Source organism: Acinonyx jubatus, chromosome B1 (assembly GCF_027475565.1).
Source record: "Acinonyx jubatus isolate Ajub_Pintada_27869175 chromosome B1, VMU_Ajub_asm_v1.0, whole genome shotgun sequence".
Taxonomy (NCBI): domain Eukaryota; kingdom Metazoa; phylum Chordata; class Mammalia; order Carnivora; family Felidae; genus Acinonyx; species Acinonyx jubatus.
The window spans coordinates 166,905,760-167,482,475 of NC_069382.1; the positions used below are offsets into that span (position 1 = coordinate 166,905,760).

At 41.6% G+C, this 576,716-nt stretch overlaps 3 protein-coding genes and 1 long non-coding RNA gene across 19 annotated transcripts; 1 reads left to right on the forward strand and 3 right to left on the reverse strand.

The window, feature by feature from the left end:
- The first annotated feature begins 84,919 nt into the window (after nt 1–84,919).
- On the forward strand, nt 84,920–88,051 carry PHOX2B (paired like homeobox 2B). The gene is made up of 3 exons (XM_027056089.2): nt 84,920–85,506; nt 86,354–86,541; nt 87,536–88,051. The coding sequence occupies exons 1-3, from the start codon at nt 85,266–85,268 to the stop codon at nt 88,049–88,051; spliced, it is 945 nt and encodes a 314-aa protein (XP_026911890.1). The 5' UTR covers nt 84,920–85,265.
- Nucleotides 88,052–141,252: 53,201 nt separating this feature from the next.
- Nucleotides 141,253–467,786, reverse strand: LIMCH1 (LIM and calponin homology domains 1). Of its 15 annotated transcripts, XM_027055932.2 has the most exons (34): nt 467,591–467,786; nt 341,413–341,483; nt 318,531–318,600; nt 248,718–248,824; nt 243,122–243,152; nt 240,834–240,944; nt 233,496–233,691; nt 227,373–227,625; nt 226,019–226,285; nt 217,646–217,948; nt 214,916–215,158; nt 213,814–214,143; nt 212,331–212,446; nt 212,110–212,221; nt 211,407–211,667; nt 206,358–206,393; nt 201,388–201,514; nt 199,807–199,964; nt 199,188–199,596; nt 195,082–195,297; nt 179,604–179,694; nt 177,645–177,808; nt 173,537–173,642; nt 168,765–168,805; nt 164,187–164,267; nt 160,940–161,032; nt 159,967–160,071; nt 158,506–158,636; nt 156,648–156,769; nt 156,258–156,381; nt 154,082–154,159; nt 152,112–152,220; nt 149,562–149,664; nt 141,253–144,177 (listed from the first exon to the last, which is right to left on the reverse strand). In XM_027055932.2, the coding sequence occupies exons 1-34, from the start codon at nt 467,684–467,686 to the stop codon at nt 144,152–144,154; spliced, it is 4,887 nt and encodes a 1,628-aa protein (XP_026911733.1). In that variant the 5' UTR covers nt 467,687–467,786; the 3' UTR covers nt 141,253–144,151. The 15 variants fall into 15 exon arrangements, with proteins under 15 accessions (XP_026911733.1, XP_053073396.1, XP_026911766.1 ...); XM_053217421.1 differs by lacking the exons at nt 318,531–318,600; nt 341,413–341,483; nt 467,591–467,786 and adding exons at nt 169,565–169,639; nt 304,292–306,712 and having other exon boundaries at nt 164,187–164,270; XM_027055965.2 differs by lacking the exons at nt 240,834–240,944; nt 243,122–243,152; nt 248,718–248,824; ... (1 more) ...; nt 341,413–341,483; nt 467,591–467,786 and adding exons at nt 169,565–169,639; nt 234,066–234,506 and having other exon boundaries at nt 164,187–164,270.
- LOC128314562 (uncharacterized) lies at nt 185,226–187,489 on the reverse strand. The gene is made up of 2 exons (XR_008296345.1): nt 187,189–187,489; nt 185,226–186,943 (listed from the first exon to the last, which is right to left on the reverse strand). It is a non-coding gene; the product is annotated as an uncharacterized LOC128314562 (long non-coding RNA).
- A 63,827-nt stretch (nt 467,787–531,613) lies between the features above and the next one.
- On the reverse strand, nt 531,614–545,395 carry UCHL1 (ubiquitin C-terminal hydrolase L1). Of its 2 annotated transcripts, XM_027055914.2 has the most exons (9): nt 545,348–545,395; nt 545,219–545,230; nt 544,622–544,750; nt 541,717–541,867; nt 539,562–539,647; nt 539,436–539,483; nt 538,495–538,561; nt 537,282–537,340; nt 531,614–532,048 (listed from the first exon to the last, which is right to left on the reverse strand). In XM_027055914.2, the coding sequence occupies exons 1-9, from the start codon at nt 545,378–545,380 to the stop codon at nt 531,962–531,964; spliced, it is 672 nt and encodes a 223-aa protein (XP_026911715.1). In that variant the 5' UTR covers nt 545,381–545,395; the 3' UTR covers nt 531,614–531,961. The 2 variants fall into 2 exon arrangements, with proteins under 2 accessions (XP_026911715.1, XP_053073397.1); XM_053217422.1 differs by lacking the exon at nt 545,219–545,230.
- Between the last annotated feature and the right edge of the window lie 31,321 nt (nt 545,396–576,716).

The following is a 576,716-nucleotide window of genomic DNA, read 5'->3' on the forward strand; positions in this document are numbered from 1 at the left end:
TATTGCAAATTCATATGCAAAAGACAACTTGTAAGAATGTTCATTGCATTCTTATTCATAACAGACTAGGAAGTATACAAATCCTCATCAACAGGAGAATGGCTAAGTAGATAGTGGCGTATTTATCCTCTGCATAGTACTTACACCCCTATACAGAGCTTGGGAATGAACAAAGAGATTACATACAATGACATGCATGTGTCTCACAAGCATAACTAAACAATCTAGACACAAAAGAGAACATACAATGTGATTTCATTTATAAAAAAAATTCAAAATCAGCACATTGATCTATGCTGTTAGAGGTCGGGGTGGCGATTACTCTTGGAGGATTCGTAACTGGAAGGGAGCATAAGGGAAGTGTCTTCAACGTTGAAACATATTTCTTGTTCTGGTTGCCCGTTACACAGATCTGTTCAGTTTGCAAAAGTTCCCTGATCTGCACACCTAAGATATCTGCATTTTCCGGAATATATATTATACTTTTCTAAACAGGAAAAATACTTTATACATCACTTTGGATTCTTTCTAGTGGGAAGAGTGGCCAGGTAAGTGCCCTGCCATCCTGCAGGTAATGAAAGGAGACAGTGTTTATTTGGCCTGTCATTGTATCACCAGCATCCAGCACAACACTAGACCCATAATAAGTGCTCAATAAATATTTTTAGAAGCCATACATTGGGGGCTCAGTGTTTTTAAACACATAATTACCACTTGGCCAGGTTTCTTTATTAAAAAAAAAAACAGGAAAGAACTGATATATGCCTTTAGAAATTCAATGCCTTATTTGAAAACATGTGGGCTGACCAGATTATCCTACTTTATTCACTCTCAGATGGTTATACGGCATAAAGTGAGGAAGGTTCAAATCGTTTCTCAATTTAAAAGAGAACAGACTGCTCCTAGGATTGGGTATGGATGAAAGGAATTCTAAAGTAAGTTCTTTTTATTTTGGATATTTTGCCCTTTGAGATGTCAATTTTTTGAACAAAGAGTAAAAGTAATTTCCCTAATGGGAAGAAAAGGAAAAAAAGAGTCTTTAGAAAAGTTCAAATTATATTTAGACATGAAGGACATTTACTTGAGGAAGTTAAAACTTATAACAGAAAAACGTTATGGCTCTGTGGGGAAACCTCAGTAAGTAGCTGTGCGACCTTGACCAAGCCTCCCATCCTCTCTGTTTCCAGTTTTCTCATTAGTAAAAGGAGAAACAAGCACTAGGTTTCTTTCAAAACTAAAATTCTATAATTGTGCAATTTCACCTAATTGTAGGAAAAGTTGGCTTGAATTGCTTCAAAAACATGAATTACAAATCATTGAAAAGGAAAGATGCCTTTGTTAACCTTAACAAAATATGATTTACGATAAATTTTATGTTGCTTAGTAGAGGCCTTTTTAAAGGGCTTGCTTGATTAAAGAGGATTTATAACTAGAATATTAATTGTTTAAATTTTCCTCCGCATTTTTGCAAGTGCCATTGTGGCAGAAACCAGCTAGCTGTCCATTGAACCTGTTTTCTCTTCTTCCTGGGCACATAGCTGGACTCTGTTTCTAGCCTCCTTTACAGTGAGGCATGGTCATATGCATTCTGGCTGGCGGAGCATTGGCGGAAGTGATACCCACCGCTTCCAGGCCTGGCCCGGGGACACTGCATACCTGGGATTCTCTAGGCTCCTCCCCTTCATCTGAAGCATCATAACCTTAGAAGCCACATGTTGACAATAAGGGGGCCACAAGGTGAAGGGATTCGGGCCTGAATTGTCACTTGGAGGAGAGCTGCTGAACAATCAGGATCACCTGTTTTGCCCTTTCCGAGAGCAGGAAATAAATATCCATCATGTCTCATTGATTGTACAGTTTGAGCTTCCAACCATTAACGTACGTTTAACTAAACAAACCCTCACACAATGTGTCTTAAGAAGAGAAACTAGGGGTGCCTGGGTGGCTCAGTCGGTTGGGCCTCTGACTTCAGCTCAGGTCATGATCTCGGGCCTGTGAGTTTGACCCCCGTGTCGGGCTCTGTGCTGACATCTCGGAGCCTGGAGCCTGCTTCAGACTCTGTGTCTCCCTCTCTCACTGCCCCTCCCCTGCTCTCACTCTGTTTCTTTCACTCTTAAAAGTAAATAAACATTAAAAAAAAATTAAAAAAAAAAAAAAAAGAGAAACTGCAGGGGCGCCAGCGTGGCTCAGTTGGTTGAGTGTCGGACTCTTGATTTTGGCTCAGGTTGAGATCTCACAGTTGGTGGGTTCAAGCCCCACATCGGGCTCCACGCTGACAGTGTGGAGCCTGCGTGGGATTCTGTCTCTCTCCCTCTCACTCTGCCCCTCCTGTGTGCTCTCTCTCTCAAAATGAGTGAGATAAACCTTTTTAAAAAAGAGAGAAACTGCAGATTGAGGAGAGTACAAGTTCTCAGTTTATAAAAGTTCATTGAGCTGTACACACACAATGTAAATTTTTTTTCTGAATTAAAAATACTTTTCTAAAAGGGAAAAAAACCTTTAAGTTAAATTTCTGATTTTTGCAATCAAAACAATAAGAAAATGGCAGAGCTGACATTTATATTTCTATAAAGAATGGATTTGTTAACAAGATAAAGTATTGCTTTCCCAACATTCTCCAGGAACTGGACCAATGTTGACAATATTAGCATTAGGAAGGCACCAAGGTATGGTGGTGAGACCAGAGACTTTGGATTGAGTTAGGTTGAATTCAAGTCCTGGTTTTACCACCCAGTGCCTCAACTTTCGCATCTCTAAAATAGAGCTAATAATATGTGCCTTGTTAGGCTGTTAGTAGTAGAACGTATGGCTAAAAGGGTGAAGTTGGGGTTAGGTTGTTTAGGGTTGAATCCTGACTCTGCCATGTACTATTGGGCTTGGGTGAAATACTTCAATTCTCTATGCTTCAGTTTCTTGATCTGGAAGATGGGGACAATCCCTTGGAGAGTTCATGTGAGAACAAAATGAGTTAATACATGCAAAATGCTTATAGCAGCACCTGCCACAAAGATGTATGTGTTTATTTTATTGTTAGTGCTGCAAAGATGAACTAGAACATGGACAAACATTTCCCCTCATTGTAGACACTCATTAAATGCAACAATGCATTATTCAAAGATGGTTGGCAACACTTGTTTGTACATAAAAATGACACTAGCTTGGTTTGACACGTTCCACATGCACAATACACCATCATCCAGAAATTTCATTTTAACCCATTTTGGTTTATCCAATATGTGCTGGTCCGATGTGAAATAATTTGATTCCATTATTTAACAAGTTATTGCACTGAGGAAAAATAAAGCATATGGAAAGAAATCTGTCTTTTCCAAGACCAAGAGTTGAGGGCTTATGTGTCATGTTTCCCTCCTCATGTTTAGCCCTATGCATCCAACTCTTATGATAAAGGCCAGAGAGGCTTGCGCCCTTAGCTGGGAAAATCGATAGACTCATCCTTCTGATAGGCCAGACTATCCTTTTTGATTGTGTCCTTTATCAGTAAAACTTTTTAAATTAAAAAAAAATTTTAAGGGCGCCTGGGTGGCTTGGTCGGTTAAGCGTCCGACTTCGGCTCAGGTCATGATCTCACGGTCCGTGAGTTCGAGCCCCGCATCGGGCTCTGTGCTGACAGCTCAGAACCTGGAGCCTGTTTCAGATTCTGTGTCTCCCTCTCTCTCGGCTCCTCCCCTGTTCATGCTCTGTCTCTCTCTGTCTCAAAAATAAATAAACGTTAAAAAAATTTTTCAATGTTTATTTTTGAGAGAAAGAGAGAGAGAGGAGACAGAGCACAAGCGGGGGAGGGCCAGAGAGAGGGGGAGACCCAGAATCCGAAGCAGGCTCCAGGCTCTGAGCTGTCAGCACAGAGCCCAGCATGGGCCTGGAACTCACAGGCTGTGAGATCATGACCTGAGCCGAAGCTGGACGCTTAACTGACTGAGCCACCCAGGCGCCCCATCAGCAAAACTTTTTAAAGCATGCACTCTCAAAATCATATATAAATGATGTCCACTTAGTATTCATATGAAAGTATATATATTTATATACCATACACTACTATTCTTTTATAGTATTAAATCACAAGACATATACAAAAGTAACAATTTTAGCATGAGGAAACAAAGGTCACCTGTAGCACAAGATACATTCCTCATCGTGATGACTTGATACTCTTCAGCAGCCAGTATCTCAAGGCTCAATACATGCTTAGGGTGAGAGTCCGTGTTAAGGAGAGTGTATGTTAACCCATACTGAAAATAGGATATTTCTTGATAATTTTAAAATTGTTTAGCTGACTTTTGTCAGGCCTGATTATATCATCTTAAAGACAAGACAAAACAAAACACCTGTTGTACCTGAAGAGCCTTTCTAGTAGAAGCAGAGTGAACGTTGCCATTTTCAAATTGTTTGTGCCTGGTTTGTTGGCACGCCCTTCCGTTAGTGATTTCTCCCTTTAAGGTACATTTCCACTTTTCTAGCTGAATTAACACTAGAAAATATCATTCGTGGTCTGTTAAACTGGGCATACGGTAAATTGCAATATGCTTCAATATACCATCAGCAAACAATCATGAGAAGAGCCCTCTGAATGCTCTTGCCCTTTCCCTGGGAGAGACCTATTAAATGTAAGAATCTCTGAATGAGGGACCAAACACAACAGCAATGCCAACCCACATTTTACATGTTACTGAAGTTACATTTCTGGCTTTTAAAGCGAAAACTACGAGTACAAGCAGAGGTTTTAGTATTTTCTTCCTGTGTATCCAAAGGGTCACATGGGGCCCTCATCTCACTTTTGTCCGCCCATGGGGTAGACTGCCCTGACTCATTCTCTTGCAACATCCTGGCTAGGGAAGCAGTTGAAGAGCATTCTTCCATGCCAAAGAATAGTATCCTTCCATCTTTGGTAGCATCTGAAGAAGGTTTCTTTCCTAATGGGTGAGAGAATTTTACACTCTGCAGTATATATAGTACTTGTAGTTGAAATCTTAGCAATGGAGTAAGAAAAAACTGAGCCTCCCCCTCCCCCCCATTGAAAAATTGACCCGTGGAGGCTGGTGACACAGTGGCCAAGAGCTTGGCCTCGGGCATCAGTCAGACGTCGATCCCAGTCCTGGCTCTAGTGCTTATCATTGGGTGACATGGGGTAAGTTAATCAATTTTGTTTTAAGTTTATTTGTTTCTTTTGAGAGAGACACAGATAGTGCAAGTGGAGGAGGGGCAGAAAGAGAGGGAGACAGAGTCCCAAGCAGCTCCCGCTCTGTTACCACGGAGCCCGATGTGGGGCTCGAACCCACAACACTGGGAGATCATGACCTGAGCGGAAACCAAGAGTCGGAGGCTTAACTGACTGAGCCACCCAAGCGCCCCAAGTTAATCAATCTTAACTTCAATTTCCCCAACCAAAAAAGTGATAATACCTACTACATCAGTTAGGATAGATGATAGGTTTCTGTGTGTGTGTGTGTGTGTGTGTGTGTGTGTGAAAGAGAGAGAGAATGCTCAAACTTCAGTGGCTTAAAGCATACAATTTTATTCCTTTTTCACGTACACTGGGTTCTGATCTCATGATCAGTTTCAGTTACTGCTATTAAGTCTGCTTCTAACCAGAGGGAAGGAGGAAAAGAAAAAGGGAAGCCACACCACTTTTCTTTTAAGAGCAGGACTTGGGGGGCACCTGGATGGCCCAGGGGTTAAAAGTTCAATTTTGGCTCATGTCATGATCATGGAACCCATGATTCGTGGGTTCCAGCCCTGCATCAGGCTGTCTGCTCTCAGTGCAGAGCCCGCTTCGGATCCTCTGTCTCCCTCTCTCTCTGCCCTTCCCCCACTTCTCAAAAATAAATAAACATTTAATGTAGCTCTTGGAGAAGTCAACTGGTAAAAAAAAAAATTTAAAAACCCAGCATGAGTCGGAAGTTGTTTAAATTCCATTGGCTGGGGCGCCTGGGTGGCTCAGTTGGTTGAGCGTCCGACTTTGGCTCAGGTCATGATCTCGCGGTTCGTGAGTTCGAGCCCCGCGTCAGGCTCTGTGCTGACAGCTCAGAGCCTGGAGCCTGTTTCAGATTCTGTGTCTCCCTCTCTCTCTCTGACCCTCCCCCGTTCCTGCTCTGTCTCTTTCTGTCTCAAAAAAAGTAAATAAACGTTAAAAAAAAATTCCATTGGCCAAACCTTAGCCACATGGCCACAACCAACTGCAAAGAAGCCTGGAAAATGTGGTATCTGCTGATAGCCATGTGCCTAGCTCCTGGTTTCTAATTACTAAAGGAAGTCAGGAAAAATGGTCATTGGGGCACAACTGGCTGTCTCTCAAGTACCTGCCTCTTAGGATAGTTGTAGGGATCAAATAGCATTTAGCACAGAAATGGTCTCATGGCTAAGCAACAAACCCAAAGATTATCATGATCATGATCATTATTATTATTATTAATCTTTGAGTCTTTTTTTCCCTTAAGCAAAATGAATACTGGTTGACTGTCCCATTCCGTAAACAGCATTGAGTACTGAAGTATGTCAAGAATGTCCTGCCTATGTCATGAGTAGTAAGTATGGAAACAATAGTGACATAAGTGAAGGGACTTTATGATTGTTACTCATTTGCAATGAATCATTCATCTTACTTTCGTGTTGGGATTTTCTGAGTGGCCTAGTTGTATCACAACTAGAAAAAAGACAAAAAGAGAGGTTCTTTTACTGGGGCTACGAAAAATAAAAGTACCAGGAAATAGGCTGATGTGGGGAGAGCTTGAGGGACTGGGGTGAGAAGCAATGGGGCAAGATGGAAATGGCCCGGATTGCCGACCCAGGCACACCTCATGCATCGGTCAGCTTGTGCTGTGTAAGTCCCAAGTTAGGGTTTTACGATATTTCTTAATCCCACATCTACAGGCTGGCAATAGCTCTGCTTGGTTTTGCTCACATATCTTCATTCTAGTACTTCTGTCTAAGGCACGTTATTGTGGCAGATGGCAGGAGCCTAAGAGGTCAAGCTAATAGTATGCAGGTGCATTTGGAGCTTTTTTGTTTGTTGTCTCCCAGGTTTATTGAGATATAATTAACACATAACATTATATAAGTTTAAGGTGTGCAATGTGTTGATTTGATACATGTGTATAGTGCAAAACCTCCATCCCATCCCATAATTACCATCTTTTTTTGTGTTGAGAACATTTAAGATGCACTCTCTTAACAACATTCAAGTATTTGATACAGTATTATTAGCTACAATCACTGTGCTGTATATTAGATCCCCAAATTTGTTAATTTTATAGCTGGAAGCTTGACTTTTTTTTTAGGTTTTAATTTATTTATTTTAGGGGGGAGGGGCCGAGAGGGAGAGAGGGAGAAAGAGAATGCCAAGCAGGTTCTGCATCATCAGAGTGGAGCCCAACATGGGGCTTGACATGGGGCTCGAACCCAAGAACCGTGAGGTCATGACCTGAGCCAAAATCAGGAGTTGGACACTCAACCTTCTGAGCCACCCAGGCGTCCCTGGAAGTTTGACTTTTCAAGATTCCACATATAAGTCACATGGTACAGTAGCTGTCTTTTTCCATCTGACTTATCTCACTTAGCATAATGTCCTTAAATTTCATCCAAGTTGTTGCAAATGGCAAGATTTCCTTCTTCCTCAAGACTGAATAATATTCCACTGTGTGTGTGTGTGTGTGTGTGTGTGTGTGTGTGTGTGTGTATACATTTCTTTATCCATGCATCCATCGATGGACACTTACATTGTTTCCATATCTTGGCTATTCTGAGTGATGCTGCAGTAAACATGTGAGTGCAGATATCTTTATGAGATTGGAGCCCCTCTTTGGCTTTGGCATATCCACTCACATTTTTTGACTAAAGCGAGTCATATGTCCAAGCCCAAAGTTAATAGCATAGAGAAATATTTTCTATCTTACAAGGAAGCACTGTGAGGGTAGGAAAGGAATAAAGAATTGTGAATAGGGGCACCCAGGTGGCTCAGTCAGTTAGGCATCCAACTTTGGCTCAGGTCATGTTCTCTCAGTCTGTGAGTTTGAGCCCCGCGTCCGGCTCTGTGCTGACAGCTCAGAGCCTGGAGTCTGCTTTGGATTCTGTGTCTCCCTCTCTCTCTGCTCCTCTCCCTGTTCATGCTCTCTCTCTCTCTCAAAAATAAATAAACATTAAAAAATTAAAAAAAAAAGAATTGTGAATAAATAATATGGTCTACAACTCCCGAGTCTGAATTCTTAACTAGCTGATGTGATCAAGGCATGAGGCACTTAGTCTTTCCGAGCTTCATGTATGAGTTGGGATGATACTCATAACCCATAGAACTATGTTCACTATATGAGATAACCCTATAAAGCAGAGTTTCCTGATGCCCATCACAAGAGTGGCATGATACTGTATTTTTCAGATGACAGACCAGCTGCATGAGGCCTGGAGCTTCCAGATCCTCTCAGCCTGTGCACTAGCTGCACAAATAGTATCATTTTCTGCATTTCGTGATGTGAAAAATGTGAGGAAGCACTGGAAACCAAAGCACCTAAATGGTGCCTGGCTCTTGGTTAAGTTTTAAACCAGAGGCAGCTGTCATTACTGATAAATGGAGAGAAGACTGGGGAATTCTGCGGTTTGGATGGCAGTGAAGGCATCAGTGGGGATCACGGACAGCAGAGAATCTCGCCCTCACCGTGGCTTCAAAAAACTCTACTTGATGCTTTGCTGGTTTCCTCTCTGTGACCCTGTAAGGGTCGTAACCCCTCCTCCCCCACTCCAGCAATTTGAGAAAATCCTGGGAAAGAGGATGCGAAGACAATGTCCAGAGCCCGTGCTCTGTGTGACCAGAGTTGAAAGTTGAATCTAAAAATATGTCTTGCTATAGAACACCAATTGTGGCTGTTTCTATAGGCATTCCGCAGCTTATTACGAATCTACCCCAAAAGAATTCCTGGAATTGTGTTCGTCTGTGAGTGGCTGGGAAGACACAGCTCCATTCTTGGTCTGGCATGTGGTCGAGGCAGTCTTGCTTTGGTTTGAAGTTGGAGCTCCTCACTGCCTCTCTGCAGCCAGTGCTTGGGTCTTTCTCATTAGGAACCTATGCTGGCGGCTGAGATAGTCTTTTCTTACTGCCAAGGACATGAGTATTCTCAGTGTAGACCAAAAACCCAGGCAACAGCCTAAGTCATTTGAAAACATCGCTAGTCCCCCCCCCCACCCCCATCCCCAAAACGTCTCTAGTCCTTAGGCTACTTATATCGCCAGACAAAGCATGTGCCATTATTTTACTGTTATGTTTTTCCACTACCCCGCGTAGATATAGTCAGGGTCTAGTGTCCTAAAATAAATGTAGCAGTTGAGAATAACACAAAGAACCAAAGTTTTTAAACTAGAAAAGTCAAATCCAATTTTCATGTTATTTCGAAAACACAGCTTTGACACATAAAGTAATTTCCATAGCATGACTGACCATTGGTTTGCCTGACATGGATTTAACTTTCTTTTATTCTTGACTTCAACAGACGTTTACTGAAAGCCTTTTATGTGTGAGATGCTGGAGATACAACAATAAATAAGGCATAGGCTCTGGCCCCAAGGAGCTTACATAGTGGGAAGAGCCTGTTAACTAAAATCAACATTATCCTGAAATCCTCAGTGTCAACCACTACTCGAATATCTTGTACTGAATAGAAAAAACCGCATAACAATTCTCTAGTAATTAAGCGGCACTTTCGATGCACATTTCAAAAGTGTTGGTAACGAAGTAAATCCCTCTCTCCAAGCTCATGACTTGTAATGAGAGTCTCTGGTTATCTTTCTGTGGAGGAAGAAAAAGCACTTGGTCAGCAGTGTTGTGAAGGCAAGAGGGAAATGGACATTTTCATGACTGCTGATAGGGGTCTAAATTGGTTCAGGCTTTCAGGAACAGCAATCTGGCAATATGTAAATGCCCTACAATGGAAGATTCTTTAAATTGTGGAACACTGCACAAGGGAATACTATGTGAACCATAAAAATGATGCTCCAGATAGATAATGGAATGAAATATGTTGTTGGGTGAGAAAAATGAAAAACAGGAGACACAGTATAATTCCAATTGTGTGTGTGTGTTAAGTATTTATATACATAGACCAAACCTGGAAAATGATAATGTGGGTGTGTTAAAGGTGGTTGTTTCTGAGTCTTGAGATTACAAGTGATTTTTTTGATTTGGAAAGTGCTTTTCAACACCTCTTGAATTTCCTACAAAGGACATGTATTGCTATCATAATCAGAGGTGGCAGGGGAGGGTTTTGGATTTTTGTTGGTTTTGTTTTTTAAGAAATAAATAAAGTATGGATCAGGTCATGTTTGTTCCAAGGCCCTAGGCAGGTGTGTGGAGGGGTGTGTGTGTGTGTGTGTGTGTGTGTGTGTGTGCGTGCGCCTGTATGTGTGAGTAATTCCAAGTAAAAATATTTATAGTATGTGGCAGAATTAAAACCAGAAGCTTGGTAGTTGATGGGATTTCTACTAATGCAGACTTTGCCAAACTAGGCTTATTGAAGAGGCAGCTTCAATTTTTTTTTTTTTTAATTTGTGTAAGCAATGAAATGAATGGAAATTTAGCACACTCTCTGGGAGAGGATGAGCTCAGCTCTCCTAGACAAATCATGCTGTCTTTGGTGATTTTTCATTGGAAATCTGGAAAAGAAGCAGCTGGGAGTCTGCTTGCTGGGCTTGTGTTAGAGTTAGCTCATGTCTTCCCTCACATTATTGAATTTATGGAGTTCAAGAGAGCTGATCTTTAAGATTTCTAAACAAACTTGATTTTTTTTTTAATGTTTATTTATTTATGAGAGAGAGAGAAGCAGAGCATGAGCAGAAGAGAGACAGAGAGAGGGAGACACAGAATCTGAAACAGGCTCCAGGCTCTGAGCTGTCAGCACAGAGACTGATGTGGGGCTTGAATTTGTGAACCATGAGACCATAACCTGAACTGAAGTTGGAGGCTTAACTGACTGAACCACACAGGTGCCCCTAAACTTGATTCCTTTATTTTAAATACTGATTTTTAAAAAAAATCATCATATATTTTAAACCTACTTGAAACAAATAGAAAACCATGGAAAGAGCACCAGCCTTATATACTGCCTTATTTTCTTCAGATGCCCCCCAATATAAATATTATAGATACAGCTGAAGCCTTTATTGAACCCCAATTCTACTTCTGCACCTTCCTCCTTAGTGGTGACCACACTAATTATTTCAGTGGTTATCATTCCCATGCATATTTAGTCATTTTTTTCTACATATTTTGTATAAGTAAACATCCAAACTTTTTCTTCAGTTTTTACTCAACTTTTTGAGGGGCATTTTTTAAAAATTCCTGCAATTTACTTCTTTTGGTCACTGCTTCTGAGATTTATCCTTGTTGGTAGATGTCACCGTAATTTATCCCTTTTGGCTGCTGTATAGTATCCCATTGTATAAATTCGCCACAATGTATTTTTCCCTTCTTCCATTGAGGGACCCTTGGGTTGTTTGCAATTTTGTTTTTGTTTTTGTTATTTCCAACAATGCTGCAATGAACATGGGTAAACTGGTGTCCTTGTCTAGGGTGTAAACCTACAAGCGGGATGTCTGAGGGTTCTTGCAAATCTTTGGAATCATCGGTCATTCTTTACATTCTTGCAAATCTGAAGAGTGTGATATGGCATCTCATTGTTATTTAATTTGATGTCCCTAATTAATACTGAGGCTGCCCTTCTTTCTATATGTTTATTGGCTATTGAGATTTCTTCTCCTGTTATTGATGTTTATATTCTTTGATTACTTTCTGTTTTTAAAGGTTTATTTATTTTTGAGAGAAAGAGACAGAGCTTGAGAGGGGGAGGGGAAGAAAGAGAGGGAGACACAGAATCTGAAGCAGGCTACAGGCTCTGAGCTGTCAGCACAGAGCCTGAAGCTGGGCTCAAACTCATGAACCATGAGATGATGACCTGAACTGAATTCAGACGCTTAACCGACTGAGCCATCCAGGCACCCCTGATTACTTTGTTAATGGGTTGTTAGTCTTTTTCTTCTTGGCTTATTCTCATCTTAGCTTTAAATAAATAAGAGAAAGAAATCCATCCATCCATTTAAAATATTGTTTGAATGAAAGTTGGGGGCAGATACCATGAAAGAAGTATGGAAAATGCATAATCTCCTATATACAAATACTTGATGTATAATACTCTTTTTGATGATGAGAAGAAACAGCTTCAGGGGTGCCTGGGTGGCTCAGTAAGTTAAGCATCTGACTTTTGATTTCGGCTCAGGTCATGATCTCACAGCCCTGAGACTGAGCTCTGCCTCAAGCTCCTCCGCTGACAGGAGGAGCCTGCTTGGGATTCTCTCTCTCTCTCCTCCTCCCCCACTCATGCTCTCTCTGTCTCTCAAAATAAATAAACTTAAAAAAAAGAGAGAGAGAAAGCTTCTTTTAACTTCAGGTGAGTGTTGTATTAGGATGAACCTTTTCTTCATTTACATTTTTGTTCTTGAGGCTTATATCAGACTATTGCTAATAATAATACACAATTATGTGGTTACGTTTATTGCTTCATTGTCCCTTAATTGTCAAAATGAACACAACTTCTAGAGTCTCAAATCAGAAAATAAAGGAAAATGGCCACGCTCCCCCAAGGTTATCTTGCACTCATTATGCAGCAGCACATGTGGGATGGATGGTCAGGGGTGCACAGAGAATGACTAATGCATTAATAAGGCTTACATGTACCTCCCGCCCCCCCCCCCCCATAATTGCATTCCTTTCATTAGCTTTTACCCAGCTGCTCTGAGTTGCACAAACAAAATATTGTGTAAGATCAGCCCATTGATGGTAAATTCAGAACAATTTTTGTAAAACTCTTGCCAAGTTACATACTGACCCCAGGGTCTTTAAACCAGCCAAAAAAATGTGAAGCAAAAACTGAATTAAATCTATTATCACAAATTTGTGCCCCCTAATCTGATGAGACTTCCAGATGTCCAGCCTGAGACCATCTGCTGAATGTCTGTGGGCACACACTCCCAAAACATGTGCATGGATAAGAGTAACAGATCGAGGGCTTGAAGCTCTAAAACTCTAAGCAGTTCCTGTTCAGACATAAAAGCAGACAAAGAAAAACAAGTAAGAGAGGTATTGGGTTGTTGTTGTTGTTGTTGTTGTTGTTGTTTTAAACCATTATTTGGTTTCTGTTGAATCCATCAGTTGTTTTATTCTTGGAGTCAAGTGGCTTTTTCAACATATCATAAGACTGCCTCATTTCTCTCAAAGATTACAGACTGTGTGATTTCAAATATTTTAAAAAGTAACAACACTTCTGGGAGTCAGCTGCTGACTTAGACTTGGTTATTATTCTGAGTAGTATGTTTTGTTCATTATGGTATCTCTGTATTATTTCAGGAGTCTGAGAAAACAGACTCAGAAGGAGTTATACGTACAGAAGTTTTACTGGGGGGTTGCTCTTGGGAACAAAATTAGTGAGAAAGTAGGGGAAGCAGGGTTAGGCAGTGGGGGGTCAGGAGTTAGACTGAGGGGCAGGGGCAACAGGGGAGCCATTCCTGGGGAGCTTTACAGCTTGATTGGCGTGACAATTAATTTTATGTTGATTTGGCTAGGCTGTGGTGCCCAGTTGTTTGGTCAAACACCAGGCTAGATGTTGCTGTGAAGGTTTTTTTTGTTTTTGTTTTTGTTTTGTTTTTAACATGTAATAACATTTAAATCACTATGCTGGGGCACCTGGGTGGCTTAGTCGGTTAAGCGTCCGACTTCAGCTCAGGTCGTGATCTCGTGGTCTGTGGGTTCGAGCCCTGCGTCGGGCTCTGTGCTGACTGCTCAGAGCCTGGAGCCTGTTTCAGATTCTGTCTCTCTCTCTCTCTCTGACCCTCCCCCGTTCATGCTCTGTCTCTCTCTGTCTCAAAAATAAATAAAGGTTAAAAAAAATTTAAATCACGATGCTTTCAGCAAAATAGATTACCATCCAATAATGTGAATGGACCTCGTACTATCAGTTGAAAACCTTTAGAGCAAGACAGGTTTCCTGAAGAAAGAGTTTTCCTTAAGTCTGAAACACAAAAACCTTGCCTGAGTTTTCAGCCTGCTGGAAATTTGACCTCAAGACTGCAATATCAACTCTCACCTGAATTTTCAGCCTGCGTTACAGATTTCAGGCTGTAAACCTGACATCCCCCACCGTCATGTGAGTCAAGTCCTTAATTAAAAAAATTCTCTTTTGCTCTCTGCCCAGGACCCTAGGGGTCTATATTATGACTCTTCTATCGGGGTTTGCCATAGACTGCACAGTGTCTGTTTCCATCACAGTTTCAAGAAGTGTGAAGGGTCTGAAACTTTACCCTACTTGCATGCTAACAAGTTAGCCTGCCACCATTTCATGGAGGCTGGTAGAAGACATGAGGCTTTTGGGTCAGAGATGAAGAGTAGTTTATTCAGCTGTAGCAGTAGCCAGAATATTAGCATTTTTGAACTGAGTGTCTGAACCCCAATTCCCATAAGGTGTTGCAAAGAGTGTCACATCACAGTTGTATCCACAATGCGTTGTCACAGAAGAGGGACCCTGCATTTAGGGAACCCAAATACTTTATAGTGGGCAGTAAGTATGCCTGTTCATTCCTCCAGAGAGAAGTACTATCTTTATCTTCCAAGGGTGTTTGCTATACAAACATCTTTGAAAAGATTAGTCCAGAACAAAGGGCAGATAGTGCATCACTCACCTTGCATGCAATAACACAAAAAGCCATGGAAAATTGTCTCTCAACACAGATATCTCTAGCATATGGTCGCCAGGTTATATGGCCCAAATGGCATGCTTCTTTTTTTTTTTTTTAATGTTTTTATTTATTTTTGAGAGAGAGAGAGAGAAAGACACAGAGATAGAGAGACAGAGAGACAGAGTGTGAGCGGGTTAGGGGTAGAGAGAGAGGGAGACACAGAATCCAAAGCAGGCTCCAGGCTCTGAGCTGTCAGCACAGAGCCTGATGTGGGGCTTGAGTCCACATGTTGTGAGATCATGACATGAGCTGAAGTCAGATGTTTAACCAACTGAGCCACCTAGGTGCCCCAAATGGCATAGCTTCTTGCACGGGGGCCTAGGTCTACTTCAGAGCCCTGTACTGCTCTGGGCTCTAGCAAAATTGGCAGCCTTCCATGTCACCTGGTCAGCTAACTGGGGTAATACTCAAACATTTAGAATACACTTCTTCTAGGGGTGCCTGGGTGGCTCAGGTGGTTAAGCGTCCTACTCTTGGTTTCAGCTTAGGTCATGGGCTCATGACTCGTGGGTTTGAGCCCCACATTGAGCCCTGAGCTGACAGTGAGAAGCCTGCTTGAGATACTGTCTCCCCCTCTCTCTGCCCCTTCTTTGCTCATGCTGTCTCAAAAATAAATAAATAAACATTAAAAAAAAAAGAACACACTTCTTCTAGACCCCAAAAGACATGGGGCTTTCTTCCTAGAGGCAGAGGTAAGAGAGGCACACTGTGGAGAATATTTACCCAGATGTCTTGGACTACTGAACTCCTACAAAATTTTTTAACGTGTGAGGATTATGAATCTTCACAGGGTTTATCTTTGACACACTGGAATACATGGATCTTATGAAAGCCTCCACCACACTTATTACTTCCTGCTTATCTAGTCTGATGACCGTATGTCATTGAGAGAGTGGACCAATGTGATGCTTCGTGGTATCTGAGGATGGTCAGATACCTTTGGAATATATTATAACACAGGGCAGAAGAGTTGATATATCTGGGGACAATCCTATAAAAAGACACTCTTATCCATCCCTTGTGTATGAAAATAGGTTTTGATCCCCCTTCCTTGTATGGATGGAAAAGAATGCCTTCATAAAACTGCTCCAGCAATGATGCTGCATTTGGCACAACAGCTGTCGCTGGGGCTACTACTTGATTGAACTTGCAGTTGTCCACTGGTGTCCACAAGGATCCATCTGGTTTTTGTAGGGACCAGACTGGTAGGTCGGAAGGTGGCACTAATCTCTACCATTCTTTTCCTGGGTTGTAAAATTGTTTCGATGTTTTATTTTGTGTCGATGAGCCAGTTTCAGAGGTTTCCATGTATCTTTCTCCGCTATGACAGCTCTTACACTGTTGGCCAAGTAACCCATATAGAACTCTGCCAATTACCAAGTGTGTCCATTGTATGTATGCATTTGGGGACCATGGATATGATGATCAGATGAATCTGTGGATTCAGTGGACTACGTAACCAAACTCAGGCCTAACTTCCTTGGCTCCCATATGCTCCCACTCTAACGAGGCACCCCTGATAATGTTTCAGGTGCCCAGGTAGAGTCCATAAAATGTGGAGGTTTTGTCTAACAGTCCTCAAGAATCTTGACTTTTACCTTTGCTTAGTATATGGTTACATGAATAAATGGTCATTGGTCCCTTCAGGTAAGGACCAAAGGAATCCTTACTGTATATTATTGCCATTCTGTTGCCAGGCCTTTTCCCACGGGACCTATTGTCTTCTTTAGTCAATGAGTTCTGGATTGAGAACTGGCTCAATGTTCAAAATCAGGTGAAGGATCATGACTAAATATTAGGGCAGCTTCCCTTAGTCTCCTGATTATCTATCTTTGATTTTTTAAATTTCATTTTATAAATTGAGCAAAATCCTCGTGGGCTACCCATCTGCCTTGTCCCTACCCATCAGACCTTCTTTGCTGCCAATCTAACCTTGCTGCCTATTATGATATGTGCACTCACTTTGCTTCTGATTTTTAAGTGCCACTATCTCGCCTCTATTATTTTAGGATTCTATCACCCTCAATGCTATCAATGAGCTCAGTTCGCGAACAACATGGTCCTACCATCGGTTATCACCTATCACCTGGAGGTTGGCAAACTACTGCACACGTGCCAAATCCAGCCTATTGCCTGTTTTGTAAGTAAAGTTTTATTGGAACACACAGCCATGTTCATTCACTTACTTATTGTCTACATTTGTGCTACAACAGCAGAGTTGAGCCATTGTGGCCGAGACTGTATGGCTTGCAAAGCATAACATATTTATTCTCAGTCCCTTTATAAAAAGAGTTTGCTGATCTCTGCTATGGAGGACAGCCATCTCAATAGTGGTGGGTGTCTGTTTACTGCTGCATTGGGGATTGCTTCAGGAAAGGGGTTTCCTCTGGGTTTTCCCATGGAACACTGGCAGCTGGTAGCTTATTCTAAGGTAGAATACCTTACCTCTTTTTTGAGCCTTTGGTTCACTTCTCCTTCTGCCTTCAAGTGTCCCTTAAGGACCCCCTATGGGTAGAACCTAATAGGAACAGCTGCAGTTTGTAGTCCCTATGAAGCAGAAATGTATTTTGCAGGAACCCAAATGAGAGTTTAGAAAGTGAGAAAAACAGATTAATAAAGAGCCCAAGAAGCAGAATGTGAGTGGGGAAACCAGTTCAGAAAGCTTACTGCGGTAGCCTGAGGAGGCGATGGCAGTAGAAACGGGGGAGGGAATGGATTCAAGGCACATTTGACATTTATGTTAACAGGGCCCTGTGCAGAGAATAAGAGGAAGGGAGGAAACAGGGGGACTAACTAACTGGATGGTGGTGGCATCTACTGATGTCAGGAATGCTGAGAGAGGAGCAACTTTGTGGGTCAGCAGTTTTGTGGTAAGATTTGAGCTGGCCTTCAAGGACAGGCAGAGAGCAGCTGGGAAAGGCAATCCAAGATGGCGGGAAAGTCAACAAAGAACAAGTTAAAAAACAAGCGCCCCACAATTGTGTTTAAGGGACAGTGGGTCTGCCAGTTTGCCTGGGGAGAAGATGGGCACAGAAGAGGAAGGCCAAACCGGGTTGTAACCACAAGCTATTGAGGCCCACGCAGCCACAGAGCTATCAGTATGGCAGGCCCTCAGGACTTGCACTGACCGTTAAATATTTAGCTTTTGTTTTTCTTTTTAAAAAGTTTTGTGGAGAGATTGTCAACAAACATACAATTCACCCACTTCAAAGGATATGATTCGGTGGTTTTTAGTATATTCAGAGTTGTCCAACCATCAGTACAATCTAATTTTAGAATATATTCCTGACCCCCATTCCTGAGAAACCCAATCCCATTAGCAGTCTATCCCTATCCCTTCCTCCCACCCCCAGCTGTACTTTCTGTGCCTATAGATTTACCTATTCTGGACAATTCTTATAGATGGAATCATACAATATGTGTTCTTTTGTGTCTGCCTTCTTTCACGTCCCATGTTTTCATGGTTCTACATATTTAGCTTTGAGACTCATGTGTGTGCTCCGAGAATGTATGGCTAAAATGAGAAGGAGAATAAAATTTGAATCATTTCATCCCCAAAGTATATTTCAAGTTTTTCTAATGTTTGTTTCTTTGAACCATCTACCACGAACAAAAACATGATAAAAAATAGCATTCTAGGAGCATTAAGAAAATGTTAACGAAATGGCGAGTAAGAGAAAAGGATGGGACTTTAATTCTTGAGTTTTACTTCATCTCATATTTTGATGAAGATGTTGCATTTTGTGAAAACCTAAGAATCTGCTCTCTAACTTTATGTTAGATTGTTCAGTCTTTCTTTGGCAACTTTTGATGAGTAAGTTAAGAGTCAGACTGACTCAGTTTGATCTTGGCTCTTTACATATTTGCCGTCACATATATTGACCTTGGGCAAGTGAGTCAGCCAGCCCTTTTGTGTCTTAGAGGCTTATCTGTAACATGAGGAGAGTAAAAGGACTTTTCTCCTAGGGTTGTTGTAAAAAGTAAATGAATTAATATAGGTAAAGTATTTAGAACAGTACTTGGCACGTAGCAACGCTGTGCTATCATTCAATGCCTTTGACATTTATGCTTAAAGAAACCGTTTGCCTCTTCCTCTTCTGCTCCTGACAGGTATGTGGAAGAAATGAATAATCAGTCCAGATGGAGGAATCAATTCATTTTTTTTGTTTTTGTTTTTTTTTTTTTTTTACAAATCTCTATTGCAGGGCATAGGCTAAGGTAGTGGATATTATTGCCTAACCCAATATCCATTTGCCCTCTCTTCCTTAGTACTAGAACTTGAATTCCAGGCTTGGACAAAAGACTGTATTTCCAAACCTCTCCTGCAGCTACATATGGCTTTATGACTATATTCTAAATTTTTTTTTAATGTTTATTTATTTTTGAGAGAGAGAGAGAGCAAGCGAGCGAGCATGAGCGGGGGAGGGGCAGAGAGACAGGGGGACACAGAATCGGAAGCAGGCTCCAGGCTCCGAGCTGTCAGCACAGAGCCCGACACGGGGCTTGAACCCACGAACTGTGAGATCATGACCTGAGCCAAAGTCGGACACTCAACAGGCTGAGCCACCCAGGTGCCCCTATGACTACATTCTAGATGCCGAAGTAAGTGGAATTGTTGTGGGGGCTTCCAAGCTGCCGAACAGTAGCTGCCTCAGCTTGTCGGGGCTCCCTTGTCCTTCTACCCTCCTGTCTTCTAACCTTCAATCTGATGTGATGGCAGTCGCTCCAGCAGCTACCCTAAATCAGGAAGGTAGAAGCCGTTTTCTGAGAATAGCTGCAGAGAAAGGAGCCTGTGTCTCTGAAGACAGCATAGAACCGCCGTCTGTATCAACCTCATACCGTTTGACTCCAGAATTCATTAACATGAGTTGAAATCAACTTTTTGGGGGTGAGCCACGGTAATTTTGCTTGTTTGACATCTGCTATATGCAGCTAGCCTCTCCTGACGCATAAATGCTAGTTTCTGTGCTCATTGATTAATTGATTCTTTATTCATTCAAATGTTTATTGAGTCCCTACTCTGTGTGGTAGGCTCTGAAGAGTTAAAGCAACCTCCTGAAATATTTCCTTCTCCAGGTCACTGGTCTCATGGAGATGAGTTGTGGTTCCTATAAACCCAAATAGAATATTACACAAAATGATTATGTGTGTGTTATAGTATCTTCCTGCTTTTAAAAATGGAGCTGTCTAATGATCTGAAAATCACAAGTTCAGAGAAAAGAATGAAGATGGACTGGAAGGACCATTGGTGATGTAATTGTGGAGTGCAGAGAGTTCTAGAAATTTGTTTTGAGTTTGCTTCCTGCTCCTTGGCTCTGAATTCTTCTCTGCCTTCCGCCTTTTGTTAGAGATGACATAATCTCTCACTCCCACCAGCCAAAAGTGAGTTGCCCTTCATCTCTACAAGCATGAAAGTTCCTATAAAACCTCCTATCTTTAAGATGAAGGGGAATCAGAAACCAGAGTATACAAAAGAATCATGATGACTATAATCATACCCTCTCAGTTCTCAAAGTAAAAATCACCAGACAATCCACTAGGCACAGACAGCTTGCAGTCATCTCTTGATAGGCCAGGCTATTAATAGACATATTTAGGTTAGGTCTATTCACGCAAAAGGAAACTGAGAGTTGAAATTTTAAAGCTTCAGGAACTCATGCAGTAACTATTTATTGAGCGTCAACTACAGATTTGGCACCAGAGATGGGGGAGGGCTATAAAATCAGAATGGTCCTTGCCCTCTTGTTGCTTAGACTTTTCTATAGCTCCCCTCCTTCCCTGACGAGAATCATTCACATCCCCACTCCATGTGCATGAATCATGCGGAATTAGACTCTTAAAATGGAGATATAAGTGACATCGTCTCAATTTGACCTTTGACCCAGTGTAGACTCACTGTTAAAAATAACAGATTTAGGGGCCCCTGGCCGGCTCAGCCAGTGGAGCATGTGACTCTTGATCTCAGGTGAGTTTGAGCCCCACGTTGAGGGTAGAGATTACTTTAAAAAAAAATAACAGATTGGGGCACCTGGGTGGCTCAGTCGGTTAAGAGTCCAACTCTTGACTTCAGCTCAGGTCACGATCTCACAGTTCCTGAGTTTGAGCTCCATGTCGGGCTCTGCGCTGACAGTGTGGAGCCTGCTTGGGATTCTCTCTCTCCCTCTCTCTCTGCCCCTCTCCCGTGTTCTCTCAAAATAAATAAGTAAACTTAAAAAACAATAACATATATTTTTCCAAAGAATGCCCCCACTTTACTGTATATAAGCTGTGTTGTATGTAAGTCTTAGGGCGATATGAACCACCCTTGGAGAGTTCTGTACAATACACATTTATTTACTTCTCCAGGAATCCACTTTCCCCATGCAAATTAAATCCAATGTGTCTCTGGGACAAATACTCAGTATTCTTTTTCTCCCCCTTACCTTTTGGAACATCCTCACCTGTTCAATGTAAATCATATTTATAAGGCAGCTTTTGTTGTTGTTGATTATTTTGTTTTTCAATATCGAGTATAATTGAGATAAAATGTGGGTCACTGAATAAAAGAGACGTGTATTTTTCCTTCAACAAGCAGCCCTTTGATCTATTTAAATTCATCAATAATAGATTAAGCACATTACCATTTTATCTATTTTCCACAACCTCAAATCAGTTTGAAACTTAAAAAAAAAAGAAAAAACCCATATAACTCTATTTGTATGTTTGTATGTCTTTCAAATAGCATGAATTTGACAGGTTGGCATTTCTTTAGAACTCTGGTATGGGGGAAATTGTGTTTAATTGATGCGATAAAAACAAAGAGAAGTAGCCAAATTAAAAGGGCTTGCTTCTCTTTTAAGGAAAGAAGACCGGACGTAATATCAACAGTTGCATTTTTCAGTTCACTTTGTTTCGTGTTCTCCCTCCCGCCACCAATCTAATTTACTTTTGCATTAAATAATTCAGCTCCTTTCCCTTTGTAAGGGGTTGTATTTAGGGAGACGAAGACAAACTGCTTAGACCTTGAAAACCACATGGGCTCCTCGGGTAGATGGCATCTGTGAGGACTCAGAACTCTCTCTACATTCTATAGGGAAAAAACAGAGCCAGGTGCATTTCTTCCCAAATCAAATTAGCTGCAAGATGCCACATCCAATTGTGGCAAATTGATGTGAGAGTTTGTGATGTCTGCAGCCGCTCTTCCAGCAAAGGTCACCACGAAAAGGCACAGACACCGGGCGGGGGTGCAAGCAACTTGTGCTCAAGCCGCTCTGACAATAGCAGGGAAGATGTAAAATGCAATCAGCTTTTTGAAAATTGCAAGAGAATCCAGTTGTAAGTATGTATTCTAATTGGATTTACTGTGCCATCATTTACCTCTTTAAGGATGTTAACATAACATTATGTTTAATTGAAAAAATGGGTAGTTAACTATTCAGAAGAGACTCTCCAGCCCCCTGTATAAGCCACAGTCGACTCAGGCACAAAATAGAGGATGCCCTAATCACATCGCCCGTTTTCACATTTCTTAAATAAAATTTACTTATTTACCAGCGAAAATTAACTAAAAATGTTGACATGTGACAAATTTGCCCATCTTGATAGTTGTTTTTAAAGATCTCCCCTGACATTAACAAGTTTACATCATGCTTTATGACATTTAATTAGTCATATTTTATTTAATTAGCATGGTAAGACATCTAAAGCAATTCAGATGTTTTCCGAAATGCCCAAACAGGAGGCAACAGTTCCATACGTTTTAAGAGACCAGGCATATATCTGCTCAATCCTTTACCCCACAGTCTGCCCTCTTGGCTAGATCTGGTGGGGCGCTCTAGCTGAGAAATGGGAATATTTTAAGATTTCAACAAACTATTTCAGGACCCTCAGCAAAATCTGGTTGTAAGGTGCACATGCTCGTCTAAGCCAATTTAACCCAGGACATGTCTCTGCTTGAAGGTAAGAATAGAGTTATCTACAGCACCTGGTGGGATCATAATATAACCGGATTTATTAAAGAATGAATGGATAACTAAGTATGTTACTTTGGAGGAGATCATTTTATGCAATGCAATCCTTCCTTCTCGCTACGTTCTTTTCAACTCCTCACATACTTTCTTTTCACAACTACGGATGGTTTTCAGAGCGCCAAGACCCTGCTGTGAATCCAAGTCTTGAATATACTGAACGTGTATCGAGCACTTGTGATGTGGCAGGCATCGTGCTGGGCACACTCATGCACTTAATTCTTCCTCACATCCTAGGGAATAAGAAGCCTTTAGCACTCCCATTTGTCAGATGGTGAAATCAAGGCTTAGGGATGCTTCCTAATAGCTGGCAAATACGTGACAAAGTTAGGGGTCAAACCCAGAGCTTCTTGTAGTAGAGCAGGTGCCCTGCAGAATATCACCCTGTCCCTCAGAGGGCAGATTTGTGCTCAGAGGCAACTCCTCAGCCACGTTCTCAGCCAGGCTGCTCGATTCCAAATCCAAAGTGTGAGATCTAATTTGTCCACATCTCAGCCCAACTCTTTGGTGGTTAATTGTGGCCGGTCCTATTCCTTTAAAAAATATCTAACACTAAACGATTCACAACACCATGGAATATTCGTAATAAAAGTACTGCAGAAAACCACAATGGAATGTTATTTCTAATTCTAAAATGTAAATTCTGCTTCCCTCCTACTGTAGCCTGGTAATAAAACCAAGTCATCTACCCTGCCCTGGTTTGCCTAGGTATAAGATTTCATTTTAAATGCTTCTGTAAACCTGAATGGTGCGTCCAAACTTAATGAATTTTTTTCTGTCCAGACATAAGTGGGTTCAACTTTTTAAACTCCAGGAGGCAGAGAATCACCTTTGTTTTATGCTCTCTGAATTGAGGAGGCCGCGATACAAGAGGAATCCGGAATTTGTTCAGCTTTCACCTCAACCATACAAAAACCTCAAGGGGGGTGTTTAAAAAATGTCCACACATATCTGTTTCAGATTTGAATTGCTTATAGTTGAAAGCGAGATAAATGTAACTGTAAAGCATTTAACTTAAATATTCCAGTGGATACATGCCCCCCATATCTGTGGTTTCTCCCACTGTTTCCAAACTACCCCCACATATAGGGAATGCAGATGTAGGTTTTATGCTAAAATAGCAGAGCTCTAAGTGCATTAAGAAAATCATTTCAATATAGCATTTACTGATGCAGACGACTTCTAAAATGAAACAAGGCAGATACAATAGCAGAGGCGCCACAGATTGAATAAATATCACTTAACCAATTACCAATTATCCATGGTAATGAAGAATGAGGCAGAGCCCTGATAAATTAAAACCCCAAATAAACTGAATGTTGGTTTAACCAATGATTCTCCCCCTTTTGCAAGAGAGTCTAAGGAACAACTATAAAAAGACTGATCTGAATTTTACTTCCTTGCCCTTCCTCTGTCTGCCCACCCTCTGACAGTGGCTCTGATGGGCAGGAAAACGGTCAAAGGGCAGACAGCTGGAGGGAACTCAAAGGGAGTCGGGGGGACCCACAGAGTGGAGAATCTGCCCCTGGATAATTGAGAGTTGATTGGATACACAATGGCCTCCTATTGTCCACTTCTCATTTCGGATAAGGGGCCAAAGCCAAGCCTGACATAAGTAGCTCTTTCCTGGACCTTCCTCTCCTGGGCCAGCTGTGAGCATTCATGGGTGACAGCCGTATTTGGCCCATTCCTTGCTTCACTTCTCTCCCCTCTGAGGAATCACATTTTGAACTAGAAAACTCTGGCCCTACCAGAAGTTTGGTTCTTGCCATTTTGCATAACCTCAGTCCGGGTCAGAGACTGGAAAGGACTGAAGATGGCTGCAGAGAAATGTTTTCCAATGATCTGATACCAGGAGCTTCAGACCACAGCATTTCACAGGTCTCTGTTTTGTCCCTGACTTCCACGATGTCTTCCTTCCTTTCTTCTCTTACTGGCGCCCTATGTTCCCTCATCTGGATTCCTTCCCCCACTCGATTAACGCTTTGGTGTTCCATCTTGTCACCCTTGTCCTTTGCCTGATCTCTACTTTGTTGGTGGCCTCATTTCTCTGAGCCTCACCTACATCTTGCGTGTGACTGGGGTAACAGCCAGTTTTCTGATGCTCTAAGCACCTTGCCCAGGGTGAACAGGAAGCTAGGAAGCAACTGTATGGTGATAGCATTTGCTAAAACGTCCGAGCCGCTCAAGTGCTAACTTGGCCTTCTCAGCCCAACCCTTAGGATTCCCTCCATCAGACCCCCATGTTTCAGCAACAAAAAGGTTAAAGGTGAGCACAGCAGGGGATCTAGTTGTATCCATTCTATTTGGTTGGTGCCATCGCCATGCCCCTTTGGAAAGACACGCTCTCACATGGTGCCATAGCTCAGGTGCACTCAAAGGTAGCCCCAGGAACTCACAAGGCTGAATGTTTACAGGCAGCAGTAGAGGAATAAGTATAAAATGTTAAATATTTCGTCATGTGCAGGCTAGAAGTTGCTTTCGGGGACTAAGAGCAGGGTTCTGACTTGTCAATGGCAGCGAGTGTTAGAACTTAACATAATTTGGGGGCGCCTGGGTGGCTCAGTTGGTTAAGCGCCCGCAGGTCATGATCTCACGGTTCTTGAGTTCGAGCCCCTGCTTGAACAGTGCAGAATCTGCTTTGGATTCTCTGTCTCCCCGCCCCCCCCCTCCCGCCCCTCCCCTGCTTACATGGGTGTGCACACTTTCTCTCTCTCTCTCTCAAAAATAAACATTAAAAAAAAGAACTTAGTATAATTTGAGGAAAAGATTTCCGCTTATTTTAGAATTCCAAAAATTGTTCACAGATCCATGCCTTTGTTCGTACTCCTTGCTCTACCCGGAATGCCCGTCCCAACCAAGTGCACTTGGCAAGCTGCCACTGATCTTCTAAGACTCTGCTCGTGTGTCACCTTTTCTGTGCAGTCTCTGATGACTCTTGTCTCTTTGAGGAGTCAGATGCTTCCTCGTGTTCCCCGAGAGGCTTGTACCTTTCTCTCTTAGAGCCTGGATTGCCTTATGTTGGAGCTATTTCTTGACCCCTCTCTCTCCTCCACTAAGCCAGGATTTCTCGGCCTGGGCAGCACATGGCCAGCACCTGTAGTTAGTTCTCAGAGATTCTGATTTAACTGGGAGGAGGTGAGACATGAGCGCTGAGGGTTTTAATACTTCCTCAGGTGACTGGGACATCGAGCCAAGTTTGAGCTCCACTGTAGTGGACAGTGAGCTGCTTGAGGGTAGTTACCGTGTGCCATTCATCTTTATAACCTCTGTCCCTAGCACCGTGCATGACAAACTTTAGGTGGTCATTGAATGAATGTGTACCTGCATTAATTGGCTTGGTGCTGGGTGATCTTTAAAGGCCCTGCGGCAGAGGCCTTTCCACCAGTATTTATTGGTGGAATATAAGAGGGACCAATATTTATTTTCCCTTCTCTGGAAGGTGAGATCGAATTTTTAGCTGCAGGTGCCTGGCTACTCAGGAGAAAGACCACATTTCCCAGCTTCCCTTGTGGGTAGGAGGGGCCAAGAAAGTGGTTCTGGTCAATGGGACGTGAGCAATAACAGCGAGTGCAATTTCTAGGCTCTGCCCTTGAAAGACTAGTTGTACCCGTCTGTGGCCTCTTTTCTCCCTCCCTGCTGGCTGGAATGCTGCCCAGGTGGTGGGCCATCTTGGACCATGTGCATGAGAGTGACAGAAGAGAGGGGGACCTGATCCATTACATGTGGAGCCATCATGTTGCCCTAGAGAAAGATGTAGGCTGAAATCACTATTATTTGTGGTCTCTGTTACAGCACTCAGCTGTTAGTGCTTGGCTAACTTGGAACAATTTTATATTTTACTACCACAGCATCTGATACTTGAACTTGTCTGCACTTGAGTCTGGCAGCCAACCCTACCATTCCATGGCAACCTTTACTCGGGGTCTGTGATGACTCCCCATCACTCTTAGGCTAAAAGACCAAAATCTGTGACACAGACTGCAAAGCATGGTCTCTGCCCACCCTCTGCTCCCCTGCGTCTCTCTGTCCCTGTATCATTGGCCTTCTCTCGGTTCCTCGAATGAGCTGTGCCTTCTTCCACTACGGGGGCATTGTATGAGCAGTTCCATCTGTCTGGAATGATCTTGCCCCACGGTTACACCTGGCTAACTCTAGCTGAGCCTGCTGTCCTTTAGACCTCAGCCTTCATGTCCCATCTGACCTTTCTGACTCAGGAACCCCATATCATACATGCAGAAACTCTGAGAATTCACCACAGTTGTGATTTTGCATTTACTGGGATGATTATCAAATTAGTAATTGTCTGTATCACTAGACTACTAGCTTCACAGGGGCAAGGCCTGTGGTTGTTTTGGCTCACCATTGACACCCCAATGCCTAGCATAGAGTGGAGCATATAGTAGTTGCTCAATAAACATTTGTTGCCTGAACAGATGAATATACGAGTAAACCCAAGGGGACAATTTTTCTCTTCTATTGCGGAACCAGGCAGAGGCAGGAAAGATGGAATACATATGGTTAAAATGTCAAAAGAAGAGGGACTTTATTTCTTAACACTCTTGCCAGACAGCATCAGCCAACCATGATCTGGCTAGAGGAAAGTTAGCCAAGTGTGATCTCACTAGCCTCAATCCCAGATTAAGTTGTTCTTGGCATTGTTGCCCCTGGCTCAGAAATGGGTAGACTGGCTCAGCTCTGGGTAGCAGCATTTCCTCCTTGAGCTACGATGAGTGGCAAAGCATTACTTCTTACTCTATCCTGTTTGCAAACTCATCTGCCTAAAAGCCCCTGCTCTGAGCTCCCCTTAGAGAGTTATGAGCTCCTATCCCACACGGTTCTTGCCTGGAATCACTTCCTCCTGTCCCCTTTCTAAGTACCCAAGTCCTACGCTTACTTCAAGGCCTGAGCTTGTTCTATCCTTCAGGGAGATTCGATGAGCTACAGTAACTGGGGAGCACTCTCCCCCTACCCCTGAACCTCAGGAGTTTTGTTGGAAGCATTCAACCAGCCCTTATTATAAGTTGCCTAACAACATTATTTTTATGTAACTATACAATGTCCCCAAACAGAATATAAGTTCACTTGGGGTAGGAATATGAATCTTTTATTCTTAGCACCAAATCACAGAGGTTACTGCCTAGTAAGAGTCTAGTGAAGCATGGATTGTTTTTTTTCCCCCAATATATGAAATTTATTGTCAAATTGGTTTCCATACAACACCCAGTACTCATCCCAACAGGTGCCCGCCTCAATACCCATCACCCACCCTCAACTCCCTCCCACCCCCCATCAACCCTCAGTTTGTTCTCAGTTTTTTTTCAATATATGAAATTTATTGTCAAATTGGTTTCCATACAACACCCAGTGCTCATCCCAAAAGGTGCCCTCCTCAATACCCATCACCCACCCTCAACTCCCTCCCACCCCTCATCAACCCTCAGTTTGTTCTCAGTTTTTAAGAGTCTCTTATGCTTTGGCTCTCTCCCACTCTAACCTCTTTTTTTTTTTCCCTTCCCCTCCCCCATGGGTTTCTGTTAAGTTTCTCAGGATCCACATAAGGGTGAAACCATATGGTGTCTGTCTTTCTCTGTATGGCTTATTTCACTTAGCATCACACTCTCCAGTTCCATCCACGTTGCTACAAAGGGCCATGTTTCGTTCTTTCTCATTGCCATGTAGTACTCCATTGTGTATATAAACCACAATTTCTTTAGCATGGATTGTTTTTTAAGAAGAAGTGGAGTGGGGCGGGGGGAGGAAAAGGATAAGGATGATATGAGGAAGTATACATTCTCTCCTAAAGGGTATTGGCACCTTGCTAACCTGTAATCCTGTACTCCAGAATTAGGGCAAGAATAGAGCGTACAGGGGTCTTAAGAAAATATTTCACCCCAGGATTGAAAGTGAAGTCGCTTCTAGCCCAACACACCAGGAGACCTCTAATTTATTCACAGCCAGGGTAAAATAGCTGAGATCTGAATCTCAAAATTGCCCGGGGCAATGAAAACTAAGTGAATTGAAAAAGTCTCCTTTAACTTTGGTTGCCCCGGAAGAAAACAACCAAACCAGTTAGGCTAAAAAAAGCATTAATCTTGGGTGCTAGGCCTGTGTTCTGTGGTAGTCACTTGGTGCCTCAAAGCCACTCACATTTGACCTACCTAATTAAAATACCAATTTTTTTTTTTTAGGGGCACCTGAGTGGCTCAGTGGATTAAGCGCCCCACTCTTGATTTCCGCTCAAGTCATGATCTCACGGTTTTGATCTAGCTTCACATGGGGCTTTGCCCTGATAGGGCGGAGCCTGCTTTGGATTCTCTCCCTCTTTGCCCCTCCCCTGCGCGTGGGCTCTCTCTCAAAAATAAACATTAAGAAAAAATCCCAAGCTATTTTCTTCTGAACGTGGATTGGTGTGTTTGTTTGCTTTGGTCTGTCCTTCCTTTCTTCCACGCATCAGCCAGCCAGCAAAGAGATACTGAGAGTGACCCATATGCTAGGCGCTAGGCTAGGCATATGATATAAGGACAGATCTTAGTAACTGCAGCCACCAAAATAATGGCTAATGTTTTTTGAGTGTTTACCAGGTGACTGATGTACACAGGGCTGCATTTAACCCTTCCAACAACACTTGATGTACAGGACCGTTGTAGGTCTCACCCCATTTCTTCTTCACTCATCTTTTTTTTTTAAATGTTTATTTGTTTTGACAGAGAGAGAGAGAGCGCGCACATGCACATGCGTCTGCACACATGAGTGGGCCAGGGACATAGAAGGAGAGAGAATCCCAAGCAGGATCCGCACTGTCAGCTCAGAGTCCTACGCGGGGGCTCGAAGTCACCAACCGTGAGATCCTGCCCTGAGCCGACATCACGAGTCCCCCGCTTAAACGCTTAACGGACTGAGCCACTCATCTTTTTAGGCCAGCTGTTGCCATGACAACCAGTTTCCTATAGGTGTGGCCCGGCCGTACCTTGTTTCAGCTGCATCGCTCATGTCGCGCTTTCTGCGGGGCTTCGCTTGCTGCCGCCAACGACTGCACCTGTGTAACTGCCCGGGCCTTTCTGATGGGAGCTCAGAGTGAAAGTGTGAGCGTGATGCCCACGGGGCCAAAGCCACGTGGGTGATAAATGCTTCCCTCTTCTGTCCCTCAAAAGGACAATTCCGAGGTCATCCTACACATCCTCAGAGGGTCCTCAGCAGGATGGAGCCCCAGCTGCACACAGACACCAGCTCAATAATGTATGACTTTCTCTCCTTCCCTGTTTTACTCTTCCTACTCCCCCTCTTGTTCCCTGGGATCGCTCCTCAACCCCCCCCCCCCCCCCAAGCCCTACTTGCTTAAGTCTTGTCTCAGGCTTGCCTTCCAGGAGAGAAAGCTCAAAAACAATTAGTATGCACATTGTAACAGTTGAGAAATGCAGCGGTGGCCCCAAAGATGTGAAATCCCAAATCTCTGCTCCCTGTAAATGTTACCTCTTTTGGAAAAAGGGTCTTTGCAGTTGCGATTAAGTTAAGGATATTTAGATGCAAGATTATCCTAGATTATCCATTGGGCCCCAAATGCCATCATATTCATCCTCAGAAATGATTCACGTGACGAGGCAGAGGGAACTCTAATACCCAAGGAATAGGAGGAGACAATGGGGCCACGGTGGCAAGGACTGGAGTAATGTGATCACAAGTCAGCGACTGCCCACAGCCCCGGGAAGCTGGGGCAGGCACGGAGAGAACTCTCTCCTGGAGTCTCCGGCGGGGAGTGTGGTCCCCGGACACCTTGATTTTAGCCTGCTGACACTGATTTCCAGCTTCCGGCCTCCAGAACTGTGAGAGAATAAATGTTTGTTATGTCCAGTCACCAAGTTTGTGATCGTTTGTTACAACAGCTGCAGGAAATTGATAAAGACGCTGAGGTGTATAGACCCCAAATAATTTGCCTACGGTTAGTAACCAGCAGAGCCAACATTCAAACTCAGTTCTGCCTGAGTCCAATGCCCAAGTTCTTAATACTTTGCTTCCTCTCCTCTCCACATAGAGAAGGCAGACAACTAAATAAAGAATCATAGCTGCTATTGGTAAGGGCTACAATGGAAGGAGGTGGGTGTCTGGAAGGTCTGGGGAGAAGAAGGCTTCCTCGTGGCGGCCAGGAAACCCTTGCGTGAAATGGATCCCTTCACTGGGGCACACACCAAACGGATTCCTGTCCACCCGTTTCAAGCCACTAATTCTTTCTTTCATTTCCTCTGATGCTGGCTGAAAGCCAGATCCCCACCAGGTCAGTCCAAAATATTTGTTTGGCTTCTCTCACCCTGTTACCTACGGTGGGCTGAAATGAATTCTCCACAGGAAGGGGTTCCCACAGTTCTAGAAAATTCTCTAGGCTCCCACTAATGTAAGACATTCTGCCTTTGAAGCCTCCAAGAGGTAATGTATTTGTGGACTCACGAGTACCTCCAAGGCATGCCCCACATAAAAATACAGGGCCCATCAAATGGGGCTGAGAACCTACAAAAAGCATGCGGGAGTCCACTCTGGAATGGCAGATAAGGGGACAAGAAGTGGGAACGTATGTGTAGCAAACAAGGAATTTTGCTGGGTTTGTTCAATGGTGGATGTTAACTCCCTAACTATGACTTTTCTAATCTGATCATTAAGTCGTGATAAAGTCATAAAAAATCCTAACCATTACCACTTAACATGAAGCATATTTCACTCCTCCAATATTTCTGGGGCTACTTCCTCCTTTCACCCAACAATTTAACTCTGAAGAAATTCCTTGGGTGAGATGATGAGAGAGCCCTGCTTGATCCTTCTCAGGGCACTAGGTTGGCATTGTGAGGCTCTCTTATCCTATAAAATTTATCAAGCACCTTCTGGCAAACACTGGACAAATCTCTGGGGGTGCAGAGATGACTACCTCAGGAGTGTTCACAGTCCAGGTAGCAAGACGGTTGGATATACAACACTCACAAAATGATACTAAAGGCACGCACGTGGTGATCTAGGAGAAGAGAAGAGGGACACCCAGCTTAGCATGAGAAAGCTCAGAGAAAGCCACTGTGTTGGGTCTTAAAGTAAAAGACTAGAGTTACCCAGGTGGAAAAGGGGGAGGGTGGTGGTGGGGTGATGGGAGGAAGGGTGAGGAAAACATGTCAGCCTCGGGCTGCTATAATAAAACACCACAGACTGGGTGGTTTAAACAACAAGCATTTATTTCTCATGGTTCTGGAAGCTGGGAAGTCCAAATAAAGGTGCCAGAAGTTTCGATGTCTGATGAGAACGCTCTTCCTGGTTTGCACACGACCACCTTCTTGCTGTATCCTCTTCTTCTTATAAAGGCACTGATCCAGTCATGGGGACACTACCCTCATGACTTCATCTAACTCTAATCACCTCCCAAAAGCCCCACCTCCAAATACCAACACATTGGGATTAGGACTTCAATGTATGAATTTGAGGAGGAAACACACATTCAGTGTGTAGCGTGCAAAAGGAAGGATGTGAGAGCAAGAATGAGCCAGCCAGACCCGGTTGTACTGGAGCACAGGGTATGTGTGCATGTAGCTGGAGAGGTGAGCATGAAAGCCCATACGCCATGTTGAAGTTAGACTTTGTTATGAACGTAATGAGAAGCCATTGAAGGATTAAGTCAGGACTGACACGATCAGATTTACCTTTTAAATGATCACTGTGGCATCAGTGTGCCGAATACACTGGAGTGAGGCCTGACTGGAGATGGGGAGGCCAGTTAGGGAGCTATGGCAGTGATCCAGGTGAGAGATGATGAAATGAGCGTGACAACAGGGGACAGATGCGAGAGCAATTTAGGCTACAGAGTCAGCAGGAGGAATTGGCCTCAGACGAGCCCTGGAAGCTCAGGGACGAGCTGAGGATGACTTCTGGATCTCCAGCTTGTGCCAGCTGGTGAATGAGTAAGATCTGGGAGAGAGGGGAAATAATGAACTGTGTAAGGAATATTCTGAATTTGAGAGTATTCCCCACCATCCCGAATGGAGATGTTATTCAAAAATCAGTTCTAGACCCTCTTCTCTTCCTAATCAATACCCTCTTCTTAGGTGGTATCATTTGTGAACATCAGCTGCCGTCTCGTTGTTGATAACTCGAGTCTTTAAATTCTGCCCAAACCTCTCTTCTGAGCTCCAGCTTCCTGGATTCAACCACTAGTTAGGTGTCTCTTCTTGGATGTCTCATCTCAGAGTTTGAGTGGCTACCTCCCATTACCAGGGCAAAATCTATTCGAAAGCTGTGCTGTCCAATACAGTAACTGCTAGTACTACTGAATACTATTACTGTGGAGTACTATTGAGTACTTGAAACGTGGCTAGTCCATTAAGAAAATGAAATGAGGCACAGACCAGGAAAGCATGCTTGCAAAAGACATATCTAGATAAAGGACTATTATCTAAGACATACAAACAACTCTTAAAACACAACAATAAGACAATACAACCCAATTAAAAAATGAGCAAAATTGGGGTGCTTGGGTGGCTCAGTCAGTTAAGTGTCTGACTCTTGATCTCTGCTCAGGTGTTGACCCCAGGGGTCATGGGTTCAAGCCCTGCATTGGGCTCCATGCTGGGCATGAAGCCCATTTAAACTAATTAATTAATTAATTAATTTTTAAAAATTAAAAAATAAGCAAAAGACATGAGCAGACACTTCACCCAAGATATACAGATGACAAATAAGCATACGAAGAGTTGTTCAACATCCTATTATCAGGCAACTGCAAATTAAAACAAATGTGAGATACCACTATGTACCTACTAAAATGGTTAACATTCAGAACACCGACAACACCAAGTGCTCATAAGGATGCAGAACAACAGGAGGTCTCATTCATTACTGGTGGGAATAAAAAATGATGCAGCCACTTGGGAAGACAGTTTAGTAATTTTAGGAAATTACAATCCAGAAGTTGTGCTCTTTAGTATTTACCCAAATGATTTGAAAACTCATGTCCACACAAAAACCTGTACCCATATGTTTACAGCAGGTTTATTGATAAATGCTAAAACTTGGAAGCAACCAAGAGGCCCTTCAGTAGGGGAACAGGCCTGTAAACTGTGGTACACCCACACAATGGAATATTATTCAGTGTTAAAAAATGAGGTATCTCAAGCCATTAAAAACATGGGAGAAACTTCAATGAGCGTTACTAAGTGAAGGAAGCTAATCTGAAAAGGTTACATACTATATGATTTCAACTATATGACATTCTGGAAAAGGCAAAATCATGGAGACAGTAAAAGGATCAGTGGTTGCCATGGGTTAGCAGGGAGAGAAGGATGGATAGGCAGAGCACAGAGAATTTTTAGGGCAGGAAACCAGTCTATATGATACTATAATGGTGGATCCATATCACTCTACATTTGTCAAAACCCACAGAATGTACAACATCAAGAGTGAATCCTAATGTGAACTATGGACTTTGGATGATGATGATGTATCATTGTGGGTTCATCAATTGTAACAAAATGTCACTCTGGAGCAGGTTGTTGATAGTAGGGGAGGCTGTGTGAGTGCCGAGTGCGAGTGTGGAGTCAGTAAGTGGGGAGTCTTTATACCTTCTGTGTGATTTTGCTGTGAATCTAAAACTGCTATAGAAACAAAGTCTATTTTTATTTATTTATTTATTAAAAATTTTTTTTTTACATTTATTCACCTTTGAGAGACAGAGAGAGACAGAGCACAAGTGGGGGAGGGGCAGAGAGAGAGGGAGACACAGAATCTAAAGAAGGCTCCAGGGTCTAAGCTGTCAGCACAGAGCCCCAGGCAGGGCCGAACCCATGAACCACGAGATCATGACCTGAGCCAAAGTCAGATGCTTAACTTACTGAGCCACCTGGGTGCCCCAAAGTCTATTTTTAAAGAGTGACCAGTCCAAATTGAGATGTAACTATAAAATGGACCCTGGATTTTAAAAACTTACACAAGGAAAAGGATGTAAATATCTTATTAATAATTTTTATGCTGATTACATGATAGGAAGAAAATATTTGGGATATATTAAGTCAAATGTGTTATTGAAGTGCATTCACTCTTATTTTTAATTAAAAAAATGTAGCTACTAGAAAATTCTAAGTAGTATGAGGCTTATATTCTATTTCTCTTGCACAGTGCTGGCTTAGACTATGAACAAACAAGCACTAGAAACCAGGACTCCTGGCTTCTAATCCAGGATGAACCATTCATTCAGCAAACATACTTAACGTACCTACTCTGTGAGGAATAAGAGAGATGGTCCATGCCCCTGTGAAACTTACAATCTTTTTCTGACTTATTACTGAGATCAGTATAAGAAACAATTTTGCAAAGTACAAAGCAGCATAACAATATAAAAAATAATATGAATATAATTTCCAAGTAGAAGGAAGACATGCTCTAATTTCTAGATGAGAGATATATTAGGAACCTTTGTATGGGTAGAAAATCATGCAATCAGTCCAATAATTGTGAACAACTAAGTGACCTTGAAATGGCATTGAGGTTATACCAGAGGATAAAAAAGAGAGGTATGAGGTCTATACAGATCGTAATTTCTAGCAAAATAAATTCAAGTTGGGACTCCCTGAATTATACATAGCCAAAGGAGTTCTGCAGAGAGAGTTTGCATGTTGACTAGTCTTTGCCTTGGTAGTAAAGACAGAGGTTGGATTTTTGTCAACTCTTCCTGGACCAGTGTTGTTGGGAGAGTATGGCAGGAGCAGGCAGGGCAGAAGACATGGTTAAACAGGCCATGATTTAAGGGCAGCTTAAATCACACATAATTGGCAAGAAATGGCAGAAGCAGCAGTCACATAGCCGGGGCAGCTGTGTTTTGAAGGGTAACTCACTTTGAACCAAACCTTTGGGAGGCCAGGGAACTAAGGAGCAGGTGACCAGTAGCTCCAGTATGAATGCATTGAAGGGTGGGGAAGGGGAGGCCAGGACCAAGCTTTACCGAGTGCTTAGCAAATGCTTACCTCAGGGACCCTGTGCCCGGGGAGGAGGCCTTCAAGACTAAGCCTCTCGTGTTGTAGATGAAAGGAAGGAGCGGCAGGCAGAGGTGAACTAGGCACCAGGTGAGCTCCTGCTTTGTACCAGGCCCTGGGCTACCGTGGGAGCTGGGAAGAAAGAAGTTGGTCTCTCCTTCTTGGCTGTGAGGAGATCCCATTTTTTTGGCAGAGTTGTCTCTACATTGGACAGTCTGTAAAATGATTAGCTTAAAAAGTACATTGTACTATTTAAAAACCAATTTTGATAAAATTGTCCAAACTTTTATGCATGGTTCTGTAAAGCTGGGATGGCTAAAAGAATCAATTTTAAGAGGACATTTTCTACTTCAAAACAAGCAACAAAAAAAAAGGGAACAAAAGGAAAAAACCAGTTGTGCTGCAGCGGGAATAGTTCTTTATTATTTGTGAATTTCCCCCCAGTTCAGGTTCAGGCTGGAGTTTACATAGTGATTAAATATGTAAGTTTACATAGTGATTAAATATGTAAGGTGGGTTTTAGAGTCACAGGCCTGGTTTCTTTCTTTCTTTTTTTTTTAATGTTTTTTATTTATTTTTGAGAGAGAGAGAGAGGCCCACAGGGCACGAGCAGGGGAGGGGCAGAAAGTGAGGGAGACACAGAATCTGAAGCAGGTTCCAGGCTCTGAGCTGTCAACACAGAGCCTGACGCGGGGCTTGAACCCACAAACGGCGAGATCATGACCTGAACCGAAGTTGGACACTTAACTGATTGAGTCACCTAGGCAGCACCCCCTTATTATTTTTTTAATGTTTGTTTTTGAGAGAGAGAGAGAGAGAGAGAGAGAGGAGTTGGGGAGGGGCAGAGAGAGAGGGAGACAGAGGGTCCAAAGCAGGCTCTATGCTGACTGCAGACAGCCCCTCGTTGTGGGGCTCAAACTCACGAACCACGAGATCATGACCTGAGCTGAAGTGGGACATTTAACCGACTGAGCCACCCAGGTGCCCAGAGGCCTGGGTTCCAACTCCAGTCCCACAGCTTGCTAGCTGCGTGTCTTGGAGCAAGTTGCTTTATTTCATTAGGCCTTTACTTCATTTGAAAAATGGGGTGATGATACCTTAAGAGGCTATAAAGGGGATCGAATTAAATAATTGAGTATGCTCAAACTCAAGGCATAGTATCAGGAAGCTAGTAATGCTCAATAAATGGTAGCTATTTTTATTATTGGTGGTGTTGTTAACATTTAAGCAAGCCTAGTATCTGGATTTTTCCAAAAATTCCCCTCCCTCTCTTACATGCATTCGACACACTTACTCATATGGTGAATGTGTCAGAAACAGAACTGGGGCTGGAAAGCCTTAGACCTCCATCAGTTCCCTATGTGTCTGTCTCTGTCTCCCCACGCTACTCTCTGACAAAGGTCAGATTCTATTAGTGAGAGTTCCTAGAGACTTAAATACATTTTTTTTTTTGCACTTGAGAAAATGACTGCATTGACTATTAAATATGAAATATAGGTGTCATTGTATGTGACGTAGAATTTTTTTTTTTTTTTTTTTTTTTTTTTAACCAAGGACCTCTGTACCTAATGCGGGGCTTGAACTCATGACCCTGAGATCAGGAGTTGCAAGCTCTACCGACTGAGCCAGCCCAGGAGCCCCCAGAAGCTTTTTTTCCCCCATTTATTCCACAAATATTTCCTGATCAGCCACCATGGGTCAGGCACAGTTCTGGGCCTTGGGGATATAGTCGTGAAGAAGACCCAAATCCTTGCTATGAGGATTGTCTATTCTAGGCAAACAAGCATGGGGTGTGATGTCAGGGGCTCTGAGAAGCAAATGCAGCAGGGACTAGAGAATGACAGGGTGGGCTGGTTTTGAAAGGATGAGCAGAGAAGCCCTCTTTGGGAAATTACATTTGAGCAGATGAAGCTCGCGAACAATCCATGGAAACACCTGGGGCGGAGTGCTCCCGGCAGAGAAAGCAGCAAATGTGATGGTGAGGTAGTTTTTGACCGTGACCGTATTCATCGAAGTGAAATTTGCCTCTGTGAAGATGGCTGTCTATACTCCTTAGAGAATTTGCAGTGCTCATATGGGATTTTCAAGAAAAGTAGAAATTTGGAGGATAATCGGTGAGAGGTAGGAGGAGAGTCTGGGAGCATGGGGGGAGGCTTGAGGGAATAATGAGGAGAGATCTTTAAATGGCTGTATCTCAATGGTCTCATTCTCCAAAAAAAAATTTTTTAATGTTTATTTATTTTTGAGGGAGGGGGAGGGGCAGAGAGAGAGGGAGACACAGAATCCGAAGCAGGCTCCAGGCTCTGAGCTGTCAGCCCAGAGCCTGACACGGGACTCGAACCCACAAAACGCAAGATCACGACCTGAGACCTGAGCCGAGGTCAGATGCTCAGCCGACGGAGCCACCCAGGCGCCCCTCAATGGTCTCATTCTGAGCGTCTACATCAGAGTTCCTTAATCTTGGCACTGATGAAATTTTGATAGCTCATTGCTGGGGTTGGGGGAGATGTTGTCCAATGCATTTGCAGAATGTTTAGGAAAATCCTTGGTCTCTGCCCACTTGGTACCAGTGACATTCCCCATTTATGATCCAAAATATCTCCAGACACTGCCAAACATCTTGTGGGGAGCAAAATCACCCCTGCTTTAGAGTCACTGGGCTATATACATATTGGTGGAACGAGTATTTGCAATCTCTTTACTTAAGATGTTTCATCATGGGAAGTTAGGTCCCACATTTAATTCCAATTTGCTTGGGAGGTTAGCTGTGCATATTGAACAGCTGCGCACCCAAGCGTTCTTCATGTATGAGCTTATCCTGATGACAGAAGTATCACCAGTGCTGTTTTCTGTATTAGGAGACTGGGACTTCTGGAAATTGAGTGACTTATCCAAGGTCACACAGCTAGTGAACAGCAGAGCCAGGATTCAAATCCAGGTTTGTTTGACTCCACAGACCTTCACTAATGTAAACCCCTGAGAACCAGATCAGACTCTCATTTTAGAAGCATGACCCCTCAGCTGTTCTCTAACCCCTGGCTACAGACATTCAGGAAATACTCACCGAGTGCCTTATTTGTGCCAGACACCGTTCCAGGTGCTGATTTTACAGCAGTGAACAAAACAAACACCCCTGAGCATCCGGGGCTTTCATGCTACTGGGGAGAGACACACACGACAGAAAAGACCTAGGTAAAATACATAGAATGGTAGATGAGATCATTGCTATGGAAGAAAGTCGAGAGTTGCAGTTTTACGTTGAGTGCCGAGGGGTGATTTCCCTGAGACGGTGCCACTTGGGTGAAAACCTAAATAAAGTGGGGTGATGAGTCATTTGGGTATCTGGGAGGCTCTGCATGTCAGGCAGAGACAGCAAGTGCCAAGGCCCTGGGGAGGTAGCAGGAACAGAAAGGAGGCTATAGCTGTTGGAGCAGAGAGAATAAGGGAGAGGGGCTAGGAAGTGGGTCAGAGAGGTTGCAGGGGCACCGGAGTCTGGAGGACCCTAAAGCCCACTGTAACAATCTGGCCTTTACTTGAGTGAGATGAGAAACCACTGAGGAGAGGATTGACGTAAATGATCGTTCTGGGTTCTGTCTTTGAGAAGAGATTATAGAGAATCGTGGTGGTTTAAAAATATGTGCTCACAAATCTTTTTTTTTTTTAATGAGAATTCACAATGGGTTTTTAAAGTTTATTTATTTATTTTGAGAGAGAGAGAGAGAGAGAGAGAGAGAGAGAGAGAGAGAGTGAGCAGGGGAGGGACAGAGACAGAGGGAGAGAGAAAATCCCAAGCAGGCTCCACAATGTCAGTACAGAGCCTGATGCAGGGCTTGAACTCACAAATCCCAATATCATGACCTGAGTGGAAACCAAGAGTCGGACACTTAACTGACTGAGCCACCCAGGTGCCCCTCTCCTCCCCCCCCCCAAATGCTTTAATGCTCTTCTTTTCAAAGAATGGAGCCTAATTTCCTCCCCTTGAGTGGGGACTGCATTTAGTGACTCACTTCTCACATATGAAGGTGGTGGGAGTGATGGTGCGTGACTTTGGAGATCAAATGTAAGGTGTAGCCCAGCCTCCTCCTTGCTCTTTCCTCATTTGCTTGTTCTGGGGGAAGCCAGTTGCCATGTCATGAGGGCCCTCAAGCAGCCTGTGGAGAGCCTATGTGGTAAGGGACTTCGACCTCCTGTCAGTAGCCAGAACTGAGGTCCCGTGGTAACAGCCATGTCGATGAGCCATCTTGCAAGCAGACTCTCCAGTCAAGCCTTCAGATGACATCTTGATGCTAACCTCATGAGATGCCCGGAGCCAGAACCACTCAGCTAAACCACTCCCGGATTCCTGACCCATACAGACTGTGAGGTAGTAAATGCTCATTTTAAACTGCTAAGTGTTTGGGATAATTTCCATGCAGCAATAGACAACGAACCTAGGAAGCAAAGGCAGAAGCCAAGAGACCAGCTAAGAGGCTACTTCAGTAATCCGTGTGAGAAGGTGACTTGGACATGGTGAAGAACAGTCAGATGTGCAGTTGGACTGGATGTGGAGAGGATGACAGAGTGGTCAGGCTTTTAGCCCGAACGACGGGAAGATGAAGAACACTTACCTGAGCCCTGAAAATTATTGGACACATCCAGTCATTCTTTCTTAGAGTATTTTCTCTTGGCTTCTGTGATGCCACACGGAATCTAGTTTCCCTTCTATATCACTGCCCCTTTCACTGTCTCTTGCTCATGTGTTCTCTGCTCAAGCCCTTAACGCTGGAGTCCCCCAGGACTTGATTTTGGACTTCATTCTCTTTTCACTGTACAGTCACTCACTAGGAATTTTCATCCTCTGTTAAGACTTTAAATACTATCCTATGACCAATGATTCTCATTCTTCCGGCTGTGTCTTCCCCATTGAACCCCAGACTCAAAAGCCCCATCGCTTATTTGACATCTTCATGTCTGTGTCTAATGGGTTCTGGATTTTAATATGACCAACATGGCAGGGTGTCCTGCCATCCCACTCTTACTACAATTATCTCCATCTCAATAAGTGGAACCACTGTCACCCTAGTTCAAGTTCAATGGATAGTGGTCCTTGATTTCTCTTTCTTTCATTCCCACCTTCAGCCCATTAGCAGATCGGAATGACCCTATATCCCAAACATATTTCAAACACGCGTAATACTTACTCCTATGGCTGCAGACACGACCCTACTCGAGGCTACCATCATCTTTCACTTGGTCTTGTTCCCCCACCCTCCCACGCCAGCCAGGGTGACATTCCAAGAACACAAATCAGATTGAAGAGCTCCTGTCCTTAAAACCCTTCGATGGCTTTCCATTGCACTCAAAATCAAATTCAGACGTGTCATGGCTAACAAGTTTCTACATGAAGTTGGCCCTGTCTATCTGTGACTTCATCTGCTACTACTTTCCTCCTTGATTTTTCTCCAGGCCCCCTGACCTTCTCTCTGTTTCTTGATGATGCGAAATTCATTCCTGGATCAAGACATTTGCATTTGTTGTTCCCTCTGCCTGGAATCCTCTTTTTCAGATATCTGCATGGCTGTAACCTTCCTGTCATTTTGGTCTCATACCAATGTCACTTTTCTTGGAGAGCCCTTCCCCGAGCTCTAAATCTGAGTAGTCTTCTTCCAGTCACTTCTCGTCATTTCGTCCTTTTCAGTTTTCTTTATAGAACTTACCTATCCAAAAGTATCTCATCTATTCATTTGTGTACTTATTTCACTTCAGTCTTCTCTTCTCTGGATATGTCGACCCTGACCTTAATGCTAACCCCTATCTCTCTTGTTCATTAGCATATATATCCTGAGACCCTATCACAACACCTGGCCATTGCAGGTATTAGATAAGCCACTGTTGAATGTATGCATGAAGGAATAGATAAATGGGCTAACAGAGAAGAAAAAACCCAGTCTTCTTTACCATCTCTGTCTGAATTCGAAGTGGAGGTAAAGAGGAAGGCCTTTGAGTTTCACCAAGTCCTCTCCTATCTCAGGGCCTTTGCATTTTCTGACTTCACACACCTGATCCCTTCCTTCTCTCAGGTGTCTGCTCACCTTATTGAAGAGCTCTACTGACCACTCTTTTTTTTTTTTTAAGCTTATTTATTTATTTTGAGAGAGAGAGAGCACGAGTGAGGGAGGGGCAGAGAGAAAAGGAGAGAGAGAGAGAATCCCAAGCAGGCTCCACACTGTCAGTGCAGAGCCTGATGTGAGCCTCGAACCCATGAACCATGAGATCATGACCTGAGCCCAAACCAAGATTTGGACGCTTAACCGACTAAGCCACCCAGGCATCCCTCTACTGACCACTCTTAATCACATAGATGCCCCTATCATTTATTTCTAGGAATTTAAGGAAATACTTCAACACTATTTTCTCCGAATATTGCCCCAAATATTGGAATGTTTTTTACTAAGTTGATGAAATTAATTACTATGTAGCCTCCCTCAGCTGGATGCTAAAGCTAGTTGCTTCAATCATTTGCCACTGCATTACAAGCCATCTAAAACTGCCAGTGGCTTAAACCAGTTTATTTTCTCATGATTCTACAATCTAGGTGAGGTCCTATGGGGCAGGCTGATCTACGTGGCTGGTAGGGCTAGAGGCTGGGGGTCAGCGGTGGGAGTGTCTACCTGAATGCATTAGTACTCCTCCACCTGCCTCTTCAGGAGGTGTTTTGCAGGAAGGCAGCTGGGTTCCAAGAGGGAGCTGAGTCTATGAACTCGGAAGCTGCTGATTACTTGAGATTCAGCCTTGGCAGTTATACCTTGTCACCTGTGCTACATTTGGTTGACAAAGTCAGTCACAGGGCCACGCCAGAATCAGGCACAGGTAGGGGGATGGGAGGAATGGTCTCCACCTCTCAATGGAGGATTGGGAAAGAATTTGTGGTCATCTTTAATCCATCATCTTTAATCAATTCAGAAAGGCAATCATTTTGACCTCAACTCTTGTTGATGGAAATGTTTCTAAGAAAATATTAGTCCTACAAGTAGATTATAATGGGCCTACTCTCCTCAATGGTTAAAGGTCTTTTGGAAACTCAGGGTTTCTGTTCTTCATTTCAATGATTATTTCTAAGTTTCGGTTCTAGCCCCAGCTCTGTCACAAGCAAACTAGTCTTATTATCTTGGGAAAATCACAGAGGATTTTAACACTTGTGTTCTTACCCACAAAGCGAGGGTATGGAGTTACACGAGTTCTGTTTTCATATTCAGTTCTAAAGCACTGTGATTTTATCATTTCTCGTAGAAAGTACAGGAGATTGGACTACAACTGTGATAAATTCAAGACATACTCTGTATGCCCAAATTTCTTGTAAGAACTTTTGTTTGCTTATGTATGTTATTTCTCAGAGAATGGAAGTATATAGCATTTGTTAGATGGCTGAGGGGGGATAATTTTTTTTTTTCTAGATAAACAAAGTGAACAAGTTTGTTGCTAGTTGAACCACTCTGAGGGAGGATAATCATTAAGTTCAGCTAATCAAGTTATGGTAGACAATGGTAGGTGTCCAAACCCATTTTCTCATCTTCTTGGACACAGAGCAGAACTGGATTTCCCAGCCCTCCTTATAGGTAGGCGTGGCCATGAGACTGTGCTTTTACCACTGAGATGGGAGTGCAGGTCCTGTATGTCCTTGTCCCCGTCTGTAGGCTGGACTGAAGATAACCTCCTCCCTGAGAGTGACCTTGAAAGCCCCTTCTGGAAGATGGCAGAGTCTCTATCATTGTGTGTCCCTGGGCAACTGGGGGGTGGGGGGGAGGAAGGGCTGACCTGTTCACCTGCCCATTACTGTAGTAAATGAACTTTGTTGATTCTGAGTACTTAAAAAAAATTTTTTTTAATGTTTATTTTTGAAAGAGAGAGAGAGAGACAGAGCATGAGCAGGGAAGAGGCAGAGACAGAGGGAGACCCAGAATCCGAAGCAGGCTCCAGACTCTGAGCTCTCAGCACAGAGCCCAACACGGGGTTCGAACCCACGAACCACGAGATCATGAACTGAGCCAAAGTCAGACTCTCAACTAGCTGAGCCACAACCAGGCGAGTTGTGCTTGAGTCTTTATTATTGTGCATGTTTATTTGCCACAGCAGTTTATAATACATATATTTCACTGTTTTTCAAGATGCTTCAAAATATTTTACTTCTACTCTATTGGCTACAAAAAAGAACTAAATACTTTTCTGTTGGAACATCTTCAAGGTTAAGATGATGTCCACAGTATCCTAGGTATCTCCTGAAGCCAAGTCTTAGACACTCAGCTATTTTCAGAATATGCCTTGCTAGTATTCTTTATACCCCTCCTCATCCCTGCCACCCAGACTTCCCATCAGCTTTTAGTTATTTATTTAACAAATATCACTTTGGGCATCAATTATGTACAACCAGTGTCATTGTTGCAAATAGATCAAGCTGTGCCCTTATAAGCTTAGAGGGGGTTAGTGGCTTCAGGAGGCTTCTTGGTCAGCCATACTAACTATCCCAGTGCCGTCTCAAAACCCTCTCCCCCCCCCCCCCCCCGGTCAATAAACTTGTTCTAGTAATTGTGTTTACCATATAGTTGAGCTATCTCACTGAAAGTTTTTAAAAAACTATTTCTAAAATGGGTCATATATTCTTTTTTTCTCAACTCTGTACAGAATGCAATTCAACCTCGTTATCACTATAATTGCATTGTGTGGAAATACAGTAATACATCAAGGGGCAATGAGGTGCAGAGAACTATTTACCCCATATAAGATGGCCTCAGATTGCCATGCACTCTGAACCCTTGTGTCTTCATCTCTGTTGGGTTGTCACCCTTCCGCCAGAACCCATTGTCACCTTGCAGTTGGCTCCACATAGCTACGAAAACTGAAAAATCTTATTTTCTTGAATGGGGGGTTCTAATAAGAGTGACAAAGTGAGAGGGCGTGTGGCTGTTGGGACCTTGGCTTGGTGATGCTGCTTCGGCTGCTTAGGAAACTTCCTTTATTTGTTGCCTCCTGAGCTGTAAGCAGCTGAGGTCGATGGATATTTGATTTTTGTACCTGAGCCAAAATCTTGCCTGATGTTTGCTTTATTATTCTGCTTTTATCCTTGTGTAGAGATGTTCACACTTTGCAGAGAGGGGGATAAAGAGATTAATTGCCAGAAATTCTGTCAGACTTGGGACACCTTATGAAAACAGCAGATTTCAGAGAAATTTAAAGAAGTGTGATGGTGGAGAAAAAAGAAAATAAGAGTTCCAGTGCTCCATGAAAGCTGATGTCCAGGGAGCAGCCGGCCTAGCCTGGGGAAGGCTTTCCATAAGGAGAGACCCTGGGGCCTCAGTGGAAGAATTCCAGAAGGGGAGTCTCAGGTGACTCTGATGAGGGTAGTTTTGCCTCGAAATTTTAAGTTGGGCCTAAAGTCCAGACAGATAGGATTTTGCCTTCTCCCTGGGGATTGTGGTAAATAACTGTGGCATTGACTTAGGGGAGACACAAGTGGTTACACTGGAAAGTGGAACTGTAGTTGACTCTGAAAACCTACTTTATGGGTTAACCAGTGCCCAGTCAAAATGACTAATAATTCTGGGACTATAATTACCCACCTGTAGGCCTTATTTTTGTCCTCCAAACTTTCTGTTTTTCTGTATTTTACAAATGTTTAATAATGAGCATGCATTCCTTTTATAATAAAAAAAATCCCATTAACTTAATTAGAAAAAAATTACCCACCAGGTGATGGGTGTTTTCTCATTAATTTATCATCAGGCATCATAATCTGGCTTCGCGATCTCCGCCCACCCAGGAACAGTTATTTTTTGTGCTCTCCATGGCTGACCCCGGGGGGGGGGGGTGAGGTGCAGGGGGTGTGGTAGGGCAAGGAGGTGATAGGAAGAGTGAAGGGAAAGATTGCTTCCCAGAGCACTGTCTGTGAAGGCAGCCCCATTGCACCTCCTTCTGAGTGGGAGCAGGCGCACATCAGCAAGTGACTTTTGGTGACTTCAAGGGGAGAGGGGAGGGAAGGAAGCAGAGGTTCCACTGAGGGTGGGGGGGGAAGCTCTCTGAGTGGCTGGTTTTGTTACACTACGTGCACCATCACCGATGGCCTTACATTTGGAGATCTGGGTCTGGTCCAAATGGGAGCCTAGAAGAGAAGTCTAAAACTGTGCTGCCCATCTCAGGCAGGTATGGTTCCTGCAAAGGTGCCAGGATGGAGCAGGCAGCCCAGCCTCCCCCACCCAGGACCATGTTCTAGCTTCAGCTGCTGGGCTATTGGGTAGATTTGTTGGGTAGATCCGTTCGGGTACTTCCAGAAAGGTCACAAAGCCTTCCTCTGGGGTAGCCCTGACGTCGGTGTTTGGGGTCCCGAGTGGAGCCTTGGGAAGACCTGACGTGATTTACTCAGCGTAAATCAAATCATTCATTTTACTTTTTACTCATCTGAGAGAACGACGCAATCCTTGCCAGCTGAGTGTCCCGAAGAAAACGTCTTTCATTTCTCTGAAATGGGGTGCGATTCAGGGATTCTAATATCGCACACCACAGGTGGGGGGAAAAGGAGTTTAGTCACAGTTGGTACTGAGACTCAGAGGACTGCAGATGAGGATTGTGGAGACAGTGCAAAAAGAAAATATACCATCCAAGGGGGAAAAAAGTATCTGGAATTTGGAAGAATGTTCATACTCTGAAAGAGACACTCATGCAGAAGGTATAGCCAATGCATGACATCTTCATAATAATCATTCCATTAGTGATTAACTTCACATTGTGCTTCAGTTAGTTAATGGTAGCCTTTTCCTGTTTCTGGCTCTGGTGTTTAAAGGCAAAATGGGCCCTTTGTTATGCCCTCAGAGGAACTATTTACACATTTTGATTTGGCAAAGAACAGCTCATTTTTCTGGGCCCTTCTGGCTTTTTTATTGGAATATGCAAGCAAAACTGGCTGAACTTTCAAATATCGGCTACAGCCTAATAATCACTGGCGCATTTCTTGCTTTGCTCTTCTCGAAGGGCTATATTTATTATAAACCAAGTCAACATTCTGCTGCAGAAAGGTCATGGTCTCACTGGTACATTGCCTTGCTTACCAATAGTCCCAGAACCAGAGCCCCTCTGACATGGATCATTCAGCTTTGCAGGCATCCTAAGCTGGAATGTAGTTCTCTCCCCCAGAGAAGGGTCCCCAGGCATCATGGGGCGGGGGAGGTTGTGAGCAAAGTCATCAGCCCCTAAGAAGGCATCCTGACCTCCCCAGGACTGAACTTTCAACCTCTTGAGCTGACAGTTAGTGGTGGATGCACAAATTTTGTTTGCGACTAATTGCAGCTTGTAAATGGAGCATTGTGGCCCCGGAAAAGAGCCAGCGGTCTCTCTCCTCAGGGTCACCCAAGTGGAATCTGGACACAAGAAAGCCTGTCCCCTAATGGGCCTCCTCCCCAGCCCTTCCCAACCTCTGGGCCCTGGGCTCTCCTCCTTCATCAAGTTGAGAGCTAGAGGGCACAGCGGGGGACTCCTCTCCCACTCTTCTCCTCCAAATGCCAGGCTATTCATAGCAGCTTACAGCTCCCTCAGGAATTCCCACAGACCAACTTGCCAGAGCGGACTATTGTCTCCCCACCCGGCAGCAACGGTATTTCACAGACCCAAGGACACACACGCCATCTCAAAGCACAAAACGCCCGGCAAACCATCCGCAGGGGGCTCACCAAGGAAACCCCTGGAAGTTGAGAGGAGGAAAAGCAGAGACAAGTAGCAAGGGCAGATAAGATTTTCCAGCAGACTGCTTATTTTTAGTTTCACAAAGCAGCTGTGCTTTGTAAATGACGAATAAGCCGGACAGTGGCTTAGAACGTGCAGCTACATTTCCATTCATCAGAGGCAGGACGAGGGCTGCTCCCGGCATCCATCCGCAGAGCACAGCTGGCTGCAGTGTGAATCGTGGATCTCACGGGCCAGGCGAGACCATCGGCTCTAAGACAAAAGGGGTAGCCAAGGGTGACTGTCTTTGTTTTCTCTGATAGTCTCATTGGACTGAGGTGGTAGCTAATATCATCCTGTATCCTTGGACCATGAAAAGAACATAAGGAACTCTGTGAAAGTGTAGAGTGAGCTTCCCAGGCAAGCATCATATTGTTCTCAGTTAATCAAATTTGTCAAATTGTTCCCAGTGCCTTAGAGCTAAAGGGTGATACTTAGGACCACAGTAAACAAATCCCCAACCATCTGCTCTGACAGCTGTTGGACCTTGAGCAAGAACTTGTACCCGTGGAGTCTTTTGAGAGCCCCTAGGCAGGGGATGGACTAGAACGAGCCAATCATCAAGTGGCCAAAGGTTAAAACCACCAGCAGCCCTGGGATATCTACACCCAGCTAGAGGGGCTCCTAGGAATGAGCTATGCGAATAAAATTTCTCTTTTGCCGAAGCCTCCAAACACCCCACTTTCTGTGTCTGCTGGATATTTCCTCAATACCTTCAGCCTAGCCTTAAAAATCGATGCAGTTAGTGAACTGCTTAGTTGAAACTGAACACGTCTATCGATGCTGCAACGAGAGCTGTGCACTTCCAGCCAATTTAAAGAAATCTGCTCGGATGATCTGTTCGATTCTGCGCTTTCGAGTGCAAGGGCTCTGAGGATTAGCTTGCAGTTGCAGTAAATTATTTCTATGAAAGTTGTTTGCTTCTAACAAGTTAGTCTCTGTGTGCCAATTCCATTAGGCCAATTACGTTTCATTAACAATGTTAGAATAGGGTGACCAACTAGCCCAGTTATCCTGAGACTGCCCCAGTTTTAAAACTAAAATCCTGCATCCTGGGAAATGGCTCATTCCCAGAGGAACCAGGATGGGCTGTTACTATCTACCAAGGTGTTTGCCAATGAGTCAAATTCTCCTAGTGAATTTGAAAAGGGCAGCAACGTAACGGTAACAATGTAATCGACTCTGAGTTTCTGCGTTTAAAATCATCTTAGGGCACACACTGAAAGGGGGACGTCTGAAAGTGTTAAGGGGGGTCTGGCTGCTGGGGGTCTATTTATTTTGTAGTTATCCAAGCATACAGGGACCCTTTGTGTCACCTGGCGGGCGAGAGAGCTTAGCACCCAAGTACCCCACGCTGAGTCACTACATGTGGGTATTTAATATCTAGTGTTTTCATCTTTCTTCTGTGTCCTCAATTTCTGATAAGGAAACAAACTCACAAGACAGATTTTTATAAATGTTTTCTTGGGACATTTTGTATTTCCATTTGTACACTTTTGGGCACTTGGGAAACATATGAGAAAGAGATAAGATAGGAACAAATATTTTAATTGTGTAAACCTCTCATTTCTTTTACTGCCTTCTTAGGAGATCAAAGTCATTTTGTATGTTACTACCTATCCATATCTAAACTTACATTCGACTTTATGTATTCTACCCAATTTGACCTAAGTCAGTGCTTTAAAATTTTTTTTTTAATGTTTATTTATTTATTTATTTATTTTGAGAGCGAGAGACAGAACACGAGCAGGGGAGGGGCAAAGAGGGAGACACAGAATCCGAGGCAGGCTCCAGGCTCTGAGCTGTCAGCACAGAGCCTGACATGGGGCTTGAAATCACGAACTGTGAGATCATGACCTGAGCCGAAGTCGGACGCTTAACCGACTGAGCCACCCAGGCACCCCTGTCAGTGCTTTTTTAAACTCAAATGTGCCAACGGACCACCTTGGGGATCTTGTTACATGGCAGATTCTGATTCAGTAGGTCTGGGGTGAGGCCTGAGAGTTTGCATTTCCAGGTGACGGTGATGGTCGAAGGGCCACAGTTTGAGTAGCCAAGTCCTAGGTGACCAGATCGAACTTTGCTCTTCCCTTAGGAAATTTTTTAAAAGGGGAAGAAAAACATTTTAAAAGGAGTGGAGGGAGGAAATTGTGCTTTAGATCTTCACAGATGATGCCTGTTGAAACAGAGAACTCTGTGTGCTTAGCAGGCAAACAAATGCGATTAGAATCGAACCCAAACATCAGCGTACCTAGGAAAGGAAGGCAGATGGGAGGAAGTGGAGGGCAGTTAGGAGGGCCATGGCAATTGCCGTGTCTGTGGCTGGAGGGGGCCACTCTTCTTCAAAGTCCTGGCACCTGCCTTTTCTTCCACCGCTTTCTTTCCTGGACCTTAGCAGCCAGGCCTTTCCTTCCGAGAGTCGTTCAAGTGTAAGCAGTACTTTTGGTATGAGGCAGGGAAATGTTTCGTTCTCTTTCAATTGGTTGCAAGAACCCTGCAAAAAGATCCATTAAAGATGAAAAATGAAGCATGCTCTGAAAAATGTACCAATCTTTTCATGTTGCTTATAGTTTATTGTGTTTCTGAAGACACAAAAACAGATAATGAAATGCATAAGTAAGTAGAAGAGGAAATATCATTAAGTCAAATGCCTGACAGAAAATGGATTCTAGTGAATCACATGCAGTTCTGATATTGTTTTACAATAAAAATTGTTAATGCAATTCAATGAATTGCTGTTGCTCACAGCCCCGGTTAATGAGATGACACATTTAGGGGCAGAAAAGGAATTCTGGGATTAAGTGTTTTAATTACTTAAGAACAAAATATATGTGCCTCCGAAACGGATGAGATGTTATTCCCCAAATTGCATCACTTCTGACCTTGGGAGAGTTTCCATCTTTTTCCTTGAAGAAGAGAATCGAATGTGGAAGATTAAATTGTCACAAAGCACCAAACAAACAAACAAAATCTTCCAACGTATGCTTATGTTCCATGGGAAGTATGCAGCCAGGGCTCTCTCCAGTATGACTTGTACTTACTGTCCTTTCGGGGGGTTTTCGGCTAAAATAGAAAACCCTTTTTTCTTATAGGTCATCACAGCAGAAATGACCCAAATCATGCTCCATGTTGCTCTGTGTGTTCACAACGGAGGAGTGTGTCATTGGAACAAAGAGATTTCAATATTTTCCCCTTCCCTAGGAACCTGCCTCTGCTCAATTGTCTCCCTTATTGTTGTTTTGCATGGCCAGCTGCACATAAGCGTTCCTTTTGATCTGATGTCCTCAGATGCCCTGTTGCACGGTGACATCCTAGGGAGCGGGGCTGTTCATTTGCTCATCACCAACACAGTCCAGTGCACCGCACTCCAGTTCAGCTGGACAGTGCTCCGTGCTGCTTTTGTGTCTCCAAAGGGAGGAAATTCAGTCGCATCTTAGGCTTGATTTCCTCTCCCTTCCCTTCATACGGGTGTGTGTGGGCTGCTGGAGGGGAGGACGAAAGGGGGACATTGAAAGAGGACCAGTTTTATTCTTGTGGCCACGTTCATGTTCACCTCGGCTCGGAACCTCACATACACCTCCATCTCCTCGAGCCTCCCCAGATTGGACTTTGTCACTGCTGGCGAGCATAGCTCACAGGCGACGAGATTGTTTAGCGTCCCTCCTGGTTTTCTTTCCTTTATTTTGCTCAGTCATTTGCACAGCTTCGTGTAATCATTCCATTTATAAGTCGTTTGCGCGCTTACCCCTGTAACTTTCCCCCCGCGTTTTCCTGTTCGCGGCTACTGATCTGCACATTTCCTACGACTGCCCAGTCACAGCTGACTCTGGGCTCTCCGTGCCTGAGGCACAGGCTCCTTCGGTCACTCAGACATTGAACAAAGCATCTCCGAGTGCCTTCTATCCAGCAGGCACTCTTGTAGGTGAACAAAACGAAGTCCTTGGCTTCTTTCTTTCTAGTGGTGGGTGGAGAGAGCATCAAACAACAAGCAAATAGAGGGGTACTACCTCAGATGGTCATAAGTATTAGAGAGAAGGATGCACGAGGTAAGGGAGATGAGTCCTGCAGGGGGTTGTGGGTGTGGGTAGTCAGGGAACCCCTCGTCTGGGCTGGCTGGATGGGTTTCACACAACCCCAGGGGTTGCCTTTCCCCTTCTGGCTGTTACACATCCATGGAGTTGTGAACATTTCCTAGCAGATGGTACCAAAGTGTTTGAGGATAGTGGTGGGCTTTGATAAGGGTGACATTTTAGCAGAGACCTGGGGAGAGTGAGGAAGTGGGTCACACACCTACCTGAGGGAAGAGTATTTTAGGCAGAAGGAACAGCAAATGTGAGGCCCTGAAGCAAGAACAATTCTTGGTGTGTTAGAGGAACAAGGCCAGCGGCTGGAACAGAATGACTGAGGGGCCAGGTGGTAGGAAGTAAAGTTGGGGTGGAGGAGGGTCGATTACAGGGGGTCTTGGAGACCACTGTAAGGCTTTGTCTTTCATTTTAATGGAAACGGAAAGTAAGTGGAGAGTTCTGAACTGAGGAGTGACACGATTTGATTTGTCAATTTTAATGATCACTACATTGAATGTATATATTCAATGTAGGGGACAAGAGTGCGAGAAGATAATGATGAAGCCATAGTGATTCTGATTGCTGAAGATGGTGATTGGCCCAAGGTGGTTAACAGTGGAAGTGGTAGGATATGCTTGAGAGAAGCCTTTGATATGATTCTTAGGATCTGCTGACTTCTTGTGCATTGTGATGAGGGTCCCTGTTTTGCATGCCGGGTCCATTTCACCAATTAATATCCTACAGAGGAAATGGCAGAACCTCAGGGTTGGAAGGGTTTTTAGAAGCAGGACATCTAGGGGCGCCTGGGTGGCTCAGTCAGTTAAGCGTCTGACTTCGGCTCAGGTCATGATCTCACGGCTTTTGAGTTCAAGCCCTGCGTCAGGCTCTGAGCTGTCAGCACAGAGCCCGGAGCTTGCTTCAGGTTCCGTGTCTCCCCCTCTCTCTGCCCCTCCCCTGCTCATGCTCTCTCTCTGTCTCTCAATAATAAATAAACGTTAAAAAAAAAATAGAAAAAAAAGAAGGAGGACATCTTGTGGAAGAGAAGTGAGAACAGAGATACTTGCCCTGGTCTCCAAGTTGCATGGTCTCGAGTTTTGATGGGGCTAGATAGGGAAACGATTGATGCTTCATAGTAAATGCTGGTCCATGTGGAATTCAGAAGTCCCACACTAGTAATCTGAAGGCGGAGGCTGGATCCTAGTGTGAAGTGGCACAAAATTTGAAAACTGCCAGTCTCACTGAATTCTCTTTTGGGGCCGTCTGTTCCAACTTCTCACACATGCAGGGATCCGCTGCCCAGCATCCCAGAGTGCATAAACCTAGCCTTGACAACATTTCCAGTAGCAGAGTGCTCATTATTCTATGCACTCACCCTGTTGTTGGACAGCTTCAAGCTTCTGGAAGGTTTCTCTTGTACAGGGCTGAGATCCTTTTCTACCCTTACTGCCCTCTGGAGCTATGCTGGCCAGGAGAGGCAATGCAGTTGTATCGGTTAGCAGCATGGGCTCTGGAGCCAGATGGTCGAGGTCAGAATCCATGTTCTTTGTGACCTTGAGCAAGCTACTTAAGTCTTCCATGCTTCAGTTTCCTCATCAACAAGGTAGCGTGTCTAAAGCACTTATAAGAGGACATGATACAGAATAAGTGCTTAAAACATGGTAATCATAATGATTCATCTTGTACATTGATAAGAATGTGAGAACCTGTCCTTCACAGATCTCATGACGACGTAATTTTCGTGTTATTTGCCAACTGTCATTAAGTTCTGTGGCCCCACATCATCCCTGATAGCAACTTTCAGTGAAGTCTTACAAAGGGGGCTGGTGTTCACCTTGGGCAGCAGGGAAAGGGGAATTACTCCTTACTCATTTGGGCTCAAACAGCAAGAAATCTGTTGGTTGGTTCTCTGGAATTTAGAAGTTAAGCCCATCTCAAATATTGATTCCCAAACCCCGTTTCACTTGGTAAGAAGAAGTCTTTCAGGACGCACTGAAGCAGTGTGGTGAAAAGTCTAGGTTTTGGAGTCTGATTTTCAGCATTTGAATCTGGACCTCACACGTATTATAATTATTGATAATTTATTTAATAATAATGCTACTTTTCCTTAGGTTTGCTATGAAGTTTTTTTTTTTCTGTGAAGTTTAAATGAGACAATTATACAAAGTGCTTAGGACAATGTAGCAGATCAAGAAACATGAGCAACAATTTTAAGTTATGGAAATTAATTTCCAAATGAAGTCAATTCTTAAAAATGACCTGGTTTGAAAGTAACCCAAACCACATCTTGTGGGCTTCTGAGTCCATGTTAAGGAGAGAGGAAGAAAGGAAAATCAAGACTTGCTGCTCCTACCTTCTTGCCAAAGTGCATGTCTTGGGGCTCAAGGAGGTTCACTGTTGGAACCACACAGAGCTGACTTCATGATCACAAGAAATGCAGGAGCCCCTGAGGTCGGCTTTCCTGATACCCACCCATCAACTGAAAATTTAAAAATTTGTTGGAACTCGTGATTTGGTAGCAGGTATGTTTAAATAACATTTTTTTTTTTTTGCTGAAAACAAAAATAACACATTTTTATTATAGAAACAGGAAAGCATGAAATAACACAAAGAAACAAATTGTATATATTTCTATTACCTAGTAGTTGTCCCCTGTGAGGTTTTCTGCACAGCATACTAGGTGGGCAAGAGTGGGAAGCAGGGCTGTGTCTGTCTGGCCTATTTCCAAGACCCTAGCAGGGGACTCAGGGCCTGGTACAGAGGAGTGCTCAATAAAGAATGTTTGGATGAGGGGCACTTGGGTGGCTCAATCAGTTGGGTGTCTGACTCTTGATTTTGGCTCAGGTCATGATCTCACGGTTTGTGCGTTCGAGTCCCACATCAGCCTTTGCACTCAGTGCTTTGCACTCAGTGTTTTCTCTTCCTCTCTCTCTGCCCCTCCTGTGCTCTCTCTCTCTATCGAAATAAATAAGGAATAAACTTTATATACAAAAAAGAATGTTTGGATGAATGGCGTATTATCATAAGAATTAATGTATTTCTGTCCCCACCAGGGATTCTAATTGCCAGGTAGATTTTTTTTCTTCATGGTTGTTTTACTTAATTGGGTCCCCTAAAATACTGAATTTGAAGCAAGCAGGGAATATAAGTAGATCCTAAATGTGCCAAGAATCACAGGTTCTTGTTTTTCCATCTAATGGTCCATAGCCTGAGAAGTGCTCATATGAATGGATCCAGAAGGCTGACCAGGCTGATCTCAAGTGGGTGGACCCTGCCCTGCCTTCTCATTTCTAGGCTCCAAAGGGCAGTGGTCCCTTAGCCTGGTCCCACCAGAAATCTCTTCTCCTGAGATTTTTTATTTTTTTTAATTTTTATTTATTTAAAAACAAATTTTTTTAATGTTTATTTATTTTTGAGACAGAGAGAGACAGAGTGCAAGTAGGGGAGGGGCAGAGAGAGAAGGAGACACAGAATCGGAAGCAGGCTCCAGGCTCCGAGCTGTCAGCACAGAGCCCGACGCGGGGTTCGAACCCACGAACCGTGAGATCATGCCCTGAGCCGAAGTCGGACGCTTAACCGACTGAGCCACCCAGGCGCCCTGAGATTTTTTATTTTTTACCCTGCTCTCAATCATTGGGAAAGTTTTACAAAAATCTCAGAGAATTTTCTCTCCCATTCTGACTCAACTTTCTTTCCGATTGTAACAGGTACTACTTGTCGAATACTTAGAATAGGCCTAGTCCTACGGTAAGACACAAACGGGTGGTCTTCACAACTCTGTGTTGGCTCTCACTATTCTTATTTTGCTGACGAAAAAAATGGAAGCTTAGAAAGGGGAAGGGATTTGCCCAAAGTCGCACAGTTTGTAAGCAGCAGATTCTAGTCTACGTCTGCCTGAGTCCCCAATCCCTGCTTCCACCGCCTTGATACACGGTCATTGGAGTTCGTGCAAGTTTGCGTGTGGTTCTCTGCATTTAGCTTTGTGTTATAAGCCTTTACCCAAACTATTCTATTACCTTCGGCATTATCATTTGAAATGTCGAAATCCTATTCGGAGTGGATGTACCCTAATGTCCTCACCTGCTTGCCGCTCTGTCGAACACCTGGGTTGTACCGAATGTCAGAGCAGAGATGCTCAGAGTTTGAAATTCAGAGAGTCAGGAAGAGTGTCTCGTTGCAGAGTCCCAGCAATGAGATGGAGGGAAAGAGAAAAACCTGTAGTGTGAAAGGACCAGATGGAAGCTGGATGCTAGGAGACTTGAGGCTAGCTAGGACCCAACATTTGGATCCCAGGAAATAACAGGAACAACGACCAAGAGAGCTACAGAAGAAGGAAAGGGAAGGTTCTAGACTTTTACATTTTCTTATATCTGGTTTTTGCCCATCTGGATACTTCATTGGGCCGAACGGTCCTTATTATCTAAATGACATGACCTGGTACAAGGGTTTGATCATCAGAGGCTGGGCCTAAGTGGGAGATAGTCTCAAATTTTGATCTGCTGCTATGATCTCTCTCTCCTGTGAAGAATCTGGAGGATGACTAGTGAGGGGTAAAAGAGGCTCTGTTTCTTGTCCCCCCTCCTCCCCTTCCCGGGGCTGGGGCTTTCTGCTCTCGGAGCCCTTGGCCCTGTCAGTGATTGTAAGAGAGGCTGTGCAGACTCCTGCTTCAGACACTGCCCGGGGCAGAGCACTGGACGCCCAGCCCCAGCCCTGCCTCATAAACAATGAAGAGCCTTCAGCTTCTCCACCCCTCCCCCAGCAGTCTGGGGCTACCCCTAGTGGCGTGGGGGCGGGAGACCAAGTGAACCCCAGTGCAGGAGGGCATAAGGAGGGAGGTAGAAGGGCACCGTGAAAATCAGACTTCTTTCTTGAACTCTGAGTTAAAATTCAGCCCTGCCATTTATCTGTGTAACTTTGGTTTGTGTTACTTCGCCTGGTGGAACCTCAGTTTTCCCGTCTATAAAATGGTGATGGGGATCCCTAATTTACAGAATGCGCTGAAAGAATTCAGTAAAATTGAACGGTTGTGTTTGCCAATCAATACATGGGCGCTGATATTGATATTGCCCGCCTTGGTATCCAGAGGAACTACTTTCTTCTATTTTAAAACACTCCTGTTTTGATGTAATCTTCTTCTACTTAGTTAAATGGCTTCAATTATGCCTAGATTAATTTACTAACCCTCCCTTCCCTTCCTCTCCCCCAGAGGTTTTGTTCTTCTAGGTTCATGGTTTGGAGAATGGAGATGGAGGTCCTTTTTGTTTGAAGGATACTGGGGCCAGAGGTGACCCTCGGGTGACCTTCTGTTCTAGCTGGAGAATCTGAGTGTGCAGGAGGCACAGGAACCACGTGTGACTTTTTTGTTCATGAGTATCTAAAGGCACGTGTGAAGAAGCTATTCCAACATTTGCAAGGGAGAGAGTACAATTCCCCTTTCTCGGGACAAGAGATTCTGTTGGCATTATCATGTTTTTAGTCTCGAGAGCCCAGAAGAAGAAAGTGGGACTCTGGGAGGAAAATGTGACCAGTAATTCCCAAAGAATTCACGCTACTCTGTGATCCGTGTGGTTGTTATTTGCAAGACAGAATGACTGCAGCGGGTTTAGAACAATTTGGAAGAAAGAAAGAGAAAAGAAAGACATAGAAACCAGGGACAAGATGGTGGGATATTCTCTCATGAAGACTAAAAAATAATTCTCACCTAAAAGCGGATTGAAATGGCTGCTTGCAGCCTTTGGGAGAAACCGTGCACGCAACACTCAGAATATAATTACTCCACTTGGCAGTTCAAAATGTGTCTTGTATTTTAAATAAAACACCTTATTATGGAAGGAGAAGAGTTAGGTCCCAAAAGCAGGAAGTGATGTGGGGGTTAAATTGTGCCTGTTTACCAAATGCCTGCTTCATCTTTTTATTCCTTTGCAAAGTTCTTCAATTCTTAGACGCTCAGAATTTTAGGGGGAAATCCTGTCATTTCTCTTGTGACCATGGCAAGCCACTTCTTTTTTCAGAAGGTGGATTCAGACAACTGCAACTGTTAACACTTCAGTATAGAACTTTAGGACTAAACTGAAGAGAAAATTAAAGTACTGAATTGTTTCTAGACACTATTTGAATTTAGGAAATTTTAAATCACCAGTAATATCCCTGTTGAATTATTCTGGAAGTGATGGGGTTTACCTAAGTCTCAAAATTGTGCATGCAGTTCGTTTGATTGCTATGTTGATGTTTCCCACAAATAATCCCTCAAAGCTCAGCATCCATTTTTAATTTTCCCCCCAGATTAGAATTTAGCTTTTAAATAAGATTTGTTTACAGTTATTTAAAATTCCATGTAAATTATATACACTCCAACTTACTCCCATTTAATTTCTCTGCCATTTTCACAGGCAATTTTTACATGCAAATTGTGTCACCCTTAACAACCTAGCCTTATTTTCTAATTTCCCTTTAATGGTTTTGTGTTCCAAGTTTAATTTAAGAATGGATTGCTTACATTTCACTTACAAATCTCCCTTCTAATCATTGTTATTAATATCACGATTTGGTTGTAATATCTGTAAGAGCACAAAATGTGTCCTCTTAAAGATGCATTTGCCAACCACTGGACTGCATACATTTCAATTACAACTCTCCCTCGTAATTATTATTATTAATATCACAATCACTATTGTAATATCCATAAGACTGCAGAAGGTGTCCTGTCAAGGGTGCATTTACAAACAGTTTTCCCAGTATCCTCTTAAGAAAAATGTGCCAGACTTTATCTAAATTCGACTTCTCCTACAATTTACATTAGGCAACACACGCCATCAATAAAACCATCAAAATGATCTACTGCATCGTAGACAAAAGTTATTGTGTCAAGTTGACACTAATCAGTTAATTCCAGTAAACCTTCAGATAAACAAAAGCTTGTTGTCTCTTACTGATGTGTGTGATGGGCCCCTTGTATGTCCTATGGTTATGCCCATCTATAGAGATGTATCTGGCAGACATTCGCCCTGAGGCATCTATATGGAAACTGAGACAAGATCTATAGTTAATGATGTTGACCCTGACTCACCCAACAGAGACTGAATTCAAGTCCTCATAATATCTCGACAGCTGATATGTATACTGTGCTAATAATATTAACAATTACTATGCCACTGGGATTCCCCAGGCTCTGGCTAAAAAAAAGCGATCTTAAAGCTTCTCCCTCCCTGATATGAGCTGATGTCCTTGTTTGTACCCATCATCAGCACCGTCTCTCCACTGAGACAGGGATGAATTTTTGAATGGGGAAAGGCTTTTCTTAACGTAGGTGTTTTATATTAATGAGAAATTCTGTGCGAGTTAAACAACTTCCAGAAAAGCTGATCACATCAGCGACGGTCTGAGGAAATGTTTAGTTACTATTTCCCTGGCAGACCGAGCTAGTACAAATGGGGAGAGAGAGTTAGCTTTACATTACTGTTGTTGACGTGGATCAGAAGGCATCCAGAATGTCAACAGGCCGTTTCTGACGTGGTTTTCCTTCGCACACAAAGGGCCAGTGCGCCAATCCCTCCCTGGCATGATGGGCGGCTGCGGAATCGGAAATCGCCCTTGGGTCTGCTCAGCTAGCTGCTGAGCCAGGACAAAAGTGAAGGGATTGAACCAGACCTCTTCTCCTTACCTGTTTTCTCCTCCCCTTCCTGCTTCTCATTCCTTTACAAAGACTGAATGGGAATGGCCACGGAGAAGCTTAGGATGAAATGTTGACAGGGGGCACTGTCAGAAATTAAATTCTGCCCTATTTTGTGTACCATTCTCGTGAGCCACATTTGTGAATAGTAGCGAGAGATTTAATGATCGCATATTTTTTATCTTATTTCCCTTCGGTCGATGGCAATTTTTTTCTGTTAATGTCAACTTAGAGCTCAAAGTAATTTAGTAATTGATTCTAAGCACAGAAGTTCGCCAATGGCAGCTCTCCATTTGTGGGGAATATCTTTGCTAATTTTATCCATCAGAATGAGATTACCATGCTAATCTCTCCTATCCTCATCTCTTGGTCATTTGGGACATGCTGATGCAAATGACTTATTAGACACAAGGCCTTCGTCCATCCCCAGGATGAGGGAAAGATGAAAGGAAGCCAAGATAAGGATATTATAATGCCTCAACACACACAGATGGTATGCATACCTAATACTAAAACGATAAGACCCTAAACTGGAAACCAGTAGAAAAACTAGTTATGACAAATGAAAAATGCAGTGGATCAAAATATATTAAATACATCGAAGGGAAAGAACAACAAGAATTAAAGCAGAACAAATGCATCTGGGGACATGTAATTGGAAACCTAAACATTCACTGGGCCGGAGAAACCTAGAAAGTCGTAAGTCAGGTGGAGGGAGGGGGGCACCCTTAATGAGATTAAGTGGAGAAAACCAAAATGGCTGTGTTAACAAAAAGATTGAGGCGATATCTACGGACACAATCTGTCTGACTGTTTTCAGTGAATGGTTACTAAGTTAGTGATTGGTTGTTCGTCTGATTTAATTAAAATGCTCAAACCAGGGTGAGCGTGTGTGGTAAAAATAGCCTGAAACTAGTTTGGGTTACACATACACAATAGGGTATTGTGTCACACAATGGGCTGAAAGGCCTTCCAAAGACATTGCTAGTAAATGGACACATTCTAAAATGCCTTGCTTTATGAAATAGCAAAATACTTAGAGGGAGTTCAGAAAAGATCAGTTTAAATAATTCAGGTAAGAGGGGATTTCAAGAAAGAAAAATTAGCTAATATAGTAGCTGGGTGAATGTTTATGAAGGCACAAGACCCCCCAGAGAGATAAAAGATATTTCGCATTTCAGATGCCTGATGTGAGATCAAAAGAGGAAAATCTAGATATTAAGCAAATAAATAAATCCTGTCTTTGGTTTCCTCCATGAAAGGGAGGAGAAACTGACATTATGGTCATTTTATCCTCAAAAAGCCAAAACCTTATTACCAAAATAACAAAAATATATCATGAAAATGTAAACCAAATTATTTCCAAGTTCTAATCACAGGCCCAATTATTTCAACCGTTTTATACTCTGAAGTTGCTATATAACAATGTCAGTAGCCTAACAATAGGACAAAAACCTCCAATGCATGCTGGCTGTCACATCCCCTGAATCTGAGGCTGACATCACCCCTCCCAAACCAGGGTTTTTCCCCTGATTTCCCAGCTCTAACAAGGCACATTTCTGAAACTCAAGAGTTACCTTTAGCTTTTCCAAGTCATGCGGTTGTCTTAGGGTCCTCGGCCTTGTCCTTCTCACGTGTTGTCCATTGCCAAGTGATACAGACTCTCGTCTAAAGAGTCTCTCCCTGTGTTTACTTTTTTAAAAGTTTATTAGTTTATTTTGAGAGAGGGAGAGAGAGAGAGAGAGGGAGTGGGAGGGGGAAGTAAGAGAATTCCAAACAGGCTCCGCACTGTCAGCTCAGAGCCTGATGTGGGGCTTGAACTCACGAATCGTGAGATCATGACCTGAGCCGAAGCCAAGAGTAGGATGCTCAACTGACTGAGCCACCCAGGCGCTCCTCTCCCTGTGTTTTCTATCTTCACTCCCAATTTCCTTATTTGGGTACTGATTCATTATTATTGTTGGCATTGTTGTCATTTTGAGGGATAAACTTTTCTTTGTCACTTTTTTTTTAATGTTTATTTATTTTTGAGAGAGAAAGAGAGTGCAAGGCTGGGGGACAGGGGGAGCAGGGGAAGGGGCAGAGAATCCAAAGCGGGCTCTGCACTGAAAGCAGAGAGCCCAGTTCAGGGCTTGAATTCACGAACTGTGAGATTATGACCTGGCCCAAAGTCGGATGCTTAACCGGCTGAGCCACCCAGGCGCCCCTCTTCATGGTTACTTAGGGCAGTGGGTGAAGACCGGGATGGAAGGTACAGAACTAGAAGCTGGATTCCTCCAGCTATCTTGTTTTACAGAATTTGACTTTGGAGCCACGCATTTTACTTAATTATAAAACAAATTAAATCAAAAAACAAAGCTAAGATTCAAAAGCAGAATTAGCCAAACGATCCAAGTAGGTATCAGTTTGACGACATAACCACACGGAAGGGAACTGTTTCAAGAAGCTTTTAAACACAGTGATTTGACTGCTTTTGAGCCATTCTTGGCTATATTTTTGCACCAGCCCACTCTCAGCTCCCACTCTAAGTCATCACTCATCACTGCCAGATTACTGTTTGTTTTGAAAGCAAATTCCCAGGGGGACTGGAACAAGGGTGAGGCAGGTAGAGGGCTCACCGAGGGTGCAAATTTTCAGGGGGCCACAAAACGCTCAGTAATCAAGATAAATATTATCTTAATGCAATATTTTTATATCAAAATTATTGCTGAGCAGAATGATAAAATATAAAAATCTTAAGTAAAGAATAGGATCCAGCCCTGTTATTTGTCCAACTCTGACTCACTTGCCTTACCTTAATCTTGCCCCTGATTTCAATCAAACTTTACAAAAAAAAAAAAGAAAGCAGAAAAGGGACTGGAGCTGTAGTTTGCTGATTTTATTTTGTTTTTAATATCACATTACAATATTATTGATCTGGATTACTGGGTTTTTGGTAGCCCTTAACTTGTGTGCCCAAGGTGAGTCGTTCATTGGCTTCCCCCTAGTCCCGGCCTGCCCAGTGGGCCCATCGAATCAAGTGCAAATTCCTCATCCTGGCATTTCAAGATTTTTTTGACATGAGAGGTAGTATGGTTTAGTGGTTAACTTTATGGGGTTTGAGCTAGCCAGTCCTAAGTACAAATCCTGGCTTTGCTGCTCGCTGGCTCTGGCAAGTTTGGGCAAATGAATTTACCTTTTGGCTTCTCAGTTTCCTCATCTGTAAATGAGGATTAAATACCATTTACAGAAGACATCATTCTATTTTTCCAGTCTTCCCAGTTCCCTGCTCCAAAAATGCACGACTCTACATAGTGTTTCATATACATGTTCTCATTTAAGCCCAATAATAACCTTGTCAGGGAGATATGATGCCGCTTCCCCTAGTCGGAACCTTCTTCTCCCTCAACTCCACGAGTTAAAATTATAGCCAACTTGCAAAGTCAGCCTCAAAACCGCCACCTGTTTGAAGCCCCTCTTAACTTTTTCACAACCATCCAACAATAACAAACACGCACTGAGGGCCTACTAGGTAGCAGTCATTTGGGATTCCACGGTGACCATGACAGAGATGGGCCCCATCCTTATGGAGCTGGACTCTAAGGGCAAAAATAGTGCGATTAGATGTTTCTGTCTCCTTTTATAAAATACTGTGTGGTTAAATTTTTGCTCAATCCTGCCCCAATGCATATATACAAGGACTCCTAAGGACATCCAAGAAGGAATAAATCTTCAAAAAGCATTCCAAAGAGGATGAGGTGGACTCTTTACATCATGTATAAATGGGAGTATAACTTCAGAAATTTCCCAAAAAATATTTTGGGAAATATTACAGCAATGAAATCTAGCAATAGGTAATCCACAATATCATGTTATTAGATATGCATGTACACATGCTTCTGCATACATTTAATTTAATCTATAAGATTAAATTCAACGTATGGTTTTACCTACTAACATCCTGTGAGTTAGGGCTTAAAATCAAAACAACAATAACAATAACTACCATGTATTAAGCGCTTACCCTATGCCAAGACCTTTGTGACTATTATCTTGTTTATGCTCATAGTCATCTACGAGACTGACATTTCTTTATTTTTAATATATTGTTAGCTCCATTTTGTAGGCGAATAAACTAAGGCACAGAGATGAAGTAACTTATTGAGAGTCCTTGTAGAACTGGGGTTTGAAGCCCAAGTCTGGCTTCAAAACCGATGTTCTTGGTACTACCCAGGGTATTTTTCTCCCATGGCCCCTCCGTCTAGTGTTCCGCTCTCCATTAGCCTTGCCTGAGTCATCCAATGTGTAGTCGTGCAGTCATTTCTAATATACATTCTCCCAAAGTGTGCAGTGAAAACACAACATGCCCCTCATGACAACGTGAATGGCCATCATCTCAGATGTGAAGGGGTTGATGGGGTCAGAACAGTTCTTTTTTGAAGCCGGCACGATCCCTGCATACATGTCGCCTAAGGCTTTGCCCGTGTCTGACTGCCCAGACCACCTTTGCTGTCACTAACTTGCCAAGTGCAGAGTTCTTTCATTAAGTCTTAAAGAACTGAGAAATCAGTGAAATTACTGATAAATATAGAAGAGGGCAGGAGGACATTTTGTTGTTATTTTAAAATGCTTTATTGAGTTCACACCAACAGGAATATTTTATTTATGGATTTAATATAAATGCCATGAATTATATGCAAAAATACATGAAATCTGTGAACAGAACATTATCACTACTCAAGTTCCACATGGTTTAATTTTACCAATATCCCCCCTGGGTTCCTGGGAAGAATTTCAGTATAACATAATTATTTTCAGTTCAAAAAAAATATTGACCGAGTTTCTACTATGTGCCAGGAGCTGAATCTCTAAGAGTGAATAAGACCTATGCCCACTCTCTCTTTTCTCTAACTTTGCCTAATATGGTCTTTTCTAACCTTCCTGATATGAATTGAAAGTCTATCTGTAATTCTACATTTTAATAATTCCCCAACCCGAAGTCAGGTAAAATGGTTCCCTAAGTAGCCTTATGTACTGGCTTTTGTTACAGAAGAGAGAACTCGGGGTCTCTAGGCATTCCTGAGTGTGGAACAAATTCCTAATGGGCCGAGAGTAAGCCTCAGAATCCTTCTTAACACAGCACTCCAAGCAGTCCCTAATGGACTTGACATGGGAGGCGCCACTCCGCTTTTAAAGTTTTTCACTAAATATGTGAAATGCCATCCACTGACAGTGGTTACTATTGCAGCTACACTAACATTCAACATTCATTGCACAACGATTTATTGAGGGATATAATAGCTAATGTTATGGATCTCTGGCGACGTGCCAGGCACCGTGCCAAGTGCCCTTCTTGCATTACTATTTAATTCTCATAAAAACCCCATGAAGTTAAGGTAGATGTTATCATCCACTGTAGTAGACAGATACAGATTAGTTTTGTTTTGTTTCCTGTCTTGCTCGGGACCCACTGTCCCTTCGTCTGCAAGTAGCAACTCAATTTTTCTTCCAAGAACTGTCCAACAACGACCTCAGTCTGTGTAGTCAGGTGACATTGATTCCGTGCTTAACGCCAGCACTAGGCACATGACTCAAGCCTTGCCGGTGAAAACATACATCTTCTTAGCCACAGCAATTGTTCAAAGTTGGGCTGGGACCCAAGTGGGACCAATCACAGGCAAAGAGAGCCACTCTGGGGACTTTTGCTGGGACTCCTGGCAAAGAGGCACTTCCTTCCCTGCGTTTGTTAAAGCTGTTTTTATAAACTGGGAATGAGCTGTTGTGGCCATCTCGCCCCTTCTTGGAGAGATCCTGGCTAAGAATGTGGGCAGTACAGAGGAACGCAGAATTCAGAAATGGAGAAACAATTCCCACGCCAGAGTTTGAGAACCTCAAGTTGGCCACATCTGAAAGGAACTCTTTAGCTTTTTTCCTCTGCTTCTGCAGTTATGCAGTTGTAGTAGCTAGTGAATACCAGTGTGTGTGTGTGTGTGTGTGTGTGAGAGAGAGAGAGAGAGAGAGAGAGACGGAGGGAGATTAATAAGCCAATTTGGTTTCGGTTTTCTGTGTCTTACCATCAAAAGACTAACACAACCCCATTTTACACATGAAAAGAAATCTTTTTATTGTTTAATTTACATCCAAGTTAGTATATAGTGCAACCATGATTTCAGGAGTAGATTCCTTGATGCCCCTTACCCCTTTAGCCCATCCCCCCTCCCACAACCCCTCCAGCAACCCTCTGTTTGTTCTCCATATTTAAGAGTCTCTTATGTTTTGTCCCCCTCCTTGTTTTGATATTATTTTTGCTTCCCTTCCCTTATGTTCATCTGTTTTGTCTCTTAAATTCCTCATATGAGTGAAATCATATGATATTTGTCTTCTCTGACTAATTTCACTTAGCATAATGCCCTCTAGTTCCATCCACATAGTTGTAAATGGCAAGATTTCATTCTTTTTGATTGCTGAGTAATACTCCATTATATATATATATATATATATATATATATATATATACACACACACACACACACACACACACACACACCACATCTTCTTTATCCATTCATTCATCGATGGACATTTGGGATCTTTTCATACTTTGGCTATTGTTGATAGTACTGCTATAAACATTGGGGTGCATGTGTCCCTTTGAAACAGCACACCTATATCCCTTGGATAAATACCTACTAGCGCAATTGCTGGGTCGTAAGGTAGTTCTAATTTTAATTTTTTGAGGAACTTCCATACTGTTTTCCAGAGTGGCTGCACCAGTTTGCATTCCCACCAGCAGTACAAAAGAGATCCTCTTTCTCCGCATCCTTGCCAACATCTGTTGTTGCCTGAATTGTTACTGTTAGCCATTCTGACAGGTGTGAGGTGGTATCTCATTGTGGTTTTGATCGGTATTTCCCTGATGATGAGTGATGTTGAACATTTTTTCAAATACATAAAAACTTCTAAAGTTACAGAAGGTAAATGATGTGTCCAAGGTTATATAACTGGACAGTGGTAAAGCAGGCTTAGCCCTCAAAGTTGGTATTTTAATCATTCCGCTATTCTATTCAGGCCCTGTGATAGAACTTTCTCTCAGTACTCAAGACTGAGTATTGAAACCATAGAGTTGGTATTAAACATGACAGGGTTTCTGCAAGGCTTGAGGACTGATTTCCACAACTGAGGTGGAAGATATCAGCTGCAACAAAGTTGGCCACGGTGAAAGGAATGGCGGCCAGACCCTGGGTATCAGGGTCTGGACAAAGGGCTTTGTCCTGCGAAAGGAGAGGAATGTATGTTTCATCTTTGAAAGTGGTAGAACTCTGGAATCTAAGCATTCTGTTTATGTTTGTGGCTTTTGGGTCAGAGATTTATTTATAGACTATAAAAGAAGAAATTATTTCCTAGGTCTCAGAGTATGTGGAGAGCTTACCAGAAGCTTCTTTTATTATTTTAAGAGTCCTTGATAGCTCAGTAACTACCTTTGAAAAAATCCCATAGGGCCAAAAGTAAAGGATACGATCTAACGTTCTCTAAGAAATTATTTATTCCTAAAGGTAACAAAATAGAACCTCAACCTTATGTAAATCTTTGAAAAGTTTGGTAATTACCCCCAGATAAGTAATAGCTTACATACAGTCTGTGTATCTTTTCAAATCCAAAAACTTTTTTTTCAATGTTTTTTGTTTTTTAATTTATTTTTGAGACACAGACTGTGAGTGGGGAGGGGCAGAGAGAGAGAGGGAGACACAGAATCTGAAGCAGGCTCCAGGCTCTGAGCTGTCAGCACAGAGCCTGATGAGGGGCTCGAACTCCTGAACCGTGAGATCATGGCCTGAGCCAAAGTTGGACGCTTAACCGACCGAGCCATCTAGGTGCCCCTCAAATCCAAAAACTTTTAAATGTATCGAGACATACTTAACTCCTGGTGGAACTAGGTCAAAAACGCTCAGTTAATCATTAATTAAAAGTTGGCTGTTACCAAAGTGAAAAATAAAATTCTCTAACCCAGCCCTCAAAGAACTGAAACATATTCAACATATGTGGACTTGGCAGGTCTGCAAGCATTTGGTCAAATACTCATTGCCTCATTTCTAGGGAAAAAAAAAAAAAGGTTCGTCTGGTAATCTCAATCTTCCTTCAAACAGATTTCTCAGTGTCTCAATTTTTTTTAATGCTTTCTAAAATTACTTGAATTAATTGCCCTTTTTTTCTGGACTAGGATATCTGAAAAATATATGTAAGAAAGGTGGGAAGAAGTACCCAACATAGAACATATTCTCTGACATTTTTTTTTTCTGCAGAGAATTGGCTGGAAGATAAAGCATGCCTGGAGGCAGAGGGATGGATTCAATGGCTTCTCAAAGTTCTTGGCAACTGGGTATGTCTAGGATCATGATTATGATTATGCTTATTTATTAACATTTATACTGGGCCATTTTAGTTGATTAGCACAATGCAATTACTAAAAACCTGCAGTTAAAAGTTCTGGGAAATGTCGGTAATGCTAGGAAGGGCTAGATATGATATCATTTCTGATTTTCAATGATTTAATTAAAATAAACAAGCATATTACCTCCATGTTACAACAGTCTCTTACCATAGTGTCCAACACGACAAAGAACCCAGTCTAATTGCTTAAAGTGGGGGCAAGGATAGTTGGTTAGCAATCTCCAAGTTGTTTGCTAATTACACATAGAGTTTTTTGCTAATTTTTTAGCAAATTACACATTTGCTAAATTTTTTGCTATTTACACATAGTTTTTTGCTAATTACACATAGAACGCTTCTCTGTTCATAAATCAAGAAAGAGATATTCTCTTAAGGGGCTCTGGAAGACCTGAACGTGGCAGCCAGTTTGCTCTCTTGCTGTCTCCAATGGGTCTAGTCTTGTGGCCACAGCCTCCCTCTGGTCTGGAGCAAACTTCAGTGGAGGCTGAAGGGGTAGCAGCCCATGAAGTGGACCAGAACAGAGGATCCTTAACAAAAGACCTTCTGTGGTTTTGAAATGCTGCCGTGAGCAGGGCACCTGGGTGGCTCCATCGGTTAAGTGTCCAACTCTGGATTTTGGCTCAGGTCATCATCTCGCGGTTCATGAGATCTGACAGCGCAGAGCCTGCTTGGGATTCTCTCTCTCTCTCTGCCCCTCACCAACCCCCCTCCCCACTCTCTCTTTCTCTCTCTCAAAAATAAATAAACAAACATTTAAAAAATAAAAAAGAAATGCTGCCATTAGAGATTGATCTGTCTGAGGAAGACTTTATTTCTTAGTAAAATACAATTTACTCTGAAACTTTGAACCTAGTAAGTGTTATCACCTACAAATGAATGATTATAGATTAATTTTATACATCATTTCTTTAGAGCAGTGGTTCTCAAAGTACAGTCTGGAGATCCCTGGAAATCCCCAATGTTCATTTGAGGGGTCTGTGGGGTCAAAACTATTCTTATAATAATACAGATACACTATTGACCTTGTTCGTTCTCTCTCAAGTGTACAGTGAAGTTTTCTAGAGGTTACATGACATGTGATTGCAACAGTTTGCAAGCAGAAGCAGATATGAGTCTCTAGGTGTCTTCTATTAAGCCAGATATGAAACAAAAACTTGCAGTATTTGGTAGTGTATATAACGTTTTTATATTTATATGATCTTATTTCAAAGTAATATGCTTTTAAAAGATTTTATTTGTAGGGGCGCCTGGGTGGCTCAGTCGGTTGAGCGTCCGACTTCGGCTCAGGTCACGATCTCACGGTTCCTGAGTTCGAGCCCCGCGTCAGGCTCTGGGCTGATGGCTCAGAGCCTGGAGCCTGTTTCCGATTCTGTGTCTCCCTCTCTCTCTGCCCCTCCCCCGTTCATGCTCTGTCTCTCTCTGTCCAAAAATAAAATAAAAACGTTAAAAAAAAATTAAAAAAAAAAGATTTTATTTGTAAGTAATCTCCACACCCAGTGTGGGGATTGAACTCACAACCCTGAGATCAAGAACAGCCATGCTCTACCAACTGAGCCAGCCAGCCAGGAACACCTGTAATGTATATATATAATGTTGAATTATATACACCCAAAGTTTGGAGCATACAACATACTGATTTTGTAATTTTGTAAGTCAACTATACCTCAATTACTACACATTTTAAAAAGGAAAAGAAATGCAAGTTAAAAAATAATAAAGAAATTTGCAAAAATATAAAGCAATGCTACTCTTACAGTATTTTTTTTGTTTAAGAAAGTATTTTCATCAAAAACATTTTGTTCATGTAAAAAATTAGTGGATTTTTGTTATTTTTAAATAAATTAATAAGTATAAATTATACATTTTCTTCTCAGTTTTAACTTCTAATATGGCAAATATCGATAGATATAACCCACATAGGCAAAAACTCTTTGAGGGCCTGAATAATTTTTTAAGAGCATAAAGGAATCATGGGACCACAAATGTTTGCTGCAGAGAATGTCAGAGTGAGAAGCAGCCTTAAAAAGTATTAAGTCCTCTTGGGGCGCCTGGGTGGCTCAGTTGGTTAAGTGTCCGACTCTTGATTTTGGTTCATGTCATGATCTCATGGTTTGTGGGATGGAGCCCCGAGATGGGCTCCGTACTGACAGTGCAGAGCCTGCTTGGGATTCTTTCTCTCTCTCTCTCTCTGCCCCTCCCCTGCTCACACGTGCACGTGCACACACACACACACACACACACACACTCCCTCTCTCTCTCAAAACAAACATTTTTTTAAAAATGTGTCCAATCCTCTCACATCATTTACAGGTTGGAAATCAATCTCCCATAGAGTTAGGGTGACTTACCTCATGTTCTGGTTACCTTTTGATATGCTAGGAACCACCCCAAAACTCAGTGGCTGAAAATATGACAATCATTCGTTTTTCTCTTGAATGTGAAATTTGGACTCATCTTGGGGGGGATGATATTTTTGCCCCACATGATGTCTGAGGCTTCAGCTGGAGTGACTCAAACATCTGAGGGCTAGGACAACTGTGACTTTCTGGGCATCTCTCTCAATCTGGTCTTCCCTATTGGTCACAGGGGATCCTCACAGAATGAGCATTCCAAGAAGCTGGGGTGAAAACAGCAAGGCTTCCTATGACCCAGTCTTAGGAGACCCATAGCTTCTCCCATATTGAAGCAATATTGTTGTTCAATATTGTTGGTGAAGCAAGTCACTGAGAGCAGCTCAGATACAAGGGGAGGGGAAGTTCAACTCTATCCCTTACTGAGAGGAACAAGAAATCTGAGACCATTACCATACCTGAAGTCCTAGAATTAGCAGGAAAAGAACTGAAACTACAGTCCATCTATCCAGAGTCTTGCTGCAGTATGACAATGGTCCCAGTTGTATGCTTGCATTATCTCAGAGGAATATTGCAAAAGACTTCAAAATGGCAGCTCTATAGCTATTATAGCCACTGTAGTCTTGTGAATTCCTTGATTATAGGTTTCTGACTTTTTCATTATTGTTTTTGAAAATTCCTCTACCAGTTAGGCCACTCTCCCATGAACTACCCCAGTTTGTCAATTGCTCTTTCAAACTATTCTTCAAGAGGGATCTGAGCATCTCACCAGTGATAAGCACCCCCACCACATTCTGTGCACTCTGTTGTTATCCATGCACACTAATAATACATTGTGCAGGACTGAACTCCTAAGTCTTTTCTCATGTGCATTCTACTACCCATGTTTCTCGTGTCTGTGTGTGTGTGTGTGTGTGTGTGTGTGTGTGCATGTACACTTGTGTGCTCATTTGTTTGTTTTTTCACTCAGTTATGGAAATTTACATCCATCCCTAGAAATTTTATCTCAGTAGGTCCAACCTGCCAATATCTCTTTGAATCCAGACCCTGTCACTAAGACTACTCATTATCCCACCTAGCTCCAGATAATCTGCAGATTTGTTAAGTATTTGTTCTATACTTGTATCTAAATCATTGAAAAAAATGTTGACCTAGACACGGCCCCGTGTCACTCCACTAGAGACCATCCTCATGCTGATATCCACCTACTAATCAGCATCCTCTGGGTTCATTTATTCACCTAACTGTTGTTAATTCATCTAATAGTCCTATCGTTTAGTCCATATTTCTCCATCTTGTCCATAACGATATCATGATAGGCCTGGACAAATGCCCTGCTGAAGTCCAGATACATTATGTTGACTGCGGTTGGCTGCTCTCTGAATCCACTATCCCTGTCACAGGAAATGAAGCAAATCTGACTCTTCTTCAAACATGCTGTGCACTTTGATAATTCTGAGGCTTTGTTCATGTTATTTTTCTGCTCAGAACTTTCTCCATTCCACCTTGCCTGCATGACTCTTTCCATTGCTCAGATGTCACCTTCTTGCTGAAGCTTTATTCCCTGACTCCAGGCATAATTATTTCATGCTTGGTTTATTTCCCCAAAGCTCTTTATACATAATATCATGTCCCAGTTGTTTGTTTGTGCTTAGTCTCCTCTCCTTCATCTAGAATGAGCCATGTCTTATTTAATAGATGTATGATGACTTTAATTCAACTAGACCCTGGTGCCTAGTGACCATTGCTTCCTTTCCAAAAAACTCATAAATCACTCATTCCAAAATCCAATCTAGGGCCAACAGTGTAGTTTCTAAATACCAATTCCCACTAAAAAGGACCAGGGCTCCTTGGAGAAACGCCTGATACCAGGTCTAGGCAAGGAGCGTAAAAAAAGAGGCTGGGATATCTGGTCAGACCAGCTAGCAAAGAAGCTCTCAAAGACCACTAGGGTCCTGTCAAAAGAACTGAGAAGCCAAACTGAGGAGGCTTCCCCTGGTCAACGTTTGGATAATTTGGGCATAAATAAGAATAAACACTGCAATGAAAGAAAACACATAAAATATATTTAGACCTATGAGTTCATAATGCTGAAAACAAAAAACAACCCAAAAACAAATCAAAAAGCTCCACTTTTTATTTGATCTTTGAAGGACACTAAGGAAAAAACTCATTATTCTGCGACTGGTGTATAAAGGGAATGGATTCAGCATGTATCTTGACTTGCCATACCTTACTATACCAACCATATCTTAGGTACCCGTTGATTGATAAAAGAAGGGTTTTTTTTTTCTTTATAGGAGCATTCTAGCTAATAAATTAACAAAAATGATATAATTATAATATTACCATTTTCATTCCTTAAATGAATGAAATCCTATAATCTAGGCAACACACTAATCAATGGCTCCTGAAATCATTAGGGAACAACCTCATGGGGAACTTGGTAATGGATAATTCCAGATGATAACACCCTAACCCCACTGATCAAGCCTGGTATCATAAAGAGACAGACAACCAGCCTCCTGATATGTGCCATAGGAGCACCTATGAGTATGCTTGCTAAAAAATCAAACCTGAGTCTGATTAAGCCTCTAAGTCCAACTACTAGTTTACAGGAATTAATAAGGATTAAGATTAAACACCATCATGTGGGGGCCATCAGCCAAACCCAGGATATGTATAATTCTACAGCACATCAGAACCATTTTCCTCTAAAATAAATTGCAAGAAGGCAAAAAACGGGAGGAGGGATGTATAGATCAAAAGAAATTCATGAGAGAGAAACCAAATGCAGTGTGTAAACTGTGTTTGAATTCTCACTCAAACCAACTAAAAAAACCTTGTGAGACAATTAGGGAAAATTGAACACCAGATATTTGAAGATATTTAGAAATTATTATTATTATTAATTTTAAGTAAGCTTCACACCCAGTGCGGAGCCCAACGTGGGGCTTGAACTCATGACCCTGAGATCAAGACCTGAGCTGAGATCAAAACATGGATGCTTAAGTGACTGAGCCACCCAGGCGCCCCAGATATTAAGAAATTATTGTTAGGGGCGCCTGGGTGGCTCAGTCAGTTAAGCGTCCGACTTCGGCCCAGGTCATGATCTCACGGTCCGTGGGTTTGAGCCCCGCGTCCGGCTCTGTGCTGACAGCTCAGAGCCTGGAGCCTGCTTCTGATTCTGTGTCTCCCTCTCTCTCTGCCCCTCCCCCATTCATGCTCTGTCTCTCTCTGTCTCAAAAATAAATAAACATTAAAAAAAATTATTGTTAATATTTTTGGTGAGACGGCGGCACTATGGTTATGTATTTTTAGAAAAGAATCCTCAATTTTAGAGATAATACTAAAATATTTAAGGAGGAAATGATATGATGTCTTAGATTTTCCTCAAAACAATCTAGTCAGGGCATAGAGGGGTCAGAATGGTGGAGGTGGGGTGGGGTAGGGACAAAGATTAGCCATGAGCCAAAAACGGTCATTTCTGGATGAGATGTGCACCATGTTTCCTTTTCTTTTTTAATGTTTATTTATTCAGTTTGAGAGAGAGAGAGAGAGCGCACGTGCGTGTGCAAGTGGGGCAGGGGCAGAGAGAGAGAGAGGGAGAAAGAGAACCCAAAGCAGGCTCTGTGCTCTCCACCTCACCAACTGTGAGATCAAGACCTGAGCTGAAATCAAGAGTCGGATGCTTACCCAACTGAGCCCCCCAGGCACTCCGCACGATGTTTTCTTTATGCTGTTCTTTTCCTTTGTATCTGAGGGACGTTTTCTATCACAATTTTAAAACTGAATCTAGAACTTCCCTGAAACTGTTGAGTCCAGCAATCTGTTGCTTTCACAACCCCCTTTCCTTCCTTTCCTGAAAATGTGTTTGTTAGAAAATGTGTTTCCATCCTTTCCTAAAAGGAAATCCCACTGAAAATTGTGTGGTGATCTCATTGGCAAGTTCTCTTGGGCTCCCAGGACAGAGACCTTGCAGAACTCATGAAGGTGGTGAGGACCCTTCACAAGCACTCTGACCACGCGGGACTCTGGTCTCTGCCACTAACACTCACTCCAACCCTTTCCATTTGGAAGCCCATTCTCCATGACAGAAAAGGCAGAATTACTGTCTTTTACTTACTGTCTTTACTGAATAAAACTGGAGTTTTATTCAGCGTTCTTTATCATTTCTCACCATTTCCAGTGGTAAATGTATTCCTTTTATTGCCTAGTACTTTCTAAACCTAAGAAAAAGACCTTTTGTCATCATTAGATTTGAAAAAAAATAAAGGTAGATTATGGCATTTTGACTCTATTCTTACTGTTTGTTATCCTTAGATATGACCTGTTCCTGATTCCCTTCTTTTGCATAGGATTGCTAATTTCTTGGGCAACCCTCCCCTGTTTCACAAGAATTTTTGCTCATTTATAACAGCAGAGTAGGAAGAGGGTTGGTAAAACTCACTGGTATTACACAATTTCAGTGAGTATGGTAAGTCTTGGAAAGCAGATACTGTCATATTCTGCTCTGAAAATATAAAGGGGAACCACCTTTCTGGGAGGCAATTTTGCAACACGTGTCCAATGATTTTTTGAAAATGTTTACTCCTCGGGGTGCCTGGCCGTCTCAGTCAGTTGAGCGACCAACTCTTGATTTCAGCTCAGGTCATGATCTCACAGTTTGTGAGACACAGCTCTTGTTGGGCTCCCATGCTGACACCGCAGAACCTGCTTGGGATTCTCTCTCTTCCTCTCTCTCTCTGCCCCCACCTCTCTCAAAATAAATAAACTTAAAAAAAAGAAGAAATAAAATGTGTACCCTTTGATCGAGGAATTTCATTTTTTAGGGACACACGCTAAGCATGTCAGGTGGATATGCAGAGATTTAGCTAAAAGGGATCCAGAGCAGTGCTTTTTAAATATACTTTAATAATTAGAAACAAATTAAATGTTCAACTAAACAGGGCTGACTGAATAAGCTATGGCTTGTCACGTAATATCACGGAGCCGTAAAAAATACGTTAGAAGAATATTTCATAATATGGGAAGATGTTCATGACACATAATTTAGGGGCGAAAGGAGGCAACAAAGCAGTCTATGGAGAAGGTTTCCCATTTTAAAAACATTTATATTTACATATGGAAAAAAAAAGACTGAAAAATTATATGAGAAATTCAAGTCTAACTCTTTTTAAGGAATACTTGCCGGGGCGCCTGGGTGACTCAGCCAGTTAAGTGTCCATCTCCTGATTTCGGCTCAGGTCATGATCTCAGGTGGTGAGATCAAACCCTATGCGGGGCTCTGCACTGGGAGGGGAGCCTGCTTAAGACTCTCTCCCTTTCCCCCTGCCTCTCTCTTTCTCTCTCAAAACAAAACACACGCCAAAAAAAAAAAAAACAACAAAAAAGGAATATATGCCTATAGCATTTTCTCAAATGGGCATTTATGACTTTGAAATAAAAACAAAGTAAATAACAATGAAAAGAGGAAGAGGGCCCCCGAGGCCAGCTCTGGCCTCTTCACAGTCCTCTCTCAGTTGTGCGCAGTGTTCTCTGGCCTGCTCACTTCCGGGGAGCGGTCATCTACCTCCCCTGGAGGGTTTTTGCCGTGCTCCCTCTGTGCACAGAGAGGAGGGGGCAGAATGAGGGACTCCCTCAGTAGGACGTTGGGAAGATTGCTTCCCAGTAGCTGCTAAATTTACAGGAACTTGCCCTGGGAGCGTGGGGCTGGCCAAGGCAAGCCCAAGAAGCCTGCTCTGGCCTCACCTCGGCCTCTGGAAGGGCACGGGCTGGCCGCACCCTGGGGTTGTTCCGTGCTTTGTGGCTCACCTCTCAGCGGTCAACACTGTTCTTTCAAGAGGTTTCCCTGGGGTTTGGGTTAAAGCTGTTGGCCTCTGCTCTGTAGTCTCTTGTGTGACTCACTGTGAGGTTTTGTCCATTATTATGTTCTACCTCCCTCCTTGCAGCCTCCCTGCCTCTTCTTAAAAATGTCTGTCCTCTTCCTCCCCACTAAACCCAATCGCAAATGGTGAAGGTTTATGGATAAGCCAGAGAGTTAGGAGTGAGTTTGTGATTAGAACCCTCAGCCTCATCATTCTCTAGGCTGCTGTGAAACTTATGATCCTAGACAAATAGGAGACAGAGAACGGGAGAAAAAGGCGGTGGGGAGCAGAGAGAGGAGAAATGCTGTGTGTTTAAAAAGAAAATTAATATGCTCCATTATATATAACTGGAGAAATACTACAAACATGCATCACTATGACCATTTTATTGTCTTCTGGTGTCCTAAGGTCTAGGACACATGGTGCCTGTCCCTGAGTACTGGATTACGTTTGCTTCTAAATTCTGAATCAGCTGAAATTCACATTAAAATGCATGATGCTGCAGTATGTTACTGGCAAACCCCACAAACTTCCCAAATAAAGCAAAATGACATAAACAAACAACAACAACAGCAAGACCTTTTGAAAACCCAGAAAGGAAAACATCTTTAGAAGTGTTAGAATTCTCATGCATTTTTATATGTATCTCAAGGTTGAGCAGATTAGAGAGTGAATGACTCCACTGTTCCCGACACACCTCTCTCAGTGGGCTCCCTGGGCTGGGTCAAATGCAAGACCATTTTGTTGGAATTAATTCTGTGTGTCATGGAGGCAACATAGAGCCCTTGAGTACCAGGAAGTAGGCAAGCTTTCCTTGTGGGTATGGGTTACCTACCGGGTGTGACAGGAGTGACATAGGTAGGGAAGGGCCACCTAAAAAAGCTGCTCCCCTGTCTAGAATGCCCATTCTTTCACCATCAGTGCTTCTTCCCTCTGTGACATCTGGTTTTTGGCATCTTCGTTTGAAAATACTCCCAGAGTACAAAATTCTAAGACCCTAATGTAAAGAAAGGAGGAACAGAGGACAATCACTCTCTTCTCTCCAGTTCCATGTTGTTGCTTGCGCTCTTCTCTGACCCCTTAAATACCTCCTTCGATTTCCCACTAAACACACTGCCCCTAAGGTTCTTTCTTTCATATGGAAATATACATAGAAGAGGTTCTAAGCCCCCCTAGTAATGATGATGATGATGATAATAATAATAATAATAATAATAATAATAATAATAAATCAATTAACAAAAAGTTAGGACTTAAAAGAACCTCACAAATATATATCTCAATTCCTGAGGCTACTAAAGCCTCTCCCCAGATTGAGCAGTGACAGGTCCAATGGCCAGTCCAGTGCAGAGATCCAGATTCTGCAAATTCAGTGCCCCGACAAAGCCATGCTGTATTGTGGGGGGTCCTCACCTTCAGCCCAGTGGCTCCCTCTCTACTCAGAAGCCCATAGACTTTGGGTTTGCTCCATCTTAAAAATGAGTTTTCAAGACAATATCTGAACCACTTCTAAAGTGGTTCTATAAATCTAAAGATTTCTAGGACATTGTACCATAGATATTAATAACTATGGGTCAGATGAGTGAATGGTTGACACCATCAAGTGCTACCAAACCCAGAGAAGTGTGTTAATGAGGGTCACTAGACCCAAGTAACAGAAGTGAAGATCTTGCTCTCAGATATGGGATAGTTTTTGTTTTGAGGTATCCTTTTGGGTCCCCTGAAATCCCAGCACTGGGCAGAAGAATTGTATACTCTGCCTGCCCTAAGACTCTACTTCTATAACATCTCTAGAATTCCTTTCCTTCTCTTCATCCTACATTTCGATTCTCTTGCTTACGTATCCATCATTTCTTGCCTAGAATAAACCTCTTCATTTGTCCCTTGGTTTCCCCATTCCCTCATCCCCCCACCCCATCCGCCCCTGCAAATCATATTACACTGCATCCATAGTCCTGTAGGACCTGATTCCAGCCTGTCTGTTCTACCTTCGGTCTCATCACACCCCTCTCTTGTGTGGCCCCCACCTCCCGAATTTCTCCTGCTCTAATAAAAAAAAACAACTAAGTGGAACTATTTATAGACTCCCACACACTCCATGTTCTCTGGCTTCAGAGTCACGGATTATCACTGATTCCTATGCCTGCAAGTTTCTCTTTTTCCACTTCACCACCATTTTATTTATTTCTACTCACTCTTTGGTACCCAGCACAGAGAATGTCACCTCTGCCAGAATCCTTCCCTGAGACTCTAAGAAACTACATGTCCATTATGGGTCTACTGGGACCTCTTCCCCATGGCATCCTTATTCCAGAATCAGGCTGACAAAGCAGGCACTACCTGAGTTCTGTCAGCGGCCATGAAACAGGGCAAAAGAGAGAGGGTAGAGACTTAGACACTAACTCTTAAGGCTTTTGCCTGGAAGTCACATTTTACACTTCCGTTCAATTTTCATTGCCCAAAGCAAGTCATATAGCCACATCTAACTTTTAGATGGGGAAGCAAAATCACACTAGAAATGGGGAGAACTGGAAATATTTGTTAAGGAGCCCCAGTGTTTGTTGATTAGTAATTAGTATGAGTGTAGCTTGAGCATGTTTATAGGACAACAGGGTACGTCCAGATGAGCATAAGCGGTTGAAGATTCTTAAAAGGAGGAATTGGGTAAGTTCTCTGTGCGAGTGGAAGATACTGGACTCTAAAGCATGGTGGAGGGATTGGCTTTAGATTAGAATAGGCTTCCCTCCTGGATGCAGTAGGAACAATGGCGGAGCAAGTGGGCACAGATGTGAATCGGTTTACAGATTGCCAAGTAGGAAGTTTAGGGAATCTGGTTCAGTGGCTTCTGTTATTGTGAACTTGACTTATATAAAGCTACCATAATCCTTTCCACTTGGAGAAATTTAGGTGATCATTATAGGGGGAACAAAAAGGGATGCCGTTTTGTAATACTTATGGTTTCCTAGCATAACAGTTGGGAGGACGTTAGGCATATTGCCTCTCTATATACACAATCCCCCAAATTGAGCCCCATTTCAGGCACCATGTGGACAATTTTAACTGCCAAATACCATCTTCTAAGCACATATATAAACCCAGTGGAAAAAATGCCTCATTCTTAGGAGTTTTAACATAGCCAGGAAATGAAAGTCTGTTTTTGCCCCAACTCATCTCTAAATATACTGGGACATTTTTATTAACCCCAGAGGCTTTCCTCTTACCCTCTTTCTGTCTTCAACGCAACCCATGCTATACTTACACAGGTCAGGACATTGCCGAGCTGAGAAGGATAATCTTACTTGACTCTTTTCTTTGGAGCATAAGAAGATGCCTTCAAAGTCTCAGGACAGCGCTACCTTAGCATGCTGCTATTCCAGTTACAACAGCAGCCGTTGGCCTGGAAAATTGTGATCCTCTCTGGAAATGCTCTTCTGCACCCTGCAAGCTTGCTCAGGGCTCATGATTATTTTTTTCCTCCTTTTTCAAATAGTTTTTTTTTTTTTTTTGGTTCAGACAGAGAGGCCTCCCTGCCTAATTTAATTTTGTTTCTCCTTTCTTTGTTACAAGCAGATGTCACTTTTACATCTGTGACTCTGATCAAATGCCCCATGTCTTCCCACCACCAGCCCAGCAGATGTTACTACTATTAGCCAAACTCCAGCAAAAAAAAAAAAAAAAAAAAAAAAAAAAAAAGTAACAGGCAACCTCTTCTGCTAATCATCACATTGGTGGGGGGAGAGAACAAGAGAAGTAGAACAGGGCTCTTCCATGATGATGTCTTTAAAAAGATGTATACTGGAGATTTGTATCCCGTCAGCTATACAGAACCTAACACTTACATAGGGGATATCTCTGAAGTTAATCTAAATACAGAAACACCATCTATGAGTTAGCCATAAAGCTCCAACCCGAACCCGCACAGCTAACCCAGGGCAAATGCCTTTTAAAGTGACATGACACTGAACACATAATATTTACATACAGGAGTAAAGCACCACACTACTCATGCATAAATATTGCGCATAAAGTAAGACAAAACATATAAGCAACTTCTATACATACATGTCTTCCAGTAAATTCTTTTTTTTTAATTAAAAAAATTTTTTTTCTGCCTCTCCAGTAAATTCTTAAAAGAGAAAATGTCTGCCTGATTGCTTTATTTCCCCCCCATTTGCTATCCCAGAGCCTGCTCTTTGATTTGTCTCCCCTCTTTCATATGCATTATAAACATGCAGTAGGAAAGACAGGGTCCATGGAGTGTCTAAATTCCAAAGCCAAGTGTTTAATATGCAATTCAAGGAGACTCAACCATCATCATCGTCGTCGTCGTCATCATCATCACCACCATCATCATCACCATCATAATACTGATGTCTAACATTCACTGAATTCTTACCAGGTGCCAAGCACTGTGCTAACTGCTTTGTACACAATAATTGTGAGTCCCACTGTGCCAGGAGGTTAGTTACCAGAAATACAAAGAGTTTCTATTATGAAACATGTGTATTATGGTTGCTAGGCAAATGGAAAATGTGGAAAAAATTCCAAAATGCTGGGAGGAGGTCTCTATCAGTGGATCTTCAGACTTGGGGATGCTGTGGTCAGTTTGCTGGACGTTCTGGGGAAATGTCTCAATAAATTCTGACGAGGTTATCTTCTTAGTGCAGGTGAGTGGGAAAGGCTGCTGCCTGCAGAAATCTTTTTGGAGAAACCTAAGGACAAATCTTGTCTTTTAATTCTCTGGTCAAGAGAACTGTCGGTTCTGAGTTGAGCCTTTGGCAGTCAGTGGTCTCGCTGTGCCGGGATAATTTGGATGCAGTACCAAATAAAGCAATCAAAAAGAAAATTCCTCTGAAACTCTCACTGGTATTTAATATTTTATTCATTCCCATGTTATTGTGCTTCGCCTGCGGTGAAACAGCCTCAAAACAGCCTCCTAGGAGTGAGGCATTAGGAGGCTGACAAGCGTTTTCCCATGAATTGCTACTACAATACAATGGCATTTTGTTTGCTGTTTTGTTTCCTTGTCTTCTAACATTCTTTCTGACTTTCAAGGAAAAAAAGAAGAAGAAAAAGAAACCCTCCTATGAATGGCAAAGAAAAGGAAAGAAAAGTTTCTTTTAAACTTTCAACCTTTTTCATTTGGTACTGGGTAGCATGTAAACATTTTTTTTTTCTCATGGTATATATGCCGGTAGTTTCTTCCCTTTTTTTTGTGCTTTAAATGGCTTTTTTCTTTCTTTCTTTTACCGCATAGCATTGCCTTTCCATTATTGATTCAGAAAATCGGCAGGGAAAAAAAAATCAACCGTGTACACATATTAAGAAAGGGAAGTCAGAAGAGGATGAACCAAACCATCCATCTATCCATGTGGTCATTTATCTATCAATCCAGCTCGCTACCCGCCCGCTTCTATTAAAATAAATAGCAGGCACTGTACCCATTGCTGGTTGGCTGAAGTTGTGATCTGGACAAAAGGTCTGTTTGGGAAAAGGATGCTGAAGCTCTAATTCTATTTGTGCCGGTTGAAAATCAGGAGGGGTTTTTCTACACTTCACTTTTATTAGATTATTTCTTATAGATGGTTTCTTTTTTCCTCCCAGACGCGTGGTGGAGGCTGCTGAAGCAGTTGGTCTATAGTTGGAATAATTAAATTAACCATTTGGTACAACTTTTAGGGGAGAGCTCGCGTGTAGAAAGCACAACTCTTAACAAAACAGGGCGCTGGGGCTGGGGCTCCGGTCTGGCCCAGCCCCGCATGCCTTTCATCTTTGGAGCAGAAGCAGGACCCCGGGCCACAAAAGACCCACAGAGGGGACGACCGGCCAGGGACGGTGGGGGTGGGGAGGCGTGGGGTGGGGTGGGGAGGCGTGGGGTGGGGTGGGGTGGGAAGGGGGACGGTGACACTGAACAAAATAAACCTACAAGGCCTACAAAGGGGAAAATGAAGTCAAGCGCATTTGCTCATCGGACCGTGCGGTCCCCGCGCTGAAAGGTCCCCTGGTACAAAGAGAAGGAGGCGCACAGCACCCCGACCGGGCGAGGCCGGGCGGCAGGGGGCGCCTGGAGAGAGGCCAGGGCCGACCCGGGCACCGGGGAGAGGGCTGGTGCGGTGGGGCGAAGGAGGCGGGGAGTCGAGACGGGTGCGAGCCGCGGAGCGCAGGGCGGGGAGTAACCCAGTCCGGGGGCCCAGGGTGCCTCGGGGAGCGCGAGGCGGTGCCCAGCTCGGGCCTCGGTAGGGCCTGCCCCTCACCCCCCACCCTTCTCTGGCACCCCCCATCAGCCTCGCACGCCCCTCGCCCGGGCCCTTTGGCGGAGTCTTAGCCCTGCTCCCTGGGCTTCTCCCGTCTCCCCCCTCGGAAGCCTCCAGATCCAGCTCCCCCGACCTGCACACCGCACTCCCCACGCCAACAGCTCCAGCGCTTAGGGACTGCCCTCGTGCACCGACAGAATCCCAAAGTTCTACTTTGTCACTCAAGAGCCACTGTCAATAGCTGTTGATATGAACCCTGCACCTCCGAGCTCCCCTCACACTCGGGGTCTGCGGCCCACCTCCGTCCCAAGGGCTATAGGGACCTCTAGGGACTGTCTGCAGATTAGGACGCAAGGTGTAATTGCCCAGCACTCCGGGCGGGCGCAGAGCCGTGGCTCCCGGAGGATGGAGCTTCTTGGGCAGAGCGCGCGCGATCTACACCCGGCGGAGACACAACCCCGGGTGCACCAAGGCACAGGCGCCAAGAGAGGTGTAAGCCTGGTAATTGCCAAACACGGGCCTCGGAGCCAAAACGCATCGCCGCCCAGACGCACTGTGTCACTCTCCTGCAGAGAAACGCGCTTAAAATCCACGTGAGCCGGAGGAGGGGGCTTGCTAGGTGCCATCCAGACCTGTCTGTGCTCCCTGCATCCACACCCCCTGAATGCCGGCCTGGGCAAGCGGGGTCGTGTTCGGAAAACCAGGAGGCACCCCCCTCTCCCAAAAGTTCGAGGGATTCTAGAAACTTGGACAATCGCAGCCTTATGCTTGACAACTTATCCTCCACCTCCCTTAAAGGGGGGGGGGGTCGTGGTGGTGGTGGTGTAAATAAGGGGGGGGGGAATTCCATGTGTAGCGTCCAAAGGGGCACAGCCACCTCCCCGTCCAAATGCAGATCCATATTCATGAGAACGGGATAAATAAAGACAAATCCCCACTGTAATAACACTTGGATTCCCATCCGTCTTTGCTGGCCTTTAGGTTTAGGGGACTGAAGACAGATGTTTGCATCTCTTTTCTCCTCTTGTCTGGTGACCATAAAGAAAAACCATTTAGAGCGTTGCAATTTGTTTCTCGGCGCAGTACAACCTTGTACACATTTATTTTCATTTCACCCCCGTGCACAAAAAAGTGCACACTGGTCACCAAGGGCCCTTCTTTATCAAATACGCATTGTACAACATACAACTGCAATAAAACTATCAGCCCTCCCCATAAAACTATCACCAGGCTGCTCCGCGGGTCCTGCTGCGTGCACTCCCGACATTAGCTTTTCCTCGCGTCCAGAGGATGCGCCATCACCTGAAACCAGCCTGAAGCTCACCCAGCAGAGAAGCACGAGGCTGGGGGGCCCGAAGTCCCTGTTTAATCCATTACAGCGTCCGCTGCAGTTTAGTGCGCAATAAAACACGGTGGCAGTGGAGAGCCGGCGCCCATCCACTCCCCAGCACTAGCATCGAATTAAACCACTTAGTTTGGCAAACACTGAACGCCTAAATGCCCCTATAAAGACTTTATGAGTTTGTTACTTTAATTACTGACTTGTTACAGAGCACATAAAGGGGGTAATGAATGCAATAAAACTAATTATCTACACATTTAATTCATATAAAATATCCAGGGTTTGTTTACACCACACGGCGATTCAACTAAGCATTCCTCCTCTTGTCCACCGAGAGGAAGGATTTAATGAAATAGTTTTCCTTATTCTGCTAGAGCCTAACGAACCAAATGAAAATTACCCTCCGCTTAAATCATGGGGCCACCGAGGTCCACAAATCACCGCTCGCTTCTTTGTCTGCACCTTGCTGCCAGCACCCAAGAGCCTGAGGAGTTTGGACAAGGAAAGTGCCCGACCTGCAGCCTGGGCATTTAAAGAGCAAAGATTGTGCTCACTGCGGTCAACAAACCTGAAGGGCAAGCAGACAGGAATCTTCTTTTCGAAGCCCCGGGTCTGTGGGGGGCTGTGGGCACCTGAAAAAGTGTAGGTGATAAAAGAGGAGAGCGCCCGAGAGGGATGGAAGAGGAGACACATTTGGGGACACTTCTTGCCAGCTATGGAGTAATTAAAATCAAAACTGCACAGAACTGCCAAACCAACAAAAATGCAAACCTCGCGCTAACGCAGAAAGACCCAGAGCGGACCTCAAAGAAGCCATCGGTTGACAAGCCAGATATTTCACATTCAAGAGCTTTACTCAGATGTTGTTTTATTTTTTAAACAGCTGTGTAAGCGGAGTCTCTAGAAAAAGCACGTTAAGCAGCGACGAGAAATGCAATTTATAAGATGCTCTCTTTTTTTAAACCCCCTCTACCAGGTGTATTTTAAAGAAATCCGCTTATCCTTCACATAAACCCCCTTGGCCCACTTACTCTATGTTACAGGGCGCCTGAGTCTTGCCAATGTCCCAGTCCTTTATAACATTTCATGCACTTCGGGGGGTAGGCTTGTTGTTAAATTGAGCGTGTAACGCTCTTACAAAACAGGTTTTCTATGACATCAAGGTTTCTTCTCCCTAACCGAGGGGGAGAAAAAAAAAAAAAAAGAGGACGAAGAAGAGGGAAAACACACACACTATCTCAATTTATGCCTAAGGTATATGATCAGTTAAAAAGGCTTAAAAGCTCGGGGAAATTGGATCAGGGAGAATCGTCACCCAACTTTCATTATTTCCAAGTAGTGTGATTGAATTAAAGGGCAGGGAGCTGGTTAGAAGGGAGGATCAGGGGCTCAGTGCGTAATGGTGTGGTATTAAATTCTAATTAGAGATGCAGGAATCAATGATAGGGAGGTTGGACAGCTCAGTTCCCCAGTGCCAGCCCAATAGACGGATGAGTTATTGTCATGTAAAAAGCGCCAGCAATAAGACCAACCGCTTTGCTATTGTCCAAGTGGAAAGAGCCAAGTTTATTATGAGGACTATATGCTCTAGAGACCTCAGACAAGGCATCTCATAGGAGGCTTTTTCATAAAACTAGGCTCTGCTGGTAGTAAGGAGGCCAGTTTGGAGGCAGGCGTTGAGCTGTGCACATCTCCCCACTCCAGCCACCTTCTCCATACCCATCTTTTATTTCATTTTTCCACTTGGCTGAGCCATCCAGAGCCTTTTCAATGTATAAAATGGAATATTCTTACCTCAATTCCTCTGCCTACGAGTCCTGTATGGCTGGGATGGACACCTCGAGCCTGGCTTCAGCCTATGCTGACTTCAGTTCCTGCAGCCAGGCCAGTGGCTTCCAGTATAACCCGATAAGGACCACTTTTGGGGCCACGTCCGGCTGCCCGTCCCTCACGCCGGGATCCTGCAGCCTCGGCACCCTCAGGGACCACCAGAGCAGTCCGTACGCCGCAGGTAAGGACCGCCAGCTTTCTCAGCGGAGGAAGCCGCCTTTCCGCTCGTATATAGGAAGCCTTGATTGCATTTGAAAATGGAAATGTGTTTAGTATTTACCAAACGAAATTTGCTTACACAAATGAAAGAATTTATCACGTTAGAAGCGATTGCAGGGAGGGGTAATTCACTTACAGGGTTACACTATCCTAGTCACACCCGAACCGCCAACAAAATTATCTTAAGCTGCCAAAATGATAGGCATAATTTATTTACTTTGCGATGAGACGTAAAGCTTAGAAAATAATTAAATAACAAAGAGTAAAGCTCATTACTGGCAGTGTCTCTTTTTTTAAGAACCGACAGCGGCTCACACCTCTTCCGCTGGTCATTTTTATGATTATTTCTTAAATTTATTATTATCATTATTTTTTGCAGCACTTTCCCCCAACTTTTGGGCAGGGTCAACTTCTGAGAATTGAAAAGTTCCAACAGTGGGAGTATGGGGTAATTTCTTCCCTGGTTCCCTGATATTCCGACTGATGTTTTTGGACTTTTTTCCCTCTCTCGTCTTTCCTCTTCAAAGCATTATCCCGTGCCCCGGCCCTCAGTCGTCTCCGGCGCGCTGTTTTAACCCACCCAAAGGTGCTCGTGCCAAGAGGGACCCTGCCAAAGCCCGGAGTTTGCCTGTTTCGGTATATAACTAATTTGCTCGGTTTTTCTCCGCAGCTCCTCTCAGCCAGTCTCCCGCGCCGGCGTCGGTGGCCGCTCCAGCGCTACCGGATCTTGGAGTCCCCACGTTCCGGCTCCGCGGCCCGTGCGCTCCAGACAGTATCGCTCACACTCTGTCCCCTCTGTTGTCCCCCAGTTCCTTACAAACTCTTCACCGACCACGGCGGCCTCAACGAAAAGCGCAAGCAGCGGCGCATCCGCACCACTTTCACTAGCGCGCAGCTCAAAGAGCTGGAGAGGGTCTTCGCAGAGACGCACTACCCTGACATCTACACCCGGGAGGAGCTGGCTCTGAAGATCGACCTCACCGAGGCGCGAGTCCAGGTATGCGCGCCCGGAAACCGACCCTGCTTCGCCACACCCGGCCCGGTAGGGTACGGAGGCGGGGAGCGGGCGGTGCTCCTGGAGGTTCGGAATACCCGGGCCTCTCCACACGAGGGCCTGGGACTCCAGGACCGAACAGAGAGGCCAAGTTCCAGAAGGGCTGTGCACGCGAGGAAGGGTTGGGGCGTGCGCTCGTGTTTGTACGTGCACAGCTGCAAAGCGTTTTCCACCCCAGGTAGCCCTGCAGAGACTTTCGGGGTCTTGGGACGTGAATGAGCAGGGCTTTGGGGGACAGGAAATGACTTGTGGCGGGGGTGCAGACGTTGCCCCCGTATCATACGTGGGTTTCTTGTTTTTGTTTTTCTGCCTCCTAACTCAAGTTCTTTTAACTTGGAACCGTGGAGTATAGGAGTCTTTCCCGGGTAACTATGACTGGGATCACATTTGCAAAGGGGCTGCGACTCCATGAAGGTCATGAACCGCGGCTAACCCTAACCTTTTAGGGACACAGGTGCACTCACGAGCTGGCCAGGCGCCACTCCAGATGAGCCCCATTGTACGCTACCTCGGGCTCAAAGGCCAGGATGGGCGGCGAGCGTCAAACCCAGAGATACCCTCCTTCAAACAATTAGGGTTTAACCTTAGACCTGCGGCCTAGAGGGGTATGGAGAGTTTGGAGTGGCTCAAGAAATTGACTGAGCAAAGGCCGGCCAATACAAAGGCTTCCCTTTCAGGGAATCTCGGCGACATGGGGCCTTTTAACATCTCCTGCAAGCCGCCTTCTTCCTGGCATGCTCAGGTGACCCTAAGAAAGTTTCTCCGAAGACGCACCCACGGGGGCGAAGTTGGTGGCGGGGTGCGCGCAGGGGTCCCCGTCGCGCGAGGAGTTTAAAACAAACAGATACGGAACGTGAGCCGTCCTACTCCAAGCTTGGCTTGCGGGTTTCCTGCTTTTTCGCGCTGCTTCACCGACTCTCCTCTCCCCTTGCGCCAGGTGTGGTTCCAGAACCGCCGCGCCAAGTTCCGCAAGCAGGAGCGGGCAGCAGCGGCCGCCGCGGCCGCGGCCAAGAACGGCTCTTCGGGAAAGAAGTCCGATTCGTCCCGGGACGACGAGAGCAAAGAGGCCAAGAGTACCGACCCGGACAGCACTGGGGGCCCCGGCCCCAACCCCAACCCCACTCCCAGTTGCGGGGCGAGTGGCGGCGGCGGCGGCGGGCCCAGCCCGGCAGGAGCCCCGGGGGCTGCGGGGCCCGGGGGCCCGGGAGGTGAACCCGGCAAGGGAGGCGCGGCGGCGGCGGCGGCGGCTGCGGCGGCGGCTGCTGCGGCTGCAGCGGCGGCAGCGGCCGGGGGTCTGGCTGCAGCCGGGGGCCCTGGACAAGGCTGGGCTCCCGGCCCCGGGCCCATCACCTCCATCCCGGATTCTCTCGGGGGCCCCTTCGCCAGTGTCCTATCTTCGCTCCAAAGACCCAACGGTGCCAAAGCCGCCTTAGTGAAGAGCAGTATGTTCTGATCTGCGATCCTGCGGCGGCGGCGGCGGCGGCGGCGGCGGCGGCGGCGGCGGGCGAGCCGGGTCCGGGCGGGCGAGCGGGCGAGCGGGTAGGCCCAAGCCTATTGTCATTGCTGCTGCCGCGGCTTTTCACCGAGAACCCGAAGTTATCGCGATAAGAATAAAGAGAAAATGGCGCCCCCATTTCAACCCCACTCCTCCCCCTATCGTGAACCCCCAAACAAAACAAAACTCAAAACTTCCCTGGCTTGGCACCTGCCTCGGGGCCGCGCAGACCGGCCAGGGCTCAGCCTGCTGACCGGGGGGTGTGTGCAGCGCGGCCCGGACTCGGGGGCACTCTCAGGGGGGCTGTGTCTGCGTGTCGGTATATGTCTGTCTCGGGGAATGTGTGTCTGTGGCCCGAGCAGGTGACAGGGAGAGATGGGGGGGGGGGGGCGCGCAACCGACTCAGCGACTTGCTTAGGAAAAGAAAAAAGTAAACAATCCCCTCAACTTAAAAAAAAAAATTTAGTAAGGCAGAGATCACTTTAAAAACAAGCAAACAACCCGGAAAGGCTTTTAAATCCAAGGGAAAACAAGTAAGGTGGGGAAGAAGGGAGGCTGAAGCTAGCACCGTCTGAGGGCTCTATCTTGTGAACCCCCAAATTTGCGCCCTCCTGACAGCACAGACTCCCTTGGGGCTCCTCCTCAAGGGAAAGTAAGGGTGCCTTCCAGCCCCCCTTCCCCTTGTGTCCTTGGGTTCGGGTTGCTGAGGCGACGACTCGTGCAGACTGTCCCCGCGGCCAAGGTGACTTCCTCGCTCCCACCTGCCTGTCCCACCTCGCCAACACCATCCTGCCATTAGCGCATCCGAACCCCACACAGTTGCAACTCCCAACCCCGAATCTTTGCAGCCACTCGGCCCTGAAAGATGCCCTATACATGAGATGCCTTTTCATCCGCAAACTCTGCGAACGGTCTCCTATTTCGCAATTCTTCCCTATTTTTTTTCTCTCCTGTCACACCCCTCCCACCGGCATTTTCTTCTTCCACCAGCTTTTACCGAACTTTTTGGCACTGCTTTGGATTAGAGTCAATTGCAGTCCACGCAACTGGCTGCAGAGAAACCTACCGAGCAAAGAAAGGCGTGCACACAAGTTTGCAAAAGTGTCTCGGTTTGCATTTCTGTTTGATAGGAAATGGACTCACATCCTGTATGGTGGATGGACTGTATATTGATGATTCCATTCTTCAAGCAGATTAGACATCTCTGTTGGAATTTGTTTTTTGTTTTTGTTTTTATTTTAAAAGGCACAAACTATAGATATTAGTTGAATGTTGAGGCTTTAACTTTTTCCGTGTCTTTCTACAACTGTGTTCTGTGACTCAATTGTATCGTGTTAATATCAGTACAGACCGTCTCCTCTACGTGACCGTATAATGTTTTTCTCTTCTTGTAGTCTCTATGGCGTGTCTTTATGGAGTAATAAGGTTCTCACGGGTTCAATTCCTTTGTGTTTAGAGAGACCAAGGTTCAGACAATGGTATATATTTTTGTTATCAGGTGCATGTCTGTCTGATTTCTTTTTTCTTCTTGTTGGACTATGTTTGTGAACATAAGCGTCATAAGTTATGTTTCAGATTTTCAAATTTATTTATATGTGTTATAATGAATGCTTCTATTTAAAAGGGAAATATTTCTACATGTGCATATAGTTTTCCAAGAGTGTACCATTAACTTGATTGTTGATAATAAAAACAAAAAGCAGGTCTAGCAATTGAACTCTTCTGATTTTTCCTTGATTTTTTTTTAAATTTAATTTTAGAAATTATAAGGGAGGACAGAGGAAGAGGAAATTGTACAAAATATCTAGAAGCCACTGTAGCTCTGGAAACCCAAGCAGATTAGGGAGTCTAAATGCACGCATCCAAATTCAGCCAATATAAAATTTAGTGCTTGGGATAGCAGGCAAGATTCTCTGGTCTGTGTTTATTTGTCTTGTGGTCACCAAACATAAAAGCACAACTAGGGCATTGATAAAAATGTTCACATGGATGCCTACACTGAGGCCAGGGGACTCAGTGACAGCAGAAGTAGTTTTTGAATACCCAGCTTGGAGAAAGACTTATAAGTGAGGATTCCGTGTGCAGGTGCTTTCAGGACCAAGGGCATCTAGTAAGGTCCGAATGGTAGAGCCTCCTTAAGCCTTGCAGAATGCCAGCACCCCGGAACACCAGAGGGTCTCTGTGTGGGCAAGTGGATCCGGAAGGCCTTGGCCTGAGAACAGCTCTGCAAGGTTGGTGTGTTTGGAGACATAACACTGGCAACAACCGAAATTAGTGAGCACTTGCATGTAGCTATCTGTGCTTTCCATGTGTTATCTCATCTACCCCTCAAAACAACACCACAAAGCAGGTAATATTCCTATACTCATTTTCTTATAAACAGATGAGATGCAAAAGTGACAAAGAAGTTAACTTGCTCTAGAGTCTCTAGTGTATGAGTGATAGGGCCAGCCTTTGAACCCAGGAACTCTAATTACAGAGCCTGAATATTAACTACCCCACTGGTCCCCCCAAAGTATGGTCCCTGGACCAGCAGCATCAGCATCACCTGGGAACTTGTTAGATACACAAATTCTTAGACTCCATCCTAGATCTACTGAATCAGAAACTCTGGGAGTGCAGCCTGGCAATTCATGTGGTTTAATGACTTCTATAGAGGATATGAGAACCACTGAACAACATTGTAAGAAACCCAAACAGGAAGGTTCCAGAATTGGGACTACCTTGGGAATAGGTGTGTGTGTGTGTGTGTGTGTGTGTGTGTGTGTTGAGGGGGGAGTGCTGGCAGCTTCAGGGAGGGAATCACCATCACAGCCCCAAAATGGAATTTTTTTTTCAACGTTTATTTATTTTTGGGGCAGAGAGAGACAGAGCATGAACGGGCGAGGGGCAGAGAGAGAGGGAGACACAGAATCGGAAACAGGCTCCAGGCTCTGAGCCATCAGCCCAGAGCCCGACGCGGGGCTCGAACTCACAGACCGCGAGATCGTGACCTGGCTGAAGTTGGACGCTTAACCGACTGCACCACCCAGGCGCCCCTGGAATCTGCTTCTTCCTTGAACTGTTTGGTTGGTCAACCTTCTTCAAGCAGAAGCCTGTGTGGTACTTCTCCAGGCCTTACCAATAGATGACTCAGTTCTCCTCATTTGAGGAGAGTCCATAGTCTGCCTCCTCTGGCCTGAGGATTAGCTACTGATCTGGCTTGAATTTATCAGAGCTTCTCACCTTAGGCATCCAAATGTGGCTTTCAGCAAATCAGGCAGGTTTCCTTTAGAATTTTCAAACATTTGGATTTTATCTAACTTCTAATAGTGTTTCTAAAGGACTTTTAAGTAGTCTAAAAAATCTGTTTTCGGGACACCTGGGTGGCTGAGTCAGTTGAACGTCCGGCTTTAGCTCGGGTCACGATCCCGCAGTCTGTGAGTTCGAGCCCCGCATCGCATCGGGCTCTGTGCTGACAGCTCAGAGCCTGGAGCCTGCTTTGGATTCTGTGTCTCCCTCTCTTTCTGCCCCTCCCCCGCTCATGCTCTGTCTCTCTCTCTCTGTGTCAAAAATAAATAAACTTTCAAAAAAAAATTTTTTAAATCTTTTTAAATGTTCTATGCAAACTCCCAAGACAATATTCCATAAGAAATGGCATTAATTGTTCTGATCTAAAATGCCAACAATTGCAAGATCCCTTAGACCCCATCCCTTGATTGTAAGTGTAATTTACAAGGTCTAGGAGAGGCAAAAAGTAGGACAGGAATTTATAGAGGAAAAGAACATTCAAAGTCCAGGTAACCCAGTCCTAGGCTTGGCTAGAAGAAAATTAGCCTTCCCTTAGGCATCGAGGGCCACTGTAAGCTGATGTCCAGAACAGTGGGCAGGCATTCTGGACAACTTAAGACCAGGAGAAAGAAAGAAAACAAGAAGTAGAAAGAGGAACAAAAGAGAAAGAAGGAAGAGGAAAAACAAATAGCCAAAGTAGAGGTTTTAGAAACCTCAGTGAAAGTCCTAGAAATCCTTTCAGATGGGTGCAAACTAGATGAAGATCCCCAAATTCCCTTCTCTTGGCCTTGACTTGCTTGAGCAACTTATCTCCAGGATAAGGGAAACTCCGGAGATTAATGAGGAATAATACATGCTTCCCATCCCCGTACTGCCTTGGCTTCCCAACGGATTGCATTTTTAGTGTCTGGAAGCACCCAGCTTCAGTATTTTAAATATTAACTTCTTTTTTAATTTGGGTCACCTCTGCCTCTCTTACTGGTCAAAGAGGCAAACTATTAGGAGGCAAGTTTATGATCAAATGCAAAATAATGCCCTTGTAATATGATGGAGCCTAGTGGCAGGACACTGTGTCTCTTGAGTTGTGTCATTTCCTTGGAGCTCTGCACAGTGTGAACAAGCTCACTTCCACTTTTCCTCTCCTAAAGAATTTGCATTTTGGCTCATCAAGGCATCCTTTTTCCTGGCAACTGCGGGACCACATGTGACTTCACAAAAGCTGCATGAGCTGATGCCAGATGGCCACCTCTAAGCCAAGTCTCCTTCAAGATGGCTGAGTACAGAGAACCAGAGAGTGGTTTCTGAGGACAGCAGGTAACCAAGCAAATAGTAGCTGTCTACAACTCACCCAGATGCTTCTCTCTGGCCATACCACATCCTTAGAAATACAGCCTGTGACTAGATTGAGATGATCCTCAATTCAGGGAAAAGATCCACATGACTTTGGACTGCAAGTAACTTAATCCCTTTGAGCCTAATGCACCAACTATAAATGTGAATAATAATACAGACTTTGTAGGATTATTGGTGGAATTAAATAAAATGTACAAGCATCCAGCATAGCAGGAAGTTTTCCACAAATGTCAGATATGATGATGATGATGATGATGACGAAGAAACTTCTAGATCCTTTCTTGATCTCTCTAGCCCAGGCTTCAGAAGGTTAAAAAGAGCCCTCAATTGTCACTGAAGTCAGTGGCCCAGGAATACAGAGTGTGAAGAATATGCAAAGGTTGGCTTTGGAGAACTTTGCTAAGGGTAACAGTCACAGCCAAGGGCTGACAAAATAACTACTAATATTTACTGAGTGCTCATTATATGCTAGACAATTTTTTTTTAAGTAGGTTTCGTGCCCTGCACAGAACCCAATGTGGAGCCCAACTCAAGCTTGAACTCACCACCCTGAGATCAAGACCTGAGCTAAGATCAAGAGTCAGATGCTTAATTGACTGCTTAATTGATGCTTAATTGACTGAGCCACCCAGGCATTTTTAAGCTTACAAATTTTAAAGCATTTAGTCCTCACAACTGCCCCCTGGAAAAAATACTGTTCCCACTTTTTTCTTAGGAGGAAACTGAGCCATAGAGGGGTTAGGTAACATGGACAGGATCACACAGCACGAAGCCAACCCCATCTGGTTTGTCTCCACAACCCATGTTCTTTACAGTCTCTGCAAGAGGAAGAATTCATTTCAGCCCATAAAATCATACCTTTCCAGACCCGGGAAGAGATCTCATTTTGCAAAAAGACTCAGAAAGGGAAGTGAAAGTTAGAAAGGGCAACAGGAGGAGTGGTGTTGGGATAAGTATCCCAGCCAAGTTCGAAATGAAGTTCAAGGCCTGAAAGGGGGAAGGCTTTGGGATCCCCAGGAGGAGGGAGAATGTTCTCTGCAAGGCAGCGTACTTATAGCTCATGGTATCTTTCTGGTAAGTGAACAAGACAAGGAGTAGGCAGAGGTATGGAACACAAAAGGAAAAAAGACAGTTATGTCTATGAAGAATGGAACATCGGCCAGTGGATCAGAATGGATGTCAAGAGTAGATGTCAACCTCTAGGCTTATTTATCCCTGACGTGACAGATAGGTGGCGCAAATGGGAAAAGCCCACCTGAATCCTTAATTTTCCAGCCTTGATTCTAGAGTGAGTATTCATAAAATTACATGGATAAATAAGGACTGAATGCCTCCACCCAGTGGTACCTCCATATTGGAAAACAACGACCTGCTACTTCCCTAGGCCAGTAAGCAGGATTATCCGCAAACAGCCTATAACCATGTCCCTAGCACCACAGTAGACATTTTGGATCGTGTTAGTCTTGGTTTTTTAGACTTTTTAGTCTAAAAAGTCAGGTGGACTTTTTAGTCCACCTGAAACTGAGCAATTTTGTTCATGATCAATGTAGGCCACAAAGCCACATTTTGTTAGTACCTGTGACTGTCACCAATGGAAGTCATAGATATTTTTATTTCACATTGGAGCTTTTGAAACTATCTCAATGTATCATTTATATTCCCCATTAATTTGAAATCATGGTAATTACTAGACCAACCACTGTATCTTGTTATTTAATATATTAATAAAGAAACACATATATGACTATATTACAAATTATGGAAGCAGCCCAAGTGTCCATCGATAGATGAATGGATAAAGAAGCTGTGATTGATATATATATATATATATATATATATATATATATATATATGCACACACACACAATGGAGTATTATTGAGAATGAAATCTCAATATTGCCATTTGCAATGACATAGATAGAGCTAGAGAGTATAATGCTAAGCAAAATAAGTCAGAGAAAGACAAATATTATATGATTTTACTCATATGTGGAATTTAAGAAACAAAACAAACAAGCAAAGGGGAAAAAGAGAGAGAGACAAACTAAGAAACACACTCTAAACTACAGAGAACCAACTGATGGTTATCAGAGGGGAGGTAGGTGGGGGGATGGGCAAAATAGGTGATGGGGATTAAGGAGTGCACTTGCTGTGATGAGCACTGGGTGATGTATGGAAGCGTTGAATCACTATATTGTACCCCTGAAACTAATATAACACTGTATGTTCACTGTACTGGAATTAAAACAAAAAATTAATACATAAGAAAATTAAAACATTTTTGATGATTTTATTTTAATTGGTTTCTTTCGCAATCTTATGCATTTTAGTTTTTGCGTTTAAAAATGTTATCTTGAGAAGAGTGCATAGACATAACCAGATTGCCAAGGGGTCTATGGCACATAAAAAAGGTGACAGCTCCTGGTTATTTGATGAGAGCAGGTGTCGTGCCACCCCCCTCCCCCCCCCCCCCCCCCCCCCCCCCCCCCCCCCCCGTCCTCCGCCCCCCATGCGGTGAAGCTCTGGCTTTCAGAACCTTTATTAGGACCAGAGCTTGTGATCCATTTGCTCTACAGGTGGAAGAAGTCTTAGAAAAGTTTTAAACCCAACAATGCTTCTTCAAAGAAAAAATAGAATAAAACAACCCCAAAAGCTGAACAAAGAAAGTTCTAGGATTTTAAAGATCACTGGCTGACTGGAGGAGACAGTGGAGAAGAGGCGGTGATTCCAAGGTTTCAGTGGGACTTGAATGCCCGCCTACTATTTACTGAGTGTGTGCACAAGCCAAGCACTGTGCTGAGTGCACCCCAGAGCAGCCCTCTGTGATGAAGGAGATGCATTCCTTCTTTTACACTATTGAAATTAAAAGCTATTGAATCACTTGTCCAAGCCACATCGCTAATGGTGAAGTCAGGACTCAACCCAAACCCAGACTCTAAAACAATATGCTAAAAAGTTTTAAAAAAAAAGAGAGAGAGGTGGGGGGGGGGGAGGAATTCTTCATTTGCCTAGCTGTCATTCACTTTATTTTTTGTCTGAACCTGAAGCTATTTGGTTTGTTAAAATACCCCAAGGCCAAGTGATTGAGCAATGATGTTACTTTAGCCATGTGTTTTATGTCAAAGACCTCCCTCTGGGGAAAGTCAGACATCAAGGGGGAAGTAAAGCCTTCTTACCTGGACATAATTTCATTAGGGAACCAAATGGATGGCTGTTTGCTATTTGCTATCCAATGATTTAAGCAGTGATTTCCAGAACAGGAAGAGCCTGGGTGTAAAACTTAATTTCTTTAAGGTCCCAGTGGCATGGCCACCTGAGGCAAAAGTAGAGTGTAAACTTGGTTTGTCTGAGTCATAAGATATTGTGCTATAGTCCTTTCTATGTGTTAGATACTCTGCTAGCTGTTTTGCATTTGTGATATATTGTAGGTTTTCAAAACTCCTGAGGTAGATAATTCTCATTTTATAGATTAAAAAAAAAATACAAGTAACAGAAAGGCTGAGCAACTTACTTAAGATCCTAGAGCTGGTAAGTGCTCCAAACCCCTGTCCCTTTGATCCCCAAACCTTATTCTCTAAGGGGTCTCAGAGTCCAGAGGAGTGGCTGAGGTAACTGCCTAGAGCCAGGCACTGCCCTTAGCCCACAGCTCACTCCCTAGGCCAATGTCGAAAAGGGTAGAAAGGGTGATGGAAATGTTCTGGAATTTGATCATGGTGATGGCTACCCAACTTTGTGAATATGCTAAAACCTCTTGAACTGTATACTTAAAAAGCGTGAATTAATTTTATGATATGTGAATCATATCTCAAAATTTTTTAATGAATAAATTTGACATTTAACATTGTTTAAGTTTAAAGTATATAGCGTATTACTTGGATACTTTTATATATTGTAATATTATTGCTGATGTAGTGATATTTATTACATTACTAAGAGTAATAATTGTAGTCTTTGTTCATTATACAGTGCATTAGATCGCTATGGCTTATTTAGTACTCATTATTTAGACTTATTTAGTACATATTCTATCACTCTTATTCCCCCAATCCTCATCCCCTGGTAACTATCAGTTTACTCTAGGTTTTATAGGTTTAACGTTTTTAGATTCCACATATAAGTGATATCATATAGTACTTGTTTTTTTCTGTCTGATTTATCTCACTTAACGTAATGTGCCTAAGGTCCATCCATGTGGCACATGAAAGAATATCCTCCTTTCTCATAGCTGAATAATATTTCATTGTGTATATGTACCACATTAAAAAAATCAATTTGGGTTGTTTCCATATCTTGGCTGTTGGGAATAAGGCTGCAGTTAACAAGGGAGTGCAAATGTCTGGTCAGAGTCTTGGTTTTAGGCACTCGTTGGCCACTGCACAGACCAGGCTCTGCTCACTGGTGCATCTGGCTCTGCTTCCTCTGCAACCATGTCTGACAATCTCAGTGTGCCTGAGATTGAGAAACTCATGAAGTCGAAATTGAAGAAGACAGAAAGACAAGAGAAAAATCCACTGTCTTCAAAAGAAACGATTGAACAGGAGAAGCAAGCAGGTGAGTTGTAATGAGGGGTGTGCCATCAGCATGCACTGTATATTTCACAAGCATTGCCTTCTTTTAGCTGTTTAACTTTGTAAAATGCAAACAGATCAGATCAAATTTACGTGACTGAGCTGCCCCTTTTCACATCAAAGAATTGGGAACTACTGACAATGAAGGCTACTCCAGCCTCTCCCATCTGCCTGTTTAGCTGGCAGGGAAGGAAAAGAACTTGCGTGTTGGGGAAGGAAGAAGCTGGGTGTGATTGACAGAGAAATCTAGAGTAAAAACTAAGCCAATTCAAGGTGCCCTGCAGGCTGTAAAATGCAGTTTAATCAGAATGCCATTTCTTTGTTCAAATGATTTTAATTATCAGAATGCACAATTTTTAAAATATGCTAATAAAAAGTTTAAAACCTGAAAAAAATCCTGTTTTTAGTTTCTTTGGGTATAGACCCAGATATGGAATTGCTGGATTGAGTGGTAGATTTATTTTTAATTTTTGGTGAACCTCCATATTGTTTTCCATAGAGGTTGGACTAATTTACATTCCCACAAACAATGGGTTGGGAAAAGGGTTCCCTTTTCACCACATCCTCAGCAGCACTTGTCTCTTGTCTTTTTGATGATAGCCATTCTAACAGGTGTAAGGTGATATCTCCTTGTGGTTTTGATTTGCATGTCCCTGATGGTTAGTGATGTTGAGCATCATTTCATGTATCTGTTGGCCATCTTGTTGCCCTCCTCGGAAAGTCTATTTAGTTCCTCTGCCCATTTGTTAAAGATTTTATTTTTTAAAATGTTTATTTATTTTTGAGAGAAAATGAAAGAGAGAGAGAGAGAGAAAGTGGGGGAGGGGCAGGGAGCGAGGGAGATGGAGGACCTGAAGCAGCAACCTGCCGAGGGCAGAAAGCCTGATGTAGGGCTTGAATTCATGTGAGATCATGACCTGAGCTGAAGTGGGACACTTAACCGACTAAGCCACCCAGGTGCCCCTTAAGATTTCATTTTTAAGATCGACCTTATGACCCAGCAATAGCACTGCTAGGAATTTACCCAAGGGATACAGGAGTGCTGATGCATAGAGGCACTTGTACCTCAATGTTTATAGCAGCACTTTCAACAAGAGCCAAATTATGGAAAGAGCCTAAATGTCCATCAACTGATGAATGGATAAAGAAATTGTGGTTTGTATACACAATGGAATACTACGTGGCAATGAGAAAGAATGAAATCTGGCCTTTTGTAGCAACATGGATGGAACCGGAGAGTGTTATGCTAAGTGAAATAAGTCATACAGAGAAAGACAGATACCATATGTTTTCACTCTTATGTGGATCCTGAGAAACTTAACAGAAGATCAGGGGGAAGGGGAAGGAAAAGAAAAAGTGAGAGAGGGAGGGAGCCAAACCATAAGAGACTCTTAAGAACGGAGAATAAAGTGAGGATTGATGGGGGCTGGGAAGGAGGGGAGGGTGGGTGATGGGCATTGAGGAGGGCACCTGTTGGGATGAGCACTGGGTGTTGTATGGAAACCAATTTGACAACAAATTTCACAGTTTAAAAAAGATTTCATTTTTAAGCAATCTTTACATCCATCATGGGGCTGGAAACCACAAACTGGAGATCAAGAGTTGCCCGCTCCACCAACTGAGCCAGCCAGGCGCCCCTCCTCTGCCCAAATTTAATTGGATTTTTAAAAATATGTATTTATTTTGGGGAGAGCACAAGTGGGGGAGGGGCAGAGAGAGGAGGGCAGAGGATCTGAAGCGGGCTGTGTGCTGACAGACTGACAGTAGCAAGCCTGAAGTGGGGCTCGAACTCACGAACCTGCGCGATCACAATCTGAGCTGAAGTTGGGCGCTCAACTGACTGAACCACCCAGGTGTCCCTAATTGATTTTTTTATCATTAAGTTGACTGAGTTCTTTATATGTTTTACATATTAACCTCTCATCTGATATATGGCTTGCAAAAATTTTCTTCTGTAGGTCGTCTTCATTTTGCTTATTGTTTCTTTTGCTGTGCAGAAGCTTTGGAGTTTAACGGAGTCCCATTTGTTGATTTTGGCTCCTGTTGTTTGGTTGTTGTTTGTGCTTTTGGCATCATGTCCAAAATCGTGTCCGAAACTAGTATCAACGAGCTTCTTCCCTATGTTTTCTTCTAGGAGTTTTATGGTATCAGGTCTTCTGTTTAAGTCTTTGATCCATTTTGAGTTAATTTTTGTAAGCGGTATGAGACAGAGGTTCAATTTCATTGTTCTGTATGTGTTTCTCCAGTGTTTCAGCACTATTTGTTAAGGTGACTATCCTTTCCCCGTTGAGTATTCTTGGTTTCTTTGTCATATATTAGTTGACCACATATGCTGGGATTTCATTCTGGGCTCTCTCTTCCGTTCCATTGTTGATGTATCTACTTTCGTGCCAGTTCCACAGTTTTTATTACTATGGTTTTGTAGTATAGTTTGAAATCCTGAAGCATGATACTTCCAGCCTTGTTCATTTCTCAGCTTTTTTTTTTTAAAGCAGAGACTAATATGGGAAACCCAGCATTGATTTGTCTTCTTTTCTGATGTCCTTGATTTCTTGCAGGCAAAGTTCATACACACCTTCATCTTAGTCTTAAGTCAGAACAATATAAATTAATAGAGAGGGAAGAGAGTGGAAATATTACTGTTTTCTTAAGCAATTATCCTTTCCACCCCCCTCTAGTGAATGTACTACAATACTGATTTCAAAACAAAGTGGGCAAAAATTTCTTAATTTTGCCTTATGTTTTGTGGTGGTTTTCTCCACCTAATCATTGAGAGTCCAGAGAACTGTGAAAATAGTCAGACATTTAAGTATCCCTCTACCTGACCATAGAGTGAAGCAATCATGTGTGGAAACTCCTCTGTAGGGCCAGTCTCATCTTCTGTTAAAGGAGAAGAAGTCGGGGCACCTGGGTGGCTCAGTCGGTTAAGCGGCCGACTTCGGCTCAGGTCATGATTTCACGGTCGAGCCCCGCGTCAGGCTCTGTGCTGACAGCTCAGAGCCTGGAGCCTGTTTCAGATTCTGTGTCTCCTTCTCTCTGACCCTCCCCTGTTCATGCTCCGTCTCTGTCCAAAAATAAATAAACGTTAAAAAAATTAAAAAAAAAAAGAAGAAGTCAAATTTAAAGGATATTTGAAAAATACCTGAGAGCATCCATCCACTTTTACTGAGATTTTCTTCAAGTCCATTGAAACATAAACAAGTAATTTCTTAAAAAGTCCTCAAAAGACTAAGCTTTCAGCACACATTTATTAGCAGAAATCAGGGGAGCCCACCCAAAAGGTTGTTTCATGTTTTGTTGTAAGGTCTTTTGAGAACTATAATGATGTTGGTGTATGAGTTTTCAAGAAGACATAAGTTGCCTTTTGAGGAGCTGATTTTCTGGCCTTAGAACAATTGTGGCTTTTTGTTAACTTGGGATTCTCCTGGTTCACAAAGTTTCTGCCTGGAAAGAGAAAACCACATCTAGATGATAGTCCTGTGGTTACTTTCTTTTTGGTGGGACGTTCTTTAGCACTGTTGGTGCTACGATTGGTTAGGATTGGTTTCCTACTTGTTGAAAAAATAGTTTGGAAAAGTAATAGAACTGTATCTGGAAAGAAAAAAAAGAAATATATCTGAACGATTCAGTGACTTCGAGGTTTTAAAAAATCACTTAGGTAATACAGACACACAATTCAAATGATTTAAAAGGTTCTTCAATGATGGGGCACCTGGATGGCTCAGTCGGTTAAGCATCTGACTTTGACTCAGGTCATGATTTTGCAGTCTGTGAGTTCGAGTCCCATCTGTGGCCCAGCTCTGTGATGACAGCTCAGAGCCTGGAGCCTGCTTCGATTCTGTGTCTCCCTCTCTCTCTGCCCCTCCCTCAGTCATGCTCTGTCTCTCTCTCAAAAATAAATAAACATTTATATATATATATATATATGTATATATATATGTGTGTGTGTGTGTGTGTGTGTGTGTGTGTATATATATATATATATATATATATATATGTTTTAAAAGGTTATTCAGTGAAAGGTATATTTCCCTCCCCCTTTGTCCCCCCATGTTAGTTTCTTTTTTTAATCTTTCTTAAGATAGTCAATATTTTTTTTTAATGTTTATTTATTTCTGAGAGAGAGAGACAGAGTGCGAGCAGGGGAGGGTCAGAGAGAGAGGGAGACACAAATCCGAAGCAGGCTCCAGTCTCTGAACTGTCAGCACAGAGCCCGACGCGGGGCTCGAACCCACAAACCATGAGATCATGACCTGAGCCGAAGTCAGACGCTTAACTGACTGAGCCACTCAGGCGCCCCATGGTAGTCAATATATTTAAGAGCACCAAAGCCATTACATTATACTCAATTTCTATATTTTGGATTTTTATTTTACTTAACATATATCCCAAAGTTCATTTTCTGTCAAAACTTGTAGATATGCCTTATTTTTAATGGCTGCATAGTATTTGGTTTCCAAAAAGGAATGCAACATGGTTCCAACACTCCTAACGGTACCTTAAAGGGAAAGAAGAATGTGACAAGAGACTGCTGACTGTTCCCTGGTAAACAGTCTCCTCTTCCAGTTAGTAAAAGAACCTTGTGGTTTTTTGACTGGCTGAGACATGGCCATCCAGATAGAGAATACGTTTCCCAGCCTCCTTTGGACCTAGACATTTCCATATGCCTAAGTCCTAGCCAATGAGATGTGAGCAGAAGTGACATGTGCTACATCTAGGTCATGATCTTTAAAGAAAGCTACTTACTCTCAACTTCTTTTCTTTTTGCCGTGGGGTAGAATGGTAGACATGGTGGTAAAATATAAGGTGCCTGGCCCATGGACAGCTCCTTGGAGTAGAATCATCCTATTACCCTTTACTGATTTTTTTAAAGTTCATTTATTTTTCAAGAAAGAGAGAGAGAGAGAGAGCGCATGCAAGCACCAGTGGTGGAGGGGCAGAGAGAGAGGGAGAGAGAATCCCACGCAGGCTCCTCGCGGTCAGCGCAGAGCTGGATGTGGGGCTCAAACGCATGAACCGTGAGATCAGGAACTGATCTGAAACCGAGAGTCGGACCCTTAACCAACTGAGCCACCCAGGCACCCCTTATTATCCTTCACTGATTTTTGCAGAGAAATACATAAACTTACTCCTCTGGCAATTGTTTGGTCTGTGTTAGACAGCTGAACCGTTGTGTTAAATAAAAGATGTATCCTTGAATATTTGACATTACCGCTGAATGTTGAGTAGGATTCACTAGATGGACTGGGGTGTAAGAATGGCATTCCAGGCTATTGCAGGTACAAAGCTGGGGAAACTTAAATGATTTTTTAAAAGAGCCAGTAAGTGGCAGATAGATTAGATAATTCAGGACTATTGTCATCAGAGTCCATAATCATTTTGCAACACCATTAGTATGATGTTCACTTAAGGTTTTTATTCCCCTGGAAAATGGTGATGGACGTGGGTATTACCCATATAAACTGCCTACTTTGTGATTCACTGGGAAATCCCAGAATAGATTTTTCCACTAGAATGACATGAAAACCAGTCCTAACCAATCCTAGTGCTAACAGCCTCTCCAAAGGAAAAGTAACCACAGGGCTCTCGTCTAGATATGGTTCTCTCTTTCTAAGTAGAAACTTTCTGGACAGGAGTATCCTAGGTTAACAAAAAGACATAATTGTCTTAAAGTAAATAAATCAATTCCTCAAAATGCAACTTGTGACCTCTTACAAAACCTCGCATGCCAGCATCATCTATACCTCTCAAAATACCTAACCATGAAACATAAAGCAACCTTACCAAGGACTAGATTAGAGGGATTAGGTACCCAGTAAATAACTTCAGAGGAGGTCTAGGAACATACTTACCTTCATGAAAAAGGAAACCCACTACTGATTGCAAATAATAATATTAACTTTTATTCAGGGTTTATCGTGTACTAGAAACTGTGCGAAGCAGTTTACGTGTATTCTTTCATGTAATCTTGGCAACAACCTTATGGGATGGGTATTGCAATTATCCCCATTTTGCAGGTAAGAAAACCAGGACTTAAAGAGATTCGGTAGCTTAAGTTCCTTCAGCTGGTGAACAGCAGAGCTGGAACTTGATTTCAACTCGGGTCAGCCTGGCTCCAGAGACTACTCTGCCTCACTGCATCTGGTTGTATACAACAATCTTGTGCTCACTCATACATTAGAGCATAAAATCTTCCTCGTGACCCCAGAAGATCTTGATTGTGTACAAGGCAGTACTTGTGCACAGTCTTGTAAGTATTCAAGAGTCTTTTATCGTTGCGTGCAATAATCTACAGGTTCAACGGCATATCCCTTCCACCGGCTAATACTTAGTCTATGTTTAGTGATGCTAGGTGTCCACCAAGCCCAAGAGTTGGAGCACGAAAGATTCCAAGGTACTCTGGGAGTGGGTAAGATCCTCGTGGGGTCTCTACTTTGGGTGCTCCTCTCCTTGCCCATCAGTCCTTTCCCAGGCACCCTTTCTCAGAGTCCCATTCACATAGGATAGCCAGAAGCAGCCATGCGAGGTTCAGTTTAGGAGGTTGGCCCCAAACGACAAGGATTCTGTCCTTAGGTCCTCCTTCTTTGTGAACCAAGACTTTTTCCTAGGAGCAGAGTTCCTCTTCCCAACACAGTGCCCAAGTCACTATCCCACTTTGGTAAGTACTGTAGCAGGTTAATTCGGGAATGCCAACGCTTTTCAGCCTGAGCCTGGGACATCTGTTGCAGGTGATAAATGGATGGCACATAACCAAAGACCAACAATGTCCCCAAACTATAGGTCCAGAACCTGTTGTGCTCCCCAGTTGAGTCAGAGTGTGATTAATTTCACTTATTCCTTACAGCAACCTTATGGGTATGGTTCTTATTCCCATTTTCCAGATGTATGAACTGAGGCTTGGATGGGAATAAATAACTTGTGTCAGATTGCTTGCAGCATAAGTGGTGGAAATTTGGATTCAAAACCCCGTGCACTTAATTCAGTGGTTCTGCTGCTTCCACTAACCCTATGTCTGGAATGGAAAAAGTATAGAAATGACTTAATTACTCAGGGCACACATGACATTCTTTGCACCTCCCCCTTTGGCTAATTTAAACAAGGAAATTACGCATAAAAATACCATCGCCGACCCAAATATTGCTGGGAGCAGAGCACACTCCGAGATCACTGGTTATTATTGAATAACAAGAACCCTGCAGGAGTTAAGCGTCAGCTCTGAGGCCATTCAGACCCAGAGGAGCCAGGCCAGACCCGAGAGTGTCAGAATGATCCGGCCTTTTCCCTGCAGCAAGATCATTTCCAACCACAGCCTGGGACGGCAGAGGCATTAGCAAGCCTGCAACATCAAAATGGCCAGATCGATTCGCAGAAGCGCTTCTAAGGGAAACAAATCAATAAATTCCTTCTCCTAAAGACTGACAACATCATCAGGAAGCAACAGATGCATTTTAGGGCTCAGTACACGGTGGAGGGGAGGTAAACCCCATGCGCTATAGTTTTGTCTCAGGGAAAGCAATCGTAAATCAGTGGTTGAACATCACAGTTTGCAGCACCTGTCGTGACAATAAAAAGTGACATTCCAAATGCATGCTGCAGGCTTCAAAGTGCCATCAGATACTTTGCTTCTTTTGATGAAGATCCTAAAATGTGGCTGTTACCATCCCCATTTCACAGATGAAATTCAGCAAAACTAAACCACTCAATTTGCTTAAAACCATGATTATTTATAACCCAGCTGGGGCTTGAATCTTCTGACTTGGAATTCTATATTCTGCCTACTGGTCGAGTACTCCCCAGACTTCATTCGCTCTCTTACCGCAGCTTTGACACATCAGAGAACCTCTATGTAATTTACCATTTTCCTTTTCATTAACCTTATTTTTTAACCTAAATAAATTTATGTTAAAAGGACATTTCTTATCCCTATTGTAAATGAAAAGAGCATGATTTCCTGTAAACAGAGACCATAAAGGACTACATAATCTTTAATTTTTTTTTCGTGTTTCTTTATTTTATTTTGGGAGAGAAAGAGACAGAGCACAAGCAGGGGAGGGGCAGGGAGAAAGGGAGAGAAAGAATCCCAACCAGGCTCCATGCTGCCCCTGCAGAGCCTGACATGGGGCACAGGCTAGGGCTCAATCTCATGAACCTTGAGATCATGACCTGAGCCCAATTCAAGAGCTGATGCTTAACCAACTGAGCCACTCAGGTGCCCCAGGATTGCATAATCTTTAAAAAGAAAAAAACAAACAAACATATGTCTATATATTACCTTTACCAATGGTACATGGACCGTACTCTGTGAACACAATGTTATACTGTGGGCCTTTATGGGGAAATAAGAACATAATAATTTTAAGTTTCGAGGTCCTAAAACAGGAACTCTAAGTAAGCTGTGTTATTTTTTGCCAAAATTATAGAACAAGGCTCACTTTATCAGTGATAAAAGATTGAAGGTTTTATTTTTTTTATTTTTAAAAGTTTTTAAACATTTATTTATTTTTGAGAGACATAGAGAGACAAAGCATGATGGGGGAGGGGCAGAGAGAGAGGGAGACCCAGAATCTAAAACAGGCTCCAGGCTCTGAGCTGTCAGCACAGAGCCCGACGTGGGGCTTGAACCCATGAACCGTGAGATCGTGACCTGAGCTAAAGTCGGACGCCTCACCGACTGAGCCACCCAGGAGTCCCAAGGTTTAAGATTTTAGGGCAAATAAAAGATGTTTTTGTCTTCTCTCACCCAGAGGCCCCTCCCCAGGTCACTGCCCCAGGTGAATGGAGATGCCAGGAAGAGTAAACCATGATAGATTTCCTGAAACCTGAAGAATAGAGATTAAAAAATTCCAAATAATACTGTCATTTAGACAAATAAAGATCAGACCAGGCCATGCATATGAAATGCAAATTAACTAACATTTTAGTTAAAACACCATGAGAAGGGGGTGCCTGGCTGGTTCAGTTGGTGAGCATGTGACTCTTGATCCCAGGGTTGCGAGTTCAGGCCCCATGCTGGGTGTAGAGATTACTTAAAAATAAAATCTTAAAAGCAAGATAGATAGGTAGATAGGTAGATAGATGATAGATAGATAGATAGATAGATAGATAGATAAAACACTATGAGAAGAAGCCAGAAGAAGCATCTAACTTCACTACTTCACCCCTAAGATTAACCTATCATTTAAATTTGTTTAAGAGCCATTTAAATCTTATTGTCAGTCCTGACAGCAAAGTGCTCTCCCCGCCCAGTCCTCAGATATTTATCGATTCCCTCCCTCACATTCCCTGGACCCGCCTTTAATCTGCATCCTCAGTCTAGTGGCCTGAGCTCAACACCTCCCCAACTCCCCACACAACATTGATTACCTGGGCCATCCCTGGGGCCTCCTCTGTTCAGTTCCTTCCAAGCAAATCTCCTCCAATCCACCCTCCATGAGTTTCCTGCATCATCTTTCCAAAGTAGAGATCTCCCTCACCCCACACATGCCACTGAGCATATTTAATGGCTCCCAGTTGGTATAATAAAATCTAAATTCCTTAATAGGGCCACAAGGTCCTTCATGAGGCACCAGCCATAGACTTCTCTTTTTCTCCTAGCCTTCCAAATTTTACCCAAAATAGCATCTGATTTAGAAGATGTGTTTTATTTTTAACATTAAAACTTAACTCTTGATTACATCCCTGCCCTTTCTCTAATGGTTTCTTGCCACCACCTTAAACTTCTGTAACACAGAGTCTGGAAGATACGCAACAAATACTTGTTGATGGATCTGCAGAGAACTGGGGTATTTTGCACCTCCTGGCCAGGTGTTTTATGAGAGCAATGCTAAAGAAACACAGAAAAATCACTTGCCAACCCATGAATTATGCATCGATTTCTACTTCCCTTCCCAAAGGTAATTGTTTAGAAACAAAGTTTATTCATCGATTACTTCCTTTTAGTAAGTGGAAATGTTGACTGAAATTTGGTTCTTGGTGTGAAACACAAGATTTTAGAAATTCAAATACACATTTAGAAAAGCATACATTTTCATCTATTAGCTGACAATGACTGAGGCAGAAGGCTCTTCTTCTTCTTTTTAATGTTTATTTATTTTTGAGGGAGAGGGAGAGACAGAGCGTGAACAGGGGAGGAGTAGAGAGATACGAAGACAGAATCAGAAGCAGGTTCCAAGCTGTCAGCACAGAGCCTGACACGGGGCTCAAACTCACAAACGTGAGATCATGCCCTAAGCCGAAGTCAGACACTCAACCGACCGGAGCCACCCAGGTGCCCCAGCAGAAGGCTCTTCTTAAAGCAATTGCCAGTTCAAGGGAAGTGTAAAACTTGAGCATAATTCATGAGCTGGTTCATTTTTCTTTTTTCAAACATTAGTCTGGGTTTGGTATGAAATAAGCCCACACATACCTTAAGTACATCCTACTTTATGCTGTTTTGCCTTACAAGGTCATCAGATTCAACACAAATCCATTCTTTTACTCAAGGGGTACTGACTGAGTACCTACTCTGGGCCAAGCATATTCTGAAAGATAGGATTGTTTGACACGACGATTGACATTAACTACCCAGTATGACAAATCTTTGCTTTAATCCACAGGGGACCAGGGGCATGGGTAAGAGTAGAAAAAGAGTGAAGATAGAGGACAAGAAAGAATAAAAGCAAGACTTAGTTTTATTGAGTGCCTATTGCATCCAGTCACCCAGAATACCCTAGTTCATTCAAGTCACATAGCAATTTGTGGTAAGTGCTATTATCCCCCATTCTACCAATGTAGAGCTTAGTTGTACACATTGTAAACAAGAAACTGGGATTCAAGCCCATTCTTTTCAGCATTCCATGCTAGTATCCAGACCTTAGTGCCCCACATCCAGGGCTCCTTCCACTCCGTCATACCTCTCTAACCCATTGACAGAAAAATTCGATGCTCTGAAGATGTCCTTGTGGGGATGAGGGCTGGGGGGTGGGGAGAATCGATTAATTAATTCTGTCTTTCCCACATTTTAATTTCTTAAAGTCTTGTTTGCATTGTTTTGGACACATAGCATGAGTCTCTCTTATTCATGAGCTGAGCTTTTTTCTCCTCTAGCAAAATAAACATTGCCCAGAAGGGTCATATTCACTGATGTTATGGGTCATGGAAATAGGACGGATTCAACTTCAGGTTTCATGTATCTAAAGCAAGATTTCAAATGGAAAATAAGGATGAGGTTCAATAGCCTCTGTCCGTTGCGCTTTTGTCTTTCTTTTAGAGTGGATTCAGTGGCTGAAGAAGGCCATTGGATGTTGGACTTATAGCCAGGGGTGATATTCAAACTATCAATAATCAGCAGTGACCAATCAAATAGACTGTCCATCAGAGAGAATTTGATCTCTGAGGTCCCTCTCTGTGCCAGACATTAATCCTTTAGCAGCTGGATCACGAAAAAAGTCTGAGGTTCCCAGGAGAAGAACTAAGAAAGAAATGTTGAGCCCTTCTTGTTTAAGCCAAACAATATTAGGGGATCTTTTTCACAGCAGCTTAGACTGCCCTAGCAACTACTTCTTATTTAAGGTGCCATTAATTGGTTCCCATAGCTTACTACCTTTGAAAAGAGAGAAGGGGGACAATGGGTCCAAATAGCACAGCATATACAGAGCCTGTAAGGTAAAAAAAACAAAGCCAAAATCAAAATTCAAAAACAGAAGTGCTTCAAGGGAACTGTGTGGATGAAGCATGGATTGTTTGGGGGAATTGTTGAGAGGAGAGGTTGCAAAGATCAGTCCTAGAGGCCATGTTGTGACTTTATTTATTTTTTTAGTTTACTTTTTTAATGATTATTTACTTTTGAGAGAGAGAGAGAGAGAGAGAGAGAGAGATCAGGGGAGGGGCAGAAAGAGAGGGAGACACAGAATCCAAAGCAGGCTCCATCCAGACTCTGAGCTGTCAGCAAAGAGCCCGACACGGAACTCAAACTCATGAACCGCAAGATCATGACCCGAACTAAGTCAGATGCTTAACCAACTGAGCCAGCCAGGCGCCCCTGTTGTGACTTTATTTTGAGTCCAGGCAGAGTTCTTGAAGAGTTTTGAGTAAAACAGTAACACAATCCAGGGTGCCTGGGTGGCTCAGTCAGTTAAGCGTCTGACTTCAGTTCAGGTCATGATCTCACAGCTTGTGAGTTTGAGCTCTGAGTCAGCACTCTGCTGTCAGTGCAGAGACCACTGTAGATCCTCAGTCTCCCTCTCTCTCTGCCCCTTCCCCTGCTTTCTCTCTTTCTCTCTCTTTCAACAATAAATAAAAAAAGTTAACACAGTCCAATGTCTATCACCCTGGTATGAAGAACAGATTGGGGGGTGGGCAGGAATTAAAGATTGAGATACCAGGTATAGGGCTGTGGTGGTAGAACAGGTGAAAAATAATGGTGGCCTAAACTAAACGAGGCAGAAGTAGACAAAGGGAGAATTGTGAAGAGGTGAAATTCTTGAGCTGGAGATAAATGATGGAGGTGGGCCGGGGAAGGGAGAGGTGTTCCTGGTTTGCGTGGTGGCTTATGGTGTTCAGAAGAGGGCATCCTGGCAGAAATAGAGAATTGATAAAGCTAGCCTGCCATCTCCCATTGTCCCTGTAGAATGCCCCTTCTGTTCATCTTCTTCTTTCGTTCACTCTCTTCTCCCCAAGGTCTTAGCTGTGATCCTGTCTATTCCTGCTCTTCTCCAGACATGCCTTTCACTGGTGCTTTTCTGTTCTTCACTGAGGATTTCTCTGAATCAATCTCACACGTACCCCACACTTTAAGACATTTTTTTCCCCAGTGCAAAGAATATATCTACTACTTGTGTCAGTCACTTTAAACCCATTTCCAAGATCAATTCCAGACACCACCATTCACTTCAGAAACTCCAACTATCAGATGAGGGTGTTTGTATTGCCTACCCACTTCAGAGATTCCTTGGAATTGCTCAAAAGCCCATCAGAGCTTTTTTTTTTTTTTTTAATTAGTTTTCTTTATTTTTGAGAGGCAGAGAGAGACAGAGCACAAGTGAGGGAGCGGCAGAAAGAGAGGGAGACGCAGAATCTGAAGCAGACTCCAGGCTCTGAGCTGTCAGCACAGAGCCCTATGTGGGGCCTGAACTCACGAACTCGTGAGAACCATGAGATCATGACCTGGGCTGAAGTTGGATGCTCAACCGACTGAACCACCCAGGCACCCCAGCCATCAGAGCTTTTGATTCACAATATCATTACAACAGTTGGCATCACTCAAGAAAAAAGGAGGGGGAGTGACATTTTAAGTAGTCTGTGTCACCAGAAGTCAGGTATGTGTGGGACTCCGCTGGGTGTTTTGAAATAAATGTTGAGCCTTGGAGAGAGTGTTCATTACTTACTCTCTTATGGCTAAGGCTCTGTGTTGGGTTCCAGGCATTTTTTTTTCTGTACAAGGAGGAATAAGTGTTAGGTCTCTTTTATGTCTGGTAATAGTTCTCCTTCCCATTGAGAAAATTCTTATTCTACTTCATGGAATTCTACTGGGGCTTTCAGTCTCTGGCCACAGGGACAGGCACATGTCCCAGAGTGTACCGATCATAATGCCCCTTCCTTGTGACAGTAGGGGTGGGTATGTGACCCATTGGGCCACTCATGGCTTTCCCTGGGATTGATAGATGCTAGATGAAAGAAGGGATCTCTCTTATTGATGCTGCTAAGTGAGGATAACAAAAGTATAGATCTGTCTGTATTAATTTTCCTTGGCTGTATGGGGTAAGTTCATGTTTGTAACAAGATATTATATTAACACCCGGAGAGAAACAGAACTCTCAACCCAGAAGACAGGCTGAGAGAATTCTTGTGGTGTCAAGTTTGTTCCCAGACCACATGACCTTATTCCTGAAGCTCTCCTCTTACTCCCATAAGCTACCTCCAGTTTCTCAGTTCGGTGAACCAATGCATTCCTTACTTGCTGAAGCTGGCTTAAATTGGGCTTTTGTCACTGTGGGGTTCTTATAGACATGGCCAGTTCCTAAGGCTTATCTATAACAAAATTACCAATTAATGCCAAGCTCTCATAGATTCACATGAATTAATATGTTCCTCATCTGGTTTAACATTTGCATTTTACCAAGGACCTTCTAGAACTAATGCTTTGATGCAAAGGAGACTTTTCAGTGGAGGGAACAGGTTTTAGGCAGTTCAGCAAGCCATAGGGAGAGAGGTTTGCTGGGATACTTGGACTTTCTGCATCTCCTCAAGTTATTTGGAGCCATGAAGCAGAATCTTTCACTTCCAGCCTCTACTCTGTCTATAGATCCCCTCTGCGGTAGCTGGGAGCAGGGGCTGCTAGTGGATGTCAGGACCTCATTTTCTGAGCCCTCTTCCAGGGTCTGGACTTCCCACTTCTTCCTCTCTTCCTCCTCTGCAGCAAGACATAGGTAGGTTGTTTAGCAGGAAATTCACCACTAAATAACAATTGCCACCAATACTGCCACACTTCAGGGAAGGACAGTTTGCAACTAATTACTTCCTATGAAAATACCCAAACATAATTTTGTTCATTATTAAAATTTTCCAATAATAGATTTATCTTCCCCATTAAGTAATACATTACTCTCCTAGAAAACACACAGCGAACTAGAATTACTAGGCACTGTTTATATTAAATTGTTGCTTAATAAATTAAAACTCCTATGGTTATGAATAAACTAGGTCATCTGCACATTTTGTAAATTAGTAGTTTCTTGTAGTTATTCTCTCCTGGTCAAAGCCTAAAAAAGGGGGAGAGAAAAAATGATTATCATTATTATTTTATTGTTTTCAAGCAAAGTACTGCTCTCTGCACTGTAGTTTAAAACAAACCACTCAATCTAATACAGTAGAATCAATATTGTTGAGTATCAATCAATAAAGATGAATTTTAAAGGCAATGGTCTGTAAACTTTTAAAGTCACATTAAAAGCTACATCTACTTGGGTATGGAAGATCTGATAAATAACCAAGCCCAGATAGTATTTGAAGATTCTTGATGCAGCAAGCACTGTCCACAGTGATTTTAATTATTGATCAAAATGTTTTCTCCAATTACAACCTTTGGGTGGGTGGGGAAAATTTTCCTTTCTGATTTTAGGAGAAGTCAACTTCTCCTTTGTCATCTCTTTAATTTGAGATCATTAATAGAGATTGTCTGAGGTCATATCAAAAAAGGTTGACACTATTAAAGAAGCCAATGACAGGGACACTTATAACTCAGTTGGTTAATCATCCGACTCTTGGTTTCAGCTCAGGACGTAATCTCACGGCTCATGAGTTCAAAGCCCCACATGGGGCTCTGTGCTGACAGCATGGAGCCTGCTTGGGATTCTCTCTCCAACTCCCTCTGCTCCTCCCCCACTTGTGTAAGTGCGTGTGCACTCTCTCAAAATAAAGAAAGAAAACTTAAAAAGGAAGAGGAAAAAAATAAAAATCAATTACAAGGACTCCCCAAGTTGCAAAATCCTGACACACAGAATCATAGCATGTGAATAGATTGCCGCACACTGGGGACAGCAACCAGGCCACACTAAGACAACGGCCCCACCTCCTGGTAACACTGTGGAGTTGTTTGAACCCATGTATTTATCACTCAAGTACCTCCTTTTTTCTCCTGAAGGGAGAGCAGAGTCTATCCTGTCCTCTCCCATCCTGTTTTTCAACAGCTAGAGTTTAGTTATCTCTATTCTGCTGATTTTCTGCCTCATATCTGCATGTAGGTATTCTTGAAACACAATCCTCTTTGTTCCCTCTTAAACTATTGTGAATTAGCTCAGGAGTCTCTTATTTCCTGAGAAATCGCTCCTCTTCTGCATAACTCTCTCCACCTCTTCTCCTTTTTTCTCACCATGGGACAAAAATAAAAAAAAAATAATAATAATAAAAAGAAAGAAACAAAACAAAAAAACTTTATCCTGTCTAATATATATATAAAATAGTGCAAGGCACCTGGGTGGTTCAGTTGGTTAAGCGTCCATCTCTTGATCTCGGCTCAGGTCATAATCTCAAGGTTGTGGGTTCAAGCCCCATGTTGGGTTCTACGCTGACAGTGTGGATCCTGCTTGGGATTCTTTCTCTCCCTCTCTCTCTGCCCCTCCCCTGCTGGTGTGCACTCTCTCATTCTCTCAAAAATAAATAAATAAACATAAAAAAAAGGATAGTGCTGAAAATAATAAGGTAAAACAAACAAACAAAAACATTAAAACTGTAGATAACATAAAAAGGAATCAGTGTGGTCAAACCATCTGGTGTTCTCAGAGATTTCCTCAGATTCCCTATAAAATTCTACCCACTTACCTGTTACTAATTAGGCCACTTAATTAATATTAACATTAATATTTTTTCTGTTGAATCAGTAATTTAAAAATGAACGATTTCTTCTCTCCTTAGTTCCCAATATATAGTAGTCCAGTTACATTAAATAAGTCAACATTATTTCTATGCATAATAACTTTCAGTGATATCTCCTCACAATCTTCTCCCCCAGCTACCCTTAGTTAAGTATCTTTATTTTTTAAAAATTATATATTTAAATGCTTATCAAAGTAGAAATTATTCACTGGGAAAAGATAAAATGATAAGGTGGATAACATTTAAAAGGTCCCATTCCTTACAATTGTCTTCATCTCTCATCACAAATGGTCAAAAGTTTGAAGTGTTCCCTTAGAGAATATTTTTTCTATGCAGTCACAAGTATATTTCTCTCTTTTTGGAGGGGGAGAAATTCTCTGTCTCTCTCTCTCAAATAACTTTTTTTTCCTGCTCGTCTTGGCATCTTTTGGTGTATAAACACAATGAAAAAAATCATTTAAATCTCTTGCCTATTAAATACTTAAACAATTATTTCTGGTAAAAAAAAACCAATAGGGGATCCATATGTATCTCAGCCGGTCTGAGATCGGAAAGTGGGAAGGTGGATGGAGGGGAAGTTCCCTCCCCTCTGCAGGCAGAAACTCACTTGTTCAGAGCATAAGAAAGAGAAGAAACTACTGGGTCATGGAGTTTTGCTGAACTTTCAAGGAATAATATCTTCTTTTTTAAAGTTTATTTATTTATTTTGAGAGAGACAGAGACAGCACAAGTGAGGGGGACAGAGAGGAAGAAAGAGAATCCTAAGCAGTCTCCGTGCTGCCAGTGCAGACCCCAATGCAGGGCTTGGACTCACGAAACTGTGAGATCATAACCGGAGCCGAAATCAAGAGTTGGATGCTTAACCAACTGAACCACCCAGGCACCCCAAAGTAACAATATCTTCTTTTAAAGGATACTTGTTTTGAAGAACATAGTCAACTATGATTATAAAATAAGTAATAAGCACGCATTTTCACGTGTGCTGTGCCTCCTCCTTCTGAATCCTCTGAATATATTTTCATATTTTGCCAATCCACACGCTTTATTTTCTGTTAAGGAGAAACCAAAATGGAGGCCACAGTCTGAATATACCTCTAAGGCAACCACCCATAGCCACGTGACCCAAATTACAATTGCTCTGATTTTCCCAAAATGCTGACTCTGACTTTAAGCAAAGCTTAAGCCTTCTTCACGTAACCCTCATCTTGCAGCTTCCTAGCCAACCAGCTACAAACAAGTAAGCTTACGCAGCATTACTACTACCCTGTGAGAAATGAGAGTTTCTAGTAACTGATCACAATTAAAACCAAACCAAACCAAAGCAAAACACGTACCTGGTCATTCATGCTTTAGAAACTGAATTGTAACTGCTGAGAGCCAAGCTTCTTACCACTGTCAGATGTGAAGTCTCCCTGTTCATGGTTTGTTTATCGCTCGATAAAGTCTTCATATCAAGGAAGGCTCTCTGAATTTTATTTTGACACCTCTTCACATTAAATGTTATGTCATTCATGGAGTCCAAAAACAATTGACACTATGGAAGATTCAAGGCAGCCATGCTCTTTTTTTAAGCACGAATGACAAAAGACAAATGCCTTTTTATTTTATTTTCGTTTGACTCCATTGAAAGCCAAGCAACTGCAGTGATGGAGGAAAACTACACGCCACGACCGAGTTACTCCTCCCGGGGCTGACAGGTGGAGCTGGGCTGCGCCTATCCTTTCTGTCCTATTCCTAGTCATTTACCTTCTCTCAGTAATTGGCAACGTGACACGATTGTGTTCATCAGAAGCGATTCAGAACCCCAGTGTACTTCTTCCTCCATCACCTCTCCTTTGTGGATCTGTGATGCCAGCTCAGAGGCTGGCTTATTTTGTACCCGAGAGAAAAACCATTTCTTTCATTGGTTGCCTTTTTCAGTTCTACTTTTTCATTGCCCTAGTAATCACAGATTGTATGTTTATAGGGATGGCCTTTGACCACTACACAGGCATCTGTAAGCCCTCCTTACCTTGTTATATCGGTAACAAAATGCCAAGATGTTTCTACCTCTCTCTGGTTACTGCTCCTTATATACCTGGCTTTGCAGGTGGTCCGCATGGACCATCCCAATTCCACCGTCCTGTGGACCCAATGAGATCAACCACTTTTACTGTGTGGACCCTCCCTCTCTTAGCCCTCACTTGCTCAGATACCCGTGTCAGAGAAACTGCCACACGTGTGGGGCCACACTGTCTTTTGAAACTCGAATATAATTTACAAGGATTAAACAAAAATGTTAAAACTGTAAGCTTTTAACTCAATTTTCTTCCTTTGAGATGTGTAATAAAGAAAGCAGAGGCATTATATTATTTGTGGCAGTAATTCCACTGCGAAGAAACCGTCCTATGAAAAGTTTCTCTGCATTGTGTGCTCCTATTACTTGCTCATTATAATTTTTCCAGCTTGGATGGATTTTTGCCAGAGGGAGAGCAGAACTGTAATTTCAATGCATCCTTTACTTTCCACATTAATGTTTTTAAAATAATTGATTCTTTCCCGTCATTAGGGGAAATGATGCCTATAAAACAACATGATGTTTACCTACCACTCTAAAATAATTCCTTGGGCTGATTTTCTCTAGGCCTCTCCCCCCCCCCCCCCCCCCCCGCATTATGAAGACTGAAATTATTCTCCCCCTGGTGAAGGGAGTGAGTGGTTTCACCCTTTATTTGGTACTGATTAATCATTTCTTCTTTTTTTTTCCCTTCCTCCTCCTCCTTTCCCCCCTACTTCTTCTCCTTCTTCCTCTTCTTCTTCAAAAAGTTCTATTCTTTCTTTCTTTCTTTCTTTAAAGTTTATTTTATTTTAAGACAGAGAGAGACAGAGAGAGAGAGAGAGAGTGGGGGAGGGTCAGAGAGAGCATCCCAAGCAGGTTCTATGCTGTCAGCACAGATCCTGACTTGGGGCTAGATCTCATGAACCATGAGATCATGACCTGAGTTGAAGTCCAGAGTCGGACACTAGTCGGTCGCTTAACCTACTGAACCACCCAAGAGCCTGTAATCATTTCTTCTTATTAGAGGCAAAACATCTTTTCCCATTCACCACTACCTTACCTTTATTAGTTTTATTTGTTTGTTTTTAAGATGTTTATTCATTAAAAAATTTTTTTAATGTTTATTCACTTTTTGAGAGACCGAGAGAGAAAGAGCATGAGTGGGGGAGGGGCAGAGAGAGAGGGAGACACAGAATGCGAAGCAGGCTCCAGGCTCCGACGACATGGGGCTGGAACTCACAAACCATGAGATTGTGACCTGAGCTGAAATCGGATGCGTAACCAACTGAGCCACCCAAGTGCCCCAAATATTTATCCATTTTCGAGAGAGAAACAGAGCACGAGCAGGGGAGGGGCAGAGAGAGAGGGAGACACAGAATCTGAAGCAGGCTCCAGGCTCTGAGCTGTCACCACAGAGTCTGATATGGGGCTTGAACTCATGAACTGTGAGATCATGACCTGAGCTGAAGTCAGATGCTTAACCAACTGAGCCACGCAGGCACCCCAAATTTATGTTCTTGGTTAATTAATTCATAAGGAGGAAAGCTGATTTGAAAGGGGGCTTTCCTGGGCAGTGACAGGTCAATATTGCTGAGACTACCGTCTGAAAAACCCTTAACTGGAGTTTTCATGGAATCTCTAGTTGCTCCCACTTTGCTTGTCCCTGTGACTACCATTGACCCTGAAAGCTGGAACACTCCTCCCCATTGGCCACTTTCTCCAATAATTAGTGCATTCTTAATAACACCACAGTATTGCAATGCCAAGAAGCCAGCGAATGTTAAAGGGAAATAATCATCTTGTAATTCAGACTGGTAGGAAACAGTCATTTCTAATTATTTGTTATTTAATGGAATTAAAGATTCTGGCTTAGACTACAGCCTCCACACAGCCACTGTTTTGATTCTTATTTTTGACTGTCTGAAAAGACAAAGACAGTCAGATTGGCCATACGTTCATTCAAATTGCTATATACCATGATGAAAGACACCTTACAGATGTTTCATGGTCTTGGTGGGTGTTATTATATAGACTTGGAGAGCTGGTTGTTCAAAGCCAAGGTCCTTAGGTCTGCAGTAGTCATTAGGGGCTATTTCAGAACGAGATTTAAGCACATTTATGCATGCAGTCGGTGCTTAAGCATCGCAATAAACATCTTTTTTTTTGTGGGCCCGTTGTGGTGAGCTGCTTGGGATACAAAGATAATTTTGTTGCCCCATCCAAAAGACACTTTTTATCCTCACCCTCCTTGACCTTTGTCACAAAGACAATATTATGCAGTCACTAAATTCTATTTTATTTTCCTATTCCTCGAGGTAGAGGAGTACTGCATTTTCTGGGGTCCCCTGTAGTTAGTTTGAAACCTATCTGTGGCCAAAACCTCCACAGGAAAGTGACATGTGTGACTTCTGTGCTGAAGCACCGAAGAGCATGTGTGACCCTCCATGCCCTCTCTTTCTCTGTTAGGGTTTTTGGGTCCTCATCTTTCAACTGGCAGGGACACAGAATGAAATTGGCTTGGTGTCTTAGATCGCTGTTCAGGGTGAGCTTCCTCAGAGCCCTGCAGCAGACTGAGTGTGAGGAGGAAATAAACTTTTAGTATAATGCTGCAGTGATTCGGGGGGGGGGGGTTGTTTTGTTATTGCATTGTCACCTAGCTTATTCTGGCTTACACCCTGTTTGAAGTCATCTAACTGCCGACCTTCCTTGGATCATGCGAATCAAAGCTCTCCTGATTTTCCTTGTAACTCCTTTGACTTCATCTTGTCAGTCTCCCATTAAGGTTCTTCTTCCCAATCCCAGTCTTTAAATACTGGAGTTTCTCAGTTTTCTACCCTGGGCTCTCTTGTCCTCTTGTTCTACTCACTCTTCTCATATCAATTACCATATGATGAGGACTCTCCAATCTATAACTCTAGTCCAGTCTTTCCTCTTAAATTACAGATCCCTATACTGGTCTCCTTCCTACTGGATGTCTCGTATGCATCTGAAGCTCAGTGCATTCAAAATTCAACTTAAAAGCTCTCCTTCTCTGAAAGCTGCTCCTCCTCCAGTTTTGTTTTGTTTTTGTTTTGGTTTTTTTGATTCTCAGTGAATGGTATCACCATGTATTGTAGTTATTTTCCAAAGATGGCCCCGATGAACCATACCTCTTGTGTTCATACTCTTACTCATATCATCCCACATGGAATCTATTTGGCTCTGTGACCTACTTTAATCAATAGAGTGTGGCGGAATTGAGACATGGCACCAACAGCTTCCACTTTTGCACTTTTGGGAGGCTTGGACTGCCACCAAAGGTGTCCAGGTACCCTCTGGGGAGTCCCCATAGAACCAGTGAAGCCCTGGGTCTATATAGAAAGAAGGGAGAGGCTCAACTCTCCCAACATTCCAGATGAGCCAGTTTCCCAGCCATCTGCAGCAAGGCCCTAGACATGTATTGACGCCATCTTGGATGTCAACCCAAGCTGCTGGATGATTGTAAACACATGAGAGAGAACAGGTCAGCAGAGAAATCATCCAGCTGAGCATCATCAACCAACAGAATACTGAAAAATAATAAAGCAGTTGTTTGTTTAGCTAAAATAAAACATTGTTTTCTCAATGGCGAGTTGTTTGTTTTACAGCAATATGGGTAACGGAAACACTCTATACCCAGAAATCTGGAAATCATCTTTTCATTTTTCCCCTTCACCCTTCACATCAAGTTCCCAGCCCCTTTGATTATACCTCCTAAATATGTCCTGAATAGTACCCTTTTTTCCTATATGCCGCTGCCCACTCCAGATTACCATCATCCCCTTCTCTGGTATTGGATCCTTCCTGTAGCAAGAGGAATCATCTAAAATGCAAATATCATCATGGTTTTTGGTGACCCTCTATAACTTTCCCATTGATCTGTATTGTTTTTAGGATAAAATTCAATCCTTTTAACCTTGCTAATAAAATCTGTGCAGGGTCTCATCCCTGCCTATCTTCCAGCTTTTTCTTATGTGACTCTACATTCCAATCATCCTCGATTGGTTCCAATTTCTTCAGGGTGCCATGTGTGTCTTGACTCCTGGCTCCTTTAATGGTTGTCCTTCCTACCTAAAATACTTTCTCCTGTGGTCATCCCTTCCCTTTCTCCTTTTTCAAATTCCTACTCATCCTTCAGGTCTTAGTTTAAATATAATTTCCTCCTGGAAGCCTTCTCCAATCCTCCAAGCCTGGATTAGTTGTCCCTGCCAAATGCTTTCATATCATTCATCAATTCTTTCATTCATCAAATTTTTATTGAGCTTATACTATGAGTCATACACTATGTCACCCTTTCCCCATAATACCACTCATCATCCTGTTCTGGCATTGTTTGTCTAGCTCTGCCACTAGCCTGCAAGCTCTTCGAGGAAAAAGACTGTTTATCTCATTCTACTTTGTACCCCCAGTGTTTAGCACATAATAGATGTTCAATTGCACATGTAATGAATGAACAAAACTGAACGGAGTCTCCATAGATGGTACAACTAGCGGGAGGAAATAATTATTCAATAAGTACTCATTTCTGATAAACACACCACTTAATACTTTAGTAAATATTTGGCAAGAAAAAAAGTTCATGGCTTATTGGAGCCAAAGTACAGTTTTCCGTGACAAATTAGGATAAAAACTTAAGTCCAGTTTGGCTTTCTGAAAGCATAGTTATCCACCAATTAAAGGGTTATAGTAGAGACCATTCAGTATTATGCCAGCGGCTTTGATTCTGGACCATTGTAAACATCAGGCTAGATAGGAAAGCTAATGCCAGAGAGTCACTGCGTCATTTCACAGACAGCACTGGTAGTTTCTGGTACTCCGAAAAGAGCTTGAATATATTTACTACAAAAAGATCGGGTGTTAGAAATATCTTCATCTCCTCTGGAAGACCAATATGCCTCAAAGATAAGTGGTTTCCAGGGTGCTTAAGACCTGGTAATTGTGGCCAGTCTCAGTAATGACTCTGCCCCTGGTTGGCTGTTAGGTGCTTAGAAAATGCTAAGTAGACCAGTTTGCTTAAATAGCCTACCATCTTTAAAAGTCTTCAGATAACTACTTCTCATTCTTGGCCCCATTTCAAGGTAATTTCTGCAATAAGCCTGGAGCAGCCACCAAACCCTATACGGGCAGACAAACAGGCAAAATCCCTGGCATCATGGGATACATGTTGGGGATCATCTGTTTCTATTCTTCTTAGCATCACTGTTTCTGGTCAATGGGGTTCTTGTCTTTGTTGCAAAGCCTTTTACTTTTAGCCTAATTTCAGTAGTCCTTTGGACTATTAGGCATATATAGGAAGCCACCACAAGTCCTTTTTGAAGTGTGTTGGATGCAAATCAACACTTCACGTAATAGTTGTTTGTTAAATTAAAATGCAGGCTCTATTCCAGAGTGGTTTCTCTAAGTACTGGGAATAGGTGTGAACTTTATTTTTCTATGGTTTCTGAAATGTTTTTTTCATTGAGAATATTGTTTTACTGCAATAAGTAACAGCATAATAATTAATAGAAAACAGAGGTAGACAGGACCTTAACGGTTATTTTGCTATGCCTGTCATCACACATGAGGGGAAGATAAGACCCAGAGAAGATACGATTTACTGGATCTCTGATAACATGCAAACGTTAGTCAAAACTGACCTTTTGTTTAGCGTTTTCAATTAAATGTTGATACAGCTTATATCCTCAAGAACAGGGGGAAACTTTGGCTTTCTAGTCATACTCTTTTAGACTACCTTCACCCCAAACATGACAAATTGGCTCATCATTGAGGATGAATGTTTCTGACATCTGTATTTGAACTTGGATTACACATGGTCCCTCTGGGGTGTGTGAATAACAGAGCTTGAGTCAGTGTATTAGCTTGTGAGGCTGCCATGATAAAGTACCACAAACTGTGTCTTAAAAAAGAGAAATTTATTGTCTCACAGTTCCGGGAGCTAGAAGTCTAATCAAGATCAAGATGTTGGTAGAACTGATTCTTTCTGTTGGCTATGAGAGCATCTGTTCCCTAGATTTTGGCATTTTGCTGGAAATCTTTGGGTTCCTTGGTTTGTTGCATCAGCCCAATCTCTGCTTTCATGTGCACACGGTGCTCTCCCCATGTACGTATGTCTGTGTCCAAATTTTTTCTTTTTGTGAGGATACCACACATATTTCATCAGAAGCCCAGCCTACTCTAATATGACCTCAACCAACTCCATCTGTGATGATCCTATTTCCAAATAAGATCACATTCCTTGTCCATTCCTGGGTACTTGGCAATAGGACTTCAACATACAAATTTTGAGGGTGACACAATTCAATCTGTAGCAGTATCATAGAAAAGGGGATATTATGGCGTAAATGGATTGCAGAGATTCTTGGTAGCTGGTTTACTTCGAGGGATGAGTTCTAGCCCAAGATGCATACGAAGAATTTGTCTGAAATTTAGAACTGGGTTACAGGATGTGCAGGGATCAGTTTTTTCTAGCACAAACCCAAGCCCTGGGTCTATGTCTTTCCCTGGCCACCTGAGAATTTTGTGGCTGCCATACCTCAAGTCCAGACTACATTGTTTGGGCTTCTCTGGTGAAGGGTCTTTTCTGACCCATCCAGCCTGTAGGAGGTGGATAGCTGCCATTTGGTATGTTATTTTCTGGCACCAGAATGGTGAATGAACTTGTATTTTATATTCAATAATCGGGCAGGTCTATTGCATTGAGAAATTTAAAAAGTAAAACGACCACTATGCCAGTATTAAAAAGGACTCAAAATTCTAAATAACAAAATTCAATAATCTCTTCTACTCCTGAGCCCTCATATTCTAGGGAATGGGTCAATCTTTAAGACTGTGGATTTGAGATCTATGCACCCCTATATTTGTTGCAGCATTATGCATTATACACAATAACCAAGATATGGAAGCAACCTAAGTGTCCATCAATAGACAATAGCTTACACACACACACACACACACACAGAGGAATATTATGCAGCCACAGAAAGATGAGATTGTGCCATTTGAGACAACATGGATGGACCTAGAGGGTACTATGCTAAGTGAAATATGTAAGACTGAGAAAGTGAGAAAGACAACTACCATATAATTCCACTCATAAATGGAATCTAAAAAAACAAAACAAAATAAATGAATAAATGAACAAAAAGCAGAATCAAACCTATAAATACAGAGAAGAAATTGATGGTTGCCAGAGGGGAGAGAGATGGTGGTTTGGCAAAATGGGTGGTTTGGGTCCAGGCAAGAGAGAAATGCGGGCTTCCAGTTATGGAATGAGTAAGTTATGGGAATAAAAGGCACAGCATAAGGAATATAGTCAGTGACATTGTAATAGTGATGTAATGGGACAGATGGTAGCTATACTTGTGGTGAACACAGCATAATGTATAAACTTGTCAAAACGCTAAATTGTACACCTGAAGCTAATGTAATACTATGTGTCAACTACACTGTAAAGAAAAAAGACCGTGGATTTGAAACTATTCAGAATAAAGAGAAAAATGAGTTATAGAGTTCACCCCCAACTTTTCTTAAAGCACAAAGCTTGGGAAACGAGTGAATAATTGTGTGCCAGAATTTGCTGAAATTACCTATTTTCTCAATTGCTCCATTCATCACTCTTATTTTATAGACAAATATGAACTGCCTGCATTCAACACCGGAGACATGTTCCTTCTGTAAAGAGATGCACAAGTAAGTCTTTAAAAATACTGTTAGGAAGTTTTAAGTACTTCGGCGCGTGCCTTTGAAATATCGAGATGGATTCTTCCTGGCTGATTGAACATAATTCAGCTAGGAGTTCTTCCTCAAACCAGATACCTTGTGCTTCAGCATGGCAACAGCTTGGAGGAAATGGCAATTCCAGGCACCAAGCAAGAATTTGAGACACACCACATCATGCTTTATGTAAGAGAATTAGCAGAAACTCATCTCAGTGTGCCTTCAAAAGAGGAAACTAAGCAGACAGCCTTGTTAATTTAGCATATAGACTTGGAATACAGGACAACATCCATCATCTCATCAAAATTCAATTAAAACATGGGTTACTGGCCAAAGAGAAGGAGCCAATTTTCTCTCTCCTTCTCTCCCTCTCTCCTCCCCCTCCCCCTTTTGGGAAGAGTTCTTGGAACATCACTAAGCCCTTAATGGTTCTTTCATTATGGGAGCCAATTTAAAAGGATAGATTGAGCATCTGAATGGCCCCTAATATTAAAAATTAGAACTCGTGCAGTTATGTAATTGCTATTAATTTAAAGCATGCTGGCACTAGAATGCTGGGCAGGGAAGAAGTATATTTTAAGGCTTTCTTTTTAAGGACTTTTGATATAATTATAAAACTCTTTGGATTCTATAGACTCTTCTTTTATATGGCAGAGAATGTGTAGCAGTGATTATCCACTTAGCTCAGATCCATTCCATGATTTAAAAAAAATGTTATTTGCTAACATACACCAGACTTCACACAGGGAAAAGGTAAGCCCACAGGTCCTGTAACAAGATTTGCAGTGTTAAATGTAATTGGGTCTCAAATTTTAAGCAGTTAAATGTCTTAATTTGTTCTTTTCTTCCTACCATAATATAATGAGGATAAACTTTGACACACAGCAGCTCTGCAAAGAGAAGATTTCTCCTTGTTCATTGTTTCTCAAACCAATCTTCTTTCCTGAAATTTGATTTCCGAAGTGCCTTACAGTCCTTAAGCCAGGTGGCTGCAATGAGTCCACTTGGAACATTCATAATCATCTGAAATAAAAGCACACTCTAGAAGCCAGACACACTTAAGACAATCAAATGGGGTTAGTCACCAAGTAGAAATAACTCTTTTAACCTCTTGCTAATTCTGCCCGTTAGCCTACCAACTATAGCACAGGTTGCTGAAGGGAATCACCTTGGCTCTGAAATAAATAGTATGAATCTCTGTGGGTTAAGTACGTAGGTGTTGTCTTATACACATAATTCATTTTTCTGGTGCTTTGGCCCAAATATTGTCAATCAAAGATTTGCCTTGTGGCTTGACGAAGGAAAGCCATAGTATGTTTTCCAAAGGACCCATGAAAAACCGGTCTATAGAGGCCTTTCAACCCCAGATGTCAATGTTTGAATATTATAAATATTATAAATTGTATAATATTATAAATATAAAATTATCAATATTATAATATTTTTCCATATCAGTTAGCTTTTCATCTCCAGAATAGGTCATTTGAGAAAGTGAAATGATTCTTAGAAAAATCAAAAGATACAACATTAATTTTGGGGTGGGGAAACCATGGATTTGGATTTGACCACACTTGGCCATGTTTTTGTTTGTGTGTTTTTCAACAAAATTGGGCTGGCACACATGTTTTCCATTACTTGGTTAGCCTGAGGAGTAATTGCACTTCATCGTTTGTGTAGGCCCCTAGCAAATAGGCGAGCTGCCACTCCTGATCCTTAAAGCCAACTTTCTAGAATTTTTTATGAAGAAGTAACTGCTGATTTTAAAAGAGATATCAAGAGGGACCCCGTTTCTCCACATCCTCACCAGCATCTATAGTCTCCTGATTTGTTCATTTTAGCCACTGTGGCGTGAAGTGATATCTGAGTATGGTTTTGATTTGTATTTCCCTGATGAGAAGTGACGTTGAGCGTCTTTTCATGTGCTTGTTGGCCATCTGGATGTTGTCTTTAGAGAAGCGTCTATTCATGTTTTTTGCCCGTTTCTTCACTGGATTATTTGTTTTTCCGGTGTGGAGTTTGGTGAGTTCTTTATAGATTTTGGATACTAGCCCTTTGTCCGATATGTCATTTGCAAATATCTTTTCCCATTCCATTGGTTGCCTTTTAGTTTTGTTGATTGTTTCCTTTGCAGTGCAGAAGCTTTTTATCTTCATGAGGTCCCAATAGTTCATTTTTGCTTTTAATTCCCTTGCCTTTGGTGATGTGTCAAGTAAGAAATTGCTGCGGCTGAGGTCAGAGAGGTTTTTTCCTGCTTTCTCCTCTAGGGCTTTGATGGTTTACTGTCTCACATTCAGTTCCTTTATCCATTTTCTTTTCTTTTCTTTTTTTTAACGTTTATTTATTTTTGAGACAGAGAGAGACAGAGCATGAACGGGGGAGGGTTAGAGAGAGAGAGGAAGACACAGAATCTGAAACAGGCTCTAGGCTCTGAGCTGTCAGCACAGAGCCCGACGCGGGGCTCAAACTCACAGCCTTCACGGACCGAGAGATCATGACCTGAGCTGAAGTCGGCCGCTTAACCGACTGAGCCACCCACGCGCCCCAACCTGTGCTCATTTGAATGTGATTTTATGGCTGTGCCCTAGCCTAATATGTCTTCCTCAATTAGGAAGCTTTCCATTCCAAGTAACGGAAAAACCAACTCACATCGGATTAAAAAATAAGGGAATTAATAGGTTTCATGAGACTGCAGTGGTGTGAGTTCCAGAACTGGTTAGTCTGGAGCTCGATGATACCATTGTTGACTCTGTTTCTTCAATTTTTTCAGAGCTACATCTGCCATCAAGAGTGTGGGTTTCACCCTAAGGCTGGGCCCCTTGAGGTTATAGGATATCTGTCAGTACAATTAGGTTCACATGCTTCCTTTTTCTCCTCCAGAGAAAGATAGAGTGCTTTCTTCAACAAACAAAAGTTCTGAGATTCCTGCTGACTGAGCCATTGACTTAAACTAAGGCCACTTAAACCAATATCCATGGCAAGAGGGTGGGATTATCCTGATGGATCATAACAATCAGACCAGAGCCCTGGAGCTGACGGCGCTGTTAGTTTCATCTAAACAACACAACTGGTAGAATGGATGTTGGGCAGGCAATAGACTTCCCACTGTAGGTACCTTGAGAGACAGTGAATTCAAGAGTCCCCATCTTTAGGATATCTGTTATGATAGGCAGTGAAGAACACAATGGTTACTTTAAAGTTACTAGAAATCTCAGTGTTTTTATCGAGCCCCCTTTCTGAGAGATATTAGAGAAGGAGAGATTGTGAGGTTATTCAACAGAATCTCCTTGTTTACGTTCTCAGACTTTTCTTCTATGAATCACGTAAAAGTATACTGATTTGCATACTTGTTTAATGCAGAGTCAAAAATAATTCTCAAATTCTACTCAAGAGGATCAAGGTAGACGAGACTGAAGCTGGGAACTACCACAAATGCTTTCCCAAAACAACCAAAATGATTTATTAAAGAAAAAGATATTTCTTTACCTTACATTTTTTTCCTTTTTACAAAAACAAAGAAGTTAGACAAAGGCAAGTGATAAACTCTGCCCTTCAAAAGATTCTCCAAATAGAAAAAAAACCAACAGCATACATTAAATACTCTTCTGAAACACCAAAGAGTAGAACCTGGTTGAGTTGGTCACATAAGCAACCAGCATCAGAACTTAACAGTGCTCTTTCACTGGCTCTCTGACTTGCAGACACTCCTCACTTTGTCTATCACAATAGATTGTCTCATAACACCTTTTTAATACCACCTCATGCGGGTAGTCTGTTCTCCTTAAATCTAGCTGAAGGCAGCTATACACGTTCTAGGATGTATACATGTATTCATGTTCTAGGATGTTCTAGGATGGGTTCTAGGATGTTCTAGGATGGGATGTTCTAGGGCCCATTGGCCCTCAAGACAAGGGGTAATGCTTGAGATCCTTGGATACTAGTTTTCGAGCTTTTTCTCCTGAGTGCTGGGGGAAGCAAGGAGAGAGAAGGACATGTTTGATAGGGCAAGTACTCTCTTCTTCAATAGTCAACTCGACATATTACAAACGTTGTACTTGAGAAATTATTATTCCTGCACTGAGAAAGGAATACTTCAACCATTTTCTTGACAGAGTTCCTAATGAAAGCACTACTTTCCACTGGAACTCTCTTAGAATTAGTCCCCTGAATAAAAAGTGCTAATGATTCCAACAATTCCCACAGCTGCCCTGGCCCCTCCCTCTCATGGATGTCACTTCCTACTTCCATAGTTCCAGGCAGGAAGTATCCCAGTTGTATTTATTGCTGCCATTCTTGAGATTGGACGTTAAGAATTAAAAAGTGGCCCAAGAATTAAAAAAACATATTGGACCATTATCAAGGTACTTGTCTGATTTCCCAAATGTATCAGTTGTTCAATTAATATCTCCCAAAGTGTATTCTGTGGAACCCAAGTGCTAAAAGATTTGTGAGAAGAGTCAGGAATAGAGTTTCTTGGTGAAATATATTTAGGAAAATGTGGATTTAGCACATTCAAATGGGACTACTTCAGAATTGCTCAGGCCTTTAATATGCATTCTATATCTCTAAGAAAAAGGGTATGCAGTACTTTCCACACATCTTTGACCATGGAATTCTTTGCTTCAAGAGCATTTCGTATAATACATCTGAGGAACACACTTTAGGAAATGCTCATTCATGTCAAATTACCACGTTTTCTGGGACTCTATTTAATCTGACCATCTTTTGTCAGCCTTTGTTATTAGATGTTTCTAGGATTCTATTCCATGACAGAACCCAGTAAGAAAAGCTTTGCCATTTTTTCCCCAAGGAGTAGTAGGATGGAAAAAGGCCCTGAAGCTATTTTCTCAAGGAGAGCAGATCGGATTCAGAATCAGAAGCCTCCGATTCATCTTAATTGTCATATTTCTGAGGGCAGAAGGACATTTGCCATTAACCTCTATCTGGATCCTTTTCCCCATCTTAAAGCACATTTTGCTATGTAAATACGCGGTCATAATAAACTTGGCAAGTGGTAACATGGTGGCTTTAGACAACTGACATACGTTTATGGAAGCATTTTTTCCAACCCACTTTGAAGGCAAGGGTGAACGCTGCACACGTAAGCTGTAAAAGGAGATGAGGGTCTGGAATCAGCTACAAGTGCATGCTAAGATCTGAGTCATCCCCAAGGGAACAGAATTCTAATTACTGCACGAAGGGACTGCAGCTGAAAAGCTCACAGGCCACTCCCAGAACAGCTCCATGGTCACACGATGGCAAGGCTCTGCCAGGATGAAATACCCAGATGAATTCTCTCTTTGTTTAAGCTGAGACTACATTTCATTGTAGAATTTTGTAATTGAATAAATTCTAATAAACTGTCTTATCTGGTGTGGATGTAGAAGAAGGCTTGCTTTCTATATTTCGTAATGTTCTTATTTTTTCATATGATAAAAGCAGTTGATGGTCAGCATGGGCAAAACACACGAGAGCATGCAGAGAGAATAAAAATCATGATCTCATTAATCAGAAGTAACTGCTGTCAGTATTTTGGTTTATCTCTTTCAGTGTTTTATTTCCTTTTGAGTTGGTAGGTATTTATTTTGCACAAAAGTCTGAGAGTATTTCTGTACTCTTTGTGGACCTAGTGAGGTAAGCTAGAGTTTATTTTGGGGGTAGACTCTCTTCTCTCAGCAGAGCTACACTGGTAAGCCTGTCTAGCCATAGAGATACAAGTTCAGCAGGAGTTTTTCCTACTGTAGCCCTGAATATTGGTAGAATAATTCTGCTACAACTTGTACCGTATTATACCAACAACATGGCGATCCTGATGCTAACGGAAACTGTGAACACTTTTTATATGCTAGAATATGTCCTGTTTTAAATACATTATCCTATTCAATCCTCACAATAACACTGTGTGGTATGTTTTCTTATGCCTCATCTCCAAGGCACGGAGAGGATAAATAACTTGCCCAAGGTCATGAGTAGGAAGTGATGGAGCTGGACTCTGAACCTGGACGTTTCCAACTCCAGAGTCTGTGTTCCTTCTTTAGACTGAGATGTTAACTGAGACATGTAGTAAGGTAAGGCTGTCTTCATTGTGGACTGAGAATAGCCCTAGGAAATCATCATGACAACAGCTGGCTTCATCTGATTCCTCTGGCATGTTCATAGATAAGGGTGCACGCCAAGTGGCAGGAATGGGGAATGAGGGGAAGAGAGAGAGAAAGGAAGAGCAAACTCTAGTTGGGTGTGTCTTTCATGCAGCAGCTGGCCAGAGGCCATAGGTAAAGAGGAAGGAAAGACATCGCTCCCTGTGAACAGGTGCAGCCAATGGATTTTAAGAGCAATGACACATGAAGTATAATTTGGTATTTTTCTTTCTTGCCTTTTAACTTGGCTATGCTATGCTTAAGCCATATTTAAGTTTATTAAACCACAAGAGCCCTCTGTTAGCTGGTGTCTGAAGAATAAACAAATGACGGATTGTGTCCATGTTTGGGGCTTAAGTATCAAAAGAATGACACATTTACTGAAGAAGAAGCCTGCGGAACAGCCAAGCATGGAAGGTGGAAAACAACAACCGGGCCATGCCAAAGATCATCATAAATAACCACAGAGGGGACTAGACTTCCCAAAGCCCTGTAGGATTGGGTGTGGATTTATAGTTGGATATTATGGGGGAAACTCAGTCCTGTAAGTCTTGAACGCTGGGGACACTCGGGTTTCATATACAATGCAAAACACACAATATATAATACATTTTACATATAAAATTTGAATCATAATATGTATCATTAGATATCATGGGTTTTTATTTATTTTTTTTAATTTAAAAAATGTTTATTTTTGAGAGAGAGCGTGGGGGAGGGGCAGGGAGTCAGGGACAGAAGCTGGGAAGCTGGCTCCGTGCTGAGAGCAGCAAGCCTGATGTGGGGCTTGAACTCATGAACTACCAGATTATGACCTGAGCTGAAGTTGGACACTTAACCAGCTGAGCCACCCAGGCGCCCCTCATGGCTTTTTAATGCAGCATTTTAGTGTCAGCAGTTTTAATAATTTAAATGAAATGTTTTTGCAAATGTAATTTTTCAATGGCAGAATGGCATTATAATGATGTACCATAATCTTCACAACTATTTCCCTATTGCTAGGTATCTAGAATGTTTTCTAGCTGTTTTGCCAATATAAATAACGATGTGATTTTAGTACAACAGTACAAAAGACAGGGACTATAGTTAATAATATTGTAATAACATACGGAGACAGATAGTGACTACACTTATCATGGGATACATTGAATAATATATAGAATTGCCAAATCACCATGCTATACACCTGAAACCAATATAGCATTGTATATTACGGTAATACATATTAAAAATAAATGAAATTTAAAAGTGAAATAATTTAGAAAATAGCAACGTAAGACAAGTATACTCATTATCACTGTTTACTAGTCATCTTAACGATGCAATAACAAGGGGTACCTGGGTGCCTCAGTTGGTTAAGAGTCTGACTTCGGCCTAGGTTATGATCTCGCTATTCCCGAGTTCAAGCCCTGTGTCGGGCTCTGTGCTGACAGCTCAGAGCCTGGACCCTGCTTCAGATTCTGTGTCTCTGTCTCTCTCTCTGCCCCTCCCCTGCTCATGCTCTATCTCTCATTCAAAAGTAAATAAACATTAAAAAAATTATTTTAAAAAATGTGATAACAATGAAAAAATGAAGACGTAATTGGAAAGAGACGCAAAAATCCTTTTTTTTTTGTAGATGATGATTGACTACATAAAAAATCCAAGAGAAATGACAATGTGTTACAACCAATAAGAGGGTCCCACAAAGTTGCTGGCCCAAGAGTAACATTAAAAAGATGGCATTTTTGTATACTAACAAAACCAACTAGAAAATTATAGTCTATAAAGTTTGATTTTGATCAAAATCCCAAGAGGCAATTTAGAGAAGCTTTACAGCTTAACCTAAAATTCATATGGAGGAGTAAAGTGGCTAAGACAGTTTTGAGAAAAGAAGGAAATTTGCCCTTCCATAGATCAAGGCTTAATATAAAAATATAGTAATTAAGAATGATATTGGTGTAGGGCTAGACAAACAGACCAATGGAATGGAATAAATGTCCTGAAACAGACTCTCAGGCTTATGCAAAACAGTCTTTCACAGAAGTGATATTACAAATCAGCAAACAAAGGATGAGTATTTAATAAGTGGTTCTGGGAAAATAGACTATCCAAAGGGAAAAAGAATTTACTTGATTAAGATCCAAATGTGAAATTCAAACTTAAAAAAATTTTAAGAGTAGGTATCAGTATATCTTTACAGAATTGGAGTAGTCAAAGATTTTTGAAGTGAGACTCAGGAAGCACAAAACCCATACAAATATTCATATATTTACTATGTCAAATTAAGAAGTGGCTGTTGAAAGACATGATAAAATTGATGAGACAAGCCACAGATTGAGAGAAGCATTTGCAATGTATGTGGTTGATAAAGGAGTAGGATCTAGAATATTCACAAAATCCCTAAAAAGTAATATAAAAAAACAGCAATTCAATAAGAAAATTGGCAAAAGAAATGAACAGGCAACTCACAGAAGAGAAACTAAACCATTCAATAAAGATGAAAATATGCTCAGTTTCACCAGTAGTTGGGGGAATACTAATCAAAACAATGAAGCACCACTTCCCTTCCAGCCAACAGGCAAAAATGAAGCCTGACATAGTGAGTTTTGGGTATGATGGGGGAATGGATCTTCCACATATTGTTATCAGAGTACTTGAAACAGTCACTTTATTTTTTTTAATTTTTAATTATTTTTAATTACTTTAATGTTTATTTTATTTTTGACAGAGAGAGAGAGAGAGAGAGAGAGAGAGAGAAACAGAGCATGAGATGGGGAGGGACAGAGAGAGAGGGAGACACAGAATCTGGAATAGGCTGCAGGCTCTGAATTGCCAGCACAGAGCCTGACCCAGGGCTTGAACTCACGGACAGCGAGATCATGACCTGAGCTGAAGTTGGATGCTCAAATGACTGAGCCCCCAGGAATCCCTTGAAACAATCACTTTAAAAGCAGTTTAGCTCATTCTATGAGACCAGCATTACCTTGATTCCAAAACCAAAGACCTCACTAAAAAGAACTAGAGACCAATTTCCCTGATGAACATGGATGCAAAAATTCTCAATACCCAGATGAATTCTCTCTTTGTTTAAGCTGAGACTACATTTCTTTGTAGAATTTTTTAACTGAATAAATTCTAATAAACTCTCTTATCTGGTGTGGATGTAGAAGAAGGCTTGCTTTCTATATTTTGTAACGTTCATATTTTTTCATATTATAAACTGGATTCAACAATACATTAAAAGAATTATTCACCATGATCAAGTGGGATTTATACCTGGGATGCAGGGCTGGTTCAATATTCGCAAATCAATCAATGTGATACATCACATTAATAAAAGAAAGGACAAGAACCACATGATCCTCTCAATAGATGCAGAGAAAGCATTTGACAAAATACAGCATCCTTTCCTGATAAAAACCCCCAAGAAAGTAGGGATAGAAGGAGCATACCTCAAAATCATAAAAGCCATATACAAAAAGACCCACTGCTATCATCCTCAATGGGGAAAAACCAAGAGCTTTCCCCCTAAGGTCAGGAACAAGACAGGGAGGTCCATTCTCACCACTGTTATTCAACATAGTATTGGAAGTCCTAGCCTCAGCAATCAGACAACACAAAGAAATAAAATGCATCCAAATCAGCAAAGAGGAAGTCAAACTTTCACTCTTTGCAGATGACATAATACTCTATAGGGAAAACCCAAAAGATTCCACCAAAAAAAACTGCTAGAACTGATCCATGAATTTAGCGAAGTTGCAGGATATAAAATCAATGCACAGAAATCAGTTGCATTTCTATACACCAATAATGAAGCAACAGAAAGAGAAATCAAGGTATCAATCTCATTTACAATTGCACGAAAACCCATAAAATATCTAGGAATAAACCTGACCAAAGAGGTGAAAAATCTATACACTGAAAACTATAGAAATCTTATGAAAGACACACACGCAAAATGGAAAAATATTCCATGCTCCTGGATAGGAAGAACAAATATTGTTAAAATGTTGATACTACCTAAAGCAATCTACATATTCAATGCAATCCCTATCAAAATAGCACCAACATTCTTCACAAAGCTTGAACAAATAATCCTGAAATTTGTATGGAACCAGAAAAGACCCCGAATGCCAAAGCAATCCTGAAAAAAAAAAAAAAAACAAAAAACGAAGTTGGAAGCATCACAGTTTTGGACTTCAAGCTGTATTATAAAGCTGTAATCATAAGACAGTATGGTACTGGCACAAAAAACAGATCAGTGGAACAGAATAGAGAACCCAGAAATAGACACAAATGTATGGCCAACTTATCTTTGACAAAGCGGGAAAGACTATCTAATGGAATAAAGGCAGTCTCTTCAGCAAATAGTGTTGGGAAAACTGGACAGCAACATGCAGAAGAATGAACCTGGGCCACTTTCTTACACCAGACACAAACATAAACTCAAAATGGATGAAAGTCCTAAATGTAAGATAGGAAGTCATCAAAACCCTAGAGGAGAAAGCAGGAAAAACCTCTTTGACCTTGGTCGCAGCAACTTCTTACTCAACAAGTCTCCGGAGGCAAGGAAACAAAAGCAAAAATGAACTATTGGGACCTCATCAAGATAAAAATCTTCCGCACAGCGAAGGAAACAGTCAGCAAAACTAAAAGGCAATCAGTAGAATGGGAGAAGATATTTGCCAATGACATACCAGATAAAGGGGTTAGTATTCAAAATCTATAAAGAACTTATCAAACTCAACACCCAAAAAACAAACAATCCAGTGAAGAAATGGGCAGAAGACATGAATAGACTCTTTTCCAAAGAAGACATCCCGATGGCTAACAGACATGTGAAAAAATGCTCATCACTCATCATCAGGGAAATACAAATCAAAACCACAATGAGATACCATCTTACACCTGTCAGAATGGCTAAAATTAACAACTCAAGCAACGACAGATGTTGGCAAGGATGTGGAGAAAGAGGATCTCTTTTGCATTGTTGGTGGCAAGGCAAGGTGGTGCAGGCACTCTGGAAAACAGTATGGACGTTCCTCAAAAAATTAAAAATAGAGCTACCCTACGACCCAGCAATTGCACTAGTAGGCATTTATCCAAAGGATACAGGGTGCTATTTCGAAGGGACACATGCACCCCAATGTTTATAGCAGCACTATCGACAATAGCCCAAGTATGGAAAGAGCCCAAATGTCCATCGACAGATGAATGAGTAAAGGAGATGTGGTATATATATGTAATGGAGTATTACTTGGCAATCAAAAGGAATGAAATCTTGCCATTTTCAACAACATGGGTGGAACTAGAGTGTATTATACTAAGTGAAATTAGTCAGAGAAAGACAAATACCATATGACCTCACTCATGTGGAATTTAAGATACAGAACAGATGAGCATAAGGGAAGGGAAGCAAAAATAAAATAAAAACAGGGAGGGGGATAAAACATAAGAGACTCTTAAATATAGACAACAAACTGAGGGTTGCTGGGGGGGGTTGTGGGAGGGGGGATGGGCTAAATGGGTAAGAGGCATTAAAGAGGACACTTGTTGGGATGAACACTGGGTGTTATACAAAGGGGATGAATCACTGGATTCTACTCCTGAAATCATTATTGCACTATATGCTAACTAATGGATGTAAATCTAAATAAATAAATAAATATATTTTAAAAATATATAAAAAAAAAATAAAAAGCAGCTTGGGAATATCTAGTAAGGCCGAAGGTACTCAAAACAGAACTTATGAATGAATGACAGAAAATAAAAAGGCAATAAAGTTGCTACTCCCAATGTGCCCTTCTTGACAGCATTTCCCTCCTCTGACTGCAAATCCTGACTTTTGTATTATTCCTTTGCTTTACTTTTTTATCACATATTAGGTACCCCTCCCAGGAGGCTATAATAGTTAATTTTCCATTGTCTTTGTGCTTCATATCAATGGTGTCGTAATGTATGTCATATTTGGTGTCTTGTTATTTTAGCCTATTATTTTTTCTGAGATTCATCTAGATGTATGTATGTACATTATAGCTGACTCATTTTTTTCACTGCTAAAATGAGATGCCGTAATTTGTATCCAAACAGTGCTGTGAAGGGACATTCTTAAACATGTCTCAGGGAGGACATCCGTGAGAGTTTTTTGAGCTTCTTTAGAGTCTAGGCTAAGGTATTATGTTCCAGAAGTGAAAATGCTACATTAAGGGGTATGACTTCACTATTTAATGCAACTTCACTATTTAATGCAGAATTATTTACCAATATACATTCTCTTTAAAAAAGTCTATTTCACCCTCCGCCCCCCACTTCCCGTCTGGCAACCACCAATTTGTTCCTTGTATTTAAGGGGTTTTTGTTTGTCTCTTTTTTTCTTTCTTTGTTCATTTGTGGGTTTTTTTTTTCTTAAATAACATATATAAGTGAGGTCATATAGTACTTGTCTTTCTCTAGCTGACTTATTTCACTTTAGGTCAGTCCATGTTGTTGCAAATGGCAAGATGTCATTCTTTTTTTATGGCTGAGTAATATTCCAGTGTGTGTGTGTGTGTGTGTGTGTGTGTATAAAACACATCTTCTATATCCATTTATTTACTGATGGACACTTAGGTTTCTTCCATATCTTTGCTATTATAAATAAAGCTGCAATAAACATAGGGTGAATGTATTGTTTTGAATTAGTGTTTTTTGTTTTTTGGGGTAAATATCCAGTAGTGGAATTACTGGATCATATGTTAGTTCTATTTTTTATTGTTTTTAGACTTCTTATTTTTATTTTAGGGAGAGAGAAACAGTAAGTTGCGGAGAGGGGCAGAAGAGAGAGAATCCCAAGCTTAACATGGGCTTGATCCCATGACCCTGGGACTGAGCCACCTATGTGCCCCTCTATTTTTAATTTTTTGAGGAATTCCCATACTCTTTTCCAGTGACTATACCAATTTACATTTCCCACAGACAGTGCATGAGAGTTTCTTTTTTTCCACATTCTCACCAACACTTGTTTCTAAGTGTTGTTGATTTTAACCATTCTGACAGGTGTGAGGTGATATTGTGGTTTTGATTTTCGTTTTCTTGATGATGAGTGGTGTTGAGCATCTTTTAATGTGTCTGTTGGCCACCTGCATGTCTTCTTTGGGAAAATGTTTATTCAGGTTCTCCACTCGTTATTAAGTCAGATTATTTTTGGTGTTGAGTTGTGTAAGTTCTTTATATATTTTGGATATTAACCTTTTACCAATATACATTAAAATTTGTTTAATGTTTATTTTTGAGAAAGAGGGATAGAGACAGAGCATGAGTGGGGGAGGGTCACAGAATCCAAAGGAGGGAGACACAGAATCCGAAGCAGGCTCCAGGCTCTGAGCTGTCAGCACAGAGTCTGATGTGGGACTTGAACCCACGAAGCATGAGGTCGTGACCTGAGCCGAAGCTGGATGCTCAACCGACTGAGCCCCCCAGGTGCCCTTGTAATACACATTTTATCAGCAGTGTTGGAGTTCATACTGCTCCGTTTCCTAACACTGGGTACCATCAAAGCTTTAGATTTTTATCAATTTGGTGCGTACAAAATGGCATCTCATAATGGTTATAATTTGCATTTCCTTCTTAATAAAACTGAATATATTTTTGCTTTTTTTTTACTGCTCATGTTTTCTATGATCTCACTATTCATGTCTTTTGTCCATTTTTTTATTCACTTATTTGTATTTTTCTTATCGAATTTTGAAGTTCTTTATATAGTTTGGATACTAATTCTTTGTTGGTTGTACGTGTGGCAAAACCTTTCTTGGCTTGTAGACATTTAAAAACTTTATTTCTGTGGGGCACCTGGGTGGCTCAGTCAGTCAAGTGTCTGACTCTTCATTTCGGCTCAGGTTATGATTTCGCTGTTCGTGGAATGGGGCCCCGTATGGGGCTCTGCACTGACAGTGCGGAGCCTGCTTGGGATTCTCTCTCCCTCTTTCCTGACCCCCCTGCTTGCCCCCCGCCTCTCAAAATAAATAAAACTTTAAAAAAAAAGAATAAAAAAATAAAAATAAAACTTTTGTGATATAGAAGTTTTCAATTCTTAATATAATTGAATGTGTATTTTGGGAGATGTAGGGAGAGTCTTGTCTTACTGTTGTTTTCATTTACATTTTTTGATCACAAGTACAGTTAAACATTTGTTTCATGTTTACTGACCATTTAGAGTTCTTTTGTGTCCAGCTTTTTAATGTCCTTTTGCCCATTTTCTACTGATTTGTAAAGGACTTTGTATGTTGAAGATATTAACCTTTTGGCTTATTTGTTGGGAAATATTTCCCCCAGTTTTTCATTACTTTTAAATTTTGCTTAAATTCCTTTTATTATGTATTTAAACATATTTAAACCTACCATTCTTTCTTTTCTTGCATTTTTGTTGCACTTAACACTTTAATTCATCTGGAATTAATTTTGTTGTGAAGAGGTGATACTCACTAATTGTTTCTCCTTTAGCCACTGATTTGTGATATCATTAATATACACTAACATTTTTATGTTTATTTGGGCCTATTTCTGGGCCGTATGCTTTGCTGTGTTAATTATAATGTTTATTAATTCTTGCCCAAGATATGCCCTTGTTTATTGTTATCTTTATAGTAAATTTTACTGTTTGGTAAGGCAAATTATTTTGATTCTTCCTTCATTTCAAACTTTCTTGGATCATCTCAGAATAGGCGTTCTGCATTTAGCTAATCAAACATTCCACTTGTTTCCCAGAGTGCTATTGTACAAATAAGGAGTAGCTTCTCAGTCTTCACAGGATTAGAAAACGTGAAATAATATCATCAGAACTTTTCATAGAATCAGGAGCAACTGTTGAATGCTCCAGGAACAGAGCTCAGGATAGTAATTAATGCCTGGCCCATAGAGAATAGGAGTGCTGTGCTTGACAAAATGTTTGATGGGACTTTCTAGAGATGTACTTTGGTCACTTTCTAGCCACAGTATTTTCTAAACCAATGGGACCCACTGAAATAATTCTCTGTCTCCTTTGGTGGACAGTGAAGAAAATAGACTTTTTTCCTGCTGAAAAAATGGAATGTCTTGATTAAATGTATCAGTGAATCTGTAAGCAGGGAAATAATATTGTGATAGAGGAATCAACACGGTGTGCCTTCAGGGTCATCTCCCCACCCGAGTGGTTAGAAAGAGGCCCTTCCTTTGTTTAGGCCTTTTCTGTTGAATTTGACAAAGTGGAGATCCAGTTGTGAAACAAAGGTTGGGCTGGACAAACGTGTTTTTCCCAGCTCTGGAAAGCAGACTTGGGGAGGGTAGAGAGGGTTTGGAGGTGTTGTGTGTCAGGGTAGAGGCCTTTGGGGCTTTGGCCAGGAGTGTGGATGGCTGGAGAGAGACTCTTTAGCCTCCACTCCAGCAAACACCAAGATACCCAAGGTCAAGTCACAAGGGCCAGATTTATTCTCTCTTCTCAAAGAGATCAAACCCTAGGGGATAAAAATGGAATTCCAGGTCCATCTGAAAATTTTGTAAGTGCAAATTTACTATAAAAAGAATGTTCTCCTTCCATTTGAATGTAGACTAAATTCTGCCAAATTCCACCTGTGCTCAGAAGTCCTCCTAGTTGGTCTCACGTGAGATCCCAGACACAAGAGCCAGGCACAGTTGGGTAGGAGGTGAACTTAAATCACCCGGATTGGGGACAGCTGGTGAAATACACAATGATATAAAATCTTACACACATCCAGAATAAGTCACTTGTTCCTCTTACACCTCCATCTCTCATCTATAAAATAGGGGTATATTCTCACACGCCAAAAATGCTTTTTGATAAAACGATGCTGGCAAAACTACATTTGACGAAATGATGCTTAAGAACTTGAGGAAAGGGGCGCCTGGGTGGCTCAGTCGGTTAAGCGTCCATCTCTTGATTTCGGCTCAGGTCATGATCTGATGGTTTGCAAGATCGAGCCCCGCATAGGGCTGTGCTGACAGCATGGAGCCTGCTTGGGATTCTGTCTCCCTTTCTCTCTCTGCCCTCCCCCCACCCCTCCCCGCCAATAAATACATAAACTTTAAAAAAAAAAGTAGTTTAGGAAAAAATTCTACTTTGTCATGTACACACACTTTGCTGTCCTTTTGAGTCACTCAGAAGAAAGGAGGAAACTATTAAGGGGAAGGGCATGGTTCGGCAAAACACTGCACGTGGGTGTTTAGAAAATAGCAATCTTTGGTGACAACACACAAATAATGCTGCCCCAAAGTGGTATGAGTTGTAGCAAGACACCCAGCTGATTGATGACTCATTAGTTTCCTTCTCGGAATGACTCAAGAAACTCTGCAAGTAAATATGTTGCTTAGGCATTTCTTGATATGTTTGTCAAAGGAAATGACACGTAGGAGAGCAAATTAGTAGTAGCAGATAGATAAGCAAAGAGAAGATGTCATTGGTTGCAAACTGGTGGCCTGAGAACAAACTTAGACCTGCAGATGTGTTTTGTGGTTGGTATATGTTGCAAAATGTTTTGAATTGTTGTCAACATTGAAAAAGCTGGAGATTTCATAGGAAAACAATTGCTTGGCGTCCCGGTAGCTGCCTCTTTCTTTAGACAGAACTGTTCATTTGTCAGTTGGCTGTAGTCCACACCACGCAGTAATATCCACTTTTGGTTCCTATTTACGGTGCATAACTGGTCCCTGTGGTCACTTGAGTTTGTAGCCCCTGACTTAGGTAATGCCAAAGGTTGGGGAGGGATCCTTTGGGGTCTAGATCAGGACCCTAAGAGGAAGTCCTTACATCTTGAAGAAAGTCAATGGAAAGAAAGCTAGCTCAGCATATCTGAGGTAGAATGTTATTCTTTTAATAAAGACATTCTTTAGAGATCACATGTTGTAAGAACAATCTTGTCTTTGTTTTGAAATGCATTGTAGCTGAATGGACTCTCATTTAAATAACGGATATATGACACCACTCTGATGGCAAGTGAAAGTTTCTTATGAAAGGGAAAGGATTCACTTATCTATGGAAACAGTAGCAACTGCTAACTGCCTACCAAACTTTGCAAAAAGAATCAGAATACGACTGGTGGTGGCAGTTAGAACGCTGCGTTTTAGAGCAATGGGGACTTTCACAGAATTTACTTGCTATCGTTAAGTATGCACACTTTCCTGTCCTTACAAATCTGGAACAGAGGGCCAGGCAAGATACATGTGTACTTTGGAAAGTTCACAGCATCAGCTGGAAGCCACTGTTGAGCAGAATACTTCCTGGTTCAACAACAGAGAAAAAAAGCCCTCAGTAAAATGACTATATGTATACAGTGAGAGGGAACCTTGGAAAAGTGCTGAGGACAGTGGAAGAATCTAGCCACTTTAAGGCGTTGGCTTGGTTCTCTCTAGCCAGTGTTGGAAATTGACCATCATGTGGTTGCTTCAGATAATCTCCACTGGCATTTGCATGGTCTCTCCTGGTAATTGTGTGTCTCATTTTAAGGAGTCTGAATCCTTCGGTGCAAGGCACTTCCTTAGTGACTCCTACAACCAGCTGCTAAGTTTGACTTGCCTTCGATAGTTGACCTCAAAAACGCATCAAGATGCATATGCAAATATGTATCATTGCCATCATCTGACCATATAACCTTGGACCTAAAGCTACCAGAGAGCGCGAGGGGGGGGGGGGGCTTGATTCTCTCTTCCCCAAGTATGAAAGCTGAGCCGTCAACCCCCCTCCAAATTAATGGAATACAAAGTTGATTTGAGTATTTTATTTATAAATGTACATTTACTATAAAAGCTGTTGCATTTTAGACAACTTTTAATTTTTTTTTTTTTACTATTTCTCAGAGGCATTTTAGAATAAATATTTTAAATGAAGGTTAGTATAACTGATATAGAACATTGGTCCACCCAGAACAGTAACATCTTTTGGACGGACTCACACATGAGGTGGATCGTTTCAGTCTGTTAAGTCTTACATTGTGTATAGATAACTATATTACGTATTGCATTAATAACACTACATAGAAAGAATGGGGAAATGACATGAAAATTTGCTAGTGAAAAACAAAGAGTGACCCATTTCTCCTTAAGGAAGAGAAAGGACTAGCTTTTGGAGTATGAGGGGAAAAAAATCAGATCTATTTCCTCAGGAACAATAAATCACTCACTTGCCTCATCTGTTTTTTAAACGAACACATTTACATTGTAGCTCAACAGAGCAGAGCATTTTTTTTTTTTCCCTGGGATCTCAAAGATTATTTGAAAAGAAATAGATCATACTCATTATGCTGCATTGGAAAAAACAAGATCTAGTCTGCCCAAGCTGCCATGTAACAGACTCCAAATGAAATCTAAATCAAATATAAATAGAAACAGTTGGCAATTAGAATTTAGAAAATGTTGGAGATTATTCTGTGCTGGTGACTATTGTTCATTATGGGAAAGCACATTTCGCAGTTGGGAGAATGGGGCTTTATTTTTCTTGACTCGATTCAGGCTTCAATACATGTACAATGAGTCTCACTAAGAAATATGTATAAATGGGTTTGTGAAACCAGAAGAGAATGTGCAATATTCATATAATCCTTACATAACGGATGAGTTCCACATGTAAAAAGTATTCTATAAAAATTGGTTATGAATGATCATATTGTACATGTTTTGTGCATTACTTGTGGTAAAGTACTCTGCTAATATCATGCAAAGTGTAAACATCCACATTATCAAAATATTTAATAAAACATGCAGGTGGTTAATCAAAATATTGAACTTAATCTGTACATTTTCAAAACTTTTTACTTTTTAATTTTTTTTCTATTTTTCTTTTTTTTTTTCTTTTCTTTTTCTTTTTTCCTGTAAGACAGCAAACACCTCCATGGGAAGTCTTGGTGACTTGGAAGTGACTTCATCTCCGCAATGTACTGCATCCATAATTCATCACTGACTATGTGCAACAGCTTTGCATTTTATAAGGCACAATTTTTTAATGAAATGATGTATAAATTTCAATCTAACAATAGCTCATCCAATGACAAAATGGTCAAAATACCTCCAGTGGCTGAGGAAATTTCTGCACTTACATGGAACCCGCATGCAGAGAACAGTCTAGCATGTAAATAAATAATTGCTAGCCATACCAAATAAGACACAGAAAAAAATTATTGCTTACACAACAGAAAAACAGCTACTTGATCTCTTTTTATGACTACATTAACCTATCAGGAGTATATCCATAGTCTACATTCACAAAATATCATCCTCACTTATTTGCCATCATTTTAAGGCAGAATAAATAGTTCCCCTTTCCCCAGTCTTAAAGAAAACAGCCTGGAGATCTAAAACGTGATGCTTTTTAGTAACTTGATTCCTTTCTTGGCCAGCTGAAACTCATCACACAGGGCAAAAAGTCAACCAGCTCTCCACAAGAGTTCCTCTCTAAACGTCTCCAGGAGCAAGGTCCAGAATTCTCGATAGTAAAGAGAGTTGGTGATAAAGGAGAATGGAAGAGACCAGTCGTCCACTGCAGTGGGTGGGGCACGATGTGAACTGTAGGTTCTTGCTGATCACACGTCAGTGGCTTATCACAACATATGTCATCGGATCCTACCAGGAGGGACTTAATGCTTTTCTTTAGACACCTGTGCTTCAGGCCCTCAAGGAGAACTTGCAGGCAAGGGTGCGCAGTGGCCACACCTAACGACAGACTGATCTCGATGACAGCTTCCGTATGCCCCCTATTGAGTCTCTTAGTCAATCTACAGCCTGAAGAGAAGGCGGCAACGAAGCTCTCACGGCTATCACTGGCCCACCACTCTTCTCAAGATTAAACTTCCTCACAGATTTTGGTGATGACTTTGGAAATGATGACTGAGATATTTCCCTATGGTTCCTTCCTACCCTTGGGCAATGTCCCAGAGTGTATGTCTAGCCGATATTGGGAGGGTTCTCTTTATCTAATATAGACCAGCCTATATTAATGACGTAACTTCCAAAGCACACAAAATCTAACACTAACGGTGCAATAATTTATTGGTATGACTTCTACCTCAAAAGGTAAGTAACAAATGGTTCAGGATTACAGTATACATTATCAGACTAGCGTCTCTGCGTTAAAAACAAGTTATAGCTCAGAGCTATATGATGTGATTTTTAGTTTCCGAAATGTATGAATCGTATGCTTCTGTCTCAGAAGAGCACGTATCTCAAAATTGGCATGCCTTGCACTTTCTGCAGCTCCATTCTGTAAACATGAAGTGTTTGATTCCTAGAAAGACTAAAATAAAACAGGTATATTGTATCATTTACCTCATTAATTCTCAGAGAAGAGAATGAACACATTTGAAACCATAAGCCTGGTGGCCCATGCTGAGATCTTTTTGTGAACTACAGGATCATTACAGTTCAGTATTCTTTTGTATATTCTGTGCAAATGCAAAACCAAAACAAAATCAAAATCAAAACCAAAACCAAAACAAAAACCGGAAGAACACAAACACTGTGCTACAGAAGAACAGATACCATCTTTAGGAACAGCCTTTCAAAAATTAGATAAATGCCGAGCAGCCCCTGCACTTGGGATTTTGTTAAACGGTTGCCAGGGGACACTCTCCGTAAAGAAACGGTGAGTAATCTGGAAGCTTGAAAACCACGTCACAATGTTGTGGGCTGGCCAGCACCTGTGACAAAGAACACAGAGTAACATTTGGTTAAAGGACTCCACGCTTCTTGCCTCAGAACATTTAGACATTTCCAGTATCAGTAATGACCTATGCCCAAATCTCTTCTCTCTAGGAGGGGAATCTTGTCTCACTCTGCTACTCAAAGTGTGGCCCCAGGAAAAGCAGTATTGACATCACCTGAGCTTGTGAGAAATGCCCTTCTTGAGTCCCATCCCAGAACTTAACATCCTAAATCAGATGATCTTCATCAAGTTTTCTACATTGTCTTCTGGGGCAAATAAGCAAGAAAATAATCTCTCTTCTCTGTTTCTTTAGGTTTTGGTTTCTCTAAGAATAAAAACATTGCAACATCTGTAGCATCTGATCCCCATGTGAACTTTTATAACTAGGATTGCTCGATTTAGTAAATAAAAATACGGAACGCCCCATAAAATTTGAATTTCAGGTAAACAACAAATATTGTTTTAGTGTAAGTGTATCCCATGTGATAGTTGAGAGATATTTGTGCTAAATCCTGCCCATGCAATATTTGGGACACACACGTACTAAAAAAAAAAAAAAAGGTCATTGTTTATCTGAAATTCAAATTTAATAGGGCAGAAAAAATTTAACGCGCATCTTGTATTTTATCTGGCGAAGGATGGTTTGGGTTCCATATTTCCTGCTGAAACCTTCACAAAGTTTCTCCTTCATTTTAGGCGCCACAGTTGTAATGAGGCGATCGTGACACTGGAAAAGACCCCGGGGATTTTGTTTTAAATGCATTTCACCAGAGTAAATGATGGAACAGCCACAGAGGCACAGTCATCCAACACCCAAGCACAAATGGCACAAGTTAGCCACGTGACGTGACGGCTTGATTTGTGACAGGCAATTTGTTTTGCGCTTCCATTCTCATTTACGTATGAACTTAAAACCTGTTTACATTGCTTTTAGGAATTGCATTTTAATATGCTGTTATGCTGTTTTTCCCCTCCAAGAGAAAAAATTTCATTTAAATGTGACTAGTTACTTGAAGAAAACAGGATTATATATTCAGGTTTTATTATTCCACACAATGAAATTATTTTGCTTCACTTAGAATGCCTATGATGTAAACCACCTCTCACATCTACCCATCTCCCCTATTTGCAACTCAGATCAAAATCAAATAAAAAAGAAAGAAAAATAGTTTTTAGCCATTGCTTTCCATTCTGCCTCTTTTTATTGCATCTGGGATATACTCAACCAATTCAAGTGTATTTATACTTCTCAAGCCAGTTATTACCTCCTCTACTATTCACTCTTAAGCTACATTTTTCTCCTTCTGACACCAAAAGAGAAGTGCTATGCTCAGGTATGCTGGTCATTGTCCCTGTCATGTGCTGAGTAAAGTTTAGCCCAAAATACTATTACTATTTATCTGGAAAAATAAACATGAGAGAAGAGTTAGGAAAACCTGGAAAGAATAATTGGAGACAAAGTGGCCATTATTACTCACTATTAAAACATATTATGAAGCTACAATAATTAAAACTGTACAATAGGAGAAAATAAGTTAGTAAGACATAATAAAACATCCAGAAATAGATCCAAATACTTATGGGAACTTAGTTTATGAGAAAGCTGGCATTTCAAATTGGTGAGAACGAAAGGGATTATTATATCATATTTGTACGACTTCTAATTGGGAATAAAATAAGTCTGGATATCTATCTCATTTCTTATCCTAAGATACATTTCTGATGATTGTATACTTATATGTGAAAAGGAAAATAACAATTCTAGGAGAAATCTCAGCTAAACCCTTGGAGTGGTGAAAGTTCTTCTAAATAGGAAGCAAAACCCAGAATCCAAAAACTAACTAACTAACTAACGATATGTTTAATTACCTTAAGTGAAAATCTTTTCTATGAAAAAAGTTCACAAAGTGGAAAGACCAATGACAACTGCAATAAGCAGCAAATATAAAATAAAGGGAAAATTTCTTTAAAAAAAATTTTTTAATGTTTATTTTTGAGAGAGAAAGACAGAGAGAGAGAGACAGAGCACAAGTCCGGGAGGAACAGAGAGAGAGGGAGACACAGAATCCGAAGCAGGTTCCAGCCTCTGAGCTGTCAGCACAGAGCTCTACGTGGGGCTTGAACTCACGAACCGTGAAGACATGACCTGAGCCCAAAGTTGGATGCTCAACTGACTAAGCCACCCAGGTGCCCTGAAAATTTCCTTAATATACAAAGATCAAGTCGTTCAGATCAAGTGTCAATAGAACAATGGGTAAAAGGTAGAGAAGAAAGATAAATTTTTTATAGCAAAAAAGAAATATAAATGGTCAATAAACACAGGAAGAGATGCTCAAATTCACTTATAGTTAAAAGACATACAGATCAAAGCAATGAGGTTTTCTCTTTCTAACATAACAGAGTGGAAATTTAAAAAGTTTGATGATATCCAGAAGCGACACAGCATGGAGAGAGAAAGAGGCTCTCTCATACACTTTGCAGGGAAAGTGCGCTTTTCTGGAAGATAATGGGCCACGTTGCCTGAAAATTTTAAAAGCACATGATGGTTGGCGGTCCCATGGCTCAGAATCTACCCTACAGATAGGCTTTCAACTGTTCATGAAGACATATATACACGGACGTTCACTGGAGCCTTTACAAAAATATCTAAAAACTGGAAACAACCAAAGCACCCATTCATGGAGAATTAGTTTTAAATTATGGTAAGTCCATACAATGGGATGGTATTCAGGAATTAAAAAGCCTTTGAAAAGAACGTGGAGAAAGAATACGTTATATGAAAAAACTGCCGTAATATATCATTAAGTTAAAAACAAGAGCCACAAAATGAACAGAACATTTGACTATGCGATTAGCTTTGTGAAAACAATACGTGTGTAGGTAGACGTATTGCACACATACGCATCTGTGTGTATGTGTGTGGGTACACGTATATAAACGTACACTCTGTCCCTCTCTCACAGTGGTTAATTTTGGAGACTTTCACTTTTAATTTGGTATCTTTTTAAACAACCCAGTTTTCTAACCTTATGCCATTCATAATTTTATTTACTTTTTCTTTTGAATGTCTATAGAAGTGATCTAGGCAGGGAAGTGATGAGCCTTCTTGCTTTCTTCTTACTATCTAAAGAAAAACAATCCTGGGAAAATATTAATTATAAATATAAAATAAACAAAAAAAAATCCTTTTAGTCTGCCTCCAATCACTTTTTAATTTTTCATCTTACCAGACTATTACAAATCATAGACTATTCCAACTCCATGGTTCTTGTCTTTAGATTTGGAATTAAAAGCAGTTAAATTTTTTTATAGATACGCAAGAAAAAAATTGCTGGCCTGGATCCAAAAACCTAGTTTCCAAAAGAAATGACAATGAGTCACCCAACGTCTCAATCAAAATAAAAATCTGGATGAAAACAGGTCACTGTCACCCAGAGGTGGGTTCAGGTTTGTTCTCTGCTGACATCCTTCAAGCACTTTAAATTATGAAAGAAATGCACATTTACACTACGTTTAAAATCTGGCTCAACAGTCCTTCAACGTAACAGTGCCCTCTTCTGGTTCTATGGTTCACATTCAACTGGTTCACAGAGGTTGAGAAAAATGTATGGAATTTACGGAAGGTGATTGGAAAAATCACTTTGAAATCTGGGAGGAAAGCGTTTACTTCTCCATTCTAATGTATAAAAACAAAACAAACAAAAATACAGTTTGAATAAATATATTTAATTACTATATATAATATATGTATGTATACTTACAGATTATACACAGTATACTGTTTTTTGTTGTTGTTGATCATTTTATGGACTTGAGCTCTTTTCCAAGATTTTTCAAGATTTATATATATCATATATGAATAATACATAATATAAAATTAAATTCAATATTATGTATTATAATTACTTTCTCTAGGGGCACCTGGGTGGCTTAGTCAGTTAAGTGTCTGGCTTTTTATTTCACCTCAGGTCATGCTCTCATGGTTTGTGGGTTCAAGCCCCATGTCAGGCCCTGTGCTGACAGCATGGAACCTGCTTGGGATTCTCTCTCTCTCCCTCTCTCTGCCCCTCCCCTGCTTGCACTCTCTCTCTTTCTCTCTCTCTCTCTCTGTCTCTCTCTCTCTCAAAAATAAATATACATTTTTAAAAAGCTTAAAATTAATATCTCTATATAATATGTGGTATAAATAGTTCAGTTTGAGGGCAGAAGCTCAAAGTTGGAACTGTTTTGATTTTAAGTCAAACGTTTATCACAGATCAAAACCACCTGGGTTTGATCCAATTCTTATTTCCCATTATTTATTAAAATAGGAATATGCCTCTCTGAATTTAGTAAATCTATAGCAATAAAACAACTTAATTTCAATTGTACTCTTAAAATCTTCAGGCTTGCAGATTTAGAGACCTGTTAAAAAAGACCAAAAATGTCCCTTCACTTACTTTGAAAAATGATAAAAGATTCTTGTATTTCAAACTCCATCTCTTCACTCCCATTTTTTTCTTAAAGGTAGAATTTCTGACTGAATTTGCTAGACGTCTCCTGGTATCTAGGTTGCCCACCAGAAGGACTGTGGGCAGAAGGACTTATGATGGAGAGAGGATTCAGAGGCGAGCCACTGGCTACTTGCAGAATTTTCTGAAAAGCAGCTGGGCAACAGCACCCCCTGGTGCCCTCAAAACCAACAAGAACCTTCTATGGTTTTAGACCCAGACATGACCAGAGGGCAGGCTGCTCAAAGGAGCTTCAGGGCAGCACGGATTTGTCAAGCTCTGTTTGTGTCCTCAGGTGTTTTGGAGGAAGGTGGGGTGGGGATTCACAGAGAAGTAGAACCCATCATTTTGTCTCTAAAGGAGCTTTTAATTCAGTTGGGAACAAAACCAGATCATGTCATGAAACTCCTGAGTGCAGGGAATGCAGACATTGCGGAGTTGGTGCTTGATCTGATGAACACTGGAGAGCCACTGTTCGCATTTAAACCATCCCAAATGGTGCTGGTCTTCTAAAGATATGTCTCTACAAATGAGGAGTGTTTCACAGACCTTGTTATCTTTCTTCTATCGCACCCAAATCTCTATGGTGAGCTCAAGCAAGGTCTCAAACTTAGTCTACAGTTTTTACCTGCTGGTGTACTAATGGATAAAAACATTTTTTCCGGATAAAAAGAATTTGGCCCACACAGTAAATGTCACTTCCAGTAGGAAACAAATGGTAAACAGATTATTTCATTATTGTTTCTTTCACCTAGATGCTAATAAATCTTACCCTCAGAGTAGGTATGTCAATCGATGAGGAGGTTGAATTGCTAAATTGGGTTCTGTAAGAGGCATGTGATCGCACTCACTCATTTTGAAGCATCCTTCCCCACACCCCAGTACTTACTTCTGGATCGCATGTAGCAATCATTACAGTTTAGAAGACCATTTCGAATCCTAACATCCGTCCCGCTTACTGCATCTCCAAGCTGTCCTTTACAAATTCCACACTGTAGGGCAGAAAGAACAGAACTTATAAGGTGTACGAGAAGTCATTTCTTTATAATGCTTAGCTGTGGTTCCCACAAATACACAACAATCACGTGTACAACCTCCACGTGTTGTGTTAGATGCCGCACCACGAGCTGACTTACAGCCACAACACACTTCTAGCAATTTATCCTAACTCCTTGTATTTTACAGAGAAGGACACTGGTTCAGAGGCTCCCTGACTTGTTCAGGGCTGGAAAGCTGGTAGGTGATGTCAGGTTGGTCCCAAATCAAGACAGAACAGCCACTTCAAACAGATGAATCCAGGGGCGCCTGGGTGGCTCAGTCGGTTAAGCGGCCGACTTCGGCTCAGGTCATGATCTCCCAGTCCGTGGGTTCGAGCCCCACGTCGGGCTCTGTGCTGACAGCTCGGAGACTGGAGCCTGCTTTGGATTCTGTGTCTCCCTCTCTCTCTGACCCTCCCTCATTCATGCTCTGTTTCTCTCTGTCTCAAAAATAAACACTAAAAGAATTTAAAAAAAAAAAAAACAACAGATGAATCCATGACCAATGGATTATCAGTTGGCAGTTGTCTGTGAATAATCTTTAAATGCTTTCCAGAATTGTTGGCCTGTTCTACCGGATCAGGATTACTAGGAAACAGCGATTCCACTTTACATTTCCACACTAAAAGCAGTAACACCCAGAGTAACAAACCCGCTGGGAATAGAACACTTCTTAGCAAAGTCAGCCCGAGTGCAGGAGGAGGCTGGGGGCTAAACCGCACTGGTTGGAGCAGAGAAAGTGGCAATGGGGGCTGGTTCAAAGGCCAGCCTCTTGCGGGGGTGTGTGTGGGGGGCGGGCGTTAAGACCCAGCTCCCAAGTGGAGGGCCAGCCTCAGACTCATGCTCCAAGGTCACCAGGGGCAGAGGAAGGCTTCATCCAAATGATGTGAGAAGTTCCAACTTCGCAGGGGTTGGGGGATACATCTAAGAGGTGATGTGCCTTAAGCGTCAGACCAGCTCCAGGAAGTGAATAATTAGAGAGAATGAAGGCCTTGACAGATAAGAAGGCAAGTCTCCAATCCGTTGAAAAACTGCAAAGACTCTCTGCCATCTGGATTATTTCAAGTTCAGAGAAGGTCTCTGAGAACAAACTGGTGTTGGAACATGTTACCTTGGCATTGTCATGAAATTTTAAAAAGTATATTCTTTGAGCCTCAAAACACTCTGAGACAATTTAGGATATACATTGTCTAGCTTCGTTTTACAATGAGAATATTGATAAATTGAGTCTAATTAAGTACCCATGTAGTGTTTTGCCCATGATAAGTCTTACTTTCCAGTAATTACTGCTAGATTATTAAATAACATCAGTAATTCACTCACTTTCTCTTAGCTAATAGGTAAAGTGGGAGTTATTTTAAACCCATGCAAGTTTACTTCATAGCTGAAAAAACCATCAACAAAGAAACAGAACAAAATTCAAGAGGGGAAAAGAAAGCGTGTTAGATTAATGAAGAGGAAAAAATGACTCTTGTTTAGAGTTTGAGGGTTTAGCTTCAAAATTAGATATTAACTTGAACTGTGTCCATGAGTGAAAAACAAAAAGGAAATGCTGAAACAGAACAACTTGTAAGTTTTGTAATAAATGAGCTAGAAGTGGTTAGCGCACCTCCTTTTAGCAGGGGATCTGGGATTAGAACCTAGGCTTCCTCATTTTCAATGTATTTATCAACTCATTCATTGAAAGGTATTTACTGACACCATCTCTGCCAGGTTCAGAGGAAATCGTGGTGAGCTGGACAGACACGGTCCCTTATGGAGCTGACAGTTTATTTGAGGAGATGATAATTACATATTTAAAAAGGTGAGAGACAAGGACCATGAAAGGCTCTCTAAGGACCTGTAACACAGGCAGCTGACTTAGTCTGGTGGGTAGGGCGGCTTCTCAGAGGGGGTGATATTCAATCTGTCATCACAGGCATATTCGTTGGGAGACCTACAATTCTGCAACTAGCTATTAACCATTTAATTGACAGAACATCTTTCATGAAGTCAAGGCAAAAACCCTTTGAGGTTAAGTCACTTGAGTGTCAGAAGCAGCGAAGATGTTATATTCCAAATGAATCCACATGACCTTCCCAGATTCAGAGGTATCACTGTCCTGCCAGGGTGGCTTTCTCTGCTTCCTGCTGGAATATATGCTCTTTAGCAACAAAAACAGTCTTGGAAAGACACTGCGCAAATTGGTTTTGCTTCTTCTTGCCCGATATCCCAGAGGGATGTGCTGGAGGACAGTTTCATCCTGAAGGATGGGCTCCAAGAACAGCACTTCTGTACAACCTAGAGGGGCTGGCCTTCCAAGCAAAGGCTGTCAGGGATTCCAGGAGGTACTTTCTCAGCCCTGAACGATGCCAGAAGACATCACGGAGCTGCACTTGGGGAGGAGAGTGGTGCTTACATACCCGAAAGCACTGGATGTGGAAATAGAGCTGGAGGGTCTCAATGATCATTGCAGCTCCTTTACCCAAAGGGAGCCCACAGGACGAGCACAGCTTCTTCCCGCTGATAGACCTAGGTTTCAAAATATACGTAATAATAAAATGTTCATTTAGAATAGTTGGTCAAACACACAAACATGTAGCCTCATGTAAAAAAAAACAAACCACGGATTTTAAAAATGTTTATGTCATTAATGAAATGGCGATTACTGAACTGATAATGAGCAGGAATTAAGCATTAGAGATGAGTTGCAAACAACTGCTAAATACAATAGGCTTCCACGATGGTATGGAATTTGGGGTGTGTGTGTGTGTGTGTGGGTGTGTGTGTGTGTGTGTGTGTGTGCGCGTTTCAGTTATTTGTTTTAAGAAGTCTATGTTGTGTCTATTCAACCACAATGATTAAATGCCTTGAAATGATTCAATGTTATTTATCATAGGTTTTCTTAAGTCCGAAAAGATCATCAAATTTAGCTCCACTAAGGTTTCAGTGTTGCTTTAAAATGTTCTATAATTGGCTCATTGGCCCACTAGGGCATTTCTTTTAATTTATTAAGAAAAAAAGATTGGGGGGCTCCTGGGTGGCTCAGTTGGTGAGGCGTCAGCTCAGGTCAGGATCTCCTAGTTTGTGGGTTTGAGCCCCACATCGGGGACTGTGCTGACAGCTCAGAGCCTGGAGCCTCCTTTGGATTCTGTGTCTCCCTCCCTCTCTCTCTGCCCTTCCCCTGGTTGCACTCTGTCTCTCTCAAAAATAAACACTGAAAAATTTAAAAAGAAAAAGAAAAAAAAAGCTGTTGTGGCTGTTTAAAAATAGAGAAGCAACTGTGATACATCCCAATAGGTACCAGGCAGACATGAGACCTACGCTATGCTCTGTCACCAAGTTCTATGATCTGGTGTAAAGAACTCACTTTGGGTTTCCCTTTCATTTTTAAAGCGAGAGGACTGGATTTATCTACCCACCACCTCTTCCAGTGCAAACACTCTGTGCCTCCGTGAGCTGGGCACTGGCTGTCTCTGTGCACTGTAAGCAGCCGGAGGGCCTGGGCCGAGTCTCCCCCATCTCTGCTACCCTTGCAGCCTCTAGCACAGGGCCCACCACTGGACTAGAATGGGACCCCGCAGACAGCACTAGAGGGCTGTCCTCTAAGGCAGCTTTCCCACGACTAAGATCAGATTGCAACGATGCCTACTGTCTGGAAAGCTCTTGGAATTACACAAGACATTTAAAAATCTGACATTTCCTTCCAAAGCCAACAGGGTACAGAGGAACTGAAGAAACAGAAAGGAAGACAAGAGAAAAGAGGAAGAGTTGCTCCAAGCAAACTCTATTTATTAGGATTTCCCTCTTATCCGGTAGTTAAATGAAATCTCCAAATCAAAGAAAACATCTGAGTACTCAGCGATTCGTCTCTCCCGTGAATGGGAACTCAGGCAGCTTTTAAGAATATCATGGGGCCCAATTAATGTCCAGAAGCAATCATGACAGAGCTTGAGTGGGGTAAAGAGAAGGATGAAGTTTCGCAGCTAGCCCCCGCCCGGTTCACTGTAAGAGCCATCAGCAGACCTTGCCTAGAAGGACCAGGCCAACTCGGAGGGAGAGGCGCCAGCTGAGGAGCCCAGCAATTGTCTAGTGGATTTTATTATTAGATTGCAGGTCTGCACAATGTAATTAAAGCCCTATGGCCAAATCCGTGCCAACATCATACACTTGGCCTTTTCTATCATGGGCTGAGAAAATCTGCAGGCGGATGGCGACTGTATTCTTTCCTCTTGTCCGTGTGTGTGTGTGTGTGTGTGTGTGTGTGTAGCAAGAGAGGTAGACGGACAACTCTCTTAAAATCATCTGGCAAGCACTTATTTGGTTGAAATCATGCTCAGCAGGCTCTAGGCAAAACCAAGCAGCCTCAGAAAGGCTTTCCAACCTCTTGTACCTGTTTGGTGATTGGCCAGGAGGGGTGGGAGAACAGGGGGACAAGTGCCCAGCCTGGAAATTCTCTCGAGGGCTTTTCCTGTAACATGGTAAAGGAGCCAAAAATTATGAGAAATAAAGAGAAGCCCATCCCACGAGAAAAAACATTTTAGATTAAAAGAAAACAAAACAAAACTCCCTTGACAACCAAATAAAAGACAACAGAGTGTCCTAGTGGTAATTCAGGTCAGGATCTTGCAGTTTGTGAGTTCGAGCCCAGCGTTGGGGTCTGTGCTGACAGCGTGCAGCCTGCTTGGGATTTTGTGTCTCCCTCTCTTTTCTCTCTGCCACTCCCACTCTCTCTCTCTGTCTCAAAAATAAATAAATATTTTTTAAAAAGTTAAGGGCACCTGGGTGGCTCAGTCAGTTAAGTGTCCCACTTCTGCTAGGGTCATGATCTCATGGTCCGTGAGTTCGAGCCCTGTGTCAGGCTCTGTGCTGACAGCTCAGAGCCTGGAACCTGCTTCAGATTCTGTGTCTCCCTCTCTCTCTGCCCCTCTCCCCACTCACACTGTATCTGTCTGTCTCTCTCTCTCCAAAATAAACACTAAAAATTTTTTTAAAAAGTTAATTTCATTTGTAAAGAAAGGGACAGAACACAGAAAAGAAGGAAGAAAAGAGCAGCGCCAGCACAGAAGTGAACAAGTGAACGAGACGAGTCCATCTGTCTTCAAACCGTTTGCAGAAAAACTCCCTGAAGCGCTGCCCACTCAAACCTTCCTCCTCAGGGAGAGTGTGTCTTCTCCAGAGTATCAGATTTGCATGTAATACCCTAAAGTATAAGTACATTGCCTTTAAAAAAGGTTGAAAATCGGGGCGCCTGGGTGGCTCAGTTGGTTAAGCGTTGGTTAAGCGGCCGACTTCGGCTCAGGTCATGATCTCACAGTTTGTGGGTTCGAGCCCCGTGTCGGGCTCTGTGCTGACAGCTCAGAGCCTGGAGCCTGCTTCAGATTCTATGTCTCCTCCCCTCTCTACTCCTTCCCTGCTCACGCTCTGTGTCTCTCTGTCTCTCAATAATAAATAAAAACGTTAAAAAAATTAAAAAAAGGTTGAAAATCACACAGGAATCAGCAACAATAATGATTACTTCTCTGTGATGTGACCTTCTATTGATTTTGCGTGTCGCTGGAACATATGGAAACAAAACTGGTTAGATGTAAGAGAAAAGGGAAAATGCGTCATTGAGAAAAAAAGTGTAACATGAAAAATAAGGTAAAAAGGTAAACTTACAAACGAGTCACCAGCACCACCCGCGCTGCATAGCTCTACATTTGCTATCTTCCAGGCATGAAACCCCCTGAGGCAGGTACTAATATTATCTTGATTTTACATATGAAGAAACTGAGGCAGGGAAGGATGCAGTAACTCGCTCAAAGTCCTCTGCAGGCAATTGGCAGAGTTCAAGTTTGAATCCAGGTGGTCTGGTTCTAGGTAGAATCTAGTTTTTAAGAACTGATTACAAGAACCTCTGGTCCAAATATGATCTTATAGTGGAACTATGGCTCTATTTTGACTTCCCTTACCACTTAACCAGTCAAATACTCTGGATGAGCCTCAAGATTCTCGTCTGTAAAATGGAAACCATAACCCAGTAAAGTTATTGGAAGAGTTCAGTGAATAAATGCATATAAAAAAGAGGGGAGATATGTAAATGCTTCAACACACTTTCATACATTGACATGCTTCAAAAATGATAGGAACTATTCTTATTGTAAAATAATACAGTTTTTGCAAACTTAGAATATAACCTGGGGTAGTTACTTAATGGGACAGCATGTAAATGAGAGAAAAAGTTTTATTTTTCCTTCAAAGAACATTTGTTGATAGTCTATGAGACAATTTAACTCACTTAAATAAATTCATAATACAACAGGCCTGTAAACTCTTCCCAGTGTTTAGATTTGTGGGTTAAAAACATTACTTTGCTCTGACAGATTGATAAAAATCAGAGTGAATATTTACTTGCCAAGAAGACTGTCTCAAACATCCATAAATACTTGTTATCTGGTCACTCAGAGTCAATGGAGAGAAGCACAAAAACGCTGCTGACATCTTGCCATCTCATCCTACTTTTCCCGTTGTTAGTTAAAGAAGAACAAACAAAAGGAATTCCACATGCGTCTTATTTGGCTACTCACTTCCGCCTTTCACTCGGAGACTCGATCTGATGGTTAATGCTTTTATCCAAAGGGAGGGTTTTTGGCTTCACATCTTCTAAAATGTGCACTGGTGGGTTTGATACCTGCTCACTCTGGGCTGGATCTGAGGCCAAGTAAAGAACATAAACTTAGTGTTCAATAAGGTCACCCTCGTGCTTTGTATGTCACCTTTGTTTAATGTGCTAATGCCTGCTGTGGTCTTACGGGGAGTTCATCTAGACTCTGGGCCCACCCTGGTGGGAATCTATTCACTGTGCTGTTTAACATAAGCTATGAGAGAAGCCTGCAGTCAGCAGAGGTCACACCTGTCTGAACCACGTTACGGGGCTTACAATAATTTAATCATTGGCTTTAAACCCCCATTCTTACCCTGAGCTAGCTGTGGGTTCATCCCACAGTGTAGGGCTCCAGTTTCTGTATCCAGCTGATGGTCCTGATGGATTCCTTTTGATACAGGACTCTTAGAATGAGCCATGGCCCCTTGAGTTAGGCTGTTAAGACAAACCAGTATATTTCAGAACAGAAATGAAAGCAACTGAAGTAAACGTATCCTATCCCTTAGGGCATGGAAGTACCAGTTGTAATTGGGACTAACTAAATGTTTATTTATTCTTTTCATTTTTTTAATGTTTATTTATTTTTGAGAGAGAGAGAGACAGAGTGTGAGTGGGGGAGGAGCAGACAGAGAGGGAGACACAGCATCTGAAGCAGGCTCCGGGCTCTGAGCTGTCAGCACAGAGCCTGACACAGGGCTCGAACTCACAAACTGCGAGATCGTGACCTGAGCTGAAGTTGGACACTTACCGACGGAGCCACCCAGGTGCCCCTATTCTTTCATTTTAAACCAGATGTAAAGTAGACTTAAAACACTGGACAATGCTGCACATTTTCATGACCCACAGTTTCATAAGCTTGGAAACCATTATTTGTGATGTCTTCCCCACCTCCCTGTCCATAAAGCTCTTCTTCCAATGATATCAAGGGATGCCAGGGCTAACTGGAATCTCCCAGATTTTCATGAGAGAGGACTTATTGTAGAAATCACTTAGGCCGCATAGGATTTGGGCAGCCCATACTAATCACTGGCCTCGCAGTAGATTCTGTATGCAAAGGAAGGAGAGATGGAGGAGGTTTAAGAAAGTTTCTGGGAAAAACAAGTTTCAGGAGATGACAGGGAGTGTCTGCAGAACCAGTGGAAATCCATGTATAACGCTTGGCAGTTTCATTCAGATATTCCCGAGTAGTGGCTTTCGTTGCACGAAACTTGGAAGTTCCTTTGAAAAGCATTAACTGGAAACAGGCGTGATATTCCAGAGACTCTGCAGACTCTGGACCTGGGCCTGAAGCTCCTATGTCCACAATTCAACCGGTCTTCCAGCTGATGGACATGGGAGAATTCTCAGAGCAAATCCCACCAGAAGAGCTCAGCTCCCAGCCACACTTCCAAATTAGACCATCTTTGACGCTTAGCCTTTCATGCCTTTGGGTCCCCCTGAAGATGCTGTGTGTGGATACACATGCTGTATATATGCACGCTTGTACATGTGCACGCACACACATGCTGGCATGTTTGCTAATATCTCCCTGGTATCTCAGAGTCCCAGAAGCAAACATCTGTCTCACAAAAACTTGCTGGTGGCAGGTACTGCCAGCTTCCTGGGATTCTGTGGGCTCCTTCCTTCTAGGAATAAACCCACTATAGCCGATAGCTACAACTGGATTCTGTTCCAGTTTGAGCCAGCTCTGAATGCTCCACGGGTTTCTTCGTGTCCTTTTCTGATCTCCCATGGGACACAGTGGAACCCACGGGGTGGGGTGATTAGCCACAACCAATGTGGTAGTTATCCTTTATATTGTCACCCAGAATAAATGTAGCTTCTCGCACCTCAGAGGATAGTGGCAAAGTCCAGTAAAACCACAGTGGGTAAGACCCTAGGGCCTCATTTCAACCTCCCTCCCTCCAGACACATTAACCATTTCAGGTGAACGATATTTAGATTTGGAGCTTTGAAGTGACAGCATGCTCCTTTGACGATCTACACTATCTCCCCTTCCGCAGACTGACTTCAGAGCTATTAGAATGTGTTTAAGCAATATGTAATATATTACTGGAATGATAATTTCAAAGCTGAATATGATCTGCATCAGAAATGGGTACCCCTTCTGGGAGCGAATGGGCAGAGCCTGGCTTTGCACATTTAGATGGACAGCCTGGTACAGTTCATACCTGCCCTTTTCCTCCAGTGAATGACCTTCCTTGGTCTTGAGCAATAATAAATCATTTTTGTCCCCTTGGACTGGTTTCTTCTGTCTTATCTGTTGTTCCTCCTCTCGGCAGTTTTCCAAGTCCATTTTATTCTAATGGAGAAAACAAGGACAATATTGAATATAGTTTTTAAACACACTGGACAACACTCATCTCTGGCCATGGGATATTTGAAACATTTTTTCAATCACATTGCCTACAATTAAAAAAAACAACTGTCTAATTTAACTGATTGGTAACTGATTTCCAGTGATTTGAAATAAGTGTGTAATCTGGATCTCTCTCGATAGTTATCATGAAAGAGAACTGGTTAGAAAACCCACCTTTCAAAATAAAGTCAGAGGAGTCTTGGCTTTCTAGTGCCCATGAGTTATGTTTTTTTTACACAGATTACGGACTATTCAAGTCTTGGTATGACTTCAGTTCCATATCTCCACCATCTTACTGGGAGGATACGGAGGTAGACCGGCCTTTCTAGGCTGTCTCCAGCCCCTGAAGACACATATAAATTTCATGTGGAATCTGAAGAGTGAGTTAGAAGCAACTTTCATGGAAACTGTTGGGAGAGCATATTGTTGGTATCCTGTTGCTACTATGCGGTGCAAAGGAAGGTATGGTGTGGCAGAGAGGAATACATGTCTACTGAAGAAGTGAATGATGGGGAGTAAGAAGGACATTCCAGCACGGGGCTGCACTAACCAGGATCTTGCCAGCCAGTGCAGAGAGACTTTGGTTGCCAGCCTGTGGGAGAAGACATGGCCCCAGTAATGATTTTACTGCTCCCTAGCAAGTGTCTCTGGAGTTTGACCATGGCCACATAGTAGCTGACATGATTCCAGGGAAATAGCCAGTCTTGGATTTAAACCGGTAAGAAACTTGGCCTTATTGTTTGGTACTTCTATTTAGGTTTATTCATTTCACAAATTGATTTTATTTTATTTTTATTTTTTATTTTAAAAAAATTTTTAAAGTATTTATTTTTGAGAGAGAGAGAGAGAGACAGAGAGAGACAGAGAGAGAGACAGAGCATGAGCAGGGGAGGGGCAGAGAGAGAGGGAGACACAGAATCCAAAGCAGGCTCCAGGCTTCGAGCTGTCAGCACAGAGCCCGGAGTGAGGCTCGAACCCACAAACCGCGAGATCATGACCTGAGATGAAGCTGGACGCTTAACTGGCTGAGCCACCCAGGCGCCCCGATTTTATTTTTAATTTTTATATTTTTAATTAGAGAGACAGAGAGAATGCAGGGGAGGGGCAGAGAGAGCGAGCATCTGAAGCAGGCTCCATGCTCACTGCAGAGCCTGAGGCAGGGTTCACACCCATGACTGTGAGATCATCACTGAGCCAAAGTTAAGAGCCGGACACTCCACCACCTGAGCCACCCAGGCATCCCTCAAAAATTGCTTTTAATCTGTGATCTCACCACTGCCCCACTGCTCTCAGTCACAGAGGAAGACGTAGACAGCTGGTCTGCAGAACTTGAAGAAACGGTAAATGGAACCACAGTGTCTTCAATTATTTTGCGCTCCTAAAGGGAAGAATAGGAATTAATGAAAGGGAGAAAATATAAAATCATATTTGTCATGAGAAAAATTTCATTAAGGAACTTTAGGAAAAGAATATTGGAATTATGTGCAAAGAAGCAGGGCACTAAAAACAAAAGGTATTATTTCCCAAAAGCACGTAAATCAGATAACATTTTCTATGGGCAATGATTTAGAAATTAGCATTTGGTTTAGAAAAACAAAGTCTTTGTGAATTACTTAGTCTGATTCAAGAAGCCTAATTGGAAATGATTTTAGGGATCAGATTATGCAGAAAAGTGATTAAAGATAAATTTAGAAAATTAATCATAAACAAATTTTAGATAATATACATTAAATGTAGCTCCCTTCTAATTCTCTAATGTGGTCTGGTTTGTTCATCTAAAGAAGTGAGACAGACAAAACCAAATTCTCCTCCCTCCGAATCTCTCTAGTGCCATACAGTGAATGCAGTGGGAAGGGTCCACTTAGCCTCACTACCAAAATCATCCTCCCAAAATGAACTGACTACTCCCAAACATGCTTTCCTCAAAGCAACCCACAAATAAATACTTTCATGTCATCTCTCTAAGGTAAATCAAGAATCTGACTCTCTGCATAGAGAAAAGATAAAATTATATTGTCGCCCCTGACCGTGACTCAACATGCCCTTACCACAAACTATATTTGGGGGGAATTGTGGTCTTTCAGAGTCTATAGGAGATGATTCTTCGGAGAAGTAGACAGGGGTCGGCTGTGGGTAAGGAGAATCAGACACAGCCGCATGCGTACAGGTACCACGGACAAAAAATGCGTTGATAGAATCTGAGGAATCAAAACTACAAGTCAAATTCCTTCTTGGGAATTTCCTACCTCCTCGTAGTATCTGCGTTCCTCCTCTTCCACCTCCTTCTGAGCCTTTTCCCACTCTTCTTTCAGCTTGTTCTGTTCCTTCTGGTATCTCTCCTGTTACAGAATTTCCACAGATAGTTCTTGAACTGACCGTGGCACACATACATCACTGGGACATTTCTCTCCCGCCTCTAAACCACCATGAACAATTTATCACAAGACTATCTTGCTATGACATTCTGAGTCTAATCCATTCACACAACAAAAGGGGAATGCTATTTTGTGGTACTCCCAACATGTTAGGAGCCTAAACATCCTACCAGAGAACAACAATTTTCTGCTGTTGGTGTGCTATAGAATTGTTTTCAGATATATGAGTGGACATTTGCTTATGGAAAGAGAAACGACAGAAGGACTCCCAGACTGTAAGATCTTCCTTCACTTGGTTTTTGTCCTGGGAGGTAGGCTAAACTGATGGTTTGTTTCTACTGAGCCCTTCGGAGAGGAGTGTTGCCATTTCACTAATAGAAATATGTTGCCACTGAGAGGGTCTGATAAAAGACAAACCAGAGGGGCGCCTGGGTGGCTCAGTCGGTTAAGCGGCCGACTTTGGCTCAGGTCATGATCTCGCGGTCTGTGAGTTCGAGCCCCGCGTCGGGCTCTGGGCTGACAGCTCAGAGCCTGGAGCCTGTTTCCGATTCTGTGTCTCCCTCTCTCTCTGACCCTCCCCCGTTCATGCTCTGTCTCTCTCTGTGTCAAAAATAAATAAACGTTAAAAAAAAAAAAAAAGACAAACCAGAAACCAACCAAACAACAACAACAAAGCCTTGTGGGTTTCAAGACACACAATGCAGAAAGGTCCAAAGTGGACAAGATGATAATTAGCTGAGTAGCTGAGTTACTCTTTGCTTGTAGCCATTCTCCCGGAATGGAATCTTCCCAGGTTTAAGTAACTTCTGAATTAAGAGTAGCTTGTAAACAGCCCATTAGAAGGCTCCAGCATCAGAACTGCCATTACTGTTTTCGGAAACAATACAACACCAGTCACCACTTCTGGGGGAAAAAAACACTCTGAATAAGGATGGCTTCAAAAATGTGCCTGGAATCCCTTGGACAGCTGACTAGAAGAAATGAATAAATGGAGATTAAAATTAGTGCCTAAAATGGGAGCTGACACCCCAGATGTCTTGGGAATGGTGCCTGTGACATGCCAGAGACAACGGCATCACTGAAGTGTACCACACACAGTCGAATATTTTAGTCTAATTACTGTCAATCTTCTCTCTGAGGCTAAAACAAGTCTGCTTCTATCTTGCTGGAGAAGGCACTGAGATTTCCTCCAGGTATCACCTGTGATGTCATTATCTTAGGAGCAAAAGGGCTCTACCGGGATTGCCTGGAGCCTTGATGTTCTTATTAATGTTCTGGAAAAGCCATTGTTGGCCAACCCATGGCCAGCTTTTAACTCTAGGTAAAAATGTTGTTATCAAAACCTAATCTTATAAAGTTTCTGAGAGGGACTTTAGGGGCCTTTCAGACAGAGGCAACAGACTCTAACACTTAACAGAAACTGAAAAACAAGCAAAGCTTAGGCTTATTGGTTCTAGGAGCTCACATCACATCCTCCCCTCACCAGGAGGATGAACTGAGTGAGGGAGTGAAAGATGCCATACATCTATGCCACACACACACACACACACACACACACCAGCACATACCAACACACACGTGTACACACACCAGCATGTGCACACACGTGTGGACACATGCGTGAACACACACGTGCCCACACCGGCAGGCTCGCACAGGCACCTTGCCCCAAAGCTCACAACCTTGCAGTGCCACGCTGCGTAACAATTTGGTGGGATAAGAATAACACGTATGTCTGCATCTGTAACGGTGGCCTCCTTGGAGATTGTAAGTGACAGAGTGCCACCCTGGGAAGCACGCTTGCTTGTCTTCTTTGTGGGATTTCTGACTCTTAGCTGTTCACCACTTAGCTGGGCAATGGGCATCTGAGTTCCAAGGGAACAGTAGATGCCCATGGCTGGTCTGGGGTCTCCCAGTGGACCTGAAAGTCCCCACAGTTCTGGGACTTTGCTCAATCTGGGTTCTCACTAATATGTGGGTATTTATCCCTGTGCACGTTGGGTTAAAGATTTAACCCTGTGCAATTCTGAAAAGTGTTAAGCTTAACTGGCAGACCTAAAGCTATACTATAATTAACTATCTAAACTGACCCCTGCTCCCAGCCCCTGGGAATTAAGCCAAGAGTGGCGGTCAAAGCAAAAAGATAAGGAAAAATAAGTAAAACACATCAGCCTAAAGTCATCAAAATTAATGAGATTTAACATTCTTTTTCTTTATGCTCTTTTGGTAAAATCAGCACTAGTTGGAATACAGCAGAAAGAACATGAGTTTTAAACTCATACAGACTTGTATTTGAAACCAGGCTCAACAACTGTTAGCTGTCTGACCTTAACTTCTTTGAAACTTAGTTTCTTCAGTTGCATACTTGGACTATAAGGCATACTTTGAAGAGTTTTATGAGGATTAAATTAGATGTATCAAGCACCAACAAATATGCCAGTTCTTGGCACATGCAAGTACTCAGGTTAGTTTCTAAGATTAGTAGGTTACTTTTGGAATCCTCATTACTCTACAAAACTGGCTTGGAACAAGCAGCACCATGATCAATTTACTCCCAAAAGTTTTCTAGGATTAAAAATGAGCAGCCTTTACTCAAACATGGAGCAAACATTTCCACTTAAGGAACAAGACCCAGGCCACATTTTATTTCACATGTATGCTACCAAATAGTTTTTGATCATTCATCCCCACTGCTACTTGGACTGGAATTTGAGTGGCAACTAAGGAGGTGATGAATGGATGGGTTGGCCCCTAATACTTGGGTTTTTTCTTTTTAGATTTTATTTTTAAGTAATCTCTACACCCATCGTGGGGCTAAAACTCACAACCCCAAGATCCAGAGTCACATGCTCTACCGACTGAACCAGCCCGGTGCCCCCTTGGATTTTCTTTTTTTTTTTTTAAGTGAAATGCTTTTTCATTGTGTTCATCAGTGTAAACTCTGGCAGGAGGAATCAGACACAGGACACTGTTGCACTGGTACCAAGGGAATGGCCTTAGACTCACCAACTTCTGAGAAGAATCCAATTCCATGCTTTCCTGTGCTAAAAACTTATTTAACAGTAACGATGAGAGCATCATCTAATGGAAAATAACAAAGCAGTGAGCCCAGTCCTACCTGGAGCAAACGTTCCTGCTCCTGCTGCCATTTTTCCTGTCTCCGACGTTCCTCTTCTGGGTCCCATGCCCAGAATTTAAACTGCTTAGAAAATAAAACCACGATCAGAACTAAGCCACGTCCTCAAGGCCAGGACAGGGCAAGGGACGCAATTAGCTTACAGACTGGCACTCCGACATACAGAAGTTGAAGCCTCCACATGTCTTAAAGACCCTCTTTGCTGCCGGAAACCACTTTTTAATCCTAATTCCTCTTTGGTTTACTTCCAGGAAGCTGGTATGATCTGTGAACCTTTTTGCAGCTAATGAAAACATGAAGTAACTAGCCCCTGGCATGGGAAGGCTTTGGCTTCATTTCTTTTAGAAGTGATCTCTTAAATGTATGCACGCTTCTAAGCATGAGATACTCATTCTGCATATCGATCCTGGTCCAAGCAAATCGGAATGCTTATTTCAGCAGAACTGTATTTTGTGAGAAGTGGTGTTTGCCATACTATACAACTCATCTTTTTTTTTTTTAATGTTTATTTATTTTTGAGAGAGACAGAGTCAAGTGGGGGAGGGGCAGAGGGGCAGAGAGAGGGAGAGGGAGACACAGAATCTGAAGCAGGCTCCAGGCTCTGAGCCGTCAGCATAAGTGGCTCAAACTCATGAACTGTGAGATCATGACCTGAATCAAGGTCATTTAGCTGACTGAACCACCGAGGTGTCCCCTATAGGACTCATCTTTTTTTTTTTTTTTAATGTTTATTTATTTTTAAGAGAGAGAGACAGAGCACGAGCAGGGGAGGGGCAGAGAGAGAGAGTCAGACACAGAATCTGAAGCAGGCTCCAGGCTCTGAGCTGTCAGCACAGAGCCCGACGCGGGGCTCGAACTCACCAACAGTGAGATCATGACCTGAGCCGAAGTCGCACACCTCACCGACTGAGCCACCCAGGAGCCCCCAAAACTCATCTTTTATGCTGCTATTGCTTTTCCATCACAGCTGTCTCTAAAGTGGGTTATTTAACTTACCAATGCTCACCAGCATCACCTGTGATTCAGGCAAGAGGGAGTCCCTGCCCTGGTGCCGAATAACCAACATACAAACTTAAAGACTTTTTTTTTTTTTTAAGGGTTTTGTGAGCAGCAATGAATGCCAAGGGTTTGGCAGCAATGAATGAATGGGAATAACGGGAGAAGGATGCAAGAACCAAAGTGGGCAACCGGGTCACACGATATACAAGACGGAGCAGGTCCACAGGGGAAGAGAGATCACAGCTGGCCTCTGGGAAACCGGCGGCATTTAAACTTGGCCTCTCCCAACACCCAGGGGGAGGTGCCAAAGCAAACCACGTTCCCCACTAACTGTGCTTCTTCCCTTCCCTCTATTCTGATGGGCTGGTTTGGGGAAGCACTTAGAACTGTCTAGGAATCTAGAAAGAAAAAAGCAAGATGAGGCTGGTGGAATTAGAGAGGAGGGGGAGGGCCTGGGGGTGGTGGGCAGCAGACAGAATCTATCTACCTGAGCTGCCTGAGAAGCTGGACAGGGTCAGTTCTGTCCCAGGCTTAGATGGGTCTAGTTACTGCCCAAGATACCTGGGCCAGCTCACCCTCGGCTCTGCCCTGCCCCCAACAGATCCATGCTACCACTTAGGTGGACAAGGGCTGAGCTGGCCCAAGGAAGTGTCTCCGGGCTGAGAAGGCAGGCCAGCCATGGGTGTTGCTTGATTTATAACAAGATAAATATTTATAACTTTAATGTATGTAGACACATGAAATGTGAGCCTCCATTGGTACTCTTGCTATGGTACCTGCAAATGGTTAGGATGATACCCACAAAATATCAAGGAAAGGTGGGCAAATCAGGTAGGGAAATGTATTTCCTATACACCACTCTTGGGATTCATACTGCAATTAGTAAAGTAAAGGCTCTGACAGGTTATGCAGGAGAAAAGCTATTTAAGATATTTAACTGTATATAATTCAAAATTTCCCAAGTTTCCTTGGATGATCATAAAATGTCATCCAAATGGGATTCCAGATAATAAATTAGGAATTAATAGTGTTAAAGGTTGGCTCCACTTGGCATTTTCCTAAAACTAAGAAGCCATTTAAGTGTTCAGAACACCTCTCGAAGGAATGACCCTTCTTTGTCTTTTAAGGAAAGGGTGTGGTTCTGTGAACAAAGCCATAGGGAGTCCAGTGGGAAGAGTCTGTCCAATCGTGGCGGAAAAAAAAAACAACAATTAGGAATTGTTCAATTTTCAGATTTACCAGGCAGTAATTGCAAGAATAAGTAAAGTGTGAGCAGACAGAAGGGAGCAGTGTGGGGTAGGGAGATTGAGCACAGAAGAAAATAGGGAATATTTGTTAAAAAGGAAGACAAAAATAGTGTCTTCAGAGGAAGAAAGATAAAGAGGAAGATACTTGAGTGATAAACAAAAGGGAAAGCAAAGTGATCCCGCTCCTTCCTTTGGTGACTATTTGCTGAGCACCAGTGTGGGCCAGGTGGGGATACCAGCTGGCCAAGGGTCCCAGCCTTGTGGAGCTCACAACTGAGTGTGTGGGGAGGGTGGCTGTGAAGGAGTGACCAATGTATAAATGACACAAGAAGACAGTGTGATAACTATCATAAAAGAGATCTAAAAGCTGCTAGAGAAAGTCAGAATGAAGAGCATTTAGCCCATTTTGTTCTATAATTTATCTGTTTACAAATCTGTACTTTCTTTGGCCTGGGGTTTCCTAGGCAGAGAGGACCCTTATCCCCCTAAGTATCCCAAGACCGTGCACTTTTAGGCCTTCAACAGATGTTTGTTGAATAGATGGATGGAATCACCTCAGGCCAAGGAATGCATCTCCTTCTCTCCCCTTTCTAGACGCTGAGCCAGGCCACTCCAAGTCTGACTGCAAGCGTTCTGATCTTTTGAGGTCAGCATAATCCAAGCTTAGTTCCTCTTCAAGCTTCTCTTATTTTCAAATGTCACTTATTTTTCTGTTCTATGAAGAGCTATCATTGAAAGAATGTCAAATTCGGGTGGGTATTTTCAGAGAATTCACTTATATAGGTCAGTAATTTGTTTCTTTCTTGTTCTAGTTTCCATAAACCAGAAATAAGGACGTATCTCTTCAGGGCACCCTTTCCCTCCACCCCTGCCTAGGGGTACAAGAACAATATGACTCTGTTGCTCCCATGTAAATTAAGATGGAAATCAATGTGTTTCGTATACTCTTAATGTGCCAAGGATGCCACCTCTGGGATCCTTCTGGGGGTTCCCACACACCGGGAGGATACTCAGCTTCCTGAGAAACTCAAGATTCCCAGTATTGGCTGGAGACTCAGCCTGCACAAGAGGTTGCTAGTTCTGGAATGTGGCTGGAAATACTTAGGGCTGTGTGACCCTTCCCCATTCTGCACAGACACTTAGGACTTCTCAGAGTGAGACAATGTACCTATAGATAAGAATTGGTATCGGCGGGGTCCCTGGATGGCTCAGTCAGTTAAGCATCTGACTTCAGCTCAGGTCATGACCTCACGAGTCATGAGTTTGAGCCCCGCATTGGCCTCTGCTGTCAACACAGAGCCTGCTTCGGATCCTCTGCTTCCCTTTCTCTCTGCCCCTCTTCCGTTTGCACACACTCTCTCTCAAAAATAAACAAACATTAAAAAAAAAAAAAGAATTCCTATTGGCTATGGTGGGCCTTTTGGATTAGCCACTGGGAGGATTTGTTCATGGATCAGGCACTGTGTTAGAGGCTTCATGTAATTATTGCGATTAAAGCTCACAGCATCCTGAAAGGAGGGATTATGATCTCATTGCATAATCAAGGAATATAAGGTCCAAAGAAGTTATATAACATCTGCAGGGTCATATGTCAGTAAATCTGGAAACAGAGGTGCAGCGGTGATTATGTGGCTACACCTCGGGGGCTCCGGGGAAATGCTACAGTTGATTGTGCCATCGAGGAAGTCTCCAAAGCCAGTGGAGTTTCAGAGGCTGAACAAGGTGCCAGGCCCAGCACTGGGAACACGCAGTTCAGAGAAAAGTCAGGTCTACAGAGAGCGTTCACGTACAATTCAGCAGCAAGCGGTTGCCACAGCATCATGTGTCTTAATGTTTACTTTTAGCAACTGACTTTTTTTGATGTAATTGAAAGAAAATATTGAAAACTAAACATACAGTTAATATTATTCAAGATACTCATTGTGAAAAGGAGTGAACAGGGGCAGCGTGGGTCTCCCAGGGAGTTTTAGCTGCGCCCTGTCTGTTGACAGTACACTATTTCAAGTATTGAAGTATTACCCTCGGTTAAAACAATGATGTTGAATGCTGATAGGAGCTGCATGTTTTAATACTAATTCCTATGGTCACCTTCATCAGATTTTACTTTCCTAACTCACTTACCATTTTGTTCCCAGGCAAATCACAACTCTGTGTAAGGATAAACCACCCGTATAATTTCTTTCCTCACATTGCACCTGAGAGCATTACACAAGACTTTTAATTATTCTTTTATAATCATTTAGAGTCCATTTTTGATTGAATTCTTTTTAAGCAAATAAAATACTTTATAAATTAAAATCACACAGCTACTTACAGGTGTCGTTACAGGTGACTTTTCACTGCCTGGAGAATCCACTGTACAGAAAGAAAGAAAAGGAAAAAAAAAGAAGATTAAGCAACTGCTAACAGTGTTTCTCTCTGATCCTCTGAGTGGAGGGTGGTTCCATTGTCAGCCTTAGATCAATTTTTTTTTTTTTTTGGTAAGCCAAGAGCATTAGAAGATCATAACAAAGCAGACCCTTGAAGCAATTTGTACCCATCACCAAAAGGAGTTATGACCAGTGTCATATGATTGATCACATCAATTAGCACCAGAGACTAGACTATAAGAAGCAAAAATTATAGGTGCTGGTTTTTAATGCCCCCTGCATTCCAGCTTGCTTGCCCGGTTCCCTCACTGTCTGACATGGAGAATTATCATACAGGGAGAGGCCAGACACCATCCAGAAAGTAAAGAGAGGGACACAGTTAACAAGAGAACCATTACCGGTTCCTGGCAAATACTTCTAACCTTTGTTTACAAAAAAAAAAAAAAAGAGAAGAGCAGAAAAAATGATTTTGAATGCCTATTTTTTTTGTTTTTTTTAAAAGAAAGAGCTGAATATTATGTCTTTAGATTTTCAAAATCAAAATAAAATTCTATGCATTTCCTTCCAATTTTAGTATAACTGGTACCGTTACCAAAGAACCAGCTCTTTGCTAACTGTGTGTCAGAAACAAGCGTTTTTTTTTTTTTTCTGAAATCAGAAATGAAGAAGAATACCAGATGGTATCGGCTGCCCCCAACATGGATTTTTGCACAAAAGAGATACAGCTACCCAGTATGCATTTTACCTGACTGGGAGAAAAACTGGGAACGTCGCCAAGAGTTCTGAACTCTAAGCGGAACACTGGCAATGCCAGGCGACTCTAGATCAGATGGCAGAACAGAACAAACAGAAAACCATGAGGACGGGGTGAGAATTGGATAGAACCACGCTCTCAAGTACTGAAGGACGTTTGGCTGTAGTCGATACAAGAGTTGAGAAGGAGGGACTCTAAAGTACAAAATATCCCAATAAAACTCATACAAAACCTGAAGACATGGACAAAAGCCAGTAGAAGTGGGACAGTTCCTGCCGTGGTTGGTCTTCCTTGGCGTTAGGTGAAATTTTATAGGCGCATACTTAATGGTGATACTGTTAAAAGTTAAATCTCAAATGATAGGATGATACGCTCTGCAAGACCAAAACGCACAGTTTAAATTGCTTTTGGAGAACACTGGAAAAGTATAAAAGACAGCAGAGATGAGCTCAATGATTCTTTTCTATCCTTTATAAAGCGTATGTATGGAAGTCTGAGGCCAAAGTTATGCATGTGTGTAGCAAAAGGATGTGTAGATGTCTGTCTGTATAGACACAAGCTCATGGTCAGCATTTACATCCTTAAACTGGGCCCTGTGCAACTCTCACATCATTCTCAGTTCAAAGACATCAGTTTTAAAATGTGCACATATTTTCCCAAAACACCAATATATCTTTGAACTGCTGGGAGATAGTTGAGAAAAGGAAAACTGTCACCTTCAAATGTATTCTGTGAATGTTTCAGATTATTTAAAGGCTACTTATGGGGCACCTGGATGGCTCAGTCGGTTAAGTGTCCGACTTCGGCTCAGGTCATGATCTCACAGTTCATGAGTTTGAGCCCCACGTCGGGCTCTGTGCTGACAGTTCAGAGCCTGGAGCCTGCTTCAGAATCTGTGTCTTCCTCTCTCTCTGCGCCTCCCCTGCTCATGCTCGCTCTCTCAAAAATATAAACATTAAAAATTTTTTTTAAATAATAAAAGAAAAATAAATGAAAAAGAGACTCCCTGTGTGTGTGTGTGCGTGTGTGTGTGTGTGTGTGTATGCGTGCACTTAGGGGGAATCTGTGAAATATCATTAGGGCCTACCACCAGATCTTCAGTAGCCTGTAAATCAGTCTATAAACATACGAGTTTGTAGAAATGGGGGAGATATCATTGTCTAAGGGAGAGAGTATTACGTATGGCTCCAAGATTCCTGATCCTAAATGTATAGCTTCTTTGGACTTGATGTGTGACCACAGACTAGTCACTTACATAGTTCCACTGACTTTTTCCTTTAAATTGAAGTACAACTGATGCACACTATTAGTTTCATGCACAACACAGTGATGGATAACTCTATACAGTATGCTATAGCACATACACATAGAACAAGTATAGCCACCATCCGTCACCACACAACGCTGTCACAATACCATGGACTGTATTCTCTGAGCTGTACTTTCTTTCCATCCGGTGACTTACTCATTCCATACCTGGAAGCCTGTATCTCCCACTCCTTCTGACTTTTTATATCTGGGCAAAGCCCTATACTCCCCCCTCTCCCCTCCCAATTTAAGACAAATTCTGTCTTTTAAGGTTACATTTATAAGAGGCCTTTTCTTCTCGAAGATAGGAATTTATTCACTGTAAACAAATTATTACTGCTATTTTTGTATCTCTTGACAATGTCTTTGGTCAGCAATTAAAACACATACTTCAAGTCAGTGGTTTTCAGAGTGTGGTCCCTGGATCTCCAGCATCAACATCACCTTTGGGAACCTGTTAGAAATGCAAATACTCTGGCCCCAGCCCAGGCCTACTCAGACACTGTAGGAATGGAACCCAGGGACCTGTGTTTTAACCAATCCTGTAGGGAACCCTGGCACGTACTCATATTTGAAAATTACTGCTTAAAGCCATATCTTTACAGTATCCATTCGTATTTTAAGACAAGCATTTAAGAATAGCTTATTACTGGGAACCTGGGTGGCTCAGTCGGTTAAGCATCTGACTCCTGACTTCAGCTCAGGTCATGATCTCACAGTTTGTAAGACTGAGCCCTGTGTTGGGCTCTGCACTGACTGCTTGGGATTCATTCTCTCTCTCAAAAATATATGTAAGTACATTACAGTACATTTAAAAATAAATTTAAAAAGGAATAGCTTATTATTGCCTGGTACCTTGCTCTGTACTTCTATTCCTACTGTTCTGAAACTACCAGATTATATTATTAGTGCTTATTCTGGGGCAGGTATTGAGCTAAACACTTTTTTTTTGTTTGTTTATCTCATTTAATTATTCCAAAACTCTTATGAAGTTGGTCCTATTGTTTCCATTTTACAGTTTACAGGTGATGAAACGAGATTAGGAGATCTTGGTGGGGAAGATCACACAGCTAAGAACTAGATGAGCAAGAATTCAAACCCAAGCATTGTCTCCAGAGCCTGCAGCTGTCATTACAGCTTCCGTGAACCGGACAGGAGTACAGAACAAGTGTACATCGAATATAGTTCTATCTTGAAGACTAATTTTTGAAAGTCTCTAGTGCTATTAAATTTTACTTTTTATCATTCAACTTAGATAAAGCATGATGTAAAGTCCCTTAATTAACAGCACATTTCGCAAAGTTGAAATGCACAACAGGTAACAGAATGTAAAAACATGTGAGACAAGAAAACTAATTAAGATGGCTTAAAATATATACTTCCTCTCTCTATTACTTCTCCACACAATTAAAAAGTGGTAGAAATAGGGCAGGATTAAAACCTGTCTAAATATGGTCAATTGCTGGCCCAGTTAGAAGACTTTATTTTTGTCAATTCCCCTCAGGACAGTAGGGCCGACAAATTTAAAACAAACGCTTGGAAGGCAGTATTGAACTTTTTTCCACATTAAGGAACCAGAGATCATCAGCGTATGTACTAATTAATTCCCTCCAAAGTACTTCCTGTTATACAAATAGAGCCCACCTTATCACCCAGCCATCAACCAGGGCTAAAGGAAGCCAACCGAGATTCTGCCAATTGTGGCCCCAAATAGCTGCCCATCCTTGAAAAGAAAAAAGTAAAAATAAATCCCCGGCCACAATGACCCTGTACCATCTTCTCTTTGCCTGAGCTGATAAATCTATAAAGTGTACTGGGAAGAGGTCATTAAAAAAAGATAAACAAGAAACCTCACCGCTCTTGCCTCCTAAACTCTAGCTGTTTTCACATCTGGAGAGAGAACTCACACCAGTAATGCCCAGTAGTCTATCTGTTTTGCAGAACAGGCAGGGAATTCTCAGGACACTCCCCTATCCTGTTCACACCCCTAAGGCTCCTTTCTGGTGGTTGTGGGCACCTGAGTTTTTCACAAGGATAAAGAGATTCAAGTGGAACTCTTATTAAAGAGTAAAGGGGTAAATTCACAACCTGTACATGGCCTGTGAGTTACCTGGGGAGTTTGCAGAACACGTTTAATCTATGATTGTGAATGACTTCTCAGTAATCGTCATGCACACCCGGGAATTATTATGGAGTAAGAAAATCTGATTTTCTTCCAAAGGAGTCAAATTGTCAAAGGAAATGAGTATTTTGTAAAGATGAGATAATTAACAGTTAATGAAGTTGACATAACCATTAAGATGATAAACTTTTTATTAAAGTTATTGATTTTTTATTTTGTAATTTTAAAAAACATTTTGGAGCCAATAAAATTCTTTTAAGGTATCAAACACTTGTGTAGGTCCTACTGTGCCTACAGCGCCGGGCTGACAAAACAGTGTCAGTAGCCGGGTTTCTGGCTGGGCCACATAGACAGTGCGATCCCAGATTTCCATTCTGAAGTTGTTTAATTTAGCCACCACGGATTCTTGCAAACACCATGGCTAAAGGGATGTTAACATAAAGGAGGTAGTCTTCCTTTAAAAGAAAGAATATTTTACTGCAGATGGGCCCAGGAGAACAGGCAGAGCTAATAAAATATTTCTTTCATTTTACCTTGAGAATTGAGATTTGGCAAATGTAATTGGTTGGTTTCAGGCATTTTGTCCAGAAATGGATATGTCAGGGTTGCTTCTGGCTCTGGCGATTTTGGCTTTCCCACCTGGATCACGGGCAACAAACAGAAACATTCTAATATTTTCCATTAAAAATTGCACAGGTGAAATACAATTTAAGAACCATAGCTATTACATAAGTCAATAAACCCAAATGTTTAACTTTTAAATGGAAAATTTTGCCCCTTCCCCAAAACTCTTTTGTGTTTTCTACATTAATATAGAGGCCTGGGGTGCCTGGGTGGCTCAGTAGGTTAAGCGTCCAACTTCCACTCAGTTCATGATCTCGTGGTCTGTGAGTTCGAGACCCACATTGGGCTCTGTGCTGATAGCTCAGAGCCTGGAGCCTGCTTTGGATTCTGTGTCTCTCTCTCTCTCTCTCTCTCAAAATAAATAAACAAACAAACAAACAAACATTAAAAAAATATATAGAGGCCAATTTTTTTCAGAGAAATCAAACTAGAGCATAGAAGCATGATGATCACTTTTCTCCAAACCCAGAAGATATTTTCTATCTTCGGGATTATACACCATTCTGTACTATTTTCTGATCAATCAACCACATATCCTCTTCTTGGTACTACATAATACTGATTTTGTAACATCAGAAAGTGAGATGCTCCACATAAGATAAAATAAATCTTACTATGTAAGTGCTGAGTATTAAAATAATATCACCTTCTAGTGGACATTATTCTCAAGACAGTGCACCACCCTCCCACAAACTTATGCAGAGCACATTAAAGGCAATATATTTTGCTTGTTGACAAAGAAGTGTCGTTTTAAATAACTACCATCCACTAGTGTCCTAGCAATGGTGCCATTAGGGGATTGTTGAGGCAGATTAGACCACTTGCCCTTATGGCAAATAGTTTCAAAATTTTAAGCTTTATGAATTCTTCTGTTTGCTTTGTAGAAATAGATTGTTTTCTTCTTATTGTTATCTAATTTTATTTTGTTTTTCCCCAATCTGAATGGCTTTGGGCGGAAGAAGCACCTTCCTTCTGACTTATTGCTTCCAATCAACTGCTGAAAGACCAGATTACCAAACTGATGTCTAAAACAAGAGTCAGTAGACTCTGAGCAAAGATCAGAAGGAAGGGCATGGCTATATCAGTTTGTGTCCTTTCGGCTGCTTACAGGACTTGCTCGGGTTCACTCTGGCTAGTGGCTGTGTTCCCAGTAGACTAACTTGATAGCAAACAGGGCAAGTCAGGCTGTAGAGCATTTGTTTCATCATAAGCTGATCTCTGATTTGGTTCTCAGGATGATTTCATGCCTATAATTTCTTCTTCGTAGGATTTTATTTTTCTTTATGAATAATATATTTGGCCCTAATGGAATCTTGAAGAAAACAGTTAATCACTTCATTCTGCATTACAGAGGTCAACCAGATGTCCCAATGAACTTCAATGTTAAATACGCAGCAAAGGCTAAGGCTTAGACTTACCAAAGTTGACAAGCCCCAAATCTTAACCTTATACCATTTCCTCCATAGTTGAGACTGACAAAAAAAGTGTTTCAGTGATGCTCAGTTGTAAATGAACGTTACTAGCAGAAATGCCCCAAATCACCACTATGTAAAAAGGTCAGCCCATGTGCATGAACACTTTGTTTTATAAAGGTAACACTCTCAAGAGAAGTCAGAAGACAAAAGCTGCTGCAACCACAGTGATCACCTTTCTCCTTTTTCCTAAGTGTTAACTCCACAGATGGAAAATAGAGGGGAGGGATTCTTACGGCGTACAAAAAGCGTTGGGATCCAAAACCATTATTGCATCTGCTAACCAACTAGTAGAGATTCTTAACCTGGAGTCCACAGAACAGAATTTAAGGGGTGTATCTCCTTGATAGCACTTGGTACGTAGGAAAATGTGGTAATCTTGTGTATTTTATACTTTTCAGAATATTATCTTGAGAATACTGTTTACCAGATGCCAAAGGGTCTGGTAAACACACGTAAACACACACACACACACACACACACACACACACACACACACACACACAGTTAAGAACCCCTGAAAACAGTGTTTTCCATAGTAGGGTAGACATGACCCTGGTGGTCTAAAGATGGGCCACACAGATGAGGTTAGGCAGATGAGATATGCAGATTAATACTTTTTAGTTATTGTGTTTCCTTTGTTTCATAAAAAATATTTTTTAGTGATGAGACAGTTTTCCTTCCGGTTTAGACTTAAGTGGGAAAAAAGTTCATTTGGAAGAATAAAAATGAAATAATGGCTACAAGCGTCATGTGGACAAGGCAAATCTGCAAAGGTGGGAAATCCTGCCTGCCCCCAACGTTTTCCTATGGCTTAGTTCCTACTTTCAGACCTCTAGACCATTCTTTAATCCTCCATGTATAAAAATGAGGAATAACTGGAGTCTGAAATCCCCCAAAGGCATCAAGACAATAGGCATTTTTGACGTGCTACCTAGGACACAGCACTGTCCTCTCCATAAGGCCCGGGGCTGTATCTTGTTTGCTGCTGAAACCCAGTGTTTAGTACAGTGCCTGGCTTAGAGTAGGTGCACAGTCAATACTGGCTGAGTAAATGACGAATGAACTGGAACTAGAAGTGGTAAAAATGTCCAATCCAAATTTAGGGTTAATTCTTAAAGCTGGAATGTCACCACATACAGTACGCCAGTGTGCAAGCCCATGGTTGTCTATGTTGGTGGCCCTCTTGGAATCACCAAGGGAGCTTTTAAAAATACAGATGCCTGGGACCTTCCCTCAGCAATTCTGATTTATTTGATATGGAGCATGCTTGGTATTTTTTGAATTCTAAAGGGTAGCCGAGGTTGAGAGCAACTGGAATAAAGACGAAGACTTTGAGACTGTGCCTGAAAACAAACCCAATTAGTATGAATGAGATGAGACTCTAAACAAGGAAGAAATTTAATAAAACTCATTATATCAGAATAATAATTTTCTAGTTTCCTTGTTGTGCAAGTCCAGAGGCATCAGAAGTATCATTGCTATAAAACAGGTAAATGTGAGAGAATATTTAGTAAGCTGCAGATAAGCAAGCTTAGGCCCATTACATTTTTCTTTTAAATATATAACTGCATAATTAAAAATTATTTGAAATAAAATTTAAAAGATGTTGAATGAATATATATAAACCAATATGTATCAATTGCTACTAGTAGAGGTAGGTTTCAGTGGCTATCTCTCTTGCTTTATTTCTTTTCTTTTTAATGTTTTTTTTAACGTTTATTTATTTTTGATACACAGAGAGACAGAGCATGAATGGGGGAGGGTCAGAGAGAGAGGAAGACACAGAATCGGAAACAGGCTCCAGGCTCTGAGCAGTCAGCACAGAGCCCGATGCAGGGCTCGAACTCACGGACGGCGAGATCGTGACCTGGGCCGAAGTCGGCCGCCTAACCAACTGAGCCACCCAGGCGCCCTCTCTTGCTTTATTTCTATTTTTTAATTTATATATTATTTTTTATATGTTTACATATATTATTTGACAGATTTGTCATGTATTTACAGGTACATCACTATAAATATACATATAAGTTTTAAAAAATGCATAGCTACAGAATGAATGCTTGTGGCCTCCCAAAATTCATAAGTTGAAATCCTAACCCTTGAGATAGTGGTATTAAGAGGTGATTCGTGCCCTTATAAAAAGAGACTCAAAAGAGCTCCATCGCGCTACCCAACAAATGAGGGCACTGCAACAAAGTCATCTGTGAACTGGGAAGTGGGTCCTCACCAGATACCTTGATCTTGGAGTTCTAGCCTCCAGAACTGTGAGAAGTAAATGTCTGTTATTTACAAGCCACCCAGCCTGTGGCTGCTATAGCAGCCCAAGTGACTTAATGTGTGTATCTTTCTATACGCATTTCATTTTTTTTTTTAAGAAAGAACATGTAGTATAGTTGCATTTAGAAGAAAATACGGATTAAAGATAGGAATAGATTCGGAGAGAAAATAAATCCTCATTATGAACAAGCGCCACTGATATAAGTTCCCTTCATCAGCCAGCTACAACATGAAGCCGCACTAATTTGGACACGGTGTACTTCACCTTCTGTGACAGCACCAACTCCACCTTTCCACTCATTTCATTTTCCAGCTTCTTCTGGTCATTTTCTTCTGGCACGTCATTCTTCAGTCGGGGGCTCGAGGAAAACTCCACAAAGGGCACAGTCGGGCTGGACCGAGTCACAGTTGTTGTAAAATGCTGTGGCTCTGAAATGGAGTTACATTCAGAAACATAAAAAAGAAGGACATCCCATGAAGGACCATTTCCCCTGCACTGCCATGAAATACATCCAATACGTATCCTGGCCTGGGCCATAAGAAGTTGGATTACAGTGTGACAAGAGTTATAAAGAGGCGGAGATGCCAGAATTGGCCAGTCTCTTTCAAGACATTACAAAGAAATCAAGCAACATAAGACACATAAAGAAGCCCACCATGAAAAATTTAAGTTCTTCGTAAGAGTCAGTTTCCATATGAAGAGCATGACATGAGACAAAATGTTGACACAAAATATTATGGTAGGTGGGTTGGATGAGAGAATACTTATAGACACTTTCTTTCCAAATGACTGAGTGGCAGCTTGACTCTTTCTTTTGAATTTCAATGCCCCTTTTAACTGTTACATTTTCATAATTGAAATGTGTTAATGAGTGCGTGGTATATATTGCAGTGAAAATAAAGTGTTCTCTGATATATATGGAAGAATTAGGTATGCTCTAGAGTGAGGGGCATATCAAAATGTGGAGGTGCAATCTATTTGGAAAAAGCATATGCTAAAATTTTTAATAATGGTATTTAATTTATTAAGAAAAGAAATTTTTAATGTTTATTTGTTTTTGAGAGAGAAAGAGAGACAGAGCATGAGCAGGGCAGTGGCAGAGAGAGAGGGAGACACAGAATCCGAAGCAGGCTCCAGGCTCGGAGCTGTCAGCACAGAGCCTGACACGGGGCTCGAACTCATGGACCACAAGATCATGACCTGAGCCAAGTCGGACGCTTAACCAACTGAGCCACCCAGGCACCCCTATTTAATTTATTTTAAAATGCCACTTTAGGTGTGCCTGGGTGGCTCAGTCAGTCAAGTGTCTGACTTTTGATTTTTCATGGTCATGAGATTGAGCCCCACATTGGGCTCTGTGCTGAGCGTGGAGCCTGTTTAAGATTCTTTCTCTCTCTCTCTCTTTCCCATTCCCTCTCTCTTTCTCTCTCCCTCTCTCCCTCCCTCAGCTCCTTCTCAGCTTGTGCATGCACCCTCTCTGTCTCAAAAATAAAATAAAATAAGGGGCGCCTGGGTGGCGCAGTCGGTTAAGCGTCCGACTTCAGCCAGGTCACGATCTCGCGGTCTGTGAGTTCGAACCCCGTGTCAGGCTCTGGGCTGATGGCTCAGAGCCTGGAGCCTGTTTCCGATTCTGTGTTTCCCTCTCTCTCTGCCCCTCCCCCGTTCATGCTCTGTCTCTCTCTGTCCCCAAAAAAATAAACGTTGAAAAAAAAAATGAAAAAAAAAATAAAAAATAAAATAAAATAAAATGCCATTTAAAAATAATTTGGTATTAGAAGAGGGTGGGCAGTTTTTATGTTTGCAAAAACAAAAAAATTACTTTATTAAACTGCCAGCTTTATCATTTTAGTGTCTATTTTGATAACGTATTTTTGGTTCATATCTTATCTATTGATATTATGTGTATTAAAATATGACCCCTAGTTATTAGCATAACTGTTTTTTGGAAACATAATCTTTATGATGATGGAGATACGCTTTCAAAAAAACCAAGAAATACCACAGTAGCAAAGATGTATGGGCTCCTGTTTCTGTAGCCAGATAAATCCTACGGTCAGGATTTCCCCAGGAAGTCTCTAGGTGGCAGCACAGTCACACCCAATTGTAGAGCCTTGACTCTACCTACATCTCTACAGATCAGTGGGAGAAATTCTTGACTCTATTTGCATCGTATCTTAACAGTTATCACGATTTCCTTTAAAACTAGTTTGTTAGGAAACAAACCTGGTGAGGCAAGTTCTGTATTCCCTTTCTGTGTTTCTTTGCCATCATTCTCATCTTCTTGACTGTTGGGTTCAGTTTCTTCAGTGGTTTCCTGAAAAAAAAAAAAAAAGATTTTTTTTCCCCCTTTGACTAAATTATCCCTTTGGTAGTTCTAAAAGACAAAAGATTTCTTTCTTTCTTTTTGAAGAGGAATTTTTAGGCCAATGAGGTAAACGGCCTGTATGAACTCATTCTTTTCAATTTCCTAGGCAGCTTTACGGTGAAAAGCTGGATTGGCTGGAAGGAGATACACTGTGCAGGAGGAGAGGGGCATTATGAGGTCACACGTGCCCACCGCACCCCCACCCTTTCTTACTGTCTCAGATGCACATCCCATTTTCCCTTTCCCATCACCACTGAGTTTTCAAAATCATAGTCACTACCTACTTGCTCCCACATGCCTTTAAAGTTGGCTTAGGGTCATATCACCAGTGGGAAAAAAATTTTTAAGGTTACAATTAACCTTCCCATAGCTTGTCTTCAGCACAGATGCCTATAACTCTTAGCACTGTGGATTTTACTCCTGGTGTTCTTTTTCTTCCTGGGGTTTCAAGAACTCTCTATTACCAATTTCTCTCATGTTCTCTCCTCTTCTCTGGTTCTTACTCCTTTTCATCTCATCAAAATATGGGTCATTTCTAAAAATTTCAACTATTTTCCACCACCTGTGCTGAATCACTCTCAAATGTATCAATTATTCTCACGCACTCACTGTCACGTTCTCTATCCATATATGAATTGCACTTTCACCTCCAGCCCTGAGAGTTCATCAAAGCTTCAGTCTAGCACATTGATGTCATGGTAAATGGCTCACACTAGACATGCTAAAAGTTACCTTAAAATAAGCTCTGCCTCTAAATCTGACTATTCCTGTTTATGGCATCGCATGAAAAAACTCTTAAAAACTTTTTTTTAACATTTATTCAATTTTGAAAGACAGAGACAGGGTGTGAGCAGGGGAGGGGCAGAGAGAGAGGGAGACACAGAACCCAAGGCAGGTTCCTGGCTCTGAGCTGTCAGCACAGAGCCCAACACGGGGCTTGAACCCACGGACCATGAGATCATGACCTGAGCCGAAGTTGGACTCTTAACCAACTGAGTCACCCGGGTGCCCCCACACAAAAAAATTCTTAAGTGTTTTCTGATTCATATCTCACAACTGCCCATCATTTGTCAAGTCCTGCTAAGGTTCTAACACAATGCTTTTCATATCCATCTCTTCCTTACTGTTTCTATAAGCTAGGGCCTGGGTTTATCCTTGACTCCTTTGTCCTTCCACTAAAGGGTCTCTGATTTGGATCTTTCTGTCTAATCCACTTGGCACATCACCATGATGTTCACCTCTCTCTTTACTTTAGTAAATCACTTTTATGCCTGTGTTCCTCTCCTTCAGAAGCACTTCGTTTTATCTGTTTTATGCTTCATAAAAGTTATGATGTCAAAAAAATTTGCAACAACCTAAATGTCCAACAACTGGGGAATGGGTGAATGGATTACAGTATGTCCTTAGAAGGAAGTATTATGCGGTCATAAAAAAGGGTATTGAACAATTGTTAATGATATGTGAAATACTTGTCATCTAATGTTAAGTCAAAAAATGTAAAACATATATTCAGTATGATGCTTATAATCTACATATGTAAGATTTTATATATGCTGTATGTATACACAAATATACCTGCTAATACATATATAAAAGTATACATAAAAAGACAGTAAGGAAATATACTCAAATGTTAACAGTGATTATTTTTAATGTGCTTAAATTTGGATGACTTTTTCTTCTTTATAAACATATTTTCTGTTTTCTAAAATGTTCTCCAATAACTATGTATTGCTTCTGTAATCAGAAAACAATATCACTATAATTTTATGTTATCTTTACTTGGGAGTCAGTTGATTCCAGAGTGATTCCAAAATTCTCCCACTGATATTATAGTACTTGCTTGACAAAAATGAATGAAAGGATAATTAAATACTGGCTAGAATATACCTCAACAACCAAACTGAATAAATTAATGACTATTCTGTTTTTTGGTAATAGTATCTTATTGTAAAGGGCTAAAGAATTTTAAAAATATGTATAAAATAATAAATTTTAATAGGTTTTAAGATAAATATTAAAATTGGCTTCAGAAAAGTCATTATTAAATGCTTTATAAAACATTCCCATAGGTTCTCAGAAAGCTATGAATTTATTGGTCTAAGTATATATATTTTATTCATAAATCAAAATTTGCTTTTCAACTAACCAAAATGACCCATTTTTCAACTAACCAAAATGACCCATATTTTGATGAGATGAAAGTTAATATAGTGGTGGAAACTGTTATTGAATTCTTTAAGAGCAAAGAAATTTTATGAAAAAATGCAAGAATTGTTCAATATATGCAAATCAAAAATGTGATATACCACATTAATAAAATGAAGGATAAAAATCATGTGATCATCTCAATAGATGCAGAAAAAGCATTTGACAAAATTCAACATCTTTTCATGATAAAAGCTCTCAACAAATTAATTACAGAAGAATGTGCCTAAATACAATAAAGGCCATACTTGACAAGCCCACAACTAACATCGTACTTAATGGTGAAAAGCTCAAAGCTTTTCCTCTAGGATCAGCAACAAGACAGGATTTCCACTCTCCCCACTTCTATTCAACATAGTCCTGGAAGTCCTAACCAGAGCCAATAGGCAAGAAAAAGAAATAAAAGGCATCCAAATAGGAAAGAAAGAAGTAAAATTATTTCTGTTTGGAGATGACATGATCTTATATATAGAAAAAGCTAAAGACTCCACACACACACACACACACACACACACACACACACTACTACTACTACTATTAGAACTAATAAATGAATTCAGTTAAGTTGCAGGATACAAAATCAATACACAACTATTCAAAAAAGAAGAAAACAATCTCATTTACAATAGCATCGAAAAGGAGAAGATACTTAGAAATAAATTTAACCAAGGTGAGAGATCTGTACACTGAAAACTATAAAACCCTGATGAAAGAATTGAAGAAGACAGAAGTAAGTGGAAAGATAGCTTGTGTTTGTGGATTGGAAGAATTAATATTGTTAAAATGCCCACACTACTCAAAACAATCTACACATTCAACGGAATCCCTATAAAAATTCCAGTGGCATTATTCACAAAAATAAAAAAAAACCCCTAAAATTCATATGGAATGTTAGAAGATCCCAAATAGCTAAAGCCATCTTGAGCAAGAAGAGCAAAGCTGGAGGCATCATACTTTCTGATTTCAAACTATATTAGCAAGCTACAGTAATCAAAACCATGGTACTGGCATAAAAACAAGCACACAGATCAATGGAATAGAGCAGAGAGCCCAGAAACCAACCCACACTTTTACAGTCAACTAATTTTTGACAAAGGCACAGCACTAAGAACACAAACTGGGTAAAGAATAGTTTCTTCAATAAATGGGGTTGGGAAAACTGGGTCTCTACATGCAAAAGAGTGAAATTTGATTCTTATCTTACACCATACAAAAAAATCAATGTCTAATTGGATGAAAGACTTAAATGTAAGATTTGAAACTGTAAAACTCCTAGAAGAAAGCAGGGAGAAAGCTCCTTGGCGTTGATCTTGGTAATTATTTTTTTGGATTTGACACAAAAAGCACAGGCAACAAAAGCAAAAATAAACAAATGGGACTACAACAAACTAAAAGATTTCTCCATCGCAAAGGAGATAATTAACAAAATGAAAGGGTAATCTATAGCTTGGGTAAAAAAAATTGCAAATCATTTATCCAATAAGGAATTAATGTCCAAAATATATAAGGGATTCTTACAACTCCATAGTTGGGAGGGCAGGGAGAGAAAAGCAAATAATCCCATTAAAAATAGTTAAAAGACCCAAACAGACAATCCAGAGAAGGTATACAAATGGCCGACAGGTATATGAAAAGATGCTCAACATTACTAATCATCAGGCAAATCAAAACCACAATGAGATATTACCTCACACCGGCTAGGGATGGCTATAATTAAAAAGTCAAAACATAGCAAGTGTTGTCGAGGATATGAAAAAAAGGGAATTATTGTGCACTGTTGGTGGGAATGTAAGTTGGTACAGCCATTGTGGAAAATAGGGTGGAGACTCCCCCCCAAATTAAAAATAGAACCATCATATGATGTAGCAATTTCACTTCTGGTTATATAGCCAAGGAAAATGAAATCAGTATCTCAAAGAGTTATCTGTACTCACAGGTTCGTTGCAGCTTTATTCATAATAGCCAAGATATGGAAACAACTTAAATGTCAATGGATAGATGGATAAAGAAAATGTGATATGTAAATATTACATTATATGTATAATGAAGTACACAAATAAAATGTGATATGTTAATATATACAAGTTGATCATATGTATACATATAATTTGTATATATATGCAAATAAATATCTATCTCTAGCTACCTATATACACACATACGGACACACACACACAGTGGAATATTACTGAGCCACAAGAAGGAAGGAAATCTTGCCATTTGCAACATGGATGGGCCTGGAGAACATTACGCTAAGTGAAATCAGCCAGACGTAGATAAATAATGCATGATCTCAGTTATATGTGGAATCTAAAAAATAAAAATTAAAAAAGCCAAACTTGTAGTAACAGAGAGTAGAGTGGTAGTTACCAGAGGCTGGGGTATGGGGTATGAGGGGAGGGGAAAACAAAGGAGAATGGTTGTTGCCAGGGTCTGATGGCAGGGGTATCATGGGAAGTCATTGTTTAATGGCTACAGAGTTTTGGTTTTGCAAGAGGAAAAAAAGAGTTCTGAAGATGGATGGCAGTGATGGTTACACAACACTACGGATGTACTTAATACCACTGAAGTGTACATATGAAAATGGTTAAGATAGTAAATTTTATGCTATGTGTATTTTACCACAATAAAAAAAATTGGAAAAAAACCACTGTAAAAAAATTGTTTGCAAATTTTCTAAGTTTAAAAAAACACAGGGGCGCCTGGGTGACTCCGTCGGTTAAGCATCCGACTTTGGCTCAGGTCATGATCTCACAGCTCGTGAGTTCGAGCCCCACACTGGGTTCTGTACTGACAGCTCAGAGCCTGGAGCCTGCTTCAGATTCTGTGTCTCCCTCTTTCTCTGCCCCTCCCCCACTCGCACTCTGTCTTTGTCTCTCTCAAAAATAAATAAAACGTTAAAAAAATTAAAAAATAAAATAAAATAAAAAAACACAAAGCAACTTCAGGCAACAAGCCTTTCAAGCTTTCTAAGAGATTTTATAATAGTGTCTACTGGCAAAATGTGTTTTTTCTTTTGGAGAATGGGGTGATTTTGAAATCCTCAGAATTACATGGGCATTTTCTAATGATGGATAACCATGTCAATTCTGAAAGAACATAACATTAAATTAAAATACACTTTTAAAACCCTAGGCAGGAAATAAGCATCATATTTTTATTATTCGATGGGTTTTGTAACTTTTTACTACATTAACAAGCCTGACTTGAATTCCTTTAAAGAGACCTAATGAATGAAAATGGTCAAGGAAACCAAAGTCTCTTTTATTATATATGTATATATATATATATGTTGTGTGTGTTTACATTGTTATATGAATGACTGACATGATAGCAGCATTTGAAGATGAACCAGCCTAGCATTACAAAAGAGTAAGTTAGGTTTTATAATTTAACATGCTTCCCCCTCCATACACATAGAAATATTAATACGTGATAGTACTTTTGTTTTATGATGTCAATATATAAAATGCAATCAGAAATACTGATTTTTAGGTTGCCCCCAAATTGATTAGATTATAGAAGGCTATCTGAGATTGGGAATCAAATCTGGAGATTTAAATACAGACGAATAATGAATGCTTTTGAGAACACTAGTGTTTCCAATTACTAAAAAAAAAAAAATTAACTACAAAAACCAGGCCAAAGCCTCCCTGCTCCAAAAATGAACAACGAAACAGGCATGGTTTATTAAACCTCAGATGCCAGCAATTTTAAGTTGTATTATTTTAGGTACTACTGAGAAAGAAAATATACTGTCTGTTAAGTATGATATACCGATTGTAAGATATATACCGATTTAGAAACGTTCCAATGTGGAAAGCGTGCCACTTGGAATCAAGGAAATAATTCATGAAGTCCTTTGCACATAATTTATAATGCAAAGGAGACAAAATCCTCAAGCTCTCCTTCACTAAGGATTATTTTACTAGCACATCACATTCCAGGAAGATTTTACTTATGCATGACCAATGGAGAACTTCCATTTCCAAGAATGCTCACACTTCTGAAAGCATTTCTATATGGCTAAACACTCAAATACTGAGTTCCCAGATGACTCTATTTTTCTTCCCTTAAAATGATGCTTTAAAGGTTACATCTTGTAGTCACAATACTTGCGGCATTTACCATGTATCAGCACTGTTGGGGCATCTGACGTGGATTATTTCATTTGATTCTCAGAGCAAGCTTATAAAGGTATGTATCGATATGATTCTCTTTATACAGGTGTGGAAACTGAGGCCCAGGAGGCTGTGGCTTACTCAGGGTCACACTGCTAGTAAGCCGGGGAGGTGGGAACCCTACCCGGTACTGATAACCCCAGTGCTCCATTCTCTGGGTTTGGTCTCACAGGCACCTCCACATTGTCCCCAGGTATTTAAAGGTTTTGATCATTAAGAAGCAATCTAAGAGGGGTGTCTCGGTGGCCCAGTAGGTTAAGTGTCCGACTTCAGCTCAGGTCATGATCTCACGGTTCGTGAGTTTGAGCCCTGCATCAGGCTCTCTGCTGTCAGAGTCCACTTCGGATCTTCTTTTTCCCCTCTCTCTCTGCTCCTCCCCCGCTCACACGCTCAAAAATAAATAAACATTTAAAAAAATGTAAAAAAAGCAATCTAAGAACCTGAGAGTCCCCAAGTTTATTGCTGAAATCGTTCAAACTGCCTTTTCCATTCCCTTTCTTTTTCATCCATTCTACCTCATTCTTTCCATTCTACTTCTCATCCATTTGTCCTGCAAAAGATGAAAACTCTCCAGAATCTCTCAGGAGAGGAGGCAATTTAGCTAAGTCTCTACTCCCAAGGGCAGCTTGGGACCAGAAAGCCCCCAGCCACCACCCCATCTTGGGGCTTTCCATCAGCCCCGGTTCTGAGGGGTCAGGGATGCTCACAGCACAGTATCTGGCATAGAGCAGATGTGTAATCCATGTTAGGTAAGCAAATATTCTGTGCATTATTTATGGAACTTATACTCTCCAGCTTATTTTATTCAACTTTTTTTTTTTAATTTATTTTTGGGACAGAGAGAGACAGAGACAGAGAGACAGAGAGGCAGAGAGAGAGGGAGACACAGAATCAGAAACAGGCTCCAGGCTCTGAGCCATCAGCCCAGAGCCCGACGCGGGGCTCGAACTCGCGGGGCTCGAACTCACAGACCGCGAGTTCGTGACCTGGCTGAAGTCGGACGCTTAACCGACTGTGCCACCCAGGTGCCCCATCTCCAGCTTATTTTAAAGACATGCTAGTCACCCAAATCAGGCGATTAAATAGCAAAATATTCAGGATAAATTAAGAGAAAAAGCAAGCTGTGACACAATTTAAATAACATTAACCCACTTAAAAAATATTTTATATGCACTGAGAAAAAGAGTTCGAGAAGGAGACACATTTGAAAAGGAATCTTAGGGGGTGCCTGGGTGGCTCAGTCGGTTAAGCATCCGACTCTTGGTTTCAGCTCAGGTCATGATCTCGTGGTTCGTGGGTTCAAGCCCCACATCGGGTTCTGTGCTGGTAGTGTGGAGTCTGCTTGGGATTCTCTCTCTCCCCCCCCCCTCTGACCCTCCCTGCTAGTTCTCTCTCTCTCTCCCTCTCCTCCTCCCCCCTAAGAAATAAACTAAAAAAAATAAAAAAGAATCTTAGTATCCATTTATAAGTGGCTGGAAGCAGTAAGTAGTTTCTATTTTCTTTATACCTTTCTGTGTCCTGCAATATGTAGAGACCACAGTTGGCTCTTGAACAAAGGTGGGGTTAAGGGTGCTGACCCCTTCACACAATCAAAAATTCACATGTAACTTTTGATTCTTTAAAAGCTTAACTACTAATAGCCTATTGATAACCAGAAGCCTTAGCAATAACATAAACAGTCAATTAATACATATTTTGCATGTTATATGTATTATATACTGTATTCTTGTTTTTAAAGTTTATTTTCTTTTTTTGAAAGACAGAGTAAGTGGGGAGGGGCAGAGAGAGAGAGGGAGACACAGAATCCCAAGTAGGCTCCAGGCTCTGAGCTGTCAGTACAGAGCCCAATGAGGGACTCAAGCCCACAAACTGTGAGATCATGACTTGAGCCGAAGTCAGACACTTAACTGACTGAGCCACCCAGGTGTTCCCATACTGTATTCTTAAAATAAAGTAAGCTAGAGAAAAGAAAATGTTACTAAGAAAATCACATGGAAGGGAAAATATGTACAGCACTATACTGTATTTATCAGAAAAAATCCACATATACATGGACCGGTACAGCTGTAAACACGTTGTTCGGGTCAACTGTGTATATAATCAAGGGAAATCCCCAAAGACAGTTTAATTAACTTGTGTCTGGATACTGCATCTTGAAGGTTTGTTATTTTTGTACTCACATCACTATTTCAAAGGAAATGAGTTCAAAATTGGCAGTTTTAACCACTACTGATAGACTTAGAAATTTGCCTGAAACAAACCTTGCCTTGCTGGAAAATTCACTTTCTGACCCATACTTTCCTTCAGTTACAGCTAAACAGAGAGAGGTCTTCAATTCTCCAAACAGAACACTGTTCAAGAATGAAAACAAGTAAATAAGAATGGACCCCTGGGCCTGAATAAATGAACGCACAGAAAGGTTGCTGGGGCCTAAGCCCGGAATGAGCTTCTCCTGGACTGAGAACTCGATCCATGCAAACTAGGTCTGGAGCCAGACTTGGCCTTGAGGCCGCAGGTGGGAGGTAGCCGATTCCTGGCCCAAGAGGAACATGGTCTAGCCACAAAATCTACCTAGCATCTGGCTGCTCATTCTCACAAGGATCTGATTGGTGGGTTGGCCCAGAGAGTGACACTAGAGAAGGAACTGGAAACGCGAAGCACGAGAGCAAAAACCGTTCTGAGACCCAGAGCCTGGGTGGTCCTGTTTCCAGGACAGAGGAAGAATGAGAAGCTGGACTGATCATTTAACCTCCACGGGTTGGAAGATGTGATACCCAATGTCCTTTCCTGAGCTTCTATTCTGTGACTGAGTGATTTCCTGGCTTCAGTCTCGAATAACTTCTCTGGACAGAGGCCTGGAAAATCCGTCTATTTATGTCTTGGTACCGTGAGCCAGGTGCCACAGATGTGATGCATGTGTTTCCCCTTTCACTTTTAAACCTCTAAGTATCTATTTTCAGTGGATTGAAAGAGGATCCACGTGAAGAATCAGACTCTCCATTCCTTGAACTTTTTCTTTTTGCCTTAAACTTTTCAAACCAACAGGTGAGATGGGCCAGCTTTGATTTTTTAAATTATCTTTGATGTATACTTTTTTGAAGCCTGTCACTGCTTCTGTACCTAAATGTCTTTAATGATTTTAAAAGGGCCTTAAGTTGAACACTCTTACAATGACTTCTAGATGGAGAAAAGCAGTTTCTAAAGAAAAAACTCTGATGACATTTGACATCGAAAAGGAATTTGCAGTTGGTCTCAGTTGTAAGGAAAACAGCACCTACTCAAATGCCTTCCCCTTGCTCTCACTGCAAAATGAAATGTTTCAAGAAAGATCTGATTGTCTGTTTTCCTGGATCAGAAAACGTTAGTAAAGTACTAAATTTTCAAGAGGAAGGCCTAAAGCTGATGTTTTCAAGGCTGAAAAAACAGACCTACCTACCTTATTACTTAGTTTGAGAAAAGCAGATGAAGTAGTCTGGATACCTACTGGTGAAGTGTGGCCCTTCTTGGTCAACGAGGGAGAACGGCCACAAATCCGGTAAGAAGGTGCTGGCCAGCAGGGGGCGCCTGCCCGGCACCACCTGGGATGAGCTGGCAAGTGGGAGCTGATCAGCAGGATCTAGGTGGCAGAGGGAAGCCAGAATTGGGGACGGGGGAATAACAGAAGGAGCAAAAAGGGCTGCGGAAGAATCACACGAGCATCTGCAAAGGCGATCACCTTCTGGAAAAAGCTATTCACATCTGCGTGTTTCTTAGTGAATTATAGCTGGAAAGGCTGACAAGCTGAGTTGGACGATGACAAGGAATTCGTGTCATTTGTTTGAAATGCACACCTGTGCAAGAGGGAGGGTAATTTTGACGATCTTGCTCTAACTGAAAAAACTTTATACCTACTTAACCTTTTGGGGCTTCTGAAAAATATATTGTAATTTTCTCCCATTTGTTCTTTGACCATATTAAAAATAACTTAAGGACACCTCTGTCTGTGAGTCGTCCTGACATTATGCCAAATGCTCTTTATACATACATTCTCACAATAACCACCAGATGCATATACTATTATTTCCGTTATTTTAAATATAAACTGAGGCGCAGGCGGGGTTAGATCTTTGACCTACTGCATGGAGTATTCTAGGTGTTTTAGGAAATGGTCATTTTTGGTACCACTGAGGAAGGAAGAAATTTAAATACAAATACAACTCACAGTGGATCAAGAAAACACTGGACTAGCTTTGATGGAGACATAAACGTCATTCTGTAGGCTACTAAACAGAATGAATTCATCATCAGAGAAGAAGAACTTCCAAATTATTTTCTAATCCTGGATTCTAGGAGTCTGCATTTGTGCTATGACATGATTTAATCACAGAAGCCAATATACTAAAATGCAAAAAAAAAAAAGTGTTAGGTTTTTGCTGGGAAATATCTTAGGGATAATCAGGTAAGGTCACAGGAGACAGGATCCATCTGTTTGGAGGATACAGCATCCTACTCACCCTCATCACCTCTTAGCCCTGTGACCACCTCCCCCCACCTTGGAAACTTCTCATGGGTTCCTCCCCACTGTCCATGCTTTTGCTTCCGCTATTCCCAACATGAGGAATAGCCTCCTCCATTCCAATGCAAATCCCGCACTTGAGTTCAAGATTCAAAATCCACATCCCACACAAAACCTTTCCCACTAAGCGCAAACAATAATGAGCTTACTTGTTCTTTGCAATCTTATACCGTTCTAGTCTGCCGATCCTATTGTCTACCACTTAAGCAAATATTATTTTATATACTTTTCTGGTTGCTTTATGAAAACTGCCTTCCTGGCATGTTTCTGAGTTTCTTTTCCTGTCTCAAAAATGGGGCAGAGGGCAGTCCTTAAATCATGCTTCTTGGTTAACAGGCAACCATTGGCAAGGTAACTGCCGTCACAGTCTCATTACCTTAAAGGTGATTCAATGGAGGATGATCTGGAGTTTGCTGGTATCGACTGATACAGCCAGAGCATTAAAAAAAAAAGATAATAGCAAGCCTCACTTAATTTGGGATCTATTTCTAAAGTGAGAGAGCCATGGTCCCAAGAGTTTTCAATGAGAAAGATGAGGTAGAAATGAGCCAAAGAGATGCCATAATATTGTACAGAAGTGGTCATGCTGGCCCAAGATGCTGATGCTCCAACCTCACCCTGTCCATCCCCCCCCCCCCCCCCCCGGAGGCCTGCGATCACCCTTCTCTGCTACTCTGCCTCCACGGCCTGAATTAACGCTCCTGCCCACTGCCGCTATGCCCTTTGAACGGTTCCAGCTTGCCCTGGAGAGCCGTGACATTTTAGTGGTGGGTGAGGCTAACTCCTCTGTAAAGAGTGTATCTGTTGGGAATGCAGTTTTTGGAAGAAAGACACCATTTAAACAGAACACTATTCCTTTGACAGCCCCACAGAATGGGGCAAATGAATTAGAAACAGCAAATCAAGTCCAAGCTGGTATCAAGCCTGGGGAGGCTGTGAAGCGCAATGCCCTGTTTTAAGCCGGCCGCCATATTTTGCCATGACCAATGAATTCCATCACTTCAACAGGAATATACTGGCTGTTAACACAGTCAAGAAATGCTTTTCTTGGAATACGGTGAAGGAAGTAAAATGAGCAGTAAGTTTATTGGAGAAGAGATTCTTTTAAAATGACTCTTCGGACAACACACTCAGAATGGAAAACTTTTGGTGTCATACGTTGTAAGAGAGCATGAAGAGTGTTTTAATAATGAGCCAACATCTTGTGTCATATAGCTAACAACTTGGCTTAGACTCTAACAGATATATACAGGTAGTTATCTACCCAGAAAATAACGTAAGAGCCGCTGCCATAGTTTATTCAACAGCCAGAGGTACCAGAGCCAGGGTAAATAAATGCCACTTCCTATTCACAACCACTAGGACTTACTGAACTAGAAATTACTCCAAAACTAGGCAGTTTTTCCAAGTAAGAGATACTTGGACAACAAAGGAAGAGACTCCCAGGCTTTTCCATGAGTTTGGGCCTGCATCCTGAGACTGCCCAGGATGGGACTGGTTCAGGGGAAGAGACCACCTGGCCACCTTGTGTTTGGAATTTTCCTTGTTACACTGTGTAAATTTCTGAAATAACATGATTTCTTTCAGAGCATCTAATTTTGCTTCTCTTAAACCAAGATACTTTTGGGGATATGCAATCAATGTGAAATATTTCAATCCATTTTCTCTTTGCCTTTAGGGAGTTTTACTACTATTACAGTGGAAAATACCTGTCATTAAAAGAGAACAAGCTATTTTTTTAATATGCTCATTGTGAAAGTAAAAAAAAATTACTATTACCAAGAATGGGTGTATATATATATATATATATATATACATATATATATATATATACACATATGTATATATATGGCATGTATATATATATATACCTATTCTTGATAATAGTAATTTTATCAAATATATATAATTGTAACTTTATCAAGTATATATAATTTAAATATATATATTTATTTAACATTTTCTTATTGTTGAGGGACAGAGCATGAGCAGGGGAGGGGCAGAGAGAGAGAGGGAGACACAGAATCTGAAGCAGGCTCCAGGTTCTGAGCTGTCAGCACAGAGCCTGACGTGGGGCTCGAACCCACAAACCATGAGATCATGACCTGAGCTGAAGTCAGACGCTTAACCGACTGAGCCATCCAGGTGTCCCAGGAATGAGTATATTTTTAAAGGGAGGCTTTACTGCTCTAAAAACAAACAACTTCCATTTTCTTCTGTTTTAGGAGTCTTCTACTTAAGGTCGTAAGTAAAGGTTTTTTTTCCTTCCAAAGCGTTAAAAACTTAGAACAAGAGAGATTAAATAGTTGGTTTAGGGAGTTTAGGCATTACACACCATCTAATCTCTTCACTTAATCTTTTAACTTCTATCAGGATAAAATCCATTCATCCACGAGCAGGGTTTCCCCCAAATTCAAATAACAAAATGGTGGGGGAAGAAATGGTGAGAGGTAGAAAGTAGACACGTTCCTGATAGCAGAGCACTTAGGATTTGTGTTTATAATTAATCTGCCGGGCCTTGGTAAGCCCTGTGTACCTCCGTTATGTGTTAAGTGTCATGGGATGAGCATAGCGCCAACACTGTTGCTTTTCCAAAGTACGATGAGAAAGAGCTGAGCTCCACACTATGTGCAAAGGCCCTGTGACCTGATGGCATAGTCAAATTGAGTCATGGAAAGGTATTTATGAAAGGAACTTAAAATTGCTTCTCATTAAGTGTGGCAAAGATAAATAAGAACAGAATTACTAACTGTCCTAGAAAAGCAATTCTACCACTGTAATGCCTAATTAATTCTAGAAGCATCTAATTTACAGGCATATGTTTGACTCTACCAGTAAAGTTTCCATGCTAGTAGCAAAACTCACTATTTCATCTTATGATAATTGGTAAAAACTCTTCAGAGATGGTAACATTTACACAAATGAAAAGTGAAATTAAATTCCAGGTTGACAGACTCAGCATTTGCCTGGATCACAAAACTTTGCTCCTGGAGACCAGTAAACACATTTCCCTGGTGAGGAAATTATTTTGGTTTATTCCAATTTGAAACTCTTTCATAGGATTTGAGCACTGTGGGGAAGAATTAAATCCTCTCAGCTCCTCTGAGAAAGAACACTTTATTCTTCAAAAGACAAATCCCAGAATGAAATTGGACCATTATGTTACACCATATACAAAAATAAATTCAAAATGGATTGAAGGCTTAAATGTAAGACCTAAAAGCAAAATATGCTCAGAAGAAATTATGGACAGTAAGTTCTTTGACATTTGTCTTAGCAGTATTTGTTTGGACCAGTCTCCTTAGGCTAGGGAAACAAAACTAAAATTAAAAAAAATGGGATTACATCAAACTAAAAAGATTTTGCACAGAGAAGGAAACCGTCAACAAAACAAAAAGGCAACCTACTGAATGGGAGAAGTTATTTGTAAGTCATACATCTGATATGGGGTTAATATCTGAAATATATAAGGGATTTACATGACTTAATATCAAAAAAACCAAAGTGGTTAAAAAATGTTCAGAGGACTTGAATGGACATTTTTCCAAAGAAGACTTACAGATGGACAACAGGCACATAAAAAGATGCTCAGCATCGCTCATTAGGGAAATTCGAATCAAAACCACAATATCACCTCACTCTTATCAGACTGACTACTACCAATAAGACAAAAAAGAAGAATTGGCAAGGATGTAGAGAAACGGGAACATTTGCACACTGTTGGCGGGAATGTGAATGGTACAGCCACTGTGGAAAACAGTATGGAGGTTCCTCAAAAAGTTAAAAATAGAACTACCTTATGACCCGGCAATTGCACTACTAGGTATTTACCCAAAGGATACAAAAATACTGATTTGAAGGGATACAGTGCACCCCAATAGCAGCATTATCAACAACAGCCAAACTATGGAAAGGGCCCAAATGTCCATCAGTTGATGAATGCATAAAGATGATGTGATATATATTCACCAAAAGGAATGAAATCTTGCCATTTGCAACAATGTGGATCGAACTAGAGTATATTACGCTAAGCGAAATAAGTCAGTGAAAGACAAATATCATACGATGTCACTCATATGTGGAACTTAAGAAACACAACAGATGAACAAAGGGGAAGGGAAAGAAAAATAAGATAAAAACAGAGAGGGAGGCAAACCATGTGACTCTTAAACACAGAGAACAAACTGAAGGTTGCTGAAGGGGAGGTGGGCGGGGGGATGGGCTAAATGGGTGATGGGGATTTAGGGGGCACTTGTTGCGATGCGCACTGGGTGTTGTATGTAAGTGATGAATCACTGACTTCTGCTCCTGAAACCAATACTTATTTTTAAAAAGACATTCTTTCACAGTGGAATGATCCCAAAAAGGAAAAAAAAAAAAGTTTGCTCTTACTCTCAGTTCTTGGGGAACAGAATTTGGCTTCTTTATGTTGATCTCAATGCTATTGTTGTCTTGTTTGAGTTCCACTGGGGACCCATCCACTCTGGCCACACCTTCAAACATCTGGGATTTGGTTAATGAGGAGGCAAGTACCACCGTGGGACTCTCTCTTTCCTTCTCCTTGTCACCATGAACTGTTTCTCCATTCACACTGACTTTCCCATCTACCTATAAAAAACACAGTGAACAAAAAACACAAGCTATTCCCCAATGAAAGACTATAACAAAAGAACACATTCAGAGTCACGGTAAAACACTATCACTTAATAATCAGGATCCAACCAAAAGTAAGGCCTCTCAAATGCTTCCATTGGCTCTGGAAATTAGGGCCCCCATAAATGACCTCTTTAAGGACCTCTTTTATTTATTTTTATTTTTTTAAGTTATTTATTTATTTATTTATTTATTTTTAATTCTTTTTAACATTTATTTATTACTGAGAGACAGAGACAGAGAGAGCACGAGCAGGGGAGGGGCAAAGAGAGGGGGAGACACAGAATCCCAAGCAGGCTCCAGGCTCCGAGCTGTCAGCACAGAGCCCGACGCGGGGCTTGAACTCACAAACTGTGAGATCATGACCCGAGCTGAAATCAGACGCTTAACTGACTGAGCCATCCAGGTGCCCCTAGTTTACAAGTTTTTTTAACGTTTATTTATTATTGAGAGACAGAGCATGGGCATTGGAGGGGCAGAGAGAGAGGGAGACACAGAATCTGAAGCAGGCTCCAGGCTCCGAGCTGTCAGCACAGAGCCCAATGCGGGACTTGAATTCAAGAACCGTGAGATCGTGACCTGAGCCGAAGTCAGACACTTAACCAACTGAGCCACCCAGGTGCCCAGAACCTCTTTTAACATTCATCAATCTTCTCGGGCCACTTCACTTTGGGTTAAATTTCCTGTTCACTTGGTCTGTGCTCTTATTTTAAAGTATAGAAAATTAAAGAATCTTAAGTATAAATACATGTCACACATTTGGGTTGCAGTGTACTTCATTCAAGTTCTGATTACTATTCCACAGTTTTGAGATTTTTTTTTCTGGCTATCATATAAATTAGGTAGAACCCACCTCAGCTCAGGAACCTTCTATAGGTTATTCTGTGGTAAGGGGGCAATGGGTACATTTTTGGAAGCTAACACAAAGGGCAGGGGGCCTGATACTATGCTATATTACAGTGAATCCCCATTTCCAGTTAATTTTACAATCCCAATTTTTCCAAGAACAAAAGGCCATCACATTAAAATATTTTTGTTTTGTACCCATGTGTAGGGAAGGTGGTAAAAGCAAGAAAGGAGGAGCAGAGAGGGTGGTTAGTCTGGCTTCTTGAAAGGCACCTAGAACCTTCCCCTCCGTCTTAAAGTCTGGGGCAATATACACAGTGGTTGTAAGAGGAAGCTGCAGTCAGACAGCCTAAGACTCAATCCTGGCTCTACATTTAAAAACCACATAATCCTCAACAAGTGTCTTATCCTCTGTGCTCAGATTCCTCATCTATAAACTTTTATAATGGCATCTCCCTGATCGTGCTGTTGAGGGGATTTTATGGGTTAACATATGTACAGAGTTTACAACAATATCTGGCACAATTTATGTATATAAACATTAGCCATTATTATTACTAGGCCTTCTAAAATCTTTCAAGAGGAATAATGGAAGGCCAGATATTAGTTAGGGTTTATTTACCTTAAGCCTGTGGCTTAAAGAATCTATTGTCTGTGATCCATAAGAAAGAAACTTAAATCATAACTGAGCACACCCACATAACTATAGCTGAAATAGGGGTTTTGCAAAATACTTTTTACCTTTATTTTATGTGATGCACTATTTTTTTTTTTTTGTATTCTATTTTACTTTATTAAAAAATGCTAGGGGCGCCTGGGTGGCTCGGTTGGTTAGGCGACTGACTTCGGCTCAGGTCATGATCTCGCAGTTTGTGAGTTCAAGCCCCGCATCGGCTCTGTGCTGACAGCCGAGTACCCGGAGCCTGCTTCAGATTCTGTGTCTTCCCCTCTCTCTACCCCCTCCCCTGCTCACGTTCTATGTCTCTCTGTCTCTCAATAATAAATAAATGGTAAAGAAAAATTTAAAAAAATGCTAATACTAAGCCACTAAATTGATTTCATAACCTGGCAACAGGTAATAATTCTCACTTTGAAAAACACTGGCTTAAACTATTTCACTTGATTTTCCTTTACTCTTAATTCTGTTGTACTAGGAAACTAAGGCCGTATTCTCTGTCTCCCTCATCCCACTGCCCTACCCACATGAGCACACACACACACACACACACACACACACACACACACACACACACACGTATCCCTTAGCTTCTACCCTGGCATTATCTGGTAACAACTTTCCATTTATATACTACCTTTGACCATAACTGGGTTCACCCACTGAGTGGTGGGGCTGTGAATGGGGCCGACAGCCATAAATGCCTATGATGAGTCAAGGGCTCATTGGTGGTCAAGAGTGAACCCCAGCTCTAAAAAGATCTCTACTTAAGTTCTTCTCCCCATTCCTCCATGAATGCTCTTCCTGAGACCTTTGACACTCTTTTGCCACAATGGTGAGAGACAGGGATTCCTCAGGGCCAAAGTCTTGCCATAAAGTCATCTATCAAAATTCTTCTGTTTAAATGATCACCTTGCACTATTTATATAAAGAAAGGGAAATGGACATCTACATTATCTGATCGGATGCTTTGGATACCAAGTTAAATAAATGTATTATCTACCCCTGTTCTGGGCCACCTCAATATCAAATCTTCCTTCATGAAACATCACAGATAGTTCATGGTCACGAGCCCTAGGTGAAGGAGACCTGGTGTAGTACTCAGGTGGGATATTGAGCATGTATGGGGACATGATTATCTATGTGTGAGCCTGCCTGATGAGTGGCTCATTGTCTCAAGGAACATTCTTGTATTTATTCAATAAGAACTTGGTGAGTGCCTACTATTTCCCAGGTCCCTATGCCAGGCTTTTAGGAAGAAGCTGTGAACAACAAAGACACAGCTCCAGCCCTTCGGGGGACACACATCTCTATTCAACCCAGATGAGACATCCAGGGTACTTTCCTTTTGTTCTGTCAAAGGCTAAAGCACAGATATTAAGATCCATTCTGAGTTATGTAAGCAATAGTCAGAAAGTATATACTTTGGTTCCCTCTGAAATTCAACAGGAAGATACATGACATCACATTACTCAATTAGTTTAGCTGAGCAAACTTTCTTCACAGTCATGTGCCCTGGTCTCCTGGTGATGAAGTCCACCTCTGTCTTCTATTAAGAACCCATGTGGCGTGCAGGGACCATGAGAACTGATTTTTCTTTGTAATCCAAAGAGCTTTAAGCCAAAGAATGAGTGCTTCCTCATGATGTGAGGGAAAACACTGAGATTTGAGGAAGTGAAAAGATGTCTGGTTGTCAAACGATCCTTCGTTCTGGAACAGTATTTTACATATTCATGTTGGTAGGAAACAACCTAGTTTCTTTCCACTTAAAAATTTAAAAACCCGTGTCATCTGGGAATCAAGTACATCCCATGTTCCTATGTACTCCTTGTATTACTCTTTTTTTTTTTTTTTCAATTGTAGCATCTTTTTGGCTAGGATGTCAAATTCCTTAAAAAGAAGAGGTGGCTGCCTATGCTTCTATTTAAAACAAAGGCAATTAAAATTTTGTTCTGAGGATTTTGCTATAGCCCCAGGGTATCCTGGGATACCCAGGGTTTTACTAACCTAAGGGTCTGTTACCACTACTATAGAGAGACCATGCCCTTATATCAAATTCAAAAATAAGCCTTGCTCATGGAGATGTCTCAATTATCAATCTCATTGGAGTCTATCAGTAGGAATCGGGGGGGGGGGGGGGGGGGGATCATCTGTCCTTTAACTACTTGCAAACCAAATTTCCTGAGGCATAAACTTTACAATTGTAAATGTTAATACATTCCTCTTTTGTCTGATACAAATAATTCTATCTTCTTGAGGCGAGATGCTTTCTTTTTTTACCTGGGGTTTGGTTTTGCTTCTATTCTTAAGGAACATATCCTACCTTAAAGGTCTTCAGAACCTCTTGAGAGTTTTTGGGCTGGGAGTAAGGCTTGGGTGTCAGCATAGGCACTGCTTTGGGAGTGACAGTTTTGCTTGGAGAGCCACTGCCTGCTGACATGCTGGTATCCAGAACGCTGGTGCGAGCGATGGTGGTTTCCACAGTGGCAGTGAACTTGGGTGGAGGCAGTGACTGTTGCCGCAGGTATTTCATGGGGTTGGGGTCATTCAGGAAGGGGGTTAAGTTTGGCTCTGTTGAATGGCTTCTTTCCAGAATTTTTGGCATCTCCAAGCGTTCGAGAACAGCCTCGCTGATGGTGAACCTTTCGATGTACTGTTGAAGGATCCCCTCTGCTTCCTCCTGAGACCGTGCATTCTTGTAGGCCTCATGCAACTCCCTCTCTCTCCGCTCTCTAAAGGAGGAGCATGGGAAGGGCAGCAAGAACAAAGTCAACAGTCACAAAAATGGCAAAGAAGACCTTGGTAGGAACCAAGGTCGAGCTGAAAGGGGAGCACGGGGAGTGTGGAATACTGGTGTCAGAGCCTCTGTGAATACCAACAATTTTTAGAAAAAGCACATCTAGAGCATATTGCACATTTAAAAAAACAACAAAAGAACTCACTTTTCTTGAACAATTTCTCTGTAGGTTTTGATGCTTTTCCTTCGTTCACTTGTTCCATCCTCTCCAGCCAGTAACTTCTCCATTTTCTTCCTTTCTTCCTCTTTCTTGATTAAGTCCTGGGAAGCGCTTCTTCTACGACTCTTCCAACGAGCCAGGTCCTAGTGGGGGCGGGGGGTCAGGGGTAGACAGGACATACTTCTCCAGGCTTACACACAACTCCATGTCTACTCTTTAGAGTTTAGTGAGCACTCGCGATGGGCCCAGCACTATGCTAGGGCATTGCCACCCAATCCAATGTAAGTCTGGTTGGAACAGGAATGCCTCAAAGGCAGGAAATATTCAGATAGAGCTACAATATCCACAGCAGGGCAATGCATTCATTTAAGCACAGTAATGTGAAATGCAATCATATTTCACGTCAGCTGCTAAATTTTAAAGTATTGCTTCACAGGGTATCACAAGAAATTTCATTTCTTCCGATTTATGACCTGTGCATTGTGAATGGACTTGCTGACAACAGGATAGTAGGAATCAGCCACAGACCTACACAATTTCCTCTGGGAAGGAAGAAAAGGCAGAAATAATTATTTCTAGGAGTCTGGAGTCAGGTGGATGGGAGTGCAGCTGTGGGAAGTAATCCTAGCGCTATCTCTTCCATGCTTTGGAATCTCAGGCATGTTTCTTAGCCTGTCTGTACCTCTGTTTCCTCATCTCTAAAACAGGGATGCCAATTACACCTACTCTTACCAGCCTATTGTGAGCGTTAAATGACATAGTACAAATAAGGTGCCAGACACAGAGTAAGTGCCCAATATATTGTAGTCATAATTATTACTACGTAGACTTTGGAAATGTTAACTTTTTTGATCACCAATTTTGCATTAGCCACCTCAGAGTGCTCTGTGAGGATTACATGGAAGAATCCACCGTCCTTCTTGTCATCCCTATCTTCACGTTCTTCCCTGCCCTGGCTCTTTGCTCTCAGCACAGAGACGATCTCAAGGCCCTCATCAGGCCATAGAGACTTCCTTCTCTGGTTCTAATTTTGGCTACCTCACTCACTGCTGTGTGACTTTGGGTGAGTTACTTAGCTCTTCTGGGACATATGTGTGGAACTGAGGATGATACCAGTTGCTACCTCATCGGGTTACTAAGGAAACTGGAGAATTCCTACATGCAAGGCAGAACAGTGCCTGTAACCAGCAGGCTTTCAATGTTGGCGATTATTGTTGCCATCATCATCGTTATTGATTTCAATGTATCATCTCAAACAAAAGACAGGGCATCCTCAACTCTGCATCCCATGCCGGTTGCCTCCCTCCTGTTCCCCCTCCTTTGTGGCCAACCTTCTAGCAAGAGTACCTGTCGAATACACATCTGTATCCTTCACCTTTCACGTTGCCCTTAACTTTCTTACTAATCCCACACTTCCCGTCACTGGTCTGAAATCCTCTACGGGCTCCCTCCCCCTGCATGGCTTTCAAGCCTGTCTACCCACCCCCCTGATTTCCTGCTCCAAGGGGGCTCTGACCCACGGTTTGGGCAGCCTCCGCGCTGCCCGTGGCCTTGGCCGACACTCACATCTTGCCATTTGTCGTCCTCTTCTCGCAGCTGGTTGTTTATCAGCTGCAGCTGCTCCTGGCGGGCCCTGCTGTGCGGCTGCACCGCGGCCTCCTCCTCACACCGCATGTCAAACATACTCGTGCTCCTGAGCGTGGAGAGAGGAGAGACAAAAATGGACCGGCGCCCGGGATGTGTCTGCGCGTCCTGCCGCGCGGGGGCGCTACCGCGCTTGGAAAACCGCCCCTTCCCCGCAGCAGCTCAAGCCAGCCCCGTGATGCGGCCAGTTGCGATCCCCCAGCCTGCAGCGGGCATGCTAGCACCCCACTTCTTTTGCCGCGAAAGCCAAAACGTGGCCATCTTTGCCTTCCGTGGTGGCTGCAGCAAGTCAATGTCATTTTATCCGTAGGTGCCAAAATATGTTTATGGACGGGCTAGAAAAAGGTATTTGGAGCTCTAGGCTCTTCTCATGTGGAAATGTAGTAGAAAATAAAATGAAGAGAATTACAAGGTATAACGTAGGGAGAATTTGTGGGGAAGGAAGGAGGGTGCCATCCCACGCAGCAAATACTTCATTACCATAAATGCTTCTTTGCATAAAGAGCTGTCTTACATGCTTTCTACATTACCTAAGGCAATTTCCATTTTCAAAAAAAAATCATTCAGCCTCAAGTCTAAGACACCACCTTTTCATATTGTATTTTCTGACTTGTGGATGCATCCGATAACTACACATTAGTGATTCATATATTTGGTGTACTTATTTGTATTTCCTGTAAAAAATGTCTGTAAATTGGAAGTGCAGTTTGAGAGCATCTCGGAATCAAGGAAATAAGGTATTTTGTAGTAAGATTAAGGAATAAAATATATAAATCAGCATATACTTTGTATCCTAATAGTCTCACAAGCATTTTACCTTATTTTTGTCAGGATACTACTGAATTTACTCTTTTAAAAGAAAAAGGATAGGGAAAGCAATTTTTTCAACCCTTAGGCTGTACGTATAATTGATATGTCCTATAGGAGGTTATTAAATGTTGGACAAGACCATAGGGCCTTTTCTATGGTGCTTACATAGACCTTTGTTACAGCAGAAGCTGAAGCAGCAAGGTGAAAACAGAAATAAAACCCAAAGCAAAACCTTCCTTTTTTTTTTTTTTCCTCTCAAAGAAATGAGCTCTGGGGCCGAGTGAGTCACAACAGTCCAAAATCAAGAAATGGAGGTTCACTGTTCAACTCTAAGAACAGAAGACTATGATAGTCCATTTTCGAAGCCAGCTTAACACAAAGAAAAAGAAAAGCCATGCACTTAGACACCAGTTAATTCTACACATCATCAGTGATGTCCAAAATAGTTATCCCCACGGCCAGACAATGAACAGCTTCGGCATCACTGGCTGCCAGTGAGTTCCTTGGCAGACAGCTCTCTGGAAGGGGAAGACGTATCCCCAATGCAATGGCTGCCCACATTCAAAATGAATCTTCATGGATCTGTTGGGTGCCTCTTCCCTCTCTCTAGATGTTGGACAATTTAAATCTGACCTAAGAGAGCTAAAACTGAAGATTGTACTTCGGATCTGTCTTCCCCACAAGTATTCTAATACTCTGACTGCATAGAAGGACTTTCACCTGAGGTTTCTATTAGCACAAATATGACAAACCACCATGTGAAGATGCCTCTACACACTCAGAGGATGGTGCGGACTATGGCAGCCATGTCTCCCAAAAAGCTAAACTGCAGTCCTCAAAGGGGGAAGGGGCTGTGATTTATCATCCATTTTACACTACTTATCAATGTTGTTTAAGAAAGATTTAGGAATTTGCAGAGGTAGGCTGAAAAGTCTAACCTCACTTTTTTTAAACTCCAGGGATGAAAATTCACTTAAGGAGGCTTTGTAGAAAGAGACTGAAAATCATCCCATTTCTCCTCTCAGTTAAAAAAAAAAAACAAAACAAAACCAAAAAACCCTTAACCTTAAATCGATCCAATTTAGTCAGTTCATCTTTAAAGGCAATTTACAGTCTTCACGAAGACTGTGGAAGATAAAAACCTCTCTAAGCGGGGCTCTCTTTTAATCGAAGTCGTTAGCAGACTGTGGGTTAGAAAGGAGGCCCCCTTTTCAACTTCGCTATCTACCATTTCTAAAGGGCAGAATTTGGGTTTAGGCCACACTGGGTAGCCATAGAGCCAGGTCTTCTTCTAGAACCTCAGGAAAAAATGGCAGTCTTCTCTAATATTTGGGATTTGGTTATGTCACTTGGAAGAGAATGGGAGCAAAAGGCCTTGAGAATTGCCTCTTTCTGTCCAGGATTCCTATCTCTGCTCCCACCATGAAGTTCTAATGATCTCAGCCCCAATGCGGCCAAAAGCTGGTTAGTGAAATCAAAAGAGAAACCCTTGGTTGCCCTCTCATATACCAGGAAGCACTATTTCCCCCCAGAGGGGTTTGTTTGTTTGTTTGTTTGTTTAAAAAGAAATACCAGCAAACTGGCCAAAATAAAATAAAATAAAATAAAATAAAATAAAATAAAATAACTGAACTCTGAGCAATATCTCTATGCTATTTCAAAAAAAGGAACTAAGCAACTTGAAAATTGATAATACTAGACAGAAAATGGGCTGAGTCACCATTCAGAAAATGTTCCTTAGCTCAGAGGTTGGACTCAGCCTCCAAAATGAAGAAGTGTATGTCTAGGGACAGGGTAGGGGATCCTGGAGGAGCCCAGGTTCCAGAATATTCATATTAATGTGACTTGCACTCAAGCAGTGCTTCTCAGCCTTGTGCTGTTGGGACAAGGGTCCCTGGCTACATAGCCCCGAAGTCTCTCCTGGTGGTAGGTTGGCATTTTTGAGGACCAGGATTAAATCACCTCAAGGGGAGCCTGGAAAACGGTTTCTGGGCCAGGTCTACGGTGAGTGAATTAGGAATAAAATAGTCTATGGCTCTCACGGTACACTCGCTCCGTTGGTGGGGAGAGCCTTGGGAGAGGAGGAGTGTGCAAGTGAAGAAAAGGGCAAGAAGGTGAAACTACATCTATGGAAACATTCTTGGCTTGCCAGGAGGCGGAAATCTCTGTTTGCCTGTGTGGCAGGTCTGCCCCTGACCTGCATTTTCCTTAAAGGGCACATCTTTTTTTGATTGGGCTGTATTTTAAGAACGTGTCAATTCTGAATAAATAGAGCCTGCGCCAATAATTGCCCTTAAAGATGTTGAAGGAGGGAGATAGTTGGGGAATAAACTAAACATATATTAATTTCTATTTAAAAACTAAACTCCCAATATAAACTTTGCATTTGGCTCCCTGCATGGTTTCATATTAAGTTGTGTCTACTTCCAAGAAGGAAATTCAGCACTTTGTATACTCCTAGATAAGACCTCTGGAAAAGAAGTTTTTATGCTTCTTACTCCAGGAGGCTGCTTTTTGTAAATTTAGAGCGGAGAAGGGAGTCCCCACCTCCGCCCCTTTTAAAGATCGTTAACTTTCCCTGTCGGTGAGGTTTCACATTCAGGTACAGGCAAGAATCAAACGCTCTTTAACGTACCTTCCTTTCTTCCACCTCTTGGGATTTCCCAGAGATCCGTCTTAGGTAAAGTGCATGATGGCTTTGCATTGATGAAGAATAAATCCATTCCCTCAAAATGTTTTTGCTAACCATATCAAAGTAGTGTTTTACCTATCAATCTTATGTAATCCACCTTTCAGTGACTGTTACATATTGCCACTGCAGATTTTAAAAGTAATAACCAGGGCTCAATTTTATAGACTACTTAACTCCGTGCAATCAGTCAGGCTCAGGCTGAACTTGGTTTTGAGACAGGACTGTTCTGCACATCAGCCGCAGAGCAATTGTAGAGCGCACGTTGGGGTCATACCCTGGCACCGGAGTCAGACCGCTTAGTGCTGGGAGTACAAACCAAGCTGATGTGTTGAACACAGACATGGAACAGGTACTCAAAACAGTAGTTTTTTGGTCCAATCTCATTATCGTTGGTGGCAATGGTTTTTGTGTTTTACATTCTTATTTAGACTCCTCACTTGGTGACTTAAAGGCCAAGACTTAAGGCCATTTAAGTCTTTAAGGCCAAGACTTAAATGTCTTAGGCCAGCGTTTGCTTCTCCGATGGCTCAGACTCCCGTGAGGGCACAGAATGCCTCTCACAGAGGAGACATCAGTCTCAGCAGGCCACTGATGTTGTGATTCTTAAAACACAAATTACTCAAATCTGAGAAAGCTAGCATTCTACAAAGAAAACTTTTGCCTTAGATATCTATTTCAGAATGCTCTGCAGATGGGAAATCCATTTTTGAAATGGAGTAAATGCGGTCACAAGCGGGAGACTGTTGGCTTCTTCTCAAATCTGGACATGAGGCGGAGGTGGGGAATGAATCTCTGAGAGGACCGGCACTAAGGGGCAGGGAGAGGAAGCCCACGTCGTGTTTGACATGTTGACCCCTTGCTATGCCACAGAACCGGAATATAACCCCGACGTCCTGGTCAGGAGCACCCCACAGTTTATATTACTCCAACCTGGGAGGAACTTGGGCTTCTGAATCTATAATTAGTGGTTTAGGATTTGTTTTCTTCGTTCAGAAAAATATGGCTATAAGAATGACTGCTCCATTGTTAACTCCAAGTCCTAACATATCAAGAATTAAATGCAAAACGCAGAATAATTCTGTGGTTCAGAAGGGCTACCAACATCCAAACCGTAAGAAGAAAAACCTCACCGTGCCACGTCTAGGAAAAGCAAATGTTAAGTTTAAGCAGCAGCTGCATATTAGAATCATGCTTGTTACTCCTTCATTCATCTGTCCTGCACAGAACATATGTTCTGCATTCCAAGTTCAAGTGCTTTTCTGAGGCTGCATGAGTCAGTTAGCTGTTCAGTTCACTGTTGCATCAATGGCGTTTCAATTAGTAGTGAGTACCGGAAGCATGCAGTTTAAGCTAATAATTAATGTATTCCTATAAACACAAGACAACTTACTCTGCGTCATCAGACACAGGAGTTCTCGGACCGTATCTACAAGACCAAATACACAATTAGAGGATGGGCATGACAGAAGGTAAACACTGTAACCAAGCTGGAAACAAACACTACTGGTGAAATATTGGCACGCCAAACCTTTTTTGCTGATCACACTGGAAGAGAAGTGTCATTATACAATTAGCAATATTCATGAGCTACAGAAAAGGAAAGAAAAGTCTTGGCATTTCTAAAGAACGCAAACTGTGTATTAAAACACAGAGGAGAAATGAAAATAATCCCCATGCTACCCACAAAAAAGAAGCTGTTCAATACAAACACAGAAAGGCTTAGGTGCAACCCACAATGTTTAGAGAAGGCAGTTTAAAAAGAAACAAAACAAAACCTGTATTATGGTTGTTCACAAACAGTTAAGCTCTTCATGCCTTTATGTTCTGCAGTAACGGCTGTAATGGACACCCAACATAGAAGCACACGCTTACTGACCCTTTCCCTGATGTGTTAATGCATTTGCACAAATGACATCAAAGAGTGTTTCTGCACTTTTCTGAAAGCAAACCAGAACTCCAACCAGAACCCCAATCAGTGCCTTCCGCATGCATTTGACAAAAACCACAATTCCTAGAAAACTGGCAGCCTTAATCAAAACCAGGCTTGGATAATATTCCATAACTTGAAAAACCAATGTTTTTTTTGTTTTTTTTTTAATCTTCTATATTCTTCTGATTATTTAGGTCTACACAGTTGTACCTTCTACAATATAGACACTTTCGATTTTAATGTGTTTGCTAAAGCAAGGAAAAAGGTTAAATTAGAAAAAAGATATGAGGACATTATAGGGCATATTTTAAAGCACATTTTAAAAAAGCAGCTTCCACAAATGACTATCTCCTCAGCAAAGGGAGATTTTAAGAGAAGGTTCTTACCTATGCCCCAAAAGCATTTCTGCACTCTGATGGTGGACAAAGAATTATTTGGGTAAAGAAAACAATGTCCTGCTTTCAGTTTCCACCAAATTAAATTTTGGGGTTTTTAGCAAAAATTATCTAGTCTCATGTTCAGTTTCATAACAGTTTATGGGGGAAAATTCTAAAGATCTCTTCCTATAATCTTAGGGAAAACACCCTGGAATTCATGGGTGCACGCACACATCCTTCTCTCTTATCTGCTCTTACCATTCTAGAACAGTCTGCATTCATTAACAATTGTTTTCATTTACAGTGAAGGCAACGAAACCAGTGCAAAACCCAAAGTTTCTGTTAAAATGGCCAAAAGGTTTGTGGATATTTCTCTTCTGGTAGTAAGGCTCATTTTCTGTTTCTCCAGGGGATAGTTTCAGAAGGAGCTAAAGTTTAACCTAATACCCTCAAGTTTCTAAAAATACTACTACATTGAAACAGATGACCAGTGGATTCCTCCATAATGAGAGAGTGCATAAGCGGTATTCATTCTGAAGACTGGATCTATGCTTCCCAGTTAATTAATAGGCCTGTTGGAACAGGCTTATGCAAATACAGTGTTTTCTAAATTATCTATGGAATAGAGCAGAGAAGTTATGCCTAGTTAACTTAGAAATAATCAATTAATAGTTAGCATGTGTTTTTGTGTTTCTATCTGAAGATTTCTCTTAATGTTTTATTGAAGTATAATATATGCTGCAGAAAGTGCACCTATCATACACACATTCCTTAGTGAATCTACACAAACCATATATACCCAGAGATTAGTATCAAGTGTTTTCTGCTGTATAAATGGACCCATGTAGTATGTATCCTTTTGAGTTTGGCTTCTTTAACACATTTTGTTGATGAGATTCAGCTATATGTATGCTGTATGTAGGATATATTTTCTTTTTTAAAAATATCTTTAGGGGCGCCTGGGTGGCTCAGTCGGTTAAGTGGCCGACTTCAGGTCACTCAGGTCATGATCTCGCGGTCCGTGAGTTCGAGCCCCGCGTCGGGCTCTGGGCTGACGGCTCAGAACCTGGAGCCTGTTTCAGATTCTGTGTCTCCCTCTCTCTGACCCTCCCCTGTTCATGCTCTGTCTCTCTCTGTCTCAAAAATAAATAAAACGTTAAAAAAATTAAGAAAAAAATATCTTTAGTTTTGAGGAGGTGTGGGGGGAGGGGCAGAGAGAAAGAGGAACTGAGGATCCCAAGCCAGCTGTACATTACGAGCAGAAAGCCTGATGATGTGGGGCCCAAACTCACAAACTATGAGATCATGACTTGAGCTAAAGTTGGATGCTTAACCAACTGAGCCACCCAGGCATCCCATTTTTTATTTTTCTCTTTTTTTGAGAGAGAGAGAGAGGGTGCACACGAACAATGGAGAAGGGCAGAAGGAGAGAATCCCAAGCAGGCTCCATGCTGAGCATGGAACCCAACATGGGGCTCAATCCCATGACCTTGGGATCATGACCTGAGCCGAAATCAAGAGTTGGACACTCAATCGACGATGCCACCTGGGCGCCCCACTTGTAGGATATATTTGAATTTAAACTGCTTCTACACAAAATATTTAACAGCATTTCATGGAAATCTCTGTCAACAAATGTACATTTACACTAAAATGTAAGCTCCATGAGGGCAGGGATTTTTCTATTTGGGTTCCCTGATGGTGACCAGACTAGGACTTCGACAACTATTTATTGAATACTCTGGAAACTGAAAAGAATAGTGCAGTTCCTAAAGATAATGTTCATTTAGCCCTTTACTCTATACTTAGGGGTTTAAGGAATTTCCTCTCAGACTAACTTATTAGTTTTAAGAGGGCATCAATTTAAGCAGAACTGCCTTTGCAGTTAAGGAAAAGATAATTAAGCTTGGGCTGCAAATGGCTTTCTCAGTTGTCCTATGGGAAACCGAAAAGTACAGGTAAGTTAAAAAGTCACTAATAAAGAGGTTTTCTTTTTTTTAAATGCAAAGTAGGTGAGTCAATAGGTACAAAATTGGCCAGACAAATCAGTTGGTATGAGCATCCCACCAAAAAGAAAAAAAAAAAAAAAAAAGAAAGAAAAAGGCAACGAATAAACTTTAATTGTGAGGGTAGGGATATTCAGAAAGATAAAGAGAATATTCTATGCATCTATTGATTGCATGTATTTAACTTTCAGCACTAACAAAGCATTTCAGGATCAATAATTGGCTAGTTATAAACTTCCTTATTGTGAACCGGCATATGCTTCATTTGAAGTGCGAGGGAAGAACGGGTTTCCTGCCCATTTAAAATGATCCCCTAGCACCCAGACCAGTGTTTTACACATAGTGATTACTCAATAAATACTTGTGGAAAAGAAACATGAGTTCCCAAAGCGAATGCTTACTCAGTCACACAACTGTGTCACACAGTTAATCTGACCATATCTCCTTCTGCTCAAACTAGCCATTCATTCTCTTTTGAATAGAAAGAGGACTTTCTCTGAATCACAAATAGGGGGGCAGATAAAAGTGACAGGCAATTCATCAGGCTTCCACAGCTTCCTCCATGCACGCCGGGCGGTGGGGGGAGGAGGGGCACTGGCTTTCCGCTCAGCTCAGGCAGAGCTGGGTTTGAATGTTGGAACTGTACTTACAGCTGTGTGGATGTGGACCTCGGTTTCCTAACTGCAAGATACAGATGAAAATTCTTCCTCCCAAAGGCTGTGTGAGGACTAAATAAATGGGAAAACACCTGGAAAGTGTCTAGTAGGCGGCCACGGGCTTTGCATCCTTCCTCCCTTTCGCTCTAACTGGCTTTACAGCAGCGCCCATAATCCCCGGCTGCACTGTGTCAGGGCATCTGGAAAGTGAGTGAGTGGGGTGGACCGGGCAGCCCAGTCAGTCCCTCCGTCACTAACCAGCCCTGACTGGCCTTGACCAACCGGGATCTGCATGTGATCCACGCACTCGCTTCCTTCTACGTCACCCGACCTGTGAATGGCCAGGAGAAGGCAAGCTGGAGGGAACAGACACACTTTGACAGGGCCACAAATATTACGAATATTACCCTTGCTTCCTGAAACCAATGTTTCAAGAAGGCTCTACTCTAGTACTAGTATGATTCAGAGGAATGTAAAGCAGAGGTTAGATCCAGGTTATAAAGATAGCTAGGATATTAACTTAAAAATGTGGATGTTACTTGAGATTTTCCCTGCTCCCCATCCTCCCTTCTGCCGCGCTCCCTTCAAGGTCCTTCGTGAAGCAGAACTCCCATCACTTCCTGTTTATAGTGGATCGTTTTTTTTTTTAAGTTTATACGTTTACTTGAGAGAGACAGAGACAATGCAAGTAGGGGAGGGGCAGAGAGAGAGAATCCCCAGCAAGCTCCATGCTGCCAGTACAGAGCTCAATGCAGGGCTCGAACTCATGAAACCGTGAGATCATGACCTGAGTCAAAACCGAGTCGGACACTTAACGGAGCCATCCAGGCGTCCCTATAGTGGATCATATAATTATGCAAAACACTCCTCACTCCTTTACCCTACACAGGTCTGGCAGACCACACTTTTAACAAAAAGGTATCACTCTTACTAAATAGCAACAGAGGCTTCAACAAACAGGCCTTTAACAATAAACCCCAGATTATTTCTTTACTCTTCCTTTTAAATCAAGTCATGGCATGGAATAGAAGAAATCTTACCTCTAGAAAGCACTGAGTGTTTGCTAATGTTGAAATTAAATTAAATTACAAACTGCTAAGTGGTATACATCTTCTTTGGACCTGAAGACCCCCCCAGGAATCAAAATGAAATTAAGTAGGTCAGAAAGAAGGTCAATTCGTTTACCTGAGGGCTCCTACATGCACTAATAAGAAATAAAAGAGTTACCCATTCAGGTTGCCCATGAGAGGAGAGTCAGAAAACATGCTGAACAGGAAAACTTGCAACTGGATATTTTTTCCATACCTGCTTATATGCAAAAAAAGGAAGAAAAAAAAAGTCTTGGCAGCCTGGGCCATTTCTGCAAGCAATAGTGGGTAAGTACCATAATGTGTTAATAACATACTCAAAGCATCCATGAAGGCTCAGACTAGAGAAACAAATCACAAAGGCTCAGGATAGTCTTCTGACCTCTTATCTTTCATTGGCGGACCTTTGGCAGATTCCTCCACATCCTGTTGCTTTGCAAATGGAACTGGGAGGAACTGGTTTGCGTTGGATCCAGTGCGTCTAAGAGATGTCCCGGTTCTCCTGACCATCATGTCATCTTTTTGTGAATCATACAACTTTTCTTGGCCTTTCAGTCCCCTGCCACTCCAGGCAGGAGCTGTCATCTTCTCCGAGCTCTCTTCTGTCCCTGAAGCCTTGCATTCGGCGGCTGGGGGACAAGAACTAGGGCAACATTCAGGCCAGCCAGTCAAAGGCCATTTATTGCTAAAGATGTTTTCAGTAGCATTCCTCACTGGCATTAACCCAAAACAGAAGAAGCCAATGTCCATGGAGGCAGCAGCACACATAGCAACTGAGTATTAATACCGTGGACCTCCATCATGCAACTGGTACTTACACAGGAATGGGTTTCCCTTTCCGATTTTCACGATTCCTGAGAATGAAATTTGGCCAGCACCCAACCACATGCAAAGGCTCAAGTCTCTACCCGGAGAGGGCACTGAAAGCAGGACTCTGACCCTGGGATGGGTGCATTCTTTTAAGAGACTTAACTCCACGCCACATCAGTCATCAAGTGCATACTGTGGCTCTAAGCTGTTTTCTGAGAACACAACAGCCACACACAGCAGAGGCAGCACACCCTGGAATGCAGGCAAGCGCTCACAGTGGCTGGCCGCTCTCCTCTGATCTTTCAGCCCTTGGCAGCGTCTCAGAATCTCTTTGAGTGGCTCCTTCTTTCTCCTCTTTGCCATCCTGCGGCAGCTGTTTGCATGTAACTAAAGCCAGAGAGGACGGCTTTACTGCTAGGGAAGAATTCACACCAGAGGCCTTGACCCCCACCTGTCATCCTTCACCTCCTGGGAAGGGAGAGAAAGTCCTCCTCACCTTCCTCTGTTCTTGGGCACTCGCACAAACTGCAGGCATGCTCCTCCTGGGTCTCCAGCACAGGAGCCAGCCGCGAGACCCTTTTGCAATGGTCATCTACACCAGAATCCACTATTCTGTTGATAATCAAGTAACAGTGGTGGCAAGAGAGAAGAGGAAAAAGAATTATGAAAGGACACAACGAAAGTTGTTGAGACTGAGAGATTAAGAGAGTTCAGTTGCTCTCATTCCGGAAGCTGGTTAGTAAGGATGACATACTCAGATGGAGATAATGGAATGTGAACCCCAGCGAGGGCCTGGGACAGGTCAAAAAAAGGCTGGCATGACCCTGGACGATGGGTCCCTCAGTAGTCAAGGACTCAACAATGCATTTCTTACTAATGTCTCATCCCCAGCTCCTCCGCCCCAGGTCCCTATCAGCCTCTGAAACACCAACTACGTATTTCTGGTCTACTAGGGTTATGTATATCTAGGATATATCTAGGATATATATATCTAGGATATATAGGTTATGTATATCTAGGATAGTCTGCTATCCTCCATGGTGTTGGCTACACTACTGGACCAAAGATACCCCTCTGTATGTCATGGACCATTCACTGCTTCCTTTGGATTGCAAGGCCAAGACATGAGGAAGGTATCTTGAGCATTTCCTGCTGCCACGGATAGCCTTACTTTGCTCCCACCATGCAGGTGGAATGGAGGTTCCCAAGAGAATCCAGACTCCTAAAAACCCGCTATACCTGCTTGCTGGAAGGGAGACCAGCCCCCTGAACTTGAACCCCCAAAAGAGGGCTTGGTAATTCAAAGCTGGAAGGCCTCCAGTGAGGATGAGAACTGGTGGTGGGCCTATGAGGGCTTTACCCAGGTGATCCCTCACAAATGTGGATGGTGATTCAGCCAAGGAAATTCTTCACTCATAGGAACCCCAAGAGAGAAGTCTTTTTCCATTCATGATTTATTATAGTTTTTTTTTTTTTTTTAAGTAGCAGAGGGAAGAGACCTTTATTTTCTTTTTGTCTCCTTCTTTGTCCAGATTTGGACTTAACGATATTAATAACTATTTTTTCCTCCTTCCATGGGATAAGAAACAGGGAGGTTTTAGATAAACCTGATTTTTATCCATAGATCTTTAGAAGAAACACTAGGGATATCATTAAAACATTCCATCTAGTTCATTCAATATTTCCAACTAATAAAATAGTGCTTAATGCAGCCGAGGGAAAAAGGGTCATTCTCCAAGATTACTGGCATTCCCAGGCAGTGATTCTGGTGACAACAGAATCAAAATGGACGCCTGCCATTAACGTTCACATACATGCGCCTCCCTAGGGCGACCCGCTAACGTTACTTCTCTGCCAACCAGCAAAAGAGCCTGTTAAAACTACGTGATCTCCGGAGGCTTCTTTAATGTGCTTCAGCAGGCTCTTTAAAAGCAGCAGTGATTCCCATGCAGATCTTGCACATGTATGGCGAGAAATACCTGCAATCATTTTGCGGATTAAGCGTTCGGTCTTTTTGTAAACCGGACGTGGCCGCTGAGGCTGGGGTGACAGAGTTCATTTCAATCTTGCTGCCGTGACCCATGACTTCTTCTACATCCTCCCTAGGCCCAGCCTTGCCGATGCTGAGTCGCTTCCACTTCTGCTGATCTATCTCTGTCACGGGTCCAAAGTGCACAAACTTTTGCCTGGGGCTGGAAGCTTTCTCATAGGCCCTTGCTCTGCGGCTGGCAAAGTCATCACGAATGGCAGTTTCTGCTTTAATTTCTGGTGAAGGCTCAGGGGCACAGATGTGCTCAACATCTCCATCCCTAGTCAGAACCAGAAATGAGTTCCAAAGATTTCTAAGGCAAGTACAAATGAGTAAGAGCTCTTTTTCTTAAATACTAGATTTATGAAAAACACTTCTATGGCTACAGCAGAATTGATTTTCCATTAATCAATCAAATGAAGAAGTGATCATTGTCTTGCCTAGGTAATAGTGCTTGAAGCTTCTATGGCTTTCAAAATATCACTTCCAACATCATAAATGATGGCATGAGAAAATCAGAGGTACGATGGGGGCGCCTGGGTGGCTCAGTCGGTTAAGCATCTGACTTCGGCTCAGGTCATGATCTCGCAGTTCGTGAGTTTAAGCCCCATGTCAGGCTCTGTGCTGACAGCTCAGAGCCTGGAGCCTGCTTCAGATTCTGTGTCTCCCTCTCTCTCTGCCCCTCCCCACTCGCGCTCTGACTCCCTCTCAAAAATAAATAAAATATTTTTAAAATTTTTTTAAAAAGAAAATCTTAGGTACAATGAAATAACTAAAATTAGCTAAAACTCAAGTCTAAATTGCTTACAGTAAACAAGCCTATCCATATAACCATTCACAGTAGCTGGTTCGATTAAAGAGGATGTTTTCCATCCAGTGGCTCGTAAATTTTAGTATTAATAACTTTCAACTCACGCAGAATATACTGTGTTTTGAGAGTTTTTGTTTTTCTAGCCCTGAGAATATAAAATGATAGAAGGATAAGCATTTGATTCCTTCAAAGTTCAATAATACTACTGCCAGGGGAAAACCAGGGGAAAAAAATGACACACCTTGTCTTTCCTGACACTTTCAGTCTCTCCCACGTCTCCAAGTCAGCCTCTGTTATATTGGAGACTGTGACAAATCTTGGAGCCTCTCGGTGAGGGGCAAGGTGGCCCTGAATTCTCCGCTGAGCCAGGTCATCCTTGTAAAGATCTGGCACCTTCCTCACTCCTTCTTCTGCAGGTTCGCTCTCCTGAGTCCGAGTAACACAGGTCACCATTGACTTCGCTTCTTCTATTTGGCCCTGGTTTCTGTCAATTTTATCCGGACCCCCATATCATTGGAAAAATCAGGTTCAAGGAAGGGGAGCAGACAAAGAGCAATGTCAAGCAAGGAACTTCAGAGGCTAAGGACAGAAGGAAATGATGGAAGCAACTTTCCCTTTCTCAAAAAATATGGAATCAATTGGAGTCTTGATTCCCTTTGCCTATGCTGCCCTCCTGACACTCTAATGAGATGAAGTTTTTCCACCCGATGACAGTCTCAAGTTTAGTTTAGGAAGAGAAGCCAGGGCTTGCTGAAAGACTATTAAGAATGGTAATGAGATTTCGGTTTGAGAGTAATGATGCCCAATTCCCACACTATTCAAGTTACTATAATGAATTCAAGTTTTCTGATTGAATCCCTGAGCCCTTTTGGAATGTCTTTTACAGCACCAGTAAAATGTTAGTAACGAGCTCTGCATGATCCAAATGCTAGGATTAGTTCGGAGATAGCTGGAACGTCATTCACATGTTAAACATCTCAACCGTAAACACACAACTGCCAGAAAGTACATTGAAGTCAATTCAGAACAGAAAGTTTTTATGTTCAAACTCAGCCTCTGGTCCCCGATAGCACCGGTTGGATTTGGGTGATGTAAACCTGAAGAATAAACAGTGTATCCCATTTATCTGGACCTACAGAGCCAATACCCATTTGTCTCTTGTGTTAATAAGTCATCTTTATTGATGTTAACACTGATATTTTCAATTGTTCTCCTAAGAAGTGGATGTCAGGTGGCTAATGCCGACAATGCTGTAATCTACATCGAAGAAGCTGTGACATCCCCGTGCATTAACATTCTATGGCATTAAAGATCAATTTCCAATTAAATACGCCTCTTGAGATAGAAAATCTCAAAAACCTACATAAATAGGACTATTTATTTTTTTAAAAAATATATCATCCAAGCGAGAAAACTGTGAGGTATTCTCTTGTTACCTGGATGACACGGTGTATTTGCAAAGCCTCTGCCAGTAGGAGGTTTACTTTTAGTTTGGGAACGGGAATGAAGGAAGGGCAGAGCCGAGAGCCACGAGGGGCCTTATCTTCTTTCATCCGTTCTTTGATGCTGTCACAAGAGGTCATGGGCCATCCCAGACTCAGAGCTGTGTCCCCAAACACAGAGTCAGGTGACAACAGACAAATGAGGCTGGAAATACCAGGAATTAAAATTGCATGCAGGAGAAAGGAAAAAAGGGAGATACAAAAGCTATTCCTTTTCCTAACTCAAGTTGCTGATCACCATCAATGTGCCTTGGTGCCAGCCCGTTGTCTAGAAGTCCTTTTTTCATGTGCAACAACTGATCCCTCCCACAAGGCCCTCCTAGAATGGTTTGTTACAAGGCATGCCAACAGGAACGGCACAGAGCCAGAGACTCCTGAAGCTATAATGTGTCCTAAAAAAAACCATGCCAGGGCCTCTGTGCTCTAAACCCTGTTCTACATCTGAGGATCTTCCATGCACTTTGTATCTGGTACCTCCCAGAACGACAGCAGCGGCAACAGTAACAACGACAACACTAACAACTCCACTGAGCTCAGTGGCTCTGTCCAAAGAACCATTTGAATCGTGTAAAACACAGTTAAGATGTTTATATCCTTCGTTCAACAGAATTTACAAACCTCTTAAACGATAGGCCAAGGGATGGCAATTTGACGATGCTAATCTCTGATTTTGATATAAGGAAAAAATATAAGAATGATCAACTCTGTGGGATGAAATTTAGCAAGGTGACACCTTAAATAAAATCATATCCCTCCAAGGATGAAAATCACCAGCCAAAACCCATTTCACTACAATTTTCCTTTCCCGAATTAAGAGGATGGGGAAAAAGTTGGGAGAAGAAAACTCACTTAAAAACAACTTCCATAATAGAACAAATGGAAATATATTACATTTGAGAAGGGTTTTTTTTGTAATAAGAAATCTCCATGATTAAATGCCTAAGTGATCTCACTGGGACGCAGAAAGAGCAAGCCTCATTTTCCCCCTTTCAATATCTAAAAGGAGCTAATCAGAGAGAAGAGCCTACAGACAAGGAATAACAGTGTTTTCAGCTTCCTGTTAATGGACTGGAGCAGCCGTGAGAGGTGGCTGTCACTGAGAGCCAATGGCACATGTCTGCTTGTGCCAATAACACCAATCATATGTGGTGATGTGTCCACTGGAACTCAAAGTTTATTTGGTAAATTCAGCTCTAGTTTGGACATGGCCATTCTACTTTCTGCCACTGCTTTTAGGGAGATTGGATCTTTGGAGTTCCACTTCAAAATCAACCATTACCAATTCCTTGTCATCGAGGCAGGAAAGAAAGGAATGGGGGGCTATGGCACAAGTCACCTTCACTTAATTATGCTCTGTCTCTCTCTCTCTCTCCCCACTCCCTTCTCTTTCTCTCTCTCTCTCTCTCTCTCTCTCTCTCTCTCTCTCTCACACACACACACACACACACACACACACACACAGTGCACACCTTTTATATTCTAGACTTTTCTTTTCTGAAATTCCCTTTGAGAGTTGTTTGCTGCTATCTGATTTCTCTGCCTCTTTTTTTCGGTAAGGCCCATAGAGGAGCTGGTTCAATGGCACCGGTGGCTTTGTCTGGTTCATCCTCACTCTCCTTGCAGCAAAATCGTCTTTCTCAAGATCAGGCCGTCGACACACAACTTCATCTTCTGACTGCGGATCTTTGCCCCATTCGTGGGTCAGGAAAGGGTTTTCTTTGCGAAGGATAATGTCGTGAACGGCTTCTTTCTCATTACTTAATTGCTTGTGGCTGCCAGAGCAAAATTAAATAGAACTCTACACGTGATCAGACCGAATGGTTTTTTTTTTTTTAAATCCCCATCTCCAGACACACAGCTGTGTTGTTAGTGAAAGGTCTTCTCAACATCATTAGTGTAGGTGACATCTGTTTACTATTTTAGTCCAGAGTTGTAGCATCGTTAGGGTGGGTTTTAAAACCTTGAATTTAGCCAGCTACTAGCAAGACTAAAAATTCATGTAATTGACAGGGCCCCATCAGCATCAGCAATGCAGGACCCTAAATGGCTCTGAGTGTGACCCTCCAAACTCTTTTCATAAAACCGGGAAGAATGAAAGCTTTTAGCTGTTTCGTTTTGTTTTGTTTTGTTTTGTTTTCCTTTAGCACATGAGCAACACACCCAACAGGTACTCAATTTGTTTTTGAGTGATAGGGCAAAAATTTGAGGCACCAAGAAACTGAGCTGGGGGAAAGCTAATGTACGCAGCTGGGGGAACAGCAAACCTAGTATATGTGCCAGATTGCAAAGTGTGAGGAAGGTCTTTCTGCAGAGCTGAGCTAACCTGAAACATCTGGAATAGTTTATGGCCATTCACAGGATAGACCCAAGGCATAAGTGCTTGTTTTGCCCTGAACCCTCCCGTGAGCAGCTCTGTCTTCTATCTTCTACCCCAGTGACTGTCCACCTCTCAGCTTTTCTTCATCATATGCTAAATGTCAAGTAAATTGTCGTAAAACATTTTGCCAAAATGGCTAAAAAATTACTACTTTGCACCATTTCCATTTTCAAAGAGATGTTGAAGGCCCCAAGTTTTAAACCCCTGAATGCAATTTAATGGTGGAATACCAGGACTTTTCACTTAGTTTAGTTTAGTTTAGTTTTAGTTTTAGTTTTTGTTGGAGGCATGTGGGATAGGAATAGGGTCAAATATGTCCATCTGGTATTCACACAAACTCCTCTCCCCCTACTCAGAAGATCAGCCTTGCTTCTAAGTAATTATTATTGTAAGTAATAATAAAACGTTAAAACATTTTCTGTCATTTATTTTCTTCTTCCCATTTCATAAAATATCTTGATATCTAAAGAAAGCTCACCTACTTTGTATCCAATTTCTAAGAGAGGATTAAAAGTAAATTCTTCATCCTCAAAGGACAACTCATCTCAGAAATGAAGAAGGAATTGAACTAGCCTAACTAGGTGTAGAGTGAACAATGAAATTGTGTTCCCTGGTCGATCTGGTAGCCCATGTTAGCTGCTCGGCCCCATACTGCTCCTGCAGGGGCATCATCTTAAGACTACAGTAGGCCCTCACTCCATCTGACGTTTGGAAAATCAAATCACTAATCACCAATCATGTCCAGAAGATTCCTTCTTCTCACTGCTGACATTGTTCTCAGTAAAAATTTAAAACACAGAATTTGGAAGTGGTTGGTGGTGCTTTGCTCCCTGAATAAATTTATTTCTTAAAATATCAAATCCTGCCTTTGAGGTGCACACCTAACCCCTCAGTGTTCTGCCTGGCCAATCCTGAATGGTGCTTTCCTGCCTCCTTAGCCAATGTATCTGGCAAGAACCAACTGATGTTGGTTGACTATGGCCATAAAGAATAGCCAATGGAAATCATAGGCCATTGAATTAATCTCTCCAAAAATGCACTATTTAAAAAGCACACGGATGCTTGGGTGGCTCAGTTGGTTGAGCATCTAGCTCTTGATTTTGGCTTAGGTCATGATCCCAAGGTCATGGGATTGAGCCCCATGTCAGGCTCTGCACTGAGCTGGAACCTGCTTAAAATGGTCTCTCTCTCCCCCTCTGCCCCTCCCCACCTCTCAAATAAATAAATAAATAAATAGCACAATATTGATGATAAATACAGTGGCTAACAATTATTGAGCACCCAATATGGGCTAGAATTCCTTCTAAGTGTTAATTCATTTAAACCCAATACTAACCCTGCAACCGTGGTGTTATTAGCATCACTCATTTTAAGAGAGCGGAAACTAGGTTTCAGGTTAAGAAATTTGCCCAACGTCAACGTGCCAGTGGTGAAATTAAAATTTAAACTCAGGCAGTCTGGCTCTGAGGTTCTGTTTGTAACCACTGTACCATGTGTTTCGCAAAGGACCAGGCCATGAACAGTACTGAAAGCAGAACATCATATAAAAAAAAAAAAAAAAAAAAAAAAGGCACTACCATGACTATGAAGTAGGAGAAAGAGCAGTATTTTGGTTACCAAATCAAGGGATCCTGTGTGCTGTGCTTAGACTGGAGTTGTGATTTGCACTGCTGGTCATAGACCCCTATGTTCTTCCGGGATTACTGGTAGCAGAATGCTAACTAATCATACCTTACAATGCTTGCACAGCACTTTACAGTTTACAAAGCACTTTCACATTCATTATCTCATTTCAGCTGATCTGACTCCAAGTTAGAGGGGAGCAGGCCCCTAGTTGAACCTCTTAAGTCCAAAAGCAGCACTCTATTCAGTTTTTGAGCAGCGGTGGTCATGGGTTACAATCTCCCCCAACTCAGGCAGAATTCTATGGAATAAAACATACGCATTTATGCAAATGACCATGCCAATTTGTGATGCCAATTGAGCAGGGAGAATCTGGTGTTCTCAGCATCACATGAGCCCAAGCCAGGCCTCAAACTCCCTGGGGTGTTTCTTTTTAGGCTAAATGCCCAGTGTGGCAAGACTTGTTTCAAATGATCTCAATTTAGGTGTGTGGACTTAAAAAAAAAAAAAAAAGAGGGTGAAGAAAGCTTTCTGTATCATTGGCCACTGAAAGCCACTCCCTGCCCACCTGAAAAAAAACGGTCATAATGAATGATTTTCTGCTACGTGCTTGAATCCTGTAAATTCAGAGTTTCAAGGAAGACTCAGAGAAAGAGGAAAAAAAATAATGACACAAAATCTGGACTAGTGAGGCTGGTCATGTGCTAAAAAATAGTATGTATAAGGCAGATACATAGGATTGTGTTCATAGGTGTCTAGTCACTAAAATTTTTAAATAACCTTTTATAACGTGCTTGTCTTTTTCCCTTGAAGGACCTTAAGGGCAGTCTACTGGAAAGCTTCAGTATGTTCTCCTTCAGTTCTCAATAATTATAACTCTCTGAGTAGCTAGTCTATTCCAGATACACATGACAGACCTGTAAGACAGGACTTACCATGCCTACTTTGCAGAGGAGAATACTGAGGCTTCCAGCCCCAGTCATCTGAATTTAGATAAATAGAGCAAATTTAAGGGGCAGGCTCAGGCTACCTGGCTCGATATTCATGGGGGAGATCTGACGTTTTTATTTTTTCCAAGTCATTCACAGATGAGTCACTTTGGGAAGAAGGGCTACTCTGTGGGCTCAGCTCACCGCTTCGCTGAGAAGGAATACAGTGCAGTGCGACACAAGGAATGCCAAGCCCCGCCTCCAACCTGGCAACCCTGTCCAGCCTCCTCTGGAACAAGGAAGGCTATCTCTGTAGGAGAGAATATGGGCTCGAACGAAGCAGGTGAGGGGAAAGAAAAGGCTGTTTTCTCGAAGTTCTATATTTCAAAGTGAACGAGATAATGATTTCAAATAAGGAAGAACTGGCATTCTCTTTCACCCCTTTTCACTTGGTAACACTCAAGCAACCAGCTCAGACTGGCAGCCAGTTTGTCTCCTATTGAAAGAAACTGGGCTCTCCAGAATGTTAGGTCTCCTGAGAATGCCAGGGGCAACACCAGAAACCTCCCCGCTCAGCCGGTGCCCAAACAGTGCTGCCGCATCCAGAGTCACGGAGGCTCACGCGAGCTCTGTGTGTATCTGGTTCCCGACCCCCAAGGATCAGTTCAGCAACAATCAGTGACACAGGTGTCTGGGGGGCAGGGTGTAGAGGACTATGTGTCTGGCACTCAGCTGCACCCACCCTTCCTCTAAAGTTTTTGAAAATGTCTATTGTTCCTTGGAGGCCTTTTTCCCCCCCTCTGTAATTAATTACTATGTGGTCGAGAAGATCCACAGACCAGCAGAAAAGACTGAGTGCTGAAACATATGAAAACAATTAGAAAAGAAGCACAATCACGTGAAACCTATAATTCAGTTCAAAAAAATAAAAGAAGTTTACTTCTCCAATGGGAAACACCAAGTAAGAGAACTCAAATCTCCATGGCATTTTAATTCAGGGGAAGTGAATCTTGGTTCCTATTTTATCCTCTTAAAAACAGAAATCTTGGCTATTTTTGGCAGAGTCTCAGATTTGGGGGTAATTAAGCTCACTTAATCATAAACTAAAACAGAAGAAAAAATAGTCTATATACTTTTTACTTCAATGGTGACTCTAAGAAATATTAAACTCCACACATTTATTAAGAAGTCCTACTCTATCCCTCGATGCTAAGATACCTCCTAATATATGTTTTGACAGGAAGCTTGGGATTTCTAGGCTTCTAAACTCATGTGAAAATGGAATAACATGCACTTTTGCTCCTTCTTATATACTGTATTAGAAATAATACAAGGAGGCGTTTGACAAGACTTGGGGGAAAAAAAAAACAAGAAAACAGTCTACAAAATTAAAGCCTTGTTCTTTGTCTGTGTGCCTCCGTCCCTCACCTATGACTTTATATTATTACCCATCTCTACAAATGCAGACCTTCCAGGCTACAAAAGGGGCTACAGGACATATACTGGGCCTCTTGCTGGGTTCAAAGATGTGGTGGCCAGAATCCATCTGATGGCAAAGACAGGAGACGGAGGTTAAATGTTTTAAGAGACATTGGCATATTTACATATTTTATATTCTTTTTTTCCAGATGCCAAGAAGCCTTTTCCTCTTCGTGATACGTGCTTCATTCCAGTTAAGCTACTTTCTGCCACATTAAAAGCAGGATTCCAAATGTGGATAAACTTATAATGGCTCTCAACTCTGGTGAAGGCTGCAATAAGTAAGTGACAGAGACACAGACAGGCCAGGCTAGTGCCATGGTATGTATAAAACGTTTATGAGAGAGCTAGCAGCTGAACAGTCTGCCAACAAATGAATTCTGGGTGTCTGGAGTAGCTGTGTCGCACTGTCGTTGGGGACATTCTCTGGGAATATGCATAATTTTCCCGAACCCACTTTTAGGTGTTAAGTCAGAGGATCCGAGGTGTGGCGATATTAATGGACCTGTGAATTTTTGCTTAACAGAGCTAACTTGGACAAAATATGTAAAAAATTAAGCCAGATAACAGGAAACGTGGTTGGCAGCAAAAATTAGCACATAAATGTAATATTCATCCATCAGACTTACATTTGTAAACTAACCATGATTCTAGGTTTGTGCACAGAATGGGAACCGTCATAAAAGATGTCAGTATTTCATTACAAAATAAACCTCGCAGTTACGGAAGTGCCCCAATCTCTTCTTTTCTCTACATCACCATGATTCCTGGGTGTCCTGAGTTAGCTCAATGTAGCTCCCCACTCATCTCTTGTGGCTCTTTTGGATACTCTAAAAATGATATAGAGGTTCCTTGAAAAATTAAAAATACAACTACCTTGGGGCGCCTGGATGGCTCAGTTGGGTAAGTGTCTGACTCTTGATTTTGGCTCAGGTAATTATCTTATGATTTGTGACTTTAAGCCCTGCGTCGGGCTCCATGCTGACAGTGCAGAGCCTGGTTGGGATTCTTTCTCTCCCTCTCTCTCTCTGCCCCTCCCCCACTTGCATGCATGTTCTTTCTCTAAATAAATAAATAAATAAATAAATAAATAAATAAATAAATAAATAAATACCAGAACCACTACAAGATCCAGTGGCCCCACTTTTGGCTATTTATCCAAAAGAATTGAAATCAGGATCCTGAAGAGATAGCAGCACTCCCATGTTTCATTGCCCCACTATTCACAATAGTCAAGATGTGGAAACAATGTAAATGTCCACTAATGGATGAATGGATAAAAATATGTGATATTTACATATAATGGAATATCATTCGGCCTTTAAAAAGGAGAGAATTCTGCAATATATGAGAATATGGATGAACCTTGAGGACATTAGGCTAAGTGAAATAAGCTAGTCACAGAAGGAAAAATACTGCATGATTCCACTTATATGAAATATCTAAGAGTCAAATACATAGTATCAAAGAGTCAAATGGTGGTTGCCAGGGGCTGGGGGAGGGGGAAATGGGGAGTTGCTAATCAATGGGCATAAAGTTTCAGTTAGTCAGGATGAATAAATTCTAAAGATACTAGTGTATAACATTGTGCCTATAGTTAACAAAACTATATTGTACAGTTAGATTTGTTCAGAGGGGAGATCTCATGCTAAGTCTTCTTACCACAATAACATGAAATTCTTTTAAATGAAAAAAAAATGGCAAAGGATATGAGACAATTTATGGAAGAAGAAACCCGAGTAGCCAATATACATAACATTCAACTAGATTGGTAATTATAGAAAAATCCATTTTTAAAAGTGAGATTTGTTTTAACCAGGCAGAGTAGTAATTTTTGACAATGATAATAAAATAGAATAAAATAAAGATCATGGCATCTTTGGTAAATTTTAGCTTAAAGACATCACAGGTGTGATAAAAATGAAGGAATGTATGTCAAGGATATCAAGATTTTTTTTTTTTTTTGTAAATTCATACTCTTACCTATACTCCTATTCCCACTGGGCCCTAGATTTGAAGACAGAAGCAGGGAGTCAGAAAATGATACATGGTAAGGGGATACTCTTCATTTTTGTATTCTCAATATCTAGTTTGTTCTCTGATATAAGTAGATGCTCAAATGTTGAAAAATATGTATCTGACAAGGTCTTTGTTCCAAAATGTATAGGATATCTGGATTTGATTTTGTTTTTTAAGATTCTATGACATTACTTTTCCTGATTTCAGAAACCCAGAGAGCTCCTTGTAATGCAAACACAATTTTATGGTAGAGTTTTCGAGAAGCCCATATATGTTTAGGACAGATATACTTATCTGTGGGATACCACAGACAGGGAAGACGTATATCCTTGGTTTTTTATCAATACAAAGCTACTCTTAGGATTAAATTTGTGTAAGTCAATGCTGGAACTTTCAGTTTGAGAACAAGACCATGTGGCACTAACTACAATTAGAATTGTACAGAGACATGGCAAATGTTCTGTTAAATGTATGAGAGGCAGATGTGGCACTGTAGTCAGAACACCTGAGTTTGGCCACCAGACCAACGGTAACTGGCTCTCAGACCAGCAAGTCACTTACTATCACTGATCCTCAGTTTACTCTTCTTAAAATGGGTATGTCACCTACCTCTTCTGATTAAATGGAACAGCAAGTGGCAAAGGAATTTCAATTGTCACATTGTTATGGATTTTAATTTGTCAACTAGATTTTGGTCTCATTATAATTTGTTAGGATCTTTGTGGTTACTATGTAAGAAAAATTAACCAGCTTCTCAAAACACTACGTAAAACTGTAGAACTATCGTTTTCTGTGACTTCGGCTGCTGAAGGTTTCCATCACACATGTAATATGAAGTCATCAGGGCTGTATACTGGTGCCTTTGTTACGATTAAGAGAAGGAATTACTCCATTCTTTGTTTTTGAAATCAACAGGCTTCAGAAAGGGAGTCAAATAAGCACAATCTTACTACTCCCTTGGGACAAAGCAAGTGAAGTAGATTTTTGTAAGCCAAGTACTCTTTCTAAAGAGATGGCTCCCCATTTCAAAGGAACCATTTTCCAGTGATGTGTAAAGTAAGACAAGAGCCATTTAGGAGTAGCGTGAAAATTAACAAGCCGCAAACAACTGAACAAGAAGATGTTATTGCTGGGTAAATCCTGCCCCCACAAGTGACTGACCACGAGACTAGGACAAGGTCTCATCAAGCAGCAAGAAGCTCATTCCTCTCCTCTGTTGAAAACAACCAAGTTCTTGGCAGAGGCATGCCCTGAGGTGAAGACTAGCACCTATTTCTATTCGCTCCCGTAGGGAAGAGAGATGCAAAGGGAAAAGCGGGAAGTGGGAAACAAGATGGAAACTCCAAGCCAGACAGATTCCAAACCCCAGGCATGCACAGAGCCAGCCAGGCCAGGCTTTGGCCTGCACAGCTAACCTGGCAAAGCGCTGTGCTGCCGGCATGACCTTGATTCCAGCTTGCTCTAGCCTCCTGCGCTTTTGCATTTCAACAGCATCTTTGTCTTCCGACTTGGGAGCTGGTGTCATCACAGACCCCTCGTGGGGAGGCTGCTCCTTGCCACCGCCAGTGGGTAACTCTAAACCACCATCAGAAGGCTTCCCACTAGGATCCATTTGGCCGACTGGGTCCTCTTCACAGGGAGACCCCACTTCACTTCCCTCTTCCTCTATTGTCTCAGGATAGCTAGTGAGTTGGACAATATGGTTTACCAAACTAACAGCCTGGGCTGGGGAGCAGACCATATGTCCTCTCCTGGTCATTCTGACATTACTTTTCATTAAAAAGAAAAAAAAAGTCACGGCATGCAACATGGTCCTGGTGATGTGAAGAAAGTGAACTGCCGCCATTAATTTGTTAATAAGTCCAATGCGTCATAATCTCAACATTATTAAGAGTTATTTCAATACTGGTATTGAAAGGCAAAAAAAAACACCCTTTCTGCCGGAAAGAGAAAATTCACGTTTTATCCAATAATTAAAACTTTTAATAAAATGTTTACTCAGTGGAAATTGTGGGTAATGCAGGTGGATTATGAGAAATAAGCATGCAATGATCGGGATGGTTTTCCTCAAAGGAGTAGACTAGACTCTAGGTTTCTTGTATTGGACTATAAGGTTCTTGAAGGCAGAGACTCTATTTTATTGATTACTGAGTCCCCAGTGCCTGAAAGGCAGCACCTGGCATATATTAGATGCTCAATAAATACTTGCTGAACAAAGAGAAAAACATAAGCAGAGTGTAGGGAAAATCACCGCTACTTCTCAGAAGAGATGAGTGGTTCAACGTACCGCCCGTTTGTTGAGTTTCTACATGTGATTCTGAAACACGTTCCACGCATTCCTTACCTACTTGAGCTTGTATCCAGACAACCACGTATCTAGATTTAAGAAAAAGCCTTTTTTTTGCACGAAGACCAGGCTTTCTGCACCTAATTTAACAAGAGTGGGAGTCGGGCAGTCTCCACGGAAGGGCATGGATGACAGACTCACACTCAACGTCTGTCAACAGAACTGGTTTCAAAAATCTGCTCTTTGGACAAGGATTTGTCGAATGCCTACCGTGTGCCAGGCACTGGCCCAGGTGCCTTCACGAAGCTTATACTCGATCATGGCAATCTCTCTCCAAAGAAAGGTCTGTCCTGCCCGCCTCCCTTTGTAGTCTTACATCAGAGCTCTGGAAGGGTCATTTGAGCTCGTTTGTGCGTGGGAGCTGTGGTTCCCTCACTGCTAGGGCTCAAGCCAGGACGGGAGCGGCGTGGCTCGGGCCTTACCTGAAGGGCCTGTCCCCACCCAGGGGTGAGGTGGCGGTACTCCAGCTCTTCCGGTATTCCTCTCGCTCTGCCTTCTTCTTTCGCAGAGGAGCGGGGACGTAGGCCGTCTGATTGCTTTTGTTCGGGAGGTACTGGTTAAAAGGCACTGCTGATTTCGGCTCACCGTGGGAAGTCCGCCTCGCGGACATGTCATCCTTCTTCACATCCGGCAGCTTCCGATGCGGCAAGTCGGATTCAGAGTCACTTCCTCTCCCTGCGGAAGAGAAGACAGGCGCTGAGAAGGCGTGCTGGGCTCGCAGAAAAGTTCCCAGAGGCAAGCGTGGAGTGTTAGGGATGCGGTTAGACCGCTGGGTTCTGGGGACTCCGTCCTTCAGTTATTCACTTAACAAATCTAAAGTATCTGTCTAAATTAGCCTATTCTGGGAAAAGCTCTGAACTCAAATGGGGGGGGGGGATCAAATTGGAAAAACAGAGATAAACCTAATGGCATCTGAGAATCATGATTCACAACACATTTGCAGTGGAACTAGAGCCTGCTAGGATTCTGCAAAATGTCTTTTCTCAAAAGAAAAGCCATAAATTAACCAATGGAGTTTTTACTGAGCACCTGTTGTTGCACGTCTTGCACCGTGGGAGACAGTCACACAAATAAGAATTATAAAGGACTCTGTTTATAAAGGAAATGTCATAAAACGACATTTTGTCTTTGAGGTACCTTTAGCCAATCTATAAAATACCTGGAGGGTATTAGTGATAATCAAAGAGCAAAGACATATACGAACAACAGGAATTCAGAAAGTGGCAGATTGAGATGACACCAAGGTCTGCCTTCCAGGAAGTGGTCTGAGTTATAATAAATGCATATTCCTCTAGAGCAGAGCCCTTTCTGGTACCCATAGCTGGAGGCAGTCTTTTCTTCCTGTGAAGCCCATGGCCCAATCTAGTCTTTTCTTTGGGCATGTTACACTTTTGACCTGCTATTTCGAGAACAAGGGCTTTACATCATTCACAGCACTTATCACAGCGTCTTTGCACCCAAGTGGGCATCCTCAGAAGACCTGATGAATAAACAAACTGCTTTGGGTTAACGACTGTTTCCGACAACACAAAAGAATTCAACGCTGCCGAATCGGTTTTCTGGGGGCAAGAGCCCAATAATTTTATCGTATCCTTGTGTTCCTGAGTCTCAGTCTCACTAGATGGGTAAGACCTGACAGAGTGACGCTGTTGTTGAAACAAACACTACCCTTACAGGTAGCTGCCGTGTGAAAAAGTTCGTTGGGAACTCTTAATCAAGGGCAGCATCGTGAATAGGTTATTCAGCTCCGCTGAGAGCAAATAACATTTACTCTTTTTATATTTGTGAAAAGAGCCTTCCACTGAGTCAAGAGATGTGGCAGGATGCAGGGTCATTGGCCACAGCCACTTTGTTTTCAGCTCTGCCCCTCCCTAGCTCTGAGACTCTGCCGTTCTGACATCACCTCTTGAAGCCTCCGTTTCCCCAATCTGCAAAGTGAGGATAATAATGCCACCTACTTCAGAGGGCTTTGGGGCGGGGGGGGTGCGGATCAGGTACTTGTAAACTGTTGGTAGAGTATTTGGTACAGAGTCAGTGCTTGATGAGTGTTGGCCGCTCTTTCTGTCCTGAGAGTTCGGATCTGTCACTAATGAGCTGCGGGCTCCTAGGCTGGTTCTAACACTTGCCTGTCCTTCTCTGTAAAAATAGGAATGAAATGATTTGCCCTGGAGATTAAATGATTTCATGGCTTTTAAAAGACTTTAAAAGTTAAAAGCATTGACCATAAACAAGTTGTTCATTGTTGCAGATGAAATATGCAGTTTATGAATTATTCATGTAACTTGGTTTTTCAGCCTCCCTTCTGAAGGGAGTTTTGACTATTTCAGTACTTGCTGGTTTTTGATTCATAACAGCACCTTCCCACCCAAGTCTTCCATCAAGTATATCTGTCTGTCTCAGTAACATTTAGAGGCCCCTGTGAAATGCTTTATGAACAAACACTAACACTACCTTGCCTTGCCAAACTCTTGGACTTGTTTCCTGCTTTGACATTATCCCCATTTTATAGAGGTGGAAACAGAGGCTCAGAAAGGCAGATAGAGCTCCTTCCCTGTGGCTGGTAAGTAATAGCTCAGGACTCCCAATTTCCATTCGCTAGATTCCAGCCCAAAGTCCCTCCCTCTGTGAGCCACGTCTCTTGGAGAAATGTCCTTTGCTTAAAGCATCCTGACTAGAGGTAGCACTGTACTTTGTTGAATAAATAAATGAAAGAATATGATTCTTAGATCAATGATGAAGGCTTAGTAATAAATTGGAGTGGTCTCAGTTTTCTCACTTCTAAAATCCTATAATCTACAAACCTTATTTGTGTCCAGTATCTATAAAAACGTATTATATGTAACAATCTTAGTGAAAGCCTCAAATTGGTTGCTTAACACATATACAGATCACCCTTTTCCTTCCCACAATTACCCTCCAATAAATGTCTTCAACAGACAGTTCAAGGAAAGTTAATGTGCAGATGCCCTGAGGCAGAGCGAGCGACCCAGTTGAAAGCAGTGTAGTTTTCTGGACAAGGGTCTAATTTCTCTGCAAAACGTAAACCCTCTGTCCCTCAGGGTCCTCACTGGGAACATGGAGATGATAACACAGCTCTCACAGTGGCTGTGAGGATTAAATGAGATGGCACAAAGCACCTAGTAAGGTATACGCTCAGTTAATGTAAGGCCAGGACTTCAAAAAATTTTGAATTCATCCTGAAACGTAGAAATATACTAGGGTGGCTCCTCTATTTATTCCCAAAGTTAGGAAATGGCAACACAGCACATGATGACAATGACATGACTTTATCAAAGTCTGGTCCTTCCTTTCCATGGGGCTACATTTGTCTCCCTTCCAGGAACTAGGGGGTCTTTCTTTTTTCCCTTATCTTTGCCATGTACACCCCCAACCCGTGCCTTTCTCGTCTTCGTCTAATTTCTCTCATTCCTTGTTTCTCTCCGTCGACTCATCTTTTCTTTCTTTCTCTTTATTAAAATTTATTTTCAGAGGGAGAGAGGTGGGGGGAGGGCAGAGAGAGAGGGAGAGAGAGAGAATCCCAAGCAGGCTCTGCACTGTCCGCACAGAGCCTGATGTGGGGCTCAAACTCACAAAACTGTGAGATCATGACCTGAGCTGAGATCAAGAGTGGGACACTTAACTGGCTGAGCCACCCAGGCGCCCTCAACTCATCTTTTCTATAAAAGAGTATTCATTTAACAAAATACATCATATTTATAAACTATGCCCTTAATTTTAAAAGCACGTGAATTGTTGTATTTCCTCTTCAGCGAAGTCCATTCTATGGCTTCAGGAGGAATGCTAGTGGAGGTAAGGGAGGAACTGGCACCTATTTAGCAAGACAGATTGGCTGAACGGACCCCGGAGACCACAGCTTACCGACCAGGTAGCTCTTATGAGCAACCCATGGAATCATGGCATCTGTTAGTGGCTCCTGACTGTCCCCACCGAATGGGGCAGTGGGCCTCAATAACAATAAAATATTGCCCCAATATAGAGCCAGAGAATTTTATGCTAAGAGTTTCCCTAATTGATTGTGAGTGCTTAGGAAATAAAATTCCAAGACTTAAAAATGTTTTTCTAAATCCAAAGGTGTTTATTAGGACTAGCAATCTTCTTGGGAAGTGTCATTTAAAAAATAGCATAAAATCGGGGTGCCTGAGTGGCTCAGTCAGCGAAGTGCCCAACTTTGGCTCAGGCCATGATCTCACAGTTTGTGGGTTCCAGCCCTGTGTCGGGCTCTGTGCTGACAGCTCGGAGCCTAGAGCCTGCTTCGGATTCCGTGTCTCCCTCTCTCTCTGCCCCTCCCCTGCTCACACTCTGTCTCTCTCTCTCAAAAATAAATACACATTAAAAAAAACCCATAAAATCTAATAAAGACAACACCTATTTGAATAAAATTATACTACATTTTCTAAGGCAGATAAAAATGTTTTTTTTTTAATTTGTTTTTTAAAAACCTCACTAGGTCTTGATCAGTTTACAAGAACATAAGCCTGAAGGCGTCGGGCTAGTTGGTGAAATCTGTATATTAGGTGCTCTTTCATGGATGGTGTTTTGTGAAGATCAATTTCATATTTTTCTTTACATGGACAAAATATTTATAAAAAGACCCTAGCTTAGGGGCATCTGGGTGGCTCAATCAGTTGAACACCGACTTTGGCTCAGGTCATGATCTCACTGCTTGTGGGTTCAGGCCCACGTCGGGCTCTGTGCTGACAGCTTGGAGCCTGGAGCCTGTTTCCAATTTCGTGTCGCCCTCTCTCTCTGCCCCTCTCATGTTCACGCTCTATCTCTTTCTGTCAAAAATAAATAAATGTTAAAAAAAATTTAAAAAAAAAAGACCTCAGCTTATCAATCTTAATTGTTGCAAGCTAAATTGTGCCCGAGCACATATTAGTGCAATATTAGTAATTACCATCTCAAATCTCTTTAAGATGTGGCTCGTTATAAACTCTGAACCCCTCGAAGCTGGTGACAGAATCAAGGATCTGTGTTGCCACTTCCAGAACACCAAGATGAATAAAATAATAATTTAAAAAAAACAATCAAAATAATAGGAGATAGTTTGGTTTCGATAGGTTTTGTGAAAGTAAATCCCCACCTTTTGGTGGGGCCAAAACCTCAATTCAGTCCTGCACTTGGTACTGTAACTTCTAATACTGTGGCTGTGGTACTTAAGATGTATACAATTTTAGAAATGTTTCCCAAGCAGCTCACAATGCACCATGGGATTCTTTTGGAGTCAAAGACTATGTGGCCCCTTGGTCCATCTATTTGTTGGAAAGCTTAAGTACTACACAAAAACATTAGTTCAGTCATTCTAGAATTTAAAACATTTATTAGGTAAACAGAAGTGTGCGCAAATTCAGTTTAAGAGTGTAAGTTTCGGACTCACGCTTCTTAAGGCAAACATTGTTACACCACTTAATAACACTGACATTTGTCACTTAACAACGCAAGGGCAATTACTTAACCTCTCTAAGGTTCATCTGTAAAAGACAAATAAGAAATGTCTCTCAGGCTTGTGGGAGGGCTAAGTGAGAAACTACGTTTCTCATAATCTGCACTGAGGACTAAATGAGATACTAGCTGTCGAGCAGTTAACTCAGGACCTAGGCACATTAAACACTCAAGTACTTTAGATAGAATGTTATAGCTGAAAGGGGTCATTTAGCCATAAAAGAGAATTTTTATCTCAGAGAGAAGCCTTAAGTCTCTAGAAACATTAGCAACAATCAAGCAACACATTAAAAAACTCAGAAACAAATAAAAAATTCCCCACCAGCCTTAGCGTCTTTCTACAAGTTTATACATGCAGATGTAAGCCATCTTCCCTTCCTAAAAGTACAAAGGTGCAAGATAAAGAACGTAAACAGCTTCTGGAAAATAGGCATTAAATTCACATCAGGTTGCATGACCACACATTTCTCCAAAGAGAAATGATCATTCCTTGCAGGTGATATAAAATCCATGGGATTTAAATCAAACCCAGACTCAGAGCAAGGAGGCAGTCTGGGTTGTGTACATTAAGGGCCACCCGCGTGGTTCCTGCCAACGGTCAGGTATCACAGGCATGGAACAGATTGCCAAAACCCCGCCAATTAAAGTTTCCTGAGCTTCAGAACTTTCCTATGTGTGTATAGTGCATTTCCAGTTTGCTGGAAGTTGATTCATTTTCACGTATACAGTGTGGTGTGCAAACATTTCCCTGCCTCATACCCAGAGCACATAAACCTTCGGCACACTTTATGAGCTAATGTCCTGCACAGCGTCTTGATTCACGGAGACCAAGGGGAGGCATGATGTAACGTATTTTCCGCTAGAAGATATGCTCACTGAGGCAACGTTCAGACTGCTGGCAAAGCCAACCCAAATTCTAAGGACCACGAAAACCGACACGACAACACGTTTTCTTCTCCCCGTTTAGAGTTACCAGGTTCCAGCAAGGTGGATACGGAGCCCGCCTCCCCTCCACCGGGGACAAGACGGCTCTTGCTAATGTTTAGTTTAAAGATGGGCAGTGTATGAAGGCTGCGACCTACCATCGCTGCTTCCCCTGAGGACTACATCTGGTGAAGGTGTCTGCCGGGAGCGGGAGCCAAAGGAATCTAGGCTGTCGAAGGAATCATCTCTGCCGTGGCGAGGGGGGGAGAGGGAGTCGCTGCGCTCAGAATCCCAGCAGTCTATGTAGCCACTGTCTCGGATACTACGTTTAGGACTCTCAATGTCATCCGTCTCCTGTCCAAAAATAAAACGAAAGGATTATAGACACTTCAGCAACAGAGGGAGAGCCTACAACGCCAGGAAAATCCGTCTCCAGTGATCTTCCAAAGATCCCGCATGTAGTGTCAGCGTGGAAAAACCATGGCACGGATTATCATCTACAAGCCAACATTTCGTTCCGGGACCTTCCCTGCTGCCACTGTCCCGATCAGAAAATCGTGCGCCTTTCAAAATATAAATAAATAAAAACAAAAATCCAAGTAGCTCCTACCCCACCACGTTTAAAAAAAAAAAAAAATCAAAGGAATTAAGAGTAAAAGATCATCACGTTCGGATTCACAAGGATACAGTGACAGACAAAAGCAAAAATAAAAAACGGAAACCTTAACCTTGACCCGTCTTTCGGAATCCATAACCGCATGCCCGGTCTGGGACCGAGCCCCCGGCGTAGCCACGCAACTGCTCCTGTTTACGCTATCTGGCAAATGCACACGGCATTTGTTTTTTGCAGCAGAATCAGTTCTGTAAAGTCCTGGAGCAGCATGCTTCCATCTCCTGCTACCTTGAAGGGAAATTCCTGCTCTGAAAGGGAGCTGTCTTTCTGAGGCAGAAAGTTAAAAAAAAAAAAGCAATGAAAAATATGCAAAATGCTTTTCCTGATGCCTCAGAAGAATCCAGGCATGCTTTCGCTCTCGGCCAGCTCCTGGCGCTGGGGGAGCTGAAAGCACTTGTGGCTGACCCACATGTTCAGAGCAGTGAGAACAATGGCCGTCTTTGACAGCCTGTGATTATAAATTCTTTCCAGCGCAAGCAGCACATACTAAAACACTGAAACCCCAGCAGAAGAAAGGTCAGTCAAAGCCATCCTCACCCTTGTATTATAATAAAAGCCTTGTTCCCGCCACTGTCTTCGCATTAATTACAATAGTCCAGGCTGACGAAAACAAAAATAACTCCGGTCACTCAAAGATAAACCTCAATTTAATCTCCTCCAGACTGTCGCTTAAAATGAGGGCTGCGGATGATGCTGGCAGAGGGGCATGTTCTCATCCGCAAGGACTGGAATGTCACACTGTGGATGTCCTGGGATGATCAGGAAGGTCCCTTCCACATTCCCAACAGAAAGGAAAAATAAACAGATATTCTCTCCATGTTAGCAATTTTGGAAACTGTCTGAGCTGACTAATATGCCCAGTGGAGCCAATGCCTTTGTAGGAAGTGCCTTTGCCAGCTGCTTTTGTCAGTTCTATCCAGCCCCTCTGACACACTCCCCCGCGGGAGGCGTGCTGAGGGGACAGGGAGGCTGTAATTCACAAGGCACACGCGGGTTTTGCCTGGAGGGAAGGGAGGAGTGGGAGAGAGGAGGGCAGGACCGACAGGAGCACTCTGCAGTCTCCACACCTAGGACCTGATTACTGCCCCCCAAGAATAGGTTGTCCAGTGGCCTGGGTGAGGGTGGCCCATTTGACCCTCCAGAGGAAGGCAGAAATTCCAGTGATGGAAATTAAGGTAGTTTATTTGTAGGTCAAGAGTTAACGGGGACTTGAACAAAAGCCAGGCCCGACTAGCTGCAAAAGAAAGAACTCATAACTAATTGAAAAGCATAGATCTAAACTGGATATGGTTTTGTATTTAATGTCTTGGGAAATGCAAATAATAATCTTGGGTTATTTGTTCACGGAGATTGGGCCAAACGTCTGAAAAAATGAAGGTCGCTTTTACTGAATGCTGTGTCTAGGGCCATGCGTGATGCTTTTTTGTACACGTATTTAATCCTCACAGCCCTACAGTGATGTGGTTAGTCTCGTCCTCATTTTATAGAAGAGAAAAGTAAGAATCAGAAAGGTTATGCAACTTAACTGAGGTCACATAGTAAGCAGGAAAACTGTGATTCCAACACAGGATTTCGTCTCCAAATCCCAAGTAGTAAAACCTGACAACGTTCCATCAACTGGGGTGTTATTATAGTTGCCATTACCGGCATCATCTCTTCAACCACTGGACCTTCACTAGGTTCTTACTCTGTGAACGATGCTAACCTGGATGACGCTCTTTTGCTAAATGCCATTTATGCCTAAATCACCAAACTATAAACACTGCAAAACAGAGGTAGGTAGGGGCATGGTCTTGGAATCTTGACTCCCTGGGTTTAAATCCTGGGTCTACTTCTCGTCATTTGTGTGACCTTAAGCAAGTTATCTCACCTTGCCTGGTCTCAGTTTTCTCATCTATTAAATGGAGCTAGTAATAACATCTATCTCACAGGATTGCTGGGCAATCGAAAAATGCCTGACGGGGCGCCTGGGTGGCGCAGTCGGTTAAGCGTCCGACTTCAGCCAGGTCACGATCTCGCGGTCCGGGAGTTCGAGCCCCGCGTCGGGCTCTGGGCTGATGGCTCAGAGCCTGGAGCCTGTTTCCGATTCTGTGTCTCCCTCTCTCTCTGCCCCTCCCCCGTTCATGCTCTGTCTCTCTCTGTCCCAAAAATAAATAAACGTTGAAAAAAAAAATTAAAAAAAAAAAAAAAAGAAAAATGCCTGACGCCTAAGTGCTCAAAGCGTGTTAGCTATGGTTATAATTACTACCATGCATTCATTTGGGCATGTGCATGTCAATATGCAAGTCATACAGAACTTATGAATGTAGTTAAGGACACAATCTGTACATGCACTGATACTCTTCTCCTTCTCCATTTATACCCCATAACTAGATGCCTTGGATGCAATTTTCATCAGGGAGGGCACACACTTGGAGCTAGGCCACTGGTCACATCTAGAAAGGACACAGTTTTTACGAGCTGCTTGGCATAGCGTTACAAACTGGATTTTCAAGAAAATAATAATAATCAGAAATGCTCCCCCAAAGGCCCAAATGTCTTCTTCCCCCTACCCTACAAACCACAAGAGAATAGAAAGAAAGAGAAAGTCAACATGTCTCTTGGAGCTTCAGCTGCTTTCTCACAGCTTGTTATGGGAAAGAAAAACAGAGAAGCCATTCTGTTCATGACTGCGTAGAAAGCCAAGAATGAAACCGCGGATCAAGCAAGAGCTGGAAGCTAAAAGGCTTGGCCAGTTTGTAAAGTGAAAAACAAGCCACCCGTGGTCATCCTCGGCCAACCTGGTCCCTTGGAACCTCAGGGTGAAGCAAGAAGCTGGTTCTTCTGCCAGAAATAAAGATGTGGACATTAGCTGGGTGAACAATTTTATTGGAGTCCATCAAGTCATGCAAAGTTAAGCTTCTGGGGGAGAGCAAAAGCTATCAGCCAACGCAAAGGCTAGTGCAGTCTAAGTTCCTTTTTTTGTGGGGTCTAGTTATGTCATCGATGGTTTTTGTCCAGGAGCCCAGCAGCATTTTGTCTTCTACAGAGAGCACTTTAGGGACGGGAGAGAAGACTCAAATCTGTCCAGTGCACTAATTGCTAGTTGTTCTAGTAGACGTGAGCTAACGAATGCAGTGTGAACTACCAACATCTCGGGTATTTTTGGATTGTTTCACTCATCTGTCCTCTTCTTATCCCCCTTTGTCAGAGATAATGAGAACCAGCTAAGGTTGCCGGGTGACTTACAGTATCCGAGACACTCCAGATGCCGCTGTGTTACCACTCAACATTCTCTTCTTCTCTGTGATTTATAAAGTGGCTAACTCCCATACCGGAGTGTTTCAGGGTTCTACTTTTCCAACCTGATGACCCATCTGCACCCACCACACTCTGGTCAGGGAAGCTATTTACGCCTCAGATATTGACGGAGCATCTTCCACGGGCCAGATACAGTCCTAATGCTGGGGACACAACGTTCTGCAAAGCCAATAAATATCCTGTCCTCGCAGGCCTTATGGTCTACTGGAAGAGACCAAAGATAAACAGATAAATGAATACAAAGTTGGGCGGTAGTATCATGAAAAAATAAGGCAGGGTAAGGGAAGAGAAGTTGATGTTGGCAGAGGTCTGTTCCTGCCTATCACATTCCCTGCTCTTCATCCCTTGCTCTACTTGACATCCCTCACCTCCTGAAGCGGTGGTGCTTAGGTCAGTCATGGCCCGGTCACAGAGCCTGGTTCAGGAATAGGACCCACACTGGGCCAGGGTAAAGCCCTAGCAATTGTGCAGCCGGGCCGAGGAGGAAGAATTCCCTTGCTTTCTGGACAAGGAGCTAGAAGTAGGTAACCCTGTGGACGCTGTTGGCCATGTTCCCCGATGTGAGGAAATCTCAAGGAGAGAGAGCCGTAGAGAGGAAGAACCTAGAATGTTTGCCTTCCAGCTCCCGTCCCCACGATTCTAAGGCCACCTTAGTCCCTGTGGTTCTTCCTTCAATCTCAACGTTCTTGCAATATTTCTCCTTTGCTCCACTTCAGAGTCCCCTCTTTTGGGAGACCCCCCTCTGACATATCCAGGCTCACTGACAGGCCACCATCACTATGCTTTCAGAGATCTTTTCTCAGTATATAGCAACAGCAATCTACTATGAATACCCACTATGTGCCAGAAGCTTACGCTAAGGGCTTTACAAGTTGATAATTTTTATACACATTTCTCACCCTAGGAAAATGAATATAAAAAATTTCTGGCTAGTCTCCTTTGTGAAAGAAAACATTTTAATTCCAAATTTATTTCAGCCTGCATCCGTGCAGAAGTGTTCCTGGCTGTCCCTTCAATATCTGTTCTCCGTTTCCTCTCCATTGAAAATATCCACAGTTTTTAGCTGTGGTACAGTCTACCTCTCTCAAGTCCTTCTTTGCAGTGAGGCAGGGATGTGTGACTGAGTTTAGGTCAATGGGATATGAGCAGAGGTGCGTGTATGACTTCGCAGAAGTGTGTTTAAAGGAAAGCATAGGCCCTTCTTCCCCTCATCCCTCCTTTCTCTGGACCCCAGTGTGGATAAGATGGCTACAGCTTGTCCAGTCATGTTGGACCAGAAGGTGAGAACCCAAGGGTTGAGGATGTTGGAGTAAAAAGAAGGACCCTGGGTGCCCAACCTGATGATCACCTGCCCACTGCTCACATTCAGACCTCTTTGATGTGACTTTGAAATAAAATTCTATCTTCTTTAAGCCACTGTTAGGGTTTTCTGCATTTCTCAGATAAGCCCAGTTTTAATAGATAAAATGAAATAAAATATATTCCAGAGAAACAGATATCTCCAGCACCTCCAGGTGTGAAGTTCAGGTCAATTACTCTCTACCTAGAGGTATGGGAATACCACAGCAGGCCATTTTAGTTAAGTCATGCCTTGTCCAGTGATACCAAGTATTCCCTCATATCCTGTGATGTTGTCTACATTCATTAAAAAAAGGGAACAGCTGGGGGCGCCTGGGGGCTCGGCTGATGAAGTGTCCAGCTCTTAATTTAGGCTCAGGTCATGATCTCATTGTTCGTGGGATTGAGCCCCATGTTGGGATCTGAGCTGACAGCGTGGAGCTCGCTTGGGATTCTCTTTCTCCCTCATCTCAACCCCTCCCCCATGCATGCATGTGCACGTACTCTCTCTCTCTCTCTCTCAAAATAAGTAAAAAAACATTTTTTTTAAAAAAGAGAACAGCTATTAACAACAACAGGTCATTTCAAGGCAGCTGACATGGAGGGGGAAGCTAGGAGAGTTGAAGATTATAATTTTTTTTCATGTTTATTTATTTTTGAGAGAGAGAGAGAGAGAAAGAGACAGAGCATGAAAGGGGGTGGGGGCGCAGAGAGAGAGGGAGACACAGAATCCGGAGCAGGCTCAGGCTCTGAGCTTCGGCACAGAGCCTGACATGGGGGTCGAGTCCACAAGCTGTGAGATCATGACCTGAAGTTGGACGCTTAACCAACTGAGCCACCCAGGCGCCCCAAGAGACTTGAAGATTATAGAGGAGCTGAGCTAGTAAGAAATGTCCATAACAAAAATAAATCAGATTCCAAGAGAATCCAGCAAAGAGAGGAACTGTGAGGCAGGGCTTTTAAACAGTTGTAAAAAGACGACGCGGGGCACCTGCGTGGCTCAGTCAGTTGAGCGTCTGACTCTTGATTTTGGCTCAGGCCATGATCCCAGAGTTGTGGGATCGAGCCCCACATCAGGCTCCATGCTGAGTGTGGAGCTTGCTTAAGATTCTCTCTCTCTTCCTCTCTCTTTCTCTCCTTCTGCCCCACTCCCCCACTTGTGCTCTCTCTCTAAAAATCTAAAAGAAAGATGACCCATCTACCAGTAAGATTCTTTCTCTCTCTCCCTCTGCCCCTTTGCTCACTCTCTGTCCTGGGGGGCGGGTGGGGGGGGCAAGTTTGTCAAAGTGCGAATGTCTCTCAGGGGGTCTCATTAGTGCATTTAGTTTGCATGTTTGAGAAATGAGCAAGGGCAAGGCCTTAACTATTTGTGCTACAATACGGACCTTATCCAAAACCCACGGATGATACAAGTGAGCCTCAAGTGAGCCTCACCACGTTGCTAGGCTGGTTGGGTGGGGCTGCTCACAGGTAATACTATATCCTAGAACTTTGGATGAGTTCACATACATCGCTGAACCTTAAAAGGAACATACAGGCAGGCACACATAAAACATCCCACTGTTTCTTTGACAAATTCCTACATTAGATCAGTCTTTCCCATAATCAAATAAATAAATAAAGCTTTGAATATTGTAAAAAATGTTTTCCAAGTTTCCAGGTCATCCGAATACAATGGCCATAAAATGTACATCTTAGGAGAGAATGTTTCTAATTTGTCAGAGCCCAGTGGATGCCCACCCAGCAAGAACTTGGCAGACTTACCTCTCACCCACACCAACGCCCTGACGGGTAAGCAAAATGACCTTTAGGACAAATGCAGAGCAAGTCTTCATTTTCGTATAATACTGTATTGTTTAACTCAGGCGTTACTCCCCCAAGAAAACAAGCACTGAGCTCTCTGGCATGCAAAGCCACATACTCACAGACTGAATTTGCTCTTTGGGAATTAAAGTTGGGGAGAGCTCATACCTTCCATTCTCTGAAGGCTACAAAAAGTTCAAGTAGGCATGGGATACACAAGGCAGAGAACTCATTGGTAAGACAACCGGTCCTTCCCTTGAGTGCAAGACATCGCTGGTCTGTGCAATTTCACCACACCAAACCATCATCTTAAAAAGGAGCAAATGTGTTGATTTCCCTTCTTATCTTAACCTCTTGGGATAAAGAAGAAAAGTCAAGTTACCTTTCTCATCTGAGCCAGCAAGCCTTCGAACTCCTTCAGGTTCAGTGTGGTTCCGCTATAGGATGCAGAGCTGTTTGCTGCTTTTCCCAGCCAGTAAATGGTAACTAATACCTGTGAAACAAAACCATGCCCAAGGGCAGGAGAATTTTCCCTCGAGAATTACTTTTTAAGCTAAGGGATCAGTAATGCTCCACTAAACAGGAAAGCAGGAAGGAGAGAATGTGCAACACCGATGCATAAAAACCACCATCCATGAGGTATCCATTAAATGTAAAATCATTTTAATAAGAACCCAACGCTCTATCAGTCAACACAAACATGATTCGGTAGTTAAAATAAAGCTCCAGTTTTAGGAAAAGGTTGGTTGTAACAAAATGATCTCTAAGATGGCAAGAAGGAGAAACAAATCCTCCAGAATTATTTTTATGTAATAAAGGTTTCAAAATTAGGAAGTAAAAGTTTTCTATAACTCCGGAGCCTTTACCCAGATGAGCAGGAAACAGGTTGTCAATCCCTTTTGAGAGAAGGTGTTTTTAGAGGCTCACGATTTCTATTTGTGGGCAGAGAGGTTCTGCTAAGATCAACTGCAAAACCTCAGAGGAGTGAGCCAGGTTAGTTAGTGGTTCCCAACACAAGAGCAACACAACCCATCTAACTGAAATCAGAAGAAAGCAATCCAATAGAGAGTACGATTTTCAGATATCCAGCTTTGGGGTATAGTTAGATTCCTATTAATCTGAGACGGGAATTTGTAGCCTGGACAAGATTACTGCCAGTTAAATAACCTTGCATGCTTACAAATGTCCAAGAAGTTTCAAGAGTCTGAAGCTGCAGTCCCAAGTTAATTTTTTTTCTGTTTTTCCAAAGAAACTGTCCACAAAAGCAAATGCTCTTTGCATCAATTTTTCCAGAAAACCCAGAAGGCTGAAGAGGAGCTCCTTAAAACTGAACTATTGGGATCTGAAGCTCACGGAAAAGCTATTATTTTATTTTCACATGTGGTCTTATTGCTTCAATCAGGCTGGGAAGTACTTATGGTACCTCCTCCCTCCACTTGCTAGACCAGGAAATGCTTTGGACAATGTGATATGTGTACATGGTTCCAGATGGCAACAGGCCCAAAATATGGTTGTGGGTATTGATGCTACGATGCGATTCGGTTTTCCACCTCTGTGGGAAAATTGCACTTCAGGAATCCTTCAAAACTTCCAGAAAGTCTTGTTAAACTGATTGCTTACAAATAAATTTCCAGAGAACAGACAATTCCAAATGTCTAGGACCATAAACTAACTAATGTGGGCTAAGAGTATGAGGCTATTCTGAAAGGTGTAACAGGAGAAAGATAGAACGGTGTTGTGTTTTAGATTATGGGTTTTCCGATTTGTTTAAATGCATGAGAAAAAATGGCATATAGCCGTAGTTTTACAGGAGGAAAAAGAAGACAAGAATGAAAATGTCAACCAAATATAACAGCACCCTGGAAATAAAAAAAAAAAAAGGGAGGGGTCATAGCCACTTTTAAATTTTATATACACAAGGTCATTTCTTAGATTCCTAATTTAAAGTTAGAATAAACAAGCACTGGGAGACCTGGGTGGTTCAGTCGGTTTAGTGTTTGACTCTTGATTTCTACTCAGGTCATGATCCCAGGGTTGTCGGATTGAGCTCTGTTTTGGGTTCTGTGCTGAGTGTGGAGCCTGCTTGAGATTCTCTCTCTCTCTCTCTCTCTCTCCCTTTACCCCTTCTAACCCTCTCCCATTAAAAAAAAAAAAAAAAAAGCACGAATGTACTTGCTCTTTGAAAATAAGATCCAACTCCAAAAAGTTGATTTGGGGAAGTATTAATAAAAACCCAAAAGATTAATTAAAAAAAAATAGAAAAAGTACAGGCCCATGACAGTCAACACTATTTATATCATGCTGATCTTTTCCCTAAAAAAAGTGTGCTCAGCTGCTTTATTTAATAATCCCATCTGTGCCTACAAACAGAAAGGAACTGAGATTAATGCTGAGACAGATCATCTTGTATTTAAGAAACAACTGCAGAGTGCGAGCTTTCATTTATTTACTTCTGGAATGAGTCCTTATTAATTACAGAAAACTCCCCCATCTATAATTTTTGTTTCTATCACAGTGATTGATTATTCTATCAGAGACACCTATCTTTGTGTTCTAAGGACTCTTCTTAGCAAGGCATACAGAAGGCAATGAACTTATGAGCTAAATTTTACACCTGAACCATAAAAATTAGAAGGAAAGATGTTTTGAAAGTGAAGTGAAAACACTTACATTTTTCAGCTTCCTACTGTAATCAAGGCTCCTAATTAAGGAAAAGGAAAAGAAAATACAGTCAGAATAGCAGTTGCTTCCCTGTGATCTTCCCTTAAACACCTCTAAGATGTACTTGAAGCAGACACATATCATGAAATCAGCAGAATATATCATTTTTTCTAAGGTCTATGATGAGTGATTTCAGGTAATAAATAAAATCATTTAGGAAGCAAGATGCAAAAGGACGAGACGAAATCAGCCTTCCAAAGCGCACCATGAAAAGACGAATGCCTTTTAACATCTGGAAAATGAAGGATTCCATCTAAAAACTAGGACTGTTTATATTTGTATTCTCAAAGCTCAGCTGTTAAGGTAAAATTTGTGCCTTGATTATAGACCACTGTGAAATCAAAATCTTACTACCCTTCCAAAATCTTTGTACAAGTAGTACTAAAAGTCTAAAGGGTCTAGAACCTTACTTAATTAAACAGACCTGAAAAATATATGCAGAAGAGGCAATGTTACCCAAATATCTGTTCTTGTCTGCTACAGATAAAAATTAGTGTTGGGAATTAGCTATCAGCAGGAAAATATGTGTGTTATGTTAGAATATACACATGTGCATTCTAAAAAATACATAAGTACTTATTCTCGAACTGTAAACAAAAAAAAGCTAGTTGTTGATACTTTCAAAATATTCATACAGTGGAATATAAAAATTTCTACAAAATTATTCCCAAGTTTCTTTAACATGTCAACAAATAAATGCTAGGAAAAAAGAAGGACTGCATTTCTTTTTCCCACAGTAACTTCAGTTGGGGTGGAGAGCAGGGGAAGGGCGAATATAATTGTATTGTATACACCAGTCAAGAATTCGTTCAAGCATTTAGACACCAATTACTTCATTGCTGCTTATTCTGACCCAAAGAACATATTAATAAATAGGTGTACAATTTTAAGTCAGTGGATATTTCAGGGAATAGAAAACAAGATAGTATATGCTAAGGATTTAAACCCATCAACAAGGACTTGGATTGAAGGAAACGTTGGTCTCATTCGGATTTAAGAGAAAGTTTTCAAAGTTTCCCCTTTTTAGTAGAAAAAAAAATATGGCATTACCTGCTTAGATGTTTGCTGGGATTTTTTAACTTACAAAAACAAAACAAAATGATGAAAACAAAAATAAATCTATGCAAGATTTGAAATTGTAATGAAAGATAAGTTAAGAATGGGGAGCATAAAATGTATTCTGTGTTGATAATGAAACTTCATTGACTATCATTGTGACCCAGTTCTAAAAAATCCTGCTTGGCCCATAGTAGGAGCTCACAAAATATTTGCTGAATGATTTCTACCTAACAACCAATTGTGTGAAAACACTTCCAAAATTTTCAGAGACATGCTCAGGAGCAAGCCATAGCCTTTCCTCATTTTTATGCAATTGCTTCAATTCCCTGGAATAAACTTGCGGCATGCCTTTCTGGATTAGGCTTTCGTTCCCCATCAAGGTTGTCTGGCATCCATTACAGGTAGAGTTCACTAAATTACACATGCAGTAATCATTTGCAGCTTGTCCCTCTTTTTTTTTCTTTCTTTCTTTTTTTCTTTTTAGTCTACTCAAGTTACCTCTCAAAAAAAAAAAAAAAGAAAGAAAGAAAGAAAGAAAGAAAGAAAGAAAGAAAAGTAAGAAAAATTACCTCCAATAAAAGCTAAACTAAAGAGCATTTAAAAAAAAAAACACAAAAAACACGTCATGGGAATCTACCCCTCCAAACCAAGAGCGCACTGTATACACTGTATGTTAGCCAACTTGACAATAAATTATATTTAAAAAAAAAAAATTTCAGGAAAGTATCCACATTTGCTCTGTGGGATCTGCCCCTGTACTGTATGGCTTACCCTATTAATTAGTGGTGTCAAGGGGTGTTTTCCATCTCTACTAATGTTCTGCTCAACCCTCAGAGGGTAAAGCAGAAAGATGCAGCACTTGTATTTTAATCTACCATAGCGATAAGAATCTACATATGTTACAAATGTTCCCTGTCTGGTGCCAGATGAAACCAGCATCATTTACAGAAAAGCTGTGAAGCAGATAGCTCATTCTATGCCCCACCCTTCATTAAAACTAGAAATGAGTTTCTAAGTACTGTAAATGAATTTATGGTATAATTTTAATACAAAGTTCCTTATGTTCTTCTAGAAACTCATGCAGTGAAGGAAACACTTTTCTCCGTAATGATTCTAGGTTCAGCATCCTGCCAGGTTTGTGGGCTGCCCACCTACCATACTCATTCTTGCTCATTACCCTTCTACCACACCAGATACTTTGCTTATCCTTTTTAAAGAGCAAGTCTGTTCCTCCTCTCCAGGCTTTCTACTTGAACTTCCTCTGCCTTGAATGCTCTGTAGGTCTTCACATGGCTGGTTCTTGCTTCCCATTCATGTCTCAGCCCACAGCCTTCAGCTGAAATGCGACTTCTTTAGAGGGGCTATGTTTGGCCACCTCTGGACTGGTCACTATCTTTTTTTTCCAGTTTTACTGAGATTGACATATGGCACTGTGTAAGTTTAAAAAACACAACATGATGATTTGATACATGTATATGTTGTGATGGTCACTATCTTTCACATCATCTTTTACTTCCTTTTCAGCACTTATCACTCCCTGTGATTATCTTTTTGATTTACTTGTGTATTTCTTATCTCCTGACATTGTGTGTAAATTACCTGTGAACAGGAAGTGTTGGCTATCTTGTTCATTCCAGTTGTCTGGTGACTGGAAAGTATCTGACACATAGTAGCCGCTCAGTAAATAGTTACTGAATGAATGAACGAAAAATGATAAAGTTACGGAAGGTGATAGGAAAGCCTTGCCTAAAGAAAATAATAATTCTCAAGTGAAGGAAGAACCAAAAAGGGAAGAAAATGAAGAAAAAGAATACAAAAGGGGAGAGAGATGGAAAGACAAGATAAAGAAGAGAGGGGAAGCACGGGGAAGAAAAGGAGATGGAGAAAAGAAGCAGCTGGAAAGATAAAGAAAAATGACAGAAGGAAAAAAAAAGACAGGAGAAGGGGAAGATGATACAGTAACTGAGAAGGGACTGACTGTATGTCATTCATTAGTCTAAGTGACTTTTCCTCTTTAGGTTGTTTTCTGTGTCTTTTTCCTCACAAGTTGGTTGGACCATCTTCCCAGATCTGAGCAAGCTGAACACTGAGCAAGCTTTAGCTAGAATCATACCTGTGAGAACATTCTGTCCAATTCCATCTTATAGATAAAGACACAGAGCCCTACTGAAGCAAGAGAACTTGCCTAGGATTATAGACCCAGGGAGTAGCAGGTCTAGGGCCAGACTCCTGGCTTCCTGATACCCAGGTTTTTGTAGATAGACAGTAGAGGTGACATAAATTCTGAATCTCTAAAATCAAACTATCTCAAAATTCTCCTGGTTTAGTGACACATTGATTTAGAATAACTTAAAAAAAAATGCAGTTGCCAACACCGTCAAAGCAAACTTTCCTTCACCCTCCAAGCGATGTGCATATCACTAATTGTTATGATGTTGTATAGTTACTACTGCTTCTGGCCACTTGCCACCTAGGTCAAACTACGCATGTCAGATGAGGCAGAACCCATCTCCTAAAATGAATAATTTATAGAGGCTGGATTAATATATGGAGCATGTGATGTCTAAAATAAGGTTTATGGTGGTTTCCATATTCAAATACCATAATTGGTATTCTGTTTGTGCCCTTAAGTAATTTTTTTCCATGAGAAATACTGAAGAAAGGTATATTGACAAGAGTGAAATGATTTTATGTAATCAATTCCCAGTCACGAATCATAAAATCCAATGTGAACTAACTTGATTTCATTCAGTAGCTTCCTTTTTTTTCCCCCAATCAATACTGGCAACGAGTATACAATTAAGAACCCTGAGTTTTGGCTTCTCTCCCTTTTCTGTTCCTCCATGATAAAATGGCTCAAAAGTAATCAAAAGAAGTGTATGCAATCCACAGACCCTATCTATGTAATTAAGCTTATTCTTAGGGCATATTCATGCCAAATGTTGTTTGACCAAAGTGGGGAATGTTTTGTATGTCATGTGTAGAGTGTGAAGGACTTCTAAGCTACAGGAAAGTTATCTCTACCATCTCATGACGATCTTTCTTCTCATTACCCTGATTACCAGCCATTCCTTTCCAGAGAAGCACACTGCCTTTTCTTTTATTGAGCCATTCTATCCCAAAAATTCTTTGGCCACAAACATGGCCCAGTGAGTAGACACAGTCAACAGCAGTCAAATAGCCAATACTCCATCTTCAAAGAACCTGATCACTGACATATGAGAAAACAGTTACAAATGTAAATGAGGAAGTGATTTCTCCAGAATCTATTGCCCTCTTTGCATAACAAACAGTGCTCGGATCTGTTTACCAAGTTTGTAGTCTTCCAAGAGCCTATTCAAATGCCCAACTAGAGCCAATAAAGGCTTTTTGTCTAACACAGAGTCTGTGCATATTTCTCTCTTGCTTCTCTCTCCAGTAAGTCTCACCTAACATTTTTCTCATTCTTTTTAACATTCTAACTCTCCATGTGTGATTTTTGCTTTAAAAAATTACATTTGATCAGAATGAAAGCTGTACACAGGGGGAAGGCCAATATGTCTTGTTTGGAAAGCATGATTTTTACCTTCACGTTTTTATTTTATGAGACACGTGCAATACTCTGCTTCTTAGACCTTACAACATCATTACAAAGTTACAAATCAAACCATAAATAGGTTTTCCTTAAACATAAATCTTTTTTTTTTTTTTTTAATTTTCAAGTTAGTTACCATACAGTGTAGTCTTGGCTTCAGGAGTAGAACCCACTGATTCATCTCTTACATATGGCACCCAGTGCTCATCCCGAAATGTGCCCTCCTTAATGCCTGTCACCTATATAATCCAGTCCCCCAAGCCCCCCCTCTACCAACCCTCAGTTTGTTCTTGTATTTAAGAGTCTCTTATGGTTTGCCTCCCTCTCTGTTTTTATCTTATTTTTCTTTCCCTTCTCCTATGTTCATCTGTTAAGTTTTTCAAATTCCACATATGACTGAAATCATATGATAGGTGTCTTTCTCTGACTTATTTCGCTTAGCATAATACCCTCCAGTTCTACCCACATTGCTGTAAATGGCAAGATTTCAGTCATTTTCATCATCAAGTAGTGTTCCATTGTATGTGTTTGTGTGTGTGTGTGTGTGTGTATACACACCACATCTTCTTGATTCGTTTATCAGTTGATGGACATTTGGGCTCTTTCCATACTTTGGCTATTGCTGATAGTGCTGCTATAAACATTGGGGTGCATGTGCCCCTTTGAATCAGCATTTCTGTATCCTTTAGATAAGTTCCTAGTCGTGCCATTGCTGGCTCGTAGGGCAGTTCTATTTTTAATTTTTTGAGGCGCCTCCACACTGTTTTCCAGAGTGGCTTCATCAGTTTGCATTCCCACCAACAGTGCAATAGCGATCCCTTTTCTCCATATCCTCACCAACATCTGTTGTTTCCTGAGTTGTTAATTAGCCATTCTGACCAGTCCCTTAAACATAAATCTTGTGTTACTTACTTGACTGTTACTCTGTTGGATGTATCCTGTAGGTCACCAGGATCAAAAAGTTGAGATTCTCTAAGGCCGAGCTCTTTACAGCCTCTCAAGAATAAGATGATATTGTCCTGGAGGGAAGAAAAGAAATCCAAGTCTATATTATTTTATATTATTTTTATGATCCAGCCCTTCCACTTTAATAGTCCAAATTACCAAAGGGATGTCAGTCATTAAGACAGCAAGAGTCAGACCTAAATTATGGCTTGTTGGAAAATAAAATCATACTTGGTTAGGATATGCCAAGGTAAACAGACACTTTCAAATTTCTAAATCCACAGCAGGCCAAATTCATTTTTTTTCCTTTACCTTAATACATCTGTGTACAACTGCAAGTAAAATATCATTGAAAAGCAGAATATAGCATCTTTCAGGGCACCTGGTGGCTCCATCAGTTAAGAGTCCGACTTCAGTTCAGGTCGGGATCTCACAGTTCATGGGTTTGAGCCCCATGTTGGGCTCTGAGCTGACAGCTTGGATCCTGGAGCCTGCTTCAGATTCTGTGTCTCCCTCTCTCTTTGTCCCTCCCCTGCTTGTGTGCGCGCGCTCTCTCTCAAAAATAAATAAAACATTAACAAAAATAAATGGGAAAACAGTCTAGACTTAATTGGGAAGAGAAAAAAGCGGGGCATTGAAAGCTTTTGAAAATAATGCAAAAGACCCTTTCCAACGTGAACATTTTCTCTTTGAACTGGCAGAGTAAGAGGCACCATTGACCATTGACAATCCTGCCCTTCACCTGTTGAGTCAAGAATAAACAGATGGCTCTGAAAGGGACTACAACTGTGGGTCACCCTTCTGGAACTGCAGGGCATTAGCAGCAGGTTTGTTGGTTACAAGGTCCTCACTGTCCTCTTCCTAGAAGACTTCTGCTAGAGAGACCTACAGGAGAGGAATAATAAAGGGGCCTGACCAGTGTGAACCCATCTGAATACTCTAAGAAAGTTACTACAAAAATCTGAAATGATGGTGGTTACGGAATTATATTCACGCAAGTGCTGTTCAACAAAGTAAACCAAAGAGCATTGTGTTTCCCAATTACCCAGTCTGTAGGCCAGATTCTAAGATGACCCCCAAGAATGCTGCCCCCTTGTGTACACACCCTGTAACAATCGCCTCCCCTGGAGTGCTAGGGCCCCGTGAATGTGATGGATATCACTCTGTGATTACCTCACTAACCAGCTGGCTCTGAGTTCATTGAAAGGAAGATTATCTGATTGGGCCTGACATAATCAGGGGAGGATTTCAAGAAAGTGAACAGAATTGCTGGTGGCCATGAGTTCTGTAGCTGCAAGGAGATGAATTCTGTCAACAAGCACATAAGCTTGGAGGAGCCTTGGTAGCAGAGATAGGACCTTGGCCCCAACCAACACCTTGATTTCAGCCCCACGAGACTCTTAGCAAAGGACTCAATCATGCTATGTCCATACTTCTGATCTACAGAAACTAAGATAATAAATGGGTATTGATTTAAGACTCTAAGTTTATAGTAATTTTTTATGCAGCAACCAAACAATTAATATACCCAGGCTCAAAACAACAAGAGCAATACAATAAATTGCTAACCTTTATATAGCTTATATTGAAAGCGTTCTCCCAAGAGCTTTATATATACTAACTCATTTAACCCCTGTACAACCTTAGTAGGTACTACTATTTTACCTTAGTAGGTATTTTGTAGGCGCTGATAGCAGGTATCACTGTCATCCTCATTTATAGATGAGCAATCGGAGGCACAGAACAATTAAGCACTTTGCCCAAGTTCACACAGCCAGCAAAGGACGGAGGTACAAAAACAACATGGCATATAAGATGGACACGAGCATCAAATCTGAGGCCGGCACCAAAGGAAGATGATGCTGTGGAATTAGGGGCTGATCACAGAGGGCCTTGAAGGCCATAGAAAGCAGACTACAGAAATCACAGAGGGGCTGTCATCTGAGAAATGGTGCTCAGATCTGCAGCAGAAGTAGACTGTTGGGGGTAGGCCTAGGGGGAAGTAGAGAGTGTGAAGGAAGGACTTCAGAGGGGTAAGACAGGAGGCAGGGAGACCAATGAGAAGATACTACAGTGTCACTTCGCTTCCATGGAGGTGACCCCTCCCAGAATGTTTTGTGTCTTTCCCGTGTCCTGGGTTTTCTTCAGCAGTCACGATGGGCCATCACGCGCAAGACCTGCATCATTCACACACCTCTAACAGAGTGACAAAAGCTAATCATAGTCCAAAGCTAGCCACACCCCTGATAGTCTCTCCTTCAGTTACTTTGCATGTCTTAAAAAGATCAAATTTCTCCTTGAAGTTTTCCTCCTTTCCCTCCCATCTCTAGAGTTTTATTAGACGTGCGTGCCAGTCGTTTCCAGGGCATGCAACTACCTTTTTGGTTGGTCTGTGAGCTCTGAGGACTTCTCACCCAGAGGAAAACAAAGGATGGGTCCTGGTATTCTCTAGGAATCATTTGGGACCACAATAAAAGGACCAACCTGTGACCACCACGGAGTCCCACAAGAGGCACACGACTGTGGCACTTCTGGTCCTTAAGAAAGGCAAGGAGGTGCTCTTCCCTTAGACATCCCCAGATGTATGTGCTCTTGAACGCCATGCTATATTCATCACACAGACTGCGTTGCCAGCTGGGCTGAATGACAGGGGCTGGCAGATTTCAATGACTGCCGGCCTCCTCTCAGCTCCTTGCTGCAACCTAATGAGACTGGAGGGGAGCCAGACCCCGGTCAGGAGAAAAGCCCCAAGAAAAAGCTCCGCAGCCAAGAGCTCACAGGGGCAGCAGCCAGAGTGGGTAAAAAGGACTGTGCCTTTAATTACATAAAATGCATTCTGCAAATTCCCATCTGCCTTGCTCTTCACACTGAGATTTTTCCACATATACAATTCCAAGAAAAACTCCCATCTTCGTGTTGTACCTCCAGAAGCCAAACTATACAACAGAGTCTCGGTCCCACAGGAGAAGAAGTAAAAGACACTGATTTACGGCAGTGACCATTATATTACCTCCTCCTATTGTAGTATTACAAACCCATTAAAACTTAGTAAGCCTTCAAAAAAAGTTTTTGAGTGACTCTTCAAACATGTCAGTCACTAAAAAACAAAAAATTGGACACTGAAGAGACACGATGACCAAATGTAATTTATGACCTCTGATTGGATTCTAGATGCAAAACAGAAAAGTAAATAAGGCTATAAACATCTAATTTAAATATGGACTGTATGTTGGAGGACATTATTGAATAAATGTTAATTTTCTTAGGCAGGATGATGATGCCATATAAGAGGATGTCTTTATTTTTAAGCAAACGTATGAATTATTTAGGGATGATTTATGATAACGTCTATGACATAATTTCAAATAGTCAGGGGAAAAAAAGGTGTGTGCATATGAGAGACAAAGAGAGAGAGAGAGAGAGAGAGAAAATATTTGCCCATCATGAAGAGATAAAGCAAATATGGCAAAATATTAACAATTGGTGAATCTAAATTAGGGATTGGCAAACTTTTTTTCTGCAAAAGGCTATGTGGTAAATATGGCTTTCTGGGCCCATAATGGTCTCTGACAAAATGACTCAGTTCTGTCATTGCACCCAGACAATACATAAATGAATGGGAATGTCTGTAGTCCCATACATTTTATTTACGAAAGCAGGCACTGGGCTGGATTTGGCCCACAGGCTGTATGGTCCACAGGGCCTATGCCAGGTGAATGCTGCGTAGACATTCACTAGGCTATTCTTTCAGCCTCTCTGTACCTTTGGAAGTTTTCCAAGAAAAGTTGGGAGAAAAGGGTTTTAAATTTATAGAAGCGTATTCAGCTACATGGCTTGGCTGGCAAGACCAATTTCATAAAATTCAAGGAGAAAATAGTGGTTGCCTCAGAGTCAACTATTGCAAAGTCACTGAGGTAAGTGATCAAGTGCCACTGATGGAAAGTTACCATCTCTGGCTAACTGGAAAGTACTGTAACCTGAGTCTCAATTCAACACAGGTACTTAATGTAAAGTTCCTAAAAAGAGTCCATTTTGTGTTAGACTAATATTAATGTGTGTATTTAGACCGCTGTTTTTGTAACTACCATGCATTAGCTCCTCCTTGTTCTTGGTGCAGTGGTTTCCCATTTCATTCATTTGTGGACCTGCCCCATGCATGAAAACACTCCCCAGGGCTCTAGGGTTAAGAAGGCCTGAGCTTTCCGCCCTCCCTAGGGCCTCTTCTCTGAAAAAGTCCTTGTACTTTGCTACCTGCTTTTCTTGCTTCAAAGGCAAAATGAAGGAAAGCCCAGGGTGGTCTCTACCTCCAGAGTGTAGCAGTATCCCTGGCCTGTAGTACTCACTCAATATTTAAAATAAATTAAGTGCTGCATTCTAGGGACTTATGAGAACAACAACAACAACAACAACAAAAACCAATAAAATTCCTTATCTTCATGGAGCTGACATTCTAGTAGGTAAATTCATAAGGACTTACAACAAAAGTCTCTTATCTTCTGGATTAATTTCCATGATACATTAAATGGCTGGATTTGTTCAAGACATCCCTAAACAGATGTCTGCCTTCCAGTCAGACAGTGGAAGTGAGAGAAGAACAAATATATCAAGGGACACTGTAAAACAGCTTTGGAGTCCAAAGGTCTCCAGTTAGAATTCCAGTCCCATCCATTTATTAGCTTTCAGCCTTGGGCATCGTTTCTGAATCTTACTGATCCTCAGATTCTGAATCTGTAAGGTGGGGGTGGGGGGTGGGGGGGTGGGGGGTGCCATCAACCTTACAGAAACACCAGAATTATAGAGGATATATATTAAGAACACAGCCAATGTCTGGCACCTTCTGGGCATTCATTAGATGGAAGTTATTATTATATTCTTGTCAACTCAGGTCAAGAAAGGCCTATGGAAAGTGAAATGAGGAATGGTTTATCCACCCATGAAAAACAGACACAGTGTATATACACTATAAATATACACTACAGCCCTTGCCAGTGACATGGGACATGGTGAGAGGAAGAAAGAAAGAAAGCAAGCAAGCAAGCAAGCAAGAAAGAAAGAAAGAAAGAGAGAAAGAAAGACAGAAAGAGAGAAAGAAAGAGAGAAAGAAAGAAAGGGAAAAAGAGAAAGGAAAAAGAGAAAGTTTAAAAAGGTAGTTGCTATTATTGTTTAGTTACTATTATTAACTGCCAACTTGTCACATTTCTACAGGCTACCTCAAAGTTACTCACAAGCTATGTACCAAAAGTCCATTTGTAAGACAGCTGCTGACATGTCATTTGTAATTATCGCACAGAAACAACCTCTGCATGGTGGTTCCCAGAACCAAACATGCCCACTTAATCCAAAATGTACGTGGAGGGAGTATTAACCATATTACGAACCTAACTGCTGAGCAGAACAACATTTCAGCGGGAAAGTGCATGCGTTGAGAAAAGCCAAGCACGCAGCCTTCTTGGCTTCCAGGATTCCGGAGGCCATAGAAAAAGCTTCATCAGCCCAAGGCAGTACCACGGGAGGGAGGAGGGGAGAAGGGTGGACGACCAATTGAGCGCAAACCTCTGATCACACCACGGCCTGATCCTTTCTCCCCCTCCTATCTTCAGAAGGCAGGTAGGAGCCTGCCGCTACGTTTCCCCTTCTCCAGCTGTCATTTCCAACTGGACAGGGACTTCTCTGTTCCTTGATCCTCTGCAGAACAGCCTGCAGCTTTCCAGCTCGGGGGAAGGAACCAGCATTTAATGGTTCTCTAGGGAAACCAAACAGGTGGTAAGAGGCTGCCTTCTTTGTCCGATCTCCTTGGCTTTCTTTCCTTTACAGCCAACAGGGAAAGGTCAACATGATGGTGGGTTTGGAGTTCACAGAAAATGAAAGGAAGCTCATTCGTGTTTCAAGTGAACCTAGATGCCTACACTGCCAGGTATTCAAGATGCCATATACACCCAGCATCCATATAATTTTCTGTTTCAACAAATGAAAAGACTGAGTGGAAATAATAAAATATAAACTGCGATGACATCTGCTGAATTTCTTATCTTAATACATTTTCTATAATAAATATTTGCCTTAAAAATCTTAATAAGGATTAGGATATCTCAAAAAGATTTGCAAGTATATCAGAGAGGATCAGATCCTTTTGGAGAATCAATAACTAATACCAATATTACTTTTCTGTATTATATTACAAGGTTTGATTTAAAAAAAAAAAAAGAAAGAAAGAAACAGGGGGCACCTGGGTGGCTCAGTCGGTTAAGCGTCCGACTTCAGCTCAGGTCATGATCTCACAGTTCATGGGTTCAAGCCCGCGTCTGGCTCTGTGCTGACTGCTTGGAGCCTGGAAGCTGGAGCCTGCCTCAGATTCTGCATATCCCTCTCTCTCTGCCCGTCCTAGCTCACCACACTCTGTCCTTTCCTCTTTCTCTCTCAAAACTCAGTAAACATCAAAAAAAAATTTTTTTAAAGAAACATGACTTCTGTTAGGTTTTCTACAAGTGAAGCAAACAAACTCCCTTTAGCAGAAAAGCAATTACAGATTTCAGAATTTAAGGAATACGTTACCAAAACATCTCCAGGAACTTTCCCCACAATTAATAGAATTTGGGGATTTCCTGGACCTGCCGTGTGCTCACGGTTGCTCTCCCAGCCTGTATGGGTTCCCGCCAAGCTCCAGCAACTGGCAGGTGCCCAGAACAATCAACACTGGCCAGACTTTCAATGCATTTATATTTGCCGGGAGTGCTTAATGAGGATAGCAGGCGTTCCACCGGGAGGTGGCTTGTTATGCCGGGGGGTGGGGGTGGGGGAGGAGCGGGGGGGCGGCAGTTCTGGGGAAGCTTGACCCAGAAGGTGGCAGCTGGGTGGCTGCTAGAAGGAGCAGAAGACAACTTATGGATGGGAAATGAGCAGAAGCATGGCGGGTGGCAGGGAGAGAAGGAAAAGCTGGGGAGGGGAAGAAAGCCAAGAGAGGGCAGCTGGGGGAGCATGTGAGAGCCCTGGGAAGGATCTGGACTGTTCTCTGGGTGGTGAGGACACAAGGGCAGCTGAGGAGGATGGAAGGAGTCTGCGGATCTGACCTTTATTTACAGAGACAAGGTCTGGTGGCAGGAGGGGGATCCACTGGCTGGAAGACAGGGTCCACTTAAGAGATTATTACAAGAGCTCAGGGAGAGATGAGGAAAGCCTGAACCCACACAGAAGCAACAAGAACAGAAAAGAGGGGGCGGTTGTGAGCACCCCCGTTGACTGGTCAGTTGAGTAGATTTGGAAGTAGAAAATGAGAAGAAGGAGGGTGTTTGAGGCGGTGCTGAGGTTTTTAACCACTGAGACCATCTTCAGGAACAGAGGAGGGGGAGATTTGCGAGAACTGGAAATGATAAATTAAGTCTGGAACATTCTGTATTCAAAGAACCACAGCTCTTTGGGAGCTTCTATTTGGGTCTGGAGCTAAGGGGTGAATTCTGGTGGAATTATGCAGGTTTGGAAATCACCAGGACGTGCCCATGGCAGGACAGGGAGCATGATACTGCCCAGGAGAGTTCAGACAGGACAGGAGACTCTAAAACAGGACCATCCAGAATGCCAACATTTAAAGAACCGTCCGAGGAGAAGGAGCTCATTATGCCTGAAGAGAGGCAAATGAGAACAGGAGAACCAGGCAAGACTGCCAGGGAAGCCAAATGAGAGCACTGTTCAGGGAGCCCCGTGTTTTCCAGAGCCAAATGCTACCATGTTGCATCTAGGGTACCCACACTGCCACTTACTGGCTGAATAGCCACAGGCAAGTTGCTTACCTGGTCCCTGCCTCAGTTTCCTCCTCTAAAAGAGTAAATCCTCACAATGGCCTCCAAAGCCCTCCAGAAGCTGCTGCCCACTACCTCTCTGACCCCATCTCCACCGCCCTCCCTCTCCCTGCAGCCAGGCCCAACTCCTTGCTGGTCTTCAGCCAACCCTGCCAGTGCCTCTGCACTGCTCTTTTTCTTGCCTAGCTATTACCTAAAACAATCTCTGGTATATAGTAAGTCAACATCCAATAAATATGCATGGAAGGAATGAATGACCATCAAAATGGAGACACTCATAATATCATAGGGCTGCTGTGAGGAGTTAAGTAAGAAAATATACATAAAGTGCTTAGAAGAGGACAATGTTTGGCACGATGAGTGTTTTCTATTATGATACTTATTTCTATTAGAATGTAAACTGTTAAGTCGTCAACGGATGGATTTTCTATTAAAAAAAATTTTTTTTAACGTTTATTTATTTTTGAGACAGAGAGACACAGAGCATGAATGGGGGAGGGTCAGAGAGAGGGAGACACAGAATCCGAAACAGGCCCCAGGCTCTGAGCTGTCAGCACAGAGCCCGACGTGGGGCTCGAACTCATGAACCGCGAGATCATGAGTCGGCTTAACCGACTGAGCCACCCAGGCGCGCCTGGATTTTCTGATTAGAAGGACATTACTGACTTTTGGCAGAATTTCCCTGCAATGATAGGGTAGAAACCAGACTGCCAAAGTTAGGAAGTCAGTGCAGAACCAAAAACATTGGAGAAAACACACAGAGACACCTTTGGGAAGTCTGGCAGAGAAGAGATTCTGAGGTGAGGGATGGTGGGTCAAAGGAAGGTTGGCGGACTGGTTCTTTTCGGCAAGTTGCATGGCAGGAGAAACGTGGCGCCCTGCTCATCCTAGAGCTTCCCTGCCCCTCCCAGGCCACTGATGCTGTCATCCTCATGAGCAATGCTCATTCATTTGAGGTTTGAGCCATCAGTTCTCCACCATAATGACCTTCCACCCTACTCATTATTTCTGTCACAATCATGGGGGACGCTGACGCCAAGCTCACCACTCAATACAATCAACATTTTAGTTGACTTTAAATTCTCCACGGGCAGCCTGTTCGAGAATCTGGCTTTCCAGTTCTTTAACTGCTTTGATTCCAAGTTTTTACTTACACGCCCTATTTCAGGGTCATAATCGTCACCCATACGTGGCCTGTGGAGTTTTAAACTCCAACATCCTACTGTGGGTTTAGCCCCTCTCCCTCCGGGCTCCTCATTCCTTCTCTCCCATAGTGTTTGCTCTTCCAACCCAAGATGCCCCTTTTCTCTCAGTCCATTTCCCTCTCCCCTTGCTGCCTGGTTTCCTTCACGATCCAGTCCAGACCAGTGAGACTCTTCTACTGCTCCCCTTCTTGTGTCTTCGGCACCCCTACCTCTCTGTCTTTCTGTTAAGGGGCAAAGACTAGGAAAAGGAAATAGCGCAGGTGGAACAGTTAGCCTTGGAAATGAGCCTGGTGGCCAACCAACACAGCCATCGCTTGCCTCTATTCGAAGAGGGATCAGGTATGCCCACTCCTCATGTTTCTACATGAGGCGACAACACTTCCGGCCCCTCACTCTTCTTCTGCCAGGTTGGTGTGGGAGAAAGAACAGGGCATGCTCAGTTCAGCCAGTTTGGACTTCCCCTCTGTGGAAGACAGCCTGTCTGTAAGACATATGTGTCCTGTCTGTCTCTGCCATGTGGTAAGAGGCTTCTCTCTGTGGGGGAGGGCTGTGGTTGTCCAGCTGTGCCAGGAATGGGTGGATAAAGTTAATTCAGGAGTGAGGATTAGCAAACCCACTTGGCTACAGCTCTGAACTCATGTTCTCCTATTTGTTTCATGAGAAGTAAATCTGATATTTTGGTCTCTATTTGCCTCCTGTGTTTATGCCTCAGCTAAGAAGGGAAGAGAGGAGTATTATTTACCGATCGCCCTAAATCCCTAATGGCCTGCCCCTGGTGCTACTGGAAATAATGATGCTGTTATTGGGTCTGGGGCTGCTATAAATTTATAAGCTTCCACCTCACTGAGCCCCACTGGATTTACTTGGTAATCCTTCTAGGTGTCTTTGATCAGCCCCTCTCCTGGTCCTTGCTGAGGTTTTTACATGCCTCCTCTGCCTTCTAAAATCTCTCTGCCATGCCTTCATCTTCTCCATCACAGATAGATGTCATTAGCCCCCAAGAGTTAAATCCCTTCACTCTGGGTGATCCCAGTTCTGCATATGAAAGCTTTTTTAAAAAAAAAGAATATAAAGTAGGATATTTTAAGGCATTTGAAAACAATCTGATGACATTTTTTCAGCCATGGGTGCAAAATGTAAGTCTACGTTAGAGTGATGATCAAACAGCCAGTGGTATGCTACATTACTTTTAGTTTATTTCTTCTGAATTTATTCAAATATATTTACTGCATATTCATTAAATGAAAGGCAACGTACTGTGCTAGGTGCTTTGGGCAGAAAGGGGTCATGGTAAGAGTTGGGACTCTTATTTGCAAGTGAGAGAACTCTGGATGGAAACAGACATATATTGGATTACAGAGCCCAGTACACCCCAGCCTCAGGGGAGTGGGGATGCACCTGACCCTTTGAAACTGGAAGCCAGGACCTCATGTGTTTGGAACCTGCAATTGCTTCATTTCTTGTCTGCTCATTCTGCACGTTGACTTATTTGCTTTCATTGCAGACAGGTTTCCTCCACATGGATCCCTAGTTACCAAGTTTCATATACGAAGGTTGTCACCCCCTAAGAGGACTAATTCTTTTTTTCCCGTGCAGTTCGAAAAAATCCCAGGAAAAGGAAAAGACCCTTATTGGTGAGGTTCCCTCCCACAGTGACTAACTGGATGGGTAAAAGAGACCATGAGTCATTTTAATCAATGGTGGGGTAAGGGTACGGGGGCAGAAGAATTTCCAAAAGGAGAATGTGATTCCCTAATCAGGGGACCCAGGTCAGACAAAGATAAGAACACTAGCTACCTTCACAAGGGTGGACCAGATATGGACCTTTTCCTCAAAGTTAGTACAGAGTAGAATACAGATGTATTTAAAGATGTTCTTTTGAAAGGGCCTATATGTTCCACTGTAATGCAGACTCAGTTTCCCAAACTTAACAGGCCTGGTGCCAAAGATGGCTAACCACAGAATGAAACAAGCATAATTAATGAACTAACTCTGTTGGAAGAGCTTTCAGGCACAATTCCTGGTCAATACAGTGGTTGGAGCTGAGCTCTTCTTCTTTCAGGACATGTAGGAAAAGAGAGTGCCCAATCCCAAAGGTCTAGCACCTTGATTTTCTCTCTTGTTCTGGATTCCAGACTCATAACTGTCCACATGGCAGCTGCTTCTCCTCTTCAGGACTTGACATTCAAGCCTACTCAAGGGTCAATACCTCAGTACTATCTCAGGACAACTGGGATTCCAGTCTATCAGAAAAACTGTCTAGATTCCAAGGTTTTATGCCTCCAAAAAATGACTACACTACTCCCCAAACTACTCAGACTAACCCTAAAACTCAGCATAAATGCTATTGTTATATCACCAGATTGTTTTCCGGCATAATTCTCTCTTTGCATTTGGGAATTTAATGACAAATAGCTTCATATTATGTTAGAATAAAACTGTTCAAGCTCTCATACCTCATTAAACAATACTGCCAAACTGTTGTTGACATGGAATATATGACTTCAGCATTTCTCAGGACACTGATAGACAAACTGTGGTCTGTGGACTGCTGCAGGTTTGGACTGCTGGGCCAGGATGAGACAAACGCAGAACCGGAAGTGAGGTTTTAAAAACTTTAATAACAATTTGGCATTCTAAGCACATCCTAGCATATGATCAATAGACACATTTCCCTGAACAAGGTAGACACCATTTTGGACGTTATCCAACCTGCATATCATGGGAACTGTGTAGTGAATGGTAGTAGGATCACATATCAGTCCAAACTAGACTAGAAGTTAAACAAACAAACAACAAAATGCAAATCAAAACCACAATGAGATGCCATTTGACACCTAGTAGAATGGCTATTTAAAAAAAACTACAAGAAAAATAACAAGTATTAGCAAGGATGTGGGGAAACTAGAATCTTTGTACACCGCTGGTGGGAATGTAAAAATGTAGCTTTTGCGGAAAATAGTTCGGCAGTTCTTAAAAAAGTTAAACACAGAATTACAGTATGATCCAGCAATTCCACTTCTAGGTATATACACCCAAAAGAATTGAAAGCAGGGACTCTAACAGATACTTATACATCAATGTCCATACTCGCAATAGCCGAAAGGTGGAAACAAAGCCAACCCATCTGCCTATCAACAGACAAATGGATAAACAAAATGTGATACATACATACAATGGAATATTATTCAGCCTTTAAAAAGAAGGAAATTCTGACACATGCTTCAAGACGGTTGAATCTCGAATTCATTATGCTAAGTGAAGTAAGCCAGACACAAAAGGATAAATTTTACACGATTCCACTGGTATGAGGTACCTAGAATAGGAAAATTCACAGAGACAGAATGTATAATGGGGGTTACTACGGGCTAGAGATTCAGATGAATAGAGTTATTGTTTAATGGCTATAGGGTTTCAGTGTGGGATGATGAAAACGTTCTAAAAATGGATAGTGATGATTATCAGGATACATAAAGCCACTGAATTATATACCTAAAAATGGTTCAAATGGTAAATTTCATGTTATGTGTATTTTACCTAACAATAAAAAATGCACACACCCCTCCCCCCAACAACAATTATTCTTCATCACAATTGTTGTAAATTTCTGTCCTAGTGTGCACATCTCCTAGGGGGTCCTGAATCAAATAAAACTTGCAAAGTGCTGCCCCTCCTTGGAGTTCATAAGGCTTACACTAATGCTTCTGAGAAACTCCTTCTATTCTTCTCATTTTAAACTCTTAATTTTAACTCAGCATTTCCTAAATGTACTGGACTTCAGAACCCTTTTGCCCCCATATACACCTTTTGCTTTCTCACAAAACACAAAGAAATGCTGAACTCCCAAAGAATGACCGAAACATGGTTTATACTTCCACATTGCATGCAAATGAGAGTGAAATAGTCACCACACTTAGGTTGTGGCCCCTAATCTACCACCGTCAACCTTTGCTTAGACCCTCGGATCAATTCCCATGCTGACAATGCCAACCTCCAAGGCATACCAGGCTAACAGGAGTCAAACAGCCAGGATCTGGTTCATCTCTGCCTCCCTCAAGCCTCACAATAAGGATACATTTTACATCTGCCCTTATAGGGCTCCCAGTGAAGCCAACAATTTACTAGTCAGAATGACCCCAAGAACAAAGTACCTCATGGTCTAGGGCAGACATGTGGAGGACATTAGAAAAAGAAACAGGCTTTTAGAGGGCAAATGAGAGTGCAAAGCAGGAGCCATATTGATAGGTCCAAATACCATTACCCCTATCATATTTAGAGGTCACAACCTCTCTACTGAGAAGGCGAAAAAGCCAGCAAGAAAGGAAATACCACAAAGTAAAACACCAAAATCAACCTTTGCACTCGTCAACATATACCATGGCCTGAAGTAATTTTAGTATTTAAAATTTTTGGCTGGAGAAAAGTTCACTTAAGATGTTCTGCTGATATTAAAACATATGCGAAAAGGAAGAAGAGGCATGCGGAGTAGGAATTTGAAGCAAAAAAGAGAAATCTGGTGAAAACATCACTGCCACTCTTTTTATTCTTTCAAGTTTATCAGGTTCTTAACCCAAGTCAGGGCCCCCTTAACTATTCCAATTTTTTTTTCTATGTAATTCAAAAAAGGTGTGGAGAAAAGATTATCTTCAAATAACTCTAGATTCTCGACTTTGTAATCACGCACAAGTGGAAACCACATTTCATCTTCAAGAAACATTAAAAAAAAGTATATTCAAAACAATAAATTTTCCGTGGATACTGGCTTCCTCTTTCCAAGTTAGTGTTTGGCCTAATTTAGACAATAAATCTAATGGGCAAGTTATCTCTCACAAATAGCACCTAGCACATTCTTGGCATCGGAAAAGAGTTAACACATTGCATATGCCGTTCATGTTCACAAAACAAGATATCTGAGCAAAAAAAGTCACCGGAGCTGGGTGGGGGAGGATGAGCATACGAACGTAGAGGGCCACCAATGTGGCTGCAGAGGACCCTGTTCTACACGCTCAGAGTTCTGAAGTCGCATCCAGGGGGCCGGAACCAAAGGATGCAAAGTACTAAGATGTTTGGGACTTCACAATTTCTAGCACACTTAATTCTAGCAACGCAGCCCTAATTAGGCCTACCTTAACAGACGTGGGAAAAAACGGCGTTTAAAACAAGTTCAGTTGACTTGCTGTTCAATGGTACAGAGTTTCAGTCTGGGATGATGACAAAGTTCTGAAGATGGATGACAGTGTGATGGTGGCACAGTAGTGTGAATGCCCTGAATGGTACCGAATTGTACACGCAAAACTAGTTGAATGGCAAATTTTCTGTTGTATATACTTTACCACAAGAAACTTCCCAAGGTTACACTGTGCATCTGTGACAAGGCTAAGAGGCGTTCCAGTCTGTCTCAGAGCCTACAGTCTTTCTCTGCATCTCTCGAAAATAATGATAAAGATGATGGTGATAATAATAAATACTCTCCTCCTCCTCCTTCTCTGCTTCTTGAGCGCTCACTTTGTGCCAGACAATATTCTAAGCAATTTATGTGTACTTACATACTGAATCCCCACGACAACCCTATATGGTAGATATTCTGGTTATCCCTATCCTCCAGATGAGACAGCGAGGTACAGAGAGGTAGTGTAGTTTCCTCAAGGGGACACAGCTGATCAAACCCCAGGCAGTCTGATCCCAGATCCTCTACTCTTCACCGTGTCACTTTACTGCCTCTTGGCATAGAAATTTATATACATAGCATAGAAAGACATAAACCTCATTAGTCTCAAGATAATTCACAAACCAAAAATGTTGATAGGTTATAAATAATGTTTAGATGGGTTAATCAACGTTAGTTCACATAAAGTCTCTGAGGAAGATACTCTAAAGATGGCCTTACTGTTGCCTTCTAGAAAGTGTGCCATGTGGCTCTGGGCCATGCTCCCCTGGTACTGCCTGAACCACGGCAGAAGTAACATGTACACCCAGCTCTGTGTTCCCTGGTGAGAGTCTAGGACTTATTTTTCCACTGTATCATGAGCTCTCACACACGAATTCATGCTCACACGTGTACCCACGATTTTAGGATTAGCACTATGGCTAGTATATGTCTTCAGTAAGTTTTTCTTAGTTCACTTAGAATAGTTTAAATAATATTGCTATTATCTGTTCTTCAAAGGTTAGCTCTCTCACATTCCAGTTCTCCAGTCTTTGCCAATGGTAACTTTTCACCTTTCCAGTCTCTTCTATTATAATTCAACATCTTCAGGGTTTCTACTGTTCTTGGGGGACAATTTTGATCATGTATATTTTGCTAAGAAATCATCCTTTTCTGTTGGTTTTCAAACCTCTTGCCACAAATCTTACCACAGATTTGTTTATACAAGTCTCAAAATGATTTTAATTTTTCTTCTGTCTTTTGCTTTGCCATTTCTTTCTTTTTTTTTTTTTTCAAGTCTTCGGTTTGCATTCTCTTGCTATCATGTTTTATCCTTAATTGGGCTTGCAAGGAGTTTAATCTATTTTATTGATCTTTCCAAAGGACTAGCTTTGGGATTTATTTATCCATCATTCTATCTCTTTATTATTTTTTTAATTTTAATGCCAGCATAGTTAACATACAGTATTATATTAGTTTCAGGTGTATATTATATCTATCCCTTTAATTAATTAATTCATGTTTTAAAAGATTTTAAGAAATCTCTACATCCAACATGGGGTTGGAAATCACAACCCTGAGATCAAGAGTCGCCTGTTCTGTGACCAAGCCAGCCAGGTGCACCTAGATCTTTAATTTAAACTTTTATCTATTAATTCTCTCTTACTAACATTTTTTTCTCTAATTTTTATTTTGTGTATTTCCTAAGTAATAAGTTGCCCTGTTTTTTCTTTATTCTTTAACAAAGAATAAGACACTTCCTCTGAGTACAGCTTTCACTACACTTAGAAGTCCTCATAACAAAATGTTCTTTACCGATTTCTTCCCCAATAACTTTACTTCTTCTTTGATTTCCTTTTTGATTCCCAGGGTTATCGACGAGAGAGCTTTGGAATTTGCAAGTGGATAAGGTTTTTTAAAAATTGCTTCTTGCTTCTTTCTATTGTCATCGCATCACAACGAGGGAGAGCACCCTGTTAAATCTCCCTCCTGTCCTTGAGTATTTGAAGGTGTTTTTGTGGGTAAGAGCATGATTCAGGAGAAAGGCAACAGTATTAAATGACTGGGGACATTTACCTGGCTATTTTTATTGACTGACTATGATCTTTGCAAAGTTGACATGAAATCAGTTCACACAGCAATTGTCCTCCAGGATATCTACTATGATATGATGAGAAAAAGCATGAGATTTGGAATTTAAAACTCCCGTCTCTTCCCTTTGTAGGCTTGGGTCTCAGTTACCTGATCTATACAATGTAAATCACGCTTGCTGGAATCACAATATTATTAGTGAGAAAATTAAATAACCTGGTGTAATCTGTCTACAGAGCCTTCCTGAAAATTCCAGTTAGTCATCAAAATACTGCCTTTAAGAAGCAGCTCTCCACAGCCCTGGTAGGTGAAGAAAACCCTCCAAATGGGGACTGTGTCTTGTCAGGTGCCTGGGAACACACGGTGTGGAGGAACGGACCTACCACTGCATGGACGTTACACACAACCTTGTATGTTCCACACACCCCAGAGGATTCTAGAAAAAGGCGGTCACAACCGACCAAGTGGCTTTGAAGCAGTTAAGTGTTTTTAATTCCCTTAAAACACTGTATGAATGTGAGGAAGCAGGAGAGTGGCGGGGGGGGGGGGGGGGGGCGGGGGGCATGGAGAAGGAGACTTAAAGCAATTTTGCTGTTATACTCAGCACTGTAGCGAGTATTTTTGAAACTAAAGACTGATTGAGAAGGACATCAAAAGAGTTTGATATGTTTGATGTTTGGACATATACACATGATGCAGATAGCTGCTGGATTAATGATGACCGTCTGTACGCCAGATGGACGGTGACTATGTCGAGACATCTGACTCAGCACCATTTGAAAAGCAGATTAAGGTAAAAGCATCCTAATGCAGATGATCCCCCCCCCCCCACGTTTAAGGGTACAGCATTCTATTGTTAGTTAAAATCATTCAACAAACTACAATTAACTTTTAAGACCTCTTCTTTCTGTGTTAATACCATCATGTAAGAATCAGAAGTGGTGATATAATTGGCTGGCCCGTTTCTGTGAGGGGGTAAGACTCTTTTAGGACAGGCAGTAGGACGTGGCGAACAGCCCTGACACTGAGAGGAAGAGTCTGGTATAACACGGCAGCTGGCCTGTAGATTTACATAATCATTTTATATTTGATATTGGTAAAAGCTTTTAATCTGAGTACATGGACAAGCAAAAAGAAAAAAAAACATAATCCCATCCTCCCACATTTTTTTTAATGCTTATTTATTTTTGAGAGAGAGAGAGAGAGAGAGAGAGTGCAAGCAGAGGAAGGGGCAGGAGAGAGGGAGACACAGAATCCGAAGCAGGCTCCAGGCTCCGAGCATTCAGCACAGAGCCTGATGTGCGGCTCGCACTCACCAACCGTGAGATCATGATCTGAGCCCAAGTTGGACCCTTAACCGACTGAGCCACCCAGGTGCCCCCCAGAACGTTCTTTTAAGGCATTTATCCCACTAACATTTCTTTATATTTCTTTTGCTAGCTTTTCTTCATAAGAAATACAAATGACCAATAAATATGTGGGGGAAATTTCAACCTACTGAAAAAATTTCAATGCAAATTAAGACAACAGCATAAGAATAGTTTTACTATCAGATTGGCCAAGATGAGTACAAACAAGAAGGTCCAGTGTTGGGGAAAGTATGAAAAAGTTGGTAGGCTCGCTACTCAGCTACCAAGAGTGTAAATCGCTTCTATACTACCTTTCAGGGGTGATTTAGAAATAAGTGCCAACTTGTTGTGATGAGTACCAGGTGTTGTACAGAAGTGACCAATCACTAAATTCTACACCTGAAACTAATATCACACTGTATGTTAACTAACTGGAATTTAAATAAAAACTCAGGAAGAAAAAAAAAAAGTGCCAAAAGCCTTAGGATTTTAGATTCTTTGGCTTTGGCAATTTCTGCTTTGGCAATTTCCCCTACGTTCTAAAGACATAAACATGAATCATTCACAAATATTTTTTGTAAATGGGGGTCCATTGCAATGTTGTTGCAAATGAAAAATTAAAAACATAAATGTTCAATGACAGGGGATTGTTTAAATAGAACTGTACTTCTATTGGAAACTATTGTGGTATATGCTCCTCTTGGTATATGCTTATGTTAGGCACTAAAATGATTTGAGGAATCTGGGCAGTTTAATCCTGAAGTACGCAGTATACAGATACTTTAAAAGATGATTATAAAAACTAACTTAGAGTTCAATACTCAGAATAAGCATTATTAGCATTAGTATAATTTTAAGTGATTTTTAGTAAGTAGATAAATAATTTTTCCTCTTTCTAAAATTCTTTTGAATGTTTGAAGAGGTGGCTTATTCACATGTTTAAAAAAATATACAAAATGCTTCTGTCTTGCAGTCTTCTAGATTCCCACTCCCAAGGCAATGGATATTTCCAGTTTCTCGTATATTTTTCCAGAAGGATCTTGTGTGTATACAAGTCTATTTACATATATTCAACCTCCTCTCCCACCTTTAAAAAAAAAAAACCAATGTAGGTACACCTTGTTTTTTAAAAATGATATTAATCAACAGATAAAGAATGCCATCATTTTTTATGACTATCTGGTATTCTGTGGTATGAGTGGGCCAAAATTAGGGTAAAAATAATTTATTGCCCAAATCGAGACACTTTTGAAAGGGATGCTACTACTAATTATAGTGAAACAGCACACATAAGCCAGGCTGTGCATAAGCAGGGCTGTCTCAGACAAACCTAGACATATGGTCATCCTATCCATAAATGAGCACAACTTATTAACCAGTTCCCTTTGTGATGGAACTTAGGTTTTTTCTAATTACTTGCTAGAGCAAAAAGTGCTGTTATAAAAACCTGACATATGTAAATTTCACACAAGTGGGAGTACATCTGTAGGACAGAATCCTTAGCAGTGAAATTGCTTAGTCAAAGGACAGCTGCATTATTTTTATTTGATAGATATTTCCAGATTGTCATCCAAAAGGTAATTATTTTAGGGTGCCCGGGTGGCTCAATTGGTTGAGTATTCGACACTTGATTTCAGTTCACGTCATGACCCCAGGATCATGGGATTGATCCCAGCATCAGGCATCACGCTAAGCATGAAGCCTACTTAAGATTCTCTCTCCCTCTCTCTCTCTCTCTTTCCCAATCTTTCTCCCTCTCTCCCCCATTCACACACTCTGCCCCTCCCTGGCTCATGCTCGGTCTCTCTCTTTCTCAAAATAAATAAACATTTTAAAAAGAATTATTTTCATTTTTTTCTGAAGTATTGCTTTATAGTAAGATGAAACAATTAACTATAATTTATTTGATATAAATTAATATGTATATATTTAATATAAATTAATATTTAATAATTTATTAATTAAATAAACTTGTAAAATTAAATAATGTGAAAAATGTAGATTTAGCAAGTTAAAAGCGTTCTTTCTTTTTTTTTAATTTTTAATATTTATTTATTTTTGAGAGAGAGAGAGAGAGAGAGACAGAGCATGAGCCAGGGAGGGGCAGAAGAGGAGACAGAATCTGAAGCAGGCTCCAGGCTCTGAGCTGTCAGCACGGACCCCAATGCGGGGCTTGAATTCATGAGCTGTGAGATCATGAGCTGAGCCAAAGCCAGATGTTTAACCGACTGAGCCACCCAGGGGCCCTGCAAGTTTGAAGCATTCTTAATCATAAACACATATAGAAACACAAGATTGGGAGTAATTAACATTGAGCATACTTAGACCATATAGAAGTTTCAGGAACAAACAAACCCCACAAGAAACAGTGCCAATGAACAGATTAGGCAGTTAGAGGGTTCAAGGGTTCGAACCCACAAACCGTGAGATCATGACCTGAACCGAAGTCAGACGCTTAACTGACTGAGCCACCCAGGCGCCCCAAGTTAGTTTTCATTTGAAGTCAGTAAGTGACAAGAAATGGCTGACAGAAGCCTGTCTTTTTTTCTTTTCAGAGAACAAACGGTTCTGAAAAGGCAGCTCTAAGACTTCCGGGCAGCTATTGTAGTGCCCACAGTATCTGTTACAGCTGCTGGACCTGAAACCCAAAAGTGGCAGGGAAATCTCCGGTGAGGGCCAACGGGCTCCAGTGTCCGCTAAAACTGGGCCATCTCAACACCGCAAGAGGCAGATACACGCTGCCTCCAGGATGGACTCATTCTTGCTTCGTGTATAGAGAAGCTCTGGCAGACAAGCCACGGATTCTTTCACTTATTAAATGAAATCCACACCTGCCAAAATATGTTTTAATAAATCTCATATATTCAGGCCTTAACCTTAAACCTCTTCCTACTATTCACAAGACATTCCCAATATGAGCTTTAATATCTACCACATAAATCTGTATGCCAAGAAGTTACAAAACCAACTACAGAGTGGTCTCAAATGTATGAGGGAGGATCTCTATGGATGCTTTTGTAAGAATTTCATATCCACATGATGAAACACCATTTGAAAATTATTTCCAACGACTACACACCAAAATGAGTACAATTTTTAATTTTTGAACTTGTAATGAGTATGTGAATCCATAGCACAATGCTGGCACATAATAAATATTTCCTGAATGATTGAATTTGGGGTGAGACAGACATTTACCTATTAAAACGGCACCTGATGACATAATACAGAGTTAACAGGCAACACTGTGCTTTCTCAATTGTAATTCCTTTAAAAATCAAGATGTTGGGGGCACTTGGATGGCTCAGTCGGTTAAGGCACCGACTCTTGATTTCAGCTCAGGTCATGACCTCACCGTCTGTGAGATCCAACCAGGCATCGGGCTCTTCACTGACAGCGCAGGGGCTTCTTGGGATTCTCTCTCTCTCTGCCCCTACCTCACTTGTTCTTGCTCTGTCTCCAAATAAATAAATAAATAAAACATTAAAAAAAACCCAAGATGTTAAAGAAATGCTAATCTTGTCAGTATCCTCACACTTAAAGCAGTAACAACAGCTACCAGTCATGGAATGATTACATTAGTCTTATGTGGATGGAAATTTAGGCTATTTCCAATCTTCTACTTCATACTATGCTATGATAAATTGTGTGTGTGTGTGTGTGTGTGTATGTGAGAGAGAGAGAGGAAGAGAGAGAGAGAGAATGAGAGAGATTTCATACAAGTGGGAGTGTATCTGTAGTATAAAAATCTTAGAAGTAAAATTGTGTTAAGAATTTAAAAGACATTATTATTTTGTTCTCACAACAGCCCTACAAGGTGGGCTGAGTTGCTCCTCATACATGGACAAGAAAATTAAAATCGAAGGCTCAGAGCGGTGGAATGATTTCCCCTCGGTCATAGAGCCAGCAAATGGTAGAACTGGAGTTCTAACCCAATCCTCGATGTCCTGCCTGTTCCACTCCTTTACAGTCTCAAAAATGTTTTCCCATAAAGTTCCAAACAAAGAGCATCATAGAGGACTCGAGCCACACTTGAAGTCTTGAGAGTTTAAACTCAACAAATTAAAACAATGGCAGCAGTGATGGTTAAGCAGATAGGTTTGGGGCCTGTGCTAGTCCCCCAGCGATGGGGCTAGAACCTACGATATGAAGACAGACTCTGATGGATAACAGGGAAATCCGGGCCGGTCCTCCCACACACCCTGAACACATTGTGCCTTTTTAAAACTTCCACTCAATGATCCTTGCCAGGTCCCACCTGTACTGTACTTAAGATCTGGCTGGAATAAAGCTAGTTTAATCAAACCCCTGGTACTTCCTGCCTCCTGGGGTTGCTTTATAAAAAAAGAGGTCTGTTTGTTCAATTTGGCACAAATTGCCTCACCAATGGCATATAAGAAAGATTTGTCTTCTTAATTATATTATATATGGGAGCGTATAGCAAAGGTTCAGGACTCAACATTTTTCAAATAGGTCTCAAAGCTCATGACCGAATAGCCATTAGCCTGTAAAATCAAGTATCCTGCCTTACGCATTCATAGCGCTTCACATATGCAAAGTGTGTATTACAACCTTCTTGAAGGGACTTGGCGATAGGTCTCAAAAACTTTAAAGATGTGGGTTTCCTTTGTTCTTTGGACAGTTGGAATTTGTTCTAAAAAGGGGTCAGAGAAAAAAGAAAAGATTTATGTACACTATTTTTCATCACAAGTTTGTTTATAATAACTTAACAGTGGAAATAAATGCCTAACAAAAAGGGTACACTTAAATAATAATATTGTACGTCCATGTGGGGAAAAATTATAGAGCCATCGAAATGGTGTTTTCAAAGAAAACGACACAGACAAATCCTCATCAGCAAGGACAAGGGAAAATGAAAGACAGAAAACTGATATGCAGTGTAACATCAACCCTGTCATCTGTATACATAGATACATACAGAGAAAAAACTGGAAGACTGTGATCCAGAATGCTAAAGATCTGAGTGGACTATTATGCATAATTTTATTTCCTTTCAAGTATTTTTTTATTTTTCTGTTTATACATAAAATGTAGATGTTATGATTATACATTACAGTTAAATCCAGAAAAAGATAACAAATAGTATTTTTTAAAGGCTTAAAAAAATGTTTATTTGCTTATTTCTGGGAGAGACCGCACAAGCTGGGGAGGGGCAGAGAGAGAGAGGGAGAGAAAGAATCCTAAGCAGGGTCTGCACTGTCAGCACAGACCACCACACAGGTCTCAGTCTCACAAACCGTTAGATCATGACCTGAGCTGAAATCAAGAATTGTACATTTAACTGACTGAGCCACCCAGGCGCTCCTTAAAAAAGAATCTTTACATAGGTTGTTGATACTATTGACATTCTCAGCTATGAGCTGTCTCCAGTTACAGCCAAGTCAAACAGGCAGCACTATTTCTCTTTTGCTTTCTGCAGTCTGACCAATTCATCGCTTATAGGTATTATCACCAGTGTAGGAAGAGGGAATGAGATAGTAAAACTCAAAGCCAGCTTTTTCAGTAGGACAGAGTGATTGCCATACATTTGTTTGGAGAAGACTTGAAAGTCCAGAGTGACTGAAGTTAGAGATTTCCTTTATCTATATAACCTCTGATGTCTAAATTATTCCATTACTGCAGACAACCATATCTTGGTCTCAAGGAATAAAAACCTCTTCAACTAAGAATTTCCATGACGTCACTGAATGGCAATAGCCCCTGTGAAGTGCCTGCCTCCTCCTATGTGAATGCTCTCATCTGTCTCTTCCTTCCATCTCCTGATGCCTCATAACTAGAAAGTCCTTAACCAACCAGAGATTCACTTAACTAGGTCCTTCCCCACTTTTAAGCCAAAGTCCTATCTAACTTTTAAGATACTGAAATCAAAACCCAAAATCCGTGTGGCAATATTCTGGTAATCCACTGTCACAAACTCTAATTCCAGTTCATTTCAGTCTGATCTTGTATTCTTCCTTTCTGTGTTCTTTTGTCCTTGATTATAAAATAATCCGTTTCACATTATTTTCCTTAACTGTACTCATTTAAAATTTGCTACTAAGAACCTTGTTTTCTTTTGCCAGAATGTCTTCTCTCATGGACCCTTTGTATCTACTTCCCTGCCAAATCCCTTCTCACTCAAATTCTACTTTTAATCTTCCTCCATTAAGACGTCTTCTCTTTTCTTTCTCTAAGTAAAAAACCAGACTGTATCAGTTATGGACTATGCATTCTTAGGCATTGAAAGGGAGTAGAACACCAATTCTAATGGTAATCTACCTAAATCCAGTACATGGCTAATTGTCAAATATTTGCTTCTCTCTGATTCTAAACCCACAAACTGTTAAGTATCTCTATATTATTTATAATCATTTGAGTGGGGCATTTGCAAGATCACTTTTTATGAATCTGAGATGACGCTAATTATGTTACATTTGCCGATGGAGCTACTTGGGAAAGTTTGACCGAGGTGAATTCAGCTCGGCAGCTGAAGTTTCTCTCTTTCTTTTGTCATCACAGCTCACACTCACTCTTTCCAGCTGCTCCTACCCCTACCAACAAACCAACCAATGAACATTTCTGAGAATTGTCCCTTTCATCTTTAATTCGGGCTTAGCTAGAAGTCATGACATCTGAAAATATTACCAGTGTCAGTTCTGTTACTAGTTTACTATAAAAGCAAGGAAGTATATAGCACCCAAGATAGGAATTTTAGGCTCCTATGAATACCTACTTGGGGTAGGGGTGACTTTTTGCGGTGACAATGGTGTTTCAGCATTCCTGACATCAAGCCACACAGGAGCCATCTGTATTACCTTCCTGCTAGGCCAGGCTCCACTCTGGAGACCCACTGTAACTCTGTTCGTTACCTTTAGTGATATCTTGGAAAATCCAGTGCCCTGTTCCATGGTCCAACACATCATCCATCCAGCTCTCTCTCTCTCATCCTCAAAACGCACTGGTTCTTGAACTTCATAACAAACTTCAAACCCCTCGATCACTGAATGGAACATATTGGCTCCACTATAAATTTGTGACTTCTAAACCCAGTTGAGTCCTCGCCGAGAGCACTTTCCCGTTCCCCTCAGCAACAAATCCAAGCTCCCACGTCTCTCTTTGTGTGTTTGTGCAACAAACCTCCTTCCTCATCAAGGTCATCTCTTCCTATCTTCTAAGACATCATTCCATCTAGTTTACCCTCTCTCCTCTCTCTTTTTTTTTCTTTTCCTCACCAGTATTGTCCTTGTCCTATAAACAAGATAAAACAGTCCCTGCCCTATAGAAAAATCCTCCATGGACTGTGGGTCTCCCTCAGGTTAACACCCATTCTCTCTGCTTCCCTCGCAGCTTTCATGCCTGTAAGCATTGTCGCCAGTAACAGTCTTTATTTCTCTCCTCCTTTTTGAGCCCCTGACAACTTGACTTCAATTCCCACCATCTGGCATAAGTGTTCTTAAGGTCAACAATCATGCCAATCCAAGGGAGACTTTTCAGTTCTTACAATGGGCTGATTCACTGCCTGTGTCGGACAGAGTCATTAACTTTTTCTTCCTTGAGACATTCTCCCTCCTGTTGATGCAATCATACTCCACTTTCCAGTATTTCTCTGTCCCCTTTTCTCAGTCTTCTTCCTGAGTCCCTTTTTCTCCCTGTTCTGGAACTGATGGTTTCCCCCACTCATACCCCATGGCTGATTTCTCTTCTTGGTCTTTTCTTGGGCCATACCATTCACCCCTGTGGTATTTACCTTTGCTGGAACAATTATAATTCTTGAATCCTTCAAGACTTCCTGCAGGACATCTTTTATGCTACAAAATGTCCCGAGAATGGTCACTGTTACAGATGGTGCTGAATGACAATTTCCTACCTTCCTTGGTGCTAAGGTCCACAATCATGATTCGTCCTGTCTACAGAATGTCTGCCTAAGTGTAAGCATGCGAACAAAAATAAATATGGGTTTATAGCTGCCCCACTACAACATAAATGCAAACCATATCACCTACAAAAAAGAGGGCTGAATGGAACAAAAGTGAGGCTTAAACTTCAGATTCAACAGCTCCTGTTGAAACCATGGAATCTCTATAGTGATTAAGCAGAGGTGAGGCCACATGTTCTGATCATTTATTTAAACCCCATGGGAGACACAGATTTCCTAGAGTTATAAACAGAATGCCTCAGGTAAGAGCTTTGCTTAAGAATCTTGGTTAAATCATAGAATGGCTATAGGATTGTAAGTGCCAGGCAGGCTTACCATTTTCCAGTGTTCAAGAGGATGCAGCGTATCTCCTATTTTCTGGGAGTCTCAGAGTATGTTGTCAAGGTACTGCAGTATGTTACTGAGACACATCCATGACACCCATGCCTAATATCACACACGGGGACCTGATGCCACAGCACCAGCCTGCAAACCTGTGGCTAATGCTGTGCGACCCTCAGCTGTCCTCTCAGCCATGAAGCTACGATGGCTGCTTGTCTTCTCCTTTCCTCACTGAAGAAAGATTCAGTCGTAAGAGCAAGAGAAATGCAAAGTAGATTAAATGGTGTGGGGACTTTTATGCATAAACGCTTTCCTGATGATGGGGAAATCAACAGGTTCTTCTTCAATGGTGAATTTGATGCACAGCCAGAACTGAGAATTGCTTTTAGTGGCATTTTTGGAGTCCTTATTATGTATGTACCATGATCTCTGAAACTCTCCCCAGTACTGAATATGGCTCTGGGCTTTACTACCTTGACAACCCATCTCCAGTAATCCGCATATGTATGATATCTTAATTATTCTACTTGGTAAGCACCAGGTACTGTAGTTAATGTGTTCAGGTTTTGAAAAAGTCCTAGATTTCAGCTGCATCTTATTTTATAATTTCTCATTGAGGGCAGGCAGACCCTTTTATTCCTTTGCTTCCTATTTCCAGGTAGAGGGGGCTCCATTAGAATAATGCTCCTGGGCACTTTTCTGTCATCCTGCTCATGAGCTGAGTGCCAAGAAAAGGAGAAGAGACAGCATTTTCTGCCAAGCCTCTGGGCGAGAAGTTTGCTTTCTCTCCTCCTCCCCACTGTAAGTTTTACAAGCCCACCTCCTTCAGGGGAGGCCCGTTTTGTGGGTTCTCTGTGGGGCTGGCTGGCTAAGTCCAGCTTAGTCAGGGCTGAAACAGTAGCAAGCACACTTGCCAGGCCAAAGTCATGGTCTTCAACCTAGTTCCTATCAGTAAGAAAGTGAGCATTCTGACCTTTGACTAACTTCTACATCACTCAAGTGGGGTAACAGGTGATAGGGCATTATTATAATGCAAAACGAAACCAATTATTAAACAATATCTATGCTGGTTAGCGTTCAGATATTTACATAGTCGATTCTTTTCTATTTTCCCTGGTGGAGAATTCCTATTTTAGTACAATGTTAAGAAGCACAGCATTGTTTTCTTAATTACTTAGAACATTTCTCTATTACATTCAGTGTGTATTTTCATTACACCAATATCTAGAAGGTCAACGGGACGAAGAAGTGGCAACCCAAACACAAATAGACCAAAAAAAAAAAAAAAAAGGGAGAAAAATTTAGTGAGATTGCCAAAGAGCCAAGACAGGCAGGATAACCTGAGTAGAAAGTAAACATGTCTCAAAGACCTAGAATTTGGGAAAACACTTTTAAATGTTTATTCTTGCAATCAATTTCAGAGTCAAGCATTGTCTTTCAACAGTTCTTTACTATTCATAGGAAATGCCAACACCTAGAATGTAGTCTAGCTCTATTTTATGACAAAGACGACAATTTACATTTGACTAGATGCTAGAATGTCCATAGACATTTCATCAACATTTGGGCTCATTTTAGCAACATCATATTTTTCTTACTCAGTCTTTCTGAAGAAAAGCCAGAAGAAATAATCCATTTTTGAGTATTTTTCTAACATTGGCATTTGAAGATATTTAGGTCCAAAAATAAGTAGAACATTATGTCACCACTGTTTTGAATACACAAACTCAGTGTTCGTATGGGTCAAATTCCATGACACCCCTTTGCAAGGGACTGTGCAATTCTTGTCCTGTCCTTCCGGTGTTTCAAATAGTGCATGAGCAGGACCCAAGGCTGAGTAGTCTTAACACTCTTTCCTACAAAAATTATTTTCAGGTCACGTGATTTATTGCACAGTGATAGGAAAGCTTTCTTTGTGGTGAGTCTGTAACTTCGTGATCACTTTTAGTTGTAAATACCGGATCTTGATGACCATTTATTCTCAATGCCTATGTTAAGTAAATGTCGGAGCTGCAAATCTTAAGGACATTACCTATAAAGTGAAACAAACTTGTAATCATGTCTGAGGCCACTTAATTATGGAGTTTTAAAAAAGGGCAATGTATTATTACTGCACAGAGCTAGATATCTGTCCAAAGATAAACATAGAAAGACCTGGGTTCAAAAAAAAAAAAAAAAAAAAAAAAGACCTGGGTTCTAATCATGCTTTCCTATTTACTGGTGACACTGGGTGAGCTACATAATCCCTCTAATGTCCACGTTTTTCACCTGTAAAATGTGATGAAACATATGTACCAGGTTTTCCTGAGAAATAAATGAGATGATTTAGGTATAGCACTTAACTCAGCACCCAGCACCAAGCAGGTAGTCAAAAGTATGGACTCTGGAATTTAATTCTGGCTTATCACTATAACTTATCACTATGGTTGCTGCTGCTATTCAGCTTGTCATGATTATTATTGAATAAATGTCTCACTTAGTTGGCCGAGAGCAAGTCAAAAGCACATCACCTTTATACAGCTAACACTAACACTGAGCACCCAAAACATGCCAGGCACTGTTCTGAGGGCTTTAAATGTATTAACTTATTAATCCCGAAAAGATCTCTATTTTAACATTAGCCTTTTTACAGCATAATGTATGAGGAAACCTGTGCTCACACAGGCTTAGCATCTTCATCATGCACACACAACGAGTGGCTAAGGCAGGGTCCAAATCCTGGCACACCCTACCCTTAGCGTGAGCATTCTCTCTTCCACCCTCTGTGCATATCCATCAGTCTTGCCTTGTGCTGTGATGGACCATCTGGCAGAGCCCTTGGGAGTTCCCCAAACTTGGTGAAAGGAAGAACAGGTTCAATGACAGAGAAGTCAGAGTATGTGGACAACTTTGCAACTATTCTGATGGGCACTCTGGGGCACTTATGAGAGCATTACTGGTTAGAATCAAAGAATTGTAAGACTGGCAGTGGTTGAGTCCTTACCGTGGAGCTATCCAGCCTGAGCTTGAAGGGCTTCAGTGATGAGGCAGTGATCAATTTCTGAGGCACTTCAATCCATTTTTGGATAACTCTAAATGTGACAGAAAACCCTTTCTTGTCTCATGCCAACATGGTGTTCCCAATGATTTCTCCTCATTGGTTCTAACTCTGTTTCCATGAAACTAGCTACATCACACTCAGACTGTCCTCCACACAACTCTCCTTCAATACTGTGCTATTTCCTCGTGTCTCCTGTCTTCTCTTTCCCACACTCAAAGCCTCACAATTGCTTCCATCCATGTGGCATGGCCTTTGGTGTCCACTCCACCAGGGATCTCCACTTTAGCAGCTAACCATTAGGGGATGGAATGAGACTGACATTGGTTTGAACACCGGCTCTGCCTTACTACTTCTGTGATTTGAGGCAAGTTTCCTTAACTGCCAAACAGGAATAAGAATATCTATATGATAAGCAACAGGGATTAAGAAATCCCCAAGAATTTTTAAGAAACTCCCGAGAACTCAGTGCCATGCCTGGTACACAGTACATATCCCAAGACATTAGCTGCTCATAGTTGTTGTGAGACTGCAGGAGCACAAGTGGGAATGAGTCCCCCACTCTGGTCCAGAGTCAGGACAGCACAGGCAGAGCCAGAAAGACACTCTGATTCCTAAGTTCCCATCACACACATCATAACCCAGTTCCGGGAAAGAGAGCCAACATGCCTGCCTCTCCCTTTCCCAACGTTACTTACCTGGAATTTGGAGATTTAACTATTTACCACTTCAAGCGTACTAATGATAACAGATACCTGAACTGTGTCGAACAGGATGGAATTCTTCTTAGTGAAAGATATGAAAACTATGTGATGAGAAACCATGAGATGAGAAATTCTGAAAACTATAGGCATCTGTTTGGATCAATGAAAACAGACACAAGACGAATACCATGTTGGAAAACAAAAATTACAGAAGTAGCTAAATCCCCCCCCTCCCGGGAGTTAAGTTACTTCTAACCTTCTTTCCAAGGATGTCAACCCATGATGAAAAGCAATGGAGCCATTATACATAAACTAAGGAAACCGTGGCTCCGATGGCTGATCCCGGAACAGGATGGCAGCAACTCGAAAATCACTGCAAACCCACTCAAGCTCTTGGACACTGCCAACACAGAACTGTCAAGTCATTTCCACCACTTTATCCAGGGTCTAATCTGGGGACATTCTTTATTCATATATTAGTATCTTATTTAATAGGAACTATTAACCCTTCAAGTAATTCAGATTTCCTAAAGACTCGACAGGGCTTATAGTGAAAACTGATATTAGTCATGCTAACACTATTGGAGTCATTGTGAAGTTTCAGAAATAGAACATATTTTCTTTGAGGGATCATCTCTCTCTCTGTATCCCCCCTCCTTCCTCCCCCCTCCCCCACAGAACCTAGCACAGACCTTAACCATAGTATGTACTCAATAAATCTTTTCTGAATAAATGTTCCTGAATTGCACCAAAGCAGGCCCTTATTTTTCATCATAATGACCTTGAGCAATAGGGTTTATGTGAGAACCAGGAATCCTCTCTACAGAAAGCTGGAAATAGCCTCCATCTGAGTTCTATTCCCAGTTCTGTTGGATGAGCAAATGGGTGAGAGAAGCCTCTGGAGTCCGCCACCTGAATTCTAATCCCAGGTCTACCATCTTGGGAAAGTTACCCGATATCTCTCTGCACCCCTTTCCTTATCTGTTCAATGGGGATAATAGTATTCGTGATACCTCGTAGGATCCTTATGAGAAGTAATTGAAATAACATATAAAATACTTAAGGAGAGCTTTTGGCCTACAGTGAGCACCCAGTATAATGTTACTACTGTTCTATTATTTGCTAGTTGGAAGGCCTGGGGTAAGCCACTCAGCCACTGTGCTTCACCATTTTCTCGTGTGTAGAACACGGTGTAATACGGTGTAAAGGTCCCCCTGCTCTAGGACAGAATGAAGAAGACTGCTAAGGACTCCAGCACTCCTGACCTACAGGGAACGGACAGGAGGCCCTGGATGGAAAAGTTTCTGATTGTTGGTACGAGAATGCAGAAGTAGGCAAAACATCATTCTTCTGTTTCCATCTCTCATATAGACATCTTAGGACTTAGGTAATAAAATCTGATGATACCTGGTTAGTATGAGGAGAGCTGCTATGTATTACACTTGACTTGAAACCGGATGGTTTATAAGGAGGGAAGTTGGAACGCCACTGTGCGATGCATTCACAAGCAAAGTGGTGCATTTCTGCAGGATGGCAGGAGGGAGGTGCTATTCTCCAAAGCAAAGCTGCTTTTCAAACCATTGACTCACTGGGTTTCTGAAAATTTCCCCAGAATTTCTCAGTAAACTATATTGACGTAGAACAATGGAGACAAGAAATTTGCTCTTCTTTTGGTATCTGCCACTATGAGTAATTGAATTCTACCTTTTTGTACAGGAAAAATAGTAAAGTCTGTCTGCAAGTATCTGGGCTGGTGACCTGAATTTGGTGGATACTCCCTTTTCTTTACAAGCTCTTTGTGGGCACCATGTTTCTGCAGTGTAGTGGTTACCATGTTCACCTCACAAGCTGTTTGTGGGGCTTTGATTATCCATGTTCAGATATATCCCGGGAGGGAATAACACACATAGAGCATGGACATCAGGAGATTGAGAGCTTACTGTAGACCCACACGGTGCTGGCCACTTTATGTATATCATCTTTTATCCATACAACAGTCCCTTGAATGTATTACCTCTAAGTTTCACAGATCAAAGACACTGAGTGTTGTGAGGTGTATGACTCACTGTCACAAGTGATGGCATTGAGATTCGAACTAAGGTCTAGATAGTCCATAGTTCATGCTATAAACTTTCCACTACTAAAGGTGGAAGATAAAACTTCCCAACTTAAAAACACTGAAGTTTACAAGACCCTCCTTTCCAGTGTTCCATATGGAGAGGAAAAAAGATCTATCTTCATTAGAAATGGTGCTGTTCGGGACACCTGGGTGGCTTAGATGGTTGAGCGTCTGACTTCAGCTCAGGTCATGATACCACGGTTTGTGAGTTCAATGCTGTCAGCTCAGAGCCTGCTTCAGATCCTCTGTCCTACTCCGCTCACACTCCTCTCTCTCAAAACTAAATAAAAACATTAAAAAAAAAAAAAAAAGAAATTGTGCTGTTCAACTTCATCTAGTTAGGAATGCTATAATTAGGGAATTATGTCCTTTCATAATACACTGCCAGTGTAATGTTACTGCCCATGGCACTCTGAAGATTTTTCTATCAAATGTCTATCAGTTCTGGTAAAAGGGAAAGCAAGAACCACCCTCCCACACAATGGCCCAGAAAGAGCAATGTTTTCTCCCTGGTACAGATATTCAAATATTTACATAATATGAAGGTAATTCTGTCAAACCCTTAGACCCACAAAAAACCTAAAGTTTCCCATTTTAAATGTTTCTACACCAACGATCATGGTCACAGTGGAATATGTAGTAGTCCAATACTAGGGGTAACAATCTTAAATTTAGCCACAGATTTTGCACAATTTATTTAAAGTCTAAGTTAGTTTCTTTCAGGACAAGATAACTGGACCCATGCTACCATTCATGGTAGGTCAGAAAATACTTCCTTTTATTTAAACATTTCACCTAGTTATCCTACTACCATATTTATTAAACATTTCCCCTTTTCCTTTCACTTTTAGATAGAAACTTCGCTAACTGACATTTTCTATGACTTGTTTGAATGCTAGCGGGGACAAAGGAAAGCTAAAAATAACGTAGAAAGCATGATTCGCCCTTAAGACATTGAAAGGAGCAAACTTCCCCAGTCCACCCCCATCGCTCAACCTGTGGTAAGATTTAAAAAAATATTTTAAAGGAAGCAAAGAGTTTGTGGAAAGTTCTGGCTGAAAAGTGAGGAAGTGGCTGATTACCCACCATGCAAAGGGAAGGCTGAATTCTGACTCTTTCGCACCCTAGGCCCAGCCCCGGTGCCAGCAGCACCTGGAAACAGCCACTCTGGCTACTTTTCAATGCTGCTCAGAGGCTCCCCACAGAAGCAAAAGCAAAGAAACCCCAAGCCCACAAGCAATAATGGCACTGCCTATAAAAGAAGGGTGAGACGTGCAGAAAACGTTTTATCATCAGAGTTCTCTCCAGACAGAAGGATTTTTAGGGGCCTTTGGGGAGATTTCTGAGGATTCTTAAATACCATTTTCAAGCAAATGTTTATTGAAGTGCGTGTTCTTGTGACATACTCCTATTTCTTCACTGTATAATTAAGAGGCATAAAGAATAGAATTGTTGGGGACTTTTTGCATCCTGCTTTGCCTTTCGTCCCTTGTTTATCAAATTCCTAGTAGCAGTTTAGTTATTCAACGTCAGTGGAATTTTTGAAGAATATCCATTTCTTTTTTTTTTTTTTCATGATGCTTGTTCCATATTTTAATGCCCAAGAATATGAATTTAAGATTAAGAGAGATTTAGAGAATTTTATAGACCAGTTTTTCATACAGGGTAAAGCACACAAATTCCCCTTGAAAACCATAAACAAGACTTGATTGAAAGCTCCATATTTATTTACAGCCTTCTTCTCGAAACCACACATACGAGTGCAGCGACTATACATTCTAATTAGTTTATCTGTATTCCGCTCATGCACTGCCATGCTCAAAGAACTTTAAAATTTTCATCACCATTTACGAACAAGCCCTGACTCACCAAGATTTACAAAACAATCAGTGGCAAAGTTAATTGGAATCTAGATTTTCTAACACCTACAGAAAAATCCACACAGTGCTGGAAAAAAAAAATATATATATATATATAGCCAAGGAAGCAAAACTAAATTTAAGTATGGCATTTCTAAACCAGAGGGAGAGAGATGGGAAGGGAGAATTCTTTACAAAGGATTCAAATATGTGTTAGAGCAGTATTGTTTCTTTTCCTTTCACATTTAGGTTGGCTGGATTAAGCAATAATACAGGGTCAGGAAAAGCCTGGCAACCTCTACGGATTCGACTCTCCCCTTGGGTCTTCTCACAGACCTGAAATACCCTGCAGTGGAAAAGAGTCAGAATAGTTTTGTACCCAAACCCAGGACAGACTGTAGAGAGGGGAGTATAAGAGGATGAAGCTTAGAAAGAAGAAATTAGATTTGAGAGTGAGGAGGACCAAGGTTTTTGTTAGTATCTGTATGCCTCAGAAGCCTGGACTTTTATCACTAACAGGGTGTTGCCTTCCACCATGCCCTTGTAATTACATAAAGTAAATTATAGTCGGACCCACGTGGTCTTGAAAGCCTTTGTAATGGAATCTGAAGTCTTTCACTGTTTTACTTAATGGGCAGGGTAGTAACATAATCCCCACTGTGTGACAGGAGCTTTGACAAAGGCCGGTGGGAAGAGAAAGGAGGAGATGGATGTGTGAGAGAGGACTTGAGTAGAATTTACAGGACTTGAGGAAGATGAGATGTAGGGGTGAGTGTTAGGGATGCCTTCAAGCATGATGGCCAAAAGGATGGTGTTGCCATGAAGAGAAATAGGTTATTAAGGGAAATAAGGCATGCTGATGTAGGAACAAGTTGTGAGATCAATCCTATTTTCAACAGAATGAAATTAAGGAATTGTCAGGAACACAGGAAATAAGGAAGCAAACCTTAGGTTGCTCAGGTTGGGGCTGTCAATAAATACTTGGGAGTATACTTGGGAGTCCTTGACATATGGACCTGGAGCCCTCAGCATGAAGACAGTGGTTGAAATGAAGGGGGTACGCAGAATTGTCAAGAAGAAGGAAGTACAGAGAGGTGCAAAAAGGACCAACTAAAGAGATGCCCCCCATTGTAGAGAACAAATACAGGAAATAAGGGGGAAACTAGAGGCTGTAGGGTTGCAACATCAAGAGGAAGGGTAATTTCAAGGAGGGATTAACCAGTGGGATCAATCACATGGAAGGTAGTTGGTGACCTCCGGTGACTCAGAGAGTGGGTTTAATGCAACGATGGAAGCCAGTAAAGGATTAAAATGTGAAAACATGCCGAGAAAATGGATGATGTAAATGGAGAATGTTTTTGCAACAAATCTGTCCCTGAAGAAGAAGGTGGAGAGGTAGAAGTTGGAAAGGTTCAGGTTCAGGAAAGGGCGTGTTAAGGTTAAGAAGAGGCTGAGGTTTGTAGACTGTAGGGAAGGAGTTGGTGGTGAAGTGAGAGATGGAAAATGTGAAAGAGATGAACTACAATAGTGGAGCCTGGTTCACGAAGATTCTAGAAGAAAGTTGGACCAAGACAGGATTGGGGGAAGGGGGACAAGACACAGGCTCCAAAAAACATCTGGGATACAGAGGAAGAAAGTTGAGGGTGTTTCTAGAAGACAAGTTGAAGCTGGACTTTTAAGTTATTTTTTATATTTTAGGGGCAACAATAGCATGAGAATTTTATTTAAAAACCTACTATTCTTACAAGACTAGGTTTAAAAGACAAAATTTAGAAACCCTACCTTCTGGCACATACTGTCATAACCCTACCCCGCCCTGCAAAGCTAACCTCCCAAACTGGACAAAAGATTTACTTTTCTTTCATTACAAAGATGAGGATTTTGGGGGTAATACAAAGTAAACAAATCAACTCAAAATTCTACATGTGTTTGGCAAAATTTCTTCATTATTAAATAAAAAATGTATCATATTTTATATGGTAGAGCCATGTTTGTTGAAATGAATGTTGAAATTAAAAATGTAAGGATTTTAAGTTTATTTATTTATTTTGAGAGAGAGACAGAGAGACAGAGAGAGAGAACATGTGAGCAGAGAGAGGGGCAGAGAGAGAGGGGAGAATCCCAAACAGGCTCTATGTCCAATGCAGAGCCTGACTCTGGGTTTGATCTCACAAACCAGGAGATCATGATGAGCCAAAATCAAGAGTCGGACACTTAAGCAACTGAGCCACCCAGGTGCCCTACAAAATTCAAGGATTTTAATAAAGAAGGAAGCCCTGCTTGCATTGAGATGATATGCAGGAAACTTCCTCTTTACACAATTTATAGCATTAATTCAATCACTCACGAGCAAGAATTATGCCACACGCTGAAGGGATTGATAGCAAATGGTCCCCATATCCCACAGAATTTACTGTCTTAAGGAGAAACACAAACTCATCCTTCCTAAATACAATCTGATTGACACTATCATATAGAACTGTACTGGAGTGTGGGAAAACATTCAGAAGTGCCCACAGGAAGCTTCAGAGAGGTGGTGTGAGTTGGGTGTCCAAAGATGACTTTCCAGTTTGCTTCTTCTCTGAAGAGGGAAGGGACATAACAGGTAACAGCCTTGGGTGGTGGGGCAAGTAGGAAGGAAGGAGCAGAAAATGAGGCTGGGAAAAGACTGGGGAAAAATATGGATTGTATCCTGCTGGGGAATGGAGCCAATAAAAGAATTTGAACTGAGAAGGAGCATAACCAGAAACCACTGCCTAAGCTGTTTCAAGCCATCTATTTAGATGATGGCTCAACTCTTACTTCTCTGAATCCTCCCTTTCCCTCCCTATAGGGTATTTCCACAGGTCTAAGGCAGGATGATCCTGTCTCATTCTTCCATTTATGACTCTGAGAAACAAATTTTGAAGTTCTTTTATTTTTTTAATGTTGGTATCTATTTCTTAATGACTTTTAGAGAAGAGTGAACTAGTCTGTGAGTTGTCACACAGTGTCAAAGAGTGTCCCCAAAGCAAATACTGTTTATGGGTGGCTTTTATTTGGTCAGACATGAATATAGCAGCTACTGTTGAATAAATCTGACAACCAGGCACCGTGAGGAGTCTCTGAGGAACTCAAACCACCAGGCTGGCAAGTGCGGGCACCACAATCAGGCTAAGAATCAGCAACCCTTAAAACCTGTCTGTTGAATGTCAATTTTCAGGAAAGGTTGAGGTCAGCACGGGGAAGGCTGGAAAAAGAGTATGTGTAGATGCCAGCTTTAGCTCTTCTGTATCCCTAGTCAGTGCTTAAGTCCACAACTGAAGCCCCCACAAAAACCCCACATTGATTGACTCAACCTGCACTAGGATATGGCTTAGAACTTCCCTTGGAGATGCCTTCACTGCTCTGCCTGCACCCAATGGGACTTATCAAAGGATCCCTTCAAGCATGTAGCACCTGGAGAGAATTCTAAAACAAGTTTTCCTCATCACCTTAAATTACTAGTGATGTTTCAGCACTTTGGTGACTAAATCTGTATTGGTTCTGCCCTTCAGGTCCCACCTTATTAAGAATTCTGACCACTATCTACACACACACACACACACACACACACACACACACACACACACACACACACCTACATATATCCATATACACATATACAGCAGCTGTAATTTTAAAATACATATATTTAATGCCTTTGCTTAAGTTAGGGCCATTTATTGAAAGAAAAAGTATCAAATGTGGATATCTTTTTTTTAATATGAAATTTATTGTCAAATTGGTTTCCATACAACACCCAATGCTCATCCCAACAGGTGCCCTCCTCAATGCCCATCATCCACTTTCCCCTCCCTCCCACCCCCCATCAAACCTCAGTTTATTCTCAGTTTTTAAGAGTCTCTTATGGTTTGGCTCCCTCCCTAACTTTTTTTTCCCCCTTCCCCTCCCCCATGGTCTTCTGTTAAGTTTCTCAGGATCCACATAAAAGTAAAAACATTTGAATGCAAACTGGTACAGCCACTCTGGAAAACAGTGTGGAGGTTCCTCAAAAAGTTAAAAATAGATCTACCCTATGACCCAGCAATAGCACTGCTAGGAATTTACCCAAGGGATACAGGAGTGCTGATGCATAGGGGCACTTGTACCCCAATGTTTATAGCAGCACTTTCAACAATAGCCAAATTATGGAAAGAGCCTAAATGTCCATCAACTGATGAATGGATAAAGAAATTGTGGTTAAAATATATAATGGAATACTATTTGGCAATGAGAAAGAATGAAATATGGCCTTTTGTAGCAACGTGGATAGAACTGGAGAGTGTTATGCTAAGTGAAATAAGTCATTCAGAGAAAGACAGATACCATATGTTTTCACTCTTATGTGGATCCTGAGAAACGTGGATATCTTTTTAAAGAGACCTGGGCTTTCCAAATCATCTCTCCCAGATCTCGTAAATTCTATGTATGAGACAGTGGGGCTGTATTTTTTTTTTAATGTGCTATAAGTACACTAAATAGTACATGGGACGCCCATATATAACTGTTTTTATAGGGTTCAAAACATAGATGTAGATAGGTTATACAAAGAGCTCTAACTTAGCTGGATGATCAAATCAAATACTTTGCCTTATTTGGGGAGGTTTCCCAGGAAAAAAGTGGCTCCTGAGGCAGAATTTGCAGAATGCGTGAGCGATGTAATTTTGTCTCTTTTAGAAACCTGATCTTTTAGTTCCAAGGACACTCCCCAAATCTCTTGATTCAAAGGGTAATTCCCCAGTCTGTTCCCACCAATGTTATATACATGAGAGAAACCACATGGCAAAAGGAAAAATGCTCAGGCTTCAGGAGTTTGAGTTCAAAATCAGATGGATTCAAATCCCATCTCCATGGATGCTTCTAATGAGACCTATAAATTCATCTGAGTCTCAGTTTCCTCAACTGTAAATGGGGATTGATAATATAGCCTACCTCCTAGGCAGATTCCAAACAACATATGCAAAATCTCCAATGTCTGGTCAGTTACAGCTGCTCAGTAGCAATATTATTGGCTGACTGACAGAGTTAACTACAAAAACGTAGAATCGGCGATTTAGATACTAGTTGTTATCTCTGGATGTTATGATATTTTCCCATTAGCTACATGGTTCCCTTCTTACTATTTTAAGATGCTTGATCGAATATTATCTTCTCAAGGAGGACTACACTGACCAGTCAATCATTCTATTTAACAGGACAACCAACAGCTGTTCCTCCCAACATTTTATGATCACCTAACATACTCTATAATTTTCTTATGTATTAGTTGTTATCATTATTATTAGTGATGGTAGTGGTAATAGTATCTGTCATCCTATTAGAATATAAGCCTCACAAGGGTAGGAATTTTGTCTGGTTTTCCTACAGATACACTTCCAGCATTTAGTGAATTCTTGATATTTATTAAGTGAAGAAAGAAGAACTTCGCCTAGGTTTGTTTTGTATTTGAATGTCGGGTCAGTTGAAGGAGGTACTGCTTGCTCACAGTGCTCACACATCAGCGTTAGGGTCAGGGCAAGACCAATGGCATCGTTAACTGGGTGCCCAGAACCAATGGAAGGCATGTAACGGGCCCTAGCACAGGCATACCAAGCAGGGTGAAGGACAGAAAGCTTTTCTGAGATAGGCTTACGTATTCATAACGTGCTTCCTTGCCTAAAATCCTTCACACATTATGCCCATCAAGGGAAAGATGTTTGAACTTTCCATGAAAACAGTAGGAAACTCTTGCTAAATCAACATCACCGTGAGTGTGATGTCGATCAAGTTCATAATGTTGAACAGAAAGCTGCCTTTTGAAATTTGTGAACAGTTTCCACATCCGCTAACTTATTCATGCCTTGTTCAAGCAGATGTGTCAACATCTCACCAAATTATCAATCAAATGGCAATGACTGGAATGTTAATCAACTACAGGAGTTCTCAAAAGAATGGAGAGGCTGCCATAGCAAAAAAAAAAAAAAAAAAAAAAGATGCTATAAAGTTAATCATGCCTTTTACTCCTGACTGCTGAATCTTTAGCATCCACCCTTCCAGGCTGCAGTTATAGCACAGATTCCACAAAAGCAAGGACAATGTCAGTATCTGGTTCCTTGCATAGTGCCCAGCACCTAATAAGCACAGGGTAAGTAGGTACTGAATGAATGAACTCAGTTTCTTCAATACATATTTCAAAGACTCTTTACAAAACTCAGCTGACACAGTTCAAGGAGTAGATAAAGATTTTGGTCAACGGGATGAATGAGACTTGGCAGCAGTAATCATGGAAAGAGATCTGAGAGGTTTTGTTTTTCCCAAGCCTGACATGAGATGAGGGCCAACTGTGCAATTCATTGGCTAAATAAGCTAATGCCATCTGAGCCCAAATTAACAATTAACAGAGCCATGTGTCCTGGGAGTAAGAAAAAAAAAAGGTTCCTTTGCATTTTGAGCTGGTCAAACCACACCTGGAAGAGAGTTAACCAGTTGAACCTAAGAGTTCAGGAGCTAAGTCTCAGAGGTAATAGTGGAAGGAGTTGGGTAGCATGAGAATATGATGAGGCATGAGCCAACTGAAGCAAGACAGACAAGTGGGACAGCACTGGATCGGCCCTATCACCCTGGCTGTCAGCCAAGTCACCCCCCTGACATATGAGAGGGCCCGGCCAGCCCAGCAGACACCAAGCTACCCAACCCAGATATGTGAGCAAGAAACACTTGTTCAGGGCACCTGAGTGGCTCAGTCGAGCATCTGACTCCTGATTTGGGCTCAGGTCATGATCCCAGGGTCATGGGATCAAGCCCCGTGTTGGGTTCCACCCTGAGTGTGGAGCCTGCTTAAGATTCTTTCTTTTTCTCTCTTTCTCTTTCTCTCTCCCTTTGCACCTCTCTCTTGCTTGTGCATGTGCACACACACTCTCTCTCTCTCTCTGTCAAAAAAAAAAAAAAAGAAAAGAAAGAAAAAAGTTAAAAAAAAAGAAACACTTGTTTTACACTCATGAGGTTTTGTGATTTTTTCTATAGCTTGACTGTAACACAGATGACTGATAGAGAAATAGTGGATGGCCTAGTATATATAAGAGAAAGCAAAATAGTTCTCTTTCTTTAGGAGATGACAATGGAAGAGTTAATTCATCCTTAGTGGCTCTTAAGAAGAAGACTTTGGCTTTTAGAAAACTGAAGCTTGAGGCACCTGGGTGGTGGCTCAGTAGGTTAAACGTCCGACTCTTGATTTCGGCTCGGTCATGATCTCACAGTTTGTGAATTCAAGCCCCACATCAGTCTCTGCATGGACAGTGTGGATCCTGCTTGGGATTCTGTCTCCTTTCTCTGTGTTCCTCCCCTGCTTGCTCTCTATCTCTTTGAAAGAAAGAAAGAAAGAAAGAAAGAAAGAAAGAAAGAAAGAAAGAAAGAAAGGAAGGAAGGAAGAAAACTGAAGCTTTATAAGGATTGAAGCCATCCATCAAACAAATAGGCTTTACTGAATCTGAGCTTAGAAACCAGCAAAGCTGAGCACCCCATTACAAGTTTGCAAGCCAGGGCTGATGGACCTGGCCTGTTCTGGCTTAACATTAGAGAGCTTGACTCCAGTCACTTAGGTCAGGAAGCTTATCTGTTTTGTTGTTTCATCCTTACACATTCAGACAGTAGCACAAGATCTGGCACATAGTAGGTAGTCAATAGATATTTATTCAACCTCAAATGAATGGGAGATGGCAAGGCTGGCCCCCAGTCCCTGAATCCAAGAGGGCAAATTGTTGAAATCGGGTCTAGAAGCCACACAGATCTAACCAAATATTTAGAGAATATTTAGAAAAATATTTATAAAAGCTATTTTCCAAGTTCCTGAGAAAAGGAACAGGAGTAATAAATAACAGGCTGAGTGTCGAGGGAAGGTAGAAGCATATTGAATATTTCGTGGCACAAAACTCTAAAATAGTCATGTTTATAATTTTTACAGATTAGTGAGAAGCCGCCTAGGACAACAAGAAGCAGGGAACAGGGAAAAGGCGCTGGTTCCAGGAGAACATGAGCTGGTAAGGAAAGGCTTCAAAGGCAAGGTGATGGTATTTATAAATATAATGGGCCTTGGGTTCATCATTCCAGCCTTCTGGAACACTCTTCTCAGATGGATCCTGATGCAGGCTTGGCAGATGACATGTTTTAAAGATCAGTACACGAGGTTATAAGAGATGAGCCAAATGAATAGAGGCTCCTGAGGCTTAGAGAGGTCCCTGTCCCTTACAGAAAATAGCTCTTGTTTTTACAGACCCTTTGCACAGCCCATGAATGCACAGAAAGTACTCTCTCCACTATACCAGGAGTTAGCAAAGCTTTTCATCATGGTACATATTTTAGGCTTTGTGGCTGTATGTAGCCATAGGCAATACATAAATGAATGAGCATGGCTATAGTCAGATATAACTTCATTTACAGACACTAAAATTAAAACTTCACTTTATTTTCATGCGTTACAAAATATTCTTCTTCAATTTTTTTTCCAGCCATTTAAAAGCCATTCTTAGCTTACAGGCCATGCAAAAAGGCAGTGGGCTGGTGCTGGCCTGTGGGTCATAGTTTGCTGATGCCTTCTCTACATGAACACTCTAATTTCATCTCATATTTGGATCCTCCTACTTCCCAATGCTAGCAAAGTAGACTGCCCCTGGGAGATTCTCAGTGGTGACCATTTTGATCTGATAAGAGCAACTTTGAGTTTTATGCTACAGTTGCATAAGGAAAAGCAAAACTTACTAGGCTTACTCTGTCCCAAGCAACTCCCTTAGAAAATTTCAAGGGTCGAGCACTGTTTTGAATGGTCTCTAATGAACTTGGCAATATAAGGAAAGGCTGTTATAAATACCCATGATTATGAAAGTCCAACTAAACTTGTAAACCCTGTAGACAGTGCTAAAGGGATAAAAGATACCCATTTCCCATGACAGGCCAGTGTATTTTTTTTATCTAATTGCACAACTACACTGACAAGGATTTTAAATTTACTTCTCATGAATGGTGTCAATTTCCTACCATGGAGTTAGAAAGGTAGAAGAAACACTCTGAGTTTTTAGAATCAAAGAGTTGGTCTCCCACAGAAATACTTACAAAGGAATTTGTTTTAAAACTAGATATTAAGAATAGCCTTGTCCCTAAAAATCAATTAATAGGACTATGTCTCATGGAAGTGAAAAACCTTTATAATTAATCATGCTTTCCTTTTTGTTGTGGCTGCCAGAAAATTCAGAGTCAAGTTTGTGCCTCAACTTTATAGAAATTAAATAAGATATTTATCCTTTGGTTATACTGAGATTTTCCATGCTCAAAGCTTTTACTTTTTCCCTCAGTGATATCTTGATTTTTCTTCAGAAACAGAATAAACAATGTGAGCAATACACTCATATCAAGACAGGCCAAATGAAGCATTTCTTTCAAATATCCTTTTAGAAGATTGCCTTCCATTTCTCCATATGTTTCTGTTCTTCATCTGGCTGTTAGTTTTTTGTTGCCATGACGCTTAATATTTACACAAACAATAAAAAGCAAACTATCAACTCCTGCCCACTTTCTGTCAACTCTAAGTTAAAATTTCAGGCCAAGTGGTGTGTGATTGATTCCAACTTGATGCACCCAGAGATGGTGAGATGGGTTGGCCTTGAGTCATTTACTCCATATCATTTAGAAAGTAGAAGACTTGGGGCGCCTGGGTGGCTCAGTCGCTTAATCGTCTGACTTTGGCTCAGGTCATGATCTCACAGTATGTGGGTGCGAGCCCTGCATCAGGCTCTGTGCTGACAGCTCAGAGCCTGGAGCCTGCTTGGGTTTCTGTGTCTCCCTCTCTCTCTGCCCCACCCCTACTGGTGCTCTTTCTTTCTCTCAAAAATAAATAATAAACATTAGGAAAAAAAGTAGAAAACTAATTTTTTTAATGCCTGGGAGAATAAAATGAAGTAAGGGTATCAAATTATTTTCCTCATTGATTCAGCCAACAGGCATTAATTGAGCACCTACTGTATGTCAGGCATACAATAAAAATTAACCAATTAGATTCTATATCAAATTTTGGGTCTCACCTTCCTGTAAACAGGAAATAAATTTTGAACAGCAGAGTAAAGAATTCAGGTTAACTAATTAGAGCCGCATTAAAGATGCTGGGAGTGAAGCCTGTCATCTCTTGCAATTTGGGTTCATGATGAAGTTTTATTCATTCAAATAGCATTATTTGGAATCTAAGACAAACTAGACAGGAACTAGATTAAGCTGTAATATCTTACCAAGTAAAAAGAATCTATTTGCAAATAGATTAATATGTTGCTTACAAAATGATTTATACCTAGTTCTCTGAATAAATCTGATACATGTTTTAAAAAATCTCATCACTTAAAAGCCTCTTATAGGCTTAAAAAAATAAAATACAAAAACAAAATGTACCATCATTTAGCTTTTCACTAATCCCAAAGGTAGCTATGAGAGCAGTGAGAAATTCACTGAGGCCACAGTATGTGCTGGGTAAGAGCCAGGCTTGGGTTTGAACCCCAGTTCTGTCCCACACCAGGTGGGTTACTATGGCCAAATGTTTTACCTCCCTGTGCTTAGTTTCTTCATCTACAAATTGAGGGTACCATTACATCCTTCCTAGTGTTATTGTAGGAAGTTAAAGGGAAGTGCTTAGGAATGATGTATAACAAAATGACTAAGGACAAGGGTATGGCATCACACTTCTGGATTCAAATTCCAGCTCCATTACACATTCGCGTGCTCCCTTATTCCCCTTGAGTATACACCTAACATCCCTGCAGCTTGGTTTTCCCATCTATAAAAGGAGGATACTAGGGGTGCCTGGGTGGCTCAGTCGGTTAAGCATCTGACTTCAGCTCAGGTCATGATCTCACGGTTCTTTAGTTTGAGCCCAGTGTCGGGCTGTGTGCTGACAGCTCAGAGCCTGGAGCCTGCTTCGAGTTGTGTCTCCCTCTCTCTGCCCCTCCCCGGCTCACATTCTGTCTCTCTCAAACATAAATAAGCATAGATAGATAGATAAATAAATAAATAGATAAATAAATAAATAAATGAATGAATGAATGAATAAATAAATAAATAAAGGATACTAGTTGCATCTACCTTGTTGGGTTACTGTGGGGAGTAAATAATAGATGTAAAGTGCTTAGCATACAATGAGCACTCAATTAATGTTAACTCAGAATAACATCCGACATTTATAGGTACCAAATAAGCAGTAGTTAAGATTGACAGCATAGAAAAGGTGCTCAACATTACTGACCATCAGGGAAATGCAAATCAAAACCATAGTGAGCTATCACCTCACACTGGTTAGAAGGGCCATTATCAGAAAGACAAGAAATCACAAGTGCTGGCAAAGATGTAGAGAGGAAGGAACCTTGTGCACTGTTGGGAGAATGTAAATTGGTGCAGTCATGGTGGAAAACAGTACGGAGGTTCCTCAAAATATTAAAAATAGAACTACCAGATGATCCAGCAATTCCACTTCTGGGTGTTTATCTGAAGAAAACAAAAACCCTAACTTGAGAAGATATATGCACACCCATGTTCACTGCATCATTATTTATAATATCCAAAATATGGAAACAACCTAAGTGTCCACTGATAGATGAATGGATAAAGGAATTATGAGATCTACCTGTCTATCCATCTATCTACCTACCTACCTACCTACTGGAATATTATTCAGCCATGAAAAAGAACAAGATTTTGCCATTTGTGATTACATGGATTGACCCGAGGGCATTATGGTAAGTGAGACAATCCAGAGAGAGACAAATACCATATGATCTCACTTATATGTAAAATTTAAAAAGCAAAATACAACAACAAAAAAAACAAGCTCATAGATACAGAGAACAAATTGGTGGTTGCCAGAGGTGGGGGTGAACAAAATGGGTAAAGGGAGTCAAAAGGTATAAACTTCCAGTTATAAAATAATAATTCCTGGGATGTAATATACAGCATGGAGACTCTAGTTATTAATACTACATTGCATATTTGAAAGTTGCTATGAGAGTACATCTTAAAAGATCTCATCACAAGAAAAAAAATTCTATAACTATGTATGGTGATAGATGTTAACTAGACTTATTGTGAGGATCATTCATAATATATACAAATAACAGATCATTATATTGTATACCTGAAACTAATATAATATTGTATATCCAATATACCTCGATTACAATAAAATAAAAATAAGCCACAAAAAAACAAAATAGTGTGAGATAAAATGGGAAGGGATAGGTGGAGTGCCTGGGTGGCTCATTCGGTTGAGCATCTGACTCTTGATTTGGCTCAGGTCATGATCCCAGGGTTGTGGGACCGAACTCTGCATCAGGCTCCATGCTGAGCATGGAGACTGCTTATGGTTCTCAAACTCTCTCACTCTCTCTCTCTCTCTCTCTCTCTGTCTCTCAAGCAACAGTAAGTATACTATCCATAGCCTCACAGCTCTGGGGGCAGAGCCTGGATTGTAACCCAGGTCTTTAGGCTTCCAGTTTGATGTTCTTGGTCTGAGACCAAATTGCATACTTGGTCTTCCTACCTCAGGGATGATGAGATTGGAATGGAAACCAGTTTTCATATCTATTCTCCAAAAAGAGGATGGGGATTTGGGGGGTAGAACAAAGTGAGAGCAGCTATTGGCAAAGAGACAAAACTAAATAATGTTCCTCCATAGGGATGTATCACAAAGGCATCAGGATCTAATTTTCAGTAAAACTGGCCAAGGGTTTACAGATTAAAAATGTAACAATGAGACATAAGAATGGCTTTGGAAAATTACAGACTGATCAGTTACACTTTTGTATAGGGCCAATTAATATAAACAAAACAGCCTGATTTTTTAAGTAAGAAAATTTACTAAGAGATGGAGACTACTTTACTAAGGTCTTTGGTGGTGGAGGCAAAGAAGTTCTTTTGTATGAGTTTCTCATTAAGAGGTATTTTCAAAATTGAGTTGACTGATGGAATGATCATTGCTAAAATACTTCAGAGGAAGAGACTATTCAGAGCACTTAGTTCAACGCTGTCATTTTACAATGAGTAATAGGAACAGAAAGTGCCAGTGCCTTACTCAAAGTGACTTGGTTAGTTTGGTTTCAGGTCCTCATGGATTGGTTTGTGGCTTAAAGTGTAAGCCTTAAACAAATAATAGAAATAAACAGGAGAAGCATCATGAATCTACATCATTGTAAAAGTCTTTACCACCATTCACTAAGAGCATATAAGACGCCAGCACACTAAGCTGATCCATATATCTTTATTCCTCAAAAATCAGTGAGTTAGGTACTATTACTATGCCATTTTACAGATGAGAAAATAGAGGTTTCAGGAAGGATGTAAGTGACTACCACTTGTATCAACACTAATAGCATCACTACATTTTCCTGTATTATGTGCCAGGTAAACATCCTAGTTCTACTTGCATTAGCTCATTTAGCCCTTACAACAGTCTTACGAGGTTGCTACTACAATTGTTCCTCATTTTACAGATGAGAAAGCTGAAGTTTAGAATAAGGTTAAATAAATGACCCAAAGTCACCTAACCTGGTTAAACCAGAAGATAAATCTGGGCATGGTGACTATCGTTAATAATACTGTATTGCATATTTGAAAGTTGCTAAAAGTATAGATCTTACAAGTTACCATCACAGGAAAAAAGATTCTGTAACTATGTATAGTGACAGATGGTAACTAGACTTGTGGTGATCATTCGTAATATATACAATAACGAATCGGTATGTTCCACATCTGAAACTAACACAATATTACATGTCAACTTTACCTCAATAAAATAAAAAAATAGTGATAATAGGAAAGAGATAGTGCAAAGAAAATGTTCATTTGCAAATCTTTGTCTCTCTCAGTATTAAAAACCCACGATGACAGGTAGGTAGAAATACAGTGAAGACCTTAAGAAATTCCCAGGGGGAGGCGGGGAGGGAAACCCTTGGCATTTCTGCGGCTAACAGAACATGGAATTGAGTAGAGGAAAAATGGAGCTGACCCGGGAGAGCAAGTTTTGCTGCGATTGCACTAAAGCTCACTAGTATTTCAGTGCCATCATTTATCACAGGGGAAGCGATCCGTTCATTGCCTAGAATGCCATGCTAGCGGAACATTAAATCAGGCAAGGAAAGAGTGCACTGAAAATGCCCAAAAGACCTAGGAGTAAAGAAATCAAATGAGTGTTAAAAGGGAGCAAACATTGGAGAAAGGTCAGAAATAAAAACAATCAACACATTGATTTCATTCCACGGACAGACAAGTGTAATGGAACAATGCAGACAATGTCTCCTGGGAATTTTTTTTATTTAAAAAAAAAAATAGAAAAAGGCAAGGGCTTCTTTCTACTCTCCATAGAAGGCTGTCTCCTGTGCACTGACAACAGTATGTCACAAGATGTCTGCTTATAAATCTATTTGCAAACCCTGGAAAATCTTGGTGAATGGATGAATCGGTAGGCCAAGCAGGAATAATTTATTTTTTGTAAAGTATTCAGTCCTTTGCTAATACTTTATGCTGGCAAATGTAACCAGCAGAAGATCTGGGCCATCTAAACCATGGCTCACAAAATGAAAATGCCAAATGAGTATGAAATGAAATGGATACTCTTGACTAAATGCATCATTCTGTCTTCCAACTGCTTAAGTACATGAACTCTGTGTTTATTTAACTTTTTGAAAAGTCAAACTCATGGCTTTTTTCATGAATATTTTCTGATCAACCATAAGGGACTATCACTCACTCATTTACTGATTAAATAACCACTTAATAAAACACAATGTAGCTCCAACGCCCTACAGCTCAAGTTGTACCAGTTTCTTTTCAGGAATATATGTGAGTCAAACCTTTGAACTAACCTGCAGAGGGAAGGTCAAAGCCATCAGTCAAGGGCAATGTTAAGTTTAGAGCCAGATGACATGGTATCTGTCCAATCACTCTTGCTATGATTTTCTTAGCAAAGCTCTTTGTTTTCCATTCCTGCTTATTACTTGCCTACCGCTTTCCACAGTAACTCTCCCCTCATACTGACAAACAGGAAAAAACTACTCAAGTTCTTTCTTACATAATGTCTTGTGGGTGGGTGTGGGGGGGGGGGAGAGAAATACAGAACTCAAAGAGCCTTGATGCTTTTTATCAATTCTACTAAACGTCAAGGGCAGGAAATAAAAATATTTTTCTCTTCCGACTCAAATACAATACCCCTTTGTGAGATTGCTAAGAGGGTACAAATAGCAAATCTGGGAAAAATTTCAGGTGAGAGATATGCATCAAAATATTTCATTTTTCTAAAAATACCTCTAAGTTGCTCTTAGCATTCCAACTTACATCACACTGCAACTCAGGATGATGAATAAAATCTGTTTCCCCCCTATGTTGGCAGTAACTCTGAGGTTACACAAAGAAGTGAAGTATCCTGTCCTACGACATTAACGTCCCGGGAGGCGTTGTCCAGTTCAGAGCAGTTGTTTTCAGGATACAAACAAGAGAGAAGAGGGGAGAGAGACCAATTCAAATCACTGCGTCTTTGTTACCTGGTAGCCAGAGTTTAGATCAAATACCCAAGAGGCAACTCAGGCAATTTGGGAAGTCCCACAGAGAGCTAACCCCATAACAGCAAAGCTTGCACGATCATAACCAGCAGCCCCAGCACAGACAAATGAGACCCCTAAGGAAGCGTGACCACCCTAATGGCAGTAGACTCATCTAGTGTCCAGAGAGGAGCCTGGCGGCAATAGGGGATGTGTGTGGTCCAGGGTAAAATCCAGCGCTCCCGCCCCACACCAGTGGAGACACATGAGAAAAGAGAAAAGAAAGATTCAGCCTTGGGGAGCAGGGTGGAGGCAATGGAATAAGTAGGTAAGCATTTGGCCCCCAGTGTCACCTGGGCCTCTCTCTCCTCTGCAGGCTTCTCCCTGCCACCCCAGAGTCTCATAGCCCAGCTGCTCCCCTCAACAGGAGCAGAAAATAGATGACAGCTAAGTTTTCTTCAAGTCCTGCCAAGAAAAACATTGCAAGGTTAAGAACACAAAAGGCTTCAAAAATCTTGCTACTGGGGTTCTTTTTTATAAATTTCAGTACACACACACACACACACACACACACACACACACAATTCGTTTTTAGTCAAAGGGTTCAAGAATGTTGACAATCTTTCAAGGAGTCCCTATGTTCTTAAACTCTTTCAACAGCTCTATTTGTTTTCAAAAGGGTCATAGATTTATTTAATAGCAGTTTATCTTTCAGCTGGCCCATTACAAGCCAAAGCATAACACAGAAAGCATCCAGCATAATCATGGGTTGGAGTTGAGGTGGTGGGGGTGGTGGTGTTAGAAACACAAGACCAAGAGTTCACCATGTTATTTGCTTCAGGAAAGCATGTCCATGGGCAAAAAGACTGAATTTCAGATAAAAAGATAGAAGTAAATGTCTGGAGAGGAAATATTTCCAAGGCAGTCTTGTTGACATGCCCCCTAAATCTGTCACCCGTGTGAAGAAACAACTAGGATCTGTGAAGTGATGGGGAGAATGATCATTCAGTTCAGATACAGTAACATCTTTCTACCAAGTGATAAAAGCCTATCACAAAATAAATACACACCATATGCTCTCTATAAAAAGTATGACACAGAATGCCTTTGTTTTTTAATCAGAAACCTGGCCAAGACATCAGGACCCCAGAGCATAGCACTCCTCTGGGGTTCAGAAGCCTGCAGGGAGAGCTCAGACATGGACAGCAAAATTGAGATGGTGACAACATTCCTTCATCTGCTGTCCAACTAGTCATGCTCATAATGCAGACAGAATGGTCACAAAGGATACATTTCAGTCTACTGGATAGTACACCAGCCTTGATCCCTGTGCTCAAAGAAAAAGAAGAAAGTTTCAACTGGGGACAGAATGGACCTAAAGGTTAACTGGCATATATTAAACCTGGTCTGTTGTTTTATTTGAGTAAATTTCATGAAAAATCCAACTGTTTAAAATTCAGGTTCTTGCAGGGGCAAAACACTGTCTATGCCATAGCTCAAAGATGTCCCTAAAACAATATCATACCTAATACCTAAAACACTATTTCATGTGTTTAATGTTTTTACATTTCAATCCTTAAATGTAGGTTATAGTATTTCTACTAAAATACCTAAAGATATACTATATATATATTTATAGTAAGAACTAAATACTTTAGGCCAAGTTAGACATTCTGCGCTTAAAGGACACCAGTTGTCTTAGGGACTAATACTCCTCAGTAGGGAAGGAAGTGCTGGACCCACCAGCAGAATTAACACTTGTATCTCTTAGACACAGTCCCGTGGGTTACTTTCTCCCTCACAAGTCACAAATTTTAGCTCTCATCAAACCAATATGCCATTTACCAAAAAACCTGCTGATGGTTCCAAAGATAGGACTGTTGATTACTTCTTGAAACTCAACTGATCCCTTGACCATTATATTTGGTAGTCAGCTTTGTTTACATCAAAACAGAAGCCTTCTTTAGCAGTAGTACGAGGAATACTTCATAATTTGTTAGTCCTCCTTTTCACCGTACTAGAGTTCGTCCATATAAGCACACTAGAGTAAGTTTTTCTCTCTTACTGTTAATACTTGCACTGATGTAAGACTGTCCACTGACATAAGAAAATGCTGTGGTCAGGTCTGCTCATAGTATCATAAAATGTAAGTTATGGAGGGATTTTTGGACAAAACTGAAATATCTATGTGACAAAAAAAAAAAACCTTACAAATATTTGTTTTACAGTAATGGAACAAGAGAGAAACAGGGAAAATAGGTCAACTTCTGGAAATAGGTAGCATGGGCTATTTAAAGGCAAAAAAAAAAAAAAAGCCAGGAAGAAAAAAAAAGGGTGCTCAGCTGCCAGCCAATCAGTTTTCTCATTCCTCCCCACCTCCTTTCTGTTTTACAAGTCCACCTAAGTCAATTTTTTCTCTTAGGTATTTCTTTTCTTCTTACTGATTTTTACTGCTAATTTAATTTATTTAAAGTTTTAGTCCTCAATTACCTTGTTTGAATAGTTTGAGAGTACATAGTACCTTCTCAGAAAACAAACTATGCACACACACATACACACACACACATATCATTATCCATAGAATACACATGCGTATATGTATGTATATATATCCATGGATATATATATATACACACATACATCTCTCCCTATCCATAAATATGGATACATATCATATAAATGTGTATATATATCCATATCTATATCTATATCTATATCTATACATATCTGAGAATTTCCTAGGCTTCTCCATAGTCTTAAAAGCAAAATACAGCAGCAATAGTCTGGATAAAATCAACAAAGTGGGAACTTATAAGGTTGGTTAGTTACTCTGGCCATGAAAATTCAAACAGAGGAGGATGAAATGAGAGTCTATCAAAAAAGACTCCAGCAGACTCAGGGCTAGGATGAAAATCCTAGGATGTGCAGTGAGAGGAAAGGAAACTTGATGCAGTTGGAACTGCACTCCAGCACAGAGCAGCCGAGAAGAAGGCAGCAAACACAGGCCAACTCCTGGCTGCTGCTCAGATTACAATGTGGCCGAGGTCAGGTTTGCAGATGTCAGTCCTGGGGTCAGCTCTGGGAAGGGCAGGGGAACCTCAGTGAGTATCCAAGTTGTACCCTTTATGGTATATATAGGGACCCGGGCAACGACAGCCAGGGGGCTATTTACCAAACTCATTCTCCAGCACCACCCACAAAACCGGTGTGGAAATCACTGCCAAAGCTTACAAGGGAATCAAACAGAACGAACTGAATACAGCCATGCAAAACATGTCTCAGTCATTTCATAAGCTCCACAGACAGCTGCTGTGGAAGAAATGACTGTTTACGGAAAACAGAGACCCCAGGAATTGATCCAGCTGCCAGGATGAAAGTAGAATGAGAAATTGTTAATTATTCCATTCCACAAATCGCACCAGTGACCTACCACTTCTGGGCTGTAAGACATCTAAGGACACAACTGTCATTCGAACACAGATCTGGTAAAGTTGTGGGGATGGTTTCAAAGGGCTGGTACGGATCACTACTGAAGTTCTCCAAAGTAAGAAAAAAAAAAAAAAAGATTCTCCAGATTAAAAGATCACAATGTTCTGCAGACTGCCAAAGCCAGATGGAGATAAGTAGCTCACATGTATCCTTGAATTTCCAAGAGATGGGAAGCTCCAGGCTCTGAAAAGGACGAAACAGAAGCCCACCTGCCATGGCAGTAGCCAGGAGCTGAACAGAGAGGGGCCCTTGAAGAAATCCAGCCTTCTCCAATCTATACTCTCAAAATTGAGCTTGGAGACTCTGAGGGCCTAGCGGCTCTTACCTCCTATCGTTATAACAACCGCTTTATTTCTCTCATTCTTTCACTACTAACCTGTGTTCCTTTATGTTCCACGGCTTGATTATCCATACCATTGCTTTGGATTTCCCACCAGTTTCATAGGTCAGTCCAGCACCCATGCCTACCTACCATTCACTGGAGAGTCGGGCTTTGTACACCACTCCACACACACGTCTCCCCACTTCCTTACCCCTCACTCGTTGTTGGGCGCTAAGCTTGAAAGCATCATTCTTTTAGGTCAACATACCTTTTTAATAGAGAAAAAGGAATATTGCAGCTGTATGCACGGAGCCAATGAATTCTTAGTGCCCAATAGAGTCTAGACCGCAGCATCTGTGACTGTGTTTGTTTCAACACTGAATACCCAATGTTTAGTTTAGTACCTGGCATCGAGTAGGAGCTCAATAACTATTTGTTGAGAGATTACAAGTAATCTTTTTTTCTCCCTTAAATTCTACTTTATTCTTCTATTCTCAAGTTATTCTCTGTACTAAACAAAGGCGGGTTTATAAATCACTGAAATCATGGTTTAAGGGAATTACTAAACTCAAAAGACAGGGTCAAAATCTCAAAAGTTCCCAAATTCATCCCAATAACCAATCCTCTTCCTCCCCCCGCCCTCCCCCTTTTCCTCCTACTTTTCTTCTTCTTCATATCTGGAACCACAACACAGGGGGGAAAAATCTAGGCTCTTTACCTGTATTAACTTATTTAATCTTCATGAAAACCATATAAGGCAGTTACTATATTATTCCCATTTTACAGATAAGGAAACAGAGGCCTCAAATGATTCAGTAACCTGCCAATGAGCACACAGCTAAATTACAAATCCAGGATTTGAATTTAGGCCATCTGATTCCAGAATCACCACCAGCTCTTCATCACCACACTACGATGCCTCCTGAAATATAGCTGTTAAGAAAACTAGCCGACGGCTGTGAAGAATTATATCCTGGCCATCCGTCCAATAAAACATTTATTGAGTGCCTACTATATACCGGATGCTGAAAATACCCCCAACAGCCATGAACGCTGTTTCTATGTCAGAGTCAACATTCTCGTTGCTAGCCTCATTGCCACTTATCATATCTCTCAAACAGTAAGCATGCACAATCTGTTAGAGTAGGAAATTCAGTAAGAACCATTCTTTTTCCTTGTCTTAATCTTCTAAAATTCCTTATAGAAAAGTCATGACTCCTGTCAGCATGATATGGAATTCTAGCAAGAGCCATTGGCAATCTGCAGCAGCCTCGAATGGCACAGACATTGAAGGGAAATAAAGATATGAATAAAATGGTGTCTGGAAGTCCCTTTCTGCTCTACTGATTGAAGAGGTGTGTTGGCAACCTTTCCGTGCTCTGCTTAATAGCCAAAAAGGCAGGCCAGACAGAGAGCCGTGTATTCTTGCGCCTTCTTCCCACCCTTGGAAAGAAAGGTCTTCTAGGCTAGAAGGGGGACCCCGTACACACCGAACACAAAAGGCAGGAGGCAGAGTGGCAGGTATCCCAGGCAGAATCTCTGAATAAAAGGCTGGCTGCTGACGCGTGCAGCCTCTGTTCGGTCTGACCTTCACATTGCGCAGGACCCACCCATGCGGTGCAGAACAGTCCCCTTCTCCCGGGGGCTGCTGAATCAGCCAGGCTGGGAACAACCCGAAGGGAAATTTCAGACTCCCGAGACGTTTGGTTTATTCAGCACCATGAAGGAAATAGCAGCCGTTCAGTGAGGGAATAAAAATGAGGAGCTGGCTGAATAAAGGTGATAAAAATAGATTTTCCGACTCTACGAAGATGAATCATTTTGCCATGGGGATTCGCTAGGCTCTGTTTCAGCTTGGTTTTCAACCCGGCCTCATAAATTTGACTAAGGAAAATTTCCTTCCTCTAGATAACCAGTGCCATGAAGCCGTTAGCATTCAGACAGGTCTGACAGGATTTTATTAGAGAATTGCCCAGAAATAACCTCCATGCCTTCCCCAGCCTGCGATAAATACTGACTTTGAAGGACAAGGTTCTAGGAGGGCTAGGTTGGGAGAAGCAGCCCTTGAACCCAGACTCAGCGTCCCTTCAGACTCTCTCCCCGATTTTCTCCGTTCTTTCCCTCCTCCTCTTCAGAAATGGAAATTTTTAGAAAGCAAGGGGTCAGTGGAGACAGGAACAGAACGTGAGACAGGGCTCAGGTGAAAGCGCACCTCAGACGTATGCAGCCATGTTTTCCCCATGACGCCACACGCTGTTGAGGCCCAGGCTGCCGGAATAAAGCTTTCAGATGCAACAGAATTGCTTTTAATTCACAAAATCCTTGAAACTCTTCTTTCTTTTGATGAAACTAAGTGCCACGGCATACCCCAAGAGAAAAACAAACCAACCAACAAAGCTTTCCTTAGAGAATGAAGAAGAATTAAAAGCAACAGGTAGTAGAAATATCAGGGGACAAGGTGAACTCTCTAGGAAAGTAATTGTGGCAGTATTTTTGCCACATAAAAAGGGCATAAAAAGGAACTTTTTTCTAAACAAGTGTTAAAATTGAAATAGCTTCCTTCCTTCTCTCATGGACACCCATAAACATGTACACTTGGTGGATTTTACTTACCCCCCCAAGTCCTCATATTCTGCATTAAACTCCAGCGTGCCCACCCGGGGAGACGGGCAGGCATCCCTCGTTGGTGCTCCAACAGTCAGTCCCCACACAGCAGCTGCTACATTCCTTTACACTCCCTTTCCCCAAACTGTCCTCAACACAGCAAACCCAGCTCTGCCCAGGAGCAGGCTGCAGCAGCCTAAAGTGCTGATGCAGGGAACGGGGAACTTACTGGAAGGGAGCGTGATTGCCACACCTATTGGGGAGGGAGGCGGAGAATTCTGCTCTCTCTGAGGAAGGGGTACGGAATCCCCAAGAGGTAGAGATGCCCACATGCAGTTCTGCAGGACAACTATGCGACTGTTGCTGCTGGTGCACAGTAGGCACCAGATACTATCAGTCGATGTGGATCTGGAACAGGCACCCAACAGGACCTGAGGGACAAGAGTTCAAGTCCTGATGCCGGAACAAAGCAGCTGCATGACCCCAGGCAAGTCACTTCTGAGTCTGTTTCTTCATTTGTAAAACAACGGTGTTTCAAAAATATCTCTCTCAACAGCTTCTGGTTCTGAAATGCTAAAGCCATCGTCACAATCATGAACATAGTAAGTAATAAGCGCAGATACCATTTGTTGAAAACCTACTCTGTGCCGTCCACCACAGTAGGCATTTTACATATATCATCTCATTTAATCCCACAACAGTGAGATGAGATTTATCAACCCCATTTTATAGATGAGGAAACTGGTGAAGTCACTCCATGAATCCCCACGAAAATAAAGAATCCTCGTATCTACTCACTGGTTTGAATTTAAATGTAGGCATTTAATCTTTGTGCCTGAAATTGAGATGACATCTGAGAATGGAATTTCTGCACTGTTGCGTGATTAATGTGTTTACGACCCGCTGCTGGTATAATTCTGAGGTAGTAGTATTTACGGTTATGACTGTTCGTGCTACTGCAAAACCCATTTCCCACCTGTTGTTTTTTTATTAAACCTCCCTAAAGGACATGAAATATTTCTTTGTGCAGATTCTCAAAACGGGGATCCTGAAATACGTGAACAGAAAGCTCATGTGTGGATTGACTGTTTGGAATCTTCGAATGCCATAACACTCAGTGTTTACAACTAATTCATCATTTGTACAAGTTCATCCGATTGCTATGCCAACAGACTCACTGGTATCCTCCTGCCATTTATTGATACATCACATGGCAGACTGACAGTCAATATTTATTAATAACTTCCGTGTTTCTTTGTCTATTTTATAGAGCATTATGCTCTATTCTATCTTTATCTTCCTTCTATTTTTTAAGTAAACTTTTTATTGCAGTACAGTTTTCAGATTCACAGAAAATTGCAGAGAGAGTACAGAGAGTTCTAGCATAACCCACCCCCTGCACCTGATAACTGCTACGCTGCATGTTCGACACGGCTAATGAACGAACATGGGTATACTACTCTTAACCAGACTCTATGTTTTGTTTGGATTTCATTAGCTTTTCCCCTAATGCGCTTTTTCTTTTCCAAGATCCCATCCAGGACACCACATTATTTTTAGTTATCCTATCTCCTTCACTTCCTCAGGACTTTCTTGTTTCTCAGACTTTCCTAGTTTTTGAGGGCCTTGACAGTTAAGAGGAGCACTGGTCAGGTATTTTGGACTTCATTTTGGGTTTGTCTTATATTTCTCTCATGGTTAGACTAGGGTAATGGGTTTCAGGGAGGAAGATGGCTGGGGTGAAGTGCCATTGTCATAACATCATGTCAGGCATCTTGGTTGTTTTTTGTTTTTTTGTTCTTTAACATTTTTACTTATTTTTAAGAGAGAGAGCACGCAAGCGTGAGTGGGGAGGGGCAAAGAGAGAGAGAGAGAGGCACAGAATCCGAAGTAGGCTCCAGGCCCTGAGCTGTCAGCACAAAGCCCGATGCGGGGCTTGAACTCCTGAACCCCGAGATCATGACCTGAGCCAAAGTGGGACGCTAAGCCGACTGAGCCACAGAGGCACCCCAGTCATCTTGTTTTTTTAATAAACGGGGAAAATTATTTAATCAAATCAAAACTTTAAAATGAATAAGATTAAATATCAACAATTCCTAACAAATGATAAATTAAATACCAACTAATTGACTCAGAAATATAACATTTTATATTGGCAAGAGAATGACAGAGAAGGAGGCTAATTTTTGCACCCACTGAGGTGATGGGAGGCTTAAGATTCCAGCAGGAAGCCAGCTAATTACAAGAGAGGTGTCTAGCAAGTTCTTTTGAAACTCTTGCCAAGACAAACTTCCTACAAAAACAATCTCAGATTATGGCATATTTTAAGAGAAGTCCTGGTTCAACCTAGCGTGGTCTCAGCCTTTCATACAATGCTTGCAGATATTAGGTGAAATTTCTTCCTGTTGTCAAACAGCAGAATCCCTACAACTCCAGGTTTGGAGCGTAAGCTAAAACTTTACAGTAATTTCTTCTTGAGGTAAACTATGACTATATATATATATATAAAAGAAGTAAAACTTAGACTGAAATATGTATTTCCTGCTATTATATATTTTTTCCTCACAGTTCCTAACTGAAGGTCTGTTCCTGAGGGGGATAAAAGTGAGGAACTGATGTAATGTCACAAACTACTAAATGCTGTCCAATGAAAGATAAGGGAGAACAAGTGGTTTCTTTCTTCAAAGAATGGGTTTTTTTGTTTTGGATTTTTTTTTCCCCAGGGACAGGAAGGGGGGGGGGGAACTAGAAAAAAAAAAGTTTTATAGCACTGCTATATATAACCTTCCACCTCGGCAGAGCCACAAAATAATTATGGAAACAAGCTTGGAAAAATTGTGGTGCGTATAGAGGATTTTAGCTAGCAAGTCTAGGCATTCATAACATATGCAAATAAGAATTTAAGTGCTCAGCTGGCTTACTCACTGTTAGGGGCTAGATTGTGTACTCCCGTTCCCCATTTATATGTTGAAGTCAGAAGCCCCAGTAACTCCGAAATGTGACTGTATTTGGAGAAAGGGTATTTAAAGAGGTAATTGAACTAAATTCAGTCATTAGAGTGGGCCCTAATCCAATATAATTGGTGTCCTTATGAGAAGAGATTAGGGCACCCCCCCCCACACACACACACACAGAAAGGAGACCACACGAAGATGGCTGTCTGCAAGCTGAGGGGAGAGGCCTCAGAAGGAACCAACCCTTACATCTTAGATTTCCAGCCTCCAGAACTGTGAGAAAGTAAATTTCTGTTATTTGAGTCCCCGAGGCAGTGGTACTTTGTCACAGGAGCCTAGCAAACTAACCTGCCTACCTAGTATTAAGAGGGAAGGATCACAGAATATAAAAGAGGCTAGAGGGTATGGGATTGGTGGGATATTATACTTCAATGAACAGTCAACTATACGAAGATCTTTCTAAGTCACGATCTGTCATAATTTTCGTATCTAAGTACGATTATTAAGCGCTCCTCCCGTAGTCTCAAACTAATTTCAACACCTCTCCTTCCTCCCCACTCTCTCTGCCAATGTAGCTCACACACTCCAAAGATAAGACTATAATTTGGGATGGAAAAGCTTCAAAGCTTGTGGCTTCCGAAAAAGAAATAATTTGTCTTCATATATATGTAAGCATAAGGATTTAACTTCAAAATAATCCATTCATTAACCTCATCCAATTTTTTTCTAACTTTTTCCTTGAGTTCCAAACCAACATTTCTAGTTGTCTGCCAGACATCTGCACATGAATGAATATCTCTTAGATATAGCCAACTCAATATGTCCAAAAGAGAATTCATCTTTTCTCTTGGAACCCACCTCTCATCCCTTGCTCCCACGATTCCTGTTAATGGCATCATTCTCCTCCAAGTTGTTCAAGTCCAAAATGTAGATGTCATCTTCCTAAGATTATTTATCATATTTCATCAATTCTACAAAGTACATTTTTTTAACCTCTGAAATAAAGACGCATCTTTCCATTGCTGGTGTCTAAGTGCTGTGCCATAATTTAATTGGCAGTTTTTTTCAATTAGTCATACTTTAAAAAATCATATGTCTTATAATTGATGGCATATTCTATTCAAGGAAAAACACAGAAACATAAGTCCTGTCCCCTCACCTCCACTCCCACCATTTCTACCAAGATTTACGTCCTCATCATCTCTTATTTGGACTACTTGTCTCCTGATTGATTTTTGCTGCTGGTCTCTTTACACAATCTGCTTTCCACATAGCCACCAGAGTTGTCTGGAACACAAGACTGCTTTGTTTCCAGTGGCTCTTACCACATACAAAACTTGTCCAAACACCTCCAGGTGGCATTTTTGGTCTCAGCTTGCAATTCCTTGTCCATTTTCCACAGCATTGATTTCTCTCAGGGATCCTGAGGCTCCAGCTGCAGCCATAGGCAAAAATACTAGCCCCTCTCAGACAAGACCCAGGCTCTTGTGTCTCAGAACCTTTCTCATTCCGTCCTCAGAGGCTAGAATGTGCTTCCCCCAACTCCAGTGCTCCTCACTCTTTGTGGAAGCCCAGTTCAGATCCCACAACTTCCTAAGTTCTTAATCTCAAATAGAATGTTCTTCCTTGTTCTTCCTTGAATATTCTATTTCATTAACATTTCACAGCCTACCTTTATTAGACCTTATTTGTGTATTTGTCTCCCAGAAGGTGATCTCCTGAGAGGCAGGAATTATGTCTTGAGTCACAAGTAGATTTTTACTTGGAAAGCAAAAGAGAACGCACCATCTCTCTTTGGTGTATGTGTGCAGAAGAAAGCTGGAAGACAGATCTTAGATGCCATGCAAGAGAGGTGGGCCAAAGAAAACTGTGTTATCTTTAAAGTCCTGTAACTATAAGAGATGCATTTTCAGGAAAATAAGAAATCTATGCCCTGATTTCTCAATAAACATACTATTTCATTCAATGTGGCAGGCAGCTTCTGAATAGTTCCCAGTGACCCTTCCTCCTGTATACAGGTCCTATGTAATCTCCTCTTGAGTGTGGGCTGGATTAGTGACTTGGATTAGTGACTTCTTAATTAATAGAATATGGCAGAAGTGATAAAATGTCACTTCTGAGATTATGTTATAAAGGACTGTGACTTCCATCTTGTTTGGTCTCTCTCTCTCTCTCTCTCTCTGGTTCTTCTTGCTTGCTTACTCTAAGGAAGCAAGCTGCCACATTGTGAGCTATTTTATGTGAACAGGCCTACATGGAAAGGAACTGAGGATGGCTTTGGCCAACATCCTGCAAGGAACTGAATCCTGCCAGTATCCACATGAATGAGCTTAGAAGTAGATCCTTCCCTAATCAAGTCTTGACATGACATCGGCCAACTCCTTGATTGCAGCCTCCTGAGAGACCCTGAACCAGGGCCCCAGCTAAGCCATGCCCAGAGCCTTGACCACAGGAAGTATGAGGTAATAAAAGTTGCTTTAAGCCTCTAAATTTTGGGGTCATTTGTTACACAGTAATGGATAACTAATACACCCACCAAATAAGAAAATCAGAAGGTAGACAATAAACACAGGATGAATGGGAAGGACAAAAAACTCTATTGAATCTTCCCAAGTACTCAAAAAAGATGTGCAAGGAGACTAACTTATTGGTTGGATCCAATCACATTAGTAGTAATCAAAGTTACCTTTCACTCTGTCCAACTCACTGGAGAATGGTTCTCATCAATGGTCACATTTTCATGTTGTATTCCCTATGTGGCCAAGACTTTTGATTTAGGTCACCAATGAACTGTCGTTCTGGTTCATAAGAGTCATATATTCAGTGGCAAATAAACCTAGAATAAACCTCGAATGTCCCCTTAGCTCAGAGAAAGCCAAAATGTCTTTCTGAGGTATTTGGATTATATTCCAAATGCAGTGGGCAGCCATACAAAGTTATTTGAGAGGATAAGAGACGTGAGACAATCTGTACTTTTAGAAGCTACCTGTGGATGCTGTTACAACTAGCAGTGCATGAGCCACACTGACTTGGGGGAGGGGCATCAAATAAACCAAGCACCCTTTAGGTTCATACTCTACCATTCAACTGAATGCAGGATTGAGTACCTAAGACCTCGTGCGTTTTGTTGTTGTTTTTCCTACAGTCTGGGTTCTGTTACGTCCAAACCTACTAAAACGCTAACCACCTTCCCTACTTTGGTACCGAACTCAAAAGCAGCAAATTGAGCGCTCCTTCTGTGTGTGGTATGGGAACAACCCAGGTTTCTCTCACCGTGCCAAGGATGAGGATAACGGAAAGCGTGTCATTAAATTCAATTTCGGCTGAGCTTCTTCACATGGTCTATTCATTCCTTCTCAGCAAAAATACCTCCTTCACACAGAACATCACTCACTTACTAGCTTTTACCTGTCCCCTAAAGAAGAGCGAGACCACCTCCAGAGACCCCTCATCATACCGTGCAACTACCACAAACAGCAGAGTGAGGCAGGAAAAATACCCTGAGTGGGAGTATTCCAAGTCCCTCCTCCTCCCCTGGCCATGAAGGAGAATTCTCTGTCTGCTTCTTACCGAGTTTTTGTTACCCAGAATCAGAACCATGTGTGAAGGGGGAGTTGAAAGGAGCTGAGTGTAGTGCTTGCTTTGCACTAGAAAAGGCTGAGGGTTATTCGTGACAGAGAAAGGGATTAGAAGCAAGACAGACAAGACCTCATACAGTGTGAGTTTGGAAGATTTTAGGTAGTTGGAGATGGAGAGAGATTTGAAGTGAGTTGGCAAGCATGAGGGGTGTGTGTGTGTGTGTGTGTGTGTGTGTGTAAAGAGAGAAAAATAGAGAGTGTTTTAGAAAGTTTTGCTGCATGTTATAAATGAAATCACTCTATGACATTCTTTTGAAAGATTCAGTAAAGATTTCTAATGTTCTCCTATTATTTTATCATTTGTTGAACCGGTGCTTCTTTGACTACGATGCTTGAGGTGTGGCCACATGGAGAGCGATTTCATAGAAGAGTAGAAATACTACATTGAAAATAGGACACTGTCTCAATTTGGTAAAGTTAATAAATCTTAAGCGAGAGGGATGAGAAGTTGTCTTCTAAAAACATATGCTGTCTCCTCAGAGGCTGTCACCTCCAAAAGCGGATGCTCGGGAGTGCTGAGGTTCAATGACACAGCGCAAGGCCTAAAGCAGATAGTGCAACACGCTAGAAAGGGCACGGTCTCTGGAGTTGGGCAAACTGGGATCCAAATTTCAATTCTGCCTCTTATTTTTCGGAAAGCTGGTAACTTACTTCTTTGCACTTTTGTTTCCTGACACGTATAAAGATACAGCAATAACTACAGTGCAGGGCAATTGTAAAGATTAAGGATGATCTAGCACCATACCTGACACATGCTAGGTAGTTAATGTATGACGGTGATCATTCTGGTCACTTACACCTCTGGCCTCCCTCTGTGCCTGTTCTGCCTCCCTCCTGGCCTAAAACATTAACTTTAACTGGAGGAGAAACAGAGGCAGAGAACACAACTTGGACCAGCTTCTCCTGAGGACACCTATAAGACAGATTGCTGAAGAGAAGGGAAATGCTTGAGAAATTCCAAAGGCAGTTGTGGAATATACACCTAAAATATCAGACACTGCTGGGGATGAGCTGAGGCACACAAGAGCTAACCTCCAGGTCGAATTTGCAGGAAACCAGTCCTTGGCAGACAGACACCCAAAACACCTGGGACTCAAATTTATGGTGTTGTCATCTTCCTAAATTATTAAGTTTGCGTAAGGGCTTTCACAACTGCTACTCAGTTTTCAACAGCTCCGTGCATTTGCCTTTTGTCCTGAATAATATTTTTAATCTTCTCATAATGTGGAAATCTCGACTGCCTTTTCATCTTTTCCCCTGCTCTGACCTCCCTCGAAAAATGAAATATCAACCGTTCTGGTATCAGTTTCATAAAATAAAGCAGAAACCCCCGGAAAGCTTCCTAAAGTACACAAAGTTTATGGAAATTTTACATTTGTATCCATTTCAGGAAGCTCCGCTCTAAGTATATTTGAAATATTATCTTTTGATTAAAGAAAAATACATCCTCTTTCTAAAGAATAAGTTTTTGAGTGGGCTAAGGTAACTAAGTGGTAGGACAATTCGGCCAGTTTCATTTCTGCTATATTCTACTGAACTCCAGCTAAAGTCGAATTTCCAGCATTCATCAGGCAAAGGGCCGTTCCATGAAGTAAAGCCTTTTATAGAGCTTGGGAAGATATTTTGAAGGTAGCAGCCAAAAGGAAAGAAGGAAAAAGAGAGATGAACTTTATCAAAAAGCAAGTCTTTGCTTTCTCCTCTTTCTGGGAGAATTTATGAGTAACACAACCAGGGAGGAGGTGGCCTGGGCTCTGGATCCATCTCAGCATTTACTCTGTGTGATCTTGGGCAAATAGCTCCCCTTTATAGACCCACATGTCTTCATCTGTAAAACAATTATCTCTAAGATGCCCTTCCAGCTGTAAAATTCTCTTTTTCTCAGATCACTTTCATCCTCATGGATTCACATGCAAGATCAAGCAAATATTTCATGACAGCTCTAGAAAGGTTCAGCACCCGGGGGCAGAATCCCCAAGTATCATCTCTTTCCAATTATACTTCACACGTGCACACACACCCCCCCACATACACAATGGCTGTAACAATTAAAATCTGGGCAAGAAAAAGCTTGATCCCTAAATTCCTATTGTTAGCAAGGATTTCGTACATTTGTGTCTCTTGCACAAAGTCTGTTTCTGGGATGAAACAATTTAGCACAATCTCTAATGACCATTAAATTGAGTTTCAGGATGTGGCTCGATTGTGCAATCCTGACCAACTGGCAGATTACAGGGCAGCGTTTTTTCAAGTCTTTGGTATGCCAAGACCTAAATTTGAGGTCTTTCTCTCTGGCAAGAGCTAACAGTATCACTAACACCTAGAAAAGAATGCACATCTGCAGGCAGTCACCACGCGGCTTCATGTGTCAGCAATCGTTATAGAAGAAACCCAGACCTGGATCCAGGGTCTTTGCATTCTTGCCAGGAAATCATTTTCAACTACTTTGTTTTAACACCTTCACCCCTGAATTCTTTGTAACCACAGCTCAACTCAGGGGCTAAAATATACCTATTCATGCTTTGTAAATCTACACGTGTTTATAATTTGCGATTGCTATGTGAAAACACACTTTTCTATTTATCTTCAAGTCAAGCAGCTGGGCCATCTTAATGGATTCTTCTCAACACCAGGCCATTAAGACACACAGGCATGGGTTCCAGGCATGGAAAGCCCTCTTGCCACGCTTCCTAGATCTCCATAGCCCCCGCTACTGAGGACTTCTTGATTACTAGATGGTCAGTGAGCTGTCAACCCCTGACAAAGTTCAAAACCAGCCTAGAAGTCTGTAGGTGCATTTGAGGGGCTCTGTCTGCTTTTTCCTGTCACCAATAAAAGAGGAAGAAAATGTCACGTGAAGAATATGCCCACATAAAGGACTGCATCTCTGCTAACCCAAGGTGGCCTCTGCCATCTTCAAATCTACTGCTTATTCAAGACCCCACCCAGTCCCTCAAGAAAAGATAAGAGAATTAATGTTTTTTAATCTCCAACCCTATACTGCAAATTTTCAAGCCTACCAAAAAGTTGCACGAACAGTACCATGAAAACTCTATACCCTTTCTCTAGATCCAACATTTTGCCACATTTCCCTTCTTTCTTTTGTCTCTCTCTGTCCAGTGTACGTATATATAAAATTATACACTGCATACACTGACTTCTTTTTGCGGAACACTTGGAGGATTAATGTACACATTGTGACACTTCATCTCTAGATACGCCTCCTGCCATCAAGAGAATTCATTCCCCTAATTATACAACTATCTTTGACAATATACTTGTCACATGCAGGAAGTTCAATACTGAGAGAATACTGTTATCCAATATTCCATCTACACTCAAATTGCCCCAATTGTCCCAATAACGTCTATCATAGTTGCTCCTTCTCAACCAAGGATCACATGTCCTTTGGCATATCTCCGAAGTCACCTTTCATCTGTAACCATTTTTCCAGGCTTTGGGAGGTGTTTTCACAGTATGTCTCCTCAAATTGGATTTGTCTGATTGTACCCTCAGAGTTGGATTTGGCAGATACTCTATCGATGTGATGCTGTGACTTCTTAGTGCATCACTAGGACACCTTACATCATTTGTACCCATTATACATATTGGTAAGTTTGATTATGGCCAATCAACTGTTTAAAGCTACAATATCTTAGCATGAATACTAAACCATTTACATACCTTCTATTTCAAATTGTTAACAACAGTTATTCAAAATCTTACTCCCCAAAGTGTATTTAAACAGAGCTATCTTTGATCTCTCTAATATATTAAGTCATTTTTCCTAAACCAAGAAATGCTAACTGTATTCTATAATAAGATTGTATGCACCATAAACATTAAAGGATTCACAAAGGAAGTGGGTCTTGATAAATAAATGGGATTGTGTCAAGAATCCAGGGGGAAAGCATTATATTCATAAGAAGTATCATGAGCAAAGGCATCGCACATGAGAGTGAATAATATTTGAGGAACTATGGGTTGACTGTAATAATCCAGGCAAGAGATGAGGTCTGCTCTAGGCCTTGTCTGGTGGCCAAGGAGACTCAGACAAGTGGACAGATTGGAGAAAGTTGCCAAATTCTCTTGAGAGCTGAACCGGGCCTGTGCATGTCTATGATGCCTTTACTGACATTGGGAAATTGGTGAGTGGGAGTGGTCATTTAAGTCTAATTTGAATTAAGTCTAATTTGAATACGTTAAGTTGTGGTGCTGATAGGACATTGGGATGGAGCCGTCCAGTAAACAGAACAAGAGGTTTAGAGTTCAGGAGAAAAAAAAGTGGTGAGCAGTGATGATTTGGGTCACTGTTATGAAGAGCTGGAGTCAGGGAGACAGACAAGAACATGGGTACGGAAAGGCAGCAGACCATAGGTTTGAAGAGAGAACCTAGAAGGACATTAACAGAATGGGGGATGGAGGGGAGAAGGGTGGCAGTTTTGTTTCTTGCCAAGACCCCCACTACCGCCCTAGTTTTTGGCAATGTTGTTTTGAAGGTAATCGGAGGAGAGAAAAAGGGTTTGACCAGACTTGTAGTTTCAGGAATCATTAATGAATGGGTAGCAATTAACTATACTTATACAAGTACTTTTTTGAACTAAGGATAACTCTGTTGTGTGTTTTTTCAATACCATCAAGCAATTCACTCAATTTTGACACTATTTGCTTGGAGAGAGTGTCAGATCCCACAGGTTAAGGGCTCAGTCGCATAAGACTTGCCCCTCTCCCAACTTCAGATGCCAATCCCAAAGCCAGGTTGTTACCTGTGCTTCTGACCAACAGGCTGTAAATCTGAGGTTCCCATGACCCCCTTCTTGGGCTTGATTAATTTGCTAGAGTGGCTCATAGAACTCAGAGAAATATGTGCACACAGTTACCAGTTTATTATAAAGATATTCTAAATGATACAAATGAACAGCCCCATGAAAAAGTACATAGGGCAAGACATGTGGGAAAGGGCAGAAAGCTTCCATGCTTTCTGGGACCACCACTCTCCCCCAATCTCCATGGGCTCACCAGCCTGTAAGCTCTCCAAACCTCTGTCCTTTTTGGGTTTTTATGGAGGCTTCATTGGCCATTGGCGATTGAACTCAATCACCAGCCCCTCTCCCTTCCCTGAAGTTTGGGGGTTGGGGCTGAAAGTTCCAGCCCTCTAATCACCTGGTTGGTTCCCCCCGGGAACCAGCTCCCCCCACACCCCTTAGGGCTCTCCAAAAGTCACCTATTTACATAAATTAAGGTGTGGTTGAAGTGGGGGCCGGGAGGGCTTGTTATGAAAAACAAGATACTCCTTCAAACCTCAGGAACTGGAGCTATTTCAGGAACCAATGACAAAAGACCAAATATCACTACAAAGATCCTCCCCGCTGCTGTTCTTGTTGCTTTGGAAGTTCCAAGGGTTTTAGGAGTTCTGTGCCCGAAGCAGACAAAGACCAAATATTTATTTCTTATTATAAATGACAATATCACAATAACAAAATAGTAAAGACGATGTAAGTGATGAATAATGAAGGTAAGTGAGGAAGTATTACTTGGAAAAGGGCAAGAGAGAGAAAAAATGATGGAAAGGATAAAGTAAAAAGGACACTCAAATGAAAAAGGAAAGAGGAGAAATAAAAGTCAAGGACATAAATGGAAGCAAAGCAACCAGAGCCCCTTGTTTTCGTGACTCGAACTCCTGCCTGCTCCAAGTAGAGGCATCATGTAAAGAACAACATTTGATCTATGATAAGAAATGATATAAAGATCAATGCACATGTCCTAAACCCTTAATTTTACTAAAATGATTTATGATTCACATTTGAATTAAGGTTTCAAAACCCCTTCTCCTTAGCTTTCTGGACTCTGGGCTACTTGCTTCTGTTGACATGGATTGTACTGGGACCTCCCTTGACTTCAGGCTACACATTTTGTTCCGATAACATGAAATCCCAGAGTTCCAAGGTCAGGAGATGCCACAGGCTTGGGGCCACACAGATATTTGTCAGCATCATTAAGACTATGACCTTAACATTTGGAAGAAATGGACTTAATAAAAAGTTTTAAAATAATATATGTAAACATTACTATATATATTATATATAATACAGATATATGGATTACTTATTTTATAAAATTATTCAAATCCATTCCTTCCAAATTTATCTATCTATCTATCTATCTATCTATCTATTAACTTACTTGGCTACATGATTCTGATAAACAAAATTAGAGGGGTTTTTAATGACTAGTCACCAGCTTACTACTAACCAGTATGGGAAATAAAATGCATCCACAGAAATAGCAATTATTATGATAAAAAAAAATCAACTTCGTTAACTTGCTGAAATCAGGTACCTTATTACCATGACCCTCACATGTTCTCAAACACAGTTTTTTTGCGGGGGAGGGGATACATCTAATTTCTTTCTTTCTTTTTTTAATGTTCATTCATTTTTTTTTTAATTTTTTTTTCAACGTTTTTTTATTTATTTTTGGGACAGAGAGAGACAGAGCATGAACGGGGGAGGGGCAGAGAGAGAGGGAGACACAGAATCGGAAACAGGCTCCAGGCTCCGAGCCATCAACCCAGAGCCCGACGCGGGGCTCGAACTCACGGACCGCGAGATCGTGACCTGGCTGAAGTCGGACGCCCAACCGACTGCGCCACCCAGGCGCCCCAATGTTCATTCATTTTTGAGAGACACAGAGAGACACAGCATGAATGGGGGAAGACGGATACATCTAATTTCAATTAGTCATCCTGATATGGCTGAGAAATTTTTTAACAACAACCAATAAGGTCTATGTAGGAGGCTGCCTAAATTCTTGACATTTTTTTTCTAATTGCTTTTTGCAAAAACCACATGCAGAGAAGGAGGTCACAATGGACACAGTGAGTCCTTACCAGGCCACACATATCCTCAGCTTTTTGTGCACATGTGTATGTGTGCATGTTCCTTCCAGAACTAAGGTGTGTTTGTCTTCTTGATCGTCCACCTTTCCCCCCTTTTTACATCAAAGGCAACATCAACTAGAGAATGAAGATTAGTCGCCAAGAGTTAGGAAACATATCAATGCATAAAAACCTGCCCCTAGGCACGTGTGAACATGTGAATTTTGTCTGTTTAAACGGACAGGTTCAGAAGGGCAAGGGCTTTGCTTCAACAATTCTCCAGATGACGTAAGGATCACTTTAGTGTCCATTATGTCTTTAGAAGAGTTGGTCTACAAATGTGGTATTTAAACACAAGTAGATTTTAAGGTTGAAAACAGCAGTTTATGATGGAAGTGCTGTTTGTTAATCATGAACTTCTCTTTCCTTACCCCCACTCCCCTTCCTTCCAGGGGAATGCAGTGAAAAACTGAAATCATTACAATCACATTCTTCCCCTGGGGTCAATCTAATTATCATACTCTCACCTCAAAACAAATTTACCTCTTTAAGAATGAAGGTCCTTATCACTCATGGGAAAAATACAAACAAAGGCTAAGATGCCATTTAAGCTTAACTGCCATCTTCCATTTTTAAGTGACCTCTCAGTTTAATGGATTCAATGCATTCTCATTCAAGTGGAATATATATTGCAGGGGAGCACTGTAATAAATGGCACTGTCATGACCCTTAGGTTAGAGCAAAGGAATATTGGAAAATAAATCTCAATTCTGGATACTCACCAATCCCGCAATGGGGGTAGGCAATCTATTGATCTTTTTAACAAGTCCTGGCTTTATAGCATTCAGCAACCTGTCACGAAAAAGGCAGAATGTCAAGTGAGACGTTAAAGCAAGATGGATCACACAAATCACCTTTATCCGGGGCTATAGCCAAATTGCTGAATAGGAAAAGTAGTGAATTTAAAGCATGTAGTAAATCTCAGTAATCTATGAGCCTTCATGCGTACAAGTGAAAAGCTTTGCCTACATCAAGTTTGTCCAGAGTGGGCGAAGTTTTAGAACTTAGAAATGTTGGGAGAGAAGAAGGGATGGAGACGGGGAGCTGTATCAGGGGAAGGGACAAGGATTCGAACTGGAATGGGGGTGGGAGGGAACTGTCTAGGACTGAAGCCAACTGTTACTATAGGCAAGGCCTGTTCCCAAATTTCCTGGCCAAGGCAGGGGTCTCTCCAGGAATGCATTAAGTTCAGGGACCAACATCTGTCTTTGCAATAATTTGCCAAGACTAATTCTACCTCCAGACCCTTTTGCTCCTCGAGAGTGGCTTATTAAATGTGGGTGATCTTCACTTAAGAAAGGGAAGAATATGTTTAGCCAGAGGTTAACCAATCATGTCTTAAAGATTCTAAATAAGGCTCTCCACAATTCCCTAGGTACAGAAGATATGTGAACAAAACATTTGGGGGGCGGGGGTAAAGGTTGAAATCACGTGAAAATGGTAATATAAGCAAAGGAATGCAAAAGAAACCACTATAACTACTTGTCTTCAGGAAATAGTTCAGAGTGAAAAGAAATAAGGAAGGCAACCTGTAAAACGAAAATAGGGTTGGCACCGGGGTGATGTGGTGGAGCGTCGCATTTGCAAACCAGGTTATTCAGAAAGGAATAGTTGAAGGTAAGGAGATGTAGAATGCACGCATTTATTCCCACAGTCAGGAATTAGAGGAGAGGCTATCGGGTAACTTATCTCAGGATGCAGTGCAAAGAGAAACTTAGGCTAGGGGTTTATTACAACTCCGGGTTCCGCATACTACAACCCATGGGCCGAACATGGCCCAGTGCCTGTTTTGTAAACAAAGTTGTAGGGGTGCCTGGGTTGGTTAAGCATCCGACTCTTGGTTTTGGCTCAGGTCATAGTCTCACGGTTCATGAGTTCAAGTCCCACGTCGGGCTCTGCGCTGTCAATGCAGAGCCTGCTTGAAATTCTCTCTCTTCCTCTCTCTCTGCCCCTCCCCTGCTCACTCTCTCTCTCTCTCAAAATAAATAAAGAAACTTAACTTTAAAAATTTTTAAATAAAAAAAAAAGTTTTACTGGAGCACAGCCATACCCCTTCATTTATGTACTAGCTACTGCTGCTTTTGTGACAGCACAGTTGAGTTACTATGACAGAGAACATATGGCCCACAAAGCAGACAATTTTTCCTATTTGGCTCTTTACAGAATAAGTCTGCCAACTTCTGTTACAATTCATGGAATCTGAAATTACAGAAAATTCTGAAGAACCTATGCTTGATAGATCTCTACAAATCAGTAACAAAAGATTCGTTGAAACAGTATAGTGAATTAGTCTTAAACACAGCCTATGTTTGACTCTGACACACTGCGTATTAATGAACTGAGAAATATTGCCCCGGTGCTTATGACAGACAGGATAGTGGTTTGCTCCAAGGATCAGTTGCCTGTTCTTGGTAACTTTCCCTGCAATTCCAACGCACTGCCGCCAACAGGCACCACTCAGAGCAGTCGCATGCCTGTTCGCCTGCCGAGAGTCAAGACGGCACTCTTTTCATGATCCCACTTAGTTTTAACCGTGAGTCTAATCTTTTTTAAAAAGCGCTTCTTTATAACTTATTTTGGAATTATTGGTTTTTCATGTCAGAAGACAATGTGTTCCCTCCTCATTTTACCGCTTAGAAAACTGAAGCCTGATGATGATGATGAATGAGTAACTTCTCCGGAGCTGATTAGTGGTATAATCAGGCCCAGCACCCAAGTTTCCTGGATCAGCATGCTCTCTTGGGCAGTGTTAATGTCCCATATCTTATGGTTTAAAATAAGCAGATAGATATGATGTATCCAAAGCAAAGTTTTTAAATATATGAAACTCTTAAGATGTGTTACTTTTCTCACTAGTTCTTAACAGTGCCATTTTAAGCTGGATTTTAAAATGTTTTCTTGGGGCGCCTGGGTGGCTCAGTCGGTTAAGCGTCCGACTTCAGCTCAGGTCACGATCTCGCGGTCCGCGAGTTCGAGCCCCGCGTCGGGCTCTGGGCTGATGGCTCAGAGCCTGGAGCCTGCTTCCGATTCTGTGTCTCCCTCTCCCTCTGCCCCTCCCCCGTTCATGCTGTGTCTCTCTCTGTCTCAAAAATAAATAAACGTTAAAAAAAAAATTAAAAAAAAATGTTTTCTGTGCACATTATTGATAATCCAAAAGGATACACAATAGAACATAAGTCTCACTGTGACCCCAGTCTCACAGGGCCCCAGACTATTCCCGGAAGGTAACCTTAAAGACCTTGCAAAGAAAATGTATAAAGATATATATATATATATATATATATAGATAGATAGATAGATAGATATAGATATATATATATCTTAAAAGGACGGATGTAGCAAATCATACCCACTGTCCTACACCCTGCTTTGCCACTTACCAATATTACTTGGAGGCTGAACAATGCACCTTTGAGAGTATGCCTTATTTATATACGTGGACCTGTGTCCTTTTTTAATAGCTGTTGACTGCAGACAGATATGGAGCTGACAGGGGTGAGAGCACTGGCTCCAGAGTCCAACTGGCGAATCCAAAGCCCAGCTCGGCCATTCACTAGGAGTATTACTTAGGGCCAAGTCCAATGACTTCAGTTTCCTTGACTATAACACAGAAATACAATAATACCAATTGCACTGGCATCACTGAGGCATAAATGTGACAAAATATGTAAGGAGCTAGCACAGAGCCTGGTGCATAATAAGCTGTCTATAAATGTTTCTCTACATTTGTGTGTAAGCATTTATTTTATACTAATTCAATTCATAGCATTTTAGATAAAGCATCTTCTCTAATGCTTTTAGATTTTTCTAATGAAATAGAAATACCATTGCTACAAGATCCCCAAGCTTTGCCGCTGATTAGCCAAAGCAGAAAGAACAACAAACACCCTAACAAAGAATTTATAAATTAAAACTCTTCCTTTAAAGAGGCACCTCTGTATTAATAATTTTAATAACAATGCTCACCAACCCCTCTTTTACCCAGGTTTAGATTTTTCAAAGTCTTAAGTACTTCATTATATTTTTCCTTTGTAGAATTATAAGGCAGAAATCTTTCCTGTCACATGATGTCAAAAAAAACAACTATGATTCTAGACCTTAATTAAAAGAGCAGCAAATAAACTATGACATCTGTCAAAATGTTTAACCACAAATTAAAAAATAAAATGCCAAAGTATTCTTAAAAGATCAAGGCAGGTATATTTTCTAATATAAACATTGCACCTGCTCTGTACACAGTTTACAGTACACAACAATAGAAGATTACACTGAATTTACATTGCAGGAATGCCCCACACCTGCTTATGTTGTATTTTGCATTAAACCGAGGACGTTTCTTGCACGTTTCAAAATAAAGCTATGAGTAAGAGTCAAGGATATTCACTTGCAATTTTATTGAAAACCACTATTGCCTTCCTATGGAAACTAAAATATAAATATTTTCAATAAATACTTACTGATGACATACTTTAAAGAGATGATGATATTTCATATTCATGAACCTTCTGAGATGTACCAGCTCCAACTATCCTATCCTATAGAGACAGGTCATGTATTCATTCCACCATTTTTATAGAAGAAAAGACTGAGCTCCAGACAGATGTGAAGACCTTCATGTCTTAGGGACAGGACAGCCTTTATGTCTTAGGCCAGTCATTTTATACTGAAACTTAGTGCTTTAGAAAGTCCGGCTTCAGTATGTACCATCAAAGTACAACTCAATACACACACACACACACACACACACACACACACACACACACACACAGAAGGAGAGAGAGAGAGAATGAGAGAACGAACCTTTAACACTTAATGAATAGGAAGGTGTAGTGACTTTGGAGTAAGTAGTCTAGGTTTTAAAAGCTAAATTGAACACTCATTAGCTATGTGCCTTTGGGAAGTCACTTGATCAGAATCTCAGTTTTCTCTTATTGGGATTCCCAAAACGGGGATTTTGAAAACCTCACTTTCCATCCAGGATTGTAGTGAGGAGCCAGTGGGACAGTGCGTGTTGCTAGCATTTGGTAAGTGGAAATTTGCATATTCATACTCATTTAGTATACTGAGCATACCTCTTTCTGCTAAGTAAGTTCAGGTCATCTTAGTTTCAATTTTTCCATCAGCCAGCTGCCAAAGACTAAGATAAGTTTTACTTATTTTCTTTTTCTGGCCACATTTGGACAAAAATCTTACATAAATGAATCAACTCAACAAATGTGTATAGCTTGCCTAATATATGTGTGGTCAGAAATGACTAGAAACAGGAAGGCAAGTCATGATCTTGGATAATCCTCAATTATGAAAAAGTTAATGACATTAAAGGTAAGCAAAAATACATGTGTTTCTTATACAATGGAAATTAAATGGTATCTACTGAACTCACATTCTAAATCTGAAACACACTGTGACCTATTTCAAGGAAGGATATTTCATATGTTCCTTCACATACTCAACAAATATTTATGGAGCATGCATGATGTTCTGGCCTGAAGCTCGGCACAGGGATATAAAGGAAGGCAGGAGAGACCCCAGGTTGTTTCCTCATGGGGCATGCTCACTAGTAGATTTAAAACCCACAGGAAGACCAGAACTATGCACATATGTGGTTCATTGTCACACAACCTAATGCATGGCCATCTTGAGTTTTCGGGAAGATGAATTAAAGACATGCTCTGCACAAATTCTATGGAATATAGTTCTTAAAAGATTAAAGATTAGATTCCTTAAAGGAACAATTGTTGAAACACCTAGGAATTATGCTGATGTTCTGATTAGACCACAGGCTGAATTTATTAACTTTTTGTAACACTTAATATCCAGCTGTGGCAACCCTCAATCATTGTTTAATGGTTATAAAATACAAACTGAAGAAATTTGTTCTTATCTGTGATTAAAAAGAAAAAACCTCAAATCTCTACTTCACTCTGGTTCATTCTGATTCTTCCAGCAGCCAGTATAAAAGCTCTGCAAGGGACGTAACACTGAGAATATAGCTACAAAGGATACATTACAAGACCATCCAGACATTAGGAATTATACCAATGAGAAGTTTGTTACTGTACTATAACATAAACATTAAAGGCAAGATTTTTTTTAAAAATTGCAGAATTCAGCTCACCCTACAAATCATTCAATTCATAAATTCACATCTAATAATGATCCTAGAGTTTAGGGGAGAGCAGAGAAGCTATCTAGACCTTGAGCACAGGGTTGGGAAGGTCATGCTTAATCTCATGGGAAATCACTTTATTCTTTGCAACAAGAGATTACATCACCATCGCATTAGCTTGGTTTGTACAGCTGCAACAGGCAGCTATGATCACAAAATTACCTACTTTGTGTCTCTTTTAATTTGGCTCAATAGTGTTTTTCTACGTGGTTTCCTTGATCACTTTCTGAGTTTGACTATGCATCCTGAATGAAGGTGTATGCACTTTCATTTAATCTAACATGGCAACTGTTTTTGAACCTAAGCATGAGATCAATTTAACCTTGACTATAAACCTGTTACAGATGTCATTTTTAAAGACTTCTTTTTAGAGTTGCCTCGGCAGAAGGATAAATGTTAATAAACCTTCTGAGGTCAAAAAAAAAGGACTAAACTGTAGGGAAAAGTGAAACTTGAACCAAACAAGAGTTTTATACGAACAAAACAGTGATGGAATGTAAGTTGCCATCATTAATATCTACCAAACGTTTGAGGGGTGCTATGCATCATCCAGAATGTGTGAAATATAGGTCTATTTAAGCCACCTGCATTGAACGTACTCAAAGAAGAGATCAGGAGGGCTTTAGAAGGTTTTTGTCTTACAATTCCAAGAAGTTGGGACCAATTCTGTGAATTGTTCAGCTCAGCAATGCTGGTATTCTAACACACCTCCTGTGGCTGAGAAAACCCACCACTTGTCTCCTTTTCCTCCTGAGCACATATTTCCCACCTTGGCTACACTTTCCACCCTCTTCTGCAATTTTCTGTAGCCATATAACAGAGTACTGGCCAATGGGGTGTAGGCAGAGTAGTATATATCACACGCAGGCCTGCCCCGAAAACGCCTCCCAAGTACTGCTCCATTCTCCCTCTCCTCCAGCATTTACGGGTTAGATGTTGACACCCAGGAACACCTGAGAAAGAAGTCAGGTGTTGAGGATGGAGTCTCTATCAGCTGGGATCCCTGAACCACTGCCGGAAGCAAAGTCATCTCCACTCTTCCCTGTCGCCAGAAGTGGGCTACACAAGAGTAAGAAGTAATTTCCATGGTTTTAAACCACTGAGATCACAGCATTACCCTACCTATCACAGATAGGTCTTTCTCCTGTAAAAAGGGGCCCTACTTTGCCAAACTATACCCAAGAAAATCCCGTCCTAAAATGCGGAATTGAACGCCTGGCACATCCTTTCCTCTGGGGCTCACTGGGAGGGCAGCTAGAAGGGGATGAACTAGCAACTGACACACTGTAAACAAGTGGACCCATTTTTATTTTCCCCCATTTGCTAGAGGAAAACTTTTCTTACGTATCGCTCCGTCCTCAATACTAAAAAACTAACACTAATGAAATAATCTATAAGCGTGGAAGAGAAACTCTAGCAATTATCTGAGCATCCTGGATTCCTTTTGATTCATTATCAGTCTCTCCCACAGTCCAACCTTTTTATGGCCATTCCTGCTGTCAGGCAATTACGGGAGTTTTGGACTAGAAGAGGCTGAAAAACCAATAAATCAATCTAGATAAGGAAACTGCCATCAGGCACACGTCTAAGGTCAGAGCTTGTAAGGGGTATTAGGAGTACAAACTCACATTTCTAAATCTGAGAAACGACTTTCCTTTGATGCTTCACTTTCTGCACTTCAGGAAATAATCTCCAGCTACTAGTATCTACTATCTGAATCAATCTGCTCACCACATCCAAAATGACCCCTGCTAAATCTTGGCTTTGGCCATGCTGCTTCCCTCCCACAGTGACTTCTAGGCTCCCAAGTGCCCACAGGACACCCTCCAAATGCCTTCACCTGGTAATCAAGCTCCCCCCACCAAACTGCCTTCCCCACCATGCCTCCCACTCAAGATCCTCCTTGATTTTATAAGGCACAAGTTTGAGATGGCATGTGTGATCAATGAACTGTGAAACCTGGCAATATATGGACAGAATTCAGTATAACCAAATAAAATGGAAACTAGAGTTACCCTGACACAGGCAATGATACGTGTGATCACAATTGTGCTATGTAGTAATTATGGATAAATGATAGTAATTAGTATTTCTTTTGCATAACTAAAACCTGGTATTGCTAGGTTTACTGTCAGGAGGGTGGAAAGAAAACAGGGAACACGCAAGTGCTGTGATTTATCTCTGAAAGCTTCTGTAGCCCGACTTGAGCAGGATACACAGCCAGCCCTTGCTCTCCACACTTCAGGAAGAAGGGCTCAAAACCAAGAGTTACAGGATTGGCACTCAAAATTCCAAGAGTAAGAGTAGCCTCCAGAGACAAAAAGACATGGGTTCAAATCCCAACTCTGCAACTCACTAGGCAAGTTATTTAAGTCTTCAGTATCCTTGAGCCTCAGTTTCCTCCTCTGTAAAATGGGGACAATAATACCTATTAGTCATGGCATGAGAATGTGAAATAGTGCATGTGATACACTTCGCACCAGCCTCGCGTGTAGTATACACTTGACAAATGGCGGTGGATATTACCATCTCCATGCAGGTTTTGACCCCAGCTCTCCCCGAAGATGGAAATCTGATATATCCATCATTGTTCACCTCTCCTCCCAAGCATCCTGCCTGTAGCTAGAGGGAGGCTGAGAGTTGGAAGAGATGAAAAAACAGAAGGGAAGGAATGAGATAATGTCAGTCCTTTTGGAGAGACTATGTCTCTGGGCGTAGTCTCCAAAGCTGGGGATAGGGAGGAAGGAAGGAAGGATGCCTACAAATGAAAGGCAGTAAAAAGCTCCAAAGACAAATTCGGCTACATTGCAGCTGTGCCCACAGCTGCGGGTGGCCCTGCTTTCCTGCCAAGTTCTGGCTAATCCTTTAACTCTTGCTCTTGTCTCCCTACCTCTCTTGCCATCCTGAGAGTGATGGAAGAAAACCAAGAGCTGAAGAGATGCTTTGCTATCCTAGGAAGGGGAGGTCAGCCCCTATAAGGCTAGTTAGAATTCTGAATTGATTTACTATCCATTCCACATACTGTTATCAAATGCTTACCCCACACCAGGTGCTGAGCTATGCTCAGATGCCCTCAGAAACTGGGGTCTACAATGGGACTGTCATTATTTCAGATGTGATAGGAGTTACATAACACTGTGAAGAACATTAGCTCTATAGGGAAACTTCCAGGTTCTAAATGGTGACTTGGAAGAGAGTTTTGGAAACACAGTACACATACAGGAGTTGTAAACTAAGGATGGACATAGTAAGACAAGTGTAGGAAACATCTCTGCTTCTCCTTGGGAGGCAAAGCATTTTATTCAAATATTTGTGTTTGGTGCACAGCAGAAAGTAATCAAGTGTCTCCACCATCACCAGATGTCATTTCCTAGAAAACAAACAAAATCCCATCACTCCTTTATACAGAAACCATGTTGGCTGCCTATTGCTTGCCACATGCTATTGAAACTCCCCAACATGTTATTCAAGGTCTTCTGAAAACTGACCTGATACCCACCATTCATCTCCAGCCTGCCCCATCTTGAATTTGTCCTAGGCTCTGGTCACAGTTTCTTCCCTGAGCACTCAAAGCACCTTCGTGTTGCTGAGCATTTCAAGTTATTGCTATTCCTTCTGACTTGCCATTACCACAGGCCTCCCTTGACCCCTTTGTGGCCTGGCAAACTCATACTCATCCTTCAAAACCCAGCTTACATGTTACCTTTTCTTCACCCATTTCCGAGGTACAGATTATATCTTCACCTCTAGATTCCAATACTCTTTGGCTTCCTTACCTATCACACATCACAGAAATTGTCCAACATCCCCATCAGGCAAAGGGTTAGTTCTCTCTGCAACCCCATCTCTACTGGAAGGGCTAGCTCTTGGTAGGGCCTCAATGTTTGTTTGCTGAGTAAAGTGATATTAAAATGAGCAACAATTGCAAAGTATTGGGAAACCCAAAACATCAGTTTTGAAACTGCAATGAACTTCAGAGCCACGAACAATTTGGCAACTTTGGTTGTTATTCTTCATCACATCCTAACCAGTTTCTCAGCACCAAGACTAGAGTCGGGTTCAAGAAATCACACCATACAAGGATCATCTGACAGGCTTCTGGTTCATTCCCACCAATTACAATTATTTTAGTAAGTTCCTGTTGGGTCTGTGGGATGGGATGAAAACGAGTGGAGTCACCCTGTTCCTCTTTAAAGGACTGTTGGGAGCTGGTTGGCCCCCAAAAAAGCAGTAAAGTCTCTAGGTTCTTCTTTTTGATGTCCCACAGGACACACAATAGGAAGGGTACCGGGGAGGAAACACCATGGTCACTTCCCCTTGGGCAGGCCACATTACTGTGGGTGCAGTAGAAATACAAAATGCAGTCTTATTCAGAGGAACAGAGAATATGTTCTGGAGGTCAGAGGCTCTGGCAGGGGAGGAATCAGACTAGAAGTAAAGCCTTTTCGTCTGTGGTAGAAAAAGACCTTTAAGGGAAGAAAAACTACAGTATTTAAGCAACAAAGTTTCCTCATTTCCCCATCCCATGGCCTTTCTATGTCTAATGCTATGATGTCTCATTTTAGTTTCCATTTGGAAACTTTCTTTAAATCTTACTGGAAGTAGAATATTAGTATATTCAATCTACAGTACATGCTCTTCAATAAAGTTCTAGAATATTAACAGCACATTACAATATGACATTAGTACCTCTAGAAATGCACTAAATGACATTTGGAATGAGTCTTCTAGATAGCATTTGAAAGATCGTGAAGCAAAAATTTTAAATTCCATTGTGAGTGAGTGTATGGGTGTGCATTTTGTATGTGTGTGTTTTAACAGCTTGAGACATAACTCACCCATTGAATGTGTGGAATCCAATTTTTTTGGTACACTGACAGGATCACGCAACCATCTCTGCAAACTAATTTTAACTATCCTTCCCTCGAAAGAAACCCCTTACCCATTGGCTTTAACTCCCACCCCACCCACACACAACTCCCAGTCCCAGGCAACCACTAATCTACTGTCTGTCTCTATAGATTTGCCTTTTTCAGGCATTTCCTATAAATAGGATTATATAAGACGTGGTCTTTTGTGACTGGTTTCTTTCATTTAGCATAATGATGTTGGTTCATCCATATTATAACATGCATTGGTAGTTAATTCCTTTTTATGGCCAAATAATATTGTAATCCATTCATCAGTTGATGGGCATTTGGGTTGTTTTCAACATGTGGCTATTATGAATAATGTCACAAACAGTTGTATACAAATTTTTGTTTGGACATATGTTTTCATTTCTCTTGGATCTGTATCTAGAAGTATTATTGCTGGGTCATCTGATAACTTAATGTGTAAACTTTTGAGGAACTATCAAATCATTTACCAAAGTGGCAGTACCATTTTATTTTATTTTATTTTTTAATATTTTTTTTAACGTTTATTTATTTTTGAGACAGAGAGACAGAGCATGAATGGGGGAGGGTCAGAGAGAGGGAGACACAGAATCCCAAACAGGCTCCAGGCTCTGAGCTGTCAGCACAGAGCCCGACGCAGGGCTCGAACTCACGGACCGCGAGATCATGACCTGAGCCGAAGTCGGCTGCTTAACCGACTGAACCACCCAGGCACCCCAATGGCAGTACCATTTTACATTACCACCAGCAGTATATGAAGGTTCCAATTCCTCCACATCCATACCACACTCATTGCCTTCCTTTTTAATTTTGCCATGCCAGTGGCTGTGAGGTGGTATCTTATAGTTTTGATATGCATTTCTCAAAAAATTAATGATGTTGAGCATCTTTTCATGTGCTTATTGGCCATTTTTATGTCCTTTTTGGAGAAATATCTATTCAGACATCTTTGCCCATTTTTATTAGATTGTTTATTCTTTTATTATTGAGTTATGAGTTCTTTATATATTCTAGATACAAGTCCCTTCTCAGATATACGATTTGCAAATATCATCTTACTTTCTCCCATTCTGTGAACTGGGAAATGGTATCGTTTGCAGGACAAAAGCTTTTAATTTTGATATAGTTCAATTTATCCACTTTTTCTTTTGTCATTTGTACTTTTGATGTTATATGCAGGAAACCATTGCCTAATCCAAGGTCACAAAGATATACTCCTATGTTTTATTCTAAAAACTTTCTAGTTTCAGCCCTTACATTTAGGTCTACAATGCATTTTCAGCTAATATAGCATGTTTTTAATACACATTGGTTAGTTATAAACATGTTAATAATTTGAAAATGTGAATTTTGGAGTAATCTTCCTTTTTCCCACTCTTCCTCCAAAATGCTTTTTACATTCCTACACAAGAAGCATCATTCAGCATAGAAAGATAGGTGAGTCACTGTCCCTGTATCAAGAATTCATAACTAGAAAGTTAAAACATACAATCTCATGAGTAGTGCCCTGTGTAAGACAAATTACTTGCTCTAGGCATAGCCAAAACACTTTTCAGACCAGAAACAAGACAGAGAGCACTTGAAATCACAGTTGTCTCCACCCCAGGATGTATGGTTGTTCCCACCATGGTTGCTAAGAGGAGGAAGGAAGCACTGAATGTAGGCTGTGGTGAGGGGATATCTTAGTGGAGGAAAAGACACCCAACATGTGGGTTTAGGATTTAGGGAGATGGAAATGGACAGGAAGTGAACACCCCAGGTGGCTGGAACAAAATGCAGCAAAGGCACAGAGATGGGGAAGCACAAAGAAAATCATTAATACAATAATTTTCTGTAGCCAGTGCAAAGGATGGTGAAGATAGAATAGAAACACTGCACCCAGTGAGGGACACCGGGTTCCAGGCAAAGGAACTTGAATTATGTCCTATTTGGGGGGAAGGGTACCAAGCATGATGAGGTCGTGTCTGGGAATGTTGGACTCATGGCAGAGTCTACAGTGGTATAAGGAAAGGCAAGCACCAGAGCTAATCGCTCAGCCATAAAGTCCTAACTTTCTATTTGTCATGTCATTCACTCTTTCTTCTTTTCCTTAATATAAAGAGGGAAGTCTATTTCTGCATAGTTAACTTTAAAAAAAAGATCATTTAAAAACCGGGTCCTTGGTGCGCTATTTAAAAGGGTCCTCTTCTGTGGGTTACCAAAGGAAACATTTGGAATGGCACGCTTGAGGCAGGAATTTTGCACACTTCATTGTGGGAAGTCAGCCCACCCAGCCTGACAGCCCAGTAGAGACAATCAAAAAATGGATTATTATGGAAATACAATTAGGGAGCTACTAAATCCTCTCAAATACAAGCAAAGCCTAATCCAGCATGTAACTCCAAAGGCAGGCAATGAGATGGGCCAGTTTCCCCTCTACCACACAAGCAGCCCATACTTAAACCTGTTGTTATATGTTTTTTTAGTCAATTGATCATTCCAACAAATGTGGAATAAATTTGTTCAGGAGTAAGGAGATTAAGCGCGTGATTTAAGTGAGCAGAAGTTTAATACTTTTTTTAAGGCACAGATTGGCAGGGTGAAAGAAATCACCACGTTTTGAGAGGAATGGTTCCTGAATGATAACTGTACCAATTAAGTTTCAAACACGTTTTCTGGCAGCATAAAGACAAGTGTATAATTTCCCTACTGAGTCTAGGTCATGTAAAGCTGTGTATTAAGAAAAAAGAAGTTGCGACCAGGATTATATAATTTTAACGGACAAAGTATTTGCAAAGATGGATAAGCTTGAGAATGTTTCAAATGCACACACGTTCCCCCCTCCCCCATCCAGCAGACTCCTGTAATTGATGCCAAGGCACAGTTTGAATGGGGACAGTAACCACCCCCCCCCACACACACACACACTGCGCAAAGAGTCCCTCTTTTGAGTAGGAACCAAGGGCTGTTTATTTCATGAGAACGAAAGAAGGAAAAAGACAACACTGGGAGTCCATTATGCTCATTATGAATCCTACAGATTCTCCTGCTATGGTTTTCATCTGTTTTCATCTTTCCTAACAGAAGGCTGTTGGGATACTCAGTTCTTGCTTAAGTCCCCACCTAAGCCAGGCCAATCTTCAAACAAAAAGCAGCTTTTCACTGGAGAACTTAAAAAAAAAAAAAGAGTGGGTTGAAATGTCCTCACTTGAACTTAAAAGCTTAATAAGTCTTGGTGCCAAAGAGTGGGAGACTGGCCAAGTCAGCGAAGCCAACTGTGATATGGTCGAAAGACAAAGGAGAACCCTACACAGAAGGCCTATCAAATTCTTACCAGCCTGCTAAGGCCAAAATCAGTAAAGGCAAAAGGACCCAAGCTTGCTGAGATTTGAGTGAGCATCTGGGTTAGCGAAAGAGCTCCAGACAAAGCGTGCGAAGACACACTGCGCTCTACCGTCCCGGGTCTCCATCTCATCATTACGCAGGGAGGCGGGAAGAGCTCACCCAGATTGTTCACCTGCCAGGGCTGCTGTGAGGATTAAACAAGGGTTGGGTTTGCAGATACTGATCAAAGCAGTGGTGATTAGAAGGCATCAGTCTGGAGTCGCCAACAACCGGGCCGACCACACACAACCCCGTTTGCTGAGGACAGGCTCAGATTTCATTTGTCGTTCTAGTGTCTTGGCCAGTCATAACCCCCTTTTACTCTCAAAACCATCTCAATTGAATGACAAACTATATTATATAGTCACTCTACAAAGAAGACATTAGGCCAGATGAACCTCTTTTCTTTTTTAATAGCTGAGGAAAATATTGCATATGTAGTTTACATTAGATAAGGACTCTACCAAGAGCCTACTGAAATGATGTAACAGAATGAGCCAGACTTACAACCAATGTGGAATCATGATCACTGCTCTGGCAGTTCTCAGAGACAGCTATTAATTGACAAAGGTCTCCAGTGCCTCTCTCTACCAGTAAGGCAGACCTTTTCTTAGGTCTTGTGCAAGCTGACCTCTGCTGGGGCCATGTAATACAGGTGACCACCAGCCTCTTAAAAGTCTTCTTAGTCTCCTTGGTTTCCAAGACATACTTTCCTGGGTTTCCTCTCATCTCTCTGATCCCCCTTTGTGAGCTTCTCTTTCTCTTGTCCCTGATCCGGTGGTGAAGCTTCCTCAAACGGAGACCTTGTTCTGCTATTCTTTCTTGATGTGATCTTTTCTGCAGAGAGACTGTCACAAATCACAGCTTGGCCCTGATGTCCAACAATGGCTGGCAAATCATATTTGAGAAAGTGAAAGGCATTGCTTCATCTCTAAGCTCCAGGCCCCTGTCCCCAACAGTCCGCTGGACTGTCCCCTAGGTGGGCCTTCTATATCCAAAACTCACCTTGCCCAAACTGAAATCATGACCTCTCCCAACAAATAAAGGATCCTCTTCAGTGTGCATCAGGGGCCCTACTCTGCTTGCCATTAATAACTGAAACACTAGTTATTTTGTAGTCATTTCTTTCATTTATCTATATCCTTTACCCTACTAAGTCCTGTGATTTCTTCAGCATTCTTCTTATTTCCATTGTTCTGGAAGTCAAACCCAAAAGTCCTTCCATGGCTTCCAAGGCCCTGAGCAATCTTGCCCCTGCCTTTTCCTCCTCTCCATCTACCCTCATCTCACACCATCATCCTCTGTTTCCTATATTTTGGCCCAATGAGTCCCTAGTAATTCCTCTAATACACTTAGAGACCTAAGACATGTTACTCTTTCAGTCTATAACATGCTTCTTCCCTACTTCCATCTCCCCTCCTTATTTCCTAGCTAATTTCTACTCTTCAGATCTCTACCTTAATGTCTCTTCTACAAGTGAAGTGGGGTTTATGCCCCTTTGTGGAGTCAGGATTTAGATTCCAGATCTGATCAGGGCACCCCTGTTACATGATTTAATTGTAGAGTATACTAGACTTTCTAATAACTTACCACACTTGTAAGTGGGCTTTTCAAAATGTTACTTGAATGAAGAAAAAGAAACCCTCCTTGCTGTCAGGCAGATCTCTTCTATGTATACTAAACACAGCATCCTCCATTCTGACCCCAAACCTTGCCTTCTGCCCTTGTCTCTGTGTAGGATGCCTTTCTCTTTCCTTCAGACTATTCTCATTAAGTAAAATTCACTTGATGCAGCATCTCTGCAATAACTATCTCCCAAACTATAACAATCTTCCTTTGTCTAATGTCTTATTAAATCTTGGTCACTTGCATTTACTCACATATTGGTTTACACTGTTACTTAACTATTTTGTGAGTGTGTTCAAGCCCCCAAAACATTATAAAACTCTTGAAGATCAGGAATCACGCCTTCCATTCCCTTTTCATGTCTCTCAGTTCCTCCTTTGGGGCTGTGCAGAACATGGTCAACATCTAACAAATCCTCCATATGACAAAGTGTCTTCATGCAAAGTCACACCATCAACTTCTAACCTGTCCTAGAAGGCTAGTACACATCTGTGGCACACCACATCTCACGCTGAAATCAGGACAAGGATCCAGGACAAGCCTTCCTTCTTAGAATAAGCAGCTCATTCATCAGTGGTAATATAGACAAGTGTTTGCCAACAGATTTCTTATCTTCAGACAATTATTTCACCAACATAAGAACTGAGACAAAAATACACCAAGACATTCTCTGTTGGTCACTTATTATTTGCAAACTGACATATTCAGACTTTGCATTCCATGAAAACATATCTGTAGAACAAAACCCATAATTTGACCTCTATAACTCCAAAGAAGATGGGGATGTAGTGGAAGCTCTTATACTATAAGTAGATACTTCTGTGCTTTGGTCTCTAGACTTCAGGGATGGCCCTATTCTTTATGTAAAAGTGTGAGTGTGTGTGTGTGTGTGTGTGTGTGTGTGTGTGTGTGTGTGTGTGTGAAAGAAGGGAGGGGAGGGGAGGCAGAGGAGGAAAGAGGAAAAAAGGAAAAAGGAGAAAAAGAAGAGGGCAGGGGACCAGAGGGGTGGGGACAGAGACAGAGGACGATACTGACAATGACAACTAAGACTAGGAGAAAGTTAAGGTCACTGATGATTAGGTAATCTAGATAGCAATCTTACTACTGGACTCAATTTATTCAACAGGTGCCTGTAATAGACATGTTATGTGCCAGACCAGTGTCCAGTGAAGGAAATACAAAGATAAACAGAAGGGGTCTTCAGGAAGCTTTCACTCTGGTACAGGAAGTAGGTGTGGGACAAAGAGGTAGAAACACTGTGATACATGCCAGCCCTGAGGTGGTACAGGTCCTTAGAAGCCAGATGGGAACCTACTCACTCTGCCTGGAGGATTCTGGAACAGCTTCCCAGAGAAAGAAACCAGGCTGGAGAGAGTGAGAGGAAATGACATCACCACAGAGGTCAAGGTTACTGTTTTCAAAACAATCACTCTAAGCCTCAAGCTTCTGCCAGCCAAAGCTCATTATTCACAGATGATCAAGTTTGTAAAGGACTCAAACTTTCTTGCCCAGTTTTTGATCACAGGCTAGGCAAGAGAAGCTGGAAAGGAAAATCCCAGTTCGTTCATCCTGTAGCTTGTTGGCTGTCCTAGAGAAAGAGCTGATGGGTGCCCCTTGACATAGAGTTGCATTGACAATGTTATATTCATAATTGACTTCAGGCCTATTTCCAACAATAATAATGAGAACAGCTAGTGGTCCAGAATGCCAAGCGAGCACCAAACACTGCTGAGTGTTTTACAGTATACTCTTCCTGGAATCTCTCAGGGACCTTATGAGGTAGTGATTTCCTCATTCCATAGATGAAGGGAAACAAGTTAATATTTAAGTGTCTGCTATGTTCCACGCACTAAACAAAGAGATTTATCCGTATCATCAATTCATTTAATCCTCAGAAGAACTCTATTAATTAGGTACAATTACATTAGTTTTTATAGCTAAGGAAACTGGGGTTCTAAGAAGTTAGGTAACTTGCTTGAGGACACAGAGGAGACAAACCGAGGATGTGAGCTGTTAACTCGGTTGAACCATAGGAAACCACAGTTTCTGACTGTTTTTGGTCTATTAGTATAGTTGCATAGGATTCAACCTAAGTGTTCCCCGATCCATTCACTTTCCACTATACCATCTCCTAAAAGCACAGGAATTGGCTTTTGTTAAATGTGTATCTTTGGATGGTAACAAAAAAGAAAGTAAAAGGGGTGAGGGAGGATGAGAAATCAAGCAGAGAAGGTAGGAGAGCATACACCCTGTATGCTCAGTTCCCCTGAACAACATGGGGGTTAGGGGCACCTACCCCCTACACAGTTGAAAATTGATGTATAACTTTTGGCTTGCCCAAAACTTAACTACTATTAGCCTAATGTTGCCCAGAAGCCTTACTGATAATGTAAACAATCAATTAACATATATTTTGTATGTTATACATATTATATACTGCATTCTTACAATAAATAAATAATCTAGAGAAAAGAAAATGTTATTAAGAAAAGCATAAGGAAAAGAAAATACATTTATAGCACTGCACTGTATTTATCAAAAAAATCCTCACGTTAGTGGACCCACACAATTCAAACTATGTTGTTCAAGGGCTAACTATATTATCATCTTGCCATACTTACTTGATCTCTTTCTGCATATGCCTCTTTTTTCCTGAACATTTGCATCCAGTTGCAGGCTATATGCATAATCCTTATATTATTCTTATAACTTTTCTATGAGTTTGAAATTTTTCAAAATAAAAAGTTGGGTGGAAGAAGGACTTCTAAAAGGTCCTGAACGGGGCATGCCTGGGTGGCTCAGTCTGTTAAGCATCTGGTTCTTGGTTTAGGCTCAGGTCAAGATCTCAGTTTCATAGGTTTGAGCCCCACATCTTATCCGTGCAGAGTGCACTTGGGATTCTCTATCTCCCCGCCTCTCTCTTCCCCTCCCCTACTCGTGCTGTCTCTGTCTCTCTCAAAATAAGCTTAAAAAAAAAAAAAGTCCTGAGAAAATCTTTTCTAAAAAGTTATTTCATTTACCTGAACAGCATTTTTGCACTGCCCAAACTCACTTAACTTTATGTGGGTAAACAATTATATCCAAAATTTATCCCATAGTCCTTATGGGCTGGCAAACTTTCTGTAAAGGATCAGATAGTAAACATTCTAGGCTCTATGAGCCATATACCAACTCTTGTCTTGTTTTACTTACAACCCTCTTAAAATATAAAAACCATTCTTAGTGAGAAAACCAGTACAAAAACAGGCCAAAGGCCATAATTTGCCAACCCCTGATATAGATAGAATTCCATAGAGTTCTATCTAAATAATAAAGTCATAGCCAGGAAACCAAGTCAGAAACTTTCCTTTCTGGAATTATTTCAAAACAGTCTGATCCAGGGACAGGGAAGTAGACGGCAGTCATCAGCAACACTGTACTGGGAGGGACTTCCTTAGGGAATAGTTATTTGCAGCCTTCCTTTTAAACCCTGAAGTCACATATCTGCCACATTTTGACCCCATTTTATTTACTGCTCCGCAGAGGACTCACATCATTTGATCGTTTAACCTCCAAACTTCAAGTACACACAGTTGGCAAAATCAACAGAGAAAGAGAGAAATGATTATAGCAAAAACACATCTACTAGAATTCCACTTGGCACACGCAGAGTCTGGTTTGTACTTGCTATTACCATGAGTTATACATTTATGCCGAAGTATTACTGAAGATGGGGGCAGCCTATGCAAAGCCATGGGTACTGCACTTGACAGGCAAAGTCAAAAAAAGCTCCCAGGGTGACTCTGACGCTACTCCATTTCCACCTTATATGCTGCCTGTAGGCGCCAGTCTTTTCTCTCTTGTCTCTGTAGTCCTTAGTAAACATCAGCACCCTTGCCTTTGTCTCCATCTGCTTTGACGGCTGTATGTAAGAAAGCTGAAATCCCTACATCTTCTGCAGACTAGAGCCTCCTTAGCCTCTTCGCTCTCTCATGCTTTCACTCTCATGGGACTTGCCTTCTTAAGAAGGACCACCAGGCCCTTGATACTTACATCCCAAGACCACCAACCCCATGCAGTCCTCCTTCACACTCCGTCATGCTGAGACCCAGTGGTTATCCTCTGCACTGCCCTCCTCTGCTTGCTCAGTGTTTTCTGGCACCAATTCCATGCCACCATCACTAACCTCCAACCAAACCTCTTGCTTCTCTCTCCCACTGAAATCCCAACTGTAGGCACAGGACAGTTGTTCAGAGCAAAAGCTAAGGAATCAGACTTCTGAATGTAAAGCTTTCTTATCTGTATAACCTCAGCCAAGTTATTGAATCCTCTGTGCCGCTCTTCGTTCCTCTGTAAAATGGGTATGATAATTGTTCTTACAGGCCACATGAAAGTTTGGTAAGAAGGGAAATCAGGCCCCAGGCACAGAAGGGTGACCTCTGTTTGATGAGAACTATGAATTTTTTTTCAGACTCATAAACAACTCAGGAAATGTTTAGTGAACAAAGAGCATGTCTCTCCAGTTGCAACCACCATTTAGAGCTGATCTAACTCAGACAAAAAGACGAGAGTTTGCTGAACAAAAGGAATCATTCACTGATGCCGTTCATGTATTTTTCAACTGGGGTCATTACACTATTACAAGACACCAACTGGGCTTCTGTTTGGAATAATATAAAGTTGAAAAACCCAACAATTTTTAAAAAGAGGGCTGTATGTTATGAAAGCCTGTCTCAGAAGAGCTGAATTGCTAGTTTTCTAAATCTGAAATTATAGGGATTTCTTCTTACGTTGTTAAGCGTTGCTACATGAGTGGAGGTTTGGAGTTAGAACTCCTGAATCACCAGCATCCACGAAACTCCCTCTGCTTCTACAGAGTGGCACAGCCTTACACATTCTTCTCTACTCTCCAAACACAGGTGCTTAAAACCTGTATGGATCCACTGTCTGGGAACCCACACTTTCCTGAGACCCTCCAAACGGAGTTTCCTGCCTTTTGGTCCTTGCCATCAACCAGCCCCACCCCTGGAACAGTGCAAGTCCCTCTTCTTGCCAGATGGGTCTCTGGATACAAGTCCCAGAAAACAAACCTGCTGATCTCAGTCTACAGCAGCCCAGTATGCTCCAGCTTGGATAAAACTTAGCCGTGCCCCCGCCCTGACCAAAGACAAGGGGAAAATCTTCCTCCATTGCTCCCAACCTTCAGTGCATTCAGCTTTGGGGCCATGCTTTTGTTTCTCATTGCTCTGTGGGTCCTGGACTTAGAAATCTGTTTGTATCTGGTTTCTCCAGCTGCTGACCCAGCTTTCCCTCAAAGCCTCTGACTGACACTCATGCTACTGGCTCTTTTGATGCAGTTCATTTCACCTTAGCAAACTCTGCTGGAGCTGCCAGCTGGAGTCCCACAAGGAAGCCAAGACTTGACCCTGGTCCTCAGACTCCTTCAAATACACCAGTGGGTCTAATCTTCCATGTGTAGAAGACTTAGACAATAACTCACTTATTTTGGCCGTTCAGTAACACTTGTCCAAGCCTCTGTGTTGGCCAGTTCACTCAGCGTCATTCTTGGCTGTCAGCAGTCCAAACCCTTTATAACTTAAAGAGGCCCCTGGCTATAATCTGTGCCTCTATCTTGGCTAACCATAATATTTCCTAGGCCCAAGCCCCATCCCTCCACCCCTAAACAACTTTAACATTCAGTAATGTGTTTGTGAAAGGCCAATGGATAGTGCCACTGCTCACATGACAGAATCCATCCTCTGACTCAACATCTTTATCTAGGTAAGAAGCAAGTTCTATGCGTGCAAATGTCTCCAGACCCAGAGCTTCAGCTTCAGATGAGCCTTCTCAGTCTAAAGTCTGGCAAGCAATGCTACTCCTTCACAGATTTATTCACGGGAATATAGTGGAGAGATGGACGCCTACAAGAGTTTTTGAAGCAAATGTTAGCTAAACAAAAATTGGTACCAAAGACCCACTTCAACAGAATTAAGACAGCATGATGCACATAAATTAGATCAGATTGTGGCGCGTCTGTAACATCAGGAGAAGGCTAAGCCCAGAATCATTGGAGAAGCAGGTGTTAGAACACAAGGGAAGTATTTGGAGTCTGCCTGGGTTTATCTCTGGGGAGATGCTAAACTAAGTATGGTTTATGTAAGAGATGAGCTCAGATTTAGATTTAATAAAGGGAAAAGAGGCAATGAGGGAAGTAAAGTATGAGAAGAGAGAAGAGGCTCCACAGGAAGGAAGGAATGGAAACAGCAATCAGAGCATGTTAATTTCTCTTTGAGGAAAAAAGGACAGTGGGGAGCAGGAAAAAAATGCTGGCATGAACTGTGTTAAAAAGTGCTGCCTAATAATCAACATTTGTATAGCAAATGTAATTTTTCAAAGCACCTCACCCACGTTATCTCATTGAAATTCATAAAAAGTTTATGAAGTAAGCAAGAGTTGTGACTTTTCATTACCATTTTAGAAAGAAAAGACTGAGACTCAAGAAAGTTAAATGATCTAAGGGGTACACTAAGACTTGCATTTCTAGCTCTCAGGCTCCAAAACCGGAAGTCTTTCAACTACATTGGTAGGTCCCAAACAATATTCTGGAAGTCGCCAAAATAAAGGTGCATTCTATGTAATTTCACATCCACAAAGTTCAAGATATAAGGCAAATAAATGCTATGGTGATAGAAATTAGAACAGTGTTTTTCTAGAGGTGGTTGAGATGGATTGGGAGGGGACAAGAGGGAATTTGCTGTCCTATATCTTCATCAGGGTTTAGGCTACATGCATGTACACAGTTCTCAACATCCATCAGGTTGTATATCTGGAGCTGTGCTTTTCCTGTATGTACATTTCACCTCAATGGAACAAAAATCAGTAACTGAATTATAGAGCCTATTAAGTTCAAGTTTGGAGACCTTAAAGTGTATGTTCATCCATCTCCAAGTGTTAAGTCTCTAGTTTATTTTGTGTCTAGAACCACTTCACAGAAAGCTCTTGAAACCATCCCCACAGCCGCGCTTTATGACAAAACCCAGGTTCAAACCATAAAAGTTAAACATGGCAGTTATTGTTCACATTTGAAATTTGCCAGTAGCATAATATATTCAAAATGCGTCAGGGGAGCAAGCCCAGTGATGAACATTAACTGCCATGCTTTAAGAAGTTGTAAGTAATTAGATGCATTGCTTCACATGGCACAAATTGCTTTTGCTTGGGGGATACAGGGGAGAAAAGCTGCTACTTTCACTACAAATGGGTCCACATCCTTCCAATTACCTGGGCCCAGATTCCTACATTACAAATATTGGTTGGAGCTGAGTAGCAGCTACCAGACACATCTTCTTTACATGATTAGAAATGCCACAGTCCCCATCACTTCCCCCCCTACCGTACGCTAAAACTTCCTCACCTACTTAGGTTTACTGCCTAGCCCAGTGATTTTTTAAAATCTCAGAATCAAACTATGAATAAAATGCAAAACAAAATACGAAGCTTTACAGATGAACTGAACAGTATTGATGATTCTTCTTGAGCAAAACCAATTGAACAATAGGCTATACTTACTCGCAGAGAAGGATTCCATTTTCTAACCCTGTCCGAAAATCTTTATCACCAAAACTTCTGCCGGTTACTTGCTGGAAAAAAAAGAGAGAGGGAGAGAGAGAGAGAGCATAAATTTTTCTTTTTTAATCAAGAATTTCAATGATTTTTTTTTTTTAATATTTAAGAGGCTTGAAATAACTGGTGGCATTCCAAGAATGGAGAAAATCTGTTAGGTCTGAATTTCTTTTCTATGTGTAGTTTGCTGAGATCAGCTAATCCTAAATGTAGACCATTATTTTGAAGCTTTTTCCTACCCAATTCCTTAAATTGTTTGTTCTTCCTGATAAGGGTGTTACTTTTAGGGTTTGGCCATGATAAGTCAAGGCCACAGCCTCAATCCACACACTTTCAAAAAAGCCTGCAGAAAGCACCACCTAAGGATAAAACATCTGTTTGTTAAAATATTATTGGGGGGGGGGGAGTAGTGGGGAAGATACAGACACCTATCCTCAAGAGACAAACATCAAGACAGGAATATTAAAGCCAATATCCATACTAACTTGGTGTGAAAGAGGAAAATAAAAGCTGGAAAGGAATGACTAACAACACAGGACTGATGACCATTCTTGATACCTCTGGCTCTCAGCAGCCCTTTGCCCTAGGCACCTAGGGCAATCATTTGTTCATTCAGTAAGTATATATTGACTATCTAGAATATGCCAGGTAAAAATGTATACTAAAAACCCTAAAGCAACCTTTAAAACAGCAAAATAAAAAGTTACACTTAATAAGCTTAAAAAGGAAATAAAACGGAATCATAATACTCTTAACAATGAAAAAAGACAGAAAAAGAGGAAAAGAGAATACAGAACATATGGAATAAAAAGTAAATAACAACACAATAAACTTAAACCTAACCATATCAATAAGTACATTAAATATAAATGGACTAAATATCCCCGATTAAAAGACAGACATTGTCATATTGGAAATAAAAAGTAAAACCGAACTATGTGGTGCCTAGGAGAAATGCACTTTAAAGATAAAGAGAGAAGTAGGTTAAAGATAGAAGAATAGAAAAAGATAATAACATGCTAATGCTAATTTTAAAAAGCTGGATATTAATATCAAAGAAAATTTTAGAAAAAATAATAATACCAAGGACAGAGAAAGTCATTTCATAATGACACAAGGTTTAGCTCATCAGGAAGACATAAAAATCCTAAACATTTTTACATTTAATAAAAACTTCAAAATACATAAACCAAAAAAAGTCTGTGAAGAGAAATAGACAAATTCACAACTAGAGCCAGAAGTATGTTATCTCTCTTTCATAACTGATAAGTAGACAAAAAATCAATAAGGATATAGAAGACTTGAACAACACTGTCAACCAAATTGACTTAATTGACATTTCAACAATACTTCACCCTACAGTAGCAGAATACATATTTTTTTTCCTAAGTTCACAGTGAACATGTATTGAGATAGACCAATTTCTGGGTCTGTAAACAAGTCTCCACAAACTTAAAAGAATTCAATTCATAAAAGAGCATGTCATCTGGCCACAGTGGAATTAAATTTGAAATTAGTAACAGAAATATCTTAGGAAAAAAATCCCCAAATAATTTTAAATTAAGTGACACAATGTTAAACCTATTGATCAAAGAAGAAATAAAAAGAAATTAGAATATATTTTGTAGTGGAAGAATGTGACAAAGACACTAAAGCAGTATTTTGGGGAAATGTATAGCACAAAACACCTATATCAGAAAAAAAAAATCTCAAATCAATAAATTCTGCTTCTACCTTAAGCAAATTAAGCCCAAATTAGGTAGGAAAAAAAAGGAAAAAAACTGTATCAGTTCAAATCAATCAAACAGAAAACCAAAAAGCAATACAGAAAAAAATCAATGAAATGAAAAGTTACTTACTTGAGACCAATAAAATTGAGAAAACTTTAGCCAGATTGATACATCTTTGGCTAATAAAATCGACAACCTCTGGTTTTTAGCCAAAAAAGAAAGACACAACTTACCAACAACAGGAATGACACAGATGATATCATTACATATTTTATAGACATTAAAAGAATAATGGGGGTGCCTGGGTGGTTTAGTCGGTTGGGCGTCCGACTTCGGCTCAAGTCATGATCTCACAGTTTGTGGGTTTGAGCACCGCACTGGGCTCTGTGCTGACAGCTTGGAGCCTGGAGCCTGTTTCGAATTGTGTGTCTCCTTCTCTTTCTTCCCCTCCCCCACCTGAGCTCTGTCTCTCTCTGTCTCTCAAAAATAAATAAATGTAAAAACAATTTTTTAATTAAAAAAATTAAGAGGGAACATTACAAATAAATTTATACTAATACATTCACCAACTTAGATGAACTAGAGAAATTTCTTGACACAATCAACCAAGTTCATTCAACAAAGAAATAGGTAACTTCCCCAGAAGGTTTACCTGGTAAATTACAACAACTATATAAAAAAAAAAATAATGCAATTCTACACAAGCTATTCCAAGCAACTGAAGAGGAAAGCATACTTCTCAATTCATTCTATGAGACCAGCATTACCTGATTCCAAAACCAGACAAGAATATTATTACAAAATAGACAGATACACACACACACACACACACATACACACACACACACACACACACACACACAATATGCCAACATGTTACCTCTTCATGGTGGAAAGCAGGTGTGATTTTTATTTTCTTCTTTAAATTTTCCCTATTTTCCTAAAGCGTTGTACAATTAATACACACTACTAATCATCAGAAAATCCAATGTTGTTTGATGTCTGTTTTTTTATTTTTTTAATATTTATTTATTTTTGAGAGAGAAACAGAGAGAGACAGAGCTCAAGCAGGGGAGGGGCAAAGAGACAGGGAGACACAGAATCCAAAGCAGGCTCCAGGCTCCAAGCTGTCAGTACAGAGTCCAGGGGGGGGCTCGAACCCACAAACTGCAGATCATAACCTGAGCTCAAGTCAGATACTTAACCCACTGAGCCACCCAGGTGCCCCTGTTGTTTGTATTTTAAAGAGCAGTCTAAGGAAACTAAGTGATCCCAACTTTTCCTTGTAAACCATAGTTCAAATTGTATTATTAAACATCCTCATTGCCAATCCCACTAGAAAGGCAAATCAAAAGTCAATAAAATGTATGCCTAAAGGAAAGAGGAAAGAAGGAAGGAAGGAAGGAAGGAAGGAAGGGAGGGAGGGAGGGAGGGAGGGAGGGAGAAAGGAAGGAAGGAAAGAAGGAAGAAGGAAGTCCTTTGTTAATATCTTCTCATTCTTATTTAAGGGATGGTGAGAAAATGTATAAAAAGTATTTTGTATTTACAGTTTGTAAATAAATAGGAAAGATGTCCTTTACAAAGCTAAGATTTTAAACACAGACTTTAAACAGTTTAGCATTTTCTTCCTGAATCCTAATTTATATTCTCAAAACACCACTAATATCTATAAAACTGACCCCTATTCACCAAGAAGTCATTAGAAAATTTTGAAAACATTTTCCCCCAGGTCTTTACATTTTTGTTAAAATTATTATGTTCTAGCACAAATGGTGCTAACTAACAATGAAACCCAAGAGAATTTACCTACATCTATTACAGAATCTCTGGCCAAGATAACCCAGCCCCTTTCCATTTATTGAGCCATAATGACGGGCAGGGCCTAGAGACAGAAATACAAATGAGACATGGTCACTGCATGCAGAAGGCTCACAGACTGCAGAGGAGAGCAGATATCTAAATTCATACCATAAATAGACAGTAACAGGACCATTAAGATTATAAGAAAATATTGGTGGTCCATGGACCACCTAAAGTGCCCATGTGCTATTTAAAATTATATTGTATATGACATGTAGTCAGTGAAATATTGCAAGTAGATATGTTTAACAGTCCCAAGTCAGCCTGCTAATCCACATCCTCCAAGATGTAGTCTGATTAAATTCAATTTCCTAGACTGCCAATTCTGGAGATGGGAACAAACGCCATGCATTTGGAGGAAGGTGATCATTTCTGCCTCTATTCTTTTGCTTCCTTCCTTGCTCCTGCGTCTACAGGTCCCAGCATAACCTTCTCACTGCTCTCCACTGACTTTAATGTCTCCCTTTCTTCCAGGGCCACGTTATTTAGTATAGAGGTGTCTAGATCTTTGTGGGGAGGGTCATCAGTGGAATAGACCCCAGAAATTCAACAAGGACCATGCCACTGAAGAGTTAGGTTCTTAGACTAGTAGCAGCAGCATCTTTACCTGGAATTAACATTAGAAATACAAACTATCAGTCCTCCCATTCTTATAAGACCTACTTAATCAGAACCGCATCCAAAAAAGATCCCCATGATTCACATGCAAAGTAAAATTTACAAAGCCCTGAACTAGTATACAAAAGTAAGCCAACAGTTCAGAATCAGAAAAGGAGGACCTTCAACTGGAATCAGGATTTTGAATGAACTGTCTCAACAACGCCTCTCAGCAACATCTTTATCATGGGTTTACAATGCCACACATTTATTTTAACTCTAAAGACTACTTACTATTCCCTTAATGACAGCATAAGCCATTGCTATAAAAAACAATATGGCTGCCAAGATTCAACCACCATTACCAACAATCTGTGAGCAAGGTAAGGGAACAATAACCACCCAAACTCTTCACTAACCTTCCCACCTGGATTCCAACTGACTAAGGACTCTCAATAACCTCTCAGACAAGGTGCTGGCCAAGCCATGAGCTCCTTATGATTTTCCAAGGACACAGAGCAGGATGGGAAGATCTAGTAAAGTTCTTAAAGAGAACCTGAAATGGGGACCTGGGACATGGAGTGGGTGGTGAGAGAATCCAGGTTCAGGAGCATCCCAGGACTAGCAGTGGAAGAGCAACTTGAAATGTCAAGAGCACTTTATCATTTCCCCTAAATCCTGCTCTCCCCTCGCTGCTGATCCTCACCCATCTGATCAATTAATCCTTGCAGCTTCATCCTTGCAGTTGTTCAGCTTAGCACAAGGGCTCAGCTGACCCTTACCTTTCATACCAATCACACCCACCAACAAATTCTGTGGATTTTCCCTTCAAAACTTATCGCGAATCCAACCACTTCTCACTGCTTCCATGCTACCACCTACTCCAAGCCACCATCATCTTATACCTGGCTTCAGTGCTTCTACCTTGCCTCCCTTCCATCCATTCTCAATAGAGCAGCCAGAGGAATCCCATAAAGTTGGATCATGTCACTACTCCACTTAAAACCCCTCAATACCTCCTCATCTCACACATAGTAAAAGCCAAAGTTCCTTCAGTTCCCTGAAGGCATTCACCAGAAAAACAAGCAAACAAGCAACAACAACAAAAAACTGATAGGAGCACATGGGCCAAACCCTAGACACCACCATGACATCAAGGGTGGCCATAATGAACATCTCCCCATTCAAAGAGATCCTCAGAAGCACTTATGGTGGCAGTTATATCCACATCTACATCCTGTGTGCGTTTCAGGAAAGCACAGATTTCTTTCTAGAAATAACAGAAAGAAAGAAATTCTAGAAATTTCTTTCTTTCAAGAAATAACAGATTTCTTTCCTGCTTTATGGTTCAGGGTTAATTCGCTTTCATTACTAAGCAAAAGATTTGCTATTTACAGCAATGGAGGGACATGCTATAAGTGTCAGATTAAAATACTCAATGAATGGATAACTTACCGGAACATTGATTGTTTTAAAGGAAAAGGAGCACTTTCATCTATCTTAGCAATTAAGCAAAAGCAGAAGCAAGAGGACATCACAATGTGTCATCACACTATTTTATGCACGTAATTATGTTTTTAATTTAATTTTTTTCCAATTATATTTAGTTCTTTTTTGAATTTTATTTTTTATTTTTTAAAATTTACATCCAAATTAGTTAGCATATAGTGCAACAATGATTTCAGGAGTAGATTCCTTAGTGCCCCTTACCCACTTAGCCCATCCCCCTCCCACAACCCCTCCAGTACCCTCTGTTTGTTCTCCATATTTATGAGTCTCTTCTGTTTTGTCCCCCTTCCTGTTTTTATATTATTTTTATTTCCCTTCCCTTATGTGCATCTGTTTTGTCTCTTAAGGTCCTCATCTGAGTGAAGTCATATGATTTTTGTCTTTCTCTGACTAATTTCACTTAACATCATACTCTCCAGTTCCATCCACGTAGTTGCAAATGGCAAGATTTCATTCTTTTTGATTGCCGAGTAATACTCCATTGTATATATATATATACCACATCTTCTTTATCCACTCATCCATCGATGGACATTTGGGCTCTTTCCATACTTTGGCTATTGTTTATAGTGCTGCTATAAACATGGGGGTGCATGTGTCCCTTCGAAACAGCACACCCGTATGTCGTGGATAAATGCATAGTAGTGCAATTGCTGGGTCATAGGGTAGTTACATTTTTAATTTCTTGAGGAACCTCCATACTGTTTTCCAGAGTGGCCACACCAGCTTGCATTGCCACCAACAATGCAAAAGAGATCCTCTTTCTCCACATCCTCGCCAACATGTGTTGTTGCCTGAGTTGCTAATGTGAGCCATTCTGACAGGTGTAAGGTGGTATCTCATTGTAGTTTTGATTTGTATTTCCCTGATGATGAGTGATGCTGAGCATTTTTTCATGTGTCAGTTGGCCTTCTGGATGTGTTTTTTGGAGAAGTGTCTACTCATGTCTTTTGCCCGTTTCTTCACTGGATTTATTTGTTTTTTGGGTGTTGAGTTTGAGAAGTTATTTATAGATTTCTGGATTCTAACCCTTTATCTGATATGTCATTTGCAAATATCTTCTCCCATTCTGTCGGTTGCCTTTTAGTTTTGCTGATTGTTTCCTTCACTATATGCATGTAATTATTAAGTAAGCTCATCTGTATTTGATTTCCCTCTCATTGATCTAAAAGGTAATTATGTTTCTGAGTCTGTTCATGTCAATGGCACTACTCTAAACCATTCAAATAACTGAAATATGGAGGATTTAAAAAAAACAGTCTAATAAAAATCCACAGAACTTTATGGTGATATTTTTATGATGTGTTTATAATGTAACACGTTATATATCAAAATGCTACACTTTGCTAATGACTTTGTTACCACTGTTATTAATTGCCATGAATAGCCAAAGATTGCCAAGAATCAGTCTCCCAGCCTGATCATTACCATTTATACAAACTGTATTTCAGAAATGTTTTCATAATCTTCAGGGTTTTTTTTAAATGCAATCTGGTGGGTAAACTGAAGTCCACCAGTAAACTGTAAGCCTGAAGAGGATTTTAATATTCTTTAATGTTTTTTATTTATTTTTCAGAAAGAGAAAGCACGAGCAGGGGAGAGGCAGAGAGACAGGGGACAGATCCAAAGTGGGCTCTGTGCTGAGAGCAGCAAGCCAATGCGGGGCTCGAACTCACAAACCATGAGATCATGACCTAAGCCGAAGTCTGATGCTCAACCGACTGAGCCACCTAGGTGTCCCAATGAAGAAGATTTTAAATAAATGTTGGAAACCCTATTATAATGATCTTAAGAGGAGATTCTATTGGCTGACAAATAATGGTCCCTGGATTCAAGCAATTGAAGAAAATACAGAATTTAATATAGATTGACTTAACTTTTGAAAACCATGGATATTTTCTCTAAATTGCTGTACAAAAACAGGTACATTTGATATTACATTATTATTTTGTTTATTGTCCAGCTCCACCCAGTCAGGTGAGAATGGGAAATTTTCTTTGTTCTCTTCACGTTTGCATACTCTGTGCCTAGAAAAGTACTTGGCTCACAATAGGTACTCAATAAATATTTGTTGAAATAATAATAATAAAAGGTATGCTTTCAGAAGGTAGTGATTTCCTACTATAAACAGTAAATGAAAAATAATACCTCTTTAAAATTCACCAAAGAAGATTATCTGTGGCTTATTATGCTCCCTTGTCTTCTGATCATATTTGACTTCTTTAATAAAAAAGGACATTTCTGCATATTTTCACACTTAAATTGCAAAATAGAACAGTACAGAACTGCTCTTATTTTTCACATTTACTGAGAAACAAATCCGCTGCTATTTCCATCTCCTTTGTGGGGTTGCTAGAAAAATCAAACCAAGTTTCTATGGGAACTCTTCATAAACAATCATAAGTCATATTCCTCTGAACCAGAATTAGCAGCCAACCAATCAATCATCTACTGAATACCTATTTCATCCCAGGCAAAGTAATAGGTGTGTGTGTGAAACCAAAATAACAAGCTCTGTACCCTACCCAGTAAGAGTCCACAATCCAAGGGGAAAGATCGAACAGTATAGTAGGTGTTGGAAAAGAAATATGGACACAGCTCTGCAAGACCAGAGAGGAAGCAATTAACACGAATTGCACAACTAAAGGAATAGTTGAAGGATAACAGTTCACCTTCACATACTAACTACCGTATCACATCCCTCTCTGTTCTAGATGCTCGCCAAATATTATTTTATGTAATCCTCATAACAACCCAGTAAGGTGGATCCTAGGACTATTACCATTTTAAAGTCAAGGAAACCTAGACACAGAGAGGTTAAGTAAGTTGCCCAAGGACACAAATCTACTAAATAGGAGAGCCAGGATCAAACCCTGGTAGTGTGACTGCAGAGTTCATGTTCCTAAGCACAATTCTGTGCAGTATCTGAGCAAAGGAATGAACTCTCTCTGCCTAAGACAGTCAAAGAGAACCTTTGAGGAGCTGACATTTGAGTTGGTCCTGAAGGATAAGAGGGATTCTCCAAAGTATGAAGATGAAGTGGGACACTCCAGGCAGACACAAAGACTTGTACGGGTTTCTTTGAGCAAAGAGGAAAAGTTCTAAGGGCTGACCACAGGAGGGAGGCAGGTGGGGAGGGGCGGGGTGGCAGAACATAACGTGCCAGAGTGAGCATGGCCCAGACAGTAAAGGATCTACGTGTTACAATTATGGGTTGTACTCGATCCTGAAACAAAAGAAGATGAAGTCAAGGGTGCGGTTCTTTGGCAGTCATTCTCCCCATTTCCCACTAATTCTCCATTCCCAAAGAGACAGTCCCAAAATGACACTTTGCTTGTTGCTCTCAATTACTTCCTTGCAGATTCTACCACCCCCATTTAATATAGAATGGCTTTGCTTTTGGAATCACAGTGCGATGGAAACCATCTGGCCAGACCTCCTTTAGGACCACTGCTTCCAGCCTCCCACACATCACTTTATATACAGTACCTACACCTACCTTTTCATCCTTTCCTCAAAAGGAAGAAATCTGCCTTCTCTTTCCTCTATCAAGGCTCTGGATGCCATCCCTCCCCTTCCCCAGGTGCTTACCTTACCCCTTGGTCCACAGCATTCTTTACCTCCCTGCTGGTTGAATGAGTTCCCTCTTCTCCTAAGAACGCTAATTCAATCTAGCCCCATCAACTCTCCTGTTTTTCACAGTCCAAACTCCCTGTACGAGTATCCAGTACCCATTGCCCTTATCATCATAGCTCAGGTGCCTACAAGCTGCCCACGTTTAATTCACCGAAAATTCTTAGAGGGTTGAGTTGAGACTCACGAGTCTGACCCTGAGCTCCACAAGCACAAGCTAAATCATAAGTAGATTAATGAACTTCTTTTAATCCTCAGCTCTCCTACTTATGAAATGATACTTATACCTACTCCAAAGGTTTTCAGGAAGAGTAAGTGAATTAGTGTATGTCAAACCCTTCCCACAGTACCTGACCCACAGCAAGAGCTTGGTCAATCTCATTGTTAGTATTGGCAACAATACTAGAATTAGATCGCATTATTGACTTCTCTTTTTCCAATACTCTTTACAGGTCTTTCCTCCCTGATCTTAATTGATGCCATGGTTTGCTGGTTCTCCTCTTAAATTCTAGTATTACCATACTGTCTGATCCACTGAGACATTTGCTCTGCTGATGTGCATCAAGGCCCCAGCACCATGACAGTCAACCACTCACCCCTGTTTGGATCACTTGCATGTTCTAGGCTTTTCCACAACCAGACACTCCTGCTTTTCTTTCTACCTCAGTAGAAAGTAAGCATTTCAGTAAATACCCCTTCACTGTGGCCTTACATACATGTACCTCATTCATCTCCTACCTGTACAACATGGTTCTTTTTCTCCTTTCTTCACGCTGCCTTTTTCTCTCTCTCTAGCCACACATTCCCTTCCCTGGGTAGCCCCATGCCTTTAAATACGTCACACACAATAACTCATAAACTGTTATGAGTTTAAATATCCCCCCTTTAAATATCTTGCATATCCTAACTCACACACTTTCCTAGGTGGTACTGACCCTTCCCCCTTGAAGTCAAAATGAAATCATCCAATTTCTTACTTGACTTCTCCACTTGGGTACCTAATGAACAAGATCAAAAGAAAATGTGTGATGTGTGTCCCCTGGTCCAACCTGTTCTACTCCTGGTCTCTTCCATATCAAGGGAAGGCACCACCATCTCCCATCCCTAAGAACACAGAGATGCATTTAAACCATTAAGAAGGGCAATGCTTCTCCCTCTAAATGTACTTTATGCCTGCTCTCTCCCCTCGTCTCTACACCACCACACCAGCCCAAGCCTCCACTGAGTCTCCTCAAGATAACAACAGCAGCCACTGCCGTGGCCTCTCTGCTCCCACTGTGGCCCTTCTGCAAACTGCCTCCCATGCAGCACCCAGGAATCTTTCTATAGATCCATCCTGTGTCCCTTCTCATTACCCAGAATAAGTCCAAGTCATATACACAACCCCTTCATTTTACGTTTAAGAAAAGTAACATCCTGCAAATTAAGTGACTTGCTCAAGATCATACAGCTAGCTAGCAGCAAGGATGAGACTAGAATCAGGCCTTCCTTCACCCAGGCCAGGGTTTCACTGCCTCATCACACTGCCTTCTGAAGGCACTTCTTGTGACACTTACACTGCCATACTCTCTTTAATAACAATAGCTTCTTATATCCATTCAGTTTGAGTTGGCAAAGAAACAGCACAGAAGTCCAGGCCTGAGATTATTTAATCAAAATTATCAGACCATGATCCTCTCCAGCACTAGATCTGAGTGCTTAATACTGAGGATAATAAAATGCAATCTGCAGAATCCATTTATATTTTCATCATGTCATCAGAAAACCAGAAGGTGCTGTTTATAGCCACAGATTGACAGACTCCACTAAAAAAAAATACATAATTAAGAATACAGGCAATGCTCAAAAGCACCCTGGGAGCATTAAATCCTCTGATCTAGCCATTGTATGCTTTAGACACAGAAAATGAGTCAGTCCGGGAACATGTGAGTGGGTTTAGCAGTAACTGTGTTTGCACATCCTCAAGTTGTTCTTGCCTTACAAAGACACAGAACAGAAGCTGCAAAGGAAAACAACACTCAAAGTGAGCTTTAACACAACAGAAAGTGTTAGTGACTGATTTGAGAGCAAAGAGGAAGAAGAGTCCAGAGAGAAAATGGCTAGTGGAGGGCTTCTGGGCTATGTGTGTTGTCTCCATTTCAAAGGGCAGAGGCATGCTTCAGCCATGGTGTTATTTTTACCTGGCTATCATGTTTAGTTCCTTAAATAAATACTTCAGTTCTAGGCTAATTTTGGTAAATCAGTGTATGTAACTGTCATCTAGTGCTCAGCACAGTGAAGTATAAAACCTCTGAATTAGGTGAAGCTGGGTCCAAATTTCAGGTCTGACACTTAGGAGTTACGTGACACTGGACAAATGGCTTAATTTCTCAGACCTGCTCTCGTCTTTTTTTTTTCCTTTTTTTTTTTAATTTTTTTTTCTTAATGTTTTTTTAATTTATTTTTGAGACGGAGAGAGACAGAGCATGAGCAGGGGAGGGGCAGAGAGAGAGGGAGACACAGAATCGGAAGCAGGCTCCAGGCTCTGAGCCATCAGCACAGAGCCCGATGCGGGGCTCAAACTCACAGACTGTGAGATCATGACCTGAGCCGAAGTCGGACACTCAACCGACTGAGCCACCCAGGTGCCCCAGCTCTCTTGTCTTTAAAAGACAGTTGCAGGAGCCTGTTACAAATCATAAGTGAAAACCATCTAGTAGGATATTTAATGCTGATCAGAAGTTCTATTACTTTTTTTCTCTAAGCTTTATATCTAAGGAGGAAAGAAACCCACAATTTAAGTGTCTAAATCAAGTGGTTGCAGTTTTTGTTCAGAAACAGTACTCAGGAGAAAGTGAGTATCGCTGGGGCAGACCAGCCATTCATTGGTAGATGGATCTGGGTTTGTAGGTGCTGGGTACAAAATCACACAGGGAAGTCAATGTGCTAACTTCCTATACACATGGTTTGGATTAAATGACACCATGAGAAAACAATTGTGCAAATCCAGAATACGATAATTTTATAAGAAATTTGACCTACAAAAAGCCAATATCATGAAGAAAGGGGAGGGTTGCTATTATAAAATAAGAGACTTAAGGTACAACCAACTGCATTATTTGCTCTTTAAGGAAATCCTAGTTTATTATTTTTAATGTTCATTCATTTTTGAGAGACAGAGAGAGAGAGAGACAAAGAGAGAGAGAGAGAGAGAGAGAGCATGCACAAGCAGGGGAGGGGCAGAAAGAGAGGGAGTCGCAGAATCCGAAGCCGGCTCCAGGCTCTGAGATGTCAGCACAGAGCCTGACGCGGAGCTCAAACACACAGATGGCGAGATCATGACCTGAGCTGAAGTCAGGCGCCCAACCAACTGAGCCACCCAGGTGCCCCAAAGGGAACCCTAGTTTAAAAGAAACTTTATAGAAGACATTTTGGGTACAACCAGGGAAATCTGAATACATACCGGTGACCTGATAATACTAGGGCATTACTCCACTTTATTAAGACTGACAGTGGCCTGGTTATGGAGGAGAATGTTATTACACTTTGGAGACGCACACTAAAGTATTTAGAGGGAAAGAGCGTTGATGCCTGCAATTCATTTTGAAATGGTTGAAAAAATAGTTGGGGTATGTGTGAAAGTATGTGTGTATGTGTGTATAAGAGGTAATACAGAATATGTTTGCAATCATTGAAACTAGGTGTAGTTACATGGGTTTCTTTGAACTTATCTATCTTCTTCCCTCTCTCCCCCTTCCTTCCTTCCTTCCTTCCTTCCTTCCTTCCTTCCTTCCTTCCTTTCCTTCTTTCAAATGTTTCAAAAATATTCATAACAAAATGTTGTCTGGGACTAGGACTGAAAGTCATTAAGCAGTGCCCACAGAGTACTCAGGTCAACAACCTGACCAGTGCTTCCTCCATTCATTCATTCACTCATTCATTTCCCTGGAGCACTTTCTCTTATCTCTACACTGATGACAGTCACTTACCAGTTCACTATTGGTCATTTCATTTATATTCAACCCACTCCCTCACCGGCTCACTACACAGAAATGGCGCTTGCCAGCCGTCAAATCAATGACGTGAGCACTGAGGATGGGAAGGAAAGAGAGGTCAAGCCCCTTGGCTTCCTGATTTGGGGAGGAGAACTAGAACCAGAGGCCCTGCCAAGTACACACAGTCCTTTGACAGTTGTAGAGCTGTGTGAAGAACTGATCGATTTCACCATTTGATAGTCTAATAAATGAATACTTTTTAGCTAAGAATCCAAAGTAACCACAAAACTGCTGTACTTCACCAGTACTTGGCATTTAAAAAGGCATCTAAGTTAAGTTAGAAAACTACTAGAATTCACCCAAACAAGTTATTAGATTACTAAATGAAAATAAAACATGGTGAAAAAGAATGAGATCTTGCCATTTGAGACAACGTGGATGGACCTAGAGGGCATTATGCTAAGTGAAAGAAGTCAGACAGAAAGACAAATACCATATGATTTCACTTACATGTGAAATATAAAAAACCAAACAAATGAACCACAAACAAACAGAAAAGAAAAACCCAGACTCTTAAATACAGACAACAAACTGATGGTATCCAGTTGGGGAGCAGAGTAGGGGAAATGGGTGAAATAAATAAAAGGGATTAAGAGATACAAACTTGTGGTTATAAAATAAATAAGTCACAGAAGTGAAAAGCACGGCATAAGGAATATAATAAATAATACTGTAATAATGTTGTATTGTGACAAATGGTGACCACACTTACGATGAGCATGCCTATCGTGAGTAATGTATAGAAATGTACAATCAATACGTTGCACACTTGAAACTAAGATACCATTGTATGTTAATTATACTTTACAAAATGATGAAATGCTCATTATACAGATAGGATGACCACACAAATAGCCTATCCTTTGAGAAGTTTGTATGGCTTGGGCAACACAACTATGAAGAAAAGTAAGAAAGTGACCAAGATAAATGTCAAGAACCATCTCACTGGGGAGAGCCCAGGAAGGGCTTCCAAGATGGCAAAATTCTACTCCTTGATTTGGATCTACTTCTTGACACAGGGATTCCAAGACTGTTCATCTTCAATAATTAACTGAGCTCTGTGTTTGTGTCTTGTGGTTTTCTACAATTATGCTACATTTTACAATTTAAAATATTTTAATTTTTTTGTTTATTTGTTTGAGAGAGACAGAGATAGTGTGAGCAGGGGAGGGGCAGAGAGAGAGAGAGAGAGAGAGAGAGAGAGAGAGAATCCCAAGCAGGCTCTGCACCATCAGCACAGAGCCCAAAGTGGGGCTCAAACTCACAAAACCATGAGATCATGACCTGAGCTGAAACGGACACTTAACTGACTGAGCCACCCAGGCGCCCCTACAATTTAAAAGATTTTAAAAGGGAATACGTAGGCCAACCTCCATCATGATTCAACCTCATTTCTTTTTTCTCTGTTTAGTAACTAAAGCCATTTTCCATTTGGTTTTACTTAGAGAATTTTGGAGTGGGAAAGTGCCACTTTCCAAAGGTTTTTCACTCAAATGAAGCATACCTCCATGTAATAATATTCCTCAAGTTCACTGTTAAAATGGTGGCTGGGATCTACACATGCTCTCTGCACAGTATATTTTTTTAAAAATATTTGGATATCAGACAAAGGAGCCAAAGTACTGTTTAGCTTTGAAAAATAAAAGATACATCATCTTCTGCAAATTTGCCATGTGAACGGCTCTAGGCAGGCACTTGGTGTTGGGAATGGCCACAGTGCCCCTCACTCCCATCTTATATCAATGGCACTTTTGTTTGAATCACACAGTTGTCTAGTGACACCTACTCAGCGTTGGTAGGAGGCCAAAAGTCAAGACAACAGGGTTCTAGTCACAGGTCTGCCAATAACCAACAGCTTCTAGCAAATCACTTCACTTCTCTAACTCCAAGACAGCCCTGCACAAATCTATAGGCTTTCTGAACCCTCTTCCACCCTACCCTCTCACCTTGAAATTTAACAGCATCTTTTACTGAACCCTAACTGACTCATGTACTCCTCATCTCCCCATGGCTGGTTACACAAGTTGTGCCCTGGACAAGGGTGCCCAGCCGAGGAGACAAGTTGAGGGTAAGAACCAGCCTGGGCTCTCTTTATCAAACCACACCAACTCTTCTGAAGGGAAAGTCACATTTTCCAAATACACAAAAAAGCCACTGTCTGTACCCAAACTCATACATTCTACCCTCAGATGTGTTTCTGAGTTTATATAAAATTGCTCAAGGGGCTCTCAGATATAAGTACTATTATTATCCTTGTTATCCAGGTGAAGAAACTGAAGTAAAGACCAGTAAGTAATTTGTTCAATTTCATATGGCTGGTAGGTGGCAGAGTCCAGACTCTAAGCTGGGTGGTCTGGCTCCTGACCCATGTTCCTACACAGCATGCTATGCTTCCTAAATACATCTGTATCCCTGTGATTTTCCCCTATTATCAGTTCAGTTGTAAACTATTCCTAAAGATCTGACTTCTCACTGCCTGTGCCACCTTCTTTTCCTTAAACTATGGCATAAGAAAATAAGCCCCCAAATCCAGAAGAATGTCAAACTGTCTGCGCATTTACTATCAATTCACTCACCACCATGGGGATAAAAAAATAACAACCTGTGATGTCACTGCCATTTTTATCTCTGTATGTAAAGAATCATCACAAACATCCAAAGAATCCAAACTGAAATAACCCTGTACACAATTTGACTCCCTATGGAATGAAAAATAAATATCCATTAATGGAGAACGGAGGGGATGAGAAGGAAGGAAGACAAGATGCCTCATTTAAGACCATTAGGCATTTCTACAACAAAATATTTCCCTATCTTCCTCTGGTTCTTTAAACTTAAAAATAATGTATTATGGCAGGAAATCTGTTCTTTTGGCTGATTTGTGATGAAGACAGCAGGTGGTAATCCCAGCCCACTAAAATGTCATTCATCATGGGGCCTCATGACACCTCAGTGTAATGGCAGCCCCAGACTGAGGAAGCAGCTGCCATCTTGGCATCCAGGGAAGCAAACGTTGCTCAGGCTGTGTATTTAGCTCTCCTTACCTCTTCCTGCACAAATAATGTGCACGTCGACAAGGAAGGAGTCCTGTCTTCAGGGTGTTACAAAGAAAATAGGGTAACACAGGACTACTACAGGCAAATTCAAGAAAAAAACAAGAAGACTATTCTTTGTAAACTCAACAGGTGAGAGCCATGTTTAACCAAAAATGAAACGAAAGCAACAATGAGAACTTCTGCCCACATGTCATCTTGGAAAACATTAACCAAAACAGTGGGGAGAGGAAGAAACGAGAAGAGGTTTAAAGGGTAACTCTGTTATTATTAGAACTTGTGCTATGTTCTAAGAGGTCCTTGATTATATTTTAAAAATATAATCGAGATGTCCTCAGAGATGGCCTAGAACCAATACCGTTCTGCTAAATGCTTAACCATGGGTTCATGGGGGTAGAGGGGGAAGCCCTGATGTGTGGCATTTGCCAGTCCCCGTGGTGTAAAAATGCCCACCGCTGTCAAGTTCAAACTCAACCTGATGTCACTGAACATAGAGAGGAGCAGATACACACAGTCTTCTCTCCTGAGCCACAGAAGCTGGCTCTGAAATACCACTGCAAAATTGCAATCCATATTACATAGACACGATGAGGCTAAGAGTTAAATACAATATTTCAAATGTATTACAATTTCTAAATATCCATGATATTGGAGAATTTATCAAATAATAATTGAAAACAAAGCATATGACCACACAAAAATGTAAATGCTTCTAAACTTGCATGTACTCCTCTGTGTAAATAGTCAACATCTTACAAAACACGCAACTATTATGACAATACAAGCCTATTATCTCTTCAGATAGCTGCTTCCAATTTACTGGCTACTAGGGAAGCAATAGAAAGCAAAGCAAAAGGTCTCTACTAAATTCCCGAAAATTGGAGCAGTAGCAACAATCCAAAGAATAGGCCTTTTGCAAACATTTGAAATCACATATAAAAACTTTACTTTTGTTCTCCTGAAGTAAATGTTTCTGAGATATGGGATACAGCTCAGGTCCTCAAAAGTCTGCATGCTCTCTAGTCCTAAATTTGAAGACACGGCTCCTCCTTTTATAGGAGAGCCAAGAATTATAAGCAAAGCTAGTAGCTGTTCCCAGATCTGTTCTAGCATACAGCGACAAAATTTTTAACTAAATAAATTTGTGGATATTTACCAGGATGTAATACCCTTACAGAGGACAAACACACATCCCACCTCCAACTTAAGAACAGAAACTATCACACAAAAGCTTTGCCCACACTGCTAGGGAGGCAATCAGAACGAACAGTGCTATTTCGCCCCTGATGGACACAGAGAGCTGCTGTCTGTAGAAGGAAGGAGGGAGGATGAATGCTATTTCCAACAATCAACAGCTCTGTTCTTTCTTCTTCTTCTTCTTCTTTTTTTAATTGCTAGAACACCTGCTGCCTCAGTCTCTTTAGCCTCATCCATTATGCAACATGTTGGCGGTGATGGGACCCGTATATGCCACAGCACACAATGACAAACCTGATGAAAGACAAGGGAGCAGACCCAACATCTCAAAGAATACACAGCAAAGAGCCCACACGTGTCCTCTCCCCACTCTTGGTACTGGACGGCCCTTCAAAGACCTACTCACCAAAATGTATTGAGTTGTCGTTTTATGGCACAGGGTGGAGTTAAAATGCCAAGACAATACTTGATCTTCACATCATGTCTTTAGGGGCATTAAATTATTATTTCATGGGGATTGGCCTTCACATTTACTCTTTGGCCTACCCAAGAGAGGAAATACTTAACAGAAGCATTTCCCGGTGTCCCACAGTATCCTAATTCCACAGGATGTTAAGGGATGTGATGTGGAAAAAAGGCTCCATGGTCAAGTAAGTTTGAGGAACGCTGTGTTTAAAAAAAAACAAAAACAAAAAAAAACCCGCTTTTTTTCAACTTTGAGATTCTCAGAGCTCAAACATTAGTAACAGACTAATGTGCACAGACATTCTCCAGTGGGGAATAACATAGCACTTCCCAATCCATCTACCCAAGACCTCTTTTTGAGAAAAGTCTCTGGTGAGTGGAACCATAAGAAAGTCTGGCTTTCTGCAGAGCTGGCTAACTCTTGGCCTGGGGGACTAAATAGGGCCTCACACATGTTGTTTGGCCTTCGTCATATTGTGTCACCTGGTCACCTGGTTCTTAAAAATTTGAAAAAGCCACCAAAATTAAAAAATCAGAAGTGCTGATACTTAAACAACAACAAAGGGTCTTTATTGCTTCTCTTAAAAAAAAAAAAAACTGGACTAGTGGAGCATGCTGTGCCCACAGACTTGCTTTCTCTGTGCAGAATATTTTAAACCATAAAGGAATTTTTTTTAAAAACTGTATATGGCATCCAGGTTGGGGCAAAGTTAAGGAAAGAAAAATTACAAGTGCGCTTGCATATAAATGTTCAGAGAAGTGAAACAAAGCGAGTGAGAATGGGATGGTAAAGAGGTCTTCTGAAAAGAGGGATGAGCTCAGATGGGCAGGAAGAAAGGGGGGATATATGCAGTGTGAAAGGAAGGTCCAAGAACACAAGCACAGGGCTGGGATCAGAAAGTCATAAAAACAGATCACAGACTGCCTCAAATTAGAGACACGAAACACACATGTTTGATTTAAATTTGCAATTTAATCAAGGAACTCAGCAGTCAGGAATTTTAATAATTAAGTAGCTCTGAGCCATACATAGGGTCAAATCAAGCCTTTTGGCCATTAAACCCAATCTCTAAGAGGATAAACACCAGATATTTCTGAGATATATGACTAAGTAATTCCCCAAACAATTTCCATCAAATGCCAGGTGCAAAAGCAATCACGTCAAAATCCTCTCCAGTTCCACAGACCTGGGATAGCAGGGCCTCCAAGAACCAGTGAACCAGTCGAAAATAATTCTGGAACTTCAGAGATCCTGTTACTGAGAAGCAGAAATAGATTTTCAAGTGCTCACTTTGAAATATTAAGCACTGTTCCACCCAGATCTTTCCACCATCCTAGAACATTTATTAAAAACCAGTTCAAAGTGAGTCAGCTTCTAAAATAAAGCTCCACCTTGCCTCAAGTCACGATGCATAGTAGTTTAACTTCACCACAATGTGATAAGCACAGTCTAAAAAGCAAAACAAAAAAATACAAAAGTACTTTCTTATTAGGAAGTTAGACCTAACATGATAGGAGCTCAAAACGTGTTTCTCACTATGAATTAAGATCTAACTGTTGCTGTTCTATAATTTGTTATTTTTCACATGATGACTCTTTTCCAGATTTCTCTTTTTTTTAAGTTTATTTATTTGGTGGGGGTGGGGGTGGGGGTGGGGGGAGGATGAGTGGGAGAGGAGCAGAGAGAGAGGGAGACAGAGAATCCCAAGCAGGCTCAGTGCTGTCAGTGCAGAGCCCAACACAGGGCTCGAACTCACAAACCGTGAGATCATGACCCGAGACAAAATCAAGAGCCACCCACGTGTCCCAACTCTCTTTAAGAGCCCAAAACCGCTACCCCCAGACTCGATTAGTCTTCTACCTATATTCTCAAAAGAATGCCTTGCTTTGAAAAGATTGGCATCCTCAGACACAAAAAAGATCACTCTCCAAAACCTTGGGAGCTACCAGAATCTTCCCTAACATTAGCACCTTTTTTTCTACCTTTGAGAACTGCCTCTCCTTCTTTCAGAGCAAGTCCTTCCAACTCAGGCCTCTGTTCCACTTGTTCCCCCTCTGATCCCCTCCACTCCTTTCTCTTTGCACTGCTGGCCAAGCTGGAGTATCTTCAAAATACCTGACTGCATATGGCATTCTTGATTCGAATATTTCCAAATGTCTCCTACTGCCTGAAGCTCCAGCCCTAACTCCTTGGACTGCTGATCAAGAAATCTGCTGAACGAATCTATTCCTTGTGTAAATTCACCACACATATCCATGGCTCTTTACATGCCATTTACGATATCCAGAATACCTTTAGTCTTTATTTACTTATATCCAATCCCATGTTCAAATCTCCAGATCAAATATTCTAAGATTTCTACAAAGCACTACCTGGTGTCTCTTTGTAAACCACATTTCTCTCCAACTCCTAAAGCATTTACTGTCTCTTACACATGAAGTAGACAGGATTTATAATCAGAAGATCTGGGCTTAAATCCTGACTTCACCACTAATTCTCTGTGATTTGGGGAAGGTACATCTGTACTGTGGCTCTTTCTTCACCTGTAAAATAGGGAAAATGATAGCACTGATCTTAGGTAAGGATTAAATGAGGTTATGCATATGAGAGCACATGAAAATTGTTCATGTAACTTACCTGTCATTAATACTTCTATGTTTTGCCCCTGTGTTCCTGATTAATTTATTCGACAATTATTTACAGAGTACATGTTCTGTAACTGGTATTATTCTAGACCCTGGAAATGTGGTCTCTGAATTCATGGCACCGTCTAGTAGACAAGAAAGATAATAAACAATATAACATACAGTATAAGGTAGTGATAAGAGCTATGAAGAAAAATACAGTAAAACAAGGGTATAAAAATTGGCAAAGAACGGATGGCGACTTGAGATATTTTAGATTTAAAAGGCTTCTCCAAAGCAGTGACACATAATCAGAGACATGGATGAAGGAGGTAGTGAGGAAGGCTCATTGCCGTGGGAAAAGCACACCAGGCAGAGAAATGCAAGTTCAAGGCCCACAGGTCAGTGTGAGCGTGGAATTTATGGCGAAGAAGGAAGCAAGTATGGCTGAAACGTATCCAGTTAAGGGTGGCAGGGCAACAAGATGAGAGCAGAGAGGTAGCTAATAGCCTTATAGATAATAATAACATTGTAACTTAGTGCTATTCAAAGCCACTGAAAAGAGAGTTTTGAGCAGGGAAGTGATACAATTTGATTAACATTTTAAAAAAGCCACTCTGGCCATTGTATGGAGAGTTGACATGGAGAAACAGATGGGCAAGACTGGGGGCAGGAAGACAGTGAAGACACAGTTGTGTAGGCCAGTTGAGAAAAATGGTAACTTGGACTAGTAGCTGAGGGGGTGGTAAGAAGTGGTCAGATCCCAGGCTTATTTTGAAGACAGAAGCTAAAAGGTTTGTTGATGGACTAGCCAAATAAGAGATATCAGCAAAGGAGAAGAGTAGAGAATATCTATATATTTTGACCTAGAGCAACAGAATGCATGGTAGTACAAGTTCTTAAGATAGAGAAGGCTTGGATAGGAGCAGCTTTGGAAAGAAAAATCAAGAACAGTATTTCAGTCCTATTAAGGTTGAGATGACTGTGTGATATCCAAGTGGAGACACTGGGGAAAGAATTAGACATAGTGGAGCTCAAAGGCAAGAACAGAGCTAGAGATACATGATTAGATGTGGGCCACAAGATAAAATCATCCATGCCATGTGCAAGAGAAGAGGTCCAAGGACTGAACCCTGAGACCAGCCAACAAAAGTCAGGAAAAAGAGGAGAGTCCAGAAAAGGAGAACCAGAAGGCATAGCTAAGGAGTTAGGAGGGCAGTTATAAAATAAGGATGGTCTGGAAGCCAAGGGAGAAAAAAATGTTTGAAGAGGGAAGGAGTCGTTAACGGTCAAACCATGCTGAGAGGTGGTGTAAGATGAAAACCGGGAAATATCTGTTGGATTTGGGCAGTGAAGGGCACAGGTAATCTTGACATGAGTAATTTCTTTGGAATGGTGAGTATGTGCATCCTCTGGAGTAGATAATGCAAGGAAAGCACAGTCAACTCTTCAAGTGCGCAGATCTGGAGAAGCAGGCGGAGATGGGCATGTACTTTAGAAAGGGCATGTACTAAAGGAAGAACTCAGTGGCAAAAAGAAGTCAGTGATGTAGAAAAGAGAGAGATGACAATTGAGGGAGCAAAGAGCCAATTTCTGAACCTGTGGAGGGATGCAGATCACAAGGGGAAGGTCTGGCTTCAGATGTGCAGGGAGAGATCATTCATTGGAACAGAAGGAAAGCAGAGTAAATGAGTACAGAGCAAGGTAGATGACAAGTTTGATGGTAGGAAGATAAGCAGATCTTTTCAGATTGCTTTTTAGAAGGCATCCATTGGGGGTAAGGGGAAAAGAATGGCATTGGAGGTTTAGGAAAGAAAAAGGTGGAGAGTGAACTGATACGTGGGTGGTGAATACATTCAAGCTGCCATCTGATGGTCCATTCCTCCCTCACCACCTACTTTGGCTCTCCTTCAAGAACCTGTGCAGCTTTGCAGCTGTTATCCAAAAGCACACAACCCTGGGACTTGTGCTTCAAGATGAGCCTTACTTCTCTGAGAAACTCTAAACCTGAAGCCAGAAAAAACTCAAAGCCAGAGGAACTTTTACAAGTTGTTCAAAACCAGCAAAGATATTATCCTGAAAAGGGGTATTAACTCTAAAAGGAGAGTTTTTGTGGACTGTGTGTAGCCAGCCACACTTGAGACACTATGAAAACGCCTAGGACTGCAAGCATGGCCCACAGCCCACATTCAGAATCACCTTCACCTCTCATTTTGACAAGTACATGGGAGTCATTGACAAGCGGGACATGCCAGAGAAACAATACTTCAAACAGACTTGGGGAATCTATTACTGAATTAAAGGAGACAGAAAACAAACCAGCATGGTCTGAGTTTTGAGTTGTGACCACACTCACATATTCTGGAGTAATATTAAGGATCCCATTTTCCGCAAAAAAAGGAAGCAAGCTTAGCAAAGATGGAAGAGTGTCAGTCACTCAAATGTAGTTGGCTCCCTTTCAGTGGTTGTGGTGGTTTAAACATACCAATGCCCAATTACCAAGAGGTGCAGCTTACCGACTTTCCACCTCCTAGGAGGTACGATGGTCTGTATAGCTCAATTGATTCATAGGATGAACCCTGTGACAGCTTCATAATTATGGGGAAAGCTGTCCAGTTGATGATATTTAAGTGGAGCCATTACGACAAATCCTCTAGAGTCTCTTGGGAGAAGAGTTTGAAAATCACTAAGATACACATCTTGCCTGGGTTTTCAAGGGTAGTATGACAGCTTTGTAACTTCTTAAAAATAAGAATCTCTCCACAAATGAGCTTCACGCACATTCCCAACAGACAAAGGCCCAGAGTTAGAAGTCTGAGCAGCTACCACATGCTATGGTGGCCAAATAACAGAAAAGGGTGTGTAAAAGTAAACAGGACTCCAAAGGGGAGCTAGAATGTCATCACCAACCTTGATCTTACCTGAATGAGAGAAAAACAGATACTTGATAATGCAGGGCTCGAAGTCTTGCCCCCAATGTATTAGATTTTAGAATGGTAATTGAATGTATGTACTGGCCCCTATGTAACACCTCCAAGAAGTCTAGCCAAGTACCCTGTAATCAAACACAGTATTTTTGTGGTAAAAAGTTTGAATGTTCACATGAAATAGAGTAAATAATAAATAAAGATAATGAATACCATGAAGTCATTTCAGATCAGGTCAAAGTTTTGCCTGAATGAATTATGGTAGGAAGGAAGGAAGAAAGGAAGGAAGGGAGGAAGGGAGGAAGGAAGGGGAGAGACAGGGGAGGGGAGGGCACAGGAGGGGAGAGGAAAAGGGAGGGAGGGAAGCAGGGGAGGGAAGAAGAAAGGAAGAAGAAAAAAACCCCACATTTTAAAAACCTAAAATTAAAAGGAAAACTTGTACTTCTCAAAGCGGTTTAGGTTTTGTAACTGTGCCCCAATGACCGTGGACCTATAAAAGGAGAAGTCAATATGCAGTTTGGCTTGTAAACGTGCCATATTAACTTCCAGACTCCTAAAGAGCCGGCGCTTTTACCATGTGAAAAGCGAAAGGAAAACATGAAGATTATCAAATATTTAAAATCAACAGGCAAGCCCCATCTCTGGAGTAGCTTCTGACCGCATGGTGAGGGACACGCTGAATATTACGTGGCCTCTGGGCTCAGTGCTACCTATAAGCATGACGTTGGTATTCTGTTTTCTGGTAAAGCTGCAAGATATACAATGCTTAGTGACCATTGACTTTTCCAGAACATCATGTCCAATGTGAGAATAATAAGGACCATACGCCAGGTTCAAATTCCTCATAGACAGGATCAGAGATATCAAGTTAAAAAGGAATGTAATAGACTTGAAGAGATACTTGTAGACTCACGTTCATAGCAGCATTATTCACAATAGCCAAGAAGCAGGAGCAACGCATAGAGGCTGCTTTTAGGCAAACAGGCTTGAACGATGGAAGGCAGAAAGGGCTACAGGGACCCCCTGGCTGAATACAGATAGGCCAATCACGTGACTCACCTCAAACTATCCATAGGCCCTAACTGACCAGTGGGCTACTTAAAACTAGGTGCAGTTACCAAAAAAGGGGAAATTCCATATGTCACCATACCTCCTCATCTTCCCCCTTTAAAAACAGTCCTCACCCACTGCCTCGTGGCAGATGGCCTCTCCCCTGCTGTCCTGCCTGCGGCTCCCTTGCAATGTATTCAATAAACTTCTATCTCCTTTGTTCCTGCCTCAGGTGAATTCTTTCACCTCCCATACCACCGGTTTCCACTTGATCATCGCCCCACACCTGGGGGCCCCAACCAGTTAAACACCCCAAATTTAGACAACACACAACCCAAATACCAGTTGACAGATGAATGGATAAACAAAACATGATATATACATACAATGGAATATTATTCAGAATTAAAAGGGAAGGAAATCCTGTCACGTGTCCTAACACCAATGAGCCCTGAGGACATTATGCTGCGTGAACTAAGCCAGTCACAAAAAGACAAATACCGTATGATTCCACTGATGTGAGGTGCCTAGAGCGGTCAAATTCACAGAGACAGCAAGTAGATGGTGATTACCAAGGTGGGGGGGGGGGGGGCCGACAGGGTAATCAGGAGTTACTGTGTAATGAGTACAAAGTCTCAGTCTTGCAAGATGAAGAGTTCTGGAGATCGATGACTGTGATGGTTGCACCATCTGAATTCACTTAATGCCACTAACCTGTCTACGTAAGATGGCTAATGGTAAATTTTGCGTTATCTGTATTTTACCACAAAATAATAACAAGGAATTTCCTAGTACAAAAAGGCATAGTGTGAAAAACAATGTACTGAACAACCTGAAACATAACACAGGAACTCTATAAGGAACAGCCAAAAAAAGTCCAAAATTCCACGGAAAAGTATACGGACGAACTAGGAAGTTATCTATGCAGGAGACTCACAGGAAAAGAAAACTGAACTGTATCTCCTTGGGAATCTGCAGTGACCTTCAGCGAGCAGCTTGGTGGCTTTCGAGATGATGTGCAGCACGGGGTTCACTCTATTCATACTCTCTCTCTTAGCTGAGGCTAAGCAACTGAGTGGTTTCTAAGGCTTGATAATGGTCATAAATTTGGGAGGCCCAGGAGGCAGAGCTCAGTGAATAATCACGAAGGAAGAAAGGGGAAACTATTAGCAGCACTTCTCATTTTGATTGCACATTTACAATCACCTGGAGACGCAGCTCCAGCCAGAGACTCTAACTTAATCATTCTGGGGCAGGGCTTGACCACCGACATTTCTTTCAAAGCCTTTCCAGGTAATTCTAATGAACACAGAGGGTGGAAAACGACTAACCTAGAGCAGGGGTATGCAAAGGTTTTCAGACAGATAATTAGGCTTTTCAACCTATACTGTCTCTGTCACAACTACTCAACTCTGCCTTTGTAGTGTGAAAACCACCATAAACAAGCCTAAATGAATGGGTGTGGTTCCAGTAAGACTTTATTTCTAAAACCAGGCAGTGGGCCACAATGTGCTGACCTCTGCTCTAGAGGGAAAGAAGGCTTCAGATTTTCTAAGTAGATAGAAAACTATTACTTGGACTTTGGCAGGAGAATTTCAAATGCAGAGAGGAGTAGGGCCAATATAAAACACTAGTTTTGGATTTAAAAACAAAAACAATGGACATGAAGCACTGGAAGAACAGGAATTGTAATCTGGGCTGCAGAAGAGGTAGTAGAAAGGCATGTTGGTAGGAGGTAATTCTCACCCAAGGCCTGGGGTCCAAAAGTTGAGGGAAGCCGAGCCTTGAGCAGGATCATTTGGCCGAGGACATTTTGGACCTCACGGGCATGCTGGCAGCAGGGACTTGGGCATCACTACCAAAGGCACCACCAGTTTTAAACCCATTGAGCTGACATCTCAGATGGGAACAAATGTGGCGGCAGGTGGGAACCATCCCAGGAGACCAGCTCACAGATTTTAGAGATCCAAACAGGGAGAAACAAATGGCAGCATACGAGTGGCAAAGTTTGGGGACTCAGCCGAGAATGAAAACATAGAAACAGGCAGGAGAAAGCTGTGCGGAATGTAAAGGAGGAAGTCCCTCCTTTAATTTTGGAGCAGCCTGCTCAATTCAACTCTGGGCTGCTAGGAATGTCCAAAAGAAAAGTTTGAAAGCTTGAGGTTCTGAATATGCATCAAATAGTGGACCGGGATCCCGGGAAACAAAGAGATGAGAGGCGCCACGATTGCAAAGTTTTAATTCTGCAAGCAGATTGGGTATGCTGTGATCCAGGAATAGCTATACCCTGCAGAATATTCACTGATTCAATAACTATTTGTGTGTACTTACAATGAGAATGGTGATGAGCCATGCAGAGGGGAGAAGCGGTCCTTAAGTTACAGACATGTAAAGTTACAACAGCTGTCAGTTCCACAAAGGAAAAACATACGGCTGTAGGTGAGCATACTATGAGGAGATTTGATCTACTCAAGAAAATGGCTCCAGAGCTGAGATTAGAAGAATGAGTAGAAGGTCAGGAAGGAAAGAGAGATGGAAAAGCCTTCCAGAAAGAGGAAATAGCATGTGCACAGCCCCGTGCAGGGAGGGAACATGGCAAGCGTGAGGCATGCAAAGGATACTCCATCAGGAGCTCAGGGAGCAAGGTGAGCAGAGTCCAACACCTGGAGAGAGAGGTGGGTGGAAAAGAAGACCAGCACAGTCTCGCAAAGCACTTGAAGATATGTCACCTGAGCCCGGGAACAGTGGGAAGCCATGGAATGAAGCTGAGTCAGGCAAAAGGGTAACAGGTCAGACGAATGTTTGAGGAAGATCCCATGGTGAAGAAAAAGGACTAGGAGAAGGGAAACGAGAGTAGATGCAGAACAACACTGGCATGCTTTTGTTGTAGACTCCTAACCAGAAACCATGCCACAATTCACCAATGATAGCAGACTTCTCCCAACTCAAAATGCCCTGGATTCTAGACATTTGTCACAGATTGACTGGCAAAGATAAAACCGTGAAGACTCTCTTGTTTTCTCCTGTTCTGAGCTCTAAAAACAGAAAACATAATCTCTGTTCTAGGCTATCACTGATAACATAAATGCAGGTTTATCCTAAAGAGAAAAAATGACCTCTAGGAACTCAATTGTGTCTAGATCTTAAACAGGTGACACTTTGGTCACCCCACCCAAGCTCTTCAGGGGGCCTCAGAGGTGTTGCAAAAGAGCTTGATAATTAAAAAAAAAAAAAAAAAAAGCTTGAATTTTCTCAACAGATTCTCTGTGTAAAGTCCCTCTGAGACCTTCCAGGAAGGACATGATTGCAGTAGCACAGAAGACAATATTCGGCTGGTTCAATATTTGATTCAATATTCAAGATCCTGGATCCTCTCCAAGCAGCCCCATCCCAAGAGAATTAAGAATCATGCCATGTTGGTGCTCAAAATTGCTCTGGTCTTTCACGTAATACAAAGTACGCATGAGAGACCAATGTGTGCTATTAAACCTATGTTCACTGACTTCATGTCAAGATGGAATTTCAATATAAACTCCGAAAAAGTAAAAGGTCTATTTTAAATTTCCGGGCAATTACAAGTAAGGCAAAATGTTGCCTTTTGCCAGCTGTATTAGTTTTTTGGGGGAAAAAATCCAAACAGACTTTTCCTCTTTTATGTTTCATATCCAAGCCACAAGCCAGAAAACACCGGTATTTACTCCAATGCTAATAAAAGTAAATTACTTTGTGGTTTTGGGTCACTGGTATAAAACTTGTGCTCTTTTGAGTTTATGTAATGTACAAAAGTTCAAAATTTCAGGATGCATCCAGCACAAACTGATGATTTACTTATGCTTTTCTATGTGATTCAAAGCGGTTTTTTTTTTTCAGCTTGTGTTCGAATTACTTCTGCTTCTCTATGCCAAATGCTCTCACGATTCCTGTGGGATTCTTTTTCTCTCTTCTTCTATCTTTTTACCTTTATGATGTTTGAACTTTTTTTTTTCTTCTTGAGCCATCTCCTGGATTGTACTACTCAAGGCAGAAGTCAAACCCATCAGAAGTTAGCAATGAAAACTCTCATCTTAAACCGTAAGTTACCAATAAAGATTTTGTTTTTCCAGAGAAATGGAATCTAATTAATCCTTTTTGCAGTTGTCTTTTTATTTCCTAGAGAATACAAGTCAACTGGGACCGGAACGAACAACTTGAAAGGAACATTCTAGGACCTAAATACACAGATGCCAAGCATACTGCACCCCCCCCCAAAACCCATCAAGTCCCCACACCAGATGTTGGGGCTGTATACACCCAAAGTTCAGCATGCTTTCAAGTCAGTCTTTCCATCAGCCAGATGCTCAAGTTGACAGTTCCCTTTATAATTATTTATCATACAAAGAACTGCACAGACATGAAGCAGCAGACCCCTCAGTAACGCTGGCCAAAATGCTAAAGAGGCTGGTCTTCTGCAAGCTGTCCAAAAACATGCTACTGATTTAGACAGTCCTGCAAAACAATCAATCATGGTCTCAGCCCCGATGAAGGGCCATGGTCCACACATGTTCATTTCATTAGGATCTTAACTTAGGTCTGAGGACTTTTCTCCTTTATGTTTGGAAACTAAGGTAATCATTTCCATGCAAAGTAAAGGGACAGGATGTGAAGGGGAAATGCCATTTGGGCTAATGTTTTGCTGATGGCTTTCACAATTGTAAGTCATCAAAAAAAAAAAAAAATCCAGATTATGTTGAGGGCCTCCCAGCCCTTAAGAAACTGCCAAGCTTTCACAAACCTAACAGAAATCAAGCACCAGCCCTAGAAGCAACCCCAGTAAGGCCTTTTCTTTTTTCTTTTACAATTTGTTTAACGTTTATTCATTTTTTGAGAGACAGAGAGAGACAGAGCGTGAAGGGGGGAGGGATAGAGAGAGACACACACAGAATCCAAAGCAGGCTCCAGGCTCTGAACTGACAGCATAGAGCCTGACACGGGGCTCAAATTCACGAACCATGAGATCATGACCTGAACCGAAGTCGGAAGCTTAACCAACTGAGCCACTCAGGTGCCCCCCAGGAAGGCCTTTTCTATTATTTTTGAGCTAAGCGTGTCATAGACATCCTAAGGGAGTGTAGCAGTAAGCTAAGACTATACGTGTGATCTGAGGCAGGCATTAGGTACCAATACAGTGAAATGGGACCACCGACCCTCAGCTTCTCAAAAAAAACACATGTAATTTTTTTTTAAGTTTACTTATTTATGAGAGAGAGAGAGAGAGACAGCATGAGTGGGGGAGGGGCAGAGAGAAAGGGAGACACAGAATCCGAAGCAGGCTCCGAGCTGTCAGCACGGAGCCCGATGCAGGTCTCAACCTCACAAACCGTGAGACCATGACCTGAGCCGAAGTTGGACGCTTAACCGACTGAGCCACCCAGGCGCCCCAACATATGTAATTTTCTTTCATGTTTTTCATCTTGTTGTTTTTTCAAGCAAATGACAGAAAAATTGTGTAACTCACTATACAACCATATATTGAGTGAGGCAAAAATCTCCTTGATCATTTTAAGCAAAGAAGTAAGTGCAAATAAACTATCTAGCATTAAATCTAGGCCTCGAGGGGCGCCTGGGTGGCTCAGTCTGTTAAGCGGCCGACTTCAGCTCAGGTCATGATCTGGCGGTCCGTGAGTTCGAGCCCCGCGTCGGGCTCTGTGCTGACAGCTCAGAGCCTGGAGCCTGCTTCAGATTCTGTGTCTCCCTCTCTCTGACCCTACCCTGTTCATGCTCTGTCTCTCCCTGTCTCAAAAATAAATAAAACATTAAAAAAAAAATTTTTTTTTAAAAAAACCAAAAATCTAGGCCTCGAATGAGAGAAACAAGGCCAACGGCAAGGATTCTGGAGCCAGGCTGCCAGGGTCTGAAACCCTGTTTATCCACTTCCCAGCTGTGGGCAGATTATACTTAAAGACGCTCTGCCTCAGTTTCCTCCTTTGTAAATTAGCGGTAACAATAGTGCTAATGTTTTTGAGAAGATTCGGTGAATCCGTAGGTGCTTAGGAAGTGCCAATGTTTGGAAGAGGTCCTGGCACACGGTAACCAGAACATAAGTGTTCACTATTACTAGTCAACAAAACCATAAACAAACCGGATTGCTGTATCTTGACCATTAAACAAATAGAAAGAAATCAGGAACAAAAGAAATGATGTGTTTGGGGGCGCCTGGGTGATTCAGTCAGTTAGACATCCGACTTCAGCTCAGGTCATGATCTCATAGTTTGCGAGTTCGAGCCCCACATCATCCTCTCTGCTGCCAGTGCAGAGCCTGCTTCAAATCCTGTCTCCCTCTCTCTGCTCCTCCCCTGCTTGTGCACATGTTCTTTCTCCCAAAAACATAAAAAACCCAAACGTAAAATAAAATAAAATAAAATAAAATAAAATAAAATAAAATAAAATAAAATAAAATAAAATAAATGACATATTTGAGAACAAAAAACAAAAAAACAAAACCCAGCAATTTCCTAGCACCAGCTACACACCGGCTCCCAGGGGAAGTGAGGACAGCGGGAAGTTCATGTGCGCAGGCGTTTCCTTGCCACCAAGCCTGTCACTTTGGTTCTGAGCCTCAGTCGACTACACAAACTGAAATAACAGGCTTATCTAGAAAAGGAAAAGGTGAAGGGACATCCTTCCCAGCCACTCATCATGGCATACAAATGATGGGCAGAGGCACTTGTGACCAAAGCAGATGGCTCTTTCCAAGAGTGAACCAAGCTGAAACGTAAGTTGGGAGGTGGCCTGATAAAGCCAGGCTCCAGGGCCATTCGCACTGGTGGCCACTGCGAGAGGTAGACCAGAGCTTGCTAGTGACAGCTATAACCTCACCACCAGTCTGAAGTAATAACCATCTCATTTTTGGAATGCCAAGGTCAAGTCGCCTTAAGTCTGCCCTGTAGGTTGAAACATGTGATTTTATTAAATATTAGCACAAAGGTATAGGTAGAAAAATTGTTCACAAAATTTTAGAACTGGCTTGTTCTCCAAACTCCTCCAAAACCAAACCAAAACAAAAACCTACCTCTTCAGCATCCTTCCTGCCTTAACATGGGTCTAGAACCTGCCCGTCTCTCTCCTTCCTCTTTCTTAACTGTCTTTGTAGCCTTGGCATTGGTGTGCAATGTTCCCCCCCACCCCCACTCAGAACTAGAATCACCTCTGCTCTCTCAGTTCTAGTGTCTTAGCCCATCCATTTCCTCTGTCCTCCAACCATCAAATCTTTCAGACTCTCTGGATGTGGGGCCAGCACCACATTTTTAAAAAAAAAAAAATTTTTTTTTAACGTTTATTTTTGAGACAGAGAGAGACAGAGCATGAACAGGGGAGGGGCAGAGAGAGAGGGAGACACAGAATTCGGAAGCAGGCTCCAGGCTCTGAGCCATCAGCCCAGAGCCTGACGTGGGGCTCGAACTCACGGACCGCGAGATCGTGACCTGGCTGAACTCAGACGCTTAACCGACTGCGCCACCCAGGCGCCCCGGCAGCACCACATTTTTAACAACCTTCCCCACCCCATGGAGATCCTTACTCTAGTTTAGACTATGACTTCCTGGAAGTGACAGGGCTCTATCTTTAATAGGTTATGCCCAGTGCCTATCATAGTGCTGGGCACACAGCAAATGTTCACAGATATTTATTTAATGGATGAATCCACAGCAATTTCAACTTCTAAAGGGACTAATTCCTTTGAATCTCCTTTTTGCCCCTCCACCCCATGTCTGCCTCACCTCAAGCCTCATCTGCACCCAATACTGTACAAGCATCTCCTGAACAAACTCAAGTTTCCTAACAGGAAACTGCTCTCCCTTTTATTCTTGACATTACCTCCCACTTACTCAATTGACTTTTCCATTTCCATCAAGATCTCCAATTGCCCTATTCTCCTAAATCTGTCTCTTGTGTTTTGCTTTTGATGACCTTCCCACGCAGCCTGGGCCACATGATTGACAATTTCAGATGGAGTCATCATCTCTTGACTTGCTAAGGCTTGAACGACATGGTCTACCTGTCCCTGTATACTCAACAGTCACAAATCCTTAGTGGGTGGCTCTCTTCCTAAAAGTTCAAAAATCACTTCCATGAGAACTTTCAAGTTTGTATTTCTAGCCCAATCTCTAACCAGATCCAAACACGCAGCTGCCTAAACACCTTCACACATACAGCTTGAGTGGATCCTCAAACCCATCATGGCCCAAAATAAGCTTAGTCTCTCCCCTCCCAAAGCGGCTTCCCCATTGCTTCTAAAAGTGCTATCAGTGCATTTGTCACAAAGACAAGCTTCTGTCTTGTCTTTATTGCCACCATAATTTTATAATGTCTGTTCATTTTACCTCCTCACTGCCAACAGAGCTTTCTGCAATGATGGACACGTTCATGTGACTCTTAAGCACTGGAAATGCAGTCGCTGGTGCAGTCGCACTAGCGACTGAGAAATTGAATTTCAAATTTAATTTAAATAGCCATGTGTGGTTAGCAGCTACCACACTGGACAGCACAGATACAGCCAGCTATAATTCCATCTGTGCCAGTCTTTTGTTTGCTCTCAGAACTATTCCCTCCTGCCTACACCCACTCTCTGCTTTATATCACAGGGCACTTCCAATTCCCGGGCTCTCTTGACAACTATCTTCCAAGTAAGTGAAGTCAGTGAGAGGCTTTGAGAAAGACTAGAGCAGAAGGAGTAGAAAAGCCAGGGAGCTGTCCCCTCCCTCGCTGTGCCTCAGGTAGCATCTCTAGCAGCGGCCAGCCCCTCCCTCTACATTGCTAGATCCCAATCTAGCAATGGCAGCCTTCACTGTGGTCCAATTCCCATTGAGCAGCACCATTTCTGAGCTCAGGTAACACTATTTTCTCCCTATGTCCCTTAGCCCTAGGAGTAGTGGCAGCTTTCTGCCATTGCTAATCTCTGGGCTGCTTCACGGTCCCATTTTGCTTCATACCCCTTAAACCATCTATATAACCAATTCCCTCCATTAAATGCTCTCCATTGACACACCTACTATGGTTTTTATTTTTCTTACTGAAGACTAACTGGAGTTTCTTCTTTAACTCTACTCTAATGCGTCCTGACAATGGCCACCATGAAGCCAGCCATAATCATCTTTGTCATCTAAATAATGTATGATATGAAAGTACATCAGGAACCATCATTTAGGCGGTGCTTGCGTGTCATGCATTACACTGGGGATTTTAGGGGGAGCCTGGATGGCTCAGTCAGTTAAGCAACCAACTCTTGATTTCGGCTCAGGTCATGATCTTTTGGTTTGTGGTTTCCAGCCCCACATCAGGTTCTGCACTGACAGCGAGGAGACTGCTTGGGATTCTCTCTCTCCCTCTCTCTGCCCCTCCCCCACTCACACATGTGTATGCCTGTGCTTTCTCTCAAAATAAACATTTTAATAAATAATTTTATTATTTATTTTATTTATTTATTATTTATTTACAATTTAATAAATAAATACATTTCCATATTATAGCTCATTGTTCCTTATAAAACCTATGAGGCCAGTGTTTTTATCCCATTTTATAACTGAAGATAATGAGGCCTGGAGGGTTAACTTAGGCAGCTTAAACAGCAACAAAGAGACTTTCTGCATGCCTCAGAAGTTCTTGCCAGCTCCTCCCACTCCAGCACATTGTCTGACACCATCCAGTATGCCCCATGGTCTCAGGAAAAAGTTCCCCATCCTCAGCCTAATCTTCACAAGAGACTCTCCGTAACGAACTATAACTCACCTTTCCAGTCCTGACTCCTCCTTTCGTCTTACCAGCATCCCAGCTTTCTCTCCACTGTTTCCCTCACATACACGATCTGTGTCTTCCCACCCAGTTCTATCACTCAGAGACCTCCCAAGACCTACTCAAAATTCCATTTAGTTTCAGCACAATAAATATTTATTAATTGCCTACTGTTTCCAAAGCCCAGTCCTCTCATCTTTCTCCCCATGTCCTTACTTTCTCCTTCAGTTTTCCATTGTCTGGCTTCTATTCCAGTTATGTTCTTATTGTGGTATCTTTACCAAATAGTAAAGCCCTTGAGAAAAAAGGTGGTGTTTTAAGGAATGTTTAAAATCTATCTGTATCTAAGAGTGACTTTTACAAATCCCTCTTCGACGATCCGCATCTATTTGTTGAGTTCATTTATATCGCTCTTCACACATGCAGCATCGTGTGGTTTCTCGGGAGACATGGAAGTCAAAGGCCTAAGGTTTGTCCAAAGTCTCTACCTTCACCACAGTTAGGGACATGGATTCTATCACCAAAAACGTCTAACTGCCTATGTTTAACTACATGGGCCACTGTTTTTTCACCTATAAAATGAAGATAATAAAACTACTTGCCTCATAATACTATTGAGAGGATGCAGGAGCTATTTATATAAAGTGCTTATAACAGTGCCTGGAACATACTAAAAGCTCAATAAATGTGAGTTCTTATTAATATGGAATCGCCTCTCAAATCAGTATGATGCACTTGGTTAAAATGCACATAAAGTCTCTTAGCCATGGAAGTAAAAATCTCAGATCCATAATCTCTCTCAGGTCTCGTCCTGGCCTCCAGAAAATAAATCATCTACCTATAATACAAGATAATCAAATTTATTATAAGCAGAATATATCAATACAACTGTGAAAGCAAGATAAAATTGACAGTTAAGATGTTAAAATATTTCACAGTTTGTCTACATTGAGAGCTTGTATGTCCAACAAATCCAAGAGATTCGTTCTGTCACACCTATTGTAGAGAATGCACATGTATTTTCTCTGTATCTAATCAATGTGTGAATTCTGGATTTGTATGTTTGCTATGCCCAGTTTCCAAGTGGTACTTTCCTTTTGTGTGCTCTGGCCCTGATGGTCTCAGGGCCAGTGACAGAGTGCTAGGTGGCCTCCCCTTCCTACACAGAATACTGTCCTTGCCCTTGTAACCCAGCCCCCAAAATTGCCAGGAAGCCCAGGCCATGTGAGAGACCACATGTAGGTGCGAAGGCACTGGTCCCAGCTAAGGTCTCAGCTGACTTCCAGCATCAACCATGAGATGTGGGAGCCGGTGAGCTGCCGAGAATTTCAGCCTCCAGCTTTGAGCTGACCTGGCTGACAGACACTGAGTAGAGCAGAGACAAGTTATCCCTGCAGAGTTCTAACCAAATTGCAGGTTTGTGAGTGAAATGAAACATAGTTTCCAGCAACATAGTTTGGGGGCAATTTGTTAAGCAGGCATAATAACTATAGCAGACAGTTTGTTACACAGCAATAGCTAACTGATAAAGGCAGTAGCTTCTACCTGCTTGTGCCTTAGCATATATCCCTCAAAATTGCAACACTGGTCAAAGAAGATGACCAAACAGTATTGTTTTAAATCTAGACCAGTCTGATAATAAAGCTGAGTTTAGCTAAAATTATTAGAATTATTATGAAAATTATTAAAATAATGAATTATTATAGATTGTCTAATTAGTTGTTTAAGACAAGGCATATTACTTGCTGCACCCAGGAAATCTGTGGTCCCTTTTTTGAGCAAGGAAACATCACCAAAAAAAACAAACGAAAATAAGAGAAATAAGAAACTGTATCAAAGAGTGGTACAGATTTATGAAAATTACAGGAATACAGAATCCTGTTGATCATTAATTTTCTCTACTGATAAAATGATATGATGTGAACCCTAAAACCAAAGTTAATAAGCTGTGTGAGAAATATAAACCTAACCATGTCTCAAAATAATGGCTGATGAAGCTCATGTTGCTACTAAGTCGTAAGTTTTATAAACATCAATAGACCAAACCACTGACAAAACCACTATTGTAATAAAAGATATTGATCTAGCTGTTTCCCTGATACTTTTTTTTTTTTGCCATGCAGACAAAAAAAAAAAAAAAAAAAGTAAGTATCTCAGACACAGGAGCTAAATAAAATTAGAAATAAAGGAATGTTAAGATATAAACTCACTAACTAGTTAAAGAATTATACTAGTCATTCTAAAAAAACCAGGCATTTCTATGTGTTTAGGATCAAGTCAGAAGGGACTACTCTCGGATATCTTATCTGAAGCCAGTCTAGCCTCAGCAACAGGCTAATATAGCCAAAATGATGAACAAAACTATTGACATTATAGACTAGCCACAGCAGTAACAACTTAGGGCTTGGATAATTCCTCAAACTCAGCATTAAATTTATCTGTGTGCTGAGTCAAAGCAAGCAGATGCAGAGGTCGTCATCAGCATGTTTGCAATATGGCTGTGTGTGTGTGTGTGTGTGTGTGTGTGTGTGTGTGTGTGTCTGTTTTAAATCACTTTGGACAATGGATAAAACTGATCTAAGAGAAGACTCCATTGAGGATGCCAGCCACCCGAAAGGAGCTGAGTTTAAGCTGCATCGTTAGAGGCTGATTGGAAGAAACAACTAAAGACCACGTGCAGCTGACCTTGCACAGCTGGACTAAAGCAATGTCTTCCCCAAATACCCACGCTCATTTATAAGGTTCAACCCAGGCAGTGTCTCTCTCCCCTCCTCACAATCCAGCCCCACCCTCTCTGCCCTGTGGATTGGTTCCAACCTCATCACTTCTGGCTCACCCCTCTCCTTAAGGGTCAAGGGGAACACACCCTGCTGTGGTCAACCAAAATTTGCTCACAATATTGTTTGATACATTAAACAACAACTCATCCTTTTATCTAAAGCCATACTTTCAAACACTATAATTAATAGCAGCCTCTCGTTTCTTCATCTTTCAGAATAGGCAGTTATTGTTTTCCTTCTAATCTGGCAAAACCGTATTCTAGAAAAGAAACTACACATAAATATTTATAACAGTCAAACCCGCAAAGAAACACACTACATTTTATGGCTGTATCTAGAGTATCCGTGTCAATAATCCCAACTAACCAGTCAAAGCAGCAAATTTGCATTCAATTTGATCACACACGCACGTACACACACGCTTCTGCGCATACACACACAGCTCTAAGACCCTAAAAAATACGTTTTCTGTGCTATCAAAGCATTTGATGCAGAATCAGAAGAGGTCAGGATTTCGATTTCTCATTTTCTCACCACTGAGCAAGGGATTGCCCTTAAAAAACACCTACCATGTGTGAAAATAGCCTGATAATCAGATCAGATTCACAAGTGCTCTCTAGAAAACAGCCTGCTGTGAATGTTGACGTGCCTTGCATAGCTCATGCCTCTGCTTTATCTTTTAGAAATAGCTGTAAAATGTGCACTGCCACTAGACCCACCACCTCCTTAAGACACTCTCAAAAGGCTGTTTGAGTATTACAGACTTCTCCCAGAGCTGACACGGGCAAACAAACCGGGAGGGGTGTAGCATCCTCGAAACAGGGTGCACAGCTGACCACACCTACTCCCAAATATGCAGCTGTCTGGCTCCGAAATGCGAATTCTCTCTCTCACTCATCCACCCATTTGACAAAACTCCCATTTTCATTAATTGTCATTTAGCAAACATATAAGTTTTTTTTTTCAGAATGCAAGTGGAAGTCTTTAAACAACTTCTTTACCACCTGATGAAATAGAAATTAAATTTTAATTTAATGTCATAAAACAGTGATCAAAGAGAATCACTTGGCCGTTTAATTTATTCATTCCCTTATTTACCAAACAGATTCAATCCCAGCCCCTGAAGGGGTTTCACTGTAGTGGTGGGTAAAAACATTAAACATGCATATAATTCCAAATGGTTGGGGGGGGGGGGTTGCATGAGGGAGCATGAAGGAAGTTATGGAAGAGAATAAGGGGAGGGGTTGATATACATGAGGTGAGAGCACGGGACTGGAGGCCTATCCTAAACGGCAGTATTGAAACTTAGCTATGAAGAGTGAGTCCGAGTTGACCAGGTTAAGAGTGTTACAGGAGGCAGGACACGGAGAGGAGGGTGGAGGAGGAAGAGAAGGGTAGAAGAGAAAGAATGTTCTTTCCAGAGAAATAGTATGAGTGGAGGCACTCAGGCAGGCAATTCATTCTAAGAAACAAGCTTTACATAATACATAAATAGGCAACATAAAATTCTTAATGTAAAGAGTATTAAAATTCTTAATGCAGAAAAAAAGTCATACAAGCAATAAGACAAACACCCTAAAAGAGAAAAGAACAAAGAACATAAACAGAAATCTTACTAAAGGAAAAAAAAGAATATAATATATATATATATTATAATATATATAATGACATATATATTATATTTATGCTAGCTAATATTTATAAGATGTCATCTTAACTAATATTGAAAATAAATCAAAGCAAAGAGATACCATTTTCTCCTTGGCCTACTGACAGATGAATGCCAGCATGGGGCAGATGTGAGGTGGAAAGTCCTCTCATTTCTGAAGTCCTTCCAGAGCATGAGCCTACAATAAGTGCCTATCTTTTGTTGGCAACCCCACTGAATATTATGAAATAAGAAGGGTGTGAATGATTGTCTAGAACATACCAGGCACCGAAATGTTTGCATAAATATTTACTTACCAAGCACCTAAAACATACAGGGCACAGATACTGTGGGTGCTGCAAAGATAAGTAAGACTTGCTTACCCTTAAGAACTAATCTATGGGGTCAACAAAAAGTATTTTTTAGATATAAGACGTGGTAGACTATGGTGAACATAAAATGTACAAACAAAGTGTCTCTTGTTTGTCCCTGAATAAGCAAGAGCCGTCTGATTTTGAGTGAGCAAGGCAGGCTTTGTGGGAAGATAGGGCATCCGAAATTGGCCTTGCAGTACAGAGGAAGGATGGAGAAGTTGGATTTGGGTAACTCCTGGGGGTGAAATGATGAATAAGCCGGCACTGTCCCTGCCTCTTAGAGTCTATAGTTTGACAAGGAGATTAAACAAGTGTGATGAGAAGATAAAAGCTCAGAAAGCCGTGAGAACATCATAGAGGCAAGAATCAAAAAGACAACAAAACCCAGTGTGAGTGAGCATGCATGGAACTGAAATTCAAATACAGCACTGGGGGGAGATTAAGTTGGCATCATCACTTTGAGGAGCAACTAACTCTGACCAAAATCTAAAAAGGCTGAAGACACACGGATCATACAATTCAACAATTATACAAACAGACCCAGAGAAACTCTTGTACAAGGGCATGTGCAGAATTGTCCAAACCCTGGCAATCAGGATTTGCCACCGTGAAAAGTTGAAACACCTTAAGAGTTTATTAACAAGTGGTATGAATAAGTAATGTGGTTTTTTTCATGCAGTAAGACTCAGTAGCATAAATCTCAAAGTTACAAGATGATAGGATCAGTGTGCTGCTATTTCTATATACATGCAAAACAATATTACACATAATTTATGGAGACACACATATTTAGTAAAAATATAAAAACATGCATGGGAATGATAAAACCAAAATCAGATTGGTGATTGCTTCTAAATGGGGAAAGAGAATGGAATTGGGAACAGGGATAGAGTAGGCTTCATATATATATATTATATATACTTCCTTCTCCAGATAAACTGGACGCTCCTGAAGCCAGCACAACTCCGGTCTCCAAGTCCTCATCATCTAGCGCTATGCCTCACAAGTCATTAGTTCTCAAAATCTGTTGAGTGAGTTGATGAATTAACATTTCATGTGAGCATTACTTGGATGCTTGTCTCTCATGGCTTTGCTTGGACACATCATTTCTTTCTCCTGTCTCTTCTAGCCACACAACAAATGCAAATGTTTCCCTACTGCCTAGGGAATTTAAACAGTTGGAAAACCCTGTAATAAGCTGACACAATGACAGATCTTAGAAAGGCAGTTTCAAGAAGAAAGAGCTAACTAACTAAGTAGGAGATGGCCAAAGACTCCTAAACAGCAGACCCTTTCCAGACCCTGAAGGCAGTTATGGTGGAATAGAGAAATCTTCTTGGTCCAGAAGTCATAAACGGGATTCAGGAATCCTGTGACGCTAAAGACTTTAGGATTTTTGCCTCAATGACCATCCAAAAGAAGGGACCTCAAATTCCGAACCGTGTCATTAGAAGCCATCTGCGTGCTCCTCTTCATTGCCTGCACACAATTTTGTGTTTTCCCACGATCTTCTGGACATCTTCATCCATTCTAATGGTAGGAATTAAAGTAGCCTATTGTTATGAGTTGTAAAGAATTTTTGCGTTCACAGAGGCCCAAAGTGATCTATATCGTGTGTTCTCAAGTCTGCAGTTTTGAAAATACCACCCTACTTTGGATTTGCAGCCAATTACAAGTCTGCCAAAAGATATTTTCACACTGACAGCGCATAACAAGCTGATGGACCTCTCACACAGAGGGACTTGTAGGTCTCAAGACAAGGCTACCATGGGCGACACACTCCACATATCCGCAGTGGAGAAATCCTTGCACTGTAGGAGCTATAACGAAGGGTTCCAAAAGGAAGTGAGGCAAAACCTTCTAATGAGGACTGGGAAGGGTTAGCAGCATTTAGCCCACAGGTTGATACTGTTATGCAAATTAACCTTCACAACTAAGAAATAACTTCAAAATGAGCTAATAAGTGGCAGGCAGTGGTTGCCCTAGCAGCAGAAGCATGTTCTGCCTTTTTTCTTTCTGTATGGGGAAGAAGAAGTGGAAGGGGTGGGTGTCAGACTCTGGACTAGAGCTTGAGCCTAGAGAAAATCCCAGCTGGGGCTGGATTGTTTGATTCTAAGAAGAAAAGAATTCATCCAGAAAGCCTGTCGTGGGGCTTCTGAAGAAGCAAGGTGGTAATCCGCAGACTCTCATAAGAAAGAAGCCTGAAACCGACAGAGCCTTCCCAAAAGGTAAAAGGATGGGGCAGGTAGGAGCTTAGGTCAGGAGATCAATTTTCGTGCAGAATAAAAAGAAGAAGATAGAAAAAGGAAACAATGCAATGATTGAATGTGCGGTGCCACCCTGAAGGTAGTTTAAGCACTGGAGTAAAGTCGCAAACATCAAAGCCACCATCTGAAACCAGAACTGTGGGTCTGTGAAATGGAAAAAAATCCCCATGCTTTCAAAACTTAAAATATTTCTCCTTTCATCTATAGGACTTGAGATGAAATATGAAATGCTGAGTGTTGACACAATAGGCCAATCCTCACATATTCCTGAACCAGCACTCCACCAGGAAGAAGAGGACTCGGGAGGCAGAAAAAGTCCCTGGAGCTGGAAATGCAATAGGGTATATAGCAGAAGGCAGACTTGAATTTGCTTTTGACCATAAAAACAAATGTTTTAAAAGAATTACCCTTTTAGGGTAATTATTATAATTAAGGGTGTTTATAAATAAGGGTATTATAAATAAGGGTGTTTCTTATTTTTTTTTCTGTGTAATATAAATAACTTTCAATTACCTGTATTTCTGAAAATAAAAGGAGACCTTAGTAATGATTTACTTTATGCAAACTTCTCATAATAGTATTTCAGATCCTATGCTTCTACGATAAGCTAAACACACATAGTGAAATATCAAATTAAAAACTCAGTCTGCTGATAAAGGACAATTTTAGACTAACTCAAATATGTCAGTAACCCCAGATATCCAGCAACATCTCCTACAATTTTTATATTCCAAAGTTAAATTTTCCGCCTTACTCTTCTACTGTCTCTCTAGTTATTCAGCAAATGCATTCTACAGATATTTATGGAACGCCAACTATATGCAAGGTACCCCCCATTCTCATACATTCCTAACACAGTTTACCCCACATTCCTATTCTTTTGTTATTTTTCAAATACTGCAATTTTCTAAGTGCCCCAAATCCAATAAATCTATAAATTTAATTGACAGTGATAAACAGGTCTTACACAGAGAGATACAGTTGACCCCTGAACAATACAGTAGGGCATCAATCCCTGTAGAGTTGAAAATCGGGTGTATAGCTTTTGACTCCCCCAAAACTTAACTACTATCAGCCTACTGTTGACCAGAAGCCTTACTGAGAACATAAACAGTTGATTAACACATACTTTGTATGTTATATGTCTTATACACTGTATTCTTACAATAAAGTAAGCTGGAGAAAAGAAAGCCATTATTAAGAAAATCATAAGGAAGAGAAAATACATTTACAGTACTGCACTATATCGAACAAAATTCATATACAAGTGGACCCACAGTTCAAACGGTGTTGTTCAAGGGCCAACCAACAGTAGATCTTGTCCCTGATAGGAAAAATTCAGTAATGGGGCACCCGGGTGGCTCAGTCAGTTGAACATCTGACTTCGGCTCAGGTCATGATCTCATGGTTCATGGGTTCACCCCAAGTCAGGATCTGTGCTGACAGCTCAGAGCCTGAAGCCTGCTTCAGATTCTATGTCTCCCATTCTCTCTGCCCCTCTCCCACTGGCACTCTGTCTCTGTCTCTCTGTCTCTCTCTCTCTCAAAAATAAACATTAAAAAATTGTAAAAAAAAGAAAAAGTCAATATTATAAATACATGAAATCTCCCTAAATAAAATATAAATTTAATTTTGTACCAATTGATGTTAAGAGTTGAATTATGTCCCTCACCAAAAATTCATATGTTGACATCCTAACCCCCAGAGACTTTATTTGGAAATAAAGTCATTATAGATGTAATTAGTTAAGCTGAGGTCATACTGAAGCAGAGCGGGCCCCTAATCCGACATAACCGGTGTCCTTATAAAAGGGGAAAATTTTGGGGCGCCTGGGTGGCGCAGTTAAGCGTCCGACTTCAGCCAGGTCACGATCTCGCGGTCCGGGAGTTCGAGCCCCGCGTCGGGCTCTGGGCTGATGGCTCAGAGCCTGGAGCCTGTTTCCGATTCTGTGTCTCCCTCTCTCTCTGCCCCTCCCCCGTTCATGCTCTGTCTCTCTCTGTCCCAAAAATAAATAAACGTTGAAAAAAAAAATTAAAAATAAATAAATAAATAAATAAATAAATAAAAGGGGAAAATTTGGATGCAGGCACACATACAGCAGAATTGCCATGAACACAGCATAGAAGGGGGCCTGGGACAGATCTTTCCCTCAAAACCCTTAAAAGGAACCAGCCGGGCCAACACCCACATTTTGGACTTCTTGCCTCCAGAGCTGTGAAACAACAAATTTTCATTGTTTAAGCCACTCGATTTTATGGTACTTTGTTATAGCTGCCCTAGCAAACTGACACAAGCAATATCCCAATAAACAAGTCTTAAGGCTTAGAATCACTTCAATCTGATATCCAAGTAATTCCACAATCTGATCCCAACCTATTTTTCTGAAAACATTTTTTTCATTATGACAAAAAAATGACATCAACATTCTAGCAAACTATCCTAAGAAGGCAAGTGAAGAGATTCATGTACAGAAGTTGTTCTTCATAACACTGTTTAGAACAGTAAAAAAAAAAAAAAGGTAAACAATATACAAATGTAATCCCTGAAGTTTAGCGGGATACCCACAAACCTGCTAAGTGACATAGGAGATAGGTAAACAGCTCTGGGATGTGAAGGGAAGACAGAGGCAGAGCATTTGTGCCTCTGTGCTCAGGAGATTTAGGAAAATTAGTGGAGGACGTAAACCCGCATGTTCTTTATGGATTAGAAAGAATCCACCAGAAGGACGAAGGGAGGGAGAGAATCCCAGGCCCGGGGAACAGCTAGGACATGGCTTTGGCATCATGAAAAATACCCTCAGCATCTAGGAAAGCTGGCTGGCGTTTGTGAAAAGGAGGGTGGAGTGCTGGAGGACACAAAAAGAGGCTGAGAACTCAGCTGAGCCCTAACGCAACTGGGCAGTCCACACTAAACTGAGGGCATCAAATTGGGGTGGGGGCACAGACAGGGGCTTGTAGGGAAAACAGCTCCCTAAATCAGACATGGCCTTCGTCTGTGGTGGGACTTTTTGGTCTAGCCAAGCCTAAAGCAGCCTCTGACGTTGAAGCTCTGGAAGGCAGGAAAAATACATTTCACATCATGATCGCGCGCACACACACACACACACACACACACACACACACACACACATCACTGATACAAAGTTCAGAGAACAGTACTTACCTTTTACTATGCTCAGTGTACACGATATTTTCTACTCCATTTCATTGTTTTTAAATGCTACTCACAATGCATTACCTGATGTTTTTATCTTTGCCACGGTCACACCCAGCAGTGGGCAAGCCACTGCTTTATGGGCCAGAGGTGAGACAAACAGGCATCTGTCTCAGTATGGTCTCCTCCATTTTTCCACATTTTCAGGATCTAGTATTAATGCCCTCGACAAAAATTTTCCCTCCACTTAATAAAAGATGTAGCGATTAACATATGTTCCATATTATAAAAAGCAGATTTTTAAGAGCAGATGTGCAAATCCCAACTCCATTACTTTATTAAAAAAGAATATTTGGTTTTCCTTGAAGATTCCATGATTCATAGTCATCTACTTTGGATTGACATCACTGCAATAATAATAAAAACAGCATTTTGCTGCCTACGAATCATCTTATTTCCAGACACAGACACGAGTGGTGACCCTGTGAAAGCAGCAGAAATCAGTATTTGGCCCAACTTAACCAAAGGCCCTATAACCTCTCACAACACTTGCTTCTCTTGAAATGCAATGAATTAACCTTCTAATTTGTCTCTGATGTTTCCATTACACAGATTCACATTAGAACCTTTAATACTTTGAGGCTCAAAGTGTTGAGCCTGGGTGGCTCAGTCGGTTGAGTGTCTGACTTTGGCTCAGATCATGATCTCGCGGTTCTTGAGTTCGAGCCCAGCAAGGGGCTCGCTGCTGTCGTCAGCGCAGAGCCTGCTTTGGATCCTCTGTCCCCTCTCTCTGCCCCTCCCCCGCCTGTGCGAGCTCTCTCTCTCTCAAAAATAAATAAAACGTACATTTTTTTAATTAAAAAAAAGAATCTTTAATATTTTAACAGAGAAACACACACACACACACACACACACACACACACACACACACACACACACACCCTACAATCATTCTTCCTTTTCCTCTCTTGCTAATTCAACTTCTGAAGCCACCTTTCATTTTGAAGAAACTTTGAAAGATCAAGAAAAGCATAAGGGTTTTATCACTTGTCATTATATGAAGTGTTACCAATCGGGTTTACACACAGGCTTTCACTAGTTTAATCATAAACGCATGGTTTATTCCTTTAAATTCCAGCTAATTGCCTAAGGGCTCATGTTGTCTTCCAGTACTTACTCAGCACATCTCTCCATTTGTTCACCATTCCAGAAAGGTTAGAGGATGTGTGGCACATTAACTCATTAGCTAGTATGAAAGTAAAGCAATCAGCATTCAAAACTCACTTCGTTCCAGTTATTCCCATGCTGTTCTCTGTATACTGACTTCTAAAAGTTATGGTTCCAATAATTATCCACATTTGTGAATCTCTCGGGATAATCTTCCCCTTCCGTATCGATGAGGGATCTAGTCTTTCACCTATTTTGATGTACACTTGTACAGAGCCTTAAAAGCTTTGGACGTTTCCGACGTGCAACAGGAATGAATAGGAAATGCCAGCCTAAATCCTCGATACCCTGCTATACCCCCACCCCCACCTCCACGCCATCCCGATCTTTTATGTTTCATCTGTGCTTCAAACAAGCAATGTCTGACAGGATGGAGACATTTTCTCTACTATGTTCCAATTGTACCTGAAGTTGCGACGTGTTCCCCTCATCCTCTGCTTGGAAAATGGACTGGCAGAAACCCTCAAGCCCCTTGACAAGAAAGACCGATTTTAGGACAATTACTCAATGTACTGAGGCTTCAAACCATAATCCTGTAGGGAAACGTCATTCTGTTATATCTGAACTTTTCATTCTTTCCACAATTGTAATTCTCTAGGAATTCATTCATAGAGGGAAATAAAACCCACTCTAAGTTGATATATATTTATCTCAGCCACAAATAGCCAAAGTCCTCCAAAGACTGGGTTTCTTTCGCTGACCCATTCTGGGAATGCGTCCTGGAAGAGAAAGGCACCGCCAAGAGCAACAGTCCGTAAAGCAAGATATAAAGGTCAGTAGCTACCCCTATCTCCAGAATGCACAGAAACTCTAATTCCAGGCCATTGCTGCAAAATTCACTTCCATTTTGGGGCGCCTGGGTGGCTCAGTTGGTTAAGCGGCCGACTTCGGCTCAGGTCATGATCTCGCGGTCCGTGAGTTCGAGCCCCCCGTCAGGCTCTGTGCTGACAGCTCAGAGCCTGGAGTCTGTTTCAGATTCTGTGTCTCCCTCTCTCTGACCCTCCCCCGTTCATGCTCTGTCTCTCTCTGTCTCAAAAATAAATAAACGTTTAAAAAAACCCACAAAAACAAAACAAAACAAAATTAACTTCCATTTTTAGGCTAAATAAGCTCCATTTGAAAAGTACTGTGGAAAGATACAAGTCAGCAGACACACAGATAAGGAAACCTTCACAAACTTTCATGTTTTCTTGGAATACCTAATTGGAGGAACTAATTATACCAATTCACTTTTACTATTTTTCTTGAAAATACTAAGAGTGCTCCCATTATCATTTTTATTGCCAAAAAGTTTAAGGACAAAAATTCCACAAGTGTCTTCAATCCTTCTGGCTTTATGGTTACCTTACAGGGGCTCTCATTTCAGAAGACAGCCATCATTTTCAACCTAAACTAGTCCTGGCAAACTCAGGATGGGACGAGTCCACCTTTCATGGTCAATCAACTCATCATCAGTCAGAGGCCTGAGATCCAAATATGCTTCCTACAAGGTAATAAAGACTGGGGAAATGGTGAAGAGCCCTTTAATCTGTACCTACAAAAGCACATAGTGGTTACTGAGCAAGACAATCTGAGCCAAAAGAAGTTGGCAATATCACCAATAAATCATCCAGCACTTTAACCTCAGTCTGGTGGTCTGGTTATCACATCAGAGACTGGATGGGCAGACTTGAGCAAAATATAGTCCACAGAAGATTTCTTTTATGAAAACCATATGCCTAACCACTAGGGAAAGGAAGATTATCCAAAGAGATACTCAAATCCCCAATGTTGAGCAAGACTAAAAATCCCATTGCTCTGATGGCCGGCTCAGGGGAACTCAGGTTTCTAGAGATGCCCCTCCTTAGGGCAGATGGAATCTCATGTTGTACTTGGCAAGGGCTAATGGTTGTGTTAGCTCCTCTTTTCCCAGGGTTATATGGGGAGGGAAGGGCTGCTGTGATATGTTGACCCCCTTAATGAGAGGTAGAGTTTGCCAGGCAAAGATGCCACTGTGTTGGGCAATGAAGTCACCACAAACACAAGTTTGAGCTGGCCCAGCACCAACCAAATATTCCCAGGACCAGTGACTTACCTTTAAGGTCAAGCTAATGTATTACTATTGATTTTTCCTAAAACTCTATAACTGTATGTCATCCTTACCACCTCTCCATAGGCACTATGTCCTGAACAATATATGTGTGTATATGTATATGTGACAGAAGAATCACCACGTGGCTGTTTAGGAGTACCAAAAATAAAATTTTGTACAAAGAAAATCTGCTAGAACTTAAACTAAATGAGTGTCTAAGTTTTTGGAACTATTCGGACTCCTACAAACTGGAAGAGGTCTTCAGTCTCTGAGTCATCTGTACACATTTCAACTCCCTTCAGACCCACTGACAATTGCAATCAGATAGAAACATCTGCACTGTCTCTGATTACAGTTTTCTCTGACAGCCTTTTCTATCAATCACAGTTTGAGTTAGGTCTAAGCAGCTTGCATTTCCTTGAGTCAGTGAGTTTCATGTGGGCACATCCTTCAAGACAAAGCAAGTAACAAAGTAGGGAGTTGCTGAGTTGTTCATGTTAATGGTTCTCAATCCTTGGAGGCCAGGCAAATCTCCTCACATCCTTCGCATGCTGGAATGAGAGGCCCAGCAGCCCCAGCAATGTGGATCTCTCTTATCCAAACTGCTCCCTTGGTTAATTGAGAACATTCCATTTTATCTGGCATGAGGGCTTTCCTTCACCAGGTGTATTTCTGATGTTCTCAGAAAAGAGGTTAGCCATTGCTTACAAATACTGTATATTAACAGATCTGCATTTCTCCTAGGAAATGGTGCTTTTGGATGACATATGAAGGTTTTGAAAAATACAGCTGCCTTGGCTTCCTGAAATCTGGAAAGCTTTACAACATGAAAGAAGAATGGTTTCACTGGATAATAATCCATTTGCAATAAGAGCACGGTCCATACTATTAAATGTGTTTATCCACTGATTTGTCTGAATATTCCTTGATTTGCTTTAAATACTATAATCAAATGTTGTTTTTTTAAATTCAACATAGATCCAGGAAGAGCAATCTGGAGTCTCACAGGTGGTCTGAACTCACTCTGTTGGCTGTGTCTGATGCACTCTCCAAACCAGAAAGAAAAGACATCCAATATGACTTTTTTCTCTTTACACTACAAAGCTTTCATGAGGGAACTCGCTCCCTAGAAGTGAGACTGTTGCTTGCTAGCTTATGTTTCCATTAACACAAATCTCTAACTAAACACACATGAAAAACGATATGACCCTTCCTTTGATAAGAATCTAGCATCAAACATTGGCAGGCAAAATTTAAGTCACTTCCCGAATTGCTAAACAAATGGCTACACAAAAAGAATCACCAAACACAAGACGTTCGCATTTTTCCCCTCCATTTACTTAGCAAGCCCTTTCTTCAAATGAAAAACTGTAGTTTTCCAACAATTATTGTCTATCTTGGTAAAAACTCCTGATGCCTAGCAATGTAAGTATCTGTGATAAAACTGAGTGAGGAGGACAAGGAGACATGTGCCACTTACGTGATTAAAACTCAGTCTGTTATTATTTTCCATTTGCATCACTGTAACATGAGCACTTGTGTGAGAAGCTATATTTAGACTTCTGGGTGGTAGTCTCTTCCCTCATCAACACGGAGTACAGAGAAAACGAATACAGAGAAAGTTTATTTGAAAAATAAGGTGATTTCACTCTGCAATGGTGACCCACACAAATGAAGTTCTAAACTATCACTGCAATCAGTCAATTAGTTGATTGGTTACATACCCAATTTCTTCCTTCACTCATTCACTGCACAAATATATCCTGAGGGCTGTGTATGTGCCAGGAAATATGCTAAGCATGTACATAATAGTGAGAAAAAATAAACACTAACCCTAAATGGCCAAACTTGCGCCTTTTGCAAAATGCGTTTTTGGTGGCCTGTTTTTTTCTATTTTAGAATTCATGCCTAGAGAAGAAATCCTATCTTTTGTTTCATGTATGGTCTCCATGCTCCCACTAACCCAAGAGTTTAGGGACAGAGAAAGACAAAGAAGCAAAACTATTCCAGATTCTAACTACCTTATATTTCCTTACCAAATGTCCCACAATATATACATATATATGTAAAATTAATATATTTTAGCTTATACAATTATTGGTTTATTCCAGCAAATGAGTTTGTATTAGCAAAATGAATACTTGGTATTAATTTTTTTTATAAGAAGTATTTCGTTCTTTAGGAAGTCAAAATAAAACCCAAGGAGAAAGAAAAATAGAGACTGTCACATACAATTTAGCAACCAAAGTTCCTAAATGAAATAGCACTATTCAGAAATCGGAACTTGTCACCATTTAGAAATGCATTTTTTGAGTATCTGTGAGAGACCTTGTTTCTAATGCGTTTTCCAAATCCCATGCATATTTAGATGTTGGGGGTGGAGAAGAAGAAAAATTCCAAATATTTAATACAAATTCCACCCCCATCTTCATTTTCCCTCATATTAAAACCAAGGCACAATAATGCCTTTGCCAAAGTGGAAAAAAAAAAATCAGAGATTTGAGAGACAGCACACCTTAAGTTTTTAAATCTTTCTCCATAGAAACATAAAAACAGAGAGAGCAAGAGAGAGGATTGATTGATGGGGCGCCTGGGCGGCTCAGTCAGTTAAGCATCTGACTCTTGACTTCAGCTCAGGTCATGATCTCCCAGTTTCATGGGTTTGAGCCCCATGTCAGCCTCTTTGCTGACAGCACAGAGCCTGCTTGGGATTCTCCCTCTCTCTGCCCCTTCTCTGCTCATACTTTCTCTGTTTCTCTCAAAATAAATAAACTTTAAAAAGAGAGAGAGAGAGAGAGGACTGAGCCAAGGAACCTAAAACACACACACGTATTTTTTTTAATAATTAGATCTTTACTTAAGATATTATGAATAGATTTTATTTACAAAGAAGCTGCTTAATTTTCATTTTTCATTAAAACAAAGGCAAATTTCCTCTTTTACTGATTTCTATAACAACTTAGAAGTGCAGCCATATTTTCTCCCTGTAAACTAATTTCAATCAAGAGATCAGTTTAAAAGAGAATCCCTAGCAACCCAGGTCATCTTTGACCTTCCCAGACAAAGAAGTGGTAGGAAAAGGAATTGAAGTTGGTAACACCTATACATCACTACCAAGTGAAGCAGGCACCCAAACCACGAAACAGAAAGTGAAATCTAACAGGCAGGAAAAGAATTCGTGAACAATTAGAGTCAAAGACTTGAAGACAACGTTTATTCTTCTTCCACTTCGTATTCAGTCTTATTGTTAAAGGCTTTTGAGAATGTCATTAATTTTTTTTATACTCAGTCACCATAGAATTAGGTCTGCCCATATTACTAAAGACAGACAGTGGTATTTTTCCTTTATTTTGTAGACTCTAAAATTCTAGAAGATTGTTTACGACATCTTGGGCCAAAGAAACCCAAATGGTACCATATTGCACAATTTAGCCCGTACTGGCTCACATAACAAATTATCCTGCTACGTATGGGCAGTTTTCTCACTTCTGTCTGACAGGTTTTGTTCCTGAGGAAAGTGTTAAAGTCAAAAATATTTCAGCAAGATGTGATTTTCCCGTAGAAGCATTGTTCTAATCAGATGCCAGTTTCCTGGTTAATTCCCTTAAAAAGTACAATTACTACAAAAAACCATGCTTAATCGCCTATAAAGGATATAATTAAGCTTTAAACATTTTCTTATAATTGTTACTTATAGAGTAATAACAACTAATAACAAAATTAATACTAATGTCTATTTAATGATATTTTTTAAGTGTCTTTTACTTCTTCCCTTCCTCCAGCAGCAATAAGCTACAAGATACAGAAACACTTCTTTAATCACGTAACATCTACTAAAGTGCCTGGTGTACAACAGGAGAGGCTCAGTACAGGAGCCGCACAGATTGCCAAGTGAATTAATAAGGACTTTAGGGGAAACTACTGTAAAGATGAGTGTTTTGTTGCCCTCCCCTTTTGAAATCTCTCCTCCCAACCCCACCACATGCAAATTCTGTTGCAGGCGTTAGAAATCACTTGGTGTTTCCCCTGCACAGGAAGCTGCAGTGTGCTCCTATCTGACTTGAGAGTAATGCCCTCCCTGCATATAACCGGATGAGAGCATGGCCACCGGGATCAGGCTTGTCTTTGAGAGAATAAAGAAACCATACCATCTGCCAGCTGACCGGTCGATCGTCCACATGTTTAGCTTTATCCCCAAAGCTTCTCTTCAGTCAGAGTCGGGCTTTCGCATGGCATATGCTCCCCTCACCCTTACACTAACGTAGCACCACTCAGAGTATGATCTGTGAATCGATCATTACCTGTCCATGATGTCATAAATTACAGGAATTGAGAAGAAGCACTTAGAAATCGTCACGGCAATGTGACCTTGCCCTACATCCAAGCACATGATCAGTGGACTCATCTTGCCAAGCAGGTGTAAATGTTTAGGTGTGGGCTCACCACCTAGGTGAGTTGCACAGGATACAGATTGTGTGCTGATTGTGTACATTCAGTATTACAATGTATAATACACAGATACAGTATTACAATGGATTAGAAATTTTAAAAACACCCAGAAACAAACAAACAAAAAAATTAGTCCTTCGCCATAAAGGTCTGAGAAGCCCTGCTAATAAAAAGCATAGACTTGGGGCGCCTGGGTGGCTCAGTCGGTTGGGCGTCCAACTTCAGCTCAGGTCACGATCTCAAGGTCCGTGAGTTCGAGCCCGGCATCGGGCTCTGGGCTGACGGCTCAGAGACTGGAGCCTGCTTCCGATTCTGTGTCTCCCTCTCTCTCTGCTCCTCCCCCGTTCATGCTCTGTCTCTCTCTGTCTCAAAAATAAATAAACATTAAAAAAAAAAATTTAAAAAGCATAGACTTTTGGAGACAGACCTAGGAATGAGTCCGCTCACTCTACCACTCACCTGATTGTGGGACCTGAGCAAGTTACTGAGCCACTCTGAACCTCTGTCTTCTTCTCTGAGCAGATCTGTGTGCAGGAGGCTATGTCTCTGCTAAACGCACTGCTGCCTCTCCATCTCACGAACTGGGCAACAATTGAAGCGTGCATTCAACACACTTGAAAATGCTTTGGATGTGGTTTGCTCCACAGCTGTGTGAACAAACCGATAGCTATTTTGGGCAACAGCTAACCCACAATAGCATAGTGAATGCCCCAGCACCTTCTCATACCCCAGGTAGAAAGTGTCTTGGCAATAAATCCCGCACACAATGGACTGGATGTGGATATGATAATCCTGTGGTCGTTGTGGGGTTTAGACTTCACCACATGTGACAATTCGCTTTGGGCCATTGTGAAAGCAAAAATTTCTCAACTCCATCCAACAACAGCTGAAGACCTAAAAACAGCTTTCCGGGACAGCTTTAATGACTTACAGTCATAAACATGGAAGATGATGTCTAGGAGAACAAGACGGAGAAAAATTCCACTTATGTGGAAAATGGAGGGAAACACACAGATGACTTCTCACTAGCATGCATAAGGCATTCCGGCCACTCTGGAAACACAAAACAAAAACCGAAACCTTTTCTTGTTATTGTAAAGGCCATCTGCAATACCCCGAGCACAATATCTGGCAAGAGCAGATAGGAAATAAACATTCCCTTTGGATCCGTCTATGCAAGTTTTGCCTGTAAAATTATGTTTTAATTCTGCCTTCACCTTATTTAAGTTAATGACATTAGGGAGTTTCCTTTCTGTCTGTTACAAATGCTGTCCGGGTGGCAACCTCGCAATATGTGACTGATGCTACTCACACTGGTTCTACAAGTTTCTTCACCCTCAACCTGCAGGACAATCCACAACAGTCCTCAAGAGGCTACCAGCCCAAACCAGGAAAGCTCCATAATGCCAGCACCGATTTACCACGTCAGTCATCAAGCTCAGGCTCCTTGCACACCTCTGGCTCCTGTTACACTAGCTGAGTGAGAGGTCACTTGGGTCACGTGGGACCTTACAAGGTTTCTGCAGAGAAGAATAGTTTTTCTGTATCCCCTCCTTACGAAAGGCAACTGATCAGCACCACCGTCTAGACGTGCAAAGATATTTTTCATGGGCACAAACTAAGTTTTTGTGGGGTTCTTTTGTTTTGGGTTTTTTTTTTTAGTTTTAATGAGAAATGGATTTACTTGTATTCTAAAGCATGCACACAGCTTCAGTAACCCTTCTGGAAATCCTCCTTAAGAGAAGATTCTGGTGTCAGGCTCAGGTTCAGAAATAACAAAGAGCATAACTAAAGGGATGGGAACACCATGACAGTGTTTGACATGCTACCTGGGGGCCTCTGAGACGGCTTTCATTGTTCAGATTAAAGAATTCACCTTTTTTTTTTAAATTTTTTTTAATGTTTATTTATTTTTGAGACAGAGAGAGACAGAGCATGAACGGGGGAGGGGCTGAGAGAGAGAGGGAGACACAGAACCGGAAGCAGGCTCCAGGCTCTGAGCCATCAGCCCAGAGCCCAATGCAGGGCTCAAACTCACCGACCGTGAGATTGTGACCTGAGCTGAAGTCGGACACTTAACCGACTGAGCCACCCAGGCGTCCCAAAGAATTCACCTTTCAGATAGGAAGTGTGGAAGACCAGCCAGAAACCAGGGATCTCTACCCTAATTTTCCCCTTTAGAATCCATATCCTTGGTGGATTTTTTTTTTTTTTTACCACATTTCCAATATAGACCTGCACACTGACCAAATCTGAGTTTCCCCATCCTCTGTAAGCAAAGCAGTAAAACACATATTATAGTTGCTTGGGGGGTGACCAAAGCTCATGCACAGAAATTTTCAAATGCCTGCATTCCATTTCCAGTTCCGATAGCATGTCTCCCATAGACTGCTCTGGCGCTATTATTCTATTACTTTCCATGCTGCCTCTACAGTCCTAACGACAACATGCAAAAGCTGTTTTGTTGGAACTGGTGCTGCAAATAGCACAATGACAACGTTAGGAAAAAATTTCTCTGTGTATTAACTGGGTCACAAAGATTACTCTCAATGCAAGCTGTCCCCAACATATGGATATGATTTCTGAGTGACCCAGGCTCATGAGTTGGCCCTGAGTAAGCCTGCAGTCCCAATCCACCACTGCAGACAACGGCCCACCTTTCTTACTTTTTTTTTTTTAATTTTATTTAAGTAGGCTTCACGCCCAGTGTGGAACCCAGTGAGGAGCCCAACACAGAGCCCAACACAGGGCTCGAACTCACGACCCTGAGATCAAGACCTGAGCTGAGGGCAAGAGGCAGATGCTTAACTGACTGAGCCACTCAGGCGCCCCACTGTCCACCTTCCTTAAATCAGAAAAGCTGAAAGAGAAGTGACCTGGAGGTGTGCCCACATCCTGATGAGGAAGTACAGAGTGAACAATTCTGGTGTCTAGATACCAAGATCCAGGTGAGGAAACAAGAGGCTCAAACCACCGCCATCAACGTCATCTCCAAAGATGGAAGAAGATGCCTGGCATCCTAATTTAGAAGTCAGAATGTAGTTTATTATTATTTTTTAATAGAAAACCAAAGCATAAAGAGATTTTTTTTTTTGTGGCTCTATGAACTTCCCCACCAAGAGAAATTTGAATTGAACTTCGTAAAACACTGTAAGTGAATTGAAGACTGCCTGTAGCATTAAAAGTAGAGCCAGGGGGCGCCTGGGTGGCGCAGTCGGTTAAGCGTCTGACTTCAGCCAGGTCACGATCTCACGGTTCCGTGAGTTCGAGCCCCGCATCAGGCTCTGGGCTGATGGCTCAGAGCCTGGAGCCTGTTTCCGATTCTGTGTCTCCCTCTCTCTCTGCCCCTCCCCGTTCATGCTCTGTCTCTCTCTGCCCCAAAAATAAATAAACGTTGAAAAAAAAAAATTAACAAAAAAAAAAAAAAGTAGAGCCAGTATTGGAGTACTTGTTATTTCTTAAGGATGAGTGGGTCATTTAGTCCTGTAGCGGTATTCTTTTTCATAGGACTTCTAGAAGCATCATGTCAGTCAGTATGCTCTATAACACAGGACTTTTAAGATAAGATTTTTGAGATCCTGAAAGCTGACTCATATAGATTTCTACCTGATACATTGTACTTGGCATGCTTTGGTACAAGACCATGCTCTTGCATGGCGTTCCCAGACAGCTTCATCTATGGCTCTAGAACCGAGTTCCAATCCTGGCTCAATCACTAACCAACCATTCCATCTGGACGAAGTTCCTGAATTCACTCCCTACCCCTAATGTTCTTAGTTATCAAATAGACAGAACTGATATCGTACTAGGAGAATGAATGGGGAGTGCTTTATTCTGCACTCACGTGAACAAAGAAATTTCAGTTTCAATGTTTCCAAGGGACTTTGGCAGGAGGTGGTAGGGGTGGATTCCTTTCCTATTGCTGCTGTAACAAATTACCACATTAAGTTTAGTGGTTTACAACAACACAAATGTTATTCTTCTAACAGTTTCCGAAGTCTGATATCAAGGTGTTGGTAGCACTCTATTCCTTTTCCAGGCTTCCTGGGAGCTCTCCTTGGCTTTTGTAGCCTTTAGAGACCACCTGCATTCCTTAGCTCATGGTTCCTTCCTCTGTCTTCAACATGTATAATTCCAACACCCGGTTATATCATCATATCTCTTTTTACTGCCTCTGATGTCCTGTGTCCTTCTTATAAGGAAACCTTGTGATTACCTTGGGCCTACTCAGATAATCGAGGAAAATCTCCCTAACTCAAGATCCTTAACGTAATCACATCTACAAAGTCTCCTTTACCATAGAAGATAACATATTCAGAGGTTCTGAAGAGTAGAGCATGAACACATCTGGGGGAGGGGATTATTCAGACTACCAGAAAGAAAAAGACCTAACTGTAGACAAGTTGGTGAATATTTAGTCCAAAGCAATAAGTTACACGGTTATTTTAGGCTCAGTCTCTTTGGGCATCATGATGAGTTGCTCAGATTTCTCACCCTCCTCCTGCCCATCTCCAAGAGAGTAACTAGATGCCTGAGGAGAGGGTGTGTGTCTCCCTTTGTCATGATGATGTGGGAGATGGAAAATGCAAATCAAATGGTGTCCCCTGGACCCTGGCTGCCCTGTGCTGCTAAGTGGCTAGTCTTGGCTAGTCTGGGCTGCTACCTGGCCTAGGGACTGGCTAGATCTTCAACCCTGGATATTCCATGGGCATCTGTTGCTGACATCCAAGCTGGTGGTCAGGGCCTTGGGATGCCACATAGGGTGCCACAGCCAGCACAGGGTCTCACATTCCATCCAGTTCCTGACGTAAACCCACTTCCTCTTAATCAGCTATCTTCTGAGTCCCCTCCTGACCTCATCATTTTGTCCCCTTATGTTGCTGTGCACTTCTTGCAACTTGGCACGAAGTTAGCCCATGTAGCAGTCTCTGCCCAGAACCCTAGAAAGGAAGTGGGACAAAACTTACCTCCGCCTCTGGCATTTCCATCAGCCACAAGGCCCTCTGCCCTCGGTACTACTCTCTGTCTAATTTTGGTCATCAATTCCTTCCCTCCTTTTAGGCACATGCCTATTCCATCCATTAAGAGGTGTGATCTATTCCCACAACCCCCCGCCCTGGAATCTGGGCTTGACTCCATAACTTCTCTGATCGATAAGATATGGTCCAAGTAGTGTTCTGGGACTTGCATGCCTAGTCTTAAGAGCACCGGCAGCTTCTGTCTTCTCTCTCGGAAGCCAGCTAGCTGAGGAAATACAACTAAATTGAGACCACCACACTATACGAGAGTCCAAACTAGCCACGTAGTGAGATCATGAAGAGAAGCACTGAGGTACCACACAGGTGGAAGAAGACTTTTTGGACCTTCCTGCCCAGCCTTGACACCAGCTGAATACGGTTACCTGCTGACCCTACATGAAACAGAACTGCCCAGCTGAGCTGGTCAACTCTGAGAATGTTGAGAAATAATAAATTGGTGTTATTGTAAGCCACTGAGTTTGGAGTGGTTTCTTACCCAGTAATAGGTAACTAAAGCAGTCAGTAAAAAAAAAAAAAAAAAAAAGCAAAAGCAAAAACAAAAACAAAAACAAAACCCAGAAAACAAACTATATAAATATATTGAAGTGTTTCCTTAAAAATGTGATCATGGTGACACAATAGTAAGATATACAGAAAATGACAAAAATGTGGTAAGCAGACATTTCAACAGAATGCCCACTTATTTGCAAGAGTTTTGTTGTGCTTTTTCTCACTAAATGCACTCACTCATTTAATTCTGTAGCCAAAGAACCACTTAGGCTACTTTTTTTCTTCCCCAATTAGCATGCAAGGATTTCCCTCCCTTTTAAGAGAATGTAATATGCAAAGTCACTGGACCACTGGCTTGCATAACAAACCAAAGTCTTTTGACATCAGTGAGAAAATTCCTCAAGAATGCAGAGGACATAATGCCAATTGTGAAGTGTGAAATTCCAGGGTATTAACCCTTTGAGAGATGCTGTCTTGTTCAGTTTTATTTGTGGTTGATCAAAAGGACCGTGAAACTAGATTAGAAAATCATGCACCAGCTTCCACTGCCTGCTTAAAAAATGCATAAATAAATAAACATATAAGAATCTGGGCCTTTTAAGATCTCCAAACTGCCCTACGTTTTAGCAATCAGGTTTTAAGTCATGAAAGATCACTACCATCTAAAATGCTGTCCAGACAAGTAAGCATCATAATTCAAAGAAAAAATCCTGATCCATTGGCTGTCACCTGGTCCATAACATTTACCTTAGGAAATGTTTTTAAATGGAAAACTGACAGTGAAGCCATGTTCAAATGATACTATTCCAAACAAGGACAGAGGAGCCCTAGATTTACTTTACCAGGCCAATTTGTTTAGAAAGTGGTCAGGGGTAAAATTAAAAAAAAAAAAAAAAAGAGGGAGCAATTCAGACAGGAAGGCAGGGTCTATTTTCCATCTTTCTTCTTCTTCCTCACCCTTCCATCATGGATGCCTAGGAAGGCCAGAAGTACACAAAATCTGAAAGTACATATGGAGAGTTACACAAACAACAGGCTTTTAAGCCTCAAAACTTTGTCAGGAATCAAGAACAGACCACGCTTGTATTTTACAGTCATCCGGACAAGCAAGTGTAGAATGTACAAAAAGGCAACAAAACACCCTGTTATTTTTAGTTGCCATGATTAATCTATTCAAACAGTGCTCACACAGCATTCATCAGCCAGGAATACAACCTCCCTATTTTGAACTCAAATTTGCCTGGACCGTAGAGCTTAGTTGGGGAAAACAAGCTCTTTGGGAGTCAAAATGTCTTGGATTCAAATTCTAAGAATACTGCTTGTTAGCATTTACTAAGTGTGTTGCCTAGGGCCAACTACTTAACTTCCCAGCCTGAATTTCTTCATCTGTAATGTACAAATAGTCCTCAGAGCTACCTCAACAGGGTTGACAGAGTTTTAGTTATGATTTCATATGAAAAAATAGTCTTCAATTATGAGGTAGGTACAGATTCAAATAATGTTAGCCCCTATTATTAAAAATACAGGGCGCCTGGATGACTCAGTTGGTTAAGCGTCCGACTTCGGCTCAGGTCATGATCTCATGGTTCATGAGTTCCAGCCCCACGTCCAGGTCTGTGCTGACCGCTTGGAGCCTGATTTGAATTCTGTGTCTCCCTCTCTCTGCCCCTCCCCAGCTCATGCTGTGTGTGTGTGTGTGTGTGTGTGTGTGTGCATGTGTATGTGTGTATGTGTGTGTGTGTTTCTCTCTCTCTCTCTCTTTTAAAAATAAACATTAAAAAAATTTTTTAAATAAAAATACAGAAGTTTTTGCTTTCTGATAGTATTGGCACTAACCCCTTTAGTCCGTGATCATTGCTCACTAAAGTAATCACTCAAAAGTCAAAAGAGCATGAGAAACGATTTATAAATTAAGGAAGGTAGTTAGTGGGACTCAGTCTATATAGAATCTCAAAAGATGATAAGTGAGGAAAAATGTGAACAGAGGAGAAGAGACACACGTCATAATTAAATAAGATCTTTGCTAAGTCAACTGTGACTCTGACTCCAAGAGAATTCAAAGTCTTTTTTTTTTGCAAGTAAATGGAAAACCAATTTAGCTATATGCCTTCCATGTCCTTGATTTATTCCCATGAGATAAAAATGCAATGAAATCCTTTGAAAACCAGTAAGCACTGTGCCAGTAGGGAATATTTATTTGGTGCTTGTTACATGTCAGATATCGTTGGCATTTTCTATAAACTATATACTCAACTCTCACAACAACCCTTTGAAACAGTTCTTCTGGTCCTCATTTACTGAGAAGGAAACTGACACATAAGGAGATTATGCGACTTGCCCAAGGTTCTACAGGTAGCAAGGGGCTGGCTGAGATTTCAACGTGTGTAGACAGAGCCAGAGTGTCTGCTCCTCCTACCAAGTACGAGAAGGTGGTGTGTCTTAAAGCTTTGCGACCTTCCTCTGAATTTTGCAGAGACGAACAGGAAATGAATTACACAATCATTTTTCATTTCATGTCTAGACTCTAGGAAACAACCCATAACCCACTAGGAAGCAGACACGAAGCATGGGGCTGCGAACCCAGCACTGAAAAAGCCTTTGAGGAGGATGAGAAGTAACAATCTGGACATTCAGTTGCAGTTTAGAAGGTCAGCACCAACTTCAGACAGATGTCTGATATTTTAAATGACAAATTTCCTTGTGTATTGTGCAGAAACGCTACATGCTCAGTTATGAACCCATAATGCTGGTTTATTTCCAGTTTCAGCACTGAAGGACACATGGGGGGGGGGGGAAGAAAGAAAGAAAACCAATTGGCTTTCAATGGAATTTTGGCTGAGTTTTCAGCCAACATGTAATAAAGAAGTTATTCTCCTTAGGCACATTCAATTTTTAGACTGCTAAAGCATGGCAAAAACACAAAAAGTGTGCGTTTCATAAAGAGGACCCAAAGCTTGTGTAAAATTAAGTAAAGCCAATTTTTCTCAAACAGATTTACATTCTGAAGATTATTTGGTAGCTATTTGTAACTTTTGGAAAATAATTATAAAAACTGGGGAAATGGAATGATAAAGAAGACATTCCCAATCTTTTTAAATACAGAGATCATTTTTAAATCATCTTTACTTCATCATTATATTTTTGAAATTCCTACATAAAGCTGTTTCCCCCAAATTTAATTTCTCTAGGACTAGGGTACGCTCCATTCATTTTTGTGCTCCTAGCAACCATTATAGTATCTGTTATATGTAAAGTCTGCGGTAAGCATTTAGTGCTACTCACCAAATATTTCTGATTATTCTCCCTCCATGAACATGATAAGATTATGCTTTCCTGCCCACTTGGAGTTAGGCATGGCCATTGATTTGCCTTGACCAGCCTTCTACTGACTGGCCAACGAAATGCGAGTGGAAGTAATATGACTTCTAAGACAAATCCCTTAAATCACGCATGATTCGCCATGCTTCCTTCCCTTCACCATGGTAACTGACAACATTCCAGATGGGGAAGACTCCATCGCCATGCATTCATGAATGAGGTCTACATGGGGCCCAAAGCCAGCCCTCACTAGATTGTAATGTAAACAATAATGAAAACTTTGTTGTCTTAAGCAATGACTGTTGTTTGTTACTGCAGCATAACCTAGCACAGTCTGACTGATTAAAAAAAAAAAAAAAACTCTGAATGAAACTTTTTAACAAAGAAAACTCAAGAAAGGAAAACTTGAAGACAATAGGTAGAATCCTTATGAACTCACAGTATTTTCTTCATAATTCTTTCCAGGTTCAAACCTGAGGATAGTGTGCAGTAAGTAGCCTGATAAAAATATTAATACAACCAAGTTGAATATTTGTTTAAATAGAATATTGAAAGGAACAATCCAAATGACAGCCCTGCCTTAGTTTAAAGCTAGGTTCTCTTTTCTGCTTATTATGGATCTTTGATAAGAAATACAATTGCTGAGAAGTCTGTTTTGCTTGCTGTTTGCTACGAGCATTGTGAGGCCTTTCCTGAATGTAACCCGCTGTGTAGTAGAATGGGTTGTAAACCTTCCTAAATGTAGTCTGATATGTAATGGAATGAGTGATTGTACATAAACTAACCGGCATTTCTCGCTTCTGTAAACCTGCTTGCTTAGCACATTCCTCACCTACCCTCCCCTCTTCCCCCTTCCCCCTTCTTCCTCCCGCCACAAGTAACGGACAAAGCCTTCCCGCCAAAGGACAGACAAAGGACGCCCAATCAGAGAACAACAAATGTCCTTACTTTAAAATCAACTAATCAGGCCCCTCATAATTTGAAACCTCCCCTGTGCTATTTGTCTCTGTCTATAAAAACGCTGTACCAACCCTGATCGAGGCCTCTTGCGTCACCGGCGACGAGTGCGCAGAGGACCAGGTTCAAACCTGCAATAAACGACCCTTGCCGCTTGGCTTTGACTTACGACTCTGGTGGACTTTTGTGGGAGGTTTCGGAACTTTGGGCATTAAAATATCATGCTACCAAATGCCACTATTATCAGCATCGCCTCTCGAAGATACTAAAATCTGTAGAGAACAGTCTGTTCACATACCTTATGCCAGAATAACAGGTTTGTACCTCAGAAATAAGTACCCTTCACTCAATGACTGAACACAGTAAATTTATATTCAAGTAACCAAGGGGTCAGAGTACTAGAAGCAAAAAACAAATGCTGCTTCATAGAACAAGAATATTTAAAGAGGCCAAGGGAAAAATGAAAACAATAAAGCAATACATGCAACCCCCATGCATGCGCGTGCACACCCCCCCCCCACACACAAACCATGCACATAAGAAAATGGTGCACAGATGGACCAGAATATCAAAAATATGCTATCAAATTAGGCAGGAAGAATTCAGCACAGCCACGAACGCACTCTCCCTTTGTTGGAACTCATCTGGAGTATTTGCACCTGCTATTTATGTTACTGTTAGCATCTTATGCATGCCACTTTCTTCCTTCCCAAGCAGAGAGATTTCAAACAATAAGGCCCTTTCACATGCAACTTAGAAAGGGAAAGGATCAAAAAAAAAAAAAAAAAGAAATGGGAAATGGAACCAAATGTTTGAGAGGGGAAAAGAAGAACACATGTAAGAAACCCATGAAAGTCGTAAGGCAACATTGAACAACTGTTGTCATGAAGCAACTCAACTCATGTCCTCAGCCTTGTCCTCTTTTTTCCATTCATGTTCAGATAATGACAGATACCAGGTGTGGACTCTATAATCTCTCCTCAATCCTACCTGAAACCACAATCTAGCTGCCGCTGCAAGCATTTCACTAAAAACAGAAACCAGGTCCATGGACTTCCAGAGTTGTAATAAACATAAAAGACCATCTACCAGTGGATTGTCACCTTTTATAGATGGGAAGTTAAATGACTTGCTTAAAGGTCACACATCGGAATAGTTAAAAGCCACTTAAGATCTCCAAACAGCCACCTTATTGTCTACCTTTTGACTGCCAACCTACTTGCTTTCTCTCCCACTTTTCTCCCTGCTAATTATCTCTTCTCATTTTAAATCGACCCGCTCCTTAGGGATCTTGACACTAATCTTTCCTGGCATTTTTCCATCTCCAGTTCTTTTTAATTTATATAACAAACATTTATCGGCCACTGTTCTAAGTGCCTTAGAAATATTAACTTATTTAGAGGTGCCTGGCTGGCTCAGTCAGTACAGCATGTGACTCTTGATCACAGGGTTGTGAGTTCAAGCCCCATGCTAGGTGTAGAGATTACTTTAAATAAATCTTAAAAAAAGAAAGAAAGAAATATTAACTTATTTAATCACCATGACATGGGGTGGTACTATTATTATCCCCATTATACAGATGAGCAGATGAGGCACAAAGCAATTATGTGACTTGTTCAAGGTCCACTGCTAATAAGAGGAAGAGCCAGGAAACCAAGTAGACTGGCCTCAGAGTTCTGTTCTTTGCCACTGCCCACTGCTGTCTCTCTCCATTGTTGCATCCCCTTCTCTCCCAAAGACTAGAAAGTCAACAATCTCCTTGCCTCCTCAAGAGGTCACCTTTGAAAATCTCAATTTCAGAGTAATCTAGCCATTGGGCTGTTAAGACCACCCAAGGAAAACTGCTTATTATTCCCCAGAACACATTTTGGAGCCTTTTCGGTCTAATTGCTGAACACATGGAGAGGAAAAGAAACCGGTAAACCATTATTTTTTTTTCCAAATGGACTCACCATTTGTTGGGTAAACAAGGTGAGGAAACCAAACTAAGCCCCGAGGACTAGACAATGTGGTATGAGTTAACGACAAAGCTAAACCTGCACTGAATTCATCAGGGATGATTGATTGAAACTTAACTGGGGAACTCATTTGTTTGTACAATCTAAAGAAGGAAGAAGTCCTGTTTTGGTAAGATAACCTTAAGTCTGGCTTCTGTTTTATTTTTCTTATGTATTTTTGTAATTTGGGGGCTGTATGAGCAGGAGTGCAAAGGTCTTCTGGCTAAAGCTTCTTTGTTAAAATCCAGAAAAACAAACAATCAACACTGATGTTTTGGAACAGCCCAGAGCTGCCCTGCTTTCAAATATTTCACCTTCCATTTATTTAAGGAAATGAGCACACACAAAGGCTTCCAGAATTGTTTGACACAGAGGAGGTCACTCACTACACTGGACCAAGTGATTTCTTGCATAAGACACGGAGAGGACAGTAGGGTAGGAAAGAGGAAATGGCCATGCAGACTGATAAATACAAAACTGCCCACTCTCTTGACCCTCAAGAAGAAGGAAAACAAAATCCATCATTTGCGAGCTTGGCAAAGGAGGCTTTACTTGGAAGACAAACTTTATGTAGTTCTTCGAATATACATGAAACGGCTTTCCTGTGAGTCAGAAGAAATGAAAAGTGCATACAGGAAGACCCTAGACCGTTCATGGTGGAAAGAGGGTAGGGCGGTAAGAGCAATGGAAATTCCCCCCAAATTCAAATGATCTCAAGCCATTAGTCTCAAAACATCTCCCCCTCCAAACTTCCCAAGAAATGTTCAAATGTAAAATAACTTAGGTCTGGCCACTTTCTCTGATTATCAGATGGAATCAGGAAGTACCAAAGATAATTCGTTCGTTGACTGACCTAATGTGAACCGGATGCCTCTCTCTCTGCCCAGTGGTTGTGCAAGGCGGTGGGTGTAGAAACTAACACCCCACGTCTCCATCTGTGGCCTCAGGGGGCTCGCAAGTTCACTAGAATTTCAATGAAAACACACCAAGCAGGTGTGCTTTTACATACCAAGAATAAACGAATGTACTTTTTACCTAGTATCTTACCTGTAATGATTATTTTACATGAAAGAGAAGCCAACAATGGCTCAATAACTGTGAATTGTGAATGTGACAGCTTAGATCTGTCCATGAATTTCAACAAGGCTGAAGAAGTTTGTTTACAAAAACCTGTCAAACTGCACTCGGGAATGGGGTGGCTTATTTAAGCAATACTGTTTCCGTGCCAGCCCTAACTCTAAAGGGGAGAGTCCCTGGTAGGAAATGACAAGGCCGTGTGGAAACAACTGTAGTACATATTGGATTCTTTACACCCAGAGAATAATCTTTTCCAAATCTCTCCTCAAACATGAAAGGCAGCAATATGTAGACAACCTTCAAGAGATTCAGTTATCTGAATTACTCTAAGCATATAATATTTCTAAAGTAAAATTGCCAGGATACAGTTATGACTCATAAATTTCACTAAAGTCTCCTATGAAATATCTACACAGAATAAATCTCTCACTATTAGAAAGAAGAATGTAGAAAAACACTTCTTATATACATACATGAAAAGAACTAAGAATCACCTGGAATTTTATAGGAATCTTTTCACTCTCTCAGATTTCATAGCTAGCCTCAGTTTCAGATCAAAACTGTTCACATGCATATAAATGTTCCCAAAAATTGCAGCACGTCAGACATCCAGCTTTCAGCTGCCCAGAAACCCCAGTTCTCTAAAACAGCCATGAAACCAGAAGTCTAAGTGTCTGCATATGTGAGCAGAATCCCAGAGAAGTCTGTGATGTGAAGAGTGAGGAAGAGGCAACGTAAGTTGTTTCTTAAGGATTGGCAACTGATCGCCCAAGCCAAAGCCCACAGACACCCGATCTGTGTGGAAAAATAACTAAAAATCCATATAACTGGTTAAAAAACAGCAGGAAACAGAGGCAGTGGACAACAGAAATAGAGATGGGGTGGCAGGAAACATTCCCCTGAATGCATTGAAAAGTGAGGGTGGAAGCTGGTGTCCCTAGGATGAGGAACAAGAAACAGATGAGGCCAGAACTGTTCATGGGATCACAACCCTTTACCGACTCGAAGCCACTAGAAGTCATTCTCTCTGTATTTAAACAAGGAGATTATTCTTTACAATCTGTTTCAAGTTCAGAATCTTCTTAAATATTCAGAAGAAACACAGATACGCTCTTCTGGATTTAAGAATCCATTTATATCCACGGCCAGACCTAGGTTGTTCAAAGCGGTGAATGGCGTCACATTCTTTGAGCACTAATAAAGAAAGGGACCAGGAGAGGGACTGGGAAACTTGGTGGCCAAGAGGGAATACTTTTACAATTAAGAGTCAGGGCTAATCAGGATCTAACACAGACACCCAGAGGGAAGACCAAAGATGAATGTTCCCCTGGTTTTCTCTTTGACCGTGGAACATGAAAGAAATACAGATTTCCTGCAGGAAACAGAAGACAAATGGTATCAATGGCCACTCTGTCTGACCCAGAGGAATCCAACTTTTAAAGGCAACGGCCAGCAGCAACATAAGCAGAAGTAGTTGCAAAGTGCTACCGTGACCTGCAATTCCTGATGCCCACAATCCCCAAATCCCAAGAGCTCCAAAAACACAAAGTATGTAAGTTTGGTAAAAACTCAGTTTGTGACAAAACCTGACCTGAATTTACTCGAAGCTGTATTCAACGTGAACATTCTTAAGTTTCATTTAAAAAAAAATTAACGCGTTTGAATGTAAGGTGCTGCGACCTAGAGATGTTACATAATACATGTTATGTGCCCTGAATATAACCTCTTAAAACTGGAAAATCCTGAAATATGAAACATACTTAGCCTGCAAAGTTGCAGATAAGTGTTCACGGATCTGAACCTCGTGAGATTATTTGAAGTTGCCAATAAGAATCTCTGAAACCGTTTTTTTCTAAGTTCACTTTGTTTTGAGAGTGTGTGTGTGTGCGGGCAGGGGAGGGGCAGAGAGAGAGGGAATCCTAAGCAGGCTCCGTGCGGTCCGCGCAGAGCCCAAAGCGGGGTTCAAGCCCACAAACCGTGAGATCATGACTTGAGTTGAAATCAGGAGTCAGACACTAAACCAACTGAGCCACCCAGTTGCCCCTCTGAAACAGTTTTTAACATTTCACCTGCGTTCTTTCATTCAGGCAACGTTTGTAAAGCACGATGCGCCTGAAACAGTGCGAGATATCAATGTGTTTATTTCCAGAAGGCCTCGGCTCGATTTTTGTCTTAACCGTAAAACATGATCAGTAATAATAATCACCATAGCTGCTTAAGTTATCAACAGAGTTCTATGTTCACAGGTCATGAAAGGAAGGAAAGAAGGAGAAGTGGGGGAAGGAGGGAGAGAGATGGGAGAGGGAGAAAGAGAAAGGGGGAGGGGAAAAGAGGCAGGGACAGAGACAGACACACACAACAGCACTATCGGCAGAACCTTCCTGCAATTATTTAAGGCTCAGAACATCACTCTTGGGGAAAGAGTAATCCACTGACTGGTCCCGCCAACCCGAGACACCACTATGCTACTCTGCAGTTTTCCCCCAAGCCACCTGCACCTTCTCTCCCCTAAACCCTTCCTTTTCCCCAAAGCCCGGGCCTTGACTTCACCTTAAAATTTAATTTCTCAATTCTCAGCCTTCAACCAAGAACTCTCCCAGCTTGAGATGATCACAGCAACCAACTGAGATATACTGCATCAGTTTATAAAACTTACACACACACACACACACACACACACACACACACACACACACGCACAGTCTGTAAGCTTTGAAAAGGCAGGGACTTTGGACCTGTTTGCCTAAAACAGTGTCTGGCACCATACGGGGCCTTTAAAAAATGCTGGTTAAATGAATTAAAGAATTTTAAGTAAAAGTGAGATACAGGTCTCAGGAAACTTGATTACTCCTTGCTCAAGTATTGTTTTTATTTTATACTTAATTTTAACAATTGTACCAAAAAGTATATACTAAGCCCTGGTTCAAATATTCTTTTCAACTGCTGAAAGTAATCTTACCATGTACAGTTCTAGACAGAGCCTTATTTGAAACTCTTGAGTCTGGATACGTTTTATACTTCAGACTTGTCTAGATATTATAAAGTTAATATAGGACACATATCCTTTTTGCATAAGTGAATATGCTGGCCTGCTCTTAACAAACACTCACTTTGCAATTCTGGTATCTGAGAGCTGGAGGGGTAGTGCCAGAACCCTCATCTCCACCAAAGCAGCAAATCAAATGGAGTACTGGAAGCTGATACTAAAGACAGAACCCGTGAGCCAACTTTGAACCAATAATGACAACAGTGTGAAGAATAAAATTGATAATAACCAGCACTTCTTGAGCACATACTATGTATGTGTCAGGCATCCTGGTAAACACTTTGTGTGTTCTAACTCACTTAAGGCTCATACAACCCCACAAATAGATGCCAGTATTGCTCCCACTTTACAGATGAGGAAACTGAGGTATGGCAAGGTGAAATAACTTAGTACACCTACTCAGGTAAGCCTACTAAGGGAGGCCTACTCAGCTAACACACAGTGGACCCAGAGGATGAAATCCAATAAAAGCTGATGGAATTAATGAACTGATGAATTTTATTTACTCAGTTATACAGCCTAGGCTAACAATCAGAAAAAGTTAAGTGTAGTGGGAAGAATATGAACTTCTGCAGTCAGAAAGAATTCAGTCTGAGTCCCAGCCCCACCATTACGTAAATATGTGGCCATGAGGACAGGACTTGAACTCTGATTTGTCACCTCCTCAACATTAAAGAGGTTACCTCACTGGACTGTGAGAACAACACTTCAAATAACACTTTTTTTTTTTTTACCTCACCTGTACACTTAATATGCCAGGTGCTATATGTTTTACTTAACTCTTGCAAAAGTTCAATAATATAGATACCATTATTAATCTAACTTTTGATATGAGGAAACACACTTAGAGACATGGAGTATTTATTCAAGATCATAGAGTGATTCTTTTCCTTTCCTGTTCCCAGCTAAGGCTGTGGAGAAAGAATGATGCTCTTGTTTCTTTTCCTGGATGCAAGAATTCTGTTTCCCCAGTAGAACAGGTACCTGGAAGGGTCTTTTTAATTTGGATGTTTGTGGAACAGCTTCCTGGCTTGTATTCTTCGTGATGATGTCAGCCTTATTCTCATCTCAACAACTTATGAGCAGCAACTTATTCTCATCTCAAACCAAATTAAAATCATCTCCCAATGCCGAAATTTCCTAAATGCAATCACGCATTCACATATCTGATGTCTGCAAAAATTACTGCCTCAGACTCGATTTAAAATACGAGTGAAGTAAGTTGTGGCGGAAGTTAACAACCAGAGCCACAGCTACGACTGGAAATCCTAGATTAAATCCGCTGTAAAATAAACGTCTGGCTTTTGTATGTCTGATCTAAAAGTTCTAGAAGAAAGTACCGGTGTCACATTCAGAGACATTCAGTAGGTCCGGTGTCCTGCCTCAGACGGATTGATAGCTTTCAGTCCTGAATGGATGAGGAACATCTGTGATTCTGCATAGATTTTAATAAACCAGGGAAGAGCCTGAGTTTACTATCCTCCAATCTATAGCTCCAAGCAGACAGCTCCTGTCTACGTGTGTGTCCATGGTGTGCATGAAGACAACTGGGTAATGACATCAAGTTGGTCTGGGGGCACTTCCAGGTTATCCCCCCCACCCCCTCCGCCGCCGCCGCCCCACGTGGCTAACTACTTCCTCTTGCCTTCAGGAAATTCTCTAGAAGCCCATAACTTGCCCTCCTCTGCCTCTCCCAACAGACCACCACCAAAGCTTCACCCCACGCCTTCCACCTCCACTCTCAAATCAATAGCTGGTGCTCTCCTTGGAGCCCTGCAGGATTTCTTCTTACCCCAAGACAACAGCCTTGTATTTAATGCAAATCTTTTTTTTACTCATTTGCAAAATCTACTTTAGCCGCCTCCTGAGCACGTCGGTGTGTGTCCCGCCCAAATCTCTCTCCCTGGCTTCATGAAATTCAAATGTTTCCATTTGTTGATGTCTGTAGTCAGAGCCAGAAGACTTTCCCTTAGGCGATTACCCTTGGAAAGAAAAGTTATGACTTCAAGCCTGTTCCTAAATGCGCTCTTTTTTACTTCTTTCTGTCACACAGAGGGTTTCTGACCATATTTATCAAGCGCTCTTTGAATACTAGCCTTCAGTGTAGTCTCTTTCAGGGTATTCACTTTTGCGTTGAGGCTGCTGTGGGTGCGGAGAATGGCATTTGAAATCCTCCTCTCAGCTGGAACCCCATAGGAAAATCATAATCTTGCCATGCCTTTAGTTTTTGTTTTGTTTTGCTTGTCTTTTCAGTTTGAGAGGGAGAGCACAAGGGGGGGGGTGGCAAGAGGGGGAGGAAGAGAGAGAAAGAGAGAGACAGAGACAGAGACAGAGAGACAGAGAAGCTCAAGCAGGGTCCATGCTCAGCACAGAGCCCCATCTGGGGCTCAGTCCCACCACCCTGGGATCCTGACCTGAGCCAAAATCAAGAGTCCGACGTTCAACTGACTGAGCCGCCCAGGCGCCCCTACATTTAAATATTTTTTTAATTAGTATGAACCCTAACGTTTTTAGTTAAAATAAGGTAATGCTGATTGTTCAGGCAATTTCCAAAGAGAAAGAGAGTATTGGAGGAGTGACAGCCTCAGTGAGACGACTATAGCCTCACTTTAGAAGGGAAAACGAGCATTATGATTTACACCTTTTTGTTCATTTTTTCTAAAGACTTCATTTTTTTGAGTAATCTCTACACCCAACAGGGGGCTCACACTTACAACCTTGAAAACAAGAGTCGCACGCTCCACCGACTGAGCCAGCCAGGCACCCTCGTTTCTGCTCATTTTTTAAATTCCATCCTTTTTATAGTCTTGCCCTCAAGGAAAGTTCATTTGATTGTTATATTGGAAATACCATCTTCAGTCATATGCTTTCCATGTTCATTATAAAATTAGGAAGCAGGTATGAAAAGACGAATGGCATTTTAAAAATATCAACAAAAGTAATATCAGAAGTCATTTCAAAATAATTACTATGTGGGGTGCCTGGCTGGTTCAGTAAGTGGAGCATGCAACGCTTCATCTCAGGGTCATGAGTTCGAGCCCCATGCTGGGCACAAAGCTTACCTTAAAAAAATACTACTATGAACCTCAGTTTCCCCATATGTAAAGCAGGGTTAACAGCACTACTACTAATAATAAAAATAATAATATTTTATTACTATGATCTCAAATATCTTCATACACTCCTTTCTGAATTCATGTTTTAACATCAAAACAACAACTTGTTCAACACAAGAAAAAGTAGAAAGATCACCAGACTCAGAATCAAGAGATTCGTGTTGGGTCCCCGCTCTGCAAATCTGCTAAGGCAAGCCAGCCACGTGACCCCTGGAGTCTCCATCTCTCCCCATGTAAAGTCTTGGTTCTTGCCCAGCCACTATTCTAAGGGCTTACGCATATGAACTTAATCCGCACAGCACTCCCGAGGTGAGTACCATGAGCCTCACTTTGCAATGAGTAACCAAGTCACAGAGCGATTAAAGAAGTCAACCAGGATCTCACAGCTCGTGGTAGGACCTGGGTTCAACTCACAGAAGTCTAGCATCACAGCACCGACGGCCCTCATTGATACTCTGTCACATCGCTTGGGGACACCATTCCTGAGCAAATGCTAAGAACCATCAGGGTTACTGTAAGGTCCAAAGATCCAGGTCAAGGTGTATTTACTACGTAAATGTGAACATTAGTTATTATGGTGTTACTTCAGGAAGCCTTGAATCCAGTTTTGAAATAAAGTCTACAGCAATTATGGCTGGTAAGAATAAATCCCGATTGGCCCATGTACAGTAAAATGTGCTTTCTCCGGCATTCTTGCAATGAGGAATCTCTATCATCTAGCACTTGGCAGCCACAAGGTAACACCTGCTGTCAAATCTTCCCAAAGCCAAAGCCATCTCTTCCACGCTCTGCACTGAGGAGTTGGGGAATTTCGGTGGAGGACCCTGCCAAGGTCTGAGCATATCTCAGGAGCCTCCTGAGGCTAGCATGTTGGCCCTGCCTTCGGGGCTTCCAGAAACTCACCTCCTTGGGGAGGAGGAATTGAATTAAGCAAACCTAAGGCGTGGTTCATATTCTAAAGTCTTAGGTCCAGCTCATCTATCAAATAACTGTGTTCTAGCCAACTCTTGAAATAAAGTTGGCATATTATGGAACACAATCAGCCCCTCCAGTAATCTCAAGAGGCCAGGCTAGATTCTGGAATCATCTTGTTTGGTCCTACACGCTAAATCCAAACCATGGCTCCGGTAGATCTTTTATTCTGGCCTCTACGGCCAACAGATTTTTACATAGATGATATGATGACTACTTCTACTAACAGACATGCAGAACTGTGGTGGGGAGAAATATTTTTAAAGCCCTACTATTATTAGAATTCAAGGCTATCGTGTGCCAAAGCACTATGTTGGGCATTCTTGCATGCTACATCAGTTAATCCCAACCAACATGTGAGGTAGGTATCATCATCCTGACCCACCTTTACACACAGGACAGCTGAAGCTCCTGAGTCTGGCCAACAGAGTCCCCCATAATTTCTCATCATTCAAGTCTCAGTAGAAAGGTCACCCACCCAACTGAAAGCAGCAAGTCCCCTCCCTCTCCACTTCTCAGACCCCCTATGACATTATCTTGTTTAGTTTTATCCATAGCACTTAAAATTATCTGAAATTATTAATTTATTTATTGTCTGTCTCCCCTGGAATGACAATTTCTGAGAGTAACAACGAACTCAATGCCAGTAACAATACCTGGTAAAGAATAGGCACTAAAGGGGCGCCTGGGTGGCTCAGTCGGTTAAGCGTCCGACTTTGGCTCAGGTCATGATCTCACGGTCCGTGAGTTCGAGCCCCGTGTTGGGCTCTGTGCTGACCGCTCGGAGCCTGGAGCCTGTTTCGGATTCTGTGTCTCCCTCTCTTTCTGCCCCTCCCCTGTTCATGCTCTGTCTCTCTCTGTCTCAAAAATAAAAATTTAAAAAAAAAAATTTAAATAAAAAAAAAAGAATAGGCACTTAAGTATGAGAGGAAAAAAGGAAGGAAGGAAGAAAGGAAAGAAGGAAGGAGGGAGAGAGAGGGAGGGAACACAGATGCCTCCATAATTTCCTCCATAAGGAGAAAGGCTTCTTTTGAGCATTAGAAAGAACTTTGTAACTTAGGAATGATGTCAAATTCTGAGGCACATTCACCGAAGAAAGTTGTGAAATAACTAAAAATTCAGAGGTAAAAGAAGTGTTCTAGCCCTCTAAAAAAAAGTGTTAGTACAATCCTTTGTGAAATGTGGAAGACTTTAAATTCCAGGGACATTCAACCTTTCAGATACCTTTGTTTTATCACTGTTAACATTCAAAACCTCTCAAAATAGATGCTTGTTCTCGGGTTGGAAGTTGCCTGTTGATTGTTCTTCACTGCTGTTCCCTTCCCCAACACACAACACACACCATACACACACAACACATACATACACACCACACAACAGACACACACACACACACTCACCCTGTCAGCCTTTTAAAAGCCTGAGTTAACAGAGTTTCACAGTCACAAGCAGCAGCATTCTAAAATTGGAATTTGGCTGCCTGACCACACACTCTAGCCCTGGAATTCAGCAAACATCTGGGCCAGCGAGTGTGAGAAAGTTCTGCGGTGACAAAAGTTTCTGAAGCAACAACGAGAGCTGGCATCCCAAGGGCAACAAGGTGCAGGTGCCGCGGGGAGGCCGCCGAGCGGATGGCAGGACCCACGGCCTCACTGCCTCCGGGCAACTCCTGGGAGCCAGGAGACGTCGCTGGCACACGGTCACCTGGTGGTGGACTCCTAAAGCGGACCTGGACGCCGTTAGGACCTGTACGGTCTACGGACATGTGCACACGGGTGGCCAAGGCCTCCCCGGCCAGCTGTCAACTGCTCAGCCAGGTGAAGTCCCTTCTCACACTGCTGAACGAAGAAGGCAGGTTTAATTAAGCTTTACAACTTCCATATAATGTAGGATACAGTCATTTGGTTTATTAATTTTTAAGTTTATTTATTCTGAGAGAGAGAGAGAGAGACAGAATATACACGAGCGGGGCAGAGAGAGAGAGAATTCCATTAGTGCAAAGTCTGATGTGGGGCTCGAACCCACGAACCGTGAGATCATGACCTGAGAGGAGGTCAAGAGCCGGAGGCTTAACGGACTGAGTCCCCCAGGCGCTCCCGCCTTTGGCTTATTCAGTTTTTGAAAGTTGAAGAGTTAGTTCCCTGAGGGAAAGAGGCATGTGCCAGCCAGCAAGCTGTCGTCTTTTTTTTTTTTTTTAAACGTTTTATTTATTTTTGAGACAGGGAGAGACACAGCATGAACAGGGAAGGGTCAGAGAGAGGGAGACACAGAATCCGAAGCAGGTTCCAGGCTCTGAGCTGTCAGCACAGAGCCCGATGCGGGGCTCGAACTCACGGACCGCGAGATCATGACCTGAGCCGAAGTCGGCCACTTAACCGACTGAGCCACCCAGGCGCCCCAAGCTGTCGTCTTTTTAATAGTCACAGAGATATCACACTATATTATGCACAAGCTAAAACTTCACTCACTGCGCAAACATTGCAAATGAAAGTCAAGGGAATTGCTGCGATCTGGGAAACAGGAAAATGGTGAGCAGGGTGAGAGGAAAAAAAAAAAAGAAGAAATCTTGGGTATCTCTTGTTTTGAATAAGAAAGCAAAAGTCTCTTTTGTTTAGAACTATCATTTGTTGCTTCATTTTGTTAACTATAAAATAATACAGGCTCACTGTAAAAAAAAAAAAAAAATCAAACCAAATAGAAAAGCACCCTACAGAGAGTAACAGCATCTCCACAAATTCAGTCCCTAGAGACAACCGCTGTTGGTTCCTTGGTGGATGACCTAGCAGGCTTGTTTCTTCTCTGCTCAATAAATGCAGATGGCATTCTACATCCTGGCTTCAACCTGGTTTTTTTTCCAAGCCCAAAATACTCAGTACCTCTTCCTGTGCTAGCCATGTCGTCCTACTTCACCTGGAAATTGAGGATAATCGCATCCAGATTTGATAGGGACGTTATAAGGATTCAATGAGATCGTTGTTCAGTGCTTAGAATAGGACCTGGGACATAATAAAAACTTCACTAACCTTATTATCAGCTGCCCGGTATTATATGCCGTGTACATGGCATCAGCTACTCATCAAACGCCCTCGTGGTACAAGTTTCAGTTGTTTCCAATTCTATTCCAGATGATACCACAATAAAGATTACGGCTTACATTTCAGTATCATGACTTCTTTTTTATTACCTTCTGTTGCCCAACATTTTGAAATTTCCAAAAAATATTCACATGTGTTCATTTGAGCTCATATCAACGCTCTGTAGGAGACAAAGCTATAGGTGTAATGCTCAATGGAGAGACAAAGAGATGAAGGGTTTAAAAACAGGATCATCCAACAAGGAAGACAGCAGTCGTGTCCTGATCCAGGCCATGTAATCATGCAACAAAGCTTTATGAAGTCAATATTCAGCGCCAGGCTCAATGCTGGGCACTGAGAATATAAAGGTACATAAAATCCTCTCAAACAACTCCCAGTCTGGTGGACAGGCAGCTGCTTTTCTTTTTAGTAACCGTATGGTATTCCAGGCATAATTGCGGTCATGTACACAAATAGCACCACCAGGCATGTAGACAAAGGAAGCAATGCATACCTGAAGCACAGAAGCATCAAAGAGCTGGTGATGTTTCTAAGAGCTGTCCTCCAAAGCTGAAAACAGATGTCTAAGCAAGGGTGGGTTTCAGACCCCTGCTTCTAATCCTGCTTTTTTTTCCTGCAGCACGTTATTTCATTAACTCAAAGAATTTAGGGGGCACCTGGGTGGCTCGGTCAGTTAAGTGTCAGGTCATGATCCCAGGGTTGTGGGATTGAGCCCCAAGTCAGGCTCAGCATTGAGTGTGGAGCCTATGTGGGATTCCCTCCCTCTCTCTCTCTCTCTCTCTCTCTGCTCACCCCCCTCCTGGCTTGCTCACACATGTGCACGCTCTCTCTCTAAAAAAAAATTAATTAATTAAATTAAAACACTTTTTAAAATTGTTTTACATTTATTTATTATTTTTGAGAGACAGAACACAAGTGGGGGAGGGGCAGAGAGAGAGGAAGACACAGAATCCGAGGCAGGCTCCAGGCTCTGAGCTGTCAGCACAGAGCCCGACGCAGGGCCCGAACTCACAGACCGCAAGATCGTAACCTGAGCCGAAGCTGGACGCTCAACCGACCGAGCCACCCAGGCGCCCCTACATTAAAACACTTTCTAAAAAAGAATTGAGATCATTTAGGCCAGCAAAGATTTCATACCCATGTTATTGCCACCAAATTTCTCTTAGAGGAGAAAACAAGAGAGGAGATGAAAAGCTTAAAGAACATTTCACCTTAACTGGATGTTTAAAAAAGAAATCAGTATAAAGTCATCTCCCTTCAGGACACGCTACTGGCACTCTCCATATGACTCTAAAGAGTGCTCAAAGACAGAATAAATATGTTCTCCAACATCGCATCAACAACATTAACCCTCCCGCATTTTCGGGAAGGTACTACAAGATGCTACAAGTGGTAATTTTATTATTTATTTCTATCATTATTATTAATTGCGGCTAGCATTTCCTGAGCACTCACAATATGCTTGGCTAACGCCTTTGTAAGCATCATCTCAATTAATCATCACAACATCCCCATGAAATAGGTATCGTGCTCTCCCCGTTGTATATATGGGGGAAATAAGGTTGAGAGACATTCACTACTAAACGGGAGGATCAAGACCTAAACCAAATCTCATGTTCCCGATCACTTTCCTTTTTATCTATAACACATTTTTTTAGTATTGTGAGTGCAGTATGTGCACAACGCTCTTCGAAAGCACTGAACAGTTCTGTTCTTTATATATTGAGAACCTTTGTAAGATTTAAGTTCCTTCAAAGCATGAATGTCTAAAACTTTATCATCATGGCTGGCTGACATCTGGATTTGAAATTGGCACCCTTTACTGCATTTCATACTCCTGAAATTAGACAATCAGAACCAACATCAAACAAAGGCTTCTGTGATGATTAGCTGACACAGCAACATAATGCATCATTTTACATCAGGCTCCAGGTCCGACATAATTTACATTCATAACAAACATGGCAGCCGCCCAGTACCTGTCATATGGATTTATGGTCTCAACTGTGGCCAAGTCAAAGTCCATTAGCCTAGTGTGTCTAAACATCTGATTGTAATCATTACAGGGAGGATCAAGTCAGGCATTAGAAGCATATAAGTGTATTTCACTGAGTGTGGGAAGTTGAGAGGAAAACAGGTTTTAAGGGGGAAGGGTGGGGTAATGTTTTCTTAAAATTTAAGATCATCTGCTGTCAATAGTAGGTGAGTTGTCTCTTCCTCCACTTCCCCTTCCTCTCATGAAGGATTCAGCTGTGTCCAGTGTTGTCCAGCCAAGAAGGTCAGGCAGAAGACCGGGGAGAAGATTCTGTGGGAGTCTGTCAGCCATCAATGGTTTTTATATTATTCATTGTTCTATATTGTCCACATACACACCCTCTTCCTGCCTCCCCCATCCTGTTAATATGAATAATAGAGGATTATTTGGGTATTTACTCATTCCCAGATATTTTGGGGAATGAGTTATAATAAATCTGTAATCTAATCTCTTCTCATATAAATATACAGAACTGAAGTATAAACTGAATATATTTATTACCCTCTAATGCTATTTCCCATTCTACCAGGAAGGAGGGAGGCATGGCCCCACCACCTCTTACGCTCAAGGTCTACACCAAAACCCTGCACCAGTTATCCCTGGCCTAACCATCCTCAGTGATCAGTCTCCTCCCCAGACACTTCCTTCGTAGAAACCACAGCAATGTTTGCTAGTCTTTTTTTTTTTTTCTTTTACCCATTTATCCTGCTCGTATTTGAGGTCAGCCTTCCATTATGTGGAACTGATCTGGTCATTTACCACCCCACAACAAAACTCACAGCCATGAGTATAAATGGTATAGTTACTAACATCTCTTCATTTCTCTAGTTGTTTAGGCTACATCCTACTGTTTTCCTAAAAGTTAAATTGCAAATGGAATCTTCATGGCTTCACAAGACTTCAAACCATTTGGCCAGATAATAACCTCCTGGAAGTTACCTTACAACATCCAAAGTTCTGCCTTTTTTTTTTTTAACTTTTTAAGTATACATGCTGCATTTCATAAAATCGTTCTTTATAAGGTGTTATAAGACGAAGAGGACTAAGCAGAACACAAATAATGTCATCAGGAAAAATGTAAACAATTTATAAACCAGTATGTAAAGGAAGGAGAAAGAAATTTCACATTTATCAGGTACTAGATACTTTCATATACATAATTTCAGTTAACCTCAGAGGTAGCAGGCAAGTTCATCCCCCTGAAACCTTTCAGGTTAGGTATGAGGATCTCCACACTTGTGGTCTAGGCCCTGAAACTTACACGGGTTACAAAGCTGGAAACCCCAGAGCTGTACTAACCCATTTTTGTGAATCAGAGTCAGGTAAAGCACATTGGCCCCCAAGACAAACAGGTCTTTCCATGTTTTTCTCTTGACATGGTGAATTTTTCACAATCTGTTTAGAGAGAAGGCAAACGTGAAGCATATATGAAGGCAGAGGATGTATTTCAATGCTGGCTCTGTCTTAACTACCCCGTGGCCCCTTGGTCAACTCATTTAACCTCTCAAAGGCTCATTTTTCCATCTGTGAAGCACTATTCTAATATGTGACAATATTCAAATGTAATGCAAAAAAGTCTTCCCTTTTCCAGTGCATTTGTCTTTCTCATATGCATGCATACATATATAAGCTGACCCAATTACCGCTCTTTTTTTAAATACTGCCCTAAATATTAATATTTGAGAGTTTCCCATTTTACCTCTATTTCCCCCTATGACTATAAAACCTAAAGTCACTTAGTATCCTTGAGTTAACCTCTATAGATGATGGAATTATCTAAAAGTCTTCAAACCTTGGGGCACCTGGGTGGCTCAGTCAGTTAGGCATTCAGCTTCGCCTCAGGTCATGATCTCACGGTTTATGGGTTCAAGCCCCACACTGGGCTCGAACTTCCTACTTATATTGTTTCCAGGAACTCTTTCATAAAAGTTTCTTTATTTTGGGGGGCGCCTAGGGTAGTTCACTTGGTTAAGCGGCCAACTTCGGCTCAGGTCATGATCTCGCGGTTCATGAGTCCAAGCCCGCATCGGGCTCTGTGCTGACAGCTCAGAGCCTGGAGCCTGCTTCGGATTCTGTGTCTCCCTCTCTCTCCGCCCCTCCCCTGCTCGTTCTCTGTCACTCTCTATCTCTGAAAAATAAATAAACATTAAAAAAAATTGTTTTAAGTCTTCCAACGTGAAAAGCAAAGGAAACATATGAGTTGAGACATGCAATTCAGCACCTAGAACAACAGCTGTCAGGCATCTCCAGGACATAATTTCATGTATTAACATCCTCTCATTTTCAACTGGACCCCTTCTTAGACACATTCGAAAATATGTGGCTGCATGAAGCAAGAGGAAAACCCAACTCCATATGAAACCTTCAATCTTGTACCTAATAAATCGTGGCTCGGCTGCATCAACTCCAGGGTGCGAGTGTGAGGACGGGAGCTGTGGGTCACAGGCTCTAAGGAGAGGGAGAAAACATTTTTTTTTTTAAAAAAGGAACTTAATTTAAATTGGATATAGCTAATAACCTCTGCTAATGGAGTTGCCTTTTAAAAATTTACACTCTCTGCAATCGGTTTTAAACAGGCGTTTTCAACCTGTGTCACGACTATGTTTTCGTTCTCTAGGAGCTAAGTCCGTGGGCAGGTGTAGGACACAAGAAGGGATGGTACAAGTGTCACCCAGGCAACGAAAAGGTGAGGTTTGAAGGTCTCTTTAAACCTGCAAGGAAACGCACTGAGAAAATGCAAAACAGCAACATAGTAACTTTTGACTGATGAGACCTGAAGACAACTTGGCCATGATCAGTTAAAGTACCAGGCAGGCAAAAAGACAAAATAAAACAAAACAAAACAAAACAAAACAGGTTATATATAGCACAGGGTTTTGTGCAAGGTCTTATCTCTCTATTATCCCAAGTACAAAACTTAGTAATTTAAGAAAATAGGCTCTGGAGCCAGACTACCTGGGTTCAAATCCTAGCCTAGGTTTTGGATATATTTGTAAGCTCAGGCCACTCTACCCCTATGTAATTCAATATTACTGTCTATCTCACAGGAGTGTTTTGAGGATTAATAAATGAGTGAATATGTGAAAAGTATATAAAAGAGTGCTTGGTACACAGGAAAAGCTCTATAAACGTTAACTGTTACCATTTCATATCATCATCATTATCGTTATTATGAAATGCTAAATCTTCCCTGGGTGCCAATTGAGTTCATAGAATTTTAATTTTCACTGGATTTTAAATACACACGCGCGCGCACGCACACACACACGTTTTCTCAATAAACATCCAACTTGAAAAGGAAAGAAACAGATACATCAGAATGGTTAATTCCACATGTAGCTATGTACTACAGAGGATAATGTCATTTCTAACCCAGGGACGGCACAAAGAAAAGAGATAAGGAATCCCGGATTCCTGATGTGTGGCTTTGACAAGTTATTTAACTTTCAGGAACAGTTTCCTTTCTCATCTATAGAAAATTGTCTGCTAATTGTTCTCTCTGAAACATTCCCTCAATTTCCTGACCACTCCCCCCACATACTCCCCAACTCTTTCCACCAGATCTTATAGATCTTAATTTAAACTTTTTGGCCTCTGGCCATCTCCCATCCTTGATGTTAGACTAGGTCTCCATCCTGTACAGTCACACAGCATTTCTCCACCATGTCCCAAGTGCCTAGATCTGATGTAGAGATACCTGGTAGATAGTTGATTCAATAAATATTGGATGGATGGAAGGACAGATGAAAGGAATAATAATAATAATAATAATAATAATAATAATAACCTTTCTTCCCTCTTAAGATCAAATGAGACATTGAGGTGAAAATACACACTGTAAAAATGCTTTAGACATTTAAGCTATTACTAAACATTGAGTTTGAGAAGACAGAGAGTCTTAAATGCAATCTAACAGAAGAGAAAAAAACAATCTGATGATGGCGAATAATTTCTTGGGCTCTATAAACATGTACAAACACAAAGGGCAAGACTGCAGAATGGGTCAGTTTATCTGCTTTCAGGGTCAGGGCAGAATCAGGACATGGAAAAGACCAGAAAGGTAGGATGGAAAGAACAGGTGGTGTCTTGTCCCAAGCAGATAAGGGCTGTGGCGCAGGAAAGTCAGCTAAAGCCAAAGGTTAAGTGAGCATTGCACATAGACAGGTAGGAGTCTACTGATCATGCTGGAGGTATCCGTGAGTTTGGAAGAAGAAATATTACATTTTTACTTCACTAAGTCTGACTGAAATTTACCATTTCCTTTAATTAAGAAACCACAGTAGAATCCACAGAACCATTGGCAGAATCTGTGATTTTTGTCACCAAGAAAGAGTCTCTGAGCAAAGATTGTTTTGCTTGTAACATTACAATTTTAGGCATCAAACACATCTTTTACCACTGCCATTACTTTAAAATTATGGTAGGGTTTTGATCCACCACTGAATCTCGTCATTTAATTAGCTTTTTCAAAAAGCACATATGTGTAGCCATATGTAAACTTAACATTTTCATAACTTATTCCAACATAACTGGCTTCCTTTGTAGCACTAGGTACATTATTTGATATGTTTAAAAATTATTCTGAGAGCGGTCCATAGGCTTCACCAAACAATCAAAGGGGTCCAGGGCATGTGAAGGTCCCTTGGCCATAAGCAGATTCCTACAGGGCAGAGACAAATCAATAGCGGTTCAAATAAAAAGCGTCCGTGATCCAACAAAAAGGTGATAGTAATTCTTTTGAGTTTTGCAACAAGCATGGAGAAAAATCAGAGGATTTCACTAATTCAAGGATGAGCTAACGAATGCCAGAAGACAGCTAATGAACCAATTATGCAGTGGGAACAGAAGAACATAACAACCCCAAAACGTCTAGGGCCCAAACACTTGTCTCTGAATCCCAAGGATAAAGGAGGGACTGCTGGCAGTGATGGACAACATGGGGGAGGGGGACTGTTTGCAGGGAATACATGTTCTATTTTTCACCGCATTTTATTAAAGTGCGCCCAAGCAGAGCTATCACATCGGGTAGAAATGTAAAGTAGTTTGAGGGCAGATTCTTTGGAGCAAAGCAAAGAAGGACCGCAGATAAAAAAGTAAAAAGCGATAGTACACGAACAGGAAGAAATCATTCTTTCCTACAGCACCAGCAACACAGGCCCTGATGGAAGAGAACAAGCATGTGGAGAGGAGTGCAGATCTTCACTGAACCAAAAGACGCTACACTGAAGATCGTGAAGCTGAGTTCATGGACAAGACAGAAGAATCAAACTATGGACAAGACAGAAGAATCAAACTGTGTAAGATGCGATCAATCCATAGACCCTAGGAATCCTAAACAGATTCCTAGGAAAGCACACAGGTATCAGTTGGGCCCAGAATCACCCTTGTTTTGGAAAGGCATCACAGTGTAAGTACATTCATCCTCTGAGGCTACCCACTAAAATCAGCCCTAACATTTTTTTTTTCTTTTCCCTGTGCTTTCATTCAGAATCAGACGGGTTTGTTTTTTTCCCCCCAGTTTACATAAAAGGATTCTGGTAGCATGAGATATAAAGCCCTTTATGAATTCATTTTCAGGAATTCCTAACACAATACTCTTTCTCAGCTATTCTGAGGAAGATTTTTTTTTTAAAAAGTAACTTTTTTAGGATTTTTTTTTCTCTTTTGGTTTTAAAGAATTTAAATCAAAAGGATTGCACTGGAGGAAAGACTTTCATTAAAAGGACCAGGGAAGAGTTAATACAGCTGGCTATTACCAATTCCATCAACTTTTAGCATGGAAGCTAACTTAGCATTAGCCTTTTTGCTTGGAATGAGTAAACAAGGCAATTTTCACATTGTTTCAAGTTACACTGCAGCTGTAATATCTGGCAACATTATTTGGATAAAAGAGCCAAGAATTGACTTCTAAAAGATTAATACAGTGTTACTGTATCATGACGTCATTTATAGGAACCACCCATACGTTAATTTCAATACAACTTCTGAATAAAGACTCCACCAGCTTACAACTATCAAATCATCACTCTTCTCCACTTAGGTATAAATGACAGATTTTTAATTATAGTAAGGATATCCAAATTTTTTAAAGATTAATCAAATCAGTCAATATTTACCCAATATTAAGCTATTACTGGTTATCACTAGACACATTTTCTGACTCCCCTCAATGGCTATCATTCAAATTTGAAATATCATAATGGAAATAGTCTACTAGCTGCAATAATCCCCTTGATACTCCAGGCCCAGAGGGGGTCCAAGAATTGTTTGCTGAATATTTCCTAATGAAGCAACTTAAAATTCAAGCCACTGACTTCAGGTGTTCATTAGTAATAATGAGTCAAATGTAATTCCTTACAAATAATATATTTTTTTTAATTTGGCATGAGAAATAAGCCAAGTCCTGGCATCAACTCAGGAATAAGAAGTCACACCAAAGAATTTCAAGTCAAGTGAGAAAGTCTTTATGTAAGCTTATGTAAGAAAGAGTCCTCAAAATGAAGCAAGCACACTCCCTCCACACTGATCTACACACAATGCATGGGCTGACAAAGTCAGGGGTGGTGAATTTCACAAATACTTTTAATCAAGATACTGATGTGGACAAATTATTCAAGGCCATTGGTCCCTGCAGCTAAGGTGATAAGCCTTGATTCCAAGACCAAACTGCTGATCATCTTGGAACTTATCAGAAACATCAGGACTAATTTAAGTGCTAGAAGACTCTATGGCAATAGTTGTTGGGGCCAATAATTGCCCCATCTTGAAAGCTTACCTTCATTATAGTCCAAGTGAACTCTCAAAAGTTCAAACTATCACAGATGCTTCAAAAGGGGCTAAACAAAATGAAGATATCAATCCAGGTGGAAGCAACACCTGTTGCTTTTTGATCCCACAGAATCAGACAAGAAACAACACTACTTGGTTCTCACCCACTCCCTACTTTTGTCCAGGGCAAACAGACGCTATATCCTCAGCTGCAGGAGAAAGACTGGAAAAGCCAACATTTTTCATGTGAGACTGTGTTTTGAGGACCAGCAGGGAGGCTCTGGCTGTGTTTCTTGACTCTATTGAGTCTCAATTTCCTCATTTCCAAAATGGGATAATAATGGATGTTGTGCAGCATGTTGTAATCACGGAAACATACACCATGGAGTCATGTTATATTTGCATTAGGTTGCAGAAATTCAACCATATGGATTCCACAAAGGAAGTTTCCATGTGGAATTCTTAAGATGAGCCTTTTACTGCATAACACGGGATGCTAGCATTAAAAGGTGTCATGTCTTCAAGAAACTGGCTCCTTAGTGCAAGTCAACTATTAATATACTCAACAAATATGTACTGATCACTCTTCTAATCCCTGGGCTATAGAAATGAACGAAAGCAACCAAGTCCTTGGAGTTAACATTCTAACTGAATTGAGAAAGGGTCGAAATTAAGGTATTTTAGGGATAATTTTTACTGTATACACTTTTCCACTGTACAGACTTGACTTTTAAATTTAAGACCTAATCCCTGTGTATGATGAGACTTGGAAGTGAATTTAAAATATTATAGGTGCTTAAGAACATCATGGATGCTTAACAAATAATAGCCGATATAATTCTGCTTACGTGCTGTCACTAGGAAAATAAAGATGCATTAGATCAAGGCCAGCACATTAAGTATTGTGATAGTGTCCTTCATTTTTCTGGGACCCTACCGCTATATCATTACTATAATATAACCAGTAAATACTAAATCTTTAACCTCAAAATTTCTCTGAAGTATTTTTTAAAGGGGATGGAGGGTTCATGGCAACATGACCACAATGAAAGCTAACACAGTGACAACTTATGTTATTTTCACTGGACAGGCTAACCAGCCCTGGTGGGCACAGGGGGAACTCAAAGGTCTTGTTCTGGTTGTAAGCATCTAGAAGACTGGCTCATCTTAGATAGCCCAGGTTCACAGTCCAGCCCCACCACTCACTAGCTGGACAACTATGGGCACGTTATTACTGTCCAATGCCTAAGTGTCCTCATCTGAGAAAAAAATAATAATAATAATACCAACCTAACATGTAGCATAAATAAGTTAATACTTGGAAAGTAGCACCAAGCTGCACACAATAAATCATAAAATGAAATTTTATACACACACACATGCATAAACACATGTATACACATTGCTGTTAGCCACTTTTATGTGTATTATTAATTCTCAAGAAGATATTGAGCAGTGTATAATCTTATCCTAATTATTCAACTTGTACCAAGAGCCCAAAGACACTATGTAGTCAGCTCAAGGTCACAGCCAATAAGTGTGAGCCCAATTCTGTCTAATTCTAAACCCTATCCTTTCCACAAGCTTTGCTGTGTTCCAAAGAACATTTCAGAGTGATAGCTTCAGGAAAATCTTTCTTTTTCCTGTGCTCCAACCCAGCCATCTCTGTGCAAACTTCACTGACCTCACCAACCTAGAGAGCATTTTATTTATTTATTTTTGACTCATTAAAGCACCCCCAGGCAGGTCTCCCTACCCCTGCCCACTTGTTCCTTGCTTGTTTCATTCCCTTCTATTAGTAAATCTGCCTACCACTCGTTCCTCGTCCATTTAACCGGATATTTTGAGCACCAGCTATGGACAAGACACAGAGCAAGAGGAAGTATGAAATGAGGCCAGGCCAATGACCTTAAAATACTTCCTACTTATACTGTTTCCAGGAACTTTTTTATAAAAGTTTATTTATTGGGGGTGGGGGGTGCCTAGGTAGTTCGGGTTAAGCGGCCAACTTTGGCTCAGGTCATGATCTCGTGAATCATGAGTTCAAGCCTGCGTCGGGTTCTGTGCTGACAGCTCAGAGCCTGGAGCCTGCTTCAGATTCTGTGTCTCCCTCTCTCTCTGCCCCTCCCCTCCTCGTGCTGGCTCTCTCTCTCTCTCTCTCTCTCCCTCAAAAATAAACATTTTTTAAAAAGCACAGAGCCCAACGTGGGGCTCGATCCCACAACCATGAGAGCATGACTGAACTGAAATCAAGAATCTGAAGCTCAACCAACTGAGCTACCCAGGCAGGCGCCCCACCAGGAACTTTTTTTTAATGACATTCATAAACTAAGCCCAGCAGTATGCACTTAGTGAACCTGCTGAATGACAAACTGAAGTATTCAGAACACAAACAGCCTAGAGTTTAAGAACCCGAAAAAGTAGCAGCAGTTGGCTTAATGGTTTTCAAATACTCAAATATTCAAGTCTAGACCTAGGCTGTTTGGTTTTGTCTTGTTTTTGTTTTTTTTAACCTGGCACCTTCCCGGGCCAAATGGCAACACTGACACCACCCACCTAGGGACACGGACTGCTCCCCCCAGGACCTCCTGTGGAGGATGAAGACAACAGGAAGCACCCAGTGGGGAATCTGGACTCACAAAGGAGGGGGTTTCTTTCTTTTACCCAAATCCCCAGAACCAACACAAGGACCAACACAAAGCCTCTTCATTAGAAGCCCATTATCATGAAAATGGTGCTGGGCTCCTCTAAAGGATCCTAAAGCCACAAGGCACATCAACTTGAACTGATACATGAGACGCTAGGAACATTTTGGAACACTCAGCAGTGGTAGTCACCTATGCCTGGAAGCACAGAGACTGCCAAGAATGCCTGTGGCTTGTGAACAAATGTCACAAACTCTTAACCATATTTCCTGAAGCATGGTAACTCTGGAAGAATCTTCACATGGAAGATTCTCATGGCCTTGTTGTGATCTTTTATAGTGAATATATACCCTGCCTTCAGCTCAGAGGAATAAAATTATTACCACACACACCAAAGGAAGGTACGATTATCCAGTATTTTGTTTTTAAATACAAACAAAATTTTGTTTGTATTTTTTAGAAATGTTTTAAAAATTTTAATGCCAGTCTTGCCAAAAATCTTGCCGGTCTCTTTAGAATGTGACACTGTAATCCACTGTTGGATTCTTTTAGAACAAGTCTTCAGAGAACCCCAGTCACAAAACAAACTCCTTGGCATTTCAATAATTTTTTTCAACAATGTCCAAACCCTTGGCTTCTACACTACAGTAAGGAAATTAATAAATGACAGCATCATCCGCAGTTACCTTCTCTTTGTGAACACAAGTGTAGCCTTCCCATTCACTGTGAAATATTTTCTTGTGCTTCAGCCTTCCAAATACAGTAAAGTAAAAGTCAAGTTTCTGATGACATCACACAGCTGCTGTAAATAATTTACCAAATAAAAATGAAACTAATCAACTAAAAGAACTGCCATAAAACCCAACCAAATTCTGCATGTCGACTTTTCATAAACTATAAATCAAGTAATATTCTTTGCCTACAGTCAGAGTAGCTTTTAAAATGTCAATTAATTATGTTTCTCCAAGGCAGAAACACTGGATTTGGTCCCAGAAGAGTTTACTTCAAACACTCTCCTGAAAGGAAGATACTGAAGTTACTGAAAAGAAAGTTCAAGTGATTGATAGACACTTTATTATATCAGAATTAAGGGGGTTTTGTTGCTGTTGTTGTTGTTGTTGTTGTTTTAATTTCAGAAACATTAATTTTGTAGAGGCAAAGTGAAAAACATGGCTCCCTTGAAACACATCAAGACAATCTAAGCAGGCTAGAACATTCCATACAGAGAACCTTCCGTGCAGTCTCTTTTGTTCCACCTTCCCCCAGATTTAGTTCTGCAACTGCTTTCTGTGTGAAATGACTGTGAGCTCGTTTTTCACATTGCATCACATGAAAACTTCACCCACTGTGGATGATGAAAACCACATCCAATTAACAAGTTTTTATCCACCTGTTACTATGGACGAGGTACCATGTGAGGTTTACAAGGGGTGGTAGGCTACAGAGACAAGTAAGACACTTCCTGTGCTCAACTAGTTTTGAGAGAGACAAAATTATAGAATCGCATTAAGGCAGGCCGTGCAACAGAAATGTGGAAAGCAAAGAAAAGATGAACCAAGAGGACAGTGATTACTGGGGGAAAAAAAATTTTTTTAGCTGCACTCAAGGACTCTGCCATGTTTCACTGTCTAATTGAGACCACTCCTCTAGATTAATGTTTCTTATTATTCCGAAGTGTTTTGAGTGACCTGTATGACATGTCTGTCATTTGACTCTATAGGTAAGACAGCAAGGGAAAAATTATGCGTCCTAGATAAAATTTTAAGATGTTAATTGAAATGTTAATAAATTGGGATTGTTTTGTTTTAATTGAAATTGCTTTATGGAACTACTGAGGAAAAAATACAACCATTACACTATGCTTACTCCTTGGTTATCAAATCTTTAGTAAGAAAACGTTAGGATAGTATGGTAAAGCAGTGCCTGGGTGTCTCAGGTGGTTGAGCGTCTGACTTCGGCTCAGGTCATGGTCTCACGGTCTATAGGTTTGAGCCCCGCATCGGGCTCTGTGCTGACAGCTCAGAGCCTGGAGCCTGCTTCAGATTCTGTGTCTCCCTCTCTCTCGCCCCTCCCCCACTTGCACTCTGTGTGTGTGTGCGTGTGTGTGTGTGTGTGTGTGTATGTGTGTGTGTGTCAAAAATAAATAAACATTCAAAAAAAATTTTTTAAGGATAGTATGGTAAAGAAAACAGATCAGGTTCATACCCCAAAGGAGGTTAAAAAATAACAGATTCAAAATAAACACACATACAAGAAATTGGTAAGGCAGGAAAAATGTGTTAAAGAAACAAACACCAAAGAGTATACACGTCAAATAAAAATCAAGAAAATAAATAAGTCAAGGCTTACGTTATGTCCTTGACATATGATAGCACAATAAATATTTATTGAAGGGATAAAGGAACAAAAGAACGAAGAAAAGAATGAATAGACAAACATGCCCTGGGACCACTTATGCCGCCATTGCTTCCGCAAGCGATATTGGTTTATTGAATTCTGTTCTCAGATTTTTAAAAAGAAGACACTCTCAGAGGGGCAGCACAGGATTCAAGTGGCTGGCCCTGTACCCACCTTAACCTGTACTGATCTTGCCCTTTGTCAAGGAAAGGCAGGGAGTACTGTTAGCTATCATGGGTTTCTGGCTTTTCTGTTCACACACGGCCAGATGGATCTTATCTGCCCCCTCTACAGCTGGGCATCCTGTAAGACTTACTTTGGTCAGTGACTCACTTCCCAGAAAAAAGTTACTTTCCCTTCCCATTGTAAGGGTGGTCATTTAGGAGATATTGTGGAGGAAGCTTCTGCCAGTCTGGGCACCAGCCCATATCAGATATATAGCATGAGTGAGAAAAAAACTTCCGTTGTACCAACCAGTGAGATCTTGGGATTGCTTGTTATTGAAGGATAATATAGCTTATCTTGGCTCAGGCACACACTATTAAGCACATAAAATCATTCCCATTTCCCCTGTTCCTATACCCATATCAAACACTCCTCACTTGCCCAACACATTAAATCTTAAATACCCCAAATCAATGTTTTTATGATATTGCCTTAAAGCAAACTATTTGGACAGAAAAAGAGAAAGAGAAAAGGGAAGGAGGGAGTGCAGCATTCCATCTTTTCATCCAACAGAAGCCATCATAATTCCAACTTTTCTTCCCAGCAGTTGACAAGGCCATGGAATTAATGAGATTAATGAACCTTGCCATGGGAATTCAACATACAAATAAGTCAACTCAAATGTACCGGATTGGAAAATATATAGGATCATTGCAGGAGCTAGGTAGGAATTACAGGGTTACTACCAAAAAGTAGCGGGTCTTTAAAACAGAAACACAGTCCTTTACATCTTAAATTTCATGTGATAAATCAAGTAGGAAATTCCATCTTCCAACCTTACCCCGAGAGAAAATTTAGTCATAAAATGTCTGATAGATAGTGGAAGCATTTTTACAGCATCTAGTCTACTATCCTAGATTTGATTCACTAAGCTTATTTGTTTTTTGGACTTGGAAAACAGGTCATGATAACTACATAAAACCATCAGCATGAAATATTTCACCCTTACCAACTCCCTACTCATTTCATTTTCAGCATTTGGATAGGTCTTTTATTTTTTAGTAAAACAACAAAAAAAAGTGAGCTCAAAGAACACTTGAACGTATTTAGCTTTGAAATTTCTGTTCCAAATTTTAAATTGCAAAATGTGATTTGTGGCTAATCTCTCACATTCCCACCAAAATATGTCCAAGAATTGACATTGTAGGCTCAATTTTCTGTACCTCTAAATTTGCTTTATTTTTTTTTAATTTTTTTTAATCTTTATTTTTGAGACAGAGAGAGACAGAGCATGAATGGGGGAGGGTCAGAGAGAGAGGGAGACACAGAATCTGAAACAGGCTCCAGACTCTGAGCTGTCAGCACAGAGCCCGACGCGGGGCTCAAACTCACAGACTGAGAGATCATGACCTGAGCCGAAGTCGGCCGCTTAACCGACTGAGCCACCCAGGCGCCCCACTAAATTTGCTTTATATTGATATCTATTTTAAGATCATCTAGAAAACACCAAATAATGTTTGAACTATATTCTAGAGCCCTTGGCAGAATTATAGCACAGGAATAATCTTAGTTACTATTGGTGAGCTCTACACTAGAGCTCTACTCTTCTTACTCGATGTGTAGAGAAAATTTACAAGGGATACGAGATAAGAAAATTTACTGCATCCCAGCTTGGCATTCAGTATGAGCTACCAAGTACACATAATTCTTCAAGCATTTCTCGTGACAGGGTCCAATTTAAAATAGAGATCTGCCCTGACAGTTATCATGAACAACAAGCTGGAAAACAAATTGACTGGGCAGAATATGCATTTTACCCTTTTTGGAGAGTTGAAATACAGGGGTTGAGGGGCGCCTGGGGGGTTCAGTCAGTTAAGCGTCAGACTTCGGCTCAGGTCACCCTTCCAGCTCTTGAGTTCGAGCCCCGTGTCGGGCTCTGTGCTGACAGCTCAGAGCCTGGAGCCTGCTTCAGATTCTGTCTCCCTCTCTGCCCCTCCCTCCCTCCCTCTCTCTCTCTCTCTCTCTCAAAAATAAATAAACATTAAAAAAATTTTTTTAATGGAAATGAAAATCGTACTCACCTCCCAGGACAGTTAAGAGTAAGATGAGCTGGATAATGCACACAGAGCCTTGCTTCTTCCCAGTGTGGGTGCCCATGTGACAAGCATCCATGAACCATCAGCCAGTACTGTTGAAAGGTGTGTCTAGAATCTACGTATTTGACCAGCTACATGCAAAATCTTGTATTAGGGCGTCTTCCTTCTCTCAACCAACAACTGCTCTCTTTTGTTTGAACTAACATACCTCCACTTGTTTCATCTCCTCGGCTGATTTCCTGTGAATCATGTCATTTCTTATCCTACATTCCCTCCCTTCTCCCCATCCCCTTCAGCCTCTCTATATACCTTTTTTAAATTTTTTTAATGTTTATTCATTTTTTAGAGATAAAGCATGAGCAGGGGAGGGACACAGAGAAAGACACAGGACTCGAAGCAGGCTCCAAGGCTTTGGGCTGTCAGCACAGAGCCCGACACGGGGCTCGAACTCAAGAACTGTGAGATCGTGACCTAAGCCGAAGTCGGACGCTGAACCGACTGAGCCACCCAGGCGCCCCCTCTCTATATCTTATGGGGGCGGTTTTCCTCTTATGTATCCCATTGAGCAGTCTTAGTATACAAGCAAATAAGTAAAGGAGTCTGTGTTGTATAAAACATCATGTTTGTTAGCATAAACAATAAGACAAAGTAATGAGACTGATTTATACTAAGCCTCACATGAAAATTGACCTCTTTATAATGATGCCTCCTGCTTTCCCCTCTAAGCAGGCAAGGAGACAAAGGCAAATTTTTAATTTATCTCAGCAGAACTTAACACATCACATGGTGGCACGGCAGGTACCCTGTAAATGTTAATTAGCTGAAATCTTTTCATAGATTTCGCCTTTTATGTTTGCGGACACCAAAACACAGGAGTTCCTACATTTTGCCAAAATAAAAAAGGAATTGTCTTCCTGCAAGGCATCTGGGGTGGCTGCATTCAGGGGTGAAGGAGGCAAGAGAGAGAAGTATTTTTAAGTCTGTCAGTATTCCACAGCCATGCTCTGCTTGGGATGGGGACGCTTGGGCAGAGAATACTTATTTCATGGTTTTTTGTTCACCTTCTCCTATAAGGTTTTAAAAGAGAAAGAGAATTCCAATCTTTTGGAATCGATTAGCAGAAGCCTGTCACGTAGCTCACTCCAGACTCAGCAATCAGAGGAATATGCACAAAGCTACCTTGTGCAGAACCTCGGAACCTCTCAGATTTCAACTCCGATAGAGAAAAGACACTCACTGTTAGCATTTTCCCAGGGTCTCGGCCAAACTTTTCATTTTACCTGCTCACTCCTCACTGGAGCAGCAAGGATCCTTCCCAAGCCTTTAGAACTACTAAGAGAGATGTGTAAGTTAGGACAAAACACCAACAATATTGCTTCAAAATAAATAAAGCAATAATGTTCCTAATCCCCGAAACTTAGGTGACAGAAAAGTACAGAAATTGATGAGGCTTCCGTTCTGCCCACCTTAAAACCCTTGCATCCTGGTGTCTCAATTTACCATTTTCACTTGTGCTTAGGGACACTCTCAGTAAATAAGCGGGATAAAGGCATGAATCCAAAGCTGTTGGATGGTACCTTTTAAGTTCTTAAGGTCTCTGGGTTTATGTGAGAATAGCTCCCAAAGCATCTGGCATATGGGCATAGGTTTGTACCTTAACATTTGCCTTCACGTTTCTAGCATTGCCAGTTCAGATGTTTAAAGACTTTAACTTAAAGAGCAGAGTAATGATCGTCAGAATAAATTACTATTGTCTAAAGAGCCCTATCCGCTCTTTAAACACACAAAGTTATCATATATGCAAAAATCTATATTCACATATGCGAAACTCCAGATATTATCCAAAGGCTATTTAATGCAACCATGTTTCCATTTTAATTTTCTAAATTACTTCAGTCACTTGAGAGTCCAGGCAGCCAAGCATCCCTGGAATATACTAAGTGTAAATCCACATAATGTATTCTGAAAAGAGCTGCCAGAAGAGAACAAATCTTGATCCATTCGGATGCTTCCAGCTGTAAATGGAACAATAAACAAACAAACCTGCCTCAAGCCATAAGGATATAATTTACCTCAATAAGGATACAAAAAGCCCAAAGTGGGTGGGCTCCAGAGCTGGATGATTCCATAGCTCAGAGAGTACTGACTTCATTGTCAGGTTGTAGCAAGGTGGCCGCAGCTGTCCCAGGCATCACATACAGACACAGCAATGACCAGAGGCAAAAAGGCAATCTTCTCTTTGTGTCTTTCTTAGAAGCCAACACTTCCTAGAAGTTCCCCCAACTTTGGCCACGTCCATTCCGTAACCAACCCCTGGCAAGGAGCAAAGGAAAGCCATGACTGGCTTAGTAGAAAAGACTGGATGTAGGGAGCCAACCACAGTGACCAGCGTGGGGTGGGGTAGACTGGATGTCAAGGAGTCAACCACAATAACCATCATACCAAACACATACCTGTTTTCCCAGAGCTTGCTTTCTAAAAATGTCCTGAGGCAGGTGAACTTCAAAGCCAGACACACAATCACAAAACTACACAATACAATCCCGAAACAAACAGTATATCAAGCTTCTATCCCCACAGAGGGTTCAGTACATTCTGTTGGACCAGGAAGGGCACTGAGCTCAGCATATTTAAATAGGTCAGGAGCAAATGTTGCTTTCCCCAGCAAATGACACACATAAAGAAGAGTGTTTTAATAGAAATAGACACCCAGATTTCACTTATTTGCACTTAGCACTTTGTTCTTTGGGTTGTTTTTGTTGGTTTGGTTTTAAACTTTACCATGTCTGGGGCTGGTGCTGGAAGAGGAAAGAGGCTGGGCAGAAAGTGAGCAGCAATCGCACTGGATCCAACTCACACAGGGCAAGATCCAAAATCTTTCCCTTGACCTATGAGAGCCTACACGTCTGGTCCCGTGACCTCTCGGAGGCCATCTCCTACCACTGCTTCCTCCTCTCTCTCCACCCACTCCCCCACTCTGGCTCATTTGCTGGGTGCTACAATGGTTTTCTCTCTGGTTCCTTTCGGGTCTCTGCTCAGATGTCACCTTCTCAGTGAGACCACCTTAAATACACAGCATATTCCCATCCCAAATATACCCCATCTCAACTGCCCTGCTTTCTTTTTCTCCATAGCACTCATCACTACCTGACATATATATGTAGCTCTTTTTTTTTTTTTTTTGTCTTTACCCTCTAGAATATAAGTTCCCTGAAGACAGGGATCCCCAGGAGCTAGAAAAGTTTCTGGCACATAATTGGTGCTCAATACATATTTGCTAAATGGAAGAATGGAGAGAACAGGAAACCATAGCAGGAAAGACTTTCATAAAAGCACACCCAAGCTTAAGAGAAGGAAATCAAGACCTAGCCACTAAGAAGTACTTTAAGAAAGCAGTATATTTTTCTTTCTTTCCTGAAGTCAAATGTGAAAATAATTATACCACCACTGAGTACAATACCAGCTGATAAAGAAAATCCATTTAAAAAATATAAATTAGAATACCAAATTATTTTTTCCAGGGTAAGCCCATAAAAGGAGTCCAATGAAATTATTTTGCTAAAATTAACATGTGATGCCCAACAATCACCCAACATAGGCAAACTTTTTCTCTTCAGCTCCCTGTTTTTATGAGACACTAATTCAGGATGACAAAGGTGCTAGGCCCGTAAAGAACAAATTCTTGGTACTTCCCGTCTTATGCTGACAGTGCGTTAATAGTCTCTTTAAGTGCATTTGCAATTCGTTCTCTCTGACACCCAGCAGTATATCTTCTCCTTTTTGTCCAGAGAGGGAAGCAAGGCTGTTCTGTTAGGTTTAATGACCCGGTCTGCACAGATCTTCAGAACTCATGCAGAGTCCACAGTTTCTGCTCTGACCTGGATCCAGGCAGCGCCCTTGCTCTGAGCATAACGTGGAAATGTCACGACCTGCCGCAAGGTCTCCGAGAACTCAGATTCCTGCAGCCACAAAAGCTGCTCTGAATCAGCTGCCCTGCCCTAAATACTTCCCAATTACAGAACCAAGAGACAGCTACTTAGGTACTCCCTGACACATGTGATTTCCAGGGGAACACGAAGGTGACTCATAATAAAGAGTCTTGAATTAAAGGTCACAGAAGCCCCTACAATCCCAGATCAGGAAAAGCAGTAATTTCCCTGGCATTTTCACTTCTATACTCCCTTCCGCCACCAATCTCAGGAAATCCAAAGGTTTTAAATACCAAGACCGAGGGTACGACTGCACAGCTTTTCCAGCTTGCAGAGAAGTATGATAGAGATTTTCAGATTAGGTTTAGCCCACAATAGGTCTTTATTCTGTACCTCCTATATGAAATTTAAGAATTTAACAGGCTCCAAGAAAACGAATATTTCATTCTTGTTTCATAGTATAATAAAAAGTCCTTTTCATTGGGAGGTTTAGATGTAACCTAAGAATCCAACTTCTGATTCTATCAACATGCCACAACTTGGGTTCTATTGGAAGTGTTCGTTCCTTAACATATCACAACAAGGGACACAACAATCCTCTCCCGACGATGCTGGTAGGGCTCAAACGCAAACTGTCAATAATACATAAAACAGAACGAATTTTGGCATAGTATGCTTCGGTAATGGAGGGAAAATTCCTTATGCTGTTACTTTAAAACTGTAGGAACTAAGTTTCCACAGACAAAGAATTCCATCCCCAAAACAAGGATAAAAAGCTGCCCTCACATATTAAGTTTCTACTTAAGCCTATAAATTTCAGACTCAAGGACATTTTATGTTATTCCGAAACCATTGTTATTTTTCCTAATGACACAGTAAAAATAGCACCTGAGATAATGCAGTTGAAATAGGCTGAATAGACTGATAATTCAGTCTCCTAAAAATGACAAAGTCTGAGCCAGCTGATAAATATGCATTCTGAGTAAAAGGAAACTTTATTTCTTTTTGTACAAGTATCTTCAGGTCTTTCCAATTTTACCGTTTATATTCAGGCATAAGCATCTAGATGCTTAAGAAAGGGATCCATTTGTATAGGCTGAAGAGGTCAAGATAAAAGCATGTTTTCTTTTGTTAAACAGTTTTAAAGCCACGGTATTCGTTATAAGGTATTAAAGCTCCAAATGAAACTATGATTCTCTGGTCTGTGGGAGAAACCTTCACTGTTTTAGTTCCTGTGGAGTTTCCCACCATTCTGCCTCCATCACGGGACTAGCTGCACGTGAGGTACTCGAACCACAACTGTATAACCAGTCCAGTCCTTCTCACCAGGTATGTTTAAAGAGGCTGTCTTTTATGACCCTATAATAAAGGAATCCTTTTATCAGAGGGCATGCCAAAACCAAGTGCAGCCATCCCACAGACTCTCCCAACACACACTTTATTGCCGGTGAGAGTGACGTTCATGGACAGCAGAACACAATCATCGTAATTTGCTACCTGCAGCAGGTGCCACATTCTCATCCTCTACCAAAGGGAAGAAAGACAGAGCACACTCCTCCTGGCCACTTCTCTCAGGGAGGAAAGTGGGCACAAAATGCAGAAAGTCAGAGAAGACTGTTGGCCATCAAGGAAAAAGTCACCCTTTTCCAGCTATACTCAATATGTCCATTATGGATGTACTATGTAGTCACATCCAACTCACCTTTAACAAATTCAATGTAAACAAGAGCCAAACGATGGAAAGAGCCCTAATGTCCATTGACTGATGAATGGATAAAAAAGATGTGGCGCACACACACACACACACACACACACACACACACACACACACTGGGGTATTACTCAGCCACCAAAAAGAATGAAATCTTTCATTTCAATGACATAGATGGAGCTAGAGTGTATTATGCTAAGTGAAATTAATCAGTCAGAGAAAGACAAATGCCATGTGATTTCACTCATATGTGGAATTTAAGAAACAAAACGGATAAACATATGGGCAAGGGGAAAAAAGAGAAATAGAGGGAAATAAACCGTAAGAGACTCAACGATACAGAACAAACTGATGCCTGATGGAGGGAAGTGGGTGGGGATGGGCTAGATGCGTGATGGGGATTAAGGAGGGCACTTGTGATGAGCACTGGATGTTGTATGTAAGTGATGAATCACTGAATTCTACTCCTGAAACCAATATTGCACTGTACATTAACTACCTAGAATTTAAGCAAAAATTTAAAAAAGAAAAAACAAACCAAATTCAATATAAACCATATGTGGTTGACCAAAAAAGTAAAAGAGAGAAAAATAATGTTTTGAATAGTGTGACCATTTCAGCCCTCCATTTCAGCAGAGAAGCCTAAGGCACTGGATGAGATGGAACACGGCCTCTCCCATCAGGCTGAGTTCCCACGTGCCTCTCACAGTATAAGCATCCCAGCAAGCTGAGTGTGATTCCAGGAGGTAAAGATAACATGTTTTGCCTACAGTATGACCCCAAATGAAAACTAGCCACTTAATCTGAGGCTCAAACAAGTAAACAGCATCCCTTGTTGTTCTTCAAATATATCAAGCAAGTGATGCCTCGGGACCATTGCACATGCTATTTCCTCTGTCTGGGAGGCTTTTCCTCGAAATATCTATATGGTCTATATGACTCATTTCCTCACTTTCTTCATGTCTTTACATTAAAGTCATCTTCTCAGTAAAGTCTTCTTTGAGCCTTCAAACAAAACTTTATCAATGCTCCAACACTTTATTTCTTCCTTCACTGCCTTATATTTCTCCACAGGGCTTAAAACTATTCAACATGCTATATATACGTTTTGCCCTTTTATCTTGTTTGTTATCTTCCTCTACAAGAATGTAAGCTCTTGGAAGGCAGAGAATTTCTTTTACTGTTGTGTTCACTGTTGTATACCCAGTACCAGAAAAATCCATGTGTAAATATCTATTGATAAAACAATAATCTGCTCTAATACTGGAAGAAAAACAGACATGCTAATCTTCTTTGAAGGCGGCCCATAGTTCTCATTCATAACATGGGACATTCTCAAGAGAATTTCAGGAGTACTTTTTTCAAAAAACATTAAAAGAGTAACTTTAGATTTAATAAGAATTGCAAAGAAAATTCTCGTATGCCTTTCACCCAGCTTTCTCTAATGTTAACATTGTATCTAACCACTTACATTTATCAAAACTAAGAAATGAGCATTAGTACAATATTGTTAACTAAGCCACAGTTTCTTCCCCCCAGTAACGTCCTTATTCTATTTAGTCATCTTGACTGTTTACTCTCCTCCTTCAGTGACAGCTTCTCAGTCTTCCTTGGCTTTTCGTGATCTTGACACTTTTGAAAAGCACTTGGTCAGAGAGTTTATAGAATGTCCCTCCTTTGGGTTTGTCTGATGCTTTCACATTATTAGTCTGGGATATGGATTTTGAAGAATAACACAAATTTGAAGCACGCTTCTCGTTGCATCATATCAAAGGGCATATAATGCCAACTATCATTATCATTAGTGACATTAACCTTGAATAGTTGGTAAAGCCAGTGCTACCAGGTTCCTGCACCAAGAAGATACTATCTTTCCCTTTCCAAGTTCTATTTCCTCAAAGTAAGTCACCATGTCAGCCCACACTCAGGAGTGCTTTCCAACTACATATGATGTTTGCTTCATGTGCTGACTTTAGAACCTAATTCTTGCAAAAATGCACCACCACAGGGGCACCTGGGTGGCTCGGTCAGTTAAGCATCCGACTTCAGCTCAGGGCATGATCTCACAGTTTGTGAGTTCGAGCCCCGCGTCAGGCTCTGTGCTGACAGCTTGGAGCCTGGAGCCTGCTTCAGATTCTGTGTGTCCCTCTCTCTCTGCCCCTCCCCCACTTGTGCTCTGTCTCTCTCTGTCTCTCAAAAATGAATAAATATAAAAAAAATATTTTTAATAAAAAAAATGCACCTCCACTTTCACTTGGTCACCAAGACAAGATGAGGTCTATAAAATGAAGGTGACGTGTCCCAAAAGTGGGATCAATAAGCAGCCATATATTATGATTATTTCTGTGGACCCAATCAATGTGAATGTGAATGTGAATGGCAGGGGGAGTAGGCAGAGTATGACCACAGAGGTAGAAAAAGTAGAACACTTAAGGATTAAAATATTTCCCCAACATGGCAGAACAAAACAGCAAGTGAATTGAATCCAAGAATAATCTCCCATTCTGCATCCTTGGCAATGACCCAAACAATTTCTTGATTGTTGCAACTGGGTAATACCCTTTGTTCTATTAATTGTGTTTGATCAATAGCATTTATTTAACAGTACTGTAGAAAGAAAACAAAATGTGTGGGCAAGACTGTTAATTGTCCCCAAGTTCTTCCCATATAATAGAATCCTCAATTTGTAGTTTAGGCATATGGTTGCCCAGAATAAAGACCCAATCCAAGCCACCCACAGAGCAATGTGTAGCCATTTGATTAAATTCCAGACAATAAATATAAGAAGTTCTAAGCTCAGCACATAAAGCTAACCACTGTCTGCTGTGAGCTTGAAGTCCACTGAGAAGGAGGGGAGCCCACACTTATAGGTGATATTTACCCTAATTTTCCAATAAAGAAACCAGGGTTCAGAGATGTTAAATAACCTGCTGAATTTCTAACTCGTCAAGTGGAGAAGCCAAGAGTGAAGCCAGGTCTGATGGAAAGTTTAGGGTTGCCTGATAAAACACAGGAGACAAAGTTAGATTTGAATTTCAGATGAAAGAAAACATTAAACCTAAAATTTCTGTTACTCATTTCAAACTCAAACCTAACAGGGCACCTTGTATTTTTATTTGCTAAATCTGGCAACCCTAGTTAGACTGCAAAGCATGGGTACCTCTGATAATCCAGGGGCACAGGAACATCACACACTATGACACAGCAGATCTTCTACACATCACACTCCCTCCGGAGCTATTTGATGACCTGAGCTGAACTAAGCAGGATACATACTCAAACAAAAGGGACAAACAACAACCAGTCAACAAAATGAACAAAACTGTACACCCCAGAATTCTAGGGAGTCAGAGGCTGCCCAGCCTGAGGAGTCACCTCTCTCTGAGAAGCAGCAGTAATACACGGGGTCACCTAAGCTTTGGAAAGCAGTGGCGTAAGAGGCATACATCAGCAAGTTGGCAGAGGGTCACAGAAAGAGGACACCCAGGATTTAGGGGGAAAGAGAATGGTGTTTGCTCTGTGATTAATGCTACTTTTCTGTCTTTAAAGTAAAATTAAAAAAAAAAAATCCATAGCGCTGATGCTTGTGAGGTGAGTTAGCTCCCCATGGTGAATGCAAAGAAATACCAAGTCCGGGTTTAAGTAAAGCAAACCATGGGGCTCTGAGGCTCGGATTGGACGTCTATTTAACACAGACCGGAAGGAGAGGTGAAATCGACACCTATTGACTATGCACGTTCTTGTATTTATAGTAGTTCACGATCTAGAGCCACAGAACAGTGGTGACCCACACAGGGGCCAGGACAACCACCTGGAAGAACACTGAAAGCAAGGATGCTAAGGCTGGGCTTTAGGCCCAGGGCTCTTTCTTAATTTCTCAAATGATTCTGACAAGCAGATAGGTTGGGTAATTCTGGCATCTTGAGGAACTTCTCTCACCAATTCCCGCAGCTCTTTATTCATCCTTGGCCTTGATACTTGCAGGTGACTTCTAAAAGGCTGCATTGCAAACAAAAATTCAGCAGGCTATTTGATGGACCTTTTTATAGCTTTTCTTCATGAGAAAAGGGAAATGAGATACTAAATGACACTGACCTACACAGGGCACCAAATCCATTCTTTCTTGAGCTCGCTTCCTGGAAGTCAGCTACACGTTCTCCATTGCTCTTTTACTTCATTTCCTAGTTTTAGAATTTTACTTTCAGAAAAACAAATGAGCATTCTCTCAAGTTTCCATGGTGATTTTTTTTTTTTTGCTCATTCTGGAACATTTTTTATATGCAGAATAAGATATCTTATAGCACTCTGACAAATCTGAATTATCCCAGAGGATAAACTTGGTAGCTATCATCCACAAAATTACATTTTCAAAAAATTTGTTGCAGCAGACATTTGGGGAAAACCCATGACAATGATTTCTGCATCACTCAAAATATCAGGAAAAAAATCTCTGATTTATCAATTTAATCCATATAAGGTGTTCAGATAATAAATATTCACAGTCCCAAATGGCTTTACACAAGAGAGGGCTTACTTATTTGCATTAATTTCTTAGTAGAGAAGTCTAAACTAAAACACAGTGGAATAGAAACAGATGTTCAATCCATATATGCAGATAAGAATTCTTCACTCGCCTGCTTATCACTAACAGATGAGGAAGTGCATTCATTAAGGAAACAAAGCTTGCCCGAGAGTAACAGAGCCAGATCACAATTACCATTGGTCCAGAGTACAACTGAATTTTCCCAATTTCCAAAGGACAGAAGTTAAATACACTGAAAAACCAAATACACAGTTTGAAGATATAACAGAGGCAGTCCAAGTTGGTCATCCAAAGAAGACTGTTTCTCTTCCATCAGCTCTACTTCATTTATGCCCAGAAATGAATTGTTTCATTCCCTTTTTCCTTAAATTCCTAGATTTATTACTGTATTTTCATGCAAGCTCTGTCATAGTCCCAAGCTTATCAGGCTAGTTTTGGCAACTGCAAGTAATCCCTGGTTGTATTTAGAATGGGCTTTGAAGGCAATATTCTACTTATAGAACAATCAGAAGAAGAGTATCAAACTCAACAAGCACAAAAGCCCACATGCACTCTTTTCTTTTGCACACCTAAGACACAAAACCAAATTCAGGCTGTTCTTCCTGCTTTGCTGCAAATCTCAGCAAAGGCTATTACCAAGGGCTCAAACATCAGGCTAAATTGTTTGTGGTTTTTTTAAATGTTTATTTATTTTTGAGACAGAGAGAGAGAGTGAGAGAGAGACACAGAATCCGAAGCAGGATCCACGCTCTGAGCTGTCAGCACAGAGCTGGACACAGGGCTTGACCTCATAAACTGTGAGATCATGACCTGAGCCAGAAGTCAGACGCTCAACCAACTGAGCCACCCAGGAGCTCCCAGGCTAAAATTTTGTGCCATCTTTAACCCCTTCCTCTCCCATTACCAATGCTTCCACTTACTTACAACTCAGGTGCTAAGGAAGTCTATGATGACCAAGATGGCAGAACCCAATGCGAAGGGCCTTTGACTGCCCTCATTTTTTCATCTCCCACTCACCGCTCAGCCCCCTGCAACCACGTTTCTCCCCCATCATGCCACACTTCAGCCTTCAGGAGTCATGTCCATTGGCCACTTTCAGTACATTATTTGCTTTCTTTGCAGCATCTGACAAATGTGCTCACCCCTTCCTTCTTGAAAACGTGTCTCCCAGTGGCTTCTGGGACTCCACCAGCATTTCTGACCACCAGCTGTCCACCAGCATTTCTGATGTCCTTATCCTAGCTTCTCAGTACATTCCTCTTCTACTCATCCTTTAAATGATGTGGTTTTTCGCATTCTCTTCTTACTTTTTGCATACTCCCTGGTCAATCTCACCCGTTATCATGGCCTCAAGTGTCAGGTATACAGTGATGATCTACAGTTCTTCAAGCTAGATACTTCTTCTGAATTCCAGACTCTTGAAATTACCTAGCGAACAATTCTAGGTGAAGCTTCCACTGAGTGTCTCGAACTCAGCTAAAACTAAAAGCCTTACCCTCCTCACAAAACCTGCTCCTCCTCTGACATTTCCTAGATCAGTAAAGAGCACTACCTACCACTCTGGTCATTCTGGGTGTCATCCATGAACCACATCCTCTATCTCCCTACAAGCAATCAACCTGACAGTCCGCGTATTCTAACTTCTCAATCTCTTAATGCGTGTATGTTTTCTCCAATCCCACTTGAACGACTCTAGCTGGAGCCACCATCATCAGCCACCTAGATTACTCCTTTCTCTGACTCTGATCTTGCCCCTTCCCTCTGTTCCTCCATCTCCAGTGCAGGCCTAGGGTTCTTAACCCTGGCCACACACCAGAATCACCATGGGGTTTTAAATATATACATATACATATATATGTATATGGACATGCACCTATATCTACATATACAGGCCACATCCTCTGGTCATGGTGATTCAACAGGTTTGGAGTGGAACCCAGGAATCTGTATTATTACAAGTTCCATACAGCGGTTCTGATGTGCAGCCAAGATTGAAAATGAATCAGAGTGATTTTTCCCAACACAGCTTTGATCATATCTTACAAGGCCCTTCATGGTCAAGCTATGCTCAACTGTATGTTTCTCAAATGTGTGTGTTTTCCTTCAATCCAGTCATAAAACCCCCAGTTCCCTGGCTTTAATACCTCCCACATCACTACCTCTTTTCCATTTCATTCTTCCAAGAAGCCTTCACTGGAACCCTCTGTTTCAGATTAAGTGCCCCTCCTATATCCCCCTATATCCTTCTACATCTCTCTCATCAGAGCATCTACTGTGATTGCCTGTTTATCTGTGTGATACTCCACTAGGCCATAAGCTTCAAGAAAGCATATACCTCTCTAATTCAGTTATACCCAAGCACCAAGCACCAAGCCAAACACAGAGTAGATGCTTAATAAGGGAATTAGTCAATAATGTGGAAGAGACAGACTTACGACTGATTAAATGATAAGATAGAAAATTCAATAGTCCTATGAGGAAGAAAACAAAACAAAACAAAACAGAGGTAAGAGCCATATGAGCTCTACCACGATGGGGCATAGAAGACCTCACCAAAAGACCTCCCTGAGTGTTCAGCTGAGTATTAAAGATTGAGTAGAGGATCGCTGGAGAAAAAGGGCATTTCACACAAGGGAACCAAATCTGCAAAGGCAGCAATGTATGGGTTACCAAGTCGTATCAGTCTTACACCCAAATGTGTCTGGCAGCCATCCTCTCCATTTTTTGTTTTTTTATTCGTTTAAATGTTTATTTACGTTTGGAAGAGAGAAAGCGAGCATGTGTGAGCAGGGGAGGGGAAGGGGGGGACAGAGGATCCAAAGCAGGGTCTGTGCTGACAGCATTGAGCCTGATGTGGGGCTTGAACTCACAAACTGTGAGATCATGACCTGAGCTGAAGTCAGACGCTTAACTGACTGAACCACCCAGGCGCCCCAACCATCCTTGCCTTTTTAAACTCACAGTCATCCTCCTAATTCAGGCCTTCTGCACCAATCAGCTGAACTACTGCAAAACCCTCACCCCAGCCTCCAATCGCCCTTCACCACTGCTGCCTAAAGTATAGACTGATAACTCTGTTCCCTCTGCTGCAGATAAATAATAAACACATAAATAAAACTTCTGATGGCTCCCCTCTGTGCACAAATAATCATGTCCACAATTCTTCCCAAGGCACCTTAAGTCTCCAGAGCTTGGCTCTGCCCACCGTCTCTTCTCCTCCTTCAGCAGGCTATCTTGGCCGTCTTGTCATAGTGGTGGCAGAGAAGCAAGAACAAGCAGAATTTTGCAAGGCATTTACAGTCTAAGCGTAGAAATGGTACATCATCACTTCTGCCACATTCTGTTGGCCAAAGCAAGTCACAAAGCCTGCCCAGATCCAAGTGGTAGGGAGACAGACTCCACCTCTCTAGTAAGAACTACAGTCACTTGCCAAAGGATACACAGACAGGACAGAATGAAGCATCGGTGCAGTCAACCAAATGAATTCTGTTCCCTCTACAAGGGCAACACAAATTTGGAATTATATATGTTCCCCTTTCTCTGTGCTCTCTCTTGTTGACACTTTTCTTTTCGTATTTAAAATATCATATGTTGTGCTACCTACACTCAGGGGTGACAGACAGCTGGTATGCACTAAACCAGTTGCCGATGGCTGGTACACCATAACTGCACTGTTCTGATCAGTAGGTGCTGTGCTGTTTTGGTAACAGCTCTTAAAATTTCAGCGCCTTTGCCTCCTTTTTGCCTGCTGGTCTCCTGCACTGGGATGGAGAATTGCTCACTCGAAGGAAACATCTATGTCTTATTCTGCCTGCACAGTCCTGACACACGATAGCTGTTCAAGAAGTGTTTACTGAATAAATGAATGCATTCATAAAAGGGACAGTGACAAGGATATAAGCACATGCCCTGGGACATCTGTGACTCAATGCAGAAAATAGGAAGATTCTCCTAAAGAAACTGTTGTCAAATTTGCTCAGATATTTGGAATTTCAGACTGTTCTTTAGCGTCTGCCATGACAGACTATTTATTCCATCACATGAGCCAGGAATGATGTTGTTGGCAGAAAATATAATATTCCCTGGATGCACATCCCTCACACACCCCCCACGGAAATAATCATTAAAATAAGTTTTGAATCTTACATCAGCCAATATTGCCCTGTGCAACTTACTCCCTTGTTTTGTCATCTGCTGGGTTCTCTACCCCGACTGCACACTGGAATCACTTGGGGGAAACCGTTACGAACTAACAATGCCCAGGCCCTGATCCAGATCATTTTAAATCGAAAGCTCCCAAGTGACCGTAATGTGCAACCCGAGCCGGGAACTGCTGAGCTAGAGATATCTGCTAGCAGGGCCATGGGAATCATTATTGAAGGCTTATTTTAAAAAATAAAATTTGAGAATATCCCAAATTCCTCTAAGACTTTATTTGAATGAAAGGCCCCAGAATTAAGCAAAATTGGGGGCAATGTGGATTTGGGTGTAAATGGTCCATAGGACCAGTGATTACCTGCATCAGGGTGAGATTCAGGTCTGGAAGCTCTTCTATTACTCTAATGTTTGGTGTTGTTTATAACCTTATAATTTAAAAGACTAGGTTCATTTTGGAAGACATATCTAGAGAGAACATCCCAAACTTACCATTTATCCAAATAGACTAGATTAGGACTAATGATTACAGATTAGAATATCTAATAATGAATCCTTTATATATCAAACATGACACATGAACACTGAGTTAAAAGGACGTGCTGATTCTATAGCTACTTGTGGTGGGTTCAAATATGTCCACCACTTCTTTAAGGCTCCTCCCTTTGAAAGTGGAGCCTAATTCCCCTCCTCTTGAGTGTAGACTATACTTAGTGACTCATTTCTAGGGAATAGACTGTGGCAGATATGGAAGCCTGTAAGTCTAAGGCTAATTCACAGTAAGAGTTGTACCCTCCTCCTTGCTCTTTTGAGTCACTCACTCAGGAGGGGAGGGGGAAGTCAGCTGTATGTTATTAGGACACACAAGCAGCCCCATGGAGAGGCCTAGATAGTAAGGTACTAAGACCTCCTGCCAACAGCCAGCAAAGACCGGAAGCTCCTGCTTACGTGAGTGAGCATCTTACAACAGGCCCTCCCAGCCCCAGTCAAGCTGTCAGGTGATTGCAGCCCCAGCCAACCTCCTGTTTGCAACCTCAAAAAAGACCCTGACACAGAACTATCCGTTCAATCTTTCCCTAACGTCTGTCTCACAAAAACAATGAAATAATGAATATGTGTTGGTTTAAGCTTCTGTGCATTGGGCTAATTTGTTATAGAGCAAAGATAATGCACCATCACAGAACTTTAAGTTTTCTTGACAAATAGCTAGAAATGTCCCTTCTTATGTTTCTATATACTCTCAATACCCTCCCTGTGTATCTCAGGAACCTTGTTTTACCAATCCTTTCTTCTCTCTGTCAGATAAGCTGTAGCTCCCCTTCTCTTCTCTGAAAGCTTTCTGATATGTTCCAGTCTCTCCCGTCCTTAAACGCAGAACCAAAAAAATCTGACCGTGGCCACACTCCTCTCTTCTCGGTCCTCGCTGCTCTCCCTTCGCCACTGGCAGGCACCATGAAGTAGGAATCTACAGTCCCTCTCTGTTTTCACGCCTCCCACAAGCCTTGAGCCACTGCAGCCACTGTGATAACAAAGCAGTTCACACTGTCCTCCTAACTCCCACAACCACAGACCTGCTTCTTGAATATCTCACGAGGTCCTCAAAGCACACACGCAAGCCGGAACTCATCCTCTCTCCTCACACCACCCCTCTTCCAGGCCTCCCCACCTTGGGAAATCACTGCACCCCGGTCACCAAGCCATATATTCAGGAGCTGCCCTCGATGTCTCCACTTTTCCACTTTCCTCCCACATCCATTCAGCCACTGAATTCCATCAATTTTCCATCCTTCACATTCGCTCCCACTGTTGTTACCATCATCACCTCTTGTCTATATTCCTGCAACAACTCTAGCCCCTCTGCTTTAGCACAGGCCTCTATAATCATTCCCTATGTTGCCGCCAAGGTCATCATCCTGAAAAATACTATAATTATGTCCCTTCCCTACGTTTCAGTTATTCCCTATGCCTTACGGATAAAATCCAAATTCAATATTAAAACATGAATAGCAGTTAACACCTATTGAACATTTGACCGCATGTCAAACGCCTTTATTGGGGCCTTACATGTATTAATTTTCTAACGCTAACCACAATTCCTGACTCAGACACTGAGAATACCTTTACCATTACATAGAAGATGAACTAAGTCTCCACAGAAGCCAAGTAAGTTCCCCATGGGTCAAAGAGCTCGTAAATGGCACAGTCAAGTTTTTAACTCAGGCCGTCTGATTCTGGAGCCCAGCCCTTTTAGTTCCGGCACCAAATCCTAAAGCATGATGCGCAGGGCCTTCATTGATATCACCCAGAGTCTCTTCTCATAGCAAATGCTCTACTCCAGCAATGCAGCTAATCTAAATGTACCCTGCTCCCACAAACCTCCATGCCTCTGCTTAAGCCACTCTCACAATCTAGAAGGCTCTTCTCCAGCCCTTGTTCTCACCATTCCTCACTCTTACCTTTCTCATCCAAATATCAATATTTGCTTATTTTTCATGCCACAACCCAACACCCATCTCCTCAAAGATGCCAATCCCTGCCAAGGAAGAAATGTTCACTTCTTCCATTGTGGCTCCAAGAAAACATACACAAACTTGTTTCCTAATACTTTGTGATGGACTGAAGTATTATTCACCATATATTCCCTCCACTCCCCTCCCACTGTAAGTTAGACTGTCTTTCGTTATCCCAGGACTCCGGACTTGGCCACGTTTCTTGCTTTGATAGTACAACATGAGTAGATGTGAAGCAAGTGGAGATTTTAAAGCCATTTATGATTTGACTGTGCTGTAGCGCACCTGTCATTCATTTGCCACGAAGACAACATCCCCTCGCTTGCTTCTGATCCAAGGAGAACACAGAGACACGAGAAGCGGACCTGTACCCAACCCACAGCCCTGAGCTGAATGCGGCCAACCCAGAGATTGAAGCAGAACCACTCCAGCCGTCCCTTGGATCCGTGAGCAAGAAAAAAGAAGCATCACTATCTGCCACTGAGCGTTGGATGTGGTTTGTTACACCACAATACTGTACCAGGAGTTGACTAATACATACACAGAAGTCTTAATTTCATGTATTTGTTTACATGTCTTGAAGGCTGAGAACAGTGCTTAGGACATTAAGAACCCTTGACATTGTTGAGATATATTTCATATACCATAAAACTCACCCTTCTAAAGTGTATATATCAGAATCTTTTAGTACTTTCACTAGGTACTATAAATGAATGGGCAATCATGACCACTACCTAATTCTAGAATGCTTCCATCACCCCAGAAAGACACTCAGAGCCATTAGCAGTCCCTTAGGTTTTTGTAAATGAATAACTGAATGAGTGAAAAATGTAAGGAAATTCTTAGAAGAACTCTTACTCCAAGCTAGCAGGATGATATAAACATTGCAGAAAAAGAATCTTTTTCAGAAATGTTTTCTCTATTAGGTATTTTAAGGTCATTTTTAAATAACTTATACACATATTTCCCATATATTTTAAACATAAATATTTAATATTCTTTATAACTCTATTGCAAGAGGCCATTTGGAGATTTAATTTTGATCTACAGATCACAGAGAGAGGTTTACATTAAAAGCCGCAAAGCATACAGGATGGAAGAAAAAAAATCTCACATAGTTCAAAGCTATCAGTAACTGAGGAAAACATGATATGGAATCTGCTTTAGTACTAAAAGAAAAAATCTCTTGGTCAAATGCCAAAAATAAAATCTCAATATTTCTTGTTTTTTAATATTTATTTATTTTTAAGAGAGAGAGAGACAGAGACAGAGTGTGAGTGGGTGAGGGGCAGAGAGGGGGGAGACACAGAATCTGAAGCAGGCTCCAGGCTCTGAGCTGTCAGCACAGAGCCCAATGTGGGGCTCAAACCCATGAACTGTAGATCATGACCTGAGCTGAAGTTGGACACGTCACCGACTGAGCCACCCAGGTGCTCCTAAAATCTCAATATTTCTAATAATAGGGACAAGAGCTTTAAAAACTAGCAAATTCACACTTTAAAAACACAAATGTCAAAATCCCAAAGAATGGCAGGATTGAAAAATTATTCTGGTTGGATAATCGACACCGTATTTAAACACTGTTACTCATTTTTTGTTGTTGTTACAAAGAAAACTATATTTTTAAAAAACACTCTATAATGACAGGCTCATTTCATTTTATTAACCAAAACAGAGAGAGCGAGAGAGAGAGAGAGAGAGATCTTATTTCAAAGAGTAACTCCATAAAAGAGATGCCTTTGGAAACAAAGTTTATTGAGTTCTTGTATCTTGAATAATGAGATAAATAAGAGGCTCGTATCAAGGGGGAAAGGTTCTAAACATAAAAAAACATTTTCTTTTTAAGTATGCATTTATGTATGTATGTATGTATGTATTTTAGCAATCTCTGTACCCCATATGGGGTTTGAACTCACAACCCAAAGATCAAGAGTGGCACACTCTTCCGACTGAGCCAGCCAGGTGCCCCCAAAAACATATCTTCTATGTATACAAAAAGTAATCCAGACTTTATTTTGCTATGCTGTATGAAACTATTTTACCAAATCTAAGAAACTAGAAAACCATCCTTCTAAACAATATTACAATGAAGTGAAAATCGGATCAAGGACTAGCAAAGTAACCAGTAAGCTTTCAAGTATCCTGACCCCATCTAAGCTGTCCAACCTGTTTTTATTTTTACCCTCCTCCTTTCTGTGCTGGCTCTGCATAGGACCCAGCTGCGCTGTGCCAATCTGGGTCACTCAACCAGGGGATCAGTGGGCAACAGCCGCCTCTCCACTTTTAGAAGGGCCCCACATGCCTGGGGAGTGCACAGGCCCGGAGCCGAACACTCTCCAGCCAGAGTATCCAGCAAATAGCAACTGTGTGGTTTTGCTATTTCTAGGCTTCAGGCTTTAAAAAATACATTGTTACCTGAGGAACATGGAATTAAATGGGGAAAACAAATCAGATGCTGGTATCGAATACTTTCATTTTGAATATTTTTTAAAAGCTGTTTTATAACTCAGTGGAAAGGTCCAGATACACGGGGAAGAAAGGAAAACAGGAGTACCCAGGATGGATCTTTCTATATTCTTTTATCTTCAGCTTTACTGAGATATAATTGATGAAACTGTAAGACATTTAAAGCACACATTGTGATAATTTGATATATGTATGCATTGTGAAAGAATTTCTCTCATCTCATCTCTCACCTATTTATTTTTATACATTATATAAATACAAATATACATATGACAACATATATATGAGAATATATATATATATATGAACATATATATATATATTATATATATATATGAACATTTAAATTCTACTCTTAGCAAATTTCAGTGATACAACACATGTTATCAACCATGGTCACTATGTTATACTTTAGATCTTCAACTTTATTTTTCTTACAGCTTCAAGTTTGTATCCTTTTACCAACCTCTCCCCATTTCCTCCATCCCCAACCCCTGGCAGACACTTTTCTACTCTCTATTTCTATGAGTTTAAAATTCTTTTCTTTTTTAAGATTCCACATCTAAGTAATACCATGCAGTATTTGTCTTTCTCTGTCTGACGTATTTCACTTAGCATAATGTCCTCAAGTTCCATCCATGTTGTCACAAATGACAGGATTTCCTTCTTTCTCATGGCTGCATAATATTTCTGTGTGTGTGTGCGCGCGTGCATGTGCATGCACGTGTGTGTGCATGCATGTGTGTATGCATACACAAACATCACATCTTTATCCATTTATCCATTGATGGGCACTTGGATTGTTTCCATATCTTGGCTATAGTGAATAATGCTTTAATAAACATGGGTGTGCAAATACTTTTTCTCATTGTTTTCATTTCCTTTGGATATATACCCAGAAGTAGAATTGCTGGGCCATATGGTAATTCTATCTTTAATTTTTCAGAAACCTCTATACTGTTTTCCATAGTGACTGCACCAATTTACGTTCCCACCAACAGTGCACAAGGGCTCTCTTTCCTCTACCCTCACACCAACATTTGTTATCTCTTGTCTTTTTGATGATAAGCATTCTAACTGGTGTGGGGTGATATCTCATTGTGATTTTGATTTGCATTTCCCTGATGATTAGTGATGTTGAGCACCTTTTCCTGTACCTGTTGGCCATTTGCATGTCCTCTCTGGAAAAATCTCTATTCACTTAGCATAACACTCTCCAGTTCCATCCATGTTGCTACAAAGGGCCATATTTCATTCTTTCTCATTGCCACATAGTACTCCATTGTGTATATAAACCACAATTTTTTTTATCCATACAGAGAAAGACAGATACCATATGGTTTCACTCTTATGTGGATCCTGAGAAACTTAACAGAAACCCATGGGGGAGGAGAAGAAAAAAAAAAAAAAAAAGAGGTTAGAGTGGAAGAGAGCCAAAGCATAAGAGACTCTTAAAAACTGAGAACAAACTGAGGGTTGATGGGGGGTGGGAGGGAGGGGAGGGTGGGTGATGGGTATTGAGGAGGGCACCTTTTGGGATGAGCACTGGGTGTTGTATGGAAACCAATCTGACAATAAACTTCATATATTGAAAAAAAAAAAGAAAAATCTCTATTCAGTTCCTCTGCCTATTTTTTAATTGGATTGTTTGGGGTTTTTGCTATTGAGTTGTATGGGTTATATTATTTTTTATTTTTTCATTTTTTAAATGTTTATTCATTTTTGAGAGAGTGAATGGGAAAGAGAGGGAGACACAGAATCCGAAGCAGGCTCCAGGCTCTGAGCTGCCAGCACAGAGGCCAACACGGGGCTCGAACTCACAAACCGCGAGATCATGACCTGAGCTGAAGTCAGACACTTAATCGACTGAGCCACCCAGGGGCCCCTCAATGACATCTTTAAAACTGACCCTTGTCTAGTCTTATAAAAACAGGAATAAAACAATCTCTTAAAGCCTTCTTTAAAGTCTCAAACCTCATGCTCACTTCCAAGAACTAGCCACTTTTCTGAGTTTTTATTTAAAAAAAAAAAAATTTCCTTGCTTTTCCCTATAGTCTTTCCACCCCCGTGTATGCATTCCTATATACTATCACATTTTAATTAAAATGTTGGTATCTCCTTCCCCAGACTTGACTTTAGGGAATTCAGCGCTTTCCTATTGGGTAGTAGCCAGAATCTTTGTTAGAGATGGACCAGGGTGGACCCTGTTTAGCTTAAGCTAATCAACTCATGTATTCCCCTGGTGATCACAGAAGAGGGATGGGTCTCCTTCCTTTGCCCAGAGGGCGTAAAGAGAATATGAGGACTGGATTTGGTCTTGCCCAGCCAGCCCTCAATAAGAAAAGCCTAGACTTCCCAGGATAGGGTAGGACAGGTGTGGATGCACTGTGTAAATCCTGAGCATAAAGCCCCATAATGCACAGCTCAGTGAAAGGCTGAGGGAATCCTTGTCCTTACTGATAACATTTTGCTGCTGAGTCAGCTTTTTCTGAAGTGGGGATCCACCATATCAGAACAGTACCTACCATATCAGAACAACAGGGTCCATCAGGCCACTAGGGGCCCAGAGTCCCCATATGCATTAGAATGTGGAGTTGGCGGGGTGCCTGGGTGGCGCAGTCGGTTAAGCGTCCAACTTCAGCCAGGTCACGATCTCGCGGTCCGTGAGTTCGAGCCCCGCGTCGGGCTCTGGGCTGATGGCTCAGAGCCTGGAGCCTGTTTCCGATTCTGTGTCTCCCTCTCTCTCTGCCCCTCGCCCGTTCATGCTCTGTCTCTCTCTGTCCCAAAAATAAATAAACGTTGAAAAAAAAAAAAAAAGAATGTGGAGTTGGGGACATGCCTGGAACCTCCTTTGGATAAGCTCTTTCTTCTTTCTAGGTGGCACCAACTATCAAGCAGTGTAGGGGGTGATGAGATTCATTTGGGGAGATTTCTTCAAAAATACCGAAAGCATGTCTAAGGCCAACACTGGCCTCCTGCATCTTTAGGCATTCCCCAACCCCACCCCACATTCCTCACTACGCTCCCCTCGCCACTATCCCGCAAGGATGCTCTTGGTGAAGAGCCTGTATCACACCCCATGGCACAGTGGTTACCAGCCAGGCTGCCTGGGTCTGAAGGTCAGCTCCACAACCTAATGCCTGTGTGACGTTACTTGTTTCTCTATAAAGTGGGAATTAAAAAGAGTTTGAACTTAGCTCACAGGATGGGTGGGAAGTAAAATGCTTAGAACAGGGCCAGCCAGGTTACAAGCCTTCAAAAACTTTTGTCATGGACTATGGTAATTTGCGGGAGTTTGAAGAAGATCTGACCTTCCAGAGAGAGCCATCCATGGCCCCAGGCTCGGGCCAGGCAGCACTGAAGACACCTTCTGCCTGAGGGCCGAGCAGTCCTTCCACTACCTACTGCACCTCGATGGGCTCCTTTGTCCCTTTCCCCCTTTTTGCCTGGCCAGTTCCTGCTCATCCTTTGGGTCTCAGCCTAAACAGCCCTTCCTCAGAGGCCCGCCTAAGGCCCAAGGTGGTCCCAGCCTCTCCACGATCCACACGACCTGCTCTTCCCTTTCTGAACATGTATGACACGTGGAATTCTGGGCTCAGAATTCTGTGTTCACGGTGGAATATAATCGCACAAGGGCAGCAACCACGGGTGTCTCACATACTGCTGAGCGTCCAAGGTCTTGTGACAGTGGATAGGAAATGTGAAGTTCCTAAAAAAAAGTCTCCTTATGACCCAAGATCCCAGATTCCCAGATTACAGCTGTACGCAAGAGCTTGTGAGTGAAAAGAAAGTCTGTATAAAACGTTAAGATCCAAGTCTTTCTATTGCAAAACAATACACACATCCCTGAAAGTGAATGAATAATGTCCCAAAGTAAGACAAATAGCCAACCTCGTGTTTTGCAAAATCACACACTAAAAAATAACAGGGCTTATGGGAAATAGAGACTTCAGGCAGAAGGCTCAAATCCCATTCAATTTTGTAACCAGAACACTGAAAAAAAGCAGTAAGACCACTGCAAATTACTAGCACAGACAAAACTGTTTCCTAGCAACTAATAGCACCATGCACAAAGAAGATGTTCAATAAACAGCTGTTTAGGGGAAAGGAGGGAGAGTGGGAGGGCAGGTCACCTGCTTGGTTAGAGAGTTAGTTGGGATCATGACTTTTAGAAGTTTTGCCTTTTCTTCTGGAGCACAGCAGTCACTAGCCCAAGCTCAAGCTCTGGAATGGGACTGCCTGGGTACAAACTCCAACCCTGACACTTAGTTGTATGATACCAGGCAAATCAGGTAACTGTAGTCCAGTTTTCTTGTCTGTAAAATGGGCATAAAATGGTGCTTACCTGAGAAGCACCTATGTACCAGGCACAATGCTAGGTGTGCTGTATGCACTATATATATATATATATATATATATATATATATATATATATACACACTATAGATATATATACAATTATATTTATACAATATAACTTATACAATTATAATTATGCAATACAGATATACTATATGTATAGTATAGGTATACTATACATTATGTATAGTATAGGTATACTATACATTATGTATAGTATAGGTATACTATACATATAGTATAATCCCATTAACTCAAACAAGGGCCTAGACTAGGCACGGGCACATAGTGGTCTGGAAATTTGTTAACTATCACTACTTTCCTTGGCACTGAACTCGCCACTTTATCACTTGATGTTATCACATTCTGTCAACTTTTGCAACATGATGAATCAGGCTCCACTTGTCACCCACCCCTCCTATTTATGACATCTTGCAAGGTCTCTGTGGAAACAGGCGGCAACCACATCTGTTGGCCGATGACAACATTCAGCTCCAAAAGGTCCTTTGTACATTTTCTGCAGGAAAGGCAGAGAGGATGCTATTTCTCGGGGTTTCCATTGGGTCATGACAATTGATGGTCATAGCCATGGTCATTTTTTACTGCCAGCTACTGGTCATTAGTTTTTATGGGATATTCTCCTTTTAAAAATACCTATCTAATAAGAACTCATACAGGCCACCACTGTAATAAAAATTCCTCAGTGCCTTTTTAAAAAAAAAAAAATATCCTGTAAGTAGAAGTACTCTGATCTTTCTTTCATGCTAAGAGATGGGACTTATCCGGACCCCCACAACAGGTAAGAGAGAGGAAGCTGATTGCTCTGAGGTGGGAGAGGAAGAGATGAGAGTCCCAGGCCAGAATGCCGGGGGCATGTTTATTTAAAGAACAGAGATGTTTGCTCTCCATCCCTGCAGACAGGAACTGTGAGCCCCACATCGGTCCAATCCAACCTGAGGAGAAAGTTGGCCTCCTAAGTCATTCCTTCAACTGATATCACCTGCTTAAGAGCCAACAGTGAAATCACTTTCCAAGTGTCCAATCACTGACTGTCTCCAGGCAACCACTGGGTAAACTGCTTTTTTTAATCAGCCTTAAAAAAAAAAAAAAAAAAAAAAAAAAAAGCTTTGCTTCCTGTCAGGGCAGCAACAGAGTCTATTTTCTCTGCCACGGCTGAGTCCAAGTGCCAATCAGGCAATTGTAGCCGGGCACAGGCTCCCTGAGAAACTTTTCAGGCCGTGGGTAATGTGGCCACGGGGCTCCGGTGGGGAGCAGACTGAGGAGGAGTGGGGACAGGGACGAAAACCCAGTCCTTGTCCACAAGAGCTCTGGGGTTTATCAAAGAAGGCAGATCCCAGGCAACCATACATTTGTTACAATGATACATGACAACGTTTCTAACAGAATACTAAATGCCAGATTTGCACAGAGAAGGAAGGATTAATGGGCTTAGAGGAATCAGGGAGTCTTTTTCAGAGGCAGACATATTGAAGCTCCGTCTGGAAAGGATCTGTCCCTGGAGAAGTGAAGAAAGGACATCCCAGGGTCCCCCTACCTCAAGAGCCATTTTCCCCTTTCTTCTGAGTAACAGAACCCAGAGTATGACCTGAGGACAGTGCAGCCTTCCCTCTAACCAGGAGTGGCCATGGTACTGAAAATCTGGGCAATAAAATATAAGCAGAAGTATCAGGAAGAATTGTCTAAAAGGCATCTTATCAGGGAAGGATGTAGTCTTCATTTTCCATTTTTCCATCCTACTTTCTGGAGAGATGATGTGATGATGAGTCTCTAGCAGCCACATTGAACCATGAGGAAGGGGGTCTAGAGATGGTGGTTTCAAGGGTTTAAAGAAACCAAAGTCACAGACCTCCAGAGTTTACAATTTCTGGGGTTCCCAAATGGCACATAACTTTATTAGTTTAGAAAGTTCCTTCTTTTAGAGGAGTCTGGGGCAAGTTTTCAGTTAAAGGACACGTGTAGGTCATCACCCAAATTCTCATACAAAATCATTCTGCTTACTCGCTAAAAGGCAGGCAGGTTTCTTGCAAGCCTCTTCTTACCACAGAGTGAGGCACGGCTTCTATAGAAGAATTTTATAAGATTTTCTAGAAGAATTTTAATTCCAGAGTCCAGGCTGAAAAAAGAAACCCCAAGATCCTCTCTGTCGCTTCTCTTAGAAGAGTTCTTGATTTTTCAGTGCCTGGGTCTAAGAGGTGCAGTGATCATCATGCAAACCCTACTCTGAGTGGCCTGCAAGAACATTCAAGAACTCTTACTCAGCCCCCTTTCCTGCCCCCTCCCCTCCACATACACGCACCTTCAATACATCTGGAGATCTTTAACAGCATTTCTATTCTACCTTTACTCAAAGCATAATCACAATAAAAGCATGCAAGCTCTTGTTTCAATAAATCAGTATCCAACTAATTCCCCCGTTCAGCACCCTTCAACGGTCTTAGCTTAATTACTTTCACTGAGTCCTTGTCCACCTCAAATACTTTTCTCTTAAGCCCCCATTTTTTGTCTTCATAGTACTTACCCCAATTTGCAATTGTGTATTTATTGTTCAAGCTCAACTCATACACATACTACCTTGTGTATTTCATGTAGATGGGAAGTCGAGGTATGTTGTTCACCACCTGACCCTGGTTGTTAGCACTATGCCTGGCACATTGTTGGAGCTTAGTAACCACTTTCCAGGAAACAAATTTTTTAATTCATTTAAAACGGTTTAACACACTGATATTTATTTCCACCATTAATGTGTATCTTTAGTGTTGACACTGAAGTGAACTTACAAATGAGAGCCAAGTGTCCCAAATAATTATTTGATTATTTTCATATTTGAAACCATCTGGCTGAGCCTATCCTAGCCTTCGTTCAGTTTCCTATTAGAATAAGATAATTGTTTGAATATCATTCTTTTTTAAATGTTTCCTGGGGAAGGAAGAGAGAACTGTGTACTCAGCATAATAAATAAAACTTCAATCCCTTGTTAAGGAAAATAAGGCTAAGGATTTTTTATAACAGTGTTGGGTCATGGAAATAAAAATGCCACAAGCCCTTGCCCTTGACATTTACTTAAAAAAAAAAAAAAGAACAAGTGCAGGTCTATTCTTACATAGCCTCCTAATGGGCTATTTAGGGATAGATGGGTGGGGTATGGCTCTAAATTCTATGGTTGACCAGGTGTCCAAGCTGCATCTTGCACTAGCTACCCCACAGTTACTAGCACAGGCAGAATGCAGAGCCGTGGAAACATGGAGCTTCCTCAGCCTAACCAATATTTTGTTCTTAGGGTCCCACACTAGATATAAGATGCAGTTTTGCTGACAGTATGAGTTTAGTGAGAAAAGGTACCCACCAAGATATTCCTTAAGTCCATGTTCTATGACTATGTCACCTCATTTCTTCCCTTACGCCAAAGATAATTCCCTGAGATACAAGGGCCATCCCGTCAGGGTTAGCTGCACAAGGACATCTCTCGGGGAGTGTTGTTTTCAACGTTGCAAACATGGAATTCTACCACAGCAGCACTGAACTCCATGACATCATTTTTCCTTGCAGAGAGAGATATAACATCTCCACATGTCCAGGCAGAAATCTTTCCAATATTTTGTCATTTTTTAAGAACTATTTTTTTTCCCCTGTATCATCTAGTAACCCTCTAGTTTAGGCTATTTTTATATTTCCCAATCACTTAAAAACAAAGTTCTATTATCCTTTCCTTTCCTCATCTGACTTCACTGAAATTGTCCTTTTTCCCACCCAACCCTCCACCCCAAAAAGACCATATCTGAGACCTTTCTTTGGCTTCAAATGTAAACACACACACATCCTTAGGAACAAATGAGGGGAAATATGATAAAATTGTTCTGCACATTTTTCTGAACCACAGAAGAGCAAACTGGCCTTAAAAAGAAAACCTAGCTCCAGTGAGAGTAGTTTAGTCAAAGATCAACCAGCGTTAACTGATTCAGTCCTCACCCGTGAAAACGAAGGCCAGAACGATTAAGGTTAGACTGCAAGGGAGGTGACAGGGATGCTGACTACCTGCCAAGATTCCCAGAAGTCACAGAGCTGCTTTGTTCAGACCCTCTGGTTCTTCGTGATGGGACAGGGATACCTCCAGGGGAGGCTGACAAGCTCCTCTCTCGGAAGGACTTGCTTCCTGGCTGAACTCAACAACGAAGCTGTTCCCAGGTGCGATCCTAGCCAGATGGGAGCACTCTCAGGTGAAGGTGAAGGAGCTGTGGGAAAGGCCTCAGACGGATGCTCCAACAGCGCTTAAACACATCAGCACAGAGAAAAGACATCGCTTCACACCCATCTTTGGAAAATAAAACAGGCCACACGGGTCTTGGCTCAAACTCTCTGGGGAATGTAAAGTATGGAATAGTGCACCTTCTCCATTAGATAATGTTAAAAGCACACACAGACTATGCATTTATTCAGTCCCACTGTGCAACAGGCACTGGGGAGAAAACTGTAATGAGAGAGCCCTGGTCCTGAAGATCGTAAACATAATATTCTGGTACCTGCCTTCTTTAAACAAGCATATGATAATGAATCAGCAAGCTTTAAAAAAATTAAAACCTTCTCACCTACCTATTGGCCACTTGGCCCTAATAAAAGTTCAGCGGAGTGACTGTGGGCTGTGGCAGTGACAACAGGAGACAGAAACCAGATTCTAGCAATCCTGAACCACAAACAACTCCAATGCCCATGTTAGCAACGTGAGGTCTGAAGGCAGCAGGCAAAGGTGAGGAGCCTGATACTTCTCACCTGAGGGCCTCCATAGCGCACCTCCTTGGTCTCCTGCTCCCCACCAATGTTACACCCCACACGTGGTGTGTCCAAGTGAGGAGAGCCCCTAGGTCCTGCAGCTGAAAAAGACCAGCCATGGGAGTTGTCTAGCGACCCACAGCTTCAGAAATCCACATCCTGTCCACACCTACAGGGAAATGGGGTGGGGGAATGGGAGATCTCTGCAGTCAGAGGAACAGGATGCTTAGTCCTTACAGGAGTTGTTAAACCCGGTCCTGATGTGGGAAGCAACATAAGGATCAGACAACAAGGGTTGCAGAGTCAGACAGCCTGGGTTTGAATCCTGACTCTAACAAGTTCTTACTGACTAGGTGACTCTGGACATGTTCCCTGATTCCCGAAAGCCCCAATTTCCTCAACTACAGATTTGCGGTATCTAAAGATATAGATATTCATAAAAGTTGAGAAATGGTGCCTAAGTCCTAGTTATGCCACTTACTTTTAACTTTGGACAAGATACTAAATCTCTTAGAGCCTCAATTTTCTCATCTGTAAATGGGGATGATAATAGTACTTACTTCTAAGGGATTCATGCAGACACAGACTTTTTAACCCAGCACCTAGCACACAGTAAGTACTCAGTAAGTATCAGCTTTTTTCATCATGAGCCTCAGTTTCATTACCATCATCATCACTACCATGGTACTCCTAACTGTAACACTCTTAAATTTCAGAATGATTCAAAGCAAAAAGAGAAGCTGGCAGGCTGATTTCCAGGAGGTGCCTGGTCCCACCTAGCACTGACTGCCACCCACAGAACCACAGCCAGATGTCTGCATCACGGCTCCATTGTCATGCATCAGCGGAGAGCAGGGGGCCAAGGGCTTCAGTCGCTGGGAACACACGTCCCACCCTACCCCTTCCTGGTGACCAGAGCTCAGGCTTGCATTTGGAGCTCCCTTGATGCAAACTCGGTTTCCGGGGAGATGCTGGGGCAAGAAGTACCCGCTCAACCTCCTATTCCGCTTCCCCTTTCCCCAAATCTGTGGGACCTCTCTGTGCTCCTACCACATGACAACCTTGTGTCACAGCAGCCCTTGCATACAAACAGGCCAGATTATTTAAATGTCCTTGTGAGAAAGACGCTGCCTGCTCTAATTTACATATCCATTCAGACCCCTACTCCTTTCTCCATCGAGCCAGCAAAGGTTTTCTTCCTCTTCCTCAGGTCTCCAAGCAATGCTGGAGAAGCATGTGCAAAGTTACATCTTCGCTGTGGTAAAAAGACGTAAGACCCACGGGGTCCCTAAGAGGTGGAGAATTTGAACGACTATATAACTTATGGCACATGTTCACCTGTCATTACATTGCAAATGTCATATATTACTGGCCGCTAAATGCTAGATTCTCTCAAAGACTACTCATAAATTTTCCCCACTGCCAAACAATACAACATCTTTCAGTCTTGGAGAGCTAAGGGATCCTCGGTGCTTTTAATCTTCAAACTCAGGTCCCAGTTGAATAAGAAAACAGTTCTATATGGACAGGGGAAATGACCCAAAATGAGGAACTGATCCCTCCCAGCACTAGTTCCCACTCCTGTGAAATACGGATTAGGTCACAAATAAGATTATATTCAGCACCAAGCCCCAGAGGCATGCTATGATTAAAGTTAAAGGGGTCCAGAGACTTCTCGAGTTGAGAAGCAAGCAAGGCTGAGTTGGGTTGAAATTTCCAACCCCTCCTCAAAGACCTGGCAACCTATTCCAAATCATAACTGAAACCAAGTTGAAGGGACATCTGTTTCTCCAGAAAGTGTTTGGCACTGCAGAGAAGAACTACAGATTAGAACAGATAAAAATTGTTGTGGGCAGAGAGGCAAAGGGTGGGGGCGGGGGAGGGTCTTGATTACTAAAAAAAAAATTAGAATCATCTACCTGCTAACAAACTCCTGTAAGTCAGTAAATATCATCAGGGGACAAAAGAAAAAAGAAAGGAAGGAAGGGAAACAGAGGGGGGGATTTCTCCTTCTTCCCAGCAGGCGCAGGTACAACTTTAGTGAACAAAACACTGCTATATTTGAGATGAATATTCAGACAGCCACTATTTGTCTAATAACCTAACTACTGGGTCTGGGTCGTCTGCCAGAGGAGAGGCATTGAGCACTCTGCCTAGTGGTTAGTAACAAAGATTCTGCATTAAACTTAAAGTTTCAACACAGTATTGAGGAATGATTTTCTAAGCATTAATGGACTACCAGGATCATTTTATGAGTACACATTACTGGTTTTGCTCTGATCCCTAAATCTCTTTGAATGTAAGTTAGCCGAGCATCTACTTAAGTTCTAGGCCAGGTGTTCAGAGCTAACAAGGTAAATAATGGCATGAGATCGGTAGGTGATTGAATTACACTTTTTACGGGAAGAAACTCAGGGTCCTGAAGATTTTCTTTCAAAACAGCTGCAGGAAGACGACAATAATAGCAGTAATAGGAGTGTTAATCATGTTCGTAGTGATGATGGTCGTGGTTCTAGCAGGAGTAACGGAGATAATGCCAACCACTCGTTACTCGGCACTTCCTGATACTGGGTACCATTCTAAGCATTTAAAAACTATTAACTTATCTAATTCTCACACACTCACACTAGAGATAGGTAAGCTATTATTAGTGCCCCTGTTTTACAGATGCTTTCCACAATATATTTTAACAAGTAGAGCTAGCTGTCAAAGAAAATGTTTAGAACCAAAAGGAGAGGAAACGTGGCCTAAGGTCACGCAGCTAGAGGGCAAGAGACCCAGGATTCAAACCCAGACTCCCCAGCTCCGAAGTCTGACCTCTTAATCCCAGTGCTGTCCTGGCTGCCCCTTTGTTTAGGAAGGCCTTCTACAAAAGGAATCTGGAAGGAAGTTAGGCTCCTGCCTGCTGGTAGCCACACTTAATACTGGAAGTTTGCTGTTTCCTTCAGGGGTGCCCTAAACCCACACGAACACATGCAGCTATAAAAAGAGGCACCGCCTTACGGAGCTGTTCCCACATGGTCTGTGACCTCCATCAGGGTTTTCACCTTTGCCAGCTAAGGCAGAAACTGGGGGTGGGCTGAGGTGGCAGCATCAGTTCCCAGGCCACCGTTTCCTGCCAGTAACCTGGCCCTCCAACAGCCCCGGCTGAAGGCTGAGAAATTCCTCACTAACAAGTGATCTCATGGAGCTTGTTCCTCAAGCCTTTATTAAGAATGAACCTTTTCTCGCCAACCCATGACTCAAGGAAGACCAAGGACTGAGGAGGAGAGACAAGCTGCAAAGTTTGTTTATTAACCTGCTGCACCCAAGGGAACATTTTTCTGAAAGGGTGAAATTCCTGACTACTCAAGGGGGGGAGGGGCGCCTGTGGGAAATTTAATCACCGACGGAACAAAAGTGAAAAACAAAGCCCTACCAATGAGGATGTCGCTGAAGACAATGGGGCCCCTAAAGGAGATGCAATTGTCTCGAGATAACGATCCATCCAGGAATTCAGCTCGCTCCGAGTGCTACATTATTGCTATATTAGCCGAGGAATCTTTGTTCACCGGGCAACTGCGTGCAAAACCATCTGTTACTGCTCCCGGGTCCCCCGGGTTTGTAGACGCGGCATTTACATTTCAAGAGGAACCTCCGCGAAGGAAAGGGGGAGGTCACTATCTCTCCCTGGAGCAAATACCTTTTTATACAGCCTGGGAGGGGAAGCTCTCCTTTCCCAGAAACCGAACTCCGCAATTGAAAGGAGATAGGCCGCTTCAATAATGCACGCGCAGAGCGGAGCGCCTGGTCCTAAAGGCACGCGCGCCCCTCGGTTTTCGCAGGCTCAAACTGGCATACTGGTAAGGTAGGACGAATAATGCCAGACCGTCTACAGGGCCTAATGGGGCTCTGCTTTCCTAAGGAAGCCCTTCTTTTTTTAAAACCAGTGGAACCAAGACAAAAGCTGATATCCTGCCCTGCATAATAAATATGTAGCCTAATGTACACCACCACTTAACAGACCGTGGTCCTCTGGGCTGAAGGAGACGGTTTAGATCTCCACCTAGGCGAGGACTATAATTGTGTATATATATACACGTGACAACATTCGTGGAGATGTGCACTTAAGATTTGTGCACTTTCCTGGGGCTCCTGAGTGGCTCAGTCCGTTAGGCGTCCGACTTCAGCTCAGGTCATGATCTCACAGTTCGTGAGTTCGAGCCCTGCATCAGGCTCTGTGCTGACAGCTCGGAACCTGGAGCCTGCTTCGGATTCTGTGTCTCCTTCTCTCTCTGCCCCTCCCCCACTTGTGCTCTGTCTCTCAAAAATAAATAAAAAATGTAAAAAAAAAATTAATAAAAAAAAAGATTTGTGCACTTTCCTGCATGTAATTTATACTACAACACATTTTTTTAAGTAGGCTATATCAATGTTAGATTAAGGATATTGAAGATAAACCACTTGCCTTCAAGAATTGCAAGATTGCCCTGCCCTGATACCCTCCCCTTACCTACTCTCCACATCCAAAATCTCGCCTGAGAATTTTAAAGTTCAAGAACATGAAAAATACAGTTCTCCAACTCTCAATAAGCCAGCGAACACGGATGTCTCCTGTGTGCCCTGGGGCAGCACAGACAGCACCATCGCGCCCCAAGCCTTTCCAGCCACATTCCAAAAATTAAAAGCCCGAGTCGTCTTCTCATCTGATCATGAGCCATCACATTAAGAGAGATATGATTGGGGTTTTTATCAAAAAAGCCTCGAGTTTATTCTTCTGTTTCTTTAGCCCTATTTTTAAATAGATGTTTCTAAACTCTGCCTAACAATCCTGCGGGCTGCGGGTTAACCCAGTGAGGTGGAGGTTCCTTGCTGGAGCATTAGGGCAGCCTTAAATGAGGGTGGTTTCTGCAGGCAGCTCAGCAGGTTCAAATCTGTACCATGTAGCACTGTTACCCCAGCAGCATCTTGAGAACTGTTGTGCCACAGGGGATGTCACTGAGTGACAAGCTGGGTAGGAACAGGCTTCACCATTGCTGGGCCAATGACTTAGCGGTACCTTTCTTCCTTTGAACTATCGGCAAGGAGGGCTGCCTGTCACTGAGAAAAAGGGTCAAATTTGCCTTCCGCTAAGCCTTCAGAAAGGTGGTCCAGAGAAACAGAGGCTCAGTGCACGTATCACAGGGGGTCACCTTTCCCCCCTCGTGCCCTCCAAGCGTCCTGATCCCCGGCAGACACGTCATTTCGAGAGCGCAGGGCCACCAAACTGCATCTACAGATAGACATCGAGACTCAGGATCACCCGGCGAGCGCTTCCCGGACTGAGCCGAGAGCTCCAGTGATTTCCCTGGCCTGCCACCGAGTCATTTAAGAAGTGAAATATGCAGCGGGGCCGGGTACCCGGCCCCTGGGAGCCCGCCCCACCGCCTCTGGCATGGAGTGGGAGCTGCCAATGGCTAGGCAGCGTCTATGCGGATGGCGCGCTCGCAGGTGGGTCTTGCAGTCTGCCGGCCCTGTGCGCTATGCCAGGCTCACACCTGACCCACTGCCAGGAATACAGCCAGAAGCTCCGGTGGGTACGCGCTTCCGTGGAGACACTGCCAACTCCGCTCGGGAGTAGCTGAGGGGGGGGGCGGGGGGCGTCAAGAGGCAGAAGGTAGGACGGTGAGCAGGACCCCCTGAAATGCGGCGCCCGCAGCACTCTGGGTCTCGCGCTTCCTGCGCCTTTGCGGCGCCTCTGCGGGCACAGCGCTTCCCCTGGCCCCGCGTGGAAGCGGCGGGAGCTGAGATTTGCGCGGCTGGCAGGCAGGAGGGATGCAGGCGATTCCTGCTATCCACGCGCGCAGCTAGACTGCAGCGTCCCTTATTCGCGCCCACCCTCGCCCGAGACCCGTGCCAGGCATCGCAGCTCGCCCGAGGCCCCGGGCGAGTGACCCGGAGCAGCTGGCAAAAGAAAGTGGGGGGGGGGGGGGGGGAGGCGAGACTGGACCTGTCGTCCGTGTGTGCGGGTAGGTGGCTTCGGACGCCCCTGCAAGGCCTCCCGCCAGTCCCGAGCACCTACCTCGATCCACTTCTGCGCCTCGGAGAAAGCGGGCTCGGGGGGCGGCTCCGGCTGCAGAGGCTGAAGAGCTTCCAGACCCAGGGCGGGACAAGCCATTTGCGAAGCCCCGCGTGCACTCGAGCGCTGGGCCGCTGGGATGAGGACGGCCGCCGCCACCGCTGCCGCCGCAGGAGCGCGCTCCCCGCCCCTTCCCGCCCGCCCGCTCGCTCTCCCCTCCCCTGTCCGCCCCGCCCCCGCCCGGCGCAAGTCCCGGAGGAGAGCGGCGCGCTGCCGGAGGACGCCGCGGCAGCTGTTCCCTGCGCCGCCCGGGCTCCGCCGCGCCCTGAGTCCCCGGCGGGAGCGAGCGCGGAGGCGCCGGGAGCTCCCTCTCTCCCCACCTTCTCGGGCGGCTCGCCCCCCCTCCGGGGGGAGGGTGTCAGCTACCGACTAAAAATAACCACGAGGGAGCACTGGGTGTCTCCCTCCCTGCCCGCAACGGGGCCTGGAGAGGGACTCGGCCAGCCGCCCCGCACGTCCCCGCGCCGGGCCCGCTGCGGACGGGCGGGTCTGGCGGCACCTGGGAGACGCGTGCCCACCGTGACGCACACGTTCCCGGGCGAGCCGGCGCGGCCGCAGCGGGGCAGGAGGACGCTCGGGCAGTGGCCTGGCCGCACCTGCCGTCCTTCCCGGCCGCGGAAGTGGGGGCAAGAGGTGCGGCCTCGGTCCTGGCGCTCCGGAGTGTTCACTCACCCGATCCTTTTGTACGAAAAAGGAAAAACGACCCCTATAAGCCTTTTCTCTTCAAGAGAGCTATTTGTGACCCAGTCTTTGGATTCATTCAACCCATATTTACTGTGCGCCTGCTATATATCAGACACTGAGGTTGGCGCTGGGGACCCAGAGATGAAAAAAGAAAGAAAAATTAAAAACTCCGAAATCTATGCCCTCTAAGATAACTACATTCTAGAGGGAATGGGGGGAGGGACAATAAACGTGTAAAACAAAATAATTGTGGAGAGTCATGTATGTTAAGAAGGTAAAAGAGAAGATAAACGCTGACCTGGGAAGAGAGAGCGTTGGCTAACTTCTGATTACCTCTCCATCCTCCATCTGAGAGGCTGATCCGATCTGGGTGTCCAGGTTCCGTGAATGGGAGGGAGGCAGGAGGTGGGGCGGGGGCGGGGGGGGGTGTGGAGGAGAGGGAGGAGGAGTGTTTAAGCTGCCCCTTACCGCAGAAGCAGATGGGCTGCACCAATCCCCTGAGGACCACAGCTCTGTCTGGGGCCCGTCCTTGGGTTCTCCAAAGTTCCCCGCCTCCTCTTGTGCCATCCTATTTCCCCAGGCCAGGTGGTGGTAGAGGCCTCCCCATCTTATTGTGGTTTCCCCACCCTGCCCAATTCCTCCTAATGGTGTCCTAATAAACTCCCTCAGCCAGTCTCCTGTAGCATGCCTTCTGTTTTGCTTGAGAGCCCAACGGATGATCCTGGAAGGTTTTTCTGACGAGATGAGGTGATGAGGGGACATGAATGGGAGAGATGTTAACCACGCAGCAATCTGGGGAAATGTTTCCAGATGCATACACAGGCTTTGAGATAGGAATGAGCCTGGTGGGGGTCAAGGAGCCCACAGAAGGCCAGCATGACTGGAGTGTGCTGGGGAAGGGACCAAGTGGGAGTGACAACATGGGAGACGCAGGCCAGGCCACACTTGGGGTGGGGAAGGGGGAGGTGAGGTCAGGCCATGGTGGGGTTTTACTGCATGGGCATCCACAGGTGAGCCCAGGGCTGGTACATAAGAACTCAATAGTCTTAGCTAACTTTAAGCAAATGGATTCACATTTTAGAATGGCTGATGGCAAGAGGGGTTGGACAGGGCAGGAAATCCATGAACGTCTTAGCAGCTAAGTCTCTGTTCCCTGTTCAGAGTCCAAGTTTAGTTTTTGCCCAATTCTGCTGCTTTAATAGGGGAATGGAACAAAAAGCAGGCCTGAAATTCCACCATTACCGACTTTAGAGTCAGACAGCTTTCAGTTTATTTACTTTTAAAACACTTATATGGCACTCACATTGTGCCAGGCACTGTTCTAAGTGCATTACAAATAATTGACTAACTCATTCCCTATTCCAACCATGTAAGATAGACTATTATCAACCCTGTAAGGAAGTAGGAGAAAGAAGGGGGGAGAGTCCCCACAGCTGGTGAGCACTGAAGCCCTGATTCAAGCCCAGACAGCCTGGTGCCAGATCTGCCTTTACCCACACACCGCCCTGCCTTGCCAGCCCCGGTCCAGACCCTGCCTCTTACAATGTGTGCCTCAGTTTCCTCATCTCCAATGAGGTTGAAATGGCAACATTTCCGCAGAATCATTGTGAGGAGCAAACAGGATTTCTGAATGCGAAAGGACCAAAGTTGGGGCTGGCAGATAGTCAGTGCTCGGTATAAGCCAGCTGACCATCCCTCCCCTCCCGCCTTCCAAAAAAGGAGGGAAGGATGATGTTACAAAGACGAGTAAAGAAGACAAGCTGAGGAAAGGGGCTAATAAAATATTGTCAGAGGATGACCTTGTCTCCACAAAGAACCAAGGGAAAGTAAATAATTCACAAACTGACTCGAACACGCTAACAGGAGTGTCGCTAGGAGGAGGGGAAACCACTGCCCCAGATGACATATCTGAGTCTGTTTGAAAATGCTTTCATTAAGATGAAATCTATCATATCTGTAAAAATCTGCTACTGAAACTGACACTCAAACTAAAACATGGCTTTTTTTCTTTAAGTGAAAATACTTTGTCTTTCAAGGTTTATAATCACACAATAGCACCTACTTTTCCGGGACTCTGTTACCAATAAGAAATTCATGTAGATTAGCAAAGACCCAAGGACTTGCAACCACAATAGAGTTCAAACCTAGTGCCATTATCAAGAATATCTACAAATTATTGTTAAACACCTACTATGTGTAACAGATTCAGAAGAATCCACAAGGGACACAGACCTTTTTCTTTAGGAGCTAATAATTTTGTTAATGAAACAACATTTGCATTTCTCTGTAATGTAATTTTCAAATATAAAAGTAATGTACACCCATTGGAGAGAATTTGAAAACTATAATGAAGAAACCAAATCCAGAAGAAACTCCACAATTCAACGATCGTCACTATTTGGAAGGTATGAAGCAACATTTTGGTTGGAAAAAATAACCATAAGACAAGGTACTCTATGATAAATGCCAAATGAAGGATAGTATAGTGTATTCAAAGAACATGAAATTTTTAGTGATAGACTTATTGAGATATCATTCACCTACCATACAATCCACCCATTTAAAGTGTACATTTCAGTGTTTTTTAGTACATTCACTGAGTTGTGCAACAATCACAATTAATTTTGGAACATTTTGATCTCTCCAAAAAGACACCCATACTCTTCAGCTGTCTCATCTCCCAAATTTCCCATGCCCCTGACAAACACTAATCTACTTTCTGTCCTTATAAATTTGCCTATTCTGGCATTTTGTATAAACTGAATCACATAATATGTGGCCCTTTGTGTACTGCTTCTCTCACTTAGCATAATGTTTTCAAGGTTCATCCATGTAGCAACAAGTATCAGTACTTCATTCCTTTTTACAGGCAAATAATATGCCATTGTAGGAGTATATCACATTTTGTATACCCAATCTTCTGTTGATAGACATTGGGTTATTTTCACTTTTTAGTTATTGTGAATAATGCTGCAATAAACATTCACGTACAAGTTTTTGTGTGGACATATGTTTTCATTTCTCTTGGATATATGCCAAGTGGAATCGCTGGGTCATATGACAATTCTATGTTTAACCTTTGGATAAACAACCAGGCTGTTTTTCCAGATGGCTGTACCATTTTGACGTTCCCACCAGCATCCCCACCTCCTTGTTAACACTTACTATTTTCTGATTTTTTGATTATAGTTATCTTAGTGGATGTGAAGTGGCATCTTATTGTGGCTTTAATTTGCATTTCCCTGATGATTAATTTTCCCTGATGCTCCTTTAATTGAGCATCTTTTCATGTTCATCTTCTTGGGAGAAGTGTCTATTCATATCTTTGTTCATTTTTTAATTGACTCATTTCTCTTTTTATCATTGAGTTACGAGAGTTCTTTATATATTCTAGATAGGAGTCCCTTATCAGATATATAATTTGCAAATGTTTTCTTCCATTCCATGTGTTGACTTTTCACTTTCTTGATCCTGTTCTTTGAAGCAGAAACATTTTTAATTTTAATGAAGTCGAAGCTACCTATTTTTTTTTCTTTTGTTGTTTGTGCTTTCGGAGTCATATCTAAGAAAGCGTTGCCTAATCGAGAGTCACGAAGATTTGTGCCTATGTTTCTTCTAACGACTTTGCAGTTGTCACTCTTACGTTTCGATCTTTAGTGTTTTTACTTATTTTTTATAGAAACCTATGGGTTTTGAGGTCACACAAATTGAGTGTGATAGTCGGGGTCTTCTGAGAAGCAGAACCAAGATGGAGTTAAAGGCGTAAGGATTTTTTTAGAGAAATGACTTCGAGAGAAAATGCTGAGGAAGCAGAGTACAATGTAAGCCTGACTTCAAGCCAAGAGAGGGAAGGAAGGTCGGGTAGATAGTCATCTTAGGCTGCCTTTCACTCGGAGGAAGGTTCAGCAAGGAGGTCAGGGAGCCAGTCTGCTGCCAGAGGAGTCCCATGTCTGCCCCAGAAAAGCCTGCCTTAGTATCCCTGCCATATTTAGTAACAGCCTGAGAGCAGGGGAAAGTGGGGCTCAGCGCAAACGTGGCAATGGACCTCAGAGCACAGCAGCTGGGGCCATTGGCCAGCTAAGCTCCCTGAAGTGTGCATTTTATAGTTGCCACACTAATGTTTGAATCCAGCCCTGTCACTCATTAATGTTACATGAGTGAAAATCTTGTTTAGTCTTCCTAGGTTTTCAGTTTTATTGATAAAGCATCTGCTTCCTTGCCTGACACTTAGAAATCAATGGTTAATAATAACTTTGATGACGTTGTATATTAAAATATGTATATCTATTAATATATAAGATGAAGTAAATCAATTGGACAAAGACTAACTCTAAATTTCACTGTGCAAAACAGCTTGAAGATTTATGGTTGATGGTAAATAAGTGTGCAAATTGCTCATTCTCCAAAGTCTGACTTTAACACCACCTTTCTGGTGACTTCCTTAACAGCCAAGTCAAAATTAGTCACCTCTCCTTCTCTGTTCCCATAATGTAGTGATTCTCAACACAGGGAAATAAGTGTGAGAATATTTAAGGAGGGTTTTGAAAAATATTCTCAATTCATCATTGCTTTGACATTTAAAACCATTTAAAAATAACATGAATAGGGGGGCGCCTGGGTGGCGCAGTCGGTTAAGCGTCCGACTTCAGCCAGGTCACGATCTCGCGGTCCGTGAGTTCGAGCCCCGCGTCGGGCTCTGGGCTGATGGCTCGGAGCCTGGAGCCTGTTTCCGATTCTGTGTCTCCCTCTCTCTCTGCCCCTCCCCCGTTCGTGCTCTGTCTCTCTCTGTCCCAAAAGTAAATAAACGTTGAAAAAAAAATTAAAAAAAAAAATAACATGAATAGGGGCACCTAGGTGGCTCAGTCGGTTAAGCATCTGACTCTTGGTCTTGGCTCAGGTCATGATCTCACAGCTCTTGAGTTCAAGCCCTAAGATCAGCTCTGTGCTGACAGTGCAGGACCTGCTTGGAATTCTGTCTCTCTCCCTCTCTGTGCCCTTCCCTTGCTCATGCTACCACCCCCCCCCCCCAAGAATAAATAAATAAACTTAAAAAAAAGTTTTAATATAAAAAATGAAAAGAACATAAATAGCAATTTCAATTTCCCACACTATGACAAACTAAATAACTTCTCTGCTACAAAATTCCTATTAATGCCACACAAAATAATATTCTTTCCATGAAGAGCTGAGCTCAAAAGAAACTAACAGAGGTTCCCCAGGAGGCAAAATGGAAAGGAAAGATAAAACCAGGGCAGTAGATTCATGATCTGATGCTTGACTGTCCCACGGAGAGCCATAGTGCATAGTAGCTGCTAGACTAGGAAACCTAGGGCTAGGACTGAAGTAATACAAGTTGAGGCCTGGGGCCTGTGCCATGTGGAGAATGCAACTGAGCAGCAATGCCCCCCCCCCCCACACATATGTGCACACACACACACACACACACACACTGTTTCCACAGAGAGAGACTGCTCTAGAACATATTCCATCACCAGAGAAGGAGACAATAAGGAAGCTGTTTTGTCTTGACCTCGGCTTTAGGTTGGGGGATGTGGGTGAGCCTCCCTGGAGAATGTGTAAACAAAAGCTAATCCTCTTTATGGACAACATATACATGATCCAAGGGCCCTCAAGCCAAGACCCTAACTGGGAATTTAGTCTAGGACCTCTTGGACACCTAGAAGAAACAAATGTAAAATTCCTTTGGAAGACATGACCTCCATCCAATCCTCATGGGACTCCCACAGACAAACCCTGATAAAGATGAGTTTTCAGTTTAAAAGTACAATATATGGGGGCTCCTGGATGGCTCAGCTGGTTAAGCGTCCAAATTCAGCTCAGGTCATGATCTCACAGGCCATGAGTTCGAGCCCTGCATCAGGCTCTGTGCCAACAGCTCAGAGCCTGGAGCCTGCTTCAGATCCTGTGTCTCCCTCTCTCTATGTCCCTCCCCCACTCACACTCTGTCTCTCTCTCTCTCAAAAATAAAATAAAAACATTAAAAAAATTTTTTAAATAAAAGTACAAAATGCATGCAAAAATAATGTAATCTAAACAAAATTTTAGGAGACACAACAAACAACCCAATTAAGTTTCCCAGAATTCATTTAATAGAGCTATCAGTAAATGTTATAAAATAAATTTTTAAGTGATTAAAGACATAGAATAATGAATCCAAACAGAAGAAAATAACAAGATACAGTAAAAAGGACACACCAATATGAACAATTGTGAAAAGAACAACTAGAAAATTGTGGTGATACATTTAAAATGCAAAGGATGGGTTAGAGTATAGGTTAGACACAAGTGAAGACAAGATTCATGAACTGGAAGATAGATCATTGGAAATTATATGGAATGAAGCATAGGAAAATCAGAAAAAAATACTAAAGAATGGTTAAGAAAATACAAATTTCTTACAAAACAATTACTAGGAATTATAGAAGAAGAGAATGGAGACAATGAGGAGAGGTGATATTTCAAAAAAGAATGGCTAGAATTTTTTAGAATTTATGAAACATATGAATCATTAGATTCAAACAGCATGAGTCCAGAAAAATGTATGACACTTATTTAAAAGATACATTGTTTAATTACAATGATAAATACTTGGATGGCTGCTTCTTTGTGCCTCTACAACAGCATGTATAATACTATACTGTGGTTAGATGTATAGTAGGAATCAGTCCTTTCCTTTGACACTGAACTGCCATGGCTTGGCACCAAGTAAGTGCTGAATAGATGCATGCATGGATGGATGGATGGATGGATGAGTGAGTGAATGAATGAATGACAATGGCCAAATGTCCAACGAATAGTTTGAGCCAGACTATAGTGAAGATCAATTACACGTCTAACATATTCATCTTTAATCGTTTTAATTTTTCAACTATATTTGTTTCACAAAATTTTAAGAAGATTTTGTAAGAGAAATGCAAGTAAAAACTATACTATATAACACTTCTGAACTATGGATCTTCTGGGTAGTAAGAGATTCCTTAAAAGTCATATCATTCTTCAAGTCTGAAAATGTTTATTTCTTTCAAAGTTTTTTCCCTTCCATTTTCTTCTTCTGGGACTCCTATTTTTTGGGGCTGTTCCTCTTGATGGTCCCCTGTGCCTCATCTTTTCTCTTCTTTTCTCCATCTCTTTGTCTTTCCACTTGATGTTCTGGGCAACCTCAACCTTCCTCAACTTTCCTCAACCTTCATTTCTAGTCTCTCTGTTAAATTTCTTAATTTTAATAACTCTAATTTTATTACTAAGAGTTTGCTTGTGTTGAGTATTGCTTTTTCTTGGCAAAATATTCTCATGGATACAGAAATTCTTCAAACCTGAGAATATTAGAAATTTTCATTTTTTTGAGGTGACGGAAATGTTTTACATCTTCATGGATGGTGGTTATACAGTTATGTAAATAGGTAAAAATTTAATCTATACATTTAAGGTTTGTGCATTTTACTCTCTATAAATTCTTCTCTAAAAAAACTGACTTTGCTGTTATGGGGGAATAAGAATAGGGTAGATCTGGGTTTTACTCATCCTGGACCTTTTACAAATTACAAATACAAAATTGGCTTTGAACATGAATATTTATTTAGAATGATAAAAGAAATAAAACAAATTACAAATTTTAAGAGGCTATCAAATACCATAACCATTACAAAATCCAGAAAAATAAAATTATTTTTGTTAATTGACTGCCTGACACATCTCTGTAAGGCTTTTTCCTACCTTTTTGGGGGTTATCCTCTTTGATTACTTCCTCATATGATATTTAGTATAATCATTTTCTGTAGAGAGAAGAGACAGAGAGAGATGCAGTCTTATATCTTGCATGTAAATTGACATTTGGTTTGGTTTTTTTCACCAAACTTTTCCTTTATTAGACTTTATATACTCATAAGAGAAATGAATAAAATAATAAAAATCACAACATACATTACAGAAAGGACAGAAAGGACAAGAATAATAGATTAATATTTTAGTTGCATTACTGTATTTAGTTATATTACTATAAAATGGGGGGAGAAAACACATGAAAAACTGATTCCAAAAAAGAAACTCGCGAAGTTCAGAGGTTGATTTTCATGAAGAATAACAGCATTAAAATAACTCAAGTTCTATTTCTTCATATTTACAATTGTCATGCTATCATTGTTTATTTAGAAGCTGTTAGTTTACATGCAGAGTACATATTATCACTGGCATTAGAGACACCTGTGTTTACGGGAAATTGGAATAATTCTGAGCCATTATGAGCTTACTCACAAAAACAAAAACAAAAACAAAAACAAAAACAAAAACAAAACATGTGACCGCATCAGTGTGTGTCTGTATAACTGGGAGTTTTTCAGACATAACTCCCTCCCCCGCAAAAAATACGTAACTCCCACGTAGTATATAATGCTGATTAAAGAACAATAATACAAGATGAACTAATTTAAGCCATGTATATATATTATGTTGTAAAAACTCAACAGTAACAGCACTAATTGTTTAGGACTTAGACCAGTAAATGATTTTGTAGAAGAGGAGTATTTTATCACTAACAGTGGCACGCGTGGCATTAATAAATTCTAGACTTTTGTTATTGTTCAGAAAGTTTCTTTCGGCTGCAACAGTTCATTTTTGACAACATGATGTAAATTTTCAAGATTATTATCAAATTTGGGAAAACTTCTAATTTTTTTATAAAAGTTATGAGATTTTAAGCCTTTCAAGTTTCCTGTAAGTTACAGTCACTGTAGTAATGACCCATCGTAAATGCTCTTTGAATCAACTGGTCTCATTAACCATTTTGTCATCGGTGTTACTGTGGTAATCAGGTATTGATTTTTATGTTACCTTTGTCATCAGTGTTTCATGAACTTCAGATGGGAATTTAATCATAGAAATTCTGATAAATTCTGTATCACACAATTCCCATAAGAATACATTGTATTTATAATTGTATGCATTCCATTATCAAGACAATTTCCCATAGGCTAGAACTTCCAATTTGTTTAGAACATATTGAAAGCCAAATCCTCCATTTATAACTTTACCTGTCTGATGATGGAAAGAATTTTCCACAGGCTAGATCCTGGCTCTACTTAATTTTGTTTCTCTCCCACACCCACATCCCAGGACGCCAGGAGCCATACTCCTGCCTCAACCCAGCCTCTGAGCTGGCCCCTTGTATCATGGAGCTGACACATTGTAGATTGACATAGTGGGCAGTAAGAATATTACTAGAAGCTATTCCTACTCCAGGACAACTGGCAGTAACACACCCATACACAAAACTGTGACCCACATATATCCCACTGAATCCATAATTAATGTATCCCCAACTCTATTCCCCTTACCCACACCTCAAAAATACCTGTAGCCATCTCATCATCCATCAACGGGAGGGAAATTACGATGGAGGGCAAGTTTGAGTGGAAACAGACAGCAGTCTTAACCACTGCAATGAAAATATCTTTTACAAATGTTACAAAAAGTTTACAGAAATATATGGCAATGTGAATATTCTGGAGGCTCACTCCAGGGCCTTGGAAGAGGCTAACATAACTGAGGGGACACGAAGCTTAAATTCCCTTAGTTTCCAGGTTAATCCACCTCTGGGTGAAAGACACAAGTGGAATGAACCCTCTTCAGTCATTAATTCAGAAAAGCATAGTACTTTCCAGAGTTAGTTATTCCTCACATGTTGAGTGCCTGGAAGTTCAGACAAAATACATATTAATGATATATTTTATTCCTTAAAAAAAACCCACACGGACAGAAAAAATACATTTGTTTGAGTTTTGAATTCCTTAAAGTAAAATAAGATTAAAGCAATGATTTCTGCATGGCATGGGCTCGCTTAGTAAAGAACACAGTTTTTGTGCTGGAGACAACTAAAGCTTATTAATGATTTTCAGATTTCAGCAATTAGATGCTTACACTTTCTTTCTTGTGTCTGATACTCGTAGACACTTTAACCCATTTAAGCATGTCCCTGAGTATCATTTATTATCTGGTTATTAGCTAAAGTTAAAGCACGCTAGGAGGGAAAACTAAATATACACTGGGAGAATGGTAGAATAGTACAGTCATTTCTAAAACTATGCTGATAGGGAGCCTGTTTCCTATTCAGTTCAAATGCCAGGCAGTATGGCTGCTTCCTCTGTTCCCATGGAAACCTTGTGCTTGCTGAAGTTCAAGTTAATTTCTTACTGCCATCTGCCTGTTGAGCTACAGGGCTTTCTCCAGCTGATATCATGCAGAGGCCTGTTAGGAGAATGAAGTTTACTTAGGAACTCCCTGGGCTATCTCCACAGGGGTCAAGATTGAAAACAGAGTCAGCTGAACCCAAACGCAGAATTAGCTGAAGGATGAAAAGAGTTAAAAAATACTGTGTGCAGTTTTTTTTTTAATTAACCTATGTATAATGCAAATTAACTAGATGGGCTATTAAAAATAGTTCACATTACACTGGACAAAGTTTGTGTAATGTTTTATCAGTCCTTTAAACTCTAAAACTGCCGCATTTCTATGTGCTTCTTGAAAATGCTAATGATATCTCAAATCAAAGGTCACAAACTGGTGACCCGTGAATCAGTTCTGGCCTGCAGACATGGTTTTTTGGCCTGCAGAGTGTTTCAAAACAATGCTTGAATTACTTACCAGCTTCTAGAAATTCTAGAAATTCAGAAACTTCATGGGAAGGAAAAACAAAAACAAAAAAAAACAAAACTCTAGATTTCCAACTTCTCTTGAAAACTTGGAAGATGTGGCTGGTTCTGCATTACTCTCAAAGCCAGGGCTCAGCAGCTGTCCCCTGGGAGGGGCGTGGAGCTCCCATTTGCCGCAACCCCTGTCACTCTTGATCCTTTCACTTTAGCCTGCTTCATTCATTAGTAGTCGCTGCTTGGCCTCTACAGCATTTGCATTGAAAATGTCTGCCTTAAATTCATGTAACGCTCACTTCCTAAAAAGTCATACATAAACTCAATCACGTTCTAGCTCACCGAAGACATTATTTTTACCAGCCCGACAGAAGCAGCAAAAGAATCAGTCATAGTCACTAATCATCAGTTATATTAACCATTTCTTTTGCCTCTCTAGCACTAATTCTCTGGCATAAATTACTTGATTTCAATAATTCGTAGTGCTGCCCACCAAGTATCAGCAAAGCAGAAGACTGTAAGCATGTCAGCTTTTCTGTTCTCCACCTAAGAATATTTATTAACAATAATCACCTGTATTTGTTGTTTGCTTACTAAGTGGCAGGCACTGTGCTTTAAAATAATTCCGTATCAAGTCACTATCCCATTTTGTAGATGAGAACACTGAGGTTGTTCAATAACTTGCCCAAAGTCATACGGTTAGTAAATAACAAATTCCAGCTTTACTCGATTTCTTTCTGATTCTAGAGGTTGCACGTTAAACCACTCCTGCTCATTAATCTTCATCTTAGTGAAGTATATTCACCAAAAGCTTAAACTATTTCTTTTTTTTTTCAATGTTTATTTATTTTTGACAGAGGGAGAGACAGAGCATGAGCAGGGGAGGGGCAGAATCTGAAGCAGGCTCCAGGCTCCGAGCTGTCAGCACAGAGCCCGATGCAGGGCTCGAACTCGCAGACCAGGGGATCATGACCTGAGCCGAGGTCAGACGCTCAACTGACTGAGCCACCCAGGCGCCCCAAGGCTTAAACTATTTCTGTACTTCTAAATCTGTTTTAGGACATGTTTGGAAAAAAATAAGCCTATAACACAGTCCTTTCCTTCAAGAAATACAGTACTTCGATGAGAAGAATAATTGTTTTAGCAGGTTTTATTGTCGACACTGCCCACAAACGAATAAATACGCATTACCTACAGCATGATAAATGTTAATTTGGAGGGAACTAGAACTGTGATTATACGTAGACTCGAAGAAGGAGTTAACCGGAAGAAAAAGTGTGCACAAAGACATTTGCAAGTACACGAGAGTATGGTCCTTTGAGAAAGTTGAAAACAGTGGGCATAAACAAAGAACAAGAACAGGCGTCTCACAAAAGGATTAGTGCAATTGGCCGATCCTAGCATAAGATAATACTCTGAAACAGTAGCAGGTATTTTTCACTGGGGAATTGCTTTCTTCCTTTGCCCTTCCTTCCCTGCATTTCAACAGCTGGGTGTTCCACACTTACTGCCCTAGGGACGTGGTGGCCCTCCCAGGCAGATGGAGCCTCTGACAGCCTCAGGATCTCTCCGGAGTGCCGGCCTGTCACAGAGCAGCACAATGCTACCTGTACCCAAAGGGAGCCTCAGAAATGGCAAAGTGAGCTGTCAGCAATGAAAGCTCCTCTGGACATCTTGACATCTTGTTGTCCCTTAGCCTGCAGGGACAGATAGGTGATCAAGAATCAAAAGGATAGATGGCCATCTCATTCCAGTAGACACTAGTGTGGAAAAAATGGCATTGCCAGTCAGTTGGATTCCCCCAAAACACACACACCCAATGTCTTCAACCTCAGTGCCCTGGAATTTGGCTACAATCCCTGAGAAGAGTGAATGGGACTGAGGTTGTTTCCAGCCTTCCAGTGGAATGAGGACTGGAAGGCTGAGAAAAGAGGCTAAGTACAGAAAAATAAAGAAATAGTGGCTTTTTCACTCCTGCATTGTGGAAAGAGTGTCATATCTTTTAGAAGTCATTAACAATCAGAGATACACAAATTATAACAAAATTCCATTTATTTTGCCTAACAGATTGATAAACATGAAATAGGCTGGTAATGATACATTACTAAGAATGTAGGGGAACAGGCATTCACAAATACCATTGGTGGGAGAATAAACCAACATAAACGATCTTGACATTTTGGCACCAATTTTAAGGAAATCTTTGGACATGCAAGTTAGTATATATAAAGAACGTTCATTTCAGTGTCACTTACAATAGTGAATAATTATAGCAAAATATTCAATGGGGTAAATTATAATAAATTATTAAAATGAAACAATATAGGGGCGACTGGGTGGCTCATTCAGTTAAGCTTCCGACTTCAGCTCAAGGTCATGATCTCGTGGTTCATGGGTTGGAGCCCTGTGTGGGGCTCCGTGCTGACTGTTCAGAGCCTGGAACCTGCTTCAGATTTTGTGTCTCCCTCTCTCTGCCCCTCCCCCACTCATGCTCTGTCTCTGTCTCTCTCTGTCAAAAATCAACATTTAAAAACACTTAAATGGACCAATATATAGCCATTAAAAATCACTGAGGATGTTCTATGCTTACTAACATATTCAATGCTTGTAATATATAGTGAAAGAGGAGAAAAATAAGTTTCTAAATGGTGTGTATATTATGATCAAATTCTTGTAACCATATACTTGCATAGAAAAATTTTGTAAGGAACACCAATAACTAACAGTAACAATATTTGATACGATTATTAATAATTTAAACTTCTCTGTATGCTCTATTTTACAATGGGCAGGGATTGCTAGTGTTACTATTTTCTTAATTTTACTTAAAAGAAAAAAGTTCATTGAGATGGCTGAAACGTACCATGACCATACTTGAACATAGGTGAGAAATGGATAGGCACTTAAGGTTCACATCATAAGCTCAAAAATATTTGTCATGCCTTATACATCACAGAGACATTTTTTCCCCAGCATTCCAGTTAACAACATAACTGTAAAAATGACTGAGCTATTTCTCTCAGCAGGCACTGAGAGCCTTGAGAATTAATACGACAGCCAATATCTTAACATTTTAAATCTTCTGTAAATGGCTTAAGTACAGATCATTTATTTCCTTTTGCCTATGTTGTCTAGGCAACCAAATATAGATTGGCATGCCTTCCAGGTGATAATCATCTGCTCGCCATCCGATATACTACAAGTATTATCTATACTGTGGTTCTCCTGCTTTGATTCAGATCCAGCCCGGTTGAGGGCCCCATGTATTCCCAACAACAAGGTAGTGATTTTTAAAGCAGAACCTGCCCCCAGTTTGGTACCTTCCTCCCTGGAAAAGAAGTGCCGTACTTGAGACTTGACACCTCCTCCAGGTGATCCTAATACATTTCCCCCAAACATTCCCATCCCGATCTATACTATTCAGTTGTAACCAACCACATCCTTTTTCTCGGTTTAGCATTTGTGTTGGTTTCCTAGGGCTGCTGTAACAAATCACCACAGATGTGGAGACAAAGCAACAGAAATTTATTCTTTCACAATTCTGGAAGCCAGAAGGTGTCAGGTGTCAGAAGGGCCACACTCCCTCTGATGGTTTAGGGGAGAATCCTTCCGCATGGGTTCCTTTCCAGGGGCTCCTGGGGTTCCTTGGCTTGTGGCAGCATAACCCAATCTCTGTCTCCATCTTCAAGTGCCTTTCGTTCCTGTGTCTTTCTCTTCTTTGTCTTCTATGGACACCTGTCATTGGATTTAGGACCCACCTAAATCCAGCCTGCTATCATCAAGTTACATCTGCAAAGAAGCTATTTCCAGATAAAGTCACATTTGGGGCACCAGGGGTTAAGATTTGCACATATCTTTTTGGAGGACACAATTCAACCTACTACAAGTTACACCTAATATATGATTTTCTTTTTAAATAAGAAGCTAATTATAATCACAGCTAACATTGATGGAGAACTTATTCGGGCAACGTTAGTAAGCATTTTACAAGCATTATCTCAATTAAGTTACAAAATGTCTTTCCCCTAACCTACCCCTCTACATCACATCAGCTATTGAAATATCCAGTTTCCATTACTTTGCTTTCTGGTAAGGAGAGTTGCATTTCAAAATTCCAGCCAGTGAATAGAGCAAAAGCTTTCACCGGTGAGGAAGAATTGCTTCTTCTAGGCAATCAGTAGTATGACCTGTTTGGCCACTTTTTGAAGCTGTACAGCTAGACTTACATTTGGTTGCAAGACCTATGTGATCTGCAAAACTCAATACGTGATACCAGGCTCTTTTCAAGGAATATAATCTCTGTCTGCTTCCCAGCTTATATTAAATGCCTGTGTCAAGCTAGACCATCATCATGCAGACTGGTTTTTTTTTCCCCCAACATTTTATTATGGAAAACTTCAAACATGAAGCAGGATTGAAAGAATTTTATATTTAGCACCCCTATACCACTACCTAAATTCTGTACAACATTTTACTATTCTTGTTTTATTCTATAAATATGCATCTATCTGGGGGCGCCTGGGTGGCTCAATCAGTTGAGTGTCCGACTTCAGCTCAGGTCATGATCTCACAGCTCTTGAGTTCGAGCCCCGCATCGGGCTCTGTGCTGACAGCTCAAAGCCTGGCCCTTGCTTCGGATTCTCTGTCTCCCTCTCTCTCTGCCCCTAGCCCACTCGCATTCTGTCTCTGTCTCTCTCAAAAATAAATAAACATCAAAAAAGTTTTTTAAAAAGTATGCATCTATCTGTACTATCTGTCCATGAATTCGTCTTACTGTCTCTCCCCTCCAAGCACTTCAGGGATGCATATCACAAAACTAGGACAGAACACCACTTTGGTGGCAGGCAAAGCTCTACAGAGAGGAAAGAGGGAAAATAGCTGAGCATGCCCAATTCCTGCTTCCATACTACCAATTAAACCAGGCATTTCTCTTGCCATAGAGCGGAGTAGGAATGGGCAAGGGAGGCCAAGGGTGTGACATTGAGGATCTCTCTGCACAAGGAAACAGGAAGAGTGAGGAGTGTATTCCTTTACAAAGCATGCATTGAGTGACTTCACGGATGAGCATCTTCAATAGCATCCAAATAATAAACACAGCTGTTTTCTGCCATTCCTAACACTGCTACCAAGAAACCATTTGTACTTGAGTAGTTCCAGTGTCTTCTATTTTTTGCAATTTCCTCTTACTCTATCCATCTCTGTTTCTCTTTGCTTTCACTTGCCTGCTGTTCTTTCTCTGATACTCCGCAAGTTCGTTCTCCATGCAAGGAGTGATATGGAATATGGTGGCCTGTGGTGATGGACTCACATCCCAATAGTTCCCTGTTCAGGAATGAAAAAGAACTATTTACTTCCAACTCCAGGCTGAAAAGTTCCAACGAAGGACAAAAACCGGTCCAGCTTGGATCACATGTCTATCTTGGATCAATCCCTGAGGTCAAGAGGACAGGGTCCAACTTGGGTCTTGTGTCAACCTCTGTATTCAAAAGGATAGTCTAGTAGAGAAAGAAGTTAGGGGTTTCGGGCCTTGCTAGAAACACAAAGGAATTCCAACATTCTAATTCATTTATTTTTATCCCTTTTACCCCAATGCCCACTCCACCCATAAACTTTGTTAAAAGCTGAAACTCCTGTTAATGTTATAGTGAGAAAATCTCTGTAGCAAACATTTTTAATATTGTGACATTGGGGGGCACTGATTTTTTAATGGATCTGTTTAGATTAAGTGAGTGATTAGTGAAAGATTAATTGGCTTTCATATTAAGGAATACTAAAAATTTTTACTAAGACTGAACATGAAAATTTTTGTTTTTGAAATTTTTTTTGAGCAAAATAGCAACTTTAAAGTTGAATTCAAATGCCTAAGGAACTGGTATGAAGGAGAACATAAACTGTCTAACCTCTGTTTAACCTTCTCTAGAATGTTTATTTAAACGTTCTGCCAATGTTGATGTGATTCACCCAAGAATGTAACCCAGGTTATGTACAGTGAGATATAATTTATTTACAAATCTGCAGAACTTTGGTTGCTTCTATAACAAACTTCAAGAAAATAAACTGAATGTGTAATGTCTTTAATCAACCAGTGTCAACATATCAAAGTAAAAGCAAAATTGAGACAATTCCAGTCTTTAACAAGTTTGTTTTACCAATTCAAATATTTGACCAGTAGCCAAATAAAAAGATATTAGAACAGAGAACACAAGTCCATTATCCCTTTTATCAAAATCTCACCCATTTCTCCAACTTTAATATCAATAATCAATTCATTCTATCCAAATCACAATAAAACCAGCCAAAAATCCATTTTATTTTGCAAAAACTACAGTTGCTTTTGTGGCAGCATTAACAGACTCCTTAGGATTCCTTATCTTTCCCAGCACAAGGGTTTTCAAATCTCAAATATTCTGACTTTTTTAAAGTTCCAGGGCTAAATCCTGTAAGCAATTAGAACTTAAGTAAAAACGTACTTGGAAATGTAATCAAAGAAGGAAATGAAAGACCAACCTCCCCCCCCCCCCCGCCCAACCTCAAGACCTCTTCACCTCTTCAGTTTAGGGATTTCAGAGATGCTGAGACAATCTGGCTTGATCCTAAACCGAAGACCCTTCGGGTTACCTGACTGAATGCTAGTGTCCTCCACAGCACTGATTTGACCTTCAGTCGGACCCTTCCAATGCATCGTCTGCCCCTGCTTTGCAGACAGCCATCCTGCCATGGGAAATTCTGCCTATCAGTCCTAAAAGTCTGGGCGGGGTTTCCCCACAACTGAGCTAGCCTGCTTCTATGGATACTCTGGGAGAGAAGATAGTCAAGTTGGATAGTTGAAACATAACAGGAAAGCAGTTCCTCTAGGTTCCTGTACCAGGAAATGGCTCCTAGTGCCAAGACCATAACTCCAATGCCAAGACCACAATCATATGGAGTTTGACATTCTGTGTTTAATTCCATTGCTACTAATGGGATAATGCTTTGGGGGGGGGGGGGGAGGAAAGCATGATGTCTAAAGTGCATCCTGTTCAACATAGAGCCTTGAGCAAATACAGAAACCTTTGTCCCTGTTTGGATCGTATGGTGGACAAAGACTTCCAGTCACAATTCTCATTCTGAACAAATCAATCCTTAAAAAAAAAAAAAAAGAAAAAAGAAATGTAAGACATTAGAACACTGGGAACCACTGAGTCAGAGTGATGAGGAATCCATTCAACCCAATATTTTGTTTTTAAGAGTGGAGACTAATAAATGTTTTTTTTCAATATATGAAGTTTATTGTCAAATTGGTTTCCATACAACACCCAGTGCTCATCCCAAAAGGTGCCCTCCTCAATACCCATCACCCGCCTTCCCCTCCCTCCCACCCCCCAGGAATAGTATAATTGCCTTTCATGATGTAAAGCCCCCGAGGTATCAGTGGACCCCAGATATCTCCAGTTGCCCTTAATTACAGCTTATAAGTCCTCATAAGATTAACACAGTCATATGACATTTCTACCTTGAACCCAGCCAAACAGACTGAGTCAGTTTATACAGTCATCATTCAGCATTCAAGGAGATAACTCCTAAACTTCCCTCTTCTCTTACTTCCTCCTCTTCAATCACTTTTTGGACATCCTTCAGTGCATTTCTTTTTTTCCTGGCTCTCCAGTTTAATGAGTTGATGACTACCTCTTCTGCAGTCTACCCCAAGGTTCTATTTCTTGGTTTGTAAACTCCTATGTCCCTCTGATGGCTTTTGATCACAACCAGGATGTTGGGAGTCATCTTCTATATTTATCCAGACACCCAGACAAGTCACACTGAGTATGGCCCAACCTTCCAGACACACACTCGTTGATAGGAAATGCATCCCTTAGGTTAACTGCTCCTCCCCTTAATAAAGTAACATTGTCCCTTATTCAAAACAAACTACTTAGTTCAAGTATTTAACCAGGAGTTTCCAACCTGCACATGGAATCAAGAGAGACATTTCAAACTAACTATGCCTGTATCGCACCCTCGGAGTCTGGCTTAATAAACACAAGGTGCAACCTCTTTAGAGGTTCAAAAGTTCAGGTGAGGGTTCCTAGATTTCGAGCGTACATTTCAGTTCAAGCCAACTTTGCCCTTCTCCACGCGTCTTTACTGACTACAAAGTTGAACGCTTTTTAGTATGACTTCTTACTGAATCCTTCTGTCCTCTTGATTATTTTAACTGCTGCTCTCAACTCACTAAAGTTTGGGATGTTAATTTGGGTAGGTGAAAAAAATGATCGATAACACGTCCTTGGCAGCTAGAAGTCAAGCAGATGGAAACAATGATACTATAAGATTCTCAAAGGAAGGGACATGCCTTATCCATTTTTGTATTTCCCCAGTATCCACCATGGTACTTTGCTCAAAGGAGGCACCTAATACTCATTTAGGAAGGAAAGTAAGATAACCTGTATATAGGATCTGCTCCCAACTGTTAAAATATCTGTAATGTATATGATGTCCATGTAGTTGAAAAGTGGTTTGGTGGGGAGTAACAGTATTTTTTTAATTGGCTCACTTTTTTAAGCAGCTTTATCGGGTGATAAATCACATACCATGCAATCACTCTCTTAAAGTATACAATTCAATGGTTTTTAATATATCCACAGAATTGTCCAACCAATACCGCAACTAATTTTAGAACATTCATCACCCTGGAAAGAAACCCCAAGCCCACTAGCAGTCACTCCCATTTCTCCCCAAGCCCTTCCCCTCAGACCTAGGTCACCACTAATTTACTTTATGTCTTATAGATTTGCCTATTCCGGATGTTCTTACAAATAGAATCACACAATGTGTGTTTTTTTGTGTGTGTCAGGCTTCTTTCACTTCGTATAACGCTTTCAGTGTTTACCTATTTCGTAACATGTAGCAGCAAGCCATTCATTTTTATTGCCAAATAAGATTCCATTGCATATGATTTATCCATTCATCAGTTGATGGACACTTGGGTTATTTTCACTTTGGGCTAGTGAATAGTGCTGCTACGAACATTTGATTTTTTGTGGACATATATTTTCAGTTCTCATAGGCACCTGCACTGGAGTAGAATGGTTGGCCCATATGGTGACTGTGTTTACCCTTTGAAAAACTGCCAGACTGTTTTCCAAATTGGCGGCAACATTTCTCATTGCCATAATCTCCCCTTCTTTCCTTGGACCCTCCATTCGAGTAGCTAGGCCTTTCTTCTCCCCTTGCCGCAAGGAAAGGATGTGACTGGCTGAAAGAAGAAACGAAGGGGTGTTCCTGACTTCCGTTTCCAAAAGCCTACACCCTCGGGGGAACAATGAAGACTGGCAGATGAGACAAACAGGATTAGAGGGAGGACTTCCCTCATGCATTCCACTCCACCCCATCCTCAGTACAAGAAAAGTTTCCTCCAGGGCTGGGAAGAAAACAGGAGATGGAACAGAAGAGATGAGACCATAGTTACTGGGTCCCAGAAGGTGGTTGTTAGGTGGGCAGCATGCTTTCCTTGGTGACTAGAGTCCACAAAGCAGAAAGAGGAAATTCCTGGAAAACATATGCCCCAAGTCTTTCGAGAATCTTGTAGCCATTTCCTTGCTCAGTGTGGTAAAAAGAGCACATGTCTCCACTACACTCAAAACTGATACAGAAGAACCAGCTTGGCAGGAATGAGGGGCATCTCAGTGACAATGTAGATAGAGAGGAAGGACCTAGGGACTTCCCCCTAACACCCTGTAACTGCATAAACCTCCTGGGACTTAGATTTAATCTCATGGAAAAGAAGTATTAAGAGAATCCCAAACTGATTAAGATTAATTTTCTACCAGTCTGGCAAAATACGAGCTTATAATTGAAATTCAGTTGTGCTTTGGCAAAAAGAAAAAAATTGTACTTTTGACTTAACGTACTGAAATTGTACGTCCCAGGCAAGATTGGAAAAAAAGACTAAACAGAGCCATTGGGTGGCTCGGTTGGTTGGGCATTTATCGTCGGCGCAGGTCATAATCTCATGGTTCTTGGGTTGGAGCCCTGAACTGGGCTCTGTGCTGACAGCTCGGAGCCTGGAACCTACTTCAGATTCTGTGTCTCCCTCTCTCTCTGCCCCTCCCCTGCTTCGCTCTATTTCTCTCTCTCAAAAGTGAATAAACGTTAAAAAAAAATATTTTTAAAGAAAAGAAAAAAAGACTGAAGAAGTCAAATTCCAATAAGTATATGAAAAAAGAACCCCACTGGTGACAATAATATGTGGAGCAAGCATCCGGAACAAAAAGAATGCTTCCGAACTGCTTGCTGGTGGAGTAATCAGTGAAAATAGCAACTTTGGAGAGCAAGTTAGCAACATTTAATGAAATCGAACAGGATGTAGAGAAAAGTGAACCCTCATGCACCGCTGGTAGGAACGTAAATTGGTGCAGCCACTGTGGAATTCAATCTGGAGGTTCCTCAAAAAATTAAAAATAGAACTACCATACAATCCAGCAATTCCACTTTGGGGTTTTTATCCAAACAAAACAAAACAAAAGCAAAAACACCAATTCAAAGAGATATGTGCACCCCTATGTTTATTGCAGCATTATTCACAATAGCCAAGATAGGGAAGCAACTAAGTGTTCACTGAGAGATGAATGGATAAAGGATATGTGATGTATATGTGTGACGGGCTATTAAGCAGCCATAAAAATGAATGGAAACTTGTCATTTGCCACAACATGGATGGACCTAGAGACTATTATGTTAAGTGAAATAAATCAGAGAGAAAAACGAATACCATATGATTTCACTTTTATGTAGGATCTAAAAAAACAAAACAAGCAGAAATAGACACATAACTACAAAGAACAAACTGGTGGCTGCCAAACGGGAGGGTGGTGGAGGGATGGGTGAAATAGGTGAAGGGGACTAAGAGGTACAAACTTCCAGCTATAAAATAAGTCACAGAAATGAAAAGTACATCATAGGGAATATAGTCAATAATATTGTGATAACTTTGGTGACAGATGGTAACAACAGTTATCATGGGTGAGCATTTTATAACATATATAGATGTCGAATCACTATGTTATACACCTGACACTGATATAACATTGTATGTCAACAATACATGTATACATATACACATACATACATACATAAAATTGAACATTTTTAGACCATATGACCCAGCAATTGCCTTTCTGGGTGTATAACCTAGAGAATTCTTGCACAGGTGTGCCATGAGATATGCAAAGAGTGCTCACTGTAAGAGTGTCTGTAAAGGCAAAAAGGAAAACAAGTAATAAGTCCATCAACAAGGGACAAGACAGGTTAATTCTTCCATGTGTACTTGAAGTATATTACAGCCTTGTTCCCCAAAATGAGATTCCCGACCAATCTTATTGACTCCACCCTTGAGCTCCAAGACCTACTCAACCAGAATCTGTATTTTAACAAGATCCTGGTAAGTCATGTACCAATTAAAGTTTGTGCTGTCCTATTCAGTTAAATGAATGAACTAGGATTATTTGGGTCAACATGAATAACTCTTAAAAACATAATATTCAGAGAAAAATAATACAAGTTGCCAAGGATGAGTATAGTACAATGTCATTTAAATAAAATTTGAGGGGCGCCTGGGTGGCTTGGTCGGTTAAGCATCCGACTTCGGCTCAGGTCATGATCTCACGGTCCGTGAGTTCGAGCCCCGTGTCGGGCTCTGTGCTGACAGCTCAGAGCCTGGAGCCTGTTTTGGATTCTGTGTCTCCCTCTCTCTCTGCCCCTCCCCTGTTCATGCTCTGTCTCTCTCTGTCTCAAAAATAAATAAAACGTTAAAAAAATTAAAAAAAAATAAAATTAAATAAATAAATAAAATTTGAAAACATGCACAATAATGTTATATATGTTTATGAATGTGTTTGTATGTACTAGATATTAGACATGTAGGGAACTGTATAAACACCATATTCTAGATACTGGTTATCTCTGGAGAAGGAGGGAGGGGATTAGGAAACTATAGAGGAGCTTCAATTGCATTATAATGATTATTTTTTTCTCGAGCTGCATGACAAGTACACTTCGATTTTTCATAAATTTTTACATGCTAATGATTCTGATACCCAATTCTTGATATATGTATGGGGGAGGGGTGTTAAAAAAAATTCAACAGTAAATTTGAAGCTCTAATTGGCTTTATTTAATGATTCATGAATCAGGCACCTCCCATCTTAGCAGATAGAAAGGAGCTCAAAGGATCTGTGAAAATGGGAAGACTTTTATAAACAGAAGGAAGTGGGTCCAGAAAGACATTCTTGCAAAGCATGGGTTGTTTCACGTAAAGTCGCCCTCCTTTGGGAGAAGGCAGGGGTCTACTGGGCAGATTACTTTACTAGTGCTGACCAGGTGATTCCAGATCGACTAGTTGAAGGTCACATTCCTGGGAGAGGCTGAAACTACACTTAGGTTATGTATTAGGTCTTGGTTTGCTGACATGGGGCTTAGCACAAGTGACTCCATTTGAGGGCCATTTCTGTTTTCCTCTTTAACATGGGCCAGGGAGCAGGGGTAGCAGGGGCCACTGGTGGATGTTCCCACCACCAAGCAATTTGCTGACACCAGCTAGGTGTCCTACAATTCAACTCAACTCTGACACTATCTACCCTGAGTTAGCACCAGATCCCACAGATTAATGGCTCAATACCAGAAGACTGCCCTCCACTTCAGAGGCCAATTACAAGTCCAAGTAGTCACCTATGCTTCTGACCAACCAGCTGTAAATCAGAAGTCCCCACGACACCCACCTCCAATTCAAGTACTTTGCTAGAGTAGCTCATAGTACTCAGAGAAACATTTTACTTACCAGATTATAACTGAGATATTGCCAAATGGAAGAGGTACATAGGGCAAGAGATGGAGAATGGGGGCAGGACTTCCATGCTCTTTCCCAGCATGCCACTCTCCCAGAAGGTCCACGTGCTTGCGGATCCCAAAGCTCTGTCCTTTAGGGTTTTATAGAGGCGCCATTACATAGACATGGTTAGTTAAATCATTGGCCATTGGCTGCTGATTCAACCTCCAGCCATGCCCACCTCCCCTGCATTCAAAGAGGTGGGACTGAGAATTCCAACCCCCTATAATTACGTGGCAACCAACTCGCATCTTTAGGTGCTTTCCAAAAGTAACCTCATTGATGTAACCTCAGGGGTGTTGAAAGGAGTTTGTTGTGAACATCAAGACTTTTATTACTTTCATCATTTAGGAAATTCCAAATGTTTTAGCTCTGTGCCAGAAAGAGGGATGAAAACCAAATATATATTTTCTTATCACATATCACATTATTACATGTGCTAAAATTTTCATTTGAACAAGAATATCAGGGGGGGTGATTTTTATTTCCTTCTGAATATTCTTGTATTTTTAAACATTTTTATAATGACCACGTATTATTTATATGATTTAATCTATTCTAAAAGTAATGTTGAATATTGCTTTTGATGAACTAAGCATATTTTTACTTAAAGCATCAAACCAATTGCCAGAATTATTGCATTTTTATTACCCATTCCAATCTCCTACATGGCTCCTTACCTTGGCACACAGGTTAGGTAGGGTCCAGGAGTCACTAGTAATGCCCAAGAAAGCACCCAGGCTGGTGGCTGGCAAGTACAGATGGGAAATGGTTCTGGATCAGAGCTCTGGTGGCTGTCCTGACTTTGTCACTAGGGGCCGTGAGGAATCTAGGAAAACTTGTCATTTCTCTGGGCATCTTTTCTTTAAAATGGGGATAACTCAGGGCACCTGGGTGGCTCAGTCCATTAAGCATCTGACTCTTGATTTCAGCTCAAGTCATGATCTCACGGTCGATCGTGGGATCGAGCCTCGAGTCGGGCTCCTCACTGAGCCTGGACCCTGCTTGGGATTCTCTCTTTCTCTCTCTGCCCCTCCCATGCTCTCAAACTCTAAACTCCCAAACTCTCCCTCAAAATAAATAAACGTTTTTTAAAAAATAAAATGGGGATAACTCGTGCATGGTCTGTCTCATTGCATTCTTGTAAAGACAAAAAAACAGGAGTAGGAAAATGGTTTTAAACCTTAAAATGCCTTGGAAAACTCAAGTTCTTCCTCAACTCCTCAACTCCATGTGTCAGTCCTCAATCCTGGGCCTGCCTAAAAATTAATGTGGTGATTCTACCCAAGGCATGTCTTCTCTGTATTCCATGCTTCCCTTGGAGGGTAGTCTTTGGGGTTGCTTTCCAAATTTTCCTGTTTGTTCCCCTTTTCTGGGCACGTGATAGGAATGCACTTCACTGTTTTCTTGAAATTAGATATGGCTATATAACTCGCTCTGTCTGATGAATTTTGAGCACAAACGATATATGTCATTTCTAAAAAGAACCTTGAAGAGCATTTTTGAGAATCACCATATCCCTTCACAACTGCAGGGTGATTATGGAAATGTGTACTGATGAGCCTCAGAGACCCTAGGTCTCTGAGTGACTAAACTGAGCAGAATCTACCTACAGTGGACTTGTAGCATGAATAAGAAGTAAATTTTTGTTACAGTCAGTACCTGAGATTTGGGGATTACTTGTAACCACAGCAAAAATAAGTTTAGCCTGACAGATACAATTTTCTAAAATCAGTGTAGTAAATGTATTAAAGAAAAGGATGGATGAGAACAACACAAGTCTTCATCAAGAATAAAAGTAATAGATATATAACCGGATGTGGATTCTCAATTTCCTTTCAGTTACTCTCTCCATGACTTGGCAGAGACATATTCTGTCATTCTCTTTAAGACCAGGGCAGCAATTTCTAGCCTCCTTTTGACCCTTGAAACGAAGCACTCTCATCTCTTTCAGAGAAAGTAGTATACCCAGGTAATAAGTTGCCAGGCTGGGGATTGGCATGCCAGTTATTAAAGCTCTTTGCCAAATATTTCTTATTTTCCTCCTTTCCAGGGATACAGAAAGATTGTACTTCCTATTCCTCTGGGGGTTGGGTGGGGCCATGTAACTAGTTCTGGGCAGCGAATTATGACTAATTATGACTAATTATGACATAATAATGACTAATTATGACTAATTGACAGTGGGAGAGCTTCCAAAGATCTTTCTCCTCTGGTGTGGTGACCCACAGCATTAGAGATGTTAGCTGCTCCATCAGTAAGAGTTCCTAGTTGTGACGAGTCAATCCCTCCTGCCCAACCCAAAATGGACACATAGAGTCATGTGAAAAACAAACCTCTATCATTTTAAGTCACTGAGAATGTAGGCTTGTTTGTTACAGCAGCATAGCTTAGCCGTTCCTGATGGATCCAGAGGGAAATACTGAGATAAAGTCCCTGATTCCTTTGAAGTAATCACAACCACCACAACACTTCAATGAACGTTTACCATTCCTCTCCACAACTTGGCAAAAACAAAATAAAACAGAAACAAAGCAAAAAGCACACTCAGCCCCCAAAGACCTTATTAATGGAACCATAGTCCTCTGATGAAGGAGCCCTCATGTTCCTCCTACAAGCATTCAGTTGGTTTTCACATACTACGTGTGGCTTAACCTCAGGGGTGTCTCTAAAATTGGGAACATGCAGCTTAAGAAATGATATTCTTTTTCCTCTTGCTTCCAGTTCCAAGACTGGGTTCCCAGACGTGAGTTAACAAGTGAATTTTTTTTTAATTTTTAATTTTTTACTGGGATACCATTGACCTATAGCATTATGCTAGTTCCAGGTGTACAACATAATTATATATACTGAGAGAGAGAGAGAGAGAGAGAAATGATCACCACAATAAGTCTAGGTAACGTCTTTCAACACACTTTTTTTTCTTTCGGTGAAAACTTTTAAAATGTACTCTCTTAGCAACTTCCAAAAATACAACACAATATTGTTAACTATACTCACCATGCTGTACATTATATCCCTATTGCTTATTTATTTTATAACTAGAAGTTTACATCTTTTTACCACCTTCACCCATTTTGCCCACCTCCCCACCCATCTCTTCCAGCAGATACCAATCTCTTCTCTGTGTCTACAAGTTTCGAGTTTTGTTATTTTGGTTTTTGTCTTGTTCTTTGATTCCCCATGTAAGTCAGGCCAAATAGTATTTATCTTTCTCTGTCTGCCTTATCTCACTTAGCATAATGCCCTCAAGGTCCATCCATGTTGTTGCAAGTGACAGAATTTTCTTTTTTTTTTTTTTTTTTATGGCTGAGTAATGTTTGAGCGTGTGTGTGTGTGCATGGGTGTGCACGTGCATGCGTGTATGTGTGTGCACCACATCTTCATCCTTTCATTCATCAGTGAACATGACAGCTGTTTCCATGTCTTGACTATTATAAATACTGCTGCAACGAACATAAGGGCATAAGGGGGCAGGTATCTTTTTAAGTTAGTGTTTTCATTTCCCTCAGATAAATTCCTAGAATAATTGCTGGGTCATAGGGTAGTTCTATCTTTAATACTGAGGAACCTCCATACTGTTTTCCACAGTGGCTGCAGGAATTTACATTCCCACCAACAGCGCACTAGAGTTCTTTTTCTTCACGTCCTGGCCAACAAGTGAATGTTTAAGTTCCGTTAGTGTTTATGAGCTTTTCTAATCTCTTTCACAGTATGCTCATTACTCCATACCTGTGTGTTTTCTTACAAATGTGTTTGTCCTTCTAAGAAACGAAAAGAAAAAAACTGCCTAATGCAGTCAGGTGATCTCTAGCAGGTGATTAGCTATTATAACTTTGACCTTCAAATCCCCACAGACATTTTCTTTACTTGCCTTTTGCAGAGTACTTTATTTCAAATTCTTAGAAGAATACCTGGAGAATTACTCATCTCATCAACTAAGGCTTTCATCTCAGTGTGAAGCACTTTTATTTGGTTTTGTTTCTGAGACAACATCTCTAAAACTCTTGAGTCATTTCCAAGGGTATTTAAATTTTATTTATTGACTAGAAAGATCCATGAGGTTTGAAAGCTGATTTATTTACTGTGTTTGCATCTGATTAAGGAGTCCAGAAGATAAAGAATACCATCAAAGAATATCCCTGTAGCAGGAGAAGTTTTCTGAAGTTGATTTTCAGATACTGATATTCACTAGAAATGGGGGTAAATGGTGAACAGGTTTTTAGAAAGTTAATTTGAATAGATACTTTGAGAGGAAAGAGAGGCACCTCCAGATGCGGTTGTAGGCTCACTCAATGGTTATAAGTAGCTGGGCTACTGTAAACTATTCAAAATGTAGGAGAGGATTTCTTCTGCCTCCCCTCCTTCCTTTAGCTGGGTTACTCCATCTAACCTCCCAGCCTCAAGTTAAATGTTGCTCTCCCAGCAAACCATCCCTAACACCCTGACAAGCTGATTCCTCACATACCCTCTTATAGAAGAGTATATTTCCATCCTAGCAATCACTGTAATCACTGAATACACATCTTTGTAATTATTTCTGTGTGAATGATCTCCTCCAACAAATCATAAGCTTTGTGACAACAATGATCATATTTGCATTGTTTGCCACTATTCCAGCCCCAATTTATCGACTCAACCAACGCAGGCAAACCTCATTTTATCGTACTTCACTTTATTGCACTTCACAGACCCTGAGGGTTTTTAAAAAAATTTTTTTAAGTTTATTTATTTTTGAGAGGAGAGAGAGAGAAAGTGGAGGAGGGGCAGAGAGAAAGGAAGAGAGAGAATCCCAAGCAGGCTCTGCAGGGTCAGCGCAGAGCCCGACATGGGGCTCGCACTCACAAATCTCAAGATCACGCCCTGAGCCAAAGTCAAGAGTCAGATGCTTAACTGACTGAGCCACCAAGGCATCCCAATACTATGTTTTTTTTTTTTTAATGAATTGAAGGTTTGTGGTTAACCCGCCTTGAATCTATCAGTGCCATTTTTCCAATATTTGTTCACTTTGTGTCTCTGTGTCCCATTTTGGTAACTCTTGCAATATATAACTATTATTATTATATTTGTTATGGTGAACTCCAGATCAGTGATTGCAACTCATTGAAAGCTCAAATAATGGTTAGCATTATTTGGTAATAAGGTATCTTTTAATTAAGGTATGTACATTGGCTTCTTTTAGCCATAATGCTGCTGCACACTTAATAGACTACAACATAGTATAAACATAACTTTTATATGCACTAGGAAACCAAAACTTTATTTGACTCACTTATTGTGGTATATGCTTTATTGCAGTGGTCTGGAACCAAAACCACAGTATCTCTGAGGTATGCTTGTATTAACAAATGTCTATTATGTGACAGTCACTGTGTTAGGTACTTGGGATGCATGGTGAACAACAACAAAAAAGATCCCTGCTCTGGAATGCCTGGGTGGCTCAGTCAGTTAAGCATCTGACTCTTGATTTCCGCTCAGATCATGGTCCCAGGGTCCTGGGATCGAGCCCTAAGTCGGGTTCTGAACTGAGTGTGGAGCATGCTTAAGATTCTCTCTCTCTCTCTCTCTCTCTCTCTCTCTCCCCCTCTCCCCCACTCACACACTCTCTATCTCTGAAAAAATTAAAAGTAAAAGTAAAAAAGGGGGTGCATGTGGCTAAGTCAGTTAAGCATATGACTCTTGGTATCGTCTCAGGTCATTATCTCACAGTTTCATGAGTTTGAACCCCACACCAGGCTGACAGTGTGGAGCCTGCTTAGGATTCTCTCTCTCCCTCTCTCTCTGCCCCTCTCCCACTCATGCTGTCTTTCTCAAAATAAATAAATAAACTTAAAAAAAAAAGATTTCTGTCCTGATTAAACTTAGATTCAGGAGCAAGAACTCAAAAAATAAATGCCCAACCTAATCAAGTATATGGCATGTCAAAAGTTGAAAAGCATCATGGAAGAAAAACAAAAGGTAGAGTCAGGTTAGGAAGGGGAGCTGGTTTCAGTGTTAAATAGGGTGGCCACGTTAAACTTCAATGAGACGGTAGGATTTGAACAAAGACTTGGAGGAGGAAAGGTAATTAGTCCAACGGTTATTTGGGTAACGTGTTCCAGGCTGAAGGAGCAGCTAGAGCAGATTCTTGAAGGCAGGAAAGTGCGAGTTTTGTTCAGGGAATAGCAATAGGGTCAGTGTGGCTGGGATGGGGTAAGCAAGAGAGCAGAAGAGAGGTCAGAAATGTTCAATCAGTATTCGTCAAGGGAGGGCACCTGGGTGGCTCAGTCGGTCAAGCGTCCATCTTCAGCTCAGGTCACGATTTCACGGTTTGTGAGTTCAAGCCCAGTGTAGGGCTCTGTGCTGACAGGTCAGGGCCTGGAGCCTGCTTCGGATTCTGTGTCTCCCTCTCTCTGCCCCTCCCCCACTCACGCTCTGTCTCTCAAAAAATGAATAAACGTTAAAAAAATTTTTTTTAATATTTGTTGAGGAAATGAATGAAAAAACAAACACTTATTTTTATTTTTTTAATGTTTATTTTTGAAAGAAAGATAAAGCACGTGAAATGGGGGGGCAGATATAGAGGGGGACAGGGTACAGGAAGCAGGCTCTGTGCTAACAGCAGTGAGCCTGATGTAGGGCTCAAACTCACAAACAGTGAGACCATGACCTGAGATGAGGCCACCCAGGCACCCCAACAATATTTATTTTTACAATTCACTTTGAAGGATTTTCACACTATTCGTATATTTTCCCATAGGTGAGAAAAGAGTCTCTAGATCCATCCAGTCCACAAACCGTAATCTCACTCATGTTAAGTGGCAACTCTAGAAGGCATTGCGTCCTTTTATTGCCAAAGAGGAAACATCTCCTGTCTGTGTCAAGAGATGGCCATGTGTTCTCTTATCCATAAGTCCCCGGACCCCTCCTGGCATGGGTTCACACAGAGTCTGCAGCGGAGAAGAGAAAGTGGATTCTGCAGTGCGAGGCAGAAGCCCACGGTGCTGACAGGCCACTCCACCTCAAGGCTGATGTGATGGGAACCAAAGTGCAGCAGAGGAACAAGAGGGCATTCAAAGGGGCCGGGAAGCATTGTCTCACTCAACACATTGAGCAGATGGAGGTGGAAAGGAAAATGGGCTCTTTGTGAACAAATGGTTTACCCTCATTGAAACTCACTCTCCAGAAAGGTTCTGTAATCCATGCACATTAATGGTATATATCAGGGGTTTCCAAATACCGCTGCAGAATCAGTTGTGAGATGTTTGGCCAACTCTCTCGGAATCTATTCGGAGCTTTTCTCAAAATATGGATTCTCAGAGCCCAACTCTGAAGGGTCTGAACCAGTGGATCTAAGTGGACTCGGAAATTGGTACTTTTAATGGCTACCCAAGAGATTCCAATGAGCAGCTAGCAGTGGAAAACCACTGCTGTAGTGTTCTGATTAATGTGCCTGCAAGTGACCAGAAAAAAAAAAAAATCTTTTGCTAATGGTACTGGTTTCAACTGGTGGTATTTCAGGCATCAGAGATCAAAGGAAGAAGTTAGGTTGAGGTAATAGGAATGGGAAGCCCGCCAGCATTTCTGTAATCACAGGCCTGAACAGCCATCTTCATAGAACAGATGTCCTATGAGACAGCAATGGGAGAATCTGTCCCTCTTCCCAAGTTTCTCCTCAATCCTACCAGCAAGTTCTTCCAACAGAGTCACCAGTTTACAAGCAGCTGGAAATCTTTGTGTATATTGATGAAACTGTAACACACACACACATACACACACAAAAGGAAGTTTGGGAATCTTAGAATTTCTACAAACATTCTAGTAGGGGATGGTGAGGAAGATGGGTAGGGGAGCCAGCCAACAAGATGGCTCCCAGTGCCTACCTCCTGGTATTCCTCTTGGGTAGTCTCCTCTCACTATACTAGGATTGGTCTGGATGGCCAACAGCACGCAGCAGCTGTGATGGAATGGCATTTCCACAATTAGGTTATTAAAACAACCACTGTTTCTCTCACCTTAGAATCTCTTCTCCCGGGGCGCCTGGGTGGCGCAGTCGGTTAAGCGTCCGACTTCAGCCAGGTCACGATCTCGCGGTCCGTGAGTTCGAGCCCCGCGTCGGGCTCTGGGCTGATGGCTCAGAGCCTGGAGCCTGCTTCCGATTCTGTGTCTCCCTCTCTCTCTGCCCCTCCCCCGTTCATGCTCTGTCTCTCTCTGTCCCCAAAATAAATAAACGTTGAAAAAAAAATTAAAAAAAAAAAAGAATCTCTTCTCCCTCAGGTCTCTCATCCCAGGGGAAGCTAGCTGTCATTTTGATAGAACACTCAGGCAGCCTATGGAAAGGGCCATATAACGAGGAACTGAGGACCGGGCAACAGCTGGCAAGGAGCTGAGTCCTGCCAACAAGGTGAAGGGGCCAGGAAGTGGATCCTCCAGCACATGAAGGTTTCAGACGACTGCAACCTCATGAGAAATTCAGAGCCTGAAGTACCCATCTAATCCACTCCCAGATTCCTGACCCTCAGAAACTGTGTGAGATAATATTTGTTGTTTCCAGCTGCTACGTTTTGGAATAATTGCTATGCAGCAGTAAAAAAATATAATAACCAGTTTACAAGCTCATCCAAAAATTATTCACATACATGCTAACCTAGACTTCTCTCATCCACTAAGTCATATAGCATTCGAATAAACTTTTATTGAAATATAACATATATATGGAAAAGCGTACAAACCCTAAAAGAATACACCATTTTTTACAGCACCTAGACCAGGAAATAAAATATTGCCAGGATTCCTTATGCCCTTTACCAATTACATAACCACTTTCTTCCTAAAGGCAACCAGCATGGTCATAGAATAGTGTTGCTTGCTTCTGAACTATACATAAATGGGTTCATAGAGTATATGTCCTTTTGTGTCTGGCTTTTTGAACTCACCATGTTGGTGAGATTCATCCATATTGCTTTGTGTTTGGGAAGTATTTAATTGGCTTCTTGATTTGTAGAAGTTAGTTACATATTCTGGATACCAGTCCTTTGTCAGATATATGAAATACAAATACCTTCTCTCCCATTATTATTATGCTCCTTAATGAGATCTTTTAATAAAGAAAGTTCTTAGTTTTAGGTAGTCCAATTTATTACTTATTTTCTTTGTTGTTTGTGTTTTTTGTGTTTGAGAAATAATTGCCTACACCAAGGTCATGAAAATATCCCTTTTGTTTCCTTTCAGAAGCTTTATTTAGTTTTCCTACAATACATATGGAATTGATTTTGTGTATTGTTTGAGACAGAGGTCATAATTCACTTTTTCCTAAGTGGATATCCAATTGACTCAGTGCTGTTTACTAAAAACCATTCCTTTCCTTGCAATTTCTTGATCCTTTGTCATAAATCTAGTTATTATATATGGTTTGTTTCTGGATTGCCTATTCTGTTCATTTCTTTGTCTACCCTTGCATCATCGTCTTAATTATAGTAATTATCTTGATACCTAGTAGGTTCTTCAAGATTACCTTGGCTGTCTTGGTCCTTTGCACATCCATATAAATTAGAATCATCAATTTCCATATATACACAAAACCTACTGCAATGCTAAGGGGAATTACATCAAATCTAGAGATCCTTCTGGGAAAAACTGACAATATGAAGTCCATCACTTCATGAACATGGCATATTTCTCCATTTATTTTGGTCTTGTTTAATGTGTTTCAGTAATATTTTGTAGTTTTCAGTATTTTTTTGTTTTTGTTTTACTTTTTATTAAAAATAATTTTATAGTGGGTGCCTGGGTGGATCAGTTGGTTAAGTGTTGAGTCTTGATTTCAGCTCAGATCATGATCTCAAGGTTCATAATATCGAGCTCCCATCAGGCTCCACACTGACAGCATGGAGCCTGCTTGGGATTCTCTCTCTCCTTTTCTCTCTGCTCCTTCTCTGCTCATGCATGCATGCTCTCCCCCAAAATAAAGAAATAAAAATTTTTAAAAATTAATTAATTAAAATAAAACGTTTAAAAATAATTTTATATTTACAAAAGAGTTATAAAGATAGTACAGAGCCCCACATATCCATCACTCACTTTTGCCTAATGTTAACATCATGATATATTTACCAAAATTAAGAAAATTAACATTGTAACTATTTTTTTTAATCTTTATTTATTTTTGAGAGAGAGACAGAGTGCGAGCGGGGGAGGAACAGAGAGAGAGGGAGACACAGAATCGGAAACAGGCTCAAGGCTCCAAGCTATCAGCACAGAGCTTGACACGGGGCTCAAACTCATGAACTGTGAGATCATGACCTGAGCTGAAGTCGGCCATTTAACCAACTGAGCCACCCAGGTGCCCCCATTGGTAACTATTTTTTTTTTAATTTTTTTTTCAACGTTTATTTATTTTTGGGGCAGAGAGAGACAGAGCATGAACGGGGGAGGGGCAGAGAGAGAGGGAGACACAGAATCGGAAACAGGCTCCAGGCTCTGAGCCATCAGCCCAGAGCCTGACGCGGGGCTCGAACTCACGGACCACGAGATCGTGACCTGGTTGAAGTCGGACGCTTAACCGACTGCGCCACCCAGGCGCCCCCATTGGTAACTATTTTTAACTTAAACTATAGACTTTATTTAGATTCCTATCAGTTATCCTACTAACATTCTTTCTTTATTCCAGGATCCAATTCAGGTTACCACATAGCTTTTAGGCAGCTAGCATTTTTTAGGTGAGTTCCTGTCAGCATCTGCTTGTTAGAAGTGGCTTAATTTCTGGTCACTTCCAGGACAGGCGCAGTTTCTGCTGTCTTCTACAGGGCTTTCCCCACATTCAGGGAGTTGGCTAATGGAGGGATGGTAGGGCAGAGAAGTTACAGCTGATGATACTCCATGGGGGTGAAAAAGTTTCTGCAGAAAACACTGCTGTGCCAGAAAACTGCATACCTCATTTTGTCACTCCATTTGGGTCTCTGTTCAAAAGTCCTTCCTCAAAAGTGTCTTCCTCGACCACTCCATCTCAGATAGCACCTCCTTGCTCTCTAACACGCTTATCCAGCTTCATTATTTCTTCATAGGACTTCTGATCACCTGCTATGACATACATCATCTGTTTGCATGTTTACTATGTGTCCTGCCCACTGGGATGTAATGTTCTCCGAAGACCAGGAACGTTTTCTCTCTTGTTCCTTGCTGTATTCCCAGCATTTGGAACTGGCTTGGCACCTGATCGGCTCTAATTTTTCCTGAATAACTAAGTGAATGAATATGCAGATTTAACCCCAGAGAGCCTTCAAAGAGGTTTCAGGGTCAGGGGGAGGGTGTGCAAAAGTACCTGTCTCCCCAGCACAATTGCAGAAAGCCTCGCATTCTCCTGCAAGGGAGCGGACAGAACAGAAAGAGCGTGGCATATGGAGTCAGAGCTCTTTCAGTCCTGACTCTCACCTACAAGCTTTTAGCTTTTTTTTTTTTTTTTAATCTGAGGAAAGCCCTTACTCTGAACTCAAATGTTCTCACCTATAAGATGGATTCCCGAATACCTACCCTGCGAGGTTCCTCCGAGAGTTGAAGGCATTAGCATATGTGAGCTGATGGTCACTTATGTAAGCATTCGAAAATTACTGGTGAGGCCATCTGTGTGCGTGGCTGTGTTCTGGGAAGGTCCGGGAACCACCCTGAGGTGACGTCGCTGAAACAGGGCCAGGGACACGGAAGCCAGGGGTTTTATATTTGCAAAGGGCTCTAATCATCTGTAGGGATCCCTCAATTTTTTAGTTCCGTCCCCTGAATAGAGAGATAAAGGGAAGGAGGGAAAGAAGAAGATCCAAAGACCCAATAGGAATAAGAGAGTGATGGAGTGGAAGCAGGGAGGCGCTTCAGGACTGAGTAGCCATGTGACAAAAACAGATGCTGGACCAGGAGTCCTAGGGCGATTTGTGGCAGAATTGGGATAAGTATCCATGTTTTCCTCCCCTAGCAGCCAATCTCCCTTCATTTCAGCCAACACTTGTCTCCTTTTTTATTTATGATCTTTCTAATTAAGAAGCTGCAGCCCTGCTTAAATGTCCATATCAGCTCTTCCTACCCACTGCATGTGTTTGACAAACAGAAAGTGGGCGCGTGGGTATAATAGACCAAGTGTCTCAAAAAAAAATTCCACGTGTTTTAGTTGGGTCTTTTGTGGTTGCAAGTGTCAGGACCCAAATCAAACCAGCTTAAGTGAAACCAAACCAAAAAAAAAAAAAAAAAAAAAAGCCTTTAGCGGTTCGAGTAGCTGTAGAATCCAAGAATAACAAGCACAGCGAGACACAGAAGCTCCCACGATTAAATCAGGACCAGCTTGTCTACTTGCTAGTTCTGTTTCCTCTGTGTTGACTCCCTCCGGCTTACAGTCTCCCCTCACCCACAAACAATGGCGGCCAGTAGCTCCTGGGGCCCCATATTTCCTGATTCACAACCACAGGCGAAAAGCAGGAAACTCCTTCTCTGAGAACTGAAGGAAGAGTCACAAATTGCATCTGATCGCCCCTAACTGGCCTAACTTGAGGTCCGTATCTGTGAACTCCGGGGTAATATGTTCCGATTGCCCGATATCTAGGTTGCATACTCTCCTCTGAGTCAGAAATGCAGCCCCACCTGAAGAACATGGCTCAGGGTGGGGGAGAGGGTCCGCAGGGGAGGCATCGGGCTATATGCCAGAGGATGAATAGATGCTGAAGAACAAAAACACCAGGTGGCTACTGTGCCAGGTCTTCAGACCCAGAAACTATTACTTTATAAGATTAAGGTCATTATTATTTTTTTTTATCTAACGCTAGCTTGTTGGCTTCACTTCTGTAAAGGCCATATCTTTTTTTTTTAAGGTTTATTTATTTTTGAGAGACAGAGAACAAGCAGGGGAGGTGCAGAGAGAGAGAGGGACAGAGGATCTGAGTTTGATGCAGGGCTCAAACTCACGAACCCCGAGATCATAACCTGAGCCGAAGTCGGACGCTCAACTGACTAGGCCACCCAGGTGCCCCAAGGCCATATCATTTGCAGATAGATCTATTCAGGCTCACAGAAAGAATAATTTAAACAGTCTTAAATAAATCTGCACAGCCATGCAGAAGAATCCATAAGAAGAAGGGAAACTAAGTTATAGGAGAGAAGACAGAAAGCAGACAAAGATGAACTGAAAATAGATGGCGAAAGGGTGTAACCAAGAAAGCAGAGAGGAGCAAAGCCATCAGAAATTCCAGCACCTATTTGAGTATTTTCCCTCCTCCATTCTTAGGTTGGGGTCCCTAGAAGCAGAGTGGAGAACGTTCTCAGGGAGAGACAGGACAGTGGAGCCGCTAAACAAGATGCCATTCCTCCCGAAGACTGAGCCCACAGGACATCCCACCCGGAGGCAGGGGGCTGGCCTTTTGTACTGCTATGCCAATCACTGGGGTGGGGTACATCACCTCCCCGGGCAGGCAGCTCCTCTCCAGCCAAGGGCAATTTTCCAGAAAAAGGGAAACCTGTGAGTTGTTATCAGCCAAGACTCACAGCAGCACTGGGTGGGGGATTGGCAGATAAAGACGACGAGGGACAGAGTACCAGGTGCACGCACTCCGCCTGCAGCCTGTTACTCACTCGAGCTCAGCCTGTAACTTCACCTGAGCTTTAAATACAACGTCCCATCATGCAGCTAATTCTTAGATTTCCTAAACGTCTGCTTCTCCACACTGACACACCGCTAATGTAGTTCAGCCCCTCATTGTCTATTGCACCGACACTGAAAGTAACCCCCTAGTCCTGTGGCCTCCCATTTAACCGTGCTTCTCATCTTTGTGCCTCCTCCTTCTCCCGCATGGCTTTGAGCAGTAAACTCCAGCAGAAATGACACTGTGCCACCTCCATGGGAGGCCTTCAGAAGACTCGAAGCGTCAGCTTTTGCCTTCTTGGAATACTCTCACCACGATGTAAGAAAACATGGCCTAGACACTGAGCGATGAGCAAGCACAGAGACCATGTGGAAAGAGTCCTGGCCAGCCCTCTGCTGCCCCAGCACCTGAAGGCTGCCACATGAGTAAGCCCAGGTGAGACCAGTAGAAGAGCCACCCAAGTAATTCACAAAATTACAATAAATAATATTTCATCATTGTTTTAAGTCATTAAGTTTGGGGTCATTTGTACACGGTGATTGATAACTAAAACACTCACTACTTGCCATTATACCCAAAAATCCATCCTCCACACTCCTTCCCAGTTCTTTCCAAAGCCTGAATCTGGCCATATCTCCTCCCTAAGTAAACCCTGATGGACTTCCACTCATACGGAATCAGGTCTCAACTCCTTCTTCTGCCCTGGGGCACACGCAATCCTTCACAATTGAGCCCCAGCTTACTTTTTCAACCTAATCTTCAACCATGAAACCTGAACTCTAGCCACCATGAGCTTCTCCTCTATCTCCGGACACACCAGCTTGTCACGTGCCATCCCCTGTCCACCACTCTTCACACGACCAACCCAACTCCAAGGGCAGATTCTCTTTCCAGCATTCCCCAACCCCTTTTGGCAAAGTCAATCATTCCTGTCTCTGTGCACCTTCTCGCCTCCATTACAGTCCTTATGATGTATCATTTAGGCCAGTCTCCTACAGACAACAAACTCCTGTGGTGCAGGGGCCATCTTGTATTCGTTGTTGAACCCCCAGAACCTCACTCAATGCCTGGCATGTAGTTCAGCCATCAAATGGCGGTTGACTGGAGTGTTGCAGACTACATGCTTCTTGAGAGCAAGCCCTAAATATTATTCATCCCATTGTGCTAGGTTTGGAGCCTGGCACGTGATAAGTACCGACTGAATATTTAGTTGAATTGAGTGATGGGAAATAGGAAGTTAAATGAGAAAGCAAAAGGACAGAAAAGAGCAAATTAGAAAGTTCTGTGAGAGGGGCACCTGCATTTGACTTCAGTTAAGCTGAATGCTTAACCGAAATACTTCGGTTAAGCCTTTGACTTCAGACAGGTCATGATCTCTCGGTTGGTGAGTTTGAGTCCCACATTGGGCTCTCTGCAGAAAGCCCACTTCAGATCCTCTGTTCCCCTCTCTCTCTCTCCTCTCCCCTGCTCACTCTCTCTCAAAAATAAATAAATAAAATTAAAAAAAGAAAAAGAAAGAAAGTCCTTTGAGAGAAAGTAGCCAGAAGACAGTCTTCAGAAAAACAATGCCAATTAGAACTTCTCAGGGTGGAAGAATTCCTACATTCTCCGAACATTTTGATTTTAATTAGCTCTCAGTTTATTCTTCCCTCTCTCTCTCTCCCTCTCTCTCTGTCTCTTTTCAAACCAAATGGTAAATTTTAATAGAGGAAGAATGGGGCTCCAAATGCGGTTTGAGGGCTGATATCGGTGGCTTTTCTCGGACACCTTCCCACGAATGCCCTGGCACAGACTCCCTGCTCGTAGATTGGGTTTGAGTGAGACAGTGCCAAGATGGAGTCCAGGCCTGCAGGGACCAACCCTTTCCAGTCATTTCCATATGCTGTCTTATCTGCTGAGATAAACTGGAGCCACTTCAGACAGGCCTGGAGCATACACCTTCCTTTCTTGTTGACCCTGGGGCAAAGAGCCGAGAGATTTTCCCAGGATTTTTAAACTTGGTTTAATTGTTCAGAAAGCTCAAAATGACTTCCATTTTCAGTCATTAAAATGGGGGGAAGGGAAGACACAGGTTTGTGTTATAGTTCAGGTGAGTCACAAACTGTGCCATTAGTGAAATGGAAGATGGGGTAAGCAGGTATATATAATAAATTCCTAGACCAGTTGTTCTCAAACTTTAACCACATCAGAATCACCGGGGCAGGGGGCTTCCTAAAACAGATTACTGGGGCCACATCCAGAATTTCTTTTTTTATTGTTTTTAATGTTTATTTATTTTTGAGAGAGAGGCAGAGCACGAGCGGGGAAGGGGCACAGGAGAGGGAGACACAGAATCCAAAGCAGGCTCCAGGCTCCGAGCTGTCAGCACAGAGCCCCACGTAGGGCTCCAACCCACAAACCCAGGAGATCATGACCTGAGCCGAAGTTGAAAGCTTAACGGACTGAGCCACCAGAGTGCCCCTCATTTGCATTTCTAACAAGGTTCCCAGTGATGCTGAGGTGGCCAGCCAAAAAACCACTTTAAGCACCAGGCCCTAGACCATAAGCTTCTTGTAGAGAAGGAACTGGCCTCTTGTCTCTGTGTGCTCAGTGCCACCATGTAGTGGGTGTCCAATGTGTGCTTTTCTATTGAATCACACTAATGTTAATCATCATTATTGAAAAAGTTATTCAAAAGGCATTCTATCATACATCCATAATAACATCTTTTTATACTAAGGGAAAAAAAACCCACAAATCTTTATGGAGATTAGTTCTTCCATTTTATCTCCTCCAGCAAATTCAAATGAAGAAGGCGACTCAAATAATACTGTATCTAGCACCAAACAGGGTCTGGAAATACAAATCATTGAAGTAAGTTCCCTAAAAAGGTCTTTGCCTGGAGGTGACCACTGACTGCTCTTAATACTGTGTTTGTTTGGTTTCAGATGATAGAAACACTTCTCGGAGCAGCTGGACAAAAAGCAGAATTTATTGGTTTGTAGAACCCCAAAAGAGCAGAACAACTAAACCCAGCAGGGATGTTGCTGAACCCAAGGGATGACCAGAACCACGCTCCTAAACCCGACCAGAGCTCCCTTTTTGGTCACTCTTCTCAGCCTCTCGCTCCATTTCGGCACTATGATCTGTCACTGCGCTCCTGCTGTCTTCACATTACAATAAATTCGAGGAAAAGACTCAGCCATCGAGGATGACAGGGTGGGGTCACATAAGAGAATAGCGTCTCCCACAGTGGCCATATGGGTGAGGAAGGTCACAGATCCCACAGGAGTGGGGATTAGAGATGCCAGCCCAGCATGTGAGACAGAGTCCCAAACAAATTGACAGTCAATGCTATCCATTGTCTTTTGGACACATATGAAAATCTGCCCATTCTTTTTACTCTCTGTTGGTTCTGAATGTCTGGCATTTTAAGTGCAATAACGTCAGTTTTCGCTTAGATGAGAGTCCAGGGACATAGATTCTTCAGAAAGAAAGTTAAACTGTAGCAAACACTGTTGTGCTGCCGTTAAACAGGCTGATGAGATGCCAGTTATCCAAGTTCAAGTTTATTTTGAAAATGAGTGGGGTTTTTTTCCCCAACATGCTGACTCAGCGGCTTGGTTAGGGGAATGTAGTAACACAATGGTTCGCCTCTGCCGATCTAGGTCACCGAGGCTGATTCTAATGGACACTAACGTTTGCAGCGGGATTTCTGTGGCGGGTTTCCTTTGTACATGGCAATCACTCGGGTGAACATTTCTGTTGTGTTCTTAGACAGAAATTTAATGTTTACTTTCCGACGTGCTCCTCCTTCTTGCCCTATTATTGTTGAAGGTGGAAAATCCAGCAAGGAGAGGAGTTCCAAATGTGTTGATTTGATGAGAAATCAAGCGATGAATGCATTCAAGTTGGCCACTGAAAATGTGGAGGAAAAAATGGAACTAACAACATAAAGCACACAGCAAAGGTGTGGACATTTCTTCAAAGCGCACTTAAGAGTAGAACAAAAATTAAAAGGTGCATTAAGCCATGCGAAGCAGATGTTAGTAACAACAGAAGTCCAAGTAGAAAGTGTTTCTTTCGGGAATGTTTGACCACTGGGACTTTACCAGCAGAGTACAGGTATATATGTATCAAAGTGGATGGATCTATGCAACGGTTTATATTCCTCTTATAAATTTAGACTTACCATCATTTTGTTATTTCCAAAGAGATAGAGTCTATCTCATTCATTAATTTTACCAACAATTACAACTCTCCATTCTGTACCAGACCCTGAAATAATTGCTGGATATACAACAATAAATAAAGTTAGGCTCCCCTTCTCAAGCTCTTCAGCCACCGAGGGGACAGACATGTAAATAAGTAATTTAGAAGAAAAATAGGGGCCGCCAGATGGCTCAGTTGGTTAAGCGACCAACTTCAGCTCAGGTCATGATCTTGCGGCTCATGAGTTTGAGCCCCGTGTCAGGTTCTGGGCTGGACAGCTCGGAGCCCGGAACCTGCTTTGGATTCTGTGTCTCCCTCTCTTTCTGTCCCTCCCCAGCTCACTTTCTCTCTCTCTCTCTCTCTCTCTCTCTCTCAAAAATAAATAAACACTAAAAAAAATTAGAGGGAGTATAAATCATAATTTTTCTCCTTCACATCTGGAATAAGCACTGAACTCTACTTGACCATGACTGTCAAGATTCCGGGGGCCAGAACAGACAAAGCTTCATAAGCACCATCCTTATGGGTCATGGCTTTGGCTGGACTTCCCTTTGGATTTATAATGCATTTGCTCTAACAAACAACTGTTCAAGGTGCTGTGGACAATAGGCCATGCCTGTGTCTATTTCCCCCTATGCTCTCAATCTAAGAAAAGAGTATTTGGATGGTGGCAAGGCAGAAAGAAAATGTTTATGATGGCTATAGAAAATTATTTAAAACTCGTAACTTGGACAGTTCACTTTGCCTGTCCATGTAACTTGGACAGGCAAAGTGAAATAGGAGATTTCCTTCTGCAGATATAAAGATTACTGAAATATGGGGCACCTGGCTGGCTCAGTTGGTAGAGCATGTGATTCTTGATCTCAGAGTCGTGAGTTCAAGTCCTACATTGGGCATAGAGCTTACTTTTTTTAAAAAAGATGAGTGGAGTGCCTGGGTGGCTCAATTAGGCATCTGACTCTTGATTTCAGCTCAGGTCCTAATCTCACAGTTTATGGGTTTGAGCCCCTCTTTGGGCTCTACACTGGCGACTCAGAGACTGTTTGGGGTTCTCTCCCTTCTCTCTCTGTGCCCCTCCCCTGTGTGTGCTCTCTCTCTTTCAAAATAAATAAATGAACATTTAAAAAAAAGATTACTGTAATAAATGACTTTTGATTTATTCTACTTGATTACCAAACTCATGTTATTCTTGTCAAGCCTAAAAAGATACTAGAGGAACGCCTCGCTGGCTCAGTCAGAGAAACATGCGATTCTTGATCTCAAGGTCATGATCACGTTAGGTGTAGAGATTGCTTAAATAAGTAAATATTTTTTTAAAGACACTAAAAAAGAATCCTCGTCTTGTGGATTTTCTACCCCAGGTAGAACCATATCCCGGTCAGCACTAATCACTGAGCTAACTTCTTAATTAGGAGGGGACCAGGCCAGAGGATGGACATAACCCACAGAACAATTTCCCAGGACCCAGCCTTGAACATTCTGCCAACCATGCCCCTTGGAGATGTCACCCAGGGTCTCTACTTCCCCCCCACACAACACGAAGTTGTTATGGGGGATTCTATTTCTTTACTTTGGGTACATCTTAATCCCTCTGCTGCTTCTGTGACTTCTCAGCCCCTTGAGCAGGCAGGTCCAGGTCTCTCACCTTGGAACTCTCAGCTTGTGGGTATAGTGCCAATGTAGAACTGAGCATGCTCAGTGACTCCATGTGTAACCAGGGAGCGCGGGGACAATTAGTTTTCATAACAAATGGCTACAACATCCAATAGCAACAAAACAAATAGTCCAATTTAAAAATGGGCAAAAGGGGGGCACCTGGGTGGCTCTGACTTCAGCTCAGGTCACGACCTCACAGTTTGTGAGTTCCAGCCTTGTATCCGGCTCTGTGCTGACAGCTCAGAGCCTGGAGCCTGCTTCAGATCCTGTGTCTCCCTCTCTCTCTGCCCCTCCCCCAGCTCGTGCTCCTTCTCTCTCTCCCTCTCTCAAAAATAAATGGGCAAAAGATACAACTAAATAGCAGGAAAAAATTAAGAAATAGCCAAAGAACATTTTCCCAAAGAAGACATATGTACAAATGACCAAGGGCATGGGAAGGTGCTCAACATCACTAATCATCAAAACAACGCAAATCAACACCACAATGAGATATCAGCTTACACCTGTTAGGATGTCTATTATTAAAAGGACAAGCGGTAACAGGTGCTGGTAAGGACGTGGAGAAAAGGGGAACATTCCCAGCGCTATTGCTGGGAAAGCAGTATGGAGGTTTCTTAAGAAATTAAAAATAGAATAACGCTATGATCTAGCAATTCCACTTCTGAGAAGAAAGAAAGAAAGAAAGAAAGAAAGAAAGAAAGAAAGAAAGAAAGAAAGAAAGAAAGAAAGAAAGGAAGGAAGGAAGGAAGGAAGGAAGGAAGGAAGGAAGGAAGGAAGGAAGGAAGGAAGGAAGGAAGAAAGAAAGAAAATCAGTATCTCAAAAGAGTTATCTGTACTCCCATGTTTATGGCAGCACTATTCACTCTAACCTTGGTATGGAAACAACCTAAGTGAGCCTCCACAGATGAATGCATAAAGAAAATGTGGTATATATTTATATACAATGGAATATTATTCAGCCTTAAAAAAGAAGGAAATCAGAGACACCTGGGAGGCTCAGTCAGTTAAGCATCATGGTCTCATGGTTCTTGGGTTCAAGCCCTGGGTCAGGCTCTGTGCTGACAGCTCAGAGCCTGAAGCCTGCTTCAGATTTTGTGTCTCCCTCTCTTTCTGTCAGTCTCCTGCTCGCACTCTCTCTCTTAAAAATAAATGAATGTTAAAAAAATTTTTTTAAAGCAATCCTATGATTTAGGACAACATGGTTAGAACTGGAGGGTGTTATGCTAAGTGAAATAAGCCAGACAAATACCACATGGCATCACTTATATATGGAATAAAACAAAAAGTCAAACTCACAGAAACACAGTAGAAAAGTGGTTGCCACAAAAACAGAATAGAGAGCCCAGAATTGGACCCACAAATGTGCGGTCAACAAATCTTTGACAAAGCAGAAAAGTATACCAGTGGAAAAAAGACAGTCTCTTTAGCAAACGGTGATGGGAGAACTGGACAGCAATATGCTGAAGACTGAAACTGGACCATTTGCTTACACCATACACAACAAATAAACTCAAAATGGATGAAAGATCTAAATGTGAGACAGGAAACCATCAAAATCCTAGAGGAGAAAACAGGCAACAACCTCTTTGACCTCAGCCGCAGCAACTTCTTACTCAGCACGTCTCCAAAGGCAAGGGAAATAAAAGCAAAAATGAATTATTGTTACCTCATAAAGATAAAAAGCTTCTGCACAGCAAAGGAAGCAACAAAACTAAAAGGCCACCAACGGAATGGAAGAAGATATTTGCAAAGGACATATTGGATAAAGGGTTAGTATCCAAAATCTATAAAGAATTTACCAAACTCAACACCTGAAAAACAAATAATCCAGTGAAGAAATGGGAAGAAGACATGAATAGACACTTTTCCAAAAAAGACATCCAGATGGCAAACAGACACATGAAAAGATGCTCCACATCACTCCTCATCAGGGAAATACAAATCAAAAGCACATTGAGATACCGCTTCACACTCGTCAGATTGGCTAAAATTAACAACTCAGGAAACAACAGATGTTGGCGAGGATGTGGAAAAAGAGGAACCCTCTTGCACTGTTGGTGGGAACGCAAATGGGTGCAGCCACTCTGGAAAGCATTGTGGAGGTTGGTCAAAAAATTGAAAATAGAATTACCCTACAATCTAGCAATAGCACTACTAGGAATTTATCCAAAGTTTGCAGGAGTGTTGATTCATAGGGGCACATGTACCCCAGTATTCATAACAGTGCTTTCAACAATAGTGAAATTATGGGAAGAGCCCAAATGTTCATTGACTGATGAATGGATAAAGAAGATATGGTATATATATATTCTTTATCCATTCATCAGTCAATGAACATTTGGGCCCTTTCCATTATTTCATATGGTATATGGTGTGTATGTATATATATATATATAATATCTTCTTTATCCATATATATATCTGTATCCATATATCCATATACATATCCATATATATCCATATCCATATATCCATATATATATGGATATATATATAATGGAATACTACTTGGCAATGAAAAAAAAAGAAATCTGGCCATTTGCACCAACATGGATGGAACTGGAGGATATCATGCTAAATGAAATAAGTCAGTTAGAGAAAGACAAATATCATATTTTTTCACTCATATGTGGAATTTGAGAAACTTAACAGAAGACCATGGAGGAGGAAGGGAAGGGAAAAAAATAGTTACAAACAGAGAGGGAGGCAAATCATAAGAGACTCTTAAATACAGAAAACAAACTGAGGGTTGGCAGGGGTGGGGGAGAGGGGAAAACGGGTGATGGGCATTGAGGAGGGCGCTTGTTGGGATGAGCACTGGGTGTTGTATGTGAGCAACGAATCACGGGAATCTACCCACAAAACCAAGAGCACACTATACACCACTGTATGTTAGCCAATTTGACAATAAATTATATTAAAAAATAAATTAATTTAAAAATAAATAAATAAATACAGAGAACAAACTGAGGATTGATAGGGGGATGGGGGAAGGAGGAAATGGGTGATGGGCATTGAGGAAGGCACTTGCTGGGATGAGTACTGGGTGTTGTATATAAGTGATGAATCACGGGAATCTACTTCTGAAGTCAAGAGCACACTGTATACACTGTATGTTAGCTAACTTGACAATAAATTATATTTTAAAAATAAATAAAAGAAAAATGGTTGCCAGGGGCTGTTACGTGGGGAAAATAGGGTAAGGTTAGTAAACATGGTACAAATTTCCAGTTATGAGATGAATAAGGTCTACAGATCTAATGTATAATATGGTGACTGTATTTGATAACACTGTTGTATAATTGAAATTTGCTAAGAAAGTAGAACTTAAATGTTTTCACACACAATAAAACAAAATAAATATGTGAGGTGATGGATGTGTTAATTAACCTAATGGGGGGTCTCCTTTCATAATGTGTATGTATATCAAATCACTATATTGTATGCTTTAAATATCATATAATTTTATCTGTCAATTATAGCTCAACAAAGCTGGGGAGGGGGGTTCAGGGAAGTAGAAAGAAAAAAAGGAATAGCTACAATAATGTTATTCCTCAAACTCAGAGGTGGTGCCTTAAAAAACAAAACAAAACAAAACAAAACCCCAAAACTGGATACTTAAGCCCTGCCCCAGAAACAGCATCTCTAGAAGAAGGGAATTTGCCTCTTTTCAAGCTCACTGGAGTTTTTGTGGAAGGTCCAACATTGAGGACTGGACTAGATGGTGTTTCTCAAATTTGCCTCCTTCAAAGAATGTGGATAGCTTGTCAAACCCATTGAGTCCCCTCTCTCTTCTAGAGATCCTTATTTGATAGGTCTGGGGTGGGGCCCCAGAATCTGAAAGTTTGAGAGAGTCCCCAGTGATTTTTAGGACTCAGCAAGCTTGGGAAACACTAAATTAGGCTGGGTTTCCCAACCTTCTCTCATGATAAGAATCACCTCTAGTTGGAAAGCAAATTCCTTTGCCCTCGTCCAGAACAACAGAATCAGAATTTCTGGCTCAGAGATCCGGCAGTTTGTGGATTTAATAAAGACCTCCACTTGATTCTGGGAAATAGTAATAAAGGCTCATTGATTCTCAACTTTGGCTTCTCATTAGAAGCATCTGGGAACTGTGTGTGTGTGTGTGTGTGTGTGTGTGTGTGTGTGTGTGTGTGTGTGTGTGTGTTAAAATACACAAACATAAATTTACACACAAGTGTCATATAAGTGACATTTAGTACATTCACAGAGTTGTGCAATCATCACTACTACCCAGTTCTAGAATATTTCCATCACTTATCTGGGGATTTTAAAACATCCAGATGACTAGTGTCTACCCCAACCAAATAAATGAGAATCCCAGGGTTGGGACCCAGGTATCAGAACTCTTTATAGCATTCCAGGTGATTACCATTTGCAGTCAAGTGCAGTAATGAATCCTACCCGGTTTCTCATGCTGCTACTCCACACTCCCTATGTACACCACCACTTTGCTCTTTGCCATTCTCTTTTTGAGGTGCTGCTTAGTTTGAGTCTTGTGCCCCATCAAGAACCTTTAAATTCTCATGTCCTTCTAAGGAATGGTGACCAAGTTTCCTATAGCTTTTGTACCTCTTCCATTGCCCTAGTCATAGTTATGCTCCCAAAAGTTCTCATTTAGTTGAATGAGTTTATTTAGAGTGACCTCATAATGATACTGTAGGAAGCAACATTTTACATAATTCAATAAACATAGATGGAGAACCAATTGTGTACTAAGCATTGTGTTACCATGGGCCCTACTCTGATGGTGGGAATCAAGAAGGAAGACAGATATATGACAAGATGGCCAATACTGTGACATATTCTATCACAGCAGGATTGAGAGTGGGAATACATAAAGAGAGGCATCCAAACAAGAGCCCATAAACTTTGTCTGTAAAGGCCCAAATTAACCCTTTGATGAAGGGCTAATTAATATCCAAACTGTATAAAGACTTCCTACAACTCAACAACAAAAACAAACAACCTGATTTTAAAAATGGGCAAAGGACTTGAGTAGACATTTCTCCAAACCAGATACGCAAATGACCAGTAAGCACATAAAAGATGTTCGACATCACTAACCATTTAGGAAATGCAGATCAAAACCACAATGAGATACCATCTCATACCCACTAGGATGGCTAATATCAAAACCAACCAACCAACAAAACAGAAAATAACAAGGTTATTTGAGAATGGGGAGAAACTGGAACCCTTAGGCATTGCTGGCAGGAATGTGAAATGCAACTATGTAGAAAACAATATGGCAGTTCCTCAAATGAACTAAAAGTAAAATACCATATGCTACAGAAATTCTACTTCAGGGTATATGCACAAAAAAATTGAGAGCAGGGTCTCAAAGAGATATTTGTACCCTCATGTGCATAGCAGCATTATTTACAATAATCAAAACATGAAAGCAATTCAAGTACCCATCAGTGAATGAACAGATAAAGAAAATGTGGCATATGCATACAATGGACTGTTACTGAACCTTAAAAAGAAAGGGAATGCTGCCATGTGCCACAACACAGATAAACCTCAAGGACATTACGCTGGGTAAAATACGTCAGTCACAAAAAGACAAATACTGTAGGATTCCACTTGTATAAGGCACCTAGAATTCAAATCCATAGAAACAGAAAGTAGAATGGCTCCAGGGGCCGGGGGAAGAGTAAATGGGAAGATATTATTTAATGGGTACAGAGTCTCAGTTTTGCAAGATGAAGAGTTCCGGAGACGGATGGTGATGATCGTACCCAGTGTACATGCACTTAATGCCACTGAGATGCACGCTTCAAAATGGTTAAGATGGTAAATTTTATGTTGTATGTGTTTTACCACAATTTAATATTTTTTAAATGTTTTCTTCATAATCGAGTAAGAAGTGCTGAGTTTGACCTGAGGCAATGTCAGTGAAGATGGAGCAGAGAAGACAAATTCTGAATACATTTGGAGGGAAAATAATCAAAGAGTGCGCATGGAGATGAGGGAGGGGCTCCAGGTTTCAGTCTTGGGAGGTAAGTGAGCTAGAAAGGACACATCGTTTTATCCACGCTTTACAGTAAGGTGATGAAATGGAGACCCATAAAGATCTGCCACAAATCTTCCAACTTCTGGCCAGGAATTCTTTAACGTTTGCTGATTCCTTAGAAGCTGTGATGTGAGATCCTCCAGGAAAACTGATTAGGATTTTTGGTTTCCACGAATTCTGAAATGACTAGAAGGTAGTAGAGTACAGAGCTGAATAAAAGAAAAGCGATTGACTACGTCACAGAAACGTACGAAAGGAAATCCTGAACTAAACAAATGTTTGCTGAGTCCTACAATCTTGCAAGCACTATCCTAGGCATTGGGGTAAGTGCAGGAAAGGCAGGCAGAGTCCCTGGCCTCAAGATGATTTTAGTGAGGGGAAAACAGGCAACTTCCAAAACAGTATCAGTGAGCAAGAGGTGTGAGTTAACTCCAAGAGGGGGATGTGCCAGTGAGGGTGATACCACTGCCAGGGTGATAAGTGAGTTGCACCCTAAATGATGGGATGGAGCCTGTCTTTCAAAGATATGGAGGAAGAGTATTTCAGATAGAGGCAACCTCATGTACAAAGGACACGAGGCAAAGATGATCTCAGAAGATTTTAGGAACAGGAGAAAAATTAAAAGGCCAATATGGCTGCACTCTTTAGGACTTGATATGTTTGAGACCTTGATTAGCCATCTCTGTTAGAATTCATTCTCAGAATATGCCGGTAGACAGTTGAAGGCATTGTATTAAAAAGTGTATCACAGGGGCAGGGGGTGGGGGGGAGTAGGTGGAGCACAGAGGATTTTTAGGGCAATGAAACTACTCTCGTGATACTATAATGATGGATACGGGTCATTCTACATTTGTCCAAACCCATAGAGTGTTCAACACTGGGGAAACACTCACGTAAACTGGTCTTCAGGTGGTGACGATGTGACACTGAGGTTCATCAGTTGTAAAAAATGCACCACTCTGGTGGGAGGTGTTGGCAATGGAGGAGGCTATGCATAAGTGGAAGCAGGGGGAAATGGGAATCTCTGTACTTGCCCTCTCAATTTTACTATGAACCTAAAACTTCTCTAAAAAATAAAGTACTTTTTATTTTTTAAATGTTTTTTTAATGTTTATTTACTTAGTTTTGAGAGAGAGAGAGAGAGAGAGAGACCGAACATGAGTGAGGGAGGGGAAGAAAGAGAGGGAGACAGAATCTGAAGCAGGGTCCAGGCTTGGAGCTGTCAGCACAGAATCTGACACGGGGCTCGAACTCATGAACTGCGAGATCATGACCTGAGCTGAAGTCGACGATTAACCAACTGAGCCATCCGGGTGCCCCTAAAAAATAAAGTATTTTTTAAAAAGCAGGTTGAAAAAAAGCTCTGTAGATGAAAAGGGATTTAAGAGACAGATTTTGTTAAAAAGAGAAAATCACAGCATGTAGGTTTGCACTGTTGAATGACGACAAGCAAGAAAGTGACCATCTTAAGTCAGGACAAAGGTTACATTTGTGGGGAGGCAGGGAGATGTGACTGAGACCAGGCACACAGAGGACTCGACCGGCAGGCAAAGTGGTTTCTTCATCTGGGTGGTGGCTCCAAGTGTGTTTGCCTTAAAATAATTCATTAAGTTGAATGATCATCCGGGCACCTGGGTGGCTCAGTTGACTAAGCCTCTGACTTCAGCTCAGGTCGTGATCTCACAGTTTGTGGGTACGAGCTTCACATCGGGCTCTGGGCTGACAGCTCGGAGCCTGGAGCCTGCTTTGGGTTCTGTGTCTCCCTCTCTCTCTGTCTCTCTCTCTCTCTCTCTCAAAAATAAACAAACATTAAAAAAATAACAGTTTTGGGGCGCCTGGGTGGCGCAGTCGGTTAAGCGTCCGACTTCAGCCAGGTCACGATCTCGCGGTCTGTGAGTTCGAGCCCCGCGTCAGGCTCTGGGCTGATGGCTCGGAGCCTGGAGCCTGTTTCCGATTCTGTGTCTCCCTCTCTCTCTGCCCCTCCCCCGTTCATGCTCTGTCTCTCTCTGTCCCAAAAATAAATAAAAAACGTTGACAAAAAAAAAATTAAAAAAAAAATAACAGTTTTAAAGTTGAATGATTGTCTATAAGGTCTTGCTGTATGTGTCATTTATTAGAATAAAAAAGGCTTAAACAATAAAGTATATTCATTCCGATTTTTTTAAGTGCATTACAAGCATTCTCTCTCCTTCAGTCCTTATGACAGCCCTACTGGGTAGCTATTCTCTCCCTGGCTTAATGATGATCAGGAGACATTTAAGCTGCTTGCCCAAGGAAATGTGTATAGTTAATAACAGAACCAAGATTCAAATCCAGGTCTTCTGGACCCAAAGTTCTTCCCAACTTACACTACCTCTCGCTGCACATTCAAAATAGTAACAGAGCACATTTTACAAGGAGGTCTTGACATTCGCTCTTGGGGAATCCATGGGGGCCATCAGGGAATTCAGCTTTAGAGACTCTCGAGCCTGAGGAGGCCACTGTCACACATGGCTCATGTGTGAAAACCAGTTACAAGACAGTCACCTGTCCCTCCCATTCCCTTCTCTGCAGACGCTCCTCAGGACAGTGGCAGAGAATGAGGCCCATCCTCTCCCCAGGCTACCGTCCTGAATGGACTCCGTTACACCAACACCAGCTTTCGCTCCGTGCATCCAAAGACCTTCAAGGAAGAGCCAGGGTAGTGGACCCAGAATGCCAGTCTGATGTGAGAGGACAGTGTTGGAATTCTGACTCTGACCTCTCCTTGTACTGCCTCTTCCTCCAGGACAGGTCTCCAGGAATACTCTCTCCTTTCCCAAACCCGCTTTATACTTCCTGAGCCACATCTCAAATCCCTCAGCCTGGTGGCCTCTGTGAGAAAATTCAATCCCTCCACTGAGGAAAAGGAGTTCCAGTCTCTTGGTCTCTACCTGCACTTTGCAAACCTGAGCAATGCTTTAGATTCAACGAGATGTTCATTAGGACTCTCCTCTGCTCAGTCAGCAAAGAAATATTTGCTGAGCACCTACTATAGGCTGAGGATTCTGAGGGTCTTAGCCTCAGTTTCAGCTTGGGCTTCGGGCTTGGGGAGCTTCAAGTCCCACCAGGGAGGATGCAGATACTGTATTCAGTCTTCCCACCAGAGAGAGGTATAGATGATTTCTATACCTGAGCACCTGAGCACCTGAGAAGTGAGCACACATCACAATGACATAGTCAATGTGATGCACTCTCATCTAGAGGAAAGGATGTTTCTCCCATTAATCTGGCTTTGGCCCTTTCTACCCGCTTTAAATTAAAAAAAACCAAAAAACAAAAAAAAACAAACCACACATTTCTTGAATGTCCACCAAGCTCCAGGCACAAGCCCTGGGGCTGGGAACGCCACTGTACATATAAGGCCCTGTCCTCGCCATTTTCTAGCGGGGGGTCTGGCAGACAAATGGTAGAAGATTGCTAGCCCTGCCTGTTCGGGAACAAGATAGCCTCTGCTGTTATTGCATGAAGGAGATTTACCTCTTTCCTGCCCGGCCGAGCCTGGCTTGCATCACTAGAGGAACCACCCAGCTGTAAATGCTTGCTGTAACAGGCAATGGTGCCAGCTCCCATTAAATAATCTTGATTCCAAGTCCCGCCCCCCCATGGTAAAGGGGAGGGGCTGCCACTTCTGTTAAAATCACAGAAGTTACACGGAAAATCATTTGAGCTCATTCCTCTGCTTAAACCCCACCCACGACAATTCCCCTCTGCCTGAAAGATAGCGTCCAAATTCGTGAGCTGGGGCTCTCAAAGCCTCATAATCTGGTCCCTGCCTGTATTCCCAGCACCTCTCATCCGCCCACCCCGGGCCCCAGAACCCTTACCCTCCCTTATGTCAACCTCACCCTCAGTTGTCTGCAGTTTTTGAACCAGAAAGGCACGCTTTCCCCTGTGCCTTGGACTTCACTCTGCCTGACACACTTTCCTGCCAGCCGTGTTTGCCTGACAACCTCCTTCTCCTCCAGGCTTAGCTCAGCCCCCAACCACCTGAGGTGCTTCACCTGCGCCCTTGGTTCCCCATCCTCACAGAGTGAGGGATCTCTCTCCTCCCCTCCCAAATCCTTGGGGCTGTGCCAGAGACCATATGACCAGCTGGGTCTTGGCATCGTTGTGGCTTTTGCTCGTCTCCACCTCCCCCCACCCCCCACCCCCTGCCATGGTCTGTTTGTGTCTCTTTCTCTCCCTCTCTCTCTGGGACATATTGTGCTCTCCTATTTCTGTGCCTCCAGAACAAGCACCATGTTCACACATGGTTTTGCTGGAGATGAGAAAGAACCAAAAGGGGAGAATCCCCACCACAACCCCAACTGCATCACCACTCACATGTGATGGTGTGCATATTGGAATGTGTGTGTGTGTGTGTTTGTGTGTGTGTGTGTGAAAGAAGAAAAGGAAAAAGAAGCAGATATTGAAAGAGAAGGTGGACAAGTCCAGTACTGTGAAGTTACCAGTTTTAACATCATTTAAATCTGGTCATTATGAACCTCTTACTTTTTCTCTCTGCTCCTCTCTCATTTCCCTACAGTCTATTTTCTTTCTTTTTTTTTTTTTTAATTTTTTAAATGCTTATTTATTCTTTGAGAGAGACAGAGAGAGAGAGAACACGAGTAGAGGTGGGGCAGAGAGAGAGAGAGAGACACAGAATCCGAAGCAGGCTCCAGGCTCTGAGCTGTGAGCACAGAGCCTGACACCTGGCTCGAACTCACTAACAGCGAGATCATGACCTGAGCAGAAGCTGGACTTGCTTAACCGACTGAGCCAACCAGGCGCCCTCTACAGTCTATTTTCCACCCAGCAGTTACAGGGATTTTTTGTTTTTTGTTTTTAAGATCAAACCATTTTGCTCAAAATTCTGCAATGGCTTCTCATCAATGCTGTCACACAGAATACAGCCAAAGTCCTTACGATGGCCCTCCAGGTCCCATATGACCTGCCCCCACCAACAGTCTCTCTCGCTCCTACCCCACTGGCTTCCTGGCACCCTCTTCCCCAGATCATCTGTTTGATAACACATCATTTTCTCAGTGAGATCTATCCTGGTTGCCCCATCAACACTGCCAATGCCCCTGCCCCGCCTTCCTGTCTTGCTCTGCTATCTTATTTTTTTTCTTTTTGCCATAGCTCTCTTCACTTTCTGTTGTACCAGATACTTTCCTCACATGTTTATCGTTTACTGTCTGTCTTGTACCCTTCCCCTCTCCCCTGCCCAAGGGCCCAGGTTTTTGTCTATTTTGTGGTTATGTAGCCACTTATTAAGCCATTCCCCTTGCTGCGGTCAATTGTATTTTTCCTTTTTTTCGCTATTATAGTATTGTCAAGAACAAAGCTTAGTACAGAAATCTTCACATAGATCTTCGATTACTTCTAAGAATTGGACTTATTTAATTAGATGGTGTATATTTATAAGACTTTTTATACATATTTCAAAATTGATTTCTTATCACACTTTTTGAATAGTATGTACTTATTGAGAAGGAATGTTACTCTCTGTTTGGGGGCAGTTTATAAACTTAAATTTATTATGTGCCCCAGCAACTCCACTCCTAAGAGTCTACCCAAGATAAATGAAAACCCACCTATACAAGCACATGTATATAAATATTCAAAGCAGCATTCTTCATAATATCCCCAAAATGGGAAAAAACCCAGATGTCCATCAACTGAGAAATGGATAAGTGAGACGAGGTGTTTTCATACAATGGGATACTATTCCGCAATTTAAAAGATAGAATTATTAGTACAGGCTACAATGTGAATGAACTTATGCTAAGTGAAAGAAGCCAGGTGCAAAAGACTACATTTGTAGAACTCCATTTATATGAAATATCTAGAAAAGTCAAATTTATAGAGGTAGAAATCAGATCAGTGGTTATCTCAGGCTGAGAGTGGGAGCAGGGATTAACTGTAAACAGACACGAGAAATTCTTAGGGTTGATGGAAAAGTTCTAAAACTGGATTTATGGGGATGGGCTTACAACTCTATTTACTAAAATAATTGAAATGCATACTTACAATGGATGGATTTCATGGTATGTAGATCACACTTTAAAAGCTATTAACAAGATGGAGAAGAAATGTAATCAGAGGGAAAGATTAGGAAGAAAATATAAAATGCATGCTGTAACTTTAAAAGTTTGAGAAATGTTTGAGATGTTGAGAAACAGTATAGCAGAAGAAATGTAAATGTTCAGTACCGTGCATTTTAAGAACATTATTTTTTTAAATTATATTCATGCAGATTGGATTTATGTGAACTTCTATAGCAATGAGTAAAATGCGTAGGTCAGATTTCAATAAGTGATTACGGTTACACATCATTTTTCCTGTTTATATTTCACCAACCTGGTGCCTTGTGATGAAAACCATAAGCAGAGTTACGAACGTGTTAGTAAGGCAAACTCAGGCTGTGGGCTGGACCAAGGAACAGAGTGACCTTAAACATCCCCAGGGAGGATGTAGAATAAGGAAGGGTTGTCAGTTCCTGTCATTTCAGCACATTGTTCACACCCTTATACTCAGAGATGGGGGGAGGGCAAGGAACTGAGAAGAATCAATGTGATTTCTTCCCAGTGCAGCCATGGGGTCAGCGGTGGGGACTGTGGATGGGTGGTTTATAGTGGACAAACGGGCAATCCAGTGACTCATGACCATGCTGCCTTGCCTTGTTCAATTACGTGTGAGATTTCTGTTGCTGTGTAATAAAGGACCACAAGCTTAGAGGCTTAAATCAACACCCATTTCTTAGCACAGAGTTCTGTAGGTCAGAAGTCCAGTATGGCAGGACCGGTCGTCTCGCAAAGCTCAAGTTAAGATGTTGGGTGTGCTGTGTTTCTGCTTCCAAGCTCCTCCTGGCTGTTGCTCGCATTCAGTTCCTTACCGTTGTAGAACTTAGATTTTCATTTCCTTGCTGACTGTCAGCTTGGACTCACTCTCGGCTCCTAAATGCTAACCACACTCCTTTGCCAGGAGGAGCCAAATCCTTTTTAAGGACTAGGTCAGGCTCAACAGGGATAATCTATCTTAATGCCAATTTATTTGGAACCTTAATTACAGTTGCAAAATCCTTCCAGAGCAACATCTAGATTAGTGTTTGATTGAATACCTGGGAGAAAGTCTTTGTACACTGGGGGCTGGGAGTCTTGAGGGCCATTGTAGAATTCTGCCCGCAGCAAATTACTTAGGAAGGATTCTCCAGTCTACGTAAGTGATCTTCAGGGTACGGCGGTACCAAGCCCTAATGGAGGTTCTGGAAATTGCTGGGCAATTGTTTTGGGGTTGTAGTGATGGAGGGTAGGTTCCACTGGCACTTAGTGTCCAGGGCCAGCTTGCCGGATGACAGCTCACACAATGAGGAATTGCACAAGGTACCACACAGTCTCGGATGTCCCTCCAGGCATTCATGTCAGTGAAAAAGCTGTGTAGCTTTCTGAACTTCTATTTTTTGCTCAGTTTTTGCACTCACACGTCCATAAATGCACTTCGTGAATAAATTATTTCCAGAGAAATAATATGGTTATTCTGTTGGGGACTTTCCCAAAATTATTCACCATCTTGGAAAATTCACATGACCAATACCAAGGCTGCTCATGGAATCTGAACTGTCAACGTGCCATTCCTGCCTCCGACTGAAGTCGTGGCTGTCCCTGTCTCGGCGTTTTCATGTTAAATACAGGCCTCACCCTACTTCCTGTCTTCTAATAATATAGCATTACCTAAGCGTTTACCTGTTGAACATGTATTCCTTTTCTTTTTTCATTTTTTATTACAGTCTAGCTGACACACAACGTTACATCAGTTTCAAGTGTGCAACATAGTGATTCCACAAGTCAATACATTATACTCTGCTCACCACAGTGTACCTACCGTCCGTCACCCACAACTATCCTTGCTGCAACAGTCATTGAGTGTATTCCCAAAGCTGAACCTTTCACCATGTTTTCTTTCTTTAAGTTGACTTTTTAAAATCACATGTGTGGATAGGTTATATCAACTCTAAAGTCTCAGGATAGCAAAGGAGGCATCACAACATAGTGGTTATAAGAAAGGGCCAAAGGTTTACAGTGTGGACTTGCTGAAGCTGGGACTGGCCAAGAGAACGAGTAGTGGAGCGTCTGATATATAAACTCGCAGAGATACAGAGGACTTCTAATTCTGTTCTTTTTTAAGGAAGAAACTAAAACAAACAAACAACAAAGGGAGTTAGTTAATGTCACCCAACTAGCTAATGTCAATGTTGGGACCAGACCCAGTACTTATAATGGAAGGGTCAAATGAGACAAGTATGAAATGAGTATGAAACTACTTGAAAATAAAATTGACATTTTTTTAACTGAAGTGTTAAGGACAATGCTTCCCTAAAGATCTAACAATTTAATACGATACAATTAATTCCAGTATTTTCTAACATTAAGATGGATTTGGAAGCAAGGTTTTACTACAGGCAGAACTGATTGTAGAATTGGTTATCTCACATCGATTGTACTTGGGATAATCTCTAACTCAGCATTGGCAGGTGAAGTATTTATTTAGTGAACTTGTGATCTGAACTTCTTACTGCTTATTTCTATTTATTTTTATCAGAAAAAATAAATAGAACCTGGGTAAATTATGAATAACCTAACAAGCAATTCAGAAGGCTGGCTTTGGCCAATCTATATCAAGACTGGTTGGTCTAGTCCAAAACACTGGGCCAAAATGAAGCCCAAACACTATCACACTTCATTTGCTCAGAAGGGCCAAAGACCCCAATAGCGATTGGTTTTTCTTCCTGACTCAATTTTGTTCACGTGCTTAGCTACAAAATTGCCATAAGTTTTCTTATGCTGCCACCTACTGGAAACAAGAAGTATAGTTTCGAATAAAGATTTTGTCTTTTACTCAACGGACTTGGATGTGGAATAGAGAATTTATTTAGCCTCTCAATTTGGCCGTAAATATCCAAATACTGAACCTTTAAAGGTCGTTTTCTCTAATGCCTAGAGATACCTTAATGTCAACCAAAGCAAACAAACCTATGAATCTCCATTGGCAAAACACCTCTTCTGTCCTTAGAAAAGATAGTTAAATCATGAGTCCCTTAAAAATCCCTTCCCTACAAGAGGGTAAATACACTGGTACCGTTCATGTCTTGATGCAAAATGAAAAGTACCCTCTCACTGCAAAGAACAGGCACCAGTGGTCAAGGAACCACGTTTGAGATAACTTTTAGGAAGAATTGTTTTGGAAATAGCGTCTTACCCCAGAAAATGAGGTCTGGCTCGGCAATGAGCAGAAAAGGACACATACTACCTTAGGATTTAGCTTGGAAAACAAAGAGAGAAGGATAGAAAGAAAATAGCTGATGACAAAAATAAAAACAATAGTATCTACTGTATTCCAGGCACATGCCCAAGAACCTCAGAAGCATTTTCATGTGATTCTCACAACAAACCTATGAGGAAGTACTGAACCCACTTTACAGATGAGGAAATCAAGCTTTGGAGGCACCCGGCTGGTAATGCAACTGACCGCACAGGCTGCAGCTCTCAAGCACAAAGCTATGCTGTCCCACTGACAAACAGCATTGCCAGGAGCCAAAGCCAAAGCAGCCCCTGCTTTCGTGTAATTGATTTTATTTTTAAAAAATCACGGCCAAAAAGAGCCTAAGGGATACATGACAACTACATGATTTGCAGTATCCTCGATGGGATTCTGGAACACAAAAAGGGCATTAGGTGAAAACAAATATGAATAAACTATGACTTTAGTTAATAATTTATCAATATTGGTTCATTCACTGTGCTAAATGTATCATACTAAAGTGAAGATTTTTTGAAATGCTTATTTGTGAGACAGACACAGAGAGAGAGGGAGGGAGAGAGAGAGAGAGAGAGAGAGAGAGAGAGAGAGAATGAGCGGGAGAGGGGCAGAGAGAAAGGGTGACGCAGAATCTGAAGTCCGCTCCAAACTGTCAGCACAGGGCCCAATGCTGGGCTCAAACTCATAAACCGCGAGATCATGACCTAAAGTCGGAAGCTTAACGACTGAGCCACCCAGGCGCCCCAGGTTAAGATTATTTTTAAGCCTGCTTTTTAGAGAACGATTAACACTACGGAAAACGTCTGATTCCTAAGAATTAGGAAACACATCAGTATAAAATTTGATTTTGAATCGGTTTAAGAATATTGATTGCAAACACAAGCAGTGAAAGGCAATCATCAAATTATTTAAATTGTCCAAATCCAGAGATTTTGTATTAGGAGAAAACATCATCTATACTGTTTATTCTGCTGAGACTTCTCTTTGTCCTTTTTCACAAAGATTCACATACACACACACTCAACCCTGTATTAACAGTTTATGTTACATTACTACAATTACTCAAGGCATGTTCTCCATGTACTAAGCTCCATGTGGCTTAACTTAGCTTGATAAACTAAGATAAATCCTGTGGGACAGGTCCTATCATTCCCATTCTACAGGATTGCACCAGACAAGACTGACTATCGACAATTCACAGTAGCACACTCTGAATGGTTAAGCCAAACCACACCTTGTTCCTCAGCTAATGCCAAGTCAAAAAATCAAACAGGTGAACAACTTAATGCTATTATACCAACGAGTTAAGATCCCATCATTCAAGGGACAAAGAAAGTAACTGCCAAATTAGCATGTCAAGCCATTATTTAGCATGACAGGCTGTGTAGGAAATTGAACATGTTCCAAATAATTTAAGGTTTAGGAGAGCATAACAATGATTATTTAAAGTTCTAAAATAGCCTCATAATGGGAGTGCCTGGCTGGCTCATTCGGTAGAACATGCAACTCTTGATCTCGGCGTCATGAGTTCGAGCCCCACGTTGGGCATAGAGCTTATTTAAAACTTAACTAATTAATTAACTAAAATAGCCTTATAATGGAGCCTGTAGAAGACAGAAGACAAAGTTAATAAGTTCCTCTGACTTTAACCATAAATTAAAGAAACTTGAGAGTAACCAGCAGGAGCTCACTGCAGATTTCTAAGTCCTAGGAAAAAAAAACCTCACACTTTTTTTGTCATGAATATTATGGCAATTTTATAAAGCTTGGAAAAAGAGAACATAAAGTTAAAATAACCCATAATCTAGAGACAGGGACAGATCCACGTTGAGAAATTGCAAATTTCACAAAGTCGCACAGCCAGGATGTTGGAAGGGGTGATTGAAGTATAAGACCCTGAAGCTTAAACTTCATTTTGTTTAAATTGGGTCTATCTATGCCTGGCAATAATCAATATTGTGGGCTCTTAGAGCTAGTCTGCTTTGGTTTGAATCTCGGTAATATTTACTACCAAATAACCTTCAACAGGTTGCTTAAGCTTTGCGGCGCTTTAGTTTTCTATTTGCAAAATGGGGATAATACCAATCTCATATGATGACAAAATTTAATTCAGAATATAGCCAAAAACTTAGCTGTTATGGTCTTCTCTAAGCACATATGTATCCACGTTTATAAAACTATCTCACTCATTTCATGCATGAATATTTTCCCATGTTTTTGGGTCTTTCAGACAGACCAAGTATTATACTTAATAGATATGTAACCTAAAGATGTCCTCAGTTGGACATTTTGAGTGTTAGTTTAAAAAGGGAGATGCTTAACATCAGGTGGCTTTGCCTGTTGAAAGCACTAGTCATCTTCAAGGTCAAAGACTAATAACATTTTAAAGGAAGAAGCCAACTGGACACAGATCCTTGACAAGTCCAAGATGTCAGTTAAGAGGGCTTAATAGGGAAACAGGTGCATACTGCCTTTGCGTGGAATACAAAGTCAGTGGTACCCCTTGGGGCTGTACATGGCTGGAGCCCCAGGGAGAGCAGTGGGGAAGATGTTGCTACTGGATGTAACCTTCTAGAGGCACTTTCCCAACATCTTCACTCTTGTGTCCTGTGTAATATTAAACAATGAAGATTGGGGGCGGGGGGAGTAATTCCTTTGCCCAAAGTTACTGAGAGGCAGAAGTGGAGGTCAAAGATGGGTTTGATAAACCTTAATGCCTATTCTACTGACTCCCAACCTATGCTAGCTACCTTTGGGTAGTCAGTCCACAGTCTAAGCCCAGTTTCCCTAGTGAATAGGTGTGAGGCTTTGGGCATGTAACCTAACCTCTGTGCCTATAAAACTGAAATTTCTCTGCACCTCCAGGGGTGGGACCACCCACATATATTAGCTATTGCATAACCTTTCATGGTGTGGCATGGTAAGGCATGTTAGTTTGGAATCATTTTAATAAATAGGTTTCTCGTACACAAAGTATAAAGGCTAATAGTTACATTTTGTGATATAATTTGTATTTCAGAGGCCAAGTGATTTTTTTCCGGCTCACATAAGTAGGAAGAAGCCTTGATTTGCTTCCTTTCCCTTAGGTCCTTCTCTGAAGTAATTGTATAGAAGTCACACAATAAGGTAAAATTCAAACCACATCCCTCTGGCTTCAACCTTAAAAGGCAATTAGAATTCTCTCAATCACTGTATATTTTATTTTTTACACTAAAAGGATGTCAATAGTAGTGACCATCTTCCTCCCGAGAACCAAAATATCTTTCACTTGGAAGTTGGAATCAGATGTGTTACTACCATAGAACAATCAGAGCTGAAAAATTTAAGGTAACAGAGACCCAAATTATCTGGACTCCTGGCAACAAAGCTTCTCTATGAAGATCACAGTTAAGAGCATTGAGTTTCTTCCCCATTGTCCTTAATTCCTTTAATTAGTGAGAATCAATTATATCCAAGCATCGACTGTTGAGAATGTCATTTACTCTTTAACGCAAGCTTACACATCACATTTTCGCGTATCCTTATCTATAAAATAGGAAGCCTTAACAACAAATGGCAGACATTTGCTCAAAAAACCCCTAATTTGTGGAAAACAAGGACTTGCTTAACAAAAAGCCCCTACATTTATAAGGTAGGTCAATGGCCAACGCTAGAACAATTTGAACAAAATGTACTATGGGATTATAACCCAGAGTATAAAATACCTGTGAGTTCATACTGATGATTGAATAAATAGGGGAGAAGAGATAAATCTCCCTTGGAAGAAGATCCCAAATAATTTATACTTCATCCTCAGGGAGAACAAAATTCAACTCCCCACTCCAAAAGTGTGGGCTGTGCATAGACTTCCTTCCAGATAGTATGAAGGGGAGGAGGGTGGGAAGTAACTTTACAGTGGAGAAAACTTGACAAATCCCACCTCAGCCAGGCGTCAAGGTCAGTATCAAGTGATAAATCCTGTTGATACTGTGTATGTAACCTTTATATGAGGTGATGAAAATGACAACTTGATCCCTGTGGTCTTTCTCCCCCAAAATACAAAACCCTAGTGTGAGTAAAACATTGGACAAAGTTCAGTAGAGAGGCATCATGTAAAATACTTGTCCAGTGCTCCTCAAAACTGTTAAGTCCTCAAAACCAAAGTCTGAGAACTTGTCAAAGCCAAGAGGAGCTTAATGAGACATGACCACTGAATGTAACATGGTGTCCTAGATGGGATCCTGGAACAGAAAAAGGGCATTAGGTCAAAACCTGGAAGAATCTGAATAAACAAACTATGGACATTAGTTGACAGTAATTTCAATTGTTGGTTCACTAGCTGTAACAAATGTTTCCTACTGACAGAAAAGGTTAATAGGAGAAATGGATGAGGAATATATGGCAACTCTGTAATAGCCTCTCAATTTTCTATAAACCTAAAATTGTTCTAAACAAATGAAGTTTAAAAATCTTTTAAGTCTACAGGTATATACAGTAATAGATATACAGAAAGGGGCACCTGGCTGGTTCTGTTTGTACAACATGCAAGTCTTGATCTCAGAGTGAAATCTGAGCCCCACACTGGGCGTAGAGATTACTTAAAGCCTTGAGGGGCACCCAGATGGCTCAGTCAGTTAAATGTCCGACTCTTGATTTCAGCCCAGGTCATCATCTCACAGTTCATGAGATAGAGCCCCACACTGGGCTCTGTGCTGATGGCACAGAGGCTGCTTGGAATTCTCTTTCCGCCTCTCCCCAGCCCATGCTGCTCTCTCAAGATAAGCTTAAAAAAATAAAAGCTTGAAAATAAACAAATAAATATATAGGAAAAAGTCTGGAGACCCACTGGACCAATACTATTTTCATCATCATTTTCCTATGGGCTGTAGGAGTTGCTTATATGGAAGGCCATAAACGTGTAACACTAGGAAAACGTACTGGAGGGTAAGGTAAAGGAGGAAATGAAAACCAGTTTAGGCTCATCCCTTAATCAGCAGAAAAGTTTTATTTCTTTTAAGGACAAACAATTAAACCACATCCAAGGCCTGAACTTACAGACACAAACCAAAAGTAGTCATTTAAAGCATTAGCTATTGAGGTACAATACATACACTGGGGGAAAATGCTTCGCCATCTGAAGCTTCTATCAAACTTTGCTCGGTCGACAGCTGAGCTCTGCTAGTGCCTGGGTGTGGTGGAGGGTAAGAGCGTATCTGCAGAACCAAATGAGAACAGCTGTGTTCCACAAGTACTGAAGCATTTTAGACTGCACTGTGGGGACAGGTTTCACGCTGAAGGGAAGGGGTGGGGGGAAGCTGTCCCTCCCCTAGGGCATCAGGCTGCCTTGCAGAGTGCCACAGCAGAAAAGCGGACCTCCCCTTGCTCACGCTCAGTGAATTCTCTGCAGACCTTCGCGGCATCCTGCAAGGAGAAAGGTCATTAATATCCAAAGCAGCAGCAGCTCGAAATGAAGTTTCAAAGGGAAAGGAACGGGTCACCCTGATCAACTTCAAACCTCCCCTTAAACTTCAGAACCAGGGCTGATTTTAAGACAAAAATCAGGTGATGGGCAGACAGGAACCCACAACACACAGACTTGACTTCGGAAGCTCTGACTTTTTTTTTTTACTTCCACCAAATACTCTGTGCTTTTCCCGCCTTGTGCCTGGTTTTGACAAGAAAACAACACTATTAGTGCTCTTCTCCTCAAAGCAAAACAAGATTAAAAAAAAAAAAAAAAAAAAATGGATCCTCTCTCCCATAAGGGATAAGGGGGCATAAGAGAAAAGTTCCCCTAACTCAGAAATTCCTAGGACACACACATTTCAAGTGAACATTTCACAAAACAGCCTGGTTTTCCAGGTGCAGATGATGAATTCTTATTGATGGTGGAATGACATGTGTGACTAGTTCTAAGGCCTAGATTACAAAGATTGGTAATAGAAAATTGATGCCAATGTTAGTTATTTACCAAATTCTAGGCTTTAACAGCCTTGGCATAGTAAGTATCAATCACTGTTTAGTCTGTAAAAAGTCCAGTGGAAAGACAGCTCCACAAACCATATTGAATATGACCTTTAAGAGGATACAACAGTCAGCTCCCAAGGTCTAAAACCAATCAACTCCATGAGTTTGGCCCTTCAAAGGCATCAACCACACCCAGAGTTTTGCTCCTGCTTTAGAACCACTTGTAAAAACTAGAGTGGATTCTATAGACTAGCATCTACATATTTCACTGTCAGAATTTTTAATATACTGATATTCCAGATGTTCCTTCCCCAAATTGACTTTCCTATAGGGCCCACAATGATGATTAACATTAAAGATGTGTCTATAAAGGGAAGAGCCATCCCCTACAATGAGCAGTGACCTCAATCCTTTCACGTTCAGAATTCTTGGATCAAGTTTATTTACTTTCTTACCAGATTAGCAGTAATTTACAGTTTAGACAATCTAAAACAACTGTAACCACATATACCAGCAGCCTTACTGAGGATAAGAATTTTCACTATGATGCTGGTTTATATTCCATTTAATTTTAAATGAGATTCTAAATAGTTGTTGTTGTTTTAAAACAAAGTTTTATCTTCCCCACACCTCATAAATTCTACTCAAAGTAACAGCTTTAAGTTTCCTATGTGGGGCACACTTATCGTACCAGCAGTGTTCAAGAGGACAGTAACTACCTCAGACCTTATTAGAAGGACCAGTCTTTTCCCAAATGGGTCATAAGCAGAAGTTCCGCCTCTGTTCTTATGCTCTCCCATAAGTAAATTCGACTCTGCAAATATCCTTCAATCCTGCTTTTCTATATCTAGGTCTCATTCTGTACTGTTCCCATATACCCCTCGTAAATCCAGACTTGTCTCTAACTGATCTCAGGTGTGTAACAGCAAACTCGAGGCAGTGACCCCACCTACTGTGGCATAATCTGGCCCACTAACACCTGCAGGTCATGAGGTTTAGGATGTTCCAAAGTCTGGTCTTTTACACAGAAAGGTAGTATCGAACAGTGGCTAAGATTGTCCAGATTTGAACCATGGTTTTGTCATTCAAGTCACTGACAACTCTGTACATCACTTAACTTCATTTTCTTCATCTGTAAAACGTGAATACAAGACCTCACAGCCTTGTTAAAAGCATCCCTAAAAACTGTAAGTCACTTAGAAGAGCATCTAGCACACGGGTCGGCAAACTGCAGCCAACTGCCTGTTTTTATGAATTAAGTTTTAATAGAATATGGCCACACATTCACTTGGACATGGTCAATGGACAGCTGTAACAGAACTGGATACGAGCACCCTCATTTTATTGCCCTTCACCTTACCGCACATCTCAGACACTGCATTTTTATAGTGAAAGTCTACGGCAATCCTGCATCAAGCAAGTTATCAGTGCCATTTTTCAACAGCACTCGTTTGCTTTGTGCTTCTGTGTCTCATTGTGGTGACTCCTGCAACATTTCAAACTTTTTTCTTGTATTTGTTACGATGACCTGTGCTTAGTGAGATCTGACGGTCACTATTAGGATTGTTTTAGGGTGCTATAAACCACGCCCATACGAGACCGGAGACCTTAGTATAAATGTCGTGTGTGTTCTCACAGCTCCGGTGGCCAGCTGTCCCCCCTTGTCTCTCTCCCCTCAGGCCTTCCTATTCCGAGACAATGTTGAAATTAGGCCAGTTAATAACCCTACAGCCATCTGTAAGTGTTCAAGTGAAAGGAAGAGTCCCACGTCTCTCACCTGAAATCAAAAGCTAGAAATGATTAGGCTTACTGAGGAAAGCACGTCGATCGCTGAGACAGACTGAAAGCTACACCTATTGTGCCAAATACTCAGCCCTGCCGTGAATGCAAAGGAAAGGTTCTTGAAGGAAATTAAAAGTGCTACTCCAGCAAACACACGGATGGGAAGAGAGCAGAACAGCCTTATTCCTGGTATGGAGGAAGTCTGTGGGGTCTGGATAGAAGATCAAACCAGCGAGAACATTCCCTTAAGCCAAAGCCCAACGAAGAGCAAGACCCTTACTCTGTTCAATTCTACGGGGGCTGAGGGAGGTGAGGAGGCTACAGAAGGAAAGTCTGAAGCTGGCAGACACTGACTCAGAAACTGTAATGAAGAAGGCGCCTCTGTAGCATCAAAGTGTGCGGTGAAGCAGCCCGTGCTGAGGCAGTACCTGCACAAGGTCAGCTAGGATCGCTAACGAAGGTGGCTACACCGAGCAACAGATTTCCGACACAGAGGACACAGCCTTCTACCAGAACAAGGTACCAGTTCGGACGTTCACAGTGAGAGGAGAAGTCCATAGTTGGCTTCAGAGCTTCAAAGGACAGGTTCTCTTGTTTGGGACTAATGCAACCAGTGATTGGAAGCGGAAGCCAGTGCTCACTTACCATTCTGAAAATCCGAGGGCCCTTAACAAGTATGTTGTATCTACTCTGTGCTCTATAAATGGAACAAAGCCTGGATGACAGTGCATCTGTTCACAACATGGGTTACTAAATATTTTAAGCCCACCATTAGACCTGCTGCTCAGAAAAAAAGATTTCTTTCAAAATAGGACTGCTCACTGACAATGCACCTAGTCACCCAAAAGCTCTGATGGAGATGTGCAATGACATTAATGTGGTTTTCATACCCGCTAGCAAAACATCCATCCCGTGGCCCAACGAATTAAGGAGTCATTTCAACTTATAAGTCTCATTATTTAATAAATACATTTTGTGAGGCTTATAAGCTGCCATAGATATGGATTCCTCTGATAGATCCGGGTAATAAATTGAAAACCTCCTGGAAAGGATTCACCATTCTAGATGTCATTAAGAACATTCCTGATTCCTGGGAAGAGATCAAATATCAACATGAACAAGAGTTTGAAGGAAGTGGATTCCAACCCTCGTGGATGATTTTGAGGGGGATCAAGACGCAGTGGAGCAAGTAACTGCAGATGCAGTGAAAACAGCAAGAGAACAAGAATGAGAAGTGGAGCCTGAGGATGGGCCTGAGTTGCTCCAACCCCATGATCAAACTTTAACAGATGACGGATGAGCACATTTCTTAGGATGAGATCTACTGTGAAGACTGTTGAAACAACCAAAGGACTTAGGACATCACATAGACAGACCAAGGCAGAAAGCAGCGGCTGGGTTTGAGAAGACGGACTCCCAATTTTAAAACAGGCTCCACTGTGGGTACAGTTCTATCAAAAGCATCGCAGGCTACAGAGAAATTGTTTGTAAAAAGAAGTGTCAGTGGATGTGGCCAACTTCCTTGCCGTCTTATTTTAAGAAATCACCTCAGCTACCCCAACCTTCAGCAACCGGCATCCTGATCAGTCAGCAGCCATCAAGAACGAGGCAAGGCCTCCGTTGGCAAAAACATTACCTACCACTCACAGAAAGCTCAGATGATGGTAGGCATTTTTTAGAAATAAAGTATTTTCTTTTTATTTTTTTAATGTTTATTTTTTGAGAGAGAGAGAGAGACAGAGTGTGAGTAGGGGAGAGGCAGAGAGGGAGACACAGAGGCCGAAGCAGAATCCAGGCTCTGAGCTGTCAGCACAGAGCCCGATAAGGGGCTTGAACTCAAACTGTGAGATCATGACCTGAGCCGAGGTCGGACGCTTAACCCACTGAGCCACCCAGGCACTCCAAGGAATAAAGTATTTTTAATTAAAGTACATGCACTGTTTTAGACATAACGTTATTGTACACTTAATAAACCACAGTATACTTATACTATAACATAACTTTTACATACACTGGGAAACTCAGAATTTCATTGGACTCACTTCATTGCAATATTCCCTTTATTGCAATGGTCTGGAACAGAGCCCACAATGTCCCTGAAGTATTTCTGTACTCGTAACAGAGCCAAATGCCACACGAAGCCGAAAACATTTTCTACCTGGCTCTTTACAGGAAGTTTACCAGCCCTTCATCTGCACATAGCAAGCACTCAAAAAAGATTAGTTATTAGTACAAATGGAGTACTTTTACCTTAACTGCACTTTTTATTGTATCACGATGAAACAGCTTTCCTTTATAACAGTAAATTGATTCTAGAAACTTGTTTTTAGGGTGAAGGGGCCTAGAGTAGCCTATTGTCCAGAATTAAGAGGTTTCTATAGTCACTTAAAGTAGGATAGTGATCCTGGATCTTAAGTTCTTATCAAGGCAGATTTTGAATCTGCTTCTCTTGTGCTGTAACAGTGGACCAAAGGAGAAGAAAAACCTGAAGTTGACGACCTAACCAGAATCCATAGTGCACTACCTAGAAGACTGACCCAAATCCATCAGTTTGAGAGGGCTTAGGAAAGGCTCAGGCTGCTGTTCTTTGAGTCGTTAGCTATGATGTAATTTGACAAGAGAACAATGGTCACCTTAATCCCACGAGGAAGTTAAGCAACAGCTTTCAGACTAATTCTAACCATAGGCGAAAGTCAGCACACGAGACAGATTAGTCAGGGCTGTTCTGAAGGATCCTGTTTAAAACCGTATCTTATAAGATAAGGTAGACAAGAATAATCCTTAAACCCTAAAGACTGCTATTAACCCAGGTGATTGGTGCTGGCCGCACTGACAAGGTATTAGCACTGTGGATAATATGGCTAAAGAAACGTGGACCCAGTCGGAGGCGGGTTCCGAAGATTACCTGCAGCAATGAGTCCTCTGAGCTGGTGCCATGGTTCACCGGAAAAGGCATTCGTCCATCTACAATGAAGAAGCCAGGCATGTCAATTTCTCTGCACATTTGCTGGCTACTGCGTTCACCCAGCTTAAAGGGAAGTTTTAGATTTCCCAAATACCACTGCCACTCCACAAAGGAAGGCTGGTCAGAAGCAAATAAGGTTCAAATGCTCCTAGATGCCCATCCCAGGCAATTCTAATCCACAAGCAACAGGTCCACACAAACGAAACATAACCATCCTAACAGAAAGGCTTGTGCCCCATCTGCCAGACAGGATCCCAAAGCAAAAGCCAGATGCAGCCTCTGAAGTACAGGGAGGAGCAGAGACAAGAAGGAATGCTTCGGATTTCACTGCCCCTCAATGACTGCCAACTGGCCCCACGTTAGCTTTGCTTTTATTTGCTCAAAGGTAGTTCCTGACTTGAGGCAACATGGCTACCAGTCTTCCTCTGTTAATACAGAAGGGAGGACTTTTACAAGATGGATAAGCTTTCTTATTGCCGTATACAAGCTAAGGGAAATTATCCCCCAACACATCCAAATTCTTTGTATACAAGCAAGATCACGTGCATTTATCTTTTTCCAAAAGTATTCCTTGTCAGGTTGCTTCTAGCACTCCTAAGCCAGTAATGCTGTAGTGGAAAGAGGGAAGAGGAAGTCTGACATGAATGCCCTGAACTGGCACTGATCTCCTTACCGGTGTGTGACCAAAGTCATTCCTTCTGCAGGTCACGGACTGACTGGTCAAGGGAAGGGTCTGGGTGTGATAAAGGATTAAGTGCCCCCATGAGAATACCTTGCTGTTCTGACTTCCTGAACAAAGATACACTCCACAAACATACATAAATGCCACAAAGTCACACACCAATACTGTAAGAGGAATCTCATCTGAAAGAATGCATGAAACTATGGGGCGCCTGGGTGGCTCAGTCAGTTAAACGTTTGACTTCCACTCAGGTCATGATCTCATAGTCATGGGTTCAAGCCCTGCATCAGGGTCTGTGCTGACAGCTCAGAGCCTGGAGCCTGTTTCGGATTCTGTGTCTCCCTCTCTCTCTGCCCCTCTCCAACTCGTGCTCTGTCTCTGTCTCTCAAAAATAAATAAACATTAAAAGAAATTTTTAAAAATAAAAGAATGCATGAAACCATACTGGGTTCCCAAAATGGACAAACTTACCAAGCTCATAGAGATGGCCATCCACGTTGTTAAACAGAATAAAATGAAAATTCACTTTGTCATCTACCTGGAGTCAAGAAATATTTTGAAAATGAGTTTTTATTGTAATATACATTGCATTAAAATTTTTTTTCTTCAGCTTTACTGAGATATAATTGACCTAACATCGTGTAAATTCAAAATGTACAACATGCTGATTTAATACACGTATTCTGCAAGGATTTTAAAAGCAGAGCTTAATTTGTTAAAAAATAAATCGTCACTAAGTATGTGCTTGAACCGATTCGCTTATGTACCATTTTAAATCAGTATAGCTAACATGTATTTCCTATATAATAGACAATATTAGAACACTCTTTTAATACCTTCATCTATTATGGTAGATAAAGTGTAACTATCAGAACTCTGCTTTTCACTAAGAAAGAAATTCAGGCTTAGGGAGGATAAGCATCTCACCCAAGGTCAAGACTAGAAAGTGGCAGGGTCAACTATAGTCATAAAGGCACTGATAACCAATGTAAATCTAATGAACAGTTGACAGGAGGACTCTATTCAGATTAATGGTATATTTAAGCCTTCTAGAAACCAATCAATCCTAGCTGGTAATCTTACTCTTGGCCAACAGTCTGTGAGAGAAGTATGTGAAATGCTCAGTTTCCAGGAGGGGTGTTACTCTTGTAGAATCATTTGGATCTAAACAAAAAACCATCAGTTTGAATTTATTCAAGACTATTTTATTGCCAATTAGATTTGTGGGGAGCCATTTTATGAACAGGTGTAGTCAAAGTATTATTCTGGTAGAATTTTCTGGTGTTAATGGGTCTAGCTGGCCGTGGCTGGAAACATTTGCTGTGTTCAGGTAAGAGGTTCTTGTTCGTATCAGGGGAAACACAGACAGCACCTGGGCAGCCTGGCTCTGATTTGTATCTGCATGTATTTACCCGACATTGGCCTTCCTGGGCCACGGCATCATGGGCTGCCTGAATGGCCTGCAGAAAAGAGAGAATAATTAGCACAAAAACCTCTGTAGGAATTGAAAACTGATGCTCTAGAAGCCATCTTCCTACCTCATTCTTCTCAAAGCATTTTGCTCTGTCTTCAGGGGACAGCTTCTCCGTTTCAGAAAGAAACTGTTTCAGGACTGACCCATCCTCTTTGGGGGGAAGAAAAGTCTATTAGTATAAATAAAATAACGCAAATGGGTGCGCAGCCAGCCATGCTCAGTGACTTAAATCTTTACTGTGGTCTCGGAGGTGGAAGAGCCTTCCTTTCCCCTTTAGCCGCTCTTGCAACCACCCCCCTTCTACCACATTCAAGTCACAGAACTCTCCATTCCCCCGGTGTGCCAAGCCCTCTTGCATCTCCTCCCTGCTCTCTCAACCTCTTTTCCCTCCCGCCTCACACTCACCTCTCCAATCCCTTACCATCTTCTTTACAGTGGTTGTGCATTTGTGACATGTATTTGTGAGATTTGTCATCCCATAAAGGCAGGAACTGTGGGTCTTGGTGTTACTGTGTGTTACTGTTACCTACAGCACCTGACAGTACACAATCCTACATGGTGCAAATACATTCTAGTCTAGTGAACAATTCTCAAACCAAGATGTTTTACTTCAGGGTAGAAAATGCAATCTCTGTAGTATGGTTATCCAGGTGGACATTAACCTAAGGATCTTTTTTAAACAATTTTTTAAGTAGGAGCTTGAATTCAAACCCTGAGATCAAGACCTGAGCCGAAATCAAGAGTCGGATGCTCAACCGACTGAGCCACCCAGGCGCCCTGACTTAAGGATCTTAAGAAATGGAAAGAGCCTTATAGCCTGGCCCAGAGACAAGTGACCGGCTGACGGTGTGGAATAAGCGTTTTGTCATTGCTCAATATGGGTAAGTCTAGGAGACACTGAATACATAGCTAGAGTAAGAGCGAGTTATTTTTCAAAAGACTGCATTCGAACTTTCAGCTCTAAGCGAAAACATATTCGTTAAGTGAAGACCATTTAAAATCTGGAAGTAATAGGAATCCTCTTAACTTTATGGGGAGGGCTAGGACTCAGATTACATCTTTGGCTCTATCATGACCATGGTTACAAAGAGTTACAGTATCCCTCTGACCTCCGAACACAGTACTCTAAAGGGAGACTTACTGCAGAAGAAATAAAGGATCAAGCTACAATATTCTTTAATATGGCAAGTCAACATTCAAAAAAGTAGGTTCTAGAAGATTTGGATTATTATAGCCAAACGAGTTTTGTTGTTGTTTTAATTTCAAAAGTACACTAGCAGTCGTCTTGGCCACACTTACCTTGTTTAAAAAAGTATTTGACCTGCTACAGGCCACACCGTGGACTTTATTAGCTGAAATTATGCAATTCTTAGCCATTCCCATCCATTGTCTAGATCAGGAGCTGGCCAACTACTGAGCTGGCCAACTATTTTGTATTATTGAAAACAGCCACACCCATTGGCTTACATCTGGTCTATGTCTGCTTTTGAACTACAGAGACCAAATGGCCCTCGAAACCTAAAAGACGTATTCTTACCTTTTAAGAAAGGTTATTGACCCTTGGCCTATATCATACGTTACACCGTGTATCTTAACATAGCTTAGTGCTATTAATTGTGCTTCGGACAAACGTCAGGGCGGAGACTGCTTTCTTCTATATCCTCCACGGCATTCACTGGAGGGGAGCTAACACCCCCCAACATGACTTTGTTCACAGCTGGATCTTTCAAGGTTTTGAGCTGCTGCTATGCTTCCCTGAAGGAATGTTCACAACATCTTTGTCCAGCCGTTCTAGGCTTTTGGTTCTCCTGTTGCTTAGAAGACCCAGAACCATTAAAGACAGGTCCTTGGTGTTACTATTTTATGGCTGAACATCATCTCTAATTCTTCCGAATTGTTGAGACCTGCACAGGGGCACAGGGGAATCATGACGACTGGCTGTCTGCAAATGGAAAAGCAGGCAGAGAGGCAGTACAAAACTGCGTATCACTCCCTCTTCCCCTCCAAGTGGAAGAAGCTAGACCATGCTTCTTGGAAAATGAGTTTCCTTCCCTCAAAAGAGAATCAATGTTAATTCGCCTACTGATTATATCTGGAGAAGTAGGTTTCAAAAAAAATTGAAGGCAAAGACTTTGCAGAGTAGACCCCTGGGGGTTTTGGAATGACAAGTTATTGTGAACTAGAGGTCAACTAGAGGACTACCCTCCACACCCACTTACCAAACTCCAGTTTGTCCTGGTTATTGGCCACTGCATGTATCAGTCCGATGGTACCACAGGAGTTCCCGATGGTCTGCTTCATGAAGTACACCTTGGGACTGACTTCTTGTCCCTTCAGTTCTTCAATCTGTTTTTTCCTGAAGTTCTCATGCTGTGAATATAAAAAAACATTTTTGTATCTCAAAATGAAAATGCAAAGAACTAACAGATGGCAGCACAGCGAGTTCTACCACCTAAATGGAAACACAAGTGGGATGTGGGACCAGGAGCCTTGGTCCTAGGTGTTGGCCAGTGACCAGAAAATGGCCTGTCTGCCTCCCACACCCACGTCAGCCAGTCCGTGGGGTTCTGAGAGGCTCGGAGACTCCACCCTCATGCTGCAGTGCAGTAATGGCCTTGGATGTTGCCCAAGGATTTGTCTAGACACCACTACAACCTTTTAGCTTGAAATGGATGGTGTCCTGAAGAAAAACACACAAGTTCGTTCTTTTCTTCCTTAAACACCACCACCAACTATCTTAGTATTCTTTGAAGTTCTACCTCTATTGTGTGCAAGTATAATTCAAAAACAAACACAAAGCAAGACTTAACTGCTGAAAGGAGCAATTTAAAAAAATTAACTATTCCCTCTTTCTTTTGGAAGGAAAGACAACTAGTCTAGGGTTCTGGGCTGTGATTTCACAAAATCGTCTCATCCTACAAGAGCAAGATAGGACACTTGTTTGTGTCACATTTGCAAACTACAGTTTGAGGACAGATTAACAATGGGGGGGGGCCGTCCTAAGAAATCAATAAATGAGTAAGAGTAGAGATAGTGTCCCTCCAAGAATCCATTTGCTCTGTGTACAGTAATTTAGTGGGCTTGTCTGGACCTTTTGCTAATGAATTTTAGACCTTAAAGGTAGGACTTCTCAGTTAAAAGCAAGGTGCCAATGTTATAGAAACACTAATTTCCCATAACCAGTGTAATTTTGACACGATACCAGAAGATTTCCAATTCCAGTTGCCTCTCATTACTGTACACATAACTGAAGTTTAAGCCTTGTCTGTGACACCATAAGAATAAGAGGGCTTGTTCCACCAGACCAATTCAAGCTCCAACCAACAGGAAGTTCTAGCATCAAAGATCTACCGCATCTTTGAAATGTGTTAATCATGGACTTAAGGGTTTTCACTTTTCTAGGTTAACTTTTTTTTTTTAATCGGATAGCACCATTCTTTAGTTGTTTGAGCTCTTGCATGGAAATACTTCTGCAAATTTTTCATTACCACTTAAAATTTAATGTTTCAGAGGTGTTCCAGTTAGGATTTCATAACCTTCTCTTAGACAAAAGTGGATGCTTTCTAAATTAACAGCAGCTTGTTTGGAAGTCAACATATAAACTTCAGCTTTTCTTTGAATTTGTCTCAGAGTTTAGCCTAGTCGGTGTTTCGTGTCACAGAACAGGTGGCTCAATAAATCTGACTGCCCAGCTGGAGGTGAAGTTGTATGAAGTATCGCGCTTGTTCAAACCAGACCGGTTCTCTGCCAAGAGCAGCTTGATGAGCAAAAAGCAAGCAGTGGGCTTTTGAAAGACAAACACGAAGCACCACTGCCTCCCAGAGGCCTTGCCTGTGAGTGCTGCTCAAAATCTCCGAGTCATCATGGTTCCTCTAATAAGAGAGCTCGAGAGAAGCTCAAAGGAGAGAGGAGATGGTGTCTGATTCGGTCAACAGGGAAGCTAATTTGCCTTGCAATTATTTAGCGGCTCCGTTTTACCTAACAATAAAAAACATGTCAGTGGGATTAACCTAATAGCTTTAATAAGGGTTTTTAACTCACAACACAAAGCCCATTTACTAGGAGGAACGCCTGGAACTTCCCACAGAGCTTAATAATTTATGCGAAGGATGCTTCTAGAATACCCAGCGTTAGCATGGTGCTTCAGTGCCGCTTACTGTGTTTGGAATGATGCCCCAAATGCTAATATCCCAAGTTTTGTTAATGCAGATTTCATCACTCCCCAGTCAGGGGTCAAGTGACAGCAATAGGAGATAGACAATGCCATGCCAATTAGTGGGATTTCATACATCGCAAGACAACAATTATCCCAGCTACCTTTTTATATCTGATGCTCAGTCTTTGAGGTACATACATCCATGCACACTTGTAGGAAGAAGACCATCTAAAGGGAAATGAGAAGGTGTTTCCCAGACTGCGCTAATGCCCACCTATTTCATTTAGCTACAAGGTCAGAGAGGAAAGAGGATAAGAGAGGTGGAAGGAGGTCCCCACACAGGAACCACACGCAAATGAGTAAGGTCTTTTTTAAAAGCACATTGGGGAGGTTAAAAACCAAGTGTGCATGTTGTAGGGAGTGGAGAGATGGGAAGAAACAGGAGTCCAGTGGAGACCCAAGAGTGGGGATGGAGCATTAAACAACCTATTTTGTTTTCCTGTGGTCTAGGCAGGCAAGCCCGCCCCCGTTTTACTGTGAGGTGGGAGTCTGAGAACCAAACAATAAACTGACAGGCCACAGCCCTTAAAGGGAAACAACCAGCCATTCTTTGGAGTGGAAGGCTCTGAAAAGCCCAGGTTCAAGCTTACTTATGAGTAGAGTAGGATGAGTGCTTTCTCTGGATAACTGAGATAATAGAACAGAGATGCTGTTTCTCTTTGAAATTCCAGGCAGTGCTGGATGGACGAGCGAGGAGCCAATAAATTGTTAACAGCCAGTGAGTAGATAGCATGACACAGAGGGCTTCTCACCCCATCCCCCGCAGAAAGAGGGCAGTTTTTCAGGTGTGGACGCGCAGGCCGGGAGGGGAGGGAAGCCGGGTGTCTACACTGTCCTCAACGCCTCACTCGGGTTTGGGAGCAGCGCACACGGTCCGAGGCCCGAGAACCCCGGGCCCCACGCCCTACCTGGGCCGTGAGGGGAAACAGCAGCAGCAGCGCGCAGGCGGGAGCGGGCACCGAGCCCAGAGCCTCCTCCTCCAGCCCCAGCACGTCCGCGAAGCGCCACTGGCCGGCGACCCCCAGCCGGGACAGCACCTGCAGAGAGGAAACAGGGCGGCCAGGCAAGCGGAGACCCTCGAGTCGCGGGGACCCGCCGGGCTCCGGGGTCGCCCCCCGGCAGCCTCCGCGCCCCGACCCGAGCCGGGGAGGAGTAGCGGCCCGCCCCGCCCCCCACCCCCGCGGGCGCAATGACACAGCACAAAGCGCGGCCCACACGTGGCTCCCGCGAAGCCCGGGCACACGAGTCGGCGCGGCGCGCGCCACGCCCTCGGGGACCGGGCCAGCGCTCACATCTGGGCGCAGCCCCCTCCTCCCTCCCACCGCTGACGGTTCCGCAGAGTCACCGCCCGACCCCGATGCAGGGGCGGAGGGAGGGCGCCCGGACTGCGCCCCAGCCCGGCCGCCTGTGGAGCGCGCAGGATGCCGCTGGGTCCCTGCGAGACAGCTGGGGCCGGTGGGCGCCTCCGGGGGATGGGGACAGAGGCGGCGCGAGACGCCACTCACTTTGTTCAGCATCTGAAAGGCAAATGCAAAGAAAAAATACAAAAACAAGGCCAGTCATCGATGCAGCTACCTGGCCAGGGCGGCCCCTCAGCCCTGAGCTCCCGGGGCAACGATGCACCTGACGCTCACCTCGGGGTTAATCTCCATCGGTTTGAGCTGCATCTTCGCGAACCGCAGGAGGAGCCACTGCCCAGAAGAAGAGAAAAAACAGCAAGCGGAGCCGCCCAGGCTGCCGCTATAAAGCGCCGGCCTGACGCACTTTAGGTGCCTGCGCAGGGGGAGCAGGGGCAAAACCAAGAGACGGGGAAACGGTCAGTCGCTACCAAATGGGTACGAACCCCCCCATGCGCCGCGCAGAGTGGTACAGCCGGGCCCCCAAACCTTGCAGTCTCACTTGCTGGTGAGATAATCTGGTGGTTGTGGAGATGGTTTTTGTTGGTGGGTTTTCCTTGAGCGTATGGAGCAGTGCTTTAGATGGAGTCTTTTTTTTTTGCGAAGTTTCTGGAAACCTATCCTTCTTACCATCCCAGTTACCGAGAGCTCAGGGTTTCTGAAGCGTTGAGAAAAAGCCCAAATTCAACAGGTATATATTTAGTATGAATATAAATATAGGTCTCCCACATCTTGCAGCAGTTTGCATTTGACCTTAGACAATTCATCCTCCATGTTAAATCAAGCCAGTACCGAGCTTCGTTTTTAATTGATTGCCTAGAATAAAACAGTCTGGAATGTAAACGATATTGTATTAGTAATGCTGATGTAATGTGACTCCCGGGGAAGAATTGGTGGGTCGCCGAGAAGCTGTAGAAACCTGGGGGATGTGACCGTGATGTAGCACAGAAGGCAGGCGGTCAGAGACTTTAAGAAACGGATCCAGGGGAAAGACAGGTGTGATTTCGAGACAAGAGAGTGTAAAAGGAAACGTATTTTTAAAAGAATGGGAGGCTTTGAAAAATAAAATTCTGTGTTCACGGTGGAAGATTTAGAGTGAAGGAGAAAGAGAATGGCAACTAAAGGAACCGCTGTTCTCTAATGATCTCAGGTGGGGCTTGTTTTTCCTACCAGCGTATTCAGAAGATGGAGAGAAAAAGCATATGCAGGAGAATGAATAAAAAGAGGGACAAAAATCTGTAGGAATAGTGTTGGTAAAGCTAAACCTCAGAATGAAGTGGGGCTTGCAGAGACGCTAAGGAAGCAAGAAGGTTGTTTTCTTTTGTTTTGTTTTTAAATATGCTCATAACAAAATAATGATAATGGTGAAAGAATAGACCTGTTAAGGGGGTCCAAGTTAACAGTTACAGAGAGAAGAGAAGTAATCTACATTTTTTTTGTTACTATCCCTACAGTGGATCAGTTGACAGATCTTTTGGATGTTATCTCACTCAATCCTTGAAGTATCCAATGAAACAAACTCTTCCTAGTACAATTTTACAGGTTAGAATTTGTGGCTTAGAGAAGTTAACTAGCTTACAATCACAAAGAGAAATAAAACAGAAGTAAATCCTGGTAAATTGGGCTCTAGGAGCCCATTCTCTATCCAAGTTAACACTATAATCCACTTCTATCTTCTCCCATTTTTTACCATCAGAAAAATGACCTTCACACAGAAAATGAGAGAGAAACATGAGTAAGAAGACTCTAATGGGTGAACTTTATGACATGTAAACCATGCCTCAGCACTTTTTTTTTTTTTTTTAAAGATACTTACAGGGCACCTGGGTGACTCAGTTGGTTGAGCATCTGACTTCTGCTCAGGTCATGATCTCACCATTCATGAGTTCGAGCCCCACATCGGGCTCTCTGCTGTCAGCACAGAGCCTACTTTGGATCCTCTGTCCCTCTCTCTCTGCCCCTTCCCCACTTGCGTGCTATCTCTCTCTCTCACTCTGTCAAAAAATAAATAAAACATTAAAAAAAGACAACTTGAGAGTCAAGACAGATGAATAGGTACAAGAACACCTGGCTGTGTTGAATGAGTTTTTGCCTTTAGAGATGAATGACATTCTAATTTACTTTAACTATTCGACAAATACTGATTAAGTACCTACTCTGTGATGGGCATTGAGCTTAGAATTGGGGATGCAAAGGTGAACACAGCAAATAAACACAGAAACTTCCCCCATGGAGCTTTGATCAGTAATAAGAGTCATGTGGAAGAGGGAGCTCAGGAACACCTTACCTAGTGGAGAGGCTCCGGAAGGCTTCCTGAAGGAAGTTGACATTCAAGATAAGGGCTGATGGACAGGTAGAAGTTAGCAGGTGACAGTTATTACCAAAATAAATAGTAACAATGGTCATGAAAACACTAGAATCTCTGTGAAAGGCATTCATTCATTCATTCACACAACAAATACGTATATGAAGGGCCTACTATGTGCCAGGAACCATCAGAGCAATGAACAGAACATCTCCCTGCTTACAATGAGATGCCAGAGACTGGACAAAAACAAATCTTATCCTGATCTTTAAAAAAGGCGGGGGAGGGGTATATTGCTGAAACTGCAACCTGGGAGATTTGATATCAGTCATTAGCAAAATTCTGGGAGTCTTAGAAAAAATAGAATGGCTGCATTTAGAACAAGTTATGCCAGCCTCGCCTTTTCTTTTGGAGTCACTGGCTAGCAGAACAGGCAAATCATTTCCCATTGTCTTCTTCATGTTGCCTGGGTTGGCATCAATTGATATCAGAGTAGAGGCGGTTTTATAGCTTACTTACTTACTCTACCTTTAAAAACTTAAAAGTGCTGCTGAATGGAGTAATTTCAACCTGCAGCCACCTGGCAATGGTTTTAACCCTTGCTTGGGCGGTTTTATTAGAGCAGAGGTAGAGCGCATGCATGCACGCAAGAATAAACAATCTTGGGGCGCCTGCGTGGCTCCGTCGGTTGAGTGTCTGACTTCAGCTCAGGTCATGATCTCGCGGTTTGTGGGTTCGCGCCCCGTGTCGGGCTCTGTGCTGACAGCTCAGAGTCTGGAGCCTGCTTCAGATTCTGTGTCTCCCTCTCCCTGCCCCTCCTCTGCTCACACTCTGCTCTCTCTCTCTCTCTCAAAAATAAATAAACATTTAAAAAAAAATAAACAATCTAAAAGCCAGAATTATGAGATTTAGAAAAATGAGTTCAAAATAAAACGATGAAATTTAATAGAGATATTGGTGATGATTATACACCCCTATGTATATACCAAAAAACTTTAAATGGTGAACGTATCTCAATAAGCTGTTAAAAACTTAGTAGGGATATGTGTGAAGCTTCTCATGCCAATTAGCATAGTACAGTTTATATTCACCTTTTCTTTTTTTAATCTACCAGAATCTATGGTTACAAAAGTATGTAATAATATGGGAAAATATCAAGTGAAAAGTCAACATTTGGATTATACTTACTTAAAAATGAATACACATGGGGCGCCTGGGTGGCTCAGTCGATTGGGTGTCTGACTTCGGCTCAGGTCATGATCTTGCAGTTCATGGGTTCGAGCCCAGCATCTGTGCTGATAGCTAGGAGCCTGGAGCCTGCTTGAGATTGTGTCTCCCTTTCTCTCTGCCCCTCCCCCCACTCCTGCTCTGTCTCTCTCTCTCTCTCTCTCAAAAATAAATAAACACTAAAATAAATGAATACACAAAGGCAGGAACACATTTTTTTCAGTGACAAAAAAACATTTAAAAAAAATCAGTTAACACACAAGACAAACAGAATAGACCTGTTATAGGTGGAGAAACAAATCAATGAATGAATAAGTTGTCCTTCATAAATAAACATGCCATTTCTGATGCACCAGCAGCAGGATTTCTTTTTATCACAAGTGTTCTTTTTCTAACAATAATGAAAGTTTGGGATGAACCTTTAAAATCTACCTTCTGAGGGGCACCTGGGTGGCTCAATTGGTTAAGTGTCCGACTTCAGCTCATGTCATGATCTTACGATGAGGTGCATCAGTTTCTGGGCTGACAGCTCAGAGCCTGGAGCCTGCTTCAGATTCTGTGTCTCCCTCTCTTTCTGCCCCTCCCCCCTCAAAAATAAATAATAAACATTTAAAAAACTTTAAATCTACCTTCTGATAATTCTGATGACTTAATAAAACAGAAACTCGAATGTCCTTGGCAGATCAGATTTACAGTGTAATGGAGTCAATCCTGAAGGCTCAGCCCCAGGTTTATTCCACCAGCACTTCACAGTGGCTATGCAGGCACCAAATTCCCTGTATTAAATCCCTTTCTACTTAAAATACCTAGAGTGGTTTTGGACTCCTATACTGGCATACTGCATGCATTTTAGGTGACTCACAAAAATGGAATAGTTATTTATTTTAATACTCATCAGAAAAGCTATATGTTCTTGTATATGTATATAATTAGAATACCAAGTTTGTGATTTTACCCGTATTAAACCTTTGGGCAAATCTAACCTATACTAAGCAAATAGTATCATTGGTCTATAAGGATATTGCAAAAACTATAGGAGTCATTCACAAATCACGGTGATAGAAAAACTCTGCTTGATGACAAAAGAGCTTTATTGGTTGATGGGGTAGAGTGTGCAGTGTGTTTATGAAGGCAGGATACTCAAGCACTGAAGCAATACTCCCCAAATATTTTGCGGAGTGGGTATTTCTACAGAAGTTACCCAAGGAGGGAGATAAGAAAGGCAAGAATACTGGCTTTTTTGTTGTTGTTATACAAAGGACATTGTATTTGTTATCCTCCTTTACTCCTCAATACCAATTTTTGGATATCCACATGTCTACACTGATTTTGCAGCTAAGTAAACTGAGGCTCCAGAAAAGCTGTTTAACTTGTTAAAGTTCACATAGCTGCTGAGTGTCTGAGTCTGGGGTTCAACCCAATTTCATTTGCTTTCAAAACTTGTGCATGTTCAACTCTTCTGCCTGCTTCCATCTACAGCCCAGCCCTATGGACCTTAGTAATTACCACTAGAAATAAGTATGAAGTTCAGCCACTGAGAAGAAAGGACTAAAATGATTTCTGCAATGTGCAGGGCTGGAACAGGTCTCTCAATCTTCTGGTAAGCATTGCTCACTTTGAGGCCTAAGAGTCTAGTTTGAATTTATAATTAGCATGACATTAATAATTGACAGAGTACTTCCTCAACATTTTTCAAGTTACTAGACAATTCCTCTGTCAATAATATGTCCCCAGAAGTAAGGTTCTGACATCCAGAGATTTTAAAGTTAAAAATAACAGAAAGAAAGATGGTGTGTAATGCAAATAAAGTGCCCTACTTAGTTCCCATGGCGAAGTCCATTTTCTTCCTATTTCCTAAAAGCAGTTCATTTACTGGGTAGTCACAAGTATATCTGAAGAAAGAAAGATAATTGTGAAGGAGGAGAATATAGGTTCTCATTGACTTATACCTTATATATACTCATATATTTGTTCAACAAATGTTCTTTGAGTATGTACTAGGTACCAGATGCTATACTAGGCTACCTGGGTTGGGGGTGGGTAGCAGATGACAGGCGTAAGGCATAAACCATGTTTCCTAGCTTTTACAGATAAATCATCAATTTAAAGCTGCCTTTCAGGGGCTCCTAAGTGGCTCAGTCAATTAAGTGTCCAACTCTTGGTTTTGGCTCAGGTCATGATCTCCCAGTTCATGAGTTCGAGCCCTACATCGGGCTCTCTGCTGTCAGCACAGAGCCCGCTTCTGATCCTCTGTTCCGCTCTCTCAGCTTCCCTCCCTCCAACTTGTTCTCTCTCTCTCAAAATAAATAAATAAACTTAAAAAAAAAAAAGCTGCTTTTCAGGGAGAATGGGAGGGGGGACCCAGGGTACCAAACGTATTTATCAATTGTAAGGGATTGCTCCTTTTTAAAATGTTTGAACATGACAAACGTGTGCATCTTAGAAACAGGGAAATAATATTTTTATCAAACTCATCACGTTTGATTTGTGTTCAAGATAGCTAGCAGCATGCACTCAGTTTCCTCAACAGTGAAATGAGGATTGCATGAACTCTAAGATTCCTCTTAGTGCAGCATACTAAGGACCTGGGCAGGAAAATAAAAGACACATAGATCGAATCATATAACAGCCTGGGTTAGGTCTCCATTCATCTCTAATTCCTTAATTTTAGCCATTAGGCTTTTTTTTTTTTTTTTTAGCCATTAGGCCTTTTTAATGTCACTAGGCTATAATAAACAAGATTTATTAGTTAAAATCAGCTTCTGAAGTGTCCTTCAGAGACATTTGTTATGTATTTCCTTTTACCAGGAGATTAGTATATGAGGAATATGATAAGCAGAAAAAATTTAAATCTATAAATATGCCAGGAAGAAATGTTTTCTTGAGAACACTGCTGAGTCTTAACCTAACCAAGCATTTTTTTTCTTTTCAGAATCCTTAGAGTGAACAAATCAATATATAGATGTCTGGTGTCTTGGTCTTACCTGGACATTTAGCTTCAATGGCCTAAGAATATGAAACAATTAAAAAAAAAAAAAAGAACAACTGAATAAGTCAAACTGGAAAAAAAAAAATTCAAACTCCTCAACCCATAAATCCACCACCCTAAGAAATTTACAGTTTCATTTCTCCCCCTTTTCCTCCCAGGATTTGGACATTTATGTAGCAAACTCTGCTGGATTCCTCACCAGAATTTATTCTCTTCCTCCTTCCTTACTGGCTGCCAACTGTTCTAACCCCAGCCCCATCCTGCTTTCTTCGGACCCCAGCTCAAATCTATTTTCGTTTTGGGAAGATGATGGGGGAGGAGGAGAAAGGACGGACTGTCCTTGGAGATCTTCATTGCCTCTTGGGAGACCAGTAGTATTTCAAAAAGTGTCCTATGTAGTGTATTAGTAGACCTTCCGTGGAAGAGCCCCTCAGAGCACCAGGTCAGCCATAATGCCAGAAGCAGATATCCTGTTTGTTTCTTTTTCTCAGCTAGGAAACTGTCCCCAGCAGCCCCTGCTCCTTGAAAATTGCTCTTGTGAAAACTGACCAAAACTGAGCCTTATGCCTATCTCAGTAAGGGGACTCCCATCACTTAAGGAGAGTGGGAAGCACATTGCATGTCAAGAAGGAAAAAAAGAAATCTGTGTTGTATCTGAAAAAGGACAAATTGAAGAAACACATTTTTCCCTAAAAGGAAAAAGAGAAATAAATCCATGCTCAAATATAGGCAATGAGGGGTGCCAGGGGTGCCTGGTGAAGCATCCAACTCTTGATTTTGGCTCAGGTCATGATTTCATGGTCTGAGTTTGTGCCCCACATCAGGCTCTTGTGCTGGCAGCACGGAGCCTGGAGCCTGCTTCGGATTCTGTGTCTCCCTCTCTCTCTGCCCCTCCCCCACTTGAACTCTGTCTCTCTCTCTCAAAAATAAATAAACATTTAAAAATCTTTGAAAAAATATAGGCAATGAAACTGCAGAACACCACAAACAAAGAAAGATTTTAGAATCAGCCATAAAGAAAGAATAAATGAAAATGACACCAGTTTCCTCAATAGCAACCGGGGAAGCCAAAAGACAGTGGGATAATACACCTTCAAAATGTTGAGAGAAAATAACCATCAGCCTTGAATTTCATATTTGGCAAAATTATTTTTTCAAAAGAATAAAAAAATACATACAAACAAGCTATGTAAAAGCTCAACAATATGTAAAAGAAACTTCTAAACGATGTAATTAAAGAAAAAAATGATCCAGTAGATGGTCTGAGAAAAAGGATTAAAATAATATTCGGGGGAGGCATGTATGTAAATCCAAATAAATAGTATTTGTGCATAATAATAATACCCAGTATATAGTTTTAATAAAAAGAATAGCAACGAGGCATCTGGGTGGCTCAGTTGGTTGAGTATCTGACTATTGATTTCGGCTCAGGTCATGATCCCAGGGTCATGGGGATGAGGCTCTACCCTGAATGTGGAGCCTGCTTAAGATTCTCTCTCTCTGTCTCTCTCTCTTTCTCTCTCTCTCTCTTTCTCTCCCTCCCCCCTCCCTCCCTCTGCCACTCTTCTCTTCTCCTGCTGTCTCTCTCTAAGAGCAAAAAAATCTGGGGCACCTGGGTGACTCAGTCCATTAAGTGTCCGACTCTTGATTTCAGCTCAAGTCACAATCTCGTGGTTTGTGAGTTTGAGCCCCGCATAAGGCTCTGCACTGATGGTGCAGAGCCTGCTTGGGATTCTCTCTCTTGCTGTCCTCTCTCTCTCTCTCTCTCTCAAAAAAAAATAAATAAACTTAAAAAAAAATTAAAAAAATAAAAAATATAAAGAATAACAGTGAAATACTGTTCTGCATAATAGTATGTATGATGGAGGAAAGGGCAACGAGAGTAAAAGTATCGAGAGGACCTTTCATTATCCTGGCAGAGTTAAGAAATTAACTTTAGAACTTTTTAAGGGAAATAGTCATGATAACATCTCAAGGTAAATTAATAAAGAAAAAATATATATATAAGTCCAAATAATTAGGTAGAAATAGAATAAGGAAAAATACATATAATCAAATCCCCAAAAAGGCAAGATAAGAGAAAAAAAAACAAAAAACAAAACAGAAAATCCAGGACAAATAGGATTAACGAGATAATATAGAAAAAAGTCCAAATAAAAAATCATACTAAATATAAATGGACTAAACTTAGATGTTTTATCAAGTTAGATTTTTAAAATCTAGATACGTGCTATTTTTGAGAGACAGGCCTAAAGTATAAGGATACGACAGGACCGAAAGGAAAAGGAAAAGAAAAAGTTTTACAGGAAAAACATTAACCAAAGAAACCTAGTATAATTATATTAATAACAGCATAACAGATTGTTAAGCAAATGTATTATTCAAGAGAGTCATCCATATGATTATTTAGTTCACTAATAAGATATAATGAGTCTAAAATTGTATGCTTCAAAAAAGTCTTCAAATGGGTAAAATAAACACAAAATCCCTTCAAATGGGATTACAAGGGAAAATAGCCACTGTCACTATGAACCAAGCTTTCTCAATTATTTATAATCAAGCTGACAGTATGGTGAGGAGTATGGCTCCTGGTTAAAATGTATGTGTGACTTCTAGATATCCCATGGGTCAAAGAAGAAATCAAAAGAGAAATTAGAAAATATTTTGAACTTAATAAAGATAAAACCACACTGTAATAAATGATAAAGAAATAAAGAAAACGTATGTGTGATTTTTCACGCCTGACCATAGGCAATCCCAAAGGCTTTATCTGGCAGGCCTCCTGGGGGAGGTTGCCTACCCCACACCAGACATCGACGCAGTGCAGCCTTGGAGGAGAGCTTCAAAGACTCAGGCCCCTCTGTCCAGTCACGCTCTTTCACACACTGTATGTGCATTCCTAGCCCCAGAATCTTTATTTCTAGGGCTCTTTTTCTGAGCCCGGGGCAGAGATCTTCCAGGTTCCCCTTCTGAGGCCTCCTTATGGGGAGCAGAGGAGGGAAAACCCCGAGGGAACTCCTCCCCAGGCTGACTCAGAATTTTTCACTCCTGGCCCTTCCTCCATGTCCTTACCCTGACCGCAGACTTCATAACACTATTAGACTCTTTTGTTTCAGGGTTCCCTCAATAGTGAGATGACGCCCGCATCTGCACTGATCTACCTGACCTTGACCAGTGTACTGTTCCATGGGGGAAAATGGAACAGGAGAAGTCTGCACTTTCTCCAGTGTAACCTCTTGCTTGTACCATAGCATTAAGTGAATAAAGGCTTAGCTCTTTCATTTTTGGCACATTGTTTTAATCAGCTACTCTCAAACCTAGCATCTCTCTCTCTCTCCCATCTCAGCTGGCTGAGCTCCTGACATATAAAAGTTTAAACAAATTCTTTTGGAACACTACAACTAACAATCTCAATCTAATGGACATGTATAAAACTCTGTACACGACCGTTTTAAAATGTGCATTCAAGCATTCATGGAATATTACAAGCGTTGATTAAATGCCTAGTCATAAAGCATGACTCAACAAATTTCATAGAATCAGTATTATGCAGACTCTGTTTTCTAACTGCAATGCAATTATTTCAAATACCAACAATAAAATGACAAATGAGACCTATAAAATTAACTTTGGATATTAAAATGCACACTTTTTTTGATAAGTCATTGCTCAAAGTAAAACTCATAATTGAAATTTGAAAATATTTATAACTGAACAATAGTAAAAGTTGAAATATCAAAATTTATGACATGCAATTAATGTAATATTTGATGGAAATTCATAACATTGAATGCTTGTATGAGTAAAGAAGAAACATGGAAAATTAGTGAGCTCAGGATCCAACTTAAGGTAGAAAAAGAACAACAAAATAAACCCAAGGCACGTAGAAAAAAGTAGGTAATAATGAACAGAAATAGATGATATAGTAAAACGCAATAGAGACAATCAACAAAAGTTGGTTTTTAAAAAAGATTAATAAGGGAGGGAGACAAAAAAATTAAAAAGATTAATAAAGTAGGCCGTCACTTGGCAAGATTTATGGGAGAAAAGGGATTACTACACAACATTAAGAATGTACATTGGGAAAACAATTGTGCACGTTACAGATTCAAAAGACCGTGAGAAAATACTATGAACAATTTTAGTCAATCAATTTGAAAACTCTGAGAAAAAATTTAAATACCTGGAAAAAATAGAAATCCTGCCTTGTGAAAGTAAAGTAACTTAAAGTAATTAAAACTCTTTCAATGAAGAAATACTCAGCCTTAGATGCTTACCAGGCATCCAAGGATGTCCTTGGATTCCGTCCGTATATATACGATTCCTGAGAAGGTAAAGGAGGGAATGCTGGCTGACGTCAGCGGAAAAGGCAGTGTAAGGGCCTTTAAAAATGTACCCTTGTGTGAAAGCATTTCCCCAGATCCTCATCAACACTTGTTATTTTCCTTTGATTATAACCATCCTTGTAGGCGTGAGATGGTATCTCATGGTCATCTTGATGTGTCTTTCCCTGCTGGCTAATAATATTGAGCTTCCTTTCATCTGCTTACTAGCCATTTATATATCTTTTTTGGAGAAATTTCTGTTTACTATAACCTTTTGAATCCACTCCAATAATAGTTTTGCTCACAGCACTCCACCAAAAGCTCGCTGGTATAGCCACGTTTTACTTCAAGAGGACTCTTTTGTCCTCCTCTTACTAGGATGACCAGCAGCATTCTGTCCCATAAACACTTTTGTCTCTTGGCATCCAGGATAGACAGTCTTCTGGGATTTCCTCCCGCCTCCCTGACATTCCTTTTCTGTCACCCTTGTCATCTCTAGACATAGACGGTCCTCATGACTCAGTGCTTGAACCTCTTCTGTTCTCTGCACTCATGCCCTTGAAGCCCTCATGGAGCCCAGGGCCTTAAATCCCATCTTTATGCTAGAGACTCCCAAATTTATATCTCCAGCCAGACGTCCCCTCTGATCTCCTGTCCAGTGCCTTCTTCACATGTCTGTTTTGATGTTTAGCACCTAACTTGTCCCAGACAGACTGACTTCCTCATCCCCTCTCCAAGCCTGCCTTTTCCATACTCTTCCCCGTCCAAAGTCCACCTCACTGAACTTTCAATTGCTCAAGCCAAAAACCTCAGCATCATCCCTGGGTCCCCTTATTTCCACCCCAAAGTTTGTCATAAATCCTGGCAGCTCTATCTTCAAAACATATCCCAAATTCTTACCACTGAGAAAATTATAAGGCAGTCATTAACACGCAGACATTTTATGATTAAAATATGGAGTGGAAAGGTGGCATGCAAGTCCTATGTACAATATGCTTCCAACAATGTGAAATGTGCTTCTAGTAAAGATTTGAAAGAAAGTCACAGAACCAATATCCTGAAAAATCCACAGAGATATTTTTATATTGTCCCATATTTTTCTTTGAAAATATTTATCCAGCTATAAAACTGCTGGAAAGATTTCAGTGTTTCTAATATTGACAGATGTTTGTGGAGTACAGTACCATTTTATTTTTTATTTTTTTGTAATTATTTTTGTATTTTAGAGAGAGAGAGAGCATGCAAGCAGGGGAGAGGGGCAAAGAGGGAATCTTTAAAAAAAATTTTTTTTAATGTTTCTTTTTGAGAGAGAAAGAGAGAGAGAGAGAGCATACAAACAGGGGAGCGACAGAGAGAGAGGAAGACAGAATCCGAAGCGGGCTCCAGGCTCTGAGCTGTCAGCACAGAGTCTGATGTGGGGCTTGAACCCACGAACCATGAGATCATGATCTGAGCCGAAGTTGGACACTTCACTGACTGAGCCACCCAGGCACCCCGAGAGAGAGAGAGAATCTTAAGCAGGCTCTGCACTCATCATGGAGTCTGATGTGGGGCTCGATCTCATGAACCCTGAAATCATGACCTGAGCTGAAATTGAGAGTCAGATGCTCAACCAACTGAGCTACGCAGGCGCCCCAGTACAGTACCACTTTAAATAGTTCTGTGACACAAGTAGGAAAGGGAGCTCATTTCTGGAGGCCCTCTTGTACCATTGTTTGCAATGCACATTGTTACTAATGTATGCAAATTGGTTCACAATATACTATTTCATTTAATTCTCTGACCCTTTTAAAAACACAGCTTTATTTAGCTATGATTGACACACAATAAATGTTTAAAATATCTAATGTGTAATTTGGTAAATTTTGACATATGTGTATATCTGTGAAATCATCCCCAGGTGATGATATGGGCACATCCACCACCTAAAAAATTTCCTTGAACCCCTTTATAATTCTTTCCTCCTGCCTCTCCCTGCTTCTTGGCTCCCCCAGCAAACACTGATCTATTTTTTGTCACTAAGGATTAGTTTGCATTTTCTAGAGTTTCATGTAGATGGAATCATATATTATGTAGTCTTCATCTGGCTTCTCCCAAACAACCTTTTATGTCTTATTCACATCTATGATTGAAGAAATAGATTCATTCATAGAAGTTATGTAATAAGAGATGGCCCTGGACTTCCAATCCATTTCTGTCTGTCACCTCAATGTGCTGAAAGTAAAGCTTTAAATGGTTCAATTAACTGTCATACTGGTAAGTGGCTGAAGTAGGACAGAAACCTATTATGCCACATGTGTCTCTGTTATTTACGTCACTATTGCAAAGAGCATTATGATGACTTTTAGATTTCACTAAATCTGCATTTTCAGAAGTCCCAGCCATGGACTCGACCTTGATGGTGGCCTTGGACAGAGGATCCAATGTGGTACGTTTTGACAAAGCTTCCTTCAACACAGTTTCTTTCAAGTTGTCCCAATAGAGATACCTACCTCTATTGTGTCTTTCCTTGAAACTGCCTTGTGATTTCCATTGGGTTATTGTGCTCCTTAGAACAACACCTGAACTGTGGTTAAAGAGAACCACAGTTAGGCTCCTTCCCTCCTTCCTTTCTCTGCTCCTTCTCTCTCTTCCTTACTTCCATCCTTTCTGTCTTCCTTCCTTCCTTCCCACTTTCCCCTTTCAGCTCTCCCTTTTAAAGATTCAGTTGCAATTTATCCTCATTGTCATTTTTGTTACCACTGCTTTATACTCTAAATGGCCTGGACTACCAGAATAACACATGACATTGGAACAAAATGCTTGGTTTGTGATTTCCAAAACCTCCACATTGCTATAGCTTGGTTTTCAATTCATACATTTGTTAGGCTTATGAAATGCCTTTATATCTAAGAGATCACATAAATTTAACCTTGAACACCTTTTTTCGTATCTGCAAAGTTTAATTAGTGCCTTAGGAGTTGTTTACTAAAGATATAAATATCTTTATAAAGATATAAGATATAGGTTTATAAAGATATAAAACAGTTTATATAATGAGCAGTAAGATGATACTTTGAAAAAAGTATTAAAATTATTCAATACTTGTCAGAAAGGTGGGGAAAATACCTTTATAGTGTTTTAAATCACCTGTTTAAAAATGATTTTAATTGTGTACAACTATTGTATTCTAGAAGTGTGAACTTAAATGCCAGAAACCATAAGTTTCAACAAAATTTCTGAAGATCTTGACTAGCTAACCTATGAAAAATAACACTCTATATCCACTGGGGCAAAGTTTTTAAGGAAATACAAGGAACTGTGACAGCAGCCCCCATATCACAAATACAAGCTGGAATACTCTGGGGACAGTATGTCAATATGAACATTAATTGACCTGTGAGACTGAATTATAAAATAACAAGCTGAAAAGGAATAGAAATCATCTTCAGAGCCTGGCTGTACCTGCCTCATATTCTTGGACTTAGGCCCAGCGACTCAGCAGAGTAGGGAGATAGTGCTAAACAATTCTTTAAATGATGCTACTGATAAGGGAGGGATAAGTTAACCTCCATCCTTTCTCCTAAAAAATTCCGGATTATAGATTTGAGTTAGTATTTATGAAACCCTGAAATAGCATGTAAGTCTTTTTTTTTAAGAGACAGACCAACTGTATACATGGAAACTGGCAAATTTTTAATAAAGAAATAAAATGTAACCTTTATAAAGAAATTCTTCATCACTTCTATGCTTGTGAAACCTGATTGTTCTGATTTCTGATAACTTCAAACTTACCTTCTATTCATTTTTACATAGCAAGCCAGGCCTAGGAGGTTATCCCCAGGGCACAATTTATAAGGGTGATGACAGAGAAATAAATATAGCATGGTCAAGGAAAGAAGTCAATGTTTTCAGTTGAAAATATCCAGTTGAAAAACATGAAATCAAGAGAACAAAAGTATAAAATGAACATCAGGGTAAAAGGTGGGAAATGGAATGTTCTAATTCAGGCCAGATTTCAACTCTTTTGACTTCAGTGGCATTTATTCTAGAGATACCGTTCCTGGATCTCTCTATTTTTATATGCCCTACATTCTATGAGCACAAAGAGTGGAGAAGATACAGAGTGAGCCGGAGTGAGGATACCCACATATTTTCCAATTACCTTGGCAAAGTTACTTCATCTCTCTGACCTTTTCCCGTGTGTAAAATGAGGCTACTCACAGGGTGCTGGAGGGTTGAGTCCATGTGTCAAGTGCTTAGCAAACAGAGAGCCCTCGGACATGAGGGTTATTACAAGGGGAAGGACTAAAAACATAAATTGGTTTCATGGAAGTTTACTTTCTCTCCTTTTCTTGCCTTGGTTTACAGGACAAAGCCTATTTTCTGCTCTTGTTCAAAGTAGCCACCACTAACTGCCTGCCAGTGCTCATCAAACTTTACTTAAGTACCGCTTATATCAGAAGAACCTTGAACTCTGGAGGCCCACAGTTGCCTGCATCAGGAGAGATGTGCCTTTTGAGATCAGGTATTTCATTTTTAAAAAAAATTGTTTTGCCCATTTTGTACATTATGTCATAATAGATGTGCATCTGTTCTAATATAAAATATTTCCCCCATGTTTTCTAGCACACTTGTCACTCTAGGAGGATGTGGGTTTATCCTACAGTTTCTAATAACTCCTGGAATTTGGTTGCATGTTCCCAGGGTGTGAAAAACTCAGTTTGAGAAACAGACTGGCTCGCAGCCCTTAGGATCTGTTTAGTCAAAAAGAATGAGTGAAAGCAGATCCTTAGTCTCAACCAGTGATTTTTCCTCTCCAAGGTCCTGTAACTAGTGTGGTTTTCACTTTTCTGGATGCTGCCTCCTCTCTCATGGGCATTTCCTTGTGGCTGGTTGTCTTAGGTCAGGTTTTAAAGAAGCAGAGCCAGAGAGAGGAATTCAATGCACCATGATTTGTTGATAGTAAAATTATCATAAGGAAAGTCCTTATGAAGGAGGAAAAAGAGCCAAGCAGGGATCTGGTCTCAGGTAAAGTCTGACCTTGACCTGATCCACAGGGGAACATTTCTGGAGCATGAACCACCCTGCAGAATTGTCCTCCCTTTAAGACAAGGCAGCAGCTTCTGTATCCCAGAGTCAGTCAACTGTTGGCTGTGCTGTCTTGGTGGCCTGTTTGCCCCAGTGTTGATGGCTAACAGCTTCCAGGTGGTGCATATGGAGACCCAATCAGTGGATCCCTCAATCTTGAGCACATTCCACATCTTCTTTGCTATACAGTGGGTCTCCTAGTTTTACTTGTGTTCCCCTTCCAGGAGGAATCAAACCATCTGGAAGCCCTCGGGTGGTGATGCTGGATGAAGCCCTGGAGACAGGAAAGGGAGATCCATACCAGTGATACATGTCTGTTTCTATCAAGATAAACTGTGGGCATTCTCAGGATGGAAGAGGTTCAATATAGTCAACATGCCACTGCATGGCTGTTTCGTCTCCTTGCGGAATGGTGCCGTATCAAGGGTTCACCAAGACCTTCAAAGTGCTAGCTACTTCATGGTCATCTGGCCTAACCCACCCAATGCTGTCACTGCAAGGGATCAATGTGATGTTCTATTGGATGTCTAGAAAGTGCAGAGCTCTTAACACTCCGTTATGATGGAATGTGAGAAAGGAAGCATAGCCCTGGGGCAAGACCATAAATGTATGTTGTTGTCAATTCCTTGGGACTACAAACTGTTTCTCCCCTTCTTTTTGAATTGGAATAGAAAAATGCATATCAATGACGGCATACCGTGTACCTGAGGCCATATTCATCTGCTCTAACAAAGATACCACTCCCGACAGGTAGATATGGCAAAGCTACTAGTCTGAGAGCAGCCCATGGAATCACTACCATGCATACCATGGTGTTGCAGGGCCCTTATTCCTAGAGATTCAGTCATTGAGTCTGGATCTAAAAACTGAATCTCGTCCTGAACCAGGCAATGAATTATAATTTCTCAATGGGGTACCTTCTCTTAGCCTCATCATTTTCCATCCTTGATGTCTTTTACTTGTAAGTGGTATCCTTATCAATCGCCGACCTATTTTGCCCCTAGGGATGTTGAGTTCTATTATCTCAATAAACCTCTGCAAGTCAGGCTGCCTCTTTATTGCCAACCTGACCTTGTTGATTATTATAATTGCAACTCCTGGCTATATACGTAGGAGTAGAACTGCTGGATTAAAAGGTAATTCTATGTGTAACTTTTGGATGAACTGCCAGATTGTTTTCCAAAGTGGCTGCATTATTCTATGTTCCCATCAGCAGTGTATGAGGGTTCCAGTTTCTCCACACCCTTGCCAACACTTGTTCTTCTCCTTTTGACCCTAACCATCTTAGTGGGTATCTAATTGTGGCCATCCCTGATGGCCAATGATGTTAATCATCTTTCAAGTGTGATTTGGCTGGCCATTTATAAATTTTCTGTGAAGTTATATCTATTTGGATCCTTTACCCATTTTTAAAATTGAGCTATTGTCTTTTTATTATTGAGTTGCAAGAGTTCTTTTTATATTCTAAATACAAGTCTGTTATCAGATATATGATTTACAATTACTTTCCCCCATTTTGGGAGCTATCTTTCCATGAAGTCAGTCATCTAGTCATCTAGCAGGGCCCTCACTGCTACTGAGTACCAGGTAAATGACTGATAACATACTGGATGGCAGGAATTTGTGATCAATTAGACATATTTTCTGCCTGCAACAAAGACAGAGCAACACAGAAATGGAGGCACCTGGGTCAGCTCCTGATTTTCCTTAGTCCTCTGGCCACTGCTCATATCTCTAACATTTCCAACTGCCCCAGAGCTCAGTCCTGAACTCTTCTTTTTTCTAACTCCATTCATTCTCTTAATGATCTTACCCATCTGTAAACAAATGATCCCAAAATTTGTAGCTCCATCTCAGATCTCTCCCCTGAATGCCAGACTCGTTTATACAATTGCTCAGTTGACATATTCTGCTGTATATTTAATAAACATTGTGAACTTAAGTGACTATATCTGAACTTCCAATATTACTTTCAAAATGTGTTGTACCCCTACCCTTCAGTTTCACTAAATGGCAATCTTGTTCTTCATCACTCAGTTGAAGAACCTTAAGACGGTCAGCAAAACTAAAAGGCAACTGATGGAATGGGAGAAGATATGTGCAAATGACATATCAAATAAAAGGTTGGTATCTAAAATCTATAAATAACTTATCAAACTCAACACCCAAAAAACAAATAATTCAGTGAAGAAATGGGCAAGAGACATGAATAGACACTTCTCCAAAGAAGACATCCAGATGGCCAACCGACACATGAAAAAATGCTCAACATCACTCATCATCAGGGAAATACAAATCAAAACCACAAGGAGATACCACCTCATACCTGTCAGAATGACTAACATTAACAACTCAGGCAACAACAGATGCTGGTGAGGATGCAGGAAAAGAGGATCTCTTTTGCATTGCTGGTGGGAATGCAAACTGGTGCAGCCACTCTGGAAAACAGTATGGAGGTTCCTCAAGAAGTTAAAAATAGAACTACCCTCCAACCCAGCAATTGCACTACTAGGTATTTATCCAAGGGATACAGGTATGCTATTTCAAAGGGGCACATGCACCCCAATATTTATAGCAGCGCTATCGACAATAGCCAAAGTATGGACAGAGCCCAAATGTCCATCGATGGATGAATGGATAAAGAAGATGTGGTATACACACACACACACACACACACACACACACACACAATGGAGTATTACTCGGCAATCAAAAAGAATGAAATCTTGCCATTTGCAACTACGTGGATGGAACTGGAGGGGATTATGCTAAGTGAAATTAGTCAGCCAAAGATAAATATCATATGGCTTCACTCATACGTGGAATTTAAGACACCAAACAGTTGAACATAAGGGAAGGAAAGCAAAAATAATATAAAAACAAGGAGGGGGACAAAACATAAGAGACTCTTAAATACGGAGAACAACAGAGGGTTGCTGGAGGGGTTGTGGTTGGGGGAATGGGCTAAATGGGAAAGGGGTATTAAAGCAAGACACTTGGGATGAGAAATGGGTGTTATATGTAGGGGATGAATCACTGGAATCTACTCCTGAAATCATTATTGTACTACTAACTAACTTGGATGTAAATAAATAAATAAAATTAAAAAATAAAAATAAAATATGTTTAAAAAATAAATAAATACTAAGATACATTTGGGCTACTGGGAGCAGAAGCTCAGACAAAAGGGAACATGTTGATCCATCTTGTCTTCCTATTCTCAAGGAAAAAATAAATTTAAAAAAGTGCATTTACTGTGACGAGCGCTGAGCAATGTATAGAAATGTTGAATCATTATATTTCACACCTGAAATCAATATAGCACTGTGTGTTAATTATACTTCAATTAAAAAACACTCAAAAAATTTGTTTTGCAAAAAAAAAAAAAATCAAGGAGCTTAGACTCATCTTTGACTCCTTTTTTTCTCTCACACCCAACATTCCACTTGACATTAAATCCTAAAATCTCCACATTCAAAATATATCCAGATTCCAACAACTCGTCACCATGTCACTCAGTGCTAATAGCTGGGTTTGAGGCAGTAACATTTCTCATCTGGATTATTGCATCGGCCTTTTAGTTCATCTTCCTGCTTCTGCCGTTATCTGCCTCCTACAGTCTATTCCTAACATAGCAGCAAGAGTGAGTTCATTTAAAATGTCAGATCATGTCATTCTACTTATAACTCTCCCATGGCTTTCTATCTCAAGTAGAGAAAAAGCTCAAGCTCCTGTGTATTCTGTGAAGCCATACATGACCTTGTCTCTCTCCCCTTACCTCTGTATCTCCTCTCCTCCTACTCTCCTCCCAACTGACTCCACTCAGCCACACTACTTCCTCAGTCATGTCCATGCCTCAGGGCCTTTGCACTTGCTGTTCCCTTTGCCTAGAATACTCTTCCTGAGGTGGCCTTATGACCACTTCCTTACCTTTCTCAGGTCCTGGCTCAAATATCCTTGTATCTGTCAGAGTTCAGTCAGGGAAGCAGAACCTCTGTGAGTGTTGTAGGACAGGGGATTTATTATAGGAATTAGATCATATGTAGCTGTGGGACCAGCTGGGGACATGAAAGTCCAGAATGGTGATAGTCACTATCCAATTCTCCTGAAGTACTAACGCAAGACAGAGCTTGCCAGGAAATCTGAGAAGCCAAGGACACCCAGCCACTAAATTAGACCATGAAGGGGGAGTTTATGGAGAGATCTATGGGAATCTGTTTCTTCTGTGTAGTTACAGCCTCTGTGAGTCTGCAGCCAAACTCTGTGAGTTTGCTGCCTTTCTAAATATATTTAATTTTCTTTTTTAAAAAATGTTTATTTATTTTTGAGAGAGAGAGAGAGAGAGAACAAGCTGGGGAGGAGCAGAGAGAGAGACACACACAAAATGTGAAGTAGGCTCCAGGCTCTGAGCTGTCAATGCAGAGTCTGATGAGGGGCTCAATCTAACCCACAAACCACAAGATCATGACCTGAGCCAAAGTCAGACACTCAACTGACTGAGCTACCCAGCACCCCTAAACATATTTAATTTTCAAATAAAGACAAGGGCAAAAGCATACTTCTTAATAACATCATGCATCTAATAGTGCAAAATTCCACTGTATCGCATTAGTTATTTACATAAATTCTTTTTTCTAGCTGAGTGAAGCCCCTTTTTGATATTCTGTAACATAAATTCTAAAATTTAAGGTTGACTGCTATTCATACAGAATGTTAGATAGTAGGGGAATGGGGCAGAGAAAAAGAAAATATATACACAAATATATTCCTATCAAAGTAAGAAAGAAATGTTCATAACTACCATAGTCCTTGTCTCTGCAAATGATCATTTGATGATCATTCATATATATGACTTCCTTCTTCTATTCTCATAGGCTATAAGCGTGGACTGAGAGAGACAGAAGGCACTGTAGCAAGAATAGAAGCCATGGGGATCTGAGATACTTGCTCACACAACTTACTTATTCCTTCAGGATCTGTTAGAGGTCTTATCTAGACATCCCACTTCCAATTAATAACGGAGTGCTGCTGTGCACATCCAGCTCTATGGCTTGATGGATCAGTCAATACTCAGAGCATTATGGACCCTTTAGTTTGAATAGTTTAGTCTTCGCTAGGGCCCACTAGCAAGCTAGAAGCTCTGTCTCAAAAAGGAGGGTAGTTATAATCAGAGAGGAGCATAGTTTTGCCTAAAATCTTAACTCTCTGAACTGGGGAGCCGCTCAAAGGCTCCATACAGCAGCCCCATCAGTCACAGACACCTAGGTCACCATGCGATCTTCTGGACCAGACAGACCAGACGGCCACACAGCTTTCATGGCAGCCTGGACCCATTGGAGAGTCATCTCTTTCTCTGTACTGCACTTGAAATGGGAAATCCTTTGCGTTGTTGGATAAATGAATCAAAGCAGCAGTCCTAAATATGCATATTGCCCCCCAAGCACCCTAACAACACAAGGTGTTCTACTTTTCCTTAGCGATAAGGGGATCATATGTGGCAATTTGTCCTTACCCTTGGGAAGGATGTCTTAACATAGCCCATGCCTCTGGACTCCTACAAATTTCATTGAGGTGGTAGGTTCCCAAATTTTTGTGTTTTATATCCTACCTCCGGCCCCGTTGTCTATCCAAGATGTCTAGGATGGTTGCTATTTCTCTGTTGCCCACAGGTTCAATCCATGTGAAATCATACTCATACCCTTTCCATGCAGATTGGTAAAGTCCAAACCTCCTTATGCACCCTACTCTACCAAACCCTAAGTTCCAGGAACACTCTCTAAAGGTGCAATGAATGCCTTCCCAGGTCTCTGGGTATTGATCATACTCTCAACATTGCATGACTGTTTCCTGTCTCCTCTTGGTAAATGTCTGCTCTTCCTTTTAGATAGAAATAAAATATCTCTTCTGCAAAGCCCATCCCTCATTCCTCTCTACTGTGCTCCTAAACCCTCTTTTATTCTTTGATGATACATTTATCATGTTGTATGAGAATTACCTGCTTCCAGGTAAAAGCTCGATAGCAGAGTCTGCCCTACTTCTATTTCTACCTTCTGATCTTGGCATGCTTCGGTGCATTAGTTGGAGCTCAGTAAATGTGCCTTGAATTCATTAAGCTTCCCACCTAGTTGGCTGTCTTCAAATTGGCTATGATCAGTACAGGGCTGAGCTATCCTAACTAGTCCTTATTTTGAATAATTAATATGCTAAATTTTCTTCTTCTCCGATGCAAATTTTTAGTTGCATTTATTACACTTTTTAAATAAAAGATGATACATGGGAATGAGGTCCCCATATCCCTATTCCCACAAAAATTTGGAAATAAAAATTTTACCTGAAAATTAAACAAGAAAAAGAATTCACATATCATGGATGTAACTCATCTTATGTTGGAAGAAGGCCAAGATATTGTCTGTAAATGTGTGCTGGAAGAATGGGTTTGTCCAAAACTTCAGGTTAGGCCACCGGCAGGTCGAATGAAGGAGACAAGATTGGAATTTGATTATGATCATAATGATCCTGAGATAATGGTTCTGAGAAGCCATGGTCTGGCATTGACAAGGAAGCCCCAAGAGCCAGAAGCTGGCAGGATCCTTTCCAGTCCTGCACAGGAGGACAGCCTGACCTCTAAAAGGGAGTCCTCCAATGCCACCATCTTACAGGTGCAGCAGGCTGTCGGAACCTCAGACCATTGTGCTCTTGGCCTCACATCACTCTCACCCTTGTTCTGATTCCATTGGATCTAGCAAGTGATCTTCTGGTTGCAATTTGGCTTCTATCATATCATACAGGATGTGATAGTTGCAGTTCTTACTGTAAATTAAAAAGTAAGCTCTGAGTGTGGCGAATACGAACTACCCTGGCCAAAACAAGTCTCTGAGACTAAAGGCTGAGACTCTGACCCAATTTTGGCAGCCAGCCTGCCTTTACCGTGGTACCTTACCTCCTTTTTTTTTTTTTAATGTTTATTTATTTTGAGACAGAGAGAGACAGAGCACAAGTGGGGAGGAGCGGAGAGGGAGGGAGACACAGAATCCAAAGCAGGCTCTGGGCTCTGAGTTGTCAGCACAGAGCCCGACATGGGGCTCGAACTCACAAACTAAGAGATCATGACCTGAACCGAAGTGGGTCGCGCACCCAACTGAGCCACCCAGGTGCCCCTGGTACCTTACCTTCTTCTGTACCTTCCCCCAAACCACTACAGGTATGATCACCTCCAAAGCATTTGTATCTGCTTCTCTATGGACTCCCTTTGGACTCACACAGTACCTTATGTCACTTTCTTTTTAAAATATCCATCTTGTCTCTCCTTTAGATCAGTGTCCTTCAAACATTTTTGGCTACCATGGACCATAAACAATGTACTTCCTTCATACATTTTTTTGACATAAAATTTTTTATCATGAGCTTAAATAAGTGCAAAGAATATAATTTCTGGTGCATTTTACACACCAACAAAGTTTTACTCTTTTGTTTAAAAAGAAATTTAAAAAATTTTTTTTTACGTTTATTTATTTTTGAGACAGAGAGAGACAGAGCATGAACGGGGGAGGGTCAGAGGGTCAGACACAGAATCTGAAACAGGGTCCAGGCTCTCAGCTGTCAGCACAGAGCCCGATGCGGGGCTCGAACTCGCGGACTGTGAGATCATGACCTGAGCCGAAGTCGGTCGCCCAACCGACTGAGCCACCCAGGAGCCCCAAAAAGAAATTTTTTTAAATGTTTATTTATTTCGAGAGAGAGAGAGAGAGAGAGAGACAGAGCACAAGCCACAGAGGGGCAGAAGGAGAGGGAGACAAAGAATCTGAAGCAGGCTCCAGGCTCTGAGCTGCCTGCACAGATCCTGACGCGGGGTTTTAGTTCATGAACCGTGAGATCGTGACCTGAGCTTAAGTCAGACACTCAACCAACTGAGCCACCCAGGCGCGCTAAGTTTTACTCTTTTAAATGTATCCAATGGAATTAAATGCCATAACAATTTGATACTCACTATCATGTATTTTTAAAATACTTAAGCCAGCTGTTCATTAACATTTTACATTGTTCCTTTTTGCTCTTTATCTCCTATTTCATTTCCATTTCTCCCAGAAAATTTCATCCTAATGTAATGTATCTTTATGCCTAAAACTCTTCTATTTATCATTCCAGGATAATTGTCTGCAATATGGAAATTCAATTTTATTCTTATTTCTTGTGGCCTAAGTCTTTAAATGTTTGAAAGTATCTTCTAGTCTTACTTACCATTATTGTAAGTGTATTATTAATCAAAATATCATAAATGTGTTACAAATTTTATGGGTAATTATTAAACATGTAAAGCAAAAATTTTTTTGAATACGGCTGCATTTAAAAAATGAATTGATGCATTTGTGGATGAATAAAAGGACTACTACTGCTAGAAGGTTTATAATAGTAGTAATGTTAATAGTAAACACCCTTGCCCTACTATTGACACAGAGCTTAACATCAATTCCATTCCTGCTTTTCAGTGTTATAGATAGACCTCTGAGAAACTTTGTTCACATAAAAAAAAATAGATGGGAACAGAAAGAATTTTGTTGTAGCAACGTCACTACATTTTTTTGCACTCCATCTAAGTTACATGAAAAAAATACAAACTCTAATTTAGATTCGGTCATCCATTAGCTGACAACTCCATTCCTTCCCCCTCCAATTTTGTTAATTGCGAAGAGTTGGAATCAGTGGACTTGTAAGACAATCCAGTCTCCATAGTCTTTAGCTAACTCAGCACCACTGGCGGGATGTTGAATTGTACTTTTGCTTGGTTTTGCACTCAAGGCAATGCACCAGAGTTAGAAGTAGTTTGCAGAGATGTGCCTTCCTTCTGCAGAGAGGATGGAGAGTGAATGTCAAAAGGGAAGAGGGGGAAGGAGGACCAGCCTGACACAAGCAAGCACGTTCGGGGCAGACTTTTAGGAAAGAGTTTCCCCCTCCATACTCTGAGGACTGGGGAATGGAAGCATCTGTACTCATCATGGAGTTCCTGCTTTGATGTCCGGAGCCGGGTTAAAAGAATTTACCCACTTTAATTTTGTTCTTTCTTTTTGCTTTTTGAATTAATTTCCCCTAACTTCTGTCTGTGTTTTCTCCAGTCTAAAAGAACTGGACAGATCTGAAGATGACTGTAACTAACTAGTGAGACGTTTAGTAGCTAGAGGTTACAGAGGCTGTTTTCTACAAGTTTAACAAATATAATTATTTCAGGGGTTCCTGAGTGGCTCAGTCGGTTAAGTGTCCGACTTCAGCTCCGGTCATGATCTCGCAGTCCATGAGTTCGAGCCCCGCGTCAGGCTCTGTGCTGACAGCTCGGAGCCTGGAGCCTGGTTCAGATTCAGTGTCTCCCTCTCTCTCTGCCCCTCCCACACTCACACTCTGTCTCTCTCTCAAGAAATAAACATTAAAAAAAAAATTAAAAAAACACCTTTTCAAATATAATTATTTCATATTATGTTTAGAGGACATTTGATTGGTTCATGCAGTGCACATCAGCTGTTTCTGCCTACTCAGCATTCATTCCCCTTTTATCAACAACACATCATTTTGTTTACTGAGATAAAATTAACTCTGAATCTAGGGAGGTTTTTTGTTTAGTGTGTTGTCAATGTATCACTACAGAAAAGGACAATGACATTTCGCAAGAACTTTTCAGACTTTGATAGCTTTGGCCATCTCTGAAGTTTAGAAATACTAGTTTATGGAGGGGCCCCTGGGTAGCTCAGGCGGTTAAGTATCCCACTCTAGACTTTGGCTCAGGTCACGATCTCACCGTTCCTGAGATCAAGACCTGGGTTGGGCTCTGTGCTGACAGCATGGAGCCTGCCTGGGATTCTCTCTCCCCCCCTCTCTCTCTCTCTGCCTCTCCCACGCTCATGCACAGAAAGGGGGAGGGGCATCTCTCAAAACAAATAAATAAAACTTAAGATAAGAAATATTAGTTTATGGTAATAATTTTTTTCTGGTGTAATACTTACCCATCTGTAAATGGGGTGAATGGGTGTATTGGTTTCCCACGGCTGAGGCAATAAAGACAACAAACTGGTATAAACAACTGAAATTTATTCCCTCAAAGTTCTGGAGGCTGAAAATCCAAATTCAAGGTATCAGCAGGGTTGCTTCCTCCTAAGGACCCTAAGGGAGAATCTGTTCTATGTCTCTCTCTTAACTTCTGCTGACAGACAGCAGTTTTGGGGGTTTTTGGCTCACAGATGCATCTCTTCTGTCTTTGCCTCTGTCTGCATGTGGCATTCTCCCCATGTCTCTGTGTTTCTACATGGCTGTCTTCTTAGGAGGACATCAGCCATAATGGTTTAGGGGCCCACCTACATCCAATACGACCTCATCTTAACTAATTGCATTTGTAATGACCCTATTTGCAAATAAGGTCACATTCTGAAGTACTGGATTAGGATTTCAACTTTTCTTTCTGGGGAGGGCACACAATTCAACCCATGAGACAGTGGCTCAAAGATGAACCTGATAATGGCTTGTGTTTTTTATAATACTTTGATAGTTCGGGGCGCCTGGGTGGCTCAGTCGGTTAAGCGTCCGACTTCGGCTCAGGGCATGATCTCGCGGTCCGTGAGTTCGAGCCCCGCGTCAGGCTCTGTGCTGACAGCTCAGAGCCTGGAGCCTGGTTCAGATTCAGTGTCTCCCTCTCTCTCTGACCCTCCCCTGTTCATGCTCTGTCTCTCTCTGTCTCAAAAATAAATAAACATTAAAAAATTAAAAAAAAAAACTCTGATAGTTCAATTATGTGGGAATTGCAGATCAAACAGCACTATCACCAAATTCTTGCCCAGTACGTAGTAGGTACTCAAATATGTTTGTTAAATGAATGTTACCACTGAGGAGCTCAGGACCCAAAGACAAGAACTTCAGTCACTGTCCTGGTGAATCAGTCAGATCGTGACTGCTTGCCATATAGGGATTGGGCTTCAGGCAGTTCTGATGTGAGGGAATCTCCTCCTGTTCTCTAGTTACTAAGACAAGTAAGCCAGTTGGGAGAACGGGGGCCATTTGGGCAACAATTGTTTCCATCTTACAGCAAAGTGTCGAAAGAAAATGTTGATGCTTAAAGTTTCATTTCCGGTGAAGTTATGTTTTATAGTTTTGAATAGCTTTTAGGCCAAGGAAATTGAGGGGAAAACAACTTTGTGAGGAAAACAACACATATTCCAAAATGATAATGATATGCGTTATCAGGCTATAATATGTTCCGATATTAACAAACTCTCCATAATCAACTGCTCATTTGCATTGCATGTTACTTCATGAGTGTTTGCTTTTGGAAGAATATCCTCTGAATCTCCTCTGTTTAAGCCTTACTTTTTCTGTTTCTTTCTCTCTTTTTAAATGCTTATTTATTTATTTTGAGGAAGAGAGCATGCGTGCACCAGCCGGAAGGGGCAGAGAGAGGGAGAGAGAATCCCAAGCAGGCTCCTTGCTGTCAGCATAGAGACTGACACAGAGCCAGATCCCAGAACCTTGAGATCATGACCTGAGCTGAAATCAAGAGTTGGACACTTAACTGACTGAGCCACCCAGGGGCTGCTCATTGACTCTGTTATTTTGTCAATTTCTATTTCATTAATACTCCTTATTATTTCCTCTCTTCTTCTTACTTTGGATTTAAATTGCTCTTTGGTTTTTTTGTTTTTCGTTTTTAGCATGAAAGCTTATTGATTTGACTCCTTTCCTTCTTTTAAAAAAATAGTTAATGCTGTAAATATTCCTTTAAACTCTTAGCGGTGTCCCATAAATTTTGATATCTTGTATCTTCATTTTCATTCCATTCATTTTATTTTCTAATTTTCCCTGAGACTTCCCCTTTGACCCATGGATTATTTAGGAGTGCACTGTTTAATTTTCAAAAATGTGGGGATTTTCCTGATATCATTCTATTACTGATTTCTTGTTTAATTCTGTTATTATCAGATTGTGTATTCTGCTGTCATGAAACAGAATGTTATATAAATGTCAATTAGGTCAAGTGGATTAAGAAAGTAGTCAGATATATATCCATGCCCATTCTTTGTCCACTTGTTCTGTTATTATTGAGAGAGAAATGTTGAAGTCTCCATATATAATTACACATTTGTCTATTTCTCTTTTCACTTCTATCAGTTTTACTTGTTTATTTTTGATCTCTAACTTTTAGGTGCATACCCATTAAGATTGTTGTGTATTACTGATGAATCAACCCACTTCTCATTTTGTAATGTCTGTCTTTAATCTTGGTAATTTTTCTTGTTCTGAAGTCTATTTTACCTGATATAAATATATCCAGTCCAATTTTCTTTTGATGTTACGAACAAAATTGTGTCCCTGCTCCCAAATTCCTATGTTGAAGCTCTAACCCCCCAGTACTTCAAAATTGACTATATTTGGAAATAGGATGTTTAACGAGGTAATTCAGGTTAAATGGGTTAGATGAGTTGGCTTTAATTTAGTGTAATGGTGTCCTTATAAGTAAAGAAAGAGGGGCACCTGGGTGGCTTAGTTGGTTAAGATTCAACTCTTGGTTTTGGCTCAGGTCATGATCTCACCATTTGTGGATTTGAGCCCTGCATTGGACCCTGCACTGATAGCTGTGGAGCCTGCTTGGGATCCTCTCTCTCCCTCTCTCTCTGCCCCTCCCCTGCTCACACTCTATCTCTCTCTCAAACTAAATAAACATTTATCTATCTATCTATTTATTATTATTTTTTAAGGAACCTCTGTACCTAACGTGGCTGGAGCTCGAATTCATAACCCTGAGATCAAGGGTCCTCTGCTCTACTGACTGAGCCAGCCAAGTGCCCCCAAATAAATAAACACTTAAAAAAAATAAGTAGAGAAAAAGACATCAGGGAAGTACTTGCACAGAGTGCAGAGGAAGGGCTGTGTGAGGACACAGAAAGAAGGAAATAATCTGCAAGTCAGGGAGAGAGGCCTCAGAAGAAACCAACCCTTGTGGCACCTTGATCTTGGACTTCTAGTGTGCAGAACTGTGAAGAAATAAATTTCTGTTGTTTAAGCCGTGTAGTCTGTGGTATTTTGTTACGGCAGCCCTAGCAAAATAATATTTGATTAGTGTTTTTATCATATATCTCTTTCAGTTTATTTTCCTTTTATTTTAATTTATGTATATAATTATATTTAAACTGGCTTTCTTATAGATTGCATATAATTGGGTCTTCTATTTTTATATCCAATCTGAGTATCTCTGTTTTTTGATTAGAGTATTTAGACAACTTACATTTAATGTAATTACTGATATGGTTGGATTTGGGTCCACGATTTTATTATTTTACTGGTCATTTTCCATGCTTTTATTCTTCTCTACTCCCTTTCTTATATTCATTTGGATTATTTAAATACTTTTAGTATTCTATTTAACTTTATGTATTGTATTTTTAACTATTTTTCTCTTTTAGTGGTTGCTCTAGGGATTATTAAATGTCAGTGGTCTGCACACAAGTTAAAAGAAAGAAATTTGCTTATTTTTTTCTTTGTGACTTTCCTTGCAAACCTAAGATTACTCTAAATGAGGCACTGTCGTCTTAACCTCATTAAAATTGAGGCCGATACTCCAAACCACACTGGATTTACATAAACACCAGTCACTTGGACAAAGGCAATGTGCTTGACTGACTTCTATAATCTCACTGACTTTTTCCAAGATCAAATCTAGTACAAATAAAGTGAGAACAATAGACTTCTGTCCAAGAGACTTGTCTCAGGTAAAGTAACAGCAGATTTAGGACAATATAAAACTCAAGTCTTCTTACTAATATCACTCTCAAACTTGAAAAGTTATATGGGCTTTTTTTAGTAGATCTAGAGGCTATTGGTTAAAATAAAGTCTTAAATAGGTGGGAAAATATAATACATACATATATATATATGAGATTATTCAGTAAAATAAAAATGTAGTTATCCTCACATTGATTTATATTAAATGTAACAACAATCAAAATTCTAAACATTTTTCATCAAAAATCATATATTTATTTTAAATTTTATAAGGAAGAGATTCTGTGAAAGGAAAGCTAAGGCAGTCTTGGTAAAGCAGGAGAAAGAAGAAAGACCTACATGACCAAATATCAAAATATATTACAAAGGTATAGAAATTAAAATAGTGCAGTTATAGCACAACAATAGAAATATTCATCAGTGGAAGGGAATAGAGAGCCTTGGAACAGACCAATGAGAACCTGGTACATGACAGAAATGTCATTACAGATGAGAAGGATTGTTTGATATATTGCCTTGGCATAGCTGGCTTTCTACTTGTAAAACTATATCTGTATCTCACACCATATTAGAAAACAAATTCAAGATTTAAATGTAAAAACAAAATAAAGGACATGAAACTTGAAATCTATCAGAATATAATAGGGAGGAATATCTTTATGACTGAGGGATAAAAAAAGTCTTAATCAAGAGTATTTTTCCAATGATACTACCATTCATGGAAAAGCAATAACATTTATCAAAGTATGTAGAACTGCTTTGAAACTCAATATATGTAAGGAGAAACAGATATGCCTCCTGGTTCACTTAGTGTTTCCTCCTCTTTTCCTAAGTTAAGTGTTCTCTAAGAAAACTCAAAGACATCAGGCAAATTTTTTTCTAGTACACTTCTAATTTTGTTCTTTTCTTACAATAAATATTATGTATATGATGATATTATCCCTTATCTCCTCAAACTGTTATCTGATTCAATAATATAAAATTTGGCATAATTTCAAGATAACTTTTTTTTTTTTTTTTTGGTGATAACTTTCTAGACAGGATATGAACCTGGAAGAACAAGGTAAAAACTGGTAAAATATTTGCCTGTTACATTTTTCCTGTTTTTGAATTGCATCATATTTCTTCCCTTTTTGGGAATTTTATTCCAAGACAATTGCCAGTGCACAGTGGAAGAGAATTCATTGTAATTTATCATGTTTACTAATGATGTAACCTTGATTGTTAACTTTTATATTCTAAATAACAGTTTGAATGATTACTTGCAAAGTCTTTGGCTTGGAAACTATTTTCATGAGAAATCATCTCTCATTTCATTAAAATAAAGACAAAATTCATTCTCGAGGAAAACTCATTTGTCTTCTAAGAATAGCATTTCAGAGATTTAAAGAAATTAGAAGTGGAAAAATCAATTACAACTAATCTACCAGCTTGTCAGAAAGGATTGCTTTTTACAAAATATATTCTAGTTCTTTGTCCAGGTTAATTTTAAATGTCTCAAGGGATAGAGCACTTCCTATATGCCTTTGAAGTCTTTCTTTTATCTAATTGACCCTACCAGCAATCTTTTTTTCCCGAATATCTAATCTCCACGTTAGGTATTAATTTGGTGCTATTACTTTTAATTACATTTCTTTTTCCTATACTAATGCCCCTTCACTCCCAAATTCACTTCTTATACTCTCAGATATTTATAAGGAGCTAGGCATCATTTAACCTAATGACAGATGTGATAATAATCTCTTAAAGAGATCTTTAGGTCTTTCTCTACATTTTCCCTGTTTGCCTCTCTTTCTTCTCTTCCTCTTTTCCTCCCTCCTACCCTCACTTCTTCTTTTCTTTTCTTTTCTTTTTTTTTTTTTTTTTTTTTTGCAGACCTTGTAATGAAGTGCTTACAAGTAAAAGATACTTGGCAAGAACGAGTAGAGAAAGGAGATT

Bases quoted from the DNA above. Each gene is read 5' to 3' on its own strand.
- UCHL1 (XM_027055914.2), bottom strand. From the start codon at position 545,380: ATGCAGCTCAAACCGATGGAGATTAACCCCGAG. The intron at 538,562-539,435 runs GTAAATACATGC...TCTTGACTCCAG, and splicing joins CCCAGGAAGGCCAATGTCGG to GTAGATGACAAAGTGAATTT. The intron at 532,049-537,281 runs GTAATCTTCGGA...TTCTCCTTGCAG, and splicing joins CAGAGGACTCATTGCTGCAG to GATGCCGCGAAGGTCTGCAG.
- LIMCH1 (XM_027055932.2), bottom strand. From the start codon at position 467,686: ATGGCTTGTCCCGCCCTGGGTCTGGAAGCTCTTCAGCCTCTGCAGCCG. The intron at 179,695-195,081 runs GTAAGAGCAAAC...TTTTTTTTTCAG, and splicing joins CTGTTCCCCAAGAACTGAGA to GAAACCACTGAAGAAACTGA. The intron at 154,160-156,257 runs GTGAGTAGCCAA...ACCATGTTACAG, and splicing joins TCTCCGAGTGAAAGGCGGAA to GAAAAGCCCTCGAGAGAATT.
- PHOX2B (XM_027056089.2), top strand. From the start codon at position 85,266: ATGTATAAAATGGAATATTCTTACCTCAATTCCTCTGCCTACGAGTCC. The intron at 85,507-86,353 runs GTAAGGACCGCC...GTTGTCCCCCAG, and splicing joins GAGCAGTCCGTACGCCGCAG to TTCCTTACAAACTCTTCACC. The intron at 86,542-87,535 runs GTATGCGCGCCC...CCCTTGCGCCAG, and splicing joins TCACCGAGGCGCGAGTCCAG to GTGTGGTTCCAGAACCGCCG.